Genomic DNA, 576,716 nt, shown 5'->3' with positions numbered 1-576,716 from the left:
TCTATAGTTTTGGGGAGTCTTGACTTTTTGCATGCAATTCATGTCAAAGTGATTGATTCATCAGTAAAAGCAATTATGGTTCTCAGACAGAACCATCTCCCCTCCCACACTGTGCTCTGTTCTGGAGCTTCTCATCACCCTTGGGAAGGTGCAAGGGTTGCATGGGGAGGAAGAGAGAGGGAAGCCCTGTTGTGCTAGTGGGAGTCACTGCACTTGCTTCTGCTAGCACTGCAACTTAGTTGAATTTGGCCCACAATCTGGTTCCCTCCTTCATCTAGTCAACAGAGCTGAGGATATAGAGGAAAGGTACACCAAAGACCCATTTAGACTGCACTCCTGCCAGACGCACATGGGAAGCCCATAAGCAGCAGCATTCTGCTCACCGTTGATTGCCAGAGACTGGCACTCAGAGGCATACCGCCTCCCACAGTGGAGGTAGAACAAACCCTTCATCCCTACCAGCTGTTGATAGCCTGAGTTTGTCTGCTCCTCTTTGAAAACCATTCAGAAGCTTCACCTCATACAGAATGCAGCCATCAGATTTTCTTTCAGAAGATACAAGAGTATGGTTTTCCTCCCACTCATGATTTGAACGTTCACCATGTTTGGTGGACAGCTAGCCAGACATCCAAGGAAATATTTTCATTTTCCCAGTAGTGCATGGCTGTGTAGCTTAAATTACCTAGATCTGATTGCTCTGTACTATTTAATTGGTCTCTGATTAATATGCAATGTGTTCAGGATTGAAGCAGTTGATTTACATGAGGGACAAGGAGAATTATTTAGCCTTTGCAGACAGAACTTGTATGGAATTGCCTTTTTCTTTCTTCTAGCTCTGTGTTATATTTTTATGATGATGAAGCTGGGGGGGCAGTCTCAAATTGGAGACTTTGGGAACCAGAATCAGGCACTGTGCTTACTATGTCATAACAAGTGTTTATCTGCTGGGTTTCATTGCCACCAAGATTTAAGGTAGGAGTTGCAGCAGGTTCTAATAGAGCACATTTCAAATGTTGGAATAGTGAATGGCTCAGATTCAGGTATGGATCCTTAGAATGATCCAGTTCAAGCTGCTCTTGGATTGGCCATACTCTGCTTGCCTGTTTAGTGCTTGCTTTGTCTGCAGACCACCAGCCCTGATATTCTGATTAGAGACCAATTGGCCCTCTGAAGGCACAGACTAAGGCTAATTTCAACTGTATTGAAATATCCTATGGTTGGCCCCATTGAAGACATAGGCTAAGGCTGATTTCAGCCATATTGAAGTATCCTAGAGTTCAAAAGAAAAAGGTGATTTGTTCCTTTCTACACTGAAAGCTGAGTTGCTGCCTATGTAGAACTCGCCAAGCTGCCTTCTGAGTTTTGTCCCCAAATGCTCTTGTGTGCTAGACATAGGTGCCTCCCTGATTATTGCCATCCAAGAAAGCAATGTGCTTAGGGTTAGTGTGTGGACAGAAGAGGCAAGGAAGGAGTTGAAGAGCAGAACTGGTAGGCAACACTCCAGCGAAACCTTCGAACACATGGAGCCCTGCTATGGAACATGGTGAAGTGATCTGCTTCAGGTAGCATCATCAGAAGAGAATAAAGAAAAACAGGAATAGTCTTCTCAATAATGGAGCAAGATTTTGTAAAGACTTAGTCCTAGCAGTGGTGCGATGTTTGGACTCTGCTTCAAGCACCAAAATGTCATGGCCTCCAAAATCCACTATAATGGACAAATCTGTCAATTTCAATTTCTCTCAGTTTCTCATTTCTTTCAGTTCCTGTTTAGTTCTCTCCACATTTCTGAATCAGTTTTTGTTTGTTTGTTTGTTTGCTTGTTTGTTTGTTTTAAAAGGTCCTCATGAAAATCCATCAGCATTTTAATGCAAACTTTTCCCAACAGACACATTTAGGTATGCAGCTTTTGCCTGATCTGCATATTTTTGCAAGCAATTTCCCCTAATATAACACATTGCATATTTCATTTTCACAAATATGTGCTTTCCATGCATACTTTCCCTGAACATACACATCTTTGTACACAGTATCTGGTTGGGGGACCACATCACAAAATTCAGATACCGTAAGTGTGAATTTCAAAGGGCAGCAGTGTTTCAATTTTTATCTGTATCAGAAAGTGTGAATTTGGTAGGTTCAGACTAAAACCTGAATTGAGCTGAATTTCTCTCTTATCCTTACTTCAGAAGTAGGACAGCAGAAGGAGATGTACGGGCTCCGCTGCTTCCTATTTCTGAAGCTTATTAGTCATGCAAACTATGTGTCACATTCCTTTCAATCATTGATGTAGGTAGGAAGGTGGAAGCTGACCCGTGGGGGGAGGCAGTCAAAAAACACATCAAAAACCGAGTGTTGCCCCTCCCAACCTGGCATAGGCGGCATCGCAGGCAGGCATAATCAGCAAGCACTCCTGTTCCCGGTAATGGTTAATCAAGAAGCTCTTTCTGAGATATAAAAATAAAGGAGGGCTTGACAACCTCCTGCCTCAGTGGGAGATTGCACGAGAGCTGTAGGGTTTCGTGAAGATCTAGCCAGTATCTCACAGCTGGTTGAGGCTGCTAAAACAGTGCTAGGGGATGATGATCCTAATTAAACTGCTAATTACATTCTCAGTGGAGGTGATTAATTAGAAACAGGGTTGCCTTAGATGTTGCCAGTGGCACCATATAGGGAGATATAATTGAGGAGGCATTGATATGAAAAGGCTGAGAAGGATTTGGATTCCACTTTGTTTACTGCCACAGAGCAACAACTCTTTGGGTGATATGCTGATGTAATCCTGGGATTCTACTAACAGCCCAGCAGAGCAGATTTAGATACCAGGCCGCTCTGTTATCTTCAGTCCTTTTAATATATACACTATGATGAGCTGCAGGCAGTTACTAAATCAGTGAGCATTGTTAATTGAGTCACTTTATTAGGTAGTTTTGCAGCACCGACACACTTGTTAAACACTCTTTTTTCCAGGAAGGAAGGAAGGAAGGAAGGAAGGAAGGAAGGAAGGAAGGGGCAAGCTGATACTGTGAATCCACTGGAAACTTATAAAAGTGATAAAGCAGACAATCTTGGCCATATCACTCCTTACCCCACTCCATAGGGCCTGCTTTCAGTTCAGACTGAGCAAGTTCGGCTATGTTGGGACTCCATTTGACATGAAATCCAAATGGCAGGGTAGATGGTTCTGAAAGCAGGGAAGTTGTCGTTCCCAAACATTGTCAAGTCAATGTCAACTGCAAAATTGCACCAAGTTGAGGTGCATATACAGAAAACACTGTGTGTGTTTCTTGTGAACAGCAACTCTCCCTGCAACCTTGCCTAATGATGTAATTTGGAATCATTTTGAGCAGCAGAAGGAAGGGTTGAAAGCTTAAAAATCAGTAGCACTAAAATGCCCCATTCACACATAGTTAGACACCTAGCCCAGTGATTTGCCATGGCAACTCTAGTTTCCTTCTATACTTGTGGGGGTCAGTCTGGATCAGGGGTCAGCAACCTTTTTCAGCCATGGGCCGGTCCACCATCCCTCAGATCATGTGGTGGGCCGGACTATATTTTTTGTGGAAAATGAACAAATTTCTATGCCCCACAAATAACCCAGAGATGCATTTTAAATAAAAGGAGACATTCTACTCATATAAAAACACACTGATTCCCAGCCCGTCCACAGGACGGATTTAGAAGGCGATTGGGCCGCATCCAGCCCCTGGGCCTTAGGTTGCCTACCCCTGGTCTGGATGATACCCTGTGCCCCTCCCAAACGTGTAATCTGGGGGTGGGGTGGAAGGCATAATAACATGCTTGCCAAATCTTGTGTCAAAATAATGGTTTTGGCTGACTAGTTAAGTACCATGATTAGCACAATCAAAGAAGTTGCTTTGTGCCATACAGCAAATGGGTGGGTCTTTGTTCCCCCCGCCCACCCTGCCCCAGCACCTAGCTGCAAGACACATGAACAATAGCAGAGGTGTGGATTGGTGGATTGGGCTGGAAGCTGGAGACAGGGAGACACGTTCTGTACTGAAACCAAAGGTTGTATAGATGTGTAAATAAAACCATATATCCTAAACACACCACAGTCTTCGCTGACCTTCTTTCCAAAGAAACCAAACCCTGGTTAAGTGCTGGAACTCCTGGAGTCTCTGAATGCTCAGATATTGGGGTGGTGTGAAACACTCTTTATCCTATCTGGTATGCATTTGGGCCAATTGGCTGGTAACATGTCTGAAGGGTAAAATTATAGCTAGTAACTTCGAGTGCAAGCAGAATGGATATGATATACTACAATGTATATGCTGCAATGCATATGTTTGACACCTTATAGCACAATCCTAGGCATGTTTGCTCACAATTAAAAGGGGCTTCCTCCCAGTTAATGTGCACAGAATTGGAGCCTTAGTTTTCTGAACTTGCATTCCAGCATGGCATTTATTATTTGTTCATTTAAATATTCTCAGGCCACCTCTATTAATAAAATTCACTCAAGGTGGCTTATGCAATAGCAGAGAAAAATACGATTCCAATAATGATAAAAATAGAATACAATACGAAAGCTCCCATAAAACTCATAATATTAAATTTAAAAACCAATAATAAAAATACACATCCAGCCCCAAAATAAAGTGCTTCTCCCCTCACAATGCCAGCAGCACCAAGGAAATCAGTAAGAGTACGGAATCGCTCATGGCATCCAACTCATTCAGGCAATTTCTGCTTTTATTTTGCTAGAAAGAGCGAGTTTCTAGTCCTCTGGGCCTCATAACTGAGCGATTAAACTATCTGACTCCTCTCTGGCCCAGTGTCAGTGAGTTTGACAGCCTAGATTTCTGAAAGACTTATTTTGTCAGCATCTCTGACCTATACATCAACTTCTTCTCAAGTCCAGGGGCAACTAAATAATATGTGGTACCCTTTCAAATATTTATCTGCAGCTCTCCTATAGCATGGGACAAACCACTTAATTCCTGTGCCCTAGAAAATCTTGCTTTACTCAGAAGACTCTTAAGAGCAATAATTAGGCGGCACCTGTTCAGTGCGCAAAGCAGCCGGGCTTTGCAGCAAGATATACTGTACTGCTGCCTATTGCTATTATGTTTGCTGTAGATTTTTCAGAGGTCAAAAAGGACTCCTTTTTTCAGCGCTGAGGACTCTGTATAATGATTAGAACCTCTTGGAGGGGGGCAAGGGAACAGGGAAGAGACCCCCTACAGCAAATCAAATGGAGCATCTCATAAAAACCTTATACTGAACACAGTGATCATTATCATTTTTATAATCACCAATAAAGGAGTAATTGAAAATGTATCCCTCCAAGGTTCCAAGTCCCATCCATCAAGCAATGGATAGTGGAAAGAGGTAATCATTGCAGCGATTTCCCTTCTTTTAACGTGCATCCTGCTCAAGTTGGTGTTTCTAAATGTCTGTGATAAACATTAATGCTTCCTGACATCCCGGCTACTGCTAAGGCAGGATGGGAAGCTGCCATATCAACTGACAACACAGCAATGCTACATTTCAGTCCTGACCAATAGACCAGTTAATGTCCATATTTACTTAAGAGCTGGCCTGCCATGAATAGATATCGCCAATTACTGCAGGAATGCACGTGAATTGAGTCAAGAACATTTTCATAAGTCACGCTGAGACCAGCTAATGTGGAATTCTTTTGAAATCGGGGTGATGTTGATGAGCATTTGATTTATATATCTCTAAATGCCAAAAAGGGGCTTCTAAGTGGTTTGCGAAATATAAAAAACAATTGCACATTAATAAAATACACCATAATTAAAATAGACAATAACACAGCTCGACTGAAACATTAAAAATCATCATAAAAATATGCAATGAAACAATCCCATAAAAACACAACAATTAATACAGGTGACGCTGGTCAAGAGATCAAGGCAATGCCTGTATGCCTTTTCAAGAGCTGGTGGAATGCCAGTACAGATGGCGCTTCTCGTATTTCAGCAGGGAGTGTCCTGAAACATCAGTGGAAAAGCTCACCTCTGTGCCACCACAAGCAATAATTATCAAGCTGTGGTAGGATTCACAGGATCTCCTGGGTAGATCTTCATGCCCTTACTGGGCAATGAAAGGGTGGTGGTCTGTCTTTCAAGTAACCTGGTCCAGAGTTGTTTAGGGCTTTATGTGCAAGTAGCAAGACATTATAACTGGTTCAGTAGCTAGCAGGTGGGCAGTGCAGTGCAAATCCCTTAGTGTTGGCATATGTGCCCAGTACAGGGCATCACTTGCCATCCATGCTGTGGCATTCTGTGCCAGCTGCAGCCTCTGAACCAGCTGTAAGGAAAGCCCCATGCAGAGCACATTACAGAGCTCTAAACATGAAGCTACCAGTGCTTGAGTCCCAGTGGCCAAGCTATCCCCACCCAGGAAAGGATGCAGCTGACACACCAACCGACGCTGGGGATATAAACCTTGCCACCATGGAAGCCCACCTCCATGAACAAAGATGGTTTTAAGGACACTCCTAAATGGCATACCTGAGCTGCATACCTAACAGAGTGCAACCCCACAGAGAACAGGCAAGATGCCCAATTCCTGTACCCGGGAACCATTCACCCACAGCTGATCTCAGAATCAGTTTCAGTTTATTAGCCCTCATCTAGCCCACTGCTACATCGGTTCAGCTTGTGTACTGCCTCAAGATGCTGATGATACTGTGCTCCAAACCTCTGATGGATGCTCCAGTTTATGGTTTCCATGGTATGCGGCTGTTTAATTGGAAACACAATAGATGCACATTTCTATATTCCTATGATAATATTTTGTTTGTCTCTTATTCATTAAAAAATGTGCATTCAACCAATTGTTAATTGGCATGTACTTGTCATAGAGGTGCCGAGCCTGTAGACTGTGGTCTTGAAGCAGTGGTCTTTCCCATGTCAAAACCTTGTCGTCGATGTGTTACAATTGAGAGACATTTAAAATTGCAGAAAAATTATGCAGCTTGAGCATAAAATGTAGAGAGTTCAAGAAGTCAGTGCTCTTTGTAAACAAGACATAGCATCATTATGCCTCATCTCCATCTAAATCTAGACCTTCAAGGAAAGGATATGTATAATGGCATGCTAACAACTAAAGTCTAACTTCTTTTTTGCCTAACAGCAACAGGAGGGAGAGTGGGGTTGCTTCCAGATGACCTGTTTATTGAGCATTCATCCTGATCTGTTTGTGGAGAGGTTAGACAACATTGCCTTAAGTTAATGTTATCCTACACTTCTCGGTGCATTTCCCCATCACGATCTTTATTGAGAAAAGTCTGATTTTGGGGGGTGGGGAAGCAGGTTTGTTGTGCAGGATCTCCAAATTAAACCTGAATTGCACAACCTGAATTTCCTAGGATGTAATTGAATGCCACTTGAAAGTAGAAACCATCAGGAAGGAATTGGGCTTCAGCGAGAGATAGCTATATGAACATCAAATGAGACAATCCCAAAAGTAACTAAAGCAGGGAAGAGCTTGTCCACATTGTGACTAATTGCAGGTCAAAGGTGTAATGTCAATTTGTTGAATTACTGCCAAATAAAGCTCACTGTACATGTACCTTTAGCTGCTCCCAATCTAGCTATTTGTAATCCACGTCTTGAGTGTGTCAGGAGATATGTGGGGGCGGGGGCATGCAGTACTTGCATTGTACATAAACAAGGCATCATAACAAACTGCATGGACTGCAGCCTTTACATGAGCTTGTCCTGGCAGCTGTAGAAGCAGCTGCACTCATGCCATGAAAGTTACAAGGGGCCCCTCAAACTGAAATTGTTGACAGATGCAGCTGTGCAGGTTACTCAAAAGACAAGTCGTTGAGATGATTTTTTCTCATCTCATGCTCTCTGTGAGCATATGTGGGAGAAGGTTTTGCTTCTCCACCACCCTCTTAAGAGACCTCTGCTTATTTTTTTGCTTCTTTTTAAGCTTAGAAATACAATTAAAGATGAGCATTTGCAATATTCTTCCAAGGAAGTTTTACACAAAGTTCAGACAAGATGACAGAATTAATGATGAACTATTTTTTTATATATTAAAAAAAATACTCTGATTACCCAAATAGAATGGGAAACATAACCCAGTAGTAAAACAACTGCTTTGCCAGCATTTAATTCCCAGCATTTCTGGACAGGGCTGGCAAAAAAACTTCTGTCTGAAACCCTAGAATGCTTCTGCTGTTCAATGTAGATCAGCCTTCCCCAACCTGGTGCCTTCCAGATAGTTTGGACTATAACTCCCATCAGATCCAGGCTGGGAAACCTGGGGTAGCCAATACTGAGTTGGTCCAAGGCAGCAGAAGGCCACTCCTTAACTTTTGTCAAAAATAGAATTAGCTAGCTGCCTTTGTTGTAATTTGACAAGGCAAAGGAATATTTGGAGCAGGTCTGATGCAGAGCGAGAAGATGGAGCAGGTAGAAACACTGGGATTAGCAGACATTTGCATATTGCTTTGCATTATTGAAACCTATCTTATTTAGGACATGATAGTAATACTGCTCTGCCATGTTTTGGTCAGATCGCACCTAGACAACTGTGTCCAGTTTCAGACCCTACAATTTGAGAGGAATGTAGCACAACCAGAGCACAGAAACAAAGATGAGGCACATGGATAGCAAGGCTCATGAAGAACAGTTGGATGAATCGGGGATGTTTCTTCTGTTGAGAAGCTGATTAAGAGCTGATGCAATAGCCAGTATTATCATCATTGTTATTAATTCAATTTATTACCTGCCCTAGGTAATTAAAAGCAGTTTAAGACAATTGCAGTCACAAGAAACAGGACAAGTCCAAAAATATACACATCTGAGGTGCCAATGGCCAGAATAAAGAGGAGTCTCTTTAGCATATGACAGAAACTCCATATTGAAGGGATTTCATGGAGATGTTGGAGCAAACCTGTTTGTTTCAAAGTGCAGAACCCAAAGCCAGCAAGTTCTTATTCCAAGAAAAAGGATTTAGACTTAACATTAGGGGCCAGATTCAACTAAGTTGTTGCAGCAGAAGACAGTGCAATGAATCTTTGCCAGTGCAAAAGGACTTCCCACCCCCATTGCCTCGATGTCCTGCCCCAATCTGCTCAAGAGGGTTAAGAGAAACCCTCACAAGCTACTCAACAGTAGAGCAGACTGCCTTAAAAGCAGGTAGGGCTCTCCATTCTTTTAGCAGAAGCTGGATAACCTCTCAGGGAAGCTGTAATAATGAGTTTCTGGCATCCGCAAAGAGTTGGACTTTGTGGTTTCTTCCAACTCTATGGTTCATAGGAAGCGACAGCAATACTGTGCAGTATTCAACTAATTAACTGCCCATGGAGAAAGACTTCCATTTGCCCAGCAGGATGGTTGAAGGGAAACCCCCAAACAAATTTAAGGGGCACATGGGGGAGGTAGGAGTCTTGTTGTGCAAGAAGAAGTCGTTCTCACACAGTTACTCATATGAATACCAACTACTGTGGGACCGTGTCTCTGCGTAGTAATGGCTATCTATAAAAATCAAACTAAAGTCTCCTTGAAAATTTGCAGGGGGGGAGGGGAGAGAGAATTGCATATGCTGCCTCAAAGAGACAGTGAGCTGTCACAACTGAAGACAAACATACCTTTATGTATTCCTTGGTTAGAGTCTTCAGCTGTGCCAAAAAATCTTCTAATGTGAAGTAATTGGTTACCTGGATAAATGCCCAGTAAAAATCATAAGGAAATAAGCTACAGTGTGCTTAATTGTTCTCCTGTAGCTCAAAGCAAAGACCTTCAGACAATATTAGAAAGTAATTAAAGTAAGGGGAACTACAGAAATGCAAACACAAGGTTTCAGAAAACTTATTACAAATAACGTTAATTTCATAATGTAAAACAACTTCAGACATTTATCTAAGAGGAAAAGCAGAAAGACTTTCTTCTTCAGTGATGAAAGCAAATCATCTAAGTTCTAAAACAATTGACATCTGTGCTATTATTGAAATTTCAAAAGTTGAGTTTCGAGTCTGTTTTATTTTTGCAGGGAAATGCTAAATTCAGACAAATTAGCATTGCTTCTGAACCGGCAAAGTTTTTAAACCATCTGCAATGTCTCAGGGGAAGGTGGGTGTGAACAATTTTGCTTAATAATGTGTTCATGCACAAGTGGTAATGCTCTTCCAGAGGAGACAGACAGACAGACACCTGAGAAATGAACCAGCCTCCAGTGTGTAGGAGGTGAAATTGATTAGCAAATGATAAAATTAACTAGCTGATGTATGCTTTGGTTCTGGAAAGCCTGCAGCAACGTAAGAGTAAAAAGTGAAGTTCACAAAACAGTGAGGCATTGCCGCTGGGGCAGAATTTGACTCTGGCAATGTGTGTTGCCTTTCTTATGATGTATAGAAGAGGTAGACAACATGGTGCTTTCCAGATGTTTTGGACTACTACTTCCATTAAATCCAGCCAATATGGCTAGTGATCAGAGTCATCATCTCAGGCCCTTCTTCGGGCAGTAACATGAGAATGGGCCTTTTCTGCGGTGGCTCTGTTTATGGACTGCTGTCTCCAGAGAGGCTCACCTGGCGTCTTCATTACATTTATTTATGCGCCAGGCACAAACATTTCTCTGTACCCAGGCCTTGAGATGATTAACATTCCATGCCCTTTTAAATTTGTTGGCGAGGGGGGTTACTGGTTTGTTTTTGTTTTATTATATATTATTGTTTTCTCATTCATTGTGTTCTCATTTTGTATGTTTATGTCGTAAACTGCCCTGTGATCTTTGGTTGAACGACAGTACTGTATAAAAATTTAAAAAATAAAATAAACATAAAATAAAAATCATTGTGCATGGAGTTCGGCAGAGTTTCAGAAGAAAGACAGAGACAGAAGGATACGCTGAACAGCTTGCAATCCAAATGTTGACAGTAAGGGAGAAAGAAAGGCAAAGGTGGAACGAGAGTAACAATCAATGAATTTGAGCAAATTTCCTTTGCTTCCTTTGCTGAGGAGACCAAGCCTGTATCGGGAAGTTTTTAATGTTTGATGCTTTATGTTTTATATATTCTGTAAGCTGCCCAGAGTGGCTAGGGAAACCCAGACAGATGTGCGGGGTATAAATAATAAAATTCTAGTTTTGAGGGGAAATATGAAGCAAGGCAGTGAATTGGCACCATGAATGTGTTTGGTGGTTATGGAGGAAATCCAGACACAAGGGACCCCCAGGAAGAGTGGAAGAAGTCCTTGAAGAAAGGTGGGAATCTTTGAGCACCTGAAGAGGCTGAGAACCCCTCCCAACTAGTGTTTGGGGGCCAGTGCATTCTTCAGCATATCACTGATGCAATAATGGTGTATTAGTGCTGGATATATACTGGACTGGCCACACAACAGTCTGCTTTATTCGTTGTTCTGCTATGCTTCCTCCAGTGTTGTTGCATTATTGCCATCTGGAGGGACAATCTTACCACTACAGGGCAAAAAGTAAACCAGAACATTTGTCATATAAAAAGTTATGGATTTCCTCAGGAAGCTACAGGACATACAGTCTTTAGAAATGATGCAGAAAGTCCATCCCAGAAAATTTGGAGGTGCAAACAGTATTGAAAGCGGGAGCACGTATAACCAGCCTGATACCATCATGAGCTGAAATCATCATGAATGGACAATAAAAAGGATGTCTGGAGAGACCCTCAGTGAGAGGAGCAAAGGTTTTAGTGAAGATAAGAGCCCAAGAAATGTTTACAGAAGAACTGACTAATGTCCTTGTTGGACTCTTTTTTTACACCCTTTCCCTTCAGGGAAAGGAATAAAGGCTGTAGGGTTCAATGCATAGCACATTCTTCCTGCTATAACTTCAGCCATTTCTCCAGCGCATCCAATTATTGCTGCCGTTGTCTCGCCAGCTACTAATGTGACAAAAATGTGCGGTCATGCCTGAAACTTTTTGTACTGTAGTAACAAAGACAAATATTAGGATGTTCTATTAGCTAAGGGATAATGGAAGCCTTGTGGTGCTTTATGAGGCAGAAATCTAAATCCTGTGTTGCTAAAATAAGTCCAAAAGGCAGTTTATTCCAGTGAGTGGGCCATATTTTTAATGAGAAAAACAGCACAAACCTTCTGTTGTCACCAGTAGCATTCAAGGTATTGTAAAGAGTAATTTCCTTTTAAAAAGTGCATTCGGCCCCAGAGGCATATTTGGGTGAGGAAGCTAATAGCTGGATCTCCTCTGGATTAAGCCCCGTTAAACAGATTTCAAATCACATAAGTCTATTTTCTTTAGCTCAGCTTTGTGAGGCTTGATGGAAATAGGTCATAACAGGGTGGGGATGTTAAACAGTGCCGTATATTTGTGCTATCTGCATACTGTTTTCATATATCTGAAGCATGCATCACCTGCTGTGGAACAGTGTTGGGGTATCCTATGACAAGTTGGCATGTTGCTATTGGGACAGCAAACTGCATTGCCCGCTACACAATTTCAAGCAGAGATGCCTAGCACCCAAGGTTGATCAAGTTATTTTGGCTGAAAATCCCAGAAGTGCCTCTCTCCCTTCCTGGTAGTAAAAACACAATAATAATAAATTATACAACTACTTTAATAATTTGCTGCTGTTTCATGACACTCCAGATAAGCTGCATGGTGCATGGTGTAGGCCTGCCCATTTTTCCACCAAGAAATGAAAAGCCATATTGGTGATTTAGGAGAGTGAAGTTTTGAAACAGGACCACCCTTAACTCTACACTTTCTTTCATCTTGCACCTAACTTTTGCAGCACACACCATTTATACATAGACCGCATTCAAAGTGCTATCTGACCACTTTAAACAGGCATGGCTTTCCCCAAAGAATTCTGGGAGCTGCAGTTTTCTGGGGCAGTTGAGAGTTTTTAGGAAACCCCTATCCCACCTCCACCGAACTACAATTAGTTAATTCAGAATTGAAGCGGAGAAGATAGCTTCACCAATTTGGTTTTGTTTTCTTCCTGACTCTCCTCACAAAACCATAAGAAGCCTTGAGGAGTTTGTTGCAGAGTGTGGGGAGGAAAGCTTGAGAGAGAACCAAGGAGAGTCCATTGCTAGCTTCAAGCCTTGTTCTTTTTCAGCAAAGTGGCAAAGTAGGCCACAGGGTGGCCCTGGTCTGTTTATAAAAGAGCCCATCTCATGCTGTTCAGTTGTCCCTCTTTCCAGGGACAGTTCTTATGTCCTTGTTGTCCTGCCCCACAAGCCATGTCACCCACTGACCACATGTTCAGTGTGTTAATGTGATGGGGCCCTCCATAGGCACAGATGCACTTGCACAGGGCTTTTCCACATGAGTGGGAAAACTGACCTGTCTGTTGAATGGACACCCCCCCCCTTCAACACTCCTGCCAAATGCACAGCTGATAGTTATGTGTCTAGCAGGCCCATCAGGGTGAGGCTGTCATCCTGATGCCTCTCCCTCTTTCAGATGCTTGCTTGTGTGTGGAGGGGAAGTTCTGAATGCACAGATCTCTTGTCAACCACTAGGGGACAGTCATTCACTAGGTTTACTGATGCAGCTCCCGTTATGAACCCAGGCTTGAAACCAGAAAGATGTGGAAATAGAATATTGGTTCCCTTCAACCACACTCTTTGTCATCTTGCCCAAAACATGGAGATCTGCCCTCTGAGCCATACTCCATGATCCACACCGCCTTCAAAAGTCAAGGGCCACCATTGCCCTTTAGAGCAGCCTTCCTCAACATGGTGCTCTCCAGAAATTCTGGACTACTATAATAATAATAATAATAATAATAATAATAATAATAATAATAATAATAATAAATTTTATTTATATCCTGCTCTCCCCAGCCGAAGCCGGGCTCAGGGTGGCTAACAACAGTAAAAGAGTGCAACATTTAAAAAAAATTATAAAAATTAATTAAAATCAAAATTGATGGCAACCATAAACTAAAGTTCTGTAAAGATTGCCAAAGGAGGGAGTCAGGCTGCGCCCTGACCAAAGGCCTGGTGGAACAGCTCTGTCTTGCAGGCCCTGCGGAAAGATGTCAAGTCCTGCAGGGCCCTTGTCTCTTGTGGCAGAGCGTTCCACCAGGTTGGAGCCGCAGCCGAAAAAGCCCTGGCTCTAATTGAGGCCAGCCTAACCTCTCTGTGGCCTGGGACCTTCAAGATGTTTTTATTTGAAGACCGTAAGTTCCTCTGTGGGGCATACCAGGAGAGGCAGTCCCGTAGGTACGAGGGTCCTAGGCCGTATAGGGCTTTGAAGGTTAAAACCAGCACCTTAAACCTGATCCTGTACTCCACCGGGAGCCAGTGCAGCTGGTATAGCACCGGATGAATGTGATCTCGCAGCAAAGACCCCGTAAGGAGTCTTGCCGCGGCATTCTGCACCCGCTGGAGTTTCTGGGTCAGTCTCAAGGGCAGCCCCACGTACAGCGAGTTACAATAATCCAGTCTGGAGGTGACCGTTGCGTGGATCACAGTGGCTAGGTCAGGGCAAGAGAGGTAAGGAGCCAACTGCTTAGCTTGGCGGAGATGAAAAAATGCCGCCTTTGTTATAGCTGCAATCTGCGCCTCCATGGAGAGGGAGGTATCGAAGATTATACCCAAACTCTTAACGGATGGTGCTGGCACTAATTGCACGCCCGCAAGAGATGGGAGTTGCCCCCTCAATCCCATATCGTCCCGTCCCAGCCAGAGGACCTCTGTCTTCAAAGGATTTAACTTCAACCGGCTCCCACGTAACCATCCAGCCACAGCTTCCAAGTATCTGATCAGTGTGTCTGGGGCCGAGTCAGGATGGCCATCCATCAACAGATAGAGTTGGGTGTCATAAGCATACTGATGGCACCCCAGCCCAAAACTCCGGACAAGCTGGGCGAGGGGGCGCATAAAGATGTTGAAAAGCATCGGGGAGAGTATCGCACCCTGGGGCACTCCACACACCAAGGAGTGGCGCGATGACAATTCCCCCCCCCAAGCGCCACCCTCTGTCCCCAACCAGAGAGAAACGAGCGCAGCCATTGAAGGACTGTGCCCTGGATCCCCATGTCGGCAAGGCAGTGGTCCAGGAGTTCGTGATCGACCATGTTGAAGGCTGCTGACAGGTCTAGAAGAATCAGCAGCCCCGACTCGCCTCGATCCAGCTGCCTGTGGAGATCATCTGTTAGGGCGACCAGAGCCGTCTCGGTCCCATGACCAGCGCGGAAGCCGGACTGGAATGGATCCAGAGCCGATCTTTCATCCAGAAACCTACCAAGCTGTTCAGCAACCACTCTCTCAATCACCTTACCCAGGAATGGAAGATTCGAAACCGGGCAGTAATTGGATAGATCTAAGGGATCTAATGATGTTTTCTTTAAGAGCGGGCACACCACTGCCTCCTTCAGTTCCCCTGGGAATGTCCTGGTGCCAAGGGACAAATTGATGATATCCCCCAGGGGGGCCCGCACCTCGTCTAGACACGTTCTAATCAGCCAAGACGGGCATGGGTCGAGAGGACAAGTGGTGGGCTTTCCAGCTCAGAGGAGTCTGTCCACATCGGCTGGGGATATCCGGTCAAAGTGGTCCAATACTGGACCCGAGGACAGTCGAGGGGCCTCCAGTTCCTTTATTGTATCCAAATTGGCAGGGAGGTCATGGCGGAGCAACAGGACCTTCTCCGCAAAAAAAGCTCGCAAATGCCTCACAGCTGTGTGTCAAATTGTTATTTAAGTTTGGCTGTCCTTCGAGGGACGTTAAAGACTGAATTATACTAAATAATTGCGCTGGGCGAGAGCTAGCGGATGCAATGGAGGCCGAGAAGTAGGACTTCTTAGCGGCCTTCACTGCCATCTCGTAGGTTTTCATAAATACCCTATAAGATGTTCTTGAAGCTCCATCACGGGCACCCCGCCATACTCACTCTAGCCGTCTGAGGTCCCGCTTCATTTTCCGGAGCTCCTCAGTAAACCAGGGAGCCCGGTTTCTGCGGGGTCGCAGAGGGCACTTAGGTGCGATCTCATTGATGGCAGCCAGGAGCTGGGTATTCCAGCCCTCAACAAGCTCAGTCAATGAGTCGCCAGGGTAAGAAAGGTCCCACAAGGCTTGACGGAATCTATCAGGGTCCATCAGCCTCTGCGGGCGAGCCCAAATCGGCTCGCCACCTAAGCAGGGTGGGGGTGGAACGTCAATCCTGGCTTTCAGAGTGTAGTGATCAGACCATGGCACCTTCATCAAAGGAAACCTGATCACATCTATACCGACGCCAAAGATCAAATCCAGCGTGTGGCCTGCTTGATGTGTGGGGCCCGAAACAAACTGGGAGAGCCCTAGTGTCGCCATGCATGGAAGACACCAGGTCCAGAGCCTGTGAGGAGGGAGTGGCATCAGCATGGATGTTGAAGTCCCCCAATACCAATAGGTTAGGGAACTCCAAGGCCCAGCTGGCCGCCGCCTCCAGCAGGCCTGACAGGGTGGCTGCTGGTGCGCTAGGTGGCCGGTACACCAGCCAGACAGCCAAGCTCACCTCGGAGCCCCGCACTAGGCCAACACATTCAATGCCGGGGATCGATGGCGATGGTAGAGCCCTGAAAGAACAATCTTCCCAGATTAATAATGCCACCCCTCCCCCCCGGCCCACAGTCCGCGACTGGTGGAGGAAGGAGAAACCCGGGGGCGCCATCTCTCGTAAGGTAACAGTTTCCCCTTCGCGCACCCAGGTCTCCATCACACAAGCCAGGTCGACCCCCTGCAAGGTGAAGAAATCTCGCAGGGTGGCGGTTTTGTTGCCTATAGACCTGGCATTGCACAACACCAGTGACGGAGGTGAGTAATCCTTGCTCACCCTACCCTCGTCTCTCGGGATGGGGCGCAGATTGGAAGGGGTACGAGCATATCCGTATCTCAATCCCCTTCGCCTAGGACATCTGCCCCCACCGCCATACCTCCCTCGCCCCTCCACAGTAGGAATCCCAAGCCTCATACTTGCCTCCATTTACAAAATATAAAAGTAAGCAAGCAAACAAACAAAAAAACAATTACACCAAAACAAAACCAATCCCCACCCCACTCAACAACCATCCCACCCCAACCCAAAATAAAACAAAACAAAACAAAAATACATGAATAAAAACCACAGTTTATGGTGGTACAACAAAGTAAAAAGTAAAAACACTTTTAAAACACTTTAAAATATATAAAAACATTTTAAACATTTGCTGCAGCAGCACCAGTATCCTTAAAGTTGTGGCGGAGGTGAGTGTGGGCCCCGCCCCCTGGCCTGGTGGAGTGGGCTTGCAGGGGGAAGAGTCCTCCCCACAAACTCACGGCAGAGTGGCAGCAGCAATGTCCCGAGGCCTCCTTGGAGCCTTATATGCTGAGGTGGAGTATGGGGCCCGCCCCCAGGCCCAAGGTGGAGAATGGGCTTGCAGGGGGAGCGGTCCGCCCCACAAACTCACGGCGAAGCTGCCTGGGAGTTATAGTCCAAAACACCCTGAGGGTGCCAAGCAGAGAAAGGTTGTTTTAGAGTAGAAAACAGGCAGAGTAAACTCACTGTACAGCTTATGCTCCAGCACATAAAAGGCAGGATATATCATCTAGCATTGTTATATCACACAGAGCTGTGGATAACTTTGTTCATTTGTTTATTGAATTTGTATTTGTATTTCAAGGAGCTCAAGGTGGTGTGCAGGATTCTCCACCTCCTCTTTTAAGTCCCTCAACAAAACTGTGAGGTAGGTTAGGCTGAGAGGCTGTAACTGACCCAAGGTCACCCAGTGGTCGCCATAGCCAAATGGGGATTTGAACCCTGGTTCACAGGTTGTCTCATTCCATGCTGGATGTGAGATTGGTACAACTGTTACTCGCCTAACATATTGAAAATGAAGGGCAGCTCTGAGGGACAGGCAAAGCTCATTTTCTCAGTGTTGGATGAAACTCAGACAATGTCAGCACATGCCATTCTGTCCATCACAGCAACGGCACAGCAACGGTATCCGAAGGGCTGTCAAAACACATTCCTCTGTGTGAAGGGGCCCTCTGTTTGAAGAGCTCCCCAAGCCTGATTTGAAGACAAAGAAGCACAAGATAGAAGACCTTTGAAGCTGCACGTCCACAGTTAGCATCAGGGCAGCAGACTGAGTTGGCCAGCTGGTCATAATAGTATTCCTCACTATGTTCCTCCCAAGGGGACAGTGCAACATTCTCCCTCGGGAGGTTGTGGGCCCTGCTTCCTTGGAGGCTTTTAAGCTGGAGGCTGGGTGGCCATCCGTTTTGGATGCTTTAGCTGAGATTCCTGCATTGCAGGGGTTAGACTAGATGACCCTTGGGGTCCCTTCCAACTCTACAATTCTATGATTGTATGCTGAGAGGCATTGCATTTCTATTTCAATTCTTTTTAGACTATAGTAATTATTTCTAAATATGGATGTATACATATGCATTAGCACATACAAATCTGTGTCCTTTTTTTGGAAATGCATAACTGGCCACCCTAGCAGCTATGCATTTTGTCTGAGGGAAAGGCCTTTGGCTTTACACATGTCCAAACACAATTCATTTCTCCTCTTCAGTCTTCCTCCACATTCCATGGTGACATCGTCCAGGAGAACCTTAAGCCTGGGTGGGGCATGAGGCCCTCAAGACTTCTCTATCTGGCCCTCAAGACTCTTGCCAGGCCACACCCCTCAACAACCCTGCTTTCTGCCTTCCTTGAATGTTTTTGGCTGCCCAGAATGCATCTGCAAATGCCAATAATGCTTTGTGCCTTCTTGGATGCAGTGTGTAAATGCATATAGAAACTAGCTAAGGGTACAAAGGTAAACATTTGAATATGTTTCTCTGTCCACTTCTGCCTATGGGATGCTGATTCCCACCACTCTCTGACATTCCCCTGAAGGGAGCATCACCCTCAAGCCATAGTCTTAAATCCCTCCTTTTCTGTACCATACATAGCACAGCATCATGGTTCTCCCCCTATAATCTAATGTTTGTCTTGCTTCCTGTTTTTCATCCAGAGGCTGTGGTGGGAAACACACTGATAGTTCTTGGTATCTCATAGGAGAAACATTCTGTTTATTTCTGTTTGATAACTCAAGCATAGAAAATGCTCTCCCCCTCCCCCTCCCTTCCAAAGGAATCCATTTTGGGGTACTTGACTTTTCATTATCTCGTCTACAACACACAAAAAGAAATCACATCATATTAGAGAGAGAGAAATCTCTTCCAAGCAAAATAAGGTGTGTAGCACAATGTATCTCATTTAAACCCTTATTATTAAAGTAATATTTCCTTTGTCTGCTTAATGGTTTCTCAGGGAGGGGAACCATGTTTGTCAATTCTCATTCAGCACTGTAGCTTTAAGCTTGCCAGAATATGAAGGTTTTTACTGAAAAATAAAATGAAATAAGCCTTTAAAATATTAATGAGCTTCCTTTCACTCTTTAGATAACTATTCCTATTATACTTAGCATGTATAAAAAGCTAGACAAAACTGATAGGGCGAAATGGAAGAAATATCAAAATCAAGAGGATGTCAACAATTTTCCTTCAGGCATTGAATTTTCAGAGTTTAACCACAATTCTTATGGTTTATATGACCTCCACTGTCAGAGGCCTCTGAATACTAGTTTCTGGAAATCACAGATTGGGAGAGCACAGTTGCATTCAGATTGTGCTTGTGGGTTTCTCATGGGTATTTAGTTGGCCATTTTGAGAACAGAATGATGAACTAGATGGGCCCTTTTGTTGATTCAGCAGGACTCTATGTTTATCTGCAAGCCACCCTAAGTCCCTGTCAAGAAGAAAGATGGTCTATAAATAAATATATAATAAATAATAATAGCATAGAATTTCTTTGGACCAGTGTACAATTCCTGGGCCACTGTCCTAATCACCGCCACCTGCTCAAAATGGCTTCCACACTGGAGATAATGGTAAAATGGCCTCCTAGGTTGACTTCAACAAAATATATGCAAAATATATCCTAAATAATTTTATAACGCACCCTCAATAATTGAACAAAGTATTTTTAAAAATACTTCTGGAGCACTTTTTTTCTTTTTCTTTTTTGGCTAAAGTATTCTATCTGTATTTTGAATGCCAATTTGTGTATTTTTGTCCTTCAGACTGAAGGAGATGGCGAGGGGGAGAAAATCACCTCAGTGCAGCCAGCAAAGGGAATTGTCCTACCTTCCCCCTGGCTAGGTGATAATTGACTCATTATTCGCAGCTGTAGCACTCAACTTGCCAAGCGCCAAATGCACAGTACTAGCCTTTAGAACATGGGACAAAGCAGGCCCCAAACAGAGGACACAAGATCAAGAAAAGGAAAGAAAAGTAGCCAAGGAGAAAGGTTTCAGTGATGTGAGATCATTCAGCTGGAAAACACTCCCCCCCCCCACAATGCATTCAGTTTTACAGCTCTGAATTTCTGCTGCCAGTATCTCAAGGCAGCTAACAAAGTGATAACAGGATGGAAGGGATTGTACAAAGTAGATTTGTGTCTCGGAGGAATGTATGTACCATGCCTCATAATCAAGTGTCACTCAGAACTGTGTTTCAGCCAGCAAGATGCCTTTCTTCCAAAAACACATCCAATCTGACATACCCAGTCTGCCCCTTTACCCGTCCATCTTTTTTGCTGAAATTCCTTTCCGGTCCTCCATCTTCACCTGTTCCATCCCTGATTTCAAAAGTGAATGTGGGTCATTCACCAACAACCCAGCACAAGGCAGTATCAGAATTCCTGCTTGTGTGAGGTTTCTCTAAGCCTTCATCTTCAAATCTGTGTATGGCAGAGTAGTGAGCGCTGTGAAAAGATTGATTAAAATATCCATTTTAAAAGATAGTATCAACAAATCTCCTTTTGCGTGTTGAGGTCCCCAAGCCACCCCAAATTAACTCTTCACACAGAAATTTTTGTTTAAGGTTTTTGGCAGAATTTTGGCCTCAAATTTATTTAAATACACAAATGTGAGTGGTTGCTTGGGCACTGGTTACGACTATGAGTCCATGCCCCAGGGACAGAACTGACTTCCGGATTCCAGAAGAAGCCAGTCAAGGAAAACAATATTGGGGATCAATGAAGCTGGGCAACAGCTCCTCACCTCTCCCCGCATGCTCCCAAGGGCTTACGTGGCCCAAACCCGATGCCAGGGATTTGGATGAAGGCATGGCAAGCCCCTGGATTCCTTTAATGGATTTCTCTTGCAGCACCAGCATTGGAGGGGTAGGCACTTACCCCTCCACCAACCAATTTTTTAACCAATGCCTAACCACAAACCTTACAAGTTGTGACAATTTGCTACGCAGTAGGCAAAAACCAGATGGTACCAGCCAATCAGCCAAATGAACAAAATTCCTACCAGGCCCCTGCCCCAAAAGCAGGCAACCCCATGACAGGCATAGCAAGGTCAAGCGAAATAGCCCTCATTTCAGGGAGGGTGGGCGGGTGATCCGGTGCACGTGGCAAAAGAGAAAGTCCAAAGCTGTGTGACCTGTATTAAAAACCTTTGTGTCCCACCCCCAAATTGGCAACATGAAAATCTCCCCAGAAACTCAACTGCCGAATAACTGCCTGTGGCCATCCAAACAGATTCACCCAGCAAGAGTGGGGTGGCCTGCTAGACCCCACCGCAACACGTGGTCTCTATTAGGGAGAACACGCTTTATCCAAGGAGGCATATAACATAATGAACTAGCCCATAAAGTCCCCCAGCTCCAGAATATTTTGGGTGCCTCCAGTCTGCCAGTGTTTTGCAGGGAGGATAGACCTGCGTAATAGAACTTTAGGTTTGCACATTTGAAGTGGATTAGAGCAACATCAAGGATTCATTTTGGAGCCTCAGATATTGCAAATGGTGCCACAGACTGAGCTCCTTACTCCCTTATTACATTTGCCCATTAAATAATGCAAACCACATAAAAGAAGACAGCCTGTATTCTGATTCTTGTATACTCACTCGGAGTTTTGTAAAATTAAAAATCTAGGATGTGACTGAGAAGAAGCATTAGACAATATTTCCTTCTCTCTACGTTAAAATGTAAAGCTCTAATCCTGCACACAGACTGTTGAAACCCACTGCTGTCCATGAAATTTAAGGAGCCTAACTATGTACAGGGATGCATCTCACATCTGAACTAACCATAGATTACTATCTGAGCCCAGTATTTGGAAGGCATTCTACCCCAATTACCAGGGGGTTGGGGTGTAGTATTTCCTTTTGTCAATAAGTGTGTGTTTACAATGCCACAAGACAGAGTATTACACTGTCACAGTTGTCACAGTTGTTCTCAGTTCAAAGCACTCTTTCCTTAGGGTGTAAGAAAGGGTATTAAATATCTCCGAATTTGCCCTTGTATTTTATCTTAGAATAAATCCAATACATTAAAAGCCTTTTTTTGTTGTTCACCTATATTCTCAAGCTAGAAAACAGCAAGGTAATGAGCTGGTCATGCTTAGAGTAGACCCATTGAAATAAATCTGACTTAAGTAGGAGTGGTTAACATAAGAGCCAATGATTTCAATGCAGCTACCCTAAGCATGACTAAGTCTGGATCCAACGCAATGTTTCCTGTTTGTCCCACTCCTTGCTCATCTGGCCGTATAAGAGAAAAATATGATTCTTCCATGGTTCAGCAATAGTATTTGTTGCTTACCTTCTATATTTGGATACATGCACCCCCTCAGTTGCATCACGAGCTTCTGCTCATCTGACAATTGCTATTTCTGCATGGGAGGGGCAAAATCTTACATTTTCCAGATAAATAACATACACAAAGGATTAGGTGACAAAAATGGCAACAAAACACTTACTTGATAAAGATATAATGCTCCACTGCATCTGGTTCTACTAATAATAGAATCACAGAACTGGAGGGGACCATGGACGTCATCTAGGCCAACCGCCTGCTGTGCAGGAATCTTGACTAAAGCATCCATGACAGATGGTCATCCAGCCTCTGATTAAAAACATCCAATGAAGAAGAGTCCATTCCATTGCATCATAAAATTCTTCCTGATGTTTAGTCGGAATTGTGACTTGACTCCATTGTTTGGGTCCTACCCTTTGGAGCAGGAGAAAACAAGCTTGCTAGTCCTTTAGATATTTGAAGATAGTTATGATAGCTCTTCTCAGTCTCCTCTTTTCCAGGCTAAACATACCCAACTCCCTCAACCGTTCCTCATATATCCAGACTTGGTCATCTTGGTTGCCCTCCTCTGCTTATGTTCCAGCTTGTCAACATCCTTCTTAAATTGTGATTTCCAGAACTGGACACAGCATTCCAGGTGTGATTTGACAAAGGCAGAATAGAATACGACTATTATTTCTCTTGATCTGGACACTATACTTCTGGTGATGCAGCCTAGAATAGCATTAGCTTTTTTTGCTGCTGCGTCACACTGTTGACTCATGTCAGAACTCATCCTTCTTCTCCCCAAGACCTGATCACTAATTTTATTGTAGACACCAGTAAGCCACACAATAAATTACACCAGCACTTCTAACGTAGAATATCTTGTTTGTGCCTTAATCCTGTTCACATGGCCATAGTCATTCTCTTTCTGGGATTTTGTTACTCAAGCAAGGATCATGAATTTTGCAAGTCTCCTGTTCACCCATACAGAGCCTATGTGCATACATTTGTACATGCAGAATCTCTGTTCTGATGAACACACAGAGATCAGGATAGAGGCAGTCACCATGTGCACACTGTTCGTCTCCATGCATTCAGATTCACAGATGATCAGGGTTCCTCTGTCTCTCTGTAGCACATTATCATTTCTGCAATGTGGGTTAATCATTGGAAGCATTTCTGTGTATGGTAGGTGTGAGAACTGTGTATAGGAAAAGACTAGATGAGCATCAGTTACTTTTGTTGTTGTTGTTTAGTCGTTTAGTCCGACTCTTCGTGACCCCCTGGACCAGAGCACGCCAGGCACTCCTGTCTTCCACTGCCTCCCGCAGTTTGGTCAAACTCGTGCTGGTAGCTTCGATAACACTATCCAACCATCTCGTCCTCTGTCATCCCCTTGTCCTTGTGCCCTCCATCTTTCCCAACATCAGGGTCTTTTCCAGGGAGTCTTCTCTTCTCTCAGTTACTTTTACTAAGGCTGCAATCCAATATGCACTCTCTTGGAACAAGACCCATTGAATCCAGTGGGACTTTATTCCATATACAATATGGTTCTTCCATGTATGTTCCTGCTTCCATATAAGATCTGGGTGAACATTTTGAGTTCATAAAAATTATATTGCAACTGCAGTCATCACAATTATTTTCTGCTATGGTATGAGCCCAGCTTCCTCCTAACTTCAATATGCAAAAGGCAGAAAATCTACCCAGTGGTTCCAGTATTAACACAGTCACCTGTCCTGTTCCTCTTCCATAGAACCTAAACAAAACTTTCATAAATAGGCATCATAAGCAAACTAAATTTCCTTTCACATTAGTCTTAACCAGCACTAAAGACCCGCAGCAGAATGGAGAATGTTGATGCTGGCTTGAAATAAAAAAAAAGTTTGGTATGTGGTTTGGTTTTCTTACGTAAGTCAAAAGCAGAGGACTCGGGTGCAACTGCAGTTTGCTGGCCCTTCTTGTTCTGCTGGTTATGAATGCCCATTTATGGTCTTTTGCCCAGAGGCCTTCCAAATCCTAAAGCTGGTTTGGTACTGTAACACTGATTTTCATTTCACATCTCAAACTTTTACTTGATTTTTATATAATGAGGAAAGGAGATTGCATCAAGATGGTTACTAAATTTATGATCAATAGAAAATGCAAACCTTCGTTTTCTCCTGACAGATTCTCTCCAATGATCCAATGAAATGTGTGTGTGTGTGTGTGTGCGTGCGTGTGTGTGAACTGAAGCTGTTTCCTTATTTCATGCCCTGCTTAAATTCCCTGGGGATGACAGATTAATTTAATTAGTTTTATTGAACTGCCTAGTTGCTTTTATTGGCAAATCCACTCATACGAGGCCTTCTACAAATTTCTCTGGAGGATAGCGCCATCCCATTGGCCCATTTTTTAAATTAAAGTAAATTTATTGCCATGCCTTGCGTTATTTTCAGCTGTACTCTGTGCCATTAAACTCACATTTGTACAGTGCCTTCATGGCCACTTATACTGAGAAGTTTAAGGTTTGATTCGCTGCTCTCTGCCACCTCCCAGTCCCCAGCATGATTAACGAATAATAGGAAGCAAATAGATATTGCCAAATGGACTGTGAACTAAAAACACCGCTCAGCGTTCACTGGGGAATTAAATGACGCTGACCTAAACAGCACAGCAGATGCCAGCTGAATGCCACCTGGAAGCACAAGACTAGTCAGTCAGTTTCCAGCTTCCTGTTTTGTTTTTAACTAAAACAGCCTGTGCAAAACAACAGCATCAGAGGGCTGAACTGGCATACAAAAACTTTAGTTTCTTAGATATGGGGCACAGAGTTACACTCCTATCACTTCAAATCAAAGAATACAGGCTTCCCCCACTGAAACAAAAGACAATCTGCCTGACAGTTAGACAGCAACCACTCAAGTTATGGTAGTCCCGGTGATACCCCCAAACCACCCTAAAGCATAGTATCTGCCTACATACATGTTATGGGTGCAAGGTGGAAATTGTGACAAATAAGCAGTGGCTAGTCCATCCCCACGCACGCATGCACACGCACGCACATATCTTTATTTAAATTTTCAGATTTATAAGCAATCATCAAGCAAACAAATAAAACAATTTCTATAAGTTCCCTTGGACTTCTCTCCTCCCCTTTTGTGGGTCCTTATGTTAACTTTTTCTCTTGCACCTTCTCTGTTAATCCAGTTCTATTAAATCTCTGATCAAACCACAGTCCAACTTTTAACTACAAGTGTCATTCCAATCCTACTAATAATTGTTCACAATTATTTTTTAGGTAAATTATACATTTCTCCCCATTCCTTATTGAAATTTTTGCCTTCCTGATTCCTAATTATTCGTGTTAGTTGTGCCATTTTTGCATAGTCCATCCCAATGCGTTTTGGTGCAGCTGCTCAACATGGGGTTGGAGTGATTTTCTCTGTACCACCCAATTTCTTTCTCCTGGCATAGAGGAGATAACCCCAACCAAGGGCCATAGGGTCAGTGAGCAGTTGTACATAAACACACTAAAGCAGTGTCATTGGGGTTGTTTCCAACTTTTACTCAGACTAAAACCATAGGGTTGTAGGCAATGACTTGCATTCACTCCATGACATACGCTTGGAGCAGTGGAAATGCACCCCACTCTCCTCCCCCTCCAAACCTATTCTGGGCTTCCCTCCAGCCCCCTGGAGTAGATTTGGTGTGGGGAACAGGAGGAGGAGAGGGAGGGGGAGGTCTGTTGCGCAAGCAGGAGTTATTGCACACACAGGTTGACTTTGCTGGAATTGGTATTGAGGAATAGCCTAGTTGACCACAAGCAACCCATGTCAGAACTGGGAGGCAGACTTCTGGTCACCAAACCAGTCTATAAGGGAAGGGAGTGGAAACTCATGGGCTGTTTTGGACATGCTAATGGGCTTGTGCGTCTTCAATAGCCTCTGTGATATAAGCCTTGTGTACTGCATCCAGTATCAGAGGCAGTATGCTTCTGAATGGCAGTTGCTGGGAATTATACTCATGTTCTCCTTGGGGGTTCTCTAAGTATCTGGTTGGCCACTGTGAGAACAAGATGCTGGACTAGAGGGGCCTTTGATGGAGGGTAGATGGATATAGGTCACAGAAAGGATGGAGAAAGGACACCCAATAAGGAATAATTCAGGATTCAGAATAATTCAGAATAACACTCAGGATTCAGAGTCCTGGTGCTAGATAGAGAGGGAGATGAGGGAATGAGCCAGCCATGAGTTAACATATAGGTTTGCAAGCACAGTACCACTTTATTTGAGGTAGACAACAACAAAAAGTGGTACCCTTCAGATGTTGTTGGATTCCAACTCCCATTAGCCCAGCCAGCATGATTTAGTGTGCATCAATATGTATCAAATGATATCTAAAATGTACACACACTTTGTTCAAATGAGTGGTTCAACACAATAAGCATACATAGCACACCTGGGGGAGACATGCGTAGCGAGAAGATAATCATGTTAAATTTGTCGTGCTTGTGAAAATGAAAAGCTCTTCTTCCCCTGCTTACCAATAAACCCACAATCTCACCCATTTCCCTTTTTAAACCTATATTTCATTAAACTCTGAATGGCTAGTTTGTGTAGGCAAAATGAAGGCAACTGTAATGCGATACGCTAAAAAGCCATTTTTTTTGCTCTGAAAATCTCTGCACCCAAAGTGGAATTTTTGCAGGCCATTAGCTCATAATGTGAACCGAAGCCTTTGGGTATTTCAGATGCAGAAATCATATGCACAAAGTGAGTAATTTGTTTAGGAACGACGTTTCCTAGGGACATCGGAAGCTGCCTAATACCGAATCAAACTACTGGTCCATCTGGCGTATTATTGTCTCCACTGACTAGCCATGGCCCTCCAGGGATTCCAGGCAGGAATCTTTCCTGGCCTTGCCTTGAGATGTTGGAATTGAACCTGAGACCTTCTACAAGAAAATATGTGTTCACCAATGAGCTATAGTCCTCCCCCCAAGCTGTTGCAGCCATTTCTTTTCACTTGGCAGCAAATATACCATATTGACCCGAATATGCCACACTTTTTTTTCAAATTCCGACTGTGAAAAATTAAAGTGCAGCTTATATTCAGAGCCGAGTGCCAGCACTGGCTTGAGGAGTCGGGCGCTGAGCATCTGGCCACCCCTGGTCCCCCATTCAGTGTGGTAGTGCCAGGAGGCTGACTGCACCCGCAAATAAGCCTTGAATTTTAAAGGTGCGGCTTATTTGCAGGTGCGGCTTATAGTCGGGCCAATACGGTATTTGTACATATATGCATACACTTGTATTTGGACATCACTGTAGAAAAGCAAATCATCTGGGCTACATCCTGCATTAGCTGATGTATTTGGAAAGGGATTTGGTCAGGCGTTATACAGGGTCCAGTTATTGTCATTCTAGTCTAAATTGTTACCTTTTCCTGTTTCTGACACTGGAAATGGGTGCAGAGCTGATAGTGTTGATGTGCTCTCTTTCTCTCTCCACCGATTCCCTTCCCTCCCTTCCCACTACCTTTCTTAGCTCCGGTGCCTGTGGCTGACGGACACTTCATTCTGCCTGAAGGACAAGGACAAGAGAGATGCTAAGCACCACTCAGTGGAGCATGCCACGTGGTGTAATTGGAAAACACATTGCTTCTGCAATAAGATGAGGTCATTACTCTTAATAGAATGCAGTTGGGCAATATGAACCTGACATGGTCATTTCCAAAGAATGATGTAAAGTACCTATCTATTTAGCACTTGCCAGTGAGATAGGCTGGACTACAGCGCTTGAATCCAGACCAGAACTTGGCTCACAAGTGAAAGTATTCTGATTTATGATATTGCTTTAGATCAGAGGTGGATGATCTGTTTGACACTGAGAGCCTCTTCACACATTCACACAATCTAGAAGGGTTCAGGAGGCTTAAGAAGGATGCCTGTTCTTCAGATATACACCTAATATGTTTTAAGTGCGAACCTACAATGTAGAGTGTGTGTCTGTCAAGGAGGGATGGGGGAAATTCAGTTCACTTTGTATTTAAAGGCAAATCTACCTAATTCACACTTCCCTCACTAAACTTAGTGGAGATTACTTTTGAGTAGACATGTACAGAGTTGCACAAGAAGACAAGTCCCTGCAATCTAAAATTCAACACAAAGTCAACAGTATAGTCAGTTTAGGGCCAGTGATGGGGCAGCATTATTCACCACTCCTGCAACCAGTAGTCTAGCTTTGGGGTCAAAGGCCACCACAGATGTGTCTTCCAACCACTTAATGGCATTGTATGTACAAATCTTCAAGATATGAATTTCTAGGGTAATAGAGTACAGTGGTACCTCGGGTTACATACGCTTCAGGTTGCATACACTTCAGGTTACAGACTCCACTAACCCAGAAATAGTACCTCGGGTTAAGAACTTTGCTTCAGAATGAGAACAGAAATTGTGCTCCTACGGCATGGCGGCAGCAGGAGACCCCATTAGTTAAAGTGGTGCTTCAGGTTAAGAACAGTTTCAGGTTAAGAACAGACCACCAGAACGAATTAAGTTCTTAACCCGAGGTACCACTGTATTTCCAAAAATCTTGGTTTCCAGGCATGCTTGAACTCTTTTATGATGAAAAGTTCACCACTGCTGATCAATAAAAAAAGACATATCAAATGTGCCTTGGGGTGTGAGTGCTCCTTAATGCCCCCAGTATATTCAAAAATCAGATTGTTATGTTTCAGAACAGCCCACAAGACAGTTATTTGCAATGCCGCATACTTCCGTGGGTGACTACTCCAGCACAATCACTTTGGTTATTGTACCTTAATCAGCTGGATGATTACAAACCTGCTGATATATTTCTGCATCTTTGTGTGTTGTTTGCATCCTTCTATTCACTCATTGGCTAATATCCTCAGTTTAGTGAAACAATCTTCTAACTGCCTCCCCACAGACAACATGCAGCTTTTTGTCAGTGCAATGTTGGTCTGAGATCACACTTTGCCATATAAGAAACAATCCTTCCACAATGAGTTGTATAATATGGAATTCTACTCCTATAGCTTGATAATTTGGTAACACAAGAAGAGGCATTAGTACCTGGATGGGCAAAGCATGAAACTTTGTTTGACCCACAATTGCCACACTTTACATGGACATTATTGTAAGCTATTAAATATAGAGTCTATCATAATGGATATGAATAATTATCTAGCCAGTCAAGTTTCTTGTCTTTGGAGGAAGGACCATAGCACAGTGGCCAAACATCTGCTTTGTACATGGATAGTCACAGTTTGAATCTCCAGCATCTCCCGGTAGGGCTAGGAATGCCCCATGTTTGGTATGCTAGAGAGCAGCTGAAAATCACTGTAGACTGAATGAGATGGACCAGTGGTCTGACTTGAAATAAGGCAACTTCCCACGTTCCAGTGTAAGATCTCACCCAGTAAAAACTTGGGTCCATCTCCCTGCTCCTGATCTCAGTGCAGATAGATAATGCTGAACTCCCTAAACTGTGGAAACAGTAAAGGATCAATGATTTCACTGAATCATAGAATTGTAGTGTTGGAAGGGACTCCTATGGTCACAAAGTCCAAACCCCTGCTTAAGAACCTCAAAGGAAGGAAAGTCTACCAGCTTCTAAGGGGGTCTTTTCCACCATCAAACAGCTCTTACCATCAGAAAGTTATTCCTGGTGGATAGTCAGAATCTCTTTTCTTGTAACTTGATTCCATTGGAATCCATTAAACACATAGGAAATGGCTATCCTCCTGAAATATTCATTTACAGTGGTACCTCGGGTTAAGTACTTAATTCGTTCCAGAAGTCCATTCTTAACCTGAAACTGTTCTTAACCTGAAGCACCACTTTAGCTAATGCGGCCTCCTGCTGCCACCACGCCGCCAGAGCACGATTTCTGTTCTCATCCTGAAGCAAAGTTCTTAACCCGAGGTACTATTTCTGGGTTAGCGGAGTCTGTAACCTGAAGCGTATGTAACCTGAAGCGTATGTAACCCGAGGTACCACTCTATATGTTTATTAGACTCAAACCCTACCTTTTTTCTAAAGCTTCTCCCATTTGGATTAGTTTGAGTATATTGGGCTAGGATATTGGTCCTCAGACATCCTGTGTGCCTGATCGCTGAGTGGGACATGGAACACAGGTGCCTCTGGTCTATCGTTCCTCAACCTAGTGCTCTCCAGATGTTTTGGACTGCAGCTCCCATTAGACCCCTTCCACATGCAGCATGCCCACACTGTCTGCGGCTGATGAAAGAACATCTGGAGGACATACAGTTGAGGAAAGCTGCCCTAATCTTAATTTAGTCACCTATCTACTGAAGCACAGTGGCTGAATTTGCTTTGAAAATAGATGGAAGAAGAGCTTTGCTTGCAGTCCCAAAATAGAAAATGGTCTATTTTCTTCAATGCCATTGTTACTCTGGGGTGACGTTGATAGCAAAAGCAGAGCATTGTTTTGTTTTGAACTTTTCTTTTTAAAAGACACTAAAATCTTTCCTTTTTTAGCTTTCTCAAAAACATAGCTAATATAAATCTCTCTAGGGACTGACTGTGCAGATAATCATTTACCAGACCATCGGAGTGGTTTATGCAAATTCTAGTGGTTTTTCAAGAGGAAGAAACGTTGTTTTATTTTTCATTACTGTTCCGTTATTGCAGTCATTACTCTAAGCGCCATTCGTTGCATGGTAGGCTGGAGTACACTATAAGACCTTTATGAAAGAGTCTCATTTTTAAAAAGAAACAACATATGTGCATCCAGGCAATAATAAATAATCAAAACAATAATTGCCACGTCTTGCCCTTCTACATCACCTCCCATTAGAGAATGTGAAAGAGCACTGTGCTGTTGAAAAATGATATCTTGAACTGTTTCTTGGATGCCAACATTTATGATTCTCGTTAGCAAAAAATGCCCATTTTTATGATGGGTGACCTGTGTTTAGAGGGAAAGCTTGTATCTTGGGGCATCACAACCACTGCATGGTCTCTGCCAATTTAAGCCAGGCCACCAACTGACTGAGGAGAAATGCAGGACGCCTCATTGCCTATCCCTGGCCTGTTGTGTTGCCGACCCTGAAAATAAAAAATAAAATAAAATGGTACCCTGACAGAGCCTTCTGGACCAAAAGTAGGAACCAGCAATTCAGGATGGGTCTGGATACAGAGCCCATTCAATGGAGCTCCCAATAGAGTTGGGAGAGGGAGAATAGACTCGTACCCTGCTTTTCTGGCAACTGTGGGCCTAAACAGCAAAACTTTGGGCCAAAACCAAAACCCCAAACAAATCCCCTTTTTCTAGTTAACTTCATGGACTGCAGAAATAAAGATCAGGAGCATTTCTGTGGCTTGTCTACATCCACCAGGCCTGTGCACATGTACATGTACATGTACATGTACATGTAAGCACCATTGTTCCCAAGGGAACTTACTCTATGGTAAGTGCATTTAAGATCACAGCTATGAAGTTCTGGATCTTGCCCTGGGGACTGGGGTTTTGTTTTTTGTTTTTGTTTTTTGTATATTTAAATTTCATCTATTTCAATGAAACGTCAAATGAACTTGACTTTCTCTGGATTGCACCACTGGTTTCTGCATAGTCACATTAATCAAATTTAAAAAATAATAATTCCAGCAACCATTAATAACAAAACCTATCCTGAAGATTCTCTTAGGTGTAGAGAATGCCAAAGATTGGACTGCTTCTCATACTGGATGATCTAAAGAAAGTTTCCAAAAATGATTCATTGAAGCAGAAACCACTTTCTTTTCCTTTGAAAAATATGCATTTTTCTTGCTCATCCATCCAAGTTCCTTGTAATGAGGTTACTTGAGGCTATCATTCATTAAGCTTTGCTGATCATCAGCAGATTGTGCAGAATCAATTTATGCTTCCCCAAATGGGAATCTTCCTCCCCACTGTTTAAGTCAAATGAGGAATGCCACCGCTGAATCATGGAGGCAGGTCAGCTGAGGATTAGCATGCTTTCAATTACACAGTTATTAATTCCATTAAACAATGAAAAATGTAGTGTGGCCCTGCCAACAGGCTTCCCATTAGGCACGGTGAACTTGAACATTACACTGTGATTCTTATATCCCATGTTGTTTTCCCCCTCAACCTGCAAAGAGCAAAATAAGCACTTGGATTTACAGGCTAAAGCAGCAGCACCACACAGCTATGCAGCGAAAGCACACATGCCATTGTTATCTATGTGTTTTTTGAGCAAAGGACCAGTTTACACACCCATGGGGCAGAGGATTGTTGTTCCATGCATACATTCCTCCCATACGTAAGCCACTGTTTGCACAAAGTACCGTAGTTCCACATAGGCTTGTAAGCATGGTGGTCCAACCAGCACAGTCCCTTTCCATAATAAAGAGTAATCAGGGTTTCCACCCAGTTGTGCAATCCAGAGAAAGTCAGGTTCATTTGACGTTTCATTCAAATAGATGAAATTCATCAACATCACATCACATCAAGAAGCAGGGACATTTCACTCATTACCCAAAAAGTTGGGGGGGGGCATTCAGCTGCAATCCTATGCATTGCATTGTTTTCCTCCCAAAGGAACCAACTCCAGGGGGCTGTTGGTGCTTGGGCACCCACAATAATATAATTGTGGAGGGTGGGCACCCACAAAGTCAATGGAAAAGGCCCATACGGAGAGAAGCAGTTCAGCTCTGTCCTCCACAGCCAGCCAACGAGGAATCCTTTTCCGAAGCAGGGCTCAGGCATGGAGGCAGATTCTATCTGCCTCCGAGTCCCTCACCCCAGAAAAGGGTTCCTCGCTGCCTGCTGCCTGTGTGACATCACATGCACTATGTGCAAGCATGTGCGTGTGTGACATCACACGTCTGTGTGCGGCAGCGGACACCCACAATCCTGAGGGCGAGAGGGTCCCCTGTTTCCTCCTAAGTTCTACTCAGAGTCAGTTATTCATTGGGACTTCTGAGTAGACATGTCTGAGAATACAGCCCTAGACTTTTTCACTCTCATTGCCCCACCAGCTTCCCCATTATGTTCTTTGGACTGTAATCAAGGAGTTTCCTTTCCCCACTTGATTAGTGATAGTGTATCTTTATGTCTAATGTTATTTCAAAATAAAAGCCCATTAAAGGCGGGGGAAAGTGGGCACAGGTGGCCAGGTGCAGCAGAGCAGGTGTTTTGTGGGCATTGTGGTAGTAGTACATGTTTGTGGTACTAAAACCCACCTTGCAATCAGCCGCACAGATCGCTCTTGATTGCGCAGCTACGCTATCCAATTTAATTCCACCGTTTTGAATTCCAAATGGCTTCTTAAGTTGCTTTTCAGCTTGACAAATTACCAAGAGAAAGAAGATGATTAGGCTTACACCTAGGTGAACTCTCCCCCTGTCAGTGTGGCATCTTTGACAAACAACAAAATAGGATGCTGCATTGCAATCTTCTTGCATTTGATGTAGGGATATTTGTTGCTGTGCTGCTCTCTTAGCACTGAAGAGCACCATTTGCTTCAAAACAGGAGGATCCTGTCTTTTGAGTACAGGCAATTCCTCCTTATCAGCAATGGACAGCTAGTTCAGGGACAATTCACAGATTACTTTTTTATTTTTATTTTTTAGGTGTGAAAGTTAAGATGTTTTAAGTATATCAAGGGTGGAAAAGTGTGGATGCAGCAGACACATGTTTGCTAATGTGTCTGTTGTATGTATAAACATCACTACTGTATTGTGGTCGGCTTCAACTTTCTAATGAAGGTACCAAATTTCCTGTGTGCAATATGTGAAACAGCCCTTGGATAAGATGATTCATGGTGTTGAGCTGCAATCTTCTTTATAAAAGATGGTAGTCCTTGTCAATGGCCTGCCGTCAAATGGGACACAACCATATTTTGCATAGCTGCATCAGTTCTATTTTAGCAGTATAATGTAGCTAGTCCCTCGTGTCCGGAGGATATATAAAACAGTACTGTGGAAAGACAGTAGGCAAAATATTATATTTCGCCTTTCGTGATATGGGTAGAATTTGGTGGCTGGTCAAACATTTCTTAACTACCTTAGAAAATAATTAACGGAGATGTCAGAATTTCTATCCCTTCTTATTTCCCTCACCTGCCACCTGTTATATGAGATTGAGGCAAGGCAGCATGCAAATTACATATATACTTATATAGCATAAAATAGGAATTATAGGAATCCTTCTCTAAGACACTACAATTTTTCAAATCATTGGGCCTCCACATTGACATTAAAGGAAAGCTACATTTCTATATACGCACACACACTGTAGCCTAAAGCAAAAAAAGTTCCTGTTATTATTCAGGGCTGGTAGAGCCTGAAAGGGTTAAAACTGCAAGCTAGTGTTGGGTTTCCTTTTGTATCATCAGAAGTGGGGGAAATGGTCACAGTCAGTTAGTCACATCAATGAACACAGAAGCACATCTGTAAGTTAAGCCAACAGTTTCCCCTGCCTGCCTCTTTTCTGTGACACAAAGCAGTCAAAGAAGCATCCAAAAGTGTTGACATTTGAATCCCTATATTGATACAAACGTATCAGTAGGAAGCAAAAGTCTCCATCGCCCAGGTAGGTCCCAATGCTATCATATATACCCCAATGCGAAGGGGTTTGCTTATTTGTCTTTCTTTAATTTTTCTTTCTTGAGAAATCATATCTTCACATTTCTGCACTAGGATAGGCAAGGCAGACTAGAGTAGAACAGAAACCAGGTTGTAAAGTGTTTGGATACTGAATTGCCTACAGTGGATCTTTCAAGTTTTACAAAACAAATACTGAATAAATCGGGGGGGGGGGCTTTCTAAAGGTAACTCTGATTATCTGTATTATTAGTAGGACTATGTTGTTTATTCATGGTTGCACATAGCAGAAGATGACACACATAAGCATGCCAGCCATGTAGTGGTTCAGTGCAGGAAAGTTCTGTGGCATGTGGCATCTACATACATCCAGCTCTGTAAAACCACTGCAGGACACAAATAATCTGCTAAAACAGAGTTAAGAGACCCTTCTCTTATGTTAGTCATATTCTAACAGACTATTGTCTTAAACAGACTATTGTCTTAAACAGATGTACCTGGGATGAACCCAATGAACTCAGCTGGACTTACTTCTGAGCAGATATCCACAGAACTAGGGTCCTAAAGCTGAAGGAAAAAACACACAACTTTTAGTACATGCTTCAAATTAAGTACTTTGAAAGGTCATTGTTTGCAGGTGATTGTTTGTTTGCAGGAGAGTGAGAGGGCTGCTCATTGTAAATCACTTCTCTGTCCTACTTCCCTGTTCTTGATAAGCAAGGAGTAATTTTGTACAGCACCCACCTCACTCCGTAAAGGTTTCACATTTTTCATTACTCGTGCGGTTTTCCGTTTTTTCACATGCACATTGCAGGCTCTCGCTCAACTTATTAGGTGCTGCAAGTACCTGGTTCATAGCAAAGAATCTTGAGTGTCAAATGACGACACTGGCAGACCAATAGAGACTCAGAAGTGATGTGTTTCTCTTCTTTATCTATTGACTCTTATCAAATACCCGGTATACATGGGACACAAGTATATACACACATTTGTGGAGGAGGCTTATCATAAGAACTAAAACTGGGAATTGATGTTGAGGGGTGATTAACAGGTTTCCTGTGGCCTTCCATATATTGTTGGACTTCAAGGGAGTTACCCCAGCCAGCATGGCCAATGGTCAGAGGTGATGGGAACTGGACACATTAATGTTAATGTGAGCCACAGGTTCCCCACCCTGTATCTGTCTCCAATTTGCCATGTTTACAGAGAAAAACATTACAAATAGGATGTTTTGATTCAGCAGCAGTCAATGGGGATGCTATCATCTATAATCATTGGCCATGCTAGCTAAGTCAAAAAGAGTTAGTCCAATGACATCTGGAGGGCATTACATTTGCTGTTTTTAACTAAAACAATACATTCCCTGTTCTGTTGGTCTCTTTAAACATCCTTTTATTTGTATCTGATACGCTGTATTGCTGGTCATTGCATCAATCTTTGTGTTGTGTTGTGTTGTGTTGTGTTGTGTTGTGTTGTGTTGTTGTGCTGTGTTGTGTTATGTTATGTTATGTGCCCCACCCTGGTGTCTGTCTGGCTAAAGAGCGGATAGTCACTATTTTAAATAAATAAATAATAAGATGTGTTCCTAAAGATAAAGAGTGCATTCTTATATGACTGCTGAGGAGCTTACTCCCAAGTAACTCGGTATAGCATTGAAGCCTTAATCTATTGTCATTTATGAGATTCTTTTTAAATATAAAAATTATCAAGCATTATATGTGTAATGCAGCCTCCCTCAACCTGGTGCTCTTTAGATGTTTGCTGCTACAGCTCCCTTTTCCTCTGACCATTGGCCATGCTGCCTGCAGCTGATGAGAGTTGTAGCGCAAAACATCTGGAAGCCACCATGTTTGGCTTATTGCATCCCTCCAGATGTTTTCTTGTTCTTGTCAATACTTAGCATGAACATACACACACATATGTACACACACAGGTGCAAAGAAATATGGAGCTCTCCCTTGATAGACGGTGCTGAATACATGATAAATAAATAAAATTAACTGCATTGTTGCGAACACATAGCACCACACCAATGTAATTATTTGTTTCTGGATGTTTATAGTGAACAGCTGCACATCAGCAGCTTACCGCTCAGGTCACATCCTCACCTTACATTTAAACCACTGTTATACTACTTTAATAGTCATATCTATACCCAAAGAATCCTGGGCACTATAGTTCATTAAGGGTGCTGAGAGTTATTAAGAGACACACACCCCTTCCCCTCACAGAGCTACAATTCCCAGAGTTGATTGTGAAACAACTCCAGGAATTGTTGATTGCTTCCATGTAGTGCAATTTAAAGTGACTTCCTCATGGGACTTTTAACATGTGAACGGACTCTAAAAATGTACTCCAGTAACAAAAACAACAACAATTTTATTGCTTGCTTGCTTGCTTGTTTGCTTGCTTGTTTATTTATTATACCCCAGTTATTCTGGGTGGCTCCCAACAGAATACTAAAAACATGATAAAACATCAAACATTAAAAACTTCCCTAAACAGGGTTGCCTTCAGATGTCTTATAAAAGTCAGATTGTTGTTTATTTCCTTGACATCTGATGGGAGGGCGTTTACAGGGCGGGTTCCCTGTAACCTCACTTCTCACAGTGAGGGAACTAGAAGACCCTCAGAGGAGGACCTCAGGCTGAACGATGGGGGTGGAGACGTTCCTTCAGGTATACTGGGCCAAGGCCGTTTAGGGCTTTAAAGGTCAGCACCAACACTTTGAATTGTGCTTGGAAACGTACTGGGAGCCAAAGAAGGCACTTTTAAAGCACACAGCTTCCCCCAAAGAATCCTGGGAACTATAATTCTTAGCACCTTTAACAAATTACAGGATTCTTTGTGGAAAGTCATGTGCTTTAAATGAGCAGTGTGGATGTGTCCTCTGTACTTCTAGTATAATGGCTTGTTATGCACATATCATGTTCCACGTTAAATTATTTTCTTTCCCTATGAGGAGATCTCAAGAAAAAAGACTGTGAAGGACTTCTGTCTGAGATCCCACAGTGTTTATATTGACAATCCACCAAGAGTGACACTTGTGGTGTATGCTAGAGGGCAATGCTGTTTTATTCTGCAAAGTCAACCAATTCCAATCCCCCAGTGTAAAAGCATTAACCTCCCAGTCGTGAATCATTACGTAAAAACAAATTTCACTGGCCCTCTAATGCCGCTTACTCCCAGGTAATTGTGTATACAATTGTAACCTACATTTCTGCTTTTCTTAGGGTCTGCGAGACAAGAAGAAATTCACCCACCCTGTGCACATTTTCCCAGCATATTTGCAACCTTTCACATAAATTTCAAGGTTTGATAACACACAAAGCAAATGCAGAAACAAAATTTCTTTCAGATAGATGGAAGATAGATGCCCTAGGCTCAAGTTTTTGAAATAAAAAACTGAAGTTTTTGGCCAGTGCAAACCTGGGAAGCCTTTAAGCAAACAATAAAGAGACTGGCAAATCTATGCCATTTGCCACATCACAACTTCTTCTTGTCAGCATCCCAAGAGATAAATGATAACAGACAAATGATAGCATCCTGTCAAGGATCATGATGCCTCTCCTAATACAGTGGTACCTCGGGTTACATACGCTTCAGGTTACAGACACTTCAGGTTACAGACTCCGCTAACCCAGAAATAGTACCTCGGGTTAAGAACTTTGCTTCAGGATGAGAGCAGAAATCGTGCTCCGGCGGCGCAGCAGTAGCAGGAGGCCCCATTAGCTAAAGTGGTGCTTCAGGTTAAGAACAGTTTCAGGTTAAGAACGGACCTCCGGAATGAATTTAGTACTTAACCCGAGGTACCACTGTAAACTATGGCACCTCTATTATGGTCATACATCTCTAAACTGAAAAATGCTGTTGAAGTATGCTAGCAATGTGCTGTTTTTGTTTCTGTGTAATGCCTCTGGTCTGAACATTTAGCAAAGCCAATGGGAGGCCTTTGTCACGCCTAACTGCTGATGCACATGAGGAGAAGCAACTAGTCCCCACTCAGCTATACTTTCCTCCCAAATATGTCCCCTGCAAGACTGTTAGGCTTGAAAACAGCATCTCATTGGAGCCAGTTGGAAGCCCAAATAGGGACCTCTCATGAGGTGCATCTGGCCTGCAGGTCAGAGGTCCCCCAGACTGCATTTAAAGTCTAATTTCCTCCCCTAGCTCTAGTTAAGATAGTAGTGTTGGACAGCTAGATAACAGAGAGGGAAGGCTTGGGGTTTCTAGCCTGCGATATGCATGTGCTGCTCTTGCTGCTGCCTAGATCACATGCCATCTTCCTTTGGAGCCAAAACCTCAGGGGAACATTGTGCTGAAATGAAAAAGAGGTGTGGCTAGCATGAGAATTGCTTCTTAGCATCTTTCAACAGAGCTGGTGCAAGAATATTTCCAAGTGGACTGTGCCCTAAGTTAGCCAAGGCCTTTGACTTGATATTGATTCTTTGTAGCCCACCTAAACTCTTCATTTCTCAAAAGGCTTTCCAGAAGGACTGATACCACTTGATGAATTAATCCTGAAAGTGGTCCCTGTTTCCAACCTCTTTTTCCTTGTTGCTCTGTTGTTAACACTGAGCAAGGGCTGGCTTGAAATGACATCCTTACGGGCTTACGTGCACTTGCAGCCAGACCTCTGAAAGTTTACCACTCTAGATGAGTGCTGAGCTATATGGCCTTGCTCCCTCCAGGAGAAGATATAAAACAAATGTCACATCTTATTTAGCCTTTTGATTGCCTTTTCTACCGTTCTTTTTCATGTTGTGGTTCTCACAGCATTTATCTCAGAGAATTACTTCCATTGACAGGCAGTGACACAGGGTGAAGAGCAGTGACCTGATATGTTCAAGGTCACACAGCCAAGCAGTAACTTATTTAATCACCCTGCAGCTCACCTTCTCATTCTCTTTTTTCCAGATATTGACAATACCATGACTTGTTTGCCTGAGAAGATGCCTCTTCAGATGATATCGACCACTAACAATTCTTCACTGATCCAGCCAGGATTTTCACTGCTGAACTTTGATGGCCGTGTTTTCTTGTTTGGACAGAAAGGCTGGCCAAAGAGGTCCTGTCCAACTGGAGTTTTCCTTCTTGATTTCAAAAAGGAAGAGCTCAAACTGAAGCCGGCATACTTCTCTAAGGATTCTTGCTACCTTCCCCCTCTGCGGTACCCTGCCATCTGCACTCCCAAAGGCAGTATGGCCCAGTCTGAGAAGTGTCCATACTTCATCCATGGAGGGAAAACACCCAACAATGAACTTTCTGATAAGCTGTACATCATGAGCCTAATCAGCAAAAATAGCAAGAAATTCACATTTAGGTGTACTGAGAAAGAATTAGCTGGGGAGGTCCCGGAAGCCAGATATGGCCATACCATTAATGTGGTTCATAGTCAAGGTAAAAGTATAATTGTTATAGTTGGGGGGAGATCATACAAGGCCCTCGGAGAGAGGACAACTGAAAACTGGAACAGTGTGGTTGACTGTATGCCATACATATTTCTGGTTGATCCTGAATTTGGATGTTGCACCTCACATGCCTTCCAAGAGCTTATGGGGGGATTCTCCTTTCATCTCTCCCTTGCTAGAAATGACACCATCTATATCATAGGAGGCCATTCCATTGAAAGTAATACGAGACCCCCAAATCTCTATAGAATAAAAGTTGACCTTCCCTTAGGAAGCCCAGCTGTGAACTGTAGTGTTTTGTCTGGTGGGATCTCAGTATCAAGTGCCATCATGACCCAGACTGGAGACCAGGAATTTGTCATTGTTGGGGGCTACCACTCTGATAACCAGAAGAGAATGGTTTGTAATACAATCAACCTAGAAGATAACAAGATAGAGATAGTGGAAAGAGAGGCACCAGAATGGACCCCAGATATCAAACACTGCAAGATATGGTTTGGGAGTGATATGGGAAATGGAGCCATACTGTTTGGTATACCTGGAGACAACAGGCAGCTAATTTCAGATGCTAACTACTTTTACTTGTTGAGATGCAAAGAAGAAAGTGATCAGGACCCAGAACAGATGGCACAAGTGTGCAGTCAGAGTTCTACAGAAGATGCAGGAGAGTCTACACCTTTTGAAGATTCAGAGGAGTTTACTTTCAGCTTTGACATTGACACCTATAATGAAGATGATGAAGAAGATGAGTCAGAAACAGGCTATTGGATCACCTGCTCTTCAGGCTGTGATATTGATATCAACACCTGGGTGCCCTTGTACTCAACAGAGCTCAACAAGCCAGCAATGATCTTCTGTTCAAATGGAGATGGTCACTGGGTCCACGCTCAGTGCATGGACTTATCTGAAGACATGCTTATTCACCTTTCACAGGTAAACACCAAGTACTTCTGCCCTGAGCATACCAGTTTGGCCAGGGGACTGCAGACTCCCAAGGAGACTCCTCCAGTGGAAAAGCCACCCATGAAAGCATTGCACAGGAAAAAACCCATGACAATATTCACTCCTGCAAAAAAGTCCTTTATCCGGAAGCTATTTCAATAGTCTAACAGTAATGAATGGCATTTTGGTATGAAAAACTCTGAGATCCCAATTCAGTGACCAGTAACAAATCAAAATAGTTTTAAGATTTCATAGTGATGCTTTGGTTTCAATTTTTTTTTGTTTTGTTTGTAATTATTTGGATTTATTTCAGTTTAATATGATGATCACAGTACTTGAGACTTATAAAAGAATCCACAATTCCCTGTATAGTTCCATATTTGAGACGAATATTCTTCTTGGCTTGGCTTCTTGGCTTCTTATTCTGTGGACAAAATGTTTTAGAGATGGTGGGCTAAGTGTTTTTCTTGGCTTTTACCAAGGGTGAAGGTTGTGATTGTTTTTAGCTGTCAGGGTGCTCCCAGCTGGTTGCCCAGGAAAGTATCAATACAAGGAAAAGTTTCTTACAATCCTTTTTTTATTTCAAACTTTACAAAGAGAGGCGATAGAACCCAGCCTCTTGGATAGTGGCATTGTCCCAATTAAATCTCCATCCCCCTTCTCTCCCCCTTCCTCATTCATCATCATCATCTCCTCTACGGATGCCACTAAATGCCCTTTGTCTTTGAGCTCTTTGCTCTCCTACTTTTAAGGCTCTCCGGGTTCCAGGAGATGGTGGGTCTGGAATGCTTTTTAGTGACAACGTGTCAGCCAGCTGCTACTCTGGCTCTTCCTGCTCACCCCCTCCCATTATTTTCCAGCTTTTCCCCTCATCTGCCTCTGAGCTGTGACCTCCTCTGCTCAGCCCCTGACATCAGCTCTATACCATTGTTGTAATTATAGCTTCTGTATTTTTTATGTTCTAAGATTTTTAAATAAAATAAAAAGTAAAGACAAATGCTGCTCCATTTTATAGCATCATTAGAAATGCAGTTTACTGGATCGAAATAGTTTTGCTTAAATTCAGCAAAGCAATGATTGTATTAATATAATGTGTGGTATGACCAATAATGCTATCTCTTCTGAGATTCTGGCCACATTCACACTATACAGTTAAAGCACTATGATACCACTTTAAACAGTAATGGCTACACTCTCCCGGGGGTGAAAACCACACACACTCAAAACCAAACCACGTGGAGAAAATGAGAGGACAGACAAACTCACAAGAAGAACTCAAGTTTATTTAGGGGACAAAAGCCTGTGGTGACATTTAGAATCACCATATCTTAACTTTTTCTCACAAGTAGCTGAGCAAAGGTACAGATGACCTGGGTCCAGGTACAGCTTAAATTGAGAATATCTCCACTGAGTCAGACCATTGGTCCATCTGCCATCTAGCATAGGATTATCTCATTGACTGGTGGTGGCTCTTCTAGTTTTCAGCTGGATTCTTGGCAGCCATTTTGTGCTGGCACCCATGGCATTTTTATCAATATATGAATACCAGCACCTTGCTTTCTTACCCAAAAAAAGCACTGCCCAGAGCTAGAGGTGATTTGCATAAGGTCTTGTTCTGTATGCATATATATTACTATGCAGAAGAGTTTTAAAGCTTAACCAGAAAATCCAAAAAAGTTATCTAGTCAGCTTTCATATAAAACAATCAGTAAACCTGATTCAATCAGCAGTGAATTTACATGGCATTAAACAAGACATAATGGTGCAGAAATCTTCCTTTTATTTTTTTTCAGCACAGAATAATATGTTTGAGTGAAATATGCCACACATTAGATTTATTTGTAATTAAGTGGAACCATACATACAAATTTGTGCATAGAATGCTTTATTTCCAAGAATGCAAAATTGCTTTAATTTTGTATGAGGAAATGCTGTGATTACTTACAATCTTTGTAAATTAGAAATGTGGAGATTATTCAATGTCTTGTGGTGACATGTATTTTGGAAGTTGGCACTTCATTTTTATTGAATTTGTATAATTTTTTTTTGCAAGACTATCCTATGGTTTTTGCAAGAACAATAAATGCATTAAATTAAAAAAAGAATAATGTGCTTGAGAACCAGTACCATCATGCTTAGGATTTAACAGGTTTGATAACCGACACGAACATGGATAGGACTGAACATGCTATTAAGGCATCCAAAAAGGAATGCTTTAGATCCTATACATGTTTACTCTGAAATCCCATCGCATTCAGTGGGGGCTTAGGTAAAGGTAAAGGGACCCCTGACCATTAGGTCCAGTCGTGACCGACTCTGGGGTTGCGGCGCTCATCTCGCTTTATTGGCTGAGGGAGCTGGCGTACAGCTTCTGGGTCATGTGGCCAGCATGACCAAGCCACTTCTAACGAACCAGAGCAGCACACGGAAACGCCATTTACCTTCCCGCCTGAGTGGTACCTATTTATCTACTTGCACTTTGACGTGCTTTCAAACTGCTAGGTTGGCAGGAGCAGGGACCGAGCAACAGGAGCTCACCCCATCGCGGGGATTCGAACCGCCGACCTTCTGATCGACAAGTCCTAGGTTCTGTGGTTTAACCCACAGTGCCACCTGCGCCCCTTCAGTGGGGGCTTAAAAGGTAAAGGTAAAGGTACCCCTGCCAGTACGGGCCAGTCATGTCCGACTCTAGGGTTGTGCGCCCATCTCACTTAAGAGGCCGGGGGCCAGCGCTGTCCGGAGACACTTCCAGGTCACGTGGCCAGCGTGACGAAGCTGCTCTGGCGAGCCTGCACCAGCGCAGCACACGGAAACGCCGTTTACCTTCCCGCTATAAAGCGGTGCCTATTTATCTACTTGCACTTAAGGGTGCTTTCGAACTGCTAGGTGGGCAGGAGCTGGGACCAAAAGACGGGAGCTTACCCCGCCGCGGGGATTCGAACCACCGACCATGCGATCGGCAAGTCCTAGGCACTGAGGTTTTACCCACAGCGCCACCCGCGTCCCTCCTCAGTGGGGGCTTACTTGCTGCTTAATGTGTTTAGGATTGTAGTCACTGATACATGTGCATGGCTTGATATCAAAAGCACTGCTGATTACTCAAGGCTGCCTGAGCTGATCCAAAACTCCCTCAGGGAACTCACTTCCATGTAGGAGTTTACATGGAACTTGCAAGTAGTTTCTTTTTTATGTGTTTTTAATGTTTTCAGGTATTTCAAATACATTTTTAATTTTTAAAAAATTGAATGGTTTTAGCACTTGGCCCTGGGCTCTTTTTGGAGGAAGGGCTGGATAATGAATGAATGACTAAATTAATGAATGAATGACTAAATAATAGAATGCATGCAGCTTTCTACAGGAATGGCAAAAGAGTTAGTTTGCTAGAGCTGATAGAGTGTTACAATTTAGGAGGGATGCCTTTGCTTATCTCCCCACTCAGGTATGAAGCTCACTTGTTATTTCTCCATTTCATGTACCTCACAGGATTGTTGAGAGAACAAAATGGCACTATTCTTTTTGATGCACAACAATACTACAATTTTAAAGGCACACAGCATAGAAGAAAGGAAAAGGAGTCACAACCTTTTTTAAAAATCTTAGAATATTGAAGACAAAGCTTCAGTTTTCCTAAGAAAGGTTCTAATTTGAACCTGTCACAAAGCTGGTGGCCTCCAAAACACTCCAAGCCAAACCAGGCCAATTTCGGATCAACAAATTAAAATTCAATTTTCCTCCCCACTACTGAAAACACTGAGTGATATCCAACTAAGTCATTATCAGAATAGACCCAACAGTTGTAATCAGCAGGCCTAACTTTGTCCACTGAGTTCAATGGACCTACTCGGAGAATTATGTAATTGGGCAGCACCTCTTCCTTCGCTTCCTTTCCACTCTGTTACTGTTGTCAGACGTAATCCGTTCCGGAAACCTGTTCAGTTTAAACGTTCGACAACCAAGGCATGGCTTCCGATTGGTTGCAAGAGCTTCCTGCACTCAAGTGGAAGCCGCATCAGGTGTTCAGCTTCTGAAAAACGTTCAAAAACCGGAGCATTTACTTCCAGGTTTTCAGTGTTCGGGAGCCGTAGCATGCAAAAATGGAGCTGTTTGGGAACCAAGGTTTGACTGTATTCCTTATCTCTCGCACCCTGCTGACTACAGTGTCAGGAGGACTATGGGAAAACTGGGGGTGATGGATTTCCTGTTCTGCTCACACAGCCAACTTATGCTTGTGCAACAGAACGTCCCCCATATCTCCTCTCAGTCCCCTATGTACCCCAACAAGTGTTCCAAGCGGTTCAGAGACAGACAGACACACTGAGCAGATTTTGGGAAGGAGGAGAGGAAGTGGAAGTCCAGCTGTGTGGACTGTGTGAGTGGAACTTCACTTGTGCAGCATTGGCTGAAACCCCAACTCTCCTTTTTGCCCCCTCTCCCAATAAGAACATAAGAGTCTGCTGGATCAGGCCAATGGCACATTTAGTTCAGCATCCTGTTATTATATTGCTCCCCCTCCCCCGAGGCCTGTGGAAAGCCTGCAAGCAGGACCTGGGCCCAAGAGCACTCTCCCCTTGTGTGGTCCCCAGTAGCTGGTATTCAACAGCATTCTGCCTTCGAGAACCAGGACAGAGCATCTCAAATACAATTTCGCAGTAAACCATAAGAAAGGGAAACGTTAAATATTTCTCAAAGAGTTTATTTTTAAGAACAATTTTAACAATAACATAAAATGAACAGAACAAGAAATAATATTGCTTGATATAACCTTTGAAAGCATTTTACTGAGGTAACAGAAAGTGGTTCCATGTTTCTAGCTTTTTGGATTTTACAGCCATTGTTTGACTACAGAATTGCAGTATGCTCTCTAAATCCTTAGAAAATGACAATCAAATAAATTGGGCATCCACATTTGCTTTAATTTTGGAATGATCATTAATGTCACAGTTTAGGACACATGGCCGAGTCCTGAGTTTAGAGCATTTGTAACTGGCTACCTCAAAATCAAGCACAAATCCTCTTCATCTGAAGCAATAAGGTAAGCATAGAATATGGTGAAACAAGAGAAAGCAATGTCTGTTGGTAAACTGCCCAGCATGTCAGGTCCCAGCCACTGGCCTCCTGAACCAAACCCCAGTTAAATCAAAGTGGCATTGGTAGGATCCAGACAGCTAAATTAACACAATGAATTAATTGTTAGCTGAACTCCAAGTTTCTTGGCTGGGGTTCAGACTGCCTGTTAAAACACCTTGCACAAGTCTTTCGACAACAAAACTACAGAAAGTAATTGCCAAGAGCTGAGTTTCAATACAATTTAGCAAGAACGATTTAAAAAGGGGGGGGGGGGGAGACAGCTTCCCAACCAACAGAATGAGCATCTGAGGTATTTATATCAATTTAGAGTAGAAAGGAAATGTAATTTTGAAGAAGAGAAAGAATGTAAGTGCTTCCACTTATTTAAAGCTGCTTCAAAGCCCCCAAAAGCTTCACAATAAACCATTTGCCTAGCCGTGGGCCAACACTGCACATCTCTTGGCAAATAACAAAAATCACTCTCATTCAGATGCAAGGCTGTGCAGTTTGTCCTATTGTTTTTCTCTCTACATTTCACTAAAGGAATCAGTTGCTGGAGACTTCCTTTTGTCTAAATGAGTTCAAAGCCTCTCAACCAAACAGACACCTTTATTTAAATAATGCAGCAACAGAGACAAAGAGAACACAAGACTAATTTCAAGTTTGTATAGGAGAAAGACAACAAAACAAAACCAGCCTCAACTTTCCCCGATAGCTTGCGTGCACCGAGGAAATCAGATGTCAACCCCCTCCCCTAAGTGTCTGGGGGATTTAATAGTGTAACTTCCAGACTAATATCTCAAATGAGACTCTCTGCAACAACCCAAACAACTAAGGAATCATACAAAAAAGCAGGGTAAAATAAGGATAGATTTTTTTGTGTGTGTGTGCGTGTTTTTAAGAGTAAAGGACCCCTAGATGGTTAAGCCCAGCCAAAGGCGACTATGGTGTGCGCAGCTCATCTCACTTCAGGCCAAGGGAGCCGGTGTTTGTCTACAGACAGTTTTCCAGGTCATGTGGCTAGCATGACTAAATTGCTACTGGTTGACAGAGGACCGTGCTGAGTGCTAGAGCGCACTGAAATGCCATTTACGTTCCCACCGCAGTGGTACATATTTATCTACTTGCACTGCTATGCTTTTGAACTGCTAGATTGGCAGAAGCTGGGAAAGAGCAACAGGAGCTAAATTCAGAATACTTGAATATCTCTAAGGCATATATAGATTGAATTGAGTCATGTACAGCTTTGTTCAAAAGAAGAAATCCTAACTCAGACTTTTTAGAATCAGTAGAGAAAATATTAAGTATGAGGTGGGCAGAGCCCACCACCCTAATTTGCCCCCTACAAGTCCCTGGTCATCTGATGAGCCCAAAGAAGGTAATAGTCACTCTGCTATTTGGAGCTGCGTGGATCAGCTGTGTGCCTGCCCCTATGTGTGTATGTGTAGGAGAGAGAATGTGTGAGAGAATATGGGGTAGCTTTTTGCCACGTGCAACACCGGCATGTAGGCAAAAACAAAACAAAAAAGCCCCCAAGCCCCCTCCTGCTGAAGTTTACATGTACCAGGTACTGCCAACGCATTGCAAAAGAAGACAGAAATATATTGAAGCAGATTTGGCATGCAGATTACAAACTCTGCAATGTCAGGTTCCAGATAAAGTAGAAAGCAAACAAGCAGCAGCATGAATAGTTCAGAACTTCAGAGTTGTGCCAAAGGAAAGGTGCGGATTTTACTGAGCCTTCTGGACTTGTCTGTAAATAAAATTTTCACAGTGGGCAGTAAGATCCCTTTAAGCATCAATTGAGTTTATTTATAATCAATCAAATTTATTAAGAGCCATCTACAGATGGTCCTGAAAGCAGACTCTTGGTGCATTGCAAGAGTCTCAGCAATGGGATGCTTGGGGAATTGTGTTCTTTGCAAAACTCTTGAACCTCACCTTCCAGGCTACTGTTGGACCCAAATGCAGTTGTTTTTTTGAAGTTTGCACCTCTTCAATTTTGCAATATAGCTCTCAGCTCCAAAACTGTAGCCAAAGCATAGAAAGATGCATATTTTCAAACAAATACATACTGCAAGAGAAATTACATATATAAGAATAACATTTGCTTATTACCAAAAACAATTTGCAATCTGTTAAAAAGCTAAAATATGTTAAGTAAAAATACAAAGGAAAACATTTCAGGGTTGTTTTTTTTAAAAAAAATCGTAACCCTTAAGCAAACATTTTTAAAAGAAACATAAGATTAGTTCAGAAAACAGTAAAAGATAAAATCACTGCTATTGTATCAATAAAATTACTTGTCACAAAACTTGCTGGCAAAATATAAAAGAGACTTTCATAAAAAGCATATGCTGTAGTTATCTGAAGAAGCCTGGATAGGCATTATCCCAGTGCGCAAACAATTTTATAAATACTGTACTGATGCTAATAGATGAGTAGCATTGCAGATGTGTAAATTAAACTAATCACAATCCAATAAGGTATTTAAAACAAAAGCTTACATTGAAGCATGCTGAAATCATTAACAATAAATTCACTGGGACTTCTTGCAAACCTATAGAAGATGGTCGTTTATTTAGTGAGTGGTGTTAAGAACAGAAAGATGGGTGTGGCTACCAACAACCTGCAACCCATTGTCTCCTTCTTGCCCTCTTCCCACTATCTCATGTGAGTCTGTGTGCATGCTGTGACATCATCACAATTCAAGTTTTTCCATCCTGCTCCAGTTAATTGGTCTTTGCTTGTAGAGTCAAGGAAACTTGAAATGTGATGATTTCAAGTTTTCAATTACTGGTGTTGTTCTTACAAGGACATAAACATGACTGATTTTCTCTGGATCGATGCCTATGAGTTTTTACTTTATCCTATGTTGGCACAGCCTCAGATCTAAATATTAGCAACATTTAATGGACAATAAGGGCCAAATCCCTTCATGCTGCTATTAGAAACTAGAGGCCACTGACCACAAATAAAGAAAACTAAAACTTTTAAATGAAATATTTATATTTTATCTATTAAATGAATGTGTATTCTACCCTTAAGATGGATTCCCATGGTGGATAAAATATAGCTATAAAATGGGTTCCCAGGGAGGATAAATTATAGCTATGAAAACAAGCATTCTATTCTCTCTCTGCATTATAATCTTCATTTGATGTCTCCACAAACTTTTCTAAACTTCCAAAACTTTGGCAAAAGTTACTACATGATAGAAAGAAATCACAATAAGATTCCTAAAAGCTTTCAACTTTCCTCTTACAAACTGGTCAGTAATTCACACCAGTCTACTAACACTCCTTATCATATTCTGGAATATGTTACCCAGGATAGCCCACCATAAAATGCCATCAAAGGCAGGACTCTCTACCACTCATTGTAAATAGCAATGCTATTTCCAAGTCTGCCTGCACTAAAGGCAGTTCAGCTCCAGGACCAATGCAATTTTACCCTCCGCTTAGAATTCCATGGAATCAGTAATTTCTAATGAGTCTTCCAGTGTCATGAAATCTCCCATACTCTGCTCTGGATTTAATGTGAACCCCTGGCTTTTCGACATATTATGAGCATTCATGAACTTCTGCAAATGTTTTGAGGTGTACAGCCAATGGTGCTTCAAGACATCCTCCATTTCATAGCATTTTGATTGCCTGGCGTTCATTTTTCGAAAGCGCCTGAATAGCTTGTTCCCAGATTCATTGCCCTCGCTTGCCCAAGCACCAATGGAGCCATCTCTTTCGATAATTTCAGGAACATGAGCAAGCGTTTTATGAAAGTAATTTGTGATCCTTCCCTCATATCTGTAACTGAATTTTGTGGACAGCAACTCTGCAAAACGTTGAGAATGGAAGCTGTACTGGCAAACAAGTTCTGGGCATTCCTTGGTGGGACATGAGGACCGCCATACTGGCTTCATCTTAAGGTAAAGGTCCATGAGTTCTCTAAGGGCTTCCTGTCTCTCGTCACACTTTATTAATTCACAAACTGCTTCCACAGTCTCTTTGGTCATGAGCTTTCTTGCAAAATTTCCATTCATCCTTGTCATGGGCTTTAAGTTCATTTTCTTTCTAAGGAGCTTATCAAGAGTTGATTGCCACCTCTTTCTCTCTTCTTTGGATGCGTCAGGGTTTTTGTATACTTCGCCAATCTCAAACTGGAATATTTTGTAAAACTCGGCTGCGTTGCCAATGTCACAGTGCAATGCATCTATCGAAGGAACAGTCTCAATAAAAGGCTTGGCAGAAACACCCTTCACTCTGTCACGTAGTTCTTCAACAGTCTCGTGGAAAGGGTTTGACCTCCACACCTCATAGCGCTCTAGGTTTTCAGTATGACTTCTAGTTATGGAATGGAGGATCAAGTTCTGAGATGCTTCCTGGCGTGTTGTATCACAAAGTGTGCAAATGTAAGTCGAGCCAGAGGCTTCAAGGCCCTCTACTTCACGGACAAGCTTTTCATCATACCCAGTGCCCCGAAAGACAAATTTGAACATTCTGGGGATCCCAGCCATATCAAGTATCAATACACTATTTTTCATGGCCTCTCTTTCTGCCACAAGAGGGCTCAGTATGGCTGTGAGTGTCTCATGATCTGATTCGTCAGCCAGCATGAGGCACAAAGGTTTGCAACACAGTTCTGAATTGGGCTTGCTTTCTTCAAAGATATTGGAGCTTCCCTTGTCATGAGCTACCGTGATGCTCATGAGTGTGAAAGAGAACCGAACTGCTTTCTCGGGGACCGGTGGGCCACAGCCATGCTTTTCACTGACATCTCCCATTCCATCACAGGACTCTTTAATCACCACGGTGAAAGGGCCTTTCAAATAGTCATCCAAGTCCTTAGTTTTCAGCCCTTCCATGATGTCTTCTTCCATATCCATCAGGGCAGAAACCAAAGCTGCATCATATCGAAATCTCTTGGCAATTGTGTCCACTGGGTAGTCATCAACCAAACGCTGTATGCCTGACAGCCCATCAATAATGCCTACTTCTGTGTTACTGGAGACATTTTTCAAGGGTGGATTCCACTCAAATGGATGGTAACCTGGGAGGAGAGACTTTTCAGCAGTTCGGAGGGCATGCAATGGCTGAAATATCTGCCTTCCTGTTATTGCTTTTACAGTTCTGTACATTTTATGGTATTGGCTACAGCTGAGAAAAGTGTTGACCCGAATTGCCAAGCAAACAGCTGGGTGAAGGCCTGATCCCTTTCCTTGCATCATAGCTTCCAACTCATCAGCTTGTCTATGTTCATTTCTCGCTCTCAGAGCCAGTAGGAACAAAGTTAGACACACAGACTTTACATCGCCCCCTTCTTCTTTCTCAGCAAAAGCTTTCACTTGAAGCTTGAGTTCTCTTAGGCGGTGCTTTTGTGCCCTCCGGGTCAATGAAAGTAAGTGTTGTCTTGGCCGGCCACCTTTGTTTACATACACATAGCCCTCTTTGTCTTCTACCTCTTTGTGGATGGAAAGATGGTGGCAGTATTTTCCCAGGAGGACCTCCTCATGACACCCTTTCACTGGACATCTCACAGCCAAACTGTTGAGGATACTCAAGAAGGATTTAACAGGACTCACCAGATCTGTCGGAAAGCAAGGATAGCGACAGGCTGGGCAATAACTTCCCATCACTTTGAGGCATTTAAGGATGCAGACTCTGCAGAATAAGTGCCGACATGTCGTTTCTACTGGATCAGCCAAGATATGCTCACAGATCTGGCAAGAGATCGATTTTACAAAGTCCACAGGATAATCTACAGCAAGGATCTTGGTACTGAGGTGTATCTTGTTGCAGTTGGCAATCTTTTTCATTAAAGCCTTGTGGTTCACTCGTTTCGTATTCCTTACGCACCTTATTTTTCTAGCACGCCCAGCTGCGATCCTGAGCTTTTTGCTCATCTGTGGATTCAGGGCTTGCTTCTTTCTTTTGACCCCACGGAAGGCAGTGCCACACACCTCGCAGCTTGGGGAATGGGGATGCCATTCCATGGTGCCATTCCTTGGGAAATACTCTTCACATGGAGAATTGCTGAATTTCCTTTGAACAACATTCCAGCAGTTGTGGCAAAAATTAGTAGGATGGATTGTGTCAATGTCACCTCTCACATCTATCTTGAAAACCTTAGCAAGGAGATCTGGCCAGGATGTGGCCCTTTTCTCCTTCTTTCTTAGAAGGGCTTGCATCTCATCATCCACTGGCCCATGAACTGGGTGGCTTCGCTTGTAAGGGTCAGTCTTAAATGAGCCTCCACAGATGCGACAGAGGTGCTGCAGTTTGGTTTGGTGAGTTTCAATCTCCCTTTGGTTCACAGGAAAGGCATTTTTATCTCTTGGCTGCAAAGTGCTGTTGACTTCCGTGACTGTTTCAGAAGGTTCTTGTGACACTGAAGTAATCACATCAGCCTGCTCCTCGGTGACATTGTCCAGAGAGGCTGCCTCTTTTCCTTTATCACTGTGAGCCAGGTGACCGTCTTCCGGAAGCGGTTTGCTAAGTGATCTCACTTTGAACAGCTTGAATTTCCATTCAGAAAACTTCATAGAGGGCGGCTGGAGCTGCTCTGACACAAAGCACAAGTTCATGCTTGGTGGTGGCAGCATCTCCATGCTGGCGGATGTTGACTTCCTATGATGAGGGAAAGAGAAAGAGAAAAAGAAGAGGGTTAGGAATTCCAGTGCACCAAAGTGAATGCTATGATGAAAAACAAATGAGGGGGGGAATGCTAATATATCCCATATTCCTAAAAAGGCCAATGCACATTATTTGATTGCTAACAAAATGACAATGAAATATTTAATTTACTTATAAAGAAGCCCAGGGAAGCAAACAGAAAAACGTTTGTACACAACAATTCAATCTAAAAAACAAATAAAAACAACTTAAAACTTAAAAACATTTGGAGCATCCAACAACATTTAAAAGCAATTGCATACCCTCACAGTTATTAATGCCATGCCAATTCAGTTGTGACCATGTACATAGACTGGTAACCAAGTCTTGAATATGTATATTCAGAAGTATAGTCCAATGTGCTAAATGGGGCTTGTTATTATGAGCCTGTGCATAGGATTGAAGCCACTCAGCACACTCCTATGCACATTTTCTCAGGAGTTAAGTCCTGCTGTGTTTAACGTGTGCATCCTCATGCAACTCAGCCCAGGGCTGCAGCCCGAATGCTTCAGAATTTGGTCCTACTTCAGAGATTCTCACATACATCAGTAGCCTGCACCCAGGGTGCATCCAGTAAACAGATCACAAATATTAAAAGTTTCCATCATTATTTGAAAGAAAGGAAAGGATTTCACTGGATTCGGTCCCCTGCCCACATGCTCAACTTAAAAATGCATGGAATTTATACTTACAACTCTACACTAGTAATGCTCTTATGAGCAACATGCTTTACTTTAAACCTATTGGATTTGGGAAAAGGCTCCTTCAGACAGTACATCTGTTTTCCATGTAGAGAAGTTACAACCTTTGATTAGCGTTGTGCATACTGTCTATATTCAATGAAAAGAAAGCCACCAGCAGCTCTGAGGACTATGTGCTGCCGATCCTGTGTCTACAGAGAGTTGCCAGATTGAAGTGAAAATGTTGTGGCACCTTAGAGACTAACTTGAACTTTTATAGCTGCCAGACTACTTCATCAAGGTATGTAGTCTGCATATGGATACACCAGAGAATATCCCAATTTAGCAGGATGTACGTTAGAAGACCAGCTTCTTTGTTAAAAACAAAAAGAAAACCAGAGTGACAGAATGCAAAGGAGACAGCTGTGCAGAAGGAGAAAATTTTGGCAAGTACAAGTTTGTCATGTACATACGAGGGAAGCTGAATCTGCTGCAATTCACACTTCTGAACAACTATTAAAGGAACGGGGGCAGTTTCTTTGCCCTGTGGGGCCCAATAGTCTAATATATAGACCCATATAACCCAGATTATGTTGTGTCCCACAGAGTGCTGTCCTAGAGGTGTGTAGAGTTGCCAGCTTTGGAACTGGCCCCTTTAAAATTACTTTTTGATTCATAGCTATTAGCAGGTGACATCAACTCTGTCGGCCTGAAATCAGCATGTGGTGTGGCAAACAGAATTACATTTATTAGCCAAAAACAAACTACATGCACGGACTACTCTGTGTGCTCAATGTGGGCATATTTTGCCTCTCTCCACAGATTTGTTCCTGCAGGCCTGTGTGCACAAGGAGATATCAACAATATCAACATATAATAATAGTTGGAGGGCAGGACCAGTGGGCGTTATCCTAACCCCTGTCCCTGAGATATTGTACTTAGTCTCAGCAGCTTAGCAGAGGCCTAACATTTACCTGCTGGTTTCTGCATAAAACATTGCTATTAAATGCACACGTGCAAATCGGCTGGTGATCTTAAGCACAATGTCTTAGAGAAAAAAAGTAACAAAACCCTGCAGTCTATGCCTTTTGTTACAGAAGACAAACAAGCACAATATATTAGGCACTGGAGTGTCCACGTCTTTCCAAGACAAAACATTCTAAGCATAATGAATTTGTTAGTCGCAATGTAGAAACTTAAGCCTCTTTTTTCTCTGAATAATCTCACTGCTATTAAGACTATATAGTCCAATCCTGTACATACTGCTTACTCATATCAAGCCTCACTGAGTTCAGTGGGATAAGCATGCATAGAGGTACAGCAACAGAGTTCAGAGTAGCTTCCCCCAGTGCTTGTGTATATGCTGACTGCACCCTTGGGTCACAATCCTCATACCACTTAATCCGAAATCAGTGTGACATAATGGCTAGAGTGCTGGACTGGGACCTCGGAGATCAGGGTTTGAATTTCCGCTCAGTCATGAAGCTCACTGGGTGACCTTGGGCCAGTCATCATCTCTCAGCCTAACATACCTCACAGGGTTGTTGTGAGGATGAAATGGAGAGAAGGAGAACCAGGTACACCACCTTGAGATCCTTGGAAGATGAAAGTGGCATATAAATGTATAATAATACAGTGGTACCTCGGGTTAAGAACTTAATTAGTTCTGGAGGCCTGTTCTTAACCTGAAACTGTTCTTAACCTGAAGCACCACTTTAGCTTAATGGGGCCTCCCGCTGCCGCTGCACCGCCAGAACACGAGTTCTGTTCTAATCCTGAAGCAAAGTTCTTAACCTGAGGTAATATTTCTGGGTTAGCGGAGTCTGTAACCTGAAGCGTATGTAACCTGAGGTATCACTGTAATAATAATCCAACTCTAGCTGCATTCTGCAAATTATTCAAGCTAGTTTACATGACACTTAGGACTTCTTAGTCTCATTGCTTTCAAGGAATGGGGGGTCCTAACCATTGGCCTACTAGTTGAGGTTAATGGGAGCTGAAGTTCAACAACATTGTGGGGAAGGGCTACAGGTTCCCTGATCCACTTTACCAGATGTGCTGTGTGATCCACACAGGGGGGCAGCTGCAAAAAAAGAGGACAGGGCTCTTACACATTCAACAGCTGTGCAGAAGCAGGAACCACAACAGGCGTAGCTTGTCATGCAACCCACACCTGCTGAAACCCCTGCTTCTATAGAACTATCAAAGGTGCAGGAGACCTGCCATTTCTGCTGCCCACCCCCAGCACCATGGATTCACAATGAAGCTATTTTATAGTCTGCTTCTAACCGTGTTGCTTGAACATAACAAGAAATGGTGGATGGAATTCAGCGTAACGCTAAGGAGATCGCTCTATCAGCACAACTGTTTCTGGTTGCCTGATGGAATGATCTTTCTGTCCTTCCCCTCCACACTGCTATGGGGGTTCTCCTGACCCCCGCCCCAGAGCCAAGGTTTTTTGGGGGGGCATGCAGGAAAGCCCCATTGTGCCAGCAGGAATCATTACACTGGCTCCCACTAGGGCTACTATTCGTTTATTTATGAAAATATTTATATACCACTACATCGTAAAAATATATCACAATGGTCCACACTATACAAACATAAAACCAGACAGTAAAATCATTAATAGGCATTCTTAGCCACAGAGGACCCTGGGGCCTCTAGTGACAATGATGTATCCAGGAGTACCCCCAAACTGGGCACTTGTTCCTTCAAAGGGAATGCATCCCCATCAAGAACAGGTAACTTGTCAATCTCCTGAACATGGGAGGAAGCCACCCAAAGATCCTCCATCTTCCCAGGATTCAAACACAGTTTATTGGCCCTCGTCCACCACCAACCAGCATCCAGACACCTATCCAAAGTTTTCACTGTCTCCCCTGATTCAGATGTTACCAGCATCTGGCCCAGCATCTGTATCCTTTCAGCTTCAAATCAGTGACACATCTATATTGCAAAATAAAGTGCCATATAACCTCTTCCCTTTCACAATATCATTGGAACAAATATTCATCCATCCTCTTTCAGTACTGGAAGATCCCTAGGATTTAGATCTCACAAGTAACAGATAAGACAGGAATGTACCTCAAAGGACAGTGCTGTTAAGTGTATCCAAGGGTGGGCTTAGAGCTCAGTCCTAAACATGTTTACTCAAAGGTCAGTCCCACTGAATTACATGGGATTTAATGAATTAATAAGATTGTTTAGAATTGCCTTGCAGCTGTTAATAGTCCTCAGTGGCGTAGCGTGGGTTGTCAGCACCCGGGGCAAGGCAAGTAATTTGCGCCCCCTAACCCGTGGATTTGCGCCCCCAAACCTGTGGATTTGCGCCCCCTAACCCTAACCCCCAGATGTTGCGCCCGGTGCGACCGGCCCCCCCTGCACCCCCCACGCTACGCCACTGATAGTCCTGCTAATACAAAGTTATTCCTTACACTTAAGAAACGGGCATAGGAGGGGGGGCTCATAGTAAAGAATCAGATTGCAGTGGATGACATTAAATCAAAGCAGTTCATCACGTCATCTCACCTTGTCTCAACCTTCCACAATGACTCATCCCATAACACACACCTAGGCCTAATGCTTGCTACGGTTATGCAGCTCAGGTGTTACATGAGATTGATTTCATCTCCTGCCTAAGAAAAGTTCAAAACTAAAATGCCAGGAGAAGATTTCCTAATCCCTCTGGCCTCGTCGTCAAATACTTTCTCTAGTCTCAAGGCCTCAGGTAATGTAACTTCCATCTACTTGCTCAGGAGATTATTCAAAAGGTCTCACCGTGAGGGATTTCCTCTCACTACATCTGCATTTATCTGTGCTCTGTTGGCTCTAATTAAGCTCTGTGAGGTAATCCTACCCAAGGGCACAAGCCACAGGGAAGATCTCCTGTGCAAACTCCTTCTGCAGGAATAGGAGCTGCAGCAAAAGGATTTCCCAGTGCCCTTGGTGTTTACCTTGACATGCAGTTGCATATTGCCACAATTACCTCTCTGTATTTGGATAGATTGGATAGGGTTTTTTTAAGCTTGGGGTGCAGGGGAATGAAAATAATTATCAAGCTATTTCCCTCTTAATATGCAAAATGGCTAGGGTGGTTTGTTTGTTTGTTTGTTTGTTTGTTTGTTTGTTTGTTTTCATCCCTGGCATTTGCTTAGAAAGGCACAATCAGATTTGTATTCTGACACAAAGTTCATTTCATTTGCAATAGCTCAAACTGGTCCTAGAAAGCTGTTGTTTTTCTGTTACTTCTGCTGTGGAATGACACACTCATCTGACACACTCATCATGAACCCTTCCTTCTTCCATCTCTCCTGATGTGATGCCCCTCAGATGCTGTTGGACTACAAATCCCATCATCCCTGATTATTGGCCAAATTGCCTGAGCCTGATGGTACCTGTAGTCCAAAACATTTGGAGGGCACCAGGTTGGGAAAGGCTGCCATGTTCTGTCAGTTTTCTCCATAAAATGAGCTCTGTACTGTAGAGGAGATGCTACTGTGTGGATCTGGTGAGGAGAAACAAAATCAACAGAAGCTCTGGGAAAATAAAATAATTTAATACCGCCTTAGAGTGCCCATAACACACTGGAATAATGTAGTAAAGCCTACCTTGTTTCCGCTCCCAATTTCTAACGTTGGTTGTTCGTATGTATGTCTGCTCTGTTGACACCAGGGTCTCTCATACAAACACAGACATGCTTCCCACTGCACTTTTAAAGCTCCTTGTCATGTTATTCAGCCCTCACCTTGTCCCTCCCAACTCCCTGTACCGTTTGGTTACTAACCACAAGTTGCTTACTGTCTTCCACAGTTGAGGAGGCCCAGCTCCAGCTGACACCTGCTTTGTTTTGTTTTGGTTTTTTAATGTGCCGATGCTGTACAGCTTAGCAAAACAACACCTTCCCATGGGACAACCACAGTTCATAGACACAATTGAATTTTGCCATTATTTTTCAATTCTCTTCTGTGTTCTGACATTGGGACCTTTGTAGGAGGTCAAAAACTGGACTCCTGAATTAGGGCAATAGTTAAGAGCATGTGTGCCTGCTTCATATCTCTCTCTTTTTATTATTTATTTATTTTGTCCAGCTGAAGCCATTACACGAGATAAAATACATCAAACAGAATAAAAACAGAATAAAATACATGACACAGCTAAAATGATGATTAAAAACAGACATTCTGTCAGGCAAGAATTTGCTGCCCCTGAAAAATCTCACTCAGTAGGTGATATGAGAGCATGGATAGGTAACCTGCTGTCCTTCAGATGTTGATGAACTCCAGCTAGGATGGCCAGTGGTCAAGGATGATGGGAGCTGTAGTCCACCTGACCCTGCCTAACTAGTATTTTTTCAGAATTCTCCCCTCCTGAAATGGGGATAATTTTATGGGCCAACCTTACAAAGCTATCTCAAGTTTAAGGCTTATGTGAAGCACTTCAAGAAAACCTTTGTAAACACTTTCATTCTTATACTATTAATGGCAATGCACAATGGTACATCTATGTTTTAAATAGGTTTCAAGGACAAGTCTGAAAGTATGGAGCCATGCCATTACACCATGTTGGTCAGCGATGGGGGGAAATTTGGAGCTGGGAGAATTCAGATTATCAACTCCTCCATTCAAAACCAGGTCCAGAAACCTCCAAATTCAGGTTGAGCTGAAAATGGAGTTGCCTCCTGCACCACCTAGCCAACCCTCACAAGTTGCTTCCCAGATATTTAAGTCTGATAAGGGCTTGCTAGAGAAAAGAGAGGCCTGCTGGAATAATGGGGTTGCAGTTATCTTTGCCTCTCAATTTGAATCTGGAGTCAGAGGACAGTACAAAAGATGGACAGATGGGACAGTGGAGGTAGCACAGGGAAGAGGGACCTGTTGTCCTCCCTATGTAGTTGGACAACAACTTCCATCATCAGTGGCTACTAGTCATGTTCTGCCTCTATTGTCAGAGGCAACATATCTCTGAGCAGCAGTTTCTGGGAATCATAGGTGCTGTTGCACCCAGGTCCTCCTTTCAGCTTTCCCATATGCATTGGGTAGACCACTGTGAGAATAGGATGCTTTACTAGGCTGATCCAGAAGGGCACTACTTACATTCTTATTGCATTTTGTTTTTGCTTTTTTGCTGAGTGTCACTGAAGCCACTTTGAGATCCCAAGGTCTGGTTCAGACGATGCAGTAAGCCAAACTATGGCTTACCAGGACCACATGAATGTATACATTCCCAAGAGAAGGTTGTGGCTGCTTAGCTCCTCTCTGGTCCTTTTTGTGTCACACTTAGCCACTGTCATCTGAACGTGGGCTCATGGCTAGGATTTCTCCTTACGAGCTTGCTTTTTCAGCTGCTGACTGCTGTGGTTACTGACTCCTCTCTCGACTCTACAGCATCCATCAAAGGGCTCAGTACAGGTGGGCTGGTGATCGGGTAGGGTTGGCGATGAGGTGGCTGCTGCTCTCTCTCTCGACATGTTTCCTTACCCATGTGCACATGTAAACCCTACAGCTGCTTTTTAGTGCTGTGGCAGGTGGTGCTGTGGTCTAAACCAATGAGCCTCTTGAGCTTGCCGATCGGAAGGTCGGCAGTTCAAATCTGCATGATGGAGTGAGCTCCCGCTGCTCTGTCCCACCTCCTGCCAACCTAGCAGTTTGAAAGCACTCCAGTGTATGGTTGAGATGACTGGCAGAATCCGTGACCAAGGGAAAGAGACGGTGGAAGAAGATTGGAAGAAATTTAAAGTTTATCTTAAGAACTGTTGTAAAATTAATGAGTGCTAAAATGTCATGGGTAATGTAAAACAGAATTGCAGTGATAAATAATTGGGTAAGAGGAAAAAGATTAGAAACTGAATTATAAGTATTGAAATTAGGGGTTGCTGGAAAAGTTTAAAACAGGGATGCAGAAAAGGGAGGTATGGGGAAGTCGTTGAAACAAGGTTTAAGAAAAAGAGGTTAAGAAATTATACGTGTTTATATGTTTGTTTGTTTATGTGTTGTTAGTTGTTAGTTGCATTGTGTTCTATTATATGTTGGAAAATCAATAAAAATTTATTTAAAAAAATGAAAGCACTCCAGTGTAAGTAGATAAACAGGTATCACTGTGGCAGGAAGGTAAATGGCGTTTCCGTGTGCTCTGGCTTCCATCATGGTGTTCTGTTGCGCCAGAAGCGGTTTAGTCATGCTGGCCAGATGAGCCGGAAAGCTGCCTGTGGACAAACGCAAGCTCCCTCGGCCTGAAAGCAGAGACGAGCGCCGCACCCCATAGTCAAGTTTGACTGGACTTAACCATCTGGGGTCCTTTAGCTTACAGCTATTTTCATAAACAATTATCAAATGGAGACTATTTAGAGATGGGGTGATGGGCTTCTTAACTGTATCCCTCCCCACTGTTTCTCTACTCCAGACCACCCCAGCTATCACAGGTTTGGTGTTAACTTCCAAGGGGGAACAAATTGGAGAATGTGGAACTGCATTTGCTTACTGGAAAGGGGAGTTTAGTATATTGTGCCAGCAGGCCTGCATGACTTGTTGGACTGCAATAGCGGAAGAGAAAGGATAAAGCAGATGTGAAAAGGGCATTCCACTGGCCAGGGTGAGTTAACTACTTCAGGTGGCAGGATCCACAGTAACAGCAGCTCAGTCCTCTACAAAATGCATTGTCTGCTGCTGCTGCCGCCGCCACAGTGGCAGTAATGGGTGTGGCATGATCCTTGGAGGCCAGATCCGCTGCCACCACAGCAGCCCTCCCCATTGCTGCCACTACAGTGGCCTCTTGGCAAATAGGAGGCACTGCTGGTCTCCTGTCACCCCTAGGGAGGAAGTGGTGGAAGCTGCTCTCTGAGATCTCCTGGGGTCTGTACAGTGGTACCTTGGGTTACATACACTTCAGGTTACATACGCTTCAGGTTACATACTCCGCTAAACCAGAAATAGTGCTTCAGGTTAAGAACTTTGCTTCAGGATGAGAACAGAAATCGTGCTCCGGCAGCGCGGCGGCAGCAGGAGGCCCCATTAGCTAAAGTGGTGCTTCAGGTTATGAACAGTTTCAGGTTAAGTACGGACCTCCAGAATGAATTAAGTACTTAACCCGAGGTATCACTGTACCTGACTGGCATGATTCAGAGTGGACCCCTTTCCCCCAGTGGTGTAAGAAGGGAGTCGCTGTGGGTGCGGAACGCCCTGGGTGTCATCACTGAGGGGGCAAAAACATGTGTTTTTAAAATAAGAAATTCCCATCACGGAAGAAAGGTTTTAAGTGCTTATGCTCACAATGTGAAGTAAATAAACCAGAAAATAACACTTGCAACTGTAAGTATCTTATTTTTCCTTCCTTTAATAATTTCAGTGTCGGGGGGGTGGCAAGAAATTTTCCACACCAGGTACCATCTGCCCTTGCTACGCCACTGCTCCCCCCCCCACCCTGTGACAGCCTTTGAATTCCATTGAGTATGGTTGATTTGATTTCCACCCCTCCTTGTTCTCAATGTAGATCTTCACTCACCCATTCTCCCCTGGTGTGAAATGCCATTTTGTGGTTCGCCTCAGGTGCCAAAATGTATTGTGCCAGCCCTGCCAGTGGCAGAGAACTTCAAAGGGAGAGAGGCTTGCAGACAGGGAATAGAGTGGTCATCTCTACCAATAAGGTAAAGGGTACAGAGAAGAGGATATACAGAAGAATAGGCAGGAACAAAGCTAAAAGCAGGTTCCATAAGCTGAAAACAGAGAAGAAAGAGGAAGCCTGTGGAAAAGGAAAAAAAATACATGAGTGACTGATAAATACCCAATGGCGGTAGCATTTATAAGCCAGATTTATGCAAGGGGGGGAAATTACAATGTTCAGTCTACAGGAAGCAATAAGGGAACTAATTCTTAATTCCAGATGTTTGGGGTCTGATTGTGGCCACTTCCATGTTGAGGGAAATGCGCATGGTCTGATACACCATTTGTTTTATTATATCATCTGTCACCTGGATTTCTCAGCTCTGCTGTTGGGAAACCAGCCATGTTTTTAATTTATCCAGGATTTTAACCAGGTTTGGTGGAAGGAAATCAGGCTCCATGCATAGGGTGGTCAGATCCACGATCTTCAATCCTCCCCGCTTTTTTTTTTTTTTAAGGAAAAGAGAGAGACTTTGCAGAAATGCTTTGTTATGCCACATTGCTTCAGATGTAAGGAAACAACCTAACTGCCAAATATTTCCTTTAAGTGCAGTAATTCTGCCCTTACAGTGTATGTGTATATACAGGAATATTCTGCAATAAATCCCAGTTTGTGTGTCTGCTTTACATGATTATGAAAGTCTATCTTTTATCACTTTGATCACAATTGGGTTAAACCACAAAAACCATGAATGCTTCAACGGTTACCACAGACTTGATGATACACAGTGTCTCTTTGCTTTCTGTGTTCTGTTAGCACCATCATGTGGTGGATAGCATCTCTGCATCATGAAATGTCACATCATATATTTATGGTGTTTAGCAGGTAATTACAGCACAATATACATTAATTTGATATAGCAATTTCAACTAGGTTTTTTAAATTGGTAATTTCAGCTAGTTTTTTTTTATAATTCTTATTATTATCATGCTATTGACATTTGTTAAATGAACCGATTTTGTTACCACGGCATATCAAGTACATCGCATTCCAAAGGAATAGGTAGTTCTGATAGTTATGGTCTTTCCATGGTTGCCCCTTCCTACCATCTTTTGTGGTTTATTATCATAGATATTCCATAACAAATAATTACTAGAAGACATTTTGCAGCTAGGTTTTCTAGCTGTATCACTAATACCAAGTTTCCTGTGCTTCCAGTCATCTTGTGTGTGTGCTTATACAGTCAGAACAGCACTACAACCAACACAAAAAAGAGATGTGGGCAAATTCAGTGCCCCCCCAAAAAAAAACTGTTGGAGAACTTCGATTCCTCCAGGAATATATGGCAAAATGGTGCCTGCAATTTCCCTGCCAGCAAATAATGTACAGCCCTAAATAATGTATGCCTTAAGGACTGTCTGATTTCTTTCGCACCACCTCAATCACTGAGATCCTCTGGTGGTTCCTCATGCTCCTGATATTCAAATATCCTTTACTTGGGACTGAGCCTTTAGTGTGGCAGGCCCTGTGGAACTCCATGCCACTAGAAGCTCGTCAGAAATCATCCCTGCCTACTTTTAGAGCTCATCGACACTTCTGTTTGTCCCATGGTTTCTAGTTATGGGTCCAAGAGGTTTTAGTTTCATCTCACCGCTTTCCCTGGGAAAACCTGATGTTTACTGCTTAACTGAAACAATCCACCCAAAAAACCCATTGGTGTTCATTCTGATGCAGCAGTAAACAGCAGGTTTAGTGGCAGGACAAAAGAAGAATCTTTAGACTTCTCCTCAAAACTCGGTTATTCTGACAGGCCTTTGAAACACCTTTCTTTTTCCCAACTAGCTTTTTTTATTAATCTTACTGTAATTTTGTACGGTGTATACTGCCTTGCTGTAATTAGAAAAGTGTGGCATATATATATATATATATATATATATATATATATATATATATACACACACACACACACACACACACACACACACACACACATTTTAGGACCCCGGGTTTTTGTTCTGCTTTATAAATTGATTGTGGTTCTTCTTCTGAATTCAAAGTGTGAGGTTGAGAGTCTCAGATGCTGAGCAAGTTTGAGTCTCCATTTCACTAGCCAGGCTTCGAACCCAGAGGAATGCTCCATAAGCCATTGTTTTGTAAAGAGAAATGGTGTCTCTAAGTGGCACTTGCTTGTTTTCTTCCTTGTATCATCAGAGTGCCTCTCTGGAATGGGCACTTATCTTTGAAACCAGAAGTAGTGGTTCATGCTTTCCGGATAAGCTGCTTTTGTCTATGTACTTCAGATCTGCCATTAAAGGGACACCACTGGGGACCTTTTGAGTTGAATCCATGCAATTCAGAAAGGGCCAGTTGCAACTGTGTGATACAAAGCTGCTGGATGAAACTGCCAATTCATGAAAATCCCTTGAACAGCTCTCAGGTCATAACAAACCTGTTGCCAAACTGAGCTGACTCCAAACCAACATTCTAGGCCCGGAAGCACAGCTGGTCCACTTGATATATCTCATAACGGACCATATCTTTGTAGAAAGGCTACAGACATATTGTTCTCCTGGAGACAGCATGAAAGGAGGTTGCCATGCCTATACCTTCAGTAGCTGCTCTTATCAGGAGTGCCTTTTCCAGGAGCTCATAGCCAAGTTTCAGGACTGAAATGGCATCGAGGACCCTGTTTCATGACTTTCACTGATCAGACAGACAAGGAGCGCGATCAGTGGAGGTTGGCGCCTGCTGGGAGTTGTAGGGCAGAAAACAGAGAGGTCAACAGCAGGTGGAGCCAAAACCAATGATAGAGGACGTCAGCCAATTCTAGATTTGTCTCCATCCATCTCCTTCTCTAAGGGCAAAAACGAGATGTAGGAGGAAGCTGATAGGCAACACTATCCCTTGGAGCAGACATCCCCAAACTTGGCCCTCCAGCTGTTTGGGGACTACAGTTCCCATCATCCCTGACCACTGGTCCTGTTAGCTAGGGATGATGGGAGTTATAGTCCCAAAACAGCTAGAGGGCTGAGTTTGGGGATGCCTGCCTTGGAGTGAGAAGGTAGCCAAGAGGAGGGTGGCTGTCAGGGAATGGTCTGAAGATGAGGACAGGGGAAGGCATTCTATGGCAGACCAGCTTCTCTCCGATGGAGAGCTGGAGGATGAAGAGTCGCTCCCCCTTGTCCACAGCGTGTCCAGAAGCAGAGAGAGAGAAGCTGAACAGCTTAAGGAGGAGTTACCCAGTTACAAGATAATGACAAGGGAACCAGAAGGGAGGGGGCAGCTAGTCAAGACGTCTCTTGAGAGTGTGGGGGACCCCACCACCACCACCATGGACTCAGAGGTCTGAACATATCAGAGAGCAAAGGGGGCAGAAGGGGGCAGGAACTTCCCATTGGCACCTTAACTGCTGTGGAAGTCAGAAGCAGAATTTAGAGTAGCCAGCTGCCCTCCTTGCGGAGAACTGTATATTTGTGCTTGCAACATTAATCTGTAATAAAAGGACTATAAATCTATCAGCTGCTCATTAATTCTTATCTGTGAAGTTACCAATGGGAGAGGGGGACTCTCCACACCTGACAGCAGCTGAGGGCAGACTGAGGTTGGTGGGGCAGTGCCCCCTTTGCCCCAATAGACAGCCTTCAGTGACTGTGACTTTGTTGATTAACCAGACCCTTTTGGTAGCTTTCAGTGTTATTAGCCATGGTATCATTTGGGACTGTACGGCTGGGCTGGGAGGTGAGGGGTATCATATTACAGTGATCCATTTCAACCTAGCAGGCAGCTTGCAGTGCTGATGGTGGGAGATTGTTACTCTATTTACTAAGAATTGTCCTACAGGGTAACATAACATTCTGTTTATTTGTTTGTAGTTATTTTTAACCCAGTTTTCTAAAACCTTTCAGCATTGGGCCATTAAAGTAAAATATAAAATGAAATCTTGGTGTCATCACCAGTGGCTCCCATCTATACTGGGGGGTGACACTGGGCCTGATCAATATGTTGATGGTGAAATATTGTTGCTGTTGTTAATTTTTAATTTAAATTGTTTTTAATGAAAAGTTGTATCCTTTTATCATGTTTCTTTACATGCTTTAAAGGTAAAGGGACCCCTGACCGTTAGGTCTAGTCGTGAACGACTCTGGGGTTGTGGCGCTCATCTTGCTTTACTGGCCAAGGGAGCCGATGTTTGTCCACAGATAGTTTTTCCGGGTCACGTGGCCAGCATGACTAAGCAGCTTCTGGCGAAACCAGAGCAGCGCATGGAAACACCATTTACCTTCCCGCCGGAGTGGTACCTATTTATCTATTTGCACTTTGACATGCTTTCAAACTGCTAGGTTGGCAGGAGCTGGGACCGAAAAATGGAAGCTCATCCCGTCGCAGGGATTTGAACCGTCAACCTTCTGATCAGCAAGCCCTAGGGTTCTGTGGTTTAGACAAGCTTTAAGCACACCTAAAAGTTATCTCTGCGCTTATCTCTGTGCTTTACACCAAGTAAAAATATCTTGAATATGCTCAAAGGCATTCTTGGTGGCTTGACCCCATAACTGTGGAACAAGGGCATTGAAAAGTCCAAGAAAACCCAGAAGAACTACAGTGGTATCTCGGGTTAAGTACTTAATTTGTTCCAGAGGTCCGTTCTTAACCTGAAACTGTTCTTAACCTGAAGCAGCACTTTAGCTAATGGGGCCTCCTGCTGCCACTGCGCCGCCGCTGCACGATTTCTGTTCTCATCCTGAACCAAAGTTCTTAACCCGAGGTACTATTTCTGGGTTAGTGGAGTCTGTAACCTGAGGCGTATGTAACCTGAAGCGTATGTAACCCGAGGTACCACTGTACAAGATCTGTTGCTTTCCAGCAAGATTTTTTTAAAAAAAATCCACTTTCCTGTCCCTGTGGATTAGACTTAATAAGAGGTGACACAAACCTGAAAAGGATCTTCATTCAGGAAACACAGATCCCACTTCCTGATCAGATCTTCTGCAAGGCATGTTATACAGGGAAAGAGTTCCAGCTCTAGGCCTGTACACGTAGCTTATTTTGCTAGATTGGGTTGAGTTCAGCACCAAACAGATGGTTTGTCCTGCCAGCTCTGACAACTCACCAATCACTTCTTGTAGGAATGATTCCAAGCAACCCCACACCAGCTTCACACCAGTTGGTAATCAGTGTTTCTAAAGGTGATCATGCCAACCATCTGCTTAGTGTGGAGCTCTCAGTATGTAGTAGTGCGCTTGTAAATTGCTGCTCAGTGTGAAAATCTCAGAATTGTAGCCTGGATATATAGATAGCTGAATGAAATTGCATTCCATTTTGCAAGTCAGAGAATAAAGTTTGCTTGCTCTGGTATGTCTGGTCTGCTAGTTGCAGCCTTTCTAAGAGGAGTTGGACCTGACACCAGTCACTCATACCTGTAAGCTGGTCTACTGCAGTGAATTCTATGTGGGCCTGCCTTTCAAAGTATTGATCCAAAATGAAGCTGCCAGAGACCTATCTAGGACTCATCAACTGGGGTATACAACTCTTCTCTTAATATATGGGCTACCTATTTCTTTGGGATGTGTGAGGCGTTAGGGGAGGAGGAGTACCTTTGGTGGGGGACATGTTGTGCTCCTTCTGGGGTAGTTTGTCCACCTTTGGTTCCAACCCTGCACTCAGCTCTCATCTGTGGATCCTAGAACCTGTCAGCATACGACAGCAGCCACACCCTAGCAACAGCTTTGACTTACCAGCTAAACCAGGTGAGGGTAGCCAATGGGTCTCAAACCCTTAGTGAAATAGGAACTTTCCCTGCATGCATAAGCAGGCTCCAGTGAATTGAGCAGACAAAACCAAAAAAGGCTAAGGAATAAACCCTATATAAATCCTGAGTGGAGCCCTTAAGATGGTTGGAAGGCACCTTGTATGCTTCCTTCCACAACTCCTGCAGCCAAGCTGCTGCCAAGCATATTGGAACAGGTGGTTGCAGACCAGATCCAGGCGCTCTTGGAGGAAAGTGGGTATTATTATTATTATTATTAATAATAATAATAATAATAATAATAATAATTTGTACGCCACCCATCTGGCTGGGTTTCCCCAGCCACTCTGGGCGGGTTTCCCCAGCCACTCTGGGCGGCTTCCAACAAAGATTAAAAATACATTAAAATGTCACACATTAAAAACTTTCCTAAACAGGGCTGCCTTGAGATGTCTTCTAAAAGTCTGGTAGTTGTTCTTCTCTTTGACATCTGGTGGGAGGGCATTCCACAGGGCAGGCGCCACTACCAAGAAGGCCCTTGCCTGGTTTCCTGTAGCTTTGCTTCTCACAGTGAGGAAACTGCCAGAAGACCCTTGGCGCTGGACCTGGGCAGAACGATGGGGGTGGAGACGCTCCTTCAGGTATACTGGGCCGAGGCTGTTTAGGGTTTTAAAGGTCAACACCAACACTTTGAATTGTGCTCAGAAACGTACTGGGAGCCAATATAGGTCTTTCAAGACCGGTGTTACGTGGTCTTGGCGACCGCACCCAGTTACCAGTCTAGCTGCCGCATTCTGGATTAGTTTAGTTTCCGGGTCACCTTCAAAGGTAGCCCCACGTAGAGCACATTGCAGTAGTCCAAGAGGGAGATAGCTAGAGCATGCACCACTCTGGCGAGACAGTCCATGGGCAGGTGGGGTCTCAGCCTGCGTATCAGATGGAGCCGGTAGACAGAATTGACCTGTGCCTCCATGGACAGCTGTGAGTCCAAAATGACTCCCAGGCTGCGCACCTGGTCCTTCAGGGGCACAGTTACCCCATTCAGGACCAGAGAGTCCTCCACACCTGCCCGCCCCCTGTCCCTCAAGAACAGTACTTCTGTCTTGTCATGATTCAACCTCAATCCATTAGCCGCCATCCATCCTCCAACCACCTCCAGGCACTCGCATAGGACCTTCACCACCTTCACTGGTTCTGATTTGAAAGAGAGGTAGAGCTGGGTATCATCTGCATATTGATGGACACCCAGCCCAAACTCCCTGATGATCTCTCCCGGAGACTTCATGGAGATGTTAAAAAGTTTAAGCCAGTTTTGGCACAGAAACTGCTTTGGTTACCCTGTATAATGACCTTTGCTGGGAGAGAGGGAAAATGTGTCCCTGCTAATTCTCCTCAACCTCTCAGTGGCTTTTGATGGACCATGGTATCCCTCAGGAGTGACTGTCCAAGTTAGGGATGGGTGGCTCCGTTTTGCGGTGGTTCCAGTCCTACTTGTATGGTTGTTTCCAGAAGGTGTTGCTTGGGGGATGTTTTTCATCCCCAGTGTGGGGTTCCACAGGGCCCAATCCTATCCTCTATGCTGTTCAACATCTACATGGAACCACTGAGAGAGGTTATCTGGAGGTTTGGAGTACGTTGTCAGCAATATGCTGATGACACTCAGCTCAACTTCTCATTTACATCTGCAGGTAAGTCAGTGGAAGTGCTGAACCGGTGTTTTACCTCAATAATAGACTGGGTGAGAGCAAATAAACTGAATCTCAATCCAGATAAGACTGAGTGGCTGGTTCCCTAGACCAGATGGCTGCTCTTGATGGGGTTACACTTTCTCTGAAGGAGTAGGTCCATAGCTTGGGGATACTCCTGGATCCTTTGCTGTCACTTGAGGCTCAGATGGTCTCAGTAGCACAGAGTGCCTTCCATTAGCTTTGGCTGGTGGCCCAGCTGAACCCTTATCTGAAGAGGGATAGATTAATAATTACTGTTGTCTATGCTCTGCTAACCTCAGGGTTAGATTACAGCAATGAGTTACCTACCTCTGAGGACTGTTCAGAAGTTTCAGCTAGTGCAGAATTCAGTGGCCAGGTTGATCACCAGGGCAAAATGCTTTGAGCACATTACATCAATAGTGGTCTGACTGCACTGGCTACCAATTAGTTTCTGGGCCCAATTCAGAGTGATGGTTTTGAAATATAAAACCTTAAACGGCTCAGTACCTCAATACCTCAAGGACTACCTCTCTCCATATGAAGCTACCCGGACCCTGAGGTCATCAAATGAGGCCCTTCTTTGTATGCCTCTTCCACGAGAGGTCTAGAGGGTAGCAACATGCGGAAGGGACTTTTCTGTAGTGGCTCCCTATTTGTGGAATGCTCTCCCCAGGGAGGTTCACCTGCCATCTTCATTATACACTTTTAGGCCCCAGACAAAGACATTCCTCTTGATCCAAGCCTATGGCTGATCGACATCTGATGCCCTTTTAAAATGTGTTGGGGAGAATGGAGGGATTATTGGGTTGTTCTTGTTTTTATTTTTTATGCTGTGATTTTATGTCGTGAAGTGCCTGAGACCTGCAGGCATAGGGTGGTATACAAATTTAATTGATGATGATGATAAAATCAGAATAGGAGGGGAAAGTGGCTTCATAATTGGATGGAAGGTGGCAAAGGTGCTTAGTAGTTGCAATGCATGGGAGGAGGAAGGTGCAGAAGTTTACCATGGGGGTAGTTTGTGCGCAATGGTAGCTTTACAAAAGGAGGAGGCATGGGCGTGAAAGTGAAAATGAGTGCAAAGCAGTGGTGCAAAATACAACAGGGAAGGGGCTTCAGAAGTGGGGCTGGGAAGGTAAAAAGTGAACTTAGTTGTTGCTTGAGATAGGAAGGAGAAGCTCGAGGGGGTTAATGTGTAGGGAGTTGGCATGAGAAGCAAGCAGGAGTGCAGCCCTATTAATAATATTACAAATGTGCAATGTCCCTTATCTTCCTCTCTTATTTATCTTCCATATCCAAGTTCTACCAGAGAGAAATTTGTATTGATTAGTAATGCTTTCCCCCTTACCTTTACAATTTATTCTTATGTTAAACTTTGCCAAATATTTACAGTGTTTTTCAAGGGAAGCGCCAGAAGATGGCATTATCGGCTTATAGAATTGCTGTTTCTCTGTCTACTCCATTCTTGAGGCACCTTAAATAACAATGAGAGAGAAAGAAAGAGAGAGAGACAGACAGAGAGAGAGAGATTGAGAGAGAGAGAGAGAGAGAGAGAGAGAGAGAGAGAGAGAGAGAGAGAGAGAGAGAGGTGTCTTCAATAAATATCCCCTGGATGGCTTACAAGCAAAATATTATTTTAAATAATATATAATAATTAAAATCAACAGTATTAGGACTAAACTGTTGTTCCTGAAAGATGTCAAGGATCTGTTTCTGGGAGACCAAGGAGGTACAGAGCACACTGCAACTGCTTTTCAAAAATGACTTAATGGAGAACATACCTGCTAAGTCTTTCAGATCTGAAAAAGGCATAGATGGTGCCTTTGATTTGTGTCTAGAATTTAGTTTGTCATCAGCGTTCTCAGATTGCCCCTAGGGCTTTCAAGAAAGCAGTTTGGATGCTGGAGCCCAGTATAACAGTATAACTTGTTCCTGAAATGTCAGAAAGTAATAGTATACTACATTACTCACAAAAGTACAGGCTACAGCTTCTAAGCAAACTCCAAGGTCAATATCAGAGTGGTAATCAGAAGCACTATAATGTATTTCAGTGGCTAAGCCTCAAGGTTATAAAGGCATAGGTGACAATTGTTTGTGGAAAGGATAAATGCACTCTTACTTGTATTCAACTAATTGTTACTCAGGGTGGACCCATTGAAATGAATGCATATGACCAAGTTAGGTCCATTAATTTCAATGCACCTACTCTTGAGTAAAACATAGTAGACTACCACATATAGTAAACATAGAGGGCCTCATATAATTTTTCTGAACTGAAGACAGTATCTTAAAAATAACCCTTTTAAATCTGTTTGTGGGAGGGGGTGGTTATTAGTTTGTTTTTGTTCTTGCTTTTATTATATATATATAGTGTTTTTTATCTTGTATTTTTATGTTGTGAACCGTCCTGAGATCTGTGGATGAAGGGCGGCATACAAATTTAATAAATGAAAATAAATACAAAAGCAGTAGATAGTCCTTGCAGTTCTTGTGCTAAGTTTCAGATCACAGAACTTGATTTATCTGATAAAATGAAAGGTGCGGCTCTGAGATAATCAGGGCATTATCAGCGGGAAAACTGTGTCTGTGCAGCCGTGGGACTTTCCAACTTCTTCAAAATACTGAATAGAATTAATCATGGAGACAAAATTGCCACCATTTAAAATAAAACAGGAACTGCTTGTTCAGGAAACTCCTATGTAGCACCGTAACTGAAGCTACAATTATGGTTTTACAAAGTGATTATTGCTGTCTGAACATTTTTCTGTTTGAACATTAACCTTCTCTTCCCCCTTCGGAATCTCATGCTAGCAAGTAATTGCTGCTATTGACTGGTGTTACTTGGGTTCAGAAATATCAATACTGTTGTCTCAAGGAAGTGCTTGGAAAGAATAACTCTTCCTCTTTGCTTTTTTCTTAACAAGAGACACCTGAGTTTTCCATCTTTTCTGTACTTTATGTCCTCCAGTTCACTCCTAATGTTTGTTCCTGATTTATTGCCTTCGGTTGAGAACATCGCACTCTCTCATTCTCGCAGGTTTTATTGCAGACAATCTCCAGTAAAAGCAGCACAGGAACAGTGCTGTGGACATGAAGCAATATAGGGGCTGATTCTACAATACTACTACACAGAGCATGCAGAAATAATTCTGTGGTTTCCTAGACTGTCCAAAAACACAAGTGATGGCTGGTAGTCATTGCACCTGATGGGGTGATTAATTAGTGGTGTTATGAAGGGGGAGTTCTTGGAACAGGGCAAGGTGGGGAGAGTCACATTGCTATCCACTGAGGTGACACTAACAAGGAAAGAGCAACAGCAACTAATAAAAGGAATAATGACTAACATGGATATAGCGACATACTTTTAGAAGGGCTTGAACAGGTTTATGACTCCTCCAACTTCAGCTTTTAAAGTGCTCATTCGTTGATCCTCCTCAAGAGCAACATTAGCTGTCATGGTGGAATAATGCATTACATCAGCAAGGAGAAGTTATTATTATTATTAATTGAATTTATATACTACCCTATACCCGGTGGTCTGAAGGTGGTTTACAGAATAAAATCAAGATATAAAATCACAAAATGCCTAATAAAAATAACACCAACACCACAATAGCCCCCCCCAAAAAAACATTTTAAAAGGGCATAGTATGTAAATCAGATCAACTAAAGGCCTGGTTGAAAAGCAGTGTTTTTGCCTGGCGCCTAAAGGTGTATAATGAAGGTGCCAGGCAAACTTTCCTGGGGAGAGCATTCCACAGACGGGGAGCCACTGCAGAGAAGGCCAGTTCTCATGTTGCCACCTTTCGAGGAGGAGGCACATAAGGAAGGGAACTCAGGGTCCAGGTAGGTTCATATGGAAAGAGGCAGTCCTTGGGGTATTGAGGTCCTAAGGCTTTATAGGTCAAAACCAGCACTTTGAATTGGGCCTGGAAACTACTACATTTTTCCGTGTATACGACTAGGTTTTCTTACAAAAAAAATAGGTTTAAAATTGTGGCTTGTCTTATACACAGGTAGTGCTGAGGGGTGTTTTCTTAATTTGGAGTCCCCAAAAATAGGGGGCATCTTATACATGGGGGCGTCTTATACACGGAAAAATACGGTAATTGGTTGCCAGTGCAGTTGAACCAGGATCGGTGTAATATGCTCTTGCTCCGGTGAGCAACCTGGCCGCTGAATTCTGCACCAGCTGATGTTTCTGAACCGTCTTCAGAGGCAGCCCTATGTATAACGCATTGTAGTAATCTAACCTAACGTTTCCAAGCACCAGGTTTTATGGCAACCTGCACAGAGTCTTGCTTAATGGTTGCCATCAACTTGATTTTAATTAATTTTATAATGAAATATTTTTAGAATGTTGGTTTATTTGATTGTTTGATTATTTGATTGTTGTTAGCCGCCCTGAGCCCGGCTTCGGCTGGGGAGGGCGGGATATAAATAAAATTTATTATTATTATTATTATTATTATTATTATTATTATTATTATTATTATATTAATAAATGGCAGGACAGCAAGAGTGAGGGATGAAAGTAAATATTACTTTGGTGAGCTACTGGTTGTAATCCAAAAGGGATCAGAATCAGACCAAGAATATAATACATTTAAATCAAAACACAGAAATGATGAAAATATACAAACTCTGCAATAACTGAAATATAAGAGTCAAAAGAATATATGAATAAAATATGAGAGAGTGGATTACTAAGTCCTGAATCACATCCTTCTAAAAATTGGAATGGTGAAGTTTGAGCCTCTCAAACAAATAAGCAGAAGATAATATCAAAATTAAATTATTTTTGGGGGGAAATAAAACCCTATAAAACCTGCATCTATTCAAAACTATTCATGAACCAAGCATCCAGATCCAAAAAGGAAGCTCAGAATAAATGGCAAACAGAAGCTACAACCACAGACCAGCATGCTGGCACTGAGCAAAGTAACTGTGTTTGAATCCCATCTCCAAAGTGTAAGCTGATCTCTCTTTTTTTTTCTCGTAGCCACTACAGATACGACTTTGCACATTGACTTCAGTTGAAGCTTCCAGTACCCCTAGGATTTGAGAAGGAAAACTTTTACCATGTAATGTAAGGTCTGGGCACATACAGATCAAGGTTGTGCAGCTGTTAGGATGGGGACATTCATTTCACTGGTGTCTCTGCCACATATTTCCTGCGTAAACATATAAAAGTTAAAGCTGAAGTTCCTGTCTTTTAAATAAAGCTACAAGTATCAGGGGAATGGTAACTGTAAATCTTAGGCAGGAGAGCTCCAAGCTGCCTGTTTGGAAAGCCTTGTTTCCCTAGCTACTTTGCAAGAATTTATAGTCAACGGATCATAAGAGAAGTCAAAGTTGGTTTCTTCCAGTTAATTTCCTTGGGTGTCTAACATTACACCGTTCTCTCCATGTGGGCTGCTGTTGTTTTCTCTTTTAAAATTGATTATTGCGTGGACCGGCGGAGTCCCCAGATCCCGAGCGGTCCCCCCCGTCATGTGGAATAACGACTCAAGACAACGTGCTATGGGATTAAATTGGCCACAACTTTATTAAATTTCAAATGTGGGTAGACCTTGGCTCAGGCATTGGGCGTTCTCCCTCCCCAGTCCCCAGCCGGGGACCTAGGGAGCTTCAGGGTTATCCAGTGTGTGGGGGGGGGGGAGGATGGGCTGGCTCTGGAGAACATATGTTCAAGCAGAGATAGCCGCCCCCGTTACGCCGCCGCTGCAGGGGAGAGCAATGACAACCTTTCAGCGTACGGTCAAAGCCTCCCTTCAGAAACCCCTTTAACGGGGAACCCTGGTATCGCCGCCGCAAAGAGGAAGATGGACTAAAGGATTCCGCCCAAGGCCTGATACCGCCAAAGTTGTGACGTTTTGCTATGGGAAAGGTGAAACCTGCCAATGCAGGGAAATTCCTTTCCGGCCCTTTAACAGTGACCTTAACGTAGCAGCGCCTGCATACCTGTGAAGATAAGTTAACCTGCAAAACCTATGAAGAAAAGTTAACCTGCAAAAGAAAACATTAACTGAGGGTGGGTAGGGTGGGAGAAGCTCTGGAGCCAAGTGAGGATTCCCAGGTAAGATCCTCCCTCTATTGTGTGGGCAGGTAATCCCTCCCCTACCTGGCCTGGTCTCCTTGGCAACGCTTCCCCCAGGTGGGATTGGACAACTGACTGAGGTAGGTGGAGACCTCCAGGTATCCCACCTGAGGGAAGGCAAAGCCAAGCCTATGCTGATGGGGCCGCTCCAGACCTAGGGCTGCGCGCGTCCACGCAAAGGATGCCCCCTGTTTTAAGCGGGGAGCGGTCATTGCGTGGACAGGCGGAGTCCCCAGATCCTGAGCGGTCCCCCCCCCGTCATGTGGAATAATGACTCAAGACAACATTCCCAGGTAAGATCCTCCCTCTATTGTGTGGGCAGGTAATCCCTCCCCTACCTGGCCTGGTCTCTTTGGCAACGCTTCCCCCAGGTGGGATTGGACAACTGACTGAGGTAGGCGGAGACCTCCAGGTATCCCACCTGAGGGAAGGCAAAGCCAAGCCTATGCTGATGGGGCCACTCCAGACCTAGGGCTGTGCGCGTCCACGCAAAGGGCGCCCCCCGTTTTAAGCGGGGAGCGGTCATTACATGCTGACAGTATGCTAGCTCCTGGTTTCCATTAGAAACTACCCGTGCAAAATATTAATTGATCAGTTTTTAAATAATGGATGTGAGATCCTCGAGGCATGGCAAGTGTTCTCTTCCTTCAAATTGCAATATGTTTGCTTTCCCCAAAATGGTACCTGTACTGCTGCCACTGAAAGGACCCTCTCTTTGGTCCATCTAAGCATATATTAAGGGATGTTGGAGCACGCAGAAGGACAATAATCATAACAGGAGGACAGTTACCCTAGTCCTAAACCCTGGAAGTCAGGGCTTTTACAGAGAATCAGGTGCTTCCTATACCCAACCTTCATTGTAGTACAGTGATACTTCAGGTTAAGCACTTAATTCGTTCCAGAGGTCCGTTCTTAACCTGAAACTGTTCTTAACCTGAAGCAGCACTTTAGCTAATGGGGCCTCCTGCTGCTGCTGTGCCGCCGGAGCACGATTTCTGTTCTCATCCTGAAGCAAAGTTCTTAACCTGAGGTACTATTTCTGGGTTAGCAGAATCTGTAACCTGAAGCGTATGTAACCCGAGGTACCACTGTATAGGCTGTAGCATTATAAACCAGTTTTGTTTACTAGTACTCTTAAAATAATAATAAATAAAATAAAGCTTGCCTATACCAGTTAAAGCAGCCTTTCTCAACCTTGGGTCCCTAGATCTCATTGGACTACAATTCCCATCATCTCTGCTAGCTAGGAATGATGGGAGTTGTAGTCCAACAACAACTGAGACTGGAGGTTGAGAAAGGCTGAGTTAAAGAATAATAAAACAATCTCTGCTAATTATACTTGGCACTTGATTGTCTCCATATACATTATGAATGAAGCATAAGTTACAGTGTGGCTTTTGCAACTAGAACTTGGGTTTCTGTTAGAGCAAATGTGGTCCAACAGCTACTTGAGCTGCATTATAAACCAGATATTTGTAACTGAATTTGTAAGGTCAGAAATAGTGGTTTGTTTTTCCACTTCTTCAATAGCAAGCTCCTGAGTCATAGTCCCTATTCCATTGAAAAAAAAGTAAACACATTCAGCAAGTTCCTCTTGAGGTTCAAAATGAAGTCTGCTTCCTTCTAGATGCAGTGCTGTGGACTTGTGCTGACTAATTTAATCTCGAATGTAAGCTTCCTATTTTCCCTTAACTGAAAAGCAATGCTCCAATATTTCATCCTGCCTGACTGCTGCTGTGAATTTAGCAGACTAAAGCCTAAAAGTAGAGGATCTTTTTGGTTATTTGGTAATAACCGGTTACTTTCCAATTCAAAGTCATTGTTTGGCAATATATACTGTCTGTATTGTGTACCAAGTTTACCTTTACCTTGCCAAGTATGGAGTGGTGCATGAGGTTTTGTCCACTCCAATCCATCCATCCAACTGCACTAAAAGATAGCATGTGTAGAAGAATTATTCGAATAGCTCAAATCTGTGGGTATAAGATCAGATCAAGGAACATAGCCTGCTATACAGCCCCAAATTACTGTTTCTCCTGCCAAAGCTGTCTTTAAATGTTGTTGACTCCTTTCACTTCAGTTGTAGAAGAGGAGGAAGAAAAGTTATTTGATGTTAAAGAGCAACTTCGTTCATAAAATATTTGGTACTTCCCCTGACTCATATGCCAAACACACAGTTTCCCACATACAAAGGCAAACAGTTTGCAAATGACATGCCCTCAGTGGGTTGGATCCACCGCCTGAAGAATAAGGTCTTTCCCAGAGTGGTTTAACTGTCTCTCTCTCTCTCTTCACAAGTAGAGAATTTTACCTCTCAGAGAGAAACAGGGATTGCCTAACAAATTGGATCTTCCTAATTAAGGGTCCATATTGCACATGGGCCCAAGGTGCACCCCCCCCCCACTATCCTGGGGGAGTGGGATTGAGTCCGGCCTACGCGATGGCCCCATGATCACACCATGGCCTATTGGCCAATCAGAGATTGGTGGTATGATCTTAGGGGCATATAAAAGGCGGCAACAGTTTCTGGGGATTCACCTGGCTTTGCGACACCGAAGACCCACCCGCCCTGTATTTTAGGTGTCTGCTTTGGCCTTGCTCTGGACTTCGGTTGGTTGCCTGTTTTAGAACAGGGGCTGGGTAGGAATTTTTTCCATTTGGCAAATTGGCACTGGCCATTTGGTTTTCGCCTATCCCCTTAGCAATCGTCACAACTTTTGTAAGGTTTGGCAGTTAGGCATTGGCTTATTGTGATGTGGGGGAGGGGAGTTGCGGCCATCACCTGCCTCTCCAGATACAAGGGTATTCCGTTAGAGGAATCCGTGGGTCTGGATCTTGTCCGAAGTCCGCTTGAGGGCTAGGGCCATGCCAGGACCCAGCGGGAACCCCGGGGTAAGCTTCAGTTGGTTGCCATCGATGGAGCTCCCTCGTTTGTTTGTTTACCATTCCAGACTTCCTGCAAGGTGGGCAGGAGTCAGATATAGTTATTGCCAATGCCTAAGCCAATACCACTCACACTGCTGTAATCAATAAAGTTGTGGCCTAAATTTTTGCCCATTAACCTTAAACTAAAATTCTGTGTCAGTGTGTATTTATTTATCCTTGAGGGTGCACCAGGGTCTTGACGCGCAACTCTCAGTGCCCTTAACTACATCTCCCAGAATTCTTCGTAGGGAATAATGGCGGTTTAAAATGGTATCCTAGTGCTTTCAACATATGGTGTGAATGTGGCTTAAGATTGCAATCACTGCCCACGCCCCAGTCTCCAAAAATTGAACCTATATGCATACTACATAGAAGTGGGGGGGGTGTATGAGAGAGAGAGCGCTTTCACCCCTCAGCTTCCATTTGTTCAATTCTACATGGATGAACATATAAACAGGGCTGAAAGTTAAAACGTTAGGGAAACAACGGAGACGGCGTATTATTAGACCTTCTGTTAAATCAGCTGTGGGGATCTGTTGGTCCTCCAGATGTCTCTGAGCCACCACTCACATTACCCTTGGCCATTGCTCATCCTTGTCGGGTCCGATGGGAGTTGTAGTTCAATAACATCTGGAGGACCAAATGTTCAGCACACCTATGTTAAATATTCCAAGGAAATAGCTTGAAGAACACATCTGATCCCTTGTTGTTGTGAGAGTAGAGCAAGTCTTCATCAGTGCCTCAGCTCAGACTTCACTCTTATTTGCTCTGATTTTAAGAGCAGGCATCTAGTGCTATTTTTCTAGAAAAAGAGGTGCCAGAACTCACCATGTAAAGCCTTAGTCATTCTCTTAGAATGGCAATGGCACCTGCCTGAGAGATGCCAGAACTGAGTTCCAGTGAGTTCCAGCTGGGGGAAAAAGCCCTGGGGATGACAATATTTTAGTAGTAGTCAGCATATTACTAGACACTTTGTTTAAACTGAGTTTATCCATATACATGAAGTTGGGTCCTTACTGTAACACTAGGGGGCAGTGTTACTCTATTAAATCTGGAGCAGCTGTGCCTGCAAATTTGCAGCAGACTTTTGGGTGATGCTGATCTGGCAGCTTGAAAGAAAGGTTTTTTAAATATATATATATATATGTATGTTCAGTAAGTTAACTGCAACCCTGTTTAACTAAACATGTGCTCTCGCTGAAAACCATGAAATTCCCCCCTGCAGCACTTGGCAAAGAGGTGGTAAGTAGTTAGAATTTTAATGTTTTCCTTTCGCATTAAGACTGTATGTTTTAACTTAATGGTAGATAGTAAATAGAAAACTAGCTAGTGAGGAGATATGTAAGCATTACAGCCCGAGATCTTTAAACACACTCTGTGAACACTGCAGGAAACCCTTCAGTAACGCCACCTCTTCACCTTGTTAACGGGCACTTAAACTAGAGCAGATGGCGGTTTGTTTGTACATCTACATATATATATATGAAAAGAAGTGGTTAAAACCTAGCAGAACAGAAATGGCACAGAAGTTGTGAATGCAGCAGCTGCCTGATGCAACCCAGATTCTGCTCCTGGCACATCTGAGGCAAAGGCTTGGCAGCAAGCCTCAGTCCCCTTCAGCGTAAGCAAGCCCCTCTCATCTTCCAATGTATGTATCCCAATTTGAGATGGAAAAATAATGCAAAGCGGGTTCTGAACTTTGCTACTGGAGAAAAACTAGTGTGGCAAAGTCCTCTGGTTCTCAAGTATTTCATTCCCTTTTACCACCACCACTCCCTCAGCTGGCTTTAAAGCAAGGGTCGGAAACTTACAGACTGGGCGCTAGGTCAAGTCCAGGGCCTTGACCCCTTTGCTGAATTCTATCCTTTCCCCTTAAGAAGAGTTGTGAAGATGCAGATCAAGCCATACTGGGGACTGCCAGGCAGCTGAAGAGTGTGCGTGGGGAACAAGGGGGCTGGAGTCTGACTCTGGAGAGGGTATCAGTGGTTTGTGGGAAGCTGTACCAGCCAGGAGGCAAGAATGAGAGGCAGGGGAAACTTCAGAGTTGGAAGGTGGAGCACAGGATGGGTAAGAAGAGGAGGAGAAAGAAGCAGGTCGGGCAAGAGAAGGACTGTATCCCTCTCCTCCACCACTGTCTCCCAGAACCAGGAGGGAATTGAAAAGGGATGCACAGAGAAAGTTTCCACACAGGCACAGGAGCTTCAGAAGGAGTTTGCCTGGACCTATGTCAACTATTTGGATGATCACAGCTCATTTGACATATAACTTTTGGTTCCTTGCAATGGGCTTGGTCTTCTGAGTCTCTGTTCAGAGGATCAAACAGTGTAAGAAGCTTACATCGGCCCAGTTTTAGAGATGGCTTGAAGCAAATCTAGGGATGTTCTGGCCCAGCACACAGTGAAAATATCCCATGGGTAGTGTCTCTCTATTGTTAGCCAATTATGCAAGTGGTTTGCTGTTCTGGAAATTTCAACACCACCATCCCAAAGTGCAAAAAAAGCAGGGTGGGGGTGATTGGCATGGCATACCATCCAACATTTCTCCAATGAAAATAGGGACAGCCTAAGGATAAGTGAGACATTCTAGGATCAAATCAGAAACTGCGACAGCTTCTATAAATCCAGGACTGTCCCTGGAAAATAGGGACACTGAGAGGGTCTGGCATGAACAGGCGTAAGATATTTTAATGCTGAACTGAGATGAGCAAGCTAATGAAATCTTCTATAACAATGTACCAGATGTCTCTGTGTTACAAAAACACAGACTAACAGTATCTTATATAAATTTAGAATTTGGATGCAAGCAACGAGTATAAAACAATCTGATTCTTTTCTTTTTCTATTTTTGTCCCCAAAGAAAACTCCATAAAATTTTCACAAGCCCTCTGTCTGTAAGATCAAGGTGATTCGTTTATTAGGGGTGTCCAAATCTGATTTCTCTTTCTTTATTCAGACCAGGGTGAATAAAAACCCAAAGGAGGGAGGCAGCAGCTCCTTTTCAAATGATGACTCCACATGCTTCCCCCTGCTGCGAGGCACCTGCTGCTAGCAATGACAGAGCATTATTAGGGAGGGATTTATGAGCTGTGCCCAGATTAAAAATTAATATAGAAACTGGCCTCATTCAATTTTGGGAGGCGGCATTTGTTTTCAATAAAATAATTCATACTGCTTAGGAGGGAGAGAGGGGAATTTTCACTAAAAAGAACGGCATGCAGTGGGAGGCCCCTTTTAAAGAAATCTCTTGGAGCACCATGGCAGTGTCTTGAGAAAGCACTGGCATGGATTAAGCTGAAGCCAGAGGGGCTGCCACAAGTGGACAGGAAAGTGGGTGTCCGGGTTATTGCTACATGGGTCTAAAAGGACAGTTGCAAATATGTTTGACAGTATTCCAGGTGTGATTCCAATGCACCTTCTGCTTGCTGTGTTGTTGCTGGGCATCCGTCTCAAGAGACCATGGGGCATGTCTCTAGGGGTGAAGTCAAACTGCTGTGTTAGCAGCACCAAAGTGACAAGCCTGGGCAGTGCATATGGAGGTCCTGGGCTGCCCAGATGACAAGACGCCCCTCTTGGCCTCGCTGATGTGATGCTCTATAGCAGGCCAGTCTTTTTGTCTGGTCTGTCCAATGTTGTCTACTGGTTGCAGCTCTCCAGAGGGAGTCTTTCCCATCATCAACTACCTACCTGATCTTTTAACTAGAGATGCTAGGGATTGAAGCTCAGTGCTTTCAGCATGCAAAACATGTGCCCTACTACTGATCTGTGCCACATTTTCCTGGAAGGCAGCAAAGATTTTCGTTCTGGAAGAAGGTAGATGCAAGGTTTTAGCAGAGGAGAAACTGTGGCTATGTGTGGTCCCACAACAGATCCACTAATATGTTTGTAATTATACATTAGGCCTGCTCTTGGTAACACAAACTTGCTGAGAAGATGGTGTGTGAAGTTTGGCTCTGCTAGACTATTGCTTAGTCAGCCTTTCAGCTGACTTCCTTCACTGCCATGTTTACTGTACTTTGAGGTTTAATGCACCCACAAGCACACACCCTTGATTGGGAGAATTGGTGGCTGGATGGAAGAAGAAAGAAATGAATGTCTGTGGGAACTATACCTATGAGCAACAGAGAAAGAATGCACACTTGTGCGCACACATGGGGAGGAGAAGGCCAAGTGGATGTAATATAACAGGGATTTCAGCAAATTAAGGCAAGCAGAAGACAATGCAGTGGATAGGCATGAGAAAACACAGACATCTCTGCAGTAGGCTTCATCAAAGCTGTTTCTTGTGAATATGTAAAATGAAGGCAGGCAACAAAGGTTCCATTTAAATAAAAGGATTTCTAATTGAGGACTCAACACCAGTTCCTACCACATTTCCAAACATTAACTTTTTCCCTCTTTGTGAGCTTCCATTAGATATTCAGAGTAAAGCTCTCTTACCAAGTTAATCCTTGCCATGGACTTGAGTGGTAACCATCACCGTGACTTGGCACAATTCCACAGGGGCAAGCATACTTGGGAAATTATACATGCCTTTTAACATATACATTCAAATCAAAACCAGAAATGGACACGTAGTGGAAGAATAAAGGGGAAATGTTATCCTTCATTCCAAATTAGTTACTTGGAACATTTTATAGAGTGAAGGCTGTAAGCCTATACACTGGCGGTTGAGAATCAGGCTTTAAGACTAGGATTTACCTACCCTTTGTTTATATCTCATTGGGAGCCCTTATTAGGGCCTGGACACCCACAACCCCATTCATTTTATTAAGCTGGCCCTTTTACAGCTTAAAAGTTTGTTCATCATTGTGGGCCTCTGAAGCCTAATCATCAAAGAGGCGTTGTCTCTTCTCTGTGCACCTATTGGTCTAATGTGACCATCCCTGACCCTGCTCCTTAATTTTATCAAGACTGAATTCAATTCCTTGGGTTGCAGTCTACTTCCATAAAGAGGTAGCTGTTGCAGAACAACTTTCGCACACTATTATGATGCTTGATTATTATTATTTTTAAAAAAATAAAAATCTGGCTATTTCAGTTGCTAACAGGTTCTTGAAATCACCCTCATTGGGAAAAGGAGAACAGCCCTGCACCTGAGGAACATCACCCCTACCCACCCCCATGATAACTTGGATTACCAAAGGTATTTGGTAACAGAACTGTGTTGTGACAGAAGCATCAGGTTTCTAGAAACTGGAACCCTGGACTCCAGAAAGACACCACTACACAGCCTCCAGAAAGCAAGTCTGTCTTGGTGCTGAGCTTTGTGTCAAAGGTATGAATGTACCGTATTTTTCGCCCCATAGGACGCACCGGCCCATAGGATGCACCAAGTTTTTTGGGGGGGAAATAAAGGGGGGAATTATTTCCCCCCCAGGCGCTTGTGGGGCCGGCAGCGGGGAGAAGCGCTCTTCTCCCCACCGCCCGCCTGCAGACCAGGTCCGGGGACAGCGGGAAGACGCGCTGCGCCTCCCAGCTGTCCCCGGAGCTTGCGGGGCAGGCAGCAGGGAGAAGCGCTCTTCTCCCCGCCGCCCGCCTACAGAACAGGTCCAGGGACAGCGGGAAGACGCGCTGCGCCTCCCCACTGTCCCCGGAGCTTGCGGGGCTGGCGGCGAGGAGAAGCACGCGTCTCCCCGCCGTCAGCCTCCAAACCACATCGGGAGACAGCGGGATGGCGGCGTTCCGCCTCCCCGCTGTCCCCCGACCTTGTGGGGCTGGCGCTGCGGCTCTCCTAAAGCCTGGAGAGCGAGAGGGGTCGGTGCACACCAACCCTCTCGCTCTCAAGGCTTCAGCGAAAGCCTGCATTCGCCCCATAGGACGCACACACATTTCCCCTTCATTTTTGGCGGGGAAAAAGTGCGTCCTATAGGGCGAAAAATACGGTAAGTATAAAAGGCATTACACATTCTCCATACCAGTCAACAAATGACCCTGTTTTACAAGAGGAGGAGCGTTGCCCCCAAATGAGGTTAGATCCCCATCAGCCTAAAGTTTCCCATATGTAATGGAATCCCATTGATTAGTAAGAAAGCTGGGTTTCTTTCAATCTTGGTGTTCATGGAAACAATGGGTAGGGTGGACAGTTCTCAGTTCTACATGTTAATACATGCATAGCACCATTGCCACTCCATAGTGGTCCCACTTAAAGTAACCAACATGACTAAATTTGGTTCATTAATTTCAGCGGGTCTCCTCTGAGTAAAACTTAGTTAAATACCACCCACAAGTTCCTTAGCATGAGATCCTTAAAAACAGCCTCTTCTCCAATTGTGTCTCCTGGAATCTAAAAATTTAGAGAGTCTTTCCCAGCCTAGTTGCTTCCAGATGTCACTGGACTCCAACTCCCATCACCTGACCATTGACTATGCTGGCTGGGGCTGATGGGAATTGGAGTCCAACAACTGGAAGTAACTAGACTGTGGATGTTGAGCTTAGATTTTTCTTTGGAATATACTTAAGGGATCCCTGAGAAGAGCAATGCTGAAAAGATAACTTCAAAATCCCCAACATTCAGAAATGGCTTGTGCAACCTGGTCACCAGCTTTTGCTGCAGAATGAGGCAATGTTCGTTCAGTATATTATAGAGTTCTAACTCTGGAAATTGGGTGCAGTTTCACCCATCCTGATGGTTCAGACTTGAACCAGCATGCTTCATAGCTGGCCTCCTGCATGTGCCATAAAGTGTTGCTAGGGGAAAGTGTGTGCCTAATAGTATTGATCATTCTCCCCTGATTTCATAGGACACCACACATAAGATGCAACAAAAGAGTGAAAGACCAACTCAGGAGGAGAAAAGGTCTGAAAAATCCAGAGAAAAGGGAAGGGAAGGGATGTTGGAATGCTTGAACGTAGCAGCTTTGTACCTTGAAAACAATATATATAAGCCACATAAAATTAGAACCTGGCCTGGAAACGATTATTTCCAAAAAGTGTTCCAATATTAAGTTAGGACATGGCATGTTGATCTCATTTCTGGAGTTTGACTCCACTGTTCTCAGCAAATGACAAAACAATGGTTTGCCTAACACACTTGGTCCTTCGTCCCTCCACACGGCATTTCAGCAGACAGATGTGCAGTTCAGTTCTGTGGGTTCCTGCATGGATGCTGTCCCCAGCCCTTCCGGTCCATCTACTATCGTGGGCTCACTGGAACATTGCCTGTGGTTTAAGCTGGGCTGCAAGAGGAGGCATGTGTCGCCACTGTCTGGTTCCTCCACCACCATCCCAGAGTGCATAATGGAAGCCATGGCCAACAGCTGGATATCAGAGTGAGCGTTGGCAACAGTGTGGCGGCGGATGTTCCCACACTTCTCCAGATATGCCTCCCCCTCCTGCTCAGTCAGAGGCGTCAAGGCAGTCTCGCTGACTTGTCGGTCTGCCACAGCATGAGAAGAGAAGCTCAGCCCATTGGGTTTGGCACGAGGTCTATGATACCTTCTCTCTGGAAAATAAGAAGGAAGGCATGCAGATTAATTGTGGACTGCATACAAATCCAAGAGCAACCGACAGTGCAATTTTTCAGAAAACTTCCCTAGACTGGGTACCATCCCTGCCCAGCTGTTTTCTTCCAATGTGGGCTGTGACTTATCTTTGACAAAGGAATGTAAGAAAGTGCATCATTCTGCCTAGGCAGGAATAGTCATGTATGCACATGTGAATGTATATATACATATACATACATATATACCAAGAGAGAGAATAAAAAAAACCTATTTAATCCTTCCTTCAATATTGTTATCCAGCGGAGGAATGGGGAAGGGATTATGATTGTTGTTGTTTTATGTACATATATAATTATTTCTCCAGCATTGGTAATTTGTTTACAAACATTTGCTTTAAGTGACTCCAGAGGTTGTACTTATTTGCATAACATTAGTTTCTAATCTTTCAAAATTAATTGGGTTGAATTTCGCAACAGGGAAGCAGGTTTTTTTTTTAATTCCTGTATTTTCTAACCATGCAATCCTATCTTTGAGTTTACAAGAATCTGAAAAATGACAGCCTTCATCTGCACTGCTGTTTGTGCCTTGGGTTCAGGATCACATCCGCCCACCCATCCATATGCAGCATCCCTGCCCTGTTTTCAGACATTCATACCAAATGTGCAAATGTCAGGAATGGAGATAGAAAGCATGGTCCCAGTTCCCCCTACATGTGGAGAATAAGGACCATGATCTGTGAATAAGGAGCACGGCAGTAAAAGTAGCTTATTTTGTTGGGACTCCAATTCTCTTCTAGTTGTAGGCCTGCCTTCCCTGTCAACAACAAAACTGCTGTTCCAAGAGCCCCGGTGTTGTATTCAACTTTTAGTCAAAGTAGACATACTGAAATTAATAGATCTAAGTTAGCTGTGGCCACTAATTTCAATGGATTAACATTAGTTGACTGAAACCCTGTAGGGACTGCTTCTTTACCCACCTGCCATGAAATGCTGCCATGAAATGGAGGGGAAGGGAGATTAATAGCAAGGTACAGATAATGGTGATCAGCCAAATGATTCATGAAAGCATGATAAGATGCTTGTGAGATGGGCTAGAAGGATGAAAGTGTCCTCTTGGAAGGAATCCAGTCTGAGACCTTATGTGCAGGATGTATTTTTTGTTTATCCACTGGCCTACTAGGGGATGACTGATAGTTGGCTGGTCATACTACACAGTTGAGCACTGCCAACAATCGCAACCGAAAGGTGTCAGCTTGGGAGAAACTGAGGGCTGCAGCCAACACTCCTCTCTTTACTCCCCAAAACTGTTCCACAGAGTTAGGGAAACCCTCATAACAGATTAGGGGTACACAAGGAGAGGAAGTCCATTACAACACACACACACACACACACACACACACACACACACTTAGAGGTGAAGAGGTCTCTGGCTAAGGCTTTGTTTGTATATCTCTTGAAATGTTACGCCAACCCTTGGGTGTATTAGAGTGATATATTGCACAATGTTTTTAAAGCCACATAATCCACCTTCGCTTTGAATGTTAACACCGCAAAATAAGCAAACAGCCTCTAAGCTTAAAACGACCAGCATTAGTAGCCCTAGGGATTTACATAAAGCTAGTATAAATTTACTCAATTCAGTAATCTTCATTGCATCAACTTCATGGATATGGCTAAGTTATCTAATGAAGCCTCTCGGGACTAAGTCCTCTCGGGACCAGGTCAAGCATTTGCTCTCTCCTCCGCTCCCTTGCCAGATTCAATCTGCAGAAGATGGTAAAAGTTGCCATAAAGCTAAGATGGAAAACACTGGTTTTTTGTCTGCCAGTATTTTTAAAGCTAGACTTTGCAATGCTTAGAAAAGAACAGCATTATTATTATTATTATTATTATTATTATTATTATTATTATTGCTGATTATAATGGCAAGAGGTTGAATCCGGAGTGCCATACTACAAAGACAGGAGCCTTTTCTTTTTGCTGATTTCCCCTTCATCTCCCCACAACTGTTCCAGAGCAGATCTTCAGTGGGTACAGGGAGAAGAGGGGAATCAGCAAAGAAAAAAAGGGGAAAAAGTCACCTCTTCCCTTCTTCCTTCAGTGTTCTGTAAGCAGAGTAACACTGACAGGAACTCTGGCTCCAAGCCAAAATAATTATTGCAAAATTTTATTACTGCAATAAGTTTCAATAAATAGTTGAGGAATATAAAGCTCTTTATATTAAAGTCTTCTGGCACATTCCCAGCAAGCATGAATGGGAGGCAATCAGCACACAGAGAGAAAATCACAGCCAACTATTCTTCATGCTGTGCCACAGACACTTCAGAAATTGTTCCCTGGAGAAAAACAAAAGTGAACTTGATTTGTACAAGACACCAGATTTTAAGGACAGGCAGACCTGGAGTTTGGGGACTTCAGATAGTATCCTTAAATGATAAAATTATCCTGGATCTTTAATATTTTTGTTCAATGTTATTTGTACCAAAATTAAGCTTTCTGAAGCTCAGTTCAATTCCAAGCTAATATGCCATTATTCTCTCAACTACCACCCTAATTTCAAATATAAAAGGTTGTTAAAGAGTATCGAATAAACTAGCCTGCATTCCCCTTCCACCACCCCCCTCAAAAAATCTTCCAAATTACCATCTCTAAATTTTGATAGCAAGTATTTGACTGACAACAATAAACATGGTTTATGAAGCTCAAAACAAGGATTGCGACCAAGTACTCCTCCCTCATCTGTCCCCTTGCATGCTGCCTTCAGTTGTCTGTTGCATCCAAACTGGGAAACTCTACCTTAATGTCAGTTAAACCAATAAGCCAGGATCAGAGCCTGACTTACTCTCTTTTATCAGCAGCAACTGAACCACAATATATGCCTTGGTGTTACTTCCTAGCTTCATAAACCATAGCTGAAAAAAATGGGGAAGTTTGTCCCAGCCAGACCAGTATCTGCATGGCAAAGTGCACCTAAGCATTTAGTAATATCCGTACTAACTTAATGCACCTGGGAAACATTTCCTTCAATCCATTTCCTGGTGGTTATTTGAAAAATTGAAATCAAAGTTTAGTTTCTGAAATTTGAACATGAAAACGTGTCAAATTAGGACTCCAAAGTCTGAATTGTATGATTTAAAGAGAGGTCAGATTTCCTAAAAATACCATTTCAACTTGTAGCGCTAAGAACACAAATAAGAAGAGTCTTGCTGCAACCAACCAAAACGCCTTTCTAGTCCAGCACCCTTTCTGCCAACCTAGTTGCTCAGATGCCTATGGGAAGACCACAAGCAGGGCATGAGCATAATAGCACTCTCCCACTAGTATCCCCAAGAACTGGTTTCAGAGGCATACTACTCACCTGGCAGCAGTTATTACACCAGGCTGCAGGATGGGGGGGGGAGAAAGGTGTGCAGGGCCACTCAGTCAACACAGCTGAGAGAGCAGCAAGTTTTGACACCTGCTCTGTTGGAGCCCTTCCACTGCAGCTGGTCATTAGAGAAATTTGTAACTAAGATCTTCACCTACCTACCTCCCAATCCGTTTTCCTTTTGTGCTGTGTCTTTTACACAGATTGTAAGCCTGAGAATAGGGGTTGGCCTTTTGAGCGATCTGAGACTTTGTTGGCTGAAGATGGGAGAGACTTTGACAGGCAAGGCCTCCTTCCACCTGCCTTGCTCCACCCTCTAGTCGCTGCTTCTCAATTTGTATTGTATTATTTTATGTACTGTGGCCTGCTGTTGTTTTATTAATTATAGTTTAGAAAGTATTTAGTGTAACTGTTGAGTGGATTTCTGTTTAACTTTTATATGTTGATATTATTATTTTATAGTTTTGTTTTATTATCACATTTTTGTATTGCATTAGATTGTTATAAGATGTACATTATTTGTTTCTTCAGCTTGTAAACCGCCTTGAGTATTGTAAGATAGAAAGATGGTATACAAATTAAAAATGATGATGATGATGAATTAAAAATATTTAAATATTTAAATAAAATATTCTCTCCCGTACTGGAGGTAATATAGCCATGAAGGGTGTATTCTTCATGCAGTCATTACCTTTTATTCCCCATGAATTTGTCTAAATTATCTAAAGTAAGTGCTCTCATGGTTGTACAATGTTTTCTTTCCCTGTAACCAATGACTACCTGTGCAAAACATTACATCAGTTGGGTTTTGCACTAAAATAGACTCCCAGCCACAGTTCTTTCCAGCAAAATCCTTATTGATTCTTTTCACTGTTAACGTAATGTGTTTCACATACACAGTTTGATGAAGTAATAAGCTGCACGAAGATCAACACAGATTACATGGCACGGTATCTAACAGTAATGTGGCAGAAGAATACATAGCTTTTGAATATGACTACTCACATGTTTAGGTAGGGCAAAACCCAGCATGCCTTGCTCAGACTTTCACCCATGTCGTAGGCCTCATTCTCCTTCCTCTCAACTGCAGCACCCCTAAATCTGCTGAGGATGGTCCCCCAACCACCAAAAGTAGATACTGGAGTTACATGGGAGGAGAGGAAGGGGAAGTCCTGCTGTGCAACCAGAAGTCCTTTCCACTCATGCATGGACACCATTGGATTGAAGCCTAAGTCATTCAGGGAAATCATGAACAAGTTGTCCCCCTTTCATCTCTTACTTTTATTACATACAACAGAGAACTATTAATATACATCCATACAGGCAGCCAAGCTTGTTACTTTTAACCCTCCCTGGCTCCTTCCCTGTGGAACACCCTCTCTTCAGATGTCAAGGAGCTCAAGAACTACCTATCTTTTAGAATACATCTGAAGGCAGCCCTGTATTGGGAAGTTTTTAATGTTTGATGTTTTCCTATGTTTTATATATGCTGTTAGCCGCCCAGAGTGGCTAGGGAAAGGCAGCCAGATGGGCGCGGTATAAATAATAAAGTTGTTGTTGTTAACCCTTAAAAGCTCTAACACAGCTCCTGAGTGTCTCATGGGAGGGTCATTTGAAAGGCAGTACCTCATCTTTGAAATTCACTACCTACACACTGATGAAGTCTCTTCATTAAATGGACTCTCCTTCCTTGGCGGTTTTTAAGCAGAGGTTAGGTGGCCATCTCCCACGGATGTTTTAGTTGAGAGTCCTGCATTGCAGGGGGTGCAACTTGATGACCCTCTGGACCCCTTCCAACTCTACAATTCTATGATTTTATGAAATGATATTTAGCAGCTGGAATAAAGCTTTCCTATTTTAACAAGGCTATGAAGTTACTGTTCAGTCCTTTTTACCGTTTTACAGCGCAATCCTAACTAAAACTATTCAGAAGTAAGTCCTACTGAATTCAATGGGGCTTACTCCCTGATAAGTGCGACTAGGATCACAGCCTTAGTGCGGAATTCAACATCCCACTGTGGTGAATGTCCCATCCGTGCGACTTAAAATGCAGCAAGGGGGAGTGAACTTGCTGAGTTTTAAGCTGCTACTGTGTACACAGCCTTCATTTTCTCAGTGCTTCCAACTGTATTTCCCACTGGGCAGAGGACAGAAAGGAGAGAGATTCCAGCCTCCCTCCCTATCCTGGGCTGGCAGGAGAAAAGGCAGGTGTGCAGTACTGGCCAGAGCTGTGACTACTGGATAAGGGGAGCTCAAGGCAGAGCATGGGGGTGGTAACAACTACTGTATTTTTCTGTCTATAAGACGCCCCCATGTATAAGACACTACCTATTTTGGGGGACTCAGATTTAAGAAAATGGGGGGAGATGCATCCATGTATAAGACACCCCCTAATTTTTGACATTATTTTTAAGGGAAAAGACCTAGTCTTATACACTGAAAAATACAGTACTTTGAGTTTTTCCCTGCTGCCATTTGTAATTGCTGGTCCCAATTCAAACTGAACCTGGGAGAACTTGCCCTTTTCTCCATGAAGGGTTATGAAGTGAGACACTAGCAATACTTTGCTTTCCAGCATCAATAACTGATGCTGTGGAATCATAAGACGTCTACTGCACTTTGGCTTCACACACACACACACACACACACACACACACACACACACAAAGGTTAGAGCATTCACTCCCACGCAGAGGCTCTCCCGCTGGTACGGTAAAAGCTGCGCACAGTGAGGACGATAGCAGCATTGTCTGGAATGCAGTCTATCTTTCTGAGCAGCAAAGGGAAGATATTCCTCCAATTGTCACTGTGTCGTGCATCTCCTTCCCCTCCTGGCCTTTCAGCTGGAAATGAATATCTGCTTCATTGTCTGAGCTAAGAAATCGTTCTAGGGTGCCACTGGAGCAGCAGATTTCTGCATTCCATCATGGCAAAGGCCGCATTTCAGCAATTACTTATCACCGGCTGAAATAATGGGGCAGAGGGTAGGGGTGGAAACATGACGGCAAAAAGCAACTGCCTGGAGATATGAGCAAAGTATGCCTCTGCCATGCTAAACTAGCAACCTGCCTTTCTGATGCCAAAGCATGAATGTATTCCTAGCAAGTGGACTGGAGCCAAGAGAGCTGCCAGAATTCAACACACACACACACATACACACGATGGGACATAACTAGTCCAGGGAATGCCCTACTGATGGTCAAAAAATTCAAAAGTCAGTGAGGCACAGATGGGGAACCTGTAGCCTTCCATGTTGCTGTACAGGAACAAAGGAAGCTGCCTGGTACTGAATCAGACCATTGGGACCATCCAACACAATACTGTCTACACAGACTGGTAGTGCCCCTCCAAGATTTCAGATCTGCATCTCTCCCAGCTTTAGCTGGAGATACCATTGATTGAACCTGGAACAGCAGGCGCTCCACCACTGAGCTTCAACTCCCATCGTGCCTGACCATTGGCCATGCTGGCTGGGGCTGCTGGATACTGGAGGGCAACAACATCTGGAGGGCACCAGAGGTTCCCACCACTGCTATGGAATGTTGAACAACTGGGAAAGACAGGTCCCCACCCCCCTCTGTAATACAGGAGAAGCATAATAAAAAATTCCTTCCAGTAGAACCTTAGAGACCAACTAAGTTTGTTATTGGAATGAGCTTTCATGTGCATGCACCCTTCTTAAGATACACTGAAACAAAAGTCACCAGGCCCTTATATATAGTGAGAGGGTGGGGAGGGGTATTACTCAGAAGGGTGGTGGGAATGGGTGATTGGCTGATAGGTGTGGTAAACCTGTTGACAACTGTTAATGACAGTAGAAGCATGTTATGTATCATGAAAGCAGGTGAAAGCAAAGGATATTTTTTTATTCCAAAGCAGCCATGTGGGGCCTCAGTTCAGTATGTACTCCTGATCCAGACTGGGAGCCCATGCTGGTTTTTCTTAGAAATCCTCTCCCCACTGCACTTTCTCTTCAAAGGTACAGTTTGCTATAATCACCTTCAGCGACAAATAGTAACTATGAAGGGAAGGGGGAGTGATTTTCAACAGACGCAGACCTGGGCCCAGATCGCATCCCTGCACAGCAGTTTCTCCTTCAAAATAAAAGCAGTCGGCCTGAGCACACTTTTCTAAAATGGTGAATAATCTAATGCACAGTTTGACTGTTAGCACCACAGAGCATTTGGACACTCTGCAGACCAGCTCATGGAATCAAGCAATTTGTTGCTGTGGAACTTGTTGCAGTTGCTATTTATTAACTGCCTTCCACATAGATACCTCAAGGTAATGTAAAAAGAAAAAAGAAAACAAAATGAAATGAAATGAAAACAGTTAAAACACAAAATACCAACAGAATTTGTCGTGGATGATTTAGCTGAGATTCCTGCACTGCAGGAATTCTATGACTGTGAATGATTTTAAGAAACAAAAAACAGTATGTACACCCATGGCAGAAACCTATTTATCCAGCTGGAGAAGCTTGTCTGAACAAAAATGTATTCAGATGCTTCTAGAAATTGCAGATAGTTTCTTGACAGGAATGGCTTCACAGAACACGGGTGGCCACACTGATAGCCCAGCTCAGTTACTATGGGGCAGACTTCCAATATCTTTGGAAACTTGCAGGAGAAGCTTTCTTGCAGACCACAGTGACCTAGGACTCAGCTACATTAAGAAACAGTGATTTGAACATGCTATAAACACACGTTTCCTGCACCAGAGAGCAGGAAATTTTAAAACACGATTTTCCATACAGATCTTTTTTCCTTTTGTTATAATGATCTAATTTCTGACTTATTTACAGCGTTCCTTCCGTCCTGTGTCTAGATCCACACTTAATCTCTCTAGTACCCTGGTCCTGATCTATATAAGGCCTTATATGTTAATACTAAAACGTTGAACTTGGCCTAGCAAGGTACTATATGCTGGTGGCAGTTTGGCCTCACAAACATCCTAGCCTTCACATTATGCAGCCTCCAGACAAGCCTCAAGGTTAGCGTCACATAGAATGTGTTGCAGTAATACATCCTTAAAGTTACCTATGCATGGACCACTGTGGTAAAGCCAAAATACAGGAAGCTTGTGAAAAACATGGTTGGAGAAACTCTATGGACTTTGATAGAGAAGCTTCCAGCTTACAAAACTCAGGTCTCTCCATGCTGTTCAAGTTTTCTAGGCCAAAGCTCATTTAAATTTCTGGATTCATTCTTTTCAAATCAGATGAGATGACGAGGCATCCGAATAGATGCTTTCTGCTAGCCAGCATATGATTCCACTTTTCAAAATTAGATTTTGCAATGGTTTCCTCCTGTATCTCATTTTTTGGCGGTCTCAACTCATTGCCTCCAACAGTCCCTTCCAACTTAGAGCAACAGCGATAAAAAGCAGCTGAAAGTGTATCTTGAAGGTGATGCATTCCAAAATCCAATAATGGCAAAATGGAAGCAACTGAGCAAGCAAAAAGCAAAACACTGCAGGCTTTGTTCCACAGCCCTGCACTACTACGACAAGCCACCCATAATCTTCTTCTGCTATGGCCAGACAACTCAGCAGATTGCTGCAGGCTGACTAAAGCAACAAAGAGAGAGAGATCAACAAGTTCAGCTAAGCAGATAAGGGATGCGACTAAAAATAGAAAGCAGGGTGAAACTTGGAACCACAGTTTTGGCAGATGGGAGAATTAGCATGGAATCATGCTAAGACCAGTAACTTCCTGTTTGGCTAGTGCCAGAATTATTACACTCACTTTATCTGAGTTAGTTGCTTATGCTATTGCATAGGACTAATGTCACCTGAGGAACATCCAGTTCCCAGGGCCGGCTCAGGATATTTTGCAGCCTGAGGCAAATGGTAAGATGGTGTCTTCACAAAGCTTTCACAACCAGAAACCAACTGGAATGCCAGCTGCACCTTCCTTCCAACACCAATGGTGGAATAGCATTCTTCCCTGTACCTCAGGTAGTAGGTCAGATTTGAGAGGGGGGACGGGACAGGCCCCTCTTAGATGAGGAACTCAGAAGGAACAGGCAGGAACTGTTGCTGCACCCTAGCCATCTGCCTCTTGAGGTGATTGCCTCACTTTGCCTAATGCCAGGCTGAGGGACCCCTGGTCCCTCAGATGATGTTGGAAATCCAACTCCCATGGCCAACAACATTTGGAGGGCCACAGGTTTCTTCTTAGGCCACTTAGATACAAGTATGAAGGAAACTACACGTCCACATCAGACACTATGAGAAACAGACAACAGACAACCAGTATGTAGTACAATGCTGTGGTGCTTCTACACAGTAGGCTAAGATTCAAATGAGTTTCTGAGAGAATTAAGTTAAAGCCGAGGTTAGTAAGATGTTGCTGCAAGCAAAAGGCCTGCAAACTAGAAGAATGAAGCAGAGGTGGAAAACAATATGAGGGGAGGAAGCTGATTCAGCTTTTTTGTTTCCACTTTCAGCTGCCACCTCATTTCCACAAATCACTTCTCACTGAAGTAATCATCTCATACACAAGCCCACGAATCCAGGCAAGATCACAGGAAGAGCGGTGGAAGCATCAGACATTATATAACCAAGATAAAAAAGCAAAAAGAGGCTGTAAAAGTGAGAAAATGAAAATGCTTTGTGCAAAGAAGAGATCATGAATAACTCAGTCATAAAACAGTTGAAAAACCATAAAAGGGAATGGGAGACAGAAAAGCTTTTGAGTGGAAGGAAGGGGAAATTAAGAAAATATCCACTCATCGTAAAAGTTGGAAGCCAGCAATCATGCGGGGAAAGGAAAGGGGGTGGGGAGCAAAATGAACTTGGTGTTGGAGCTGGGGAACAGACGAAGAAATGCTACCCCTACTCAGAGTCGACCCACTGAAGTTAATGGGCCTGGCTAACATGGGTTCATAAATTTCCCTGAGTCTCCTCTCGATAGGACTTAGTTGAATACCATCCTCTCTTGCCAAAAGCTTAACAAAAAGTCAGCTCTGAATATGCTCAACCAAAGAGGAACAAGAAGAGATTTCCAGAGTCCAGACATAGAACACTACCCAAGATTTCCACAACGTGACCCTTTAAGAGGGGTTGGTGAAAATTTAGTGAAAAAACCTTGGTCTTCAGCACCAGTTTCCTTTGTTCCTCCAAGCATTTAGGCTCGTGCAAATGCAGTTTATTTGACAGCCGCTGTCTCAGTCAGAACAGCCTGAGCGTCGGGGATTGAGGTGTTCAAAAATTTATACAACACCACCAGTTTTCTGGGCCTTTCATTCAAAATGCAATGAGTTATTCTGCGCTCACGAAAAAGTGGAGTGGAATTTCCCCCCCCCCCTTCATAACTGCCAATAGGTGGAGATATTGCTTAACTCTGCTGTCTGGGATGCTGAAGTCAATGGCTTTGAGGGCCTAATGATGTCTCTCACGTCCCTCCAGCATCCCCTGGGAAAAGAAACATGAGGAGGTGTCATCCTCATACTCAATTGTTGGCTGCTTGCAGGGAGTTAAGGAAATACTGGAAACAATGAAGTCACATCACACATTGCTTTGAGGAAACTGTTACCAGGGAGATGGGGGAGGAAGGAAGATACTGGTCAGCGGAAATCATTTAAGTGTCTAATTAGTCTCTTAAAATGCCAGTGTAATTGGGAGTTGGGGAGTTGAGGCCTTTGTCTAGCTCTGTTGTCACTTTGTCTCTAGATTAAGCTCTTGCGGTCCCTTTTATTGCAGCATGGCAACATAAGGAAAGCAGTCCTCACTCAGCCCATCATATCTTTTCCACCCACATACTTTAATTGCAATAGAAAAGTACAAAACTCATGCTGGCTCATTTAGCCTTATCATTATTATTAATTTTTAGTCACTTTTTTCGCAAAAAGTGTCTCAAAGCAACGTACAGATTGATCGTTGGGGGGGGGGAGTCTAATGCATTCACTGTGATCTAATGTTTGATTAGTTTCTTAGTGAACGAAGGCTTTTAGCATCATGGATTTGAAAGGCTGTTCCTGTTGAAATCTGACAGGTGCTTATGATTCTGAAATGCCATTGCCTACTGAAATTGTTCATTTCACCAAGTGTTGTTGAATTAATTTGATTCCATGTTAGTCAGTTGCTCTGCATTTTATACGTTAAAATTTTAAGATGTTTTAAAAGTTTTATTGTACACCACCATGATGTTTATATGAATTGGTGGTTTATAAATATTCTTACAAATGAATACAGTAGCCAATAGTGTTTGTTTTACAGCCCATTAAAATAAAAGTCTTGTATCCATTTATTATAGTATTCCTCAATCCTGGTTGAAACATGATCCCAATCCTACAAACCTAACATGGGAAACAGGTGCTTTGCATATTTACCTACATGCACAGTGAATAGCACACACGTAACTTCTAAACAGAAAGCAAATATGATGGGTTTGAATCTACAGTCCTTTCAAGGCCACTGAGTTCATAAAACTGCTTTATGACACCAATCCCTTGTTTTATTGGCAGACAAAAAGATAGCAGAGAAGTTTCCCAAGAGTCACATGGCTAACTTTCAGGCAAAACAATTTCAGCACCGTGCAAGTCTGCATGCACTTTGTATCATTTTCCTTCTGGAGAAGGGTCATGATTTTATTACTTGTGAATAGCAAACTGTGCTGTGATTATGTTTGCACTGGGAGAAGTACATCTGGTTTCCTCAAGGCATGTATTTGTTGTGTAAAACCTAAGCAGCTGTAATCAGATATGGTCTTACCGCCCTCTTTCTTTTTTATAGAGTCAGGCAGCAAACTCCAGAAGGTGTGCATGTCCTACAAACAGACACTCTAGAGCACAGCTTTCTGAACTTTTCATGTTGGTTACACACTTTTCAGACACAATCATTTTGTGACACAGTAATTCAGTTTTGCTAGTAAACCAGAGGTTAAACTAGCCCCTTATAAGAGCATTTGCGCGACACACCAAGACATTGCAGCCGACACACCAACGTGTCATGACACAGTTTGGAAAGCTCTGCTCTAGAGAGATCAGCCCATGTCTCTCAGGCCTGTTATTCTTAACAAATATTTATTAAGGAAGAACCAAATGGTAACAATGATGAATCAAAGACTGTTTATTCAGAAGTAAGTCAATTTAAACCAAAGACAGCGAACGTGATGCCTTCCTGATATTGTTGGACTATAGCTTTCATCAATTCCCAGACAGTATGTTCAATGATAAAGAATTATGGGAATTCTAGTTCAGCAAGTTCTGGAGAACACCATGTTGGCTTTAAACTAAGTGGGCTTTCCTTTCAGATAAAAGACTGGACAATGCAGCTATATCCAGAGTGGAACTTCCACCCTAACCGATTTTGGCAAAACCCAGAAGTGGCTCAAGGAAGGAATATCAGCTGGCATGGGCAAAGGAGGATGCAACATAGCTCTAATTTGAACTAATAGGAATCAACATAGGAATCACACTCATGAGTCCTATACAAAGATTGGGTGCATTAGACCAATGACTGAATACTCAGGGGAATGCTATGTTCAAAAAAGTTGCTATGCTGCTTATCAATCACTTTCCCATTCCAACTTATTTCCTTCTCCTCTTCTACCCAGATATGGAGAGTTGCAAGTTCCCAACCCCTGGTTTAAATGTAAGGCTGAAAAGACAGGTGAGGAAACAAAGATGATTGTCAGAAGGAAGGGGAAATATAGATTAGAACTGGAGGAGTTGAGAGGCAAAGGGTCATGTCCACTGAACTACACAACACACACTAGATTACATCCAAAGACGAGGATGTGGCCCCACAGCTACAGGAATCACAACACAAAGGGAACACGTGTTTTTTGACAAGATGCCAGTTTCAAACATTCCTTGTCCAGTGATGGCCAGAGCTGGGAAAGCCAGAAATCATAGAGATCGGGGCAGCCCTCCTGATGTTATGGACTGCAACTCAGCCCCAGCCAGCATGGCCAATGGTCAGGGATGATGGAAACTATTGGGAGGGGACACACTGGCTAGCGGTGGTATTAGACAGTATTGTACTAGGGGGAGTGCTGATCTGACTTTATTCCCATTTCCTTGCCTACAACATAGCCCTGGGCGCTGGGAAGAGCAGCACAAAGTAGTTGTGATTGAATAACACAATTCCAATAGAGTTGACATTGTCAAACTATCAACCCTGTGATCAAGCAGAACATTGGCAACAGGTGTCTGATGATGTTGTGGAAACAAGGGGCTTGTGGATCCGGAAAGAACTACTACAATGGGTGTTTGGCAAGTTCCCTTGCAGGATAAAGGAAGGGAAAGAAACTAAACTAGAAACCTGTAATATGTGGCAAGATGCTTTTCAGCTACCATTTTTAAAAAATCAGATTTTAAGCACCTGCAGAACCAGGTTGTGAATACTGAACTCTCATTATCACTTGGTAAGACTCAAGAAGGAAAAAAATGAAGGCTGTTTCCATACAAACTAATTATGTTTAAGGCTTCATTGATTGGTATCTACTCAGGGATGATTTAAGCTTTTATTCTCCCATCTCCGTCTTGCACAAAGCTGCATATTAATTAGACCATGCTGGCTGCTGACAGACAATAGTTGTTGTTTTCTTAAAGAGAGTTGCAAGTGGTATGTGAGAGGCAGCACTCTTGATGTACAGTTCTTTTGTCACGCTGTGTTGTCTCTGGTCAAACGCGTTCTGCAACAATGCAGAGGCAGTACTAGCACGAGAACACACATTTTGGGTACCAATTTTCTTTTTGCACAGCCCTCAAGCAAACTATTGACCAACACAGATGAAAGTTACATTGGTTTAAGAAGGGATCTTGGGGGGAAAGAAACTCGAATGGCGTTGCAATACAATGCATCTTACCCAGAGCACACGTACTACCAGGGAAGCAGTGTTCTTCGCACAAACCGAGGTATGGGGAGACCACGAGTTTAACAAGCTCCTCCAACTGCATGAAGGCCTTACTGGGACCTGTAGGTTCATGTACTCCCTGTGACAAAAAAGCATCCAACAGATATGCATATGAACATATATATTTCTTTCACAATACTTTCAGAAGAAATATAATTGTGCACACAGGAAAAAGTTGTGGAAATGAAGAAAAAAGACCTGTTACATAATTATTTATCCTGCATGGAGCTTGCAACAAAATGCAGGTTGCTTTCAGCATTCCAGCCAACTCTCTTCGGGATACTATAAAGTTTCCATAAGTGGCTCAAAGAAGCCATTTGATTCCCCTCATAGCCTGGTTTTCTGTTTCTGTATTCCAATGGACAGTCAGCTTTCTGCAGCTCCTGAATATGCACAGTCATCATTGGGCTTGGGTATCTTTTTGAAGGAGGGCTGGGGTTAGAAATATTTGTACTTCTGCAAACCTCAGGGTTCCTCCAACATTGCAGTCACACCCCACTTGTTTCTCATTGACCCCATTTTGGCTCCCATACTGTTAGCGCTCAGTTCACTGTTGGTGATGTCCGGCCACCTGATATATGTTACAATGCAGTACTGTTAAGGATTTGAAAAACTTAAGACAACCATTCGGAGTAGTTCAAAAATACTTAATGCTTTACAGATGTACACCTCTTTCTAGAACTCTGCAGATTCAGGCTATGGTAAGCTATCCGAGCTAAAAAGGACCCCCTGCTGAGAATGCCCAGGTCAACTGAACCTGGTATGCAAATGTAACTTAACAGAACACCCTAGAAGATGGATGGGATCCAGTGGGTCAATGGGGTTGAATAGGACTTGCCCCAAGGGAAGACCTGTTCTGCTAAAATAAATATATAAAAGCCCTCTAAGGCTGGGACGCGGGTGGCGCTGTGGGTAAAACCTCAGCACCTAGGACTTGCCGATCGTATGGTCGGCGGTTCGAATCCCCGCGGCGGGGTGAGCTCCTGTCGTTCGGTCCCAGCTCCTGCCCACCTAGCAGTTCGAAAGCACCCGTAAGTGCAAGTAGATAAATAGGTACCGCTTTATAGTGGGGAGGTAAACAGCGTTTCTGTGTGCTGCGCTGGTGCTGGCTCGCCAGCTGCAGCTTCGTCACGCTGGCCACGTGACCCGGAAGTGTCTTCGGACGGTGCCGGCTCATGGCCTCTAGAGCGAGATGAGCACGGCTGGCCCGTACGGGCAGGGGTACCTTTACCTTTAAGGCTGAACAAGTAGAGTGGTGCAAGCTTTTCAAGCAGCTGCACCAAAATGGATTTAAGTGCTTGCTACAGAGGCAACAAAATGGATGGTGTAAGCCTGGGAAATAAGAGAGTGAATAAATGTTGAACAATCCTCCTACGAAGTTAGAACAGGGAACATGATTAAGCTATCCAGAGTAAAGTAAGTGAGAAAATGCAAAAAAACAAACAAACAAAAATCCTATGGTACTTAATGAAAACAACTGTAAGGTTTGAGGGTAAAATCCTTCATCATCAGTTGCATAAAAAGTACCAGAGATTGATTCCCCCCCCCCCCATGCGACAGGGAAATGAGGAGGAAGATAGTTTATAAAACAGATGGTATAGTCTTAGTTGGTTCAGATGAAAGACAAAATCTGCTTATTGGTATCCCTTTACTAAACGGTTTTGTAGCTAGTAACTTACAGCACAATCTTAGTTGTGTCTGCATAAAGGTAGGTCCTATTTAATTGAATGGGGCTTAAGATCAGGTAAGTGGGGTTAGGACAGCAGCCTTAGTCTATGTCATTCATAGCAATTGCTCAATTGCACTTTTCTGCTCTGCACTGGTTCTCCTCTTACTTCATAGTATACAGAAACCTCTCCAGGCCACCTACTCACTAGTCAAGGCACATTTAATAAGAAGAAACACATTGCTCCCCACCTGTAAAATCAGCAGCATCTGGACAATGGAAGGTGGAAGTTTGGTTTGGACCCGAGGAAGAATCTCATCCAAATTCACTCTTAGTAAGACCAAATCTCGGAAGCCGAGCAACGCAATCTGGCGAATAGTCAATTCTTGGCCCTGTATACACATTCAGAAAACAGTGGGGGAATTAGTGGCTGTTGGTGCTGGGGTACATTTAACTCCATCCGACACCAATTTCAGAGCAGCTGTAAATAATGCCAGGGGTTAATTTTATGCTTTCACGTAAGAACTGGGGAATGAAGGGGGACAGAGAACATAATGCAACATATGACTGGTCACATGAAGTTATAAACCTAGCCACTGCAGGCATGTGGATGGAGAGGTATTTACAGTGGCTGGTTAAAGAATCTGGGGAAAGGAAGACTTCCTACACAAGCAGGTAAATTATTCTATAAGTGGTAGCTTTCCTAGTGTTTGTTTGTTTAATGGCATTTATGAACTGCTGAATATTTTTAAAATACCTAAATTTTGTGCAGTATAAAAACAAACAATAACATTAAAACAATGCTTAGTAGTGCAATAAAACAGTATAAAAACAATAAAATAGAAAATAAGGAGATTCAAAGCAACTCCCAATGCTTCATTGCAGCGATGAATCTATCTCCCCCCCTCAGCCACAACCCAGTTAAACTGTGCCCTATATTCTCCATGGGAATAGTTATATAGGTAACTGCTCTGCAACCACTGAAGCAAATCTCTGGCTGGAGGGAATCCACGTTTGTTAATCATCAATTCATAACGTGGTTAATGATGCAGCTAACATCTTCATCAAAATGCAAAATAGGAACAAAAGCCAATGGCTCCAAAGAAATGCTTTGCCCCCTTTGGGTATCAGAGCAGGTATTTATGGGCATACAAGATAAAGCTGTAGAAAGTATGAGATTTCTGCAGGGTCGCAGCATTAGCTTTGTAAGTGTAAACAAGCTAAATCAAGCACATAGTTTATCTTGCAAATTTAACCTGCTGTGAAAATGTACTTATTCACATATAAAATCAATGACAGGGCTTACCAAGGATGGAAGTTTAAGTGTTATCTCTGCAAATGGGTGTCTTCAATCCATTGCTGAGATAACAGGAATGCAGGGATATGTGACCATTTGCAGAACAGGATGGGGAAGTCATAAGTGGTTCGCGCAAACATGCACACACATCAATTATTACCTGCAATGCACCAATTGTCCAAGACCCTTTCTACTGCTTCTGTGTTGGAAGTCTAGCTGGAAGTGGGGCATGGGGGATAATGTATCTGAAGAAAGGGGAACTTTCTAGGAAGGATCAGTGTTTGGAAAAGGATTAAGCATCTCCCTAGAGCCTCTTTCCCTCATAGAGTCTATTTCCTCATATCATTCAGTGTTACAAACACTTGGCATTCTCTCTAGTCCATTTTCAGGAACCAACTTGGCGAAACAATTATTTCCAAGTAAACATTGTGAAGTTAGACTTGTGAAGAGCTTTGTAAGGCTTTCAAGTTCTGCCATGAACTATGTTTGCTTTAAAAGCACATATAACTCAGAATGGCCTTTAACACACATACACAATAATGGGGGGAAAGTCCAGAGACTTCAGTTGTATTCCTTCCACCCCCCAAAAAAGTTCAGAGTTCAAAAAGCTTAACTCTGGACTTTACATGAATTTACAGAAACTAAGTTTAAAATTAATAATGAATTCTATTTTATAGATTACATAATCTTGAACCAAATTTAGTATTTGGCTGGCCATGTTGTTTTAAGGAAATCAAAACTTTTATTGAATGATTTGTGGAAAAGGAGATCCTGATGAAAGATCTCATTTATAGCAAAGTGTTGGTGCAAAGGTTTTGCAGGATTCTACACTATCATTCCTTTACAAAGGAAAGATGGGAGAGAGGGGAAGTGGTATGACATAACTTGAGAAAAATCACTATGAAGCTTTCACATATTTAAACTTTATATAAGTCAAGTACTTGACAAGTTGCCCCATAACTAAATAGGTAAATGGTATTACTAAGTGGTAATAAAAAGGTAAAAAAGGTAAAGGACCCCTGGACAGTTATGTCCAGTCAAAGGCGACTCTGGGGTTGCAGCACTCATCTTGCTTTCAGGCCGAGGGGGCCGGCATTTGTCCACAGACAGCTTTCTGGGTCATGTGGCCAGCATAACTAAACTGCTTCTGACACAACAGAACACCGTGATGGAAGCCAGAGAGCACGGAAACGCCATTTACCTTCCTGCCACAGCCGTCCCTACTTATCTACTTGTACTGGCGTGCTTTCGAACTGCTAGGTTGGCAGGAGCTGGGACAGAGCAATGGGAGCTCACACCGTCAAGGGATTCAAACCGCAGACCTTCTGATTGGCAAGCCCAAGAGGCTCAGTGGTTTTAGACCACAGCGCCACCTGCGTCCCTTTACCTAAGTGGTAATATTGACAGGTGGATTCAGAGCTGGTTGGAAAACTATTTTCAGACGTGTTCTCATAAATGAATCCTCTTCAGACTGGAGGGATGTTTCAAGGGGGCTGATAGTATCTAGCTCCCACCTAAGGTGGTACCTCCCCCCCAACACTGGGGTTTCTGAAGAACCATATTGCCATGAATAGGAAGTAAGAACTGTCTGGTTAGGTGCCACCATTCAGCTCTCAGACTTTCAAAAAGTTTGGCTTGGCAGACTCTGTAATAAAACATTTTTATCGTTCTTCAACCTTGGGGTCCCCAGATGGTGCTGGACTACACCTGCCAGCATCACCAGCCAGTGTAGCCAATGTTGTGTTGGGATACTGCCAGGGAGACAAAGGCCATCACTGCCTCCACGTCGTCTCCGGACGTCCATCGATCTCCCGTAGACACGCAGTATCAGCAATTAGCGACACGAGGTCCAGAAATAGATTGCCACATTCCTGAGCTCATGCACACTCTATCAGCAGATAATGCACACAGCGAAAGATGCACAGCAGGAGAGCATATTTACAAGTTTAATTCAGCGTTGATCAGAACAAAAAAACATGACTGCCTGCTTCAGTGTCTTCGACACCAAGTGAGAAATGAAAGCAACAGAAAACATAAACATCCTGTGAAACAGGAAATGCGCAGGCTGTGACACAAACATCCTGCTCCCTTTTAAGGTGGAACGGAAATATCCTAACATGTTGAGGGATGGTGGGAGTTGATCAAGGGTCTGGAAACCAAGCCTTATGAGGAATGGTTGAGGGAGTTGGATATGTTTAGCCTGGTAAAGAGAAGACGGAGAGGAGATGTGATAGCCACCTTCAAATATCTAAAGGGCCATCGCATGGAAGAGGGAGCAAGCTTGCGTCCTCCTGCTCTGGAGAGTAAGACTTGAACCAATGGCTTCACATTACAAGAAAGGGGATTCCAACTAAACATCAGGAAGAACTTTCTGACAATAAGAGCTGTTCAACAGTGGAACAGACTCCCTTGGAAGGTGATGGACTCCCCCTCCTTGGAGGTTTTTAAGCAGAGGTTGGATGGCCATCTGTCATGGATGCTTTAGTTGAGATTCCTGCATTACAGGGGGTTGGAGTAAATGACCCTTGGGGTCCCTTCCAACTCTACAGTTCTCTGATACTATGATTCTATGACATTTGGGGATCCAACTTTGGGAAAAAAACTGTCATAGAATTTTAAAATTGATGCTTATTGTTTAAAACCACATTGTGACGTCTATCTTAAAAGCAGTGTACCATTGGGTGAAATTGACTTCTCAGCTGATTTACACTCCAGTTCTGAATACACTACAAGGAAAGACATTTCACTTTTTTAAAAAAAAGTCTTATTTCCATTTAATATTTTAAGGATTGGGACATAAATCACTTTAAAAGTAGCAAGAGGGAGACCATAGCCTTCTAAAACAGGCATTCTCACACATACCGTCTATCATCTGCTGCAAGTATGGGAAATAAAGAGGAATGGGAAAGGAGGAAGAGAGAGAATTAATACAGACATCATGAAAAGTTAGTATATACATAGCAAAAAGCAAGTATTTCCAGTCTTCTAGACCTTTTGGAAATTGCCAGGTTGGGGGCTGAGTAGGAGGCTTGTATCATGCCTCTAGTAGATATTTTGGAGCCGGAATGGGGTGGGGGGTGGGAATAAGCCAGCCAATACCAGATTGCCAAGGGCAGACATAGAAGCATATGACCTTCATAAGAATTTCATTCTGTGGGAAATTTATGCTGCCAGAAGCTTCTCATGCCCAGACAAGATTTCTTCTTTGGTTCACAAGGTAGCTGTCTCTCATTTAGGTGACTCAACTCCTTGGGGGTACCATAGGGTGTGGGTGTGTGGATATTATCTTTTAGGTCCCTCAAGTTCAAGAATAATGAATATAGCAGGGAATGACTGAGTATTCTCTGCCCTCTTATCTCAAAGTAGCTATTTTAAAATACCTATTTAAAAGTTACTCAGTAGTTAGGATTGTTAGGGTCTGTCAAGCAAAGAATACATAGAATGGTTGGTCCTTTGCTGAAGCCAACTGAGTAAGAGGCCAACAAAAATTATGTTGTTTCCCTGCTCAAGGGAGAGGAGAATCCAGCCCATAAACAGCAGAAAAATTGAACTGCTAACTGTTGCAAAATGCACACCCTTTTAACTGTCTGGATATGCCTTTTGGCAAATCAACCCATGGTTTGAAAATGAAGAGCCAGCCTTGGAAATGGGCACTCCCTTCTCTCCACAGCTACCCTTCTTATTTTGTGTGTGCAATTTGCAATGTCTTGATAGGAACTACAATGACAGGAAATGATATACAATGTATACTATAAATTGTGGGGGGTGGGGATCTACTTTGTTTTTGTAATGGAGCCACTTGATCCACCAACAGGAGCCAGGTGGAAATGTGTGACCAGGGTACCCTCAAAATTCAAGAAGAGAGCATGTCTAAGTACATGCTCACCCTCAGAATTTGTTTTCAGTACCAGAACTTTCCCACAAAAATCCATTCCTGGTTATACACACACACCCTCTTTTCCTTTTCAGCAATCTGGTTTTTTATGGGGGAAGGTGAGAGGCCTTTCTATCTGTTAACCAATTGGGAGTCAGAAACACTTGTGAATAGAATGAAACTCACCGAGAGATCTACCAGTAGATTCAAATCTACTTTCTTCACATCTGCTATAAAGGGATTGAAAGGGAAGCCAGAAAGGAAATTTACGAAGTGCAGAAATCTTGTCCTTTAAGGAAGCTCCAGAGAGGTTCATTCTTTTTGACCTCTTGGGTGTTTAGATGTCAGTGGACCATTTGCTCCACATGACAGCTCCACTCCATTAGCATATCAAGGTATATAAAGATGTCAAAGGATCTTCACAACTTATCTGCCCTCCTTTGTTTTTTGGAAGTTTCTTCTGCCTATGTTTTAGCAAGTATGCCCATGTAAGTGTGGTCAAAATACTCAGCAACGCACAGCTGAACTGACTAGAACTGGTGGAAACCAGTTCAAAACATGGGTTGAGGAAGTCTGTTTTAAGGTACATTTGAAGTCACACAGAATTTGTATCCTATTAGAATACTAAGACCTCCTCTATATATCTTTTAAGTTCGGCAGTACATCTGAAGAAATCTGTGGTTTATACCTGAAATCTATTTCTTTACAATTTAAGTGTTGGGTGTCTCAACAGCTTTCAGAGAGGTAGTTTGTGGTAAGTCTGAACTGTATTCTCCTCCCTGCCAAGCTTATATTTTAACTAGACTTACCTGAACAGGGTAAAATATAGCCTGGAGTGTGGGAAGAGTCTCTGTGAAGAAGTGATCCCAGAGTTCAGATAGTATGTCAATGCGATTCTCTTCTAAGCAAACAGAGGGTGGGGTGGAGAAAAAGAACCTTGTTTTAGAACTTGGTCTCTGATATTCAGCTATACTCTACCCAAAGTAAGCCATCCAACTACAGGGGTACCTCTGGTTACGTACTTAATTCCTTCCGGAGGTCCGTTCTTAACCTGAAACTGTTCTTAACCTGAAGCACCACTTTAGCTAATGGGGCCTCCTGCTGCTGCCATGCCACCACCACACAATTTCTGTTCTCATTCTGAGGTAAAGTTATTAACCCAAGGTACTATTTCTGGGTTAGCGGAGTCTGTAACCTGAAGCGTATTTAATCTGAAGCGTATGTAACCCGAGGTACCACTGTATTGCCTAATTCTCTGTAAAGGCAGACAAGTCTTGGCAACTGTAGCTCAGTTTATGTTTCCACCTCTTCCAAGATATCGTGTCCTCCATCATGGAGGGCACGTGTTGTGGTGAGATCACCTAAACTGCCTCCCTGTTGTGGGGCGGGACCGTTTGGATAGCCACAACACCCCATTGATTGCCCCTTGGTTGCTGGGGTAGAAATTTGGTTTGTTGTGCCATCTATTGGCTACTGGGGGGCTATTTAAGCTGCTGCACGTTGCTGGGAGCTTTCTCTTTCCTACAATGTGCATCAGATCACCCTCCCACCCTCTCTATATTTAGGGCTGTTCTTTGGGCTTGCTATGCCTGTCTAGGGCTCGTCTGTTTTGAAGCAGGGGCCCAGTAGGAATTTTGCCACAGGCTGATTGGCTGTTGCCATTTGCTTTTTGCCTACTGTGTAGCAAATCGTCACAACTTTGTAAGGTTGGTGGTTAGGCATTGGTTCAATGTTTTGTGGAGGGGAAGTGGTTGGCTGTGCCTGCCCATCCATTGCTGCTGCTAGAGAATTCTGTTGCAGGAATCCAGGGGTTCACCTTGCTTTTGTCCGAACCCTGTCAAGGGGCCAGGGCCACGCCAGAGCCCCTGGGAGCATCTGGGGTGAGCTGTGAGATCAAAGCCAGCTTTTCGCTCCCCCAGGATGCTTTCCCTTACTGACATATGGTGGTGCCCAGTGTCAGTCCTGTTCCTGCCACCATGCAGGTTCAGGTAGTCTGGAACCAATGCCTAAGCAACCACTCACATGCTGTAATCAATAAAGTTATGGCCAAAATTAATGCCAAAAACCTTAAACTAAATTTTGTGTCTCTTGTGTCTTTATTTTGGGGGTGGTTCTGGGGGTCTTCACACGCAAAAAGGGGAAAAATGCTAGCCTCGGTCCAAAAATAACCAGTGTACCACACTGCCTTTGGCAAAGGTGATATGAAGCTTTTAAAGCAAGGTTTATCCTTTTTGTAGAAAGCAAAGAAAGAAAGAAAAACCTTGCAAATTTCTTTAGAAGCGGGACCCTAATGCTCAAAGTCATGCAAAATCTAGGTAGCCTTCAACTAAAACCATGAACACTTTATGGGAAAGAGGGGGCAAATGTTTAATTTGAGGAACTGACCTCCTTGTTGATTTCAGGGCATGAATATTCGGGTGCTCCCCTAAATCATACCAAGTCCTATGTTCTGTAACTGCAGAACCACTCAGTACCCATGGAATATAGTAAGCTATATCACCATTATAGTGGGTTGTATCTACTCAGGGTCAAAATCATTCGTGTAAATCCAAATTTGCATTGAACGTTGATACTGAATGTTGATACTGGTACCCATCTGGACCTGATTTTGTTTTCCATGGGATGTAAACATGAATGTGCATCTCCAACTAGTTTCTGATGTTGGCGCAGCAGCTTTCACAAAAATACTTTCAGGCACAACCCAAGTTGGCGCACAGCACAGATGCATATGTATGGAGATTCCCCTGCAGAAATGTGTCCTTCCCACTATTGTTATCCTATCAGCATGGTGTATTTCAAAGGGGCAGAGAAGGCATCTTCATGTCACACAGAGCAAGCAAGATCAAATGCCCCACCATCTGATTAACCAAGTAGCCCTCATCTTCACCACCGATGTCATAACTCCTGTGGTCACCAGGTTTTCAAACATTTTTCAGTTCACATGCCCAAGCCAAAGCAAAGGAGCACCTACATGATCTTTGGTATAACCATGGAAAATAAGCATCGCTCATTTCCCCCTGCCAAAAAATAAGTTTCAGCAGCCACAAACTGGCACTATTTGCATTCCACATAAATGTGAGTGATTCAGAAACTCACCACCCAGAAGCTGCCAAAATGAGCTTTTCTTTCCAATCTGGAACTATTAGTTTTAAGCTGCTGGATGTTCTCAGAGGCCAGAGGGCAGAACAAGCAGATAGATGCATGTCCTGGCTTAACCCACATATGGACATGGTTTCCAAAGGGACTGTGTGACTTATACTGCAGACCTCAAATTGAGTACTGTAGATCTGAATACTGCAATGTTACAGCCAAATTCCCACCTAATATAGCTCAGGCTCGCTTCCCAATAAGTGCGCTTAGAATTGCAGCCTGAGCAACCTATGGCCCACTGTTTTTCAACATAAAGTTTTACTACTTTCAAAATTAAACTTCAGGTTGTGAAATTTTTCCCATGGAGGAAGCCAACATTCTCCAGGACTAGACCAGCTGGAATTAAGTTTACAAGCTGAATTTTAGCAGCAAACAGCATATCAAATTCTGGAGCTGCTGTATCACACCCAATCTGCCTGCTGATTACTTGCTAGGAGAAGGTTCAGTCCACTAAAAAATAAAAATCAACAGAAGGAATCTCAGCATAAGAGCTACAAAAGGTTATTTGAGGAGCTCCTTTCTTCCTTTACTTTTGCAGGTTTGGGAACAGTCAGATCCAAGTGATAAAAAACTAGACGAGAGAGCCATACATGATAAAGCAGGCCCATAATTGAATCTCGCTTGTTTACCTATGACAAGTCACAATTGCCTCCTGGTAACCAAAACTAGAAGGGAATAGTTTCTTATTTTTCTCTTTTTGGGACATCAGTGAGTGACATACATGTGTACAGGCAAGCTAATAAACATTTTTGTGGGCTAGTAAAAAATTCTGAGTTTATTTCATGTCTGTGAAAAAGCCATATCCCATGAACACTGGAAGCCTTCCTGGTTTTGACAGTCACACACTGCCCATCTGAATCATAGGATATGAACAGAGAAAACCAGAATCCACAGCCTCCTGCTAGCAGCCCTTTACAGAGCAACAGGACCACCATCGCTTCCACAGTCCAGCAAATCACAGCGCAAAGGGGGAGAGAGCAGAATGATCTGGAATGATCACTGACCCAATGACCAGGCACCAATAACATCATGCGAGCAGATGTTGGGCAGGCTCAGCCCATCCCCACCCTCAGGATGCCCTTTTTAAGGATATTTTCCTCAGCTTGCTCAGCTGCCTGCACATTCAGTGAATGGAAGGAGGAGGCTGGTGCCAATGGAGAAATGCTTGCTTTACTGTGGCAGAGGGAAGTCAGCTCAGCCAGAAAGCCTCCACTTAACCCAAACGCTCCCTGACAGCCTAGCACAAGGGATCATTCTGTTAATTGTTCTGCTAAGATGTGAGAAATATCTTGCCGCGGTACTGCCAGCTAGAAATCCAGAAGTCACAAGATTCACCTTACCACTACTTATCTATTTTATAGAATTTCTGTACTGCCCTTCATCCATGGATCACAGGGTGGTTTACCATATAAAAACAGAAAATTACTCAACATAGTAACGAACAAAAACAATAACACACACAGTTGAAAAGGTCCTGGCCGCTGAATTCTGTAGCAGCTAAAGTTCCTAAGCCCCTTTCAGAAGCAACCCCATGTATACCACATTGCTAGATGTTAGCAAGACAATAAGGACAAAGAGAAGTGGGTCCATGAACAAGTGCTATATGTAGTAATTCCCACTTTATAAGTGATTATTTGTATTAGCTTTTTTTCTTTTAGGAAGAGAAAGTTACTTCCTCTGTGCTCCAATTAAATTTCTACTCTGTGCTATCATCAGGGCTCAGTTTCTTGCTTGTACAGAACAGGACCTTATAATACTTAGTCATGTGACTCACAGGTGTTGGTTTTTCCACAAAACCACCTAAGTGACCCAAGCCTGAAAAGATAACTCACAGGGCTTTTAGGGAACCCAGAGCCCTTTCCTGAAGTGCAGCAGCCCCTCTATACTTGCCTTCGCAAAGTTTAACCTTCTCCTCCATGAACAGCAAGCCCTTCGAAAGGAGCTGGTTCTACCAAAAAGAGAAGAGAAACAGATTGAACATACATGTGATGATTTCCATTTTTAAGAATGCTATTATAGTGGAATCACCCAACCAGGCGGCAATATGCTTTCAACCCAGTACGCTCTCAGTCATCCAGTTCTGTATTAATGGCAAAGCACACACTTGCAGTAATACCTATTTCATATAACTAAGCTGCCAAATGGTGTAGTAATTATCACTCAAAAACCACAGCCAGGAAATCTGCCCTTAGCCTATTCTTTCATACGATTATTCAGAAGCAGGGTCTGCATTACAGTTCAATTCAGTCATGCTTTATTTTTCAACTTGCCAACAAACCCATAAGTAGTACCATGATAGTTAAATTCAGTTAAACTGGGTTAGAATGTGCATGCAATGCTAATAACCAAAACTCCGCAACTGAGAAATCCATTCTGTGCATTTATCAAGTTCCTGGGAATAATGAATGAAAGGGCACGCTCTGCCTTCGATGTGAGCTTACTTGCAATTTAATCAACACACCACCACCAGAAATATGGAGTAGAGAATATCCCTTACATCAATAGCACACCTTGCATACCTTGAAGGTCCCATACTATAACCGCATCTCTTGCTAAAGTCAACAGCCTCCACCAAATTCTGCAATTAGAAAACTAATACAATAGGCCAATCTCTTTGGAGCGGCTAGAGACAGTCTCAGGAAATTAACTGTTTGTCTAAAATTAAAAATAAAGCACATTGTTATGACTACCCAGCTAGTCTTCCACTATGTCAGGAATTAGGAGTACAATACAATTTTTACTCTGCATATGACATCTTCAGTGTATATGTAGTACTTTATGGAATAAGCTGCTGCATAAAAGCAGCAACCTCAAGCTGGGTAGTGAAGAGAGGAAATAAAAGCAAAAATTAAAGGAGAACAAATGTTTTTATCTCATGAATGTGGCAGAAACTTCATCCATTACCTATCCTTTTGCCTTTCCTGATCATCTGACAATCAGCTTACCTTGGTGACCCCCATCATCTACTGTTATGAGCTGATAATAAAAACTTCCTTTTATCTACTTTCTAACTGAGTAAGTTTTGGAAAACTCAGCAGTGGCCAGAGGATTGGAGAAGATCAGTCTACATCCCAATCCCAAAGAAGGGCAGTGCCAAAGAATGCTCCAACTACCGCACAATTGCACTCATTTCACACGCTAGCAAGGTTATGCTTAAAATTCTACAAGGCAGGCTTAAGCAGTATGTGGACCGAGAACTCCCAGAAGTGCAAGCTGGATTTCGAAGGGGCAGACAAACTAGAGACCAAATTGCAAACATGCGCTGGATTATGGAGAAAGCTAGAGAGTTCCAGAAAGACATCTACTTCTGCTTCATTGACTATGCAAAAGCCTTTGACTGTGTCGACCACAGCAAACTATGGCAAGTTCTTAAAGAAATGGGTGTGCCTGATCACCTCATGTCTCCTGAGAAATCTCTATGTGGGACAAGAAGCTACAGTTAGAACTGGATATGGAACAACTGATTGGTTCAAAATTGGGAAAGGAGTACGGCAAGGCTGTATATTGTCTCCCTGCTTATTTAACTTATATGCAGAATTCATCATACAAAAGGCTGGGCTGGATGAATCCCAAGCCAGAATTAAGATCGCCGGAAGAAATATCAACAACCTCAGATATGCAGATGACACAACCTTGATGGCAGAAAGTGAGGAGGAATTAAAGAACCTTTTAATGAGGGTGAAAGAGGAGAGTGCAAAATATGGTCTGAAGCTCAACATCAAAAAAACGAAGATCATGGCCACTGGTCCCATCACCTCCTGGCAAATAGAAGGGGAAGAAATGGAGACAGTGAGAGATTTTACTTTCTTGGGCTCCATGATCACTGCAGATGGTGACAGCAGTCACGAAATTAAAAGACGCCTGCTCCTTGGGAGAAAGGCAATGACAAACCTAGACAGCATCTTAAAAAGCAGAGACATCACCTTGCCAACAAAGGTCTGTATAGTTAAAGCCATCACCCAGTAGTGATGTATGGAAGTGAGAGCTGGACCATCAAGAAGGCTGATCACCGAAGAATTGATGCTTTTGAATTATGGTGCTGGAGGAGACTCTTGAGAGTCCCATGGACTGCCAGAAGATCAAACGTATCCATTCTTAAGGAAATCAGCCCTGAGTGCTCACTGGAAGGACAGATCCTGAAGCTGAGGCTCCAATACTTTGGCCACCTCATGAGAAGAGAAGACTCCCTGGAAAAGACCCTGATGTTGGGAAAGATGGAGGGCACAAGGAGAAGGGGACGACAGAGGACGAGATGGTTGGACAGTGTTCTCGAAGATACAAACATGAGTCTGACCAAACTGCGGGAGGCAGTGGAAGACAGGAGTGCCTGGCGTGCTCTGGTCCATGGGGTCACGAAGAGTCGGACAAGACTAAACGACTAAACGACTAAACAACAACAAAACAGAGTAAGTTAGCCAGTTGTTTAATTATCTATATTTAACCCTTTGTTAAAGTTGGGAATGAAGACTAAAGCTTCAAAGGACTGGTTTCCTCAAGTTTGGAAAAAAATAAAACAGACTCAAACAGGAGCAGAGCACATGCAAACCTGGCATGGTTTGCACATAATGCTAATCTAAACCATGGCTTAGGTTAGCACAACACAGAATGACTGGGGAGGAGCAAAACAGACATATACTCTTCACTAGAAACCTGTCCATTTCCTCTTTCACCCTAAGCAATTACTTTGCTTAGTACTGCATATAAACAGGGACACAGTGAGTAATGGATGTGACACCCTGCTTCTAAATTTACTGGCAGGTTTTTCTTTCTGACTTTCAGGTTCATACATAGTCTGTTGACATCCATCTGTCTCAGAAGACAATGGAGGACTGTACCTTTGGGGATAAAGTCAAACTCAAACTGCCTGGGCGTGTAGGTTCTGCAGTAGTGCAATGATCCCTCAGACAGGAATGGCTTCACTCCTTTGCTCTGAGTGTACATGCATCCATTCATTGTGGTGTCATGACTACTCATATATTCCAGTTATTAATGGGTAATCTATATGCAAGCAGGGACGTGGGTGGCGCTGTGGCTTAAACCACAGAGCCTAGGACTTGCCGATCAGAAGGTCGGCGGTTTGAATCCCCGTGATGGAGTGAGCTTCCGTTGCTCGGTCCCTGCTCCTGCCAACCTAGCAGTTCGAAAGCACGTCAAAGTGCAAGTAGATAAATAGGTACCACTCCGGCGGGAAGGTAAACGGCATTTCCGTGTGCTGCTCTGGTTCGCCAGAAGTGGCTTAGTCATGCTGGCCACATGACCTGGAAGCTGTACACCAGCTCCCTCGGCCAATAAAGCGAGATGAGCGCCGCAACCCCAGAGTTGTCCACGACTGGACCTAATGGTCAGGGGTCCCTTTACCTTTATATGCAAGCCAACATATTGGGGGAGGGGCAGTGAACAAAACAGATTTGTCAGTTAGTATTCCAAAGTTGTTGGGTTGTGCTTTTTTTAAATCAAGGAGGAACAGTCACATCTGACTCCGTAAACAACCACTTCCCTGTATTTTTACAAAAAGCCAAAGGAGAGGAATGGAGCCAGGAAAGTGAAAAAAATCAGACAGACATTCTGAATGTTTAGCATTGGTGGAGAAGCAGATATTCTCATTTTGACAAATCATAAATTTGCTTGCAATGCCTTATTTTCAAAAGTGCTATATTTATTTTGTGGAAAGATTATGCCACCCTAATTAAAGGATTTAGGATTAGACATTCCCAGAGACACTATACACTTAAAATAAATCAAGGTCTGTTTGTTTTTCTTGCTCCATAGAGGTCTCTGTCTCCTTTTAATGGCAGGGCATTCCTTAGAACTAGGTGCTTAGAATTAGTTAAGAAATTGCCAGTAACAAACAATGCTGTAATAGTTTTGTTGTTGTTTTTTAATTTATTCAGTTTTTTGACCTGCTGTTCCCCTCAAAGAAGCCCAGGGCAGCAAGAAAGAAGATATTGTTGTGTTTTCCAGAATAGGAAGACAAATACCCATTATTCATGCCATTTCACATGTCCCATGGAAAAATGATTTGGCACCCCCAAAAGGTCTCAGGTACTCAATGTAATGGAAAGTTTCTTGAATGAAAATGCAAGGTTGAGGTGAAGCAACAGGAAAAGGCTCAGTTGGCAGAGACCCACTGACACTTTAAGCTAGGCCAAGGTGGATGATGGCAAAATTAGGCAAAACTCTCTCCAAATCTTTTCTTTAGAAATCAAGTTTCTGAGGGAACCTTGCCCACCACTCAGGTCACATCAGGAATGCTAATTTATTATGCTTTCCATTTCCTCAGGACTTCTTTCTCCATACACAGTGGCCATATATACACAACAGTCAGTGGTCTAGCTGAATAACATGTCCTGTTCTGAACTCAGAATGGTGGAAAATATGCTTTCATTCTACCACCTACATCTCCAAGGAAAATCCAGGACAGATTTAACTCAATATAGGAACATCTAACCTGCATGCACATGCAGTTATAGAAGGTCAGTAACACAGGTCCAATTAAGGCACAGGAAAGGCATATTGTCAATCCTGTCAATCCTGCAGCCAATAAGAGTCCTCAACAATTAAGTAAAGATGTGTAGAAGTGGCACATTTCAGCCTGCTGACCTAGAAGAAAGGATGGAAGGAAAAACAGATATGCCTCCTACGGCTGACAAGGGTCAGCTAGCTCATTTGCCTTGCATTAGGAGGAAAATGATGAGGGGGGTTGATCTTCTGTCATCTCAGCTACAATAGCACATGAGTTTTGGGCTATCCTGCTTCTGAAATAGTCTACTCCTATAATGCTGCATACATGCTACAGTCAATACCTACTGAATCTTGTTGCTGTTGTTTTTCTACCTAGTCCACACACTGCACCAACTGCATGCTCTGTGCCCCTGGAAATTGCTTTTTCATTCCAAAAATAAAAGCTCAATACAGATTGATTCTATATTACCCCCTAACCCACCAAACAGTGTGCCCATTTGAAAACTGATGAAGACGGCTCCAGCAATGTGGCATATCCACATCTGACCAATGACATTGCAGATGGACATATACCAAGATTGTGATTACCACTTCCCTCTTCCTTCACCCGGGGCAGGTGCAGGGAAGAAAAGGTGTAATTGGCTAATCTAATTAAGGGATGGGTTTTCAAACATATCAACTAACCACACCCATCCTTGTGGAGAGCAGGAACTGGAACCAAACCTTGATCAAAAGCAGCACACTGAGGAAAAGCATGCACAATTGTGTCTTGATAAAAAAACACTACCTTTTCTCACCACAAATGGGCAAATGTGTACATAGCCATAATCACTGCTTGAAATTTCTGATCTTCCCCACACCTCTGCAAACTTCCCTCCAGCAGGTTTGTGAAAGCACAGAAAATATCTGAGGCTCCACGTGGCAAGCGGCTGCCCTCAAAAACATCTCCCACATGAAACGGTTCCCATTCAGTCTGATGCACTAATGCAGCAGTTTTGTAATCTACATTTGTAATTTTAACAGACCCAGACTCAAAGGCATTCTAACTTGGATGAGGGATTGAGGTGTGCATATGGAACAAACCTCCGGCATTAAAGTGAATGGCAAAGTCTCACATTTGTCCCATATATGAAGTGCATGAGGAAGCAGCTGTGGCTGTGTTGTGCACATGTGGACACAGTTTATGCTTGTAGTTAAATACAAGGTCAGGAGAAAGATGTTTATTTATTTGGCAATTCACATCCTGCTTGTTAGGAGGAGAACAATTTACTGTTGATATGACTCTGTAGATGTGATAACCGAACTGGATTTATATGATTTTCTATTCAGTGTATGTTATCTTTACATTGTACATTGTCTTGAGATTACAGTCAAACCTCTTCTTACGTCCGCCTCTGCTTGCGTCCATTTCGCTCAATGTCTGCAGCAAACCCAGAAGTAACCAGCGGGTTTGCCACCGTTCGCGCATGCACAGGAGCAGCGATCGCCGTTTGTGCATGCGCAGATGCAGGCAATCGCTGCCCGCGCACAACGGTGCCTCTCCCAGCAACTCGTTTCGACCTCCAGACGAATGTCTGGAACGGATTATGGTTGCAGGTAGAGGTTCTACTGTAATTGTATACAGAGATTTTTAAAAGTCTAACTGGTGATAAGAATGGCAAATAATATGCATGCTTGTGCTGTGCTCTATTAGATCAGGGTTGAAGAATGTCAGACTCAAGGCAGAATGCAACCCTCCACACCCCTCTAGTTGATCCCTGGGACTCTGCCCCAACCACCCCCAGTCTTCCTAGGCCACACCCCTCAGCAGCCTAGCTCACACCTTCTGAATGCTTTTCCTGCTGACTAGAATGTGCCCTTTCTTCTAGAAAAATGGGGCTGGTACTCACCATGAAGCTCTTAAAGTAAGCGCCACATTTTTAACCAGTTATTTCATTCTAGAAAACAAAAGGTACTGGTACTGCATGCCCTTGAGCACCCCTGGGGGGTAAGCACTGCCTTGCCTTTAACTTTGATAATGGCTTTTATGTGAGTGGATGGAGGTTAGAAAGGAGCATATGGAAAAACCAGTGTGCTGTACAAAAGGTAAAATTCACATTCATTGCTTCACTCACTTTTGCCAATGTCAACTTTTAGATTTGTTGATTGGTCTCCTTTCAGTTAATTCTCAAGAAACGACATTGCAAAAGAATTCAAGAGTATCTTCCTGGAGCTTTTCTACAAAGGAATTTTATTCTTGAGCAATTAACCGAGCTTTCAAAAGTACTAGAGACGATACATTTTTTCTACCCTCTTCTGCTGTAGATGTTCCTCAATCCTCATTCCTAAATGCTGAGACATTTAAAACACACACACACACACACACACACACACACACACACTTCCCATAGTACAATAGCTCTTTCTGTTGTTATTTTTAAAATTTACATCTGTTGCAGATCAAGTGTTCCTGGATAACAGTGTTTATGCTTTGTTTCAGTCTTGGTCAGGTGTGAGGAACCCTCCCATAAGCCCTAGCAGGCATGGTCAATAGCCAGGGATGATGGTAATCCTATTTCAGCTTCCCCCTGACTTGATTCCCCCAAATCAGTGGCAGTTTGTTGAGGTATATACATGTATTATTTGAGCAGAAATTCGTTCTCCAGCTTCTCCACTACCTCTGGAAGTCTGGTCTGAATAAGAGTTCAGTGCATATATGCAGCCTCCTACAGCAATAATCTATTCTCCTGGACACTGATCCATCACTAGAAGAATGCATCTAGAAGCATAGACAATTTTTATTAAGCACTCCCTCCTTCTAAGATCAGAGCAGGGATGATAGAGCACTCACACAATGCAAATAGGAATAGTGTTTCAATCCGTCTGGCTCTCCACAGCTCATCCCTCAAGTGCTTTCTCCTGTCATCAAACATTGCATCCTGTAGACTTTCAGACCAACTCAATTCAGACACAATAGCAGTCCATGGCTTGCTGTTATGAGCACAAGCCAGGATTCTTCAACTATAGTATCCTGACTTGTGAGCCAACTACGGTTTGACACTAACAAAACAGAAAGCTTGCATTCTGATCCCCAGGAGTATGGAAGGAAGAGAGTAACGAATGCACAACCCCAAGGTTTGTGTTGGTTTATACTTGCAACCACAAACCAGATATTGTCTGGGGTTCAGAGATAAACTATGGCAGGAAAGGGAATGTCAGGTTCCAGGTGCCAGATGTGGCCCTTCAGACCTACATGGCCCTAATCAACCCCATCCACTGACCCTGCTCTGCCTCAGGTGCTTTTGCCTGACTGAAACTAGACCTTGAACTGTGATGCCTTTTGTGTGCCTAGAGGGATGTTTCAGTACATCTGGCTCTCCATAATGGACAGTGGAGAGGAGTGGCCCCATGAAAACCTATTGACGTTTACATGGCTAGAATGTAGCCTACGGTACAAAGGTAAGGGTCACGTCTATTACTGCATCCTTTTTTGACTCTGGTCCTACCTGCCATGGTCACGCAGTCCCCAAATGCTGCTAAAAATATAAATGAGGCCCTTGTGTTGAAAATAGTTCCCAACTTTAAACTTTGGTTATTCCGAGACCTACCGTATTTTTTGCACCATAACACTCACTTTTTTCCTCCTAGAAAGTAAGGGCAAATGTCTGTGCGTGTTATGGAGCGAATGCCTACGGGTGGCGGGGAGGGGGATCTGCTGCAGTCGTGAGCAGAGGATCCATGGTTCCCCTTCCTTCCCTCCTCCGCGGCTCGCTTTGAAACAGCAAAGCGGGAGAGGAGCCGCTTACACAGGTGTAAGCGACTCCTGTCTGGTTGGCTGCTTTAAACCGTGCTCTCTGTCCCTCTCTCCTCCCCACTCAGCTTGCTAAATAGCAGCAAAGCTTTTCAGCTCTCTAAGCCGGGGAGGAGGGAGAGAAGCAGAGCCTGCTTGTTTTAAAGGAGCAACGCGGGAGAGGAGAGGAGCCTTCTCCCCTTATACCCCTCTTCTTCATTATTAGCAGCATCCTTCTCCACACACCCCACGCATGCTGCTTGTCCCTTGAGTGCTTTTCCTTCCCTCTCCACTTAAAACGTGGTTACAAAGCACGGATCCACATGGATCCTCAGGATTTTTGCATTGGGCTACTCCAAACTCACCGTCAGATCACATGTCTGTGGCCACAGCATGAACCACAAAAATCATACATCCACTGTTTCGTTTAGAATATTTTTTTTCTTGTTTTCCTCCTCTAAAAACTATGTGCGTGTTATGGTCAGGTGCGTGTTACAGAGCGAAAAATACGGTAAATGGGTTGAAATCCCATACAGTTAGAGATTATTATTATAATTTTACATTAAATCAATGCCCCATCTCCAATCCTGAACTGACAAGGTAGGGAGCTTTTCAAAAGAGGCCAAGAGAAAATCCATGCTTTTAGGTGTTTTTTGAGATGCTGAGGGAAGTATTGAGATCACTATTCACTTAACAAAAGCTACTAGTCACCGTTGGAAGAAAAACTTACGTATCTTCCCTTAATTCCCATTTTCATTTCTAACATAGAAGCATGCCAGAACCAAACAGTCAACAGAAGTGCTTTTAACTCAAATCCTTTTCAATTAATCCACTAAAGCTTTCATTGATTAATCTACCATGATGAAGCTCGCTTGCCTTGAGGATTGCCATTGCAAATTTGTACTACAAAATGGCATGCAATAAAATATCTACAGGAAACGATCACATCCAGTTATTTTTATAGTGCTGGCACACATACAGGCAGTTTTGGCAAGTTCGGATTTTTTTATAGCTTTTCTTTCCTCTCTTTTTGACCGGGAGAGAAATACGGCACAATGAAATCATGTTGCTATGAGAAGCCTTGTCTCAACGGAGCTACTGGTGACATTATGATGGCTTCAGGAAGCATGTGTGCTACCACTATGCAGCAAACATTTCAACATAAAATAGGCATGCTCAAGCATCTTTAGACATCCATACTGGGTTTCTGAGAAATCCACTTGGCCCAGATCTTCCTGATGCATGTACACGGCTGTTTAAAAAATGCATACCGTATTTTTCGCTCCATAGGACGCACCAGCCCATAGGACGCATCAAGTTTTTTGGGGGGGGAAATAAAGGGAAAAAAATTTATTTCCCCCCCCAGGCGCTTGTGGTGCCCGCAGCGGGGAGAAGCGCTCTTCTCCCCACAGCCCGCCTTCAGACCAGGTCCGGGGACAGCAGGAAGACGCGCTGCGCCTCCCCGCTGTCCCCGGTGCTTGCGGGGCAGGCAGCGGGGAGAAGCGCTCTTCTTACCGCCGCCCGCCTTGAGATCAGGTCCGGGGACAGCGGGAAGACGCGCTGCGCCTCCCCACTGTCCCCGGAGCTTGCGAGGCAGGCAGCGGGGAGAAGCGCTCTTCTCCCCGCCGCCCGCCTTGAGATCAGGTCCGGGGACAGCAGGAAGACGCGCTGCGCCTCCCAGCTGTCCCCGGAGCTTGTGGGGCAGGCAGCGGGGAGAAGCGCTCTTCTCCCCGCCGCCCGCCTTGAGATCAGGTCCGGGGACAGTGGGAAGACGCGCTGCGCCTCCCAGCTGTCCCCGGAGCTTGCGGGGCAGGCAGCGGGGAGAAGCGCTCTTCTCCCCGCCGCCCGCCTTCAGACCAGGTCCGGGGACAGCAGGGCTGGCCGCGGGGTCTCCCCTCTCACTCTGCAGGCTTCAGCGAAAGCCTGCATTTGCCCTATAGGACGCACACACATTTCCCCTTCATTTTTGGAGGGGAAAAAGTGCGTCCTATAGAGCGAAAAATATGGTATATTGCTCCCATGCATCACATTGTTACTGAAGATGGCATTGGTGAAACCTCATTTCCTTCAGCAATCGTAATAATGTGCAGCACAGTGTGCGACTGTGAAACCAGGAGCAACAAGCATCTCTTCAATTACTTTACACTTGCATAAAGGGCAACAGAACTCAGTGAAATTCTTTGCATGCTTACTGTGTTCAGTGCGGCTTATTCCCTAGTGTGTTTAAGACTGTATCATAAGGTTTGTTACTCACATGATAAACCCATGGTTTGGAGAATCGGGAATGGGCACCAGGGAGACTAAGGTCTATGCACTCGCTTCTTTCCTTATCCACAAACCAGGATGACCCACCAGGATCAAACCATAGTTTGGGAAATTTGTGGCATAAAGACATTAACGGCTAACTATGATTTGCTGGTAACCAGAAGCAGAAGCTTCTAATCTCCTCCTCTCCTACACACAAGAAGGGCCCATAAGCCTGTGGCTAGGAGCTGTTCATCCCTGAATCCCTGGACTGAACCAATGTGAACTGCAGGTGAAAGCCCCCAACTTGTGATTAAAGGTGATCCACCTGCTATAGTATCTCACTTTGACTAATGCATCATTTCCCCTCCAGTTTGTGAATGATTGCTGCCTGGCAAGTTTCAGAATTTCTGGAAAGCCTTGTTAACATTTCCATTCACCATTTCAAAGCAAGACACAGAATGTGTGCTCACACAACGGAATACCAGGGATGTGTGGGTTGACCACTTATCTCATTTCCATCCCACACATAAATGCTACCAATTTCTACTTGAATAGCATCTCATCTCACCACTGCATAGCTCTTGCATAGGGGTAAGTGTTGTCATCATAGCACAGACCCACAACGAGCGCCTCTAGTTTTGGAGCAGCACCTAGAGCCACTTGACAAGAAGCACCAGGAATGGGGAATTAGGAGCACCCCAAAGTAATTTCTTTTGTGGAATGGGACATTTCCTTTGAGCTACCATTGTTGCTTTGATGCAACTGGTCTGTCTAAGTGTACTACACCCAGTGTGGATTAGCAGCAACTGGGATGGGTCATCAGTCAATTTAAACAAAGTTTTACTCCAGACACTGATTTTTAGTGCCAGGACTTCGCCCTGAAATACATAAAGAAAAGAGGGAAAATTGCTTGTGGATATTAAAATACTACAAGCAGCCCCTCATGAGGCCTCCCTGTTAGCTAATTAAATAAAAACTGTGACTCTGCCATTGTGTATCTCCTGGCAAACTGAAATAGAGTTGTCCACCCTTATTTCAGTGATTATTACCATGTAAGCAATGTTGTTCATACAAACTATGCAACCCTTTGTCCAAGGTCCAAGATTTTGCTTGGAAGAGGCAACAGTATGCAAAACCTACTCATGAAAATGAATCCATTCCGTTTTCTTTATAGGACAGGAAAAGCCAAAGCAAGCATCATAAGAACAAGCCAAAAGATAAGACAAACACTACTTTGGAAAGCTTTAACTGCCCACTTAAGGAACAGATGTTACCTGGAAATAGTCTGTGATGAAGGATCCAAGTTCACTCTTCAACAATCGCCTGAAAAGGAATGGATCACATGTCATAAAAAATGTTTTACAGGCAGATTTCCCAGAGCCCATTCAATAAAAATCAACTCTATAAAACACAGGTGTACCAATAAGGACTGCAAACCATTTTGAAGCATTCTTTTTGTTTTAAATTCTTTCCTCTTTCCCATGATGCTTCTGATATGGCCAATGACCAGAGAAACAGCCCTGGGTTTGGGGGTTTGTTGCCTAAACCCAGAACAGTTCTTACAGGAACACATTGTCCTCAAAGCTAAAGCAATTTTCCTAACTTGGCTCGACTGACTTTTGAGAGTCGCATGGAACCATTTGCTTTACACCAGGGCTGGTGAACCTGTGGCCCTCCAGATGTTGTGGATTCAACTTGTATCAGCCGCTGCAAAGTTCATTTCATTGGAGCATATAGTGATCTGGATTAGAAAAACAGATCTATTTGGGACTAGGCTGAATTTAGGCAGATAATTTGATCAGGTGGGCTTCTTCTCTGCTAAGCTGCTTTCCAAGGTAGCATGGGCAATTGCCATGGGAGACAGGGTTTCTTTTCAGACCTAGGCCAATCCCATGTTCCAATGCATTGTGTTTGGTTTGACATCACAGGGTGGCAGCATGTGACCCGACATTTTCCCCCATATGCTGAGCAGTGTAACACAGATGGCTATAGCTGCCTTGCTTTTTAATGTCTATTAGTGCTAGACCCAAGAGGGCAATTTCAAACATCTGGTCTTGCATCTTGTAAAGCAAGGAGCTTGGCAGAGAAGCTTCTGGGAGTGATCCAGCATAAATGGACTGCCATTCTGTTTCGGTCCCTGCAGCACCTAAACTAGAGTTGCCATATGCCTGGGAATTCCTGGACATGCCCTCTTTGGGAGCTCTTACATGCCCATCAGGGGGAAATTTTTACATTTAAAAGCAAATGTCCTGGATTTGGGGGGTTGTGCTTGTGTGCGTTTGTGGTTCTGGTTCTGGCACAGGTGTCCTGGGCTCCGGCTCAGCAGTGGCAGAGGGGCTACTGGGCAATTGCCCTAACAAAGCTCAACAACTTTTTATGTCCGGATTTTTACCTCTTGAAATATAGCAACCCTACCTAAACAGCTTTTAGGAATACTCTGAACAGAATTAGGTACATCTCAATCCTCACTTTTGCTTAGTACCAAATGAAGCTCAGGATGGTGATAAGGAGTGCTAAACCACTACAGGATCACAAAATATGCCAAATTCATACACCACCTGAACTAAACTTAACCTGTAAATAGATATCCAACAAAGCTAACCCTTATCTAAGACTTCCCAGTTAATGAACCCATTTCTATGTCAACTACTGTGACACCACATGTGTACACACCCACACACAGAGGGAGGAAGGGAAGGCCTGCTGTCCTAAATCACTTTTTTTATGGGTCACAGTGTTTTCTTTTGATGTAGTTGATCCACAAAAGAGATGCAAGGGTGTTTTGGTGCTATCTGTCAATCCTTTTCACACTGGTCACTGGTCCTTGCTTTTTTTTAATCATCCTAATCACTGGGCAAACTAGTTTGCCAACAGAGTTCTTATCTGGGCATGTGAGATGAAGATGAAAAAAGGCCATTCTCTCCATCATATTACTGACATCTTCCACCCTTCTCGCCAACCCCACCACTCCAAATACACTTACTATTTGTCTTCTTGCTACAAGCCAATCTGCTTAATTAAATGCATGACCACCATTCCTAACTTCCAAAATATGAATATAATTTACCGTTTGCAGACCACAAATAAATTAAAAAGTCACAGAATGTTATGAGAGGGGGGAAAGCAGAAAGCAACCACATATTGTCCAAAGGAAACTGCAGTATCTATCAATTTTCCAATTTACTTTGTTATTCCTCTGCGTCCAGCCAGTCCATGACATTGGGGAGCCTTTTCAATATAGTGTCTCTGCTATTGAATAGCCTACCCAGAAAGGGTGTCTCAGCATCATCCTGATGGCCTTTTCAGTGCCAGGCAAATATATCTTTATTACCAAGGTTTTTCAAGTGCATTTTAAATCCTGGTTATAAATTATTTAATGCCATTTCTTGCCTTACGGTTATTGTCATTTCTATATATTACTGTGATTTTATTTTTTTGTAAGCCACCCAGAGAACATTTATTGAGGGGTGGCTATATAATTCTAATAAATGATGAAGATGAGGATAATAGTAATACTGTCAATCCATAAAGCAAGATCAATTGTACTACTTTTTTTCCACAATTTAAAGGACAACCTATCTTTCTAAGGTTAAATTTGGAGAATGCATTAAGAAAACAGTTTGATGGGAGGCAGGGGAGGGAGGAATCAGATTCCAGAGGCAACTTATAAAGTAATTTGTCAAAGCATGCAGAAGCAATCGTCTTACTCCGATGATATAAAAATCAGTGAACAGAATTTTAAGGAGCCTTCATTTTTAAATCAAACCTTGTGGGAGGAATTTCATGCCTTATAGATTTGTTTTCAAGTAGAATACTGAAAAAAAGAAAACGAGTACAAAAAGGCTTTTATACTGCCATGGAGAATGTTAAAACTGTTCCTAACTTAATACATAACTTTGCATAACCTCAGCAGTTTCATCCTCAAAACAGTGGCACTCAAAACACTAATAACCTTTTGTCAAAACAGCTTGGCTTCCTCTGTATTGACGACGTTCAAACTAAGTTCATAGAGGCGGGTGGGGAGAGGACATTGAAGGACGATAAAAGACAAGGAGGTCATTCTTTATGGTTACTCAAGGTTAAGAGTAGTATTTTAAAAGCCATGATCGCTGGCACTGCAAGTCTGGGAAATGAAACGAACTCTACCCAGTGCTCACTTTGTAGGTCTTACTCTAGGAAATTAATCTTTTAGCATAATTGTCTGATGAGGGCTTTTGTTTAAATGAACTTAGCATGCAAGTAAGTAGTCTGTCTTTCACACTGTGAGTATCCCAGCTTTCACCAGTGGACTGAGATACTCAGAACTTAGGTAATGAACATTTAAATATATATCAAGATGTTGGAGGTCGGAGCCCCCATTCAGCTGTTGCCCAGGTGCCATGCCCATAACATACACACACAAACAAAAATTCAGTGCCAAAGCATTAATTTCACCTAAGTTAGAACCCAAAAAGCAAGCATCCAGTGCCGCTAGAAGCCAGCCATCAAAGCAGAAATCTTATTTCACCTTTCAAAATATACCTCCACGAATCACCGTGACTGAAGAATGGACAGCAACCTGAGGTTCAAGCTTATTTAATCAAACCACAAAGAACGCACATTCACTCATTCCTGAAGCAGCAAGAGGAGGAGGAGAAAGCTCAGTAACAACCATACCTTAAAAAATAATAGGTATGTTGAAATTCCCTAATTTGGGGGATCTCTGCCCTGATTCCTGCAAATGTAACTATGCATAACAGCATCTCTGACCATGTACAGAGTAGCTGCTATTAGTAAACTAGAACATCTGTGATACTATCAGCTTCCTAGCTCCACAGAGAGTTCAATAATTTGGTGAGTGTGTGATTGGGGTACAGTGGAAATCAAAGCAGCCTATTAAGAGCCTGATGTCATCAGTCGGCATATGGGTCTGATCCAGCACTCATTTTCCCCATGTAGAATCATTTTGTACATGATGAGCCTTATGCTTAGTGCCAGTAGAAGATGGCGTGTTGGGGTGGGCAGTGCTCACCTAACTCCCAACAGCTGAGTCACTGGTGGTCATCAATAAGGAGAGGGAGACAGCCAATCCTGTGCTCCCAACACTATGTTTGCACCATGTCAACCTCCCCAGTGCCTCGCCCCTCTCGTTCCTGGTAAACAGTAACTCAGCTGTCAGGAGAGAGCACCACCACTCCGCCAGCTACTGCTTAGTGCATTTTTGTGTTGATATATAAGAAAAGCTCCAAGCAACAGTTACTGCATCACTGCCAATAAAAATAAAAAAGGCAGGCTGTGAATCTCATAAACCAACCAACTGCCATGGTCATATACACACACACAGGTCTCAGTTGCGCCACCTGTTCTGCATCAGGCAGGCAATTCTATACAACAGAGTCAGAGCAACATACCTTACATTTTCATTGAGGATGTAGAGTTCATTGTTTTGCAAGCCTCCCCCTTTGAACACATTGATCACTGCTGTTTGAACACTGCCAAATAGAAGCAAGACAGTTAGGGCAGCCATAAATAACTTACATCAGTATGATTTACACGGAGCAATGAAACAGCAGTCAGGAGCCATGTAAATATATCAGTAAGCAGAGAAGTAGATTAATTGTCCTTAAATTGCTTCTGCTTTTTCCCCCCCTCTCCCTGGAATCATCAGAGTTGTTTGCCAATGGCTGCCAATAAGTAACAGAGCAGAAAACACAGTTTATACACACCAAGGGACTAATACCCACTCACTCACCAACAAGCAGAAGTTATTAGACCCACACTAAGCTACTGCTATTAAACTACTGCCACCTAACAAGAGCTCTGCTGGGCAAAGAACCTTTTAGTCCAGCATCCTCCTTTCATGGTGACCCAAAAGATGCCTTTTGGAAGCCCACAAGCAGGACCAGAGTGCAAAAACACTCTTTCCACTTGTGTTTCCCTGCCTCTGACAGTAGAGGTAGAGCATAGTGATCATGGCAAGTAGCCAATGGCACAGGTCATTTTCAGTGCCATTTTTCATGACCGCTGCATCATCTTGTTCAGGAACAAAAAACACACTAAAAAATTTTGCCATCTTGTATTCCAATTTACTCCTGGAAGTATGGGAGTAGAAATATAATGGATGGCTAGACATTTAAGAAAATTGACTGTGTTTCACAGGCTTGTAGTAGCTATAACAAGGGGGGAAAGGGATCAAGTACTGTGTATGATCCAGACTGCAGATTTCCTACCTGTGTTACTACATGGTCCATCACAGCAAGGAACCAAGGACCCCTATTCCATCAAGGGTATTACCCAGGAAAGGTAGGGGAAAACAGAACACCATAGTCAAGGGAACAAGAGTCTTCACTGAATTTGGAAATAGATAGATTCAATTCAGCTGTGTGGGCATCTGTTTATACAAAGTTACCCCTCTATCATGAGGAACAATGCTGTTAGCAAAGAAATTCCACAGCACAGTTTTGAAAGTAAAATGTGACTGGAGTCAGTCACTGCTGTTGGTGTATTCTACAGAAAACAGCAAGCATCAGATTAGGGATGGGCTTTTGGCTCCTGATCTAATGTCAGAAGCTGCAACATCAAACCTTGTCTGACATTATACAACCGAGCCTTGGGCTCTTGCATTCCTGCCAAACTAGCGCTCAGATTCTTTTCCTAACTTCCAGTTTAAAACATACCACCGTCTTAACATTTGAATCAGCAAGCTATGGTTTGCACTCGCCCTGCAAACCAGAATTGAAAGCCATGGTTTGAAATTATGTTTCTGAGCACAATTCAAAGTGTTGGTGCTGACCTTTAAAGCCCTAAACGGCCTCGGTCCAGTATACCTGAAGGAGCGTCTCCACCCCCATCGTTCCACCCAGACACTGAGGTCCAGCGCCAAGGGCCTTCTGGTGGTTCCCTCACTGCAAGAAGCCAGAGGGCCTTCTCAGTAGTGGCACCCACCCTGTGGAACGCCCTCCCACCAGATGTCAAAGAGAAAAACAACTACCAGACTTTTAGGAGACATCTGAAGGCAGCCCTGTTTAGGGAAGCTTTTAATGTTTAATAGACTTTTGTATTTTGATATTCTGTTTTCCCCAGCCCCTCTGGGTGGCTTCAACCCAGCCAGATGGGCAGGGTATAAATAATAAATTATTATTATTATTATTATTATTATTATTATTATTATTATTATTATTACAGATGCACCAAGAGGCAGGATAGCTACATATGGTTCTGAATGCTTTTTACAATTTCTGTAAGAATATATATAAAATTATACACTCTGAAAATATGTACCATACCTACCAGTGAAGACTCCCTAGTATGGATAGCTTCTACTGCTTACCATTGCTTAAAAGGTTGATTGGGGAAACAGAACTAGATGCCATCAAACACACAAAAATAGAGGCATTACACAAATTCATTCATCTAGTTTTAATGCACTTGCTACATTCGGGGGGGTGGGGAGAGAATGCCTGTGTAGGCAAGTTGCAGATGCATGATGGAATATAATGGAGCCTCTCCCACATACTGTACACACATTTACTCAATTAAATTCAATTAAGCTATGCAAAGGCAGCTTTTCTTAGTGAAAAGAGTGCTGCTCACCTGTTCCAGGCAGAGTTGGAGCTAAGCTGCAGAGATTGCCGAGCTGCCAGGAACCGTGGCAAATCAGTCAGTACTGGGGAGCTCATGAAACGTGGCCGGGGCCTCCGGAATGAGCCCATCTTCTGGAACTGGAAAGCAAGAGCTGGGGCTAGGGTGGAATCCTTGGTCATAAGTTCAGGTGGAAAGGATCCAGGAAGCGGCTTGTGCGGGCGGGCAATAGAAAATGCCAGAGATAATTCCTTTCCCCCTACCTTTCAAAAGCAAAATTCAACCTGTAGCAAGATAAAAAAAAAGGAATGGGTGGAAACAGAGGAATATTCCACAAAAGTGCATACCATATATGATCCAATGTTACAGAATGATACTCGCTCCCAAAGCATCTCTTGGTAGCACAACAGAAGGAAAAAAACAGAGAATCTGTATGTGCTAGCTGCACAGTTCATGAAGGGTCATGCTAGAAGAAATAATAAAAGCCCCTTCCACTGGGAAATTTCGGTTTTATTGAGATGTTTTGGTTTTAGACACTAATACTGAAGGATTCAGAGTACTCTGAAAAACAAAAGCCCCCTCAGAAACTAAAGTTTGTAATGTATGGTCAAAAAAATATTATATAAAGAAAACAAATAGAAAATGGATGGAGGATGGGAAATTCCAGACACAGAACTATATAATCTTTGGAGAAAGGCTGTAGCTGAGCTGCAGAACATCTACATTGCATTCAGAAGGTCCCAGGTTCAATCCCAGGCATCTCTACACAGGGCTAGGAGAGACTCCTGTTTGAAACCCTGGAGAACAGCTGCCAGTACATGTAGACAATACTAAAGGAGATGGACAATGGTCTGATTCAGCATCAGGCAGTTTTCTTCTTTAAAAAAAGAAAAAATGATTCCTCGTACATTGCTTTCTGTTATGTACTGAGTTGAATAGGATCCAAAATGCAGCAGTCTGATTGGTCCTAGAACAATAAGATCCAGAATGCAGCAGTCTGATTGGTCCACAGGAGCCACCCAATCCAGCTCCAGGTGGAAGTGAATCCACAACCTGATTGGCCTACAGGTGAATCCTGGAATTAGCCAGTCACGTGGGGCCCATTGTGTAAATAATGTATATAAAGCAGACATTCTGGGGGAACTTCCATTCCTCCTCACCACTATGAGCTGAATAAAGAGCATGAAATCCACTCTCAACTCCCAGTATATTTCAGTTTCACAAGAGATGTCTGCCCAGTTTGGAGAGAGATCTCTCCTCCTGATGCTGCAGTCCCTGCAATGTAACCAAAGCTGTTTTGAGGGTCACACGATCCCCCAAAGAACCTTTGGGAGAGTAAAGAAGTCAAGAAGGAATTGAGGGAGATTGGCTGCAGGAACAGCCTCTCTCGTGCACAACCAACCTTTGAGTCCAACCCAGGCATGCTAAAAATTGTCTGCTTCTGATCAGCTTCTCTAGGCTGAACATGTGAAAGAAGATGGGTCATCATTTCACATTTAAGTTACGTTTACAACAAGACTCTTAATCTCAAGGTCATGGGTTCGAGACCCATGTTGGGCAAAAGATTCCTGCATTGCATGGGGCTGGACTAGATGACTCTTGCAGACTCATCCAACTCTGTTTGCATGCAGAGGGTCCCAGGTTTAATTCCCAGTGACATCTCCAGGCAGGACTTGGAATGCCCTCTGAAACCCTGGAGATGCTGCCAGTTAGAGATGGACCACTGCTCTGACTCAGTATACAGCAATTTCCTATGTTCCTAATTTTAAAACTGCTGCCTTCTGCACTCCAGCCATTGTTAATAAAGAGGCACACCCTTGTACCACTTGTGGGTACATGTGTAAAAATGCCACTGGATTGAAGCTTGCACCAGATAGAAGCTAGCTGACAGGTGCTTGTTTCTGAGCATCCACAAAGTTCAGTCATGACGGCAATAATTAAAAAAGGGAAACCCTTTTTCAGACCACAGAAATGACACACCAGTCACTGAAATCCACTAGGTTTAGCTTATGTTTAGCTTGGATACATTTGCAGAATACTTCAGATCCACTCTGAAGCACTTACCACAGGCCAAATCCCACAAAGCTGTGTTTCCCACACGCAAATGACACCAGCATTTCCCCTTCACAGTATGGGGTTTCTCTCATCCCAAGTTCCCAGGTTTCCTTCTGAATGCTGCTCTGTCTACCAAGGCAGCTCTTAGTCATTTGCTGGCCATGCCATTTCCACATGCCCTGCAATATATTATTATACTAGGGGTTGGAAATCCTGAATAGGGTTTTTGGGAATCTGCTGGGGATTCCAGCTATCAGAAATTTACAGTATATAAACAAAACACAGAGCAGTATGCATGTAACTGTTTGCTGCAAAAAGGGGGGGAGGGGACAAAAGAAAATAAATCAGCATTCTTTAAAATACACACACATTTTAGGATTTCCATCACTGCTCTTTTCAAATGTTCCCTCATTCGGCTTTCTGCAACCACAACAGCACTAATGAAAGCAGTGGAGCCTAAAGGCTGTTAGTCACAGAGGCAGCCACAGCAGCAACCTTGACCAGCTAGCTAGCCCATCACAGCAAGAGGAGGAAAAGGAGGAGGACACAGCTAAAGCAAAAAAAACCAGAAGTAATTAAATTGTAACAGACCAGCTTTCCAATCCATTCGTTCATGTTGTCCAACCAGACACCAGAGATGATACAAAATGGGATGAGGGTTTGCACAGTATTCTCTGTACAATACAGTACATTCAAACCACACAAGCTTTTGCACTGCCCTCAAGGATTCAGTGGGTTGTGCAGCCAGTGCATGGAGGGGATGTGAACCCATGCAACCCCTTTTGCATGAGTACCCAGAGCAGAAGGGGAGAAAGAGAAGATGCTTCTCACAGGACTGCTTTTGCAACTTTAAAAGGTACCAGTATTGTGCAAGGAATAAATATCTGTGGTAGGTGTTGCCTAGCTTTCTTTGTTTGAATTCCTTCTTCTCCTTTTACCAGCACCTGATTTTGTGCTGACTCCAGTCTGATAAAAGGGGCTGGCCTGTGAGCAAATTAGGATCCTGCTGCAGTACAGAAGCCTGTAAGAAAGCCTCCAGACATGTTGCAACCATACAATGCAAGGATGATCCTGGCTGCAAGGGAAGCCATTTCTTGAGAATTCATCTAAGTCCTGAGGAACTAGCTGAGAGAGTGAAAGTTCTTCCTCACTACCACCCAACATATAAATAGCTCCACTTCCTGGGTTGGGTGTTTTGAAAAACATGCACAAAATTTCAGGTCCTGTTGGTGGTTTGACTACCTTTTTCATTATTATGCATAAAGCATCATCATATATTATACGTTACTGATTTATTTCTTCCAAAGCAACTACTCCATTCCGAACTTAAAAATGGAAAGTGTAGTCAACAAAAGAGGTTTAAAGACTCACTCAAGGCAAATCTTTAAAAATGTACTATAAACACCAAGAACTGGGAAACACTTGGAGAACAGCCTTTACCAAAGGTGTCAAGGACTTTGAAGACACTTGAACTCAGGACGAAAGGGAAAAACGTGCTAAGAGGAAGGCATGTTTGGCAAACCCTCACCATGATCAACTCACACCCAGAAACCTAAGTCCCTACTGTGGAAGGACATGTGGATCCAGAATTGGCCTCCACAGTCACTTACAGAGTCACTGTTAAGACTGTGTTCATGGAAGACAATCTTACTTAGCTATGAGTGATTGCCAAAGAAGAATGGGTTGATAGGTCTCTGTCCCTAAGGAGCTGACAAACTATAATACTATTATGAGTTTGGGATGTGAAATATACTCAGAGTCGCAAAGTGATTTCATGCTCTTTATTCAGCTCATAGTGGTGAGGAGGAATGAATGAATGAAAGTCCCCTCAAAGTATCTGCTTTATATACATTATTTACACAATGGGCTGCACATGATTGGCTAATTCCGGAATTCTACTGTAAGCCAATCAAGTTGTGGATTCACTTCTATCTGGAGCATGATTGGGTGGTTCCTGCCAACCAATCATACTGCTGCATTGTTCTAGGACCAATCAGACTGCTGCATTCTGAATCCTATTGTTCTAGGACCAATCAGACTGCTGCCTTTTGGATCCTATTGTTCTAGGACCAATCAGACTGCTGCAGTTTGGATCCTATTCAACTCAGTACATAACAGGATGTTAAGCTGTATGCCAGACTCCTCTAATCCCTGGATCCAGCAAGTGTTAAAAGCTACCCAAGCTTTCTAATTCCTGTATTAGCCAAACTAGCTTCCTGGTGAGGTGATGGGGGATTACAGTGGGGGGACTTTTTGGGGGTTGTTGATGCTGTGAACCCCTCCATCGTAGGCTCAGGCTGTATACTGTATATGTGGAAATAAACTATATATCTTAAAGACACCACAGTCTCCCACTGTGCCTCAATTCCAAAAGCAAACATGAACCTTGGTCAAAGCACCTGGAATCTCACACCACTCAGAGATTGGAGCAATGTGAAACAATACCTACTCATGAGCAAATGCAACAAGCTACCAAACACACACACACACACACACACAAAAGCTCCTTATAGCCATTTCTCCCAGGTAGTGGTAAATAGTCTTCTGTTTAGGTTACATATATGAATAAAGCAAAACAGAAAATTTTATCTGCACTATTTCAAACAAGGAGCTTTGGGGAAAGGCAAGTCTTAGCATTATCTTTCCAAATTATGCTTCCCCTTCTCTTCCCCAGCAAAAAGCAGAGATGATAACTTTTTCATATTTTAGTTGTCGTTTCTTATTCCCTTTGCCATGTTAGGACAAGTAACAACAGTTTATTCAGAAAGCAGTATTGGCAGGGACTGAGGCTTACTATAAAGATAGAAGACTACTTGCCGTCCTTGGTAAGGTCCAAATAAATGAACATAAACATTGCCCATTCCTATATATGTTAACTTAGAAGAAAATCCTATCAGGTTTAATGCAGCTAGCTCGAAGGCAAGAATGCACAGGGGTGCTAATAAGATGAAAAAGACCTTTAAGATCCGTTGAGGTACCAAATCAAATTTCACAGAGCCTCACGAATTTTGCCACAGAGACTAGGAATTTCCCCGAGGCCGCTGCAGCAGGAAAATAAGAAATGCTACACATTTTTCTGTATCACATGAACAATTACTTTTAATCTTGATGTTGAACCTCTTTCTCCCTCCTCTCGTTAACAATTTACCATACTCTTTTTGGTTCCTATGCTTCAGCATGCAGGCAGACGGTGCTAACTAATATTCAATATCACCTGCATTCATAGCAAAGAAACTGACCGTGTTTGATCTTTTGTGTTTGCTTGGAAGCCCAGAGGCAGCCAATTGCGAGAACATATTTAGCTCTAAAGCCACCATCCAAAGAATCACTGGCTTCACCCATGCAGTATGTTTTGAAGTGTAGCCTCAAATGGCAAACCATTTTCCGAAATTGGAAAAGTTTCAAAAAACTTGTTGAAACGTAGGAACAGGCAATGCTATTAAAAGCAGGGAGCAAGGAAGAGGTCAAAAGTCCCATCAGGAATGCACAAGCCCTTTGGGCATTCTCATAGATGGGCTCTGGGTTATACTTCTAATGGCTGCCCAAGGATATAAAATACCTGAACTTCCAAAGCATCCAATTCTCGTTCAGCTCTAACACACACAGGTTTTCTGAAACTGCTGACATTGAAGCAAGCAAACCATCCTGAAACACAGATGATGAATAACGTTGTAGGAATGGTAAATCTGTAACAGCCTTACAAATAATGGTTCAAATATGGCTGGCCAAGAAACAGTTCCAGAAGCATTTTTCCTCCACACCTAGCTTTCATGGCTTCTGGACTTTGTCAGCTGGGTATGTATTGAAACTTCATTAATTTAGTTATTTTTAACATGAAGTAGATTCTGCTTCCTAGCCACCTGCAGCTGATTCTTACTTGCCCTGGGCAAGTGCTCATTTACAAACCTGGTATAAATTAAAGTGTTTAGATTTCTATTTATGGATTGCCATTCCACAAAAAAGTTTTGAAACCTCCTCCAAAATATCTAAAATATCAGTCCAAGAAAGATCAATCAAACTCTCTGGGTTTTAAAAATATCATGCAGTTCCTTCCCACCCATTTATAACACGCATCAGAGAAAGAATCAGCATGGAATCTATGCTGCTGCTCCTTCTTGCCCTTTCAAATCAAGTAAATCTTTAACTAGGTTTGTGATTAGTGAAATCCTTGATATGGTTTCCACTGATAAGGTCCCAACTCAAGACAACATCTTCATTTCCTAAACATATGAGTGTGTGTTTTGACTTTATTGCAGCCAGCAGAAAGAAGCAACTTTAATATTTTCATTATTAGCCTCTTCTATACAAAAGCATTTATGTGCACCCAAGTATACTTGGAACTTGTATATTTATAAAGCACATATATGCTCACTGATTTTCAGACACTGAAGACCTACTACCTATTTTGGAAGCTGTTTGGTTGACTGTTCTCTAAGCATTTGGACACCTCACATCTTTAGACCCGGCAAATATAGCCAACTATCGCCCAGTCTCAAATCTACCATTCTTGGGCAAGGTGATTGAGCGGGTGGTTGCTGAACGACTCCAAGCATGCCCGGAGGATGCGGACCATTTGCATCCCTTCCAGTTGGGATTCAGGCCTCACCATGGGACTGAAACTGCCTTGGTCGCACTCTGGCGGGCAAGGGACAAAGGTGCAAGCTATTTCCTAGTTCTGCTGGATCTCTCAGCGGTCTTTGACACTATCAACCATAACATCCTTCTGGACCGTCTAGAGGGGCTGGGAGTTGGGGGCCCTGTTATACAGTGGTTCCGCTCCTTTCTCCTTTCAGAAAGTGGGGGGGATGAGTGTTCAGACCCCTGGGCTCTCACTTGTGGGGTGCCTCAGGGTTCCGTCCTCTCCCCCATGCTTTTTAATATCTATATGAAGCTGCTGGGAGAGATCATCAGGGTGTTTGGGCTGGGTGTTCATCAGTATGCAGATGACACCCAGCTCTATCTCTCTTTTAAATCAGAACCAGTGAAGGCAGTGAATGTCCTGTGTGAGTGCCTGGAGGTGGTTGGGGGATGGATGGCAGCTAACAGATTGAGGTTGAGAAATACTGTTTTGGGGGGACAGGGGCAGGTGGGTGTAGGGGACTCCCTGGTCCTGAATGGGGTAACTGTGCCTCTGAAGGACCAGGTGCACAGCCTGGGAGTCATTTTGGACTCACAGCTGTCCATGGAGCCGCAGGTTAATTCTGTGTCCAGGGTGGCGGTCTACCAGCTCCATCTGGTACGCAGGCTGAGACCTTACCTGCCCGCCTACTGTCTCGCCAGAGTGGTGCATGCTCTAGCTATCTCCCGCTCGGACTACTGCAATGCGCTCTACGTGGGGCTACCTTTGAAGGTGACCCGGAAACTACAACTAATCCAGAATGCAGCAGCTAGACTGGTGACTGGGGGTGGCCGCCAAGACCACATAACACTGGTCTTGAAAGACCTACATTGGCTCCCAGTAAGTTTCTGAGCACAATTCAAAGTGTTGCTGCTGACCTTTAAAGCCCTCGGTCCTGTATACTTGAAGGAGCGTCTCTACCCCCATCGTTCAGCCCAGACACAGATCCAGCGCCGAGGGCCTTCTGGCGGTTCCCTCTCTCCAAGAAGAGAGGTTACAGGGAACCAGACAGAGGGCCTTCCTGGTAGTGGCGCCCGTCCTGTGGAATGCCCTCCCATCAGATGTCAAGGAAATAAGCAGCTATCTTATTTTTAAAAGACATCTGAAGGCAGCCCTGTTTAGGGAAGTTTTTAATATTTAACGCTGTGTTGTTTTTAACACTCGATTGGGAGCCGCCCAGAATGGCTGGGGAAACTCAGCCAGATGGGCGGGGTATAAATTATTATTATTATTATTATTATTATTATTCTGGCGACTGCATTTTGAAACTGTTGCTAAACGATCTTTAAAAGTACAACCCACAGAGAATTTTGGCTATCCAGCCTGGATATTACCAGTGCACAAGTCACTAAGAGCAGATCTACTTTTCAAGACAAGCTTGCAGTTGCTGGTGCACTGGATTAAGCTGGAAAGGGGTACTCCTAACCGAAGGCATCACCTGGACAGACAATGGTTTTCAGACTATACAATTGGCTCTTCAAGCGGCATAAAACCAAAGTAAGTTGGCCACTTCCACCTGAATCAGCAGCTAATAGCACCTCCACTTTCTCTGAATTGACTGTGCTTATCCTCATCCAGACTAGAGTTACAAAATATTCCTGGTTAGAGATTGCACTGGGATGCAAACAAACGGTGCTACGTGGGTCAATCTGAGTGGCAAACTGGGACACAAAGGACAGCTTGCCGCAAGGAGGTTCATGATGAAAAGTAGCCCTGAACTAGTAACCAGCACCAGAAACTGTAGCACCGAATCTCCTAAGGAAATTGCTACATGAAGAAATTTATTTTGTTTTGTCCCAAACCTGTCACTAAGTTTCACTAGATGTGCTAGCATGTTGCCATAGCCCAAAATAAGTCAAAGTCTGTTGCTGCACGATATTTTGAAATGGCATGTAAAATAATAAACATCTAGCAACTCTAGGCAATCCACAAACATGTCCACAAATTGCAGCTCTTTCTACTTCATATATGCACGCTATAAATAGGAAGGGTGACCTATATGCAGCAAGGACACTGGAAATCTAAAAGTTATTTTAAATTTTAAGCTGGCTTGTTACATCCTTTGTTTAGTTTATATTCCAGACATGTCTTGGTAAGGCTGAAAAGCATTTTAGATATGTCTAAAATCTGGTTGTAGGGAGAAAAAGAAATGCTATTCTATTCTCACACGCAATCTGATTGAATCCTATTTTCTAGTGTTGTTGTATTACCACAGCTACGATATTCAAATAAACATTTGCCATTTGATTAGTAAGAATGCATCAGCCAGTGAATTTAAACATTGCTTCTATCTGTTTTTTTTAAATGATATTTTATTCAAATTTCAAAAAAGAGTTTACAGAAATAATAAGATATTAAAAAAGGAAACAAACAATAAAAAATACAGAATAGAAAAAAAGAAAATAGAACAAACAGTAAAAAAAGTCCATCTTTCAATGTCTTACTTTTCATTCACTTGTTTCCCTGACTTCCTCACACCTCCCTTTTTTGTATTCCATTTCGAATGGTTAATTCAGCAAATCCTTTCCCTCTTTATTTTTATCTCAGTTCTTTATCTTGACATATTATAACCTTATAATTTCATCTATTTAATAAATCATTTTTACATACTCCTTTTTAACATTGTTACTAAAACCGCTTCATTTCATTCCAACATCATTTTAACATTCATTAATTTTGCAGTATTTCTGTAAATAATCCTTAAATTTCTTCCAATCTTCTTCCACCGACTCTTCTCCCTGGTCTCGGATTCTGCCAGTCATTTCCGCCAGTTCCATGTAGTCCATCACCTTCATCTGCCATTCTTCCAGGGTGGGTAAATCTTGTGTCTTCCAATATTTTGCAATAAGTATTCTTGCTGCTGTTGTAGCATACATAAAGAAAGTTCTATCCTTCTTTGGCACCAATTGGCCGACCATGCCCAGGAGAAAGGCCTCTGGTTTCTTCAAGAAGGTATATTTAAATACCTTTTTCATTTCATTATATATCGTCTCCCAGAAAGCCTTAATCCTTGGGCACATCCACCAAAGGTGAAAGAATGTTCCTTCATTATCTTTACATTTCCAGCATTTATTATCGGGCAAATGATAGATTTTTGCAAGCTTGACTGGTGTCATGTACCATCTGTATATCATTTTCATAATATTCTCTCTTAAGGCATTACATGCCGTGAATTTCATACCTGTGGTCCACAACTGTTCCCAGTCAGCCATCATAATGTTGTGTCCAACATCTTGTGCCCATTTAATCATAGCAGATTTAACCGTTTCATCCTGGGTGTTCCATTTCAGCAGCAAGTTATACATTCTTGAAAGTATCTTAGTTTTGGGGTCTAACAGTTCTGTTTCCAATTTTGATTTTTCCACCTGGAAGCCAATTTTTTTGTCCAAATTGTAAGCCTCCCTTATTTGATAATAATGAAGCCAATCTCACACTTTATCTTTTAGTTTCTCAAAACTCTGCAATTTCAATTTATCTCCTTCTTGTTCCAGAATTTCCCAATATTATATTGGTAAACATTGTTTCTATCTGAACACATTAACATATTTCCTAATGAAAATATGATGGAATCTCATAAGGTGCGTGGTATGTAAACATGAGCCTTATTAAAAACATGACTGGGAAATACATTTGGAGAAGCAACTGCACATGCAAGTCTAGAGAAATCTATTCTTCTAATTTTCTGCCAAGATGTCCTGTTCTGCTTGTTCTGAATTTGCTTTTATAATTCTATATTTTATTTTTCCAATCTCTTCCAAAACTTGTTAGCCCAAGTGAGCTGAGTAGAGCAGCAGTAGTACAAACTACAAGAATTAACAGTCCAGAGTTAAAGCATACGTACCCTTAAGTAAATCCCCTTTTTCAGTGGAGTTTGCTCTCTAGAAAGCGCACTTAAGACAGCCAAAATAGTTATTGGATATTAAAATTATGATTATTATGAGATGATAATTAAAAACACTGGGGTATTATTAGAACACTATCACTGTCTTCCCTAAAGCTGCACTGGTTCTCTTTGAAAAGTGTGTACTCTTCCATAAACTTCAAAAGACTGGTTTAGTACCAAAAGTCATATGCAAAAACTGAATTCTTTTCTTAAAATGTAACATATTTAAAATGGTTAAGGCTGAATTGCTAACCTCACTTACCTGGGAGTAAATGAGACTTATTTCTGAGAATGTGGTTATGACAGCACCCTAAAGTACTGCTTTATTTTTATTTTATTCTTAAAAAGAAAAGAAAAGTCAGGTGCAAGAAAGTTCTTGGTAATTTATCATTGCTGATAATGCTGCACATTAGCTAAAGGGTTGAGCCATTCAAAAGAGATTCAAATTAAAAGCACACACAAAAATCCCATAAACCAAAACACCTTTTGTTCCTAACACACTCTGACAAAACCTGCTAATGCTGGTCCCTTACCTTTGGGTCCTACCAAAGAGCAAAACTTCTGCCTCTCAAGGAATCAGAACAAGAACTGTGGCGGCACACAAGAACTGCAAGCAAGACGGGACAGAAGTAGGACACCCCCTGTCCACAGCTCCTCCCCTCACTAGTCACTATAGGCAAAGTGCCAGCTGGCAGCCAAGAGGAGAAGAAGGTTAAGACTGGCTGGACTTCAAGACAAGAAGAATGCTGGCACAGCCAGCCAAGATAATCTCTGCATTCTGTGACCTGGATGAGACACAGTCAAACAACCAACAATAAGAATGTGAAAAGGCTCAGGTTAGAAGCGACAAGGGCCAGGAAAAGTTGCAGACCAAAGTGTCATTGTTGGAAAAACAACAACAGGATTTCTTAACAGTTGGAAAAATTCAACAGGTGAAGCATTCCCATGCTACAAATGGCTTCACCTGTTGAATGTCCTCTTGGGTACCTGTTAAAAGATGTGTGAGCTCTATTACTAAAACAAGACATGCCAGTCATAGGCAGAGCTCACTACTGCTGCTCTGTCATGTACTTACTTGGGAGGAACTGTGTAGAAAATCCTTGACACTCTTTCTTTCTTTCAGACCAATACTGGGGAGCAAGTATTATCTGAGATCTTGGGCTTCTGATACAGCTTCATTCATTATTACCACTGCTAATATAGTGGTTTGTTTTGCTGCATGTGGTCTATGTTTTATTGTGCTATGGGCAAGCGTGTTTTATTAATAGCAGTACGGGCTACAGTGTTTTATTTGTTGTTTCATTATTTAATTATACGGATGTCATCTTGGCTGCTCATTTAGATCAGAAAAGCAGCACAAAAGTGCAAATGAATAGCCTCGTAAAACCAATAGGAGCCACACCTCTGCGTTATCAGCAGTTATACAAAAGGCAATGATTAAAACATGATGCAACAATGCTTGGTTTGATACGGAAGAGGACCAGCATGACACGAAACAACAGCACTGAATCAAGTGAGCGTACATCAGTCTGTGGCAATAGCTAAATCTATTGCCTTATCCATCTTAAAGCCTTCTCCATCAGACTGAACTAATTCTCACTGATCTCAACGGAATGATAAACTCAGCAAAACACACTGTCAGCCATACACATAATTGGGCACTAGCATGCAAAGTGCCCATCACATTTCATTGGCGTCCACCAAGTTTTCCTTTAAGTAGCTCGGCCCAAACTAAACCAAGATACAAAAAGGAAGTTGATACAAAATGAAACTGGAGGGAAAGATTCTGCCACCTTCAGATAGTCTGATTTCAGTCTGAGCACATTTACTGGAAAGTCAGTCCCATTTATTGCTTCCAAGTAAATATGCTTAGGGTTCATACTCCTCCGTGTATTTTAAACATTCCCTAAAGACAATATTCATCAAAGTTAGAGGCAGGTGTCTATAGGGAGACACACAGAAAATTCCTGGGGGAGGCAGGAACTCTTGGCCAATGCCTCACCGTAGCAGGCATCAAATGGACCATGATGTGAGTTAGTCGTGATGCAAGATTAGATCCCTGTGGCAGCAGCTTCCTTCCACCTTCCCTTTCCTTCCCCATCCTCATTAGAGGAAATTCAGGATTCTTGATCACAAGCCACACTTGTAGTAGTAACACCTTCAGCTGTTTTGCCATTTGATCATTAGCATTTATCCATTGCTTTTTACGAAACATCTCACAAAATATTAAAGCATAGAACCAAAATGGAGAAGAGCCACAGCTCAATGGCAGAGAATCTGCTTTGCATGCAGCAAGTCCCAGGTTCAATCCTTGCCCAAAATTTTAGGACAGCCACTACCAGCCAGAATGGGCAATCCTGAGCTAAATGGGCCTGACTCCGTGTAAGGCAGTTTCCTATGTTTCTGTGTTCTTCAGCCTTCAGATGTTGCTGTAATTTGTTTTTTATTATTATTCTTTTAATCCAACACTTTTTAATAAATGTCTCGAAGTGACTTATTGAATACAGAATTTAGCCTTTAAACCCCAAAATAAAAGTGGTATTAAATTGTTCATTTAAAAGATAAATGCTAAAACAACAACAGAAACACCTTTCTAATGGTTATTTAGATCCCATCTAGATGCACCACCACAATAAGCTGTATCAAGCACAACAAGTCCTCAGGATCCTTCCCACAGGGCAGATGGCAGTAGATAACCCTCTAAGACAGTGTTCCTCAAACTTGGGTCTCCATAGCTAGTAGGTCCAGGGGTGAGAGGTAATGTTGGGTAGTCACAACAGCTGGAGACCCAAGTTTGAGAAACACTACTCTAAGAAGAAGTCATATTATTCACTCACCTGCCCTTCTTGCTATCCTAGGGTCCTTTCCACAATACACTTGGTGGTAGCTGGCCCTGTCAGGGTTGGGAAGGGAGGGCGATTCAGCCCAAACAAGCTGTTGTGCCTTCATCTTTTCTTCTTGCTCTCAGCTGGCTCATCCCACTTAGTAAATGTAACTTCAAAAGGAGAGGGTAGCACTATATGCCATAAAACCACTCATGCCGACAGCATTCGTCGGGAGCATAGGAGCACAGCACACTGGAAGAGGAGTGAGCCATCTGGTAGAAGGATTCTGCTGTCACAGCTGGATGTAGATATGAACTCCTCTGCATCTATATCCCTGCAGATCTGCATCTGTTAGTTAGCCTATCTATACACAGCAGCCTCCAGTATCAACTTGTACACATGGAAATCAGAAGTCTAAGATGCTGAGTTTTTCTTTGATGCTATCACCTCTTTGCTGAAGGTGACTGATCTGACCTCAATCTGGAAATTCCTGCCAGATATCTACTTTTTATTTTTATGTTATTTATTAAATTTCTATACTGCCCTTCATCCGAGGATCACAGGGCGGTTTACAATATAAAAACACAAAAATACATAATATAGTAACAAACAACAACAATACTGCCCCCACAGTTGAAAAGGCCATGGGTTGTTTAATTAGCCAAAGGCCTAGGAGATGTTTTTAACTGGTGCCTAAAGATATGTAATGAACATAACTTCATAGAGCTGAAGGAAAAGCGAAACATTTTTATTTAAAGTCACCTGCAGACTCTTATCAAGTGCTGCGATTAACAAACTGCAAATCTCTGGTCACTCATTTGCTGCAATTCTTGGAGCCATGGGACTTTGTCAAATGGAGTAGGAACGAGAGAGAGAGAGAGAGAGAGAGAGAAGATAGCAAGAAATGTTTTGGATGAATGTTACCCCCTGGAGATGTCTCTGCAATATGGATGGTTGATATTAGAGGTAGCCATGTGAATTTAGGGGGAAATGCAATATTCTAAGCACTTAGAAGCCTGTATTAAAGAATGGTTTTAACCAAACCTTGACAGCTAGGAAACACTGATATAGCCTTATCACTAAAATTTCCACTCAAAATTATTTAATATTAGATACGGAGTTTAAACCTAGTCTAAAAGAAATGCAGACAAGAGAACATATTTTCTATTTGGAGAGAAAGAAACACACACTATAGTGTCAACAAGAGAAATTATAATCCAAGAAAGCAGCAGCAAAATTGTCCCCACAGCTAAAAATACAGAAACGTAACATGAATTTCTGTTTTATCATCCTGGTTTCACTTTGACTGTTTCAGCACTGAAACTAGTTTCAGGAGGCATGTAGAAAAAACCAAAATGTTCATAAATTTACATGTTAACATATCTGATCCATGTCTACCTAGAAGCAAGCCCCACTAAATTCAACTGGACTTACTCCCAAGTAAGTCTACCTAGGATTGCAGCTGAATTATGAAATGAGCTGATTTGATACTGAGAATGGATTGTGACGGATAAATTTCTGGACACTTAGGGGAATCTAGTAAAAAGTTTTAAGAAGATACAGGGTGGCTGCTCAGCTCATCACCACCTGGAAAGATTTAGTAACGGAAGCCATTTATTGCAAAAACAACCACCTCTGGTAGAAGGTGGTTGTTTTTTTAACAGTTCATCTGTTTTTCCTATTAGAACATATAACATTGTGAATAGCACAACTTCTACTTAGGAGGGTTTTTTTTAACAAACAGTGAAATTAACAGCTCAGTTGGTTAGAGTGTGATGCTGATAATGTCAAGGTTGCAGGTCCGATCCCTGTATTGGACAAATTGCATATTCCTGCATTGCAGGGTGTTGAACTAAATGATCCTCATTGTCCCTTCCAACTCTACAATATGACTTCTATGATATCACTACCAACAGCAATAAGGAATTTATTCCTCTCAGCACCATTATCACCCAAAGCCATTCCAAACAAATGAATATACCCCGTTTGGAGGGACAGTGGGATACTATGATAAGCTTTTAAGTGTTAAGGTATCTTTATGGACTGCACATGGCATCATGGTCAGAGCAGTAAGTTTGACCATCCAATTTCAAATGGCTCACAAAACACATATCTTGTCAATTTTCAAGCAGGCCTGTCATCGGATCTGCCAATGATGAACGGGGCACGGGGGTGAGGGGTGGAGACAGTGTAATCTGTTCTTGTGCCTTTAACAAAACTTCCATCTGTCAAAATCAGCAGATAGCGCTTTTCACTGCATGGAATCTAGTGGTACACACACAAACACACCCAGTGGGGTAGCGTGGGGGGTGCAGGGGGGGCCGGCCGCACCGGGCGCAACATCTGGGGTTAGGGCAAATCCACGGGTTAGGGGGCGTAAATCCACGGGTTAGGGGGCGCAAATTACTTGCCTTGCCCCGGGTGCTGACAACCCACGCTACGCCACTGAACACACCCTAATGTGTGCAGATCAAAACCCTCATTTAAAAGGCAGGGGAACAAGGATAGGTTGAAAACCTGGCATAGAGCTGAGGAATACAGAAGTCTCGGCACACGAGCTCATTAGGCTGCTAGCTTACCGTTCCTGTTCCATTAACTGGGGTTTGTCAAGTAAACAAGCAAAGCACTGGGCTGTACAGGTCACAGCCCTGTTCTCATCCCCAAGTGCTACACTTACCACCTAGAAATTTTCAGAGAAAACAGATCTTGATAGGTGTTGGGTGCAGCAATATTTCTCCTGCTGTTACAGCCATTTTTGGGTTTGATTTTTTAAAAAGAAAAAAAGGAAAAACCTGGTAAATAAGATTTCATTATGATCTGAAATGATATGGTGGCGTTCATCAAAGCAATACAGGAAACAGATTAGAAGACGTGTTCTCAGATGCTGGAGCACTGTTAAGATGAAAGAACAACAGCAAGAACTTCTAATTAAACTATAGAAAACAGACATATCTGCTTCCTGAGGCGCAAGGGCTGTGTATCACAGGCATGGCATCAAGCTTCCCAACCTCTTCAGAACAGGGGTGGTTGAAAAACTCATTCTTTACAAATGCCAATACCAACTGACTTTTCCTCACCACCTGATCTAATGTACAGCTCTGAATGCACTTAGAATCAAGGAATTGTAGCACCAGGGACATTAGTCCAACACCTTGCAATGCAGGAATCTTTTGCCCAACATGGGACTCAAACCCACAACCCTAAAGTTAAGAGTCTCGTGGCCTACAGAGAGAGAGAGGGGGGGAGAGAGAGAGAGAGAGAGAGAGAGAGAGAGAGAGAGAGAGAGAGAGAGAGAGAGAGAGTCGCTGGTACTTCCCAAAATGTTGTGACGCAGGTCTTAATCAGAAACATTTCCAAGTGCCTATTTTATGAAAGATGCATATTAAAATACAAATGTTCATGCTGATGTTTAAAAATGCAGATTAATACAGAGACTAGACAGAACAGACTTGTGAACACATGAAGAAACTGTCAGACTAAAAGATGATTGATCCAATGATCCCTGCTTCAGGACCAATCTCAAAATAGTTGGGAGCACATCTTCCCTTTGCTAGTAAATTCAACACTTTTCTAGCAGGTGACAGCAGGGGGAATGCAGAACTTTTATCTGCAGCTGTTGGTACTAGGAAAAAGTTTACACAAGATCAAAGAGTCACTATAGTGTAGCAAGAGCACATATCTTGCATCTGAACTGTATTCAGCGTACAGTATCCTGAAACCTAAGATTGTTTGACTGGTTTACTGGTCAGTTGGAAGTTTTGTAAACTGGCTGCCATATTACACACAGCTACCTGCGAATAAGCCCAACTGAACTCACTGTGGTTTACTCGCAAGTATACATGCATATGACTACACTGTTAGGCATGCCCAAGATCATTGTTTTCAGTGGCTAAGTCTGCATGAGATCAGGCTACTGATGCCAGTAACAGTCCCCTAGAGCCCTCCTTCATATTAGTCAGCATAGGGAAGTGGATAAATACTTTCCCCAGCCCCATAATACTAAATTTAATTAGGTCACATTTCCTCTGTCTTGAAATGGCAGAAGCTATGTGCAGCAGACTGCACAGAGCTAATGAGAAAATTATGCACAAAATATCTTGCACTACAGCGGCATCCTAGGCTCAGCTGACCAGCTTGTTAGTCATAATTCTGTCACTGTCAGAACCATTCTGAGGTAACTTTTAACTTCTTCTTGAACAAAATGCCTATCCGGTCTTGATGTAGAATAGGCTCAGTCTTTCCAAATTCTTTGGAGAATCCTCAAAAGGATCTGGCAAGTTCAACGGAAGCTAGAAAAGGCATGTTCTGTCAACCTCTACCATCTTCAAATATCTGAAGATGGAGAAAGGGTGTTTCCTGCTGCTCCAGGATGAATGGTATCAACGGAATAATATCACAGGAAAGGAGATTCGGACTAAACGTAAGGAAGAACTTTCTGACACACCTTCGTTGGAGGTTTTTAAACAGAGATTGAATGGTCATCTGTCAAAGATTAAAGGTAAAGGGACCCCTGACCATTAGGTCCAGTCATGACCGACTCTGGGGTTGCGGCGCTCATCTCGCTTTATTGGCCGAGGAAGCCGGCATACAGCTTCTGGGTCATGTGGCCAGCATGACTAAGCCACTTCTGGAGAACCAGAGCAGCGCACGGAAATGCTGTTTACCTTCCCGCCAGAGCGGTACCTATTTATCTACTTGCACTTTGCCATGCTTTTGAACTGCTAGGTTGGCAGGAGCAGGGACCGAGCAACGGGAGCTCACCCCGTCGTGGGGATTCAAACCGCCGACCTTCTGATTGGCAAATCCTAGGCTCTGTGGTTTAACCCACAGCGCCATCCCACTCTACAGTTCTACCACCCCCTGTCTTCACCTAGGCCTTCTCCCCCTTTTCCTAATTTTATCTGGATAGAAAGGAATATGGAAACAAATAATGGCAGTGCTGGAACAGTCAGACCCAGTCACATACAAAATTTGGATCAGCTCATAGTTGGCTCAGCTTCTCCAGGCTAGGGTTAGTTTACTTCCGCACCAGCTTTTTATAAAGTTTGCCACAATCCCTACATTTTTACGTTCCCAAGCAAGACTAGGTCAGCCTAACTTCAGTATTTGAAACCATCCAATCACCTTGTTTACACATCTCTTTAAACTAGTTTTTAAAGGGGACTGCAAGTCTTTAAAATGCAGTCAAATGTTCACAAATCAACAATACATTTGATAATTAAATACTACATTTCCAAGTAAAGATGCATGTTCTGGAACCTCAACAAATTTTGGTGACACAATTGGGGGAAGTAGAAATAGGGTTGCCATATTCCCAAAAGTAAAAATCCAATACTTTGGCCACCTCATGAGAAGAGAAGACTCCCTGGAAAAGACCCTGATGTTGGGAAAGATGGAGGGCACAAGGAGAAGGGGACGACAGAGGACGAGATGGTTGGATAGTGTTCTCGAAGCTACCAGCATGAGTTTGACCAAACTGCAGGAGGCAGTGGAAGACAGGAGTGCCTGGCGTGCTCTGGTCCATGGGGTCACGAAGAGTCGGACACGACTAAACAACTAAACAACAACAAAAAACCAGACAAAGTTGTTGAGCTTTTGGGGGGGGGGGGTTTAAAGCATTAAAAAATAGTAATAATCGCCCTACTATAGCAGCCCTAGTAGAAAGTAGATATGCCCACTGCCATTCCTCAGAATTAATTTTAAGAGGGCAATCTTTAAACAATGTGATTAAAACTCTGATTACTAAGAAATTGTGTGTTAAGTTGTTGATTGACAACATTTTTACATTCCCAAGCAGGACTAGGTCAGCCTGTGACATCAGAATGTTGAAGAAGCTGCCAAAATGTAGGCAACACAGATCTCGCTTCGTTGCCCCTGAAACGTTAAGCAACTAGCATGCTGGAAATATTTGTTGCAAAGTGCTAGCTAAGTAACAAAATAGAGAAATGGGTCAGCTCATGTGCAGTTCAACCAGATACGGTGCTTCATTCTACACAACTATTACTGAAAAAGTTAATGGTTTGGTAATATGCTGATTTGCAACATCATAATCAATTGATTTAGTCACTCAATCACTTTTTTAAAAAAATCTTCAATAAGGGGTGAATGTTTTACTTGATTCATAGGACAATTTCATTCAACAGTTATGTGGTGGGTTGACCTTTTTTGATTTGATAGCCTATTTTATCAAAGCAACAGCAGTTTGTCCAAATTACAGATCTCTCATCTGCTTGTTCAGTCCTCATTCTGACACCCATCAAGGGCACATTAGTAAGAGGGCTCAATCTACCAAGAACATCCCAAAATATATTGCCAAGGTCCTTCATCACCACACTGCTGGTGGATGTGGAACAATGATAAAAAACTGGATCCAGCCAGTGGGCCACATGTTGACCATGACATCAGTTGAAGCATTTCCCTTTGCCTGTGTGGTATGAAAACCACAAAGGCAAAGCGTTGCAGGTGCTGATTATCAGTTAAGAGCAGAGATGGTATCTTTATCTGCCCTCACATCTGACATCTTATACAACATCAGGTATAGGGCACAGGAAAATGGCTTGGGGAAAATGGGTTTGTGGGTCAAAACAGGCCTTGTCAGCCTGATTATGCACTTTCCCAATACAGTGGTACCTCGGGTTACATAGGCTTCAGGTTACATAGGCTTCAGGTTACAGACTCCGCTAACCCAGATATAGTACCTTGGGTTAAGAACTTTGCTTCAGGATGAGAACAGAAATTGTGCTCTGGCGGCGCAGCAGCAGCAGGAGGCCCCATTAGCTAAAGTGGTGCTTCAGGTTAAGAACAGTTTCAGGTTAAGAACGGACCTCCGAAACGAATTAAGTACTTAACCTGAGGTACCACTGAACATCAGATTCTCACAATACACACCCACCAACAAACAACCACTGGGTGTGGAGGTGGGTGGTTTACACACCTTCCACCCACAATGCAGTGCAACAGTTATACCAGAGAACCAAAAGGTGTGTCAAGTTTTCAGCTGGCCACTGTTGTTGTGCCTTTGACATGCAACACCTTAGAAGGCAATTACGCCCAACTCTGCTCAGCAACCAAAGCTAATTTTCCTCCCTCCCACTCTTATTTTTATCTTTGTATCAAAAAGGCACCCAGCCAATTTGGTTGCCAACAAATATTGCCTCAGACATTTCTGACATCATGGCCTTTCCAACGAGTGGCTCCTGTCCACATTTGTTAATTGTCTTACTTTAAATGTTGTGAGGATCCTATGGCCTGTTAAAATGTGTTTTTTGGGGTGTGGGGGTTATTAGGTTGTTGTTTTTATTTTGATTATGTATTTTGTGGTTTTATATTTTGATTTTATTTTGTGAACTGCCCTGAGATCTCCAGGTATAGGGTGGTATATAAATTCAATACATACCGGTAACAACAACAACAACTTCATGCTGCAAAAACCTCTGTTTTCTCATTCCTACACATCAAGCTGCTGTTAAAAGACAGATCAGACTACTTCCACACACACACATACACACCGCTTGGTTGGCAGTCCTATTGTCTAATGACGCCATCTGACAACTCCAGCCACTTCGGGGTTCTTTAGGTAAAGGGACCCCTGACCATTAGGTCCAGTCATGACCGACTCTGGGGTTGCGGCGCTCATCTCGCTTTATTGGCCGAGGGAGCCGGCGTACAGCTTCCGGGTCATCTGGCCAGCATGACTAAGCCGCTTCTGGTGAACCAAAGCAGCGCACAGAAATGCCATTTACCTTCCCGCTGGAGCGGTACCTATTTATCTACTTGCACTTTGACGTGCTTTCGAACTGCTAGGTTGGCAGGAGCAGGGACCGAAGAACGGGAGCTCACCCCATCGTGGGGATTCAAACCACCGACCTTCTGATCGGCAAGCCCTAGGCTCAGTGGTTTAACCCACAGCACCACCTGCATCCTCTTGGGGTTCTTTACTTGCACCTAATTTGGTGTACCCATCTTTGATAGTCATTCCACCTGTTCCAACTAGCAAAAGCATATCAGGAGTTTTGAACCCATGTGTCCCCTTCTCCCAGCTGACATGGCTATAAGTGATAACCGATAAAGAAATCTGGGTTTGCGGGCCGCACAGCTGGCTTCAATCAAGGTGCACAGAAGGTGACCCCCAAAAACAGCACACACAAACACTTCCCAGAAGGCCAAGATGTGTCTCAGTTTTGCACAGAAACCTATAGCAAAGAGCACAAAGGGTTTCTACTTGGATTTATGCCAAAATGCTGCAGCTCAACTCTGCACTGCCTTCCCCATTACATAACCTGTTGCTATTCATGTACACACAATGTAAGCCCTAGAGAGGTGCCGTGCCGGGGAATGTGACTCGCTACCGGCTTAACAAAATTGAAACCTTCCACACCACAAAATAGCAGAGTTGTCTATAAATACGACCCACACTTGTTGCTAACAAACAAAAAGCCATGGGAGAGAAGCTGAAACTTCAGCACAAGTTTAGTCATTTAGAGAGTTGCGCCGGGGCGCGGTGGGTAACCACTCTGTGTTGTGATACTCTTCCCCTTCTAAGCCTGTTGAAACTGTAACAGCCACAGAATCTGCATAAAAAAGATTTGCATGTCTTTCAGCCTCAAGCAAAGATGCAACTCTTGCAAACGATGGGGAGTTCTCAACAAGCAAAGGGAGAAATGAAAAGGACCAGGAGAAGATCCATTATTGATCGTACTTACTGCAAAAGGAGAAGTTTTTTTGTTTTGTTTTGCTTTGTTTTAAATAAAATAAATAAATAAATAAATATAGATGTATATGGTTCTGCTAGGGAATAAAACCCTCCAATTATCAGCCTCTCCCGAGCAGTGAGATCCCCCTCTAGGCGATTCATTAGTTAACAATAAAACGTTCCACTTTTCATTCACCAAATCACCAGCCAGCCCAGCGAATTCTCAGGCGACTGAGAAAAGAATTTCTTTCTTTCTTAATAAAAGTGAAGGAGGGAGGGAGCCCGCCAGGCGCCTTTACTCACTGAAAAGTCTGCAGTCTGGGCGCAGCCGGTTATGCTCTCTAATTAAAGTCATTTAGCAAAAAAAAAGGAGGGGGGAGAAAATCATCTCTCCGCGGTCCCCACCCACTCTGGGGTTTCGGGATTCAGTAGCTCCCTAGGGAAGAAGAAAAATAGAGACTGAGAACCGGAGGCGTGCTTGTCGGCGGCGAAGGCGGACACTTCTCGAAGACGCTTTGAATAAATAAACCCACCTACAAATTCCTCGTTGCCGCGTTTAAGGCTGGAATCTTAAACCCACTTCGAAAGGGAGGAGGCGGGATTCCTTCCCAGCAAAGAGGGCATTACTTCCGTGTAAGGGGCAGTGGGATCGGGATCTTGCGCACATTTACTCCAGAGTAATTCCCTCTTCCTTCCGAGGAAACCTGCCTGGACTCGGAGCGCACAAAGGAGAAGCTGCCCCTGCGTTTTGTTTTGACGGCGAAGCCAACGTGCGCGTCGCTCCCGCCTCCCGCCACAAGAAGCTTCTACCTACAAAGGGATGGGTGGGGGAAGGGAGTCGCTCGCTCTCTCTCTCCTACCAGATCTGGCACTGCGGAACACATCGTTCTCCTCTCCTTTTATTTTGGGGGCAAATAACTCAGCTGCCCGCGATCAGTGTACCCCAGCCGAAAGAGCGCGCGTGGAAAGCGGCTACCTTGCAATTATCTCCTCGCCAACAAGACGCGCGCTGACAGCTTGATGGAGAATCAATCTGCAGCCGTTGCTGTGGAGACGCGCTGGCTCCGAGCTCTCTCAACGCCCCCCCCCCAAAAAAAACTCCTCCCAACTCTCTTTCAACTTCAGGGGAAGTTGCTGCCACCCCGTTTCTGTCCCATCCCCTTTACATTTCGGAACCCGCGGCGGGAGAGAGCGGAACTTCCCACTCGCCCCCCTTTAAATGGAACTCGAGCGCCACTTTTGGCGAACTGGGAAATAAGAAATGACTAATGGAGCTGTAATAGCTGGATGGGGGAAGGAAAAAACTTCCTTCTCCCCCACTCATTTTTCTTGCCAGGGCAAGGGTTGTGTTTTTTTCTTGCTCGCTGTGTTTGCTTTAACTCATCGGCCGGGAACGATTCCCCTTGCTTCCAAAGCTTTAAAGCAGCCATAACCCGCTTGGTGTTCGTGAGAGGTTCGCAGTGCTAGCCTATGCAGCGGTCTCCTCAGAAGTAAGCCCCCGTGAATTTGATGGGGCTGGCTTATACTCCCAGGTCAGTGGATGCAAGTGGACCAGCAGCGTTATTTCTGCTGCTGATTTCAGTGAGACTGTCAGAGCAAAGATGTGCGTGTTTACCTGGAAGGAAGAATGTGTTCCTTGAATTCCGCCCACGCTTAGGCTCCTGTAGAGGAATGCAGTCTCAGGTGAAGAGTCAGGTATTCTAGGACATCCCGATGGTGCAACTATAGATCGCTTCCAAGTATTGCTTATTATTTCTTAAATTTCCACACCACCCTTCATCACAGGGCGGTTTGCAATATAAAAACACAAAAAACATAGCATAACCAACATAACAGTAACACACACACAGTTTAAGAGGCCATGGATTGTTCAATCAGCCAAAGGCCGAGGAGAAGAGGAATGCTTTTGTCTGGTACTTAAATCTATGTAGTGAAGGTGCCAGGCAATCCTCCCTGGGGAGAGCATTCCACAAGCAGGGAGCCACCACAGAAAAGGCATACTCTAGTGGCATCCTCACATTCAGGCTGTTACTCCCAAGTCAAACTGCAACCTTTAGAGATGAACCAAGCTTTTTTTTCCTGCCCTAGCAAATTAAAATTTCTGCCTCCTTTGTGTTGTCCATTCACAGAGAAGCATATCAGTAGCAGATTAAATGACCAAGATGTTATTTTCTCATTTTAACAGCAGCTGCTCATCCTTTTACATGCTTGCTGCTGATGCTTGCCATTCTTGAAGAGGGCAAAAACTTAAAAGCAACAAACACATGTGCTTCCAGCTGTGTGTGTGTGTTGTTTTTTAAACTTTGTTTCACATCAACAAGGTTCCAGCAGAGATGGCTCCAGTGAAATGGAATTGAGCACATTTAAGGTTCCAGGATTCTGCACTGCTTTTGCAGGTTGCAGGAAGGCACCTGCTCTGTCAGAAACTGATTGGTGGCACCTGCTTTCCTTGGGTGCCCTTTCTTTGGGTTGGCCTGCAGTAGCTGGGCAGGAAAGCAAAAGCAAAGACAGAGATCTATTTGCTCTCTTTGGGGGCTGGACTAGGCAGGTGAAAATCAGCACTGTGGGGGGTTAATTGAAGAAACATCATTTGATGAGACCTGGGTAATGGATGTAGAACAATATATTAAATGAGAGGCAGGTGAGTCAAGATTTGAATACATTTTAAAGGCCAATTCTGTGATTTAAAGGATTTTTGGTGAAATGGGTAATTTGCAAGAGCAAATACATGGGTTGAGGAATTGGTTTGGTGTTCTGAGGCTCATCACACACCTCTGCCCAATACTGTACTTTTGGTCTTAAGTAAGCAAGTTCCTCCCATCCTGTCCAGCATTCCATTTCTAACAGTGACATAGCTGCCAACATTTCCCTTTTTTTTAAGGGAAATTCCCTTATTCTGAATAGGATTCCTCGCAAGAAAAGGGAAAAGTTGACAGCTATGAACAGTGATGAGCTGAATGTTTCTCAGAGAACAACAGTATAGTATTCTCCAGTGATTTGTTCCCAGTATCTGTTATTAAGAGAAAGAGATTAATACAGGTGTATGCCACTCTAATCTCTGAGTGATATGAGATTCCAGGGGTTCCTGGCACTTGATCAGGGTTAGTGTTTCCTTTTGGAAATGAGGCACAGCAGAAATGTTATAAAGGATTAAGTAAAAATAGACTGTTAATTGGTGAAAAGAGGGAAAGTAAAGTTATATTAAGATAAATTATAGGACAAAAACTGGGAAAGATGGAAAGGATTTGCTGAAATAGCTAACTGAACTAGAATACAAAAAAGGGAGGTGTGAGGAGGTCAAGGAAACAAGTAAATGAAAGATAAGTTATGGGAAGGTTCGTTGTGTTTTTTAATTGTTTTTATTTTTCTGTTTTTTCTTTCTTTTTCCTTTTTTTTCTTTTTTCCATGTGTTGTCTTGTTTTTGCTTAACTTGGTGTTTTCTCTTTTTTCTTTTTGTAACCTTTAAAACTTTAATAAATATTACTTTTTTAAAAAAAAGGAAATGAGGCACAGCAGAGACTGTGGTTTATTTATGATATATGGTATATATTGGGACGCGGGTGGTGCTGTGGTCTAAACCACTGAGCCTAGGGCTTGCCAATCTGAAGGTTGGCGGTTCGAATCCCCGCGATGGGGTGAGCTCCCGTTGCTCGGTCCCTGCTCCTGCCAACCTAGCAGTTTGAAAGCACGTCAAAGTGCAAGTAGATAAATAGGTACCTCTCTGGCAGGAAGGTAAATGGCATTTCTGTGCGCTGCTCTGGTTCGCCAGAAGCGGCTTAGTCATGCTGGCCACATGACCAGAAAAACTGTCTGTGGACAAACGTCAGCTCCCTTGGCCAGTAAAGCGAGATGAGCACCACAACCCCAGAGTCGGCCACAACTGGACCTAATGGTCAGGGGTATGTATATACAGTGGTACCTCAAGTTACATACGCTTCAGGTTACATACGCTTCAGGTTACAGGCTCTGCTAACCCAGAAATAGTGCTTCAGGTTAAGAACTTTGCTTCAGGATGAGAACAGAAATCGTGCTCCAGCGGCACGGTGGCAGCGGGAGGCCCCATTAGCTAAAGTGGTGCTTCAGGTTAAGAACAGTTTCAGGTTAAGTACGGACCTCCAGAACGAATTAAGTACTTAACCTGAGGTACCACTGTATACACACACACACACACACACACACACAACCTGAGCCTGCAATGGAAAAGTTCACAGGAGAACAACCCCAAAAGGGTCTTTGTTCCCCCATGGCCACAACCTTTGATTCAAACAGAAATCAACCACTGTTCTGCCTTTCCAGCCTAAAGCTTTCCTTTGAACTTTTAGAATCCCTAATCTGTCCTGATTGCCCAATGCCAGGAACACATACTCTTGATTCTCTCCCACAACTGGACAGAGAGCCTGGAGATAGAGAGAATCTCTATAGACCACAGCAACGCCCCCTCCCCGACCCTTGAGTCTGGCCTGATGCTGCACTGAGTACCCAGGTGGGCACAACTCCATCCCACTGTTCACCCACCCAGGTTTCAGTAATACATGCCAGATCAGCCAGATCATGGATGAGGGAGATTTTATTCTGGACCAACTTGGCATTCAACAGCAGCAGTCGCAGACCCAAGGGCTGGCTGATATGACAACCACAGTTCTCCAGGTTGGATGAGGGGCTGGCACAAGGCACAGTCTCTAACCGCCTATGCTGTGTGCCGCTTACCCGGCCTGCCCCTGCTCCCATGCCCTACGTCCCCCTATCCAGAGCCACTGTAACTGGGTCTCCCCTGCTCCTCTCCTCCCAGGAACATCGCACAAAATGCCCTTACAACTCAGTTAAAGACAGTTAAAACACACACACACCCCAAAAAAATTCAGGATATAAAAAACAATTTAAAAGAAGAAGCCCTCTCTGCTGGGCAGCAGTAGCAGTCCTTATAAAACCTGTCAGGCCCCACCCTGGGCCAGGTGGGTAGGGGCAGGAGCAGGGCCCTCTGGCTGTCAGCAGACCTGTGCAGGGATGCCCAGTTCTTTCATTCTGCTTCTTGCACTTGCTTCATGTTACCATTCAAGGGTGACATAACATAAGAAAATGGATCTAAAGAGGATGAATTGGAAAGGAGTTTAAAAGGGCAAAACATATCTGAAGCCGGAGCAGCACAGACTATTGTATATGTGTGTGCACTTCTTTAGGTTGCAATCCTATCCACATTTATTTGGGTACAAACTCTCTGTGGGATTTACTTGCATAAGACTGAGCTGTGGGTTTATAAATAAAGATTGCTAGTGATTATCAGTGCTAGCTTTACTGTACTAAAAGTTTTGCACCCTCTCACTCAATCACATCTCTTGTTGCCCTTAGTTAGCAAAATATGCTGGTAGCTTTAATTATTTCACTACAAAAATATCAGCAACTGAGACAGACACATAAAAAAGGATATGGATTTATGAGTATTAAGAGAGGATATTCTTTTGCATAATGTAATCCTGCAGGTCTTTGTTACAAACTGCAATAGACATCTAACCAAAATTCTCCTACCAGAGTACTAGGACTCAGCTATAAAGCTGCAATTAAAACATTTTAAGTGTGTTTTAAGTGCAATATACTATGTGACGCTAGATGGAGATGGTGAGATTTATGGAAAATTCAATGTATTTTTAAAACCGATTTTTCTTTTTAAAAAAAGCATTTTCAGAAGGGATTTATATGTGTGTTGATTGCACCCTAGTCACCCAAGTTATTGAAAACTTCCCAAGAGCTCAATAACTAGGTACAACTGTCTGGACTCTGGAATCTTGCTCTCTTCCTCAGAACTAGTTCAAGAGCAGCTGCTACATATGAACTAACTGAGAAATGGGTCATCACCCAATATAGCTTGCTGAAAACTGCTGATGTAACCACATGCCCTCATGAAGTCATCATCAAAAGAAATTTTAAGCTGAACATTTGAAATACTTTTAGAATACAGTGGACGCTCAGGTTGTGAACATGATCTGTGCAGGAGGCATGTTCTCAACCCGCAGTGTTCGCAACCTGCAGCGCCATGTCTGCGCATGTGCGGGTTGCAATTCAGCACTTCTGCGCATGCGCAAAGCACGTTTTCGTGTTTCTGCGCATGTGCGAGCGTCGAAACCCGGAAGTAACCAGTTCCGGTACTTCCAGGTTCGGCATGGTGCGCAACCCAAAAATGCATGACCTGAAGCGTCTGTAACCCGAGATATGACTATAGTTCTAGAATTTTCCAGAAGATGAGATGAATGGGACACCCAGGGATGGCCTGTCTATTGGGCAAGGTGAAGCCATTTGCTTCAGGTGGCAGAGCTTACCACTTCCCCACCCCACCCCCTCCGTTGTGCCACTGCCAGCCCCCCAGGGCTTTGCCTGCCCCACCAACACAGCCCTGTATCCCAGCATTCACACTTCCCGTCAACATTTCCTGGGGGAAATGGTTGAAAGCAACTTCAGGGGTGGGTTGTTTAATTCTAACACTTATGAAGATGAAATCATACAGTTACTATGTAAAGATCATACAGTCACAAAGAGAAACACATACAGCCTTAACTGCTCTTTATCCACTGGTACACATCTTGGCATTCAGCAAGTCTAAGCAGCTGGCCAGCAAGCCTTGACTCATTTTATAAGAAATAAAGTGTATCTTGGACACAATAGTACTTTTCTTTGTGGATGAGTGTCACCGGTGAATCACCAGAAATGAAACTCTTCTGATTAATACGTAAATATCAACTAGGAGAATTTGAATCACAGACTCCTTTATTAAGTCTTGTTCCTGGCACAGCTTCCCTTGCTCCTCTTTATGATTTACCTTGTATCATTTATTATTCTCATTTGTACACAGGTCTGAACAGGATAGTTTGACCGTCATCAGATGCTGTGGTATATTTGAGTGTAAAGTGTCTCAACTCGTTGATAATAGAGAATTATTTGGAAACCATTAAAATTGTTACATTGAAAACCTACAACTCCTCTGCCTCTTTTTTATTCCTTTTATGAAAGGTTAAATGGAAGACAATGACATTTGCTTTTCTTGTGCATAGAAGCTTGAGCTGTGATGCACCATGGAGCCACAATTCTAAGCACTCTTAAAAACGACAGTTCTCATGATCCGTTGGTGTGTACACAACCTAAGAGCTTTTCAGGACATTGTTAACCAGAGTATTTAAAGGAGGGAACCCCTGTAGGATGTCTTCTTCCCCCACTTGCTTTACCTTTGCTGAAAGATGGCTCATTCTTCCTGATGTTGACACTGTAGCTGCTCTTTCACATGCTGGCTTCCCCGTTTTTGTTTGTTTGTCCTCCTTTCCAAGAGTCCAAGTGCTGGTATAGGTTTCAGCCATCCATGCTGAATTCTAGGAACATCTGAACTGCTGCCTTTCCTGTTAATTGTCAAAACACCCACACCTTCCTTACGATAATATTGTTTGTTTTTCTCCTTCTTCCCCGAGTGGTGAAAAGTTCAGGGCAGCCTATGCAGGGTCAAAGGGAACAGAGTGCCAATGTCTTCAAAAGCACTTTGAAAGAATCTGTTGAATCTCTGTTTGCAGGAGTGTCAATCTTACAGGCTCAAAGCACAATCAGTGCAAGGCCCAGATCGAACAATCTCTGATCTCCCAACACTCTGTAATGTGGTAGTTGGTGGTTACTGGACTTGGCAGGGCAGCTAGAGAGTATGGCTGGTGGGGTCACAAAAGTGTGGCCAAGTTGTTCTGATTTCCTCTCCCTTGTGAAGACAACATAGACACTGAAGCATTGCAAATGAGCAAAGACTTGGTACCTAACTAAACTGATATTCTGCATGTATACACTAGGAAAGGTAGGCAGGTTTGGAGACTGTGTCCCTTTCAAAATTTATCCGCTTCACTAGCTTAATTGTTCCCATTCCCTTAACAGCCTATAACATTTGCTTCTGCAAGCTTCATATAAAATTTAGCAGATTGGAGCCTGAATTTTGAATTTTCTGCCACTCTTGCATAACATAATTTAGGTGGCTGCTCTCTGGTTTTCTTCTTTTACAAGGTGCTCCCCAGAAGTGCTTCACTCTGAACTTAGCTTCCTGGACTAAGTCACTGTTACTCCACAACTCTGAGTTCCCATGAGAAAATGATGCCCTTTCACTATTCGTGAGAGGACTATTCTACCCTTTACAACACAAAGAACACTCACCTACAGCAATTATGCACATAACAAGTGAATAGTTCCTTTGAACTCCAAGGTTTTATTCACTCCATAAAGAGACTTGGCCTGCCAGTTCCAAGCCTACCTAAGTCGCTTGGCCTTGCATAATGGTCTTGCTTTCACCAGATGAACTTTATTTTGATATTGCCCTGTTTAAGGGAGTGCCTCTCACAATGCCAGCTCTGTGTGAAATTCTGGGTTTGTTTGCTTTATAACAGAATATTATAGACTATCAAAATGCAATGCAGGATGAGTACTATAGTCCAAAGGCATCCCTAGGAGTTAGTGAAGTTGGCCCCTACTAAGGGTGCAGACCCACCCCCACATGACTTAAAGTTGTTATAGTTTTATATAATTACTCTGCAGTATCAGAAGCTGACTTTATAGATCAGGGGTCAGCAAACTTTTTCAGCAAGGGGTCGGTCCACTGTCCCTCAGACCTTGTTGGGGGCCGGACTATATTTTGGGTGGGGGAAAATAATGAACGAATTCCTATGCCCCACAAATAACCCAGAGATGCATTTTAAATAAAAGGACACCTTCTACTCATGTAAAAACACGCTGATTCCTGGACCGTCCGCAGGCCAGATTTAGAAGACGATTGGGCTGCATCCGGGTCCCAGGCCTTAGTTTGCCTACCCATGCTGTAGATCCTTCTGCGCTACTGATATCTGGGTCTTTAATTGTGTTGTATATTTTGTAAAACTTCTAAAAAAGGGATTTTTGTAGACGTTACTTTGCTGAAGAACTACACTGCAAAACTTGGAGATGTGCAAAATTCAAAGGGTGGCGATGTTTCAGTTCATGTATTATTTCAGAAAGTGTGAATGAGGTAAGTTCCCCTTTTAAGGCAAACCAAACTGAATCTCTCACGCATCTCTAATGCATATCCAGCATCAGCACCTGGCATGGTCAGGAGCCCAGGAGCCTCACAGGGGCTGACATCTGTTCCCACAGCATTCCTGGACCATTTTAACATTTACTAGGGTGGAAAAAAGTGAAGTGCTGGCTGAGGCTGCCCACCATCTTGATTTCCCTAGAATGCCTGCAATGTCCTCCAGCCCCTGGGGCAACTGAGATTCGCAGATCATCTTGAATGGGGCAGGCCCTGGCACAGGGGGCCACAAGTTCCATGAGCAGGTTTATGGTTGAGCTGTGTGCCTGAATATCTTAGGTCCAAATTCAACACTGGGACATGTTGGGTCCATGCGTAATCCGAATGCTTTCCTTGTGGGTGAATGTTCTTTATTTATTGTTGCACAAAGAAATCAAATGTCACAATATTTCACATTCTGCTAGCAATGGCACAAGAAAGCCAATGTGCCAGATAAACTTAGGAAGATAAGGAAGTGCATAGCTAGAGTGCATATATTATCATCACAATGAGATGCCATTGTTTATGGAACAAACAAAATCTAATATACAAGCAGATGGTCGGTCCGGATAGGTAAATAAGAAAGGCTAGGGCTTAAGGCTGAGAATGAACAATAGCCCCGGAAGAAAGCATGCCACCCCCTTTGACCAGACTTCCATCCAGGAAGCGCAGGCTGTACTATAGTCATCCTGTATCCTGTTCTCCGTCTAAGGGCATAGATTCAGTTCCAGTTAATCATACTAGCCCTGCTTTCCTGCATAGAGACACTGCAGATTCTAAGCAGAATTACAATGGGAAATGTTTCTCTGGGATTCCTCTGCACAGTCTGAAAAATGAAGGGGAACTCAGAAATGAACGTTTGGGGCGCAGAGCAGAATGAGCATGCAAAGCTGCCTTAAACTGAATCAGACCATTGATTCAACTAGCCCCCTTCTGTCTAAACTGGCAACAACTCTCTAGGGTCTCAAACAGATAGTCTTCCCTGCGAGATGCTGAGGACTGAAGCTGGTATCTTCAGGATGCAAAACACGTCCTCTGCCCATTGAGCTAAATCCCTTCCCTGTATGTGGCTCTTTTTCCCCCTTTTTGCTTCCTACTTCACTTGTCTCATGCGTCAGGAAAATGGAACAGACTAGAGCCTTTTGTGGAGAACAGAGTTGCCAGAATTAATGTGGATCACCAGAGCTCCCGTGCCTTTGACAATTTGTGTGCGGAAAGGAATTTGACGGACTGAGACTTCTTTTAACAATGTAGTACCGTGATGGGAGAAGTGACATGACTGCAAATGAGGAATTATGTGACATTTTGCATTGATTTTACTAGGCAAACAAAAGTAGAAAATGCCCATTATTATTAAAGCATTCATTGATTTAGAAACACCTTGCTTGAAACACCATTATCCACTTGGTCCATTATTCTAGATCGATTAGGTCAGTTACTTATTTATTTATCTGCTTCAGATAATAGAAGTCTCTAAGTGGTTTACATAAAAACAATAAAAATGCAGCAACATTCAATAAAATTTCCTAATAATAAGATAAACATGATATAAAAACTGAGTGGTGCACAAAACAAAAATAAAATTGAATTAAGAGTAAATTTATGGGACTTTACAAAGGTGTTGGAATCTTGGCAGAACTACAGTTCCCAAGGTTAATTTGAGAGTGCCATATCTCCAGCGTGAGGAAACACTTTCCAGTGCTTTCCAACATGGGCAACCCACTGGCATTTCAGTGGTTACATGCCAATGGTGGTTGGGGATTCTTCCCTGTGCATAGCAAGCCACAGTCCCCAGCCACAGAAACACTGGAGGTTTCAACACTTACCGTATATCTCTCCACCCAGGCAAATGGCAATACTACAGTCCATAGACATATTCCAGCCACGTCAAAGGAGGGCCAGGGAGGGGTGTGGCTAAAGATTGTGTGACACATTTTTATAGCCATTTCCTGTAAGTTTATAGATGAGTTTACAGGCATTTGTGAAATCTGGCACTACTGTAGGTATGTGGTGTGGGCAGCTAATTTCATGTTTAGCTTCATGTGTGCCGTGCGGGTGGGAGAACACCCCCTGGCCCCATCTGTCACATAGGCCTAACTTGCACACATACCCGTTTAAAGTTATTCTGCATTACACTAATGAGTTTACATTCTTTCCTTCACAGCAACATTGGCATCTTGTAGTGGAAATAATATATAATCAGAGGGTTCTGAGAGGAAGGAAGAGGACCAGCTATATATGGTCACCTTCATTTGTAGGAAGTTGAGAAACACCATTAACTGTTTTCACATTTCCTAGCAGGAAGAAAGAGAGGGGAAATGACTGTGGGTCGTGCTTTCCTGAGCTAAACTAGGCAACATAGGATGCAGGTCTGTTAAGAGCTGTGCTCCCTGAAATGCCCACATCATCAAAAAAGGTGAGTGTGTTTGTGTGCAAATATTCCTCCATGAAAAGGTGGCATGTTTTCCAACACAGTGCTTCCTCTGCGTGCACCGTTAACCTCCTGCTTTTCTCGACGAACATCATCCAATTGGTAGACCAAAAAGGATAGCACTTAAATGGCTCGCTCGCAAAGCTGCAGGTTCACTTAACAACACAGAGGGAACTTCAGGCCTGCCTGTGGCCCTCCAAGCTTCTTTGTCTGGCCCTCGGGGCTCTCTCTAGGCCACACCCCTTTCTGTCCCTGCTGTGTGCCCTCAAGTGATTTTGCCTGGCTTGAATGTGTCCTTCAACTATGCTAATTTCTCTTGCTATAGGGGAGCATGTAGTAACCTCTGGCTTTGGTGAGGTTGGAATGTAGCCCACTGCACAAAAGCAAGAGCCTCATCTATTGCCTCTGGCCCTGTCTAGCCCTGGCATGCGGCTCCTGAAAGGATATCCATAAGGAATGAACCCATCAGGCTGATAAAAGACTGTGGCCACTTTCACACCATGCCATCTTCCACTTTAAACAGTCATGAATCCCCCCCCCCCCAATAATGATGGGAGCCATTGTTTGTTAAGGGTGCAGAGAGTTGCTAGGAAATGCCAATTCCCTTCCCAGAGCTGTTTAACAATCAATCCCTTTTCACAGGGAACTCTGGGAGATTAAGAGGGGTTTCCTAACAACTCTCAGGACCCTTGACAAACTACATATCCCATAATTCTTTGGGGGAAGCCATGACCACCTGAAGTGGTATCATAGTGCTTTAAATGTATGGTGTGAATGTGGCCTATGAGCACAGACCCATTTACTATGCATCCAGTGCACTACCATCGCTGGTTTGGGAAGCAGTGTACACACAACATTAGTCACAATCTATACTTATTTTGTATTGATCCTGTCGGTTCTTATGAAATACTGCATTTTGCCAAAAACCAGCTGAATTGAGAAAAAGAATGGCCAGCCTGCATTGTAAGCCAGTAATGTGCACACAGTCAGATATTCCCCAGCCCTGACTTAACACACGAAAACGATGCATCTATATTGTCTTTCAGCTTGCCGGAGGGAAATACTTCTTGCAATGGCCCAGAGGATATGTAAAAGAAACAGGAAACCTTCACTATAATGTAGATGGCATGCCAGAAATACGTTCTCTTATCAAAGCAATGGGACCCTAAGTGGGAGGCGGTACTTAACCAGACAGCAAGGAAACCATTTATGCACCTAGCATAAGTTAGGACTGATTGTGCCTTAAGATCTCCCTCAGTCCAGGCCCTGGCACTGCGTGACAAGATTCTCTTTGTTGAATGGTGTTTTGAATTAAAGTTCAGAGTATAATACCCTCATTGTGACAACGAGGGATGAAATCAGCTTCTTTGCTCAGTGTACCAGCCAGAGAAAAACAAGAGCGCAACATCCCAGGGAGAGACCTTGGCGCAGCTCAAACTGAGGAAGATTCCCAAAGTTCTAGTCTTACATGTGGATTTCCAAGCAGAAAAAAAGGACGGTAAGGTGAGAGTTGAGGTCTTTGTACAAAAGAACTGCACCTCTGCACTGCCTAACCAGGGCGGTTAGTTCTTCTGACACCAACTTGCTTTATGCGCGTGGGCAAGTCATTGAAAATAATGTGTTCTTGACTATCTCAGATAACAATGGTTATCTGTTCGTTCCACTGATCTTAACTGGCTAGGTTTTACATGTTTTAATATACAGTACTCGTAGATCTGCTCAAGCCCCTTGAGATCTGGCCAGCTAAAAATCTAAATAAATGACTTCATAAATGGTTAGGCATCTTAGCCTCCACCAGATCCAAGTGGAACCTTACACAAAAATGATGGAGAGGGAATTCTTGTTCTGATCACCCCTCGTTGTCTTCTCAACTTTATTTATTTATTTATCATTAAATTTGTATACTGCCCTTCATTGGACGATCTCAGGGCATGCAGCACAAAAACACAAGATAACAATGCAAAATACATAATAAAAACAAGAACAGAACAAACCAATAACCCCCTCCCGCTTCTTTTCCCCATCTTCCTTCCACCACAATTTGCAAGTTCCCTTTACCTCGTCTGCCAGAAGATGGTGCAGAATTCAGAACCGGCAGCCCCAGTGTTTCACAGCATGTTAAAGAATCACTGCAGCAGGATTTATGGTGCTATTTCAGGGAATATATGGAATGGGCCAAAATTTGGCAACTGTGACTGGATCCCATGATGCTTCCCCAACTGGGCAAGCAATGAGAGGGAGTACATAGAGGCAGCTGTGATGACACTCCGCTGTTTCTGAGTTGGTGCAGCATAGTGGCAGTTGCTGGTCTCAGTCAAGAGTGGCATAGCTACAAAATCTGCCAGAGGGGTAATGGTCAAGCATTTGCCATTCAGACACTTGCTTGAAGACAGCTCTGACTCATCCCCCAAAGAGCAGAGGAGTGACAGATTGACAGATGGCTCTGCCACGCAAACATCTCCTCCTGATGTCTCTAGCACATCTCTTCCATTCTATGCCTCTCTGTGAGTTTCAGGCCCCAGACAGCTGCTGCTGTTAATTATGATAACATTCCTGATCCAGGAATGGGAATTAGAATAATGAATTGGTACATAGTGGTAACTGTTTTGCTTTCTGGAGAAAATGCCTGTATTAATTTTTGCTAAGCAAGCTTCATTTACCACGTAATAGACTGTGGTTCAGATGGAATTTTTACCCAAATATATGGCCTTTTAAAGGAGAGGGAATTGTTTCATCTGGTGTTATATTTTGTACGTATCTGTTTGGTCAGAGGCCAGAAGAGTTTTGGAACATTGATTTCATCTGTTTGCTTCTTAATTTTTAGACTAAGCCTTATACCAGATCAGCACAGTTTAAATGTCAGGAGCTGGAGTCAGGTGAAGGTCTGCAATAAAAAAACAAAAAAAACTAGTCTCTGTGAAGTTAACTCTTTATTCACAAAAATCAAAACAATGCAAACCTAGTGATCCCAGAACTCTTCCCAGTAGTTCTTGCCCCATTGAGGCAGCTGCAAGGACTTCTTGGGTTTTTCCAAGCAAATGTAGATTGTGCCTGCATTCAACCAATCTCTCCTCTGCCCTTTTCATTTCTCTCTGTGTTCTAGGAGACCAAGGGAGAGGGGAGCTGGTCTCAGCAGGAGGGGGAGTCTGCGTCTTTGGCCCCCTCCTCTCCAGCCTCCTTTTCTGCATCTGAGCCTGGCCTACTCTCTGCCCCAGCCTCTTCCTGCTCACTAAACCCTGTTACTCCTCTTTTGCTTCTGACACCTCTTCCTTCCAGTCTAATCCCTCCTCTTCCTCTGCCCATTCATTGTTGTCCCACCACCAGTCCCCTGGCTCTGACCTTCTTCCCCCGGGGGTTTCCTTGGGGGTTCCCCAGCTGGTGCCTCTACATCCAGCCAGTCCATGACATTGACCTATGCCAAGGGTTGCTAACTTTTGGGGGGCATTTGAAAACTTGACATGCCCTGCCCTGCCCTGCAGCACACACCAGGCCTGTTCTCTAGGCAGTAACAGAATGCTTCTTTCAAGCTTAATTTCAGGGAGGGAGGTGGTTCTGTGGGCACATGTGTGCTTGTGGGCAGCATGTTGGTGGCCCCTGACATATGCAGCGCAGGCTGCGAGCTCTCACCTTTGGAGAATTCTTCTTTATGCCTCTTGTGCCTATTCACTGTCCGGAGCCGTAAGCCAATTCTGAGATACTTGGTGCCTGAGGTAGAAAATCCAAATGGCACCTACCAGAAGTAAAAATATCATAGTCAATTAAATAACTAACAGTGTGCTGCTCTTTAATGGTTCACAATATCTGCCATCTGGAGCAGCTGCCTAATGGTGTGGCAGAGCCTCAAGCACAGGCTAAATTCATTATTTTCAAAACTGAAAAAGAATTAAGCAGCTGATGTTTACGGGATACCGTTCCCTCCAGCTCCATATCAACATTTTCACAAGTCGCATTCATTTCCACGTCTAGCTGTTTGTTTCCAACTTTGATCAGAATGAGCAATGGCATTCAATTCTCTTTAACAGGAAGGGAACAAGATGACAGCAGTGTGTAAGTCCCATGGGTGGGCAAACCAGTGACACCTCGTGGCAAAGACTGGAAGCGATGAAGTTAGCAAATCAAGAGGTTTGGTAAGTCACAAGGAGAGGAATGCTTTCAAAAGACAAACGTAATGAGAATGGAATTTTAAATGCTGTGTTTCATTCACATAGCCTAATTCCCGACTCTAGTACAACTTTGTTTCTGTTTCCATGTACTGATTATTATATTTGTTTCTGATTTGTGCATGTAGCCAGAAGCCTAAAACATGCAAATTATGGTAGCAGAATTATTATTAAATAAATGTAATTATACCTTTCCCCCACCCTCTTAATTTACATAATATATATTGGTTAGAGAAAACAGACCCTCTGATTATGTTTAAATTGCCTGGATGCAAAACCTTGTTCTTGTTGTTTTTACTGTTTTTTAAAAAGTTTATACAAGCACACAGTGAGTAATGTGGTGGAATAACTTTTGAAATTATATTACCTCCGAAAAAATATTTTACATTTCCGTCTGCACTTTCTCAAGGGGCTCAGAGCAACACGCACATTTCTCGGCTCAATTCCATTTTATATTCACAGCGAGAAAGGGTAAACAGAGAAATTATGAAGGACCCAAGAGCACCAAGCAAACTTCATGGCTATATGAAGCTCTGAAACACAGATTAGGATCAGGACACCTAAATGGCTGTCTTTGGTTGCCTGCCTGCTCTTTAAGATCCACAAAAACAGGACTGGGGAACCGTTGGCCCTCCAAATGTTGCTAAACTACAATTCCCATCAGCCCTAGCATCGTCAGGGGTGATGGGTGTTGTCATTCATCAACATCTGGAGGGCCAAAGGTTCCCTACACCTGTACTAGAGAGACTCTACTCACAATCCTGCTGGTATCCAAGGTAATTTTGGCAGGGATACAGCAGTGAGCCTTCTCTGTGGCAACACCTAGGGGGTTGGACCATCTCACTCAGTGGTTGCTTCCAGACAACCTGTTTATTGAGCATTGCTCCTGATTTCTTTGCACAGAAGTTACAGGAAGGTTAGGCTATTTATTGAGCGTACATTCCAATTTATGGGGATGTTAGACAATGCTGTGTCTTATCATTGTCCTCCCACACTTTCCAGTGTGTTTCCCCATCACTTTCCCAATCACAAAGTGTCTGGCTTTGTGGGGAAATGGCTATATTGCACAAAAATCACTCAACTGTAATTGTGCAACCTGAGTTTGCTGGTATGTGGTCGATTCCCACCCCTAAATAGCCAGCCTGGGGTGGTTGTCTTGCTTCCTCTCTGATGGTTTTCTGTCGCCTGATGAGGACCTTCCTCTTTTGGCAGGCCAAACTGAAAGTATTTCTGATATTTTTTTATAGAACTAGCCCAGGTTGTGCTCATCTGCTGTGCCATCTTTTAGTATTTAAATTCTTGTTGAGATGTTTGCGATTGTTTTCAGAATTGGTTTCAAGTCAACCAAAGTGATGGTGGCGGTATTTCTCTTGCTTAAATGGAAGGGCGGGATGGAAATACATTAAATCAATAAATAATTAAAATAAAGGATATGGATTTGAACCCAGGTATCTCCAATTCTTGTCCGACTCCTTATCCCCTGTGCTGCTTGGCAATTCGAACCATGCGTTTGGAATGACAGTGAGTCACAGTATAAGAAATATAAATGACAAGGTCTTGTGGCACCTTAAAGATGTACAAATTCTGTTATGGGCTTTTTGTGAACTAGAGCTAACTTCATTGAATGCTAATTTGGATGGGCTCAAGGTAATCTATAGCCATGTTACTTTCTGAGGTTTTATTCCTTTCCCTAGCACTGTCTTCCTCTGAAATCTGTTCTGTAGACATTTGTAGTACTGGCAGCTGAAGTTTTGGAGTGCTCTTTCTGCATTGCTAGGATCGTAAGTGATTTTGAGGAAAGTGAGTGACTGTCATACGTACCATGGCTGTGACACTGACATCAGTTAAGTAAAGGGGTGGCGCATGTTGGGAACAGTTCAGGAACTTGGCTCAGGGACTGGTTTCTTTCCATTCTATTTTTTCCACCAGGAGTAATTAAAAACAAAAAAAGCAACTGCAAAATGGACTGAGGGTCAGAAGAATGCACCTCCAACGTCACTTCTGTTGCAGCAGCCAGACAGCCTAGCAGGGCATTAGATGAGCGGTTAAAACACCTTCAGCTGTGCCCCATCACCCTTAACCTTCAAATTGCACTCTTAAACCTTTTTTTCAAAGCAAGCATCCATCACATTCTTTTCTTCACGTTGTTCACTTCTGTTGTTTCTGTTTTCCATGGGAGGAAGTTTAAAAATTGCCTCAGTTTCAAGTCGATTTTTGCCTTCCTCCTTCTCAGAGCTTGGCTCAGTTCCCTAATTTGCCAATTGCAAAGGGCTGCAAAACAACAACAACAAATGTTCCAAGGCAAACAGAAACCTGCTTTCATTCACCTTTTATTAAACTGAAGTGTTTCCATTGATCAGAGACCGCTACACCAATTTTCCCCAACTCAGGCTCAATTGGGTGCTTAATCGACCTGACGGTGTCTTACCCTTCTATAAAGAATCATGATATTACAAGGGTTCTGGGTATTAATTAAAGTTTCTAAAGGAGTTGGCCAGTTGGATTTAACAAGAGTAGAGAAGATATGTATCAAAAAGCAAGTAAAACAGTTAATTTCATTAATGCAACAACAGGGAGCCAGTGTAGAGAAATCGGATGTGAACTGGGGAGACCTGGTTTGTGTTGGCACCCACCACACTTTTATGTATATGAGTATCAGCACCTTATTTTTACCCCCAGCCCCCCCCCAAAAGGAGTGCACACATGCAATGAACACATAAGCATGTAGTAGGAATGCCATCACTGCTCACAACTTGGGCACTAGAGATAAGGAGGTTGTCAGATTTTTCCACCCAACTGGGACCCCTGATTCGCCAGGCACATGTTTATTTATATATATTTCACCTTTAAGGTGGCGTACAAATAAAATAAAATGAAATAAATGAATAAAATCACAATAAAAGGATATTGAAACAAACCAAATCATTCTGAAGCCATTTTCTGCCATCTCTCTCTCTCTCTCTCTCTCTCTCTCTCTCTCCCTCCCTCTCCTGGGATCTTTCCCTCGGTGGTGATAAGATGACCCTTTTCCCCAGACCACTGAATGCATGCAGGCTGCAACAGGGTGCAAGGAAGAGCACAATCAACAGGAGCATCAGTGTCAATGTGTGGTTGGCAGGGGCTTTCCGCATCACATTTTCGTTAAACGTAAGGGAGGCTTTGTTTGAATGCTCTGTGTCTCAGCCTAGTCTGCTTCACAGGGTTTCTGAGAGCATAAAAAGAGGAGAAAGTGCTATTAGACGTGTAAAATGCCCTTTGGAAGCTTCCTGTTTTCAGTTTCCTCAAATGAGGGGGCATTCCTAGGAGCAGCTCTGGCTTTGAATTATGTTATCAGTGGTGATGTTTTACAACCATAATTAGACACTTTATAAACCAGCACCAATATGGAGCTCCCAATTAGCTTAAATTCTTACAGGAATAGTTTGTGCTGCATGTTGGTACCAGAGAGGTTGGACGGTTGTCTCAAGGGGACAAAATAATATCAAGAGGTGTCTTGACTTTCCTTTAGGTGATCTGGTAGCTTAGATGTAGCACGGCCAAGCAAAGGAAATTCCTTCCAGCTATCTTCTACATGATATTTGTCTTTGTCTTAAACCAAGATGTGCATGTCCATATTGAGAGCAGTTTTCTCTTTTCTTTTACCTGTCTGACACAAACTATTATCATATTTAAAGTAAAAGTGAGCTACAAAAACTTTCATCAAGGCTTTGCATCTGGAAGCCACTGGAAATGATCATCATTGCCATCTCTCTTCTAAATTTTCCAAATGTTAATCAGTTGAAGGGGGGAGAAACCTTACATTTCATGGACAGAACAAATAAAATTTCAGTATCATCCTCACCTACAAAGTTCAGATGGGTTTATCTTTCCTTTCAATGATGCCTAGTTATATGGAGCCTGTTAGAATGATCAGTTCAGTTGAAACTTCCTCACATGAGGTAATAAACTCATAATCAACCATTAGCTTCTTTCACTAAATTTATCATGCACAAAAACAGGCCTATAAGGTGAATATGGGTGAGTGGACCATGCTCAAATATGGGGATTTGCCCACTGCAAGTTCACTGCAATTGTTACCCAACCCATTTACGTTTAGTTGGAAATAAACCCACTGAGAACGATGAGATTCCCTTCTTTGTAAAATGATAATGCTGCCTTTTCATCTTTGCTTTGTGAAATTGTTCCCCAAAGACTCAATACTTAGATTTGAGGCTGATCTCGTGCCATGGGCAGGTTCACTGGATACTGGATTGCTGAAAACAAATGTAAATTGCCTTTTCATCTCTGGACATCTTGTGTTATGGAAAGCCACAAGAACATGGCTGGTCCTAAACTGAAAGGCACTATTGCAGAGAATTTAACACAGTCGAGGAAAGCCAGTCCTTGTACTAGATGAGAGCCATTAACTTTTAGAGTATCTCTTCTTCATGATGACATTAAGTGGATCAGATCCCTATTGCACAAAAATAAAGGGCTTGAAGTCCTGCCAAATTTTGGCATCTGGTAGCTCTTATGGAATGTTACATCTGCTCACAATAACAGTGTAAGGGAATTGAGTGCTCCTAGAACCACAGGTTACATTGTCACCATTTGAAGCAGCAAAGGCCACTCTTTTTTCAGCCTCCTCTTAGGAAAGCAATTTAAAAAAAAAAAATATGGTTGGCCTAATATGGGATGACCAAAGAACCACCTTGGGTCTGATATTATTCTATGCCAGATATTACATCTACTCTAAATTTTCATCATCTAGCTGGGGATCTGTGAAAGTAGCATTGGAACCACTTTTGAGAACACAAATATTCCTCCCCAAACCAATCATGATCCAGAAATGTGTTGTCCTGCCTTTGGCGATCCTGACTCTCCAGTGTGTGTCTCATAGAGATAAGCAAAGCTAAGACTGAACATAAAAGTGACTGTACTGCTGTAAGCTGGTCACCAGTTAAAAGCTGACCTTTGTAGGGGCCAACAAAAACACCAACCCATTGACACCATAGACAGCTGTGTGGAGGCAGGATAGTTGCTCTTCCTGTGTTGCTGTGCCGCAAATAGTAGTTCTCATTCAATAGTCCCAAATCAACCAAAATGCAGTCCCATGAACCTTTCAAATAGATTTTGACTTACACCACCCTTTTCGCCAGTGTAAGTTCAGCTGGGTTGCCGGATCACGTGACTGAGCTGAACAAAGTTAAGACCCAGCATGTGTCTCCCATGCCCAGTCCTACCACTACCACTTTCCCAGAATGCCCGTTTTTCAAGGTTTATGCAGCCTAAAATCCAGACTCCGGGATGGAGATATTGATTTTAACTATCTACCCAAATCTTTAGCTACAAATTTCCAGTAATAATTATTTTTAAAGGATGGTGCATGAGAGGTTGGTTTATACAGTCCATTAGGAAGTCCTGCTATGCAAGCAACATTGGAATGCATGGAGACTATGCAAAACCACAAGTGCTCTTCACTTTGGTGGGGACTTCCCTGTAGGTTGTGCCCCATAGGGCAAAACCATCAGCTATCTTTCATGACATCCAAAATCTGCCATCTCAGGCAGCTGCTGCCTTGCTGTCCCTTATAGGAGGGTCGAGCTGCCTCTAAATCCCACCCATAAAGGAAGGGAGATAATATCCAAAAGATGGGTGAGAGCCTTCAGAGTGAGAGCATGCAATTAGATAATAGCCCAAGGACTGAGTGATCCGATCAAGACAAAAGGTAATGCATTTCCTATGAATGGACATCAGGCAATGAGCTGCAGTAATCACTGCAAAGAGAATACAGTTCAAAGAGATGAATGGAGTGAGAGTGGGGAACCGAAGGGAGCCCAAGATCTTGAAAAAGACGTCAGCCAGCCTTTGCAATCAATAAGCAAGCATCCCTGGGAATGACACAACCTTGATCAATGAGTCCAAATGATGCACATCATACTATGATACTAAATACAAAAATATTCTTCTCTGCAACAGGCATTCTAGCCATGCTATTAACTAATCCTATTTGTATGACCCTTCAGTTTGGAAATATTTGTGGTGGCTAGTTTAGTACTAATAAGCAACACTGATGCCTTAGGGAAACAGTGAAAATAGCAATAGGTAAAGGTAAAGGGACCCCTGACCATTAGCTTCCAGGTCATGTGGCCAGCATGACTAAGCCACTTCTGGCGAACCAGAGCAGCGCACGGAAACGCCGTTTACCTTCCCGCTGGAAGGTATTTATTTACTATTTATTTACTTGCACTTTGATGTGCTTTCGAACTGCTAGGTTGGCAGGAGCAGGGACCGAGCAACGGGAGCTGACCCCGTCACGGGGATTCGAACCGCCAACCTTCTGATCGGCAAGCCCTAGGCTCTGTGGTTTAACCCACAGCGCCACCCGCGTCACTTCAAAAATAGCAATAGTAGCACATTAAAAGTGATAATGGTGGCAGCAAAACATCCTTGTTGAACAAGCCAAGTATCTGAGTGTGGAAGCAGTCTCAGTCAATGTCCTTAAAAGTTATTCAGGAGAATATGTGTGTGTGTGGCTTTTTCCCACTGGAACTCACCAGGACTCAATTCCAGCACTTATCAGGTGGGCACCTTTGCCGTTATAAGAGAACAAGGGATGTGTTCATGGTGAATTCCGGCACCTCTTTTTCTAGAGAAATAGCAGGGTGGCGTGGGGTATAATGCAGCTGAGACAAGATCAACCACATAATAAAAGTGTCCAGCACTGCCGCCATAATTGTTGCTTTTTTAACCAAAGTACCTGTTTAAGCAGAGTTGAGAAAAGCATTTGCTAGATGTGCAGATAATTACAGACACAATGAGTGGTATTCAACATTAGTCCTCCTTTGAGTAAACCTATTGAAATTAATGGACATGGCTAACTTAAGTGCTTTAATTTCAACGGCTCTGCTCTGAGTAGGATTTAGGTTGATTGAATGCAGCCCAATATTACACAACACACTTTTATGCTGTTTGGTTAACTCTAAATCTATTTAAAAGAAGTAGATTGCTATATATAAAGCCAGTTCTCCTGGCATCCAACAAGCCCACAGCTGCCAAAACTATGGTTAGCCCTTGTCTGTGTGCAAATTCACTTCAAAACCGCTTAATCCTTTTAACAGGAGAAGCATCAGGGTTGCAATCATACACCCCCACCCCCCACAAACAAAATAATTTTGAACTCTGATAACAGAGCAACCATTAGAAGCACACCACACAGGACAATCAAGGAATTTAACCAGGGTTATTCCATACAGAACAATTCAGAGTCAGGAAATAACCCACAACTTCAGACTGTGCAAATCAATATTACATATGCCCAAGGTATAGAAAGATGCACTCTGCACATGCACTTTTGATTGAGAAATCAAGGAGCCTACACATCCAGAAATCTGTTAACCAACTACATAGCAATTCTATGTGTGAAAAGCTGCATAGAAAATGTCTGCCCTTTTTCTTTTACACTGCAGATAATGCTCTCTACTACACAGTCTCCTTAAAGTCTCTTTAATGTTTCAAAGGAATCCATACAAGTGGTCCCTCCTCACAGCTGATCAATCTTAATTAATTTCAAGAGGCCGCAGATGGTAAAATGATACTCTCAAACAGCTCCCTCAGGAATCTCTCTTTCTACTGCTCATTAAAAAAAAACACAGAAGAGAAATTATACTTTCTTCGGCATTTCTTCTACTTTTGTAACTGATCTAGAGAAAGTTGAAATTGAACCCAGGACTTCTGCAAACAGGAGCCCATCCCTTAGGAAAGTCTTGCATTTCCAATGCAGTGCAAACAACTTTTGTGTGTTTGGTTAGATGCAATCTTTGATTTATTTCAGGAGAAAAATGCAAATGAAACCTGTGTTGCCAGCAGTTTGAAAGATACGCACAAATAAAGAAGCCTTTGGAATATGTAATATATAAGGCACTGTGGGTGGGAGGGAGATGAATTAAATAGGGCAGAAGAAGAAGATCTTGTTCACAGAAATGGGATCTGAACTTTTCTTGCATGGGAAGATTTACTCACTAGCCTCTAGGACCTAGAGTAGTAGCTTTCAGATATCCCACTATAGGGTACATTTTGCAGGATACATCTGGCACATGGCAGTGGTTTCTGGGGACTGTTTTAAGGCACATGCGTAGTTCACATGAGGCACAGCTGGATTCCATTGTTGCTCTGTTTGAACAGCACTAGCCTATAAAAGTCTAATCTGAGCCAACAGGGGCTTGATCACATAGGAAGATGAACATATGCTGCTGCCTTATACTGGCAGTCCATTGGTTCATTTAGCTTGGTACTGTTAACATTGGCAGAAGATCTCCAGGGTTTCTGCACAGGGCATTTCCCAGTCCCAGATGGAGGTGCCAGTCTAAGAGTGGACTCCTCCCTGATCTTCAATATGGGTGGGGGACGGGCGATAATTTAAGGTATACGGAGAATGTGCTCAGGAAGCATTAGAGCCTGGATAGCTCAGTTGGTTAGAGCATGGTGCTGATAACACCAAGGTTGCAGGTTTGATCCCCGTATGGGACAGCTGTATATTCCTGCATTGCAGGGGGTTGGACTAGATGATCCTCAGGGTCCCTTCCAACTCTATGTTCCTATGATCTATTCTGAATCTTTGTTCTAGCTTCCCTTGGAATGTCTGAAGACAGCACAATGCCCAATGTAGCTAAGGGAGGGCAAGCAGGTTCTGCTTCTGATGTCACATGTCAATAAGGACTCAGACATCCAGCTACTGGAACAGGAATACTAGAAACAGCCTTATACGATGTCAGATCATCCTTGGTCTATCATCTAGGTCTTGTCCACATTAACCAGCTCCTGTTCTAGTTTCCTACAGGGGACATTCCCAGCACTACCTTGAGATGCCAGGGGTTGAACTTGGGACCTTCTGCATGCAAAGCAGGTGTTCTACCACTGAGCTAAGGCCCCTTCCCTTGTTCTGAAAGCCCTTTGCAATGAAAACAGAATTCACAGCTCAAATGGCACCCCTCTCCCACTCATGTGAAGCCATTTTAGGAAAACTGTCCTAAACCCATTAGCACTTACTTGGGAGTGAGAGCTGCTGAGTGAAAAAGTAGGCTGTGACAGCAGAATTGTGGACTAAAACACTGGGGGTGGGGGTTAAATGTCCCCCTATTTATACCATATGCTGTATTGTACATGTGTTGATTTATTGACTATGTTGCAGCCATGAGGGCACAGGCAAAATATTACTGGCATGCTACTTGTTTTTTAAACCCACAACAAATTAGAAAACAAATTATTGGGTTGCCTCCAGACAGCCTGTTTATTGAGGGTTCATCCCAATTTGTTTCCGCTGAAGTTATACAATTTCTAACCTGGATAGCTCAGTTGGTTAGAGCATGATGCTGATAATGCCAAGGTTGCAGGTTTGATTCCCCGTATGGGACAGCTGCATATTCCTGCCTTGCAGGGGGTTGGACTAGATGATCCTCAGAGTGCCTTCCAACTCTAGGATTCTATTATCTATGGTTGGTACCTCACGCTTTCTAGTTCATTTCCCCATCACATTCTACTACAAAAAGTCACTTTGTTCTTTATGCGCCTTTGCTGAACAAGAGCACAGAATCTGACTTCAATTGTGCAAGCCCGCTCTGTCAGGATGCCGCTGAATCCCTCCCACAAAATAATGGCAGCCTGGAGCTCAAATGAGGGCCCACCTAAAAGAAAGTTAGTAGCGATGGGCATGTTATCATTTTCTAGTGCCTGAGAAGGATTGCAACATTGAAGAAGAGTGCATGTTTTGCATGCAAAAGATTCAATCCTTAGCATCTCCAGATGTGGTTTCCTTGCTTTGGAATCCGGAAGAGAAATCATGCCAAGCCAACACTGAACTTGATGAATCGGTGATATTGCACCGCAGAAGCATCCTCCTTTGTTTCTATGAAAGAAAGTAACTCCACATTTCTTCCTTCTTTAATCAAACTGGTTTGATTTGCATTGGTGCAACCCGGATTTTAATAATCAGACTAAGTATCTCGCCATTCATCAGCCCTGTAAAATTTACGCAGGGTCACACAGCTTCTCTTGCGCAGGTTAAGGAAAAACGAACCAGCTGCGCCAGGGAAAGGGGCTTCACGACTTCCGTTGCCAAACAAATACTTTTCCCATAGCAGCCTAACAAGCTTCCTCCTCCGTCAGGCTTACAAAAGGGACTACAGCTCCCACAATGCAAAGCTGCCTAACAAGCTGCCACGTGACTACAATCACCCTCTCTTCTTCCGATGTTGAGTGACATCAGGTCACATGAGAGAAGGAAGTATGGCTGCAGTGGGCGAAGAGGAGTTCACGGCGCTTCAGATCTTGCTGAAAGTAGGTGCATATTTCTTTATTTGCGGGGCAGTTGTTGTTTACTGCAAGATCTCTCAGCTCTGATAATTTTTAATGATGTATAAAGCACGTTGTGGGGGTGAAAGGGTGATATTGAAAATCAATTTATTTCGTTCGACCATGATGGCACTGGTAACGTCCAAAGTGCTGCACATTTTTTAATGCATCTTTACTATAACCCTGGCAGTTAGGTCGGACAGGGGCGGTGGCTAAAAAGAGATTTGTCGAAAGCCCTTCAATCATTTGTCCCAGCGAAAGAAGAATGGATACAAAAATAAGAAATCAAGATAACAAACTTTCTATAAAACAATGGAAATGGTTTATTGAATATTTACAAATAAACTGTGAACAGATAAGAACATTGGCAGGATTACTATAATAATCTGCTGTTTTATAAGAGTATAGATGAATAAAGGAGTAAGTTAAGTTAATTTGGAATATGCAGAACATGTAAAAAATAAATTTAAGGAACCGCAGAAAGAGGGGGAAGGAAGTCAAGTTTCAAAATGCTAAAATGATTACAAAATTCTTGAAATGTATAAAATTGAAAATTATAAATAAAAAAGAAAAGAAAAGAAAGCTCTTCAAATGAGGTCATGGTGGAGCCAGATTTGGAGCTCTGATCAGATTGAAGTTCGCTGAAGTCACTCTTATTTCCTCCACTCTTTCAAAGAACCTGTTAGTTAGCAGAACCGTGTTTTCAATGGACTCATTCTTCCATTTGAAAATCAACCAGGATGCATGCCTAGAAACATTGTGTCACATTTTATAGTCTACATGGGTGGGATTTTTCATTGATGCTGACATGTAAGGTTAAATACCCTTCCCCCCCCCTCCAAAAAAATGTTGATATCCTTTGGATTGTTTAGGGCTATCCAATGACACTGAATGTTGGAAATTTAACATTTTCCTTCAGGCTCCCGCAAAATGCAGTAACAGCCATCAACTCTGACGGCTTTAAAAGAAGATTACAGAAATTCATGGAAGAGAGCCGTCATGGCTAGTAGCTGTTGATAGTCCTACATTCTGCCACCCTTGTCAGAGGCTGTATGCCAATGTATGCCAGTTGCTTACAAGTGAGGACAGTGCTTTTGCACTCTGGTCCTGCTTGAAGGTTGGCCACTGTGGGAACAGCATGCTGAACTAAATAAGCCTTTGACCTGATCCAGCAGGGCTCTTTCTACATTCACAATCCTGTGTTCACAATTGTGTTCATTAAGTCCCATTGCATTGCACCTCCAGAATATATGAAAGCGCAGTTTATAAATACTTATAAAATAAGGTTGCACAGCTAAATCGCTAGTTATCAGTGAGCCATCCCTGAAAAGGAAATGAGAATAGATAACCGTAACTGGACATGACATTGATGGCCTTTCCTATTTCCCCACCCCCACCCTCAGTTTATGATATTAAGAGGTATTATAACCTCTGTAGATGGGATCCAGTTCAGCTTACATGGCTAATGGCAGCTGATGAGAGCTAGTCTTCTTGTGCAAAGATAAATTTGGGCTGCACCATATCCTGTGTTTTGAAAAGGCTCACTGTTCATTTCTCTTTGCCAGGCTTCATCGAAGGATGTAGTTCGGCAGTTATGCCAGGAGTGCTTTTCTAGCTCTGCAGGTGATTCTGACAAACTGATCGAGAACACGTGTTCCAGTCTCTCGGTTACACCAAATGAAGCAAGTCAGGTAAGATTTAGGCTGTAACCCTGTGCATGATTATCTGGGAGCAAGTCCCAGACATAGACATGTGTTGCACTATTAAGTCAAGTTGGCTTTTTTGACAGATCCTGATGTTTTATCGCTTTTTTATTAATAATAATATTCTGTTGGTAGCTGCCCAGAGTGGCTGGGGAAACCCAGCCAGATCGGCGGGGTATAAATGAGTTATTTTGATCATCATTATCATCCTGAGGAGGGAGGGGCTGGTTAGGTGTAAAGACTGAGCAGCAAGAGCTCAGAACAGGAAGAAGAGAGCCTCTAGCTCAGAGGGCAAGGAGAGATCAGGGTTCAGGATTAAAGGGCAGAGGCCAAATGGTGAACTGGACTGATGGGAATCAGGCAGCAGAGTGCATATATATGATACAGTGTGTTGGTGCTGGGTTGAAAGCGAGAGAGAGAGAGATTGCCACGTTTTGTTGACATGGTACCTGAAAGATCTGTCTGGTTACTCTTGCAGCTGATCCGATCTTTGCACAATCTTACAAGACACACAGTCTATCATGGCCTGACGTCACCAGAAGAAATTCTTGCCCTCTTTCCAGAAGGATTTCACCAGAATCTTAAAAACCTCTTGACCAAGATAATCCTGGAAAATGTGTAAGTGTCATTGAAGCTGTTTTCCATAGAATTAGACCACTGATCTGTGTAGCTCAGCATTGCCTCCACTGACAAGCAGGGTTTCAGGGAGGAGTCTTTCTCAGCCATGCCTGGATATACCTGGGATCACACCTGGGACTTTTGGCATGCAAAAGATGTGCTGTAACACTGAGCTGCAGCCCTTCCCGTCAGGTTTCTGGTGTTGGACAAAAATCCCCCCAAAGGCAGTGGATTGGGTAGGTTAGTCAGGTTTCACACTATTATCTAGTTGTCCCTGCTTTCTAGCTGGTCATTGGGTGTGTGGTAACACCAGATTCCCAATTAAATGGTCACTATGTGTTAGGATTAAAGGCAGGCAGCGGTGACCTGTCCCTTTCAATGGGAAGTGACTTTTGCACTCCCTGAATGGTGGAAGAAGGCTGGAGCCATAGCCCCACGTACCTGGGAGTTCGCCCCATTGGAATTCTATACGACTTACTTCTGAGTAGACATGGATCTGATTGCACTCTAAATCAGATCAAATGCCCTCCATAGAGTCCATTGCATATTGGAATTTGTCAAAATTTTGGTTTATTAAAACTGGTGGGGCTGAAACCTCTTGTGCTTTGGACTCCTTCAGACTTGATGGCTGCAAAATGGTACTTCATGTGGCGAAAATAGCTTTCCTGAATCCACCTTCAGTCCCTGCTGCTACTCTGTGTTTCAAAGACAAATGGTGCATATTTGCGTTTTCTCTGCTCTTTTCAGCTCTTCCTGGAGAAATGAAGCACAAGCCAGTCAAAGTAAGTAATGGGCTTTGTGGAGGAGCAGTTCTCATTTCTGAAATGGTTACCCTTGCATTTATTGGGGGTATTTATTAGGTTGTCTTGCTTCGGGAATGGACTGGATGAGAGGCACCAAACTGAAGCTCAATCCAGATAAGACTGAGGCAGTTAATGGGAAGTTCCCTAGACTGGATGGATGGGAGGTTGCCTGCTCTTAATAGGGTTACACTCCCTATGAAGGAGCGGGTATGTAGCTTGGTGGTACTTCTGGGTCTTTTTCTGTGGCTTGAGGCTCAGGTGGCCTCAGTCATGTGGAGTGCCTTCCATTAGCTTCCATTAGCCAGTGTGGTGCAGTGGTTAAGAGCGGTAGTCTCGTAATCTGGTGAACCGGGTTCGCGTCTCCGCTCCTCCACATGCAGCTGCTGGGTGACCTTGGGCTAGTCACACTTCTCTGAAATCTCTCAGCCCCACTCACCTCACAGAGTGTTTGTTGTGGGGGAGGAAGGGAAAGGAGAATGTTAGCCGCTTTGAGACTCCTTTGGGTAGTGATAAAGCGGGATATCAAATCCAAACTCCTCTTCTTCTTCTGGTGGCCCAGCTGCACCCCTATCTGGGATAGCCTAACTTCTCTTGTCTATGCTCTGGTAACCTCTAGGTTAGATTACTTCAACACTGTATGCTGAGGGTTGCCTCTGAAGATGGTTCAGAAACTTCAGCTGGTTCAGAACTCGGCAGCCAGGTTGCTCACTGGGTCAATACTCTTTGGGCATATTATACTGACCCTGGCCCGACGTCACTGGCTGCCAATTAGCTTCCAGGCCAAAAGTGCTAGTTTTGACCTCTAAAGCCTTAAGCAGCTTGGGACTGCAGTACCTCAAGGACCATCTCCCCCACCCTCAAATGAACCAATCCAGACCCGGGAGTCATAATCTGAGGCCCTTCTTCATATGCCTCTTCTGCGAGAAATCCGGAGGGTGGCAACACGAGAATGGATCTTTTCTTTGGTGGCTCCCCATTTGTGTAATGCTCTCCCTAGGGAGACTCACTTGGCACCCTCCTTACGTATCTTTAGGTGCTGGGCAAAAACGTTTTTCTATAACCTGGCCTTTGGCTGATTAAGCATTCTGTGGACATTTAAATGTGTTTGCCATAGGGGGATTATTGGTTTGTTTTTGTTTTGTATTATATGTTTTCATGTTGTGAACTGCCCTGTGATCTTTGGATGAAGGGTAATAATAATAATAATATAACCATCATCACTGCACTTACGTAGTGTCAGTAGTGGCAGCTCCTTTCCTCATATGTTCTCTATATGAAACCATCTTTTTTAGCTCTGCTACTTATCTGACTTTTGACTAGCAACCTTCTATACGGAAAGTTTGTGCTGTATGAATGAGTTACAAGGATCTACATGCTATTCATTAGTAAAAGGTGTGGAATGAACACCTCAGCGACTAAACTGTGCCATTAGTGTGCATGTTATGAGAGGATTGGCCCCTGTCCCATGAAGCTTACAATTTAAAAATCAACATAGGAAACAGAGGAAGTGGAAGAAAGAGTAAACAGGAAAGCAAAATGTGATTACTTATTTGTTTGTTAAGTTAAGTGCTTACTTACCAGCAGAGTTATTAGTAGGGCGTGGGAATCTTGGTCTTGGTTCACCACATAATGTAGCAGCCTTGTTAGCAATTATCCAGTACAAAGTTTATCCTTTGGCTGTGGAAGGAATTAATTTTTGAGCATCATCTCTATGTTGCCTCTGGCTCTTCCAGCTCGCACATATGGTGTCTTTGTGATGTTGGATGAGAGGACTGGTATCTCATTCTGGCAGGGGAAAAACAAATGGTAGCTTATGCCAATACAAGGTTGACTTCTTTTCAAACAGTGTTTTAGATAAATTCCTCTCCCCACCTTGTCCTAGAGCTGTGTTAGCTTTCTTTGTTTTTGCATGAGACAAGGGGAGGGGGGGAGGGAGAGAGAAGTGGACTATTGTAGTTGATGCTTTTTCGTGGCAAGGAATCTATTATTGTTGTTTATATAATGCCTTCAAGGTTCATGGTAGTCTAAAGAGTTTTTTAAAAGATAGGATGGGGAAATATTTGGACAATAGGAGTCTTATCCAAATAAAGAGAACAAAAATGAACATCCATTGTTGACTTATGTTTGTTTTGCCAGCAAGGTAAGTAAAAAGAAGAAGAGTGCATTTTTAAAAACAAAAAACCAACAATAAACAGGATACCAGCTAGGTTGGCTGTCGCACCATTGGATAAAGGAGTAAAAGGTGTGCAGAGAACCTGAACAAACTTATTTGAGTCTGTTCTCACACAGTAGATAAGAGAAGCATAGAAAGCTGCCTTATACCAAGTAAGACCATTGGTCAACTTAGCTCAGCTTTGTCAACACTAACGGGCAGTGGCTTTTCAGGGTTTCAGACAGGAGACATTTCTAGAGCTACCTGGAGATGATGGGGATTGAACGAGAGACCTTCCGTATGTACAGCAGTTGTTCCACCACTGAACTGCTTTATGCATTGTATGGAGAAAAAAGATAGAAAAGGGGTTTTTTTTCCTTCTCTGTGTATTGTGCTACTGGAACTTTGGGTCGTTCAATGAAACTGATTGGACAGGAGATTCTGAATAAGCAAGAGAAAATGCTTCTTTATATCACAGATACACAATACTCCTTGTTGATGAGCCCCAGCTTGACTTTTAAAGGAGTTAAGACAGATTTATGAAGCTTAAGTCTATTAGCAGCTACCAGTTTTGCTGGCAATATGTAATCGTAGCTCTTTCCAACTCTACAATTCTAAGATTCTCTGGGACAGAAGCTTTCTGTTCTCTTCCCATTTTGGTTCCAACTGACATTCTCAGCAAGAGATTTCAGCAAGTGTTACTGAGCAGCAAAAGAAATGTGAATACAATAAAATAAAGATGGAAACCCTAAATGTAGTGAAATTAGGATTTGGTGGTGGTTATTTAATAAAGGCCATGTTAAAAATCCTTAGCTGGTTTTCAGCTATGGCGTTAAATTAAAAAGCAGCTTTTCAAATGACTTGCTAGATAAATTAAGCAAGCTTCAATTCCAAGTATGCTTGTTTGGAAGCAAGTCCCACTGAATTCAATGAGAGTTGGCTCCCTAATAAGTTTGTTTAGGATTGCAATCTGCAGAATATTTGGGATTTCTTGCTTCCTAAACATTTGCACGATTGCTGCTTTCTGCAGCTCTGTTAGAAATAAGGTCAAGGTTTTGCTCCAGGAGTCATCAGTCAAGTAGAAGTGTCCCTAGGGCACCCAGGGGCTGATATCCCTTGCAGTATAAGGGCATCCTTTTGTTAGCAGGCACCAGAATTGCAGTCATGTTCTTTCCATTGGTTGGTTTTCAGAACCTGATTTATTTGTGGCTGTTGAGTGCCTACCCACAGCGCCTCTCGAAGTGGAAGCTTGTCAGAGGGAAGGGGGATGATGGAAAGAGATGTTTAAAAAATGCACGAAGGTAACTCCTAGTCAGTTCGGCCAGATTGGATGGAGGACTGAGGCAAAATCCTGTATACACTTATTTGGGAGTAAACCCCGCTGAATGCAGTGGGACTTAGTAAATAGCTGTGAAGACTCTTTTTTAAAAAATGAGATCACTGTCATAATTGTGCTCGTCAATTTTTCAAATGTTCACCGACATTCTTTTAATTCTGTTCTATTCAAGTGCAGAATTAAGGTTAAGGATACGGAATTTGGCACCCTGCAAACCAGTTTTTTAAATTAAAAGCAACAACAAAATTTCTGGCTCTTACAGATATGAAAATGGGCTTGAAATGTTGTGCGTCATTTAAAAAAATAAAATTCACTGAATCATCAGAATATTTTGCAATACAACAAAACAAAGGACCAAGTGGCAACTTGCCATTATAGATCCATGATGCATGGTTAACTATTACTTCAGACCATAGAAAGGTTCGATCAAGAAAATGGGAGTATTGTTTTCATAGAATCAGAGATGACTAATAGTAGTGAGTTATGCACATGTAATCAGTGCTAAATTTACATTGCATGGATAACCTTGGGGCTGGATTTCTTAATCACGTTGTGTTGGAGCTCTCAAACATGCACTTCAGTATTACCTGGAAATGAGATTTAAATAAAATTTATTTAGCAATGTAAAAAAAAAACTAAAAACAGTCTTAGTGGTTAAGAAATCTAAATATGACTTTTAAGCATTGCCGAAACAGAGAATGATTACCCCATTGCTCTGTGGCAGGCAGCAGGGGCCTCCTTCATCTTTTCTGGTGCTCCTTCCCTTCCTCTTCCAGTAACAACATACAGGCAACCACATGGCAATCTTGGGGACACCTTGCCTAGTCCAAATTCTCTTCACAGCTCTGGGGACTAAAGTGGAGAGTTCAGGCTCTGTTGTTGTTGTTGCTGCTGCTGTTGTCATTTTAACAGGCTGAGCCAGACCCTTCTTGTCTCTACTTGAAGAGAAGCCTTGTCTGACCTTTAGCGTTCTCAAGGGAAATGGGGCTCTTTTTAGCCAGCTTGATTCTTATTTATGGCTTGTCTATCTTGGCAGGATCAAGAGCCAATATATTCTTTTCAGAGCCAGAACATACACAGCAAACAATGCTGGAAACATATTTTAAATCCTCCAAATGCCAGGATGAAACAGGGTCTTGGGTAGAGGTCACCCACATCACCTGCCACCTGATTAGGAAGAGGCCAAAGCCAACTGACAGAGCACAGACTTTTTTCACCCCGAGCCCATTATTTATCATAATTATCCGACTTTCCAAAAATTTAACACTTCTTGAGATAGAGCACATGCTTTGCTTGCAAAAGGTCCCCAGCATCTTCCAGATAGGCCTGGGAGAGACCCCTGCCTGAAACTCTGGGGACCCACTATGAGTCCGCCTTGACAAAACTGCGATGAGGTTACATTTTAATATTTTAATGTTTCAATATTTTAATGTTGTATTTTAATTTTGTTTTTCAGTTGCAATCATTCAACTTGTTTTTATTATTGCTTGTAAGCCGCCCTGAGCCCGGCCTTGGCTGGGGAGGGCGGGGTATAAATAAAAATTATTATTATTATTATTATTATTATTATTATTATTATTATTATATTTATTTATTTATTATTAAAACTGGGCTTGACAAAACCAATGGTCTGACTTGGTCCTGTGATCCTTTGAGCCATATCCGCCTGGGGTGTTCTGACTCTGAACTCTGGTCCCCCTTGACATGCATTAGCTCTACTGATGAGCCGCACTTCTTCCCAACCTTACATGAGGATGAAGTTTTATATAAAAGCTACAGTTTTACCATTAGCATGTGAACCCTTCCAGGGTTTTTTTTATAATTTGCTCACAGAGATATCCCCTGAATAGCTCTGAAATGACCCCTTGGAGTGCGGTCCATGAGTTCAGTATCCTGATAATTACAATTCAAAGGTCTGTGTGTTCATTCATTCCATTTTAATTCCAGTTTCCCTGCCCCGGCTTGTGGATCTGGACTGGAGGGTAGATATCAAGACCTCCTCGGACAGTATCAGCAGAATGGCTGTCCCTACCTGCCTGCTGCAGCTGAAGGTATTGTTTTTTGAGAGCCATTCATGACCCACCATGCTCTACACAGTCCCACCTATCAGCAGTGTACCAGAGGCTGAGAAATTATCTTAGCTTTACAGCTTGTTTGGGGTTGTGAAACCACTGAAAAGCCACAGCACAATGAGAGGAGAGTTGCAAATTGTGAGCATCTGTGATGACACATGATTGCCTGTGACTGTTTTTTCACCCCTGGCCTCTAGACAGTTTCCCACAGCTTCTAAAGCTCTACTTGTACAATGGCTTACTCATGCTATTACCAGGTCACACTATATCACCAAGACTTAAGTGTAAAGTCCCATTTATTTCAGTGGTGAAAATCCCATAAACTAGGTTGGATCCACACTAAGTGGGCTAGATCCATACTAAGTGTAGCTTGCTTAGTGTGGCTCCAGCCCACTGTCTTGATAGAGTCTTAATTGATGGAGTGGTGATTGTTCAGTGATGGGGACTTTGTATCCACTGCAAAGCAGAAGTACCAGCTTTTTGTGCATACCTTGTTTTATGCAAGAGCAGCAAAGCTGCATTCAGACATAGCTGGAAGCTATGATGAGTCAGCTAACCCAGAAGAGGGAAAGCATCAGGTTGGTCTCTCTGGTTAGGACTTCTGTGACTCCTTTTTTTGAAAGGTGACTAGATAAACTGGAATTCAAGAATGTTAAGAAGATAAAGCAGATGTAGCCAAGGCTTGCAGATGCTGTAGCAATCCAACTCCCATTAGCCCTTGCCAGCAGAGCCTAGTGGTCAAGTCTGGTGGGAGTTGCAGTCCAACAATATTGGAGAGGACATCTTGTTGAATAGCCCTGCTTTAGAATTTATGGCTTGTCCACCAAAACATCCTTCCTGGCTGGGTTTGGTAGAAGCTGCACATTGGAAAAGGCATTTTGTGTTCCTTAAGGATAGGGAAATATCCCTATTCTCTGTCAGTAGAAATATTAATCTGCCAGAAGAGAAGGAGGGCTGGGATTAAACCAAGAAGGTGGTTTTGATGGTGATTTCAAGCTCTGGGATATTTTTTCTTTTTCAGATTCAGGAAGATGCTGCCTTGTGCGGGAATGACTTCACAACCTCAGCATTGACAGTAGAGTTGAATAAGCAAACACTGGACACTATGTTAGATGGCCTGGGAAGGATAAGGGACCAGCTTTCTGCTGTTGCAAATAAATAAAGCCTTCTGGCTAAAGGATTCCAACAGCTTTTCGCATGTGGAAGATAACTCTCCTGTCTTGCCAACCTGGCTGTGACATTTTACCAACAGCCAATCTTTGGGTTTCTCTTCCTCCTCATAACCAAACATCATTGTTATTTTTTTACTTTTCAATGAAATGGCATGGGGGTTTTTTCCCTTCAGAAGCAAAGACTTCAACACTTTCTTGCTCCAATGCCTGATATAAGCTCATAATGACAATCGGGACCTCCTCTTGTACATATTCCTAGAGAGGCTCATAACTCAGCTTGTAGCAGGAACGAAGAGCAGCCGATGAAGCGGACTGTGTCTTCTGCCTCTGAAATGGGGGACTAAGAAGCATGGCTAATAGGCTGGCTTGCAGTCTCAGCGCACTCTTGAAAGGTGTTTGCTGAGAAGTGTGGGATGTTGGTCTTTTCCTCCTCACTGAGGCACAGCTTTTGAAACAGACCATCCAGGCTGCAGTGCGTTCTCTCACGCGGCAGAAATACCTTGTGTGTGAACTGTTCAGTTCCAAGTTTAAACTGCTGGAATGAATTCAGTAGCAAGTAGCACCAATCTGATGATGGAGGAGAGAAAGTTTTGTCGCTTCCTATTGGCGTTAACAGGAGGCTCTGTGATAGACTTGGATGCACTGAGAAAGGTTGCTAATGGCAACTGGTTCCTGTAGCAACAAAGTCACTGCACACATTTATGAATTATTAAGCGTTTCATTTAAAATACAATGATTGTGCTAGATGGATTTATGTTTGCTTTAAATAAAACAAACAAACAAACCAGGGCCTTTTCCTTGTTTTTCTTCTGGTGATTAAGTTTAGCATTTTCCTTTGGTACTTTGAAGTGTGCTGTTGTGGATTTCTTATTCTTATTTCTTCTTTCCCTTTCAACCCATGGGTTACATCTTTAAAGTTCATGGTATACCTGTATTTCCTTTTCTTTCTTCTGTAAGCTGTATTTAACTGACCCTTTAACCACCCCTTTACTGCTACATGAACAGCATTGAACTAGGTAATCATAGAGTTGTAGAACATAAAAACCTCCAAGGAAGGAGAGTCCACCACCTCCTGAGGGAGTCTATTGCAGCTTTTGCTGGTTGCTTTTTGCCCAACTCAAAGGTGTCCTCACATCTTTCTTGCTTGATGTGACAGAATGGAAAGGGCAGTGTACACACACATCTGCACATGCATGTAGACAACTGGCTTTTGAATGGCTGGAATGTAGCTTACTGCCTTTATCTTGTATTTTTATCTTGTGAGCTGCCCTGAAATCTTTGGATGAAGGGCAGTATATAAATTTAATAAATAAACAACAATAATTTTAAAGGAAGAGCCACAACCATTGCTCCACCCACTGTTGGAGCTTGGCCCCCAGAAAGTTACTCATGAGGAAATGTGGCGCTTATGCCCAAAAAGGTTTCTGCACCCTTGGCCTAAAAGCAAGCAGGAGTCTTGTCTCCACTCCTTTAAACAAAGACATGAAGTTTTGTTTCCTTCACCTGAAATACTTTCATATTTTTTTTTATTTTGGCGTTCAGTATGTTAATTCTATGCTATTAATTACACAGTTTTCCCTGCATCCTTCCCTCTTTGTGGACAGTTTTGTACATAAAATGGCTGGCTGATTTATTTTCTGCAAAGCCTTGTGTGGCTGGAATTGCTCGAGCATTATTGAATAGCTGTCGCCCACTCAATGTAACTTGATTAAGGTTTAATAATTCAGCTGCCGATGGGTTCGCTGCTTTCCAGCAGCCACAGTGCAGATACCCACCGTCAGGCTGGCAGGCTCGGCTCCTTCCCAAGCAGGGCTCTCTCTCTCTCTGCTTCCCATGCTATCTGTATCCTACGGCAATTTTAGAGGTGGTTAATCGCACTAATACGTTGTGTTTATATGGCATCCATTCAACAACTATTAAGCCCGCCGTACAAATGGGGGAAGCTGAACTGCAGGAGCTGCGAAGTGCTTGATCAGAGCCTCTGTTCCTGTAAATCAGCAGCAGCATCGCAGAGGCAGAATTGGGAAGCGCAGATCAGAAAAGTTACGTGCCTTGGAGGGCTACAGTTGCTGGGTTCCACAGGTAGGGAGAGGGTTGTTGCACTTGGGTGCCGTTTGTGAACTTTACACGGTTGGCCACTGAGAACAGGATGCTGGGCTAGGTGGGCCTTGGGCCAGATGCAGCAGGACTCTTCATATGTACAGCGCCAGCCTAACCCAAGAGACATGCACTCAGGAAGGGAGCTCTGCACTCTTCCTTGGCATGCCCATGGCAGTTTGCTCCAGGGTATAGTTTTCCGCCAAAGACCTGCCAACTGATGTTCCAGTGAGGAGAAGAGAGCATCTGTAAGGGGCTTCTGTCTCTTCCCAGTCCCTCTTAGTGCCTTCTGTTCCCCTGCTGATACCCCATGGATATCCCTCCCTTTGTTTGATGGCTCTGCACTCCTATTTATGTAGACTCCTTTCTTTCTTTTGTTCCTTTTCTTTTTCCTATTCTTATTTACTTTTACAATAATAATCGCAATAAAATAAAACAATAAATAAATAAGCAAGCAAGCATGGGGAAAAGTGACCCCATTAATACTTTTTTTTTTACAAGTAATAATCATAAATAAATAAGAATAAAAATGTGCACCCTACCACCGAGACCATTCCATTGTAACTATCCAATCTCCCAAAATTTCAGCACCTCTTGTGATGGTTTGACCCCTTTCCGTTTTAATAGTACAAATTTTGCAAACGCCTTCCATATCTCCTCAAAATCATTTCTCCTGCATATTCCCTGTCTTACCTTAATGGCACATGTTAATTTATCATTAATAGCTATATCCCACACCTCTTTATACCATTCTTCCATTCAATATTCTGCTTGCATCTTCCACTTTCTAGCTATAATGATTCGTGCAGCTGTCAATAAATTTGTGAGCAAGTCCTTCATAGCCTGCGAACCTTCCACCCCATCGCAAATTGACAATAATGCTGTCTCCAGACTAGACTCCTTTTCAAGGGAACTCCATAGTGTGTTCAGAGTGCTCTGTGATGTGTTCCTGTGCAGCACCTCACAAACGAGATCATAGTGATGCCATGCTTGCAAATAGTTATGGAACTGATAGAACCCTCTTGTCTGTGTCTCCCTCCTGCCACTGCAGAACAGTTGGCTGACGTCCACTCATTTCTTTAAGAGGTTGCTGGCACTTCATAAGATCTTGGAAAAGGAAGCTCCATCCATGAAACTTTTATGGTACTGCGCTGTGCTTAAGCCATCTTCGTATGCATGCATGCACATCAGCCAATAATATTATGAGGAGCAAGCTGCATGTGTGTGATGAAGTTTGGACTTGGCTTTAATGAAATGGCAACTTGAAAGGCTGTCATCTTACATGTATTTGCTGGCAGGGGGCGGGGGGAAGAGAAAGGTGGCACATAATCATTTCTGCTTTGATTGGTTTCCTTATCTGTCCCCAACCCTACCCCAAACACTGCTTTTTAGGAAATAAGTGGCTGAGGGGCATTTTTGAGGAGGCAAAGTTCTCTTGAATGCTCCTGTGCTCATGAGTGCAGCTGTTTGAGGCTGTTTTTCATTCTTCTTTTTAAGAAAAGTTTGTTTCCCCGCTCTCAGCCATTACGTTTGCTACTGGCCTGAGGTAAATTGCAACAAGAAGTGTCCATTGCTTGACGTTTTTTCTCCTCAAAAGATGTGTGTGTTGGTTTCATAGTGCTGCCTTGTGTTCATGCAGCACTGTGTTGGCTCAAGTGTTTTTCTTACAGCCTTCAAATTATCAGCTCTAGAAGCTCTTAAAGGACTGTTTGTGCAGCAGCTGCCAGAGAGTGCAAGAGCTGACATCCAGGTAGGTGTACAGGTGTGATGACATGGACTGACCTGGGAGCAATCACTACTTTTTAAGAAATGCAAATATAGCAAACATGCACAGATATTTATGTATTTTTTAATCCAGCAATTCAGAGGCCAATGTTTTTAAGTCCCTTTATAGGAAATTTGCTTCATTGTTATAGGCATTTGCTTAAAAGTTTCCCATTGAAATGAACAGGAATGAAGCATTTAAGGCAGCAGTCCTAAACGTGGTTACAAGGGAGTAAGGCCCACTGAGCACAGATTGTGTCTGAGTGAACATGGATCGGATTGCACTGCCTCTGCCACCAGCTGTCATGGTGAGGTAGTAGAATACCTCCTTCTGCATGCAAAAGAGTCTCCCTCCAATGTTGCAGGGAGCGTTGGGTAGGATCTCTGAAACCCAATCAGCATACAGAATACTGAGCTAGATGGACCAATGGTCTGATTTGGTATAAGGCAGCGTCATATCTTCCCACTTACGAAGGTCCCCTCACTGCTCCAATGTTCAGTCAATGAGACTTTGGTGAGTCTCAGTGGGGAGTGAGATGCAAAATGAAGAAACGACGACAACAGGTGCAACTAGATGTTAATGTGGGCAGTCTGTGGTTAGGATTTCCTGCATGCTCTAAGATGTGACTAGCAGCTGCCACAGGAGAAGCTGTTGGAATGGCTTGGGGCTGTGGTTTTGTGGGGAAGGGTGTTTTCCCATTTGAAGCTGCCCTCCCCCTGCACTTCCCACTGATGTTTGCAGCATAAGGTGAAAACGAAAAGGTATCAGTTGTTGGAGGAGTAAAACAATGGCAGAGCTATTCCCTTCATGTGCCATTTTTTACTTACCTAGAGTCAGCTGTTTATTTAGCCATTGTGCAGGATGCTAGACAAGATGCATCTTTGGCCAAACCCACAAGGCCTTTTCCCGTGTACTTAATCACAGATCTCTTGTGCCCCATCTAATTTTGGCCCAAAGTCAGGATGAGTTCAAACCACCCAATGACCTTAATGCCCTCTTAGAGGGTACTTTCCTGTTGCCTGATCTTCTCCCCCAATGAAATATGTTTGGAAGGAGGCATTTCTCATATTCTTCTGCCGAGCCATCAAGTAAGATAGTACTTCTGTGAAAATGTTCGGTGTTCCCATTTACAAATGGGCAATTTGTTTCTGAATGTTATGGATCAGTGTCAGAGTTGGCCCACAAATTTGGCTGATCTATGCTTCTGATCTCATCCTGCGCTTCAACTGTATCTTACTCAAAATCTTCCAGGAGAGAATGAGTGAACTGGATAGTGGAGGATGGGAATGAAAGAGGCCATAGCAGTTTTGCAAAGCCCCTTTGTGCCTTGCGTGTTTTCCCCAGAAGATGGCACCCCTGGACTCTTGATTTTAACTGCATAATCTCATGGAAGCAGCAGAGTTGACAGTGTGTCTGTAGGGTGAAGTGAGGATATAGGAAGCTGCCCTACACAGAGCTAAGCCAAGCATCTTCATAATCCTGTTTTGTCAACACTCACTGGCAATGGCTGTATGGAGTTTGGCAAGTGTGTTTCCCAGCCCTACCTAAAGATTTTGGGACTGAACTGGAATCCTTTTGCAGCAAAGCACTTCCCCTACCAGGTGCCTCTCCATCTTTTGAATTGTGAAAGAAGGAGGAAACAGAACTTATTTACTGCTTAAGAAAAAGGCCTTTTGCCTGAGATGTGGAAAGCGTTTGCAGTAGGTGTGGGAGCACACACTTTCAATGTCCTTTCGAAAGGAAAAGGAGACAGATCAAGTGCACATCTTCCTATTTATGCCCCATCTCAATGCAGACGCTGTGAGGATGGTCCTGTTTAGCAACAGTCATTTTAAAAAGTTTATTATTGAGCACATAATATATAGTTTTAAAACTGAAACTAGCATAAATACAGAAGAGCACAAATCATTTTCCATCTCTAACAATGGGGGTGGTTTTGTTGCAGGGTGTCAGGTCTTCCATTTCTCAACAACCATTTCTATTGTTTTTATTTACTATATTTATTCATCACTTTTGATACACAAAAGTGTCCCGGAGTGACTTACAAAACATAAAGAAACACATAACATAAGACTTTGTGAGCCACGTATAAAAACAATCATAAAACAGAATACCCCAATATGCTTCTCAACATTTATTGAAAGGACAAATGCTACCCACCCCACTTCAAGATGAGCACCACAGACAGGCAAAGAAATGTATTTCAACACCCTCCAAATTAATGGTCAAATGCTGAGACATATATTTTCTCCTGGCATCCCAAACCAGACAGCAGAGAGAGCATTCCATAAATAGGGAGCCACCACTGGAAAGTCTAGTTCTTGTTTTGCCACTGTCTGCTTCACCCTAAGAATCTCTGATGGGGCTGGATTAACAATTAAGCAAAATAAGCACATGCTTAGGGCATCAAGGGAAGGAGGACAGCACAGATATTTTCTATTGTTGTACTTACTATGGACCATACAGACCAACAAAAATAAACACTATTTACACAAATGTAGAAAAATAAACATTATTTTCCATCTTACTGTAGGTTTTGCTTCATTTCAAAATCTTTTAAGTGATGAGGGCCTCTAAAGGCCCTGGTTACTGAGAGCTGTATCTGAGTAATAATAATTTATTTATACCCCACCCATCTGGCTGGGTCTCCCCAGCCACTCTGGGCAGCTCCCAACAGAATTTTAAAAACATAATAAAACACCAGTGATTAAAAACTTCCTTAAACTTCCCTGCCTTCAGATGTCTTCTAGAAGTCAGATAGTTGTTTATTTCCTTGACATCTAATGGGAGGATGTTCCACAGGGCGGGCGTCACCACTGAGAAGGCCCTCTGCCTGGTTCCCTGTAACCTCTCTTCTTCCAGGGAGGGAACTGCCAGAAGACCCTTGGAGGAGGACCTCAGTGTCCGGGCTGAACATTGGGGGTGGAGACGCTCCTTCAGGTATACCGGGCTGAGGCCGTTTAGGGCTTTAAAAGTCAGCAGCAGAATTTTGAATTATGCTCCAAAACATACTGGGAGCCAGTGTAGGTCTTTCATTGTTATATGGTCTCAGTGGCCACTCCCAGTTACCAGTCTGGATTAATTGTAGTTTCCAGGTCGCCTTCAAAGGTAGCCCCACGTAGAGCGCGTTGCAGTAGTCCAAGCTGGTGGTAACTAGAGCATGCACCACTCTGGTGAGTTCAGACCCATTGATGAGGTGTGGTGACTACATATGGTGGATTGTCTTTCGTTTTGCTTTATTATGCCTTTAAGGTGTATGGTTGGAAATCTGTCCTATAAAATTACAAACAAATAAATAACTTTCTGGCCCCAGCACCTCCAGTTTGCCACCCCAGTGTTCAACCATGCAGAAAGACACCCTTCAAATCACTTTAAATAAAGGAAGATTTATTTGTCCCGATCTTTTCCTCAAAAGGAGCAAAAACTCACCCCTTCTTTCATTTCTCTCTTTAATGCAGCTGCCGGCCTGCATAGCTTTTCTAGTTTATTTTTGCTTCCTTCCTTGGAAGAAGAGGAATCTTTATCCTCTTCTCCCTCATCATCTCTTTCAGGGAAGGCTTGTAATAGCAGCAGTGGCAAGTTCATTTTCTATGCAATTTGTTTTTCAGGCTGACAGTGTCCCTTTATGCTGATGAGACAGTGGAAGTTCAGTGCCAACAACTAGCAACAGAATTATAATGGCATCCATTAGGGGTTGTTAAGTAGAATCTGCCACTGGTTCTTCTTGTAATTTAAGGGTGATAACTCAGCTATGCAAATAAGATTCAGGAAACAAACTGCATAATTAAAAAAGAAGAACCAGAGCCCTCAAGTGAGGTTTTTTAACAAAATGGGAAAGTGATCAAAAGCACCATCCAGCAGGAAGGTTGATTAGGCTGAAGGTTAGAGACAGGCCTAAGGTCAACCAGTCTGTGTACAGATTTGAACCTGGGTCTCCCAACTCCTGGCCTGATATGCCAATCACTTCCGGACACTATGATTAAATGATTAAACACCTTTTTAGCAATTCAAAAGGTGCCACCCTAGCAGTTGATTTTTTAAAAAGAGAAAATAATGATAATAATACAGTGTTTTACAGTGTTCATTATTTTAAATTCAATTCTCTGTGGCACAAGTAGCCATCATATGTTGTTAGGTTGGATCTCTCATCATTTGTTAAAACTTGATCGTTTAGCGTGGCAGCGTCTCAAACTTTGGAACTCCCTGCCTATTGAGATCAAGCAGGATCCTTCACTGTACTCATTTCAGCACCTGCTAAAAACATTCTTGTTTAGACAAGATGCTTAGAAAGTTGAGGTAATTTTAATCTGTTTTAGTACAATGGTACCTCGGTTTAAGAACAGCCCTGTTTACAAACTATTCGGTTTAAGAACTCCACAAAAAGCGGAAGTAGTGTCCTGTTTTGCGAACTTTACCTGGGTCTAAGAACGGAATCCGAATGGTGGAAGGACACTGGCGGCGGGAGGCCTCATTGGGGAAAGCGCGCCTCGATTTAAGAACAGACTTCTGGAATGGATTAAGTTCGTAAACCAAGGTATCACTGTCTTTTAAATTTTGTATGTTTTAAAGTATAGCTGGAATTTTTTCTCAGTTTCATCTTTTGTAAGCCGTTTTGAGGTTTTTTACAATCAAGCAGTGTATAAATTTTATGAAATAAATAAATCCCCAGCCAGCATGTCCAACAGTCAGAGGTGATGTGAATTCTAGTCTCACCCCATCTGGAAAGCAAACTTTGGCTACTCTTGACTTACAGCTATAAAAATTGCATAGGGGCATCTTTGAAGGGACACTTTCTACTTCTCTTTTACGAAAAGGAACACTACTGATCAGGTACTTACTGATATATGTGTATCAATCAGAGAGAGATTCATATGCACATCTATGCTGATTTGATTAACCCTCATACAATTATTTGACTAGAACTATTGAGTGCTAGTCCTACCGAGGACATGTGTTCATTTGTCCTTAGTTCATCCATTTCCTCTCCATCCTTTTCTTCCTGCACATTATAATCACATGCACACTTTCTTAGGAATAAGTCCTGTTGAACTTAGCATGGCTTGCATCTGAGTAGACCTGCATGGGATTATACTGCCACTGTTGAAATTTAAGTTGCAAACTCTTCACTTAATGGAGCAGGTGGCGCTGTGGTCTAAACCACTGAGCCATTGGGGCGTGCCAGTTGGAAGGTTGGCGGTTCGAATCCCCGCAACGGGGTGAGCTCCCATTGCTCTGTCCCAGCTCCTGCCAACCTAGCAGTTTGAAAGCATGCTAGCGCAAGTAGATAAATAGGTACCACTGAGGCGGGAAGGTAAACTGTGTTTCTGCGCACTCTGGCACTCATCACGGTGTCCCGTTGCACCAGAAGCCGTTTAGTCATGCTGGCCACATGACCCGGAAAGCTGCCCGTGGACAAATGCCAGCTGCCTCAGCGTGAAAGCGGAGATAAGCGCCGCACCCCATAGTCAAATTTGACGAGACTTAACTGTTTACTCCATAAAACAACATGTACATAGATGGTGCATTAAATATTAGCAGCAACAATCTGTGTTGAGAATTGCATTCTCTTGGCCATTATGCTGAAGGCATTAACAATGGTCTTTTGTTTATCCTTTCTTAGGCAACTTCAATTAGAGCTTTTATGTAGTAGTTTCATTTTTTTTTTTTACCCTACCCTAGACTTCTTGGAGTGGGGCAACTTCAATAAAATGGGGGTGGGGACAATTACTGCAGGACAAGCTTCTTTGTGCAATAGCATCCTTGTGCTAACTAACATATTTGAACCATGTGCCTGGGTGTTTCTTCTGCTTAATGGTAGTGGTGGGGATACTGGTTGTGCTTGGAGGCATTAATACAATGGTCACTGTTAAACTCTGCTGTTTCAATATCTTCTTCTGTGGTGATCACACGTTGCTGAGTAAGATTGTCTTCCACGAACATGGTCTTAACAGTGAGTCCGTAAGTGGCTATGGAGGCCAATTCTGGATCCACACGTCCTTCCACAGTGGGAACATAGGTTTCTGGGCGGGAGTTGATCACGGTGAGGGTTTGCCAAATGTGCCTTCCTCTTAGCATGTTTCTCCCTTTCGTCCTGAGTTCGAGTGTCTTCTAAACCCATGACACCTTTGGTAAAGGCTGTTCTCATGGAGGGCTCGCAGGCCAGTGTCTCCCGGTTTGCACTGGCAAGCATTAAAAAATGTTGCTAGGACATCACCTGGGAGAACGCGTGTGTCAGAGCTACCCTAGGTCCCAGCTCACAAAGGACCAACGCTGCTTCGTTGTTAAGTATAAAAGTCTTTTTGGAAGTTCAGTTTCACTTCCAGAGCCGCAGCGCGCAGCCCCACGTCTCAACTGTCAGACCACTGATGCTCCGTCTGAGTCTCCTCCCCCTTGACACCAATTTAAGATTCTAGCCTTGCTCCACCTTCTCCGCTGCTCCTTCCTCCTCTGGGTCCGCCTGCCCGCCGGGGTTCCGCCCTTTCTAGCCTCTTCTCCCGCTGATTCCCCTGAGCCTTCTCCCTCCCTCCGGCGGGCTTTAGGAGCTGGTTCCCCATCCGGGTCTCCTGCTGTTCCGCGCGCCTGCACATTTGAACTTGGCGCGCGCGCCCAGCCAGCAGCTTTCCTCCTGACCGTTCCACTGCTGCTGTCACTGCTTCCCCCATCGGGGGGGCTAGCTGCAACTGACCTCCCCTCCGTTGGAGGCGTGGTCAGCCCTGACTCCCTCTCTGGAGGAGACACTGCTCCTGACACATGTGACTCCTCCCCCCCACTACGCTCTGGTGGGGAAACTGGTCCTGATCCTCCACTGCTGCTTTGGGGTTCCCCTCTGGCTCCTTGTTTCTGGTGCGTCCCCCCTGGGACCCCCCTTGCCCTGACCATCGGCGGCCCCTTCTGGGAATCTTCTGATTCGCTGGAGAAGCTCATGGAATCTCTCGGGCCACTGTCATACTCCCCTACGCTGCCCTCGGATTCTTCCCCTTCGCTCTCCCAATCCTCTCTCCCTAGTGCTCCTGCTCCTGATTCTCTGACAGCGTGCTTCATTCAAACAGAAGTCCACAGAGCTAAGGATGTTAAAATTGATGAATGCATTTTAAATCAACACATATCTCTTCATTCGGAGCAGTTGGAGGGAGGGAGGGCTGGGATGTGCACAGCCATCTGTTTCTTAGGATAGGTTTGTGTTTTTGTGTTTTTTTACTGGGCACAGATGGCAAACATCAAACACTGAAAGTGTTCCCATGTAGAACAGCAGTAATATGAGCATTCATCGACACAGGTTTTCACTCGTGGGTTTTCCCATGACCTTGTTTTTCACAATGGGTCAGCATGCCAGATTGGGTTGAATCTAATGGAAGAGAATGCCAGATTCCCAAAGGAGGAAAGGCTTTCATTTGTTGCTCATAACCAAGCTTAGCTATACTTAGGAAGGGCACGGGAGGATTATTAGGGAGTGCATAATTCCACACAAATTGCTTCCCTTGTTTCAGAAAACAAGGCTATCAACTGGTGATATGAGGGAATAGCAGAGATGCTGAAGCAGCAAGGCACTTTTCGCTTAGGGAACTTGGTGGATATTGGAAGCTGCCCTTGGTCTTTCCAGCTCAGTGTACACCATCTTTCTGCATCCTGGTGCACTCTTTGTGTTTTGGACTACCATTCCCATCAGCCCCAGCCCACTGCTTTTTAATGACTGGCAGCAGCTTTCCTACCAAGACATGCATGGGACGGAAGCGGGGACCTTCTCCGTGCAAAACATGGGTTTTATTCCAATTCACATTCCCATCAGCACAGCGATTTCCGCTTGTGGCTTCACCCCCACCTTGTGCACCCTCTATATCTGTTCCAGAGGTTTTCCCAACTCTCTGGAGCAGATTTGGGGAGGTGTGGGGAGAGGAGAGGGCTGCAAAGTCTTGCACTAATGGAACATGTTACTTGGATACCACCTCATGTGCTCTACCACTGAGTCCCAGCCAGTAACTGAACTTTCAGGGTTTGTTTGCCACACGAGTGGTGAGAAAAATAATGATCAAGTGTGAAGACTGTCAGGAAGATGTAAGTTAACCCACACTGACTTTTCCAGCACAAAATAATTTAAGAATCAATGGACAGGAAGTACTGAAAATGTTGCCACTCATGTCTTCTTAGGAATGGTGAGGCAAATGTTATCTTTCACAACATTGCAACCCTTTACCTGTACGCTCAGCAACAAGTCCCTCCAATTTCAGTGGGCTTGATCTCCAGTAAATGTGTTTAGAATAGTAGCCTAATACAGTTCACATGTATTAGATGGAACAATGTACAGTGGTACCTTGGTTTACAAACTTAATCTGTTCCGGAAGTCCATTCTTAAACCAAAGCATTCTTAAACCAAGGCGTGCTTTCCCATAGCAGGGGGGGACTCAGTTTACAAAGGGAACACACTCAACAGGAAGCAAAACATGTTCTTATTCCAAGGCAAAGTTCACAAACCAAAACACTTACATCCGGGTTTGCAGCGTTCTTAATCCAAGTTGTTCATAAACTAAGCTGTTCTTAAACCAAGGTACCACTGTATACAGTTGCCTCTGGATTTTAGCCCCAAAGTACCCCTGCTTATCAGGCTTATCCCTATTTTCAGGCTACAAAAGAGACTAGGAAGATGTCTGGAAAGAACAGCATTTCTCCCTACCATTTTTAGCCCATTGATCTTCCTTTTCCCTGCCATTAGAACTGTGGGGAGTCCCATCCAAAAGACTGACACTGGGTGGGGGAAATGAATTGGAAACACAAGGCAAAAACGAATCACATAACATGCACTTAGTTTCCATGCTTGTCTACAGGGATGGCTGAACTTTGCTTGTAAGGCGTTGCTGCTTTATTATTTCATCAGTACCAAAAGGGCACCTTAATTAATGAATTTTTACTATGGAGACAACGGACCTGGCTGTATCTGACTGGCGAGTGCAGGAAACAATTTCATAAGCTCATTATGCCTCTCTGCTGAAATCATCTAAGAAGCCACAAAGTTTACCAGTGCCTGAAAGACAATTTGACTTTCAGGTAAGGAAATCCGATCAGTCACAGTTCTTGGGCAAGGCAGCTTGGAGGAAAAATCCAAATCGCAAGCTGTATCTTAACTGAGCATGCAGATAACTGCCCCTCTGTGATAAACACAGGGGTGCTGGAGGGAGGGAAAGGACAATGGGGTGACCACAGATATTACCCTCTGTTTCCTCCCACTGAACTGTGACTCAGACTCCCAACATCACTCCTGGCTGTGTGATCCTTGGAGGGAGTCCTCAATTTTCCTTTTTATCTAATGGATGCAATATTACTCCTTGCATGCCTCACAGGGGAAATAGGGCAAGTTATGCTTTGTACTAGTTTAAGCATATTTTTTCCTGAAAGCCGCTGCGTACAGCCTTGACAAATTAGTCGCCTGTAGCTGGGAAAAAGACAATGGTGTCAGATGTAAAAACCTTCTGTAGTGAATGATTAGAGGATCCTGTTACATGTGCCAACTGCTACTTAGCAAGAGAGGCTGTCCCACTGGTGAATTTTTCTTCCTTGCTTCCCAATTACTGTATCAGCTGTGCTAGGGGCGAAGGTCAGTCCGCGTGAGCACTTCCGATATTAGGGGCCTGGGGTGAAACACATGCTATAGCTCAGCTGGTTAGAGTGTGATGCTGATAACACCAAGGTTGCAAGTTTGATCCCTGTATGGGGCAGCTGCATATTCCTGCATTGCAGGGGGTTGGACTAGATGATCCTTGGGATCCCTTACAACTCTATGGTTTTATGCCAGTGCTTCTTAAGCTCAAGTACCATTACATACACATATACGTACGAGGGGCAAAACTGTGACACCCAATGTTTCTCTTAAGAATGTTTCTCTTAAGAAGAGCCTGTTGGGTCAGGCCACTGGCCCATCTAGTCCAGCATCCTGTTCTCAAAGTGGTGGGCATGGGGGGGGGGGACAGGAGGTGGCAATTCCTGCTTCTCCTCAGGTGACGACGTGGGATGGGCCGCCCCTGCCTATACATGTACAGCTGAACATACAAAGGCATTGCGTAGGATCATACAGGGACACAAAAATTTAAGCACTGTTGAATGCTATAGGGCAGGGGTCTGCAACCTTTAAGACAAAAAGAGCCAATTGGACCCGTTTCCGAAGGAAAAAAAACTGGGAGCCGCAAAACTCGTCATTATAAAAATAACTTTTTAGTCACTTTTTTATTATTTCTTTGTTTGACCCCTCAGAATTACTCCTCCTCATAGAAATAAACGTTAAATTAACAAGTTACCTTTTTTTGTGTGTGTGTTCTTCACTCCCCTTCAAAACAGTGACCAGCGTACATGCCCCCTTTCAATGCAGTGACCAGCGTACATGCCCCTTACAATATAGCGGGCGGGAGGGAGGGAAGGTGACGTCGGGACGGTGCGTGACTAACGCATGCACCGCCCCCATGCGACGTCACAGCCAGTACAGCGCCCGCCACAGTGGTGAGTGTCGGGGTGCACAATGCGCCTCCTTCCCTCGCTAGTATCCACCCCAGAGCCGCAGCAAAGGTGTAAAAGAGCCACATGCAGCTCTGGAGCCGCGGGTTGCAGACCCCTGCCATAGGGAATGACACTCAACCACAGTGTCTTCAAGACTCTGGAGAACTACCATCTCTGTACTGCCTGCCTTCATGCCTGCAGCACACAGGATCACAGGCTGTCTCTTACATTTGTGGCCTTCATAACACCTGAAAGAACACAGCAATTTCTGAGAATGCATAGCTGTCCTCCGTAAGTTTTCAGCATGCTTCGCATCTGGTGACGGCCGGCACCAGGGACTCCTCATTGATAAAAAGAATGTGACTCCTCAGATGGCACGCAAGCTCAGTGCTCTTAACATTCTTCTTTATAGACCTGTTAAGGGGGCAAAATGAAAGTGAAGAGGGATGGGGGCGATTTCTCTGCATATTTCTTAGCTATTCCAAATGTGTCTGCAGGAGCAGAAAGGAATTTTTGGCATTACTAAATGGATCAAGGCTGGAGCGGGATTAACTAGCACGGAGTTTTGTTTTTACAGCTGGGCTACCCTGTTCTCCAGATTTTATTCTTATGTGCAATGCTCACTCCATATGGGTAGACTTAGGGGGCAGTTTCTACGCTGTCCCATTAAGAACACCATCGCGCCACTGAAGGTCTCCTGGCCCAAGTGCAGCGAGATTTCAACGGAATGCAGAGGCACATCCAAATCCATTTTATGAGGAGACATCGGGCAAGCCTGCGTAATGGTAGTGTTTGTGGAGGAATAAAGCAGAGATTACCTAACAGCCAAATCTCGGCGTGAAAAAGCAATTTGTCAGGGATCATCAGTGAAAGGTTGCTGAGGCTAGCCAGAGTTGAAAGGCCTCGGGAATTAGGAGCCGAGAAAGGAAGCCAGTTAAGGTCAAGGGCCAGAGACAGGTCAGAAAGGCAGGAGGCCAGAAATTAAAGCCAGTGTCCTAGAAGCCAAAGCAAATCAAAATGCCAAGAGGTTAACCTGAGGCAGGGATCAAGGCCAACAGTGGAGAGAGCAGTGAGGAGACTGCTTGAACTGAGAACAAGGTAGAAGACAAGGGACTGGGGGAGGGGGGCTTCAGACCCCATATTTTGCAGAAGAAATCCAAGCACAAAGATTATGGTGGTCCCTTCTTTGGAGATATAGTTCCCTCATGGCTTTTACGTGGCAACTGAAAGCATGTCTTTTCACATACGTATTTTGAGGGAGGATACTAAACCCAGTATACCTGAAGGAGTATCTCCACCCACATCGTTCAGCCTGGACACTGAGGTCCAGCGCCGAGGGCCTTCTGGTGGTTCCCTCACTGCAAGAAGTGAGGTTACAGGGAACCAGGCAGAGGGCCTTCTCGGTAGTGGCGCCCATCCTGCGGAATGCGCTCCCATCAGATGTCAAGGAAATAAACAACTATCTGACTTTTGGAAGACATCTGAAGGCAGCCTTGTTTAGGGAAGTTTTTAATGTTTGATGTTTTGTCGCTTTTTTATATATTCTGTTGGGAGCCGCCCAGAGTGGCTGGGGAACCAAGTCAGATGGGCAGGGTATGTATGTATGTATGCATGCATGCATGCATGCATGTATTATTATTATTAATAATAATAATAGTAACAACAACTGCTGAGGTTTTCTTTGGGGTCGACCGCTGAATTATTACTAGCCTTGTTAAAATGCCTTGGAGTGGTTTTCAGCAATGAGTTAGACCATCCTCACCTGAGAGAGAAGTATAGAACATCGATTCCATTTCAACAAATGAATGAATGAATGAATGAATGAATGAATGCATTTGCCCACGTTCTTTGTAATAAGAAAGCAGCCTTCCCAGCGGCAGGGCTCTGCGGGGCTTCTGCTGCGGAAAATTGTTTCTTTTTACTGTATCCCAGGGCAATGTGCTGCATCCCAAGTCATCCATACAGTACTTTGACTGCTTTCCCTGTATTCAGCCCAGTGCCAGTCTGGCTCAGGAATAGAAACCTGACAAGTTCACAGGCTGAGGTGCTATGGCGGCTTTATCGCTCAGTCCTCAGACCAGTGTGCCTGCCTTTGAAAATAATCCAGCTCATCTTCCCGGGGCATGGTGTTTTCCTTTTGTCTCAGTGGGGCCTTTTTCATGCCTTGTTAGCACATTTTCAGCCGGTTTGAAGAATGCTTTGAAGGGCGGGCCTGCCACCAGGAGCCTTGCACTGGAGCCCTTTGATGTTAATCCCGGCTTTATGTGTCTACATGACATTTCTGCGGACAGGCTGGTGTTTTCTCCATCACCTGGCAGGCACTGCTGCGAAGCGAGTGACACCATCAATAATGCTCCGATGACCACAGTTTTTATTTCGGTTAGTGGCTGAGAGGGGGAAGGAGGGAAGAGGCAGTAAGATGTGGGGAAATGATGGAGTTCCCAAGGCTACCTAGCAGGAATGGGATATGACAGCTTTTGCCTAGGCAGTGCTAGGCAGCCTTTGGGCCTCCAAATGGTGCTGGACTCCCAACTCCCATCATCCCTAACCATTGGCCAAGATGGAGGGAGCTGGTGGAATTGGAGTCCAACAGCACCTGAAGGACCTAAGGTTCCCCAGGCCTGACCTAAGGTGTATTTTGTAGCATTTGGCACAACTGTGGTAAATCCCTCCCTCCCTCAGTTCAATGCTGATGGCACTTCTCCTTTAAACAATCTTTTTTTATTATGGAAGGAAGTTACTTAGTATAAATAACACAGAATAAGGTGAAGTGAAAGACTGAAGAAAATACAGCTGCTGTAGTAGAAGAAAAGATGGAGGAAGAGAAGCAGGAGAAGAGGGGGGCAAGAATATTGTTAAATGTTGATGATATAAGACTGGATTAAGAAAAGCCTTCCCCCCCCTTTTCTTAGTGCAGATTATGTAAATAAATAGCTGATAAGCATTAAAGATGATTTACATTATGTCAGTCAATGTGAGGCTGACTTTACACATCAAAGTGTTTTTAGTTTTTTAATCATTACAATTGTTTATACAGTATATATGAAAATGTGCAACATATTTCCTGGCAAGCAATTGATAGATGAGCAGACAATATACACATAAACACACACCTCCCTGCTCAAAGAAAACTAATAATAATAATAATAATAATATTTTATTTATACCCCGCCCTCCCCAGCCAAGGCCGGGCTCAGAGCGGCTTACAAGCAATAATAAAAACAAGATGAATGATTACAACTTAAAAACAAAAATAAAATACAACATTAAAATAATGGAACATTAAAATATTAAAATGTAGCCTCATCGCAGGAGGAAAAGGAAAAGAAAAAAGAAAGAGATGGAGGGAGGGAATCAAATTAGCTCCAAGCCAAAGGCCAGGCGGAACAACTCTGTCTTACAGGCCCTGCGGAAAGAAATCAGATCCTGCAGGGCCCTGGTTTCATGAGGCAGAGTGTTCCACCAGGCCGGAGCCAGAGTTGAAAAGGCCCTGGCTCTGGTTGAAGCCAATCTAACTTCCTTAGGGCCTGGGACCACTAGGGTGTTGCTATTTATGGACCTTGAGGCTCTCCGTGGGGCATACCAGGAGAGGCGGTCCCGTAGGTACGAGGGTCCTAGGCCGTGAAGGGCTTTAAAGGTCAAAAGCAGCACCTTAAATCTGACCCTGTACTCCACCGGGAGCCAGTGCAGCTTGAAAAGCACTGGGTGAATATGCTCCCATGGCAGAGACCCCATGAGGAGCCTCGCTGCAGCATTCTGCACCCACTGGAGTTTCTGGGACAGCTTCAAGGGCAGCCCCGCGTAGAGCGAATTACAGTAGTCAAGCCTGGAGATGACCGTCGCATGGATCACTGTGGCCAGGTCGGGGCGGGAAAGGTAAGGGACTAGTATGTCAGAAAAAAATGTTCAACTGAATCTTCCGCTGGCAGTTTAGTTCTTGCCTCCTCCATTACCGCTACAATCTCCGCCCCCCCCCCGCCCAGCTTTCAATGTTCTTCCGTTTCACCAGTCCTTACCGCACTGCAATTTTTTGGAAAGTTTCTCATGACGTAAACTAACTTATACAAACTAAACACACATGTGCTAAACTGATTGCTTTACAGATTGTGTTGTATGATAAGGAGGGGGAAAATGAGTATATTTTTCATAGGATCAAGAGCGCTCTGGGATGGTCTGTGGGACAGGGTGGGTTGTCTTCTTCAACAGAAGCTGAGCAAGTAATGTGCTTTCACAGTATAGTCCCAGTTAGTGCTTAAACCTTGGCCCAACTCCCAACTAATCACTCTTGCCTCACTCCAGTCTAAACCATGCCAGGCAACATAATCTACTGAAGATCTATCCTGAGAGCTCAGAGGCATTAAAAGTGAGGCATTAACAAAATTCAGTGCCAAAAAACCTGCTTACTTCTCTGAAGAGTTTTCCAGATAGGACTGAGCAAAATAATGTTTACCCCACTTTGCCTAGTCCCTTCCTACACACACACACACACACACACACACACACACACACACACACTGTATTTATAAATATAGTGAACTTTAATACCAATCTGCTATGCTCCAAAGCACCTTGAGAATAAGGCCAGGATAATTTATTTCCATTTGCTTTCCCTTTTCTGTCCTCAGGACAGGACAGGACAGAGCAGTTTCAGTGGACTCTCGTCCCAGCCAGCTTATTCTGCTCTATCAAAATCCTTTCTACCTATGAGTGATCACTATTGATTTGTTTCTGGCAGGGTTCCAGTATCCCAAACAGGCAGAAATCCATCAGGAAACACTTTCCCTGCAATGCACCTCTTGTTGTATTTCTGCCCACCGGGTCTCTGTTGAATTTCTGTCTGCCTTGAAGCCCAAATCTAGCCCTGTTCTCAGTCCTCCTGAGATGAGGGAGAGGGAAAGAACGTGCACACTGGTGAGCCACACGGCAATTCCCGGTACGTCCGCGGGCCGGATCCAGAAGGCAATTGGACCTGATCCAGCCTGCGGGCCTTAGTTTGCCTACCCATGACGTAGGCTTTAGGCAGACAACATAGAGGAAATGGCTGTCACATGCCTGATAAATTATAGGTGACGACTGGTCTCTAGATTTGTTTCTAGCACTGAGCTACTAAGGCCAGCAACCTTTTGTTCCTTCTTTTATTGAAACTTTTAAATTCCAGTTGGTCATTACAAGAACTCTAACTAAGAGGTAAAAATGGTAAAGGTAAAGGACCCCTGGACAGTTAAGTCCGGTCAAAGGCAACTATGGGGTTGTGGCGCTCATCTCACTTTCAGGCCAAGGGAGCCAGCATTTGTCCACAGAAAGCTTTCCGTTTCATGTTGCCAGCATGACTAAACCGCTTCTGGCACAGCGGAACACTGTGATGGAAACCAGAGCGCATGGAAACACCATTTACCTTCCCGCTGCAGCAGCACCTATTTATCTACTTGCACTGGCATGCTTTCGAACTGCTAAGTTGGCAGGAGCTGGGACGGAGCAACAGGAGCTCACCCCGCCACAGGGATTCAAACCGCTGAGCTTCTGATTGGCAAGCCCAAGGGGTTTAGACCACAGTGCCACCCATGTCCTTGTAACTAAGAAACAGGCCTGAGTTTCCTCCCCCCCCCAGCTCCCAGTCCCTTTTCCTTTTTGTCATGTCTTTTAGATTTTAAACCTGAGGGCAGGGACTGTCCTATCAATGGCACTCAGTAAACTGCTCTGGGGGCCTTTTTTGACTGAAGACTAGGATGAAATGCTTTCAATAAATATATGGGCACATACACCACCCAAGAGGGTGAAAGGCACATTGTTGGATCAGTTGCCAAGAGTTTGAGACACTTGCCGTTTAGTTCACAGAGCCCCAATTTAAACAGGTTGTGAAGTAGAACGAAAAGAGCTGGGCAGAGATGGGAGAGCTTACATATTTCCACATCCAGCAGCTCTCCTGTAATAGGTATCAACAAATCTATTTGTCTTTCCTTTAATCTCTCAGAGGACACTTTTTGTGTTTGACATTAACAACGAAGTGCATTCCATCTTCTGCCAGTCTGTCTTACATAAGTGGGAAAGTCTTTACCCGTGGCAGTTAAGAAGCCCATCTCCCAAACATCTCTCCCTGCCCCAAGGGCCTGTGCCGCTGTTCAAGAGGGTATTTTAAGCTTTCACATCTAGAGAAGCTGTAATCGAACCTGACACAGGAGCACTAAGAGCCCTGCTCTCACACAGAGCTCCTGAGAGTGCATCATGCCTTCATTTTGATGGCCCTTGCAGCTTGAGGGAAATCCCAGTCAGGAGGAACTGCAACATGGATGTATGCCCCTGGAGGAGGAGGAGAGGACAGAGGGTGAAGAAAGAGGTGGGAGTAGAGGGGAGGCCTTTCCTCGTCCTTTGGATCCCCTGGGAAACTCAACAAACTTGTTGCACCTGGAACTGTTTGAATGGGACACAACTGTGGGAAGCCTGAGGTAGTACCATCTTTTTTGTGTTTGCCCATAAAATGCAAGTCTAGAGTAATGTCCGCTGTTTCCAGGTGTGAGACTTTTGTGGGTGAGCTGAGAGTTTGTTTAGACCCTGGAGGCTGAGAGGGAGGGTGCATCAGAAGGCAAATAAATTGATATTTATTTTTATAGATATTAGTAACTTTGTTGTGATATAACATTTTTATATTTAACGCTGTATTTTTTGTAACATTTTATTTAAGTTGTCTGTTGTTGCTTCAGTGTTTTGTACACAGCTTAAAGGTATTTTTAATATGTTAAGTGGAATAGAAATTAAATAATCAATCAATCAATGCAATTTGATGATTCCTCCACAAAATAAGCACCGCATTGGATGGGGTGAACTCACCCCTTTCCAAAGGATAAATTCAAAAATTGATCCAAACAGTATGAAGGACCTTAGCTTGTTTTATTTTTTTGTTTATAAAAATATTCATATACTGCTGTATTGTTTAAAAAATAATCACAGGGGTTTACAACAATAGAAGAACACAAAACCAAGCAATAGTTCAGTGGTAGAGAATCTGCTTTGCATGCAGAAGTCCCCAGGTTCAACCCCTGGCATCTCTGGGCAGATCTGTGGAGGTCAGGTGCCAGCAGATAATGCTGAGCTAGGTGGCTCTGTGGTCTGACTTAGTATAAAGCAGCTTCCAATGTTCCTATGATTGCACCAGTTTTTTTTTTGTCAGTTTGCATTTTAGTACAGAAAGTATTGATATGATGTGTAGAGATCTTTCCTGTTCTGCTTTGTTAAAGAGGGTTCTGGAAAGTTTTCTTTCTACATGAAAGAAACAGGCAGAAGGTTCTTGTTTGGGTTATTTCTTCTGGGAAGCTGAGTACATCTTGTTTAAACTGGTTCTGTTCACTGGCAGAGGAACAGGGGTGCGGGGGGGCATGCCGCCCCTGGCAGCACGATCCCGGTGGGATGCCATCACGTCTGCCTCCCCCTCCCGCGCTGGGTGCCACGCCCCTGCAGGCGGCACGCCACGCCCCCATGACGCACGCCATGCCCCCGGATGCGAGCCAGCAACACCCCCGCCTGCTCTCCGCCCCCCCCCCCCCCCAAGCGCCGGAGCTTGACGCTCTGCCACTTGGTTCTGTTATTTTTCTGTCAAGGTCATGCTAATAATAATCAGTCCAAGAGGAGCCTGGGTTTCACTTACTTTCTCTTCTATCTCTTTGACCTGTTCTGTATGCTGAGTGTTAAGTTTAAGTTTTATTATAAGTCACTGTAAGTTTTATTGTAAGTGCTGCAACTGGATTTTTAAGGACTGTGCCAATCCTGAATGTATTGGATTTGTGACCATTATGCCCGTTTGCCTTCCGTAGCAGTAAAGCTCTGCTGGATGAAGTACAATTGCCTCTGGTCTATTTTTTTGAGAATTCTGCAACGTGAGTCTAAGTTGTTTCCTTCTCCAGAGATGGTGCAACACTTTTCCCTGGGGGAGGTGGGGAGTGCTTGGTCCCATGTGCACCAAGGCCTGAGCAGAGCCTGGTGCAGATGCGATGAAATCCACAAGCCCCACTCCCTGACCCCACCCAAATCACACCTTTCTTGTAGCTTTCAAAAGGCAGCACCTAAGGGAGACCCCCTGGCACCCCTGTAATCCGAGTACGGTTTCAAAAATCCTAACAGGAATTCAGTCACCCTGGAGAAAAAACTGTCGCTTCCACCCACCTCTCTCTCTCCCTTTCTCCTCTTTTGGCTGATTCCCTTCTTCCCCACTCCCTTTCACCTTCTCGATCACAGTCTCTCGGCACTCTAATTGCCTGGAGTTCTAGCAAGGTTTGCAACCCCAGCAAAGCTAGCTGTAGTTCCCACCGCTTCCAGTCTTTGGCTGCAGTGTCTACAATGCAATGTGAGAAACCAGCAGAAAGGAAACAAATTGGGGCAGCATCAGTATTTAGGACAGCTGGTGCAATAAGCCATGTGATGTGTTCTTAATAATGACAAAGGGCTGCTGATTTGGGGACCAAATTATCTTTTTTTTTTAATTTGCTCATCGGCTTAAAAATCTGGTCTGACAATAGCTTAAGCCTCATTGACTTGACCGCTTTCCTTATTGGTTTCCTAGCTTGAATCTGAGCCGTTTCCCCGTTGCTTAGGAAACATCACGGAGAAGGGGGGGAGAGATGTCTATTCTGTGGAGGGAAAAGAGCAATAACATTTCATATAACTTCTGCTGACAGAGACAGCCTCAAACCTGAAGGGGATTGAGGGCAAAGATCTAATTTTGCAATAGGATGATATCCAGTTTTTCTATTATTACGCAGGGTCAGAAGATCTCTCCTTTGTCAAAGTCAGCTTTGGTCCTGGTGAAAGGAACTGGATAAAGATTTGCAGCCAAAAAAGAAAAAAAGAGGCAGTGCTGCTTTCTGCAGAAAAGGTTAATGCAGGCAGTTCGTACGGAAGTAAAAAAGGTGCCATATAATTATATCTCAGCGCCTTCACTGTCATAAGATGCTTGGTTACCTCAGGCAAGTTTGCTTCTTTGCCACTTAATGTTTCTTTAATTCCTCATGGTTTCTTTAATTCCTCTAGAAATATTATCACCATATGACAGTGAAGGCTTATATATGTTTTTGGCCAGCATGCCTAGTGCTTTGGGTCACAAAGCTGTTTGCAACAACAACAACAACTTATTATTTGTGGCCCGCCCATCTGACTGGGTTACCCCAGCCACTCTGGATGGCTCCCAACAGAATATATAAAAAGCGACAAAACATCAAACATTAAAAACGTCTCTAAACAGGGCTGCCTTCAGATGTCTTCTAAAAGTCAGATAGTAGTTTATTTCCTTGACATCTGAGGGGAGGCGTTCCACAGGGTGGATGCCACTACCGAGAAGGCCCTCTGCCTGGTTCCCTGTAACCTCACTTCTCGCAGGGAGGGAACTGCCAGAAGGCCCTCGGAGCTGTACCTCTGTGTCCAACAACAATCTTTCAGTGTACATCTGGGGCACTTCAAGCTCAGGGGGCAAATGTGTCCCCCATCTCTCTGGCCCCTGGTGGGCACCAAGCTGGCCAAGGCTCCCTGAAGGCAAAGAGACAGAGGAGAAGTGAGAGGCCTTTGCCTGAGGGAATTTTGTGCATGCTAGATTGTTTCCTTTTCTGTCCCACTTCTTTGTCTTCATCCCTTTATCCCACCTCACCTTTTTGTCATTTTCAAATTGTAATTCTCACAATGGAAGCATCCCCACATGTCTGAATGATGACCGTTGTAAATATGTCCCATCTCCCACTATCCTCCTCCTGTGTTGGGACTTATTGCCCACTGCTTGTACCTACACATTGTCTTTTGCCCAGCACTGTTGGCACCTGAACTTTCTGCAGTACCCGATTATTGCAACATAAGCACACTTAATTCAAAGCCAACACCGCCCAGGATAAAACATCTCATCTCTCCAACAGGCTGTGCAAACACTGCATTTTTATCTAAAGTGGCGAAGTCAACCATCTCCATTTCACAGGGATTTAGAGTCTTAATTCTATCCTAAATGTTTGCATAACACTTTGAATTCCCTCAGAGTGTCAGAGCCAAAGCTCTGCTACCAGGCCCTGAAAGCTTGGAAGAAATCAATTTTGGAGAAAGAGGATGGTGGGAAAAGAAATGAGACAAAACGGGTTCATGCTGACATACTAAACAGCAACAGCTCTGTGTTCCTCTCCGATCACTTTCTACACCCAAGTTTGGGGCCATGAGCAAGCTCTCCATTGTGGGAATCAATTGGGGATTTTTTTCACAGTATCTGGGTCCATGAACTGACAGGATCTGTTCCAATCCACCTGCATCTTCGACCTCTCTCCACTCTTGTGCTTAGCTGGCAGCCTAAGTCAACTGTTCAAAAGAGCATTCAAAATATAAATGCGTATCAATGCTTTGGAACTAATATATCCAATCAGAACATTAAAAAAGGAAGTGTGATTTGTCTGTTGTCAGAGAAAGATGCGCCAGAAGGCCTCTCCTGTGATTCCCTTTCCCTTTGCCTCCTGCTTTAATTGGAAAACACTGGCTTGCTTGTAGTCCGGGAGAAAAGAAAAGAAATAAATAAAGCAAGGGAACACTTGGTGCATTTAAAAGAGCTGTCGTCAAAGTAACTGGGCTAAAACCTAGGTGGGTTTATTTATCTGTATTCTCCGCTTGAGAAACTCCAGTTGAAATGGCCTTTCAGGGTACAAAAGTAGCCAAGATTATTCCTCCTCTCTGCCTCCTCCCCCCTGTCCCTTCCACATCTGCCATTCAGTCAGCCACACTTGCCTGCCCGGACCCCTTGGTGGTGCCCAGATGCCAGGAAATGAAAAGGTAGGTCCGCTTCAGGCCTGCTTTAGTCCACAGGCTGGCTGTGGATGTGATTAACGAGCAGCCGCTGGCAGATGCAGCTTATCTTGAGAATGCACAAAGGCAGCGGGTAAGCAGGCATGAAAAGTGCACATTTTTCACCCGCAGTGCTACTGCTGAGCAGGGAGGTGGAAGGCAGAGATTTCTCATGCCTTCGCCACAGAATGCCAGATATCCATGAGACGCGGCAGCAACCCGAGATCTAAGAAGGGCTCCGAGATCTGTTTCTTGCTGAGCTGGAAGGAAAAGTGCCTTCTGTTCACAGCTCTGCCTCCAGAAGCCTAATTCGGTAGTGAGGTGCTTCAACACAAATCTTGGAAAAGTAAAGAGAAGGCCCAGAAGAGAAGTTCTTCCGTTCATCTGCAGATCTAGAGGCTGCCAGTGCTGCGGAGGAGCCAAAATCGAATCAGAGGCCCAGTAAAATTGCAAGAGAGGACAGGCTCAAATCAGATTATTTAGGAAGTGGATGGTGTACAAATTGTCCAGATAGGAACACTAAAACAGAATGTTGCAGAGCAAGACAAAATGAGAGCTGACGGCCGCCACTCGCAAGGCCAACTTCACAATATCTTGAGTCAAAACAAAAAAAATTTTTCCTTCCAGTAGCACCTTAAAGACCAACTAAGTTAGTTCTTGGTATGAGCTTTCGTGTGCATGCACACTTCTTCAGATACACACGAAAAGCTCATATGCACACGAAAGCTCATACCAAGAACTAACTTAGTTGGTCTTTAAGGTGCTACTGGAAGGAAAAATTTTTTTTTGTTTTGACTATGGCAGACCAACACGGCTACCTATCTGTAACAATATCTTGAGTGATATTGGCGCAATAGGACACTAGGGCAAGGGGAATCAACTCTCAAGGTCCGCCTCTCTGGGTGAAATATAAAACTCTTCCTGTGACTGTACACAAACCACAGTTTTGATGCATCCCACACTTGCATGCTTTGTTTTATGTCTGCAAGACGACGTCCTTGTCCAAGTGGCGGCCTGCATTTCTGCCCCATTTAATTTGGATTTTCCTAATCGGCAGGTAATATGGTAAGAGGCATGTAAAACTGCATGTAACCCAACTGTGAACATGCTGAGGCACATTGTGTGGGTTTGTTGTTGTTTTCTACTTGTTTGGTGACATCTCGCTGGATGCTATATATCACTACAATCCTAACTTCTATGGGTGGTGCACTCCTCAGCAGGCTGCTGGTGGGACCAGGCGCAACACAGGCACATTTTTGGTTTTTAGCCCACTGTTTTGTGCAAGTCAGATATACTTGAAAACTATTACCTCAAAAATTAATAAAAAGATTGCCCTTGTGCACAGGTCAACAAAACCAGTGAGCAGGTCTACAACAGACCTCAAGTTTCTGGAACTCAGGGAGAGCAAGGAAGTACCAACTGAGGGGACAACAACAGAAGGACAAATACACTCTCTCAAATACCACCTAATAATGTGGATGGGAAACATTGAGACCAAGTTCAGCTGAAAGTGCTGACGTATGAATGAAAGGGGGGAAGCAGATTTGTGTACATGAATATTCCGGTGTGTACACAGCTTTTGTCCAGCTTAAAATGAACGAAGGAGCACAAAACCCTTCATCTATCAATATATTTGGATGATTCCAACAATTCCCCTAATATTTTGGCTCATTCAAGAGGAAAATCGAGAGGCTTATTTTCCTCCTGTCTAACAGGAACCCAATTTACACTTCTCCTCCCCTAAACCTTGTGAATGACAAGGACTAAGTACCCACTTCCATAAAAGGGCAGACACCACACGTATTCTTTTACTGCATTTTGATTGAATATCTTTTCTCCCTTGAACGTAATTGAAGTGTAGGTGGGTTCAGGCAGGACCCAAGACTGAGTTCCAAAAGGATTTATTGGAATACCAGGAACAAAAGAACAAGACTGACAAAGAGGGACACTTGGCACAGTATATATACCTTAAGCTGGCCCAGGCAAACAAACAAACAAACAAACAAACAAACAAACAATACAGTGGTAGCTCGGGTTAAGAACTTAATTCGTTCTGGAGGTTCGTTCTTAACCTGAAACTGTTCTTAACCTGAAGCACCACTTTAGCTAATAGGGCCTCCCGCTGCCGCCGCACCGCTGCTGCGCGATTTCTGTTCTCATCCTGAAGCAAAGTTCTTAACCCAAGGTAATATTTCTGGGTTAGCAGAGTCTGTAACCTGAAGCGTCTGTAACCGAGGTACCACTGTATTAGCGAATTGCAACACTGGTCCTATCTCAGCAGGGATTGGCAGCCTGCCAGCTACTAACAATGTCATTGGAGGGTTTTAGAATCCTCTCTGTCTTTTGTTATGCAGATGAAGCTCCTGAGCGCCAGGAGGCCTGAAGGCCTAGGCCTGCATTGCATGCATACGATGCCTGCATACATAACACCAATATATTTCAGATGTTTCCTTGCGTCTGTTTCCTGGATGAACATCCATGAAAGATATTCTGCTTGAAAGTTACTGAATCTTCCTTGGAGAATATATCAGTTTAGATACCGTTCTTCATTTTGTTTTCAATGCAAACTGTTCTTTCTTTCATTCTCTCCGTTTTGAACTGTTTAATAAAAGACTGGAATTTGAACTTTAGAGGTAACTCGGTACTTTGTTCATTCAGGATCTGACTCTCTCATTTGCCTAATTGGTTGTCCATGCTGCATGCTTTTAAGGAGGATTAAAGGCAACCTGCTAACAGGTTTACCCCCTTCTCCACATATTTGGTTTCAGGTTCAGAAGAGTCAACATGGTGGCAGCATCAATGGAATGCAGAAGCAAACCTCTCTCATTCTGTTCTACCTCACAAGAGTGTGCCCTTTCTCTTATACTTGAAGGAGGACTCAAATGTAATTTCCTTCAGCTAGTAAATACGTGGTTTTTTTAGGAAATCATATTTTCTCAGGGCTCAGTAACAACATTTCATTGCTGGGAAAATGTGTTCCCTCCTGTAGCATGGGGATTAACAGATTGACAACAAAAGTGGATTTTGTGAGTCCTTATGGTAGCTAAGAGACTTAGACTTTGAGCCTGGAAGGATAAATACCCAATGTCTATTGTGCCATGGTCTGAGGGCTTCACTGCCCTGGCGACATTGAAACGTATTTCATATAGGCATCAATTTCATGCGGATACCTATTGGACATCTGGGGGGCTTATATGAACTTTTCTGTTTAAGATTTGTGCACTGATGGGCATCATGTCTGCAGTGTGAACTGGTGATAGTCTACTGTTGTTAATAGTACTGTATTAGTTGTATCTTACATTTTTTTTTCCTGTTTCTCTTTCTCCTTTCTCTCCTTTCATTTTACTTCACGTTTCTCCTTGTTAATTTTACCAATAAAAAAATTAATAAAGTGATCCATCCCTTTGCAATTAGCACAGCATGCAAATGTCAAGGACTCTTCCCATCCTGCAGCCAACTGGTTGATCCACTATAGGAAATGAGCCACTCAAACATATATTAGGGGGTGTGCATTGGCTATGCGTACCTCAAATTACAAGGCAAGGTGGGGTGATTCAGGGAAGGATTTCACATTTCTTTTTTAAAAACAAAAAACAAAAAACCAACAACAATTTTATAGGGTGGTTCTCACATTTCTGAGCTGGATCATGCCTCCCTAAGCTTCTGAGTGGTTCTGTGACTTTGTTTCTCAAAACATTGCACTACTGACACCCCCCACAAAGGAAGGAAAGCAAGCTGAAAGGAGAAATGTCCAGAGCTCAAGGATCATTCTTCATTTTGACAGAAAGACCTACCGGTAGTTTTTAATCCTAGTGCATTATTTTCTAGTGCACTCCAAGCATAGTGATTTGGGTGGGGAGAGAGTAAAATCTGCTTGGTTTTTTTGCATAGGACTTGCCGATCAGAAGGTCGGCGGTTCGAATCCCGTGATGGGGTGAGCTCCCATTGCTCAGTCCCAGCTCCTGCCAACCTAGCAGTTCGAAAGCATGTCAAAGTGCAAGTAGATAAATAGGTACCGCTCTGACAGGAAGGTAAATGGCATTTCCGTGCACTGCTCTGGTTCGCCAGAAGCGGCTTAGTCATGCTGGCCACATGACCCGGAAGCTGTACGCCGGCTCCCTCGGCCAAAAAAGCGAGATGAGCACCGCAACCCCAGAGTCGGTCACGACTGGACCTAAAATGGTCAGGGGTCCCTTTACCTTTACCTATGCCTTATCCTACGCAGGTCAGTGGAGTGGTTGTCATTCCCTAAAATGGGATGAGGAGCCCACAGTCTTCTACTAACTCTTAGGGTAAGAGGGGTCTTGCTGGCAGTGGAGGCTGATCATTATGGCAAAAGAAACTCTTCCTCACCAACCTCAGTCTCCCTCAAGTGACCCCATCTTCATACATACAACCAGTCCAGGGGGTGCCATTAGCTGTCAGCTTCTTCCTCCTCAGCTTGGGGGCTTGCAAATTAGAAGCTGCTTGTATCTGAATGAAAATGGCTTTGTCCATATCATGTTGGCATCAATCAAGCACCCATCTCACTTCTTTTCAACAGTGAATTTGGGTATCCCCTATCCTGGGGGTGATCTGAACCCTTGCTTAAAATCCCTTGCATGTATCTATGTACTTACAATTTGGTACACTTAATTGGAGCAGGTCAGCCTCAATTTTAACCACTTTGGAAAAGGGGGGGAGTTCTAGCCAGTTGGTTCCCCAATATAGTGAATGGGGCACCCACAGCTTTTATATAGAGTGGCTTGGAACCCAGAGCACAGACTGAAGAGGAAAGAACAAAGAGAGTGGCTAAGAAACAGATCACAATTTTTAGATACATGTACAAGATGAATCTTTGGGCTTGTGTGCACCCTTAAAATATATCCCACCTGCTCTATTCAGAGTCTTGCAGGGCAGTAGTATAAATTGAGAACGAGGAGGTGACCACCTTACAAATCTCTGATACAAAAGGCCCAGTTAATTTTGTTAAATTTCCTGCACCGGAAATGTTTCATGGTCCATTCCCTGGAAATAAAGGATGAGCCTGCATTTATTCATATAAGTGCTATCAGTATGCATAGTGCTTTACAGTGTGACAGGAAGACAGGTCTCTGTCCCAAGGCACATACAATCTAAAAAGGCAACCTACGATCCTTGCCCAGCTCGACTTTATTAATATTTTAATATCCATTAGGATAGCAGCAGGGTGTTCTTAATCATGATGAATGGGGGTGCCTTAAATGTGATTAATGAGCTGTAGGGTTAATGTGGAGTCCTGACTGACTGAGATTGTCAGACGTGATTAAGGGAAACACCTATCATATCTCCACATCCTTGCTGCTCTCAACGTTTTAAGCCGAACACATTTAGGATGTTAATGAAATTACGAAGCGTATTAATATTTTACAATTTCTTTGAGATTGTGAACCATTCCTTCCACTGACCATCCTCACAATGGACCATTAGTTCCTAAATTCACATTAATTTGTTACTTGCAGTTCCCAATGCCCTCAGATCTTACCAGAAAAGTTTAATTAATCTGGGGAACTTCAGGACCTGGGCGCCCAGGTTACCCCCCCCTCGCTCCCTCATTCCCTCGCTCCTCCCTCCCCTTTTCTCTTTCTTCAAACTAGAAATGAGAATACATTTATTTTTAATGGAGAGGTAAGATGAAAGAGAAGCTGCTGCAGATCAGAAGCTGCTACTATTCCATCTAATTAACTTCACCTGAATTTTCAAAGGAAGGAGGGGGGAAAGATCTGAAAATAATTTCAATCCACTTTCTCTGCTCCCCGCCCCCACAACACACACTTCTAGTCATCTTGCGTTTGATGCTCTGCTAATATAGAGGTAGCAGGGATGATTCTTTAATTCCCGAACCCCAAATATATCATCAAAGAGAATTCCTGAAGTCATTTTCAGGCAAACACGAGGTGTTCTGTGTTATTTTTTAAAATGTATATTGTCATTATGGATTTAGTGTTTTAATTGTTTTTAAAGGATTTGGTTGTATGCCAGATACAGAACTCAAGTTATTGGGCAATTAACAAACAGTTATTTCTTTTATTTATTACAGTATTTCTATACCACCGTATCATCATATATCAGGGTGGTGTAGAACATAAAATACCGTTAAAAACAATATGAATAATCATTCAAGCAACTGGCTAATCGATTGATCAGTCAATAAAAATAAAACAGACACATAGGTCTGTTGGCACGAAAGGGTATTCAAGAGATGCCTGAAGGTCAAAAGCGAAGATCCCTGCCAAATCTCTGCTGGACAGCATAGGACCAACACAATCCAATTCCTGACTTCTGGTTGAAACTAGTTGGGCCTCTGCAGCACGGGGAACAGCTAATAGCGCTGCTTCAGGTGATCTCAGTGATTGGGGTGGGATATAAGGGTTCAGATGGTCCTGGACCCAAGTTCTTCAGGGCTTTGTGTATTGACACAAGAACCTTGAACCTGGTCTGATAGCAAATGCGCAGCCAATGCAGATGTTTTAGCATAGGTAACAAACGTGGTTGGCACTGTGGCTTAAACCACAGAGCCTAGGACTTGCTGATCAGAAGGTCGGCGGTTCAAATCCCCGCCATGGGGTGAGCTCCCGTTGCTTGGTCCCTGCTCCTGCCAGCCTAGCAGGTCGAAAGCACGTAAAAGTGCAAGTAGATAAATAGGTACCGCTCCGGCAGGAATGTAAACGACGTTTCCGTGCGCTGCTCTGGTTCACCAGAAGTGGCTTAGTCATGCTGGCCACATGACCCGAAAGCTGTATGCTGGCTCCCTCGGCCAATAAAGCGAGATGAGCGCCGCAACCCTAGAGTCGGTCACGACTGGACCTAACGGTCAGGGGTCCCTTTACCTTTAACAAACAAATAAACAAAAACGTGGACAATAAAGTGATGAGAAGTCTAAAGGTAAAGGACCCCTGGACGGTTAAATCCAGTCAAAGGCAACTATGGGGTTGCGGTGCTCATCTTGCTTTCAGGCCAAGGGAGCCAGCATTTGTCCACAGACAGCTTTCCGAGTCATGTGGCCAGCATGACTAAACTGCTTCTGGTGCAACAGAACACTGATGGAAGCCAAAGCTCACGGAAATAACATTTACCTTCCTGCCACAGCGGTACCTATTTATCTACTTTCACTGGCATGCTTTCGAACTGCTAGGTTGGCAGAAGCTGGGACACAGCAACGGGAGCTCACCCCATCGCGGGTATTCGAATCACGACCTTCTGATTGGCAAGCCCAAGAGGCTCAGTGGTTTAGACAACAGCGCCACCTGCAGCCTATTGATGAGAAGTTTATCTATGATGTTGTAAGATCTGTGAAAGTCACCACTTAATGTACCCAAACTAATTTGGCATGCTGCCCCCTTTTCAGAATTTTTTTTTTTACTCCGTGCCCCCCCCTTTAAGCAAACAAACTGAAAGATGCAGTGATAGATATGTGTTCTTTTGTGTATGTATATTTCTACCTGTGTCCTATAACAGGCTTCCTCAAACTCGGCCCTCCACATGTTTTGAGACTACAATTCCCATCATCTCTGACCACTGGTCCTGCTAGCTAGGGATCATGGGAGTTGTAGGCCAAAAATATCTGGAGGGCTGAGTTTGATGAAGCCTGTCCTAGAACATAGTAAAGCTGAAATACACTTCCTGGGCTTGGGTTCACCCAAGCCCAGGAAAACCCCTCGCCTTCAGCACGACCACCAGATCCAGGGGAGGCATTGCTGCCATCCTGTAACAGTACCCAACTTGGTGGTAGGCGTCATTACACAGCAGATAAAACATGTACAAATGGTTTTTCAAATTTTTCTTCTTTCTTTATGCTTCCACTGTGCCCATATTTTTATTCAACACCCTTTAATTGCACCCAAGGCTACTACTGCCTGCCTGGATCATTCCAGCACCTCCCAAGGAGCAGTATCGGCCACTTTGGGAAGTACTGCTTTAATCAGTTGTTGAATACTCATGAACGAACTGGCCTTTATGTTGAAACAATGATGCTTGAAACAAAATGGGACCATCAGCTGTGAACCTCAATTGCAATTGTCCCCATGCTAGGGCTCGGGGGAATGTTGTGTGAAGCCCATCAGGGCAAGCTGTTTGTTGCCCTGGTATGCATGCAAGGTACAAGTGGACATTGCACAGGTCAGCAGGGTAGTGGTTGGCCTGTTGTCCCCAAGGCAAAGTTTTTATCCCCCAATTGTCAAAGGTTTTTACCTCTGCAACAACTGAATTAACTTGATTAGCTTTCGTAAAGGCCCCATTTACATGCGACATGCTTTGTTCTGGACCTGAGTGAGTAGTAGCCATGGTGCTCTTCCGTAAATTATATGCCTATTTGTTTAAAGTTCAAGTCAGTTTCAGCAACGAACAGACTGTATCAACTGCTATCAAAGCACTTACCACCTTGTCCCTGTTGGAGGAATTTCAAGTCACAGAACCTTAAAATATCCTCAGTTTAAAATGTGAGCAGAAGACTCCTTTCAGGGGAAGGGGCACTAGCTTTGAACGACATTTGCAGATTGCAAGCTAAGTAAATGTGCACCGCCAGTCAGAGATGTCTGAACTTTAATGCCATCACTGCTTTCAGGAAAATGTGTTTAGATGTCAGAGTGAATATATGTGATCAATTATGACGGGTGGCTTTGGCACAGATTCCATTTTCCCTGGCATGGGTTTCTTGCGAATATAAGTGAGATTTCTGTTCAGCAACGTACTAAAGAATGTTTTAACATATGATACAGAAGAATTGCCTGTATTTGGATAGTAATTAATATAATTTGAATCACACAAGGGCTCAAGTACAAGCCAGTTTCAGCATATGTGAACGACAGGGGTACTCGAGCGTACTGGAAATGGAAAGAGCTGCAGCTTAGAGGTGGAGAATCTACTTTGCAGGCAAAAGATCCCAGGTTCAGTCTACTAAATACTACTGCCTAGCAACATTAACTGTAGTTCTGCTTTAGGTTTGTACATTAACTCTACAGATGCATGGTATTTTTTATATACGATATTCATTTCATTGATATGAATATGATAGGGTTGCCATATTTAAAAATTGAAAACCCAGACACAAAAGTTGTTAAGCTTTTGGCAAAGCTTATGTGATTTTTCTCATTACATTCAGATTTTCCCATGCATTTGCAACCCGGACAGTGCTTCCTGCTATGTCCAGGAAATTCCAGACCTATGGCAACCCTAGAATATGAACCTTAATGATTTATATTCATAGTTCAGACTTGCTGAGATTTAGTTATGCATATTTTTTTTGCATTTTCACTGGACTGGCACATGGGTCTCTTACTGGCACATATTTATAATCAGTGCTTTTTTTCCTAGAAAAAAAGTGCCAGAACTCATCGCCTCAGTCACCAACTCAGATGCTGACACCACCACCATCTTGAAACTAAAACCATGTGACAAGATGCTGGGGTACATCATCTTATAGGGAGATTCAGATTGCCGCCCCAGCACTTTCTCTCATTAATGGGGAGCAAAGTGTTTACAGTACATACTCTTCAAGGCTGCAACTTGAAATCCTGCTGTTTTATACCCTCGTTTCTTTGCAGGCGACTCACTGTGTGAAGCAGCTATACTTGGTGGACGCTACCATGCAGCACAGATCCCCCATGTTGCGCATGGCCATGGCAGCATCCAGCTACCGCCACCTTCATCCTCCGGCCTCCAGGCCTGTGCCCCAGTGTCAGCCTGGCCTGCATTGCACAGGTGCCCCTGTGGACAAGCAAGTCTTGACCATTGCTTCTCTGTATCACGAGGCAGCTGGAGTGCTCCTTCCAGCTTCTGCTGCTGCGCATGCGTTGCTATTTTGATCTCGCTGAGGCTGTGGCTTTTGTAAACAAAGCAGCACCATCATCTTCAGGAAGGTGGTCCACAATAGCACCCACCTGAGAATTCAAGAGAAATGTCTCCAGATACACTAACAAAGTTATGTCAAAGTATATATACCAAAACCCCACAGTTTTAACAGACACAAAAGGATGCATAGTAATGTATATTGCTTGGATTGTTGACCGCAAAGAAAGAGATGTATCAACAACAATTATGATCATATGTCTTATTATTATTTTATTATAATAATAATTATTATATAATTATATATTATATATATAATTATATATATATTATATATATATATATATAATATATTATATATATTATATATATTATATATAATATAATATATTTTTTTGTTTCTTGACTTGGTTATTTTGCTTGTGTTGTTGAAGGGCTTCTTCCTCTGGTTTGTCTACCTGACTCATTATAAGGCAGCTTCCTATGTTCCCATGTAAAGGGTTCTGCTTAGCTGAAAGCTATACTGGAGCCACTATTTCTGAGAATTAAATGCGCTCAGCATTACAGTAATTCAGTTGGCCTTGGTCCGCATGGATCATCCGCACAAAGACCTTTGTTAACTGGAAATTCCATTCAGAGTCGTAAGTGGAATTATTATGGGGATTTTTAAAGAAAGAGATCAGCCAGCCAACAAATCATGTGGGATTGGATGGCGTTGAGAGTGGTATGTTTTCCATCTCTTTTGGCCTTCAAAATAAAGTTTGGATTCTCTGTGACCCATCAAATTTTTATGGGTCTGGTGAAGTTTAGCACTGAGTAAATTTATGTCTTTGGTGAAACAGGAAGCAAAGCTCTGCAAGCTTTTCTCTTCGGTTTTGGAGTCACGACCCTTATCCTGATTGGGTCTGGATTGGCTGAGCATTCAGAAGGACTGAGCTATTGTTCATAAACTAAGCAGATGGCCATGAGGAAGCCCTGTTGTTATATTCGCCTCTAGACATAACTGCAAATCCATAGCAAAGGACTGTGAGGTTCTTCCCTGGCACGGAACTTAGATCCATGTTCAGAAATTCTTTTAAAGGTTTGGGGCCAAGAATTGTTCTGCTTTCGAATAAATGGTTAAAGCTGTCAGGAGAGTTCCACAAAAGACCACATATGGTAGACCAAAAATAAGTATGCCTATTAGGGATAGAAGTGGGAAGTGTGGCAAGAAACACATGGGGTGTGGTAAGGAACACCCTGGAATTGGCAAGCAATAGAAAACATGTAGTGACAACTTTTCGATAACCTATGGGATGCACAGCAATGTTAAGAGTGCAACTAATGGCTGGTCATAGGCTGAACTTAGAATCATACACTAGTGGCCAAAACCTCAGAAATACATTTTTCCAAAAGGTTTCCACAATTTTGGCCACTAGTGTAGAGTTGGAAGGGGTCTTGACTGCCATCTGCTCCAACTCCCTGCTCAATGTAGGAAATCCAGAGCTAGAGAATGCCCAAGCAATGGATGTCTAGCCTCTGCCTGAAGGCCTCCAACACCCCCCTAGGTAATGGTTGAACCGCTCTTACCATCCAAAAATTGCTCCTAAGGTTCAATAGAAACCCACCCACCTGTATCTTAAGCCCATTAGATGACTGTAGCTCAATGGAAGAGTCTCTACTTTGCATTCAGAAGGTCCCTGGTTTAATCCCTGGTGTCTCCAGGAAGTACTAGGGAATATCCCTTCTTTGGAATCCAGAAGAGTTGCTGCCAATTGGTGCAGACAGTACTGAATTAGATGGACCAATGATCTGATTCAGTAGAAGGCTGCTTCCTACGCTCTTGGTCCTATATCTTTGTGACAGCCTTTCAGGTATTTGAAGAACAAGCTGATGACAAACATGTCAGATGTGTCCTTTGTTTATTAGCAGTGTTGTGCTAACATTTAGAAGATTGGATATCAACAGCTTGGCGACAACAGGAGACACATATAATTAGTCCACAGTCTGTGAAAATCTCACAGGCATCTGCATGTGGTTAGTCCAACACCACTGAGACGCTACATTAATATCAATTAAGCAACCTTAACAACTTTCTTCTCGCAAGCTTCGGATATCGTCTTATAAGGCGAAGGATCAATGCAGGCTGCATCGATTCCAGACAAGCTTTCAGGGCCAGTGGAGTGACTTCTTGCTTCCATCAAACTCCTTTGATGCTGTGGGTCTGTCTTTTGTGTTGATGCAGATGCTGTCGGTGGACACTTAACTATGAAAAGTCTGCTTTTTCTGACTGACTTAGAGATACAGCAATTTGGGGACAGAAAAAAGAGCTTAGAGACTATTCTTGAACAATAGTAATTTGATTCTTCCCTTGATTGGCCTCTGCTGACAAAAAAAAGGTCACATTTAAAGTACATGGCTTCCCCCAAAGAATTCTGGGAACAGTAGTGCCTCACAGAGCTATAATTCCTAGCAGCCCTAACAAACTACAGTTCCCACAATTCTCTGGTGGATGTAATGTGTTTTAAATGTGCTTCAGATGGATGGTCTGTATGCAGCCCAACACCCAAGAACCAAAATATAGGTGAGATTGATGAAGCCAACTCCAAATGGACTCCTGCTGTTCCTGATTTTGAGATTTCTTGTGCTACCGAAAGAGATGATTCTAAGGCTCTTTTATCTCCCTGTTTATGATAATGGAAATTAACTGCACTTGTGGTTTCCAGAGAGCTTGTTTAAGACCTAGCCATCTGAAAGGGGAACTTGAAGGATGAATCGTAGACTCTAGTAAACCTCCTGTTTCCAGAAAGTCTGGTCATAGAGCAATAATAGGAGGGGGTAGTACAGCCCTAGATTAAGCTATCACGGGCACCTGTGAGAAATATTTTTAGGTTTTAGAGAGGTTTCTTTTCTTTTTTTTAAAGCAAAGACACATCTGGCGTACAACCCATTAGGAATTTCTGATACACAAGCTATATTGAAATGAATGTGAGTGCAATAGAAACCATTTTTGTGCTTGGCTGCTTATGTCCATTTCAAAAAGTTCCTTGCAGGAGAAGGTCCTGATGGATTGTTCCCATTACTATTATTGCAAGGCCAATGTCTTCAAGGTGGTAGGTGGCACCTGCGATTAAAATGAAGGCTATTTGCTTTGTTAAACAATAATAACTTGTCTTAGTTGAAATGAGGGCAAGACATCTTGTTATTGAGTTGACAAACTGATGGCCATGCTTTTGCTACTGAACGATTGGTCACACTTAAATACAGAGGATTTGCAGGTCACAGTAAGAACTTCTGCCATGGCCAGCAAATGGGATATGGAGCTTTATCAACCTTAAGGCCACTAGTTTAAAGCAGTTACTCTTTCCAAGCCATTGAAAGTTAAAAGTTATTCTGAAGTGATTTTCACATTGTAGAACTACAATTGGATTTTAATGGTTTTCCTTTCTAGGCGCCTTTTAGGTGATGCCCAAGAGAGCTTTGGGATGTCGTACTTACTGTACTGAGATGACCACAAGCATTGGGCCCTGTGAGTATTCAGCATCATTTGGCCAATGACTTTAACACTATGCTGTGCAATCCTGAGATCAATGGCATTAAACCTCTTTACACTTCCCATACTGACTTCTCTAAGAATCAGAGCCAGATGTTTATCAGCACAATATGGCTGCAGCTTCCCTGCAACACTTGAGTGTCATGGAATGGATCATAAAAGGAGGATGGCGCTAACACTGGAGCTCTCTACGCAATCTACCCATTGGATGCAACTCTCTAACTGGATCCTTCCAGAAAAAATGCCAATGGCTACCGCTATTGGCACTATTTAACTTAATGAATTAGCACTCAGGCATGACAAAGAAGTCTCTTGAAGAAGAACATGCTCTGGATTGCACTTGTAACTACAGTATTCACATAGACCAAATATATAAAGGAAGGCACAGTGGCATCAGTAGCCATAGACAGCCTAAGGATGCTGCATGTGGTTCACTGAATACATTTGGCATTGGACCATCTTCTCTGCTTTTACTTTCAAGTTGTATGAAATAGTCAAACAGCCCTACATGACTGAGGTTGAGATTTATGTCTGCATCAGTTCCGTCTGTTCCAAGCTGCCCTGCCTGCTAAATAGCCAAACTACCGTATTTTTCGCTCTATAGGACGCACTTTTTCCCCTCCAAAAATGAAGGGGAAATGTGTGTGCATCCTATGTAGCGAATGCAGTCTCCTTGGCTTCAGCGATAGCAACGGGAAGCCTCCGAAGCGCATAGGGAGCGCTCCCTCTGTGCTCTGGAGGCTTTGCGTTGCTTTTGCTGAAGCCTGGAGGGCGAGAGGGGTCGGTGTGCACCGACCCCTCTCACTCTCCAGGCTTCAGGCAGCTATCCACAAGCCTTCGGAGTGCAGGAGGAGTTCCCGCCGCACTCCGAAGGCTTGCGGATAGCAGCCTGAAGCCAGGGAGCGCAGCGCCAACTCCCGCTGTGCTCCCTGGGCTTCAGGCAGCTATCCGCAAGCCTTCAGAGTGCACCCCCACCCCCACAAGCTTTGGGAGCAGCAGCAAGGCTGCACGCAACCTTGCCGCCGCTCCCGGACCTGTTCTGGGGGCTGGTGTCGGGGGAAGCTCGGGCTAAAGCCGCGCGCAGCCTCATCCGGCTGGAGAGGTTGTGCACGGCTAAAGAGGAAGCCAAGACAGCCAGCAGGATGGATCCCACTCGCTGTCTTGGCTTCGTTGCTCTTTGGGGCTGGGGGGGGAAAAATATTTTTCCCCCTTTATTTCCCCCCCTAAAAACTAGGTGCGCCCTGTAGTCCGATGCCCTATAGTCCGGTGCGCCCTATGGAACAAAAAATATGGTAGTCCCTACCAGGCTGCAGATGGATCCTCAACAGCCCCACCAACCCTGGCCCCAAAGTCTCTTCCCGATAACTCTGACTGGCTTTTTCCAGCCAAGAGGTGCACTGCTTAGTAAGTGACTACCCAAGTCTGGATTCAAACTTATGTGCACTGGAAAAACACATCAGAGAAGACTGGGTTTGACATTTCCCCCTGACAGGTTTGTTTGTTTGAAGTCCAGGGAGTTTGTTTCCAGGGGGAACTCAATAGATAAGATAAACTTTATTCGAATTAGCCAACGGCCATAGCAACATAAAACAAGCAATATATACAAAAAAAGAGAGACAACAATGGGTAAAAAGGACAATCAAATGACCAAGATTATCGTTCGGAAGGTGGCCCTTAATCTCGATTCCAGGGGGAATATGTAATATGCAGCCTCCCTGCTTGATATAAGTGCCACAACCTAGTAAAAATATTACTGATTGCATAAACTCTCAGACAATGAAATAATATCTGAACACTTGCCACCAAATTTGGATGATACCACTGAAACACAAAGAGCATTGTGAGGCTCTTCACATGGGGCTAAAAAGATGACACCTTAAACATTAAACAAAACCAAAACAAAGATCTAGCCTTAACGAAAGGAGAAAGCAGAATTTTTAAAAGTATACAAAAAAATCTACGTGATTTAGAATTTAGTTTAGAAAAATAGGAAGCTGCCTTATACTGCCAGACCATTGGTCCATCCACCTCAGTGTGTCCACTTTGAGTGGCAGTCGTTCTCCAGGGTTTCTGGAAGGAAGTCTCTCCCGGCTCTGTTTGAATGAGTAAAAAGGTTAAAGGGGAAAGTATGCAATCTGTCTTCATGCATTCTAACATCACTCAAGTGACACAAATGCCACAGTGCTCCCCCCCCCCCTTCTTAAAAGTGGACCATTCAAGTCTCTTTGGGGCACTTTGGTAAAGCTACCGGTATATAACTGTACCTTGGTCTGTGTTCTGTTGTTAAATGGATTATTACTTCCTCTGGTATTGTTGATGAATAAGCGTACGCAATTTAAAAATAAAATAATCCTCGCCTTTGATTTTAAAAGCGATATTTAATAAAGGGCTTTAAATTTTCCCTGCGAAAGCATTCCCTTGATTTACTGGCAATCAATAAACCATCTTTCCAGAGAATCCAGCACATCAAAGCTTGTGGGACATTCAGCACTTTTGAATGACAGGTAATCTAGCCTGAAATATTATATTGATTGGGAGCAGCTTTCTAGACGTAACTTGAATAGCTCATCGGTATACAATGCTGAGCTTATCACATGGAATGTAACCATCGCAACTTAAAAAAGCAAAAGTGAAATATATAATTTGCAAATGTCAAAACTGAATCATCAAGTGAGACTCACCCAAACGTCTGGCACTCTCCCATTTTATTATGTTATCAGCACAGGTCAAACAGTTACATATTCAGCAGTATTAGGAACCCTAGTTGATGGTATAGCATCAAATAGTTTCTCCATGAAAAGAGAGATGTCTGCAATACTCCAAGCTATATTGCAAAAAAGCCAGCCAGGTATATTACCAGAGATCACAGGGGGATCATCTCTCCACCCCCTGCCATTTCACATCACATAGCTAGCTTCAGGAACTGGTTTCTGGCCAACCAGGACCAGCTCTGCCATTAAGCAGGTTGCAGAGGAAAGAAGAAGGGAACATGTTACCTAGGTCCAGAAATCCGAGGCATCCTAACCTGGGATGAGGGAGAGAAATGATGCTGAACTCTGTAGCTCATGTTTGAAAACATTTCTGCATACAGTGGTACCTCGGGTTAAGAACTTAATTCGTTCTGGAGGTCCGTTCTTAACCTGAAACCATTCTTAACCTGAGGTACCACTTAAGCTAATGAGGCCTCCTGCTGCTGCCATGCTGCCACCACACGAATTCTGTTCTCATCCTGAAGCAAAGTTCTTAACCCGAGGTACTATTTCTGTACCCAAGGTACAGGTGTCTGTAACCTGAAGCGTTCGTAATCCGAGGTACCACTGTACTTATTTTCCCACATCTCCATGAGTTGTCAAAATTGGAGGAAATTTGCACAAATCAGGGAAGTATTGTAGTCAGCCAGTGTAGACAATTCAGAGCTAAATGGACCGATGGTCTAAGGCAATTTCCCATGTTCTTATGTAAATAGATCACCCGAGACAAAAAAATAAAATAAAAATGCTACCTGACTTTTGCAGCTACTACCTACGGTGGCTATGCTCTACCTCCACAGGTTGGAGACAGAAATGCTTCTGAATACCAGTGGCTGAAAACTGCAGGAGGCGTGCTCAAATCCTGCTTGCTAGTTTCTCAAAGGCACCTGGTTGGTTGCTGTGAGAACAGGTTGTGGGGCTAGAGGGGTCAATGGCCTAATCCTTCTGGCTCTTCTTATGTTCTTATTTGCAGGCTGTACAAGTGAAGCACCATTTTGGTAAGCTTCTAGGGGACCAGGAAGACTGCTTGAGATTTTCAAGGCTTAGCTTAGGAGTGATGGGAAGGGTGTTGTTTTTTGCATGTGTTCTTGTGGTGCTAAAACTCCATCTCGCAGTGTGTTGCCATCCACCACGCCCCATTAAGCTGGATGTTTTTTACATCACGATGTTGCTTCGTTTCAGAAGCTTGGTGGCGGTCCCCACCCCTCAAAATTGCTGAAATGTCCCCTTTCCCTTCTGCTACCTGCAAATGTAAAGCAACGCTGGAAAATGGCATTTCAGACCAGGTTTAAAAGCTCCAAACACGCCAGCGAATATTAGCTTCTGCTAAGTTATAACTCACCAGGAGAAAGGAAAAAAAAGAGGAGCATTTGCAGACAAGTCAGCAAAACTGGAACTCGGAGCCATTACTGTGCAATCAAGCAAACAACAAAAGCCTTATTATTTCTGAACTTTCCTTTCCATCAAGATGTTTCCTCCCCAAATTATTTCACTGCAGAAGTTTTGATTAAAAACATTTCTTGCCCTTATGTACAGCGTATGATGAAAGAGACAATTAAAGGAGTTTCGTTGCACATAATGAAGTCCTGCATCTGACAGGGGCCATCAGGGGGCAAGGCTGAGAGCTAATAAAGGCAAAAGAACACGCGGCTTCAGGCTGCCTTTGTGACAATAACGTGAGACTCAGAAAACTGGAAAGCAAAATGAAGGCGACTTCTCTGCATTTTGCAGCTAACTTAGATTAATTTCCTTTACCCACTCACAAACAGCTTTAAGAAAGATCAACATTTTAAAGATATTTAATGATGCTGAACAATAACAACCCCAAAAGAACATGTTAAATGTACAAAGTATACATCAGAACTCAGCCAAGCTGCTGCTGCTGACCTTCCAATATTGCAAAAATGGTCCAAGCTATATAATGAGCTGACAAAAGTGACAACAAACCAGACTATAATTTGAAACATTTCCAGTTTTTGGCAGGTAACATTAGCCAGGCATGGGTTTTAAATCTCCAACTTCCTACTTTGTTTCTTATATAAAACTGGGAGAGCAAAGTGAAAAAGAAAACCAAGCCGATTTAAATGGGAGGGGGGGCGGTCTCCATGGGATGGAGAGAATGGAAAATAAAAGGGTTCAGGGGATAAAATTCTCAGCATTTTCACTTAAGCTGCCAAGACACCAATCAAACGTAGCTAGTGAAACTCTGGGCTGCAATATGAGTTTTGTAGGGAGGACTGAATGCACCCTGAATTTGCATTCCTTGAAAAGGAGGCCTGAACCAAAACTGTGTAGCTGGCAGCTTGCAGTACACGTTGAATGTTACATTTGAGAGTGGATGTTTCCTGGTGTGCTGCTTCCTTTAAGTACCAGGACTCTTGTGGAAGGGCAATGGAAGAGACTCAAGACCAGGGATAGGCAACCTAAGGCCCATGGGCCGGATGCGGCCCAATCGCCTTCTCAATCTGGCCCGCGGATGGTCCGGGAATCAGGGTGTTACGATATTGAAGCAATGCAGCTGCAAAGTGCTAGCTTGAAAAGTAAGCATGATGGGAATGTTGGGACTGTCCGTGGGAAACAGAGGGACAGTCAATTCACAGTGCGAAGCACCGGAATTAGCTCAGAGTGTAATATGAGCTCTTCCGTTTGTTCCTGTCCAGGAAGTACAGGAAGTGTTTGTCACTACACTGCTGGAGTTTGAAGAGAGCAGTCATGTTTTTTGTAAGGTTGCAAAGACAGAAATAAAAGCATGTAAATACGTTTCTGTCTATCTCTTTCCCCTGCCAGGGGGCAGGAAAGTGGGGGGGTGTTCTTCTCACGTTTGAGAAGAATCGCCTATCAAGACCTTGCCTGCGCTTGCTGGGAATGTTGCCAGGGAGGTCAACAGGGAATCAAGCCGGGTGCATGGGGTTGTTGCCAGTTTCTCCTGATATGGGCTTGAATTCCCGACAGTTTTTACATAAGTAGAATGTGTCCTTTTATTTAAAATGCATCTCTGGGTTATTTGTGGGGCATAGGAATTTGTTCATTTCCCCCCAAAAAATATAGTCCGGCCCACCACATGCTCTGAGGGATGGTGGACCGGCCCACAGCTGAAAAAGGTTGCTAACCCCTGCTCAAGATTGTGCACACACCACACATTTTTAAGCACACCCCCGAATCCTGGGAACTATAGTTTCTGAAGGGTGCTGTGTGGTGGTTTCGGCTAAGGAAGGAAGTTACCTCTGTCCACAGCCATCTCTTTTATGCCCAGCTGCACCCTGAATGCAACGGCATTATATACTTAGATACAATTCAGTTTTTAAAAGTTCAGAGTACAAATTGAGTTTAGAGACCATACAGGTTTAGTGCCGTAATTCCAGTTGAAAAGATGCAATGCTCTTTTTAACTGGATAAACATCCCACCTTCTCAGTCACACTGCTGCTATGGCACCTTCTCAAGCAAGGCGTAAGGGACCTGGATTTTGTTTTGTTAGACTACATTCTTCAAAGGCAAAAGGATTAAATGAATTGCCATTACTGAGCTGGGCACTTCTGAGGCTAGGAAAAGGTAAAGGGCCCCTGATCATTAGGTCCAGTCACGGATGACTCTGGAGTTGTGGCGCTCATCTCGCTTTATTGGCCAAGGCAGCCGGCGTACAGCTACCGGGTCATGTGGCCAGCATGACTAAGCCTCTTCTGGCGAACCAGAGCAGCGCACGGAAATGCCATTTACCTTCCCACCGGAGTGGTACCTATTTATCTACTTGCACTGTGTGCTTTCGAACTGCTAGTTTGGCAGGAGCAGGAACCGAGCAACGGGAACTCACCCAGTTGCGGGGATTCGAACCACTGACCTTCTGGTCAGCAAGTCCTAGGCTCTGTGGTTTAACCCACAGTGCCACCCGCGTCCTACTTCTGAGACTACCAAAGTCTAAGTCTAAGCCAAAGTTGGGAGAACCTTTAAAATGTATGATATGCTGGCCACAGCCTGCAGCAGTATCTGAAGATATGCTATGGGTTTTATATATATATCTGTAATGGCTTTAGGGGTTGCTTGTGCATAAGTTGCCGCCGCTCTGGGCTAGGTTGGCTGGTTAAACCATTTCTCGCTGGACAGCCATCCACTCCGTGGCTGTTCAGTCGCTGGCAGAATCCGTCAGTGGGCGTTTCTTAAACCTTTTCCAAAATAAAAGTTGTTTGACGCCCAGTCTCCTCCTACTCTCCCTGCGCGGAAGTCTTCTGCGCAGGGAGGGCGTGGGTAGCGGAGGACCTGTGCTCTCCCCGCTGGTGTCCAGTGCAGAGTCCCGGAGCCTGCTCTCTGCTTCCCCCATTGGCCCCCCTCTATCCCTGGTGTTGCGCTGATTTTCTTCCCCAACAGGAGACCTGCCTCTCTCCCTGCTTGGCCCCTCTCCAGCATCGCTGTGGAGCCTCGCCTCCTCCTCTAGTTCCAATGGCAGTTCCCTGACAATATCATAATAGCCTCTTCTGCCCACAAACTTCAGATCTTTAAAAAAGGAGGGAAAAACTGGAGACGTATTCAAAAGCAGTTTAATGTTTCTCAGGACCACTACAACAAAGAAGAAACAGAGCACCGAAGAAACCCTCTAAATGCGGAGTTTCTGCTAAGAATATAACTTACAAGACCTGCCGAATCACGGCCAATATCTCTCTATGATCATATAAAGAGTTTAATTTGTAACCGGGGAGGGCATAATGGAGAAAGCACCTTCTCAAGAGGCAAGGAGTAAGATGCAGAGGCTGATAGTGGAGGCTCAGCTGCCTTAGGGCATGTCTGTACCAGATCTGTTTTATTTGCAAGATTTCTAGGGCACTTTTTAGCAACTGCTCCCAAAGTGATGTACAGACAATTCTATAAAGCCTGTGAAAATCACAATTTAAAGTTAATGTAAAACTAATACAGCCAATGGCTATCAATGAAACATTTTTATAAACACGAATCTCTATGATCTGACAGTGAAAATAGCACAAGGCTGTCTGCACATCAAGTTTCCCAAAACTGATCAATAATCTGCTTCCTATTTCCGCTGTATGGAACTTAAGTCCCTTTCAGATTTTAAAAGACGTCCATACAAATGGACACATACAGAGGGTGCACATAAGGAACCTAAATGTGAGAGAGAAGGGCTGTAGCTTCCATTGTATTTTTTTCTATGTATAATATGTTCTTGGGGGGGGGAGCATTGAGTTTTGTGTGCTCCCCCTGTATTTTGAAGCTGTACAGCTCAGATATGTTTGCCATCTCGTTTAATTAAGCTAAAGCCACGGCAAAACAGTGGGTGTTCATTCAGTGACAAAGCCTGACTTGCTCATGCAGCAGTTTCATCATTAAAATAATGAGGGCAATTCCGCAGATTTGAGACAAACTCAATATTTTAGTAACAGGCAATAAAAGCAACACGCAGCTAAAAATCAGAAGCTGCAACTTGATTGCCATTTTAATTTTTGCTGCCCAATATTAAGCTTCTTGTAGGGTAAAGTTTTGGTGAAGTTTTGAACTATTCATTTGGCGATTATTTCTTGTAAACCACTTAGAGGATTGACTTACAATCAAGAGGTATATAAGCATTGTTAAATAAAATAAAATGAATAAATACTCCATTTTTATTCCTGGGAACCAAAATACATTTCAGTTATATACATCAGAGGTGGGCAGAAGGTAGATCAGTATCTATTGGTTGATTGCCAAGAAAGTCTTCCACACCATTAAATTAAGACTGCTGAAATGAGGGATATGGGGGTGGGGGTATAACCAGGAATGGATTTTTGTGTGAAGGAGGGAAGGACTGTGAACTCATCAGCTCAGTTCTGGGACTCAAAACAAGTCCCTGGGCTCAGCAGGTGCTCAGGTGCACCATATTCTTTAATTCTATGTGTAAGCAGGGCTTTTTTTCAGCTGGAACTTGCTGCAACTCAGTTCCGGCACCTCTCAGGTGGATGCCATTGCCATTATAAGAGAACAAGGGGTGAGTTCTGGCACCTCTTTTTCTAGAAAAATAGCACTGAGTGTAAGTCTTTTGTGCCCGTGGATCTTGGGAGTTTTAGTAAAATGAAAAGTAGATCCTGCACACCTTAAGTCTGCTCACCCATGTTTTGCTGGATTGCATCCCTATTTGGAATATAACCACCAGAATGTGACCTTTTATTCCTGGAATATGCACTGCTCCACTGACAGAAATGAACATGTATTAGACTAGGGATGTGGAACCTGCACCCTTTCAAATGTTGCTGGAGTCCAAGTGCCATCAGACCCAGCCAGCAAAAATAAATAAATCTGGTGGGTCAAAGGTTCCCCTTCCCTGTATTAGGCAAATACTATTGACTGGGATCTGAAGTTCCTCGTGGTCATGGAGGCTTCAGGCTTGTGTTTTTTAAAGAGCTGCTCCTATGCCATGTCAAACTGAAGGGACAAATATGTGAGAATGAATAGCAGACAGTAAGAAAATAAAAGAAAACTATACAAGGAATGCCCAAGCCCTTAGGTGCTAAAGTAGCTCTTTGGATCCTGGCTTATGTAAATAACTTTGGGAAGAATCTTAGCTAATGCACTGCAGGGGGGAAATGTACTATTTATGCATTACTATTTAAAATAAGGTTTAAAACCTCATTTTGTGTTAAATTCAGTTATGAAACATTCAAATTCTCAACACTCTTCAAAATTTATAGCCCCTTCAGGGGTTTAGTGTTACCACAATAGAGGGCATAATTTTAAGATATATGAATATGAAAATAAGGCTGCCTTTGAAGGAAATTTTAACATCTACCAAATGTGCACGGTTCCGAGACATGCTAGTGTATTTGTCCTGTTCCCAAGCTGTTCCTTGCAGTGAGCTGGAAAAGCACACTATACTCCTATACTGCCCTATTTATACCTAGAATCATAATATGGTAGAGTTGAAAGAGACCCTGAGGATCATCTAGTCCAAGCTTCCTCAACCTCGGCCCTCCAGATGTTTTGAGACTACAGTTCCCACCATCCCTGACCACTGGTCCTGCTAGCTAGGGATCATGGGAGTTGTAGGCCAAAAACATCTGGCGGGATCTAGTCCAACCCCCTGCAAGGCAGGAATATACAGCTGTCCCATACAGGGATCAAACCTGCAACCTTGGCGTTATCAGCACCACACTCTAACCAACTGAGCTATCCAGGCTTATTCCTTCTTTTTCTTTATTTTAGTTTCCCAAGGAAAAAAAAAATCCTTTCTTATTTTGACCTGTGGGGGGAGGGAGGGAGGGATGCAAACATACAATTAAAAAAAGTATTTATTTTAGAAGTCCAAAACTAAATATTTCAACACAAATGTACAGCCTAAAGAAATGCATTGGGTAAAAGAGGAGACACTGCAGCCAATTAAAGCCTATAAACACAATATCTTGATTTCAGGGGCTGAATGATGCCCAAGTACTGATCATTTTAAAGACCATGCAGCAATGTGAGTGTTATGTGTACACTGGTGTTTGCAGCGGTATGTGCTGTACAGGACAGTTGAATGTCTGCAAGCAGGTAAAGAAAAGAGCTAACATGCCCTCCACTTTGCGTTTATGCCTGAAAATGCTGGTGCGAATGTAGCAAATGAAGCTTGCTGTATAGAGTGTGAATCATAATTTCATCCAGCAAACACCAAAGAGTGAATGTGATTTCTTTTTCCCCTGTATCAAAACAGTTGTAATTCATAGAGTATCAAAGTTATTTCCTGATGAGCTACAGCTCTGAAATTTGGTACCTGCATATTCCAAGGCACTTCAAATGATAAAAAAGGGAAAGGGGGTGAAAGAGAGAGGAAAATGTCACTTCACTCTCTTAAAATGGGAAATAAAGCATGCCTCTAACCACAACCAGAAAGATTAATTTTGGCACACATGTAGCCTGAAACACCCTAAAATCTTGAGACGAGGTCAGACATTCATATATCTATCAGAACAGGGGACTCAAAAGGAACCTCCAAATGGTCAAGCCCAGGCACAGGCAAACTCTGCCCTCCAGATATTTTGGGACTACAACTCCCATCATCCCTGACCACTGGTCCTGTTAGCTGGGGATAATGGAAGTTGTAGTCCCAAAACATATGGAGGGCGAGTTTGCCTATGCCTAGTCAAACCATTCCCACTCTGGATAGGAAGCTGAAATCCCAAGACACAGTAATTATCGCTACAAAACCCTGAAAGAGAAACTTCTTAAGAGTCTTAAGCACTGGGGAAAAGGCTGACATAAAGTACTCTGTGACTACTAGATGAGTCTGCAGACTGGCTATTTTGACACCTAACCATCAAAACATGGACATAAAGCTGACCTCAAAATTGGGTTCCGTATTCCAGCACAAAGTAAGCAAGTCAAACTGAATGTAGCGTAGGTATGTTGGGCTGTTATAGCAGTTCTGCTTCCTCTTCAGGCTTGGATTCCCCTCCCCGCCCCCTTGTGGTGATTCCAGTAGCCCCCAGCAACACAGATCAATACTTGCATAATGCAAGTTTTGTATATTACATACATACTTACAAGACATAAATACACATTTTAAAAAAAATAAAGAAAAAACACATAGAGATGTTTTGAAATGTAGGTATAGATCTAGGCACATGTGCATATATTATATTAGATTTCGACACATGCACATAGTCAATACCCTTGAAATACCTTGTGTTACAGAAAGTCAAAGTTAAATCTGAACTGAAATTCCAGAACTGTTCCCACAAGCTCAAAACAAAACATTGGAGACTTAACGTGGCTGAGGCCACTGGTGTCATTCACATTCCCATGAGGCAAAGCTGTTAACGGTGTTTGCAAAGCCCTGGTTTCTTTCAGTGTGGAATGCGCTACAGAATCTCCCTAATACACTGCAGTCATTGTGTAGAAGAAGTCCAAGTGACCCTGGACTTCTTAGGTCCAGTCCAAGCCCAAGCAGTCGATCCATAAGAACCTTACTGTTTACAGCACTCTGACAGAATCTGAATTGATCAGAGAGTCACTCTGCTCAGCTGTAATTTCACATGGTGCGCCGCGAGAGTCCCCACTGGCAGCGGTGCTTCTCGTCCGACTACTGTCCACAGTCCCTGGACTTCTTGCCCCTGTAGCATCTGTGCTTGCCACGCTCCCAGTCCGAGAGCGATATGGAGGGAGTTCTATGTGACTCTGTGATTCTGATTCTGAGGAATAAGGAGGTGGAGGAAGATCAAACCACGGTGGTCTGCTGCAAGGTATAAATGAGACGGCAAATTACTAAAGGTACAAAGAGAACATGAAGTATCTGATTGTTGCTTCAGTGGTACCTTGGTTCTCAAATGACTTGGTACTCAAACACCTTGGTTCCCAAACACCGAAAACTTGGAAGCAAGTGTTCCAGTTTTCAAACGTTTTTCGGAAGCCAAATGTCCGATGCGGCTGTCGGCTATTGTTTCCCGGGTGCCTGAACCAATTAGAAGCCATGCCTTGGTTTCTGAACATTTTGGAAGTCAAACGTACTTCTGGAATGGATTAAGTTTGAGAACCAAGGTACCACTGTATACCAAGCACATTAACCTTATATGTACTGGAGAAAGGATACCTAGCTACATACATATATTATCTTAGTTGGCAAGCCAGATGTGTATTTGTTTATATGCAAACTGTTTTCCATGCAGGAAAACTTGGTTCTGGCTATGCACAGCACAGATTGACTGACTCCTGTGACATTAAGACTTTAATCTGTCCCATCCATGGAATGATTTTGCAAATCTTAAAAAAAAATATTTTGTAAAATGAAAAATTAAAAGTTTAAATGAATACATTTTAATATGTTTTTTAAAAGTGGACCCTGCCAGAAAAATGGGGTGCAAGACAGATGGCTGAATCAGCATTCAAAGTGCTCTTAAGTACCATCTGTCCAATGGGGGGGGGGAGGGAGAGAGAGTGAGAGCGCTGGGTTTACTTACTCTGTAGCATAACAAGAGAGGATAGCCAGTCCTATATAAATGTAGTTTTGTAAGCACTCCAACATGAATAATGCTTGGCATATATGTGGCAAGGAATATTTAGGACCTTCATTCTCCTGTTCCCCATCCCCCTATATGAAAATGGTAAATGAAATGCACAAGCTGATATTGGGCTACAGAACATTTCATTCTACATGATTCCGGCCATTTTTCCTAGCCCCAGGACAGCAATGAAGAAGAACTGGACTGCTGGCCTAAGTTCAAGGCATGCTGGAAATCTATCAACATTACAAAGCTGCTGCCTGCTGCCACCAATCACCACAATCACTACTGAAGCCATGACGGCCATGGTAGTAAAGCCAAGAAATGAACGAATTGGCTTCCTATTCCTACAAAGCACTGTTGTAGCCACATATCTCCCACAACAGACTGTGGGCAGATAATGTTTTTATTGGATCAGGGTCTGATGATGCAGCCGGCATGCCAGCAAGTTTCAAGAGCTACATTTTAAAATCTGGGAAATCCAAGGCAAATTTCAAAATAAATACATGAAGTCACTAATTAACTGTTAGTCAACACAATTAACCATGAACAAAGAATCCTACAGGCAAAGTCTTTTACAAAGTGAGTTTTCTTTCTTTTTTCCTTCCTTGCACAATAAATGAGCTTTGTGTACTATCGCTTTCAGAGGCTCCAGATGTCTTCTCTCAAGGTAGCACTTCCACACAGAGATGATGCATTCTCCTAAGGCACAAACCTAAGCATTTGTGTCGGAGAAATGCAATTTCCTCTCCCACATGTGGGAATTGCGACTGTGAGTGCGCTTCAGAACAAGGTTTCAAGAACCCCATGGCACTTAGCGATGCCATTAATGGTGAATGACAATTCCCTGCCCCCTTCCTTGTGCGCAACCTTTTGAAAGTTTAATTTTGTTTTGAATTATTTATTCTTTAAAGGTTGAACACTCCCATACTGTACCATTTGAGTGAAAAAGTGCTTGTGTAGCACCTTAAAGGAAAAATGGTGAACAGGAAGAAAAAGTGGAGTCTGCCTCCCTCCCCACAACCTCTGGCAACAATGGCCTGCCATTATGCACATTTTAAAAAAATACTTAGTGCTTTGAAAGTTCTGCACTCCCCATTTCCATCAAAAGTGCCTACGACTTCCTTGGTTAAAACAACAACAATGCACAACTCCACTATTATGAGAAAACAGTCTTTCTCAATGTATTCTATAAAAGTGAAGTATTGTTTGTAGAAATAGCACTATATCCCAGTTGTGAGGAACTTTGGCTCTCCGGATGTTGCTGAACTGCAGCTCCCGAAAGATGGGAGTTCTAGTTCAGCAACACTCTATGTTCCCTATGCCTGCGATACACAGAAGTGATGGTGCCACAGAGTTTACAAGCGACAACTATTCTATACTGGACTAGTGCTGGGACGCATGCTTAGTGCACATACCTTTGGTCTAGGACAGCTTCTGAATAGGATGGTGGGGAGTCCAGGTCTGGTGGCCTGTGGTAGGCCTGGTTGGACATGTATTGGACCCCGTTGTTGACATTGTAGGTGACACTGCACTGGTGTGGGTGGTCGAGGACAACCAGCCGGGAGAGGAGGACAGGGTGCTGCAGTCGATGTACAGGAAGCGTCATGAGGTTGTTGCGCTTTCGCTGGTGGTGCAAAACCAAGGCGAGGAGGGCCACTACCAGCACAAAAATGGCAGAGCTGCCAATGACTGCATAGGTGATGCTGGGATAGAAGATCAGCTGAGGCTCTGAGGTCACATAATTCTGGTCGCTGCCAGCTTCTGCAAGGGAGAGGAAAGGAGAAAGAGAAAATTAGTCCCTGTGGAAGAGAAGCAGCACTTCTGTTCCCTAGCTATATTCTCTGGTAATGTACCGCTGGCTGGCTTCCCACCAAGTTTTCCTCCTCCTTGAGGAAGTGTGGAAAATGAGCTTATCAAAAACATATGCACCCAAAGTGGAGACCAGCTGACTGAAATTGCACATTTCCTTTTGCCTGCCTCAGATGTTTCTGCTTTGTGCAGATGTGCTCCATGGCTGTGAAGGGAAAGAAAAGTCAACAGGAAAGACAAGAAGATTTATTTAGCCTTGTATCAGCACTTATGATTTAACTTTTTAGTAAACAGCTGAATGGAAAAAGTCACGTCCCGTTTCCATGTGGTAAGCCTTAAAACAGAATACGTCTTGCCTAAACCCCAGTGCAATGCTAATCCAACTGACAAGCCCACAAAAATTACCAGCTGTCCACTCCCCCCCCCCAGCTTATCTGTGTGCAGAAAGAAGAGAAAACTTTTGTATAGCTTCCCAGCCTAATTGCCTGGAGGTGAATTTTCTGTGCTACAGGCAATCAGGTGTGCGACTATTTACAATTCCGTTAGCCATTGATTTTGACCATGCTGTGCCATCTCTCTTATCTTAAAACAGTTTCATTGCAAACCTGAAACAAACATAAAGAAGATACACATCATTAATTGTTTCTTAGCAAAACCAAACACCTCTTAAAGAAAATGAAACCATCATAAAATATTAAATGAACCTTTTGCTTAGCACAATATTGTGTTGCGGCAATAGGAGAATCGGACTACCAATTTATTTTGTTAAAGCCCTTTATGATGCTGGTAAGCAACAGGCCACATGATACCAATGATTAACATATCAGCTGGTATTAAACATCAAACGTTTCTATGGTTTTGTAAAGAATGAAAATGGTTTCTTGGAATTCAACACAAAGCTCTTTGCCCAAATATCCTAAAGCCAACATTTGCACTCCCTGTCTGTTTTAAATTTCAAAACAGCAACTCCTTACATTGTTAAATGCAGTCTGCACATTCCAGGGCAACTTCAAAAAATTCCCAGTCAAGAAAGATAGCAGATTTTAAATGTATTCAATTATTTAAAGCCAAACATTTATTCAAATAGTGCTTGCCTTGCTAGCTAAGAAAGAAATGAGAGAATACGGTTAGGGAACACATACAGTAAGTCACACTGCTCTCTTGTGTGTCTGTTTGAAAAAATGTGAAATAAGAGCCACTAATGGCCCTGTGGCATTTCATTACTGGTTGTTGTTTTTTAACCTGCTGCATATTGTGTCAAAACCTTCCTAAGGAACTCAGGATTACCTGATTGTGACATTCTCCTCTTTTAACTTGAAGCAAATTAAAATAAAGAAGCACCAATGTGAGGCAACCACTCATCTCAGCAGAACTCAGTTTCTGCTATTGTTGCCTCCGGGCTTATTGCTTATACTCCCATCACCACCTGCTAAATTTGATGAGGAAAAGGGGAAAGATAAAATGGAACAGGGTTTTAGACTGCCATCTAATGCTGCACAACTAAAGCCCTGTAAGGCTGGGGGATGAATTCACAAGTGCTGCTATCTTTAGGGTGCTGCATCGTCACTTATTTCCAGCAAACTAGCATTTCTTGAGCTTTGTCCCAGGACATACTTCCCAGTTCTGTCCAGTCTAGCCACTACATCATATATACATCTCTGGAAACAGGGGTATGAAAACAGCTGAATCCCTGAAACTCGAGTACTGTATTTGAGAAAAAGCAGCAAATCAGTTACTATTTTGCAAAAGGAATTAAGTCGTGCACTTGCCCACACTATTAAGCAGACATCTTTTGCAGCAACCAGCTTGACCCAATACGATGGCAAGCAGAGGTGCATGAATTCTACCTGGATGCTGTGATCCAAGGAAGCAGAAGAGAGTGCCATAGCTACTTCGCTGCTGGAGCTCGAATGCTCCCATGCCTAGGATAGACAAGCACTAACAATTAGGATAGGGCAGATCACGCACTGGTTGAGTTTGATGTTCAGCAATGACTGGCACTGTCAGAACAGACAGCTGTGAGTGATGATATGACAGGCAGTGTGTATATTGTGCATAAGAAAACCAGCGCACTGAGTGTTATATGTATTAGGAATAGGTGGGATCAAATCCTCCTTCCACTATGAAACACACTGGAGGATTTTGGAAAATCACCATATCTCAACTCAGCTTCTTTCACAGGGTTGAAGATTTAAAAAGTAGTGGAGAGTAAAATTATTACAATAAAGCTAAATATCTTAGGACAACAGTTAGAAGAATAATTGGCATATGATATGGTGCTATCAGTTGATGTTCACTATAACTGGAGTTGAGGTGAAAAATGGAGAACTGGTGGAACACTTCTTGTACTCCCACCTGTCCCAGGTACTAAATATAGCCCTCCCCAATTTGCACCACCCTTTTGCAACCCTAGGGAGGGCAGATCCACACAGGGAAACCAGACTTCTCTCACTCATTATGGAAGGGAGGTGGAAATAAGGCTGGAAGCTCGATTGCTCATAACACATTATGACAGAGGGGTAGAAATAAGGCAGCATTTTGTCCGGATATTCAGTTTACAATTTTAGAGAAATTTATGGCTTTTTAGTTCTGCTCTAATAACTTTCAGCAAATACTTATGCATCACAGATGAAGCTACTGAATTAAGTTTCCTGGTAATGCAAAGGGAACATTTCTCTGTGAAGAGCCAGGTATGATGACACGGGGAGATTCAGAATACTGTTTGTTCTGTTTCATAACAATGGAGAGAGTGGACAAGCTGAATTAACTCAGATTCATGCGGCTTCCATTCTTCTCTGGTTTTCTTAGCAGAATCTATGTATTTTAACAGCACTAGGTAGAGATAGTTCATCAATGCCACTTTCGCCTATTAAACCTCATTAGCAGAAAACATGCTGAGTGTGCAGACTAGAAGCTTTGAGGATAAAAGTATATATAAAAGGCCCAAATAGTTATGGCTGAACAGAGGGATGGTAATGAAAAACATTACAGGGTGTACTCAAAGGACCGTTTTATTATCCATGAACAAATTACACCATCTTAAAATTATTAAAAAGGTCTAGGACCAATTGTATTAGGCCTCTTAAGACACTGGGAAATGGAGAGGCCATTACTTTGTCTCTCCTGAGCCTCTGCTCAGCCGAGCTGTTTCACATTTCATCAGGGCTAAAAGCTTTTGAAATACATAATCGGAGCAGGCATCTGCAGCTTTAATGAACACAAGTAACTGCCCATCTCCCAACAAAAGATACCACTTTGACATCACATTTAAATTCCAGCAGATTAAAATAACAATAAAAATGTGGCAGCTGCAAAATCACCAAGCCTGCTGGTTAGCACACCCTGCTTGTACAGAACTCAGAGCTGCTGGATAAGAGCTCAGGGTGGCTCTGTGCTGCTCAATAGTCCTTAATTCTGTGCTGCCTTATAATCCAGTAAGACCATGTAAAGTGTGTGTGTGTATGTTCTAAGGGGAAAGTCTCAGGACAGGTGGGGGTGAGTGGGGGTGAGGGTGTAGGCAGCTTCACCCCAGGTCCAGTTTGAATAACTCTGTGAGAATAACTTCAAACATAAACCAGAGGCTCCATGCACTGCATTCATCTTATTATCAGAATTAGGTGGAAACAAGCTCTTTGTGAGTCCTGAATGTACAAGTTGCAGGTACTGATTAGGGCAGGCAACAGATATCCAAGAAGGGTATTTGAGAGGGTGCCTTGCTCAGCCTCCTGTTGCAAAGCTCAGCTTATTATTTTAATAATGTGCTTGGTTGTATGGCGGATCTGTTCCCTTTCTCTTCTGGAAGTCCCTGTGGTCCTTTCCTTGATACAACTTGTAGAAAATGAGGTTCTGACACAGTGCTGTGGGCCCTGCACATCTGATAACGTTTAAAGCACCACTGGACTTATCTTTTCCATGAAAGGAGTACTGGAGTATGTGCAGCAAAATGCACTGTATGAGAACCCCAGACATTACAAGCTGAGTGAGGGACAGGGAGCTAATTTTGTTTGCCCGACCTTGGTAATTGCAAATCATCAAGCTAGCCCTATTTTCAGCTTCAGGTCCCTAGTCAGAATCTGCTTGCCACTGGGCAAAGTGACTGGAAGAGGAAATGAAAGAAACTCTCAGGGTGTCTCTCTATTGCCACAAAGTGTAGAATTTTGAAGAAGTGAACCTGACCTCAAAAAATCCCTTAGGAAGGAGCCAGCATGCTTACTTGTCTCTGTGTACTTTACTGCTGATACAGATGCTCAATCCCCCTCTCAGAAGCAGTGCTGCTTAAGAGCTGATGGGTAAATGTAGGATCCCCTATCTTCCTTTTTTGAATTAGTAGCAGTGACAGCATAGCCATTGACATGGAGATGCATTATCTAAAGTGGGTTCCACCTCTTGGCATGCTGGAAAATGAGTAAAAGGCACAAGACATAAGTGTCATTGAGCCCCTCTTCCAACCATGTGAATGATGTGTGCACCTTAGTTTTCTTTAATATTATACAAGTGCTTACTATACATATAGTAATTTGCTACTCTTGTTATTCAAGGCATTCCAGCAGAAAGTAAGTCTAGCTATGCATGCACTTAGACTCTTTCTCCTTTATGTACCTGAACAGTGGCAGCCACACACAAAAATCCATTTGGTACAGCAGCGTCTATAGCTGGTTGCCTCTGAAGGGTTGCCGGCAGGGGTTGCCCTGTTAATTGTTTCCAGTATCTGGTATTCAGGTTCAAACTACATTTGTACATGAAGATCTGTAACCCCCATAAGGTGCCGGCCACAGTCGTAACTGCTCGGAGAAATTGAGTCCAAATCAGTTCATCCCAGTGATAGTAGAGAAGTTTGGAATTGATATCCCGCTTTATCACTACCCTAAGGAGTCTCAAAGCGGCTAACAATCTCCTTTCCCTTCCTCCCCCACAACAAACACTCTGTGAGGTGAGTGAGGCTGAGAAACTTCAGAGAAGTGTGACTGGCCCAAGATCACCCAGCAGCTGCATGTGGAGGAGCAGGGAATCGAACCTGGTTCATCAGATTATGAGACCACTTCTCTTAACCACTACACCACACTGGCTCTCAGCGTAGACAGGCTGGACAAATATCTTCAGCCATCCACCTGCGAGAAGGAAGAGAGAACCTGCCTCTGTGCTGGGCAACATGCTTTTATAGCACTTGAGCTGCATTCTTCAGTGCGGGGCTGGGAGCGCTTGACCTCAAAGTGAAAGGTCACAGCACATGCATGAAAGGGATCTACAGTGAAGGTGTCTACTGACAGAGTTTTGGAGCAAGACTCTCTGCTGTCTAAACGTTGGAGATGAATCCTTTTTTCCATTTTACACAAGTAAACTACTCTGGGACCAGTTTTGGCAGAAGACAATAGCTACATATTTTTAATAAATAAGACAAAACAAAACATGTTGCTATCATAGCTAGTGGATACTAAGAGATCTATCTTCTATAAATTTGTCTTATAAATTTATCTAATTGTTTTTATTATTTATTTTATTTTACTAAGTGATTTATAAACTGCCTTTTGGGGCACAACTGCCAAAACCAGCGTACAGAATTCTGTATGAAGCATGATAACCTTCAAAACCAAATTAATTCTGCCCACTTTGAACTAAGCCACAGCAATTAAATTTTATCACAGCAATTAACAAGTAGGTAGAAGTGAAAATGGGATCTGTAAGACCAAGCTATATATAGTGTGAGGTTTTCAGAGTCAAAGTAAAACTTTTCACAATCTATTGCCAACCGTTAATTTAGTCCTTAGCACACAGAATTTTTCTTTACAAAACTTGCAACACTACACAGGAACAGTGCTGGTGGCTGCATAGTTCATTTCAGCTATTGCTTAGCACTGCAGGACGACTGCACACTGACTCATCAGACAGAAGACCCAGAATTTCACCTCTCACCTTCTCTCCTTTTTATTTCTTACAATGCTGGATAATTATCCAGAGCACCTCTCCTGTCCCAGTTTCAATGTGGGAAAAAGAAAGGACTGAAAAGGACATAATCAGCAAAGTGAGAAAATAAGCCGAGAACACATGAATACTAACTTCTAAAATTAATCTTAAGAGCTATAAAAAGGGATGGGCTTTGATAATATCAAGTGCTATCCATGGTGTATGAAACACGTTACAAAGCTTAAATGATTCATCACCTTAAAAGGTAGGCTAGGACAGCACAGTGCCTCTGGGACAATTCACACAACTATACCAGACCCTGATACTTGCAGCAAAAAGGTCATCCATGCTTGCTTGCTTGCCAACCCAGATGTGTGCACCTGCTGCAAAAGGATGCTGTCAGCTCAACACTGTGCAAACTGGTCTCTGTGTAGGCTACCCAGAGAATGTCATGATTCCAGGTTTTGCACCTGGTTCTTTCAAGTTCAATGAACACTCTTTATTAATCAACTGCAACCCACTGTTACAATTTCATTTGCAAAGCAAGTGTTCCTCAGTGAGGAACCCCGACAGTTGACCAACCTGCAGGGGCTTTCCAGATTTAATCTGGGATACAAACGCACCTTATAAGGCTAGCACAGTTTCCAACCTCATACATGTCTCATAGAGGGGCGAGGAGAACATTTTTAGCAGAAATTCAGTGGGCAGGAGGGGTGGGTGCTTAGCTGTTTCCTGCCCACCAATTCTCCAAATGCCTACTCTGGCCACCTGTGGCCCAGCCTTCTCCGCCAAGTCAAGATCCAAGCCTGGCTTGAAAGAAGATGGCATTGAAGATAATCAGTGAGCATAGGAAGGCTTGAGTACCCCCAATTCCTGCCTGTTGCATAGCACTACAAATGCTATTCTCAACCCTGTGCTCTGTGTCGCTTCAGGAAACACACATTTGGAAACACACATTTTCCAAGCTAGTATGCAGTTTGATTCTTGGGCTACAACAGGAAGCATGCCACTTCAAGTTCTGGTACCAACATTAAGCATACCAGAGAAAACATATTTGGTATTATCTAGAAACAGCAAATTAACTTATAGCAAGATACTGCATTAATACTACAGGCTATTGGTTTACATGGGAGGGAAAGCAGGGCGATAATAAGATTCCGTTATAATCCAAGGGTTTAATGAGCCTGCAGAGTCAGCTGCAGTTGGCAAGAAATACTGCTAGCTTAAGCGTGATTTAGATATACTGTAAAGTGTATTTTAATCCACTTTTAAATGTAGTGCAGTCATTCAAAGACTTTATTTTCAGGAAGTGGCAGTCTGAAAAACTGCTAGCACAACATCTATGTACTCCGCCATACTATTTTAATGAACACACAGTTGCTCTAAAGAAATGCTCAAGAGAAGAGATGCTGTCAGATAAGTAGTCCATATGGTTTAGTTCTCTGAAAGATAGTGTCCAGAAGATTTAGAATATGCAGGACCCTTTGACCAAGGCAGAAAAATCAATCCAGAAAGCTGAAAGAAAAAGGCCCGTTAGGTCATGCAGAGCATGTTCGGACATTATCTCCAACATCTAATCATTAGTATACTATTTATTATCTACATAGCTCCCACAAACAAGAGTTGTACAAAGACTCACTTCCCAATGCTGCAAGGCTGGAAGTAGCCCACACTGCATCCTTGCCCATGTCCCTCTCCAGTTCAGGTACCATCCAAAAGGGGAGATTCTACAGTTACCCTAAAGCAGCAACTCCTTTACCCAAGAAGTTGCACCCACCCTGCCATTCAAGAACTCATGAATTAGGTCCCAATATACAGGTTGTGAAGTCAAAACTATTTGCCAACTTCAGGTATATGCTAATAGGTAATATCACTAGTCAAGGGAGGAAGTTCATCAAACATCTTACACAATAACCAGGGGACAGAAAAGCAATATGGGCAATGCTGACTAGCCCTAAATCCGCCAGATAATCTCAGGGAGTAGCAAATATTACTTTGGCCACAATGGAGCTTTAAAAGTTTAAAGATAACCTGAAGCACAGCTGAGGTTCCATGCTCTCCAAGCACAAACAAATGGTTATGCATTTCCTTCTCTATGCAGGCGAGTTTTATTCCTCACATAGTGTTCCCATGTACACTATTCTGTATTTATGGATTATTTCAAACACAAGGAAATGCAAACCAATACGTATCAGTAATGCCCTAATTAATATTGGCGTAAGCCACATTATCAATATTTCTCCTAGAAAAAGAAAAGAAGAGAGGGGAAGCAGAAAAAAAAATCAAATCCATAGAAAGTATTGATGGTAATACAAAATAAAAAGCCATAAAGCAGACAGAAGAGAATTCAAACTGCGCTTTGTTGTGCCTCTATGGAAATGGATTGGCTAACTACTGAGTGCACTTCTTCTGTTTGAATTTGTTGCAAGCACTGGTGATGCTGGTGACGCTCACTGATTGATTTAAGTGGTTGGTAACAAGTGTACTTCCCTTGTTTTCATATCTACCAGCTAAGGCACTATTATACATTTCTCTTTTTTCAAGTGTCAGAAGTAGGCAGGAAGGAGAATTTTGTTGGTCTACAATGAAAAGCAACCCAACCTAAATGTGAAGTTCCTGGACTTATACATGGATCAGAATGCAGTTATGAGTTGGACTGCCTGCTTCTCTGAATGTGTGTCATTTGAAAAATATTCACAAAAATACCTATTTTATGGGAGAAAGCGTACACAGATGTGTATTTTAGGGCAAAATGCATAGAAAAGAATACAAAAGCACAAACTCAAGGAGAGAAATTCATACAAATTAGGAGGGAAATCCATACAAGTATGTTTTAGGGAATATGTGTACAATTTAAAAGCATTTCTTGCATGTGTCTTTTATTATTATTAATATCTGCAAACAGATTGAAACAGTACTGTAGCAGTAGCTGGCTAAGTATCAGAAATGCTTTCAAACCAATGACTTGGTTTAGAATCCTTCTAGGTGTTGCCACCATCTATAAGTGCTGCAATCTGCCTCCACTCTGACCAGTGCATGCAACAAATCAATCACTTTCGAACCCTGTCAGCAACCTGTGCCATCTGACCAATACTCTCTCAAAGTGAAACTTGCTCATTTTTTGTTATGGGAAAGAGGTAGGTGGCTAAGGTTGGCCTAACCCAGTCAGCAGCAGATCCATTCCCAGTTATTAATCATACATGGAATTCATGGGAGATAGACAATTCCATTCAAGCATAAGTCATCCCCCCGCTTTCTGAATGGATGCTACTAGATAGATTAGCAAATTCACCCAAGCACCTGCAAAGCTGTCACATCCCACTGACAAATGCAAAGAGTAGATACTCCAAATATTCCTCTATCAGCATGAATGCATTGAGAATTTCTGGCTACTGGCAGAGTAGTAAGGCCATTAACATGCTACCGATATGTGTGTGTTCGAGTATAATTAATTATATACTGATAGCAAAGACAATTTTCTCTAATAGATTCTCATTTTGCTAGTTAAACACACAAATGACATATTAGAAAAAGGACTCATGTTTCTATCCATCTTGTCACAAGAAAGAGGACCCAGTGTTAGGTCAAGTTCAGAATGTCTTCCATTTAAACGGTAAAGGAATACAATATACCAAGTGCTTGACATAAGTATTATCTCATCCCAGAGGTGATTTCATTAGACCACTTATACACAATTGGCAGTTCTATAAATTCTAAAACTTTACAAGCAAATCACAAGCACATAAAAATACTTGCCTTTTGAAACGATGTGCAAAGTTAACTTGGATTTCTTTTGTAGATTGATTCAGTGAAGCATGTCTGGCAGTAAATCAAGATATTACAATCCCTGGGACTCTATCCAAGCGCCCTATTCCCCATTTGATGTACACATTGCATAAAGATTCAGTCTCACTTCAGCAAGTTTTTGCAGAAATAAATTAAGCAAAAGATTGCTTTAATTACAAGAAGGAGAAAACTGCTTCACTTGGCAGGAAGTTTCTTTTTTTAATTTTTTCTCCTCCCCACACCCCACCCCCATTTAAAAAACTATTCTTGACAGCAAATGCATGATTGAAGTGACCATATCAAGCTTGTCCACTTGCAGGGAAATGGGTTTCCCTTTTGGCCGTGAAATTAACTGGATACCATTGAAGACAAAATGCTCAACAGAGTGGATGGAACTTTGATTCAGTATGGCAAGACTTCTGCTGTATTGTTAATAGGAACAGATTCAAAACTACAACATAGTCACCCACCCATTCTGAACACTAAATATAATAGGGTTATATCAGTCATGATTTATTGAGTCCTTAATGGGCTGCGTTTGGCTTTGTGGGTCACAATGTATATGGGCCTAATCAAGAATATGGAGAAAAGCATTATATTAAAAAGCAGTATGACTAATATATTCAACATGATAGTAAATCTTACATAGAACAGGTGCAAATCTACTGATAAGTGTTGTGGCATGCTCTCTGACCATTCCAGTGGTAACTTGGGGAGGAGATTCATTCAAGTCCTATTTAAACTAGAGAAATTTGCCTAGTAGGAATAATTGGTGGAGAGTGCACTAAAGTATACGTTTGCAGCCTACTTATGTTTCGAATTCACTGCTAAATCCAGTTTAAAAGGTTAGGAATTATTAACACACAAGAGGAGAAAACCTTCACTCTGGCACATTCTTGGTTCAGGTTCAGTGTGTAGAATTAATACCAAGAAACTTAATAGGATTCTGCCTCGTAACTATGGTGTATTATTAAAGCCTAAGAAAAACACGTTCTCTCTTTTATGAAACCTTGTAATACCACATTTATAGTACAGTGTCCAGTTTGAGGAATTTTATCTGAAGGAAAAGTGGGTATGGTAAAGAGATGCTGCAAAGATGAATGTGCAATCAGTGAATGAGCAATTAAAAGGGAAATATCAAGAGCTGTACAAAAATATTACAATTTTATTAAGATTGCAGAATTTAATTTATGAGATTGACAGATTGATCAATGCAAGTTTCTGCCCCACAATTAGCCACTAACCTTTCACTATGATGCATTCTCAGTATGCACTAGTTTCCTGGCTCGGAGCAGTCATTGACTAATATGAACTCTGAGCACGTCTCCTAGTGCTGCCCTGAAAATATGGTCACCTGTGCCCAAGAGTCAGGAAACCCATCCAAAGCAGCTGAATGGTGTGAGATTCAGAGGAGAAAAAAGAAGCAACTCTTCACAGAGCACATACTTACATTGACCCAGGATGTAGGGATAGTCAACAACTCGGATGCATTTACAAGGAGGTTAGACAAATTTGTGCAGAACAAGGCTATCAATGGCTATTAGTCATGATGACTGTGTACTAGCTCCAGTATTGGAGTCAGTATGCCTCTGAATACCAGTTGCTGGAGAACACTGTTACACTCATGTCCTGCTTTCCAGCTTTGCACTGGTATCTGGTTGGTAACTATGAAAATGGAATGCTGGACTAGATGGGCCTTTGGTCTGATCGAATGGAGCTCTTCCTGAGCAGTAAGAACAAGTCAATACTATGTCAGACTGAAATGGTTCTAGATCATTTGCTTACTGACCAGCCACCAAGTTGTCTATTACCTTGTCCAGAAAAGAGATATTCCCAACTGAGCTGTAGATATCTGAAACATCAGGTTCCAGGGAAATCTTCAGGTGGCAATGCACCTCCCACTTTTGCTTCCTATGTGAGGCATTAACCACTTCCTGGACCCACCCAATCAATCCCTCCCAGCTAGAGCATAATAGTCATAATGGGCAAGCATAAGAGAGCATGTGCCCCTATCTTCACCACACACAAATCTATAATAGTGTGTACTGTAATAAGTCATTTGCTAGGTTCTTTAACAAAGATTTCTTGAAGCACTCCAAGAGCATACAAACCCATCACTGCAATGGTTTAATTATGCAGAGTTGGGAATATAAACTGGTGACCCTGTAGTAGTAAGTACTACCTATTGACTGACACCCTCTTGTTCCAGAAGTCTGTTTTTCCTGACTTAAAATGTACACACAACAACTTTTGAGCTGAAATTCAGATCTGGATAGAAAGAACAGAGAGGCAGGGAATACGTATCCCCAATCCATTAAGATTTGAGCAATTTCATTACTTACATCTCTGCAACCAGGCTCACCAGCACTTTCCTGATATATAAATCACAGAGGACTTCGGATAAAGTTTCCACAGACTGATTTTAAAAAAATATAATTAAGGGTTCCTTCTGGTGTAGGACAACTGGCCAACCACGCTAGCATATCTTTTAATGCTGCACTGTTGATATCAGAAGATTCTTTGCTCACAGCTGAATTTCACATGCACAAAAAGGCTGACACTTTTGTTTTTAAATGCCACAAACGTTAAGTTTACCTGATTTTGAGAGAGCTTTACATTAAACTCATCAAGAAATGAGTGTATAAAAGTACAATAGCTACCAAGGGCACAGGCAATGATACATGGCTCCAAGGAACTCTGCTTGTGAAAAATGGAACATGAAATGTCATTTCCATATCCTGGCATACAGCTTATTTTCCTGGAAATTTTCTAATAGTTTTGAGGGGATTAAAACAAAAAAAGCAGCTTCTATAGCTAAGGCAGCTAAAAGTTTAATTAAATACAATTGCTTGCTGTGCTTGCCTTCCCAAACTGCCTCATGCATATTCATCACTGTAATTACAGTAGGAAAAAAAAGTCCCACAACTAATTATGCCATACTCCTTGTATTCTACACATGCCTGGAATTTTTTGCATAATTACTACTGAAATTAATTGCAAGTTAGTTAATTTTGCACTTTGTCCTTTCATGCTTATTTGAAATTTGGTGCCCCCTCCCCTGCCCAAGTCATACACAACGGTTTACACCAGAAAACAGTGAACGCCAATATACTCTCTAATTACTTACAATAATAAGACACGTGCTTTGTTGTAAAGTTCAACATGGTGCTCTCCATAAAATACATAGTGTTTGCAAGTCATGCTGTCACTGGCCCTTTTGTTGAAATTCCTATAGCGCTCTACTGCTTGACTGACATGGCTTGAAACTACCTTGTTCTTCCCTCTGGGGAAGTATAGGATGTGGTGCGAGAGGCTGCAACTCAAAAGGAAAACCATTGTCAGGATCTTTGGCTTTTGGTTGTATTTTTAACCTTTGGAGTTTACAAAAGGAAAGATAAGGAAGCTGTACCATCACCACTAAATCATTTGTAAGATGGAGGAAGATTTTATCAGGCTTGGCAGATGTTTAAAATGCATGCATGGTGCATGAAATTCAGAAGGCTGCATACTTCTTTTAAAAAAGTAATATTTTGACAAAGTAATAAGAATAAATAAATAAGAATAAAAATATGCACCCCACCATTCCATTGTAACTATCCAACCTCCCAAAATTTCAACACCTCCTGCGATGGTTTCCATTTTAACAGTACAAGGCTGCATACTCCTTCACCAGCAATGAAAGATAGGTTTTTAGTTGTTTTGTATTTTTTCATCAGCAAGAGCCATACTGACACTGACCTGCGCTGGCAAGCCACATAAAACAAACCTGATGCAGTAAAATCGTTTGGTTGGGAACACACCTCCAATGCCATTAGTATCCCCGAGTACCATAAAGTCCAGCCTCAAACATGTTTCAAGTCCTTTAACGACAAGAGTGGTCACCCAAACAGAATGCCATGACAGGGGAAACAAATGGGATTCTTAATGTACCAAGCAAACACTGATTCCTTGTCTTAAATAAAGTTTCTAAATGCAATGCAAATAGATACATTAGCAAGAACAGCTTGGGAATAGTTATAAATATAAAATGAGGTACATATTCACAGCACAGAGCCACCCATAAAATTCTTCTGTGAATCGGCTCTTTTAAGATTACATGGCTTGAATCCTAAGTTACTCTTCTCTTTATGCAAGTGTGGGTTCTTGCAACTCCCCAATTTGCATCCCTCACTCTATGCCACACCATTCACAAGGGTCTCCAAACTTGCATGAGCCATGGGGACCACAGAGGGAATGCCCCATTTTGTGAGTGTGAATTAGGACCCAAGCCTTTTCGTTTCCAAGCACACAGAACTGACAGAAACCGAAGACATCTCTGGGGCTCCTTATTTGCTCAAACAATTCATAACATATGGTAATGAAAATCTGTGTGTTCTTGGCAAGCTCAGCTGCGGCACTTGGCACAATGGTGCAAATGCCAGGCTCCGTGGGCCTCAGGAAGTCTACTGGAGCTGACACTGGTTGCTGGCATCTGTTTTTCTTTTTAAAAAGTCAAGCACCAGGCAGGGATGAAGTCACCCACTATCTTCATCTTCCCAGAATGCTCTGAGCCTAGAGTAGCAGGACCCAGAGGCATTATGGTGAAATCTAGATGGCAGGTGATGCAGCCTCACTGGAGCTTTGTTTCACATTACTAGGGGTAGAGGGCAAAGGGCAACTGATGCAGGGGCTTCTCAAATCTGCTGCTGGACTTGATGTTTGGGACATCACAGTGGGCAGCTTCTATATACCCCTATTCAAGTATTTTGTGCTACCTTTGAGTCATTATTTTTCTTCAGCAGTTTTGGAGTTCAAGTCTTCATAAGATTATGTTAACTCAAACATTTATGCCAGCAGTTATCCAACTTTGTCCCCCTTCACACCACTTTAAAATTGCTCGGGGGGAGGCTGCGGGGGGCAGGTTGGTGGACCACTGAAGAAACTTCTCTTCTTCAAAATTGTCAAAAATTGAAAATCATGGGAACCAAGCCAGGCTGCTAAGAAGGGCTACTTTAACTGTTACCCGGGAACTTGCAACTTATAGACTACATCAGCATCATACTGCAGGCTCTAAACAAGGCTTTGTTAGCCTGTTTGATAGGTCCAGTTCTTGTTTTGACAAGAGGCCCACAGGGCACTGGGAGAGGGAGCAGCAAGTGTAGGTCTCAGTGAACAACTTGCTCTTTTAAATTCTGTGAGAGTGATGGCTTTCATACATCCAGGACCAGAGCACCTCTTCCTGGTTCTACCCCTTTTCTGGGGGAATGGGAAGCCTTAAAAGGGGGCAGGCATCTGATTTGGAGCCTAGCACTCTCCACACTGACAAGGCCTGCAGGTACATTAGTACGTTGACATGAGGATATGAGTCACTGGTATGGAGAGGGGCAGTTTCTCAGTGGGGGCTGGCTCCATAGGAATGGACTCCATAGGTCCTGACCTTAATATCCTTTGATCCTCAGGCTGCAGCTTAGGTCTAGTCACAATGCTGGAATGATAGATTGGATCCTCTGAGTCAAGAGTTGCAACCCAGGCTGCTACGTAGGGCAAGGGTCCTGACATCTGTCTCCAACACCAGTGACAAATCCTACTGGACTTTCTTCCCTGGAGCCAAAGTTCAGGTTGTTACTCCAGCTGGGAGTCCTGACAAATGGTCTCAATCTCCGTTGTCAGGGAAAAAAACAATCAAGTGCAGGGTCAATTACAATTGCTCTCGATAGTTCCATAACATCTGCATGGGCCATCTGAGTAGAACTCATAGAGTGCTTTGGATAACCCCTTCTTATCCAGGCTTTGGGCATAACCAGAGAAATGCTGTAATCTTTCCAGTGATATAAGATCTGCTTGCTCACTCATTCAAATGTGGCTGTGGGCTCTATTCAGCCAGAAGTAGTTGCAGGAAAACGTATGAAAAAAACACCAGTTGCACTCTTTCCTTCCTCACCCCTGCTTACCCTCAGAAAGAATAACCACCTGTCACTGTATTTTTAGAACTATCCTGGGGTGTTACACTGTCTAGACAAAAAACAAAGACCAGAATACATAATAGTTTTTCATTGTCAACAGCTTTTATCTAGTTGCTCCTATGGGGACTTTTGCCCATAAATCAGGTTCCTGTGGAGTGAAAATCATGCCTTACAGAACAAGAGTTGAGGATGAGCTCTCCACAATTCAAACTACAGAATGCTTGCTTGCTTTCACAATTCAGCATCCTGACTTGACCCAGAAGGAAAAGGCATCAGAAATGATCTGAATATGCCACTCATCCTTTCCCCGCCCCAACTCTGTTACACACAGGTAAGCAGCTACTACTATGACTATAACAGTGTTGCTTTTCATTCACAAAGTGCTTTACAATTTTAGCTTTAACCCTCACAACTCTACAGATTTTATTTTTAAGCTGCAGTTGCATTAGAAACTCACACAATACCCTGCAATGAGTGCACAGCAGAAATGAACAAATTCCTAAGCCCCACAAATAACCCAGAGATGTTAAATAAAAGCACACATTCTAGTCATGTAAAAACACGCTGATTCCCAGACCATCCGCGGGCCGGATTTAGAAGGCGATTGGGCCAGATCCAGCCCGCGGGCCTTAGTTTGCCTACCCATGACTTGGACGGTAAATACCCACACCATTTGCCCTTATACATTATTGTTATGAACTGGAAAGTAATTCAGCTTTTCTAAGAGCATCAGGCCAAAGGAAGGGGAGATGCTTACTTGCCTAACTGAGACCGGGAAGACTGGAAAACCTGGGAAACTTTGTCCTATGGTAGATCAAAGTGAGCTAAAATAATCCCCAGCTCATCTGGCTCTTGCCTTCTACTACTCCAATAATTCCTGTTGCCTCAGACACTCCTGCCATATAATGACTTAAGCTTCATTCTAATATAAAGAAGGTACTGCAGAGAGAGAGAGAGAGAGAGAGAGAGATCCCCTGACAGTAATGTGGGAAGAAGCCATTACTGAATTGAGTAAGTGAGGCTCAGTGGAGTGTGTGGCTTTTCATGAAAAGGTATGATAGTGACATAATACACCTTCCACTGTGAAGATATATGTGAGTCTCTGACCATTCAGAAAGAAGTCACATAGTCAAATCAGATTCGCTAGATAGTGTAGGAATATTGCTACCAATTTGCTGTATCAATGGAGAGACAGCTGTAGCTCAGTGGTAGAGCATCTGCTTTGCATGCACAGTATCCCAGGTTCAGTTCCCAGCATCTCTATTGACGGCTGGAAGAGAACTCTGCCTGGAATACTAGAGAGCTGATGCCAGTTAGTGAAGACATTGCTAAACTAGATAGGCCAATGGGCCGACTCAATATAAGGCAGCTTCCTATGTTTCATTAGAAGTGTTGAACCAACGGGGAATGAATAAGCAATGAGCAGGCACACCCAAAAGTGTATACATGAAGGTGGTGGGCAGGAACATTTTAGCACCCCCAAACAGCTCCATTTAAACAGGTTAATGTTGGGTGCTGCTTTATAGCCATTTAATACCAGAATATAAGTTCAAGTTACCATATTTGATTATAAAAGGGTAGTTTTATGCCTTTCTTTTTAGGCTGCTATTTAGTGTTCCTGATTCTCTTCCTTGGTATCCTGACTGGATGTTTATCGCAGTTAGAATGACTATGATGTATTCGCACCTATTGGTGAAAATAGTTTTTAAAAAATGGTCTCCCCCCACCTTTCCCATTTTTCCCAACCCACTATCTGAAAAATTGTGATATTCCATCTCAGAGATGTTCAGCAGCAGAGAAGATTTTTTTCTAGACATCTCTTAACATGGTATGCAAGCTGAGAAAATTCCTTTTGGAAATTAATCTCCTGCCTGAAATCTGATAGCTTCCTGTCTTCCTTCGCAATTTATACTTTTTCTTCTTCTCTCTCCACTTAATGGAATTAACATAAAGCCTTTTCATGAACTATATAGCCTGATAAAATGGGCAGTTAAAACTATAAATGATTTTAAAGTGAGGGTTAAATATACACCGGATAGCCCCATGGTCTGTACTGCTAAACCATATGCCTCTGGCTCATATTAAACAATATCAGTTTCTAAACCAAAACATAGAACCAACTCTGTATTTGGAGGAAGAAAGCAAGGCTGTTCAAAAAGGCATTTGGCTGAAGGTTCTTCTGGCTTGTTATTTTAATACTGTCCCCTTTATAGCTGTGTTTTATGTTATCTTTCCCATTTTAGTAATTCTGTGTTGTTATGAGGCTGTGCTTTGTGTTTTTTAGACCCACTACCTGGAATACATGTTCTTTTAGTCCACTCTCTCCAGTAACAACCTGAAGCCTCATGCTGAAGGTATCATCAAACAGTATCATCAAACAGCTCTTTACTACCACTGTTAATCAGTTGGTTAGTCGTTGGCTCATCTCATTTATCATATAATTTGCTGGTTTTGTTCTATAGCTGATTTTAGTCTGCACAGTCAATATAAGCCAACGGCATACTGAAGTAGCAGATTCACTGAAATCAACAGGCTTAGATTACTTAAATCCAGTGATTTCAATGGATCGACGCTGAATAATGTTGTATATCTGTTAGTCTCACTGCAAGAGACCAACACTGCCACCCCGCTGGAAATATTTATACCACGGTGTGGTCTGGTCATGCTCTACACTATTGCCTTTTGCTAAGATGTTATAGGCTGGCAATGTGATTTTTGGTGAATACTTTGTCATTACTAGAGATTTAAACTGCCTTGGGTACAGTAAACTAAAAATGTGGTGAACACATTAAAAATGAAATGAAATGTGGTTTTGTGGATTGGTGAAAAGCTTCATGTTTTCTTTATATTGTGATGTTACAAAGCAACTTATTATTCTCCATGTAGGGAATGAAACGGTTTCAAGTCTCCTCCAACACCTCCCCCCCCAACCTCCATTTCCTGGAGTAATGCTTCTATAAATGTTTTTTGTATCTGGCAATCACTCCTGCACAGGATTCAACGGAAAATGTAATGTACACAAACCTCATCAAGAAGCTACCTATTACTATAAGGATTCAAAAAAAAAAATATTGCACAAGAAACAAACCCCGAAGTAATATAGCATGTAGTTAAAAATATATCCAATGCCTCAGGCCTTGGGCTTGATATTTCCACATAACCATTTCTTACTCTCATGATTGACAGGTGAGAACTGTGAAACCTTCCAAAAATACTTATATCATTTTCTTTTCATATCAAGTACTACTGCATCACCATTGATCACGATCACTATAATTTAAATTACCCCTTATAATCTTTGTCTGTTGTCAACATGTTGCTCTGCTATTTAAATACATGTGCACACACAATTATGTTAAAGGACACACACATTCTGAACTGTTCAAAGGTTTGCACCCATGTTTATTGTTCTGCTGTTCGGTTATACTGTACCTATTAAACTGTGAAAGCTTTCAGGCTAAAGCAATTTTAAGTTTATGATCCTACTTGCTTGTTTTTTTTAAAAAAGCTAATACGTGCTGCTTATAGCAAACTGCTATCCCACCGGGAGGCATTTTCATTAATATAGCTTGTTCAAATAAAAACAAATGCAGTTTCCCTTGATCTGTCAAGCAGTTCTATTGTAGTCTGAATGCAAGGAAATTAAGGTACACACAAAAATATGGGTGAGGTCTTTTCAGAAAAGGCCTGTTAGAATACAGTCAGTCCCATCAATCCATTATTATATTTGCATATATCCTTTGCCTGTAACTCAGCATCATAGTAAGGAGCTCCAGCGAATGTATGTGCAGAAGCAGGAAAGGTGTTTTTTTTGCCCCATAGAAGACAAACACAGTTTGATACTAAACAACAGCTTGCCTCTTTGGCATCAGAATCTCTTCTATTCAAAAGTGTTCCTGCCAAGCATGTGGTTCCTAGTCCAACCTCTGCACCAAAGTTCTTCCATATAGAAAAATGAAATAAATTCTCAGCCACCTATTCCATGTGATCCATGTTATACTGATCCACTAGGTTTTTACTATTTCTTTTCACTGTTGCAATTAATTCCCCTATTCCTCCCCCCACCACATCCTCATTTTTTTAGCACCTGGAAACTCTACTTCATTGAACACTATTTGATAAAGAGCTTCAGGCATTTTCTGCAACATATGTTGATGTTCTAATAGTTTTATTTTCAAGTCCACATGAAAGTTGTTGTTGTTGTTTTAAATTCAGTCACTGTCTGATTCTGACCTTGTAGCCTGTTCTTTGTAAAATCATTTTCAACTGAAGGAATGATGCAAGGGAAAACCTGAGCCTGACAGATGTGCCTGCAGAAGCTGGCTGGCTGAGCAAGTCAAAGCACATCTATTCTAGATGGAAAGAGACTGTCCATTTTGCTCCAGACCAGATCAGGAGAGGCAAGGCTTGTTAAGGGGAGAGAAGGCAAACATGACAAATGAAGAACTCAAAATCTGCTCAAATATGAGCTGTGCCACAAAACAAAAAGAACAAGCCTACATGCATTCTCAGTAGGTTTTTTTCTCTCTCAACTTATTTCAAATTTTCATTCCCCTTGGATCTACTTCCTTGTTTTCTAGTTTTCACTTCTCCCGCATCATCAGTGATTGCATTCACTAACAATAAATTATGCCTTATTGTTCTGTGAGATGCATCCTAAGATCATGCAACCTTGCTTCTCCTCCCTTGGGCAGCTGTCAGATCAGAATCTTAACATCCATTTTTCAATTAGCCACAGTTTAGCATTCTGTCTCAACTCAGACCAACTCATTTATCTTAACTATGGTTTATCGAAACATTAAGCAAGGCTTGATGTTGGATCATTTTAGGAAACCATAGTTAAGACTAACCAAACTTTGCAATGCTGACTTCCTTGCAGCCACACTGGAAGAGGGGAAGGGATCTGGCATGTAATGATAAAAAGGGAGGCTACCCTCTGACTCCTCAAGTAATGGTTAGAAATGGGCAAACTTGCAGTTACAAGTCAGGATACTGATGGCTGCTAAAGACCTACGGGCCAAAATTCATGTGACAATAAAATGATGCACTGCCATACCCTCCCCAAAAAATGGACTTGAGGATCGCCATACCCAAAAAGTTGGGAACCACTGCTCAACTGGAGAAAATAATTCTCACACTGTTTCTACTGTTTTAATACAACACTCTTCTAATGCTAGAGCTATTTTTTAATACATTTCAATGGTTTTGCTTTTGCATTGTATTTTATTTTAATTTTCTGTGAGCTACCCAGGGAATATGCATTATTTATTCAGCGGCCTACATAAATATAGTAGAATTCGTAAATAAAAGTATAACCCAGTAATTCAGCGTAGACATTTAAAAGCCTTCTGAAACAGAAATATTTTCGCAAGCTGGCTAAAAACAAGAAGAGAGGTTTCTTGGCGGGCCACTTTGGGCAGAGAGAGGATCAGCAGGGGTCCTGCCACCAAAAAGGCTCCACTTCTTATCACCACATTTCAGCCTCACTAGACTATGGCACTTGAAGCAGGTCTTTCAGCTGATATTGTCAGCAAAGGGGGAGGAACTATTGCAGAAGAAGCCTTTCCCTTTAAGTACCATAGGCTTGTGTCAAGTGGATTGAGACCAGCATTCTGAAGTACAACTGGAAACAAAGTGGAAGCCCATAAGACTTTCAGAAGGCTGGCGTATGTTTTCTGCAGCCTCTTCTGGTTAATCATCAGCCCGCAATATTCACACCAGTTGAAATTTCCAAAACATTTAAATAGCAATTTTTCTTTCTTCAAAGACAGGGGGAAAAGGTTCCTTATTCTACTCTGAGCCTGCCTCCTAGCACTTGCTATGTTTCATCAACATTGGTTGACTTCAGCACGGCAAAGCTTTCAGATAGCTAATCATAATTATTTTAAAAGCACAATCATTGTGCAGAAGTGTGGAATGGATTGGTGGTTTATTGTTCAGAGACCACTATAAAACTCAATAATTTTTCCAGTCTCTGTTCTTTCCGCTTGGCCTTTTCAGCTGGGGAAGTTATACACTTCAAGGTAATTTTTCTGACCCCACTGCGATTTTTCTGCCTGACTAGTCATTTGCTTGAAAGGAAGATACAAAATTGCACTAATACAATAAATTTTGTAAGGTTAAGGCTGATAATCACCAACTTCTTTCCATCTTTTGATAGATACAACTATTAGATTTCAAAAGGGAATTGGAATACCTTCAATTCACAAGTATTCAAAATAGATACACACTATATTCTAAAACCAATAATAAAAAGAAATTTCAAAAATAATGATTTGCGTAAATCATTTTTAAAAATCTACAAATCACACTACGCCAAGTCCATCCCACCAAACAGTCTGATTTATGAAAGAAGCCCCATCATCTTTTTCTCATTCAAGACCTTATTTTCTACCACTGCTAGCTGATACTACTGGAATTTATAGAGTTAAGAAATTATTTCTATCTACAGAAAATGTAGTGGCTGCAATAAAATTGTCAAATGGCTAGAGAAGATATCTGGTATTTAACCATAACAATACTTCCTGTATCTTTCCCAGACAGTTTTCTCACATATTATTGTTTGGGTGTTTTTTTAAAAAAGGAATTCCATTCATGGTCCTGGTCTAAGGAAAATATATCCAAATGCTATTGTTTCCTCTCTTGAAAGTTCATTTATTCCCTTAAGTTTCCCAATTACCTCATGGGGTATGAGTTTTCATTTCAAGCTGCGGAGTCTGCTGTATCTATCAGCTTGATAAAAATTCAGATATGCAGAAAGCTATGCAGAGCATACAACACAATATCCATACAACAGACTATTGAAAATGTCCACCCAAAGATGTATAAAATGAAAGCGCAGAAACAAAACTGTGTGGCCTATCCAAGATGTCTAACCTGATGGAAGAAACCACTGAGTAGGCCATATAGTGCCAGGACCTAAGCTAGCCAATTATCTCATGTCTGGTCACTGGTGGCCAGTAGAATGGACTTTGCAGATTCAGGATCTGCAATCTCAGAACTGTACACACACCGCTTTCTCTGTAGCTGAGTTTACTTTGCTTTTCTCTCACTTTTAGTTGGTGACTTTCTACTCAAATAGCAGCAATTAGTAGTGCATAAATAGTTTCTTGGGCCCGTCTGCTCCCAAAGGCCTGAAATGCAAGTTGTTATTCAGGATGCCATGCTTAACTTGGGCTTGCAAAATAGAATTATCTCTCTCTGTGGGACTTTCTTTCATGGAAGCCTATTTCTAGAATCTGGCTATTCAAGTTTTTCCTACAAAAGTACAGAACGTAATGCAAAAGGTGGAAATGCAGTTGACTTCTATTTATCTTTGTTTACTTACAGCAGACGAATAAAACAATGAATACATTATATTTTTGGCATTAACATTCAGCAACATTCACTACTCATACTCTTGTCAATTGAAAATACATGCAAATATAGAAAGGCAAGAGGGGAACTGCACCTTTACATATCTTGCAGGAAATGAATGAAAATGTATGAAGCAGTGACATCTGAAGCGCAAACTGTCTTTTGAAGAATGCTGCAGACTAAATGGATTTTGTATTAAATTCAAATTTGGTTAGCAGTGAGGTCTTTTGAAAAACAAAGCTATTTTAATTTCAACAGGTTTTTTTGTGGTTTTAAAGATTGGTTTTATGCAAGATATAAACAAATTTTCAGAGAGAGATCCAACTACATTACCAAAGGCAGGAATGGGTGTTTCTCCACACGTATGGTTTGAGATACGTCCAGGTAGGTATTCTTTGTAGGATTTGTACTACTCATGCATGAAGAACTTTTGCAACATCCACATGATTTTATTGGTATCAAAATACCACTCCCCCCCAATTTAATCTGGATTTGTTATTTCACAGGGAAATCAAATTTTTTTTTATTGTTTTTTACCTGTTGCCCATCTGTTGCCAACAACCCATTTGCAGTATGTTAACTATCTGTTAGCAAATTAAGTCCCAATCTGGAAGCACCCTGGATGGCTTGTTACTGGATTGAATTCCGTTCATAATCAGAATTTGGTACTTTCAATATGGGGGAGCTTTGCTACAGCCTGCTGCTCATTTCATAACTCATATTTGAATAAGCTTGAATAATAATGCATTTAAAACATCTCTTTCACTGCTGTCACATTCTCCCTCTTGCACCCAATCTACCTCACCTACTGTCTTTAGGAGAGGAGAAAATCCCAATACCACACTTTATGCAACCTTTTGTGACATAGGAAATTTATTTCTTGCCCTAGCAAACATGTAGGGCATGGGTAGGCAAACTATGGCCCGGGGGCCGGATTCGGCCCAATCGCCTTCTAAATCCGGTCCGCGGATGGAATCTGAGTGCTTTTACATGAGTAGAATGTGTCCTTCTACTTAAAATGCATCTCTGGGTTATTTGTGGAGCATAGGAATTCGTTCATTTCCCCCCCTTCAAAATATAGTCTGGCCCCCGACTAGATCTGAGAAACAGTGGGCTGGCCCCCTGCTGAAAAAGTTTGCTGACCCCTGATGGAGGGCTTAGGAGAGTAGGGGATGTACCCTCCACTCCCATATGGAGTGTTTCCGCTTGCACTATGGAATTTTCCCTTCTCTGCTTCCATCATGTCCCCTGAAACCAGCTCGGATGTGTGTGTTAAAAGACCGTCATGACAGTGTGCAGGGTGAGAAGAGGGGATCATTCCATCTGGCAAGCTGCAATGCTTGTGTAGAAGGGACTTTCGCTATAGTGTGGCATTGAATTCCACCTGATAAATTCAAACCTGCATGAAACAAGTCCACAGTCCACTTTTGCCCTGGAGTATTTGGAAGACTTTGGGCAAGTCACTGGCTGTGGCTGCAGCTCAGCAGTCCAATGAAAACAGTTTCTTACCTCATTACGATGTTAAGAGGATGAATAATTAAGAACATTTTGACTCATTTAAGGGTGCTATAGAAATTAATTCTAACTAGGTTAATAATTTTTATGTAGGTAGTCAGCCATAAAATATCATGATGCTACTACTCATATATATACAGACTCATAGGAATAGTATTTTGATATGCATAAGAAGAAAAAGACACATGGTGCACAATTAAAATCATTGCCTGTTATCTTAAGCCTATGTTTGAAGTGGGAAAAGTACCATTTCCCTGCAGCTACATTTGGTTCAGAGACTGTCAAAATGACCACAATCATTAACACTGTAACTGCCCTACCAGCTCATTTGCATATGAATATCTGAGCACCTTTGACCACTGGAATGCCAGAGGAGGATCAAGAAAATAAAACCAAAGGAAAGTAAAAGGAAATATTTCCCCCCATTATAATTACCAGTAATAATTATTAGAAGAGTAGTTTTTTCAAGTGCTTACTTTTACTATGTATTACTTATATTTGTATGCTGTACTGCACTCTGATATTGATTTTAATGAAGAGTTATAAATTACCTAAATCAATCATTAAATTTCCATTCATGCACATCTGTGCACCTGATTTTTGCAGAACCACCCACCCCCAGCCCCAAACACAACCATCATTTATTTATTTGTATTTACAGACTTCCAACAAATGGTCCCAGTGCAAGTTACCAAAAAATGCAATAAATTAAACTCATAAAATAAAAATTGCAAGAAACAACTCATATCAAAATAGCAGTGCCTGACAATACAGGAAGAAAGAATTTATTGGGGGCGGGGCTGACAAAAATTGGCTGCCCTGACTCATTTAAGCAGAAACATTTCTGCTAAAGTGAAGTCGCCATTAGATACAACCCAAAGACAGTATTTCTAATCTGGTTCGGCCTTTTAGTTTAGCTATACCTGAAGTAGAAAAGTGTTAAGCAGAGTTAAGCAGACTGAAAAGGAACAGCTGATGCTATGCAGAAATGTTTGTTGATTGTGACAGAAATAGGAGCAGCAAAAATAGGATATACTTAAGCTATTTTCGTGAACACTTCTCTCCACCACCACCCGCTCACTAAAAGACTAGGAGTCTTCTGCTATACAGCAGTCTCTGAGGATTATGTAAACTTTCATTCATATTCAAAAGGGCACATTCCTTCAAATCCCAGCGGATGATAACAGCATGCTTACCGATACACTATTTTAGTTCTGACAGATGCATTTTTCAGACCAAACCCATTTGTTTGAACAGAGAGGAAAAGCCACAGAAATCTCAAGTTAGATTTCCAGCCTCATTTTCCTTTTTCTCCTGTGCCAGAGGGACTGAAGAACACAACTGTCTGACAGAAGGCTGGCCACTTGGGAACATCACCAGATGAGAGTGAGGGGAGAATTAAATCTCCAACAGTGTACAGGCAGCTGGACCAACTCCTACACCAATTACCTGCATCCCATGCCAGAGGCATAACAAAATGGCAAAAGAGCAAAATCTTCTGCTACTATCACTTTTTTTTTTTTTTGCTGTGACAACCAGGCAAGGAATTTTAGAAAGAGGGGGGAAAATTAAGCAAGAAACAGAATGTTGTGGCGAACATTCTGTGGGCTGCATGTATGCTAGCGGTGAGCAGGAACAAGTGACAAAATAGGTAGAGCAATAGAAGTGACCAGTGCTTTTTTTAGCTGGCATTTGCCAGAACTCAGCTGTGGCACCTCTTAGGTGGATTCCATTGCCATTATAAGAGAACAAGGGAGGTATTCATGGTGAGTTCTGGCGCCTCTTTTTCTAGAAAAAGCACTGGAAGTGACTCTTACCTTTGCAGATTCCAGACATGCAAAACACAGAAGTTTCGACACCCACACCACCATTCAGCCACCCCATGTTTCCACCTTCCATCCAGGCAAGCATTATTCCCACAAAAGAACACACTGCAGTCAGCCAAAAGCACTAGACGAAGGTGCACCATTGGAGAGGGGATGTGGCGTGGCTTAGGGATAGTCCTAAGTGTTGGATAGAGAGGCTTGGAATGCTACATTTGGCTCCCAAGCCTGAGGTTCACCACCTTTGCCTGACAAGTATTTCAAGCCTCTGCCTTTGTCTCAATTTAATGTTTTCACCAAAGGGACATTGGGATCAGTAGGCAAAATGGGGAAAGATGTGATGCTGCACATCTAAAAACAGCCATCTGAGTCTAAATAAACAAAAGTTGCTGAGGAATCCTGTGTATACTAACTCAGAAATATCTTCAATGATACTCAGTTCCTCGGTAAACAGGTATAGGTTTTGTGAGCTTATATTTGTCAGCACAAACAAATATAAATTTGTTTACTCAGTTCCTCAGTAAATAGGTATAGGTTTTCTGAGCTTATATTTGTCAGCACAAGGGACACAGGTGGCACTGTGGGTTAAACCACAGAGCCTAGGACATGCCGATCAGAAGGTCAGCAGTTCAAATCCCCGTGACAGGGTGAGCTCCTGTTGTTCGGTCCCTGCTCCTGTCAACCTAGCAGTTCAAAAGCACGTCAAAAAGTGCAAGTAGATAAATAAGTACCACTCTGACGGAAAGGTAAACGGCGTTTCCGTGCGCTGCTCTGGTTCACCAGAAACAGCTTTGTCATGCTGGCCACATGACCTGGAAGCTGTACGCTGGCTCCCTCGGCCAATAAAGCGAGATGAGCGCTGCAACCCCAGAGTCGGTCACGACTGGACCTAATGATCAGGGGTCCCTTTACCTTTACCTTTTTATTTGTCAGCACAGTAACTACTTAATTTTAATTCATGATGTCAAGAGGACCAGAGGTCCAATGCAAGTGTACATTCCATGGAAATCAAAGGCAGGGCTGCATATTCTGCCTTTGCACAGCAGTGACTGGCAGCAGAAAGGAGACCAACGGACCCTTCTCTTGCCCACCACCTTCCTCCTCCGGTTCTTCCCTCCACACTTTCTGCCCACCTTGAGTTCCAGGCCTGTGCATATGATGGAAATGGAACCCACCCTGCAGAGAGGCACAGAGGAAAATGAGGGAAGGGAAGGGTTAAGCGGCCTTGTTCTACTTACTGCTTCTCTGCTGGAAACCCTGCCTTGCTGGCCCCACTATGCAAGGGAGAAATGACAGCCACGTAGAAAGTGCAATGCCCAAGAACGGTTTTAAAGCAACTGACCCGGCACGCGAGACTTTCATACCATGCTTCAAACAAGATTTTCATATCGCTTGGCTTGACAAAATGAGAGTGGAAACTATGGTAAAAATGCAGGACCATCTCTCCTCAGCCAGAGTCTCAGCAGCATGTCTCCATGCCAGGAAGCAATGAGAGCCTGGTGGATGTGCCAGCATGGCCTTCTGCGATCTGTGGCACTTCTGGAATCCACATTGGGAGTAACTTTTGTATCTTCCCTTCCCACTCCCCGAGTCCATTTCTTTTCTGCTACGATTTCAGACCCATTGAAGCTCCATTTCAGCTGCTGTTGGGTATGGAATAGGCACAACATACGTGATATGGTTTTTTCTTGTTCTTCAAATGTATTTTCTGGCTCTCTAAATTTTAATAACTTCTGCAGTGCAGGAACTGTTAATATCAATAGTGCAATAACAAATAACGTTTGCCACTGGCATTGTTCATATTTCCTTCAAGAGAAGAGCACCAGAAGATTGCTTCCAGCCCCAATAGCTTTTTATTGCCCTTCCCTGTCTGTTTCCTATCATTACAGCTTTTCTTTCAAGCTTGAAATTATAGGAATGATACCTTCATTGTTCCTTTTACATTTACCACGCCCCTATAGCATCAAAGGAACCGTCTGTATAAGCATGCTGTCAACAATCAGATCCATAGAAATATTAGATGTTCAGAAACACTGCACAGAAGACAGGGATTAATATCTATGTGATGCAGAGGGCAAAAAAACATAGTTAACAAATCGTTTTTTCTTTGTTCAAAAAGTTGTATTATGTTCAAATAACAAATCTATTTAACAAGCTCTTGAAATGATTATTCAATTGTGATTTTCATTCTTTACATTTGCTGGCTGTTTACCATAATGGCCAGGCACTTATAAAGAAGTTTATTTTTCCTTGTAAGTTTACTATTTCCACAGAAATCAGATAAGTTAAAAAAAAAAGAACTGTTGCCAATGCCTGTGTGTGTAGTATATTAACCCCACTCCCACTTAGATGTACCCTAGCATAGCTCCTCATCTCCCCTCCATGCTCCTCCACCACTAGCTAGGGACAGGGCTATGGTTTGGGGAAAGCATAAGATGCCAAGGAAGAACTGGGGCTGGAAGCTTTGTGACTAAACAGGCAATCCTGAGATGGCCAGGTGTGACCTCATAAGCTCCCAATTCCCTAGAGATTATGCATATTACTCCCAACAGCACATATGAACAGGGCAAATATGTTTAAACCAGTAACACTATTTACCACAGGTCCACAAATGCTTTAAAACCCCTAAAAATTGGGCAGTGTGTTCTTTAGTTCATTAATAATATTGGGGGAAAATTACAGGTCAGCAAATTTTCTCAATGCACATGATGCATTGAACCAGTCAGCTACCGACTGAATCTAGATCAATTAAACCTGTGTGCTATAGAAACTCTGCCATTCGATGTAGAAGCTGCTGACTAAACATCTATAGATTGATCTCTGGGGAAAAAAGACCATGTATCAAGGGAGACAATTATTAAAGATCTAACTAACTACCATGGGACTGGATAGCTCAGAAAATAGATACCGTATTTTTTGCTCTATAAGGCTCACTTTTTCCCTCCTAAAAAGTAAGGGGAAATGTCTGTGCGTCTTATGGAGCGAATGCAGGCTGCACAGCTATCCCAGAAGCCAGAACAACAAGAGGGACTGCTGCTTTCACTGCACAGAGATCCCTCTTGCTGTTCTGGCTTCTGAGATTCAGAATATTTTTTTTATTGTTTTCCTCCTCCAAAAACTAGGTGCGTCTTGTGGTCTGCTGTGTCTTATAGAGCGAAAAAGTACGGCATATACACACAGAGAGGAGATGGAAGCTCACTGGCTGGTATTAAAAAGGCCCACATCTTTTCTTCATTTTGCTCTTCCCAAGAGGCAAAAGACATGCACCAAAGACATGCATCATGAAATCTAACTTCCTTTTGGGAATTTAGGTGGTGTCCTCTTTTCACTGGAGAGGAACAGTGAGGTCTGCAGAAACTACTGGTTTGCACTGTTGGTTCCCAAATTTAATCCACATGGAGCAGAGCATGTTAAGAAAGGAGGTATGAATATAAGACTGATTATGATCTGAGAAATGGTTTGGGGGTTTTTAAGTTGTTTGATCTGTATTCATTTATTACATTGAAATAAATGTGGATGTACCTGATCTGAGAAATGCAACATTTGGAAGCAAGGAAACATTGTTTTAATGTGTGTGTGTGCATTCAGCATTGTCTCTGTACAGACTGCCACACTACTGTACAGTCGTACCTTGGTTCTCGAACGGAATCCGTTCCGGAAGTCAGTTCGACTTCCAAAAACGTTCAAAAACCAAGGCGCAGCTTTGGATTGGCTGCAGGAGCTTCCTGCACTCAATCAGAAGCTGTGGAAGTCACCTTGGATGTTTGGCTCCCAAAAAACGTTCAGAAACCAGAACACTCACTTCCGTGTTTGCGGCATTCAGGAGCCAAAACATTCAACTCACAAGGTGTTCAAAAACCAAGGAACGACTGTATATCCATTTCCAGTCACACGGAAAGTAACTTCCATAGCAGCCACTTTCCATTACCAATTTGTATGCTCATAACAAAGTGAAAACGAGGTTGAAAACTGACAAAGGGGTTGCATCTTGTTCTGGCTTGACATACCATCATCCATGCTGAGCCCTTAGGTCAGAAAATACTTTTTATGTAAGGGAATATTCTTATTACAACACTGACTCCTTAGTATTCTGTTATGATGAAGCTATATTTAATGAGTTTGACATGAGAAGTCAGTGCTGAATCAGTGCGCTTCAGTGGTCTTATGTGACTCTGGCTTGAAAAACAGAAAGAAGGGAATCCGGATGAATTATCTTAAGGCTACAACCAGACTTTTTTCAAGATAGCAAGCACTGCTATTAGACGAAGAATCTGCAAAATTAATACTCAGCTCAATAAATACTCAATAAATGAGAGGCACATTCCATATTTTCTTGTATTCACTGAAATTTGAATCTAAGATATAAATGTGGGGTTATGAAACTCATGAATATTTATTCTATTGGTTGCTTTTTCCTCACTAAACAGAAGGGAGGGAAGGTACAAGTTAATCATGAACCTTTCTACTTAGTGTATGTTTGACACATTGCTGCAAGACATGTCCCACATTCACATCTATATAAAGAAAGGGTATGCATTGTATCACAGGTATACACCCCGGCATATGGAAATTGGCAGCATGTTCTAAATGCATTTACAAATAGTTTTGATCTTCATATAACATTGTAACATAGGTTTTCTCCTTCGGCGGTCTGTCAATATTGGGTTGAAACACAACAGTATAAAGGAATTCAAACAGGCCATTTACAAAGCAAAGTTAAGACATTCTGACAATATGATCTTTCAGCACCTCTTACCATTTAAGAATTGCAAAAATCTTTTTGAAGAGATTCATTTTCAATTAAAAATTAGGTTAATTGGGGTCAAACTGAACAGGCGGGTCATGTTTTAGGAATAATTTGGTGCTCATCAAAATGTGCTCACTCATTTTGGACCGGAGAATAGCAATGGGGCTGGGGAACAATGTGGGCAATGCTACTTACTGCACTGATGGTAACAAATAGCCAAATTAGATTGGCTAAATTGGTGAGGGCACTTGGGTAATTTCGCCAGAATTTAGGCTGCAACATGTTTGATGTTTTATTGTATATTTTAATATTCTGTTGGGAGCTGCCCAAACCCAGCTAGATGGGCAGGGTATAATAATAATAATAATAATAATAATAATAATAATAATAATAATAATAATAAATTATTATTATTATTATTATTATTATTATTATTATTATTATTATTCATTTGAGTAGGACCACTTCTTAAAAGGAATCTTTTGTGAATCCTTAACTACACCATACACCACCACTGTACCGTTCCTAAAAACAGAGTATATATATATTTCTATCTTAGCTTCTATTCTTGTGTTTTTATGCTAACCACCAAGCATCCTGAAGACATTTTCCCCTTTTGACTCTTCATTTCAACTTTCTTTTAACTAATCTTCTCATCTTTGAAAAGCTCCCTCTTTTGTAGTTAAATATGACTGCTGCCCCATTTATTTTTAACATATACCCAAGTATCTCAGTAACATTTGTGTTGAGCAATAGTTCCTGGGTGCTGCTTGGTTATAGTCAAGGGCTGCATTTCATCTAGTCAGTTCCATGACTAGCTGGCTGTATGGTACATTTATTTATCACATTTAGAAATGTGGTGTGTGTGTGTCACAATTTGAATGTACATTTACCCAGTGGATGCAGAGGATAGTTAAAATCGTACACTGTTACAATATCCTTTGTGTGTTTCTCTGTTATTTATTTCTCCACTCCAAGTTCATCCTCAGACCTTTGGTCAGTTCAGGAGATGGGAGAAGAGTTTGATTCCAGTATTAAATTATTTTGTATTTAATCTACAGTGATTATTTGAAGGACTTTATTTCTTCTTTCCAGCTTGTTAGATTTTATGCTATTTTTAAAGTACAAAAAAGTACCACCTCCAATACACCTTTCCTTGTGCTTTCCATAGGGTTTATATTCATGGACCTAAATAAGTCTCCCTGTCCTATAACCTTTCACATATGCCCCCTATACCTATGCCCTTTTAATGCTAAGCACTGTTTATTTAATTGATTTTGGCTTGGCAGCTTCTACAATTAGTATATAAGCAAAGACATATAATGTTGCTCCTAAGAAATGTATAAAAAAGTAAAGGGACCATTCTCATAGTATAGGGAAACCCCCACTTCATTCCCTCATAATACCTTTCTCTCTCTCATTGCGAACGTAAGTCTAAGCTCATAGGCAGTTTATATAAGTGACTGGTTACATCAGTGGAATTTGTTTTGATGATCAGAATCTATTCTTCAGGCTGTTAGAACATTGCAAATGACCAGGAATACATTCCTAATTAAAGGGAAACATAGAAAGGAGCTGAACAGCACGAAGAACAAACCAATCCATCCATTAATCTGCCCTTTCTGAACTCTTCAACCATTAAAATATTCCTCCAATTGACTAGAGACCTCCCTCCATCATTCAGTAAATGAAGGCCACCTAACGAGACACAGCTATTTCTAGATACTCTCCCTTAAGAGGGAAAATGAAAAGCTTTTCAATGAATAGGAGAGTGAGAGGGATGTTCTTCAAGACTGGTTAAAGCTACTTGTGCATGAATGAGAGATGAAGAGATGAATAAATGAGTGAATAAGTGAATTTGCTTTTAAGAATGGAAACTACTAGATGGTATTTTAATGAGAATACTGCATGCATGAAAAGAAACATGTTCTTAGATATGCAACATTTTCACTAAACAGTATTTTTTTAAATCTATACATTTTAAATGCATGTTATGCTTTCAGTTTCCTATTCTAATTAAGTTTGGCAATGTTGACAAATTTAACCTGAACTGAAAACCTTAGAATTTTGCAAAGCTGCAGCTGCATTTAAGCTTCCATCAACAATGTATCTCTCATGATTCTGATAACATTTCATCGAATAGGATGACATTTATAAGGTTTCTACATAAAGCCTACAAACGATGAAGGTCCAAAAGCAGAACTACTAGAAAATTAAACAGGTCAGAAAGCATGAGGTGCATGAAATCTTCAGTCTGCAAACCCTTCTTTCCCTCCTCCAGGACTCTAGAACTAAATAGCACTCAGGTGCCTCACTCCTGCAACTCTTTGTCCATCAACTCACTTACCCACACTTGTCACAAGTACACAAACTGAAATAATTTAGGTCTGCCTGTTCTACATATTTCCTATCACAGATATAGTTTCTTTAAGAATGGGATTCTAGACAGGCCAAGGAGGAAAAAGCAGCATTCAGAGAGGTGTTAACATATGCATAAAAGACCAAACGTGCAAGGAAATAAGTGATGAAACAGAAAGAAGCATCAGTTGACTGCTAAGGGAACTGGCCTAAAAAGCATTTTACACAGTTTTGCTGTTAGGGAAAGATCACTTTTCCACAGACCTAGTGGCTCTGGGGAGCCTTAAAGTCTCAGCAAGAAATAATTTTGCTGGCTTTTCTCCAGCCATCCTTGAGTGAGTTGCAGGAGGAAAGGGGAAGAAAAGTGTGGCAAATCTCCATGGAAAATTCACTAGCACCAGCTATATTAAGCTGGAGCAAGATAATGCAGGAACTCCAGGACTCTGTGCTCTCTGGTCTTACCGTAAGAAAGTTTCTTCAAAATTCCAGACTTAGTTTCCCAGGAGCCTTGGCAATATGGGAGGGAATGCTTTTACATGTGACCATTTAAGTTAAGGCTTCAAGACTTAGTCTCAGAATACAAATTTAACCAACATAGGTGCAGAGTGAAACGGTACTGAGGAAAGACCTTTGCATCCTAGGTTAGGCGTGTTAGAAGTACTGCATGCATGGTCTGAGAGTGATTTTATCTCTATGTGGATTCAGTGGCAGTTGGTATCCATTTTCAATCTGGTGGGGTGGAAGCATAAACTGTCACACAAACCATTTCTCTCTCACACACGCAAATGCACATATCCACCATTATGGTGCTGTAAGGTGGAAAAGAATAGATGTTCAGGAGCAGATGTTCAATCTGGCAGAAATGCTGTTGTGACAAAAAGTACTAATTTAGGAAGACTACTGGCGTCCTTTCACTACCAACAGTGCTACTCAGAAAAACTGGAAGAGACTGCACAAATAAAATCTATACCAAATGAGTCTTCTTTATACTGAAGAGAGAATATATGAATGAATAAAACAAAAATGAATGAAGAGCATTAAAACTGTCTTCTTCAGGACTAAAATAATTATACTTGCTACATATTTGCTTGATGAATCAAACCAGATTCCAAGGCAATAGCAATTGGTAATAGAGCAGAGTTCAAAGAGTTGACAAAACTGCCTCTGTCTCAACTTTTTTGAGAGGCTTGTATGGATATTTAAATAGCTATCCAATATTTTGAAAGGGAAACAGTATTTTCTCTCTCTTAAGAAACCCATTTGCAAAATGATGCTTCAGATACCAAATGTGCACAGGGAAAAAGAGTTATAATTTCATTCAGAGAGATAACGAGCCTTTGTATTTGCCACAAGATGGAGTATTTTCAGTTCCCATCCTTATTATTTCAACCTCCCACTATACAAAGGGTCAGCAATCACAAATGTATAACTAAGTTCACTAGTGAATGCTAGCCCTTTGCATAGTGAGAGGTTTAAATAATAGTGCACTGTGAATATATTCAAAGAACTGAATGATTTAAAGGACAGCAAGCATAAGCTCCTGCTACATATTTGTTGAGCTTGCTTTTATAGAAACTGGGGAAGAGAGGGAGAAACAAAATCCAGAAAGGATTCTCTGTGCAAGAATGAATGGAGTGATTGAAACTTGTCATCAAAATGGAAAACAAAATATGAATAGCACTAGTTTAGTAAGGCTCACCGACTCCCTGTTTTTGCATTGCTGAGAAACAGCTGACCAATTGGACCTGGAGATTGCTGACAAGCCTCTCTAACTAGTGTGTCTTTGGTTGTCATGGTGAAATAAAAATGGAACAAAACAGGTTTACACTAATAAAGGAAGACCAAAAGTTAAGCAGTAACTACAAGCTAAATTGAAAACTATGTCTATTTAGAGCCCGTTTAAGCCATATGTGCTTGATTTTGTTTCACTAAAACCAACAGCAATTCATAGTGCTTAAATTTGGCTGGTTTGCCTTAATGTTAACTTAGGACATTTTAAGACGTCTGTGCTGCAGTAGGAAAGGAGCATATTAAATATGTATATACCCTCAGTGACCCTTAATTAACAATAATTTTCAACAACTAACAACGCATATATCATTTTAGATAGGTTTGGACTTTACTGCCAACAAACATAAAGCAATATCGATCAATAAGCCCCCGGGCAACAATTAGTACAGGCAACTATCTCTAACGTACAATTTAGTGATGCTCCAATGCACAGCAGAAGTTCAGCACTTATCTGACAGTGAGGCACAAATTAAATGTGCATGGCATATATGCTTTGTACCTTAGGAAATAAGATTAAAAGTGCAGCCACATATATTATAAAACAGTCTCTCTGTCCATTTGCTAATGATTGGCTAAATTTAACCACACTCATGGGGTGAATGAAGTTTTAGGGGACCATAGTCAGACTTTTATATGCCTGTTGTCTTTGTCCATGGAGATTTCTTGGCAGGGATACTGGAGTGGCTTGCCGGTTCCTGCTCCAGGTGGATCACGTTTGGTCGAAACTCTCCCAGTAGTGATGTATGGAAGTGAGAGCTGGACCATAAAGAAGGCTGATCGCCAAAGAATTGATGCTTTTGAATTATGGTGCTGTAGGAGACTTTTGAAAGTCCCATGGACTGCAAGAAGATCAAACCTATCCATTCTTAAGGAAATCAGCCAGAGTGCTCACTGGAAGGACAGATCCTGAAGCTGAGGCTCCAATACTTTGGCCACCTCATGAGAAGAGAAGACTCCCTGGAAAAGACCCTGATGTTGGGAAAGATTGAGGGCACAAGGAGAAGGGGACGACAGAGGACGAGATGGTTGGACAGTGTTCTCGAAGCTACCAGCATGAGTTTGATCAAACTGTGGGAGGCAATGGAAGACAGGAGTGCCCGGCGTGCTCTGGTCCATGGGGTCACGAAGAGTCGGACACGACTAAACGACTAAACAACAACAAGTCAGACTTTATTTTAGAAACTAGAACTCCAGGCATAAGCACCCACTACAAAATACATAGCACTGTAATCCACCCCCCCCCAAAGTAGAGACGGCTAATATGCCAAGAGCAGCAAGCCTCCCTCAGGCTAATACTTTCCCCTGAATCCTGAAAACGTGTTTTCACTTGACTGTGTTTGAGAATGGGCTGGAAATGCCAGCTAAACAATCAGAATTACAGAGATTGCACCCCTGCTATTTGCGTGTATGCTTGTGTTAATGGTATGGCAAAGTATTGCATATAGTTAGGTTTTGGGGGAGGACCTGTGACCTACCCACCCATTTGTTGTTGGGCTGCAACTCCCATCACCTCTGATCACTGGCCATGCTGGCTGTTAACTGATGGGACATGAAGTCCAACAATAGCTGGGAAGGAGCCACAGATTTTCCATCCTTGAGTTAGTTTGTTGAATAGGTCATTTACGAAGTTGTATCACTGATAAATATTTACTGGCTAGAATCAGGACCAATTCACACAGTATCCTCCTCCTCAGAAGAGAAGCAGGTGTATTTTTGTAAACCTCCTCTGCCTGGAGAAAGGGTGAGACTGGAACAGCTTGCAGGGCAGGTTTACTTCGCTGGAAGCAGTGCTTTTGGAGGAAAGATCAGCAGCCCAGGGCTCAGCAGATGCCACACTGACTCCGAGTTTCATGTGCTGCAGCCACCTTTACCTACTAAGGAGGAACAGCAGCTGCCTGGTTAAGTGATGTGCTGCACTTGAAAAAATAATAATTAGAGACTACTGCTGATCCTCACAAAAATTAGGAGAGGCTCTTCTCATACACTACATTAGCAATCTTTATAAAAACTTTGCAAGCTAAGCAGGCCAACATAACTGCCTCCAAATAACAATTTGGGGGGTGGGGGACTGAGGCTGAAAAGTAGTGATTAGCTGAAAACCACACAGTGAGATTTGAACCAGGTATTTCCAAGCTCATGTTCACTCTCTTGTATGATATTTTTCAAACAAAGACGACCAGAGTTGAACAGGAAACATATTAATAGGATTACAAGCTGTCTGGCATTGCTGAAGGTATCTGGTTACATCTTTTCCCAGAAACAAGACACGGAGCAAAACACAGTAGTGCACAGTTTTGGTGACAGAGGAAAATACACCTGTATAGATGCCAGATTGCAAGGTATCCAGCCTCCAGCAACAGCCCTGAGAATACAGTCATCCTATTCAGATGTATATGAGCTGTTCAGCTAAGGGACTATACCTCCCAGTTTTGCTACCCTAAACCTCCATATGTTCACATTCTGCAAGCACCTCTGAATGTATATAGACATCCTATGCCTGATCTGTACCCTATGTTTTTGCAGAACAGAGACTGAGCATTGGAAGTATAAACATGCAGGATCCACAAACATCAGCAGTGGGACCAGCAAACACAATCCTGGTACATGTTCACAGGGGAAATCCATAAATGCCACACAAGGAATCTGAAGCCTGATGATCCTAACCCTTCGCTGTCTGTAAAGAGTCTTCAGCCACATCCTGAGTTGGACTGGGATCCAGTTCCAGCAAAAGCACACAAGGGTGGAAAATTTAAAAGCATGCTCTATAACTTGGCTGTTAAATTCAGTAACCTGCTCAAGCTATCAAGTCAAACCCAAGAATAAATGCTTTTAGTATTTTCTCAAAATTCCCTCCCCTTCCCATAATATTCTGTTCAAAATGGAGTCATACAGGAAAATGTTGCTGCCAAACATGCCCTTTATGCCAAAACTGTTCAGGAAATGACTTCCTCTGTCTTAATTGCATACTGAGAAGCATCAGCAGAATTACCTGTGACACGTTCAGTAAATCAAAGCAAAAACATTCAAGTTCACATGTTAAACCTAGAAAAGAGGAAATCATGGCAGAGAGAAACGAAAGCCTAACCACAGTTGGGCTAGAGGATTGATTCTAAGGGTCATCTGACCTGCATACACAACCAGATGATACTGGTTAGCAATTCTCTTGCTCCTCTAGCCCATTTTTTCTCAATCTTGGGTCACTAGATGTTGTTGGACTACAAAGGATGATGGGAGTTGTAGTCAACCAGAATTTGGTGACCCACGGTTGAGAAAGGATGCTCTAGCCTTAGCTATAGTTTGTCAATTTGAGCTTCACATCACATCTGCAAAAGAATGGTTCCAGTTTCTGGGTTGCTAGCCAAATACAACCCATGGTTTGTCAATTCAGACATCATGCCAAACCATAATTATGAGCCCTTAATCTTGGCAGTCCTGATCTGACTGCTGATTGGAACTCACAAGGCATGGCAAGCCAGTGGCTGCAGCACCATGGAAAGTTCTTAGTAAACAACTTGAAGACAGACTGAAGAGACCTGAGACCTACCTCCAGTTTACCCTCCCTAAGCACCGCCCACTTGCTTGAAGGATGTCACTTCTTAAAGGGCCAACCCCCTGGCCTGCAGATTGGCACTTCTCTCTCTGACCCCCCACCTGGCATTCTCCTAGCATCACTGGATAGATATGATAGTCAGGAGGCACACTGCCTTTGGGGCTCAGGGAAAGGGGATTCCTGAATGTCATAGCTCTGTTTCAATGGATGCTGTTTCTGAAGAAGCTTGCCTGCCAGATCCAGGCTCAGGGGGCTCAAGCCCAATGTTGGAAGCCTGATCCATGTTCCTAGCCAGCAACCCAGCGGCCTTTGACTCAGCTGGCTCATCCTCCTCCTCTGATACCAAGCTCTCGAAGCTCCAAGCAAAGGCCATGACACTGTCAGAACTGAGTTGCAAATGACTCTTTTATTCCACTGTTCATTTTGTTTTTATTTTTAACCCAGTCTACTTCCTTCTCAATTATACTCATTAAGCATGAGTCATGATGAAAGCAAGTGGAACAGCTCAGTATTTCATTCCCGCTGTGCAGGTCAGATGGTGAACAACTGATTTTCAAACAGAAATTTATACACCTATGGCGCTTCATCAAGACTTCAGAACATATGTTGAAAATATGAGCAGTATTATGCAGTGATCCAGCACACAGGCTGCTTTGACCGCAGCAGGAATTACAGTACAGCAAGCACCCATCCTCGCCAATGTATCTCACGTGGCAAGAGGATATTTAATCCCTCTTTACTTCAGGAGAGACTGGGCACTGTGGCAGGAGAATGTACTGAATAGCAGTAAGCATTTAGTGCACCAGTGGACCATATTCTTCTTCCTGACAAAGAAAGATAGGTGAGTTTCTTCAGGGTCTTTTTTAAGACAGAAAAGTGCCTGTTCTGCCCAAGACTGAAAGGAGACACCCAGCCCCAATCCGTGATACACTATGTGGCCACAACTCTTCTAAGCAACCTTCCGACAGCTAACTTACTGAAATAGCTACCACATAATATTTCTGGTGCATTAGAGCCATTCAGACAACCATTAAGGTTTTTGACTGCTCTTGCCTGATATTGGAAGGGAACAAATCTGGTTGATTGGTTCACACAGAGATGATCATACAGTCTCGGGAATATTTAAGCATTCTACATGCCACCGGCCTTTGACAGAAAACACCTTACTGAGGTCACCAAATAGGCAGGAGACGGAACATTAATCACCATGCATCAAGCTTTCATCTCCTGTTGCTTAGAAGTGATGGAGAAGGGTAAGGAATAGAATATAACAATAGAACAGGAATAGAAAAAGCAATAAAGCAAAGCCCCCACCTTTACCCTTTTGTGTTCATAGCTTCAGTGTGACTGTTGGTTTGATAAATGACTGGGAGTAAGTAGAAAAACTCTATGGCTTCATAGCTTCTATTACTGGATTCTCTCCTGCCGAGAACCAGCTCTCTTCCAAAGGGAAACCTGTGGTGTGATGTGCATTTGTTAACCAAGAGACTGCACTAACACAGACCGCAGTCCTCATAGGTGTCATCTAACAGACCAGAATATCAAGAAAATTCCAGCAAGGGTTCCCATAATCAAGTCCATTCTACATCTTTGTTAAATGGTGAAATGTGTGTTGCATTCTGAGACGTTAGGTTAGGCAACCTAATACGCAAACTTCTATTGGCATGTGAGAGTTGGAGCTTTCAACTTATAGCAATCTCTTACTAAAAAGTGTGAATGCTCCTATACCAAAGGAAGATGTCTTAACAAAATATACTAGTAGGTGTAACATGGATGTTGACACTGCCTGGGAGAAATGGGGCAACTGCTGCCAATCACAAAGCAAAACTAAGGACTAAGTGGAATATACAGTTTGTTCAATAAAGATAAAAATAAACCAAGATTAACCAATTTTTATGATCCAGATGTGGACTTTGTACAATTAGAGGTAGGGCTGATATCAACCCTACCTCTAATGGTGCAAAGTCCACATCTGAACCCTAAAAAACTGGTTAATCTTGGATTATTTTTATTGAACAGACTGTATATTCCACTTGATTAGAATAAAACCTTTAAGCAGTTTCCAAAGGATATCTGAATTATTGGTTAAAAATGATTAAAAACAACTACTTAAAACATCTAATAGCTAATTAAAATTAACAGTAAACAAAAAAAGATTAAAATACATCAACATCCACATGTCTGAATGTGCTTCATTAAACATGTCAGCTTCATAAATCATTGTTTAAAGCTGGCTGCTTGCAACGATAGGTAAGACTAACCAGTTTTGTCTGGGTTCAGACGTAACACTAAGCAATGCAAAACGTTGTTAGTACAGTGGTACCTCTGGTTATGAACTTAATTCGTTCCGGAGGTCTGTTCTTAACCTGAAACCATTCTTAACCTGAGGTACCACTTCAGCTAATGGGGCCTCCCACTGCCACTGCCGCGCGATTTCTGTTCTCATCCTGAGGTAAAGTTCTTACCTCAGGATGAGTCTGTAAGCTGAAGTGTTTGTAAGCAGAGGTACCACTGTATTGGCCATTGTGTTGTGCACTTTTCCTCTGGGAGGAAACTCCAGCTCCTTGAGAATCATTTTATCTTATAATCCTGTAGTCATATTTTCCACTGGAAGGGATGGGAAAATCCCTGTAACTACAGCAGCAGAATGTCTGCAACTGCAAGTAACCCCCAGCTCAGAAGGGAGAAACAGAGGGAAAGTGTGGCAGGAGGAGTAACCTCCATTTTACCCTACTGGAGTCATGGGGAGTAGAATTACTTATGCCAGGTCTATCCAGACATAGATTCTTGCTCCTCTTGTGGGTGTGTTTGTGCAATCAGGGGGTCTATGAATGTGTTCCTCTCCAATGCCACCCATTATTTCACTCCATTTTGGGGGACCCATGGGTGCAAATCCACTGTCAAAGCTTTTCTACAGTGCTTTGTGTCATTTCCATGAGTACGTTTCTGGCAGAAGCTAGCAGTTCTCCATTTGTGGTTGTGCTAGCAGAGTCTACTTCATCCTAAGACCACTCACCTAGTGAGCCAGTGGGCGCAGAGCTGCACCCTGTGTGGGATTAATGAATGAATAATAAATTGAGTATATCTCAAAAGTATGCATGTTAATAAAACAGTTCTGAAGTAAAACACATTTTTACTTTGTTTTTATATTATGCATTCATGCAATGCATCAGGTAAACATACTAAAAGAAGCATTTCCTCCTGCGTGAAAGAGAAAATGGTGTGGGACAATTGTATTTTCCCCCTACATACTTGTATTAACTGTTTTTTAAAGCCCATTTCCTAATTAATCAGAGGCACTTTAATATATCAAGAGGTTTTTAATTGATTTACCAATTAACCAAACTAAATGGGGGAAAGCAAACGATAAAAGGAGGAACTATTTGAATTCCTATCTTTCTTAAAGTCGTATCATAGCATACAGATCCCAAGCTCCCTAAGGGTGAAAACCATAATATGCAAGTAGTAGATTCTTATTATTACTTCCTATATTTAAGGCAAGTTTCTAAACCAGAAAGGAGGGGGAGAGATAGTACTATTTTATGCCGGATGCCAACAATTACTCATTCCCATCGGCACACAATGACCAGAATTACATTAGCACAAATCAGTTTAATATATTGCATATATTAAAATCCACTTAGGTTTTATTTGGTGTGAAATCTAGTGCAATGAAAAGTCTGAACTGACAACCCCTTATGAGATCATAAGTACCATGCAGGCAGCTGCTCTGGAAGCTTTCTGTTCCCTGACTGCTATTCTACAGGGTTCACTTATAGGAAGCACAGTAGCCCACTCAGTTTTGTTCTCTGTGAAATGCACCCAGATAGCTACAGTGGTCAGCTTTGTGGTATGGCTCTTTGCCAACTGCACCTGGATTCAGGCTCAAAGCTGCTTTGTCTTCTGTAGAACAACCTAGATTTGAAGCGGTAGCCTTAGTTTAAAAAGTTATTGAAAAACTGTTGTAAGTGAAGAAAGCTGAATCAAATTTAAATAAAATGTACGCATTACACATTTCAATGAATGCATAAGGGAAGATCTGAACAGTTTATTTTCAGTGTAAAATAAAGTAATAAAGACTACTACTAATTGCCAGAAGACCAGTTTGATGTTTCCATCGACAGTAAGACTCTAAATGGTTTAATAAACCTGGTGGCGAGCAGAAGGATCCAGCAAACTGCATGGTATCAAACCCAGCTCCTGTACAGCAAGGGTGGGTCAAGGCAAAGAAGTTGAAACTGATTTCTATTTAGCAGTAGCAGGTCACCTTGGTGCCAAGGTGTTCAAGCACGTCTGAAATGAGGATTTTAAAGGAGGAGTTGAAGAGCACTACTTGACTCATTGTGAACCACTGGGATAAGGAGGAGTGTGAATGGCATGGCAGGCCTCTCTGTAGTTACTGCCTAAAAGCAAGAGCTAGGTAGTGAACACTTGACAACCTTAGGTCAGGTGTTCACGATTCACTGTTGGCTGAATCCTGAAAACCACTGTTTTTCTAGAAAAAGAGGTGCCGGAACTCACCATGAACACCCTCGTTCTCTTAGAATAGCAATGGAGCTCACCTGAGAGGTGCTGGTACTGACTTCCAGTGAGTTTTGGTTGAAAAAAGGCTTGCTGAAAACTAGCCTACGTGTGGCAGGCCTTCAGAAAATCCCATTCCCAGAGTATTTACATAGTGTAGGTGACATCATTCGGGAGGAATTTCAATCCATAATGCCCCTTAAGGCACTCCATCCAACTTTGTTTAAAATTCCAAGGGCGTGAGGCTGCAGAGAACCAAGCCATACATATATAGATGCGGGGATATCAATAATAGAAGCCCCAGCAGTTATTTAATCCTGCTACAACAATCTTATCCCAAGACAAATTGAGGCTGTCAGGGGTACACAGGTGGGCAACCAACACATGTGGCAAACCCTGTTAGGGGGCAAGCATTCATCTCCAGACACAAATCAACCTTTCCCTTTACTCTCTTGATAGAGCAGATAATTATAAAACCTAGGAGAGAAATGATGCAGAAATTAGCTGCTGGTTCTCAGTTCCTGGATAACACAAAAGTCTGAAACAGAGCAGTTTAGTTACTAAGGAACTAAGAATACAAAATAAGCTTTAATCTAACCCATATCATAAACACATGTTTGAATAATACAATAACTTTCTCCAATCAAAACCATATTTTTTGCACAGTGTTTGTATATGATGAACTCAGATTACAATTACAAATAAGGAACTGGGGGTGGGTGTGCCCCACTTAATGAGCTCAATTTTGATCTTTTATGGAAATAATGAACTGGAAAGGAGTAAGTAAATTCAGCATTGTGGAGAGGAATTCTTTCGAGGGGAGAGGAAAGGTTACAAAAAGTGTGCATGGAATTATTTGTGCTACACCACATAAAGAATTATCCAAGACAAGTGAGCCATCAAATCAAAATTTCCCTGCTTTCAGCAAACACTTTTTTCCAATTAACACAGAACTATTCACCTTTCTAAATCAAGCAAGATTGCAAAACTGAATGCGTAATTGACATTTTTTGTAAAAAAAAAATAAAACAACTCTTCCAACTCTATGATTCTATGATTCTATGAACTCCAAGTGCAAGATAGTTGCACAATGGTATTCAATTACTAGCTCATCATAGGCATCTGCTTTGCATCTTGTAAAAGATGTCCCCTAAAATGATAAAATCACTTATTCTTTTAAAGACTACTGAAGTACATTTTACTGTGGAAAAAATGAGTGGAATAGGCAAGAGAATAACTTATCAGGAAAAGTTATATCCAGCTGATTAAACTTTCTGGAAGCTACTTCTGAGCACCAGATGCTGTAAGCAAGCTATTTGCGGCTACTAAAATATGCACAAGCACAGGCTTGCTTTAATTAAGCTTTTGGTGTCATTTCATTTGTATCTGTTCTCAAGAATTTTTTCTTGCTTTTTATTTAGTCTGCCTTTAACTATTAAGTTCCAGATGTAGTTTGCATTTGGACTAAGCTGATGTACAGTAATTGCACGTTAAGCTTCAGTTTACAGCCCACGTAAATAACAAGCCAAAGACAGACTCAATAAAAGGAAACTTAGCACAGCCAGAATTGGGCTGTAAGGAATCAGGAAGTCTAAGCAATATTGCAGCCATGTGAGCTTAAGGATATTTCAATCTGCTGTATGTAAAGGACTGGTTACAGGCTCAACGTGAGGCAGAGTGCGCTAGAAGCCATTTCCATTTTAGAAATAAGACACTGGAGTATTTCATTGCAAATCAGGATGTGCCTGCACCATTTGGCAGGCATTTCTAGAATCCACCGCACAGCAGGGTTCTGATCCTGGTTCATTTTCTTCTCAGTGAACTGTCCAGTTTCTGGATTGAACCATTCACTTTTGATATTTTAGGAGCTGAAGAGGAAACTAGTATTGCACTGGGTGAACTAATAGGAAGTGTCTATCTTCAATAAGTTGTACTTTTTATCCTGGAATGTACTAAGTAATTACTTCTTGCTTGACTTCGCTCTTGGTTGAGAAAAACTAAAGAGAAAGTAAGATGTCAAAATGTTCTCCAAAGTACACAGTCCATCATTCTTCAAAGAATCATCCCAGTCTTGTTTCTTTGCACTACGTTTCACCTCGGTAATACTTTGACACCATCAAAACCTTTGGCACCAATCCTGTGGTGTCAAGAGTGGTCAGAGACTGGATGAAGGTGGAGGTCATGCATATGGCCTGCCCACATAAGCACATTATCAGGGAAGATCAGATTGCTCATGCAGTTGAAAAATATATGAAAAGGCTCCCAGATTTGTTGGGAGGGTTTTGGTTCCCTTGGCAAACTCCTTTGAGTAAATCCACAGTGTCAGCTAGAAATGATTCCCACCATCTCCTTCTGGTGAGAAGGCGGCATACTCATACCTTGAGTAGTCTTAACCCAGAAACCATTATTCATGTCCTACAAAATCAAATAATATCACAGTGTGTGCCTGCTCTTAGAGACCAAAGCCAACATAAAATATAGCAGCTACTAGAGGTTTAAAATGCTCTGGTTTCAAATCATAGAAATAATACAAAACCATGAAGCTTTAAAAGACTTAACCCACACATGCCTTAGATACACATAAAGGATACATATATATAGAAGGCATTTTATGCAAGTTGGAGTTATAGAAATACTTTTATAATTAAAATAATGCAGAGATGAGATCTTGATGGATGGCCCTTAAGAAAGGCCAATATCAGACCATAAGCATCTTCAACAGAAAACACAAGACTTTGGGCTGGGATACTCCATAAGTATTAAGATAGAAGGAAATGTGTCTAACTTCTGAAATTTAATTTCATGTTTTATCTCCTCTTAACGCTATCAAGCAAAAATGAAAGTATGTGTTCAGGAAAAGTTTAATAAGTTTGGCACCTACTTTTGGTATTGGGAAAGATGTGAGAAATAGAAGAGATATGGATTGTGTTGAAAATCAAACGCTGAAGGACTTGCCTGAATGGGTAACATGCAAATTGGTTGAGGGCTCTGCAATAACCATTATCGGATCCTGCAATCTTTCTGTTAGCATGAGACTAGAGAACCGCTGACTTGAGTGTAATCACAAACACTAAACTTGCATCTTTTAATGGATCACTTATCCCTCCTGCCTTTAGCAACTGGAAAATGGCTAAAAGAAGGTAGTCACTGAAGGCCAGACTGCAGTCTCAGCAGATCCAAGTGGGGTTAATAGCCAGGTTTTTCTTCCTTCCTTGGAAAATGTTTGAGTGCAGACAAAATGCTAATCAGAAGGCGAATGTCTTCAATGCCTGGTAATAGAATACTCGAACTAACAATTAATGAGGCTTGCAGACCACCCAGCCTGTAATTGGGCAACAATGCTATCATTAAACTAATAACAGCATTGTGGGGATATTACCATGCTTTGGCACTTTGCAAGCATCATTCAGAGTCAGTTAAGGAACCAATAAGCACAGCAATAAAAGGAAAATGAGTTCACAGTAGCCAAACGGGTTAAAAGAAAGAAGAGCTTTTAACAAGCATGTGAGAGGGCACAGAAGTCCACTAGGAAACTTGGGATTGATGCAACAGCAGATTTTGCAGTGGACTTTATTTACACACTATTTCCAGAACACACACACACACAAATGGGGGGGGGGCATTTGAGAAACAAAGAATGAAGTGGCTATAGAATTACTGTTAATTTAATGAAATACTTGAATGGATAATGCGAACACGCAATCGCTTCATTTTAAATAAGGTAAAGAAATAGAAAAGATTTACGATGCAAACCTACAGACTTCTCAGAAGAAAGTCAATTTGAGCATACAACTTAAGATAGCAATACATACACGAACACAGGAGGCGTAGGCTTGAAAGGGACCATATATGGCTTTGAAGTAATGAACTACCTTAATAAAAAATAAACATAACCACAAAGCTTTTGTGATTCTCTGCAGTATATTTGACTGGGACTTTAGAAAAGTATATTGCAATGTATTCCATCTGAGACTCCTGAACAGTAAAGAGAGGGTGAACAACTTGGTTTTGTAGATGGTGTTTTAGCGATTGCTTTTTTTTCTCTTTACGGCACAAGCTGTTATTTATGTGTTGTTTTTACCTGTATGGGCCTATGGCCGTAATAAATGATATTTAAAAAAAAAAAAAAACTGAGCCAAAACCCCCCAGAGAAGTTAACAAAGTTATTTTCTGTGAATTAGTTACAACTGTTAAAATTATTCTCTTCACAGGGTCTCAGAAATTCTGCAAGGATATATTAGAATTCACATGGATAGCACATGGCATTATAAAGCATCTTTAAAACACACCTGTTTGTTTCCCTTTTAAATTTGTCTGTACATGTTTTGTTGCTTTGAGTCACATTTAGAAACCTACACAAAGTGACAGAAAATCCTCAGAATTGGGAATCCGGCAGCACTAATATGGAACAGTTTGTTTTATTCAGTTTCACACTTCTATATCAATATTGGTTTTAGAGTTATATTAAAGACAGTACACACCTCCACAACACCTGTGTTGATAACACATGGGTTTTAGCCTTTAAAAAATATTGAAGACAGTTCTACCCAATTCCTCTCCTTCTTTCATATGTGCCACTTGCCCGCAAAAGGTTATAGACATGGTTTTTTGAGGGTTAGGCATTGATTTTAGAGTTGTACTGCACTTCCACAACACCTGGGTATGACAGACTCTTAGATGTTGCTTTCTGAAGGTTAGGCACTGGTCAACAACCTCCCCCCCCCTCTCTGAATACCAAACACTGGTGACAAGCAGGTGAATGCTGTTGTCTTAATGCCTTGCTTCTTTTGAACTTCCAGGGGCATTTGGGCATGTTGTTTTTCGACGTTCTAAGGACCAACAAGCTACTGGGTTTGTTGACTGTGACACTTTGTGTACAGTTCCCAAAGCTCTTGCTGAAGCCAAGAAACTTCCTGGTGGGAATTTGATCGGAAATGATCTTTACGCTTATGGAACTGGCAACATGTCTGCTACACACCATGCAGTACTTACAAGAATTTGTGACATTCACAGAGAAGACACTATGGGAGATAAATAGCATATTATTTTGACAAAAAAGTTGAGGCTTGCTCTGAAAAAAAAATCAAAAACTGATAGACATGTTTGTCCAGAACTCCCTAAATATAATTTATATAATAATAATAGAATGCTAAAATGTTTCAACACAGGCAAAGAAAGCAATAATGTTAATTAAGAATAAGGTTGAGAGAATTTAGTACCTGGCTGTGAAAATCATATTCTACTTACCAGAAGGGTTTCCACAGCTATCCTCATCACTGTTGTCATGGCAGTTATCCTGATTGTCACACATAAAGCTTTTATCAATGCACAAGCCGTTCCTGCAGTGGAATCGGTCAGTAGAGCATATCAAGGGATTCGCTGCTGTAAAAACAAAAGGAACAACATTTTGCTCTAAACTTGAGTCTTCACCCAAATAGGCAAGGGATTTCCAAGGAAAATCCCATACAGTACAGTGGTACCTCAATTTTCAAGCATCTTGGAAGCCAAATGTTTCGGTTTCTGAACACCGAAAACCCGGAAGTACTTGCTTCCATTTTCGAACACGTCTCAAAAGTCGAACGGCTTCTGCTGCGTGTTTTTCTTTTTTCTCCATTGACTTTGCTGACTGTCCTTTGTGCCTCGGTTGTCAAACGTTTCAGAAGTCAAACAGTCTTCCAGAACTGATTGCGTTCGACAACAGAGCTACCACTATACACGAGTCAAATGTTAACCTGTCTGTTTCCATAGGACAACACTTTAATACATTCAGTATTTGCTCCTTAGGGAAAGGCACTTTTCAAGAAACACAGCGCTCCACAGAACAGAAAGTTTTGTTTTACTGCAGCCAACCCAGCAACTAAATCTTAATATATGCATCTGAAACAATCACATCTTTCTCTCTCTTTATGCCTGTCTCCACCTCTTGTATTTTCCCTATGTCAATTTTTTATATTGTCTGCACTTTCCTGATGCATGGCAATGTGAGCAGCAGGCCGTAGCAAAAGCCAGAAAGCCACTGCTCAACAAAATGGCAAGCAGGATAGAGACTGAGGCTCAAGAGAACAAATATTTAAAAGAAAACAATTGGGGGAAACAGAATGGGTGGAGAAATATATAAACAGGCAGGCAAACAACTTTCTTTTCAACCAAACCAAAATCTCACTTCACCAGTACATAAAATGTATCATACATACATACATACATACATACATCATACAGTGGCAACAGTTCTACCAACCACAGCTACAAAAAGACTGCATGATGATATAAAATGGTGCCATCATTACATGTCTTGAGATGCCAGGCAACAACATTCTTCTTTACCCAGGCCTTCAGCCACTAAATAAACTATGGCTTCTTAAATGTGTATGAGTGGGGGGACTGTTATTATATTTTATTATGTTGCATAAATTCTGCTCTTAATGTTGCACACTCCCCTGGCATCTTTAGATAAAGGGTGGTATATAAAGCAAAATAAAATAATAAAAATATTAACAACAACAACAACGGGCGTGAGGAAAATGTATTTCATATTTGTGCTGCCTCTGTAAGGATAAACAGAAACATAGATTGTTTTTTAGTTGACAAGGTCAAGGAACAACATGACTCAGGGGACATCTCAGAAGATGCAGTGGAAAGAAATGTTAACAGAGATAGATGGGGGGGGAATGAAATACAGCAATATAGAATTGCACAGAATGACAGTCATTAAGACCCCTATGTGGCAAAGATAAATGAGGCTTTAAAAAAAACCCACTGCCAACAACATGCACTTTTATACACTGTGGCATTTCTTTTGTAAAATAAAGAATAATCTTATTTTATAAAAGAAATGTTCCTTACAGGTAACTTAAATGGTATGAATTATCATTCTGAACTCCACCTGTTCATGAGCTGCCCTATTGTGACCTTAACATTTGAAAGAGATCAGCTACAAAGAGAAGTGCCTTGTAAACTTGGAATACAACCATAGATTTTAAAAGCAAAACTGCAACAGAGATAAGCTACTCATCTACATAAACTCCAGGATTCTCCAGAGGTGTTGGGGCTTATGTTATTCTAGAGAGAGTTTTCCATTTATAAAATCAGTTTGCCTCTGATGGGTTCTGCCACTAACAAAGCCAAATGCAAGGATTGTGGTGCTGAATTTGGGCTTTGGGTATTAATAAAATATATTTAATTACCGTATTTTTCGCCCTATAGGACGCACTTTTTCCCCTTCAAAAATGAAGGGGAAATGTGTGTGCGTCCTATGGGCGAATGCAGGCTTTCGCTGAAGCCTGGAAAGCGAGAGGGGTCGGTGCTCACCGACCCCTCTCACTCTCCAGGCTTCGCGGACCTCTCCGCAAGCAGCGGGAGCACTCCCGCTGCCTGTGGAGAGTTGCCTGCATGCCAAAGCCTGCGCGCGCTGAGATCAGCGCGTCCAGGCTTCGCGGACCTCTCAGCAAGCAGCAGGAGCCAGCGCTGGGCTCCCACGGCTTGCAGAGAGCTGCCTGTCTGGGGGCTGGGGTCGGGGGAAGCTCGGGCCTCCCCCGCCCCAGCCCCGCGCCTGGGGGGGAAATAATTTTTTCCCCTTTATTTCCCCCCAAAAAAACTAGGTGCGCCTTATGGGACGGTGCGTCCTATAGGGCGAAAAATACGGTACTTTATTTACGAAAAAAAGGAAACCTTCTGCCCACAGGTAGAAAGATACTTACTGCAGTTTTCTTCATCGCTGCCATCAGGACAGTCCGCAAAACCATTGCATCGGAAGCGGCCAATGATACAGTGAATTCCACTCGCGCAGGGGAAGAAGGTGGAGCCACACTTAGATTTGGCTTTTGCTGTAGGAGAAGAAAATAAGAAAGCATGGGTGGTGAAAGAGCTCCCTCTGTCAGAGCTGGTCACAAGGGTCTCAGACTTTTTCCAATAAGGATGTTTCCAAAGCTTAGTTTAAATGTTTAGTAACAGAATTAATGTCAAAGCCAAAGAGTCACTTTTAATTAATGTCAAAGAACAATAGTCACTTCCGCTTGCTTGGCTGGTGATACACAGGTGGTTTTTTTTTTTAAGCCATCAATATAGCATAGGGCTAGATCACTACTGTATTGGTGCTCTAGTCATTTCAACCTTCCTTAAATTTCCTAACCAGTTTTAACCCACAAGACTTCCCAGTGTTTGAACTGGTACCAGGATTTAATCATTCTGACCACTGTTTTCTGACAAGTATGACAATCAGCCAGACTCTGAAACTTCACAGCAGTTGCGCAGGAATTCTTGCCATTTTCCCAACTCTATAGTTCCATAGTTTGGAGGAAGGCTGGGGATTATTTGGCAGATGCATAATCAAAGTGGTTAATGAGACTTGGCCATTCAGAGCCAAACAGGCAAGCCTATCTTTTCTGTCTAGAACAGGCCTGAAGGCATTGGGTGTACCTGCTTGAAGATGCCCTGTGCCCACCTGTCTCTCCCTTGGGATGGATGAGCTGGTTTGGGAGAGATGGAGATTTGAAATGCCTTGCCTGAACGGCAAGGCCAGCAGGAAGTGGGAACCTAAACTGTAGGCCCTGGCACTTAAGATTTCAATTCAACAGATATGAAACTGTTTGCTATATATTAATGAAAAAAAGACTTCAAAAAAGACCCTTGACTCTGTAAAGCAAAGCAAACTTATGTCCCTCCAGATGTTGCTGGACCAGCTCCCATCATCCCTGACCACTGGCTATACTGACTGGTCAACAATACCTGGAGGAACAGAAGTTCCCAACCCTGGACTAGCTGCTGCAGAAATCACTGCATAAGAACATGATTTGGGGGGGAAACAGAAAGAACTGGGAGCAGCAGAGCATCACACAGCAATCACAACTACACTGTTCCTTGAACAAGGCACACTAATGAAAAATCACGAACAAGACATCCTCCTTCCAAAAATGTATTATTTGAGAGACAAAGTGGTAACCTTTGTACCACATTTTATTTTTCCACAGCCTTTCAAGCTCATCAAGAAAATTTCTCAAACCACCTCATCAAGATCTGTTCTGCACAGCTTCTGGCCTCTTTGACACTTTCCTCTTCTATTCCAAAATCACAGCTAGAAAGTCACCCAAAAGCATATCATTTAGAAACCTTAAGTGTAGTTATTTAATGGATTCAGAACTGGCTAAAACAAACCAAGGAGATAGATTACAATAGTACGTTTTCATAGGTTTCTTTCCTGGGTCACATGAAAAAGAACCCACTTTTCTGAAAGAGACTTAATTATATGATTCATGTACTTAATGCATTTGTAACCCATCTTCCCAGTAAAAATCCCTCTCAAAATGGATTACAACTTTAAGCAAACAATAATATAAATAATATAAAAATACAATTAAAATGCATCCAAACACATAATAACAGCAGCAGCACATAAAACACATAAAATACCAACCCGGATAAAAGTGAGCCAGACAAAAAGGTTTTCAAGGGCTGCCTAAAATGAGCCAGCCCCCCCCCCCCGTGTGTGTGATATCATGCTCTAGAATCCCTGTAATATTACTTAACTAGCATTATCAGTGAATATGCAGTATATAGAATTTCATGCAACATAAGCTCTATTCAGCTGACTTAAACAGGAGATAATCAGTATGTAGAAAGAGAATTATGCCCACAGACTCTGTCTCCAGCTCTCACAACTATATAAGTCTATGCAGAAGAATTAAAGGTGAGACTTGTAGGTACAGCTGGATGAAGCAGTCTTAATGTTGCAAGAAATTCTCTGTTCTGCATATGTACTGAAAATACTATTTACGCCATATAAGTCTACATGCTAAATGCAATCAAAGAGACAGCGCAAAATGAATCAGCAGTCACTCAGTGATGAACATGAATGTGTGAATACGCAGTTTATGAAGATCAATAAGGGAGAAATGGAGGAAGGGTCAAGGGGAAAAAAGAGAGAAGCTATGGAGAAGACAAAAGCCGAGCTTGCTGAGCAACCATTTGGACAAATATCCTTTTCAGAGCTAAAGTGACTGCCATTGAACTGAAGGCTTCTCCTGCTGGCAGGTAATAATGTATAAAGGATTTTTATTAAGAAGCAGCCACAGTAACTCTTAAACTGATTTACTATCTTTCAAAAACAAAGTAATGCAATTCCTTTATGGCACACACCCTTTGCAGATGCATTAGTCCTTAGCTGGGCTTGTAGAGCAGAAAATGAGACATATCAACTAAATGTCACTTGCACACCAACTACCATATTTTTCTGGGCAGGAACCAAGGACAACTCAGAAATAGGAGGCCATCGTTTTGAAGAGACGGGAAAATAAATTATCTGTGAGTTACTGCTATGACATACCAATTCTGGCAGTGGAAAATTCTTAAACAGAAATACTGTATAAATAGTGAATTCTCTTCCAAATTTTAAATTAAACTGAACTATGAATAAGAATGTGTGGTTACACTGAGTTCTGCTACCTCATTCAATATCCTTGTGGGAAGCAACAAGTTGATATATCTTTTAGAGTGAATGGTCTTTTTACATTTGAGTTTTTGGAAACTGCAAACGCTGAATCCTACTGTCTCCAGGGTTTTAAATAAATCAGTGTTCTTAGAGCAACCTGACTACCCAATGAAGAACTCTGAGGCCATATTCATACAACATTCCACTCCTTAATAGGTCCATGTTTCATGTATAAGCAGTTCTGATGTGGGTAGCATTCAAGCATGCAACCTTGGCTAGAAGGTCTACAGCAGAGATTACCAGCATAGTGTTCACATGTACCAGATTGCTCCCCCCCCCCCGGTTTGGGGGGTTTAGAGGGTGTAGGGCTTTTTTTATGCCAGGTACTTCATTTGCCCACAGAGGAATTTTTCTGAATGTACTTGGGAGGGGGGGGGTTACACTCAAGTATGCTGTAAGTGTGCATGAGAGAGATGCACAGATGTGTATCTATGGTATGTATGTGTGTGGTATGCATAAGAAAGCCTGAGTGTGGATATTTTCCCCAGTATTGGGGAGTGCTCCCTGTAATTCGATAGCAATAGCATCATGGGGAGGAGGGCCAGTATTGTGTGATCTCCACATACAGGATCTGCAGGAGATAGATGACTTTACACAGCAAGAATATAGTTGTCCAGGGAGCCTGAAGGGAGAAGCAATGACTGTACTCTCTCTAATTTTATGCTAGGACATGCCTACAGCAGTCATGTTGTGTTATGCCTTGTCCCAATGGCAGCCACATTTTGTGACTGGTGCCCACACCACTTTCTCAACAATCAAAATGTGCCCACTGCTCCAAAAAGGTTGGCAACGCCTGCTCTACAACATCCATCCTGCCTTCAATCCCTACCATTCCTAAAGCAGCAGAATTCCTTGTACAAGCAATGTTGAGTGGGGTAGGTATAAGAGCAGTACAGACTATTCTAAACCTAAGAAACTATTCTATGACCTCTTGTCTCAAGCACATAGCTAGTGTTATCCAATGGTAAGGTTGCCTTGGTTGACTCTCATAGGACAAACCTCCTCCTACAGGAATAGCTTTGTAGAAGATAACATCGTAACATGGCTAACTGCACATTTGTGACCCTAATATAAGCAACAGATTTCACTGGTCCCTTTCTATAAAGTGGTTCTGAGTACACTCAATCAATAACCAGCCACATGGTATCATTTGATGGATCTGAATTTGAGTTATAATATGCTCTAGATGTTACTGGACTCCCAATGCCCATCAATCTCAGACAGCATGGCCAATTATTAGGAGTGATAGGGACTATAGGCCAACAGCCTCTGGAGAACCAGATTCTCCATCCCTGCTCTAAAGACTCAGGTGCCTGAAGTATGACAGAGCAGTCCTTCTGTGATCCCTGAACATCTACTTCAGTGACAGTTACAGAAGTCAGGATTCTATGACTAACACAAGCCCACTAGGGTGTCAGAACAGATGGCATCAGGACAAGGAAAGGAGACAGAGGGAAAAGCAAGAAGCAAGGAAAGCACCATCCATGGCACACGACTGGGTTTTGTTAGCATATGTATATTAAGCAGGTGCCTCAGACAGCTGCCTCAGACCCATGGAAGGGAAATGTTAGAGAAAGGAAAAGAGGAAAGACTTCAATCCAGCAATGGTTACAGCAGATCCTTGAGTGCTATGCCAAAACCAGAGCAGCAGCACTTGAATCCGTCATGGACCATAAAAGCCACCATCACTAACAAAGCACCCCTATTTTCATAACACCTTTTCTGTTTTAAGACAAAAATGACCATGCCACTTTAAACACGATCTAATGATGCAATGACCTTTTCCACTTGCAGTTTATTTTATGATCCTTTGTGCAAGTCATCTTCCACCTGGGGGTAAAATTTCTCCATAAAACGCAGTCTGTTATAACTAAGTAGTTGTTGTTCCAATACAGAAAAGGCAAACACTACACTGTTGCCTTGGTTAGCAGTGGAACATATTACTATGTTTCAGGGCATATATATATATAAAAACTTTCCTTCTCTCTAAAGATTAATCTGTTTTATGATTTTTCCAGCAACAAACTTTTTTAAAAGTGTGCAGCAGAAACATAGAGATGTAATATGAAGTACACAGACAATTATAGAGTATTATTCTTCTACTTGGACAGACATCTCTGGAAAAACCAGAAGGGTAATATGTCATTTTTGCTAGCTCTTAGGGCCAGTAACACAAACTTTGAAATTAGATGTCCAAATATTTCCCACCAAACTATGTCAACTACTAAAGCAATTCTCCTAAACATTGTCTGTTAGTGTGACAAATCACCACTAAGAGTAAACTACTATGTATTAAAGTTATCAGAACTGTGTCACACAAGAATGTTGCCTCAGGACATCCCCGGGTTAATATCAGGAAGAAGCTGTATCAAGAGCATTAGTCTCAGTCAGATAATAATTGATGATGAATTTGGCCTATTACAACCTTGGTCCCCTTTCATGCAGAAGCAACCACTTGGTGCACAGGCTCATTGTCCTGTGAACAGAACTGCAATGCTTCATTGTCAGTGACTCATCCTTAACCCCTCTCTGCCAGGTTGCCCACAACAAACTCCAGCAGTACTGCTGCAGCAGAGGCACTCTTCAGATGTTGAAGAATTCCCATAAAATCAGCACCATGTGACTTGATTCATCAGGTGCCTCAGACAGCTTTGATGGAGCTACTAGCTTAAAAGCACCTTGTAATGTGACACAGCAGCACAACTGCGGGGGGCGGGGCGCACATAATTTCCCATATGCTCATTTATTCAGAAAATATCAAAAGCCCACAGTAGTAGTGGTAGTTTGTATTTCTCACAGTGAGGCTAAGGGGTGAATATTCTTTTAGCCAACTACCTAAAGCAAAAGATGACTTGGGTCAGTAGAGATGGGAAGGAGCCTTGTAAATGCTCACACAATTTCAACAAACGCATTTTCAGAACCTTCCCAAGAAAAGAATTCCTTTAGTATCACCAGATTTAATTTGTTACATTAGAGGAGCCCAGTTGTGTCACCCCTTGCCTGCAGAGCTGGCAGCCTCTTACCCTTTTTCGAACATGCTCCCTTATGGAGTGTTCCCTCAGTCTCCTTTCCCCTCTCCTTTGGAGTCCTCCGGGCAGCTGCTGCTGCCATCCCTGATCTGCCCCCCCCCCCGGCTCAAACAGAGATTCCTCCCAGAAGCAGCATTCACCTGCAGAGCTTCTAGCCAGGTCTGCTGCAATAAACACCTGTGAAAGCCTTTGGGAGGCAGAGACGTGAGAGGGCATCATAAAAGGGAGGGAAAGAAAAAGGGACAAAGGCCACTGTTGCCTGCATCACCCCTGACCATCACTCAAAGCATCCCAGGGGGCCACGGCACACTGGCTGAAAACCACTGTGTTACATCATCTATCAGTTCCCAGAAGCAAAGCATTTTCAATCCACGCACAGCAATAGGACAGGGAAACAGTACTCTAAAACAAGCAATTTGAAAGCCCTATACAGGATAAACAATGGGAAGGCTGAGAGGCTAGTCCTACCCTCACCCCCTGCTCTCCTCTACAGAGATCCCCTAGCCCAGGGGTCAGCAACCTGCGGCCCATGGGTGTCATTTAAATGGCCCTCGAGCCACTCACTTGGCGAGTCCCCGCTCGCTGCGCTAAACTGGCGCATTGCGGAGCGGGAACTCGCTTCCATGGAGCTGAAAATCGTGTCTGTGCAGACGCCGAAAACTGCATCTGCGCAGATGCGATCCGGCCCAAGGAGCGATCTCCATGGGAGTGAAGTGGCCCAGGCAAGGAAAACCTTGCTGACCCCTGCCCTAGCCCAATGAATGGACAAGCAGGCATTGCCCCATTCTTCCCCTCACATGATTGAAAATTGCAAATCATGTGAGAGGAAACATCCAAACAAGGCTTGGATGATGGACTCAAGGGCATCCTGATCAAATTTGCAGATGACACCAAACTGGGAGGGGTGGCTAACACCCCAGAGGACAGGATCATACTTCAAAACGACCTTGACAGATTAGAGAACTGGGCCAAAACAAACAAGATGAATTTTAACAGGGAGAAATGTAAAGTATTGCACTTGGGCAAAAAAAATGAGAGGCACAAATACAAGATGGGTGACACCTGGCTTGAGAGCACTACATGTGAAAAGGATCTAGGAGTCTTGGTTGACCACAAACTTGACATGAGCCAACAGTGTGACGCGGCAGCTAAAAAAGCCAATGCAATTCTGGGCTGCATCAATAGGAGTATAGCATCTAGATCAAGGGAAGTAATAGTGCCACTGTATTCTGCTCTGGTCAGACCTCACCTGGAGTACTGTGTCCAGTTCTGGGCACCACAGTTCAAGAAGGACATTGACAAACTGGAACGTGTCCAGAGGAGGGCAACCAAAATGGTCAAAGGCCTGGAAACGATGCCTTATGAGGAACGGCTAAGGGAGCTGGGCATGTTTAGCCTGGAGAAGAGGAGATTAAGGGGTGATATGATAGCCATGTTCAAATATATAAAAGGATGTCACATAGAGGAGGGAGAAAGGTTGTTTTCTGCTGCTCCAGAGAAGCGGACACGGAGCAATGGATCCAAACTACAAGAAAGAAGATTCCACCTAAACATTAGGAAGAACTTCCTGACAGTAAGAGCTGTTCGACAGTGGAATTTGCTGCCAAGGAGTGTGGTGGAGTCTCCTTCTTTGGAGGTCTTTAAGCAGAGGCTTGACAACCATATGTCAGGAGTGCTCTGATGGTGTTTCCTGCTTGGCAGGGGGTTGGACTCGATGGCCCTTGTGGTCTCTTCCAACTCTATGATTCTATGATTCTAAGGCTAAAATCAACTGGGAATAGGACAGTAAAGTCTCAGCTAAGTGTGACATGTGATCATATCTTTCTCCTGAATTCTTTTTTTTCTTTTTTTCTTTTTTCTGTAGCCTCATGAGGCTGCAACTACAAGCAGGAAAATGGCTGCTTAACACTTTTCATTCTCATTTTCATCACCACCACCCCACATGTCCTGTTTCTCCACTAACATTAACCCTCTCCTGATGCCCTCTACCCCCTACAAAAAAATAAACCCCCCCCAAAAGATGCAAGAAACATGGTGAAAAAAATACGGATATATTTTTCTGCATGGGGAAAGAGCAGTTGTGGAGATTTTGAGCAGGAAAACTACCAAAAGGAAAGGGTTAAGCCGCTCGTTCAGTTTTGTCATTTTTTTCCTGCTCAAACTCACAGCCTCCTGAGGCTGCTTTTGGTTAAACAAAATAAGAAGTTAGGAGAAGGATGCAAGCAATTGCGTGTCATGTCTAGTTTAGCCCTAAGCTCCACATCTGCTTCAATCCACTCAAGTCTTCTAAAAACAGACTTCTATTAACTCTCAAAAATTTCAGCTTGATGGCATGTGTAACATAAGCAACAGCTGGGGAGCTCTCTGTATGCTAGCTGAGAACTCGTCCATTCTGTGTCATGGACGGTAGGTTATTGACCTCATACACACGGAGACATCTCACATGGGCAGGACTGGAGTCAGATAATCCACACAGCAGCTTATCTTACCCAAGTCCCTTTGGAGCTTGCAGATTTTCACCAACAGCTTCTAAATAGCTGTGCAGTTTTCAAGGGTACTTTACATTGTACTCCAAAACATCTGGGGGGCACCAAGTTGTCAAAGTCTGCTCTAAAGGCCTGGGCATGCAAATAAGCCCTCAAATGCCAAAACACCATAAGAGTTGGTATTTGCCATATTTCGGGGGGCATTGGTAACCTAATTAACTTTTGTATTGCGATTTATTTATTTATTTTAAGTCCACAATAACCATTTGAGAGCTGACAGATTTGAATTCCCTGATAAATTGCTATCTGGAGATTTTGGAATGTTTTGTTTTTGTTGTTGTTGTTCAAATATAGATACCAAGCACAGTGTGTCCTGCTAGGTTGTTCCCCTATTGTCCCATAAAAGCTTATGCCATAAAAAGCTGTTAGTCTTCAAGGTACCACAATATTCTGCTGTTTTCTCAACAACAAACTAACTGGATACCCTTCTGGAAACTAGTTTTTGCAGAGTTCCTTAGGTTCCCCATTCCCCAACCTCAAATGTTGGGTGTGGTGGAGAAACAACATTTTGGAAGCTATGTTCATGTCTTCTCCAGCAAGGAAGCACATTTTTCACCGATTTTCACATAGGTAGAACTGTGGTTACTCTTGGCAAGGCTACTTTCCTTTGCATTTACATGGATACAGTAATCACACCACTGGATATGACTGGGGCTAAATGTATGACAGCTCCACAGTTTGACAGAAGAGGCAACTAGTATTCCTTGTTCTTGAATACCAACTTTCACACCCTCTGGATAGCACCAACAATGTCATAACTCCCTATGGAAACCCTTAAAAAGATGTGGGAACTCGATATTGGCACGCAAATTCTTCCCAAGGACTGCAATAAAATTTGGGAATCACGACCCTTAAAATCTGTTTCCAGTTTTCTGAGGGACAACTCCTTAAAATTATTACACAGATGGTATCGCACTCCTTGGCAAATGCCAAAAATGTTTTCTTCTGTGTCACCTAACTGATGGGAGGGGTTACAATGAACTTGGTACATATTATCGTTTATGGTGGGAATGTCAGTTGATGCAAGATTTCTGGAATTTAATTTTGACAGAAATGTAAAATATTACTAAGGAAACTATTGTTTGTTGTCCAAAATCAATGTTACTGAGTATTTTTGATGATGTCAATGTATATATATTGTCAAAAGAATTGGTTGATCTTGGCAACACGAATAGTAATTGCAACTCAATTGAAAACAGTCCCAAATCTTACACTGGACTCTTGGTACCACTCACTCTGGAATATAGCTATAATGGAGAAAAATCACACACAATTTGAGATTCCAGCAAGGACTAGGATGTCCAGAGACTTATAAAAAAAATCATATCATATAAAATGATTTGGCATTCATTTATGACATATAGATTGGAAGCATCATTTTCAAGGCAACCCTTGTCATAAGCCTAGGGCAAATATGGTACTAGATGATCTAATAAAGTTGCTAATCTTTACTTGGACTATGTTATTTTAACTCATGTGCAACTACTCATCCAACATGCCTATGGTATAGTTTTGTTTTTCATCTTTTGATTTTTGTCTGTTGTTAGAACCAATGTCGTAACTTCCCGAAGAAAAACAATAGATTAGAGGGAGAAATGAAATTGAAAACTCTAAGTTTCCCTGTTGGCAGAGATTTGAGTGTAATGAAATAACCAAGTGCACACACTACAACAAAAAACAGGAAGACCAAAACAGCTTTAAAATGTGCAGCCAGTGTGGTGTAGTGGTTAAGAGCGGTAGTCTCCTAATCTGGGGAACCGGGTTCGCACCTCCGCTCCTCCACATGAAGCTGCTGGGTGACCTTGGGCCAGTCACACTTCTCTGAAGTCTCTCAGCCCCACTCACCTCACAGAGTGTTTGTTGTGGGGGAGGAAGGGAAAAGAGAATGTTAGCCGCTTTGAGATTCCTGAAGGGGAGTGAAAGGCGGGATATCAAATCCAAACTCTACTTACATGCGTATCCTCCAATAAATTCTAAACATAGGAGTGTTTGGGTATTGACAGAATTTACTGGAGGGTGAGCATGGATGCTTTAGTTGGGATCCCTCAAGGTCCCTACCAGTTCTACAATTCTATGATTCTAAACAAGTAAAACTTTTGATCTGTTTTTGTTGTCTGTTTCCTAAAGTTTGTCTGAACAACAACATTACATGCTGGAAGACAAATTCTGCATCAGTTCCATTATGCTGACTTATTCATGTACTCATCTATATGCAGTAGAAAACAATCTGCTTCCAAAAGATTGCTATAGTACTTATGAGAATTACTGAACAGTCCAATGCTTGTCAGGTAGTAGTGGGAAACACTGCTCATGGAGTTCTGTTCCTTTTGCTGGCAAGTCATTCAAGCCTGTCTTAGTGCCACTTATCTAAAAATAGGGGTTGTATTTATGTATCTCAGAGGGATGTCATTGTTCTAAATTGATGATTATTTATAAAATACTCCCAGTATATTGTGCCACAGACTATGCAAGTGGAATTTGACAGGAGTAAACTTTCTAGCTAGCTATTCAACACACAATAATAAATATTTGAGTCACAAACAGGTGGCAAAGAGATCTTTGCTATGTGTTTACACTTGACGCTGCCTGCCAAACCTTTAGGGGGAGAGATGGAGAAGAAAGCAAATAGTCACAGTCTTGACACATTTTGGAAATAAGTGGAAGCATTCAGACATCTGAACCTGCCCCATAGTGTGCAAAGATATCAACCTTTGGAGGACTGAATATTAAAATTATTGTAAAAAAATCATTCCTAAGTCTTCATATCCTGTACTGAGACATGAGGAGACATGAGGAGGAGGCAACTGTCTGAAATAGGAGTTAGTTCTTCAAAGTATACTTCGCTGAGAAAATAATTCCCAGAATTATATTGCTAATGGTATTTAGTAAGTCAATAAAATTGGTTAATTGGTAAACATGCACCCCCATGTTCAACATCAGCATCATCAACATCATCATCATCAACAACAACATCTGGCTCATTATTTCTCAAAACTGTTTCTCCCTGTCTTCATTTTGGACTTTTCTACAATACAAACTTTGTATTTTATTCCTTGGTCCAGTAGATCCAGTAGAGAAGCACAAAATAAAGGCAGAAAGAGACACAGTTTTGTGCAATAATCTACTGGCCCCAGAAAGTTCTTGGCAGTCATAAACACTGCACTCTTAAGATATTCAGTTTTACACTCTGCACCATCTAGCAAGGAGGCTCCAATTTTTAAAAAAAAAAATCTCCTCAGCAGCTTCTTCAATCATCTCCCTACAGTTCTTCCACTGAAATGAATTTACTGTCTGGATAAACTGTCTTCAGGAAGAGAAAAAAGAGAAGGAAGAAAGGCTTGAAGAAAGAAAGCTGTCATCAGTGATAACACCAGAGCTCATCAGGACATTTCCCATAGCTACACCCTGAGGAAGACCACAAAAATGCAGGCAGTGCTCAAGGGTACTTACCTCTGACTGCATAGGATCAATTTGTAAAACACAATGGGCTATAGCAAATGATGTTCAGCCAGCTGCAATACAACCTAAACCTAAAGGTTTGCTTCTAATCAGCAAAGGACTATTATCATATAAACTGAAGTACAGGAACTCCATCAAAGGAAAGGAAAGTAGTATCTAGCCTCTCCTTATCTTCATCACCTTCCGACTTCCTCTATGCCAATCTGTCACAAACCAACTTGAAAGACTCATTATCACCTTGTTCACATGCCAAATGAAGAAGGGTCCATCTATTTTCACTACTCTCCAGCAGATGACACTGTCACTCCTGCTCTGAAAAGGTCCTCTGCATTTCTCCTCCACTATCACTGTCTGTAACCAAGGAAGCTGATCAAATCCTGGCAGAAAACACTTTAGCCATTTTTAGCAATTCTGCTTAGAGCAAGCACTTTATGTGGATCTAAGCCCCCTGGAAAAAATTCAATGCACTTTCCATCATTACATTCTCTATTACAGAAAATATTTTACAGAGCCAAACATTGTCATATTTGATTTCATAACATATGCAAACCAGCATGATTGCAGACACCTGCAGGATCATCTACATGGTGTTGTTGCAGCCAGTTTATCATTGCTGTTGTTTCATGAAGACACATTTGGGGCTTAATATCTTCTCACGCTATTAATTTCTTTATTAACACTTGGCATTGCTTTTCTCTCCCCAGTTCAGATCATAAATGGGTTTCATATTTCCTCAACACCACTGAACCAAACAAGCACAGAACAAATAAAAAATGTGAATAGCAGTCTCAAAGCTTTCAGGCTCAACATATAACAATACAAAGCACAATTTCATTTTTGTCGCAGATTCGTATGTTGTACAATGCTTTAAAACCACTAGATCCTTACAATGGCCTGGAAAGGAAAGGATTCATAGAAACCAAACCTATCCATCATAAAAACACCACAATGTGCTGAATGCAGGATCTTTGCAGCAGCATGCCATGCCCAACTTGCTCTAGTGACCCATCACAGAATTGTAGAGTGCAACCCCCTACAATGCAGGAATATGCAGCTGTCCCATATGGGGACTGAACCTGCAACCATGGAATTATCAGCCCCAAGCTCTAACCAACAGAACTACAGCGATTTCTCCAGATCTTTATTACAAGTGAATCTCATCCATTTATTCTTTCTACAGGAAGAACTCATTCTAAATCTTGGCATTCCAATACAAAATCCATGCACTCCAGCTTCTAATAGACCATCCCATTAAGTGACAATAGAGCATCTTCTGCTTGGACCAATGCTGCTAATTTGCTTTGGCAAATGGCCATTTCTGCTGTAACTGCACATTGTTCTTATTAAAGTTGAGCAGATGGCAGACAGTTTCCATCTTAAACAAGGTAACACACTGTAGAGTGTTGCAGGCAATGTACTGTGCACAGAGTTATGACAAGTGGAAAATGACAAGAAGGGTTGGTTGGCACAGGAGATCAGCAGCCGCTGTCTAAATCCTGCCGGGTGGCATCAGCCTGTGTTCTTTTTTTAGGTGCCTCAGGATCCATCAAATCCACAGCCTGCCTAGGAAACATCCCATTTTTAAACTTACTTCTGGTGGCAGCTTTCTGTCCAACCAGGCAAAGGCTTCCATCCTGCAGACACTACCTCCTCTACCCACCTAGTGATGGCATTCAGTGGAGGCCAAGGGAAACTCACCAATGCTGCATCCTAACTCTCTCCAGCCATCAACATTGGGAGTGTTCATGTTGTGCTCAGAGAGAGCAGGATAATAAAAACAGCATGAGCCACAGCATGCTTACTCAGAAGTAAATCCCACTGCTCCAATGAAGCTTCCTTCCATGTAGGTGTGCAGATTGTAGCCAAACTTCTGTTGCTCTATAAAAAGGCCACAACATTCTTTGCAGATGTTATTTGGCTGATCTTTGACTCCTAGGCTACTGATGAATTGTTTAGGGAAGGCTCAGCTTTAGATAATCCCCAGTGTTTTCACATGTTGCTACTGCAACAGAAGCCACATTTCTTAGCAAGTGAAATCCTTATTCTGCCTAACAAAATACCTAGACCTGTAAATGAGTGCTCAAGGTTAGTATTTCTAGAAGAGTAGACTGAGCTACTTTAATGCCCTTCATGAGTTTCTGTACATGAAATTGATTAATTAGCCTCTGACTCCTGTGTGGATAATTCCAAGCAAAATCAGCCATAATAATTGCAAACAAGATCATAAGTAGCTATCAGAGAAAGTGCTTTGCAGTTTCACTCTCTTCTAGTGTGGTTATTTAATATTATTCAGTGTTTCTTTTTAAATAGGTGGTTTAAGCCAAATATTGCCTGAGATATGCAGCTGGGATAGCTCAGCCAGTAGAGCATATGACTCTTAATCTCAGGGTTGTGGGTTCAAGTCACACGTTGGGCAAAAGATTCCTGCATTGGGGGGGTTGGACTAGATGACCCTTGTGGTCTCTTCGAAACTCTACAATTCTGTGATTCTATGTAAACTGATTTACCACTACTAGCTTTATAGAGAAAGGAGATTGACAAAAGTACCATGTCCCAGTTAAGGAATTCAACAACCTTTGGGGGACGGCACAGTGTAGTCCTGAGTAGCAGAGAATGACTAGGGTACAGTTTAGTTAGTTTGGTGGGTGGGGGGACTTTTTTTAACAGTAGCATTTAAGGAACCAACAATAGGCGATATTTAATAGGATACCAAAAGCTTACTGTCATCCTTCGTAGAATGTAAGCTCCGGCCCTTAAGTTTCTAATGATGCAGTTGATTTCAAAAACATTTTCATTATTGGAAGCTTTATGCCTTAATAGTCCCTGGCTTGATGAAGACTGAATCCATTTAGACTGTGTCCCTACATGTTCAGCTTATTCAGAATCCTCCTGAAAGTGTCAGTTCAAGGCAATACTGGGATATCTAGTCCAGTGAAAATGGGCAGGAGGACAGCAGAAGGCACTTCCTTTGGGGTAGCAAGCTCTACTGATGTTCCCCTTCCTGTTTTAAAAAGGTCCTGAACGTACACTGAAGAGAAGGGAACATTCAGCTTGCATAAAAAATGGTGTGTGTTTGGAAAGAGACTTTGATCATGAGAGCTGAAACTTAGTGATCTTAGCCGTTTCTCCAGGGCAATAATTCCTTCTAAAATCTGAAGTCCAGACAGCAAAGATGACAAGGGCTTCTTCAGACTTTACTTACGGCTAGTTGGTTTTCATTCCATACCAGTTGCTTCTTTACAAGGTCAACATTTGTACAGGATATGGAGATGAGGTTTACATCATTGAAGCTGTTTGGGTTCTGGTCTGTTACAGTAACAGGGACTGAGGCTTAAAACAGGCTTTCCTTTTAACAAGAAGTGGCAGAATGTATTAATTTTAAGTGCTTTCATATCTCCTTTAATGTTTTTTAAAAAGCAGTTGCAAGTTTTTGTAATATGAAATATATTTAAATGCTACTCACTTGTGGCCTTTTCAGTAAATGTGCCCTTTAAAAAGTTATATCAATAGTTCAAGAATAAATTATTCTGTTTGAATTCAGAATTTGGAGCTAAAATTGGTATTGATGTACTTTTAACAGTACAACAATCAAAACTCCTGGCTGCAGACTAAACCTTTAATACTGTATTCATCTTCTCAGATAACATTGTGTATATAATTAGTACAATTTTCTTTATGTTCTTTCTCTGTGAATTTGTTAGGCAGCAAAACCTGTTACAAATGTATACAGTGACAATGAGAGCATTAGATGATGTTGCCTGGTTGGTGGTTCTTCAATCAAAAGGTGAAGAAAGCATTATACTATAAACTCAGAGGGCACTTGAAAGTCAGTAAAAGGAGCACTTTCTATGGGAATTTGCTCAACCAAACTATTAATTGTCACGGCATGAGAGCTAGATAAAAAAAACCTGGTTGATCTGCAAGCAATTTTATACTCAGTAGAGTTCTCTTCCTACTTCTTGGGAACATTTGTCCAACATTTTTAGAAGAAGCAAATTTTCAAGTGCTAAGTGTAGAGACATGAAAGTATGTGGTATTATTGAACACTTTGCAATAAATGGTAATCAGCTCTAATGGTGCTCTTTGGACAGGAAGTAGCGAGTGATTCCAGCTTTGTGGTTCATAGCTTGCAGTTATGGAATCTCAGTTCACAGGGCTGAGAAATACCCCCACTGTAGACAATGGTGAACCACTGACAGAGCAGATAAAGCTCTGTCAAGACAAGGCTAAGGTAAGAAGAACCCTGCTAGATCAGACAAACAGGCCATGGAATTCAGAATCTCATTTCTAGCGGTGGCCAGACAAACAGGATCACCAAATAACTTGAGAGCAATAGCCTACCTCCATTATTTATCCCTTAGCAACTGATTTTTAGAGGTATAATGCCTCTGAACATGAAAAATCCATGTAGCTATTAGTCATTGGTAGACCTGTGATATATGAAATTGTCCCATTTGTCTTTGCCTGTCCAGGTAGCCCTGCATTTGAAACAGGCAGTATTTCCAGGATGCTTTCTTGGAGGTCTGAACCTCAGTTTCTTAAACTAGAACCTCATATGTGCCTTAAGTTTACTGTAGTGTGGGTAAAAGGCTCCAGCACTGCCTTGCTGCACTGCGCTAGATGGATCATTGGTGTAACTTCTTAATGGGGAGTATTCTAATAGGACCCTTTTCTAGGTTTGTTCAGTGTGTCCCCTAAGGCAGCAACAACAAAACACAGACTACATGTGGCTTGCCAAGGCCTCCTTTTGTACCTTCAGAGTAGCAACCTCAAAGGTCAGGGGTGAGGATCCTCTGGTCTATGGGCCTAATTAGGCCTGCCAGGTTTCTCCATTTGGCCGCCGGGCCATTTTAGACAAATCACAGTCATATATGATGCCAGAAATGGGATAGGTAAAGGTGGTGCTTGGACAGAAGGTGGTGCTTTGCAGGCTGATCGGCTGTGCCTGCAAAGCCCTTTGTGCCACTGTTCCCAAGCACCAAAAACCAGTTGGTTCTTGGAAAGCACTGCACCCCCATATTTGCCAGCATGGTTTGATTTCGAACCGCAGGTCATCATTGTGATGTCAGGTGATTGACAGGTAGGCTGCCCTACCTGTCAGACTTGGTGAATGGTAAGATGTGTAGCGATGAGGATCCAGTCTGCTGGAAGGATCCAGTTCCCCAAAGCTGCCATAGGTGAATCACCACATGACCGAAGGAAGCAACAGTAGAGTAGGGATGTGCAGTCCAGGCTGAAGACCTTGGAATCTGAGAGCAACAGCTTGTGCACATGCCACCCACCCCTCCCACAAAGCAGTCTTCAGGTGCACTGTGAATCAGCAACTATTCATTTTAATCTGAATATTTAAGAAACCACTTACAATGCCATAAAGTCTGCTCTATTTTCATATTCCAAGAACAGATTGCAGTGAAGGCATTCACAAATTCCTTCCTTCTTACACTAAAAGCACCACAAAATTAAGCACCAAATTAGTATTCAGTCCATTTCTGCTTAGCTATTCTAACCTTTAAATGCAATGGTCATGCATAGCAAAGATAAACGTGGCTGGTCACTGGGTGTCACTGTTGGTTTACAGACACATTTCTGAAAGCACACAGCACTGGCAGAAAAAAGTTTCTTCTCCCCCAAGGTGGTGGTGGAGGGAGGGTTATAATCAGAAATGTCTGGATATTTGGTACAGCTTTAATTTTGGCTCCTATCGTGTCAGGCAGTAAGCTAGGATGATGTGCCATACTTTGAAAATGCACCATCTGCTGCTCGTTAGCTGACAAAGGCAGCAACCTACCAACTCTCTAAGTAGCTGTTGCTCATTAGCTGACAAAAGCTACTTTCAATGCTCACATATTATTAGATTATTTTAGACAGAAGAAGATTATATTTGATGAAGAAAGGGTGGGGGGAGTAAAGAATGAAACACAGAACACAAAGGGAAATTAAATATGGCAGCATGATCAGGATCCTACTCCCAGTGAAGCTGAAGACAAGATTCACAATTAAACACCGATGTGATGTGTGCTTGGGACTCTGGGAAAACACCTCCCAGCTGTTCCAGAGATACTGTTAGCAAAATGAGAAACAAAATATATTTCACAATATAATCCTCTCCCTCAGGTTTACCTTAGTTTCCCTAACACTTCTTTTCATACTTTCTTATTTTTGTGTATGTGATCAGCAGTCAGACCTGGAGACTGGTCCTCTTCTCCTCGGTTCCCTCTCACTGCAGACTGACAGATGCAGCGTGAAGAAGCAGACTAATGCCTGGCCAATGTGCTTGGGACCAGAACTGACTTCAGAAACAAGAGAGTTAACAGTCTCCTCCAGCTCCTTCAATTTATCCTGGCTTTTGTTTGGGATTTTGCATGTGTCAGGAGTAATCTTGGCTTCTATTGAAGAAACCCACCTAGGGTCAATTCTTTTCCGCCTGCTACAAGCAGCTTTCATAAGATGCAAAACCAATCACCAGGGCTACACACTTTTCACAACTGTGTTGGCTTGTAGCAGCCACCTCAACAGCTATTTTAAAGGAATTTAAGAGGTTCTCTATTTCAAGAGGTGCACACAGTAGATGTCAAACTAACCTACATTGGAACAATGAGAAATGAAGGGTTGCACAGCGGATTACTAAAGTGGCACACCCAGGAGCACTTAATGAGGATTTGCCATACATTGGCCTGGTTTGCACAGCACACTAAGCTAAATCTTGGCTTGGCACAAATATGTAAAGCGCTCCATCCCAGTTGTTCTGCTGCTGTGCTGTGCTGCATGGCTTGTGTGTCATCCAAACTCAGGCTCACGGTTTAGCTGTCCTGTACAAACCACCAGCCATAAAAGCAGGGCAAACTATGTTTACAGCTTGTGGTTAGTCTGGAAAAAGTGAAATCACAAGTCTGAGTTTGGACAATAAGCTAAGTCAAGCCATGACTTACCTAAGCAAAGCAGCTGCAATCCCGTCTCTCCAACCCACCTGCTTGTACCAAGCTATGATTTGGCTTAGGGTGGTGTATAAACCAGGCCACTGACTAATTGTCCATTTTACTCAGCTTTTTGGACTTAGTAGTTTAGTTATGTAATGTTGGCCCACTCCTTCCATTCTACTATTCCAATTCCGCTAATTGCAAATTGTGAACCAAGGAATGGTAGCTTCTGGACTCATATTTCTAGTGTAAAATAATGTGATTTGGGGATAGGTGTTGTAAGGATTCTGTGACCCAGACAAACATTTTCTGCCATAAACCTGATACTCCCAAAGACTTCAGAAGTGTCATGCCTTAGAAGAGTACAGCTAATGTAACTTATACACAAGAAGGGCCTCCTGGATTAGCCCTATGGTCTCACAGTAACCAAACAGATGCCAATTAGTGGTACAAAAGCAGAACCTCAGTACAACAGCACTCTTACCTCCTACAGTTTTCCGCAACTGATATTCAGAAACATACTGCCTCAAACCATGGAGGCAGAGGATAACCCTTGCAGCTAGTAGGCACTGGTAGCATTATCCCTCCTGCCATGAATATATCTCATCCTCTTTAGAAGCCATCCAAGTTGGTGGGCATCACTGCCTCCTGCAGGAGTGAGTTCCACAGTGTAACTATGATGTAACATAGTGCAACATAGTGCATAGTGTAACATAGTGCAATAGAAACAAGTACTTTCTATTGTCTTTCCTGAATCTTCCAACATTCAGTTTCATTGGATGTCTACAAGTTCTGGAGTTATGAGGAAGGGGGGGGGGGAATTCTCTATTGGCTTTCTCCATGTGATGCACAATTTATTACACTTCTAACATCTAATCAACTTTTACCTGCCTTTTCTCTAAACTAATAAGTCCCAGACGTTACAACCTTTCCTCATAAGGGAGAAGCTCCAATCCCTGGATCATTTCTGAACTTCTTCCAACTCTACAGAACTGTAATTCTAAATATATTTATTTTGTTAGACCTGTATACCACTATTCTTCCAGGTTGCTGAGGCCTCAAGCTGATCTGCAGGTCAGGCACAGATATTCTTCAATAGAATTGTAGCATTTCATCCGAAGGGTCACAGGCTCCTCACCCGTTTTATTCAAATGCTAAAATTCTATTGGTTACATTCACAGCAGTTTTCATCAGAAGAGGTGTTTTAAGTCTATAATAACCAACACAACAAATTGTCTAGAGGCAAATTTATAATCACTGTAGCTGTACTATAAGGACCAATTCATCCAGACATACAAGACAGAAATCCATGGTTAAGTTACCCCTTTTGGAATGGGGACTACACACTGCTTTTCCAGGGGCAGCTTCCCAGCAGTCAATGACATAAGGGACAAAAGATTGTGGGGAATCAGCTTAACTTAATTAAGCCGGTTAATAAAGAGCTAATACCAGATTGGATTTAGCAGTGCCTTAAAGAGATACATGTGAATACACCCTGGAGTGCTGGGGAAAAAGTTGAACAAGTACAAAAAGAAGTGCCCCAATTATTGAAACTGGAAAAGATACATTTTAGTAACTCTCTGTAAAAGGTAACGTTGATCTGTCATACACTTAGTTACATTTTTAATTACAGATCTTAATGTTTCTTTTTTGGGGTGTTGCAAATATTTTTTGCAATATTTTTGCAATATTTGCAATATATTTGCAAACAGTGTTGCAAATATAATGTTGCAAAGCCTACTCAGTTTCATAAACAAGTTGGATTTGTGTTTGTTGGTTTCTCTGGTAACTTCTCTCTCTTTGTATCATGGATGGTGGCTCATATTATGGATATATGTATTATTTTATTTATACTGTTGCTACAAGTTTGTCATGGCCTTTGGCTAAAACAATAAACTTATGAACTGAATACAGTCGTACCTTGGTTGTCAAACAGAATCTGTTCCGCAAGTCAACTTCCGAAAACATTCAACAACCAAGTCACAGCTTCTGATTGGCTGCAGGAGCTTCCTGAACTCAATCGGAAGGTGCGGAAGGCGCACCTGACGTTCAGGTTCCAGAAAATGTTCGCAAACTGGAACAGTTTGAGAGCCAAAACATTCAAGTAGCAAGGCGTTCGGGATCCAAGGTAAAACTGTACTCAGTTTCATTGCAGAGTGTAGACCATCAGGGAAGATCAATTGGTCCTATTGCTTAGATCAATTCAACCTCTATGTGTGCACCTGACCCTTGCCAATGCTGCCTAGTTAAATCATGCTGAGATAGATGTGCCCAGTTTCTTAATGTTAATGTTACTCTTCAGGAACTGAGGGTGCCACTACTACCTCTCTCTCTCTCTCTCTCTCTCTCTCTCTATATATATATATATATATATATATGTCAGTCTCAAAAGTTCAGTTTTTGAGCAAGATGACAGTATATGCACTAGGCATTAAGCCTCAATTGTTCAAGAGGATTTTCTTAATCCTCTGTAGTCAAATTGCAGACAAAGGCCAAGATCCTATCTGATCATCTGGGTTTAGGATAAACTGTGGGATTTGGGGGGGGGGGAGTAGTCAGTGAGACAGCAAATAGTTGAGGTGCTGAAAATGAACTGTATTCCAGGCCCAATGCATTTTGGAGAAATTCTTTCCTAAAGGGCACGATTTTAGCAACAAATGAATAGGACATTGTAGCGACTCCTATCATAAACACGACTGCACTCTCAGAATCCGTACAAGCTACAATCAAATGCTACTGGACCACCTGTCTTATTTGATGTGGGAAGTGGGAGTCTGCCTTAAGCTTGCTCTAAATTTTCCTTCTCTTTATAGTCCTAGAAAGTCATGCTGTTCTGCATCATAGGAAATGTCTTGCAGGGCTTAAGTAGGGCCTGCTGGATCAAGCCAATAGCCCACCTGGTCTCACAGTGACCAAACAGGTGACCATTGGGAAACCCACACGCAGGACCTGAGTGCAACACCTCTCTTCCCCACTTGTGATTCCTATCAACTGTTTCTCCAAGGCATACTGCCTCTGGTAGTGCAAACAGAATATGGAAGCATGGGCATTTTATGTCCTCTGTATTTTATGCCAATTCTACCCTTATTGTCAAGTGGAAACCTTGCAACCATCATGTATAATATGTAAGTGTGAGGGTTAGTTTCTCTACAACTCTACAAGGGGCTAGCCTTAGAGACTGCTCAGAACTACAGATAATGCTCCCCAGTCTTCCTTAGTGGGGAGCAAGTTGTCAAGCGCAAAAGACTCAAGTGCAGTTGATCACACTGACTGCCAATTAGCTTTGAGGCACAATTTAAGATGCTGGTTATTATTACCTTTAAATCCATACACAGTGGGACCCAACATAATGGAAGCAGTGCCTTTTGCTATCTAAATCTTCCTCCAGCCAATCTACACAGGAAAGTCTGATCCAGTCACCCTACTCAATAAGTAAAATCCTGTGAGTTACAAAGCAGGGCTGTCGTGCAGCACCCTAAAAGTACGCTATGCTCTTCCCACTTGGAGCACACACCTTAAACATTCTTTTAATTTCACAACACTAGTTTTACATCTTGAATTTTCTGTGCTTTCTGGCATATTAACAGCGGATTGATTTCTTCCCATTGATTTTATTTACTCAGTGCTAGAGCTCTTGCCATTTTTCTCCATTTTGTAAGGCAAGTTACGCCATCATTTTGTAATGAGAAAGTCAGGGTATAAAATAAATTAAAATGAAAGTCTGCAGCCCTCCAGAGTTATTTAAAACTGAAAATCTATCACCACGGTCTCTTCTGTTTACATGTACCTCACCTGTCAACTATAGGGCATAACAGGAAATGAATCACCTGCTTCCTAGATTCCTTTTCCTTTGCATTATTTTTAAATTTATTCATGAGATCAGTTAAGTTAGCAGACAAAGGTAAGGAAAAACAAAACAAAAAAAGGATGATTATCTCTGCTTGGGTGAAAGAAAAATGGCCTAGCTAATATATTTTAACAATCTAACACAACTAGAAAAGGGGGGGGGGAATTATAGTTCTCCAAAAACATCAATTGACAAATCCCAAGACATTAACCCAATCCAACTGACGAAAGGAATTTTATGAACTGAGGTTTTGCAGCTATTTAAATTTTACTGGCAGATACTATATTAATTACTACCAAAACCTTGTGGATCCAGTTTATTCTCAGTGACTATGGTCACTGGCAGACTATTACTGACTTATTCATAAGCAAAAAAGAAGTCTATTCAGCAACACTTCATTAATTGCTTATTTTCAAGGCAGTAGGTAGCATGCAAAGAAGAGATAAACAAAATTATATGAAAAGGAAAATAAAAATATATTTGAGTACTCTTTTTAAACTCTTTTTAAAAATTTGAGTACTCTTTTTGAGTACACACAGAGCGAGAGAGAGAGAGAGAGAGAGAGAGAGAGAGATGTATTCCACTGGGTTTAAGGATAAGATTTGGTCTTGAATACAGTGGATGGAAAGAATGTTGAATTACACCTAAACTTGGCCCAAGATTATTATCCCAGGTCCCATAATGACAATCCCAGAACACCTAATTTAAGATACAATTGTAAGCCAAAAAGGAAATCCAATCCACTCTTTGCTGTTAATGTTAATTCTTTGTTGTCAGGCAATCAGGGCCACACAACTTTAGGCAACAAACATTACATCACAGTAGTGGTTTTGGTGCCATGGAATGTTTTTGCCTAAACAGCCAATATAGAACTTAGAAAAGGTGTTTGCAAGACACATGGTGCTTGCTGGGTCTTAGTTTCCTTTTGCAAAGATTTAACCAAAGACCACATGCATTTATTTGACCAAAAAAAAGCAGAAAAGGCATTCTAAGTTCAAGCTGAAGTTCTGTCAGCTGCCCTGACAGAACGATCATTTTAGTGCAACATTGAATTCCTCCCTGAAGTATTATGATTATTTTAACCTCTCTTCCTGTTCTGAGGTGAAGTGAGGTTGCAACTAAAATGTTTTCAATTGAAACAAACAGAAATGACCCAATCAAAGTAGAAAGAAGTCAATCAAGTTTTGAATATTCACCAAATAGATTTCTTTCCTATGCTGTTTATAGTCTCTGTGGAAGACAAACCAAAGACAGAACAGAAAGAAATAACACAGAAAAATTGTGAAAATTGTTACTGTGTTTCTAAGAAGGAAGTGTGGAAATGAAGGCTGTTCTCACTTGGACCCAATGATAAGAGCCATAAACTTAGGTCCTCAGAGCAGAGACTAGGAGTGGCTCTAAGCCCCATCCTTTGGCATAAGAGGGGGTCAAGAACATTCTGAGGATTGCAGTCTTGTGGAGAACAATACACAGAATTTATAGGAACAATGATGTTCACATAGGCAAGCATTACGACTGAAAGTCGCATGCACAACTTTGCTAATACTTACCAGACTATTTATGTATGATTGTGAAATTCTGCATAAATGAATTGCTCTCTGCATTTGGAGATTTTGAATTACTGTATGTTGTTTACAGGGAAGCACTGATCCACATTACTTCTGTTTTTGTTGTGAAATCATGTGATTACACTATTTCATCCAGATCACTTTTTGCAGGTATTGCATCAGCAAGCTCATCTGCTTTTGCGCATCATTAACCAGGAAAGTGAGTGGGAGGGGGATATGCAAAGTGAAAAATATGGTAAACCTGTTCTAAAATTTTAGAAATTATGCGGGTTAAACTGAAAAATGGGGCAAATTCAAGCCACAGAAAATATTCAAACAGACTGCATCTGCTCATGACAAATTTGGATAGAGCAAACGCAGATTTAATTGCCAGCCCAGCAATGAAATTTGCAGTGCCCTTCAAAAAGGTACTGTCTTCGTCAGCCTACAATAAATTGTACTGCCACCAAGCAAGAAGTGAACAGTCACTTCAGTTAGACAAACCAATAAGAAATATGGTAACACTGGTTGAATACTAATCCCTGAAATGCATTTGATTTTTACATGGCTGAGTCTTGCTATTCAAAATATGAAAGGTAGCAATCAAGTAGAGGACACTCACGGCATTCCTTCTCATCACTTTTGTCAAAGCAGTCTGGCAGCCCATCACATTGCCAGGCTCCTGGGATGCAACGTCCATTACTGCACATGAAGTTTCCAGGAATATTACATTCATTTGTGAAGTTATTCCAAGGCAACTGTTGACCTTCTGCAACAAGAAGATAAAATGCACAGTGTTTACATATGCAGAAACTGCTTTCACATCTAAAGCAATACTGCTGGCTCCCCTTTTCCATTAGTAGAGGGACCCACTGAATCAAAGGCCCTTCCATGAAAGGCACAGCAGTGCCTGCCTTAAAGAATACCATGTTTGGCCTTAGTTTTGGTCTCTGCCTTACAAGGGAGCCATCCATTATGATTATGATAGCTGAATAACTGAGTTTTATATATATATATTTTCAAAGGAAAGGGAATCACTATTCATTCACCTTAACATGAAAAGATCTCACAGGCTAAGATTTCTTTGCATTGGGAGAAGCTACAATTATTAAGGATGCAGTTCTATACATACATACATACATACATACATACATACATACATACCCACTAAAGTCAATGGGATTTACTACTGAGTAGATATGTATAGGATTACACAGTCTACAAAGTACCCTCTCCAATCCATTTTATGACTGGAACTGCAGCCTAGAGCTTTTCCATCACACCTGCCCAATATCTTATTCCACTCCCCACTATTCACGCAGAAGAAGTGGGTGGTACAAAAGAGGGACCATTTTTTTTTCAATTCATACAATTAGTTTATTTCTAAAGTTCTAATTTCCAGTTTGAAATTCTGATAATAGTAAAAATTGGTTCATCCACACTGATGGAATTTGCCAAGTTTTGTAACCTGTGTGTACAGTATTGGACAGAGACATTTTATTTTAACCCTAGTTAACTAAGAATTATTGGAGGAATAGTTGCATAAACAAACTTGGATCTTTATTTATATGTGATTTCCCAGCTCCAATCCCCAATATCTCTAGATAAGCAACTCTTAAGTGACTTGGCCTAAAGATATTACTAAATGAAACCCTCAAGACTGCTGTTAGTCAAAATGCATGCTAATGAGCATAGAGGATTGTGATATTGGAAAGAAAGTAAGTCTTGCTCACTAAGGTATGCCATTTCCTATCTCAAAGTGAACCATTATCATCAGTTTCAGAAGGGACTCAGTGTTAACTTTGAAGCAAGTTCTGCAAATACGATTTCTAGTTTATAGTTGTTGATTTTATGGGGACATATATGTTTTAATACTTTGAATACCAGCATAAAACATGCAGAGGTAGCATCAGCAGTACAGAAATAGCATGTTTACTCAGGCAACTATCGTTGACCCTTTGATTTCTTAAGCAGTTTACATACCATGGAATACACATATAATACAAAAAGATCTCTTAAGATGAAAGGGTAAATCAAGGATTGGGCAACCTCATTTAAGAAATTCAGCAACATCTTTAATGTCTACACATGTTTAACATCTCCTGCCAATACTTCAAGCTGCTTTCATGTACCATTTGCTTTACATAGTAATAACACCATTTCCCATCTTATCATTATGGTTGAAAAGTACAAAATTATTTTGGCACAACTGCAAGTGTTTGGTCCCCATAGTGCTGCAGTAAACAGTATGCACACTATGATAGCTGACTGTATCTAAGTAGACATATTGAGCTCTGGGATCCCGTTCCCCCATGGTTTTCAGTGCTGAATAAATTGTATAATGCTTTTCTTGAACCTTAATTTTTATGAAGTAGTTAGTTGGAAAATCTCATGTAAATTTTTTTTTAATGCAGAACTTCAGAGAGTCCAGCATCATAATGGTGAGAAACAAAGATATTTTTAATAACATGTCTTTCCTTAAGAAAAAAGTTGAGTTTTTCCAAATTCTGATATAAATCTTAACTGTTTCAGTACTGATTTCACTCCATATCAGATGAACGGCAACACAGTGCTGACCAGAAACTGTAATCAATGTTACTTTTGCCTTTGTCATTTTGATCATTGAAAGTTCAAACATTGCATCTTAAAACATCTTTATAAATAACTTGGATGAAGAAATTGAGGGGATGCTTATCAAATTTGCAGATGACAACAAACTGTAGATGTAGGTAATGCCACAGAATTTATTAGCGCAAGCTAATAAAATGAATTTCAATAGGGACAAATGTAAGGTTCTGCACTTAGGCAAGATGAACCAGATGCACAAATATAGGGTGGGGGACCCTTGGCTTACTAGCAGTACATGTGAAAAGGATCTGGGGACTTGGTGGAACACAAGCTTAACATGAGTCAACAGTGTGATGCAGCAGCAAAAAAGCTAACAATAGTTTAGGCTGCATCAACAGAGGTATAGTGTTAGTACTATAGTAATAGTACCACTATATTCTGCTTTAGTCAGACTACACCTGGAATACTGTGTCCAATTCTGGGCATCACCATTTAAGGATGTTGACAAGCTGGAAGATGTGCAGAGGAGGGCAACCAAGATGATCAAGGGTCTGGAAGTGAAGCCTTATGAGGAACAGTTGAAGGAGCTGGGTATGTTTAGCCTGGAAAAGAGGAGACTTGAGAGGAGATATGATAGCCATCTTCAAATATCTTAAAGGCTGTCACATGGAAGAGGTAATAAGCTTGTTTTCTCCTGATCTGGAGAGTAGGAGAAGTCACAAGAAAGGAGATTTCAACTAAACATCAGGAAAAACTTTCTGACAGCTAGAGCTGTTCAACAGTGGAACATTCTCCCTCAGGAGGTTGTGGACTCTCCTCCCATGGAGGTTTGTAAACAGAGGTTGGATGGCCATCTGTCATGGATGCTTTAGCTGAGATTCCTGTATTGTAGGAGGTTGGACTAGATGGCTCTTGGGGTCCCTCCCAATTCTACAATTCTATCACTTTATGATTCTATGAAAGTGCTAAATGCTTGTCGTATTTTACCTCAGGGATGGTTGCATGCCCCAGAGATTCTTTGTACCAAATTACATAGATGCATTCTGAATGTGCTCTACCATCATGCTTTCATATCCTCTCTTTTATAAAAATTTCCAATAAAGAAATAAGAATAATTAATCCCAAAACTGACTGTGCCTGGTTTAATCCCACCAAACATGACATGGCTAGGCTTCACAGTTGGAGATGGTTGGTGAAATCCCCAGCCTCGGGTTTTAAGTGTCTCCACAGCAGCTGTTGCTTCTGCTTGGGCAGAGACAAAAATAAATACAAAGCTCACAGTCCTCTTTAATGGCTGAGAGAAAACAAGGAACATGTGCCAGTTGGGAAATAAAGTTTGTGTAGAAGCTGTGGGTGGCATCAAATCAATATAAAGTCCAACCCAAGCCAAAACAGATAGACAAGTCATGTTTTCTTGCTTATGTCAGAAACTAGCTCCATGTGGTTGCCTAAAAAGAGTGTTTCCAACACTAATGAGCATTAAAGAAAACATTTTACAGAAGGGCTTCATGTTATCCAGATAAAAAGTTATAACAAAGCCAAGCAAGTAACACTAGGGGAGAAATATACTACATATTCATGACAGCTCCCTCAACTTTTTATTCATGCATTACTTGTGTCAGGCATTGTATTGACAGTGAAGCAGGGCCACTCTTTGAGCCCCACCTCAGGTATTTCCACCACACTCATGAGTTGTCTGTGATTACCTGCAGAGAAAATCAAATATGTGAGTACCTATTCTCGTGTAGGGGCTCTGCACATCTGAATTTATCTGCAGACAACTGAATGTAACACACAGCTTTTGAGGAAAAGGCCCAGTGGCAGAGGAGGGGCTAAATGGATAGCCCAACTCTGCCGTCAACACAGATATGCCCCAGGAGACGCATTAGTAAGGCTTCAGAGAGGACATCCATAGGTAAGAAAGTCACTTGTCTGCCCTGCCTCTCTCTCCGAAAGAACATTTCTGACTAAACACCAGAGAAATAAAATATCTGCATAGCAAGCATTATGGGTAGCTGACACCATAGCATTAATAATACAATAAGAATAAGGGTGAGGATGTTTGGGCTACATCACTTCAGTGCTTGGGCAGTAGCCATATTTTTAGCCTGCATTCATATTAACACAAGTGAACAGCATTAGGCAACCTATAGGGAGCTATACAGCTGTACATATTACACTCTATCCCACTTCACTGGCAACAAGAGAATTAAAAGTAAAACTTATTCTCCAGGATGCAAACTGGCAACTTCACTTGTGCCCTTTGGAGGACTTAATTGCTAAGTAATGCTGGGGCCTAACGATCTGGAAGACACTTCTACATAAATCCTTGCTATGCGTGCTATAGTGCAAAGGGCAGGCATTTTGCAGAGAAGCTTCTCTTGATTGCAAACAGCAGATTCAGAGAAACCTATTTTTGTTATGCCACAGTAAAGTAAGAAAGAGTTTAAACTTCTTTGCCCAGCCCCCCATAACCTAGAGGCTAAAGATTCTGTGGGGCTGCTATTCACATCACAAAAACATATACATTAATTGTATTCATGCAATGGACTTCACATCAGCTTTATCTAAGAAAATAAGAAACAAAAAAACCTGAAACCTCAACAACTTTAAAAGCCATTGGTGCAGAGACACCAAAGGAAAGATAGAGGTTTAAAATTGCATAGGGTGGGAGTGCAGGACTGCACAGCAGTTAGGAGGCTACTCGCATTATATCTGGCACCGTGCCTCAGAAGAAACACTGTTCCATGTCCCTTGCTATGAATGAGATGGTAAGAGATGGAAACTACTAAAATCGATACCCCATTATTCACTAACTTGGTTTGGTCCTAGATTCAAATTTAACCTTTTCTTTATAAGTGCTCTTACACAAGATCAGACCTGCTGAATCAGGTATCTAGTCCAAAATCTTATTTCCCACAGAGGATAATTAAATTGCACTGGGAAGCTCAGAGGCACAGCTTGAAGGTTTCATCCCTCACCCACTAGTTCTCTCTGAAATTTCCATATAGCTTTTGATTAACAGCTTTTAGTAGACGTATACTCCATGAACCTTGTTTTAAAGCCATTTAAGCTAATGGCCATCACGAAATACTGGGGCAGTGAATTTCAGCATATGTATGCAAGCATGCAGGTGGCAAGAACTAACATAAAGACGTTCAATTGTCTAACTTTTCATATGAAAATGTCTAGCATGGCTAAGGAAACATGTTCTCTGTCTATGCAGCAGTTTACTTTTCCTGTTAAGTCTATCTGCGGCTAATTGTTCTCTTAGCAAACACAACTGCTAACATTTTTATTGGCAACCTGTGAGAGAGCCTGTGAGCAGCATTTACACAAACAGGAAGGAACACACAGCTCAGACACTACAAGAGAGTGCAATAGTAAACCCTAAAAGCTTCTCAATCTCTTAGGAGTTTCAAAACCAAAAGGTTTTGAATACCTACACTTTCACAATGAACTGCACTTAACTAACATATGAAACGCCCACCAGATCAGGCCAGTGGCCCATATAGCCCGTCAACCAGGTGCCTATGGACAGCCCACAAGTATTTCCCCCTCCTGTGGTTTCCAGTAACTGGAATTCAGAAGCATACCTCCAGCAGAGAGGGAACCAAATGTGGATCTGATTTCTTTTTATTTATTTAATTTCTTTTTATATTTATATCCCACCTATCCTCTAAGGAGCTCAATGTGGTGTAGATAGTTTTCTCTTCACCCCGTTTTATCCTTGGAACAACCCTGTATGGTAGGTTAGGCTGAGAGACTGTGACTGGCCCAAGGTCACCCCATGAGGTCAAGTGGAGACTAGATCTCTCAGGTCCTATATGACACTATAACCACTGCTGGTGGTTAGAGCAGGTTACAGAGGCAACTGGATGTCCTATGTAAGCTACTCTGAGCTTTCTGTAAGGAAGAGAAACGTGGACAAAATAAAATAAACTGGGAAGCAATTTGGAATAATTTCAGTCTTCAACTGCAGGCAGATGAAAAATATCTGGAGGCAAACCCCATCAAGTTCATATTAATTCAAATAAAGGAATAAAGAAGCAAACTAGCAAACCTGTGATAACTGTCTCCTAATTTATCCTAATTTATATACAATACAACATCACATGTGTATTGGAGAAGAAATTAAAAAATCTGGAATCTCTTCTTGGAGACCTGCTATAGGACAGTGACTAAGAGATGGAGATATAAATTAGCAAATTTCTAGTTTGAACTCACATTTTATAAGTTATTATTGGGCTATTTGGGGGGAAAACTCTACCTTAAGGTTTTTCTTTCCATTTGGTGTACTTGTACATACCTCAATCTTACCCCAAGTTTGCCAGTGCTTCTATATTATATGCTGGGGTCTAGTTTTGGCTAAAGGTAAAGGTAAAGGGACCCCCTGACCATTAGGTTCAGTCACAGACGACTCTGGGGTTGCAGCGCTCATCTCACTTTATTGGCTGAGGGAGCCAGCGTACAGCTTCCGGGTCATGTGGCCAATATGACTAAGCCACTTCTGGTGAACCAGAGCAGTGCACGGAAATGCCATTTACCTTCCCGCTGGAGCGGTACCTATTTATCTACTTGCACTTTGACGTGCTTTCGAACTGCTAGGTTGGCAGGAGCAGAGTCCGAGCAACAGGAGCTCACCCCGTTGCGGGGATTCGAACCGCCAACCTTCTGATCGGCTCTGTGGTTTAACCCACAGCACCACCCATGTCCCCAAGTTTTGGCTACATAACCACAAATATGAGAAGACTCAAATTAATATTCAAATACAGATGCTGATGTGTATATCAGGAAAGTCCTATTAGCTAGGTATATTTTCATCTATGCATGCACATACACATCCCACTCTCCATTTTGTGTTAAGCAAATGCTTCTTCAAATTGAAATGGAAGTTTAAAACTGGTTAAGCACTGCTAAGCTGAAATTGTTGCAGGGCTGCAATCTGAAGCCATAAACCCATAAAAAGTAAGTGCATAGAAGTTGTGAAGTACAGTGCTCAAAGCACATTTGTCCCATAACTGATAAATGGTTCCAATAAGAAAAGAGGTACATTTTCTTTTAAAAATGCGTATCCCCATGATAAATGTAAGATGCATTATAAGATTCTTAACTAGAGAATGAACCATTAAGAGTCCAAAATTGCAAATTGAATCCTGAAAGACATTCAGCTACTCCCAGAAACACTCAGAAAAGCTTTTACCGACTCAGATCCTTATTAATATTCTACCCCTGCTTTTAATTCCTGTTTTAAAGCATTCACATTTTGCTGTGTAAATGCAGTTTTTATTGGCACTAATTAGCTGAAAGAACAATAAGAAAACAAAGCTGAACAGATAAAATAATGCAACTTATTTATGATGTTATGTACACAATCCAAAAGCTGCGGCTGTGATTTTGTGAAAGCATTGTGTCTTCTTGCATACTGATACCCTCAAGCTCCAGAGTAAAATCATCAATTTTACTGGGAGATACAAGAATTACTTAAAATCGAACTGGGTGGAAACCAAACCCTATAGCTATAATGTGACAGGTGTTAAGCGTTAACTAGAAGACTACACAAATAAAATGGATTGTACTTCAAGTGATCAAATCCACAGGCTCGCTTGTTCAAGAAAAACTGTTAGAATGTGAACTTTTGCCCACCAAGGCTCAAGTAATAAGGCTGTTAGTTTCCTGCTGCTGCTGCTGCTGCTTTTACAATGCCACAAAAGTACTGTCAGTTTGCTTTTGGAATGTCACAAAATTGTTACTTCTAGTTTGTATTTATTTACGGCACCTAATTAATGAGGTATTAAATTTTTGATTAAAAAAACTAAAGCAGACCTGTTTAGTAAACCATGGCTAAAGTTAACCAGTTTGTCTAGTTGAGACATAATTCTAAACTGCAATCATTTTGGGAGGCAGGGAAGGTTGTGAGCCCAAGACTTGCTGAGCTGCTTCTGTAATAATAGTTTAGTGTTATGTCAAACAAGGCCACTGAAATGATTTAGTGTCAGATGTAAATAGCCTGGTTTAAGGTATACCACTGATTTATGTTTCATCTGAATTAACAAATTATGGTTTACACTCTTCCTGCAAACCCCAATTAGAAACTAGAGTTTAATCCTGATTTGCAGAGTAAGTGCAGACAATAGTTTGCATGCTCAGCTGAAATGCCAAGCAATAATTTTCCTAAACACAGGAGAGGAAGGGTGAAGTCTCCCTGCGCAATAGAATTATGGAGTGAAAGGAGAAATCTGAAACATGGATTGTCATCAGGGTTGAATCCCAGGGTTCCATTTATAACATTTTACCTCAGTAGTTATCTCCCCTCCATGATTCCAGCTGGGGTCGACATAATGCAAACCATGGTTTGTGCTAACCACAGCCGAGAGCCCACACCATACTTTGAGCTTCCAGCAATATGATAGACAAATCATGGTTTAGAGGTGGTAATTGGCTTTTGACTCCCACATGCTCAGGACTCAGCTTCAAAAGTTCACTGCTGTCATAGTTTAACAAACCATGGTTTCATGTTATGTGTAAATCACCTTAACTTTACAAAGAAAATAAATTAATAAATCAGTTCTGCTATCGAAATAGTTTAGCATATTTTATATAATAAGAGATCCTGAATAACTGGGAAGCAGATGTTTTATTTACTTTTGATATACTGTATGTACTTCTAAAAACTGATGCTGGCAGGTGCCATCTCAGAAGAGCCATTCCCCCTAGGCAATCTTAAAGATCTTCCTTCAAGACACACATTGATTACCTAAAAATAAAGTCAATATGCTTTTTGCTTCAGAACTGTTGCTTTACACTATACTGTAGTGGAGTTTGGAAGAAAAAAACCCCAAATCATCCTTTTTTTAAAAAAACCAACAACCCCTTTTTAAAAACAATCTTTTTACTTTTATCCATCCTTTTCAGGGTGCACATAAACTAAGTCTGTCCAAGGTGGTGTGCAGAGATTTTGGAGTACCGTATCTTACACTTGTAACAGTCTTCCTCTTCTCTGGACTGGGTAAAATGTACTTAGCGAAGTTTATCAGTAATTAAAACAAGAAAGAAACTAATCTGTCGATTTCCTATATAGACAAAAGGTTCAGCAGCAGTAGTTATCAAAGAGGTTCTTAAAAAGTTCCATATATATAGGGAGGTTTTTAATGCTTGATGTTTTTATTATGTTTTTAGATGTGCTGTAAGCTGCCAAGAGTGATGGGAAACCCAGTCAGATGGGTGGGGTATAAATATTATTATTATTATTATTATTATTATTATTATTATTATTATTATTATTGCAGTTAAATCCTGCAAATTCTTCTCTGGTAAATAATTTGGACTTGCTAGTAATCAAATAGCCAAACTTGCCAATATAGCCCATAGGTCAGAGACTGTTCTGTGCTTCCTTGATTTTTGTTAACAGCTTCTGTTACAGTGGTACCTCAGGTTACATACACTTCAGGTTACAGACTCCAATAACCCAGAAATATTACCTCGGGTTAAGAACTTTGCTTCAGGATGAGAACAGAAATCGTGCAGCAGCGGCGCAGCAGCAGCAGGAGGCCCCATTAGCTAAAGTGGTGCTTCAGGTTAAGAACAGTTTCAGGTTAAGAACAGACCTCCGGAACGAATTAAGTTCTTAACCCGAGGTACCACTGTATTTGTATGGACTCAAGAGGAAGTTAGAGAAAGAAGCTTGTTCACACACCTGTCATTTCATCTCACGCAGAAAAAGAAAAGTCCATGCATTGTGATGCTCGGGAGAGATAGGCATTGAGGAATGGATACAACTGTTTGCATGTGGGGATTTGAATGAGAGTGAATACAGTTAGGGAACTATAAAAATGTCTTGGTTCTGTTTTTTCCATTTGTAAAGTCCACTTTCTCTTTTTGTTGATATATTTTATAAACTATTTTTGTATAAAATAAAGCACATTGATCACACTGATTGCCAACACTGCCCACACACTCCACCTGTGGTCCTCCCCTTAGTTTTGCCAAAGTTTCTTTCTCTCCTTCGGCTCCACACCACTGCTGCTGCTTGGGGGGAGGCAGAGAATGCAGACTTATTTTTCCAGTGTCCCATAGTAGCAACAGCAGGAGAGGGGGATGCAGAAGTGGTTCCGCTACCCACTTGCCAGCAGGCGGCAATAGTGGGAGCATAGGAAGTCTTGCAAGGTCTGCCCAGCACCTACCAGCCTCTGTCCACCTCTGTTTAACTCCTCCTTGCTCCCTCACCAAACACAGCCACTTACTCTCCTGAATTGCATTCCCCTCCTCTTACAGCTCGGCCAAACTCTGGCCCAGGCAAGCCACAGAGAAACAGGCAAGGCAAAGCAGCTCCTCAGCAACTGTCCTGCTCCACTGCCATTTTCCTACCCCTTGGCCTCCTGTGCCACAGAGGCCAAAATGGCAGTATCAATGTGAGGTGCACAGTGGCAGAAGAGCAGGACAGGTGTTGGGGAGCTGCCCTGGCCTGTCTTGACCATTCCTCTGCTGCTTGCCTGGGCTGCCAGCTCATTCACCTGCCAGCTGTTCTGTCATCACACTGCAGTTCACATGGTCTATCAGCAGCCACACAAACTGCAACATGACAACAGCCATACAATTTTATTATATAGTAAGAAAGGAATGCTGCAGCCTGGTATGAATAAATTAGAAGTCTAGACAAGGTGCCTCAACTGAAGGCAGTCCTTCTGAACAAGCGAATATCCATTACTCTCAGATTCATGAACTATTTTAAGAAGGGAGGGGGAAGATGCATCTCTGCTCTAGGGTAATGAGAGATTCATGACAGACACATCTTCAGAAGGAGGCATTTTTGTCTCTAATTCTTGAGACAGGCATGAAGACATTTGGCATATTCTGAGAACTATGTAATGAACTCTGCATGTATCCCTCATGCCCAAGTACATCACAAAGTCCTATTGAGTGTGCAGAAACTAATTAGTGTCTAACTAAGCTCTCCCAATTGTGGCTACTGGTCTGTCAATACATTCAACTTTTAAGTGAAACGAAAGCAGTTTAAAATGAATAAGAATAGTTATTTTATTTACTCTTAAATAGCATAATAGTTGAAATCATTACCAGATACCTAGAAATAATAGCTTTCATAGTTACCCTCTGAAAAACAGGACAACGTCTCAGCTTCTTAATATGCTCTATTCAGCAATAAATTTTAAGAATATGTGCAAAATATAATGCGACTCCAGTTATTTCCTGCATGTATTACATTTCAGCTGCTTTCTGTAAGCAAATCAATAACACAAATGAATGGCATTGCATTTTGTCAATGGGATACAAACTGTTATGAAGATGCACAGCAGGCATTATATTGAAGTCAGCCCCATTCTTCTCACAGGAGTTTAATTTCACCTTATCTACTCTACTTATTCATCACAACAGAAACCCTTGCTGAAAGAAAATATATATCTCTATTACAACAGGACGTATATTCAGCAAATGCAGATAGGAAATAAATGTGCACTGTCATGTGCTGTATTTTCCAATGGCCAAGGAAGGGAAGAGTAAGGGCTAATCTTATTGTATAGCACAAATGACAAATTCCAGCCGACAAAAATAGCCACAACAAAATGCAAGTAAAGCATATAATATATTAAGACAACCTTGCGATTGGTAGGAAAGTAATATAATGGCTTGCAATAAACAAAGCAAGCTTCAAATTACATCATTTTAACTGATAGCTGTATCTTGCAATGCAATGAACAGGCAGGAAATAATGGAATGAAGTGCAGAAGGGCAAGATTGAAGCTGCAAAGCAGAGCAATGATGAATTGCAGCTTCTTTACAAAGACTCAGGAAAAGCTCTCCATGGCATATATACAGCATGCAATACTCCAAGACTGTGTAAGTGTAGATCTGGCACAGGACATGGGCGTAGCCAGAGGGGCAGCTCCTCCCAGAGGGGGAGCTAGCTGCTCTGGCACCCAGAGCGGCACACATACTGTGCACCCGGGACGGGGCTAGTGTCCCAGGGGGGTGGGGCAGCGATGTCAACCCCCCCCCCCCGGGATATCTGGGGCGGACCGCACCCACCACACCCCCTTCCTCCGCCAGTGGCTCACCCCCTGCCCGTCCGCCCCCCCCCCCAGTGTTAGAGACTGGAATAGAAAAACTTGGAGCCAAATGGCTTCTAGGACCTGGGTTGTGGGCTCCAAAACAGAATGTCTAGTTGCCACTGGGGAGGGGGGTCGCATGAACTAATATGCAATTCACATGGGTAACACATTGTTAATTAGCAGAAATTGTTAATACATGTTTAATTTGGTGTTTAAAATAAAAATATATTGGTACCGTATTTCAGTTTTCAAAACACTCTACTCCTTATTGTTAAACACCTTAACATATTGCCTATCCTTAACATATACTTTGAGGCTTCAAAGCACATACATTTCAGTAATCCTTGAGTGTCAGCCTATTTTTCAGTTTTAAAATAGCTATATCTATAGCTGAATGAACAATAGGTACCTTACTGAAAGGTTTTTTATGGCAACCTCGTTGCCATTTTTAAAAGTTTTTTTAAAGGTTTTTTTAAGTTTACTAACCACTCCTGCAGATGCCGAAAGGTTTTTGTGACACCTAAAGCTCCCCCCTCACCTTGATCTTTTTAAAAAAGAGAAACTGCCCACACTCACATTGACGTGCAACCTCTGAAGGGTTAACCATAGGTCAATGTGGCCCTCAGCCAGAAAAGGGTTAAAGCACCCCTCAATTACAGAAACAAGCAAACTTCAACCAGTTATATATGAAGCTGGCATGTTTCCGTAAACCACACTAAAGATCAATTACAGTTTAGGCTTCAGACCTAACACGAAACTGTAGTTAAATAAAATAGGAAACAACTGCTTTCAAATGCATTGGAGGGAATTCATTGACACGCTATGGCAACTGTCCACTGGGGCAAGCATTTCAAATTGCCAGACAGAACAATTCTGCCTCTCCTCCCCAGCATGCTGTTCCGGAGATTCCCCCGCCTGCGCACCAATCCTGGGAAACACAGCTGCAAGGGGGGGAGAGCCCCATTGCACAAGTGCGAAGTCTTTGCACTGGGCTTCTGCTAACAGGACTCAATAGGGGAATCCCACCCTTTGTCACCACATCTAAGGAGAATGCACAAGCCTGAGGCTCGTGAACAAAATGAAAAACCATTGCTTATTCATTATGTCCAAACTGGGCCTTTATGTCTGAATGAAAACCATCTATCAAGGCAGATTATTTTTCTCTTTCCTATGCCTTTAGGGTAACTTCCCAAAGGGTGAGGATCTCATCTCTGTAAATGCTAATGCTCTGTGACACACTGTCACATCAGCTAAACAGGATGGTTTCACTAATTGTTAAAGCAAGGGGAAATATGCAGCATTGTTTAGGATTCACAAGGAAGAAGTTGTTGGTCCTCATCACAATGTCACATTATCTGAAATGGCAGCCGTTCCCATTTTCCAAAGTAAGTGTCTCTTACCTAATCCAAGTTTCATTAACTTCTGCACAGGATCAATGACAGATACTGAGGAACATAATGTTCCATTTCTGTATCCACATCTATCCCACTTGTTGCGTCATCAGAAAGCATAATTTTATAGAAATATGTCTATACAGAAATAGCAATCTTTGTACTCAGCTCAGAATCAGAGACCTGCTCATATTAGAAGGCTTCTCACCTAGTTCCTCTGCTCCCAGCTATTAACGTGCCAAATGTAAGAGGATACCCAGCAGTCAAGAAGCTTCCTCTGCAAGACACACTGCATTAATCATTTAGCTATTAATGGTCATGTAACTGGAGTATTTTTCCTAAGGACTGAACGTTGCTGTTGTCCATTATGTTGGCAGCATAGGCTTCCATTTAAATAAAGCAGAAGCAAATACCAGGAGGGCCCTACACTGAATAACACTGCTTGAAACTACAGAGCATTTGTATGGATGAGAGACTTGTTTTTAAAAAGGAACATGATGAATGTGTGAAGCTTAAAGAATAAATATAATTTGTGTAACTTAGATTTATAAAGCTCACTAACGCTACTGAACTTGATAAATGGTTATAGGTTTTCCCACCATCTTCCTAACCTCTTATAAGCAATTAATTTCCCTCTGTTCAAATGCAATATACTCTATAACATACAGTGGAGACAGAGTTATATGCTCATCACTTGAATAATCTACATACGTATTCCTGACTCAGGAAGTTAAACATGCAGCAAAAGAACGTCTCACTGCATTAACCATTCGTGTCGCCATCTTCCTGATTAACACCTCATAAAATGTAGGTGCAGCATATAGATGACAGAAAAGCAACACCAGAATAAAACGCTGTGCATTGTTCTTAGGCAGAAAAGCATCCCAAAGGCTCTTTAATATTGAAGAATGTTATTGCTAGAATATTCAGCTGAATAGTACCTCCTTTAAAGAAGCATAGAGGAGCCTTACAGTTGAGGAACACACCAATGTCCCATTATCACCAACAATTATGGGATCTGGATTCTGCATGGCTGTGAATAAACAAAATGGTTTCTTTATGCAGCCTATTACAGAGAAACCCAGAGAATAATGAGAAGAGTTCAAATCACCACTCTAGATACATACAGAAGAGCAAGATATATTAAAAATAATTAAATTTTCAGTTTAAAACATTAGTAGCAATCAAGAGGCTTACACAGCATACTAGCTGCCCATTTTAGCCAGTTGCTGGACATAATGAAAAACAATCCTTGATAATCTGACTATGCAGAACTGCATAAAGATGTTTCTTTTAGGGTGCTAAATATATTTAAAGATGCTAAATTGTGTTATACTTAAAGATGCTAAATGGCCTGTGATAACTTTTTTTTTTAAAGTCTTTGCTTGTTCCTGAAGGTAGCTCAGGAATAGTAGAACATTACACAAACAACGCACTACTGAAAAAACCTTTTCCTTAAAAGTTATGAGACGGGAGTTGAAGGCCTCCAAAGATTATATAGCAGCATGCGTATTTACGTGTGCAAAGAGTACCTTATTGGTACTGGAGTCCCAAGCCATCCTTACATTGCTTAATCCTGGACTCTCTTATGATTAGGCTGATGATTTGTATTCCAATGAGATACTTGCCAAATACCTTACTGATACAATCCTTCACATTTGATCCAGGCTGAACTCCCTGTTGTCCACAGGACTCTCAACTGTTAGCTAGATCTCAGGTGATGCCTCTGTACAGGAGCCATCCCTGGTTCTATCTCATTGCTTTTGTTTGGTTGGCTTGGAGATACAGTACTGTAAACTTAAGGATACAGATAGTCTTCTTGGAATGGTTCAACTAGCCACCTGTGCTCAGAATATATGTTCTTCCTTATCAACGAGGTGGGCCAAGGCCATTAGTGTTATTACCTGCACAATGAGGTGAGGACTTCCTGCACCTCTTAAGGAAGCTGTAACATGGCCATTCCTAAAGCACTCTTTCCTGGACTGTTTAGATCCACAGGGTTGCTGACAAGTCTTTATATACCCTTGGAGCAAGCAACTTAGAGGTGGTGGATTCTTTTGAATACTTATTATCAGTTTCAATCTGGTTTCAGGCTTCATGTCAATCTGGTTTCATACCCACTTCTGCATCCATTTCAATCTGGTTTCCTGAAGTTGATTTACAACCTTGAGTGTTCTCCTTTACACAGCCATGCTTCTATATTCCTAGCTGGCAGCTGTATAGGCAAGCACACCCTCTTCCAGCTTTGACAGTCTTATAGCTGTCTTCTCCTCCATCAAGATCAGGTCTCCTTAATCCATTCCTTGGCAACCTCAACATTGGATTACTGCCATCGACTATACATGAGGCTGATTTTCAAGACGATCTGGAAACTACAACTGGTCCAGAACTGAGTGCCAGGATTTTAACTAGTCATTCACAGAGCTTACATTAACACAAGCCCTAAATAATCTACCTGCTTGTTTGTAGGATCGATTCAAAATCCTGGTTTTGGTCCTTAAAAGTTCTACAAAACCCAGGTCACGATTATCTGAAGTAATACCCCCTTTCCTCCCAGATTTGTCCCAAGATACTCTATCATAAATTGGCTTGTTGACTAAAATACAGCATGTGACTTTTAAGAGCCTTCTCCATAGCAATGCAACATTTATGAAATTCACCATCACTTTAACTTTTAAACTGTTAACTGAGTTGGCTTTTCAATGAGAGAATTGGCTTTTCAACTGGAGAGTTGTTTTAATCCCTGTCACATTTATTTGTTGATTGTTATTGTAAATTTCACGTTGTTGACTGTATTGTTGTTTTTAAAAATCTTTCGGGAACTGCTCATGAAAACACTGTGTAACAGAGCAGTGTTAAAGCTGAACAAATAAGTAAGTCCAGACTAAGCAAATGAAGAGGTTTCAGACTGACAACATGACCCAGGTTACACTGCCAACCTTGAAGACACATCTTTATGAACGACACCCTGCCAGCAAAAACCCTTTGCTAACAGCTATGAATCATGTTCAAGCACTTTTTAAAAACTTGGTGTAAATAGTTCTGCACTGGGGAGATAAAAATCAAGCAACACCCTATCTAAATAAACATTGCACAACAAAAGAGTGAAAAAAGAGAGCAACATGAAAGCTCTGCCATTCCGATGAGTGGAATAGAAATTAAGCAAGCAATTATTTGAGGTCTTTTTCAGACCAGAATCCCTGTTAGTTACACCACTTTCAAGTTGGTATGACTTCTTTGTTGATAATGAAGTTGTGCTGGTGTGACCAAGTACATAAACAAGCATTTAAACGAGCAAATCTTTTGAAGAAGAATGCCTTCACATTCAGAAGGGGCTTAAAAACAGTAGCTAATGGTAATTTCCCCTTCCTTCCTGATATATCCTTCTCCCAAACACAAGCTTCAAAGTTCTCCAGAAGAAACAGTCAGCAGGGGGGAATGATTCTGGGGTAGCCTATGTCCAATACTTGGGCATGTCATTCCAAGTGACACAGCTTTTAACATGCAACACAGCAATGGCATCCTTTGGTTACTGGGCTGTTCTCTTTCTCCATTTCATTCTTAAAAACAAGATGCCAACTGAGCTCCTTATATGCGAAAAGGGACACAGTGCTAATGGATAAGAGACACAAATGGACAATGTTAATACTCCAGTAAAATTGATGGAAATATGTTGTTTCACGGATAATACTAAACCACAGTTTAGAACTTAGTGCACAGGATAAATGGAACCTAAGCAAAGCCTCTCTCTCCTCCCTTGTGGCTGGGAGAAGGACTACACTAGTGTTTTCTTTTACCTTCACAGAATCCTAGTTGCCAGGTAGGAGTAAAAGACTGTGGTTTAAAACAAGCTACTAAATTTTTAAGCAAGTCAGCTTCAAGCCATGGGTTATAAAACTGGCTTGTTAAACTAATCCAAGTTTGTTTCAAAACACTTTGGGGCGAGGGCAGCATGCAAGCCTGAGGATTTGATCAGGCTCCTTCCTGTCCATGAATATAAGCACTTAGTGACCATACAAACCAGAGTCCACTGTATAAACCCATTTATAAGGCTATAAGGGATGTTTGAAAATAAAATTTAACTGTTTTCAAGCGCACGTTTTATTTCAAATGGATTTATTAATATATTTAGTTTAGGTCATTTCAGCTTAAGAAATGTCTGCTACAAACATCCCACCCACTCCTTTTCCCTAAAGGTTAGGGTGAGAGCTGGGGCTAGACTCCAGGTTCAAATGCACAGCAAACAATGAAAATATATGACATGTGCATTCAGTAATGGCTGGGAGCTATTCATGTTAAGTCACCTTTTTTTCTTTTTTCTTTTACTTTCCACAAACAAAGCTGCACCTTCATTTAAATAAAGAAAGATTAAAAGATACTATGGTAGACATTGAAAGCTGCCAGCCCTAATAATCTGCATTGCACAATGCACAAAGAATTTTTCTTTGTGGAAGGAAATTAACAAGATAAACCAGACATGTTCCATCTCTAATTTCTTTGACTGTAGGATATTGCTGCATGTCATTTCACAGTACTCCACCCATACATTACCCTAGTAGATGTAGAGACCCAGCATGTGCCAAGAGAGAAGCCTGCACCAATTTCCTTGCCAAAATCTATTTTGTCAATCATTTTGCAGCAACTACACTAAAGAAGATAGTTTGGGCCAGACTAATGTAACATTGGAAGCATTTTAATTCTTTTGCCCCCAAGTTTTCTTTGTTCATTCAATTAGATCTATGGAGTTTTGCAAGCACAAGTCAGTCACATATTCTTGCCTTAATCCTGGGAAACATATGTTTTACAGGTAAACGCCCAGGTCTGGAATGAGTTCACTTTGCTTACTTCTCCAAGCAATCATATTCTGGAATTCACAATAGCTTCTGGTTGCACACCTAATGCTTTGAGTCACCCATCACATTATTGTTAAGTGGGTGTGACTGCTTCCAAAATCTGAATTTGCAAAGATGCTGTAGGTTACTGTTTTAATTTGATCACTCTCTTAAGAATGATCTGTCAACCCAGAGCTCTGGACCAGATAACGTCCTTATTTTCTTTTAAAAAGGGAAAGTCTGGTACATTCAGTGCACTTTTTCATTGAAGAAAATGGGTGTACATGGTCAGAGATTTAGAAATAATCACAGTTTGTGGCACTTTTTTCAAGCTGTCTGAAGAACCGTGACTGGATTTCAGAAAGTTGTCATCTGCTTTCAATGTACAAAGTCATGCTTTTAGCCTCTGTTTCCTAGCTGGTTCCCCCTTAGCTGTTTTAGGAGTAATCCCTGGTACCACTTGTTCACCAAAGGAGTGACAACAATCCAGAATGCGGCAGCTAGACTGGTGGCTGGGAATGGCGGCCGGGACCGTATAACACCGGTCCTAAAGAATCTTCTCTGGCTCCCGGTATGTTTCCGAGCACAGTTCAAAGTGTTGGTACAGTGGTACCTCAGGTTAAGTACTTAATTCATTCCGGAGGTCTGTTCTTAACCTGAAACTGTTCTTAACCTGAAGCACTACTTTAGCTAGTGGGGCCTCCTGCTGCTGCCGTGCCGCTGGAGCACAATTTTTGTTCTTATCCTGAAGCAAAGTTCTTAACCCGAGGTACTATTTCTGGGTTAGCGGAGTCTGTAACCTGAAGCGTATGTAACCTGAAGCGTCTGTAACCCGAGGTACCACTGTACTGACATTTAAAGCCCTAGACAGCCTCAGCCCAGTATACCTGAAGGAGAGTCTCCACCCCCATCATTCAGCCCAGACACCGAGGTCCACCTCCAAGGGTCTTCTGACAGCTTCCTCACTGCAAGAAGTGAAGTTACAGGGAACCAGGCAGAGGGCATTCTTGGCAGCGGCAACCTCCCTGTGGAACACCCTCTCATCAGATGGCAAGGAGATAAATAACTACACAACTTTTAGAAGACATCTGAAGGCTGCCCTGTATTGGGAAGTTTTTAATGTTTGAGGTTTTATTATGTTTTTGTATTTTGCTGGAAGCTGCCCAGGGTGGCAATAATAATACTCTTATTATTATCATTAGCCTTGCTCACTTGGTAGAGCATGAGACTCTTAATCTTAGGGTCATGGGTTCGAGCCCCACCCTGGGCAAAATATTCCTACATTGCAGGGGATTGTACTAGATGAGCCACGTGGTCACTTCCAACTCTTCAACTCTATAATTCTAAGTCATATGGCCTATTAAAAGTGGAAGTAATCCAATGATAAGCCTTACACTTCACTTGGCAGCAGAGACAAAATTTATCAGGCATTGTGCCTGCAGGACAAGACTGTTTCCATTATAACAATTTCACAAATCAAGTTGCAGTTATGACATATGTAACTGTGCAAATCTGGCATTAAAGGGCTCTTTCTGCAGTCATAAGAAAATTGTGGTAGACAAAAATTACTACATTCTGGCTATGCTAATACAAAATGCAATGTGGGTGGGAAGTATTTTTTTTATTTATGCATTTAAAATTCACACTTTCATAAAAAACATATCAAGGCACTATAAAACATATGAGAATGAAATCAACAAAAGAATCCATAAAAACATGTGTCACTCCCACCCCTACTGTATTCTATATTCATTTATGCTCCTATATTTTATTCTTTAAAACTGATACAGTTACAGCAGAGGAGGGGGTGGGTTCATGACCAACCCTATTCCTGTGGCTGTAATTTGTTTTAGCTGTTTTAAACTCTGAGTTTTAAATTGCTTCAACTGCCCTGGGACCACCTTGGCGAAGGGTGGGTAATAGCGTTAATTAAATAACAACAGTAACATGATCTCAATGTGTATCATGGGACGCGGGTGGCGCTGTGGTCTAAACCACTGAGCCTTGGGCTTGCCAATCAAAAGGTCGGTGGTGGACGGGGTGAGCTCCCGTTGCTCAGTCCCAGCTCCTGCCAACCTAGCAGTTCAAAAGCACCCCAAAAAGTGCAAGTAGATTAATAGGTACTGCTCCGGCGGGAAGGTAAACGGCGTTTCCACGCGCTGCTCTGGTTTTGCCAGAAGCGGGTTAGTCATGCTGGCCACATGACCCGGAAAAACTGCCTGCGGAGTGGACAAACTCCAGCTCCCTCGGCCTGTAAAGCGAGACGAGCACCGCAACCCCAGAGTCCTTCACGACTAGACTTAACTGTCAGGGGTCCCTTTACCTTTAATGTGTATCAACTCTACACTCCTGTTGCTGCTGCTATGTATCCCGGCCCTGGGAAGGGTCCTGACTCAAAATGATCTGGGCAGAAGTGAAAAGTTCCAAATGGCCAGTATAAAGTAAGTCAAGTAAGAACCAGAGCAGTTGTTCACTCAAATGGTAAAGAATTGGCAGGCTTGACTTCAGGTATTGAGTGTTAGAGGTACTGATGGTTTTAGATGGCATTGGATGCCAACTCACCTGTTGCTATTACATGTGCCCCAGGGCCCCTAAATCATGCAGTCTGCCTTGATAAGCACCATGGCATGGAATATCATGTTTAAATAGGTAAGGCCACGTATACGTGTGTTATGTATACTGCTCAACACTGTTGGGAGACTTTGCCCTGAAAAGCACCATACAAATCTTGAAATAAATAAATCCCTAATTTTCCCTGCCTCAAAAAGCAACTAAGAGATGCAGCTTAAGTGCTACACACAATAAAATTAAGTTGGTTTAGAAGTTATACAAATCAGTGTGCTGACTAAAAGCAACATTCCTCTGGAGAATACACGAAGGACGGCAGCCAAGGAAACAATTAATAAATTATATGGGCAAGCAACACCTCCGCTCAACCTCAGTTTGCACTCACCATACTGTCAGAGTGATCAAAGCTGCTGCTTCAGTTTTCACATATAGTTTGACTCTGCTAATTACATAATAATATCCACTGAACCAGATATCTCTACACTGATGGTTTTTAGAAATTGGAAAGCAAGGACCCCAATATTAACCTGAGGGCTCTCAAACAACCAACAGGCCAGCGGGTCTATTTAAGAAATTTACTAGAAAGCCTAAAAACTCTCTTGGCAAGTATTCAAAAGTCCTATTAGGAATCTTCTAGAAACTCATTCTGATTAGATTATGTGTTTCACCATAATTTGTATAGATGCCTTTCGCTAACAAAAAACGCTCAAATAAAGTGTATACATAAAGAAGCAAATTAAGCAAATTAACAAGAAGGAATGACTAGATGTGCCAGCTTTAAGTCTATGGTAGCAAAAGCTCTTTTTTAAAAGGCCAGTTATCACCATTTCCCCCTGTGCCAAGGGAAGAACATTTGAAATGCTAATCACTTTTTCCTGACTACCACTGATTTCAGCAAAACCTCCAGAAATGACAGCATATATGGAAGCCAACACTCTAGGTTTAGTAGCCAAAGAAATGCTTTTCATAAGTACTTGCAAAGGGCAATATCCAATTGTGTCCACCTGCTTGCAGAACAAACTTCCACCCACAGAATAGGACTTCCCCTTCTACGCTTCCTCACTACATCCTCTGTGCGCCCACAGAATCTGCTTTTGAGGGCTGGGGGGAAGTATTCATGCAATGTTAGATTTCACCTACAATTCCTACTGCTTGCAATTGCCTGAAGACTTCAGCATTTGCAAATCATGGAAAACTGATGAATAGGTAATGCACTCCCTAAGCCCAATTTTCCAGATTTAAAAAGACTAAGAATCTATACATTCGAACCAAATCTCATTGTGAAGATTTCTTCTGGGACAGAACCTTTTCAGACCACAAGAATAATGGAGGAAGAGGTTTGTGCTTTTTGAATGCCCCGGACATAAAAAGCTAGAGTTATCAAAGAGTTGTCTGTAACAAATGTTTATTTCCAATTGACAAATAAACAGGAATTTTCTTATGGGAAAATTGCACTGGTAAAACTGTAATGAGCAGTAGTTATATGAAGTGATACAATCTCAGAAGAACTCCGCCACATTACTTTGCTGGGTGTTCACTGACCAGAAACATATGCCTCAAAATCTCCCTCAATATAGCATGTTCCCTTCAGAGTCAATTAAAAACAGTACTTCACAGTCAAGGGCTTGTTAGATGGAGGAAGGAGAAAAGCACAAGACTTTTCTCAGCAGTAAAAGAGATAGCCCATCCAACTGCTATTAATGACAAATGATGCTAGCCTGTAAAGTTTCCCATGGTCTATTTAAGTTAAAGGTCAGTAGGCGGTCTGGAGGTATAGCACTGGTGAACTATTTTAAAATCATGTCTCCTGTTTCAATACATTAAAATATATTTCGGTAGAAATATATTTCATCATACCCTTTTGCCAAGACAAACATCCTCTTTTTAATTTTCTTCTTTTTTAAGTAACTCTAAACTTTTGATACACAGAAGCTGATGGTCTCTCTGCCTGAACTGAAATTGCTGTCAAATCTAACTTTTAACACACTGCTCTAAGTGCCTATTAACAAACCACTCACTCACTGAAAAGAGAATACCACTGAAACAGGAGACCTGAACGATGACAAACCAGGGGCCTGCAAAATTCATTTCACTTGGCATGAAGCAAAACCTTTCCTGCAACTGTTAAAATGCCATTTTTAACATTGAAACATACATTCTACATTTTACCTAGGCACAGATTTTGCTATGCTTAAGTACTACAAAAGACATAATAACCCTACAAAATATGTGACTATCTGTCCTACATGTCAGTGTACATAAAAGTGCATGGCAGCCCTGTGTCTGTAAGTCGCTACACTTCAGTCACTGTCTGAGAGCTGCAGGCTGGCCTGGGAAGAGTCTCAGAACTAAAATGTTTGCATAGGCAGAATTAGAAAGCTTGCTTTACACAGCTTTGTCACTGAACTTCTCCTGCACCTAACTTCTCCTGCAACAGGCACCTAAGAGGTTAGGTCAGAGCAGTTTCTACTGGTAGGCAGGTAGACCAAATTTGGGATCAAATTCTATGCTATCATAACGGCAGCAAGCTGAAAGTTATTTAATATATTATACAGATACCCCCTGACTTACACAGGGGTTACATTCCAGGCACCTGCATGCAAAATTGAAATAATGTAAAGTGATTTATCTATTTATTTATTTCGTGGCGGCCTGTGTAAAAGCGGCCATGAGCAAGTAGAATGTGCATAAGGGGGTGGGAGGTGCCTGTAATTATATTTCTAACCACCATTTAGAGTTTTTGTCTTATGCATCAAAACTTCTTAGCCAGTCTATGTAGGTAACCAGGAATTCCCATGAGAATCAGGAAAACGTGACTACTGGCTATTTGAGTCCAACACATGCAGCTGTCTGCCCTACGTAAGGATCCATTTGGTGCCCAGTACATATTAGTAACTTGAAAAAGTCCAACCTTTCCAAATCTTTTATACCTATTGCAAATGTTTATGTATAGAGAAACTTCACCAGTGGCTGTTTAGGTGTACAATGCAGTACCTAGAATGGAAAGTACTAATCTTTCCTATCTGTGCATATAAATCAAAGCACGTTTCCAAAAAATACTGGTTTACATTTGACATAGTGCACACCTACATTGTCATGTTATTCAAAGAAACAGTCACTGCCAACTTGCTTAGCAGCACATTTATTCATCTACTACTCCTGTGTTCTTACATTATGAAAACGAAGTAGAGGTGCTACTCATTTTTCACTTGCTCATTCATAAGCAACAGCAGCAATATCACATTACTTCCCCTTCCATCACAGATTGTTGATACAACGCTGTTCCATAACACAGTGAAGTTATAATCTAGTCTAGTTTTTTCTGAGCAGGATACAACTCTTGTTGCCCTGAATGTAGTGAGAAGCACAAACATTGGCTAGTAAAGGGAAACAAGAAAAAAAAGCACAATTTCAACATAAGCATTCCTATGTGGAAAACAGCAGGAAGCCAGGTGGAATGCCTGCAAACTTTTAACAGTGCAATAACATTGCATTTTTTCTCCAGGCAAATCTCCACTTGTCTTTTGAAGAGCCCTTGAATAGGCAATGCTTTGCAACACTGGTGATTTGTTTGCATGTGTTTTTGAATTAAGTCTCTGGCTGTATTTTGACAAACTCAGCAACAATAGTTGTAGTACCAGGAAGGTATAAACCTACTAAGGATACGCTATGTTGATGACATATTATTAATCATAATATATGCCTGGTTTCTTCATTAGGAAAGACACTTAAACTACTAAGCTGTGGCCTAAATATGTTTCCATAGCCCTAAGATTTGCCTGATTACAGGTGAAACTAAAAAAATTAGAATATTGTGGAAAAGTTCAGTAATTCAACCTAAAAGGTGAAACTAATATATGAGATAGACTCATGACATGCATAGCGAGATATGTCAAGCCTTTGTTATAATTGTGATGATCATGGCGTACAGCTGATGAAAAACCCAAATTAATAATGTGGCACTGCTGAGGTGTTATGGAAGACCAGGATGCTTCAATAGCAGCCTTCAGCTCTTCTGCATTGAGGAAGTAATTGATGCAAAAGGGGCCCAAACCAAGTACTGAGTACATATTCATGCTTCTACTTTTCAGAGGTCCAATATTGCTCTATTTGCAATCCTTGTTTTGCTGATTTCATTTGATATTCTAATTTTCTGAGATTGTTAATTTAGGGTTTTCCTCAGCTGTACACCATTATCATCACAATTATAACAAATAAGGGCTTGACATATCTCGCTTTGCATGTCATGAGTCTATCTCATATATTAGTTTCACCTTTTAAGTTGAATTACTGAAATAAATGAACTTTTCCACGATATTCTAATTTTTCAAGTTTCACCTGTAGATGAGAAATTGGAAGCTATTTTGAATTAGGTGTTTATTCCCTTGTTTTAACTTATCTCCTTAATTTATTATGATATACAAATAAAGTACTCAGTATTTTATTACATGACACAAATGAGTCCAAACATCATATTTTATTCTTATGTTTATGTATCCTCCATTTGAGAACTATATGCAACTACCTTATGCAATGATCAAACACAAATAAAAGGCCTTCACAAATGAACGTACACTTCTCAACATTCAGTGGTATGGTTCCCATTCACCAAGCACAGGCTTCTTCTTGAAGGAGATTTGGGGAGTGGGTAGAATTAATTGGGTGTTTCCTTGCTTGTCTGTAATCAGTTTGGGTCAAAAACTTCCTACTGTACTACATAATGTTTAAAAACAAGGAAAGCTGTTTTCATTTGTTAAACGAAGACTAGTATTGAAAACAAAATCACCCTTTAGTAATAAAGTAGAGCTAGAAAAATAAAGCAGAAGCTGATATTACATTTCAAGTTAAACTGCATGTATCATAATAATTCAAGAATTAGTTTTGGAAGTTACCCATATTAAATAGATTTTAACTCCAAGGTAAATTTGTATATTTAATTCTCTTACAGTGATTGTACTGATATGTGTGCAGGGAAACTGGAAAGCCTTGTCCCCACCCCCCACCCCAATGTTAATTTCTCTCATTCATCTTTGCGTTCTGCATTTACAATCCTGATTACTTTATACTTTTCAGAATACTGCGGTGAATAAGATCTGGAACTTGGAAACTAGTATTTGAGATTTTGTTTTGCAGAACTTAATAGCCACAGTTAGCAATCCTGATTAGGAGGGGTTGTTCAAACCATAGTTCAGACATAATGACAAAAAGAAAGAAAGCAATGAATAAAGTCCTGTTTATCAGAGGGAACTGAAGAGGAAGGAACTTGTGATCACAGTGGGTATTCATCTCAATGCAGCCAAAGAAAGCTATCTGTAGTGTGTGAAATCCAAATGTTTATAACAGCATACGTTTCATGGTTGTTTGCTTCATTTTTAGGAGTTAAAGAGAACCATGGGACCAAATGTCTGATATAAGTTCCTAAAGATCCCAACTATGTGACAGTTATTGGGGAAAACTAAATTTGATCAAGGGGTGGTGGTGGTCCTTCTCTCTCTTTTCCACCACTTAACCATCAAGGAGCTATGTAGCAACAGGCACAGCTACACAAAGCAAGGTTTTAGGTTCTTAAAAATATTTTACACAGACACTTTGTCACAATGCCTACAGGTATCATACACACAATAAATTCATACCTACATCAAAGATGCAAAAAGAACCCTCAGCCTGTATTCAGATTTTGACAAACAAGTGCCCACTATTGTAAAAAGTGTTCTGTCCTTCATTAGCAATATGGCAACTTGTATTTGTACATTTCATTATTATTTTTTATCCTGACATTCTGATTTATTACCCAATAATGTTTTTGTTTTCCAGTGAGGGTCAATTAAGTATTAATCCATTACATTAATGAACATCAAAGCAAATCATTATCATTATCTAGCCAATTATATATTCCTGCTAATCTTTTGGAAAAATAATTTTACCAGCATGGGAGATCTCAGTTCTCTTACCTGTCAGAGCTTTCCTGTGTGATGTTTAGATTATATACTGAAAGGATGCAAAACCCTAACAATCTAGAGGTGTGCAACTAAACTTTGAAAATCTTGCTATCTCAAAGATAATAAGTAACACTTCCTAGTGTCCACATACATCTGTTAATAACAGGTTCTTAAATAACAACCACCATTTCAATAAACACTTGTTCCTGAAATGGTAGGGATATCATTCGTTATTATGTTGCAGGTTTTCTATTCATAACAACAGCAAACCAGAAATACACTAGCCTTCTCCAGAATATCTTCAGCACTACAAGTCCTGTGTTGAAGCACTAACTTGGTATATAAGAAGAGCTCAACTGGTCAGACCAAAGGGTCCATCTAGTCTAGAATCCCGTTCTTACAACAGCCAACCTACGAGAAGTCTGCAAGCAGAACATAAGTGCAACAACGCTCGATCTTCACTTGCAATTCCTAGCAACTGATGAATTGCACACCAAGTGAGTGCAAGGAACTACCGGTACATGCAGGTGAGCAAAACACTCCATTCCTCCTTTGCTCCCAGGACAAAAAGGCAGTGGTCTGCTGCACAAGGGTCGGAGCTCTCCAACACTCCTCTGCCAGCAGACTAGCAAGTTCTGTGGAATTACGTACAAGGCCGCAATAAACAAGTGTGTAAAAGTAAGGCAACCCTGGGTTAAAGGGTCCCTGGAGAGTTATGCAGGACCTGACTCTTTAAAAGGCCATTTTGCACATTGTGGCCACCCACTGTATAACTTCCATTGGCCTGACCATGTCATGAGAGTTATGTACACAACAACTTTCCACACAGAATGTATTATCCCCCTCCCAAGCACCACGCTTTTTGCGGGGGGGGGGGGAGAGAGCTCTCAAATGACATTTTAAAAATCACCCAACAGCATAGCAAGCTGCTGCACAGAAATGTATTTCCAATATGACAACAGTGGCAGCCATAATATATAAACTGACCCCAAGGCTCAAGTTAACACAGGCTGTAAGAGTGAGACAACTTGGAGATTAGAAGACCACAAGACTGACCAAAGCCAAATTCTATTGATGTGTACAAATGCTTCCAGTGAATAAAGCCCAGGTGATGCCCCTGGGAAAATACAAGACAGCTGTGAAATTCTCAGTACTCCTACAAACATGGTGTAGCAAATGGCACAGTCCTCCCAGTGCTACTTTTCTGTTTGCTGAACTTATCCAGCAGAACACTGTACTTACACGAGTCAAAGAACAACAATTTTCAAATATGAAATATTTAAATGGTAAAAAAGGGTTAATAAATGTGTGTCATTTTTGCTTGTACAGCAACAGGTGGAGATGCTGCTTGCAATGGTAAAACTACTGTATGACACTGAAAGCAAAGAATGCAACTTAATGTGACATCAATGCATCTGGAGATAAAGCACTCCTAATATTATATGGGGAAGCTCATAAAGAACTGTATATGAGCTTTGCAAACACTTTTTAAAATCGCAGAGTTGCTACAGCAAAATCCTTTGTACACCCACAGCATCTTCTGCCAACATCTACTGCAGCAAAGTATTACTATTTACACATGGTTATTATTAAATACAAATAGACAGCAGATAAATCACTCAGCTTAGATGAGAATGGAAAATCCAAGATGGAATGATGTGTTGTGCAGTCAGGGCAAAAAAAAAAAGAGGAGAGTTTTATGTCTAGCACCACCAACTTTGCTTAGTTTTGATAGAATTCTCCCAGTTCCCACTGTGGGCACATTTTATGTATAGTTGCAGAGTTGTGTGAAATGCTTTAATTGGGGGAGGGGGGGAGTGTGATAAATAAGATCCTTAGAACACAGACATTTTGCTAGCATTTTCATTAAATCTAGTAAACAGAAATGGCATTTGAACCTGTGTTCAATTCAACCTGAAAGACATTTTGAATTGTTTCTTTGAAAGTATTTATGCTGTCAGAAAGTTCATTTTGTTTTGAGTTGGGCTCCACAATTTCAAGTGTTATAAAGAAAAAACAGCATTAGAGTAATTCCTCTGCATCAAGTGTTCTAAATTATGTGTTCTTACAACATCTGTATCTCCTGCTAGAAGTGGAGATGCAAAGCTGCATTGATCCAGGTTTTGAAGACTTAATACATAGTTCATATTTTCAGGTATCAAGGGCCTCTGTTTAGCACTGTGAAAAGTGCCTCTTCCAAGTTACCCCGAAGCAGTGTCTTATTTTCATCACTCTTTGGTGTGGGTTTCTTGGGTGAATTAGAGGATAGGAAGAGTTCCTGCCTTGCAGCAGGGGGCTGGAGCAGAAGACTTCTGGACCCTTCCAAACATGTGGTATCACAGAGATGTCTGGCTCCTCTCTCCTCAACTATACTTCTTCTCCTAGAGATATGCTGCTGAGTATCACCTTTCTAACTCCTGCCAAACTGACTTAGAAGGGAAGAGGATCTGGATGGAAGTACCCCAATCAAAGCTCATCAAAAGTCAAGCTGATGATACTGGTTGGGCCTTTCAAGACACAGTAGCGTATCTCTACAGAAAGGAAGGTTGCAACCAAAACTCCAAGGAGAAGGAGAATGTCAACACAAACACCAACCAAAACCTGATGCTCCTTTGGGACAGAAGGGCCCTGTGGTTCCATGTGTATTTTTATGAAATACAATGAAGGTTTACCCCAGGACCTCCATGACACTTTGCACCACAGCTAGATGTGAAGAACCCCAACACCAGAAGCCACTAAGGTCACATTTAACCCCTTATGTGACTGTTCTAAGCAAATGAATGGGGCAGGGGAAGGAACCTTCCGAATACAGTCATACCTCTAGTTGCATTAGGTTCAGGTTGCGGATTTTTCAGTTGCGAATGCGGCAAACCTGGAAGTGTATACGTCTGAGTTTCGCTGTGTGCGCACGTGAAGCATTCTATTGCAGCACGCGCACACGCAGAAGCGGTGCTCTACTTACGGACTTTTTGGGGTGCGAACGGCACCCCAGAACGGATCGCGTCCATAAGTAGAGGTACCCCTGTACTATGAATGCTTAGGGTGGGGGTAGGGGGTAGAATATTTTATGATGTTGTTGTATATTCCTTCAAGAAGCTCTCCCTTCTCTAACACAGGACTGATAGGTTTTTTAAAAAATAATAATACAAACTGAACTGTGAGAAGAGACAGGCGTGGTAAGGCACTTTGTAAAACACTACAGAAATTATCAACAAACTACAGCACTTAAAAGGAACAGAGCGGAGAGCTGGAGCTGCCAGTCACCAGCCTGCCTCTCCAGCTGAGGTGAAGAGTTTGGGGGGAGGAAGAGAGGAATCAGCAACTCTACCACTCACGCACCCCAAACAAAACCAGAAAGCTGGTATCGTGGGACTTATCCCCATCTGGGGCTATCGCAACCAAGCAGCGTTGTCCGAGAAAATCCAGGTAACCCTGGAAAGAGTAGACGCAAACGCACTCCCAAGTTGCTGTGCATGTTGTGCTTTGTGTGAGGCGGCTCTCCCCCCTTTCGAAGTCCACACCGAGGGGTCCTGGACCCTCGCAAAGCCCGCGCCTCCTCCGCCACCCTCAGCCTGAGGGGGACATGCTAAAGCGAGGGGGGCGTGAGGCGCCGCTGTCCTCCGGGGTTCCTGCAGGTCCGTCCCCACGGCGCGCTCGCCTCCCCTTCCCCCAGCTCGCCCTCCAGCCAGCAATTTCCCGCCCCCCCCCCATTCCCCGCTTCCTGTGGGTGCGCGCCCGGCGCCGACTCACCCGCCGAGCCCAGGAGCAGCCACAGCAGCCACATTGCCCCCGAGCGCCACGGCCGCTCCGGAAAGTTTTAAGGCTCTGCCGAGCGCCTCCGCCTCTCGGCCCAAGCCCGGCCCAGGCCCAGGCGGCTGTGCGGGCGGGGAGGGGGAAGCGGGAGGAGGGCCAGGGGGAGGCTCCCTCCTTCCCCAGCAGCCGGACCCTCACGCCCAACCAGACAGCCTGCCTGCCGTCTACGCGCTCGCTCTCTCGCTCTCCCGTTCGCGCGCAGCCTCTGGAGCGCAGGGTGGCGAGGCTACTTGGTGCCATTGCACCGCCCTCGCGGCGTCCCTGAGCCCAGGCGGCCGCCGCCGCGCCCTGCCCTGCCCCGCGGCGCCCCTGTTTCCCGAGCGCCGTCTGCCCGGCTCCGAGCAGGGCTCCAGTTTGAGAAGGGGCCCCGAGCTCGCTCCGCTTCCCCTCCTCGCGTCTCCGTGGACAGGCTTACTTTGGAGTAACACCCGCCGGACTCAGGGGCTTGCCCTCTGAGCAAAACGTGTGGAGGCTTAGCTTGCTTGGAAGTAAATGTGTTCAGGCTTAGCTTGCCACTCAAGTCAGTGAAACTTAAGAGTAAGTCTGGCTAACCCTGAGACTAAATGAACTCTGGGGAAGGCAAAATGCTGTTGCCTTCTGGTTCACCTACCTAGCCACCAAAGGGATCTCAAAGGTCATTTTGTCTGGGCGTCTCCTATGCAGTACTTCCTATGCAACCTGCAAAATATCCCCTGAAAAATCCAGAGTGCACAATAGGCTGCTTGCTCTTCCTTCTCAGTTGCCATTTGCATTGGACTGACCTCTCCTATATTGCGCACATCCTTAAACATGCACACATGTTATTAGATTCACCCTCTATTTTGTGCCGAGCAGAGAAAAGATGCAAAGAGCTTCTTCCTGTGAGTGAGTGCAGTGGTGGGTGATATAAGTACTCTTTTCCTCACCGATGTGGCTCCATCTCCTTTTCTGCTCTTTTAAAGGTGGCAGTCATGTTGTGTTAAGCCACGCACCCCTGCTGCAACTATTTTGGGACTGAGACACCCCACACTTTCCCAAAATTCCAAATGGGCCAGTGCAAAAGAGGGTAGCATGCCAAAAAAGAGCTGAGAGCATTCAAAATGAGTGGCAAAATAAGAGAGAATTGTGTCTCAAGATGCTGGGGAAGGGGTATGGGCAACCCCTGGTTTTCTTCATCAGCAGGTGGTTCAAACCTTCAACTTTGCTCTTGATACGTGGCCATCCAACCTCTGCTTACAAACCTTTAAGGAAGAAGAATCAACCACCTTCTAAGGAAGTCAGTTCCAAGCAGCTTGCACCATCAGGAAGGTATTCCTGAAGCTTAGTCTATCTTTATTGTGGTGTTGACTGGCTTCTAGCACAGTGGGCCAAAAGAATGATCCTGCTATACCTTACACAAACAAACATGCTTGCAGGAGAGGATGGAAAGTATGCCTTCTTGTGACTGAATTACTTTTGTTGTTTCCTGACTGTTCAGGATATCCGACACAGGGCTAGTTGTGTAAATATGCATTATTCATTAATAAGGATACCCGGTGACCTGATTTTGTCAGGACAGGAAAAAGTGCTGAATTATTGAGAAGGAGTCAGGGAGAGAAGGAGCATACAAGCACAGTGCTGAACTCTTTTCTTATTTATTTTGTTACTTCAAGTTTCCATTCATGAGTGACTGTAACTCCACAGAACTCCTGTACATCAATGTAGGTTGGTCAATTGCTACTTTCTGCAGTTTGTTATTATTACAATTTAAGGAAGCCCTGGAGCAGTACATAATCCGGTTTGCAATTATGTGAACAGTCAGCCAAGCTACTGAGGTTTCCATCCCATAATGCACACATATTTAGTAGGCCCCAGCATACTTACTTCTGAGTAAACACATCATATGCTTGTTTTCCAGCTTTTGTATCTTTGCACATTTGAAAGCAGGAATGAGATGGGAGCCTATGAAACCTACACTCCTGTTCCTTTTCACAGTGCAGCCAATCTCTCTTGTTTTCTTCTGTGTCAAAAAGCATATCTGCTCTCATTCTTCATCTGTTGATCTCACATTTATCTTCCTGGAATCTCTTGTTGACTGCCAGTAATGGAGTTTTTCATCATAACTAATCAATCAGAATTCTCTTGGTGAATTTACAGTCTGTCTAAAGTAGTCAGATTCCCCAAGGTTCACGGTTAAGGAAATATGTGCAGTGCATTTTCACAGCTAATGTGTGGGCATCTGGACCAAATGTTTATGAACCAAATCCTGATACATCTGATACATCCCAAGTTTCATTATGTTTCACGTATATATTTTTTCTTTAATCAGTAATAATTAAAGATTTAAGGCTCACTGACTAGGGCTTTGGCTCCAAAAGACTGGTACATGTGCCCAGCAATGTCAACGCTTCTTTCATAAAATTTTCCCTTTTTTTGTAATTCAGGGGAAATACAGATAATTTTGGAATATAAGAAATCCAAAATGCCAGCTATCATTTATTATTAAGAGGCAATTATAGTTTGTTCAAATACTGCATTTGTAACATTCTAATCAGCAGTCTAATCAAACCTGTTTGATAGCAGTCTCAAACCAGTCTTACATCAAACCTGTTCAGTGGTACCTCAGGTTACAAACACTTCGGGTTACAGACTCCGCTAACCCGGAAGTAGTACCTCAGGTTAAGAACTTTACCTCAGGATGAGAACAGAAATTGCTCAGCAGTGGGAGGCCCCATTAGCTAAAGTGGTACCTCAGGTTAAGAACAGTTTCAGGTTGAGAACGGACCTCTGGACCGAATTAAGTTTGTAACCAGAGATACCACTGTACTAATATTTATAGTTAAACCATTTCTCTTGTCTTTCTGCAGAACTGCAAATGAAATTGTTAACATCTGGTGGACCAAACTCACTCACTCATGTAATTTTCCACTGGTCTCTATAATGCACAAACCAAATATATTTTAACAAGGTATAGCCTAAAGACATGTGATACAAGTTTAACAACCTTGCCGAAGCTAAGCAGGTCTGGGGATGGGAGATAATCTGATAACTTTAGGTAGGTTGCCTTCAGCTTTATAAAATGAAATAAAAGTGTTTTGACTAAATAAATAATAAATAATATGTAAAATAGGCTGCTTCCATACATATGGATTGAAGACACTAATTTGGACTTCTGAGTATAGGAGTGAATTGATAGTCTTTTAGAGTATGTAAAGATAATGTATTTGAGAAATTTTATTTGCGCACAGATAAAGAAAAAAAAACATACACATGAAGATATAAAAAAGGCATAACTATGATTGCGTTACAGATGTTTATTTTTCTGTCACAGTTAAATAGGTTTAACAGGTATCTGTTTTTCTGTCCCACCTTGAGGCTTTTAATCATGACCCGCAGTGGCTCTATCATACCGCCCTCAAGCCTTTGCAAAGCTGTCATATGTACACAGCTTTATTCCCAGAAAAGACCTCAGAATACATTTAACAGGAGCATGAAACTACTGAGTAACTTTATTTCAGCCAAGAACTCAATTCTTTATGTAATAGCCTAAAGCTGCCAACTGGTTTTTAAAACTGTCACCAACTAATCTGCAGAAAAATACTGCTGGGTACAAGCTGAGTTCGTGTAATTCATTTTTAATATAGCCAACTGAGAAGCCTGGGTTCTAGAGATTTATTGATGAGGATTTCATATAATTTGGAGGGATGAATGTTTTTCATTATTATTTTAATACCTAGCATTTTTTTGTTGTTGTTACAGATTGAGTGAAGCTTTGCCCATCAGTCATTAAATTCCAAGTGCTTGCAGTTAATTTCTGGAGCTGAAAATGGCTATTCGCTGCAGGAATTAGTGCCAAAAATAAAGAAGATATTCTAGCCACTAGGACTATGAGCTCTGTGGGACAATAAGTTTGTTTCAAATCTTCTCTTCAGGCAGAATAACACTGTAGTTTGAACATCTTGATAAGCCTGTCATTGAGAGAGAGCAAAAGCAACACTTTTGGAATTACTCTTAATTCTTATCTTAATTTTTAAAGCTTAGACAGAACATAAATACAGAATGCCGTGTAAGCTTTAGTAAAAGAAAAATAAACCCTAGCTATGGGATTGTTTTTAAATTGTATGCCTGTATATTTCATATTCCCATTGGGTTCCCTTTACTATAATGAAATATACGGTACTTTCCCTTGAACCTCCCGTCTCAAAACATAGCTCCTTTCCCATCATCCGATGAAGTAATACTAACCCCGAATTTATAAGTGTCTCTGTTGCTTATTATGAAGCTACATTTAATACTATTAGATGTGATTAAAACACAATAGCTGTGTTGTGCAAGTGCTAGCACTTTTGCACCAAAGAGGGACATCTCTTGCCAGGTTTGAAGTTTATCTGCCATGGGCTGAGAGTGCATTTTTGAGAGAGGTAGGGCTGTAGTACAAGATACCCGAAAGGGCCCCTTCCATTCAATTTTCTGATAGATTTTAAAGACAATTCATACCATTTCAAAACATGGTAACCATATGCCATTTTCCTCCTTGTCAAACATGCTATAATGTACAAGAGTTGAAATGAGCATCTCTAAGGCTCAAAGACATCAATAATTGATTCTAACAACTGTGGGGGGAAAGGAAGGTCACACAAGGACACTTTCCCATTCCCTCCTTCTTCCAGCCTCTTTCCTCATAAAAAGCCCTTCTGATGAGTCAGGGATGGGATTCAGGGGAGAAGGGGGGGGTAATTGATGAAATTCTGCTTCGTGCACAGAATGTGGCTGACTCCATTTTGTTTGAAGCAACTCCTACTTTCTCCAGCAGCCCACTCTAGCTCATCTCACGCACTTTAGGAGGGTCCCGTGATTCACCAGAGAGGCTTTTCTGAGGCTAAGTCCCCTTGCAGAACTCAAGCTTAAGTGTTTGCAGATACCCACTGCTGTAATGGACTAGTGGCGTCCTCTTTCTGAGTTTTCTCGCATGAGAATCCTAGCTTAAATGTTTGTGGACACTTATTCCTGGGTTAAACTTGATTTAAAAAAAAGAATTAAGATAAAATATATGGATTTCATTCCAGTTCTAAAATACAGAAATGCACTCATGTAATCACACAGACTCCAATGTACCCCCGCCCCGTGCATTAATATGAGCACAATGAAGGATGTTGACAAGCTGGAACATGTGCAGAGGGAAACCATGATGATCAAGGGCCTGGAAACTAAACCTTACAAGGAGCGCTTGAAGGAGTTGGGTATGCTTAGCCTAGAAAAAAGGAAACTGAGAGGAAATAGGATAGCCATCTTCAAATATCTTAAGCAGGGATAGGCAACCTAAGGCCCCGAAGGCCAGATGCGGCCCAATCGCCTTCTCAATCCGGCCCGCGTGTTTTTACATGACTGGAATGTGTGCTTTTATTTAAAATGCATCTCTGGGTTATTTGTGGGGCATAGGAATTTGTTCATTTCCCCCCCTTCAAAATACAGTGGTACCTCGGGTTAAGAACTTAATTCATTTCAGAGGTCTGTTCTTAACCTGAAACTGTTCTTAACCTGAGGTACCACTTTAGCTAATGGGGCCTCTTGCTGATGCCGCACCACCGGAGCACGATTTCTGTTCTCATTCTGAAGCAAAGTTCTTAACCTGAGGTACCATACATATCTATGGAGCACGTTCGACTACGTGGAGCCAGAACAATGGGACTGTTCACATCCACACACCCACACAGCATGCATTCAAAGAATATGAGAGGCAGTCATGGGACCAAGGAGGTTAGTCCTGCCACCTGCTTAGCATTCATGCAGCCATTTTTATTGTTAAAAGCATCTCATATACACAGTCTCAGTAATCCCTACTACAGCCTTATTAGACCATTATTGTCCTATGTGATAATACTAATAGCAAACCATTACTAATAGCAAGTGTGGGTCCTTATGAAGTCAAAGCAGCACTATCTGTGCACAACTGGGAAGTATTATCAGGGTTTGGGGAACCTCAAGGTTTGCTGAAATACAATATTAAGGCAAAAGCCTCAGTAGGGTGGAGTCCTGCTTAAAAGAACTTACAGGTGGATTGTGCAAATAAAGTCTAAGATTTATATCCCACCCTTCATTAGAAATGATATTTAAATGATTAAAAAAACCAAATCAGTAAGATACAGTGTTATATAATGCAATCCAACACAATCCAGCTAGCTGTTCAGCTTCAAGAGCTTGCTTGCAAGCGTGTCTAATGCAAAGGGCTTCCTATATTTCCAAGTACGTGGTATTAGGTTTGCATTGTGTGTGAATCTAACAGCCTGGTCTTTAATTGATGCTGAATGAGAACCAGAGTATGTCTTCACTAAATGATGGATTATTCCATACCAATCAGCAACCTTTGACCGTATTAAGCTGGCATCATGTTGTTCCAGCACTCCAGTGGAAAGAGCTTTGCCGATCTGCCACCTTCATTGATTGCGTTATTAATAGTGTTACCGGCCACCACAGTCTCTGCCGAGCAGTAGCAAAATTCCAGGGGTCTTGGCGCTTAACCAGGGTTTGTGTTCCTTTGGAATGAGGCACAGCGGAGACTACTGTCTTTAAGAAATATGCTTTATTTTACACATATTTACAACATGAGCTTTTCATGGAGGGAATACAGAGCATTTTCATGGAGGGAATACAGAGCCAGTGTGCATGGACTTCTCCTCTCTCCAAACCTGTTTTTCAAAAGGCCACCTTTTCCCCTGTGGTAACATTATACAATGGTACCTCTGGATGCGAACGGGATCCGTTCCGGAGCCCCGTTCACATCCTGAGTAAAGCGTAACCCATGACTGTGCGTTTGCGCGGGTCGCGATTCACCGCTACTGCGCATGTGCGTGACATCCTTTTGAGCGTCTGTGCATGCGCAAGCAGCGAAACCTGGAAGTAACGTGTTCCGTTACTTCTGGGTCGCTGTGGAGCGTAACCTGAAAATGCTCAACCTGAAGCATATTTAACTCGAGGTATGACTGTATTTCCTGTTACCCTCGCAACTTTCCCCTCCCAAATCTGCAATTGTCTTTTGGTAACTAACGCACAGCTGGGGGAGGAATTCCATCCACTTCTTGTCTGACCCTGAATGTCTCACCTTTTTTCAGGGTAATGATTCTGTTATCACTTTACAGTGGTACCTCCGGTCAAGAACTTAATTCATTCTGGAGGTCCGTTCTTAACCTGAAACTGTTCTTAACCTGAGGTACCACTTTAGCTAATGGGGCCTCCTGCTGCCGCTGCACCGCCACCGCATGATTTCTGTTCTCATCCTGAAGCAAAGTTCTTAACCCGAGGTACTATTTCTGGGTTAGAGGAGTCTGTAACCTGAAGTGTCTGTAACCTGAAGCATCTGTAACCCAAGGTACCACTGTATTTGATAGCACCTCTCTAAGCGAAGCAACTGAGGAAACTGGCTATACTTTTTTTTTAAGGCCTTGCTAAATCCATTGATCAAACCCCACATTTTCTAATTTCAGAAATTATGCAGAAATCCCAATACCCAGGAATTTTAGGGATCTTCACTCCCTGCAAACCCATAACAATGTATGTATTGTTTTCAAGCTCATAGATTTAGAAATCACAACTGTGTAACCTAAGCCAGTGGTTTTCAACCACCGTGTTGTGGCACCCTGAGGTGTCTTGAATGATGGTCAGGGATGCCGCGGGCAACACTGTCCTCTGTCCCTCTTTCCTTCCCTCCCTCCTCTGGTGCTCCCTTGCATCTCTGCCTCCCAAAGGTTTACACAGCTGTTTGTTGCAACAGCTCTGGCTACAAGCTCCACAGGCAAATGCTGCCTCTGGGGCTGGCCAGGGGTGCTGGTTGCCAGGAGCTGATGTGGCCTCGGAGTAAGCAAGCAAGTGGGCAAGGGAGCCCAGCCAGTCAGTGCCAGCCCTTGCTGTTAGGAATGGACAGACAAGTCCCAGGCCCCTGTGGGGCAGTGTGAGGAGGCACCTCTCTTTGGGGCAGAGGAATGCAACCAGGGGCAGCAGCTGCCTGCCCAGAGACTCCCAAGGAGAGGGGAGAGGAGATCAGGCTGAAGGAACAAGGGAGAGTATTCGAAAAAAGAGTGAAAGGCTGCCAACTCTACAGGCAAGGGGTTACATAACTGGGCTCCTGAGCCCCACAGGGGTGCCGCAAAAGGAATGTTGGTTGGTCAAGGGAGCAGTGGACTCAAAAGGTTGAAAACCTCTGACCTAAGCTATCAATTTACATAACTGCTTGACTAACAACCAACACAAAACAAGTAGCGTCAAGGACTCACCTGGATATGTGCTCATTTTTGGTGCCAGATGGAACTGACAGATGCAGAGGGGGAGAAAGCAAGAGATGCCAAAATGAAAGATTAGCTCAGCAAATCCATGGCAACCTTAATGAGTTATCTCAGGATTTCCCTCTTCACACATTTAACTAATGAACAAACTAAGCCACCAAGTGAACCTAACTAAATATAGAATGATTGTGTGGTTAAATGGGGAGGTCTCCAAACATAAACGATATAGTCTTAGGGAAGTCACTACCGTACGTCTTAGTCTCTGAACATGAATTCTATCCAGAATATCCGGGAAACAACAGCACATTTTGTGAGTTTCCCAGGAGGTCCAAAGGATGGGGAAAGGGCATTCTTCCACTCACAGTTTTTCCTCCGGCCTCTGCCCTCTTTTTCTCCAGCTGCTGGTACAAACACACCCATACAGACAAGTACAAACACACACACACACACATACACACAAACAAACAAACAAACAGAACAAGGACCACCCACTTGCCTCCAAGCACATCAGTATTCAGCTTTAAAAAAATTAACCTACCCACCCAGGCATTTCTATTGGTGTTGCCTCAGGTGTTAGCTCCTATACCCTACTATTATTACGCTCTCCATCTCTGCCCCCTCACCCAGTTCATATGATTGGAAGGACCAGCACAACTGTCTCCCTGGTCTTTGCTTTAACAATTATAGAGACGTTAAATAGGCACTAATTCTCCAGTCAAATTATTATGCAGCTTGGGTTTCCCTGCCCCATAAACAGGCCACAAAGAATGTAAGAATGTTTGTATGTAATATATAACAATATAGGGTTTTTGTTCAACCTGGGTATTATTATTTTTTATTTTTTGTGCACAGGCTGAAAAAATAGAGTGGGAATGTGTTTGGTTGTCATACCTCTTGCATCAGATTGATGAGTATAAAAATTTGAGGTTGTGTTAATTATGGACAAAACCTTATAATAATATACTGCAGCATTTCATAAATGACTGGCTGCCGCTTTGGTAAGTCTTTGAATTAGTCACCATGCTTAGTTGCAGGATTTTGATAGATTCAAAATCACAAACAATCCTTTTCTTTTAATTATATCACACCGAGATGATAAATGTGGCTTCTAGAAACATTTATAAAATGGACTTCTTCATTAGCATTTATCATACCAGCCATGCCTCTTACCATATGAGCACATATCCATTTACCGGTTAAAATTCATCTTCATTATGGCTTTCTAATGTTTTGATCTTTTAACTCTGCTTCCAGCTAGGAGCTGTTCCAAAGACTCTGGAAAAATTTAGCCCCAAATGGCAATTGTGCGGTGCAGTGACCTAGACAAAGGTCTTCATTAGTCATCCAATATTCCGCATGAAGGCGAGCCAGTAGAAATTATGTGGGCTAAGGAAGTATTAATTCCCACCATTTACATGCCATTAAGTGCCATTTTGTACATTGCATTTCAAAAGTGTACTAGAAAATTTTACATCTACACCTAGATGTAATCTATTGTGACAAGGAAGCCAAGCTAGACATGGGTTAATTGTGTGAATGCAATTAACATGCACTTTTTTGTTATGTAAATAGTACCTGCAGGAAAGTCTGTGCCATGAGAAGCAGGAAGATTGACTTTTTCCTCTCCCTATCACATTCCTGAAGAATATCCACTCCCAAACTACTACAAGTCTACCTCGGTTTTCAAGCAGCTTAGTTCTTGAATGTTTTAGCTCCCGATCGCCACAAACCCGGAAGTGACTGTTCCAGTTTGCAAACTATTTTTGGAAGCCGAATGTCCGGCGGGGCTTCCACAGCTTCCAGATGGCTGCAGGAGCTTCCTGCAGCCAATCAGATGCCATGATTTGGTTTTCGAACATTTTGGAAGTTGAACGGGCTTCCAGAATGGATTCCATTTGACTTCCAAGGTATGACTATATATGCATTTTGAGGAAAGCTTTCAGTTGAAGCTAATTAATGTCATGTCTAGTTTGGCCCAAATAGATGTTTGCAAAGGTGACTATGATACAAGTACAGTTGCGAGGCCTTTATGTTATGGCCTGTAGGTGATTTTCTTTGGAAAAACTGCTGGGTTGGGGTTTGAGATTAAGAGACCCAGTGCTCCAGGCCCAGTTAGCTGGAGGGGCCTTGTACGTAGGTCAAGCAATCCAGCTTCCTGCTTGATTTCCTGCAGGAAAACCAGAGCTTCAACATCCCCAACAGACAACTATCCAATATCTGCTTGAAGGCCTCTTGTGCTCCCCTTCTCGTGGCGGTACCTAATTTAATTGTCAAACTGTTCTTACTAGAAATGTCTCCTAATGTTCAATTAAGCTTGCTCTCCTGTAATTTACCATAGGTTCATTATTAATATTATTATTTATTAAATTTGTCTACAGTAGATCTCAAGGTGTTTCACAACATAAAAGTGCAATATAAAAACACAAAATACATAATAAAAAAACAAGAACAACCCCCCCACAAACAAATAACCCCTCCCCCCACAAACTCCTTAGACCTCTTTCCATGCTCCGAGTCAGCAGTGAACCTTTGCTCTGTTCTGTGTTGAAATTAAGGTCCTGAACTTACCCCACCCCTTCTCAATGGGTGAGAGGGTAGTGACAAAACAGGACCAGAGGCTGGAGAAAGAGAGTCTGGGAACTATATTTAAAATGCATCAGCAAAAGACCAGTGAATGCATTTCAGTGTATGAAAGGTATAAGCATAATCCACAGAGACTATTATAAGAAAATCACATTATACATAAATGAATATTGGGTGAATGAGAATACAACAAACATTATATGCAGGCAAATACTACAGCTTACATGAAAAACAAAAGAGAATATGGACATGCACTATTAAACCACACAATGGAATATCTATTAGCTATTCAGTGCAAAGATCACGATATGTTATATTGGGATTAACTTTTAACTTCACTCTACTTAAATTGTCATTTTACCTCAATATTTTTGCCTATTACAAGCAGTAATTGTGACATGCAACACTAGCAACATCAGTTTTAACTACTGTTCAGCTCTACTTTGATTTACCATCTAGTTTTCTCACGAATCCAAACAAACTGAAAGCTTTTCTGTGTTCCCAGCTATATAGCAATTTATCCTAAAAGCTGAAAAAAGAGAAAAGGAAAAAGAGCTCAGCTACCTTTCCAAGCAGGGATCCAAAGGTACGGGTTTCTGCGGACTCATGAGAGGATTGAAAGGCGAAGCCAGCATTCCTGCTTCCTACATCCCAAATCCCAGGCAGGGAGAGACATTTCTCATGTTAAGATACACATTAGGAACATAAGAAACTACCTTATACTGAGCCAGGCTATTGGTCCATGTAGCCCAGTTTCACCTTCACTGATTGGCAGTCACTGTCTAGGGTTTCAGCTACGAGTCTTTCCCAGCCCAACCTGGATATACAGAGGATTGAACTTAGGGGCGTCCATGTGCAAGTCGTGTGCTCTGCCACTGAGCTGCAGCCAGAATTTCTTGACCAAAATTTCCTTCCATTGTACTCCATACCTTCACTACACACCGAATCCCCCCCCAAAAAATGACGAGCAACTTAAGTGTCAGCCTTTTTAAATCACTGAAGAGTGCTGTCATGTCTTCTCTCAGTCTTCTCTAGTTAAATAGGGCCAATTCCTTATTAGGACTTCTTTTTCAGCCTGCCAGCCATCTTCAATGCCTTCCCTAAACCTATTCCAATTACCGACATCTTTCTTAAAATATGTCTCCCAGAACGGGACATATTACTCCATATGAGATCACACTAGTGCAGTATAAAATGCAACTACTGCTTCTTATGTCTTGGAAACTATAGTGTTATTAATGTAACCAACCATCACATTAACCTCTCTGGTAGTTATCTCACACCGCTAGCTCATGTTCTGCTTGACTCCAAGAAAATGTTCAAATGTAGTGCTGCCGAGCCAGTATCCCCCATCCTATATCTTTACATTTTATTTCCCCCGTCCTCCAAATGCAGAATTTTGTACTTGTCTTCTTAATTTCGTTGTGGTATGTTCAGTCTGATTTTCCATTCTATCAAGGTTATTTTGTCTTCTGCAGTGCTAGCTTTCTCTCTCAGTTTTGAGCCATCCACAGATTTGATAAGGATTTACTCCACCCCTTCATCTGTTATTGTAAAAAATGTTGAAGAGTACCAGACCCAGAACAGCATCCTGTGGCATCCCATTTCATGGGTGTAAAGGTAAAGGGACCCCTGACCATTAGGTCTGGTCGCGGACAACTCTGGGGTTGCGGCGCTCATCTCGCTTTATTGGCCGAGGGAGCCGGCATACAGCTTCCGGGTCATGTGGCCAGCATGACTAAGCCGCTTCTGGTGAACCAGAGCAGTGCACGGAAACGCCGTTTACCTTCTTGCCAGAGCAGTACCTATTTATCTACTTGCACTTTGTGCTTTCAAATTGCTACGTTGGCAGGAGCAGGGACCGAGCAACGGGAGCTCATCCCTTTGCAGGGATTTGAACTGCCGATCTTCTGATCGGCAAGCCCTAGGCTCTGTGGTTTAACCCACAGCACCACCCACGTCCCATGGATGTAGCCAGGATTTATTTGGGGGGGGGCAGAAATGAGTTATCTGCAACACAATTGGTCAGTTAGTTATTATTATTTATTTACTTGATTTTGGGAGGGGCAGCTGCCCCCCATGCCCATGCCCCATTTGTAACCTCCCTGCAGTTTGATGAGTTTCCCATCAGCTGTGAATCCATCCTACTGTACTATTGTCTCTAGCCCACAATTAACCACTTTACTAACTGAAACAGCCTGGGGCAGATTTGTCAAATGCTTTAAAAAAATAAATTATGTTCACAGCCTTCCCATAATCAACTAAGTTAGTAACCCAATTCAAAAAGGTTAGCCCGGCAGGATTTATTGTTGACAAATACATGCTGCTTCTCCCAATAACTGCGTTGTTATCAATATGCTTAACTAACTGCTATGAAACCTGTTCTAGCACCTTGCCTAGTATTGAAATCTGACTGACTCTCTTCAAGGCTTTGGGGGGCTAGAAATAGAATTATCAGGAGGAGGAAAAAAAAACGTTATCAAGAAGCTGAGACCACATGCCATACTTTTTTCTGTTCTCCCCTCCAATTGTGGCAAATGTACAGCCTACTCAGGCAAAACATCTTTCTCTTGGAGTCCATACTATAGGGGCTTGAGGTCATGTTGATCCCCTGTCCTGTGACATATGAGCGGAGAAACTTGACCAAGCGAGTTATGCAGTCTGCATGACTGATGCCCTTCTTTCACTGTGGAGGTATCTGGGGAGGTTAAGAGAAGGAAGATTTTTTCCAGAGACACTTCAGGTCCTTCAGTGTCAAATCACTGCTGTATGGCTTCATATTCATAATAAGTGACTACATGATCTGCAATCCAAATGTCCTTATAATTTAACGGTGGGAGCCTAGTTACTCTGAAAACAGCCTTGAGAACTTTCTTTTAAAAATTAAGGGGCATTTTTATTATATTAGAATAATACAGTAATACCAGTATTGATTCAATTTTCCTGTTAAGGTTACTAGGCCAACCATTTCCAAAATAGCAGAATAATGATAAGTAAACTTACTGTTGCCCTGTTTACAAGTATATTTGAATTTAATACTACTTAAATAGTAGTATGTCTCTCAGCATATGAATCGACCAGGACTCTACAATCATCCTCTGAGGCCCTTGTTGGTGTTCCTCTTCCATGAGAAGTCTGGAGGGTGGCAACACAAGAATGGGCCTTTTCTGTGGTGGCTCCCTGCTTGTGGAATGGTCTCCCCAAGGAGCTCGGCAAGTGCTTTCATTACATATCCCTTCTTCCAGGCCTTTGGTTAATCAAACAAGCTATGGCATTTTAAACTTGGGTGGAGTATTGTTTTTGTTTGTTAACTATGTTATCCAGTGATCCTTGGATGACGGGCGGTATAGAAACTGAATACAGTGGTATCTCCGGTTGCACACGGAATCTGTTCCGGAGCTCTGGTCGGATCCTGAGGAATTCGCAACCAGAGGTGCCGCTTCTGCGCTTGTGCGCGAGGCGAGACCTGTAAAAATACTTCCGGGTTTGCCACGTTCGCATCTTGAAGGATATGCAACCAGAGGTGTGCGTATACAGAGGTACCACTGTATATAAATAAAATATATTAAATAAATACTTATCAATTGAAAGGCTTATAATTCCAGTTGCATTTTAGTTACCAGTGGGTGATAACCACCTGCCATACTCACAGACCCACTGAAGTACATTGATTTCTTTTTTTAAAAAAGATATTTATTGAAGTTTTCAAAAAATAGAGAAAAAACAAAAGAGAAATTAAAAAAAGAAAAAAACACATAGAATTTACATTCCTTACTTTCAATAACATATTTCCCTGACTTCCCCACGCCTCCTCTTCTTGTATTCCAGTTCCAATTTTTAGTTCAGCAAGTTCTTATCCCCAAATTTTACCTTATTATATTCAATTCATTTTAGCTGACCAATTTTAACATAAACCTCAGTCTTTATACATCAGTACTTATTCTTAAAATCTTTTTCTAAGGTCGACCCCAATTCCCTTCCACGAATTTCCCATTTTTATATAAGTAGCAAAACAGAATAAAAAGAAACAAAGTATAGTTGTACACCCTTTGGATTCCCAAAGCCCCACCCCCCGCCTTTCCCGGTTTCGAACCCCAACAAATGTCCATCAGTCTATCTGCTGTCAGCCTGGTGACCTCACGTCCGAGGCTCTTAATTCTCTCTCAATTCCTCTCTGCCGGTTTTTTTGATAGTCCTTTGTATTGGACACCAAATCTCGGAGAAGCTCTGTCCCAATAAGGTCCATGTTTCTTCCAGCCAGACCTCCATATTTAAAAGTGTAGCCCAAATCTTGTTTCTTACTTCTTTTAAGTCCAAATGTCCCAAAAACTCCAGCTTCCACTTTAGTCAAGTTTGTAATCCATAGGTCTTCAGATCTCCACATGAGGAGATCTCTCCATTCTTCATTCTTCAATTCAAACCAGATTTTCATCATCCCGTTCTTATTTTCCTTTATATCCATCTTAACAGGCCTCTGGCTCTCCTTCATCATCTGCGGCATTGTAGCTCCTCCTTCCTTTCCCTCCAAATCATCATATATCTCTTTCCCCACTTTCTCAAATTTCTCAGATTTCTTTTCTTGTTCAGCTGCAGAGATTTTTAGTTCAGCTACAAAAACTTTTTGTTCAAATGCAAAGACTTGAGTCAAGTCCCTTCCAGATTCAGTAAGTTTATTTACTGTTTCATTCAATGTTGTGACATTTGTAGCCAAAACATTACTTTGTTCTTGTAACTTTCCCAAGAGAAAGAAAACCCTCTTGAAGTACATTGATTTCAATGGGTGTACTGGGTGACTAACATTGGACAGCACACTACTTGACAAATCATCTCTGTTTTGTGCAGAGCCTTTCAATTTCATAGGCTATACAGCATAACATAGGGAACACAGGAAGCTGCCTTGCAGGCCATACCTGCATGGCACATTTAAAGCAGTAGCGTAACACTTTAGAGTCATGACCCCGCCCCCACAAAAAAAAAGAATTCTGGGAAGTGTAGTTTTTTAGGGTGCTAAAACCCCTATTCCCATCAGAAATCTACAATGCCTAAAGTGGTTTAACAATTAATTCGGCTTCCCACGACACGCCTGCATCTCTCCTAACAACTCTCAGCTACCTTAACACACTAAAGTTCCCCAGGGTTTTTTGGGGGAAGCCTTGACTGTTGAGGTGGTATGATACTACTTTAAATATATAGTGCAGATAGGGCCATACTGAGTCAGATGGTTGGTTCCTCTGGCTCAGTATTGCCTCCATTGAATGGCAATGACTCTGCAGCGTTTCACGCAAGGGATGTTGCCAGCCCTACCTAGAGATGCTAGGGATTGAACCTGGGACTTTTGCATGCAAAGAGATATTCTGCCACTGAGCTGCAATGCAGCCCTTCTCCAATACAGCAACATATTCTGTTGCACAACCTTTTTAAAAAATCCATTTAGCTGTAATTAATGTTCCTTGTGCTAAAAGCATACTTCTTATTAAACGTTGATTTGTCTTTTGTATACTTTATTTAACATTTCTGAGAGATTACTTTGGGATTTATTTATTTTACAAAAAAAAGCTTGCAAATATTATTTAGGAGTCATAAATGCTTCCTATTATTGACATCTTCCTATTTGTATGCGGGTGTGTCATGGGAACATTCGACATGGAGATTTGGAACGTTCACTATGCAACAAATAATCAAAAACGCAATGTCATCTTTGCCTTCTGAAAAAAATTAAATGAGATGCGATAGTTTCTATGGAGTCAATATTTCAGGGAACAGAAGAGAAATTTTTGCTCTCTTGTGTTTTACAAAATAATTGGCTGTAATCTGTGTTTGTTCTAGACCTGTGCATGATGGGATCAGTAGGTCTGCTCCTCTTGTTACATTTCTTAAAGCTCAAATGCCCTTAGTTGCTTGTCTCTTGCCGAGCATAACAACCTGGTTTTTAATTAACTTGAGCTTTGTGAATCCAGTTAAATAAATTTGTCAAGCTCATTTGGTGCTGTAAATGTATCTTGTCTGTGGCAGAAAGCTCCCCAGTGCTGTAGCCCCTTAAGTTTGAATGCTGATTCATAATGCGTTTGTCACTGGGTGATAACATCTCTCTTTGGAAACAGAACATTCTGCTAAATGTGGACAAATTCAGATTTCCAAGAATCAAGTGAAATAGATGTGGAAGTGTTAAACCATATTAAATTCAAGAATGGGCTTCCTGTAGCCAATCCATTTATCTGCTGGCTGAGGGTTGTTTGCTCAAGAGTAAGCTGCAGAAATGAACGAGCTCTTTGTTTATACATATCCTAACATATAACTCCTTATGGCCAAGCTAAATATAATATGGGGTAGACCATATTTTGGTTTGCTTTTTCTGCTGCTAAATTTCATTGGGGGGTGAGCAGTGGCTCCGAATGGTCGTTTAACCCTTTCTTCCCATGCCATTCTCCCAATCAAAATTGCCCTCCTCTCCCCAAAGGTATTATCAGTCCTGCAAGGTGATTTTGAGTATGCAACTGAATCCCTTTCACAAAAGAGGTGGCTTCTAGCATATCTTCTTCAGTGGCCTTTAAGAAGTTTTTGCCCATATGTTAGAATGATTTGGTGAAATTCTCAGAATCTGCTTTCATATGGCAGTCCAGAATTGCACTTATACTCAGACTGCATGATGTTCCCCTCCTTCTTGTGGGTGAAGAATTGCAGTAGCTGAGCATCCACACTTGAAATTATGTACACAGTGGAAGGAGGGGATGCGTCAGCTTCTCTGTTGTGCTAAGATTCCAGCACAGCTCAGTAAATGTCTAAAACTGAGCCACAGTTCTGTCTGCAAGGTAGGCCTGGCAGCTCTATTTAGAGAAGAAGACAAATGATTTGCATAATTCTTCCTGGGGTGATTTTTTAAAATTAAACTACCTAAGTATTTTTATTATTCATAGGAACTAATCAGGAATACGGAGCATTTGGCATGCATTGTTTTGTTTGAAAGGCATTTTCAGTTCCTTTTAGAATGAATTACGTTAATTTCCCACCTCTGCTCAAAACACTAATATTTACTGCTAATTATCCCAGAACAGTCATAACAGAAAACACAAAGAAATGCAACATGATTATATCATCTGTAAATGCCTAAACTCACTTCCTAGACAATAGGACCATATCAATAATTTCCATTAGCGTAATGGACAGCAAGTAAACTAGAAAAAACTTTTCTACAAACCCCAAATGTAATGAAGACAAGTGATCACCGGGGATCATCTGGCGATTCGGTGAAAAATCAATAAAATGAAGGACGAGATCAATAAATAGTCCCTTTAGTGAATATAGAAGATTGCTTCAAAAAGATCCATTACTGGCACTTTTGACATATAAATTACATATGGAAGATCAATACATCTCTATGATGAGAAAACCTTATGTAGCTCTGAAGGACTGGAGGTTGTGTTGCTTACTGTCACACATAACCAATTTCAGATCCTCAGCAGATGCAGATTTATTGAAGTCACTGTAACCGAAGCAAATGTTTCTGGCTGAGGATTAGCTATTATAGTCTCACTTCAAGTCCTGCTTTTTAATGCTGTCTAATATCTGACTGCCCTTCCTAGCAAAAGAGCATGAAAAATTAATGAATCAGCAATGACTATCTTGGGATATTCTCTGTACTTAGATGTGCACTTGTGCAAGAACAGAAAACAATGACAGCAGAGCTGTCCTTACACCGTGAACTGCCTCTGACATACGGATTTCAGCATTAATGGATCATTAATTTCCCATTTCCCCAAAGTCCCATTGGTCCCTTGGATATTATACCAAGAGAAGATGGCTATGGATTTGCCCCACTGTGGCACACAGACAGATCACCCGTGATCAAGGTAGGTGCACCTGAAGAGGAGGCAATGGTGTAACCATGACTGATGACCCAAGATCACATTATTCAGATGGTGCTGAATGGTTCACAAGAATGACCAACCTGGCAGAAGGGAGAGGGAAGCGAAGGAGGCAGCAAAATGGGCTTTAGGAGGCCCTTGGAGAGCAAAGGAAGGGACAGGGGAGCTGGGACAGGGAGGCCTAATTGCTGCTGGGTGACAAAGAGAAGGGAGAAAGAAACAGAGGAGCCTTCTGCACCAAAAGATGGGAAAGATTTCTGCAGCAACCGCTCCAGTGCAGAAGCCTCTCAGACCTGATCCTGTACAAGGCTGTTGTGAGGCTATCTATGTTAAGCAACACTGTGCACACTCTAGAGCATTACAAAGCTAAATTAGAGTAGTTAGGGGTGGGGGTTGCAATGCTACCCTCCCCTAAAAGGAGTGTTCCTGTTCAGGGTTTCTGTCAGCCATTTCCTCCAAGCATAGCATTCGCCTCTCGCTTTCCCCGTGCTCTCTTTTTCTTTTCTAGCTGACTGTATGCATTCTAGGAGTACAGAACATGATCAGATCAAACGGGGTTTTTTGGAGCAGGGCAGGGCAGGGGCAGTGTTGTCTCCTCATATTTCATAATTAAAAAGCACTTTTGCAAACCTCAGCTTTCTCCTGGCTAGACAAATGCCCCCTTCTTGTTTCTCAATAGCTTTGTCAAGCTACAGTCCTGTTTGCATTTTCTACCCGAGTTCATTATTAGAAGGAGTGGTGGCGATTATGTTGACAAAGAGCTAGTGGTGTTTCCATTTGGCCTAACAAAGCTTGTGGAACTCAAAAGCCCGCTTACGCTTAGAATCATAGAATTGTAGAGTTGGAAGAGACCACAAAGGCCCTCTAGTCAAAACCCCCTTCAATGCAGGAATCTTTTTGCCCAATGTGGGCCTTGAACCCTCGACCCTGAGATTAAGAGTCCTATGCTCTACCAACTGAGCTATCCCCGTCATGTTACCAAGAGAAGTTGAGAGAATCCTCTTACCTGTCGTCCACCCTCAGACTGCATGGCTTCACTTTGAGCGCAGTCAGTGTAAACTGATTATAGAAAGAAGCTAGCAGCGTGATGCATAGATTCTCTTACCAGTCCCCCCCCATATGTTGCATATTTACTATAGAAAGGGGTGTTCCCAGACTGCAGAGACATTTCCCCCTAGATGTCGGAAACAGCAGAAACATTTCTTGTCTAACATCAAGCATCCGTTGCTAATAAGCAGGCACTTCCATGTTTCCCTACCTAACATAAAAGAGTGTGGGTGTTACTAGACACATCACAATTGAACAGACATTAATAAACACTAATGAAGTCTTGGGGGACAGACTTAGGCAGTTATTCAGTTTTACTCTGGGGAGACTTGCCTGCGACCTAAGTAGTGAACCGGTGTAGCCATGTTAATAAGCTTACAAGATCACAGCATGAGCTTGCATGGCCACGGGCCAGATATCATGGCTGCAGTTCATCCCTGGCGTCACGTATGGGTCGGAGGGATGGGAGTTACACCAGGGAAGATCTTTGGCTCACTGCTGCTCATCATTAGAGATTATGCACATACAGGATACCTAGACTGGATTAAGGGGATCTGAGGATTCTGCTTATAGTTTCTGACATTCTTCTGGTGCATAAAAACAAAACAAAAAACCCACAAATATTAACATGATAATATATTAGCTATATATTTTGTGTCTGCAGGGAGAAGAGTTGTGGTTCACACTCACCTGCTCCGTCCTCAAATGACTACTGATCTGCTTTGCAGCAAGTAGCCAATAAAAGCCTTTGCTCTGTGTCTGGGTCAAGATAAATGGGACACAGAATCCCATAAGAGCTGGACTCCAGACAGGAAGTTTTAGAGGCAGTGCACAGTTCAGGGCTTGAAGGAAAATGTCACCAGTAGGCAAGATCTGATTTCAAGGCTGGCCTAATGATGTTGGGTGGTGCAGAGCCAATGGGAAACAATTCCCGCTTGGATTAGATTACACTCCTGCACCCATCAAGGCACATTCCCTTTCCTGCTCTTTCTGAAAACACCCCTGAGAACAGCAGTCCCTTTCTCTGCCTCTTACCGGCCTCCTGCTAATGCAGCCTCTTCTGAAAGCTGTGCAAATTTGCCAACAGCATGGAAAATGTGGCGCTTCCCACTTGCCATCACCCTCTTCTGAAATCTCACTTTTGATAAAACTGTGACCGAGGAATCAATCTGACACGAGTGGCTCTGTTGGATGTGGCACAGCATACCGTGGCTGCAGGGAAATGTGTCAGTTCCACTTCATGGCCACACCTTTGATACAGAACACTAGGATGGGAGCGGTCTAAAAAGCACCAGAAATATTAGCTCCTTTTTCAGGGCATAGCACTAGCCCAAACAAAATATATTTCTACCTATCGTTCTGCAAAGCACATTTGAAATCAAAGTTTCTGTAGCTGGAGGTAGGGGCAAGGACTGTTCAGATCATCACCATTTTTTTGCTGAGTGTTTTTTCCTGCCTTAGTTGGAAACACATATAATAACGGAGAAACCACAGTCAATGTCACCCATGCAGCCACTTTCCAAAGCTATGCATATGTTCTAGAAAATGTTTGGAAGATAGAATTCAGATTCTGTTGCAGCAAGGCATCATCTGACAGAGGGTTGCTGCATTAGATTTCCCCTAAGTCTGCAATTCAGTGGTGTTGCCTAAATGGCCCTATTTGTACACAATTGAAAGGGAGGTAGCCTTCCTGCAAGGCAATAAAATATGTGTGCCTTTTTGCAAAATCACAGTTTGTTGTTGTTGTTGTGAGACAGGACACTCCAGAAGTGATTTTTCAGATTAGAAGTTTATTAAGTCTTTGTTACAGGGCACATATGTCCTCCAAACATTAAGTATGGCAGAGATCTTAGGATCCATTGTGTCCTGTAACAGGACCTGCTAAGCACTTCTCCCCCAGACTCGACTCTCCTCTCTCCTGGAATTCAGTGGTTCCCATTGTCTTCTGTGGGTGGAGATTTACAGCTGCAGTTGGAAGGCAGTTGAGATTACAATAAATTTTGTCTTCCTCCTGTTCTCTCCATGCTGATAGTTCTTTCTTCCATAAATCAACTCAATTAACTGTAAACATATTTGATTCATTATGTCTTCCTGGTCTTGGGGCTGGATTTTGAAACATTTCATCTGTGTTACTTCATGCGGCAGCAGATGTCATTGTTGGACACCTGCTGGACCCACCTTAATTCTTTCCTAGCCCAGTCTCTAAGCAGTGCATCATTAGAATTTCCATTGCTGTCCAGAGATAGCATCACTCCAGGGCATTGGGGGAATTTAAACAGTGACTACCTCCACTGGCATTGCCAGATAAGCTCACCATGCACGGAGACAGGTACCCACTGAAGGACACATTTCCCAGAGCCCACTCTGAACTGGAGCAGATCATGCCCCAAGCTTTGTTAGCACTCATTCTGCTTTCTCTTCGCCATCCTTCTTGGCTAGGTCAGTCTTCAAATACTTGTCATCTTTCTCAAGTTTCTGTCTCTGGTGTGATGTCTCAACTTTGTTTTCCTCCCACCACACCATATTCCTAGAGCACTGCATCATTGATCCAGCTGGCTTCTCATCTTCCTTTATGTAAGGCACTTTCAAAAATATGTCTCTCCACTTTGCTTTTTTCATCGTGATCAGTCTTGGGCCACCCATAAACCACCAGAATTCTGTGGGAGGGATTCAAGCACCTATAAGAAATTTGTTGTTGTTGTTTAGTCATTTAGTCGTGTCCAACTCTTCGTGACCCCATGGACCAGAGCACACCAGGCACTTCTGTCTTCCACTGCCTCCCGCAGTTTGGTCAAACTCATGCTTTGAGAACACTGTCCAACCATCTTGTCCTCTGTCGTCCCCTTCTCCTTGTGCCCTCCATCTTTCCCAACATCAGGGTCTTTTCCAGGGAATCTTCTCTTCTCATGAGGTGGCCAAAGTATTGGAGCCTCAGCTTCTTAAATAAGAAATTTAGGTTTGCATATTTAAAGCACACTGGTGCAGCAAATCCATTTTTTTTATTATAAAAAATGGACTTTTTTCCTTAGGAAGTTGCTGCAGAAGTGCACTAAAAAGTGTGGGATGAATGAATGATCGACCGGAAGATGTAGAAACTCCATACAAAGAAATCAGGATGAATGCAAGATGAATGGTCATTGTTAGGCTGGAAATAACAATGAGAAAGTATGCTAGAGGCTGCCTCCAGACTATCACTCATTCATGAAAGGGATTCAGTTGCATACTGGAAATACAGTTTTGCACAATTAACCTGGATTAAAGTGCTCTGTTGCACTGGTGCAGCAAACCCACTTTTTAAAAAGTGGAGCTTCTGTGGTTAAGCAAGTGATGATGAAATGTGCTTAAAAGTGTGGAATATATGACTGAGTGATGGGAAGATGTATAAGCTCCCCACAAACAAAGCAGAACAAAGGGTCAGTAAAGAACAAGCATAATCTGACCTCTGCATAAGCTTTGTGCAAACAAATCAGGATGTATGTTCAATAAGCAGGTTGTCTGGAGGAACCCTTCTCTTGCCTTGCCCCTCTCCCCTCCCTGGTTTTCATTCTTTGTGAATTGTGCTTTATGAAATCGTAAGCCTGTAGGTGGGCTCATAACACTTAATTTTGTGTGGCATCTGGTACAGCAATAGGCACCGTTTAAGAAATAAGTGATGGAGAGGAGAGAAGTCAATGGAAGCCACTTACTTTTATGGAAAATAAATAAATAGAGCACTCTATTTACTGTCAGTAAATACCTCACTACTACATACTTAATAAGAAACAAAGATCAGATGACAGTATCAGAGCATCTTGAACCTTTCTTAGACATATATCATATGAAGTGCTATTTGTGAATAAAAAATAATTGCCAGCACAGATAAATGGGAAATTCAGAGATAAAAGTGGGAAACATAGCAGTTGCAGCTTGACGTGCTTTCTTGGACTGTGATAGCTGTATAAAAGTTCAGTCTTCATGGTGCCAGATGAGGGAGAAATGAAACTGAGGTAGCCCTGTAGATATGCTAACTGTATCCCGTCGGACAATAAGATTCCTTAGGTTTAAGAATGATGGGTTGTTTTTTGAACAAGGATGGGGAACCTCAGGCCCATGGGCCAAATGCCTCACTAGCTGAACCTCGAGATTCTCCCTAGGCCACACCCCTTTTGCAGGCCACACCCCTTCCCAGCCCTGCTCCTTGCCTTCCTTCAGTGCTTTGGTCTGGCTAGAAAGCATCCTTAAACTATGGTAATGTATTTTTCTTTGCTTGGATGTGTGTGTTTGTTTGTGTGTAAAAACCTCTGATTTTTGAATGACTAGGAGTCCATCTCCTGCCCCACCCACTTTTGCCTCCAGCTCTGTGCACCACCAGCATGTGGCCCCTGGAAGGTTGTCCACAAAGCAATGTGGCCTTGGGGCTGAAAAAGGTTCCCACTCCTAAGCTTGCACACTCCAAAGCCTGTGTTTATTTTTCTGAAATTTCTTAATGGCACTGGCAAGTTAACTGGCAGAGATTGGCAAGCAAACAGAAAAGGATGGGCTTTGCAAGCAATCAGCTGAAAACAGAGAGAGATTAACTTTAAGAAAAAGGATTCTAATGATGCTAACATTCTGCACACTATTCAGCTGAGCCTTGTTCATAGAACCATCATGTGCAGAATAAACATGTTTGGGCAAGTAGAACTATAACAACAAGCCCTGACTTGAACTACTCATTTATGGACTATTATTTGCATATTTGTAAATGCTGTTCTGTTGCTTTTAGGGTTTGTAGAAATAGGTTTGCATGTTTCTTAGAGCTTGCATTTTTTGTGTTTTTATCTAATTTTTATCTTGGAGACAGCTTTGGTGGCTGTGAACTGGTAAAATAAACAAACTTTCATTCTGTGTAGTACATATATAAAATGTACTCCTTAGGTGCAGTCAGAGATTCTACAAAAAGTGATGTAAATTATTTAAAACAGGCAGTTAAATAATGTTTCATTGTTGGACTTTGGCACTGAATCCAGATGTCAGGGCCGATGCCCCATTTAAGCTGCAATACACTTATCTGGGAACTCTGCATGTCACTGTAGTCACTTATGAAATCATCATGTTGGGTATGATATTTCAGGTAAGGAGTCAAGATTAGTGCATGAAATGATCCTTATAATATATTTCATTCATAACAATCCATTCTGAAATCCAGATAAGTCCTTGTAATGTCCCAAAGGGGTTTCATCCAAACCTTGCACATCAAACTAACTATTCTGGGTTTTGCTTTAGATATACTGGGAAGTATCCAATCATTGTGTCCATCAGCACAATGAACTCCTTTTCTCACCCCCACATAGACTCCCCAAATCTGTGTTCTAGAACCAATTTAGTGGGCACACAGGGGAGAGGAGAGGGATGAAAGTTCCATTAAGCAAGGAGAAAACCTTGCATTGCTGGGATGAGTAACATCATGCTACTTTGGAATACAAGGCACTGATGCTAATGAATTTGAAGGCCACTATTTTTGGCTTTTCCTATCCTGAGCCAGATGACAGTTCTATGTGCAGGTTAAGAGTTCACAGTCCTCCAGTCATCCAGGAGCCACAGGCAATATGATGCAAATCGGATCAATCTAATCTATGAACAAAATATTTCCGAGGGTGCATTACATCCAGGAACTCCGCAGAGAAGAGGGGACGCTCTAATGAGGCTGCCACACTTCATTAACGCATTTAATTGCTGCCGTTTATATGATTTGAAAACCTTCACCGATTGGTAGCTCTGTCGGCGAAACTTTCCAAAGCAGATGAGATTTGCATTTGGCAGCTACTTCCACATGGATCTGATTCCAGGGCTAAAGCTGAAGTATTTCCCTAAGGCAAATAGCAGAAGGCTGCAAGGGAAGGCACCTGGAAAATAACAAGAAGGATATTAATAACGCAGAACACGCCCTTGACTTTAGCACGCACCCAGGAGAAGCAAAACGGAGGGATTTATGCGAGCATTGGCAAAGCCTTCTCAAAGTATCAGGCTGCCGTGAAAGTTTCTTTTTTTAAAAAAAGCATTGCTTCCTACAGGCAGGCTACAATCCTCAAATGGTTTCAGGCACGCCCTGTTCATTTCCATTGGCTTGGAGACAGCACGAAACTTTGCAGACTGGGCTTCCCTCAAAGGATCTGGATTTCCAGGGGGGGCTTTGCAGTGGTATTTCACACCAGTCAAAACAATAAGAAATCTTATTTCAATAGTGGTGCTACTTTGATATTTTCCCTATGACTTTAAGCCGGGCCTGATGGATGCCTTCATTATTTCTTCCCCAGGCTCGCGAGTCTATTTTTATACCCGCACCGGCCAAGCATTTCTCAGCAACACCAAATGCGGAATATATTATCAGTATACAGGCATTAGCATTCAGGGTTACTTGATTCTGATCAGTGACCGAGACTGTGGATGCAATGCAATGTGCTTTGCAGCAGGAGGGGGAGAACTGGAGGGGGTGGGGAGAGCCTTGGTAAATTTGTTCTTAGTACAAATATCAGCGCAAAAGCCTTGCTGAACTTAGATATAGACTTATGGTGCCTAATAAGTGCTTGCTTTTTGCCTCAAGCCCCTTGCGCTACTGGTTTCTACAATTGCCAGACAACCCTGTGTTCCGCCAGCTTTTCACTGCACCTGCTTTCCCCCTCCTTAACCCATTAGCCTCACACATCCTAACCAGTGTGGATTCTTAAGCTGCGAAGGTGCAGGATCTTCAAAGTTGTCAGGTGTGCAAGATCTGAGCAGATCTGAGGACCTTGAATGGAGCTTTTCAGTGTGTATCTGTCTGTCTGTGTACCTTCCAAATTAGAGGACTAGGGTATTTTCAATTTCTGTTTGACGGAAGTGGTGAGCATAGTTATTTCTTCTTTCCACCTGCTGGCAGGATATTTAATTACTGGATATGAGCTCTCCCTCCTGCACAGACTCACCTGAGCCATATAGTAATGGGGGGTTAGAAGGCAAGGCAAAACAGAGAGAGAGGGAGTGTAAATATGAAGATTATAAAAATAGAGAAGGAACTGGGAATGGGAACATGGTACATGTGGGGGTGGATCAAGAGAGCTGAGGCTTGTAACTGAGTAACAAACAGGACGCCTGGAGAAAGGGAGTACAGACTGTGAGTGGAGGAGGCAGGAAGCGGGGGGGCGGGAATCCTGAGGCATTAAAAAAAATAATTCAGAAATTGCTACAGAAAAGTTGAGAACTGGGTTTAAGACTGGAAAAAAGAGAAATGGAGAAAACCAAAATTGGAAGATCCTTCCATCCTCATTCTGAATATGACCTTTATCATGCTTGCTCAAAGGTAAACTCCACTGAAATTATCTGCCCTTATGCACAGAATTGCAGTCACAGATGCAAAAAGTCCCCCTTCTCTGTTGCTAATCCCCTGAGTGTCCTCCCTAGAAACCGTAAGCACTGAATAGTACATTGCATATCCATTCAAAATGCCATAACTTACTGCAACTGCTTCCAAGTCCCGTGGCTTCATATTCCTGGCTCTTCAGAACACCCTGAGTCCTGTAATAACATGTCACTCAAGAAACAAACTATTTCTGCTTAGTATGTCAGCTGGAGTTTTGCAGCTGTTTTCTTCAGCATGCCAGAGAATGTGATCAATGAATTTCTGCCAGCTTATGGGTGGAGCTGCTTTTACCCCATAGGAGTGAATCCCTAGAACAAGTTACCCTCTGCTGTAAGAGATTAACCAGATAAGGTGCCTTGCCAGAGGTGTTGATTGTTTGAATACAGAAGCTTTCCTTCCTCCCAACCCAGTCACAATCTTCAAAAAGGGAGGAGTAGACACTTAGGAGTAGAGTAGACACCCTTCACTAAGGTGCTTGGAGAGATCTCCGGTTTCAGTAGAAAGATCTTATCCAGCTCATCCAGGTGTAGAATATATGACTCCCAGTGACAGGAGGCTAGGTTGTGAAGACTCTCAACACTATATTTCAATGGTGTGTTTTTTCTGGAAAAGCAGTTACCCACTTTTGATACCTCTGAACTGTAGCATGGCAGTTTTCTGATTTTGTGTCTTTAAGGAAACCTTTCCACATTGGCATGTCTGCTGAGTTCCATTTGTATGTTGTATCTTACCTTGGGATGGGGGTATTTTGCAGAGCATAGTTGAAATGGAGCCCTGGCCAGGTCTACATTGTTGTTTTTCTGTTTCATTATTTCATTTGGAGCCTTCACTTCTTTTCTTTTTTCTTTCCAGGAACCTTCAGTTTTTAATGTATCAAGAAGTGATATTGTAACACATGACAAGCTGAACTGAAAGGATTCAAGATATGGGACACAAAACAGATGATCCGAAGGCCCCACATGGTCTGTCTTCTCTATATCCTCTCTGACAGCTGCCTTTATACCTTGGTTATAAACAAAAGTTGCCTTTTTGGGGAGTCCAGTCAACAAAAGTTTTGGGAACACTGTACTTTCTTTTTATGTAGCTGTTATGCAGGTGTTCACAAGTGATGCAGCCAAGGAAAGCAAAAGACAAGGTTCTTCCACTATACCTTATCACAAAGAGGTAAAACATATGATATGTACACAATTTGTGTATCAGTCTGAGGTGAGATTCATCAGTATACTAAACAAATCTACCATATATTTTGGAAAGTGGTTTGTCAGTCTGTCTTTTTGACTGTTCTCCATAGGTTCATCCACCTCTTGAAATATCTTCACCAAACTTGGCAGTGGGTTCCTGAGCTGGGGACAGTGTTCGTCATCAACATTTGGACACCTGCTGCAATTTTAATCTACTTGGTGGACCAAAATGTCACTTAGGCATGATTTCATCCATTTTTTGATATAAAGTCAGCCGCCTCTTGAGATATTGGCACCAAACTCAGCACAAAGGTTCCCAAAGTAGGACTGGTGGATGTCATCACTGCTTGGAGGCTGGATACCTTTTTTGAATCAAGATGGTGGGCGTAGGTTTGGCTGCCGCGAAGTATATTGTTGCCACGCGCAGCATGAGGGTTCACAAGGTGTGTAGGGATCTTCATTGATGTTTGAATTCTGGATGCCATTTTGATTCGAGACTGAAACATGACCTTAGCATGACTTTGACCAATTTTTGATGTAATGGGTCCAAACTTTCAAGTTGCACTATCTATGCTACGAATTCCTGGGCAGTGACAAGCACTCTCTGAAGCAACATGCAATCCATAATGCACATACACTTTTAATACATTGATATCATGCACCCATGATTTGCTTGCTTTCTCCCTCTCCTTCTGTAGAATGTAGTCTTTTCTTTTTCCACTTCGGCATGAGAATCAGAAGTGCTTGTCCTGTGGAATACTTCACAAGGACTGAGACTGCAAGAGTAAGGGAGAAGGTTGTGGTGGTGTTATTTATGTACCTTTGTACACGTCTCTGCATATGTATGAGTGCTGGCAGAAGAAGTATGGTATATGGATCAGACATTTTGGATTTAATTCACAGGTGCTGCATTTCTCAGACAAGCTTTGCCCTTGAGCTGGCCATTCAAGTTTCTTGAAATATGCAACCTACAAGAAGCAAAACTACAATGACATTGTATGATATTGATCAAGAGTAACATTTGCTCGTCCATTAGGCAACAGGATCAGTCCTCTTCACTGCCAGAACCTTGTATTATTAAAACTATACTGGGAGTACAATGATTCTTATCCTAGGTCTTTGCTAGCAACTCCTCCACCGGAGAGTGGAGATATTTGTTTTGATTTGATGAGGTCCTAAAGCCAATGTAATTATTTGCCTTTCAGAACTCCTTTGTATCTATTGCATCCCTTTCTTTCTAACAGAGAGAGGAGCCCAGAAGGCTTGAGGTGATGCTTCTGGCTGTGCTGTGGCTACCCAGCCCATTTACTTGCTGAGGGCAGAGTGTCATTTTGTAGCTTGGCCTCCTTGCATCTGGAAGCAATTTTAATTGGTTTCTGCTATAGTAAATCCATTGCCAGCTAGAATATTGCCTTTGCACAGCATTTGAATTGTAATTTTCTACAGGGGTTGTTGTGTTAGTCTATGGAGGTCCTATGTGAGTGCCTGGAAGCAGTTGGAGGATGGATGGCAACTAACAGATTCAGGTTGAATCCTGACAAGACAGAAGTACTCTTTTTGGGGGACAGGGGGTGGGCAGGTGTGGGGGACTCCCTGATCCTGAATGGGGTAACTGTGCCCCTGAAGGACCAGGTGCACAGCCTGGGAGTCATTTTGGACTCACTGCTGTTCATGGAGGCACAGGTTAATTCTGTGTCCAGGGCAGCTGTCTACCAGCTCCATCTGGTACACAGGCTGAGACCCTACCTGCCCACAGACTGTCTCACCAGAGTGGTGCATGCTCTAGTTATCTCTATCTAGTTATCTGAGAGATGGAGAAGAAGCAACAGGGTCACACTCCCCCTGTCCCTCTACAATTAGAGGAAGTCAATCAGGGCAACCAAGCCTGCTTCAGTGCTAAAACTGGGCCTGAAACCCAACTGAAATGGGTCTAGATCATTTCCTCCAGGCATACCCCCAGCTGGTCATCCACCACCGTCACAATCACCTTGGCCCAGAATGGTAAGGGCAATGAGCAGAGGCCCAACAAGCTGGGAGATGGGGCTTAGCCAGTATGGTGTGACCTGTTGAGCTGGCTAATAGACACAAGTACCTCTAATTCAGAGCATCCAAGCCATTCTGATTCTGTGTATTAGGGAACAGCTGGAGACACCACATAGTAGCTGATCACTCTGTGTGCTTATTATTTGCATATTCCTTTGTTTGAAAAGGTTAAACAAATCACAGGGCAAGCAGAAATTCAGAATAATAAGGATATTTATAGAAGAGTTTCCACTTACTCCAGCCTCTCCAGGCCTACTGTGCTCCTTTCAATCTAGCAAAATCCTTTGTCTGCTTTAGCTAACTCATTATATGTTGATTTATAGAACAGTACTGTGAGGAGGAAACGGCAGGAGCCAAACTTGCCAGGTGGCAGTTCATTCTCCTGCTCCAAGCACAGAGGCATGGGCTGCTGACAACAGGCCAGTGTCGGAGGGGGAAAACTGCTAATCGGTTGCAGAAGACGATCTGGCGAGAAGATGGGAGCTACTGCCAGGTTCTGGCCTCCAAAGAAAGGAGGATCAATCTGATTCTGGAGGATTATAACGGGATGGTGGTGGTCAGGGGAAATAGTGGAACACCTGGCTACCACTCCTGCAGATATAGAGTATGGCATTATTGGAGCAGGATATAACCTTCACACCATTTCTTTCTTGAATGCATGTGTACACCACCACCCCAGTTCATATAAAAGAAAATAAGGGAACAAAGGTCACAACATAATGACGCTGATGCAATGGGCAGGCACACACACACACAATTACATTAGGGAAGGGGCAACCTGAGACCCTCCAGATGTCATTGGATTCCAACTCCCCTCAGTCCCACCCAGCATGGCCAGTGGTCAGGGATGATGGAAACTGTAGTCCAACTACTTCTGGAGGGCCACAGGTTCCTCACCCCTGGTTTACATATTCTTCTGACTGGTGAGATGTTCCAGGGGAGCTCCACATTGTCTCGTTTTCTTTGGATGAAAGAGCATGGGAGAGTTACAGTTCTTTTTTAATAGTTGGTGCTTTGAAATAAATAAATATGCAAGCAGAGCACAAGTGGGGGTAAAGAGGCACAACAGCAAGGCAGCAGATCCTCTATCTTGCATTTCATTCCTACAGAGAGGAACCCCCACAGCCACAGCTGCTTCACCTTCAGCTAACTCTCTGCCTTCTTTTTCTCTCTCTAACTGCTGCATATTGCGCACAAACTGTTGTCTCAAACCCTGCTTCTCCTGCAGGTAAATTGCCCTTTAGAAAACAGAGAGGCTGAGGCAACCCAGTCTCTCTCTCTCTCTCTCTCTCTCTCTCTCTCTCTCTCTCTCTCACACACACACACACACACACACACACACACATCTCCACACTATTCATAGAATAGCATAAAATCAACTATTTATTGCAGACTAGTTAGGACTTGCATTGAGACTTCAGAAGCAAAGATGCACCATTTCCATGAGAACACTGTTCTTTCTCCCTCAAGCCCAACACTCCTTTCCTAGGCTTAATGTTACAGCCCTATATTGAAGACCTAAATCACATCTATGCTGTTCTGTTCTGCATGCAAACAGTGGGAAACTCCAGCCAACATATTGGCATAACAATAGGAAAAAAATTAAGAATGTGGTGGGCATCATCCCATTATGGTTATTGCAAGTACATATAGGAACTAGGGGAAGCTGGTACCAGTACCAGTCAAACCCAGTTACCAAACTCTGATCATAATAAGGGTAAACTCTGGAGAATCCAGGTATTACTTCACTTTTAGCTTATGATCAAATACTCAGTGCTCAGAATTTAAATCCATATATACAGCCCCCTCTTGCCATTTTATTGTATAGGAAGAGTACCTAAAGCAGATTTTCTGGTTGAAGGGGGCTGCCAAAAGCCCAGAATGAAAAGCATCCAGGTCAGTGTATACAGGATTGTCAGGGTTACCAAACTATGCCTGGATTTTAGAAATGGCTAATAAGGTCATTTTAAAGCACATTTCTCCAGCTTCTGGCCCCATCATGGCAAAGTTTCATTAAAGTGCAAGTAATCCATTTTATGAGCACAATAATAAAAAGAATCTTTGCCTCAATGCTTCCTTGATTAATAAATTCTCATACATTTTTTTTCCTGGCTCTCACACTTCATCTCACACTGCAGGGAATGTCTCTTGAGATACTAACCAAGAGCTTGTGAAAATCAAGGGATCATGCAGCCCACACAAACACAAGGGAAGCTGCACTTAAAACTGGACAAGCAGAGATAACAATAAGAAGGAGCAAGGAGTGTAAAGTTCTGTGTCGTTGAGCCACCTGCCTTGAGGGATGATTTGCTGCATCATGCTGAGCATAGACTTTTAAGTTGGAAGAAGACAGAAGACCATCGAGCTCAGATTTTCCTCCAAGCTAGGATTCTCCAAACATCAGATAAATTCTTGTTAAGAACCTACCAGAAAGCTTCCAAAGGCAGCTCATTCCATTAGCCCATCTTCTCTTAGGGTTAAGAACTTCTGTAGGGGGGAAATCTTCATCTATTTACACCATCTTGGACCCCAAATTTCTAATAATTAAGCGCTTTCGATGCAGCAGCAAAATAAAAGGAAAAACAGGGCAGGATTCAACTAATATTTTACATGTGCAGAACAAGGTCTGCTTATACAAGGGATCTTTCCCTCTCCTCCTTCCCTTGCCCTACATGGAACCCTGGAGGATTGTGTAAACCCTGAGAACAGGTTTAGTGGGCTCATAAGGAGTACATTGAGGAAGGGGGTAGGGAGTCCCATTGAACAAATGGACCTCATTCCCTGCATGCATACCCTGCTTAGCACTACACTGATTTTCGCCCATATTGAATTTGTCATCCTTTGTATGCCTAGGTCCTTAGGGCCACCATCCCCAAGTCATTTTGATGCTTGGTGGGAAGACCCCACTTACAAAAGCTTACCAGACTGTCAGTTGACTAGTACTTCAATATTGGTGATGGGACAGCATCCTTCACTGCACTGAGAGCAGTTAGGTCAGCTTAGGGGATGTAAAACAGGCCTGGTGGGAAGAGGGAAATGACTGAGCTCAGAAGCAACTGCCAAGGTAGGCTTCCATTGCTGATCTCCCAGCATCCAAAACTGAGCCAACCATCTCCCTCTGTTCATGGTAGAGTTGGCCTTGCCTCGACCTGTGAGTCCCATTAGCTACTTAGCCCTAAATTTGTGTGTGTGCATTTGATATTATTCTCATCAATTTCTGTATCTGCCTTTGGTGAACATCAAAGGCAAATATTGTCTGATGCCTAGTTCAATGGAGCTTACTCTCAGGTCAACAGTTCTAGGATTGCAGCCTAACCAAAGAAAGACATTATGTTGGCTTGACATGATTAACCTTTTCAGAAACCATGGCCAGTAGCCATGAAATAAATGGCTTAGAAATACTCACAAATGTATTTCTTTATACTTTTAAACTAAAAAGTAGTGTTTAATGCTTGTCAGCAAGCTTCTTTAAAAAAAAAGTTGTTATGCTAGTATAATACCAGGGGGTAAGGAAAGAAGAAAATTACATGGTGATAAGAATAACTAAAATATGGTACTTTCTCATATCTACTAGACCCACTGTTCACACAAAAGTCTATTTGTGGAGCCTGACAATGTGACGATCACTAATACCGTAACCTCGACAAGAGAGAGATAATTACATTCAGTGTCAATTCTTTGCCAGCTGGTCCTCATTTCTGATCAATGGAAAATTCTACCTTTAACTCAAGTGCAGTACGACACAACTGGAAATATGTTATGGAGCATTTTCTTTCTCAGAACGTCAGTATTAATCATGCCTCGAAAGAGGCTAATAAAACTAGCTAAACAAGGAACTGAGTCTGAGAAACAACACACCAGTTCAATTACTATATGCAGGTTCAAAGCAAGCACATGTCAGTCTCCTTGATTAGCCAAAGCAAGGTCCAGTATCCTTTCACTGGAATCAATAGGGTTACCATTTCTCTCATGATTGCCTAGCCCTTTATTTATATATCACCATCCATCTAAATGACACTTTACAAAATTATGAATAAAGGGATATAGCATTATCTTTTCACCTAGATTGCTTGTGTCCTATGTGGTGTGGAGGAAACATTTGTTCTCTTCAGATAGGACCTGAATCAACAGCTTCAAATTACAAGAAACAGCCTTAAGGCTGCATACACACAGCAGTTTATTTAGAATCAATGCCGACTAAGTACTTGTTTTTTCCCCTACATGGTCCACACACAATCTAGATCTACTACATCTTTTTTGCCCCTGAAAAGAAACTTGAGAAACTGATTTCATTTCAAAAACAAAACCTCATTGCAGATTGAGTCTGTATTATCCTGCAGTGTGTCTGTTTGTGACCGGGCAGTCGACGTGGAATCCACACCTGCCCAACAATGTTGTGGGAGCAGATACAAAGATCACTACTTCCTTCATATGGAAGGAGGTGGTCCTTGACGTATTGCAGTCCTGGGTGCTTCCAGATTGAGAAAAATGGCACTTTTGTGCAACAAACTTCTTAGTGTGTGTGACAAAGGGGGGGTACGCCCAAGAAAGCCTCTCATACCCCCTTTGCTGCCCAACTGCAACACAACAGCCCTTCAGTACTGCTAGTGGGTCTTCCTCTCCAGTAGTTGCTGCTGCCACCCGCCCACTTACTCCTGTAACACAGATGGGAAGAACTGGTGATGAACTAAAGCAATGACTTTTTTAAAGGTTCTGAGCCAGTGCTCCAGCACTCCTCAGTCCAGCCTGTGCCATTGTGGTTTACTTAGAGTGTATCAGCAGCCCAAACTATCTCTGAGTCTCTTCCAAACCTCAGAAGAGTGTGATGGTCACTTACAATTCCAGTCCTAAACTCCCAGTAGATGGAGCGTCCAGGCACATGGGAATTCTAAAACCCTGATGTTGGCAGCATACACACTTCAACAGTCAAATTAGGAAACTATTAGGACTAACTATTTGAAACTAATAGGTAAGGGGAAAGCAGGGGAAAGGTCCAAACAGAGTACAAAAAAACCCCCAAGCACTGTGGCTCTAAAACTGAACCAATCCTAGTCTATGTGTTACTCTCGTCATTCACATTTACTCACAAAGAATAAGCAAGACTGGGCAACTTCATGGAAAATCCTATCATGGAATCCTGATGCTGGAAAGGGAACTGGATCCCCTGACGCTTGGAGGGGAAAGAGCTGCAAGAAGCAGCTCAGCTTTTTAAAAGCTCTTTTCCTGCTCATGGTGTATGCCTTGGTTCTTTCTCCACTTCCTCGGGTAAGCTGTCTTGCACATGACGATGCTTGGCAGCAGATTTGTGACGACTTGCCTTAGGGAAATGGTGAGCATCTCAGTCCTTTCTTTACAGTGTGTCTTGCAACCTAAGACTAAATATCAGGGACTCAGCTACATTAGTAAAGAAAAAGCATTTTAACTGCACTTTAACACTGTGACACCAGATGGCACCATGGAGTTCTGTCTTTCAGCAACATGATTTCCCATTCTGAGGTCTACAACACATTTTCCTGAAACGTTTTTTTGATGTGTCTAGATCCAGCCCAGGAAAAACTTTCTGAGGGTATAAAATCAGGCTAACTTAGAAAGTGGTAGACTCTGCTCTGTTAGATGCTGGATGGCCACCTATCAGGGCGGTCACTAAATGAAGTACCTTCCAATTCTTTGATTCTATTATCAATATATGCAAATATTTTTATATGGAGGATCATGCAATGATATGAGTAGCACTGCACTGAGTCCATGGTAGCCTAAATGTTTACCGTCTCATCTGTTGTTTGTGAGAACAAGGCCTAAAAGAAAGCTTAGCTACACAGCGGGCTCACTTGCTTCTGTTTGATGTGCCATTTGTTTGCATTGCTCTCAGCATATGATTAGTGCTCCCTGCATTGGAAACACATCTTTGATATCCACATGGGTTTTCCTAGCATGGCTGTGCTCATTCTGAGACAAGGCTGTTCACTACCCTTTTCCAAAGTGCCCATTCTCTTGCCGCTGATTCTCCTGCCCTGTGGGCTATATCTTGTGAATTAACTCTTGCAGGCTGTGACTCTGCTTGATAGAGCAAACTCTGTTAACGCAGATGGTGCACATTGGACACGGATTACAGATGTTTCCGAGTGGCAGTGATGCATAGAAAATTAGTAATGCAGGCAAGCCCATATAGACCTCTGCTTCTAAATGAAATGGGTAGGCCCATATCTTATCTGTATGAATAGCAGCTGCTTGAGTGCTCCACGGTATGAATGAACACTGCGTGAACTCAGAGCCTGTCAGCACCCTCGTCAATGTCACATCTCTCTTGCTTTCCATCTGGCACACTTGCTAGTTGCTTATACTGCAAATGCTGGCCGCTTTGGGGGTACCTTTCCAAGGTCCAGAGCTGGTTGTTTCCAAGACTTCCTCTTTGTTTGTATTCTTTTGCTCCCTTTGATATGGTTTGTGGAAAGATCTGTGGGTCCACAGGAAGCCCTGAAAAGGAGTTGCTACTAAGGCAATAAATTGTCCTATTAATGCAAACATTTCCCTAACAAGGCTGCAATCCTCAACATGCCTACTCAAAGGTAAGTGTCACTGAATTCAATACAGCTTACTCCCAGGTAAGTGGGCTCAGGATTGCAGCTAGAAGTGTGATAAAGAAGGCAATAAGTCCACTTATTTTAAAGAACTTATCTCCCTTTTTACAATTCTTTATCTTTAAATCACCAGAGAACTGACCTTTCTGATTGCCCTTCAAATAGGAGACTGTGCAATAGCCCATGTGATCACCACAAATCATATTTCGTTTGCCAAATAGTCTTTTGAGGTCTGCATAGCCCCACTTTAGTACACTTAATGGGCAGTTATTCTGAAGCAAAAACAACAGCAGCAGCAACACCCCACTATCCTTGGGAAATGTTTTGGCTGGGCAGATATGCCTATCTGTGAGCTAGGTTGTGAGAAAGCAGAGATGACATGGTAAAGGGGGAGAAGGAGAAAGGGAGACCAATAATGGTCAAAAACATCTACCTCGGTATGTTTATAGGTCTTTGCAGCATATGATTAAACTGAAATGCTATGCACTGGAATTGCTTAAAAAAATAACATACCCTCTAACATTTTTCCGATGATAATAGGGACGTCCCATTCCATAATGATAATTTTACTATTTATACACCACACATCTTACTGGTTTGCCCCAGCACTCTGGGCAGCTTGCAACATATATAAAAACATAATAAAACGTTAAACGTTAAAAAAAACCCTTCCCTATACAGAATTGCCTTCTGACAGCTTGGGGGGTTGGATAATTCCATACCCTCCAACATTTATCCAATGAAAATAGGGACATCCTAAGGAAAAGCGGGACATTCTGGGATCAAATCAGAAACCAGACGGCTTCTCTAAATCAGAAATTGGAAAATTGGAAAATTGGAAAATATGGACACTTGGAGGGCCTGAAATAAAAATAAAATATTGGAAAATCCAGTTGTGTGAGGATTCTTTTAATATGGCGAGTGTGAAAGAGGAAACCATGGGTGAATGGGAGATTGGGTCTTGGCAAAGGACGGTTCTGGTGGCCTGTTGGGATCGCCTGGTAGGGAGCCAGTAATGGGAAAGTTTGCAAACTTAATCTCCAGCTCTGCAGTGAACTAATCCTCCTGCATTGACATTAATCTTTTCAGCAGAGATCAAAGAACCCGTCTTATCTTTCAGTTTGATCACTGAGCCAGAAAACACAGCACTGGTCTTTGGTCTTTGCTGGTTGTATAAATAAGGAGATGCCAATATCTTTGCTGGGAAGTGAATTTGCCAGTCCCTATCCAAGACTTGGGTTAGGCATCTACCACTTAGTGCTCATTTGCGGCTCTCTGACATGCAGCAAACTCTGTTGATGCCTTCAAACCAGAATGTTATTACTTCATTTGTAATCTTTATTCTGTTCTTTCTTACAAAAACATTATGAAATAGATTATTATAAGACCCATATTAGAGAAAGCGAAACTGCGGTTGAGAAAGTGGTTTGCCTAAGGCCACCCAGTGTGGCAATGGCTTAGCAGAGGAATTCTATCCATGGAGAAATCAATATAAGAGGCCCCCAAGAATCATTTGCTTCATTACTTCAGATTTGGGGAGGGAGTGGCCTAGATGGGGCTTGGCTCCCGTACCTTTTTTGATGCCCATCTTAGTGACTGTTTTTAAAAATCTTTATTGGGTAGCATGATTTGCCTAAAACTGGGTCGAGTAAGGGCGTGGGTTTTGTGGATTTCATTAAAAGTCCCCTACACGCTTCCCAATGATACTTTGAGTGGCAGTTTCCCATGACAGACATTACAGTGGTACCTCAGGTTAAGTACTTAATTCGTTCCGGAGGTCCGTTCTTAACCTGAAACTGTTCTTAACCTGAAGCACCACTTTAGCTAATGGGGCCTCCTGCTGCCGCTGCGCCACCACCGCACAATTTCTGTTCTCATCCTGAAGCAAAGTTCTTAACCCAAGGTACTATTTCTGGGTTAGCGGAGTCTGTAACCTGAAGCGTATGTAATCTGAGGTACCACTGTACTTTCTGTCTGTGAACACATCCATCTCAAGTGCATATTTTTGTTGAAGCAGAGATTGTTCAACTGGATACTGAATAACCACCTACACAAGAAGTAGACGTTCTATTAACAGGTATCATTATTTAGCACATGCAAAGTTACATTGCAAGACTGAAAGACTTCCCCACACCACCACCCAGTTCAGAGCCTGGCATGAAACTTGATGTGCACATGCAGTTTTTGCACACATGGGCCACATCCTCAATTGCAAAGGATGATAGACCTCTGCTGATGAACCTCTGCAAAAGGACGTAAAAGGCAGCCTATGTGGGCAGTGGAACCAAATTTTGAATAAAAGAGTTTTTGCACCTGTAGAGGTGACATGATAGAAGTTTATAAAATGATGCATGGCATAGAGAAAGTAGATAGAGAACAGGTTTTTTTCCATCTCTCGTAACACTAGAACTCATTGACAGCCAATGAAGCTGAATGTTAGAAGATTCAGGATTTCTTCATGCAGCGCATATTTAAACTATAGAACAGGTTAATAGCTCACAGGTGGAGAGCATGGGGGCGTTATGTGTAAGGTCCTTTAGGAAGCGCACATGAGATAGGGCAATTGTACTGAATGCTATTGTAAATAGGAACCCAATACAACATTATGAATCTTAGCACTCAAGACTAAATAGTCTGCAGAACAGAACAGTGTGGGGGCAGCTATTCATATTGTTACCCAGGATTCAGCAAAACACTGGAAGACCTTGGTGCTGTTATTGGAGTCCTAAATCTCATTTCTCTTTCATTTTGAAAAGCATTGAGAGGGCATGCCGTCTATGTCATCTTAAGTCAACTGGACTGCCCAGTGTAATCAGTTCTTGATAGTTTCACAACAAGAATCCCAGCTAGGATGACCACTAGATACAAATAATTTCAGCAGGAGAAGCTAGGGATGCAAGTCATACAGCAACACAGAGGACATTCATATTTCTTCAAATTTCCTAATGATGCCTCAGTCTAGGAGACCATGGCTTCTCTAACTCCCTTCATTCCTAGTTTTGTCACCCACCACCTCTGGCAAGTACACCTGGAGTCCTGGAAAAGAGGGTGGATGAGACTACTGGGTTGGAGAAGCTGTGGCTGCTTAGTCCCATACCACATTGGGGATTTAAAGACATGTGAATGTTTCCTGGATAGGATGCAACTTGTCAAGTCCAGCTTTTTCTCAGTCCTGAGCAAATGAGATGCATCTGCATTCTGCTGCACAAAGCACACCTGAAACTTCCTGCCTCTCTGGGATGACATCTTTTAAAACTCTGCGCTTCTCCACTTCACTTATAAGTGGTCAGGAAGCAACTCAAGGAAGTTGAACTTTAAATGTGTGAAGCCTTCATGCTATTTCCTTTGAGACAAAAGCATCCGTAGATAAGCCTCTTTGAACTGCCTTTAAACAATGCGAGGAAGAGGGATTGTTCAAGGCCTAGGATGCAGGTGTGCCTTCCCCCACATCCTATAACCAAACTTCTAGTAAACATAATTAAAGTCAAAAGGAGCCTGTGTGTTCTGCTGGTTGTCCAATTGCAGGACACCTGTAAAGGGAAGCGGAACATGCATTGGAATGAATACAGAGCAGTTCTAACTATAAACACAAACACCGGGCAAATTCCTTTTCTTCTTGGCCATCATCAAACAGGAAACGAGGCACAGCTGTGTAGAGAATTGGCAAGTTGGTACGTGTATTTAGCATGAACAGAAAGTTTTCCACAGGTAATTTTATAAGGCAGGTTTTTGGCATCAGTTCGCATTGCTTGGTAACCTGATTCTTTTCCTTGGACAGCATGCTAGAGAATGTACTTTAAATATATGAACAGCAGTCAGACTTTCAATAGTGCCGTCCCTCTGAGGACTTCCAAGAGATGAGTTTCATTTGTGATGACAGGCATCTCTGGCAGGCAAAGCTTTCACGTTGCTTTGGAGATGAGCTGAAAGAGAAGGTCCTCCTAAGTTATACTGAATGATGTCCACGGGGAATATGCAGAACCCTCCTGGAGGCTTGGCACTGCTGAAAGCACTTGGTCAGGAGACCACTGTGGTGTTACGGATAACATGTTGGAGTTGAGAGATCCCGGTTCAGATCCTTGCTCAACCATGAAGCTTGCTGGGTTATCTTGGGATAGAAGTATCTCCATTTAACCTACTAACCAGTCTATGTTCATGGTGGAGCAAGGACAGGACGCAAATATGTGATAAAGACATAGATTTGACTTTGATATTGGCATACATCAAGGAAGAAGAGCTTAGATGGCTAAGTTCAGACTTTAGAGCTGCTCAACGTACCTGCTCGTGTGGAGGAGCTGAACAGATAGCTATGCTGGCTTCAGGGTCTGTGGCCAGCAGACATGATCCTACTTCTTCACACATTTCTGAGTATGCAAAGTGTTATATGCTGGTGGCAGTTTGCTCCACAAGCAACCTAGCAGCCACATTCTGCACCAACTACAGCCTCCAGACCAACCCCCAAGAGTAGCCTCATACAGAGTGCATTGCAGTAATCCAACCATGAGGTTACCAGTGCATGGACAGCTGTGCTTGATCTAGGCAAGGCTGTCGCCATCTTACCAACCAAAGTTGGAAAAGGCATTCCTAGTCACCGAGGACACCTGCATCTCCAGTGACAGCTGCATTCAGAGTACCAACAAACTATAAACTAGTTCCTTCAGTGGGAGTGTGACCCCACCCAGGGCAGGTAACTCAGCAGCTTCCTGAACACAGAAACCAGTGACCCACAGAGCTTCTATCTTGTGATGATTCAGATTTGGTTTATTAGCCCTCATCCATCCCAGCAGTGCACCTTCTCAGGCATTCCCAGTTGAGATGTTAAAGAGAAATTAGAGTTGAGTATCACCAGCATACTGATGACACTTTGCTTCCCAACGCCTAACGCAGGCTTCCTCAAACCTGGCCCTCCAGATGTTTTTGGCCTACAACTCCCATGATCCCTAGCTAGCAGGACCAGTGGTCAGGGATGATGGCAATAGTAGTCTCAAAACATCTGGAGGGCCAAGGTTGAGGAAGCCTGGCCTAATGATTGCTCTGAGCATCATGTAGATGTTAAATATCAACAAAGGCAATATGGAGCCCTGTGCGGCAGAGAAGCACTCATCCAATGTGGCCTCCTGTAACCACCCCCAGAGTAGTGCACTCTGCAGAACTGCTGCAGAACAGTGCCCCTGATATCCATCTCCTTTAGATGATCCAGGACACCATAATCAGTGGTATCAGAAGCTGATGAGAGATCTTGTAAGAGCAACAGGACCACATTCCTGTTAGGCGTACCTACGGGACCGCCTCTCCTGGTATGTCCCACAGAGGTACTTACGGTCTTCAAACAAAAACATCTTGAAGGTCCCAGGCCACAGAGAGGTTAGGCTGGCCTCAACTAGAGCCAGAGCTTTTTTGGCTGTGGCTCCGATCTGGTGGAACGCTCTGTCACAAGAGACTAGGGCCCTGCGGGACTTGACATCTTTCCGCAGGGCCTGCAAGACAGAGCTGTTCCACCAGGCCTTTGGCCAGGGCACAGCCTGACTCCCTCCTTTGGCAATCCTCACAGAACTCTAGCCCAATGGTGGTTGCCATTAATCTGATTGGAATTAATTTTATAATGAAATGATTTTAGAATGTTTTATCATTTTTCTGTTGTTAGCCGCTCTGAGCCCGGCTTCGGATGGGGAGGGCAGGATATAAATAAAATTTATTATTATTATTATTATTATTATTATTATTATTATTATTCCCACCCCTCTCTTTATAGAGGCCATCCATCAGGGCAATCAAATAAGATTCAGTCCTGAATCTGGGTGTGAACCAAGATTGGAATGGGCCTAGATTATCAGTTTCCTCCAAGGATGCCTGCTGCTCCCTTACTGTAGCACACACAGGTGAAGTCTGGTTAAGCAACTGCAGTGCGAAAGATGGTTAAACTATGTGTGATGCCATTCATGTCTTTAGCTCTGGAGTGAGTGCTTTAAGAGGGGGGAGGGGGGCAGAGCTGGTATGAAAGAGAAGATGAAGATAGATGAGGACCATGGCATAAGGGGAAGGTGGCTGACACAGTCCTGATCAGAGTTAAGACCCTTTGCACCAGCTAATTGCAGTAAGAGGAAAACTACTTGTCTTCCAAATGAAAACAGCTACTTTGAGCATGCTTTTTAAAAAGTGCCAAAAAGGGAGAGAATAATTTGCTCTTCTTATACGTACACATACAAATTGGTCCAATTTCCAGTCCTCTTCACACCACAAGGATCACAATTCCCAGAGGTTTAGTGCAAGAGGAGCAAGTCAAGTGCAATTTAGCAGCACGCTAACCCAAAGCAAGCTCCTAGTGTGCTCAGGGGCTGTGTTAAATTTCCTTCGTAGCACAGATTTTTCTTCATCCTTTTAGCAACGCTTTTTGTTTAACAACACAAACCAAGAACAAACAATTATTAACCTTATGCTTGAGTAGGATTGCTTTGGGTGAGGAACTATGAGGAATGTGATAATATGAGGAACTAAAACAAACAAAGCTCAAAAGCATTTACATATTTGTAGTTCTGCAAACCTAGTTTCCGTCCATTACTTCCTAACCGTCCATTAGCCTAGCTCCATAAAACTTCCATTCCCTCCCCAGCAGAGAAATGCTACAAACTTTCCCATAGATGTGCACTATATTGCTTGTGGCTACTATGCGCTCAGGGAGGAACAGCCTACTCTTTTCACCACTGAGTCTCTGCCTTGAAAAAGGGCAGATTAGAAATGCTGCCGCCACGGCCTTAAGTTCTTTTCCTCATTCATCATAAATGTTTAATTAACAATAGTTCAAATAGGCCTTTCCCTGTTTTCGGGAATAAAGGAGATGAGAAATGGGAGCGAGCCGCAGGGTGACCTTCTATATGGAGCAGATGGCAGGGCTGTGGCTTGGACAAATGTTTAACTGCATAACCACCACAATATTACAGTCTGATTATAGGCAAGGCAGGTCGGCTCAATTTAGTAGCAGTTCAGGACAATAAAGCTTTTCACATTTAGATTTTTTGTGGGGGCGGGGATATGGATCATTGTTACAATTGCAAGTGGGAATAGCTTCTACGTCTGTATCTTGGGTAGCAGTAAGATCAAGTCCAAAGAACTGGAGAATTTGGCTTCTTTTTTCCTCTTAGTATATGAGCCTATGGTTTTAACAAGTACATCATGTGTACAGATGTTGCTGAATTGCAGTTCCCATGCCTCCCATTTGGCTTAGTGATGGATGCTTTAGTTATGGCCTAGTTAGATTACTCTAATGTGCTCTACATGGGACTGCCATGGAAGGCCATTTGGAAACTTCAGCTGGTACACATGGAAATACATATAGCCCCTTATTTGTTGGCTTTCTGGTTTTGGTCTGCATTTGTGTTTTATTAACTGTTGTATCTTCTACTGCTAATTTTAACGTGGTCCTATTGTTATTGCTGCTTAATGTTGCGGACATTCCTAGATTGTGTTTTTGTTTTTTGTCATTGGCCATGTTGTGCGCCACCTTGTGAAGATACCATGCAATCTCTTAAATAAAATCTACTAAATAGAATATGCAATCTGTTCAGACAGAGTGTTAGACCTGAAAGCACTCTATGCTCTATTTATCAGGCTCAGTTTCCCATGCGTAAATCTGAAGTGACAGCAAAGATTTACCTCATTAACAGTTACCATAACAAGTCTACAAAGTGCCTAGACCTCGCCCTGTTCATTTGCAACAGCTGGTGGGAATTAGTGCCTTTCCTGATCACTAAATGTTATTTGGAGTGAGTCTTGGCCTCCTCTGTATATCTGCATCATACTGATCCAGGTGTGATGTTTTCCTCATATCTTCCATCCACACAAGTGCTATGAAATGATCAGCAGTGACTTTCTGTAAAGGAGCGAGCAAAGCAGCATTGGTTTTGACATCAACCATGGACTGCTCTTTTTCTGTCACTTTCCACTAGCAGCTTAACTCAAATGAACTAGAGTCACGCTTGCTTGTTAGGGTAAATGTGTGTCAAGTGAGACGGTGAATATTGGGCCAGTCTGTGGTTATGACTTTCATAATAAAATGCAGTAAAATTGTATGACAGGATATTTGACAGAATATTCCTCTTCAAAGTATACACAATAAAAAAGCTGATATATCCAACTTGGGCTTCTTTATTCTTATCTGTGGTAAAACCAAAAGGGGAACATAGGAAATTCTTAAGACCACATATTTAGCTAAACCGCTATGGCCTAAATGATATTTTATGGACGATTAATCTAACAGCCGGTCATCTTTCAAGAGCTGACAAAGGCAAATACTTCTCCAGGGGCCTCTTTGATGAGCCATCCCCTCACTCTTCTTAGCTTCCGCCATCTCAGAGTCTTTAGAGTGCCCATTATGCCCCCTCCCTGAGGAGGAGTATGGAAAGATTTATAACCTCCACATGCTGCAATAGTAGAGGCCTTTGAATTAAAGGGAGATGGCTGAAATCTTAGTGATGGCAAAAAAGAATCAAATGTCCATTCAAGAAGGTAAATGAAATTGTTATGATGTTACCATGAGTAAGATCATTTCAAAAACGGAAGCAACGCTTGAGAAGGCCTGGTTACCATTGAGTTGTCTTCTCAAGCCACACCTCCTTCCCCCCGCCTCTCTCATATGAAGTATCCTTCCACCCAAATGAGTCCACATTGGCAAAGTCCAAGCAATAAAAACATATTTAAAACATTTCCAATACTGATGCAGACTGGGAAAGATCTCAACATAAAAGGCTTTAGCTCACTGTTTTGTACTACCAATCCAGCAACTGACTTGAACACAAGAGCTGCTGTTTATGAAATATTCAGCTTTGCAGTCATTGAAAACTGTCAGGTAAAATATAGTAGCTGGGTTCAGTGAGAAACTACAATCTGGGTGCCAAAGCTGAAAAGGCCTGTCTTTTGTGCTCATCACCACAATTCAGCAGGCCATAAAGCACAGCTTCACTAATGTAATGACATTCTCAGGCAGGATCATACCTGAGAGGATGGACCACAGCTCAGTGGTGAAACTCATCCTTTACAAGCAGAATATTGCAGATACTAATACTGCACAGCTTGAAGCAACTAGAAGCATAATAACTGACTCCTTTTGGAAGAAATCATTGTCCAGATCCATAAAAATATTATTCAAACTTTTACTTGCAGAATTCTTCAAAACAAAACAGACACATCAAATGATACATCCAAAAATATCCATACAATATCTTGTTCTGTCCAGCACAGGCTCAGCACCTTAGAAAATATGAAATGATCTAACTAGACCTATAAGCAAAGGTCTATCTTTCCCACAGCATCCATTTTCCCTGGAGATGTTTTCTCTCTCACTCAGAGAGGGTCATTTAGACCTCCTTACTTCCACAGGGTTTGAGATGAAAGACTCAAAAGCAACTCCCTTTAAAATGGAGATTTGCAACCCAATACCTTTGTCACCTGATCTAAGGTTACAACACTCACCTGTTAGCTAGCAGAAAGCAATAACGAGTTAATCCAATGGATAGCTCAGTTGATTGGAGTGTAGTGCTGATAATGCCAAGGTTGCAGGTTTGATCCCTGTATGAGACAGCTGCATATTCCAGCCTTACATGGGGTTGGACCAGATGATCCTCAGGGCACCTTCCTAACACCACCATCTGGGACCTTCTCTTCAGCCAACACAAAACAGTATGTCCCTGCCTCAGTCCTGCTAATTGACCCAAAGGGATATAATAGCTGCTGGTACTAAAACCCACTGAAAGGTCAAAAAGAAAGATGTCCTGGTGTAGCCCACCCAAGTGGTGAGGGCAACCAAGGTAGTCTCAGCTTTGCAGCTGGGTGGGAAACCAGCATATATATTTTTTAATCAATTCATCCAAGCAGACCTGAAGACATTTACTGGTAAAATAACAGTGCACGAGTGTATTTTGAACAAGACTTACTAAAGCTAATAATGATCTCAAGAAAAGATATTGGAAAGAGTGTCATGGTTTTCATAGGTACTAAGTAAACAGATGCTGGGGGGGGGGGAGGCACAGCCTGAGGTCCTTTGATGGGATCAGAATCAAAAAGAAGCACAAATACTAAAGGCTGCATTATTATAATCACCCAGAGGGATTTCAGAGGTGCTGCTCTCAAGGAAAGTAATCACAACTGTGTAAAGACCATAGACAATCACTCGCTGATTAAATCTTTTCTGCCTTTCAAAGAGTCAGCTGTCGCTCGGCAGTGGAAGCGAGTTTGCCTAGGCAGTTTCTTAAAATGCCTTTGCCAAAATCCAAACAATCTACACATCTGTTCTTACCTGCATTGCTGAATCTCCCACTCCTGCCTCTCTACTGTGGAAGGAGAAGTTGTGGCTCTTGATATTTTTTCCAGTCAGGAACTGTATGGTTGAGGCCCACCAAGTAGGGGGAGTTGTGTGTGCCTTCTGCTTTGCTGTTGGGGATGGGGATGCATAGGATTGCAACATTACACAAAGCACCTGCCTGGTATTAGTGGGCCCATTGGACTGAGCTCCTCAGCCAAAATATCTTCTGCTGAGCTGTGAACTCACTAGGTAGTTTTGAGCATGACACTTTTGTTCAGCTTCAACTCCCCATCTGCAATATGGAGATAACAATACTGACCTGCCCTAATTGGGTATTGTCAGGGTAAATGGCATAATGCATGTCAGATGCTTTGAACGCTCAGAACACACACTATAAACGCTAAGCAGTATTATTAATCTCCTGGACATTTTAGGGCCTCTTTTCCACAGGAGGAATCCACTTTAACCAAGTGTTGAGACCAGATGATATGTCAGTGTCTAGAGATAATTGAAGGTAGGACTTTAAGCAGAGCTGATCCAGTGTGCAGCTACCCTGAGACGCTGGGCTTCTCAGCAACACTCAATAACAAATCCAGGGAGATAACATGTATCAACAGCACTTTGGTTAAGGGGGTTGCTTTTCCTACTACTTTAGGAGCACTCCCAGCTTCTGCCTAGGGACAACGTTGGTGGTCCTTGGAATTTGCCCAATGGAGTTCACATACTCTTCCAAGGAAAAAAAAACCAATTCCATTATGTGTTGACACCTGTGATTTCTCTTATCTCTAAGTTTTTGGTTTGTACTAGTTAGGAGAGCAAAGACCGTAGTGGCTTACTTTCGCCCTATCTCTTTCTGTTGTGCCTGAGACAGCAGCAGTGGTTACTACATATCAGTTTTGGAGCACTGAAAAGGAACATTCACACCCTTCACTATCACTATCTTCTCATGATTACCCTGCTTCTTTCCCCACTGTACAGGTTTTAATTTAAAGGATAATTATGAAATATAATAATACAGAAGGAGAGATCAAACCATGATCCCTACAAGGAAAATCACTTCCAAAAATTCTTGGTTTTGACCATGCTTTGAAATGGACACAAATTGTTTCATGCCTTCAGCCAATGGATTCGTTGTTAAGGAATTCTTACATGGTCAACATTTATCTGTGATTCTGTATCCCCACACTGTAAACAAAAGAGAGCATCCTGTTTCTGGATCTCTGGATGATCAACATGATCACACCAATTGAATTGTTCCTGCATGAATTGTGTCATAGTCTTGTCTTGTGCCTTGTTAAAAGAAAATACATAATCATTGTTTGGTGTATCTAAAAGTTACCTAGATCAGTCCCTTGCATAAAGACTGGATGCTTCATATATTAGTCTCTTGAAAGATTAACCTGCATGATCAGTGCAATGTAGAATCTGCAATTTTCAACAAACGTAGAAAAGAGGCAATGTAGATACGCTGCAGTGCCAAAGAACTCAAGCAACTAAGCCAAACCACATTCTACATGTGGCAAAATCAAGGTAACCCAGGCAAAAGTTGACTCCATCTCACTGGGGGTTCTCTCTGCTCTGCATTTTCACCAGTTCTGAAAACAGATTTAAAAATATAAACAAAAGCACATCATAGAGTAGCTTCCAATTGTGCCAATCTTCAGGTAGTGTTTATGGAACAAAAAACACAGTTTTTATGCACATTAGCCTGATTTCAGCGAAACTTAGTTTCAAGTTTGGAATTGCAGACTTAAGTTCTAACACCCAATGCTATATCTGGTTTGACTCACTTGGCATTTGGGACTAGTACAAAATTCTACAAGTGAAAATTTATGCTTTTCCTCTTGGTCCCAGGAGACATTAAGTCCCCTGTCTCACATCCTTTTCCTTCTGTTTAAATTGGCACCTTCTTCAGGAAAAAAACCACATCCCTTTGAGCTTACACACTTGGCTGCAGGTATTAAGGGAACCATCTCCCATTGTAAATAATGAAAATCTCTCAGTATCCACTGCCAAGTAATCTTGGGCTTGCTCCTTAGCAAGAAATATCGGCAGGCATATTGTTAGCATAGTGCAGGGGAACAAACTCATGGTTGCAGTGTTTCCCTCTTCTAAAGCCCCAAGGAATAGCTTGGCACTCCTGACTTGCCTTTATTGAGTTCTCCCTACTGCTTTGCACTGCACAGCACATTAGATAGGTTGATCATGCAAGACTGAAACTAGTAATAAATATGTCGGGCTGAGCAAATAGGACACAGAAATTGGAAGGAGTAGAGGAATTGCACTATGACTGCTGATGGGCCTTTGCGAAGCTGTTTTTCATGGTGACAGAAAAAAGCCTGTATGCTATACAGGTAGCTTGGAGGAGAATATATGGCATCTAAAATGCTTAGAAGCTGAATTTTTGCCTGGAATATTAAAGAACTTGAGGTGACATTGATATAAATGGGGAATGAGGGAAGGAAACAGGCTATGGAACTGATTACGCACATGTCATGGGAGACAGTGAATGAGTGTGGATGATCATGGCAATTTCCAAATGAGCAGACATGAGGATGATTCGGCAAGGAGGACTGGGGTGGGGAAGGGAAACTACTCTGGACGGTTGATCTATTTCATGCATGCCTACAAGAAGCATCACTTTCTGTGCATTAAATCTGCTTGTAGGCTGTATATCCTATCAGTACTGGCTGTAAAAAGTGACGGAATAAGCACTTTGTGAAACATTCGACAGCTCGTCTTTGCTCACCAGTTTCCTTCCTCATCCTTGATTGCTTCCTTTTCAGAACTCGCAGCTCGTATATTTCCACTCTTGGGGAAAAAATAGAATGCAACCAATTTCCACTATGCTTCCTGAGTGCCTCGATTAATCACCCTCATCATAGTCCTAGGATTTATATTGTTACATGCCACCCCCAACCTCCATAGCAGTGCGAGATTTCAGGGAGTTCCAGGTGCACTTACCAGGGTCTGTGCTTCCTTTTGGAAAAATGAGGCACAGAGGAGACAGTGGTGTCTTTGTGCTATATGGTTTATTTACACACATATACAACCTGAACCTATGATGGAGGCGCTTCCAATAGCACACTCCAGGTGGGTCCTGTTTCTTCCATGGCCGCAGTCCTGGATTCAAACTGTCAGCCAATATGGTGCTCTGACCCCCCTTTCTGCAGCCTGCAGCCACTTGCAAACTGACTCCCCCCCCCCAGTTCACATCAGGCAAACGGCAATCCTAAATGCAACTCTGCTAACTAACACAGAGCTGAAGAAGGGCACCCAGCCCTCTGCTGCCTGGTACATAGTCTCTGCAAATGGCGCCTGACTTTGTTTGCTTAACAACTCAGCCATACTCAGCAACTGAATCCCTGCCACATCCAAACACTCATGGGACTTGGTTGAATTCTAACCATTTCCTGCTTCCAGGAATTTTGGGGAGTCTAGGTAAATGTAAAGGTACCGCTGACCATTAGGTCCAGTCATGGACGACTCTGAGGTTGTGGCACTCATCTCACACTGTAGGCCGAGGGAGCTGGCGTTTGTCCGCAGACAGCTTCCGGGTCATGTGGCCAGCATGACTAAGCCGCTTCTGGTGAACCAGGGCAGTGCACGGAAATGCCATTTACCATCCCACCGGAGCGGTACCTATTTATCTACTTGCACTTTGACATGCTTTTGAACTGCTAGGTGGGCAGGAGCTGGGACTGAACAATGGGAGCTCACCCTGTCATGGGGATTCGAACTGCCGACCTTCTGATTGGCAAGCCCTAGGCTCTGTGGTTTAGACCAGAGCGCCACCCGCGCTACCCCCCCCCCCAAACTTATAACATGCTGCTTTGGAGCATTCAGAGTGTTTCATTGTCAATCCATTAACATTTCTATATCCTCCTTCCACCCAGGAGCTTGGAGTGTATCTTGGCCATTCTTGTAACAGCAATCACAGAAGGTGAAATCAGTATTATTATCAGCATAGTGCAGGTGGAGGACTGGGTCACAGACAGGCAGCAGGAACCATAGGGCCAGCCAGTGGTCAATATCAAATAGTAAGTCAGGATCGAAGAATGAACTGGCAGGCAGAATAGAGGAGTAAGCTGCAAGAATGTGCAAGGATGCAAGAAGACGTCAAAGCTCAGGAGGACCTCGTTGCTAGAGCAGGACTCTGCTGAAACAGGAAGCCCTAATATACTGCTTCCTGCCCAGTAGGATCCAGTGGCCAGTCAGAGTGGATAGATTCAGTCCAGGGCCTGAAGGTATCATAGAACTGTAGAGTTGGAAGGAACCATCTAGTCCAGAATCCTGAAATGCCCACTAGTGGGCAGTAGGGACCTGATTTAGTCCAACCCCCTGCAAAGAGTGGTTGATAGGGAGTTCATAGAGAAGCAGCAGTTCAGTTGGATTTGCTGGTATGTGATTGTGGCTGGATCTAGACACGTTAAAGAAGCGATTCAATTAAACGCATTGTAAATCCATATAGGGAAATCTGGTAGGGAAAGATGGGACTCCACAGTGCCATCTGGTGTCAGAGTGTTATATCACATATACACTGCTTTTTCTTTACCAATCTAGCTGAGTCCTCAAATCTCAGCTGAAAAGAATGACAGTCTGGAAGCACCCTCAGCTGTGGCACCTACACTTTATGCTCTGTTGCTTGGCTGCCTCCTTAATAATTTGCCAAAGGATATATTATTCTAAGGACACTTTGATGTAGGACAACTATCCAGTCCCTGATTGCTCTGCTGCTATGATAATGGATTTTTGTTGCTTTTCTCTTTTTTTCTTTTAATGTGACTCCTGGTGTTCTCTTTGTTTGTGTTTTGTATTGTGAAGGGTTTTACTTGTTTATTTAGTTCATTGCTGTTATCTGATTGAGCTTCATAATTTTTAGATGGTTGTCAGCTGCTTTGAGAGTCCTCTGGTGGAAGGGCAGCCTATGCATTTAAATATTTGTATACATGGTAATTCAGCAGCATAACAAACACTTTTTCACTTTGTAGCCTGTTGGGCTCTAAACCGGCTGGAGCAGACTCCTTCACAATCTGGGCTCCTTCATATCTGAGCGATGGAGGTGTGCGTTTTCCTTTGCAAATGTTACAGATGCAGATGTTACAGATGTCAGAAAAGATTACATTTCATTAAGCTACTGTGGCTTCAGCTAACCCCAGTGCCCTCGCACAAGAGCAAGGAACAGCCCTGCAGCAGGAATAAGATATGACAGCCGCAGAAAGCTGCATGCAGGCAATGATGGAAGACAACCCTTTGGCATTATCATCAACTGGAGCTAATATATGCACAGGGAAAGGCTTTGTTGCTAGACTGCATGTCAGGCTGGATGGGGATATCAATGATGGCAGGCAGAAAGCATGGTCAATGAGACTGAAGATCAAATGCATGAACCTAGTCATTGGTGTTCACATAATAGTGAAGAGACATGGTAGTTTCCACTTCCTCGCTATCAATAGCAGGTCTCTATGCCTACAAACTGATGAGAGAAATTCCTTGCGAGCAATGCTCCCAAGCCAATAAAGGAAAATTCAAGGCCTGCATGCTATGGAAGCATGATATACTTTGGAAAGAGAACAGAGTAGAAGCTTGGCAGCGGGGGGTGGGGGGTACTTTTTATTAGGCCAGAATGTAATCCATAGTCTGGTAGTGAGAGCGGACTAATTTACAAAAAACAAAGAAGTGAGATAAGCAGTAGTGCAGCTAAGTCTAGATCTTTGGGGGCAAACTCCAGGGCCTCATAAACCCCCTCACAAAAAAATATACTCAGAGAAGGACAGATAAGCAGACATGTACATGGTTACAGATGTTTTTTATTTATTTATTGTTTTCTCTCTGTATTTGCACTAGATTGTTGTCGTGCCAGCTGCATGCAGGGGAGAGCGAGCCAGTGAGCAAGACAGCAAATGAGGGAAGAGCAATGGCTGCACCACTACCACCACTACCAGTGAGAAGGAGGAGGAGGTGAGTGGCAGGAGAGCCCCGCAGGATGCTGCTTCCCCATGATGACAAGGGACTGATCTCAATATTCCTCACATCCGGATCACCCTCTTTTTGCCCAGTTGAAGAAACAAGGTCCAGAATGTGGCCTGCCACATGCGTTGGGCCACTGACATGTTGGGACAGCCCCATGGTCATCATGGCAGCCATGAAGACCTGAAGAAGAGTTTGGATTTGATATCCCACTTTATCGCTACCCTAAGGAGTCTCAAAGTGGCTAACAACCTCTTTTCCCTTCCTCCCCCACAACAAACACTCTGTGAGGTGAGTGGGGCTGAGAGACTTCAGAGAAGTGTGACTAGCCCAAGGTCACCCAGCAGCTGCACGTGGAGGAGCGGAGACGCGAACCCAGTTCACCAGATTACAAGTCCACAGCTCTTAACACTCCTGCAATACTATGCGATGACAACTTGCGCCTGCTGAAATTCCCTCTTCTACAGGTATGTAACCTTAATAGAACCTTGACTTTTATTGCATCTGATCAGGCTTTGCCTAAGGCAGGGTTCTCCAGAAAGGAAACAGAGTGGATGAGTGGCACAGACAGGAAGCGAAACGAACTCTTCAAATGCAAAGGTATACAGAAACTTATCAGAGACAAGCAACGTTTTGGCAAAAGCTTCAGGTCACGCTCACAAGCGGAAAGCCATTCTCACTTGATTTCCCATCTCCCTGTGGTCATTGGCTTTATCAGTAGTAGTGAAGCAAAGTGAAACGAAGCGAATACAACTGCGTAGAATATAATCCTGGCAGAAAACCCACTAGCCACCGATGGGGAGCTGTGGCAGCGTCAGAGCTTAACGAGAGTTGGGACTTGAGCAAGGTGAATGCTAGAAATAGATTATCTTCCCCCTCCCTAGGCAGCAGGATAAAGCTTGCAGACTTGTGATGTCACAAATCTCAGCAACAAAAGATTTTGGGAATTAGACTGCTGTAAAGCTCATTAATTAACCAAACTGAGAAGACAAAATAAAGGCAGAGTCAGAAGAGTATCTGGCTTGGAAAGAAAAAAGTGTTCTGGTCTCGATACGGTGGCACTAAAACTAACACAAGGGTGCCTTCAGACTGTCCCAATCTTGTGGGATGGTTCAAGCACAAATTTGGGGTTGTACGATGAAAGCAAATGCTCTGAGAGGAATTAAGTGCCTCACTGAGGTAATTGTTCTGCCAGGGCCAGCATTTCACCTTGCCAAATGGAACAATCTCTACTTTCCTCCCCCTACACCAGTGGGTCCCAACCTTTTTTTGGCCATGCCCCACCTAAGCATCTCTAAAATCCTGATGCCACCCCCCCATGACATATTTCTTATTATTCAAAAAGTGAACTCCTATTCACGTGGAGGAAGCCTGAAAGGCCATTCACTATTAATAACTCATTCTCAAATAGCCCCCCTTAATACTCAAATTGCCTCCCTGTGGGGGGGGTGCCCCACATTGAGAACCATGGCCCTACACACTGTGCCAGTGTTAGGGGCACGCAGGATGACAGCCCCATTGCGCAATAAAACACACTTGTGCTGGGTTTCCTCTGACAGGACTCATTAGGAGAATCCCACCTTCAGTTTTTGTTCTTAAGAAAATTAACTTTTTGTTGTTAGGAAAGTGCAGAAAAACATGGAAAGATGTGGGACGAACAATGATTAATGGGAAGACGTGTAAGTGCCCTGCAAGCAAATCAGGAAGAATGGTCACTGTTATGTTACTGTAATATAAACAAATCAGAATGAATGCTCAATAAAGACAGAACATAGCCTAGCCTCTGTGTAAGATTTGTGCAAGCAATTCACACTGAATGCATTATAAAATATGTTCTCTGGATGGGTCCATCAATAGAGGAACGTTCAGCACTTACGAAACTCAAAATATTCACTAATCTATAAACATATTCTGTTCCTGTTTGATTCATTATTATTATTATTCATTTCATTTCTGAATCACTTAGCATGAGGTATCCTAATGCCAGTGTACTGGAAGAAGCAAAGATCACCAGTGTCAAAGCAATGATTCTTCAACATCAACTTCGTTGGACTGGTCATGTTGTTCAGATGCCTAATTATTGTCTTCCAAAGCAACTATTCTATTCCGAACTTAAAAATGGAAAGCGTAATGCTGGTGGTCAACAAAAGAGGATCAAAGACTCTCTCAAGGCAAATCTTTAAAAATGTAGTATAAACATCGACAACTGGAAAACACTGGGCTGCGAGTGCTCCAATTGGAGAACAGTCTTTACCAAAGGTGTCATGGGTTTTGAAAACGCTCAGACTCAGGATGAAAGGGAGAAATGTGCTAAGAGGAAGGCATGTTTGGCAAATCCACACTGTGAACAACTCCTGCCTGGAAACCTATGTCCCCACTGTGGAAGGATGTGTGGATCCAGAATTGGCTTCCACAGTCATTTACGGACTCAACTGTTAAAACTGTGTTCATGGAAGACAATCTTACTTGGCTACGAGTGATCACCAGAGAAGAAGAAAGTGATTTGCAATATAACAACATATATCAAAACAGTTACATATATAAAAACAGTTTTTAAAAAACTATTATAAGTTTAGTTTAAAACAGCAGCCTATGCATACAATTGGTGCAAATGAAACAGATACCAACTGGTTAAATAATAATAATAATATAATAATTTATTATTTATACCCCGCCCATCTGGCTGGGCTTCCCCAGCCACTCTGGGCGGCTTCCAAAAAAAATATTTAAATACTGTAATACATTAAACATTAAAAGCTTCCCTAAACAGGGCTGCCTTCAGATGTCTTCTAAAAGTCTGGTAGTTGTTGCTCTCTTTGACATCTGGTGGGAGGGCGTTCCACAGGGAGGGCGCCACTACTGAGAAGGCCCTCTGCCTGGTTCCCTGTAACTTGGCTTCTCACAGTGAGGGAACCGCCAGAAGGCCCTCAGTGTCCGGGTAGAACGATGGGGGTGGAGACGCTCCTTCAGATATACTGGACCGAGGCCGTTTAGGGCTTTAAAGGTCAGCACCAACACTTTGAATTGTGCTCAGAAACGTACTGGGACCCAATGTAGGTCTTTCAAGACCGGTGTTATATGGTCTCGGCGGCCGCTCCCAGTCACCAGTCTAGCTGCTGCATTCTGGATTAGTTGTAGTTTCCGGGTCACCTTCAAAGGTAGCCCCACATAGAGCGCATTGCAGTAATCCAAGTGGGAGATAACATTAAAGACATTAGAAAGATTGTTGAAAGAGCAATGCCTTTAGAAACCAGCAAGAAAACCATAAAATAATTGGTAACTAAAAAGTAATGATAGTGAAATATACTCAGAGTCGCAAAGTGATTTCATGCTCTTTATTCAGCTCATAGTGGTGAGGAGGAATGAATGAAAGTCCCCTCAAGGTATCTGCTTTATATACATTATTTACACAATGGGCTGCACATGATTGGCTAATTCCGGAATTCTACTGTAAGCCAATCAGGTTGTGGATTCACTTCTATCTGGAGCATGATTGGGTGGTTCCTGCCAACCAATCATATTGCTGCATTGTTCTAGGACCAATCTGACTGCTGCATTCTGAATCCTATTGTTCTAGGACCAATCAGACTGCTGCAGTTTGGATCCTATTCAACTCAGTACATAACACCCCTCCCCTCTAAGTCCCAGTCCTGCCCGGGAGGTCGCATTCATAGTCCTCGAGGTACGCCGGTGGCCTACGTGTGCGTTGCGGCCTGGGGTGTTCCCTGGTCCGGGGTTCAGGTTCTGGCTCATGTTCCAAGGATGCTGGCTGTGATGGGCCTGTCTGGTCAGGTGCAACCGGCTCGCTCAGTCGTGGTTCTGGTTCCGGTGTCCTTTTGGCTTCGCGGGTCCTCTCTGTATTTACTGATTCTGCCTCTCCTGCTGGCCCCTCCTGCTCTATGGGCCTCACTGCCCCTCTGTTCCCTTGGGACTCCTCTGACCTTTCCTCCTCCTGGTTTTCTCCCGGGAATCGTCGCCGTATCTGGTCGCAGTGGCGGCGCCAGCATTGCCCCCCATCCGTTAGCACCTCGTACGACACGGGACCAGTGACCCTGCTGACTGTGGCGGGTACCCATGCTGGGCCTGCCCCAAAATTCTTTGCGTACACTGGGTCCTGGGCCTCGAAGGTCCGGGGGTTCCTGCCTTCCCCCACCACTACCTCATCCTGAGCTCTATCGGGGTGAAGGCGGTCCAATCTGATTGCAAGGCGCCGACCCATTAGTAGTTCAGCGGGGCTCCGGCCAGTCGTTGAGCTGGGGGTGCTGTGTTGTGCTAGGAGGAATGTGGCAAGGCGGTACTCCCAATCCCCTTGCGTCATGCGGCGAAGGGTGTCCTTGGTGGTCCGCACCATGCGTTCTGCTTGGCCATTGGTGGCAGGGTGGAATGGCGCCGAACGGATGTGGCGGATGGCGTTCTGCGCTGTGAAGGTTTGGAATTCTCCTGACGTAAATGCAGTCCCGTTGTCTGAGACGAGAGTGTCAGGGAGCCCGTGGGTTGCAAACAGCCTGCGTAGTACCCGGATGGCTGCGGACGTAGAAGTGGACGGTACCAGTGCGACTTCCAGCCATTTGGTGTAGGAGTCCACCACTATGAAGAATGTTTTCCCCTGAAAGGGGCCAGCGAAGTCCACATGCAGGCGTGACCATGGTGCTCGGGCGGACTCCCAGGACTGGACTGGGGCCCTTGGGGGATCTGGGCGGGATTCTTGGCAGGCCTGGCAGTGTTTGACCCAGGCCTCTATCTCTCCGTCGATCCCCGGCCACCACACATAACTCCTGGCAAGGGCCTTCATTCTTACTACCCCTGGGTGTGTCTCGTGTAGGGCTGTGAGGACCCTTTTGCGGAGGGGCTGGGGAACAACGACCCTGCTTCCCCATAACAGGCACCCCTTGTGGGCCGACAGTTCATGTTTGCGGGTTGTGTAGCCGGCGAATTCTGGCCCGGGGCTGCTGCTGGGCCATCCCCTCCACACCCAGTCCAGGACGCGGGAGATGACCCTATCTTTCTTGGAATGGTGTGCAACTTCTTGTGCCTGAATGGGGCGGTCGGGAAGCAGCTCCAGGCTCATAACCTCTTGTGCAGGTGCTGGGTCGGGGCCTGTTTCCGGTAGTGGTAGCCTGCTGAGGGCGTCCGCATGGCCCATCGCCTTCCCAGGGCGGTGAATCAGTGCATACTGGTAGCTGGCAAGGAAAATTGACCACCTGAGGACACGAGGAGACAGCACTTGGGGGGTCTGCTTTTCGGAGGCAAACAAGCCAAGCAAGGGCTTGTGGTCAGTCACCACGGTGAAGGGCCGCCCGTACAAGAAATCATGGAATTTTTTTACTCCCTTCACGATTGCCAGACCCTCCTTGTCGATTTGCGAGTAGTTCCGCTCGGTTGCGTTGAGTGTCTGGGAAAAGTATGCCACCGGTACCTCTCTTCCATCCGGGAGTTGGTGTCCCAGGACAGCGCCAATGCCATAGGGTGAGGTGTCGCATGCTAGCACCACCGGCAGCCTCTCGTCGAAGTGTGCCAAGACCGAGTTTGAGACAAGCAAGTCCTTGACTGCCTGGAATGCGGCCTCCTGGCGCTGGCCCCACACCCAAGGGGCCCGCTTGTCCAGGAGTCTGTGTAGGGGCTCCGCTACCGCCGCCTTGTGGGGAAGGAAGGAATGGTAAAAGTTCAATAGTCCCAAGAAGGCCTGAAGTTCAGTCTTGTTCTTGGGCGCTGGGGCATCACAAATGGCCCGTACCTTGTCCCCAGTCGGGTGGACCCCTTCTGCGTCCACCATAAATCCCAGAAAGTCCACCTGAGGCACTCCTAGTAGACATTTTTCCCGCTTCACCTTGAGACCTGCCGTCTGGAAACGGTGCAGAACGGTGCGGAGGCGGTCCTCAAACTCCTCTGGTGTGGGCCCGGCAATCAACACATCATCGAAGAAGGGGGTGACGCCAGGAATCCCTTTAAGGAGAGAGTCCATTAGATTCTGGAATATGCCTGGTGCCACGCTGACACCGAATTGCAGCCGCTTTACCCTGAACGCTCCTCTGTGCGTCACAATCGTCTGTGCCTCTGCTGTGGCCTCATCTACTGGCAGTTGTTGATATGCTTGGGCCAAGTCCAGCTTGCCAAAAATTTTCGACCCAGCCAGGGTGGCAAGGACATGGCTGACCACTGGCACTGGGTATGCATGGGCCGTGAGGGCCTTGTTTATGGTACATTTGTAGTCTGCGCAGATGCGGACCGAACCATTCGGCTTGACGGGTGTGACGATTGGGGTTTCCCAGGGGGCATTAGGCACCGGCTCCAGCACGCCTTGCTCCACGAGTCGGTCCAATTCCTCGTCTATACGGGGTTTCAGGGCGAACGGGACCCGGTGGGCCTTGAGCCTGACTGGTCGTACTGCGGGGTCAAGCTGTAGAGCAATGGGGGGGCCCGTATACTGTCCCAATTTCCCATCAAAAACCCCCGGAAATTCCTTGCATATGGCGTCCACGTCCACTTGTAAGCTCGTGTGGTTCACCCCGGTGACGGCTAGCCCCAGTGGTCCAAACCATGCCAATCCCAGTAAGCTAATGTAGGGGCCCTTGACCACAAGCAAGTCCAGTTGCCGCGTCCGCCCTTGGTATTGCACCCTGAAGGTCCCCACCCCCATTGTGGGGACCTTACGTTTCTGGAAGTCCCGGAGGGTGAATGGGGCCGGCCTGAGTTTGGGACCCCCAGTAGGACACAGTTTCCTTAAGGTCCTTGCCGAGATTATGGATAGAGTTGAACCCGTGTCTAGCTCCATGCGGCATGGGGCCCCCTCTATCTGTACCTCTACATAAATTTTCTCTACGTTGGGGTGGGGCAACTGGTATACCTGGAAGTCCGTGAGCTCCGTCGAGTTGCCTTGGTGTGTTGGGCCCCGGGACCTGGGGCTCTTGGATTGGTCATCTGATGCCTGGCGTCGGGTGGGCCGAGCTCGACACACCCGGGCGATGTGTCCCAATTTTCTGCACTGCCTGCACTCTGCGTTGCGGAAACGGCAGGTCCTCCTCTCGTGACTGTCTCCACAGCTTGCGCAGTTCCCTGCTTCTCGTCGAGGCAGCTGTGGTATGTGGGCTGCTTGAGTGCGCTGCTGTACTCGGTGCACCTCCTCCCTGTTGGATCCTGAGTCGTCGGTGAGGTCTTCGTGGTGGACCCTCGGTTGGGACGGCTGGCTCGGCCGTGCCTCTTGCGTCGACCTCTCGGCAGCTTCCGTTGCCAGGGCCTCCTCCAGAGCGACCTGGAACGTTAGGTCCTTCTTAGCGTAGAGGCGTCGTTGCAGCTTCTCATCCTTCAGGCCACCGACGAGGCGGTCACGAAGCATGTTCTCCAGCTCTGAGAAGTTGCAGAACCGGGCAGCTTGGCGGAGAGAGGTCACAAACCCAGTTATGGTTTCCCCAGGGGCTTGCCGCTTTGCATAGAAGGCATTTCGACGAGCCACCACAGAGGGCTGTGGCGAAAAGTGCCCCTTCAGCTGTTCCATTATTGTTTTGTATGGAACAGTAGCGACGTCTTCGGGTGCAAGGAGAGCCCGGGCGATTTCAAACGTCTCCTCTCCGCAGACGCTGAAGAATATCGCCCTCTTCTTGGCGTCTTCTTCATCGGTGACCCCTTTGGCTTCTAGGAGGAAGGTGAAACGGGAGGCATACGCTTCCCAGTCTCCAGATGCTGGGTTGAACGGCGAGAAGCTGCTGTCGGTTGCCATTCTGAGTTCCTTGTGTCCCGGAGCTGAAGCCTGGATACACGGTGCGAGGCAGCGGTGCGGCAGGTGGCGGTGCTGCGGTGCTGTGTGTGGCAGTCAGCTCAGCGGGATCCCACCTTCGTTGCCAGTGAAATATACTCAGAGTCGCAAAGTGATTTCATGCTCTTTATTCAGCTCATAGTGGTGAGGAGGAATGAATGAAAGTCCCCTCAAGGTATCTGCTTTATATACATTATTTACACAATGGGCTGCACATGATTGGCTAATTCCGGAATTCTACTGTAAGCCAATCAGGTTGTGGATTCACTTCTATCTGGAGCATGATTGGGTGGTTCCTGCCAACCAATCATATTGCTGCATTGTTCTAGGACCAATCTGACTGCTGCATTCTGAATCCTATTGTTCTAGGACCAATCAGACTGCTGCAGTTTGGATCCTATTCAACTCAGTACATAACAGATAGGAAGGTGAGGTAAAATATTTTAATATACAATCCAAAGCTTATGAGCCAAAAGGGCCCATTGCAATAGGGTTATAGCACTCCAACATAAATGTTTCCCAAAAACAGTGGCCTCGAGGCTTTGTAACAATTTGTCAGACGATGTCTGATTATCCTGCAGATATTTAGATGCCACTGGCAGACATTTCTAATTAGCTTTCTGTAATTTTATGTATCCTAATTATTTTGATGTAAGGTCTATCACGTATCTATATACTGTGGATGCAATTTATATCATGACCTCCGTGAGTGGTTCACCGGAAGCACAGATGTAAATTTACAAAGAGTAAATAAAATTAATTGCTAGAAACAGATTAAGACTCAAGCATAGGGCATGATCCACTGTAAGTTATGTGTACAGTGATACCTCGGGTTACAGATGCTTCAGGTTACAGACGCTTCAGGTTACAGACTCCACTAACCCTCAGGTTAAGAACTTTGCTTCAGGATGAGAACAGAAATTGTGCTCTGGTGGAGCAGCAGTGGGAGGCCCCATTAGATAAAGTGGTGCTTCAGGTTAAGAACAGTTTCAGGTTAAGAATGGACCTCCGGAACAAATTAAGTACTTTACCCGAGGTACCACTGTACTCAAAACACCACTGAAAGTCAGTTCAGCAGGAACTCTCAACACTGTGTTTGAGAGCAAATCTGTATGTACCAAGGACTGTACCAGTTCAGAATGCAGGTCATATATTTTTGAATGCTTCACAACATAAAAATATTTTCTCCCTGTGGAAAGATACTGTATTGAAGGAAAGGGTCCTATTTCAGGCTTTTCTCTGTTTTAACCTTTCTAGCATCTAAATGCATTATAGATATATTTTATGTGCAGGAGCATTCAAACTATTCCCATGGAGGCAAAAAGACCTTGAGAGAAGGGACTGAGTTTTTATTACTAAGCAGGACTTGACTGCATTTTTAGAGAGAGGCCCAGCAACATGTCACTGAAATCAAGCCCAGGGTTGGCTCAATGCACTTTGCCGCCAGAGGCAGAACAGCAAAGGTGAAGAATATCCAAGGTTGGCCAAAATATTTTCGCATCTTTGGTGACACTTTGCCACCAGAGGCAGAACAGCAAAGGTGAAGAATATCCAAGGTTGGCCAAAATATTTTGGCATCTGAGGCAGAGACTCCCCCAGATAGACAATCTCACAAGCACCTCTCCCTCACAGTAAAAAAAAAAGAAGGGGGGGAGTCAGTATTAAACAGCTAATGACCTACTGCCATTTCATGACACCCGACATCAAGCAGCTACTTCACCCTGCCTGATGGTAGGGCCAGCCTTGACCCAGTGAAAGATTGAGACTAAGGACACTTCCAGGCTGTCACATCCTAGGAAATCCAGGCTGTGCAATTAAAGCTGATTTGGAGCTCTCAAAAACAAACCGGCAAAGATCAAGCTTTCTGCAATAAGGAAAGTGACAAGAAATGTGTAGGATAACGCTTGACACAACATCATCCCACAAATAAATCTGACTGAATGCTCATTAAATAATCAGCATCCATCTTAAGGTAAAGGTAAAGGGACCCCTGACCATTAGGTCCAGTCGTTCTTATCTCTCCACAAACAAGTCAGGCTAAATGCTCATGTGAGACAGTCTTTTCAGGAATATACCCTTTATGAGTACAGGTGAGAGACTTCATGTTAAAACTGACAGTATGTGGATGGAGAGCAAATTAGGGATGGAGGTTTCAGGTAAATGTCCTCCCTGTTATGTTAGATTTTCTCCTTTTCCTCATGGCTCTATTAGATTCAATGTCTGTGAACCACCCTATATGCGCAAATGAATGCTTTCTAAGATGCAGTTTGGGTTTGATTGCTCTGTTGAGGTTTCCTTTTTCTAGAAAAGCGGCAGCTAACACAGATGCTGAGAGTCACTTGTCTACAATGACTAGCCTAGCCTAAGGAATATATCTTTCTGGATAGCAGGAGAGCTTTGCTTACAGAGCAACCTTCCAGAGGAGGTGGGGAAATCAATCTCTTGATTTACTTCTTTCTCCAGACAAAAGTCAGTCTGGTTATTGTTGCACACCTAAGTTGTCAAATAAGATGCAGGATTTACACTGAGAGAATCTGATCAATAGCTACAGTAGTCCGTGAGAGAGCTGTGTCTATATTTTGCTGTGTGGATGAAGGTGGGTATTTTCCCCCCACAAAAGAATGAAGCTACCAGCCCCCCTGCTGGAATGGTTGGGAATTGTAGCGACAAATCAAAATAGCATGTGGAGCGTTTATCTTGCTGCAAAGTGCTTCCAGCACGTCCTTTTGCAAAGGCTTCTCTGCCTTCAACAGCCGCCTAGCAGACAGAAAACCAACAGGTGAATTCTGTATACAAATAAGTAGGTCAAAGCACATTTCCCCCAGTAAAATAATATGCTGGGGGAGGGGGTTCATATCAAGAAGCCAAGTTCATTTTTCTCAGATACCAGCAGTCAAGGACAGTTTCATCCACTTTACCACCCAAAGCTTGAAGTAATGTGCTTTTCTATGACAAAAGCTCTGTCCTCAAGGAATGATCAATGCATGAAGATCTGGGATGTGCAATCCCATATTCCTTCCTCCATTCACCACTGTTAATCTGACACTATTTCAGAATGTCTGAAAGGGGTTCCAGCTATACTTGGATTTGAAGTGGAAACAATATTTTCTTGTAAGGCACTATGAAGACACTTTATTGAAAAGCAGAATAAAACTTATTTTGACAAAATAATAAAAGCAGGTCCTAGCCAGGTATACTCAGAACTGAGTCCCACTAAATTCATTGGGGCTTACTGCCAGGTAGGTGGGGTCAGGATTGCAGCTTGTTAGTCAGTTTGCATTCTTGTCCAGTAAATCTGCAGCTGTGGTGAAAGAATGAAACTAAACCAGCCTTTCCTTCTCGCCATCATAATTTAACATTATGTATATTGATTGATCTAAGGAAATCTACAATTATACAAATCTAAGGCTGCAATACTAAGGAGACATCCATAAGCTCACACTGCGAGATGAAGCTTCCTAATCAATGCTGATTAGGGAAAATGTCTGCAAATGCTAATCGTGACATGCAATACTTAGATCAGATTTCAATAAAATAGCCTGGCATTTGAAGTACAATGGTTTTGAAAGGGACCAGACTGGTTCTTCAAGCAACCAGAGAAAAAAACACATTTGACATTTGACATTGCAAAAAAACACATTTCATTGCAGTCTGATTTGCGGGACAATCCGAAATGGTACAGGCAGTGAAGTGGTAGACAATCCCTACCAGGGTAAGAGGATAATGCATATTCTTTCCCTCCACATTTTTAAACCCCCCCCCCCCAAATTACTTATGACAGCTCCAGGAAATGGTCCTAGTCCTCAAGCCTCTCAGAGAAGCAGGGTTTGGGGGTTCAGTAAATCCAATGCCTCTTCGACCTGACTCCCCCCCGCTCACTCCCTGGTATGCCGTGTTTCAGGGCTTAATGCCAGCTTCTGTAGACCTACACCTGAAAAACCTTTCATGGACAATAGGGGCCTCTGCAGTAACATGTCCCCTCATTGCTACCTGAACTCTTATCCCCTAGTGGTGAGGCACCTTCACCCAAATCCTAACACCCTCTAGCCAGCACGTCTAGGTATTAACATTACTCAGCCCGACATTATCATCATTATTTCTATTTTTAAAGAAAGAATGTTGCACAACAACTACTTACTAGTTATCATCACTACCACTACCGTCCCTGAATCTTGGATCGAAGACATTTGCAGCGGTGTGATTCAGCTGTGTGATTTTGTTATTTTAAAGCATTTGACTTAATACCCTTAAGAGACAAAATATTTCAAGAGAGATTCCATTTCCCCTCCTTCTCAGGTCCAATCCTCATTTACATCTGCAAGCATCCATGCTACAAACAGGACAGATATACATGAGCAAAGCCTTAAAGCAAAGCATTTGCAACCCCCCTCCCCCTCTACTGAATTCAGAAGACAGCACAAAAATCCTCAGCCCACACAATCGATTATCTCACTTTATCAAGCCACACTCCTTGTTAGTCATTCAGCTAGATGGACTGCGGCCATCATGTTCTAAAGTGTAGCTCTTACAGTTCATGAATGTCTTGCCATTCACTCCCCCCCTTCCTCCATTTGGATTCACACTTCATTAGCTGCTGAATGTTTATTCCCCAGGGGATCCTTCTCTTCTCTTTGGTTGACCCCTGAGCCGCTCCCTCTTTATTCCGCTTCTCTGCCAGCCCTGGGAAAATTGAAGTAATTGTGACCTGAGATGGTAGCAAGAACACTAAATCACCATGGGGTGTGGGGCAGTCTCTACTTAGCCCAAAGTTTGATGACTAATGACAACAGGCACTCCCAAATGGTTGCTATATCCAGGTGGGATTCAACCGCATGCTGGCAAATCTAGGTTGCACAATTATAATGGATTGGGAGGTCTTGAACAATGAACCTGCTCCCCCCAAAATACAGAACTTTTTGCAATAAAGTGACAGGAAAATATCCTGGAAAGTGTGGGATAACTCTTGCTTTGGTGCAATGTCATCTAACCTTCCAGCAAGTAAATCAGAATGAGTGTTCATTAGATAGCCAGTTGTGCCTCATCTCCCTGCAAACAAATCAGGATAAATGCTCAATAAACAGGTCATCTGAAAGTGCTCTATAACTCTGGTGGAAAAAGAAGGCCAGTTCCACCAAAGGCAGTGCTAGCTGTCAGAGATAAACTGTCCTCCTGACCTCTCCAGTGGCTTGACCCTCCCTCCTGCTCGTTTTGCACCACAACAGTTAACTTTCTTCAACTGACCAAAAATGTCTTCCTTCACAGTGGGTTTCCACCCATACTGCCCCCCTAATTAAGTTCTCTTTTGCAAACCACTAAAGCAAGAGTAGTCTCACCAATTTCAGCTGAGTTATTCAGGAAGCAGGTGGTTTGAAGAATTCAAAACAACTATGTTGGGATGCAGGTGGTGCTGTGGTCTAAACCACAGAGCCTAGGGCTTGCTGATCAGAAGGTCAGCGGTTCGAATCCCCACAATGGGGTTTGCTCCCATTGCTTGGTCCCTGCTCCTGCCAACCTAGCAGTTCAAAAGCACGCCCAAAAGTGCAAGTGGATAAATAGGTACCGCTCTGGCAGGAAGGTAAACGGCGTTTCTGTGCGCTGCTCTGGTTTGCCAGAAGCAGCTTAGTCATGCTGGCCACATGACCCGGCAGCTGTCTGCGGACAAATGCCGGCTCCCTCGGCCTATAGAGCACGATGAGCGCACAACCCCAGAGTCGTCCGCGACTGGACCTAATGGTCAGGGGGTCCTTTACCTTTACCTTTATGTCGAGAAAACATTTGCATGCATGCTATGCCTCTCATGCACACAAAAAATACATCTTATATTTTTAGCCTCTGCGGGGATTTGAGAATGCAGCAATTATAATGCAACAATTAAAATGCATCCTTGTAACAACAAGAAATCAGGAGTCCCACACGCATACACCAGTTTTTGTCAAAGTTTGGATAAGTCCCACTGAATTCAGTGGGATTTGCTCTCAGGAAAATCATGGCCTCACTCTTATGGTCTTGTGGGACATAGCGCTGTCTCATTTATAGTGGCAGAACAAATTTGGAAGAGAGCTGATGATAGTTCAGTTCAGCCACCTGCATGAAGGCAGGCACCCTCCCATTTAATTAGAGCAAAACAGACCAGTGAATGGACTGAGAAGAAGGAATGAAAGCCTAGGAACTGATTAAGGCTGTAAGGCTGCACATTTACCTGGTGTTAAACCCCATAGATAGAATATAATTGGACTCATCATTATCATTTTTTTAATTATATGGCAACCCATCAAGGAAAGCTATCTAAGCAGTTTACAGAATAAATAAGATTTACTTCTGAGTGCTGTAAATTCAGCAGCTGGAACTGGGGAAGTTAAAAAAGTGGTGACATAAAGCAGCATAAAGGAGAATTTTTGGCTCTCCAGATGTTGTTAAACTACTACTACTACTACTACTACTACTACTATTACTATTATTTATTAAATTTCCATACCACCCTTCATCTGAGGAGCACATGGTGGTTTACAATATAAAAACACAAAAAGATGTAACATAGTAACAAACCAAAACAATAACCCCCTTGTTATGTATTCAGTGGCCTGAGCTTGCCTGAGCTTGAGTCTGGACTAAGAATTCTGAGCCCCTGTGTTCTGATTTTATACATGATATCCAATCACAGAACATTTCAGGATTTGGGCATTAAACTCTGAGTTATGATTTGAAGCTTGGAAGTTTAGACAGCCAATCATGTTGGGAGTGGGTGTGGCCCAGGCCTTCAGAAGTATATATAAGCAGCTGTTTTGCCTCTGTTGTTCAGTTCTGTTAGTTCATTAAAGGTTCTTGCTTCTCATTGTGTCTTGCCTCATGGGACCCCACCTACAATTCACTCTTCATACACTACAACTCCCCTAGGCACTGGCCAACCTTCCTGGGTTTGATGGGAGCTGTAGTTTAGCAACATCTATACAGTCAAATCTTCCTGCACCTTTAAGAGTTGTGTAGAAGAGAGAAATCTTGTATGCAACTATTACATCTTCAGGAGCTCTGTCTCCCGTTTCACCTATCAAGTTTTGCAATGTCCGTCCTGTATCCATCTCCTCATGGTTTCAGGGGAATGACTGTCCTGGGCCTACCAATTGAGACCCTCTAACTGGAGTTGCAGGAGGTGGGTCATACCTATGCTCTTGTATATGCAAACTACACAGTTGGCTACAAAGCTATAGCTGATCCAATACTTTAGCAAGGCATTTTAGGTAAAGGTAAAGGTACCCCCTGACCATTAGGTCCAGTCATGGATGACTCTGGGGTTGCAGCGCTCATCTCACTCTATAGGCTGAGGGAGCTGGCATTTGTTCACAGACAGCTTCCGGGTCATGTGGCCAGCATGACTAAGCCGCTTCTGGCGAACCAGAGCAGCGCACGGAAACACTGTTTACCTTCCTGCCGGAGCGGTACCTATTTATCTACTTGCACTTTGACGTGCTTTCAAACTGCTAGGTTGGCAGGAGCTGGGACTGAGCAACAGGAGCTCACCCTGTCACGGGGATTCGAACCGCCAACCTTCTGATCAGCAAGCCCTAGGCTCTGTGGTTTAGACCACTGTGCCACCTGCCAGCAAGGCATTTTAGGATTGTGTTAAACTGAGGCCTCTCCAAGATGAGGAAAACAAAGGCAGAGTGCGGGGTGGGGAGGCCAAGCTTTGTGACGCTAATAGGCAAGGCCATATCCCATTGTTAAGCATGTGTTCCATTTACTGAACCCAGAACTTGGAAGAGGTGACATGGCACAGATGGTGCCAGTGGGCTAGACAATCATTGCTTGTTGCAGGGCACACAGTCATAAATGGGATTGCTTCTACTGAATGCTAATGTCCATTCTTGCATAAAAAGGAAAGGGGTGGCTTTGTGTCCCGGCCCTTAGATACTGTTGCTTTAAGAAGGAGCAGCTGACTGTGACAGAACATTCTTCTGAGCATGTTGGAGAGAGCTAGAAGAAGGTCATGCCCTCACAACGGCGGTTCTTCGGTTAAATGAAACAGGTTCCAAGAAAGGACAGAAATGAAATTCATAAAAGTGGGTCATTGAGTTCACCGGGCAATTTAAGGCTTTCTGAAGAATTTAACACGAGCAGCGTTCAAGACAATATTGATTAGAAACAGGTTCATTTAACGTGCGGGTTCTCATCAAGTTCAAATTATGAGGCAGTTGTATTTTTTATATCATTCTCTTTTGAGCTATTTCTGTATGTTCATATAAAAGAAAGATCCTTCTGTGATCTACAGCAGAGCCCTTTTAATCCTAGTGCTAACAAAGGATCACATTCAAGTTCTGGGCTTTCTGTTTAGACAAAAGACTGGTTACCAAAATATGAATTGGGCGGAATTAGTCCACCCACTTAATTGCTGCCTTGTGCCTGCATATTTTACAACTGCCGAACCTGTAGAAATGAAGCAAATGAAGCTTTTTCCATTAGTAACTTCTTCCCTGTCCACCACTCTGCTAGGAAAAGTTCCACTTGCTTTATTGCTGCACATCCCCAGTTATTGTTCAAAATGCAGAAGCAGGGCTGCCTTTTGTGTTGGAAAATTGTGGCACAAACATGAATATGAGTTAAATGTCAACCCATTGCCAGCCCCTGTTCAGCCACCACCTCCAACCAACTATCTATCATCTATCTATCTATCTATCTATCTATATCTATCTATCTATCTATCTATCTATCTATCTATCTATCTATCATCTATCTATCTATCTATCTATCTATATCATCTATCTATCATCTATATCTATCTATCATCATCATCTATCTATCTATCTATATCTATCGTCTATCTATCTACACACACACACCCTACCATTCTCCTCCTTGACCAAATACTGTCTGTCTTATTGTCTCATCCCATCCAGATTTCCCATGAGTACTGGGGGGGGGGGGGCTGTCCTGAATGTGCCTACTTGGTTAGTGCCATTTGCCACACCCTTTGCTGTAATCATCCCCCCAAAACCACATCCTCAGAGTTCTTCCAGTTCTATGCTACAAGTTTTCACCAACGTAACCAACACCACATCCTCCTACTGTAAATCTTTTAGTTCCTCTACAAATAAGCTGGGCAGGCTTGGACACACGTGTATACGTGCATGAAATAACATTCACTGGCAATTTAGCAGTGTAAGGGAAGAAAAACAAGAAACAACAAAAAATACAAAAGCCTGTTGTTTTCTGAAGCTGAGAATCTAAACCTCCTTTGAGAGGCAGGCGGCATATCCCTGCCTCTTTTGCATTTGCTTTCCCCAGATTTGTTTCTCTTTCATAAGTGCTCTGTGGGTGGCTCTTCTATAAAATGGAATAAGCACTAAGAAGGGATGGGAGCCTAATCTCTCCTTCCTCTCCATATGTAGAATTCAGCTACTATTAACTAAGATGTCTAAGGAGCAATAAAACAATGATCCTCCACCCACCCCCTACCCCATTTCACCCTCTGCAGTGAGCAGGTGTAATCCTGTGATTTTTTAAAAAATAAAATGGCACAAAAGCAACGTGTAATTGCAGTGTTCACAAGTTTCCTGTGCTGTTATCATCACATGCCATTTTTTGTCTCAGAAGCCCATACGTAGTTTCTTCCCTTCCCACTTTCATCTTCACAACAATCCTGTGAGGTAGGTTAGGCTGAGAAATCGTGACCAGACTGAGGTCACCCAGTGAGCTTCAGGGCTGAACAGGGACTCAGACTCTAGTTCTCCAGATCCTAGCTCAGCATTCTGCTCTGCCACTGTCAGTTTAAATCAATAATTGATTTACTTCATAGGTTTGTCACATACAAGTACAGTGGTACCTCGGGTTAAGTACTTAATTTGTTCCGGAGGTCTGTTCTTAACCTGAAACTGTTCTTAACCTGAGGTACCACTTTAGCGAATGGGGCCTCCTGCTGCCGCTGTGCCGCCGGAGCACAATTTCTGTTCTCATCCTGAAGCAAATTTCTTAACCCGAGGTACTATTTCTGGGTTAGCGGAGTCTGTAACCTGAAGCGTCTGTAACCTGAAGCATCTGTAACCTGGGGTACAACTGTACTACATAAAAGGGTACTAAGCTGTTGTTGTTTTTCCTGGCAGGTCCACTGGACTTCTCAAGCTACACAGCAGGCATCATTTTCAAAACTTGGAAAAGTCTTGCCAGTTCAATTTCTCTGCTAAATTACTGGCTCCATGTAGCATTTAAAAAAGGAACAGGGATGCATCCTCCTGATGTGTGGAAGTAGGATTGCTAGCCTTGTCTCAGCATATTTCTTATGTAAAGTTCTGGTGTGCCTGTCCCCTAAATAGCTTTGAGAGGATGAAAATGGGTGTATCAGACTGCTGCTCTCCCATTCTCCTATCTGCTGTAGGAGAAAGGAGAGACCTGATTGATTCTCCAGGCAGGTAGTAGAGGATGGTGGGCCCAGCAGAGCTCTGTTCTTTCTTAGCACCATGGCGTTTCTAAAGGGACAGGCAAAATTTCCAGATCATTGTCTGGCTGCAGTATAGGATAAACGTATAAAGTCCCTTAGCCAGTTGAGGTTAGTTTAAGTCAGAAGGCGAATAAAATGATTGTTCCTCATTTGCAAAGTAATACGTGGTATCCAGTAAAGAACAAAATGGAATCCCATGCTTATTAGGTATAAGTATCAGTAAAATGCACTAATATATCATCCTGGTACCCAGTTTGAGTTTGGTGCCTTTTGGTCTCACTTTCCAATTCATGGAGGTCAGCTGAAACATTTACAGGCCTGACACTCAGAACACTGTAGATTTGCAGTATCTATTGACAATGGATGGGCCATTTTAAAATAAAAATTGGGTACCCGCTGTCCACCCACAATGCAGCTGGAAAGAGCTTGGGAGGCCTTCACATCAGTTCAGGGTGCCTCAGGCAAATCCTGCTTCACCTCAGGCAAACTCAGAATCTCACTTTGATTCAAGATTTGGGATTCATCTGAATCCACTCCATGCCCAGAGTTTTAACATGTTTTTGGTGCTGCTTATATACTTAATAGTTGCTATACAACTACTAACAGCACTTGTAGTAAGCCTTGCAATTTCATTTAAAATGCTTTTTAAATGTTACTAAAAATGTGGGTGCTTGTCAAGTAGCTTTTACTCGGAGTAGACCTATTGAAGTTAATGAACAAACAGGACTTATTAAATCCATTAATTTTAATAGCTTTGCCTTGAGTAGTAGTTGAATGCCACCCGGCATGTTTAAATATCTTATTTCTTTATTTCATAGTCTCTCATAGGCTGCCAGACCCTCCAAGTGTTCCTATTTTCCAGGGACATCCCTAATTTAGGGAAGCCATCCTGAGTTCTGATTTGATCATGGAATGTCTCACTTTTCCTTAGGATGTCCCTATTTTCATTGGATGGTATGGAGTTATCCAGCCCCCGAGCTGTCTGAAGGTTTTTTTTAACGTTTAATGTTTCATTACATTTTTATATATGTTGAAAGCTGCCCAGAGTGGCTGGGGCAACCCAGTAAGATGTGTGGCGTATAAATAGTAAAATTATTGTTATGGAATGGGACGTACCTATTTTCATCTGGGAAATGTTGGAAGGTATGGGCTGCAATCCAAATCATACTTATCTGGCAGTACGTTCTGCCTCAGTGAATTCAATAGGACTTACTTCTGAGTAGACAGGACCAGGAATGTGATGTTAGATCACTCCCTCTCCTCCCAATATCATTACACAAATGTTTTGTACACAAATAATATTTACTGGGTGTCCACTAGCTGGGGCTGAGGGCATGGGTGTAAGCAGGATTTTTGTTGGGGGGGGCAATCCTTTTGTTAGGGGGGAACCTCATTTAGCTATGTAATTTTATTCATTTTTATTGATTTAGGGGGGCAGCTGCCCCTCCCTGCCCCCCTTGGCTACTACACCCATGGCTGAGAGTTCTATTTAGACACAGTAGTTTAAAAATGGCCTGCAATGGAAGCATGCAAGTGGTTAACTGAATCCATGAGGCATTAAGCACCTGGTCTGGGGAGATCTTTGTTTGCCTGAGATGGTCCCAGACAGCATTCCACAGCTCTCTCCTCACCAGAGTAGGGGGGGGGGGAGTTTGCCTTCTAATCCTTGAAACAATAATAAGCTGCATTGCAATCACTAAGGGCTGGTTGCCGGGTTCCAAAGACTCGGTTAGGAATTTGGATTCTACATTCTTAAGTGGAAGCAAGTTAACTCCAGGGACTCTTCACATGAACAAGCTAAAATGTGAATTGAGGTCAGATAAGCTGAGGACTGCTTCACAGAACTGGTGTGTGCCCCAAAACTCCTTGATGAAGCAGGAAAAAAAAGGAGGAGCTCTTCTGATCTACTCTATTCTCCTGCATGCAGCAGCAGATAAGTTTCTCTGCTGTGTTAGGAGGAGAAAGACCACCACTGAAAAACAAACAGGTCAACTGGAAGCAAAAAGGATCAGTTGTGGTTGGTTATTTTGACACTCACTCTGCTTAGGAATTTAAAAGTGCACCCATATTTTCTGGTTTGCAATCTGGCAATAACCTGCTGCATGTTGTCCTAGTGAACACAAATGATTAAAGGGGAAATGAATGTCACACGATGGGTTCCAGTGGAATATGATGACACATGGTGGGCATCCAGCAACAACCACATCATTTTTACACCATACGATGAGGCCCTCATGAATGTCCTCACTGTGTGCCTTCGTCTTTTCAGTTGTCTGCAGCTTAGCCATCTTGCCAGACCTTTGCAAAGACTTTCATGAATTTGTGGTCCATTTGACTGTACTCAACATCTAGGACTAGGGTAGGCCAGTGCAAAAAGGACCCAAGAGTCCTGTACCTTTAACATGTGGAAGAGAAGATATCAGTTGATTCAGCTTTTCCCACATCTGCAGGTTAAGCTGCACTTGCCAAAGTGCTCCTTTCTACACAGAAGACAAACACACGCACACACTTTTCTATGTTTCCAATCCCATTAAATCAGGGATAGGGGACCTGTGGCCCCTCTCCATGTTGTTTGACCACAAATCGCACCATTCCTGACCATGCTGGCCACAGCCAATGAGAATGAGAGGCCACTGGTTTCCCACTCTTGCTCTAAATGCACATCTGTAAATGAAACCAAAATGAAACATAAATGAAATGAAACCAGAAGTCTTAAAGGGAAGATTGGCCGTTTGAAAAGACTGCCTGGGAAAGCAAAACACCATGATTCAGTGCAGTGCTTCAGCTCTAGAAGAAATGCCATGCACCTGTCATTTTGTCACCTATCCATTACTCTGTCTGTCATTTCCAAATGCATAAGTCCTCTGAAATTCCAGGGAATGCTCATTTTTGGGAAAGGCTGGCCCCTTCCTCTCTGGATTTTAATATGGTTTGCAGCATCTCCTTTTCGCAAGCAATATGCACTGAATTTGTTCCCCACTTGGACTTGACTTTGCATAACAGGCATCAACACTAAAGCCCCCAGAATTTATAGACTTCCTCTTGGACCCTGTTTGGATTGTGTCTTGGAATTCAGATCCTAGGAAGCAAATGTGCTTGAGCCAGTTTTCATCCTCTCGTCTTTGCGACTGTTTATGCTATTACAGGATCCTATTACGACGTAATCCCGCCTGCTGTTAGAGAGGTTATGTTTAATAGAAACTTTGTGCAGAAAAATAAATTGAATGCACTGAAAAGAAACACTCACCTAAAGCTTGCAGGACGGCACAAGTGGAAGAAAACATTAATAAATGTCAAGCAGGGGCTGGATAGCAAATCAAATATTGTACAAGCAAGATAAATTGAAGAGCCACTTTGTCATCCAAGGCCCAGTGAAGTGGTCCAGCTTCCTTCCCATAGTTACTTAGCCAGATGGAAAGAGCGGTTTAAGCTTTCAGAGACATTTTACAATGGCTTGTGCTCCAGGTGAAGCAAGTGGAAAGTGGAGCAAGTGGTATACAGGCTTGGCCAAGCCTCTCGCTGTTCTTCTTGACTTCCAGCAGGACTGCTTGTCCTTTGAACCGTGCACAGGCAGAGTCACAAAGTTGAGCAGATGTGGCTTCCCTCACTATTGTAGTAGCTGCCACCACACAGGTGCCGTGACAATGAGAGAAACTGCTTCTGAGGGATGTGTTGCCAGCCCAACTTCTTTCAAGGCGTCACTGGCTTCATATAAGGAAATAAATGTGTTAAGCAAACAGGTTTATAGGCGAATGGAGACAACAGGGGCACTTTACCACCATTTCCAAGTACCCAGTTGGTCACCTTGGGCCTATTCCAAACTCTGTTTAGGCCTGCCACTTTCCCCCAGGGAAAACGCATGGTCTCCTGCTGAATCGGAACAAACAGCAGTCAGGTTTGCCACAGATTGCCATTTGTTCCAATTTAGCACTAAAGAGTGCATCTCCTGGGGGAAAGCGGCCGGGTAAAGGCAACACTGCTTGGACACTGCCTAGAAAGCGCAGAGCAAGCAGAAAGCTGCTCAAACCCATGGTTTCTATGTATGGGACAAGCAGAAGTGTGGACGAGCCCTTTGTCTTGCTGAGCAGTGAGGAAAATCATGCAAGTCTCCAAGTTCCTTAGATTCCTATAAGAGGCGGGCAGTGGGATGAGAGCCCTTGCTCTGTCACTGTTTTGGTTGCCTTCCAGTTAGTGGTGCATGGCTGTATGAAGCAAGGAACGTTTTTGTAGCAGGGGCTGCATCTCGCACCTTCTAGAACTCTAAAATACCTGGGGAGGATCCATGGTTGGGGAAGGGCTGCAGCTCAGGGGTAGAACAGCTGCTTTGCATGCAGAAGGTCCCTGGTTCAATCAATGGCAACTCCAGGCAGGGCCAGGAAAGCAGGGGGGCCCCATGTTTGAAGCCTCCAAGGAGTAGCTGCCAGTCAGTGTAGACTACGCTGAGCTAGGGGGACACAGTATAAGGCACTTTCCTATACAAAATGGCTCCTTGCTTCACACGGGCACTTCCCACAAGCTGGAAGGTGACAGAAAGAGGGATGGAGCTCGTGCATTTGTCCCCACTTCCTCCCCTCCACAAACCCAGTGTGTTTGCTTCCTTGTTGGTAATGCCTGCACAAGGCTATTGTCTTTACCACTTGGCAGGATGACGCAGTTCAGCAGCTTGCCAAGTGATCACATAGCACTTATTAACTTCCTCTGGTTTCTAAGCAGTTGCCCGCAGCAACCCTTACTCCCTGCCTAGTGCAGGGGGGGGGGCTAACCTATTATCTTTCCGATGTTGTTGGACTTTGGCTCCCATCAACTCTGGCCACTGGCCATTCTGCTGGGACTGATGGAAGCTGGAGTCCAACAACCCTGTCCTGGAGAGAGCTCATGTTCAGCTGGCACCACATGCCATGTTTTGAGGCCTGAACAGAGTTTTCTCCATCCCTCCCTCATGCTACTTGGTCACTTCTTTTCTGTCTTCTTACTGTGGCAAGGGTGCTCACATTATCCATTTCTGCACAGCCATGGAATATAGTACTGAGCTCAGAGTTCATTAAATAGAGCATTTTAGATTCCATTTAAAAACACACACACACACAGAGAGAGAGAGAGAGAGAGAGAGAGAGAGAGAGAGAGAGAGAGAGATTTTTTAAAAAAAATGTTTAGGGGTTCTCTCATTTTCCTACTCATATTGAAATACTGCCCCTCAATGAGGCCAAACTTAGATTCACAAAATGTTTAGGGATATGCGCCCCACTGCATCTCCCCAGAAAAAAAGCACTGCACACACACACACACATTCGGTTTCTTGTTTCCATGGCTAGATAGAGTGTGCAAAAGTATGTGGCAAATCCCTGATAAAACTCTTGGCAGACAGAGTGAAAACTTAGTAGGATTTACAATTATCAGAAGGGGCGGGAGGGGAAGTTTGAATGCCTCTCCCACAGCTCTTAACAGCATCACCACCACCCTTGATGACCCACAGGAAAAAAAGAGAGCAAAATAAGTACAGTGGTACCTCGGTTACAGACGCTTCAGGTTACAGACGCTTCAGGTTACAGACTCTGCTAACCCAGAAATAGTACCTCGGGTTAAGAACTTTGCTTCAGGATGAGAATAGAAATCATGCTCTGGCGGTGGGGCAGTAGCAGGAGGCCCCATTAGTTAAAGCGGTGCCTCAGGTTAAGAACAGTTTCAGGTTAAGAACGGACCTCCAGAACAAATTAAGTTCTTAACCTGAGGTACCACTGTACGAAAACTGGCTTCAGTAAGACTGGTTATAAGCTGCAAGCAGAGAAGCTGAATTCTTGACTGTTTTAGCTCAGAGCCTCACAGATGGCGTTCCCTACCTCCTGCTGAAATTTGTTGCAGAATGTAGATGCACTCAGTTATGTTGTGGGGGCTACCAAGATGGTCAATCCACTAAGTATCACTTCCCCCTTCTCTATGCAACTGACTTTATTTTAAATATACACAAATATTTAAAAAGTATCACATGACTGGAGCCCTCTTCAGACTCAGATGGAAAACTAATAATACAATGGGGTTGCAAGGCCACACTTTAGACTCACACCCACTTGATTTTGTAGCTTGTGGTGACTTCCTTAATCTAGATTGTTACAACAGCCACCTGAAAGATGCTATTAGCTTCACAGAGAAAACATTCAGGTACCACACACACACCTCAGTGTTTTCCCCACTGCAGAGTTAAAACCAGTTTCAAGAGGAGAGGTTTAACTGAGGAGAGTGTAGCTTCTTTCCCAAGCACCACATCTCTGATCTTCAAAGTAGCCATGTAGGGCCTGCTAATTAGTTCCATACATATCTAAAGTAGGGAGAACCTGATCCCAGGTCTCCAGCATCTTACCTAGTTTATCCCCAAATGAGGATCCTAAGAGAGGCTCCCCTCACCCCACCCCAAACCATCACCACCACTTGGGGTTGATTTCTAGAGCCTCTGGAATTTACATGCATCAAATCCTGCAGGAGGCAAAAGACTCAGGAAGTTTTAAACAAGGCCTGTCCTTTCATATGAACCAGGATTGCATTTGCAGTTCCAGAGACTAGGATAAGATGACAAGGTCCATCAATCCACATGATTTGAGGGAATAAACTGATCACCAGCTGGCGCTGGGAAGAAATATTCCTCCCAGCTAGAGTAGCAGTGCACTGCTCATTTCCACAGAAGGATTTATGCTTTCCGCTGATCCAGCATCACATCTTACCTTTCAGTAGAGAGGAGACTGTCGAGTTTGGATGGGTAGTTTATGAGCCACTTGTTATGTGATTTCCCAGGACTAAGACATTACTGGGACAATAGACAGCAGCTGACCATGTTAGTGAGTCCCAGTGAGTTCAACTGAGAAAACTTAAGCATATGCTTATTCAGCTTTATTTATTACATTTCTACCCCAGTTTTCCACTAAGGGGTCCAGGGTGGCTTACAAGGTCATCGTCCCCCCATCCCATCTTCAGTACAACAACCCTACACAGGGGCAGCACATCCTGTTTTACCACTTGGGATAAAACAGGAAGTGCCACTCCACCCAGCTACCGCCCCCCTGTCCTCCCGCCTCCATCTCTGGCAGAGAAGTGACACCAACATTGGCACTGGTTTCTGGTGAGATTTTGTGCACTCCGTGAGGTCTTGTGAGATCTTGCCAGAAACAAGTTTCTCCACCAGTGCTGATTCTTTGCTGGCGGTGGAGGTAGCAGGGTGGGCAGGGCACCTGTGACAGCACCACCTCAGAGGCTTCTGCCACCTGAGAGGGCTGCTTCACCCCATCTCATGGTTGGGATGGGCCTGACCTCATGAGATAAGTTGGGGTGAGAGACAGTGAATGGCCCAAGGCATTCAGTGAGCTTTGTGGCTGAGAGAGGCGTCAAAGCTTAGTACCCCAGTCTTTAGTTCAACATTCTAACTCAGGTTGGTCAGTCTTGAGATGATTGCATAGAGGATTATTAATACAATAACCACCTATGGCCCTCCAGCTGTTTAATCGAGAGCCAGTGTGGTGTAGTGGTTAAGAGCGGTAGGCTCGTAATCTGGGGAACCGGGTTCGCGTCTCCGCTCCTCCACATGCAGCTGCTGGGTGACCTTGGGCTAGTCACACTTCTTTGAAGTCTCTCAGCCCCACTCACCTCACAGAGTGTTTGTTGTGGGGGAGGAAGGGAAAGGAGAATGTTAGCCGCTTTGAGACTCCTGAAGGGGAGTGAAAGGCGGGATATCAAATCCAAACTCCTCCTCTCCTTCTCCTTCTTCTTCTTCTTCTTCTTCTTCTTCTTCTTCTTCTTCTTCATGATTCCAACTCCCATCAGTTCCAGCCAGCATGGCCAATGGTCCTCCCAGCTGTACAACATCCCCATCCCTGCCGTGTTTGAAACTCCCATTGTTCTAGGCGCGTTTTGTGACAGGGGATTTCATTAGCACGAGCAGTTTCTGAGGTCTAGGTGCAGTACTGCGATTAAGATTTCAGATTAAAACTGCAGAGTGGAAGGAAAGGAGGGCCTTTTTCTGCCTCCCCACTTCCAGCTATTCTGAAGACTGGAGAAGAGACCCTCATAAGAATATTTAGGGGAGTGGGGAGGGGAAAGACTAGACCATGTGAAAAATGAACATAATATTTTAGCTGCAGTTCATTCATTTTCAGCTTTGTATTCTTGTTATTAAAAAAGTGCACCTAGGCATTCCATTGTTGCACCCATAACTTATGCTTAAGGTGCCACTTAGCTCCTAGCTTTCATATCTCAGTTTCTAACTCCACATCCTGTTGTACAACATTCTCATTATTCCTTGGACTTGGCTGAAACAGCACTAGAAGTTCCAATTTGACTAACGGTGCTGCTCAAAGTTCTTACAAACAAGAGCTGTGGTTCCTGCATTGTGGGGGTTGGATTAGATGATCCACTGGGTCCCTTCCAACCCTACAATTATCTGATTCTAAGTTGAGGCAGTATGGTGCTCTTGCTGCCTTTCCTATAACCTCCTTCTGCTCCCAGCATATATTTCCTCTCTTTCTTCATTGTCATTTTGGGCTACTCCCCATGTTGTATGCACACAAGTATACTAGCATATGGTATAATGTTAAAATAGTTCACATATATTGTCTTGGAGGAAGAGTGCTAGTCACCTAGTCAGTTTGTGGTAGAGGTGAATTTCTGATTAACAGCTTAGTCCCCTAACAGCTTAGTCCCCAAACCGCTAACAACACTGATAGTGTTCTTTAATAGCAGTTGATAAGTTGCTGTTTTTCAATCCCATCATTGATGGGGAATTTTCTGCTAAGAACAGATGAGGTGGCTCATGTGCCATTTGCAAAGAGATAGTTCACCAGAATCCATAAGGAATGATTAAATTCTCATTTGCTTTTATTTAATAATGATGGGCCAGATTCAACTCACCTGGTGCGCTGGGAGAAGCCAGCAAGGACTCCTACTAGCACAACAGGACTTATGCCACTCCTCCTCCTGCATGCCCCTACCTCCCCAAAATTCACTCTGGAGGGTCTGAAAACACCCACCTGCCCACCTTGAACAGTGCATGGATGGAAGGAAAGGGGAGATAATTCCATCTGGAAAGCAGAAAAGATGGTGCTAATAGAATGATTGTATCAGTTTGACACTGAATTCCATGCAACGTATTTACCATCTGGGTTACCTAATGTTCTACTAATAGCAGTTAGCAACTGAGTATTTTCATATCACCAGAAAACTCTCTCTCACGCGCACATTCATTTTTCATCTTTATCCATTGTTCTTGGCAGCTATTCCACAGGCACAAATCTTTGAAAGTAGGGATGACTAACTTGTGGGACTCCAAATGATCCTGGATTCCAGTTCACATCGGCCGCAGCCAGCATAGCTGAGGTTCAGGGATGACAGAAGCCTAATAACATCTGGAGGTCCACAAATTTCCCACCCTGCTGTAGCATCCCATTAGATATTTGGCCAAACTGCAGTGATGACCACCTCTAGCATCTGGCTATTTATGCATCATTAAAGCTCATGTGTTGGCAGGGGACAGGACTTTCCTAGTCCAGCCTGCTGACAAAGCAATGGATAGGGATGCTCATGCAAATGTCTGTGTTTCAATGGTTTCTCCAGCCCAAATCCAAGTCTACTGATGGAATAAAAGAGGTGCTATGTGTACAGTGTATCCTTGGCTTCATATTGTCAAATCACTCTTCCCAAAGCTGGCTGCTAGAATTGATTCTAAGGCTGCAGGAAGCAGAGATGCTTGCCTTCCATCGCATCATTTTCATCGAGCCAAAGTGTTTCAGTATAGTCCTTTGGCAGAGGTATGGGGTGAATTTCTGCAGATATATAAAAATATTTAATATGGCTGTTAAGAGTGTGCCAGTTCTGTCACTGATTTTTGTCAGTGGATGCAGGCCAGGTCGCACTGAAACCCTGCCACAAAAACTTAAGTTATGCAAAATTAAAAGCATCACATATCCTCAGCTTTCTGGGAAGAAGCTAACAATAGAGTTGCTTTTTTTCTTAGGAGTGGCTTTCTGCACGGTTGCAAAAGAACATGCTCCCTGCAGGATGTTGTGCTACAGACCCAAAAGTTCACAGAGGTAGTATATAAATCCCTGCTAGAGGAGAAGGGCATATTTTTTTCCTTGCTCCAATCCTGCACCACAGTTTCAGAGTTGACAGGTTGAAGAACGAAAGGTGCACAACTAGTGAACAGATCTCATGGCTACAAATGAAGCTTCTGACCTTTCAAAGTGTTTGACTCTTCACGTCACCCCAAGGTGAGTAATGAGAATATATCACTCTGCTCTGCTGTGATTTGTTACGGTTTGATTTGTGGCTTTTGTAGATTCATTGGGAGTTCATATCTTCATCCTTCCTGAAACACTAGAACTCAAGAACAGGGGTAGGCTTGCCAAAAACTGGAACAGAAAGATTTGCAGAAATACCTTGCTTTCTGGGATGTTAAAAAAGATAAATGGTCAGTAACTGAGCTGCGTGTGCCTATCTTCCTCCCGACACTCCTGAGACTTAAAAAACATTCACATAACAACATGTAAGAACCTTTTGCTGAAGCAAGAGAAGTATAAGGCAGTACTGCAGCTCTTATGTTTTCTGTCAAGGATCACAGAATTGTAGAGTTGGAAGGCACCATAGTCCAGCCCCCCGTAATGTACGAATCTTTTGCCCAACACGGGGCTCAAGCTCATGACCCTGAGATTAAGGGTCTGGTGTTCTACTGACTAAGTTATCTCAGTCATTTACAGTAGTTTTTGTTCAGATCTCACATATTGATCACCATCTCTACTTTAAAAAGGGAAACTCTTATTTATTTATTTATTTGCTTGCTTGCTTGCTTGCTTGCTTACTTACATTTATATGGAGAAACCATTGAGCCCAAGGCAGTGTTCACGTGGTTCCCTGACAGTTGCTACATTATCTCCAAAACTCTCTGCCAAGGCTCCTGTGCCAAGCGATGGGCTCTCATTTCTGTGGTGAAGCAGTGATCGGGTGGTGCCTTAAATAGCATCAAGTTTCATATTCTTGCTTCATTCTTTTACCTTTTGAGTCGCTATTGTATGGAAGGCCTCTCCTAGCTCCTGGAATAGTTGATGGGGCCCGTGTCCACATGGAAAACTGCCCTCAGGCTTACACTGACTAGTAGGCTTTAAGCTGCTGCCTCTTCCCTACTGCCATTAGCCAAAGTAACAAATCTGAGTACCTCTCCAGGCTGTCTGCAAAGGCTCTGCTTACTATGGCTCTCCTTTTTACTCTCTGGTGTGAGGCCCTGAGAACATCTTTCATGCCACTACAGGCAGCTTGCTGGTCCACTTTTTCAAACCAGCAACACTTCAGAGGAGCTTCTCTCATGTGATGGCAACATCTCCTCTTTTGGGAAGTGCACAAAGGAGGGCAAGCAAGCAGAGCTGGACCAAGCCATATTGTTATCCCAGGATCTGAAGAGTGCCTCTCAATTCCCTTGTAAGCCCGACCACATACTACATAAACTCCTATCTTTGTAGTCTATGTAGCAACAGCCTCCCCCCCCTTTTTTTATTAAGCTATGAATCATTACAAGGGAGGCTATTTTCTGCTTTCCTGATAAAGGCCTCTTCAGGATTCCTCTGAGCAGCGCAGTCCCTGTCAAATCAAAACATAATTCAGCCCAATCTAAATAATACATCAGCGCTTGCACAGCATGGCCTCAGAACAAAATGGAAACAATGTAATTCTTTCGCTCGTGGACTAATGTGGTACTTGAACAGTTTATGAGAACCTGCTGTAGCAATCATGAGGAATAGGGCAGGGTTTAAACTGATAAAAATGCATTAAGCAGAAACCCCGCACATTTCCACTGCGCTGCGTTTAACGAATGTCCTCTTTCCAAGTGTCATCAGGTGTTCTGGACAGCAGAAGACAGGAAGAAGAGTCTGGAAACGATTCCAAAAGCATTAGGATGATTTTCAGCCTGGGATCTCCCCAGTTACAGATTATTGTAGGGTTTCTAATTTTGAAGTGCAGTTTTCACTTGAAAACTTGTATCGGGGTGAAACTTTTTAAAAAGAAAAATCTGAATAATTCAGTGATTAAATATGGTTTTATTTGAAATATGCCCAAAGTCCCTCTTGCAACTCTGAGTTGCTTCTGAGAGCAAACTCCTAAAGGGAACAGGAAACTGACATTTAATAAAAAGCTGAGCACTCGCATAGCCGAGATGGTCCCCACACAATTGCTGAACGTTATTACAAAGCTAAATTTCCCAATACATTATTTCCTTTGCTTGCTTGCTTGCTTTTAGAGAGAAAAATCTTGACTTCTTTTTAATATACCCATTGATGGTTACATGATGGTGTTTCAGAAATATGGGGCTGCAACTGCAAAGTTACCATCATCAGCCAACAGAATAAAAAGTACTTCTGTTTGGCCCATATTATAACCTTTAAAATGGTAACCACTCAGTATTGCAGGGGGTTGGACTACATGACCCTTGGGTCCCTTTCCAACTCTATGATTCTGCGATTCAGCCCTCTTCTACTCTTTCCCCTGGTCAAAAACATTCAGCATGGGTACCTGATCCCAAAAGGGCAAGGAGGACCTCCAGAGCTGTAAAATCCCATTTCCTGGCTCTACCCTTCTGCAAGAGCACCACACTTGATGGAGGAACCTGTGCAATGCTGGATTCTTGCAGATCTTGCATATCAAGCAATGGGACTTTTCAGACAGGGCAAAAACCCAATGTGAGTTGTCATGTAGCACACCAGAAACCTGAGGCTTTACTAATCGGATACACATGGGGGATAAAATTAAGCATTGCCTAGACTCAAGAAAATTGGGGGGGGGGGATAAAAAACAACGAATGCCTGTAGTTCTCTCAAATATGGTGGGGGCCATTGTCTCTCTTGTGTGGTGTGGTGTGGTGTGGTGTAGTGGTTAAGAGCGGTAGACTCGTAATCTGGTGAACCGGGTTTGCATCCCCGCTCCTCCACATACAGCTGCTGGGTGATCTTGGGCCAGTCACACTTCTTTGAAGTCTCTCAGCCTAACTCACCTCACAGAGTGTTTGTTTTGGGGGAGGAAGGGAAAGGAGATTGTTAGCCACTTTGAGACTACTTCGGGTAGTGATAAAGCGGGATATCAAATCCAAACTCTTCTTCTTCTTCCTGGCTTGGTTCATAAACCGAATGCCACCAAAAAGCATTATGTAACGTCATGTGTGTTATCTCTGCAATGGCCCTTTCCCATATGCAAGGCATCAATTGATGTTGCTGTTATTAAGTGATAAAGCCAATGTGCAAACAGCCCGTCGTCATTGGAGATGGCGAGTGCGCTTTGATAATAATTTGAACCATGTGTCTCAGCAATAGGTTGGTAACGTAATATTAACTTCCAGAACAGAGACAGCTCATGGGGCTCATCTGAAACCCATTACAGTAGCACAGGAACTGACACAGGAGTCGTTTAGCTTGAACACTTGAGAGGGGGGGTGAAGCAAGCACACACTTGCCTTCCTTGCAGAGCATTCCTCAGGAGATTCAAGTTACAATCTATTCTCCGTCTGCATCGGTTGAGTTTTGCATCTACGTGAGAAGTTATTCGTATTGCGTGGTTCCCCGAAAGTCACCCTGGACACTGCAGTTCTTAAAACAAATAGCAGCTAGGCTATTTCCCCCCGTATAAATATTTTATGTTTCCAGAATGAAGCCACTACAGTTTGGATAATGTAATGCGAAGGACGCAAACTTCAATTAAGGGGGTGGAAATTAATGACTGCACTGAGTGCCTTGTTTGGACAACCATTTGAGGCGCCATAAACCGTGATTTGTGAAGTTGTGAATGAATATTGGGGCTGGGCTCTCCTCCCCTTGCCCCTCCTCACCCCATTTGTGCCTTCGGCACAAAGATCCTGACTTTTATTAAGCAGTTCCCCCAGGGGAATTTAGGCTTAATATTGGTTAAGAAACCCTTTTGAATATTAATATTATTGTTGAAGCACCTGGTGCTCACCATCTTACTTGAACTCCTGGAGCTAGATATGCATACACCCACGAGTAGAAAAGTCCAAAATAATATTCGGCATGGGTTGTTTAATCCATAGATAGGAAATGGGGAGACAGGGGAAGAAGGCACAGAAATAAATGCACACTTGTCTTTTGCTATATCCACAATGGCTGTGCTCTACCTCTGTGGTCAGAGCCAGAAAGCCTCTCAATTCCAGTTGCTGGGAATCACAGGTCCACAGAGTGCTGCTGTGCTCCTGCCCAGCTTACAGGCTTCCCACAGGTGTCTGGTTGGCTGCTATGAGAACAGGATGCTGGACTTTTTGGTCCTTTGGCCTGATGCAGCAGGCTTATGTTCTTATCCCTGTAACTACTGGAAATATTTCTTCTCACCTCACCCCCTCACAAAACGAATACAGGCAACTCCCCATTTACACGTGTCCTAGTGACACACAACTGCCTAGAACTGCTTTACTTTGCTCTTGGATCTGATGTTAGAAGAAAATATTGAACTGGTTTCAGACCAGAAGTTACGCAACCCATTTCTGTTCACTGGAAACCAGTTTCAGACTGGCATGGACGTGTTTGAAGCTTTGAGCTGTAACTATTAATATTGAACCATGCATCATCTAGTCCTATGCTTTATTTTCTCTTACTTAATTAGCTGGCTCTTTGAAAGGAGGCTAATTTTCCGGATCAAATTCCCTTGCCTTTGTTACTTTTCAATATATATTTTATGAACATATTTATGTTGCTACTTCTCATTAGTATCCTCATTATCTCTCAAGGATTTATTTGTCAACATCTTATTTCAATAATTAAGAGCAGTTAAAAACAAACTAAAAGGCTGCTTTCTTTTTTTAAAAAAACAACACCACCCCATTTTAAATCATTTTTTTCTGGCCTAGAGTCTTCACTTACAGAATGCATTTCATTTCTTTTTTTGCAGCTCAACGTTCTTATAATTGATACTGAATTTAATATTTTATATGCAGGCAGACAGCATTGCATCTCAGGGGCAAAAGGCATTTGCACTATTTGATCTGTCATTTTAAATGGGAGCGTCTGCTGGGAGTGTTGGCAGTGGCTTGGACACACTGCAGAGGGTTTAGAGCTGCCCTTTTGCTTAGGGAGCTCTGCCACTGGATTCTTTGCTTAGAAGGCCAGAACTGAATTCCGTGTCATTTTTACTGAGCCAAAAGTGAGGAAGAGGTGTCACTCAGCCCAGGCATGAAAGGAAACTGATATTGTGCTAATAGAGGACCCTGGGCAAACGGTGCGGGGGTTTGCCATGCCGACAAGACCAAACAGAAGCTTCTTACTGAGAATAGCCATCGGCTCAATGAAAGGCAATTTACCCCGGAAAGCCCTTGTGTAGCCAAAAGCCTCCTATATCCAATAAACATTTTATCACCTCCTTCAGAGCATGTCTTCAGCATCGTATCTGTGATAGACAAGAAAGCCTTTTCAGATGATTAAAAACCCCTGGATTTATTCCTTAATGCTGCCCTTGCTCTTCTCTATCCAAGGGTAGTAGCATGTTGCTGCAGCGTACTTTGCAATATCGCTGTCTGCCTCCTAAAAATACACACCCAAATATTGTTGAATGATGGGCACACAAGACTTTAGGAATCTGTATGCCAAGCCACAATTTATGGGACGTTCTGTGTTGTAAGGAAAGGTGGTCACTGGCAGAATTCTAGGAGCCCCGTGTATTTAATTGTAGAATTGCTGTGTTGTTTTAATGGGATTGTTTTATTACGTATTTTAATTATATATGTTTATATTTAAATTTTTAAAATGGGATTTATTGTGCATTTTAATTATGGATGTTTACATTTTTATGTTTGCCTAACTGGTTTTTATACTTTGGAAACCACTTAGAAGTCTATGCTGGCATTAAGCAGTGTGTAGCTAATATATATTGCTAATAACTGAGGTGACGAAAGTGGCTGGGTGACATTAATGGTTCAGTATGGTAATTTCCATTGCAAGCGCTATGACAACTAGCCTGTTACGTCCAGCTGCGGAAAGCTTAACATCATTTTCATTTAATACTCTAAACTCCCACTCCCAATTCCAGTGAACAACTTCACCTGGGAATACCATTTCTCTGCAAGCATTCTTCGTCTTTGTTGCTCTCTCTGGGTGAAAAGAGCTGAATAAGCACACCTGCGCTTTACTGATACAGCAGGTGACCACAAAAGCCACTGAAAACAACCAATTGCTTACCTGTAACTTTTGCTCTTCAAGCAGTTATCTGGTCAGACACTGCTGGTTCTTTACCTGTGTAGTACCTGGGAATCTGTCTATAGAGAAGTAGCTGTATTGACTCCTCTCGGGTACAGACCTTCATATTTCCTGTGCATGAGTCGAGGAGATGGAGGACAACCTTCACAGTTTTTTCCCTACAATGCTAGGAAAATTCCAGGGCCCAAAAAGCCACGACATCATCAGTAGGAAAGGAGGGCGACTTGTGTGACTGCCCAAGGTGCTTAGCCTAGAAAGTTATAGGTAAGCAATTGGCTTTCCTTCTTTGTGCAGTTACACAATTGGTCAACTGACAAGCTAGCATACCTAGAGGTATGTGCTGAAACAGATGCTGGAGAGCAGCTTTTCCATCCAATGTACAACACTGAATGAATGTCAGAAGAGTGGCCCATATGAACATCTTGGAAAGTTGTGAGAGAGGGACTCTTCGAGAAAAAGCAAGAGACAAATGGGAGGCTTCAGAGGAACGTAAGAGCATCCTGCACAGTGGCCAAACAGATGCATATAGTAAGTCCAAAAGAAAGCTAAGCACAACATTACTCTCCCCTCCTGCCATTTCTTCCTGCTGGCTTTCAGAGGCATATTGCCTTCAACAGACATAGAGCATAGTCTTTATGGCTAGTAGCCACTGAAATCTTTCTTTTGGGAAGACAGTGGAGAGGGGGTGTTTGCCTATATTTTAGTTTTGTTTTGAAGTTGTAATTTTATTTTTTCAGAATTACTGGCATCTCTTATTGTCTGTTTTCATACAAAGCACTTATTGCATCCTTTTATGTGTCTGAGGAAAATAAGAATCTCAACTATAGTTGTCAATCATTATATAAAATTTATGATGTTTTTCAGATGCCGCTGGAGAACCATTGGCTTGAAAAACCATCAGATTCATCTCCTGTACTTCTGGGCCAAGAAAGGTCTGCCCAATCATGTGATAGTCACATGATTCATGCATTGAAATGTATGGTGTGTTGTAGTCTCATTGCAGAGAAATGACGTGCAGAGTTCAGTGGAGTGGGAGGCCAACCAGAAGAGACTCTGAGGTGTACCTGCCTGCAGACAAAGTCAGCATTCGAGGTAAAGGTCCAGTCCTAAAGTCAAGGGAACAGCAATCCATGTGATCAGATGATCCAGGGTTCAGGGAATTTGATGATCTAGGGTCAAGATGAGCAGGAAGCAGCAAGGTAAGGCCAGGAACTACAAGCATAGTTTCCAGCATCTGACTGCTCTCTGCTTAAGGAGGCTGAAGCCAGCTGATTCTCGTTGTTGCCTTTTCCTGTGTCCTTGAAGGCTGATCAGCTGCAGGTGGAGTCGCTCCGGCTTCTCCCCCTTCAGGCTGCTGTTCAGCAGGCGAAGCTGACCCCTGCCCATGACATGGTGTGTCAAGTGGCTTCTTCACCCCCACTCTTTCCTTTTTTTTTTTAAAGATATTTATTGAAGTTTTACAAAAAGAAGAAAATTACAGAATAAAAAAAAACAAGAGAAAAAAAGAGAAAAACACAAAAAATACAAAAATACATAGAAAAAAGATACAAAATACAGAAAAAATATATAGAAAAAATTAAAAACAAATCAATTTTTTCATGTCTTAAATTTCGTTTGCTTATTTCCCTGACCTTATCACACCTCCCTTTTTTGTATTCCCATTCACATGGTTAGTTCAGCAAATCCTTACCCTCTTTCATTTATCTTAACTCTATATCTCAACATATTATAACTATATATTTTCATCCGTTATCAATCCATTTTTACATATTCTTATTGACCTTGTTACTAAGGCCGCTTAATTTCAATCCAACATCATTTTAACGTTCATTAATTTTACAATGTTTCTGCAAATAGTCTTTGAATTTCTTCCAATCTTCTTCCACCGACTCTTCTCCCTGGTCTCGGATTCTGCCAGTCATTTCCACCAGTTCCATATAGTCTATCACCTTCATCTGCCACTCTTACAGGGTGGGTAAATCTTGTATCTTCCAATACTTTGCAATGAGTATTCTTGCTGCTGTTGTAGCATACATAAAGAAAGTTCTATCCTTCTTTGGCACCAATTGGCCGACTATGCCCAGGAGGAAGGCCTCTGGTTTCTTCAGGAAGATATATTTAAATACCTTTTTCATTTCCTTATAGATCATCTCCCAGAAAGCCTTAATCTTTGGGCACGTCCACCAAAGGTGAAAGAATGTACCTTCATTTTCTTTACATTTCCAACATTTATTATTGGGCAAATGATAGATTTTTGCAAGCTTGACTGGTGTCATGTACCACCTGTATATCATTTTCATAATATTCTCTCTTAGGGCATTACATGCCGTAAATTTCATACCTGTGGTCCACAACTGTTCCCAGTCAGCAAACATAATATTATGTCCAACATCTTGTGCCCATTTAATCATAGCAGATTTAACCGTTTCATCCTGAGTATTCCATTTCAACAGCAAGTTATACATTCTTGAAAGTATCTTTGTTTTGGGATCTAACAGTTCTGTTTCCAATTTTGATTTTTCCACCTGGAAGCCAATTTTTTTGTCCAAATTATAAGCCTCCCTTATTTGATAATAGTGAAGCCAGTCTCGCACTTTATCTTTTAATTTCTCAAAACTCTGCAATTTCAATTTGTCTCCTTCTTGTTCCAAAATTTCCCAATATTTCGGCCATTTGGCCTCCATATTGAGCTTTTTCTGAGCCTTTGCTTCCATCGGTGACAACCACCTTGGGGTTTTATTTTCAAGTAAGTCCTTATATCTTATCCAGACATTAAACAATGCTTTCCTGACAATATGGTTTTTAAATGCTTTATGTGCTTTGACCTTGTCATACCACAAATATGCATGCCACCCAAAAACATTATTAAAACCTTCTAAATCCAAAATGTCTGTGTTCTCAAGAAGCAGCCATTCTTTCAACCAGCAGAATTCTGCTGATTCATAATAGAGTTTAAGGTCTGGCAGGGCAAATCCACCTCTTTCCTTTACATCAGTTAATATTTTAAATTTTATTCTGGGCTTCTTGCCCTGCCAGACAAATCTAGAAATATCTCTCTGCCACTTCTTGAAACAGTCCATTTTGTCCAAAATTTGCAATGATTGAAACAAAAATAACATTCTTGGCAATAAATTCATCTTTATAACAGCAATTCGACCTAACAAGGAAAGCTTCAAGTTTGACCATATCTCTAGATCCTTTTTCACTTCTGACCAACATTTCTCATAATGGTCTTTAAATAGGTATAAGTTCTTAGCAGTCATATTAACCCCCAGGTATTTTACTTTCTTAACCAATGTTAAACCTGTCTCCTTCTGAAACCTCTCTTTCTCAATCGGTGTTAAGTTTTTCTCAATAACTTTAGTTTTTAACTTGTTCAACTTAAATCCTGCCACATGACCAAATTCTTGAATCAATTCTAACACTCTTTTAGTACTAGATTCTGGCTCCTGTAATGTCAGTACTAAGTCATCTGCAAAAGCTTTCAATTTGTACTGTTTGGCTCCGACCTGTATACCTTTAATCAAACGGTCCCTTCTGATCATATTTAGCAGAACCTCCAGGACCGAAATAAAAAGCAATGGGGAAATTGGGCAGCCTTGTCGTGTCCCTTTCTCTATCTTAAATTCCTCTGTCACCACGTTGTTTAGTTTGGCCTTTTGTTCTGAGTAAATTGCACTTATACCATTTTCAAACCCTTGACCAACCCCCATCCCCTGAAGATTTTTCTTCATGAAACTCCAAGAAATATTATCAAAGGCTTTCTCCGCATCTACAAAAATTAAGACTGCTTTAGTATTAATGTTCAGTTGCAACTTCTCCAAAATGTTAATTATATTCCTCGTGTTGTCAGACAAGTGTCTACCCGGGAGAAAGCCAGCTTGGTCTTTATGTATCTCCTCCACTAATACTTTTTTTAACCTTTTAGCCAAGATATCTGCAAAAATTTTGTAATCCACATTAAGCAGGGATATGGGGTGGTAGTTCTTAAGTTGTGTCTTTTCAGACTCATTTTTCGGTATAAGTGTAATATAGGCTTCCTTCCACGACTCTGGCGCTTTTTCCCCCTCCAAAATTTCATTACAAACCTCCTTTAGTGGTTGAATTATCCAATCCTTCAAGGATCTATAATATTTTGAGGTTAAGCCATCCGGCCCTGGAGATTTGCCCAACTGCATATTCTGGATGGCACCTTCCACCTCCTGTTCTGTTATTTTATAGTTCAACATTAACTTATTTTCTTGAGAGATTTTTTGTAGTCCATTTGTTTTTTAAAATTGGTCTATATCAAACTCTTTCTGTGGCCCTTGTGTATATAACTGTTTAAAGTACCTCTGGAAGCATTTTCTAATTTCCACTGGATTCTGAATATTCTTTCCTTCCACTTCCAAGTTGGTAATGGTGTTAAGTTTTTGTCTTTTTTTCATTTGCCAGGCTAGCAATTTTCCACACTTATTGGCCGATTCAAATGTCCTTTGTCTCATCTGTTTAATTTTCCATTCTATTTCCTGATTCATCATCTTCGTGTATTGAACTTGATATAACTTTATTTCTCTCAGAATCTCTTGTGACTTTGGTTTCGCTCTCAGTTTCTTCTCACCCTCTTTTATTTTTTCCAAAATTTTGTCTTTTTTCTCATTTTGAGTTCTCTTCTTTATTGCATTCTGTTGAATTAGAAACCCCCTCATAACTGCTTTGCTTGCGTCCCAGATTACTCTTTTTTTCGATGGTGGTGTTCATATTTATCTCAAAATAGTCTATCAAGGTTTTGGTCACCTCTTGATCTCTAAACAAGGTGTCAGTCATCCTCCATCTGAAGGAACCGGTTGGTGTTAATTTCATCTCCATTTTCACAGCATTATGGTCGGAGCAAGTTTTAGGGCAAATTTCCACTTTTCGAGTCTTAGGTGCCAGTCCTCTAGTTATCCAGATTTGGTCAATTCTTGTCCATGTCATTTTGGCTTCAGAGAAGAAGGTTCCCTCTCTACCCACGGGATTCTTTATTCTCCAAATGTCAATCAAGTCCATATTGTCAGTCATCTCAAAAAAGGTTTTTGGTAGTCTGCCATCTTTGGTAACTACCTGTCTCTGCGACTTGTCCATGTTTGTAGATACCACTCCATTCATATCTCCCATCATGATAATGTTGTAATCCATATAGTCTAACAATGTCTCATGCAACTTCTTAAAAAATTCAGATTTCCCCTCATTTGGTGCATATACTCCTACTATCAAAATTTTTTCTCCTTGTGTTTGGATTTCACCCCACTCTTTCCAATGTGCGATGAATGGAGGGCTGAGAAGAGGAAGCCCAAGTGCCGAGTATTCCACACAAACTCTCAACCCAGAATGATCTGTGCATAGGCTTCCCTTTCTCAGATGCCCAGGCTCAACATGTTGACACATTGCCCCTTTCTACACACAGATCCCATTTTGCATGATTAACACCTCAAAAGGGACTGATGTGCCTATTTTTTCTTACTCATTAGATGCCTTCCAAATGCTCACAACCAAATTCTAAGCGATAAGTGATGGGGGGGTGCAATATTATCCTTGCAAGAGAAGCACTATGTTGATAAACGTATGCCTGGAACCTGGAACTATACATTTATTGTGTGAGAGGGGAAAATAATTGCCTGGAAAGACCCTCAGTATAATTTTGCCTCCCTCCATCATATATCTCTGTCCCGTTCTATCTACAGCACAGTGACACTTCCTCTAAATTTTCCAAGGATTCCATAGGGTTATCAGCATATGGAGAAAGGCTAACTGATGGGTTGTAGTAGAAAGGGGGGAAACTGTGCCCTAACAAGAGGGGCCTAAGCAGAATATATGCCTGCCATGGGAAATCACTCTTTTCCCCAAGATGTTTTGTGTCCCCACATTTCATGCCCCTGAGCTACCCAGTTCTGTGTTACTACCAGCCTTCTAATGAAATTTTCTGATTCCTCCCAAAGCCCTCCAAAGTAGAAAGGAGGATAGCCTAGCACACATATGCATAAAGTCATACTGTCTCTCTCTCAGTACCAGGGTCCTTCAACCCTCCCTTTACAGACTCCTCTCACATCCCTTCCAACTATACAATTCTATGTCCGAAATGTTGTCAAACAGCTAGGCATGTTCATGGGTTTGAGAAATGTGCAAGTTCAGCTCAATCTAGAACGCGGCAAATGGAGGAAATTGTTTTTATTGATAATGGAGAGATATAGGCAAATCATAACATAACACAGGCAATTGTGTATGGAAGACACTAGAAACAGTAGAAAAGAAACAAAAAGCTAACTTCAATAGACAAGCCTTACAATGGGGTTGTTATATGCCAGACAGTCAGTCTGAATTACATATTTTAGCGATCAGAAGGACAAAAATTTCTGCTTGGAATTCTGACAGCATCTATAAACAAAAACAAAAACAAAAAACAAACGATTCCTGCCCCACCCACAAAAGATCCCAGGAAAGGGGATATATATATTAGCCCCATGGGAGCTGGCTTCTAGGAACTGAACCAATTTAAGATGCTAACTTCAGTGCAAGTCAGGTGGCCATGACTATTTTTTAAATAAAAAAAGAGCCTTCACTTACTGTGCTAAAGAGATTTCCCAGCTGTGTTTCCTTAAAACGTTAAGGAGTCTGGACTTGCAGAGTTTATCACTTCCAAGTGTCAGCCTCATTGATAAGGCAGGGGTAATTGGTTTGGGCCAGGGACGGTCATTTCAAAATGTACTGGCATCTCACCAAGTGATTTCCATAGCAAAGGACATTGGGCTAATTACCTGGAAATGCACATTTAAACCATTGCTTCCATATCGCTTTCAGCTTACCTGCCTTTAGCATGGCAGAGGGAGTATGTATAATATCAACAAAAATAAAAAATAAAAACAGATCCTGAAAAGGGCATTTTTGTAACAGGCAGTGGGGGGAGGGCAGGGCAGGGGGTAGCCAAGGCTGCATTGTGAAGGTAAGTTCACAGAACAATGCATGAGGAGGTTTCAAGGTGTGCTGATGTCATCCGTCTACACTGGACTTTATGGGATGCTTTCTCCACCATGCATTTCTGCTATCTGCTTGCAGCACTTGCAGCATAACAGTCCCTCTCTCCCCATGTTACTCAATGATAGCAGCACTCAGGACACCAGCACACCACTTTCCACAACCACCGCTGCATGGATGCTGGCCAATGAGTCCTTTCAGATATGTCCACCTTCGCAGTCTTCTGAAGAAGATCTGAACTTTTTCTAGGGGGCTCCTTTCTTCACTGAGCCTCTGTTCTAGTTAGAAAGCATTAACTTGAGAAGTCTAACTTGCTATAATTAGAAACCACCATCCTTGCACTTCCTTGATGGTTTGTGTACCATTCCTTAAAAAAATACCACAACACTCCCAAATCCTTTCTTTAAATAATCAGTTATGCAGCTTCCTCAAATGTTTCCTATGTGGAAAAACATTTGCTTCCACCTTTCCCTCATAAGGCTCACAAGTCTATTGCTCTCAAGTTCCATGATAATTTTAAGAATATTTTTAGGCCACCTTTCAGGGTAGAAAGTCCACTCAAGGAGACTTAAACAAATAGGAAGTAATCAAAACAACATAGGAAGCTGCCTTATACGAAGCCAGAGCACTGGTCCACCTAGCGTGGCCTATGCGGATGGGCAGAAGCTGTCCAAGGTTGTCGGACAGGGGTTTCTGCCAGCCTTACCTGGAGATGCCATTCGGAGCTGGGACCTTCAGCTTGTGAAGGATGTGCTCTGCTATGGTCCTTCCCATAATCAGTGCCAGTTCCAAACACCACGATGTACCACCTTCAAATTTTGAAAACTAATTGTTTTACTTCACCTACAGGACAGCTGTGTATGTTGCAAAGGGCGCAGTGCTGGCGAGACCCCAGCCACCAATCATCTTAATTTGCTCAGAGGCCTCTGTTTAAATTAGCATATGCAAATTCACTTCATGGGCCTATGCCCCTGAGGCTTTTAAGAACCTAGAGGCGCCCCTGTATCCAACCCTCAGGGTCTGCAACTGCAGTCTGCTTCTAGCAAACAGCCTGACTGAAATGGAAGGACATCTCAAGATCTAATACAGTGTGCATTCACAGATGATTCTTGTTTTGCCACTTTATTATTATTATCATCATCATTCATACTACAGCATACATTATAATTATTCCTACTTGCCTAGAGCAATAACAGTTCTTTCCAGTTTACTAGAAAAACTGCTCAAACCACTTGGGTTGATATATAGGTACACATCAGCAGGTAAAACTCCTATTAATTGTATACAGAAAAGCTCGAGGAATAAATTATCAAAAAAGACACGATGACACTTCAAGGTCAGAAGCCAGAAGGCAAATAAAAAGCCCTTTAAAAAGAGTGAAGTTTAATATATTGGTCATCCCACACTGTAGTTTTTCAGGTTTTCAAAATCTCACAGAAACCCATACTGAGAATTATGATGCTAAAGGTCTGTAGCTTGTGTCTGATGCATTAGGCTCATATATGTACTAAAAATAAAATAACACTCTTCCAAAGGTTATTTATACCAAAAGCATCTTTTACAGTTAATTAAAATTTTATTCTCAAATATATCCTGAAAGCCTAATTTTTAAAAAGCAAACTTTTATTTCCCCCCATCTTAGCAGCACTGAATGATTGAAACCTAGTCGAGGACCTTGCAACTAAAATGAAAATATGAGCATGTTATTTCCACTTTTTACTGTGATGGCATTTTATATTCATCGTAAGCACCACGTTTTCAGTCTTGTATTTGAGAAGATTGTTTGTCAACCCGTAGAAATAAGGTGATTGATGATTGAATAAATCATTAGGCATGAAAAGAAGTGTGCTTGCAAAGGATGTGTCTGGGAGAAGAGACAGGTTGTCTCGGAGGCAGGAGAAGCATACTGTAAAAGCAGAAGGCGACTGTTGTTTCTGGCAAAGATTCAGATCATCTTCCAAGGACTTCTTCACCACAGGAGTTTTCAATGTAGGACCATCCTCTGCAAGGGAAAATTCCTGTGGGTAAAAGGGAAATAGGAAAGCATGGCGTGAATTCTTGGAAAGTCGCCAGTTTAGGTACTCTGACAGGGATGGGGAACCTGTGGTGAACCTTCAGATGCTGGACTAGAACTCCCAACATGCCTGGCCACCAGCCATGCCGCCGGGTGGTGGTGATGGGACTTAGTAGGTTCTATGGATTCAGGAGAGAAACCAGAATTCAAACCATGTATTTCTTGGGAACTCAGTACTATTAAATTCTGCAGAAAAGCAGTCATTTCATAACTTGTGGTGGTTGCTCTGCTAGAGGAGCTGGGCTAGAGGAGGAGGATGACCAAATATCATCTGACAGACCCAGGATATATTCCACTGTGAGTGTTTTGTGGCTACTATGATGTTACTGGGTTACAAACCATTTGTAAATTTATTGTTTCCATGGGTGTTGTTATTTACAGTAGCTGTCTGTACCAATACATCATCCTTGACACAAGCCTTGTTGGTTACCTTTATGACAATTCACTCACCATCTGTGGTGTGTGATAAAGGGAATATTTTGCTGCATACCATATTAACTAAGTTATAACCACTGCTTAAAAAAAGACAGTGGGTTTGGTTATTTGGAGCTTCCTTAGAGGGTAAAGATACAGCATTATGTCCTCTGTCAAAAATGTGCATTAGAGTCCATGGAAATGGTGTGCAGGTATATTCACGTACTCTAAAGGAGAAATTGTGCCGAAGTACAGGATTTGACTTCTGAGCATCTTGCCTTTCTGTCTCTTCGACACTATATTTAAAACTCCTGACAAGAGTGTCTTCTCTTACAATAACCAACCTATAAAATCTACCACCCCTGAGACTTAAATACACGCATACACATCACCTTCTTATCTTGCTTAGATCTTTCAGTCTGATCACTAGCCAAAACCCTGGACCAAAAATGACTTAAGAGAAACAGAAATAAGTTGAACATGCAGTTGAAACATGCTAGGGTCTAGCAGGTCCCTACTGCAAGCTAAATAATGCGTATTACATTGTGGTTCTATCCTTCCTAACCCCTTTAAAGAAAGAAGACAGCATTCTCGGCCCAGCAGATGTCTTTGACAGAGATTAAATTTTAACCCATGGGTAGCTCCATGAGAAACGGGTTTTCAAAACCTCTGTGTTCTGAAGGATGCTCCTGAGATGATTGACACAAAGAGCTTGTTAAATTTTAAGTCAGCCTCCTGCTTCCTGCAAGGGCAGGACTGTCAGTTCTAGACACAGAGACGTTCCATCTATTCACAGAGCAGGTAAAAACACAGATAACAACCATGTAAGGTTTCTGTGACACTGCTCCCCATTAGTCTTTCCCACCCATGGCTCAACGAAGGTTTGGGGGCTTTCCCTGCTGGGACTATGTAACATTTCCTAAAAGGATGTTGGATTCAGAGTGTGCCAATACCAACTCCTGCCAGCAAGTTCTGAACTAGGATAGATTTTTTTACTTAAGAGTTACACCTACATATTCAAGCGTTATTTTTGGACATAACTCAGAGGTCAATGTTCTTTCTTTGGTCCAAAAGAACACCAGTTATTCCTTCAGCTCATCATTATGAGGCAGAGACACGGCTATCCACAACTTCTGGCAATCTGAATTTGCTACACGTCTCCAATATCTGCATGCTGGACATAATTATTAGACTAGAACTGCAGGGTTAGATAGGACCGTGAGCATCATCCAATACAGTGGTACATTAGAAGTTGAACGGAATCCGTTCCGGAAGTCCATTCAACTTCCAAAACGTTCAGAAACGAAGGCACAGCTTCCGAGTGGCTTTGCGGCGTTTGGGAGCCAAAACATTCAACTTGCAAGATGTTCGGGATCCAAGGTATGACTGTACAACCCTCTGCAATGCAGGAATATGCAGCTAGCCCATTTGGAGATTGAACCAGTGACCTTGGCGTTATGAGCACCACGCTCTAACCAACCCAGCTAACCGGCAACTGAAACGTAACTCCATGAGATTTAAAGGATATTGTTTTGCCTTCTATACAAATGCCTTGATATTTCATGTGATTTCCACTTTCCATCCGATTCTGCCCAACGAAAGCTTCTAAAAAGCCCCTGCTACAGCTTTTGCATTTGCCTACTTCCTACTTTGCAATGGCCACATTGTATCGAGCTATCTAGCAAGGACCCCCACCTAAGCAGCAAGTTTGAAAGGCTATTATTTATTTTGATGGCTTGCTGAAGTCAGGAAAATAATACCCTCTTTTAAATGCTGTTGCAGAAAAGAGTCAATTTTCATTTTAGTTAGCGACGATCAGGATCTATTCCTAGATTTGCTGAATAAAGATTTAATCATTAATTCCGCGGCGCAAGCAGAGGCATCACAACACTGGAGTAAAAGCAGGCAGGCTTAGATAGATCTTCTCTGCATTGTGGATTCTCCCTTCCTCCCCTAACCCAAGGTGTCTTGTCTCAATATCATTGGACCGTCACTAAACACCTCACTGTGTTCTTCACAATGCAGAAGCTCAGCACCTTCAACCCTAGTCTGGGAAGCTGGGAGTAAATAATTTATTTTTTGTTTTTGGAACACTTGGTCTTAGTCTCAAGCAGAAAGAAGCACAGCAGGAAAGTCAAAGCAGATTGTGGATGTTGGGAGGGAGAGGGATGAGAAACCTAATAAAACCAGTCCCATAAATTTAGGCCAAGCAAAGGTTTCTAGGAAACAAGATCCGAGTTGGTGGAGACGAGACAAGGCGAGCCACACCATGCATAAAAAGCAAATCCTCAGAGCTGATCTCCACCCCTTCTGCCATTCCAAGCATATCTATATGAAAGTGTTTTGTGAGCAATCGGGAAATGGTGCGACCCTGGAGAAATAACTAAGAAATGCGCTCTACTGGCTGGTGGCATCTGTCCCGAAAGGGAACAAAGTGTCTTTTGTGAAGCCTTCTCCGCAGGAAAAAAAAAAAAAAAGCCTCCTAGAGTTTGAACAGCATCCACAGCCTCCCCTGGAATTAAACCCAAAGCAAAGCTTTATTGTTCCCTTTCACTTTGACTGCCGCGTGTGGGGGTGAAAAATCCCAAGAGGTTTTAAAATATTACTGATAGGCTAGGCTTGGCTGCTTTTTTCCCAGGACATGAATCAACTTTATTGCGAAAAACAAAAAGCCATTAGTGTTATTGAGGCACAGACAGTGTCGGTGAATATAAGCAGGGGTGAAAGGGTAAACAAATACTTTCAGCAGCATGAAGATACGCTTCTGCTGTTTTAAAAATGGATAGAAAAGGGATATTTTAAAGAATTGCCCAGAAAGTAGTGTAGCAAAAATTTCAAGCACGAACAAAATCTTAAGAGGTAAAAGATATGAGGCATGCCACTTAAATGTCCCAAATCTCAGGTTTCAAGGGAGGGATGGACTCTGGTCCCAATTCTTGCATTATTTTGGGAACCTTCGCACATGACAGTTTCCCTTAGTAGATTAGATCCTGTCAGTCAGATTCTCAAGTGCCCTAAGCAACGAACAAGCTTCACTGCTTTCAAGACAAGAGACTGGAGGAGAGGTTATAAAAAATAAAGTCTGCCGCAGGTAAGCCGTGCTTACAAGTCATAGCAGAAGACAACTTCATTGCATAAAAGAATGCAAATATTATTACTACTACTATTAATATTATCCATGGAGTTTTCTTGGCAGGGATAATATGAGGGCACAAGGAGAAGGGGACAACAGAGGACGAGATGGTTCGACAGTGTTCTCAAGGCTACCAACATGAATTTGACCAAACTGCAGGAGGCAGTGGAGGACAGGAGTGCCTGGCGTGCTCTGGTCCATGGGGTCACGAAAAGTCGGACACAACTAAACGACAACAACTATTAATATTATTACTTATTAATAAACAAACTCAACATGTCTCAACCACAAGTAGATAAAAATGGAGTACTTTTTCCTAACAGATCTGAAAGGCTGCCCCTAGACTATCACTGCATCAGCTCTAATTGGTTAGACATTTTGAGATATAAAAGTAGATTCCTTATGGGACAAGTTAGAAACAACTTTAATCCAACTGATTTCAATGGTAAGTAAGTTCAATTAACTCAATTTCTATCCAATTCATCACCTTCCTGGTTTGATCCCATAATGTTCTCTGACCGTGAAACACATTGGTTCTGTTGCTCTACAACAGCAAACATAATAAAAGACCTTTACAACTTTGGGGATTTTCTCATCTCTTTGGTTGCCTGTGAACTGGTCAGTACTCCTGTTTCTCAGCTGATGTGACCCCAAAAATATCTCTGAGATATTTCCCTAACATTATGGAAGCATCAAACACATTACTTTGACTTTTTAAAGACTTGTTTTCCTGGCCACAGGACACATCACAACATGTTCTTGTCTCAATTTATCCTAATGATCTTGTGGATTAGATTAGGCAGAGAGATAATGACTTGCTCAAGGCAACCCACAGAAAGCTTCTTGGCTCAGAGAGATATGAATTCTGACCTCCTACTACTCAAACCATATCTCTAACACTTACCAGGACCGCACCATACATTGCGTGCCTGTATTATAAAGTTGTAGCTGCTAGATAAAAAAATAATACCTGCACCATGTCCTCAGAAGCTCAACAACCTTTGCTGATTCAACAGGGTCCATTGGCAGGCGAAGGATCATCATTGCTGTATCGCCTATTCCTTTGGGGGGGACATGGTGAAGGGAGAGAGTCAGCCCTAAATGGGGGGGGGGGGAGAGAATAAACAGAGAAGTTTTCAGACTTGCCTTTAAACCTGTGAATTACAGTAGGAAAAGGGATTATTACTGCATGTAATGTCAAGGCCGATGGTGTCCACACATTCACACCTGAAGTATGAATACCTAGCTCATAGAGTTAGGCTGATGTAAGGTATATTCAAAATGACATCAAGAACTTCCCATCAAAGGCAAGGTGATGGCCATTAAATGGCTAAGCAATGCTTAGCTCCAAGCACACGCATGCACCATATTCTAATCCAAAAAAGATGGTGCTTTCAGTAGTTGCCTTCACTATTCTTCTACAACTTCCACAGCCTCAGTGAGGGAGGAATACGGCTGCTTACTGCTATTGCTAAAAAGAAAACATCCCTTGGCTTAAATACTACTAGCCTCCCAAGTTAGACCGAGAGCTGGCAGCTGTTCTGCAGTGATTAAAGGATCACTCATCTTCTAGTGCCTTGCCTTGGCTGTGCATTACACAAAGTTTTTTTTATGCTATTATCACATAGCTCAGTCCCACTAGTTTTAAGGATTCCATCAAGTTAAAGGCTTCTTTAAAATCCTCAATTCATTTTTAATCTTAAACCATTGATCTCTCTCTTTATTTCTTAACACTTCTTCCTAAACAAGGTGAATCTTTATGAAACACCTTGGCAAGGTTCAGCTTAAACAGAAAATGATGGTTAAAGACATTCCACGTCAGGCTATTCATTCATTTAGGCCTAGGCTGGAGTCCCCAGAAAGCCACTGCCAATCAGAATACACAGTATTGATCTCCCCACCACTTTCTACTAAATCCTTTAAAGTGGAGACAGCAGGAACTGAACCTGGGCCTTTCCATATGCAAAGCACACCTTCTAACCTTCAGCTAACCACAGTTTGCCAAGATATTCATACTCATGGAACAATGGTTTGCTTAAGGTTTCAAAGCAAAACAGGAGCAATCCTTGACTGCAAATCCTGGCCTTTTCTGTACAACTATAGTTTATGCAAACCACAGTTTCCTGAGTTCAGACACCACAGGAAAGCTACGATGCCACCACAGTGACATGGATTGAACCTTAGATCTTCTTTTTTTAAAAAATAATACTTTATTTGGAATTCAACAATAACAAAGGAAAAACCCACAGTAATTGCTACATCAATTCATTACAATTAACCAATTTTAACAATATATAAATAGTAATAGAAAAATTACACAACATCACTTTGAACTTACTGAAGTTTTCATATGACACTTTTATCTCTTTATCTCTTTCTTAAGAAATCAAAAAGAGAAAGACCAAGAAAGGAGGCACAAAAAAGAAAAAAGAAGCGGAAAAAGAAGGGGGGGGGGAGAAAAAAGAAAAAAAGGGGAAAGAAAAAAGGAAAACAAAACAAAACAAACACATTTGACTTCCGATTAGACTCCTTGTGTTATTATTTCTATTTTTTCACACACAGTTCCAAATTATTGTATTGCTTTCTTTGTTTTCGTCAGATATCACAAAACATTATATTTGTTGTTTTACAAGGATCATTCCATTTCTGCCAGGAGATATTTGTTATTGTAATGTTTTTCCAGATACTCCTTAAAGATTTTCCATTCTTTCTGTACTTTATGTTTTGGATAACCTCTCATTCTCCCTGTCATCACGGCCATCTGTAAATATTCTATCATTTGGACCTGCCACTCATTTATTGTAGGTTTTTTGTCACTTTTCCAGTTTCTTGCAATTAAGATCCTGGCTGCTACTGTTGTGTACATAAAAAGTGGTCTAATTTCTTTTTTTGATTTCTGGTGACATTATTCCCAGGAGGAAGGTTTCAAACCTTGGATCTTCTACAGGCAAGGCATGTGCTCTATAGAGCTACACTCCCTTCACACCAACAGAAAAACTGGTATCAGGCATTCCCTCTTCCCAGGGAACCCACACCTGTTCTCCAAAGTATCCTAACTGTTGGAGTGATATAGTATACAGAACAAGTATATCGGTCTGAAGTATAAATAGGATGTAAAATCAGATAACCATTTTGGGGGCTTCATGCAATCTATGAACCTGTTTTTCCCCACTGTAAAAGTGTGTTGGGCAGACTAACAGTGTGTTATACCTTGAGCACAAACTTGTGTCTTGGTTCAATGAATTGTGTTTGCGGGTGGGAAGGAAGGAACACAGCTCACCCAAGTAGGCCAGGATTTGCAGCTGGAACAGCCAATTAACACATCTGGTTTTTTTCAGGTTAGCCTTAAGGAGAGGGGGGGGAGTTTGTGCAGACTGAGAAAGAGCCTCTCACAGTAATTAAGTGAATTGGGGTTGAATAAACTAATACACAGAATCAATGAAGATAATGAGAAGATGAGATGGGAGTTAACAGAGCAGGCAATAAAAGTGAAGCAGATGTGGAGAGGAGGCAGTATCTAAGCATGTTGTAGAAATAAGCAAGAGGAAAATGAGGAGCACCTTTCCCACCCAACGCAAGGAATCTGGTTAAATCTATACACATTTGTGAATACAAAATCTGCCTTTCTCATGAGACATCTGCTTGTGGCATGACCTGCTGTGCTCCAGCTGTGAACAGCTTTCAACAGATATGCATCCACATCTACCAACACTCAGGGAAAGGAGGGCAGCGACCAATTGCAGCAGACAGGTATAACAAAATAAAAAGCAAAGCAAAGCAAAATGAGAAAATTAGACCAAGTTAGGGAGCATTTGTATTCCCAGCATGAACACTGGCCATCTCATGGTCCCTAGAGCATTGGGCAACCACTTTGTGTAAACCTGTAAACAGATGTTACTCAACTTATGGGGCAGACCAGCCTCTTGCTCTCATTTGCCTCTTGCTCAGCAGAATAGCAAAAGCTAAGTCTCAGGCACTGTGGTTCCTTATGGAAAGTGAAATATCACATGAGTGCACCCATAGCAATAGGATAGGTGCAGAGTTAGTGTGATGGGAGAGGAAGGCAGAGACTTGGAGGTTCAGTGGGACTGCAGACTGCCCCTTGAGCAACAAGGCCCAAACCAAAATAATTCCCTCTGAGAAACCACAGCCTTCATTCCCCCTTCTACTCCTCGCACTTTTAATACAGCATGATTTTATTGCCATGTTCTGGCCGTCAAGTTTATGTAGCTTTTTGTTGTTGTCACTGTCACTGCTTGTACACCTGCATGTAACCATAAAGGTTCAGGGGGAAATCAACAGGCAAAAGAGAGGTGGCAGGAGGGGTGCAAGTGGCACGTCCAATCTGTCGCAATCCATTTCTGCAGAGCGGCAGCAGAACGCTTGCTAATGCAGTGAAGATCCCGGCAAGTCTTGAGCGTTTTGTGACACATGGCGAGATGCTCCCCAGTGTATTCATCTTCCACACAGTCTATTTTACTGCCTATCCATCATCTGGAACAGGCAAAAAATGATAAAGAAAAACCCACACCAACCAACCAACCAACCCCCCTTCAAGGTGTCTTGAGAATGAGTTTATGTAAGATATCATTCAAGCACATATAGCTGTAAAACTACTGCTAGAGGAGAAATGCTGGTGGGGGCGGAAACACAGGTGGGATATTGGAAAATATTTAACAGCCAAAGGGGAGGACGCGGCATCAGGAAGCAGAAGCAGGAGACAAATTCAGGAGCTAAAAATCAATGAACTGCTTTAAGGGCACTTACAGATTTGATAAAGATTGTAGTATGTAGAGACTGAGGGCATTTCATGAAAATGTGGCCCCATCAACAGCCCCATATATACTCCCTTGACTCTCCAGTTGTAATCTTAATGGTGGATCATGCTAACTCAGAAAAGAAGTGATGCAAGGCTGCTCAGAGCCCAGCCTTCCACTCCAGCCTCACAACTGGAAATGGAGTCACAATGGCAATTCCTCTGGCCTGGCAGAAAGACTGTGCTGCAATGCACAAGGAACATATGGCCCAATAAGTTCATTTTAATAGAAAGGAAAGGATCACACAGACTTGAAGCCCCACTGAAATACAAGTGTAAATGGGAACTCCAGGTGCATACCAGAGTTCCCATACCCATCACAGGGAAAGATGGTAAGTAACTCTTGAGATATTTCATCATCTGACAACTTGAACCTTATGCTATTCATTGAGTGACACCAACAGTAACAACATGAATCACCATGACCTTGTTAGAGGTGCATCTCAATAAGGATTATGAAGGACTGGTGTACACTCAGCACCCACAGTCTACGTGTACTAATGTCTACAGTCTACACCTTGTTTTCATAGAGTCATAAGTGTTAGAAGTGTCGAGGGCCATTTGGCCCAACACCCTGCAATCCATGAATCTTTTGCCAGTGCAATGTAGGAATCTTTTGCCCAACGTGGGGCTTAAACCCACAACCCTGAGGTTAAGAGTGTCATGCTCTACTTCCTGAGCTATCCACAGGGCACCTATGTTACACCTATGTCTACCCTTTCTCAACAGTACATTGGGAGTCCTTCCTCATTCCCCCTTTCTCCATCCCAGCACTAGTAGTTTGCAGGTACCTACTTTGAAAATATCCCTTTAAGGTGGAAATGCTGAGGAAATATAGGGAGCTACTGTCCGGACTCAACCTACATATGATTCCAACTGCTCCCAATACATTAATTGATCTGGATGTAATGGCTTTCCCTTGGAGACAGCTGGCATTTAGTTTTAGTCATATTGGTCTTCTATAAATGATTTTAATGGTGTTGTTGGGAAAGGGACTTGAAGGCACTGAGATGCGGGAAAGGGATGTGCACCTGGTCAAAGTGCTCAGACCCTAAATGAAGCAAATGATGTCATATGCTGAGTGGCCATTTATGGCCACACAACCAAATATACTGGAAATGGGATGATGGAGTCAATGACCTCATCCTGTTCTTTGCTTACACAGCCAGAGGTGGTGAGGGCAACATGAATAACTCCATCAATTTACTTTCCTATATTTTTTCATGGAAGCAAAATCATTTCCCTTAGTTGTTGGACTAAAGAGGATTCCAGAATAGGATGGGGAGGAGCAGAAGGAATAGCCTTCCTGTTCTAGGAAAGGAAAACAGTTCAAGGCACAGGAGGAAAACTCTCTCTTCATACTATGAGCTGCTTCATACACTAGAGTTTTTCTATACAGATTGGCACTTCTGTGTAGAAAATGGCTGCTGTGTCAGTCGGGGTTTTCCCTTCATACCTGTATATGGCAAAACGGCACATATTTATATTGCGTTCTTCTCACGACAGTAGAGCTTTGCCACAAAGAAACACATGAGTTGGAGAGGAAGAGAAGGGGGGGGGGGACTTGCAGCCCTTGAACTGTTTAGTTGAGTGGGGACAGGGGTGGTCTGAAGAATGGATGGGTGGGTGGGTGGTCGTGGCACCTAATCCCTATAATCTCACCTAAATCCCAGCAGAGCCACCACCAGCCTCCCTCAGGCAACCAAAGCTCCCACCAATGCTGCCTCAGAAGTCTGTCTTATTTTGGAAAGAACTCAGCTGCTGTGGCTGAAAAGGGAGGTAGGAGAACCCACCCATCCCACTTGGAGAAGCAAGGATGGACACTCTGGGTTTCCCACTGGTATTGAAGAAGATTCCTGGCACATGATGTGTGGATGGGGAGTAGGAAGAGTTCTGGAAGCAGGAAAGAGCAACTAGGAAGGGCACAGGGAGGAAACCAAAAAGGGACTTTTGTGCTCTCTAATGGCATGCTATGCTGGAAGGTAGTGATCCATGTCTAAAATGAATGGTGCTGGGGCTGAAGCCCAAACAACTGTCACATCATGACCTTGCATGTTTCTAAATTTGCATGTGGGCATGGATAACTTGCAATTGCTCAGTAGTCAAGATAATGTGCTCCTCGCATACTCAGAGGTACTTTCTCTCACACATTCAAGGGCCCAGCCCTGGTAACTGAAAACAGATCCCTAAGAGCCCTGGTACAATGAAGCACCATTCTTTTTGGGTGGTGGAGTTCCTTATTTCATTTTTTGGTACCAAAGGTAGTGTGTATACACACCCAATCCATTGCAGGTAACTCGCAGCTTTGGGAAAGATCCATGAGGGCTCTGGTAGTGTCCTAGAGCCCTCACGGTTCAGCGCTTGCCCAGCTTTGGGAAGGCGGGGTGGGGGTGGAGAGCTCTAGGACCCTGTCAGAGGCTTGTGCCTCCTTCTCAAAGTCCATGGGCCTCACTTACCTGGCTCTGGGCTTGGGGTATTAGGGCTCTGGGATGCTGACTGGGGCAAGTAAGCTCACAATCATCACACAGAGAGAGATTTGCTTTAAAGGGGTAGCCAGTGAGAAAATGGGGCTGCAGCAAAATGTCCCACACAATCTTCAGACATGAGCGTTCTGCTATTGTCATCAACAGAGTGGAGTGGACACGCCAGAGAAACGTTTGGAGGCTACAGTCCCAGGAAGGTGGCGGAGTTTTACATATTGATTGACAAAAGAAAGCATCAGGCAAACACCTCCACCCTCCACCCCTCTTGTGGCTGTGACCTGTGGGTGTGACAGAGTATGTGAACTTCTCTATGCATATCCATGCAGAAAATTAGACGTGTGAAGCAGCTTCCAGGTTCTTTGTTTCAAAAAACACAAGCTTGAAATGTAGAGGGGGTGGGCACGTTCACAGCAGCCCTGTTGGAGGCAGCAAAAAACGCAGCTGTTCCAAAAGCAGCTCACAGACTCTGCCGTGTGTGGCGCATTCTCACCTCAAAAGCTCTCAGAACAATTTCTGTACATTATACGCAACGATGTTTCTTTGGAACGGCAGCGCGTGTGCCACTCATTAGCATGTCACCAAGAGCAACATCTGCAGTGATGAGCCAGAATTATTATTAGTGCTCCTTCCACCCAGCCCCTCTTTTATCACTCCCCCTTTGCCTCCAAAACTTATTTACCAGAAAACTGACACTCTCACTGAGGAGATCTGATTCTGGGAATCAGGGAATATGACAGCATTAGTAGAGAAGCTTCCCAAAACCATCTGATGCTCTTTATTAATTTAGAATCCCATGAATATCAATGAAAAATTGAAGAAAAGAGGCATAAGATGCTTGTCTCTTGTGAGAGGTGAATGATGTGTCAGGTTTCAGTCATTTTGCATGTCATATTATTTTATTTTTTGCTCTATGCACTGTGAGGCTAACATAGACAAGCATATTTCAGAGGAATAAAATGATTTCTAGGTTGTGATTTCTGTATGGTCAAAACTCCAGATTGGGCCAGTACATTTAGTACTTGGGTGGCCTTGCAAAATAAGGAGATGACACAGTTGCTTCCTGTTTCCTGTATGTAGCACTTTTACTGCTGACCCACCTTCTCCTTGTTGACCACCCACAGGACTATACTGTCCCCAGAGCCCGCAATTGTCAGCAGCACACATGTCCAGAACTAACTTTGCTGCTCTGCAGAACACAGAAGTGTTGGCGTTTTATTCCATACCACAGTGCTGTTAACAGCCTATGAAACAGAGATATACATGCAGCTGATTAAGACCTGTCTCTGTTGGATCGAACCAAGTGGTTGTCTAGCACTTCTAAGGCCTGCTTCAGATGTAATGGGGAAACCCTATATTACTGCTAGATGGATGAACATCCCTGACCCCTCCCATACTTGCTGCTCCTGGTGTGCAAAAGATAAGAGGAGGTTAAAGCAAAACAGATACTTCCAAAGTAAACCATATGTTCACATACACATGTAAACAGTCCTGTTCATATTCAAAAGTGGCTTGTTTAATTGATAGCTCATTAAAGGAAACCAACGTATGAAGCCACAGATTGATCTTGGCTTCAGTTTAATCAAACTACAGTTCCCAATGTCTGGACAGGTCAAAGAACTGTGGTTTGTTTTGAAAGTGGAAGCATATGCATCCAAGTTTCTCTTCTGATATACCAAGACGGAGAGAGCAGGGTGGAGCACCTGAACCCAAAACCTCATTCACATGGCAGGAAGCCATTGATGCATCTGAACTGGGGCTTAGCAACAACCAGTTAGATGCCCCTCAAGAAGTTCAAAAGCAGAGCAAAATAGATCGTCCCCTGTTCTCTGGTAATCAAAATCTTAAAGTATGGCACTCTGCTCATCCTGTAGCAGCAGCAACGCTCCAGGGAGTAGAAGAGTGAACCTTCAGCTGAATAGCCACCAGTACCCTTCCCAACAACCTATTAACAATCAATCAGTTTGATTGTACGTCTTTTCCAAAGTCAAACAGATGAGCAAATCTCTCACCTTTGTGGAAATTCTCCTGATTAGCTGGTAATGGGATGTGTGGCTTGAATAAAATTAATCTGTCCCTAACAGCAAAAAGCTTGTGCAGCGGAGATGACAAATAGCCGATCTAATTCACCTTCATATGACCAAACTTCCATTTTATTGCATTCAGTCTCCTCCCTTTCATCTCTACGGTAGCTACTCACAAACAATAATGTCAGAGAAAAATGTGCTAAAACAGGAAGGGGGAAAGGACTTTGCAAGTCCTTTCACTGGAACTTCAGGATTTGCTACAGAGGAGCTAAGGAAAAGGACACAGAAAAGTTTTCCCCACCGGAGTGTCTGCTCCGATAAGACCTCGCAACTGACAGATGAGAATATGCTGTGCGCTTGGTTTATAAATATATCTCATTCCCCCCCTTTCCTACATACTTATATATTACTTCAGTGCTTGGACCAGGCAGAATCTTCTCTTGCTGTCATGCTTCATTCCTCAGAGTGCAGATTAAAGGCAGGAAGCAAGGAAGACACTGGGATTAGCCTGAAGTTCTCCCTTGAAAATCAGGAGACCAGATGCAAAGGATTCTTGGGGACATATGAACAAGCAGCTGACGTCTGTCACCACAGACTGCCGGAACGTGAATAGACATGTTGGGACAGGGCTTGCTTGTCCCTGTATCCAGAGATTTGAAACAGCAAGGCAGCAGGTTGGTAAACAAGAGGCGAATTCAGAAGCCACAAATATGCTGCTATTCTCAAAGATTCTATTATGCCACCACTTACAAGACATTCAGCAGCAGGCCTTTGTTTTAGTTCCACTGCCAGGGGAACTGCACGGTGAGGTGGCATGACATAGGGTCTTCTCAGTGGGGGCACTCAGGTGTCTCAAATGCCTTCCATTTGAGGATTCACCTGGTGGTGCCTCTTACTTGAGTTTCAAGCTCTAGTTAAAAACCCATCTTTTAAGCCAGGGGTTTGCAGGAGGTTGTGATATGGTCAGCCACACAATTGCTGTATTACTATTTCCCCCCACTTTTTTGTTTAAAACAAAGACAAAACAACTGCATACAGTCAGAGAATCATCTCTGTGCTCTATTACTATGAATTGTTTTTTTATAAAAAAATGGGTTTAAATTGTAACATTTGATATGTGTTATAACCCACCCTGGGATATGGATGATGGACAGACTTATAAATAGAAGTAGACAATAATAAAAAAAAATAAAGGGACTTGGGTTCTCTCTGACCTCTTTACTACATTCAACGTTCTTCCTAAGAACTATATAGCACTGGGAAGCAGTTGTAGAATGATTTTTACACATCCTCCTGATCCACAATTGTTCTGCACCTCAAGGTGGCCTGCTTATCAGTATTTCCAAAGCTTCCTACAACAAGGAAAAGTCAGGTGTTTTGATTAAACTTTGAAAGGCATTTGGCTGTCCACTCTTAGAATACTGGACTAGTCTGATCTTGCTGGTTCCAACCTTTGTGTTCTTATATGTTCTCATGTCCTTTAGCAAGGCAACTATGCAAATAGTTAACTTGCCAGTCTGCTCTGCCATTTGCCACCTCTTTTCTTTTTAAATACATTTTTATTAGTTTTTAACATATTAATTAACATTCATACAACAGAACCTCACATCTTATACAATATTTTTTGGACTTCCATCAACGCCTTTGATGATTTTCCGTTCTTATCACTTATTATGCATTTCTTAATTTCATATTACCTTTAATTGTCTTTAATTAATAATTCTCCTCATTGTTTTTTTGCAATATTTCCAATAATTCACCTTACAAAACTTCTTGCAAACCTACTAGCATAATCTGTCCATCACAATTACATTTCAAATAGTCCATAAATTTACTCCAGTCTTCTGAGAATCTCTGATCCCGCAGATTTCGAATCCTTCCTGTTAGTTCATTTAATTCTGCACAGTCCATCAATTTCATTCTCCACTCTATTTGCCACCTCTTTTCTTTCCACCACCTCCATGGCGTCCTGAATTTTCCTCAACTAGAATAAATGCACTTTAATTGCCATCATTTCAGTGGAATTCAGTACAGGTACACCTAAATTTCCAGAATTGCATCAAAGGATTTAAAAAATAGCAGCACATGGTCTACACTAACTCTTTGAGGTGAAGTTGTTGCTGCTAACTGTTGATTCACAGTAAAGGAAAGTTGTCTGCCAAACAGATACACATGGAAATGTAAGGCATTCTAGGGAGCAAATTATGATTCACTTTGATTATTCTAATGATCCTATAGAAATAATCAACAAATTTCTCCTTTAATATGCCACCAGATGCCTAGCTCACAACTCACAGATGGGCTGATGAGATGGATTTCTAGCTCTGGAATTTGTTCTCTCTTCATGTTAGGAGGCAAACAAAAGTTGAAAATAGGGGGCATTCATGTGGTTTGGGGTGTTTTTTGGGGGGAAGGTGTGTGTGTGTGTGTGTGTGTGTGTGATAGCTGTCAATATTTCCCTTTTTTAAAGGGAAATTCCCTTATTCCAAATAGGATTCCTCACAAGAAAAGGGAAAAGTTGACAGCTTTGGGTGTGTGTGTGGGGGGGTGTACGTTTGATTGCACTGCTGGGGACGGAACAGATGGGGTTTTGAAGACATTCTGTATGTACAATTCTCTAATGGAATATGCTCTTCTCTTCCCAACTAATGCCAAGATCAAACTCTATTCTGGTTGTGTTTATCACAGTGAGAGATGAAAAGCTAGAGCTCGCTCACCAAGGTAAATAATCGGAGATCAATCAGCTACTAATGGAGGGACCACATCATTTTGCTCTGAGTGGGAAAGGCATGCTGGTTTGGCAAAAGAACAGTCTTCTTGATCCTTCTTCTAAAAGCTACCCATAGAGGTAAATCTATTTTTAGCCAGCTCTTGCCAATTTAAATGCAACCTAATGATAAACCCAAGCATGCTGAATATGCAGCTCGAAAAAGAGACAGACTGTGAATTCTCTTTTTACAACAGACAACTAGAAAAAATAAAGATTTTGTATTGAGGAAAAACTGCTGTAAATTTGCTAGGCACTGTTGGAATATTTCATTTGCATAGCCACCGTAATCCAACACACACAATTTGTGCACAGAAATCTATTTCTGAACAGGGATTCTTCATTTATAGATTCAGACTTATGCACAGTAAAGAGGGTCCAGCACATCGTACACCTAGCAGAGTGTACTCTGGGAATCCTGCATCACGAAAACACACTGAGCAGAAGACCAGGTCCCTGATAGTACTGCTTTGGTAGACGCAGTACTCCACTCTTTCTCCAGACTTCCCCTGACAACTGCCTGTGCCTCCTGAGAAACCAGTTCTGAATGTTATTATCCCAAAGAAATACAGGAACTGAGAGTGAGAACATTGGCCTGCCTGTTCTTGTCTACTGAGACTAGCTGCAATTCTCCAAGATCTCTGGCAAGTGGACTTTTCTCTGTCCTGTACCAAAACATATTTTAACTGGAGATGTTAGGGACTGAACCTGGGAGCATGTTCCTTCCTTTTTCTTGAGCATTCAAATTTTCACACTATATTATTGTCACTGCTGCTGCTGTAGCACTTCTCCATGTGCAAAGAATTTTACACCGTCTATCTCAAGTTGCCTCAACCAAATCCTATGAAGCAGGTTAGGTTGCAAGATAACTATTTCCCCCAAGCTATTTAGTGAATCTCTTTATGTTAAACCAAGCTACAAAAAAATCAAAAACAAAGTAAGGTAGTAACTGCTCTAAAATGAACTTAGCTACACCCTCCTGCAATATGTTTCCTCAGCACTGACGGTTGCCATTCAACACAGCGTTAACATTATTACTATGCCATGAATGTCAAGCTAGTTTGAATTCAGCCTTGCTCACTGACAAAACTGACTGGCAAAAGGCAACACACAGGCAGCCATTTCATTGCCCTTATGAAAGCCGGCTCTGTGTTGTGCTGCTTGCATTCCATTTCTTGCAAGCTCAAAAATACACTGCTCTAAATTATAAGTGTTGCATCTGGGAAGATGCAAATGGAAGGGTTTTTTTTAGAAGAAGAAGAAGAAGAAGAAGAAGAAGAAGAAGAAGAAGAAGAAGAAGAAGAAAAAGAAGGAGATCATTAGGAGCTCCACCACCTCTGCACTTGATTGCCAGAGAAAGTTCAGGGCAGTGACTCATCCAGTCACTTGGTACAGCTTTGATAATGCATAAAATTACCAATAAGGAGTAAGGCTCATGCCACACTGCAATCATAGGAGAGGCTGAAACATAGAATGGACTCACTCAGCTCAGTATAACCAGTTGTTAAGCACTGTTATTCTTAGAAAGGTTTTATATTCTGCCATAAGTTCCTGATATTCTGAAGTTCAAACCGAATTTCTTTAACCACAAGGATTTTTCTCATGGTCCAAAAAAATGGCTTACTGTGCTACCTCATGGTAATGTAATATATGTTCAGTAAATAAGACACAATTTGGTGGTCAGTCAACAAATGTGCAGAACTATCTTTTCCTCCTGGCTGCCTTCTTTCTATTTACCTGACTATGTGTGTGCCAAATGTCCTGTAATGGAACCAGAATATGCTTCTTGTAGAACGAATTTAACTCCCAACTGCTTGAGTTATAAAATGGTTCCAGAGTGCAGTAGCTAGGTCAACAAGGGCAAAGAATTTGATTTCCATTTCCCAAAATCAACTCATATACAGTGGTACCTCAGGTTCTTAACCTGAAACTGTTCTTAACCTGAAGCACCACTTTAGCTAATGGGGCCTCCTGCTGCCGCTGCGCCGTAACTGCATGATTTCTGTTCTCATCCTGAAGTTCTTAACCCGAGGTAATATTTCTGGGTTAGCGGAGTCTGTAACCTGAAGTGTATGTCACCTGAAGTGTATGTAACCTGAGGTATCACTGTATGTTGTCCCTGGATGGTTAAGTCCAGTCAAAGGCGACTATGGGGTTGCGGTGCTCATCTCGCTTTCAGGCCAAGGGAGCCGGCATTTGTTCACAGAGAGGTTTCTGGGTCATGTGGCCAGCATGAATAAGCCGCTTCTGGAGCAACGGAACATGATGGAAGCCAGAGCACACAGAAACGCCGTTTACCTTCCCGCCACAGCAGTAACTATTTATCTACTTGCACTGGTGTGTTTTGAACTGCTAGGTTGGCAGGAGTTGGGACAGAGCAACGGGAGCTCACCCCATCCTGTGTATTCAAACCACCAATCTTCCAATTGGCAAGCCCAAGAGGCTCAGTGGTTTAGACCACAGTGCCACTAGCGTCATACATGGGAAGGGACTAGAAGAACAATATGTGAATAAGCCTTCTTAGGCCCAAACTCAAAGGTTATGGCATTCTTTCCTCAAAGCAGTACGAATACTCTGCAATATCTCTTGGAACGAAACAAATTTCAAAATGACAAGAAGACATATTACAGTTGGCGCCTTAACACACACACAGGGAAATGGGCAATCCGAGAGACAAAGCAAGGATCTCTACAATCAAAAATCCAATATAATTCCTCAAGGGCAGCTATCCATACAAGCCTACGCACAGCATTAGGCTCTTCTCACTGCTTTACTTCAGAACACCATTCTATCACGCCAAGATTTTTTTGATGCAGCAGAAAAAGTGAAGTCATTATTTAGCTTGTGCTCAGTTTTTTACTGATACTTCCTGGAAGAAGGCTGCTAAAAAATCTAGTTGTTGCTCTTCCACTGTTTCTTTATGCTTGGAATGGGGCACAATGATCAACGTGCTGATATGGCATAACAAATAGCAATCTTACCCTGATGTAGCCAATAGCTTAGTCCAGAAAAGCTGCATTCAGATATAAGGAAGCAAATATTTAGGACTGGGATGTGAGAAAGAAAATGAAAGCATTCTCACCAATTTCCTTCAGGCAGAGTGTCTTTTAACAGGCAAGAATTCTGCCAAATACCAGCAATACCAGATCTTCACTGAACACCCCCAGCACTCAGTGCCTCTTATTGTATACATTACAAACTGTGTTCTCAGAAACTTCAATCAGATAAGGTTAATGTTAATCGAAATTGACACTGATGGAGAAAATGGTGGAATAGGAGCTTTCTAGAGCTCTGGGAAGATGCATGCTGTGTCGAAGCAGGAGACCCAACCGTTTGAGCAGATTCCTGAAAGTCCCAGCAAAGGCTAACAAGGCGAGTGAGACCCCTTGGCTCCCAAGTGCTGGCTGCTGACCTACTTTAGGAGCAGAGCATACCACAATATTATGGTAATGTATTCTGTGTGAGCCAAGCTATACTTACTTGACTCTAATTGTCCAATCACGTCCTGATTTGAGAAACTTATATACATTTTTTTCAAATCAGTCTAAGCTATAATTTGGGTAACATTTGCATCTAGGCTTTGCTTCACCTCTCTTCTCTTCCCTCAACAGATGCCTTTATGCTTTGCCTCATCTGTATCTTGTACAGTGGTACCTCAGGTTACAGACGCTTCAGGTTACAGATGGTTCAGGTGACAGACTCCACAAACTCAGAAATAGTACCTCGGGTTAAGAACTTTGCTTCAGGATGAGAACAGAAATTGCACGGCGGCGGCGAGGCAGGCCCCGTTAGCTGAAGTGGTACTTCAGGTTAAGAACAGTTTCAGGTTAAGAACGGACCTCCAAAACGAATTAAGTTCTTAACCCAAGGTACCACTGTACTAAAGTGTTTTTGGAAGCAGATACACTATCTTCTACCAGGTAAGCTACCCCACCTCCAAATAGCTATTTATTTATTGGTTGCACCTAAAGCACAAGTACGCTCCCATTTCCCCTGATTATGATGGCTGAGAATGATGGGAGCTGGAATCCAAAAACACCTGGGAGCATACCACATTGGCTACTACTGACCTAAAGGATAGTTGTGCACTTATTTTCCCGGGGCTGAACACTTCTTCTTTGGGGATCACTCACAGCCGAGTAAGATTGTCTTCCATGAACAAGGTCTTAACCGTGAGTCTGAAAGTGACCAAGGAGGCCAATTCTGGATCCACACATCCTTCCACGGTGGGGACAAGAGACTCATCACATGGTCTTTATAGCTATATTTCAAGTCTACCTTTGCAACAAGACCATAAGGCAAACAAACCAGCCTCTCAGTGTCACCCTCCTTGTGAATGCTGCTGCTGCCTTTTGACTACTCATGTCTAACTAAGGAAAGCTGTATTAGGTGCCCAAACACGGGACATTTGCTGGCATTCTTCAGCCAAAGGAAGCAGCAATGAGTGGAGAGGTGGTAAAGGTAAAAAAATGATGGGAATGAACCAACACTGGTATGCTCATCTGGGTCAGCACTGCACTGTCAAGTCTCTTTCTATACTATATCTGTCTAAATCGCTGCAAAAATGGTAGGGGGAGTCATATAAAAGCCTTCATGTGTTATAGTGGAGACAGTGTTTTCTTTTTCTAAAGGTCACGTCGGGAAGCAAGAGACAAAGCAAATGCCAACAAATTACAAATTTAGTTTGCAATGGGGAATCTCTTTTCGGTATTAAAAAAGGCCATTTAAAGCACTTATGGGAGCACAGGGCTAGAATGGTCAAAAGATTTAGATCTCAATGCAAGTGATACACTGAAGAATTTAAAAGACCTTCCACCAGGCTTTATAGATTAAGACAGCAGGTCTCATTCTGGTATTTACTGAGGTATCTGTATGGTGATTTTGCATTCTAAGTGTTTTACATCTGAGTTCCTAAACAAAAAGGCACATGTTAAGCTGTTATTTAAGCTGGCTATGGAAAGTTTACTTATGTGTAAGAGAATACTGTATACCCACATAAATGAAAAATTAACTAAACATAGTAAGTCTTAAACTAACAAATGTACCCAATGGAAATGAAATCTCGCTGTTGGGAGTTATTTCACTGAAAAGCTTGGTAATCACTGGTGTCAATTACCGATATTCAAATCACGGCCAACACCCTCCTGTGTTGCTGGGGCCAGATGTACAGACAAAGGTAGCTATCAGTGGAATGTGCCAACCCTTGTATGAACAAGTACTAATTATTAACCAACAGGATATACTTCACTGAACTACAATCTGCCACTGTTTGTTATGAAATCCAACTATGCCATTCAAGAATGGACTTGCTTTCATTCTTAACACAGCAAGAGTGCAAGTAAAAGGTTGCACTGCAGCCTCAGAAGTCTCCAGCACACAGTCCTGACACATATATCCTGAAGGGTTTAAGCAGGCAAAAGAAGAAGAAGAAGAAGAAGAAGAAGAAGAAGAAGAAGAAGAAGAAGAAGAAGAAGAAGAAGAAAGCCTTCCTTTGTAGATCTCTGCCTCAATAAGGACCTGTGTTGCAGCAACTCTCTACTGGAAAGACTAGCTGAATTCTTCCAAAATCTTGTGCGTTCCCCCCCCTCCCCCATTCCACTGTAGTTCAAAGCAATTTGCAAAGCCACACAAAGTATTTGAACACCTTGCTTCTATGATTTTTTAAAATACAGTCACACCTCGGGTTAAATATGCTTCGAGTTGAGTGCGTTCGAGTTGCGCTCCTCGGCAACCCGGAAGTAACGGAGCGCGTTACTTCCGGATTTTGCCGCTTGCGCATGCGCATATGCTCAAAATGACATCATGCGCAGAAGCGGCGAAAAGCAACGTACCGCCAATAGTTACGTTTACCTCTAGATGCAAACGGGGCTCCGGAACGGATCCCGTTCGTATCTAGAGGTACCACTGTATATAAATAGGAACTGAATACAGTCAAACTGAATGAAGTCAACCAAGGCGTGGCTTAAGATTGGCTGCAGGAGCTCCCTGCACTCAAGCGGAAGCTGCGTCAGACTTCTGGCTTCCGAAAAGCGTTCAAAAACTGCAACACTAACATTTGGGTTTCTGGCATTCGGGAGCCGAAACATTCCAAAACGGAGGTGTTTGGGAACCAAGGTTTGCCTGTACCCACTTCTCATAAATATATCTAAACTGCATCAAAACCCCACCCCACCCTAGCCTGGTAGTTTCTTTAACCAACTGCAAGGCTTATGATTTGTTAATATGATTTGTTAATAAACGCAGCAGGTAGTGAGTGGGGAGAGGTCATTCTCTTGAGATAGTCTGTTTTTCCTTGCTTGCCCAGTTCCAAAGTAATGGAAATGCCAAGAATCGGACTATAAGATCTGTAGGGGGGGGGGGAGAGAATGTTTTCAAGGAAAGAATTTAGTAAGAAGAAAATTTAAATGTTAGAATTTGAGACTTATTATTCTACCAATTATAATTAAAGTTAACTAGGAGAAATAGCCATGGTGGAATGATGGAACAACTGCATTCACAGGGCTGGAAATACCCCAAGCAATTGTCTAGAAACTAAGAACTGGGAATGCAGAGTGTTGGTATCTACAGATTTGACTCTTTTGAAATATTTTCCCCACCCAAAGCATATAGTATATGGAAAGATGGTTTGGTTTCTCAGAGTTTGATCAACTCATGTGCTTGAAAGAGGGGGCACCACTTTAAAGCCACTGTTCACATCTTCATCATTTCTTCCTTGCCTCTGAAATGGCCTTTATGGTGTGATTGTGCAGTGCAATCCCAAATCCTTCCAATCCTCATTCAAGTTGTTCGTGCATCAATCAAGGCCTAGCCCGTCTAGGGAATAAAGCTCTGCTCATCTCCTCCCCTCCCTCCAGTTCGCTTGCAAACAGATCTCTTTATGATGCTTCAGCTGTTTCAAGCAACTCACAAGTGGCAAGGTGAGGAGAGAAAATTACAGGCATGGTAAAAACAGTGCTGCGCTTGCAGCTAAAGTAAAAGGGTGTTTCTCACATCACTCCCATTAAACAGAACAATTAGTTAAACCTAGCAAAAATAGTCATTACCGGTCCCAGCTCCAGCCACCTTGGGACTGACCCCAATAACAATTCAGCATTCAGATACTACAAATTAGATTCAGTGATGATACACACAGCATAATGTTGGATGTATTGATGGTGGAGACATAGCATTATGTCTCCCTCCTTAGTGCTTATTCACAACACTAGCATTTTCTGGGGTGTTCCATTAGTGTTCTTCATTCCCCCTAACAATGGCTCCACTTCTAGATTTTTACGGACACCATATAACTCTAAAGGTTAGTGGGAAAGGACTTGGAAGTCATGCTTATTCCACCTCAGCAAGACGTACTGAATTTCATCCAACACTGGATGGCATTCTAGACTGGTGGGCAAACAAAATAAATAATGTGTACTCTACATATTCAGAAGAAAGGAAAGATGTGGCACATTTCAATTTGGGAATGTATCACAACAGAACATGAGGGGGTGTCATGTGATGTCGCCTGGTATCACAAAATGTTTGTTTATGGAAAGCTAATATGTCAAGCAGACTGGGGCTGGTTTTCTTCCTTACCTGCTAGTCTTCTTTGTGCAGGTAAGTGAGGCAGGACTTACCTTTATGCCTTTTTGTACTCTAAACCGGGCACAGGGAACTTTTAGCCCTTAGGCCTAGTTAGGCCCGTGAGAGATCCCAATCTAGCCCAGAAGGCCATGCCCATGCTTGAGATCACACCTGCCATCAGGTGTAGAACCAGAAAAGCCGTGCCTAGAAAGGAGCAAGGAGTGTTTACTCTGAATGTACTTCTGCAAGTGCAGCTTCCTTTTAAATGCAGTGCTAAATGTAAGACTACTGGGCCAGCTCCCAATCAGAGCTTCCGAGTGGAACCAATCCTTGCCACAATCAGAGTTTACCTTTGGTGCTGGATTTAAATTGAACTCAAGCCAGGCAACAAAGGAAACTGAATCCAAACCATCCCTGCAAAGAACTGGGAAAAGACTCCTGATTCTCTCCTTTGAAACTGAGTCATCTGAAACCAGGGTGTTGTCAGGTGATCTGACAGATGTGGTAGGTGCCCTACCAGCCTGTCCAAGTGAGGCACAAGGGTAAGAGGGGTCTGGACTTGGCCTGGTGCCTCCACAGCTCTATACTATGAGTACAGGATTTTGGATGCAATAGTGGAGGTGAGCAGAGCAAAGTATCTCTGTGATCTATGCCCATGGGGAAGTGTCCAAGTCATGCCATCTGCTCCCTCTACCATTGGCCAATGAGAAGTGCAGATCTAGACATAGGAGGTATCTCCACAGAGATCTGCTCCCCACTGTAGTCCTCCTTGAATCAAAGCACCACATGTCTTTCGCACAGCATGCACCAGAGAAGATGGCATAGGCACCCTAGTACTCTCTTCTCCAGAAACTGCCTCTTCTTCTGAAGGAGGTTACCCACAGCCTGAGAGAATGAAAGGCCTTACCATAGACTGCTTCACTCGTGAGAAGGATGAAGTAACTGAGAAGAGGGCTGAATGACCTGCGGTGACTGAGGAGTGCACGTGTGCACACCGAGAAGACAAAATAGTTCACTATTTGTTATGAGCTCCCATTAATCTTTATCTGTCTTAGGCCACTCATTTCTCTTCTCACTCACCTCACACTCGTTATATCAAATCTGAAGAGGTCATGTATTATTTGAACTCCAAACATCTGCCATCAAATTATTTTTCTCTCCTGGTTCAGTGACCTGTGATTCTGCATCACTGAGCAAAGGAGAGTTTATCTGCAGACAACAGGCTTGTCAGTGGAACGCCCGTCTCTCTTAGCTTAAACGCTGTGGATTCATGATGCCTTTTGTGGGGGGAGGGGGCTGAAAAATGCAAGCGCTACTCCACAGATGACAAGTTAAGAAGCTACCCCCACCTTTTAACTTGACCTGAACAATCTAAAATAGGTACTTGAGATGGTAAGTGATCTGTTAAATTATGTCAACCGCTGAAGTAACAGCAGAACATCTACAGTGAAAATGAGCAAATCAGTCAGAAATGCTGTGATTTAATTATGCTGTCAGGAGGAAACAGTTCATCAAGCAATAATGATTGATTGCTGATTTCCCCCCCAAGATGCAGCAGCGTTTTCTAACTGAGAAAAAGAAGTGATCAACTCTGCTATCCCACTTTGCCCCTTGCTCTCTTGCTGGATCAACAGGCTCATGGGCAATGCTTTTAAGTGTCCATTTACTGATGTAAATGACAGTGAAACAATCCAAAAATGCCAGTGACATCTGCATGAATGCAGAATGAATTCATTATGATTGGCATCGTTACAACGAACAGCAAATGTATCCATAAGAGCAAGACATTTAAAAGTAATGGGTTTCCAGATTCCTTGTCCATAAAAGTGATAATGAGGAAACTCGTGTACTACATAAATTAGAAAAAGGCTCGCAAACTGGCAAAGTGCCATTTCAAGGTGTGGGGAGAGGAGTTCATATGCTAATTTCTCTTTAGGAAGGACAGAATTAGGCCTTCTTCGGAAGGCAGCTTCCCCAGGGACTGTAGCATTAAATGTAAGATGGGGGGAAGAGAGACATGGGAAAGAGGGGAGAGAGTGAAAGATTTGGCTGCTCTCCAAGTGATCTTGCCACAAGTGCTAATCTTGTGAGCCTCAACTAAAAGAAGGTGGGTACAGTTTGAATAAGAGACACTGATTCAGGGTGTCCTATCCTTGCAAACTCTTCCATCTGTATGTGTCCATACTGTTTCCTCTTCTACTGTGAGCTGCTTGGGTTTTCTAGCTTCGGTAATACTAACCAACAGACAATGTGCTATAGTGGCTAGTGTGTCAGTCTCGGACCTGGAAACCAAATCCCCAATCGGCCATGGAGCTCAATGGGGAGAACCTTGAGCTCCAGGGGTGGGGTGGGGAGACATAAATGCAATAATAAATAAATAAATAAATGTTACATTTGGCGTCTCTGGTGTAGGAGCTCATGAGTAGATTGCTAGGCTGATGCTCATGAGTATAATGGACACAAGGTGTGTTGAATGGTTGTGGGCACCTTGTGTTGGTAGGTGCCTGTATTTCAATGTTTGGGAAGAACAATATTTAGGGAAATGGTCTGAAGACAGACCCAAATACAAACCTTCCAAGAACCTTGGGAAAACAAGGCGCTCTCATCTGCAATATGTTTCCAGTCAGATCTTTATCTACAGTGACTTGGGCATATTGAAAGGTGGCTACATTTCGTATATGATTTCATATTGAGCTTTCAGCAAACCACAGGCAGTTGACACAAGATTGCTGTTTCAGCGGAAGCGTGGAACAGGGGTGTTTGTGTAAAAGTGAACAAAGAATTGCAAAAGGGAATGAATGCGCAATTGCTTAGTTCACATCTGCCACACAAGGGTGGAACGGAGCCCCAAAAAGCTGAGATATGGTAGCAGAAGCTGCTGGTTATCTGATCCATGGGAATCTGCATGAGAGGTGAGAGGTTGATGGATCGTGTGCCATCCTCTGCACCAAGGAAAGAAGATAACGTCTGCATTGCAGCCAGAAGCTGAACAGACGGAAGGACACCAAGAGGGGGTGTTCTCAAAGCAACGGAGCCCCAAAAAGGTATGCTGAATATCGGGCTAAAAGTGTGAATGCAGATTGATTTATTCTCTGGTTCACGAGAGCTGCGTTTGGAAAAACAAGCTCTGAAAGAAAGGCTTGCATACCAGAAATTCCTGTGGTGAGATAAGGATTCCCGTCCCGGGGAAGGTTGCTAAGCAACGACAGTCAGGCAGTGGAAAACTACTGACACCTGGGGCTGGCTCAGTCAGAGCTGGGAAAGCGAAAGTTGTTTTGACTGTGGGGATTGCCTGCCTGAGAAAAGAGGCAGAAAAACAGCTCACAAAGGAGCTTTTGGATTTTAACTAGCTCGAGGGTGAAGAGCTGAGACTTGAGTTCAGCATGGATGCCAAGAAGGGGGGAGTGCCCCTGAGTGCTATGGTTCAGGATGAACACAGCCGGCATGCTGCACTGGAAGTAAAGGACAGGGGGAGGGAAGAACGGAGTTCTAATTCCCCCACTGATGAAGCTACTGGGGAGGATGCTGTAGCTTTGAACGTTGTCCGATGCTACAATTGCGGACAGGCTGGGCATCTTCAGCGGAGCTGCAAGAAGCCACGCCAGCCGAAAGGAGCGAAGGGCCGCTCAGCAAAGCCTGAGGCGTCAGGCAAAGGTCATACCAAGCCTATGGTGGAACCTGCAAGGGCTTTGATGGCGAAAGGAACCACGCCAGATGTTGGGAACGCGTTTATTATCGACACTGCAGCGACGGTTCATATGTCCCCACACAGAGGACTCTTTTCGACGTTTAAGAAGCAAAGCTTCGCTGTGACACAGGCCAACGGTCAGGAGCTGGAAACGGCCGGCGTGGGGACTGTCTATCTTAAGAGTCTGAACTTGACAATAAACAATGTTTACTTGGTTCCTGAATTGAAGTTCAATCTGCTGAGTGTTTCGCAGATTGCAAAGAAAGGACTGAAACTGTCCTATGATGATAAGAGCTGCGAGATCTTCAAAGATGGAGAGTTATATCTTTCTGCCAGACAGAAAGGTGGACTGTATTTGTTGGACTTTGACCAAAGTGATTACATGGAATGTAATTCTGAGTCTAACTTGATTTCTCTTGCAGGTGTGACCAAAACGAGCACCAAGAAGGTGGCCAGGGTCGACAGAGCATTTCAGCGGGTGTATGCTGATGTGATTGGTCCTCTAGAACCATCCAGAGGCAATGCAAGATTTTATCTTGTGTGTGTGGATCATTTCTCTAACTTTGTCTGGGTTTATGTGTTAAAGAAGCCACAGGAAGCCTTAGAAAGGTTTCAGGAGTTTTGTGACAAGGTTAAGAGTATGCATGATGCTAACATTGATTGTCTATTCACAGACGAGAAGCAGATTTTTCTTTTACAGGATTTCCAGAGGTTCCTGCAGAAGAAGGGGATCAGACACAAGATTGCTGTTTCAGCGGAAGCGTGGAACAGGGGTGTTTGTGTAAAAGTGAACAAAGAATTGCAAAAGGGAATGAATGCGCAATTGCTTAGTTCACATCTGCCACATGAGTTCTGGGCGGAGTCACTCATGTCGTTTTGTCATGCATGGGTGAGAAAGGTTTCGAAAGAGTTGGGAAGTTCTCCTTTTGAGAAACTGTTCCAGAGAAAACCTTCTGTTGCCCATTTCAAGGTTTTTGGGTCTCATGTGAGGACAGAAGCTCCAGGTGGAGTAAAGAATGCCAGAGGCATTTTTGTGGGATATGAAAAGGGTCTCTACAGAGTAATTTTGTCTGAATCTGGTCAGGTGATTCTCACAAAATTTCTAGAGAGTGCTCCTGAAAAGGAGAGAGTGATAGTACACACATTTCCCACAGAGGACGATTCAGATGATGATGATGATTTTACTGATTACAGTGGTACTGAGAGCGACAATGATAGCTCAGAGAGCTCTGTTGTCACAGTCATTGAGAGGAAATCTCACACAATGGATAGACCTTCACAGGTGAAGGTTGAACCACTGTTTACTGTTGTAACTGGTTCTCCAAAGAGTCCTGAGACAGAACCGGTGAGCAGAGAGGATCAGCACCTCATACGTAGGTCTGAGAGAGTTACAAAGGGTCAACCACCTAAGAGGTACTCAAAAGAGTTTGCTAACTTAGCTGTTGCATGTGTTGCTGTTGTAAACAACCGGGGACAGGTTGGAGCTGTGTCTAAGTCAGAGACAAAGACACAACAGAGAGTTGCTAGCCAAGGGAATGCAGATGCACTCATTCCTTGGAAGCCAGACAACCAGAGAGGTACACTGGGGAAACCAGTGGCGGGTAGTTCCAAGGGTGGAACTGAAACAACAGGGGAGTGTTATGTGTATAACAACTGTTTGTTTTCTTCTCTGGATCACGCTTTGCTTGCCGCAACATGCATTGATTCTTTTGGGGGAGGTTGTTACGAAAAAGGAGCAATGCTGCTGAGTGCTCCAGATGGCTGGAAAGCCAAACAGGATGTTGATGTTTTGGGACTGTACCGTGGGAAGAAGGGACAGTCTATTATGTGCACTGAGCACCGGATGTTAGCTCAGAGTGTCACATGACCCTGTACTGGAAGTACATGGGTGGAGTTTTTCTCTCTCTGCAGCTGGGTATCAGAGAGTGCAGACACGTTGTTCTCTGCACTGAGGAAAGACAGAAATAAAGGCATGTAAATACATTTCTGTCTGTCTCTTTCCCCTCCCTGGGGATGGCAGGGAGTGAGGGAGGAGGAGTGGCTGTGTTCTTCTTTCACGTTTGAAGAAGGATCGACCGATAAAGACCTCGCCTTGTCTTGCCGGGAGTCGTTGACGGGGGGGTCAACATGGAATCAAGCCGGGCACCTGGAGAGTGGCCAAATTCCTCTGAAGATATGGCTTGATATCAACAGTGGGCACCTTGTGTTGGTAGGTGCCTGTATTTCAATGTTTGGGAAGAACAATATTTAGGGAAATGGTCTGAAGACAGACCCAAATACAAACCTTCCAAGAACCTTGGGAAAACAAGGCGCTCTCATCTGCAATATGTTTCCAGTCAGATCTTTATCTACAGTGACTTGGGCATATTGAAAGGTGGCTACATTTCGTATATGATTTCATATTGAGCTTTCAGCAAACCACAGGCAGTTCCATGAAGCACTGGGTATAGGAGTTTGTCCTGCCATTTGTCCTTCAGGAGAAGGCTTCTGATAAGTTTTTAAGAGGAACTCCAGGAAGTCTATGCTGACATAAAAAATGGATTTTGCTCACAAGCCTGGCTACATGAACTCTTCCGGCTGCTATGAATATTGATTGAAAACCTTTTAATTGGTGAGGGACTGTAGCACTCAGAAGACTAATGCGTACAGTTTGATGATCCCAGATTTTGTATAGTTTCCTATATATTGATTACATTTGGAGCCTATAGCCATAGGTTGCCAGAGCGCTCTTGTCCTTGCTTGTCCTCATGACAGCACAACACAATGAGATATTTCAGTTTTGTAAATGGGAACTACAGTAAGGTTGGGAGAATATGACTTTTGCAATCAAGTCCATTTCCATGCTCAAACTAGCAAAGTATCTAATTTACACTCCATCCAGTAGAGTAGATCATTCATGAAAGACCGGTCCATATTAGGACTTCAACAGTGTGCAGAACCACCTCATTTCCCAGCTATATCCATATTTAGAGTTGTACGTGCATGTACACAGAAGTGTTAGCAATTTTTCAGCAGGAGTGAATCAACTACATAGCTTCCTTCATTATAAAGAGAAACCTTCACGGCATACTTGGCAGAGATTTAAGAAGTGTAGCTCTGATGCGTATATTAGACTTATTCATTCTTTTTGATTGGTGTCCCATTAGCTCAGCTATATGGACCAGGTCACTGCTTCAGCAGTATGCAACATTTCGCTTCACCTGCAAGGATGCTCTGCCAGAAGCCCAGATATTTTTCCACGCTCTTTACTATCAGTAAAACACAGCAATGGTTTGGGGGGGGGGTTGTTACTGTGCTTTCAAGTTTCAAATTATTGTTTGTAACAGGTTTCAAAGAAGAAGCGAAGGCAGCGGAGGGAACTACTGCAACTAGGGAAGGGAGGAAGCAGGAACACTGAGAGTCCTTTCTGCCTACTAGCATGAAACACAACTAAATGGACATTCCCAAACTGCCAAACTGGTGTGCATCAAAGCTGATATGACTTTTCACTCCAAAGACACATTACTCCAAAGACATATTGCCATTTGTGCACAGGGTCTGGAACAAAATAACTCCACAGTCAGCAGAAAAACTCATTTTTTCCTCAGTAAGAACTGTTATTATTACTATTAGACTACCTGACTACTCAATTCAAATAAATACTCAGCTTCAATAGACAATATTAAAAGAACAAATTAATACACAGATAATTAAAAATGGTATGCAAGTGTTTCCAGCTGAACCAAGAAAGCAATATTTGAGCTAAAAACTCAGCTTAGCTTCAGCCCTGCTTATAAAGGAAGTGACAGAATTTTAAGAAGCTAAAACAGACATATCTTTTGAAGAACAAAGGATTTGTTTTATTACTCAGGTCAAATCAAGTGCATTAACAGCAAACCAAGAGGGATTTCTTCACAAGGGAGAAACAGTACAGATGGCCCAGGCTGTACCATGGATTAACTCAAATGCTGCATGTAGCAGCAAGGCATTAATTTGTTTGCAGGATCAAACATCTCAGGAATAGCAAATGCAAAGTCAGAGATTAACCAAATCACCAGCAAGAGAGAAGGGCATGGGAAAAGGCATTTTCCAGAGAGCAGTCTGGAGTCAAAGTGTATTTTACTACTGGCAAAACTCACCTTGATTAAAGTTGGGCTTCATAAGGTCAGCAAAAAAACCCTTCACCTAGTGATCCTGAATCCAGTAGAAAACCACAGTATTTTTACCATGCGCTGGACACTGTAGAACATATTCTCTTCTACTGTCCATTGTACAACCAGCTACACAAACACATGCTGTCCCCTTTTTTTGGGTAGTCTAACATCACAGCACAATGAAAGTATCAGATTCTATCTGTCTGACATTAACCCGGAAGTAACTGCAAGGATGGCTGAGTTTTTGTCAACAGTATCGCTTAGAGTGGTGAATGACACTATTTAGCGGGAAGAAATCCCAGTGAAAATCTCCGTTATTATATATTTTACATGGCTGTTTATTTGTATATACTTTAAAAATTTATATATGTTTTATGATGGCCTATACTTGTAATGCCTAATAAAGGTTTGGTGAAATAAGTAAGTAAGTATTTTTACCATGATTCTAGAAATCTATAAACTAGAAAAGCAGACTTAGAACATATGCATTTTTGATGATTTGCCTTCCCCTGTGCTTACTTCCTGCCCTGGATGTAGTTATACTCCCTCTAAAGGAGCAGGTCTGTAGTCTGTGTGTGCAGTCTGGTTTCTCTCTGTATTTTGTCACTGTGGAACTCAGTGGCTTAGAGCACCTTGCACCAGCTGCAACTGGTACATCAGCTGTAGTGGTTCCTGGACCTGGATAGCTTAACTGCAGTGGTCCAGGAACTGGTAACTTCAAAATTGGAGTGCTGGAATGCACTCTGCGTGGAGCTTCGCTTGGACTTGGTTTGGAAGCTGCAGTTAATGCAGAAGGCTGCAACAAGATGGCTGACAGGCATGAGGACCTACTAGCATATTCCACCCTGCTGAGAGATCTGTATTGGCTGCTGATTTGTTACCAGGCCAACATTAGTATATAAAGCCCTCAGCACCTTGGGACCAGTTTACTTGAAGGATCATCTTGTCTCATACATGCCCCATGCATGCTTTCATCTGTGGAATTTACACTTTAACAAGAACCATAAAATGGTTCATGCTACATCTGCAATGAATCAATCTTTTAATGTGGCAGGACCTATTTTCAATAACTCTCTGCCTATTAATGTCAGGCAGATCCCTTTATTGTACTGCTTTTGACACCTGCTAAAAACTTCTTCATTTTGGCAAGCCTACCCAGTCACATAGTTTTGCCATGTATACTTGTTTTTAAATTCTGTTGATTGTATCTGGATTTTTATAAATGTATTTAAAACTATTAACTGTTTAGAAGTTAGTTTGTTTTTGATTTAGCAGTTTATTTCGTTGTTGTTGTTCAAAAGTATTTTCCATGTGATTTAAAACAGAACCACCCAGATATCACAACTTTTACCATTACTGGCCTCAATGCTCTCTTTAGCAATGACGAACTTTCACAAGCAAAGAAGAGCCAAGGTGTTTTATTTCTGATAACAGTGGCATCCAGGAATCCTCATCAAAATTCAGCCCTATTGCTTGAGGCAGCAACATTAACAAATCCTGTCCCAAAGAGCTCATACTTTATTTCAATATGTAATGTGTTTTATCAGAAAGGCTCAGGGAAAGTTGCATAAATATTTACACTTCTGTATAAAAGAAGAAGAAGAAGATCCCCAGCTCCACAGGCATGCCACCTTATTTTTATTCTATGAGAGAGGTCTTAAACTCAAGCCCAAGAAATTCATGGTTGGCCAAGGTTCTTCTCTGTTCTAGCATTATAGCCACTGGACCTAAACATTCCCTTTCAATCACTGACTTTAAAACGCAGAGATTTTAGAGGAAAGAGGTTCAGTTTTGTGAGATGAAAGACTTACAGATGCACTTACAGAACAAAACTTCTGGCTGGTGCCTTTATCGGTTACTAAGTTTTATTAATAGGAAATGCAGCAGGTGTCTATCCACATAAGCAGGGTTCTGAGGTCCTGCTGCTCCCTGCCTGCTTGGCAAGGTAGCTGAGGTATTATTGTTACCTTCATCAGTAGAAGTGGTTTGGATTCTACAGAGCCAGTTCAGCACGCTCTCCTCGATCTTTCTCCCCGCAGGTAGGTAGGGGTATGAGTGATCTAGAGTAATGAAGTTCAACCCTCCATTTCAGTCTCAATGGCAGATGGCCATCACAATTAATTGGGGCTACTTTCGATATAAACGAGTAGCTATTAATAGGGGGGTTATTTGTTTTGTTCTTGTTTTTATTATGCATTTTGTGTTTTATCTTGAATTTTCATGCTGTGAACCACCCTGAGATCTACCGTATTTTTTGCTCCAAAGGGCACACCGGACCATAGGGCGCACCTAGTTTTGGGAGGATGAAAACAAGGGGGGGGGGAATCTGGCTTCTGGGATAGCCTCTGGCTGTTCTGGCTTCTGGGATAGCCACACCGAGCCTCTCCCGGGTAGCGGGATGAAGGCTCCCCCTGCCCGAAGAGGCTGTGCGCGGCTAAGGCAGAAGCCAGGAGAGGCGCTTCACTGAAGGGCCGCTGCGCAGAGAGGGAGAACTGCGAGGCGCCCCTTTAGCGAAGCGGGAGGAGGAACAGAAGGAAACCCTTCTGTTCCTCCTCCGGCTTCGCAGGACAGGCACGTCGCAGCTCTCCCTCTCTGCGCTCCATTCGCTCCATAAGACGCACTCACATTTCCCCTTACTTTTTAGTAATACCCACCAGTATTTATTTTTATTCTATTTTTTATAAATATATTTATATGCTTCACTCTGGAGCACAAGGCAGCTTCACATAAGAAACCATTGAACAACCTTCTAAAATAAACAACAGTCACAAAATATTTACATTTCATTAATAATATGGATGCTGCAAACGAAAGGAATTGGCTTGTATGCATGAACCACTGCTCATTTCCTGCTTTAGAAGGTACAAAGACAGAACTGGGAACTGGAGTACTGCATGCCCTCAGGTCTCTGTTGACAGGTCTCTTGCCCTACAGGAGCTGACAATTACCAACACAAAACTAGGTTGTGAGAGGCCTAGACAACTGCGTGTGTGTTAAAATGATAAGGCCAGACAGAAATCCAGTGTGATAACATAAAGAAAATATAAGATCAGGATGAGTAACAGATGATGATATTGTCTGGAACGTATCAATTTGTTTAGAGAAGGCTGTGCATGATGCCGAATAAATGAAAGGACGTTTCAGGAATCTCTGAACATAAATGTTTATATCCTGGAAAAATAAATGGCCACAAATAAGAAGGGAAGGATCAAGTGCAGATTAGTTGCAGTATACAAACTGAGAGGCCCAGCAGTCTTCACCCCTCTTTTTAACTGCAGAGCGGGTAATTAAATTAGCAAAGGCATCTCTGATAAATGTGTGCAATCTCATGAACTCACCATGAAATAAAAAAGGACAAATGTTTCAATAATTAAGGACCAGAATTAGGCCAATCACCAGAAAGGGGGACAGTGTGCAAGTACACTGAAGTAGAACAGACTTGGTTTCTCTCTGTGTGTGTATTTTGGTTTGTTTTACAGAAACACATCAGAAAGTAGAGCATTTTAGTTTGTGCCATGTATATGAGCAATTTCCTATTGCAGATTACACAGGTCTGATGCTGAGACACTCTAATTAGTCCTGTTTCAGGGCATACAGTGAGGCCACCATTTAGACCTCGCTGCTTAATTTGTGATTGATCAAACCTAGTCGTATACTATTGAGACTTTCACTCCATTCCTGAATTCAAGGCAGGCAATAAATCAGAACTATAAAGCATCTTGTAGGCTGCTATATCTAACTCATGGACTGTATTTGGCTTGGTGGGTTCATACACTTATGCATGCCTTACTGGGCATGACACAACTTTAGCATTTCAGACTGAAGCAAAGTTTGAAAACCAAATGGAAGCAAAAGAGGACTGATGGTAACTAGAAGAAAAACAAAAAGCTGGCTCTTTTGATTGCGGTTTTTGCATTTTATAGTCTTTTCCAGTAAATACTATTTGTTCATAAAAGAAAAGAAAGAAGAATGGCTGCTATGGGACAGTATTTATTATGTAGTTCTTTTCTACATGAGGCAGGCATGTGTGTAGATAATTAGCACTATGTTCTAAGTTTGGAAGTAAATAACATTGCATGTGCTCAACAACTTGAATCCAGGATACCATAAGAACTGCCTGAGCCTTTATTATCTCAGCTTATTCACTGAGATTTATCTGGAAGAGCACTGATAGTTGTCCTCCATGTTTCAGAGGCCCAATTGGCCTCAACTAGAACTTAGGTATTTAGAGCCACTGGCCCCATGATCTGGAACCCTCTTTCAGCAAAGATCTGGCAGGGATGCTCACTTTTTACTTTCAGGCATCTATTGAAGATTTTTTTATGCTGACAGGCCTCTGTAGCTGTTAGAAGCATTTTTGATTGGACAACCATTTTATAATTGTTTTGCACTGATTTTATGATGTTTTGTGCTTTATTGTTGTACGGTGCCCTGATTTTACAGTATATAAATGGTAAGTATTTATTTTTTTAAAAAAACCTTTATAAAAAGTGAGCTTCCACCTTGTACCAATTTCAATACTGTTTTTGCTTACATACTTCACAGCAATTCACAGCAGATCCATCCAAATCTTTCAATGGAGATAAGCAGCCTTATTTATGCCACACAGCTGTTCTATACAACATAAGAGACATTATTTTGGATACTAGAGGGATAATGAATTTCTGCCTCGAAATGCCATACCTATTTGTTTAGATTCACAGTGACAGATAGAGCTATCCAAACCACCAGTCTGCCATGCTGGATGTGGTTGGGGTAGAATGAAAGTGATTCCCTGCCCAGCCCTGCTCAGCTCTGCCAGACTTTGCCAGCAGGAAAGCTCTGCTATCATCAAGGAAGCCCCAGTGGTGTGGAGCATCCTGTTCTGCCCACCCAAATGGTGGGTGGGCAGGCAAAAGCTACCATTCAGGACACCCCCGACAGTGCAAGCCAGCAGAACAGCCCCTGAACAGGCCATTTCAGGAGTGGGACTGGGAAGGCACAGGTTGTGCTCGATCCGATAAGGACCCTGCTGTTGTCATGTGACAAGAACACACCCAAACTGGTCCTCTATGCCTCACCAACCTGGGAGTGGTGCCCCATATTCACCTGTTGGCCTTGCCAGCATGAGTTCTGGGGCTGTGAATGTGGCACTGCTTGCACTGTTCGATCAAGTCCTTCTGATGCCGACCAGGGGTTATGATTCCATCTTAATTGTATAAGATTAGACACCATAAAAAGAAATGTGTTTCTACCCATTTCCAAGGCTTTGACAGCAGGCTGCCTATACCAGGTTTCCATAGAGCCTCCAGGGGTGAGATTTATTTTATAATGAGTTGTGCCAGAAGATGTTTATTAATAGCCTCTTTGACAAAGTATTTTTACCAACAAGTGGCCTAGGTGTTCGAGGATATGATGAGGAGTAACGCAAGCAGCAAGCAGCCCTGGCTGTTCCTGGCTGTCTTTGTTGAATGACCAAAGTCATTCTTTGCACTCTTCTGCTTTCTGAAGCCTCTTTGTGCTCATTTACTGTGTCCTTTCGGTACTTAGAACTCAGCAGGACGAGCTGAGAGATGATGATCCACAAAATCTATTCAAAAAAAGTGCTTTGGGAAGATGAGGCTTTCTAATGAAAAAGCTAATTCTGATCTGGGTAATGATATTTACAATTTATACACCAATGTCCAATGTCATTTAGCAAATAAGGAACTGGCCTAGAAAAACAATCTAAAAAGACCTACTTCTAATCAATAGGTATAACCACTACTCTGAATTCCCTGACACACAGAACTATAGTTCATACAGGTCAGAATGTGAAATGGTTTTTTGACTGATGAAATAGTGAAATTGAATGTAAGAAGATAATGGCTTGGATCCTAAATTGTTCCTCTGTTCACGTAAGGGGTGGGGAGGGGTGATTCCCATCTAATCTCTGCTCCACCTGCACCTCCTACGACCATATATCAAACCATTTTCATGGTCCTCCCATCCCAAGAGCATTTTGTGAGGGGACAAGGGATTGCAGAGTTAAGCAGGAGGCAGGGAAGCTCTGCTGTGTGAAAAATGAACTCTGTCCTGTACAAGGAAGGAAAATTAGGATCCAAGTCAATGTATTCCTTTAGAACAAAAGGACAAATACATCACCCTAACAGACTCCTGTGTTTTGACCCCTGAGCTAATCTTATTAAGAGACAGGTTACTAGGCCCTTTGTTGCCAAATGGCACATTAATGAGATCTCCTTGAAATAATCCCATCTCTACTACGCAGAGAAAATTACATTTTCCAGTATGATTATTATGTCACTCAAACACCTCAACTCCAGCATTCAGTGCTTCTCTCCAAATTATAGCGCAGCTTGCCAGGCAGCAAATAAAACCTCTGAAAAAGAAGGGCTTTTTTGAAGAGGGGGGTGCAAGGAAATAAAAAGCAGGGGATGCAATAGAGGGACTATGGCAAAGTTAATTGCGCTTTTAAATGAAGTCCCAAACAGTGATGCTTTGTTAGTTGAGTCACACAGATCCCTTTGTCTGAAGCAGGAGTCTAAGAAACAGACCAACAGATTGGGCAGAATTAGGTCACTGCCTTCACAAAAACGACATTCACCAGCATAAAACCATTCCTCAGGAACCTCTACATGCTTTCACACGCGTGTCTCATGAAGGTAAGTATGCTACAAAACTCACCTCAGCAAATAGCCTATATGCCATTCTACCTATCAAGATGACTTGAAAGGTTATGATTAGCTCATTTGCACTGCAACGTTCCTCCAAGGAGCTTTAAGTGACTTTTGTACAGTCTATCCCCTTGTATCATTACAAAAGCCGGGAGAGAGGCTAGATTAAGAGGTGATGATGAGTTTGGGAACTGAAGCTGAAGGTTCTGGCAGTAGAAATCTGCAAGCGGAGAACTGTCCAAATTTCTACAGTGAAACTCCTACAGGTGGCAAGATAGTGGTGATGCAGCTTTCAACCCAACGCAGACTAGGGTCTCATTGATTCTCAAGCTCTTGATTCTGGATGGGCTTCCTGGTTCAGGTGTAGACAGGTTGTCCGATTCCTTCACTGAAACGCCTGCCTTGCTCCAGGTCCCCAGTGAGCTTCACGGTCAAACACAAATCTGACCCCAGGTCTTCCTGGCCTAAGCCTGCCAGCAACGCACAAAGAATGGATGCCAATCCATACCAGCAGCATCCCTCCCTTCTTCCATTCTTTTATATTATGTTAGTCCCCTTTTCAGCAATCAGATGAGCTAGTTTAGATGGCAGGGTGGATCATTATCTCCCCCACCTCTCACATGCCCCGTTTGACAGGAAGGCATCAGATGTTGGGTGGGTGCAGCTTGGCCAAAATCGCCTTTCAGGTCAAGTGAGGAAACTTGGTGGGTTTAATTAGGTTCCTCACCTGCGAATTAAATATTGCCGTGCTCCATTTTATTTCCAGGACACTGAAAGATATGTGATACTTATTTTATCAAGTATCTATGAGAAAGGCAGCAAGCATCAAAGCCTCATCAGGATACCCCAAAAGCCCACACTACAATTTTATTCCTAGTCAACAAATGCAGGCTACCACTCCCGTGGCCAGAGGGTGTAATACCATGTTGGGACACCATGTTGGGTATATTCCTGCCTTAATATGCAATTGCTAAGACAGATCAGAAGTACAGTGTTATCTTGGTTCTCAAACTTAATCCATTCTGAAAGTCTTTCCAAAACCAAAGCATTCAAAAACCAAGGCGCGCTTTCCTATAGAAAGTAATGCAAAACGGATTGATCCGATCCAGACTTTTAAAAACAACTCTAAAACAGCAATTTAACATGATTTTTATTATCTAATGAGACTGTTGATCCATAAAATGAAAGCAATAATCAATGTACTGAACTATGTATTGTAGATGATAAAAATTAAAATTAATTCTTTTTCTTGCCCACACTGATGATAAGTCATTGTTCGGATGGGGGGCTTTTATCCATTTCTGCAGTCATGAAATCAAGCAATCAAGCAATCAGTAGCTGAACTGAGTTCCACACAGTCACAAAACCAAATTAACCGAAAAAGCCCCAAAAACAAAAATGCAAAATAAATAGCAAAAACAAAAGTGACAAACTTAATCCATTCCAGAAGTCCATTTGACTTCTGAAATGTTCGAAAACCAAGGTGCAACTTCTGATTGGTGCAGGTGCCCCAGAAACAATAGCCAACAACCACATTGGATGTTTGGCTTCCAAAAAACATTCGAAAACCGGAACACTTACTTCCAGGTTTTCGCCGTTTGAGTACCAAGGCGATTGAGAACAAAGGCACCACTGTATAGCTGTGTACGTGCAAATATTTACTGGGGCGCCACCCTCACTGTGAGGCAGGTGTGTTTGTGTGCAAGTAAGTGAGTGAGTGAGTGGGGGGGGGGAGAGTGCCAACTAATCTGCATTCCGTGCCCTCCAACCGGGACATTTTGTGTTTGTCTTGTAAACGGACCATGTTGTCTACAGCACTCCAGGCGCTACCCCTTTTCTAATGATTTTTTGCATGCTGCGCTTCCGAAAGGTGAATCCCTCCCCCGCCACCCCCCCAGGAGCTCATTTACCCTGCTTGAAACTACATTATCTCGCATTTCGCACCACTTTGCAGACTGCAGGGACTTAAATGGCTACGTGGGGTATGACACACCAACAGCATCTGCGCCCTGCCTTTTCATCTGCGCTGCACTCATATAATTACTGACTTCCCCTTTCTCCTGCAATTATCTCCTCTCTCCCGTCCCCCCTTAACGATCAGCTGCGGAATTAAGGCGATTTCCCTCACTCTTCCCTTGTTGCCATGACAACAACAACTTGCCTGCACCTGCTGCTAGATGAACAGTGACACTTTTTTTGGTGGCGGGGGTGGGGGAGGGTATGCGGTGGGAGGCAGAGAAATAGCCACAGTGGGAACACTTTCCTTCATATTAGCAAAGCATGTGCAGTAAAATGTCAGGAGGGGAAAAGGGAGTCACAGGAAGTGAAACGAGGGACTGTGAAATGAAGACACGCACCCAAAAATAAGTTTGTACTGAGCTTAGGAGGGACGTAATTTCTTCCTTTCCTTCTGATCCACAGACAGCCATGTAACACAATGGTTAGACCCAAGGTACATCCTGCATAAGTTTTCAAAAATAAAAATTTGAGAAATAAGCAGAATAGGGTCAGACAAGGCGGGGGGGGGGTGTCCTCCCCACTTTGCAGGACTGGACAAGCTTACTGTCAGCATCACTTCAGAAGAACAGGAGTTCCTCTTTCAGGTCCACCTTGGAGCTAACCCTGATAAAATAGCCTTAGTTTGTAAACTTTAAATCTAACAAGGGGCAGTGGTGTCTTTCCCTTCATTTCCAAATGCTGTTGCTTCCCTGCTAGCCCTATAAAGCTCAATGGTGCAAGAGTACACGTCCCCACCAAAGCTGGGACTGTGTCTCCTCAGAAGGCAAGCCCCCGGTATGATATTAAGGCACAATCCCAGCCACTCAAAAGTAAGTTCAACTGAAGTGGGGCTTACTCCCAGGTTAGGATAGGAACTTTAAGTCTCTGGGTACCCTGAGACAGAACTCCCTTCATCACAGGTGACCTTCTGCCCAATGAACTAGGCGTCATTGAGTCCAACAGAGCTTACCTGCAAGTATGAGGAGTTTCTACAAGTACAGTGACTGTGTTAAACTGGAGCTTTCAGACCTAGAGGCAGATCCTGTTCCCAGTCCTGTGCCAGGTGCTTCAGGCATGTTTGCATCTCTGTGCAACACCTCCCCCCCCCCCCGCTCCCTCAACCGTGGCCTTGGTCTCCCAGCCACTTTCATCCTAGCCATATTAAACATAGTTAATAATGGTGGTGATTATGTATCTGGAGGCAATGGCTGCCCTTCCCTTGCTCCCTGCCCTTTCACGCTCCAGAGAAACACAACCCAGTTGTTTATGTCTTCTCCAAAATGCTTGTTTTATTTACAGGAGCAATCCTTCAGGTTACTTCAAGGACAAAACTGTGATTCTGCGAGTTGCTCCAGTGACAAAAGGAGTACAGTGGAAATTACATACATATCTAGTTTTTAAAAAGAGAGCAACTGATAGCAGCATTTCTGTGTATAAATTCTTCTGCCAATATGAATTTTGTCAAAGTTAAAGATCTGCTGGAGAATCTCCATGAATGATAAAATTGGAAAAACTTGTTACCCAAATAGGACATGGGTATGCTGAGAATCCCCATGCCAGCAAGGAGTTAATAGTTGGTCCAGCAATATGTATTTTTAAAAGCCCATGATAAACGTTTCATCTGTGAAAGCATTTCAGGGTGAGGAGAGGGAGGAAAGTCCTGTAGCACGTGCAGAAGTCCTTGTGTAAGGTTTCTGCTTGTTAGCTGAATCCTCCCCACAAAGTGCATTTATCTATATTTATCTATAGCCTTGCCCATACATGCAAGGCTAATAAGGGGGATTCATAAAAACGTCCCTGAAAATGCAAGCTGCTATTTAGACCTTTGCTTGTTTGGCATGAAGGTCTGCAGAGGGTATCTAAGTGCCGTGAAACATGCTTAGAAACCTCCCTGCAATCAAAAAGCCTGATAAGACAACACATGAGATTTCTAAGTGTGTTCATCACAACACATGTAGGAACCTTTGGCAGAGCTTTTTGCTGAACACAAGGAGTTCCAAAGAGGAGCGCTTGAGACATGTGGGAGATAGAGGTCCTTGCATGCACACCCTGACCCTTTAACCCTCACATGCTCAGGTAAATACCCAAACTGAAGACAGATTTTGTGCAGCTCAAAAATTTAAAAAATCACACTTTCAGCCTTTGGAGTACAGTCGTACCTTGGTTCTCGAATGGAATCCATTCCGGACGTCCGTTCGACTGCCGAAAACGTTTGAAAACCAAGGCACAGCTTCCGATTGGCTGCAGGAGCTTCTTGCACTCAAGCGACGTTCGGCTTCCAAAAAACGTTCGAGTACCAAGGCATTCGAAACCAAGGTATGACTATATTAGTTCATATAACAAGCAAAATACTTGGGGCAGTGGCACAGGATAGGGACTTTTCAGTAGTGGCACCCTATTCCAATTATGGGCTCCTCTTCAAAGTATGTCTGCTGCAGAGATGGTTTACTTTTTGGTGGCAGCTGAAGACACATCACTTTGCCCAAGCCCCTGTGTAAGTACGGAGTTCACATATCAGTTGCTATTGCTTGCTGTTAATACTTGGGTGTTGCTGTTTTTTACATTCTGTATTTTATATGTTTCATTTGATAGTTTTATTGTTCTTTTATGTTAACCTGCCCTGGGTTAACAGGGGCATAAACTGAATTATTAAACAATACTGGATTAATATTAAAGCTGCTGTCACCTTACTGTATTTTGATTTCACATTTCTTACAACTGTTGTCTCTCAAAGTGACTCAATTACTACTACCAGTCATAATAGTAGCAGCCGTGTTGTGTATTTGTTGTTGTTCTATATATATAAGACCAACATGAGTCCTTTGATTCATCATGAACATCGGAAGAAGCTTTTCAAAGCATTACCATGGCTTCAGATGGAAGCAATGTATTAAGAATCATGGTCCCTTTATGTTCCACAGCAAGTATAGGCCATCTATTCAGTGGATTCCAAGCACACCCAGCTGCTGTGTCCCCTGAGATGACAGATAAATTTGACAAAGGACAACCTTTTTCTCCGTTGCTATTCTAAAGATATCTGCTGGTGTCTACTCAAGTCTCCTGAGCACAGTGCTCTATGGGACACAATACAAATGACTGCCCAGAATTAGACATCTTAGAAACCAAAATGAGGCCACATAGAAGAGCCCATTTAATTCTCAGTCCTAAAACAAAAAGGGACTTTTCCACTTTAGCTCTTATTTTCAGATACTTGCATGTTATACTCAATTACAACAAATCTATATTTTTTCTGTCTGCAATTTGAGGGTGATAATGATGCCTGCCTCAGATGGCTGTGGCAAGGATTACTGAGATAATGCACAGGAAGTGATTTGAGCACCTGAAATGTGCTGAAGAAATAATAAGGATCACCAATCTCATTCTCAAATCACCTAGATATTAGGCTGGTTACACGAGGGGATTTACAGAGCCCTTTTAGGGAGAGATAAAGTCACTTTCGTTGCTATGATAAAATTCTAAACCCTCCCAGTGCAGACATTCTAAAAATTGCGGCCAGCTGTCCAAGCAAATTTGTGATAATCAGCTTCTCCCCTTTTCATTCACAGAAGCTGCTACTATATCAATGAGAAGACGCACAACTAGATATAACCTATTGCCCCAACATGCCTATACCGAAGTGTGCCTTGCTTTGATTTAAAGAGAGAAGTTTGTCTTCCTCTCTCATTATACGAGACTCAATGAATAGCGGGAGAGTCAAGACTCAAGAGAGACAAAAGGATGCACCTTCTTCATACCATGCCTACTTAAAATCTATGGCATCCCACTACCAGATGGTGACCTGCAAACGATCACCACCTTAGACAGCTTTCAAGCTGGATTAGACCAATTCATGAAGGATAAGAATTTCACTGGCTACTAGTCATGATGGCAGAACAAGCTTTGAATATCAATTTCTGAGGAGCAGCAGCAGCAGCATTGCTCATGTCTTGCTCTTGCATTTTCCAAAGGCAACTGGCTGCTGTAAGGAAGTAGGAAAGAAAGAGTATGATGGATTAAATTGGCTCTTGGCCTGATCCAAAAGGGTTCTTCTTCTATTTTGTAATGCAGTTATGTTTGAGGATTCAATCCTAGCCCCTCTGGTTTCCCCTTCTGCCATGTAGACAGGAACCACAATCTCATGAAAGCTATACAGTTCAGATTGCAACTGCAGCCGAAGCTAAAGCAGTTTCTACAGAGGAGCAGTGGAGATATTATAAGCATCTGAGTAACTGTGAAGTGTTCTTTCCCTCCATTCTTTGTAACTATCCTGATTCTTTTTGCAGGGGAGTGGGGATTAATTCACTCCAGTCACTGTTTACTCATTCCATCTGGCACATGTATGGCTGAAGTTCATTTCTAAATAATGAGATAAACAAAAACATGTAAGTTTTCATTTACTGATGGAGTATGCCACGTGGAACTAAATGCAAGCTCAATATAGGTTTTTTGCCTTTTTTCCCAGTGAGAAAAGAGTAATACTGCTTCTGGAAATCAGTATACTGTAAAACAGTATACTATTTGAACACGTTCATTCTTTCGCCATTTTCAGCTTCAATCTTTCATTGTTTTAAATCTTTTAGAAGATCCTTAATTGGAAAGGAAAGTCAAGAGCAGCAGTACTCTAAACCCAAGCAATGAAGAAGAGGGCTTTCAGAATTAACATATAATATAAGTAAGCACAGAGGGAGTGATTACAGGTTAGACTGCATTTGCTCGGCAACATACTGAAATGTACAAAACCTTTTTTTGGATCACCAAGTTGTTAAATGATTAATTGCAAAGTTCTGCTTGCCCGTTGTTTGAGACCATTAGCGCCTGAATTCTGAAATGCAATGTACCTATAGTGGCACAAAGAAGAAATAAAGCATTGCCAAGAAAGGATAGATAATTGATCTGCAGCTGATGGGTCAGGACCCAATCCTGGGTTGCAGACTGAACTCCAGGCATCCCGCACTTACGTGCTTTCAACTCGTGCACGACTGTAAATACATGCAGCGCCGGGAAAGAAATAAGTAGATTCAAACCAGGAAATGGCAAGAGAGAGTTGTGAGAGTCCTCGTGGGTCATGAGAAGACCCACGTGCCCAAAGAGGACTTCAGTGAGGGTGGAGAAAGCCCCAAAGAGACCAGAGGCACAGCGGGGCTTTGTTTAGGCTGCTCGGCCTCCCTGCCTAGCAGCTGATGCGAGTGGCAGTGCAGCAGCAGCCATTGTTCCGCGCTGTCCCCAGTGTGCCACAGAGCTTCAACTTTGGTTGAAGAGAGTTTTGTGGAGAGAGGACAGAAGAGAACGCTGTAGTGTTGGGAAAAATGGGCATCTAGAAGCCTTTTAGAGGGTGCTCCCCACTTACACAATTTTCACTTAGGCACATGACACCTGGAACATAACCCCCACATAGGTGAAGGGATGCTATATGGTAGGTTGCAACATACAGTTCCAGCACCATACAAATGTATGGTTAAAACCTTAAGTAATGGGTGCCCAAATGCATGTTTGGGCTGAAGATGGGTCCTGGATTTGAAAAGGTTGAAGACTGATGTTATTCTTGTTGTTTCTAATGTGCCTACATCAATGGACCTGCACCTAGTTATGCTGCAAAGGAACACTAATGAACACTAAGAACATAGTACTGGATATGCATTTGCCCTGAAACAGTGACTATCATGAGGAAACATTATCACAATCTTTACTGGCATATAGTAGTTAAACTATTCTTTTTTAAAGAAGAGCAGTCACTTTTTACATAGGCAGAAAATATGCTTTCTGGATACTGTGGTTTCTCCATGTCCTTTTTTTGGGGGGGGGGATTGGCACAGATTTGTATAAAGGCCTACATGACATCTGCTTCATGAGAAAAGAGAATTTTATATCTTGGCAAATTTCTACGAATGCTTAGTTTATGCTCTTCTCAGAGGGAAGAATAAAAGGAAACAGCAAACAGAAGGGATTTCGGAAAATATCTAGGAACAGGAAGGGAAAGACAGAAAAGGGCTGCCTAGAGTAATTAACTTTCTTGTTTAAAAATTTCCCTGTGGAAAAAAGGCCTTTAGAAAGGAGTGACTAAGCACTGGTTAAACCTCAGTTTTCATGCACATCAAATGGCTCTCACCTCAGCCAGTTCTAATCAAATAGAGATAGAGGCAGGACAGATGGAGAGACAATGGACAATTACTCCCTTGTGGGAGAGCCAGGCTATTAACTCAGAGCCAATCTGTGTAAGGTGAGTAGATTGGTCCCATTTGTAATTTCAGGTTCTGCTGGGATCCTGTTAACAATGTATTACTGTCACAGTGAGAAATTTAGTGAGACTAGGACTCCCCCTAAGGCTGCAGTGTTTAATGGGTGCCTGAAGTCTCTCTTGTGGAAGTGCTTTTAATAATACCACTCCTCATTGCACTGAAGGGTAGGGAACAAAACAGTAAGTCAACTAGCCATGGTAAAAAATAGCCTCTCACCAATACAGTAAACAATATGCAATGCTGCTAAAACAAGTTCCATACTGACATGCAGGATTTGTCCCTGTTCATCCTACCCCCAGTGGTTCTCAAACCCGCAACATTCAGCATCCACTTACAGCGGCTGAAAACTAACAGGTCCCACCTAGAGATGCGAAGGACTGTTAAAAATGGGAAAGAGAACCATATTCTCCTCTCTCACTGCCATTTCCTCCAGTCCTTCACATTTCTAATCCCACCAATCACAAAATGGTGGCAGATGCAGGCAGAGTTAAGCATAAATGGCTGGCAGTTTTAGATATTATTTTCTACTGATACCTAATTCATATTTTTTTTTTAAAAAGTCTAAATTCTTTTCTACACTGCTTTCCTTGTGGCAAGGTGCAACATAGATCAGCTATCCTCAAGCTAAGTATAGACATTTGCTCTTGAGATATTATGACTCAGGCTCCCCGTTTTAGGCAGAATTTGCTGGTCCAAAAGCTCCAAGTGGAGAAGGCCATTTTCTATCGTATTTTTCCATTCCCACCACCAAATGCTCCTCGCAATATTTTTACTTATCTCCTGAAACTTCTGCTACTAGTCACATTTCATGTTCATCCCCTGCCCTGCAAAAATCCCTACTTGCATCCTTTCTCCCTGGAGCATCAGTACATGGGGAGTTCCTGGTGCTGGCAGTGATCCAACCTATAGGTGATGGTATGGCTAGGGGGCACGGTAGGAAGGTGAGGCAGCAGCAGGTGAGATGGCAGCAATGGCACAGGCAAAGTGTGGGTAATTTATTTTTGTGAACAACGTAATGGCTAAATTCACCTGATCACATCCTAGCTAAATAAGCCAGGTTCCACACGATTACAGCCCCTTTGCTGCTGCTTCACTACTCCCTTTGTGCAAGCAGTAAAGCAACCCACAAAGCTGGAGTTCATCAAGACTTCCTGTTATGTGTTTAACGTGAATTACGGTTAATGGTTTCCAAATGAGACAGGCTTTTAATCTGGCTTGTTCTCTCACTCTACAAACAGCAGCAATGAGACCAAACTGGCAGGGCCCCCACAGGAACCAAACTGCAAGCCCTAAAACACAACAATTTTTCCAAAGCGGAATTCTTTGGAAATTTAACAGGACTTCTTCACTGAGAACAACAGACACGATTCTCTGAAACACAACATTGATCAATATCCACCATTACTGATTGCCCCCTGTAGCATAAAGTTGCAAGAGAGCATTGAACACATTTGCGGTACACAATCTGTAGGGCAACAGCAAAGCCTAGCAGTGCCTAATGCTGATTCACAAAAAGAAATTTCTCAGCTGTCCCATGAAGGTCTTTTGGCAGCTAAATCAACATGGAACAGGCTCGTGGAGAGCAAAAAGTGTGAAAATCAATGCCCCAGAATCATATGTGATGCATTTGAGTTCATTGGCAGGCATTCCTGAGCAGACAGGATTCCTTGGATGTAGGAAATCTGAAGGTCGCTGTCAGGGTTTGCATGATTTTGACATAGGACATAAATATGACAAAGATAATAAGAAGAGATAGGTGAGAAGCAGCAGAGAAGGCCACCGCTGCAGAGCAAGTCAGCATATGGAAGACAGTTACAGAAAGGAAAGGGCAAAATGAAAAAAGCAGAAGGACTTGGCATTAGACAGGATGTGAGAAAAAGACGTCATTAAGAAAGGATACAAAAGCACCCTTTGCATCAAGAGAGGAGATAACAAATTAGGTTGGGTGGAAAGTTTAGAAGCTTGGGGTTGTTGTTTTTTCCCCTGAGGAGGGGAATGTTCAGATAAAGCACGATGAAATAAAGGAACTGAGGGAAAGTCTGATCCTTTGGAACAGAAATGACATCAGAAAGAAAATATGGCATGCATAAGGAAGTTATTTTTCCAATACAGTACAAATGCAAGCGTGAAAATATAATCCAGGCTACTCTTATTAGGGAGAGCCCTCGAAAAGCTGCCATCAATGAAAATAGACTTGCTGCAGAGACTTCCCAGAGCAACAGCAGTGGATACAAGACAGTTTTTGTTTAAAAACATTCTACACTTCAATTCAATATGTCCCTGTCAGCTTAGAATAACTATCAAGAAGACTGCAAACAGCAGTCCTATAATAAGCAACCACACTGGGGTGGAGATATTGGGAAGACAGAGGGTGAAAGCCTCAGAAAATGAAGACATTATCCTAGGTGCCAGGCAAGTCTCCATGAGACAATAATTCCACAAGGGAGTCACCACAACTACAGTGGTACCTCGGGTTACATACACTTCAGGTTACATACGCTTCAGGTTATACACTCCGCTAACCCAGAAATAGACCTCGGGTTAAGAACTTTGCTTCAGGATGAGAACAGAAATTGTGCAGCGGCGGTGCGGCAGCAGCATGAGGCCCCATTAGCTAAAGTGGTGTTTCAGGTTAAGAACAGTTTCAGGTTAACAACGGACCTCCGGAACGAATTAAGTACATAACCAGAGGTACCACTGTACCCCATTCTGGGTATCCAGACGAGAGCCTCAGAGAAAAATCTTTGCATATAGGAGAGCCAGTGTGGTGTAGTGGTTAAGAGTGGTAGACTCTGGTGAACTGGGTTTACGTCTCTGCTCCTCCACATGCAGCTGCTGGGTGACCTTGGGCTAGTCACACTTCTCTGAAGTCTCTCAGCCCCACTCACCTCACAGAGTGTTTGTTGTGGGGGAGGAAAGGAAAGGAAAATGTTAGCTGCTTTGAAACACCTTTGGGTAGTGATAAAGCGGGATATCAAATCCAAACTCCTCTTCCTCCTCCTCTTCTTCTTCTTCTTCTTCTTCTTCTTCTTCTTCTTCTTTGTGTATTCATTATTGCAGCCTGCGAACAAACTATTGGATACCAAACCAAGAAATACCAGGACTGGTTTGATGAGAATGACAGTGAGATTGAATGCATTATTGACAAGAAAATGAAAGCCTTTCAGATCTGGCGAAGAGATAGAAACCGCGCCACTAAGAAAAACACCTCAGCTAAGGCTGAGGTTCAAGAAGAACCAGAGAACTAAAGAACACCTGGTGGCTAAAAAAAGCTCAAGAGATCTAGCACTTAGCCGACACTCATGATGCACAACATTTCTTTAAAGCCACAAAAACCATCTATCGACCAATAAATAATGGCATATGTCCCCTATGCTCAACAGAGGGTACCACACTTCTAAAAGATAAAAAAGCTATTGCATTGCATTGGGAAAAACATTGCCAGCATCTTCTTAACCACAACTCCCCTGTAGCTGCTGAGTTCCTCTCACAAATTCTGCAAAAACAAACTAGAGATGAGCTTGTAGTATCTCCAAATCTCCAAATCTGGGAGAGTTGTGATCAACCAAATGAAAAACAACAAAACCAGTGGACCTGATGGGATACCCGCCAAAGTCGTCAAAGTGGGAAGAATTGAACTTGCACAACAACTTCACAAGCTCATTGAAAAAATCTGGGAGAGGAGATCCCAGCAGACTTTGGGGGTGCCAAAATTATCAATCTCTTTTTAAAAGGTTGATAGAACGGATTGCAGAAACTATCTCTTTATTAGCTGCCACCAGCAAAATTCTTGCAAGGATCTTAGCAAACCGTCTCCTAACTATATCCAAGGCTACCCTTCCTGAATCCCAAAATGGTTTTTGACCTTCTAAGGGGAGAGTGGATATGATTTTCACTGCTCGACAGCTTCAAGAAAAATGCACATAGTGGAGAACTCCATTCATTTCACACCAAACCCACCTCTTGCTGATTAGGGAAAATATCATCCATAAAGGCTTTTGCCAGTTCTGCAGCCAACTCTGGCCCACTCCGTACTGCAAGAACCAGAAAATTACAAGATGCAATGTCACCTTTCTCCTTACTTTGAAGAGAAGCTGTCTTACTATTGATATTTCTTTCGGATGTGCCATTTCAAAGCACCATGAACTACTCAACATAGATACATTAAAATTGCAAGGTCTGCAGTGAGATGGAAGAGCAACATAAAACAAGCTACTTAGACACCAATAAATTCAGTTGAACAACTCAGCCTGGAAAATTCCATACCAATTGCCTTGAGTACTCTTAATATCAGTGTTAAAACAGCGTCAACATGTCTGCAGCCAACAGAAAGGCACAAAAATTTGTGTTCTAGCTCTGCACGTCGTCATCTTGTTGACTTAATCCATTTCCCTTTTCTCTCTTTGTGAATGGACACTTCCCAACTCCCACAAAGTCAGAATTGTTCCCCGAGAACAATGCAGAACAGCCTATGCTTATTGGAAATGATGGGCATGCGCAGTACTCACCTGAGCATTCATTTGGCTGGCAATCTGGAATGTGTATTAGGAATGCCAAGCTTGCCTTGTATTATTAGAGCACGTCTCCCCTCCTACTGAGGAAAGTATATGGCTATGAAAAATAAGGCCCACAGGGAAGAGAGGAAGAAGCAATCTATTCAGCCTGTCAGCCTGCACCAAACTCAATGTCAAAATAGTGGAAGTCACATTGATAGACTTCATAAGGATTGCAGCGGGCGTTGTCCGAATGAATTCCCCTTTCCCTGCTGTGGTACTGCAGGCAGTTGTGTGTGTGTTTTAAAATGCAACAGAAAATAAATGTGATGATGCCCAATATATATTGGATCAACCTTCCCACAAATAGGGATTGGAGGGATTCACAGAGGAGAGAAAAAACAGTCAAATGATTGTGTATCTATAAACGCATAAAACAGATAAAGAGCAAAGAACTGGTCACAGCAAGAGGTAAAAAATTCATAAGCCAGTACAAAGTGTTGTTTTTAACTCACAGTGGCTCAGAACAGCAATACCCAAAGAACATCTTCTCCCCTACAAACCTACCCAGTCTTTTAAGGGCATCATCTGAGGCCCTCCTCTAAGTGCTCGCTCTGGAGGGGGGCAACAAGAGGGAGGGCCTTCTATGGAATGCTCTTCCCAAAACAGCCCACCTGGCACCAACATTGCCATCATTCTAGCACCAGGCAAAAACATTTCTTTTCTCAAGTAAAATCACTGGAACAGATTTTGTATGTGTGCTTTAATCTCTGAATTTTACGTGTGATTTTGTAATGATGTTATCTTTATATTGCACATAACTAGGAGGTGATTTTTGTAACTTGGAGGTGATATTTATAAGATCACTAAAAATCTAAATAATTAACATTGTTTTAAAAAAAGAAAAAAGTGGGGGAGGAATCTAAGACATCTTACTTTTGGGTACAATAACATGTGAAATTAGCTTGATTTCAGTTTCCATACTTGGCAATAACCACTGTCACAAGATTATATATAGACCCATATTGCAACTCATATGCCTTTAGATCATAACAGCAGCTCATTAACTGTCCAGAGGGGGCACAATTAGGCTATGGTAAGTCATTGTGAGTTAATCTTATTAGGTAGCATTTTGTTAGCTAAATATGCAGTGTAAAGAATTCAAACTAGAATCAGTGGTTGGACGAGAAATATTTCATTTCATGCCATACTAGCAGCTCTCGGTGTTGCTTGCTTGAACAAACTTACAAACTGGTTGGATTTTTTGTTTCGCTTTCACTATTTAATACACATGCTTCCTTGCAATTGGGCAAATGCTTTTAGATCCCTTTGTGTAAAGCTGACGGGAAGAGTGTTAAAAATGTGCCTCGCCCCCTCCCTAACAAAAGACAGAACAGAACCTAAAGTCAGACCTGGAGCTGTAAAAAAGGAATGCAATCCCAAACACACACATGGGATTACCAGAAAATACCAACAGGGAAGAAGAGCTTACTGCTTCTCTTCCTGACTATAGTTCAAAGCATCAGCCACCACGCAACACAGCTGACTGCCTATCTTTGTCCCCAGTGTTTCATGCCTTGACTTTCAGGAACCACACAGAGATTCCCCTAACCACTGGAGATAACAGGTGTACCCTGGAGGATCCATGGTAGCAATTACCAAATTAATTATACGTTCAGACTGAAATGAACAACAAAACCCTTGCTTACAGGTCTAGTTTTCACATAAGTGATTCAACGTGTTACTAGCTATAGCCTTGGTTGAAAACCCAAACTTCTCCAACTCCCTCCCATAAAACAAACATGGTTCCAGTGCATTTTTAAAATGTTTATCTCATCCCCAATGGAATTTTGCATGCTTATTAGGTAGAAGGAAGGAAGAAAGGAGGAAGCAAGAGAAGGTTCTTTTTATCATATGTGGTGGTCTTGTAGTAAGGTTAAAGCTAACTGGGAAATGATAGATAATGAAATGAAAAGGATGTTTAAAATAACCTTTGTTTAACAAACTAGAAGCTTTTCTTTGGGGAATTATAGGGACAGAACTACCTAAAATGTATAGAAACTTACAGTGGTACCTCGCAAGACGAATGCCTCGGAAGACGAAAAACTCGCAAGAAGAAAGAGTTTTTCGTTTTTTGAGTTGCTTCGCAAGACGATTTTCCCTATGGGCTTCCTTTTTTCTTAAAGCTGCTTGAAGAGGTGCAGTTGCGATTGACCATGCTTCGCAAGACGAAAAACCGCGCAAGACGAAAAGACTCGTGGAATGAATTAATTTCGTCTTGCGAGGCACCCCTGTATTCATGTATGCTACTACAGTGGCAAGAATGTTACTTGCCACAAAATGGAAAGACGCAGAAGTCCCAGCAAAAGAAGAATGGATACAAAAAGTTATGGAATATGCAGAAATGGCGAAACTTACTGAAAGAATAAGAAATCAAGATAACAGGTTTTTATAAGAGAATGGAAATGGGTTATTGAATATTTACAGATAAACTGTAAACAGATAAAATCATTGGCATGATTATTGTAATAACCTGCAGTTTTATAAGAGTATATATTTAAATAAATGAGCAAATTAAGTTAATTTGGATATGCAAAGGTTATTAAAAATAAATTTAAGGAACTCCAGAAAGAGAGGGAAGTCAAGTTTTTAAATTGTTAACATGATTGTAAAATTAGTGAAAAGTATAAAACTAGTGAAATGTATAAACTTGGAAAGAAAGAAGTCAGTGTACTCACCTGTTTTCTTCATCTGTGCTCTGCAGGAAAACACACAAACAAACAAAAATAAAACAACGTTGAGCGCAGCCCTGCAAACACTGATTTTCATGTTTAGACTAGTGCGAGTAAGTCAGATGCAAGGCTTAGTGTCCAATTATAAAAAGAGAAGTTCCACTCAGCTAATAGAGGTCATTATCATTACATTGCAAGCTGCAGGCTACATGCAACCAGGAGGGCACACAGAAAAGCTCATTTATTACACTGGGCCTGCGGCAGTAACAACAGCGATCATCTCACCATTCATCCATTAAGCACGCTTGAGCCCTTCACTCTGGATTCTCAGGTCATCCTGGCCAGCTGAGAACAATTCTGGATGAAAAATGCTGAAGCCACCACCTCATCCTGCTACGAATGACAGTTGATAACACTTATGTAGTGCTTGGGATGGCAGATGGCACATGATTGCACAAGGCCCTAATGGTACCTAACATTTCACATTATGGGGTCCCCCCCCCCATATGCCCTGGTGCTTAAATGATAAATACCTACAATCCCATAGAAATTGGGCTGGCTCCTTCTTGCCTTCACATAGGCATGTGAACTAAAGGCAACACATACGCTGAGGCAAAAAAAGAAGCTGGCTCGATGCTCATTAAAGCGTGGCGCATTAAAGACATTTTATATCACATTCTGAGAGAGGAAAGGGCATTGCAATAATCAGTTCTATGTAAATACCACTGTGGAGTTACACAAGCAACATTTTCTCTTCTGCTGAGAAAAGGGCAACATTAAACAAGATTTGATATCCGCTCACTTTGAGGGTCCGATAAGGAGGAGATGCAAAATAGAAACTTCCAGTTAATAGAGAAATTTAATAGACATTGGTTTAAAGAGACAAGCGAGCATATCCATGACATTAAAGAAATGCATATAACTCATCCATGCTTTCTTAAATTATTTGGTAATCAACTGGTGCTTTTAAAGGCAGGCTTGGGCAAACATTACATCAGCAGCCTAGTAGCAGATAGAGAACAGAGAGCCAGGCTTTGCATACTGAATGTCCCAAGTTCCATTCCAAACATCTCCAGTTAAAAAAAAACTTAGACCAAGAAGACTTAGACCTTGAAGAGCAACTGCCACTCAACGTAGCCAGCAATGGCTTAGGCACCCTAATGAGATGATTCTGAACATGGAAACTTCATGTGTTCATAAGATATGGTGTGTAGCACATAAACCAGCATCTTTCCATACCCCACCCCTACAACATGAGATTGGCAAAGACATGGTCTTCAGAACAGGAGTGGGGAACCTTTGGCCCTCCAGATGTTTCTGGCCTACAACTTCCCTCATTCCTGGCTATGCTGGCTGGGGCTGATGGGAGTTGGAATTCAGCAATGCCGAGAAGGACACAGATTTCCCACTTCTGCCTCAGAATGTAGTGGTGGAACAGTCCTATTTCTCTTTCTGCTCCCTTCCTCTCATGAAAGCTAATTAGTCAGAACAAAAATAGGGCTATTATGTTATTTCAGTTTTCATGTCTTAACCTAACAGATCCAGATTAATGAAGAATTTACTGTTTTTAGATATACTGCATGTTTAAAACTACATTTACGAATTCATCAGTCATCTTCCAGATCCAGACCTTTCTTGAATTATAGCTCTGTTAAAACTAATGTTTATTCTAGCACCGAGCCTACAGCAGAAATGTTCTATTTCTAGGCTCACCGTTTCTTTGTATTTTCTATTTTTTAAAGGGCAGGGAGGAGAAAAAGTTGTATAATAACTATTTAGACAAAGAGAAATATTGCCCCACACAAGGCATAATTAGCATATAAGCACCTCTAGGGACCACTAGGGATGCGAGTGGTGCTGTGGTCTAAACCACAGAGCCTAGGGCTTGCTGATCAGAAGGTTGGCAGTTCGAATCCCCGCAATGGGACGAGCTCCCGCTGCTCGGTCCCAGCTCTTGCCAACCTAGCACTTCAAAAGCACGTCAAAGTGCAAGTAGATAAATAGGCGGGAAGGTAAACGGCGTTTCCATGCGCTGCTCTGGTTCATCAGAAGCGGCTTAGTCATGCTAGCCACGTGACCCGGAAGCTGTACACCGGCTCCCTCGGCCAATAAAGCGAGATGAGCACTGCAACTCCAGAGTGGTCCACGACTGGACCTAACGGTCAGGGGTCCCTTTACCTTTACCTCTAGCTCACGGTATACAGTTTTCAAGAAACAGAGACAAGATGAAGAAGGTTGATGTGGAAAAATCACTGACTAACAGGGCTTGGCATTTAATTTTTAAAGACGTGGGTGAACAAACCCCGTTCCCCACAAGACTAAAGGAAGAGAAAATCCCTTTACTCAATGACTGCTACAGAGAGCTTTCCTTCTTGAGGGGGGAAAGCTGCAGAACAGAAAGTGAAAAAAAGATACCAAGGTACTAACAGTAAAAATATTTCTGTGATCTATAGAGATCAACAACCTTTCCACCCAACTATCAAAGTACCTATGGTTCCTTTTCTAAGACAGGTGAATCATAGGCTCAATCTGTGCTTATAACAATTTTAAAAAAAATCAGTACAAGTTCTTTCTTAACTTAGTTTCTTAAAATCAGTGATACAACTTCTAGGAAGTAATTAAAGTTTCACCAAGGTTACATTTGTATTTTTACTCAAGAAGTTGGAATAAAGTCTTAAATGGGGAGTAAAGACAATCTTAACTGTAAGCGTGTGCCATGAATGTGCAGGCCACAAATCAAGATATAATAAAAAAGTAAAAGGTTCAAGAACTTATTTCTTATTAAGTTTGTCTTTTACTATGAGTACTTAACCACACTTTAAAGTTACATAATATTAGATAGTTTTCCTTTTACCATTAATCCTGAACTAAATGAAGGGGAAATGTGTGTGCGTCCTATGGAGCGAAGAAGCCATAGCCCTGCGACCCTCTCCCAGCTGGAGAGGTGACGCGCGACTATGGCAGCAGCCTCTCCGCTGCGCGCCTTTCCGCTGCTCCCCAACCTGCTCTTTGGGGCTGGTGGTGGGCTTCCCCCTGCCAGCCCCAAAGAGCAGGTCGAAAGGAACCTGAAGCCTGGAGAGCGAGAGGGGTCGGTGCGCACCGACCCCTCTCGCTCTCCAGGCTTCCAAGGTAGCCGCCTGAAGGCGACTGAACGCACCTTAAACGGCACCTTGTTTTAGAGGGGGAAAACAAGAGGGGGGAAATTCTCCACCCCCTCTGCGCAGCACCTCCTGCCGCTTCGCTGAAGGGGCGCTGGGCAGAGAGGGGGAGAATTATTATTTTTTGTTCTCCCCCCTCTAAAACAGGGTACGTCCTATTGTCCAGTCCGTCCTATAGAGCGAAAAATACGGTATATGAGTGGTTTGCTGAACCCCAAACTGAAAACATAAGACCACCATTGTGGCATATGGGAGATAGCTACTGTATATCCAAAGTGGCTAAAACAGCTGTCAAATAAAATTCATGCCAACCCGAAAGCTGTAATAAAAACACAGACCTATTCTAGGACAAAAAAACACAGTGTCCTCCTCCTTTAAAGGAAGAAAGGGGAGCCATCAAATATAACCAAAATGCAACATTCTACTGTGTTCTTTCCACTTTGATAGAAAGCAGAATTGAAAGGAGTAACAAAAATGTGAAAAATACTCTGTATGGGTCCTGAGATACAAACATCATGCAGCAAAGCGCTGCAGCCTTGCTTTGAAATGGATGGAAACAGTTGGCTTTGTGCCCTTTCAAACCACCTCAGTCAATTGGGTATCAACATAACCACACACAACTCATAATGTGTTATTACTTACAACTCTGCATATCCCCTTGGAAGTTTAGTGGATTTGTGGCCATCTTTAAATGCTGACAAGCAATAAAGTAGACTAAACCTCTGCATCCATCATAAAGCTTTACGGCCCTCTGCTGTTAACTGCTTCGCATGTACTTTATTTACCTCAGGCTTGAGCATGGCTAGCTCATTAAAGGTGTTCAGCTGCCTTGTGAGCTCTGCCATTTCAGTCATCAATTTTTCCATGCGAACATCAATTTCTGCCAGAACTTCTGTCGTGTGAGCAGTGGCCAGTGCTTCTTGGAGATCCACCAAGTGGAGAGCTCTGTGTTCCTCTTCACAAACCAGGCACCGTACTTTGTCGAACTCTTGCTGAATGCACAGCTTCATGGCACTCTGCGTCACCTGAAGTATAAGAGAATAATGGGCTTTTTAAAAGAGAATTTCTGACCATTTAATTTATTTCACGTTTAAGCAGGAATAGTATTGTGATATGGAATCATCCCAAACTCGGGGGGGAACCCTAAACAGATCCCTTCAAAAGCCTGGTAGAACAAATACATTTTCATATGGTGATAGAATCCCATCACACCTCCTGGGAAAGGGTGCCACTATAGGAAAGGCCAAATCCCACATCACCACACTATAGTCACTGGTGGCACAGCAAGACACCCCCCGCCCTGCCTTCAGGGCCTGTATCTGCTGATATAAGGTGTATTACTTTCTGAATCAGGGAAAATCAGAAGTGCCACTCAGGACTTTTCAGTGAAACGGTAGGTTGAAAAAAACCTAGTTAAAACTCACTAGTTTTAAAATGGTATTACAGCTTGATTGGTAATGTTCAAGGATCAGTGGGCACTAGTCTATGATTCTAACCACAGGTAAACTGTGGGCCTCTCTTGTGGATATTATACATCCCAGAAGCTCATTTAACAAGTCATCCAGGAAACAGCTTCTTGTGGGGCAGCACCCACACCTTGGAATACCCTCACCATGGAGATTAGGATGCCACCAACAATTTGCTCTTTGAGGTGCCTCATTGACGAGGCTTCTTCAAGTCCAGATTGCTGAACATTGTTTTTGCTTGTTTTTCAGATGAATATAAGGTATTCTTGTTGTTTTTAACTTGGTGCTTTGTTTTAATCTCTCTCTCTCTTTTGTACACTGCCACAATATCTTTGAATGATGGGCAGATTTTTTTAAAAAAAATAAGTAAGTAAATGAAAACGTGGGCGCAAAATTATTTGAATAAACAAGCAAACAAAGGACTTGTCTTTCTTCCAGAAATAGTGGATAGTTTATAAATTCTTTGAATAAATAGGGCTGCTGATGAATCATTTAAATAAACAACCCAAGGATTAATATTCTTCCAGAACTTTGCAGAGTAGCTGTTGGAGAGCTAAAATGTGTTCATAGTTAAAAAAAAGGTTAAGGGACTCCGGCTGAGTCCAGCGAAAGGCGACTATGGGGTTGCGGCGCTCATCTCGCTTTCAGGCTGAGGGACCCGGCGTTTGTCCACAGACAGCTTTCCGGGTCATCTGGCCAGCATGACTAAACCGCTTCTGGCACAATGGAGCATCGTGACAGAAGCCAGAGTGCATGGAAACACAGTTTACCTTCCCGCCACAGCAGTACCTATTTATCTACTTTCACTGGCATGCTTTCAAACTACTAGGTTGGCAGGAGCTGGGACAGAGCAACAGGAGCTCCCCATCGTGGGGATTTGAACCGCTGATCTTCTGATTGGCAAGCCCAAGAGGCTCAGTGGTTTAGACCACAGCACCACCCACGTCTCTAGTGTTCATGAGAGGGAAGGGGATCAATGAGTCCATGCACTGTGATCCAAACTCTGGGACAAATACCTACCTTGCCTACTTCCGCAGCCCATCATAGACTTAAACGGATTATCCAAAACTGGGGTGAAGAACCTTTGGCCATCCAGCCATTGTTTGACTACAACTCCCATCATCACTGACCACTGGGTCAGCAGGCTGGGACTTATTGGAGCTGGAGTCCAACAACAGCTGGAGGCTCAGAGGTTTCAAATCCCTGCTTTCAACAAAGAGAAGAATGGGAGTTCCCTGAAGGGTGAACTTCTGAAGCAGAGTCTGCCAAGCAAATCTCATTTCAGTTCAAATCTGAATTAAGGCAGAATATGTTTTTAGAAACAGTAGAACATCAAGTATTATTTCTTAAATGAATCTTGTCTTAAATGAACAGTAAGGGGTTTTTAAAGTACATCTTTAAATGTTGTGAAAATATTAAGTATTATTATAGAACACTTACAGAGTCCAAATTGTGTCTTAAATGAACAATAATTTTTTAAAATAAAATAAAATAAAAATTAAGGCAGAATATGGCTCATTATCACCTTGTAAAGGATCTGGTTCAACACAAGAACTGGCAAGTAATAAATAAATAAATGTTTAAAGAGACATCTCAAGCTGAGAAAATGAGCCTTAAACCAGAAGACAGCAGCAATGCAGTCACTGTGCCAGCAGTCAATGTTAGCGCCTCCCTGAGAAATTTCTGCTAATCCTGAAGAATATCTGATTTCCTCCAAGCAAGAGCCACAAACTTGATGCATAAATTCATGCTTCTTAAATTGGATAGCTTATTTAAAGAATTAAGAAAAAGGCCTAGATTTCTGAGCAGTTCAGCTTCGCTCAAATTATCCTTTTTACACCCTCACTCCCAACTTCTATCTTGAGGAGGAGAAAAAGCATGAAGGGTTTTGTCTTCTAGTAGTGCATGTACAAAAACACAGGTCATATTTCCACAGGGTGAGCCAAATGTTGTAATCTATTGACACATAAGACCTGAAGCTTCATGGCAGCAGGAGAGAGAAGAACTGCAACAGTGAAGACAAGCAAGGCTGATTGCAGCTGTAACGGCACTTCTGCAATCTGCAGTGGGGCAAAGCTGGAGAATTTCTGGAAATAAGTTCTTCCCACACCACACCTCTACTACTTTATGGGGGAATGAAGTGCCTCATGGCTCATCTTTTAGATTCCTGTTATGTAGAAGTGAGAGAAATGGAACGTATAGACCCATTCTTAGAAGAAGTACAGTCATACCTCGGGTTACAGACGCTTTGGGTTGCGCGATTTTGGGTTGTGCACCGCACCGAACCCGGAAGTACCGGAACAGGTTACTTCCGGGTTTTGGCACTTGCACACGTGCAGAAGCGCCAAATCGTGATCCGCACATGCGCAGATGTGGCGCTGCAGGTTGCGAACACTGTGGGTTGCGAACATGCTTCCCGCACGGATCACGTTCGCAACCCGAGCAGATCTGACAAAATTTCTGTGTAGAAAACACTGCAACACAAGAAATCTTCACATAAAACACAGCATGAAATCCATGTGTACAGCTACAAATGACAACTGCGGCAGGGGAGCAAGACCTCTACTTAACAACAACAAAAAGTACATCCTGCATTACATGAAGGGAGATTCCAACTAAACATCAGGAAGAATGTCCACCAGTAAGAGCTGTTAGACAGTGGAACAGACTCCCATGAAAGCTACTGGCCTCACCTTCCTTGGAGGTTTTTAAGCAGAGGTTGGATGACCATCTGTCATGTATGATCAAGTTGACATTCCTGCAGTGCAGGGGGTAGACCAGATGACCCTTGGGATTCCTTCCAACTCCACAATTCTATGATTCTACAATTCATTTTAGATAACCCCCCTGGGGTAAGGACCAGTCAAATCTGTTCTTTGTAAATAGATGGCACCATATTCACAGCAGCACAAAAATAAAAATGGGTGGTATGGCCTGGAAAGGTCTAATGAAATAAATGCAAGGCAAAGTTTTCTCCAATGTCACAGAATTTCAACCATATACTAGGATAACTATACTTACTTCTTCCACCTTTTTTTAAAAGTGCAATACTCAGATGGCATGCTGCAGAATACTCAATCTCTCACATGTACAAATAAAATATTCAATTTCTAAACTAGTCAGAAAATGATACGAGTGGAGGTCGCAGGCACCGTCAAAAAGGTCTCATGGCACTTTCATAATCACGTTCCTCACTGCATGTCCATTGGCCTAAAAAAAAGTGCCATACTATTGTGGTTTAAAAGACTCCGCAAATGCAAAACATGCACATCAGATGTTGCATCTTGAGGGCGGCTGAATGAGGTAAGATCAGCACGTAAGTATAGAATGTGCTACTGCCTATGGTAATCTTCCGGCAAGGACTTCTTGTACAACAAAATTGGAAAGCATTTAAACTGATCAGTCCGCTTCACCACTTCAGGACTGTACCATTTCATGCTGCTGAATGCATAATATAGGGCTGAGTAGCAAGTGTCCATTGGCTTCATCATAGCCTGCTCATCCAGAAGTATTTGTCAGAACCACTGCACACGAGGAACTCATAAGAAAGCAGCAACAACCCAATGCATGTGCACTCTGATGCAAGTTCCACCAAAATTAATGGACTTACTCCCAGGTGAATACGTATAGAACTGCAATCTTAACGGTGCACTTCACTAGGACAAGTAGGCTAGAAAACAAACACTCCCGGGGATGCTAGTAACAGGGAAGCTGAGTATCTGTTTCCTGCACACCAGGAATACCTGCCAAAGAACAACCAGCCCCGTTTTAAGAATGTGTTAGAAGTGAAGGTTCTCCCACTAAACCAGCCAAAAAATTCTCTCCAGTTCTATCCAACGCCTGTATGATTCCTGCAGCCTAGTACGTGAATGCAAACTGGCTGTGAGTAACCTATAAAAACTGAAGCTGCAAATCGCAGATGGGCATTGTTTGAAACACAGGAGCAATTGTGCAGGCTCTGTGTGTGTGTGTGGGCCCTGCAGAGCAACCACATTATTTTTGCAGCACTTTAATTGTAGGTGAGGGGGGAAATAGCAACATAAAGCAAGAATATGGAATAGAAAAGAAAAAAACTACAGGTACTGGCAGAAGATGCCCTCTTTTGAAAAATGGCAATAGTTAGCACCGGATTTTTCCAGCAACTCTGGTGTCAGTAAGGAGCATAAGCCATGTTCTCTATTAAATTAGCACCACTGAATGATGACGAAAAACAAGGCGTTGCGCTGGAGTTGTCCTGGAAATTGCTCATGAGGCATTCTGGGGGAGATGCACAGGTCAAGGGTAGGAAGCAGCAAAAAGAGAATGCTGAAACAGCTCGCTTGCTTCAGACACATTCATCCTATTAGCCAGATATCCTGCCAGGTAAAAAGCCAGCCAGCATTTCAGCTCCTCAATGAGGCATTGAAGCGACGGTGCAATTTCAAGGACAGTTCTAAAACCACAAATCAAAGCAAAAGCATCGTTAGGGATACTCATGTGAATGTACCTTTATTTATTTACAACTGTTGAGAAGTGCTTTCTCAGAAACAGTCTAAAGCAGTTTACAGCATTTTTAAAAAGTCTACTAGTTGGAAGGGCTAAATCCCTATTAAAAATAGGAAAGCATTCCAACTTTTTTAAAACCCTAAAAGGGAGACTTCCTAACTTTTTCAGAAGGAGGGCATTGGGGCCATGATCATAAGGTTCCTGCTTCTTGCAGCCATTGTCCCACCAGACGGACTGGCTAGAGAGCAGTGCCAGATGACTAGGCCTTGACTGGCAGAAGGGCTCATACAAAAGGCAGCTGTGGGTTTTAAGCAATGATAAAAACAGCAACCCTCCTTGAATTACGCTCAAAAGCAGAGCGGTAGCCAGTGCTGAACCATGGGAATAGGTGATGGTCCATTAGTACCAAAGCTTCCAGGTCATCTTTGAGCATACTGTCATATAGAACACATTGCAAAAATCAATCCTGAAAGTTACAGGAATATGGGTCAGTGTCTATCTTATCTAAGAGAAGCCAGAATGGAAGCCAGAATGAAAAAAGTGTCAAGGAAAGATGGGGTTCTTCAATTAAGATGGGGCTCTCTCAACTCACAATTAACCTATGGTTGTGAACCACCCTGAGAACTTGATAATAGGGCACCCTATAAGTTCTGTTAATATTACCTGTTGCTTCATTAACCCTCCTTCTACCTCCATAATGCTTAGCCTAAACCCCCACCCCACCTTGAGACATCCAAATTCTGTGAAACTGAAGCATCAAGTTGTAAACAAACAGCATGCTAAGTCTGAAAGCCTATGCAACCTGTTGCATATAAGGAGGAACCATTTTAAGCTTGCAAGCATTTAAGGTACTACCCCCAACCCACTCTCTAACAAGCACTTGTGCCCAAGAAATTTGTCGTTCGTCCCACCGCAGTTTGTAACCCACTCTCCCTCCCAAAATACACTTGACCCTCCTTTTGTTTTAAAAGGCTCATTAAACCATTCAAGGCAAAAGTGTGGGGCAGTGGGACAGACATGCACAAAATCAAGACTGAGCCCATATACCCAGGTTTTAAAGCAGCACCAGGTGGTGATTCTTGCTACCCACCTATACAGATGGCTGCAATGTGTCCTTGGATAGCACAGCAGGTAGCTGGTGGGAAAGTGAAGAGTGTTGGGGTGGGGAAAGAAGCTTAGCCAAGGAGCACAGGGGGAAATGACTATTTTATGAATGATTCTTTGGAACAGTGATTTGCATTAACGGCTCTGAAGATAGGGTTTTCTTGATGCAGAGCGGTGCAGCCATCAATATATGTCACTCTCGCTCTCTCCACAAGACGTTCATTGAAACTTCGGTACAAAACACAGAGGCAAAACAGCAACAGGGTGGAAAGCGCATCGCCACACTGGTCTCTTGAAACATAGCCAGGCCTCTGCTCCAATTAAAACTAGATTCTCCGCTCATGAATCAAGCCAATTCAAAGAATTTCAGATTAGTCATTCACCGGCCTCCTGGCCCGTCTGTTTATAAAGCAATTTTGTTCCATTAGGAGTGATGTTTCTGACAACTGCTCAGCAAGCTCATTAGTGCACTGTGCATTTGCCTTTTGATGGTACTCATCAGCGGCATCCGGACAACTTGCAGAGATATGGATGTGGTTAACGTACAACAACGGATTCATCAAAAGGGTTCTTTGAAAAAAACAAAAATAAAGGTGCCACATCTGGGTATACAGAACTGCCAACATCTCCAGAATGTGCCCACTTGTTCTGAAGGCTGGAACAGGTGCTGCCGTTTTCCAGTTCTGCTTTCAAAATAACTCAGCCCCCATGCATGAAGTCTCAGAGAACTAATTTTATTCAGTGAATATGTTCCCTTCGCGCATGAGAAGGGCCTCCAGGTAACACTAAAGCTACATGAGGAATAGGCATCGTATTGCATTACAGATGCTGTCACATCTGACTTCATGAACTATGCCACCCCAACAGCAACAGCTTTTTTGCATTTTCTGTAGCCACACCACAAGTCATCCAGAGAGATGCAGTTTTGCTGCATGCTCTATACAACCTAAACCAAGGGAAACTGCTCTAGGATCTACACAGAATGCTTAGATTTAAAATTGAGACCAATTCAGCAAAAAAAGTATTTCGGGTATACTGGACTATACAAAGTCTCTACAAAAAAGCATTGTTAAAGCAACTAAATGCTGGAGGTGTAATGCTGTGAATGTCTCACTGAGGAATCCTTTTTGGTTTGAAGTTGATGTCCCTATTAATACGGTATTGCTGAAACCTCTGATATATGTGGATGTTTTAAATTACATATATACCAGTGGCATGGGGACTTACAACAGGAAAACCCTATGGTCGCTAAGAGACATACTTCAAGCCTGTAAGGATAAATACTCACCATCTATTAAGTAATGGTGTGAAGACTTTAATGCCCTTGCTCCATCCGAACATTATTCTATAAACACCGACTTTGTTTGGATAACATTCAGGCATTTGTGTGGTATATATCTATCTGTACGTGTAAATTAATATGGATGTATTGATGTTTATTGTATTGTGAATGTTAAGGGACTATTTTGTTTTTCTTTTCCCCTTTTCTCTTTCCTGCTCTCTTTCTTTAATAAATTTACAATTAAAAAAATCTTTTTTTAAAAAAAAAAAGAGGAAATGAAATTTTGCAGAATAAAGTTAGCATATACTGTGTGTTGCCAGAATGTTGACCCTCCTCATTCTACTAAGCTTCTTTATGACAAGAGGTGGGGAACTTTCAATCCATGGGATTAATTAGCCCCACTCGGCTAATTAATGTTTCCTAATTAATGTGTTTCAAGACCAGCCATGGCCACCTGTTTTATACCTGATCCCATATATATGACATCAGGTGTGGGGCAAGTAAATATACAGCACCCCGCAGGCCCTGCCAATCAATGGTGCCTGCAAAGTCTTCTGTCTGCATGGTTTGCTTTGCAAGTAGAAGAAAACAGGTCACGTGCATCAGTGTAATGTCAGGTAACTGACAGCCGGCTGGTCTCACCCATCAAAGGTGGCCCTCAGGGGGAACTAAGGATATGGCTCTCTGGCACAATCCAATTCTCCGCCGCTGCTTTACATCAAAACACAAGCAAGAAACTTACCTGTACATCACTCATAATATGTCAACAGTTTTGACTTTTTCATCTAGAAACATGTCTATGTCCTCTTTGTTTTCATAAACATTTTGGCAAACTGTATTCTCATAAACATAATGCATGTAGGAACACTCCCAAGAAACCAGGTCCCAAGGGGATTTGTAAAACACCTGTTGATATGAATGCATCTTTTCTCAAAACTTAAGGGAAGATTAGGGAGGCAGGTACACTAGCATGATTTAAAGTATAAACTCTCTCTTGGCCTTAGGTTTTCATAAGCATTGTGCCAACTGCTTGCTAACATTTCCCCTTATCTACTAAACACCAACTGATACCAACTCCCTAGAGAGCTGTAGCATAGCTGCATTTATTTTCAAATCATGGCATTTATTTATTTTTTGGAAGTCGCCCCTATTTAGCTTTCAGCATCTGACAAGGTTGTGGAGATGGCAGTGCCATGAATATCCATAAGGTTAAGGCATTTGGGGTGAGATGGTTTGGGGGGTGGGGAGAAAATCTGCTTTCCAATTCATGGGAGAACAGCCTATGCCAATATTACCAGTGGCATTTTCTCTGTGCCAAGTCCGCTACAGATCAATGGAATGTGTATGCACATGGAGAACCAATTGTGCTGGGAAGACTGCAAATTGAATTACTCGACTGCTCTGCTCTTTGCTGCTGAGAGATCTCTCCTGTCTGTATTACCTTTACTTTTGCTGCATACATGTGCATGTGCATACAAACACACAGACAGACAGACAGACAGAGAGAGAGAGAGAGAGAGAGAGGTTGCTCTGTGGATTAGTGTGTTATGTCACGAGTAAAAAAACCAATGAGTTTCATGATTAAATCATTCTGGGTCTCTTCCTCTTCCCCCGAGTCTCTAGCTTAAGACACTTTCCTCAATGCAAATAAGGCACTTCAGTGCAATCTGAAGTGTGGGGACAATTGGAAGAATAAAGGTTCTGTCATAAGCAGCTCTCGGTTGCTTTATCTCCATTATCATTGCAAAGTCCTGTGAGTAGGTACCAAGGGCGCTTAAATTAAATGTCAAATACAATCTAGCACTGGAAACAAAAAGTGGCGTTGCTCAAGGGGAAAGAGCCTGACAGCTTTGCTCTGCTTGTCAAAAGTGGCATTTGCTTCATAATTATCCATTTGCACAAATGAATTTGGCAGCGAATATTGCCGAAGAATATTGAAATAGCACGAAATGAATAAGAATTGTTTTTTTAAAAAAAAAATGAGTAAGAAAAAGCAATTTGGCCTGAAAAAAAATTCTTGATGGTGTTTAGCTCAAGGTTTCATCACTAAGAATAAAGAAGATAATGGTTCAACACCTTCTCTCTTCAAAAAATAGTAACTGGGTGAGGCGATTTAGCTATATAGTCATCATGGTAGCTAAAACAGGGCAGGTATCATGGGTGATTGAGACAGAGTCTGCAAGAAAAACTTTTCTATATAGATATTCATGTGTTCATGGCAGCATATTCAGGGATCAAAATATTTCAAGCTTACAGGAAAAAGGCACATAAACCATTTGCAAACTAGCCAGCAGATGTTAAGACAAATTAGTCACAGGAATAGGGTTGGCCCTGAAAATACATGTCTCAAGTGTCAAAGGCCAGGTTAACACCAAAAGCTGTAAAGTGAAGGTTCCAACTACCATATTTTTTTTCAGGTGACACAACTAGAACCTCATACAGCATTCCAAATGTATTCACACCATAGATTTGTGTAATGGCATTATGATACTAGAACATTTATTTTCATATTCTTTTCTAATGATCCCTAGCATGGAATTTGCCTTTTACACAGCTGCCACACCATGGGTTGTCATCTTCATAGGGCTATCGCCATGACCCCAAGGTCTCAGTCCTGTTCAGTTGCTGCTAGTTCAGTTCCCATGAGTGTACATGTGAAATTAAGATTTTTTGCCTCCAAAGGATCACTTTGAACTTGTTTGCATTGCACCATATTTACCATTTTACCACCCATTCACTCTGTATGGTCCCTCTAGAATTCTTCACAATCTTTTTTTTCTTTTAACAACCGTAAATAATTTTGTATCATCAGCAAACTTGGCCACCTCGCCTTTCACTCCTAACTCTAAATCATTTATGAACAAGTTAAAAATCATAGGTTCCAATATCAATCCTTGGGGTGTTGTAAGCCAAAAATAGTTTATCTCCTGAGTTTATGCCAATAAAAAGGGATGTGGGTGGCGATGTGGTCTAAACCACTGAGCCTCTTGGGCTTGCCGATCAGAAGGTCGGCAGTTCGAATCCCCGTGACTGGATGAGCTCCCGTTGTTCAGTCCCAGCTCCTGCTAACCTAGCAGTTCAAAAGCACGTCAAAGTGCAAGTAGATGAATAGGTACCGCTCCAATCGAAAGGTAAACGGCGTTTTCGTGCGCTGCTCTGGTTTCACCAGAAGCGGCTTAGTCATGCTGGCCCCATGACCAGGAAACTAACTGTGGACAAATGCCAGCTTCCTTGGCCAGTAAAGCGAGATGAGCGCCGCAACCCCAGAGTCGTCCGCAACTGGACTTAACTGTCAGGGCTCCTTTATCTTTTTTATGGCAATAAAACTCAGAAATGTGAGGAGTTAGGAGTCCATTGTTGTTTATTGCAAAGCAATAGGTTATAGTTGGATCGTTCTGCAAAACTGCAAGCCCGCCCGGTGGTCCCGGCAGTGGTATTTATAAAATTTCAAACAAAGCATTTCAATTTTCACCAATCATATACATCATTACCTCATTTCATGTTTAATACACATGTGCAATAAGCACTCGCAAATTATGCTCATTAAGTGCTGATTCCCACCATGTTCTGTTACATTGTATTAGTGTGCATGTTGGGAACCTGTGTTACCTGTAGCCATTTGCACCATGTACCAACTTACGTTCTAGCTTTGAGCTGTATCTTTGTGATTCACATTTTATCTATTTCTGCCCCAATGGGGGGCAGCAACTTGCAAAATAATCAGTTTCATAAAGTGGCAGGCTACCATAACTTCTCTATTAGAAGCACACTCAAGGATTTACAGGGGTACACAGTATCACATTTATTCTGGCCCTTTGGGCCACTACCACACGGGGAACACCATTTTCTACATCCCTCCATTGTGAGAACTATCCATGTATTCCTACCCTCTGCTTCCTGCTACTTAACCAGTTCCTGATTCACAAGAGGGCCTTGTCTCTTATTTCATGACTGCTAAATTTACTCAGGAGTTTTTGGTGAGGTACCTTGACAAAGGTTTTTTGAAAGCTGAAGTGACATTATGTCAGCTCAGTCACCACATCTGTATGCTTTTTACACTCTCAAGTCATTCTAATAGTTTAGAGAGACAGGACTTATCCTTTCAGAAGCCATGTTGGTTCTGCTTCAGCAAGGTTTGTTCTTCAATGTGCTTGGTTATTTTATCTTTAACAATACTTTCCACCAGGACAGAGGGTAACTGCCTGGAATTTTGAGGAGCCATTTTCCCCCAAAAATCGGTGTTATATTGACTACTTTCCAGTCCTCAGGTGTGGAGGATGATCTTAGGGAGAAGTTACATATTTTTGTTAGAAGATAAAGAATTTTACATATGGGTTATTTGAGAACTCTTAGGTGAATAGCACCCAGACCTGGCAATTCACCAGCTTTTATTTTGTCTATTAGGTCTAGAACTTCGCCTCTCATCACAATTATTTGCCTCAGTTCTTTAGACTCCATTCCTGAAAAAGTTAGCTCAAGGAACAGAGATTTCATTGTATTTCTTGATTGTTGCTATTATTGCACACTGCCTTGGGATCTGTTTTGATGAAGGGTAGTTTAGACATCATTAAAAAAATAAATGAATAAAATAAATGTCACAGTGCTAAATCCAATACAATTTTGAGATTAAAACATAGGACACATACAGCATCTTCGTAAGTGGCATTATTTTCTTATTTATTTAACTCACATCAATTCTAGAAGCTTAAAACTGACTTAAGATTCTCACGGTTCTTAAACCTCAGGAGCAAAACTCAATTTTATACATGGAAGTCTGATGGGTAAAAACCACAAGGCATACGTCAATTGAAAACAGGATGTTTTCATGAAGTCAGAAATAGATGTTCCAGACAATTAGGAAGGATTATATGGAGGAGGAGGTAGTAGAGCACACTCACACACACCCCTTCTCATCAACTTGTTCAGAAACTGCTTTTTTCCCAGAGCAAGACCATTGGAATTGAGTTACATGGGTTTAAGGACTGAACTAGATATATCACACTCTATCCAGATAGTACAATAAGAATCCTTGCTTATGTCTCCAACTAGTTTCATTCAAGATTTTCAGGATCTTAGAACTTTTAATTAAAAAACAAAAAGGCCTATTTAAGAGCTGGCAACTATGAAGGAGATGCTGTTTCAGATGCAGCTGCTGGAATGCATCCAGGTCCCATATATAGAGAAAGGCAGCTAGATTTTTTACTAGACAAAGCCATAAATCTTCACCCACCCTTTGCACAACCATAATGCTAAAAATAACTACAGTGCCTGTGGGACATCAGCATTTGGATTAATCAAGTCCTGTGATGCTAGCGGGAAATTTGCTACAGGAACAACAGCGCTGGAGGATTTTCGGAGCCAGATTGTACAAGTCAAGGATGCGGCAGCATCCAGAGATTGAAGCAGTTTGTTTCTTTCTTAAATAGCTCTTCCAAGACAATTAAAGCCAGCAGAAAAGGAGACAATTTCACGCAAGCACATAATAGCCAATTAGACGTGTGCAAGAAAGGAACCGAACGGGGTGGACTGTTAAGATCTGAACATAGTTAACGCCTTGGAGTTACAATCTCATTTACTTATGCAGAATGCTGGATATTCAGAGTTCCATGTTGAACAGCAAAGCTATCTATAAGAGACAGAGCTTAAACACTGTAAGAGTGCCCTCTTTAAGCACATAAAGGAGGCATTCTGGTCTGAGTCTTCCCAAACATCAACACGAGTTGCAGTGCTTGTATTTTTCATCATGCATCTTTCACATTTCCCATGACTTAGGTCCAGGAGGTGGCTAACTTGTGGAATTCCAGACACTGCTGGACTACCACTCTCATCATCCCTGACTACTGGCCATGTTGACTGCAGATGAAGGGAACTGTGACCTCACAAATGTTGTTGACCACCAGGTTTAGTCACTCCTGCTTTAAGGAGTTAGAGAAGAAACATTTTTGGAGAGCGGGGTGGATAACAGCTCCATTTATTTCTAGCTCAGACCCCCTGCCCCAAAATTAACAAGGGTCAATGCTGAAACTTCCAACTCCAAATGCATTCTGGGAATAGAAAAGGGAGCCTAAGCCACAGTCAACTGTTTATACATCACTGGGGGGGGGGGTGGCACTTACTTGACATGCTTTTGTGCACTCTTGAGAGAGTCAGTGATGGTTATGAACCACTACCACAAACAAAAAATGGCATCATGTTGCTTGCATGCAGTTCTTTTTTCTGGGGGGACGCATCCGCCTAAACATTTTGTGAATCTAAGTCTGGCCTCACTGCGGGACAGTATTTCAATATGAGTAGGAAAATGAGGAGTACCCCTAAACATATTTTTTGGGGAAAAGCACTACTTGTGTGATACAGATTTCATAAATAAACTTGAGAGGGTTTCTTCTTCTACAACTGTCCTTTCTTCTTTGTTAATATTCCGCAAATATCACCTATTTTATTTAGTACTTTATTCTCTATTCCAGCCTTCATCCTAAGTACAGCATGTGTAAACACCAAATTTAAAACAGCAGTTATAGAAAAAGAAAGCAGTAATCTATTAACACAAGATACAATGGTCAATCGCACCAACTTAAGCAGCTGGGGGGGGGGGAGGTTTTCAAATGGTATGTATGTTGGCACCAACCTAACCTCCAAAGGGAATTTTTTCCACAACCTGGGTGATATTATTGAGAAAGCCCTTTGATGGGCAACACCACTTCCCCAGGCATCACTAAATATACCTGTCTTAATGAAATTAATCTCTTAACAGAAGTATTACAGTCATGGATTAACTGCCTTGCTTTTTACTGATGAATCAAGTCACATTTAATCAGTTGGCAGGCCTAAATCACAATATCAAACCCTCCCCCAGTACAACAACTTGTATTTATTAATTCTGTACAGATGGCCAACCTAGTTCAAGAGTGTGACCCATAAATCTTGCATCACACTCTATGATACTGTATTACACAATTACCGTTCTCTTGACCCTGATGACAGCACTTCTCACTTTGACTTTGAAAGCAGAGTGAAGAGCCCACTTCATAATATTGGAAGGGCGCAGCCTACGGAAACCACACAGTTCCCATGTTGGCACTCAAAAAGTCCCCCTTTGGAAGAGCACAAAGCACATAGCAGGTGCTTAAAAACTCAGATTGGAGGATAGTTTTGGAGGTACATACTCTGCACTTGACAGCTGACAAAAAGAGTAAACAATTCACTCTCTGAAGTGGGTTAAAGAATTGCAGAACACCAATGTATAGATTCAGAACTAGATAAATATTAATCTACTTTGTTATAAAACATAATAAACATGCATGCAGACCCCTAGATACTTCCCATATGGGACACAACTCTCAAGAATTCACCACCCCTGTTGGAGGCAATCAGCAAAGGCTTAAGAACCAAGGCAGATATAGGCTCAGACTGCACACATTAAACCATGGTTTCTTGAACAAACCATGCTTAAGCCAAATGATGTTCAGCAGACCATCAAAGAAACTATGGTTTGCTTCATTACAGTGGACGCTCGGGTTGCAAATGTGATCCATGCGGGAGGCACGTTCACAACCTGCAGCGCCACATCTGCACATGTGCAGGTCGCAATTCGGCACTTCTGCGCATGTGCAAAGTGCGATTTAGCACTTCTGCGCATGTGCAAGCACTGAAACCCAGAAGTAACCCGTTCTGGTACTTCCAGGTTCAGCGCGGTGCGCAACCCGAAAACACGCAACCTGACACGTCTGTAACCCGAGGTATGACTGTATATAGATTTGCTTCTACCACACCTACTTCCCACCATCAGCTGTCTCTGTGCCTGATTACCCTTAAGCATCACCCAACAGTCACTGGCGCCTTCTATTCCCACCAGAAAAAACATCCACACTCCTTTTCAGCCTGTCGTTTAACCCTTTTCTTCCACTTCTTCACTCTGCAATCACTTTCTATTTTTCATTCCCCAAACCACCATCACAATTTTTGAAGCAGCCATATTTTCTCTCCTGTACGTTTACTTGAAAAGCTGCTCACATTTAAAGGAGGCACATTCCCCAAAATTGTTCATTTGCCAACCAAACCAACCAAGCACCCAGCAGCGGAAATGCCTGCAAAAGGAACAGCTCAAAGAAATTCCTTTTAAGTTTTCAGTTCCAGCGCATTATGCAGCTGTGAATCAAAGAAGGGTGTGGCGGATTTGGGGTGGAGGGCCCTGTTATCAAGCTGTTAGCAGTGATGTCAGCTTCAAGAATAGCACCAGTGAGCTGCTGAGCATTGAAAGCAGCATAGTTTTCCAGTCGCTCTCGTCCAGCATTTCTGTTGCTTGTTGGACAATTTGGGTGGGGCGATGAAACAAATCACAGATATAAACTACTGTTAAAAGAGGAGCCATGTTCATACATAACTTCAAGCTATAGATGCCAGTAAGGCAACAATGAACCATGGCTTATTTTCACAAACCATGGTGAAAGAACAACAGACAAGGCCCCTGTGCTAAGCTATGTTTTATTAGCATGATATGCTAACCACGTCAAAGGGGTGCTAAGGTCCAAAAAAGGCCATCAGTCCACCCCTGCTGCCAATGCAATGCATCCACTAATAAATAGGTGGCCACACAGTCTCTACATCAAAACCTCTAATGAAGAAGAGTTCACCAAACAATCTGCATCATCAAGATGTTACTCCTAACGTTTAGTCAAAATCCTCTTTCTTGTAATTTGGACATGCTGGTTTTGAGCCTACTCTCTGGAGATAGACAGCCCTTCAAATATTTGAATATGACTCTCATATCACATTATTCTACTGACTAAAATTTTCAACCAACAGGTATCCAACTTTCTGTTTGTAGCTAGATGGGGCTAAAAACCAAAAGCCAGTGCATAGGCAGCTCCAGGAAATGGAATGGTGAACAGAAGAGAACATCCACCTGGCAGCTGTTGCTGTTTAATTTGTAGTTTTAAATTTTCTGTATTGGTTTGCATGCCTCGTGTTATTTTAAGTTGTACTTTTTGTCTCTTACTCCTCTGCGAGCTGCTCCAGGAACATAAATCGATGTTGAAGGTGCAGGATATAAATTACATAAAAGGGGGGGGGGCGAGATCATCGGTTTATTTCATTGGTGGCCCCAAAAGCCTCATTGCTTTCCATGACCTATTATTTGCCCAGAGCAAATAATCTGGGTTTTTTTGCCCCCAGGAATGCTTTTCATTAAAGTAAAACAAAATGCACTCACACATTCAATACATAAACATATAAACATTTGGTCCAGAGGGCACTCGATTATGTCTATGTGGACTACTGTACAAGAAAGCCAACAACCTCATCAACTCATTGAAGTGAACATCTTTGGTACCCTAATACAATGTTTACTGTTTTGGTGCACCACCACTCCCTCCCCCAGCAGGCTGATTGATAATTATGCACTCCGAAAGTAGATAGGCCCCTAAGGAAATGAAGCCAGTATACCTCAGTAGACCAAGAGTTGGGCCTGGAATTAAGGTGATCTGGGCTCAAAGCCTCCCTTAGCCATACAGTTCAGTGGGTAACCTTAGGCCAATTATTGTTTGACAGTGGAACGGTTTCCCTCTCCCGAGGTTGTGGTCTCTCCCTCCTTGGAGATTTTTAAGCAGAGGTTGGATTGCCATCTGTCATGGATGCTTTAGTTGAGATTCCAGCATTGCAAGGAGTTGGACTAGATGACCCTCAACTCTTATGATTCTGTGATCATACCTCAGCGCGACATTGATTTTCAAGTGATGGGCCTAGACCCACTACTGATTTGCAGCCTAATGTGGGTAACAAAAGCAATGCTATCACAACAAAAATATATGGGTTTTAAACACTAATCAGCTGGTCCCCAAATCTGTGTTTGGGTTAAAGGTAGGCACTGGGTCTGAAAAGGTGTCCTAAGTTACAATAGGCTTGAGCTGCAAATGCTATGCAAATCTTCTTGGAGGAAGGGCTGTATACAGATGAGATAAATAAATAATATAAAAAAATCATAACCATAATTATATGCTGTTTAGGGAAGACAATTACGGATTGTGCATTTCAAGCCATAAAATGAAAGCAGGCGGGCAAGAGAGAGAAAGAGACTACTTATCTCTAGGCACATACAAAGCTGGAAAAAAAAATTGACTGACAGGCTTAATTAGATCTTAATGTAATGTGCAGATAGTCGTTAGCAAGCATTTTTCTCAAGGAGAATGAAAAGACAAAAAAAAAAGGCAGCAGGCACTTTATTAACTTACTTTGGGGTCTGCGCACTTGAACTTTAACCTTTCCACCATATCTAGCATGGCCACCTTCAGGTCCACATGTTCTCTGTTCTGAAAGACAAAGAGGGCAACGGTCATGAGACTCTTTTCAACTCTACAAACGCAACAAGGATTTCCACAAGACAGCTTGGACGGGGGAAAGGAGGGGGAGCACCAATCTTTCAGCACTTTCTATTAGCTAAGTTGCTATGAGCCCCTGAATACATTCACTCATTCTTCTGGGACCGAGGTTAAGCAAGCAGAGGTCTCCACGAAGAAGAAATGTCTCTGCCAAGAGCACTGGGAAAACTATTGGAATGAAAATTAAATGCAATTGCACAGGCCAAATCATTCATTGCTTGTGTCACATGGCTCAGCTTCAAGCAGGCTCAAATCCTGTTAGATGCTCAGCATTTTTCACCTCTCACCGAAGTCAAGAAGGCAGTCATCTGCAAGGGGTGACTCAGTACCCTTCAGCGTAAAGGCCGTGCTGAGAATATGCTAGGCAATGGTGACCTGGCTCCATGTTTCATTTATTTTCTGTAATTGGTATTGGCCGCCCGATAATTTAATCCTGCACTTCCGTGCTTCCAATTGTAAGATGGAGCAGACGGAAAGAACTAATTAAGGAAGTAATCAAGAGTTCACACTTCAAGAAAGGCACAAAGCACTTGTAGAATCCCGGGAATATTTGTTACTTTTGCTTGAACTATCCTCTCTCCAAAACTAAATTGCAGCTCATAGCTAAGGGATGGGGGAGGCCCCAGTGGTGAATTCAGAGAGGCACACTTGGACTATTTAGTATTTTTCTGTCCTTCCTAACATGACTTATGGTTTAGATTGCCTTTTTCTTATTGCCTGAAAAGACATTTCGAATTTTATCCTCAGTATTTGTCAACCAAAACTTAAAAGATCCAGCATTAGCTCCTGAAAGATATTTTGGACTTTTCACTGTCTACATATGGATGTCATGCTAAACTAATATTTTATCATGATGGAACAAGATTAGGGTTGCCTCCCCTCGTTTCCTCTTCATCCCTCCAATACAGCTGAGGAGCTGTTCAGAAGCTTTCATTTCCATTTTTGATTAGTCACACCCTGCCTTGTTGTTTGACTCTGGCAAGCTGTGGTTAGTTTTAATGCTGGTTTGTTGAAACAAGCCAGCTTCAAACCATGACTTACAATGCTGGCTTGTTTCCACTAAGCACAGTTAGATTAATCAGAGTTTAGGGTTTGGACATTATAGTAAACCAAGGGTGAGGAAGCTCTTCAAACCTAAGAGCTGCTTTCCCTCATATGCAACATTCTGGAGACCATGTGCTAGTGGCTGAGAGGCAAAAGTGGGCAGGGCTTGAAGCAAAATAGACTGGAGCAATGGATGTGACTCTTAACTTTGTGCAGAAGGTTACACTCCAGCCAGTGTTTGAATTTAGCCAGGCACAAGGTGCAGTTTGAACCTATTGGCCACCTGAGATCAAGTGAAGTTGCCAGGGCGCCAGGATGGCGCCTGATGTCTCCACCATCTGGAGGTGCATTCCTGGGGGGCATTTAATCTTTCACACACTAATATATCCCCTCCTGAAGAATTGTATCTGTTATCTTTTATCTGCCCAATCATAATGAATTATAGGAACCAAAAGGTTGTATTGAAAAATATGACTTTCGAGCTATCTGGCCCCAAAATGGCAACTAGATATTCTATTTGGGGACTGTAACCCTGGTTTAAGGAGCCATTCAGCACCTAGCTTATAGATCTGAGTTTCTAACACTGACTCCAGCCACACAAAAGCCAGAAGTTCTGCACACACAAACACCCCCCCCCCATCTTCCATCAAGGCAAAAAAGAGGTGTTATCACAGTCCAAGGGCAATTCCAGCAAGGCAAAAGCACTCTCAAAGAGTAAAGAGTGTGGACCAATGCTGGTGATGGGTTGTGGTTTCAAAAGAGTCTCAGGGGCTGGGCAGAGAGGCCTGGAGGATCACATTCAGACTTGTAGGCCTGAGGTTCCCCACCCCTGCATTAGGCTGCTGTTAACCAAAATCAGAAGCAAAAGCTTTTGAACTCCTCATCAGTTACACCAGGGGGGAAAAGGGGAGCATGCAGATATTCAAAGAGGATAGGCTTGTTCCATTCATGAGAAACCATGGTTTGTGATGTCCAAACACAGTAAGAATAGGACACTTTTGCAAACTGTTATTTTGGTGCCTAGATAGTCACCAGTTTTGAATTCTGGCAGCTTTCCAATTCGACTACATCACGGTAAGCACTTCATCCAAGACAAACGGTCACCAAAACAATGATCTATTTTTACTGGGCTGCTCCCAATGAAACACACTTTCTGTAGTTATACACAAATTGCATATACTTCCTCAGCATTTTCCAACAACAATGAAGGCAATCACTCCCACATCCATGTCCCCTGCAGGCTTCGAAAAACTAGCTGCCTGTGACTGTGAGGCAATACTTAAATATTCTCCTATGTATGGCTAACTCATGAATCGTAGCCAGTAAAAATGAAATCGGCTCCATATGTCCAACATTTGGAAAGATCCAAGTCTAAACATTTGGTTGTGCAGGCTTACATGTTCAGGTGTTTTAGAAAAATTAAATTCAGTAATCTTACATCATTTCTGGCCCAAAAGAGCACCTTGGAAAGAAAGGTTGTACAAACCAAAACCAACTGTAAGGATTAAATGAGAGCTGCTCTAGGATATAGTCTAGGTGCATGTGCCAAGTCATTCTTGGTTCAAAACCTACCTTAGTCATGGTAGCCTGAGGCTAATAAATATTTTCTTAATAGGCTCCTCATCTGCCATACCAGAACAATATTGACTTGGCTTATAGGGTTGTTATAAGGGTTACTGAAATAATGTCTGTGAAACACTTCAAACATTGCCCCCCTTCCACAGCAAGGGATAAGGAGGAGGAGGAGGAGGAGGAGGAGGAGGAGGAGGAGGAGGAGAAACAAAGTTAATGAAATAAGAAGTTCAAACTTGCAAGGGAACTTGATTGTGATGACCTCGATATTACACAAGAGAAACTTCATTAGCTCAGTCAGTACAGCATTAGACTCTTAATCTCAAAATTGTGCGTTTGATCCCTTTGTTGGGGAAAAGATTACTGCATTTCAGGGAGTTGGACTAGATGCCTCTTGTGGTCCCTTCCAATTCTATGATTCTTTTCTACCTTATCCAACCCTTTATTCGCTTAACATTAAAACTGCTTGCATAATCAGGAGGGAAATTCAATATTGAGCTATACTAAGAGTGAGGACTATGGCAATGTCACATTACCATGTAAGCATACAACATATATATCCAGATTAGGCAGAGTTGTATGTCAGTAGGTTTTCCATGTGTCTGCAAATATGAGAATCTCTTGTCTAAATAACATGCAAACTTGTCCCCAGCTAGCCTTGTGGAACTAATGTTCCGCTTCCAGTTTATTATTGTCTGAACATCACAACTTGTTGCATACAGCACTCAGACATGATACTCTGATTTGCATACTTGTGGAAGGTAGCCCATATCTTCTAAATGCTGCATGATAAGCACCTCATAAGAGGCAGCAGAACAGAAATAAGATGGTGGAATGAGCTGTGACACTTCAGACTACAGGTAGAGAATCACAATTTTTAAAAAAATGTTCCTATGTGTAAAATAACTCCCAAATAGAAATCAATACAGCGCAGAGAACTGAGTTGAAACACAGAAAAATTCTTCTTGATAGTTTACTACATAAAAGGATATGTCTTACCAACCCACTGATGAATTAAAAATCATCATCATCATAATCTCCCTACATACAATGATAAGTACATTTCATTCCACCACTTCTTTCCAATTTATGCACAAAGTGTCTCTCCAGGAGCCAATTTATACAGAAGCAAAAGGGCATTTCTTGTGCAAATTTCCAATGCATGCCTTGTCACATTGAAATCCACTTACTACACACAGTAGCCTATTTTCATATAACATCATCGAATTGTATCAGTGGCCTAAGCCATAGATCACTGGTGTAACCATGAATGAGGTGGAAAACAAACAGCCAAACTAACTTTGCATTACAAGCAAGCCAGCACTCATGGCTTGCTCCTCTTCAAGCAAACAGAAGAAAATTTGTTTGTGGTAACCCATAGTTTGTGTGGAACTGTGGCTTACTCTTATGTGTACAAACAGGGCCACTGCCAATACACAAATTGTTACTTGCAGCATGACAGTGAGAAGTGCAATGCAATTGCCCACATGGTCAACTACAAAGTCCTCCTCTTATTTATCAGCCACAAAGGGTGCTGAGGAATGGTTTGCATATTACTTTCCCCTTCAGTTTCCACATAAGGAAAAGGAGAAGAAATGGCCAAAGCTGCAAAGCCTTGAAAGAATGATCACAGGAAACCTTCCTTACACACCAAACTGTCAATACTTCTTAAAACTTGTTCATCAGTTTTGTGTGTTATACAAGTATCAGTCCGACCAATCCTCTAGATGCCCACTTTTTCCACAGTCTTCCTGAATATCTTGAGGGAAATGAAACATTTCATCCAGAAGTAAACAAAAGTTGTTGCTGTTGTTTTAAAAAATGAACTGTAAGGCACAGTATTCTGTGGGCACACAGTAAATATGCTGGAAGTTAAAATAAGTCCCACATCCCCCACCCCCATCTATATGCACTGAGTCCTTTTAAAAGCATACAAAGAACAAGAGGAGTCTGTTTCTCACTGGAAGTTGCAAGCCTGCAGAATACCTCCTCCTCCCCCAAATCTATTTTGGCAGCTGGAAAAGTTAACACCATCATTGAAACACCTCCTACAGTTCTGTGAACAGCTACTTTTTTCTAGGGATCGCCCAAAAACAAACTGCTTATGTTTGAGAGAAAGCCTAAAATTAGACATATCAGCTGTTCTTTGGTTTGCATGGAATATTCTGTAACAGCAGACTATGGCAATGTTGGCCTCTCAGACTCTGTTTCCTGCCTGCACAAGAGGAAATAGACACATTCAGCAAGAGAATGGGTAGCCCCTGAAAGCTACATACTACACCAGGGTCAGCAAACTGTTTCAGCAGGGGGCCAAGTCCACTGTCCCTCAGACCTTGTGGCGGGCTGGACTATATTTGGGGGGGGGGGATGAATTAATTCCTATGCCCCACAAATAACCCAGAGATGCATTTTAAATAAAAGGACACATTCTTCTCATGTAAAAACACGCTGATTCCTGGACTATCCGTGGGCCGGATTTAGAAGGCGATTGGGCCGGATCTGGCCCCCGGGCCTTAGTTTGCCTACCCATGTACTACACAGTCAATAGCAAGCCGTTTCTATTCAGTAAAGAATAGGTCAGATGTTGCCAACAAGCCAGGATAAGGAAGTGATGTGTTAAAATTGGCTTATAATCCTGCTGTTTAGAAACCATTGACTACAGTTCCCAGTTTGCATGTAAAAGGAAGCGATGGTTAAGTCCAGCTTCTTGATTTGTTTCCCTGCTCATAGGAGGGATCTGCATATGAGCACATAGCACATGTGCACAAGGTTCCTATGGTGGTGTACACTTAGCAGATGCCAAGATAACAACAGCTAGTGAGAACTACTGCCTTCACGCCCTGTTTGAAGGCAACAGGATAATCACTGCAGGAAATGGGACACTAGGATAAACGTACCGCAGGGCTCTTATGCTCTTATTCCCAAATACCAAATGTATTTGGCAAAAACAAGGGGCAGGGATTGCAGTAGCAACATACATGGTTGTCAGGCAGCAAGCAAGTTCCAAACACAGGGAAAGCAACAGCAAGGGATACATTTTAATCCAGATTTCCAGTGGTGACAGCTGCATAAAGCCAATTCCGAAACCACCTTCCCCGCCCTCTAAATTGACATGCCTTTCTCAGCTGCTTGATGGGCAGGAAATCAACATGTGCACCTCTCCTGAGATAGAATTCAGTTATGGGATGACCTGCTCCCATTGAATTTTTCCTGTCATAGCAATGTGAAATGCAGACAGGCTCTTTCAGGAAGGATGGTAACCTTAGCAGAAGTATACTGCTTCCACCTGGCTCTATAGGCATGGTTCTTTACAACAAAGTTAACCCAAATTCCTTACTCATGGAGATTCCCTCAAACTTCTACCACTACATACTTCTGGTCAACTCCTCAGAGCCACTTTATAATAACTGAGGATCAAACTCAACGGTGCTCAACTCAAGGCCTGTATTGTTGTTTCAGTTTTTTGTACACCGCTTGGAGATTTTTTTTCATATATTAAGTGGTATAGAAATTAAATAATCACTCAATCCCTGCAGGACATGATCCTCAGGGCTCCCATTTTGCCATCAATGGTCTTGTTGAGGAGAACCATTGCAATCATAAAGTCTGCTTACTGCAGGGAGCGAAAGGTAATGAACCAATTAACTGTAGTTACAGATAGGTAGCCGTGTTGGTCTGCCATAGTCAAAACAAAAAAAATTTTTTCCTTCCAGTAGCACCTTAAAGACCAACTAAGTTAGTTCTTGGTATGAGCTTTCGTGTGCATGCACACTTCTTCAGATACTGTAGTTCTTTCTGACCATAGTGCCACAGAAAATATGCATTCAACAACCTTGTGGTAAACAGAAAGTCGCTAACAAGGAGTCTGAACGCACTTCCTGCTTGATCGGCTGGGGAAAGCACTTTTAGAGCCTATTTCTGAAAAGGAGAAACGGGCCATCAGAGACTTCCTTGCCCCGCCCCCGCTTCTGCCACATCCCTTTCCGCTGGCCCCGTCCTTCCTCTGCAGCTGGACCAAAGCTCCCGTGACTCTCCCAAGCGGCAGGGGAAGGGTGCACAAGCCACGGCACGCAGTCAGAGGGATGGGACTGGTGAATTCTGCTACCCAGAAGAACGAACACCCGATAAACCTTTCCAGCACCCAAACTTCCCAGTGCGCGTATGAACACGCCTTCCGAAGTGGTCCCCGCCCACAGCCCTTTAACAAGTGCGCTTTCCGGGGTGCCATGCTGCCTGCCTGCATCCAAACCAAAGGAGCGCCACTGGCTTTCGGGCACCACGCACTCCTAGCCCACCTAGCGCCGGCTCCGGATCCTTACCCGGACGGCTTCGTAGGCGTCGTTGAGCGTGATGATCTCGTGCTGCTGGTGGGAGCCCGAGACGGCGCACAGCACGCAGATGATCTTCTCGTGCTCCTTGCAGTACAAGCTGAGGTCTTCGCCGTGCTCCTCGCACTTCCTGCGCTCCGCCTTGCGCTCCCCTTCTCCGACGACCCGCTCCGGCTCCGCGGCCTCACTGCCCGGCGGCTCCGCAGCAGCCACGCCAGCCGTCCGATGGGCAGCGTACTTGCGGCTGTGCTCCTGGGCGTGAGGCCCGCAGAAGGAGAAGCCGCAGTCCTCGCAGGCCTGCACGGCCCTCTGCGCCTCGTCGGGCTCGCACACGTCGCAGGTGCCATCTTGGAGACACTCCTCGCCCCTCGCTCTCCTCTCGGAAGCCATCGCTGGCCGAAGGCAGGAAAGGCCCTTCGCTGGCCGGCGCTAGAAGGGAGCAAGTGGGCGGGGAAGAGCAGGACGCCCGGGCCGCCTCGTCGCCTGCAAAGCGGAGCTCGCTCACCTCCCGCGACAACTGTCCAGGCTTGGAGACTTGGAGGTCTGCGCTGCTGTTTTGCTTTCGTTTGCAAAAGCCACCTTTCTTTCGGGTCCTTGTTTGTTTCCTGCCGGTTTCTTAACAACTTTGGGCCAAGATCTAACACACACACACCCAAAACAAAATCCCTCCCAGTGCACCCTTTTATCTTATGGTTTGTTAACAGGTTCCGCCCCACCCCCCGCTTTATTCCGTAGCAAGCGCGCTAATTTCGCTTCTGGAGCGCAGGGCCCGTGTGAGTGTGCTTGTGCATGCGCGTGTTTAACTTCCTGAGTCGCTTAAAGCGGCGATGCTTTTGCTCCTCTGCTCTTGAGGGGCTGCGCGGCGCGCATCGCGAGCGCGGCCAAGCCATGGTGGTTTGAAAAGGGATTTCCTCATATGGGATTCATTAAGGCCTCTTTTTTTATATAGAAAAAGAAAAGAAAAAAAGAGATTTCCTCTTGTGGTGAGGAGGGAAATGCGCGCGCGTTTCTGTACCCGGTTGAAAAGCCAGGCGTGTTCATTGGGAGCGGAGCCTCAAGCAGCCTAATAACCGGTCTGGCAATAATCAGCAGAAGCTCTTTGAAGTCGAGAGAATGTTTTCTTTTTCCCACTATTGTACTAAGAGGAGATAAAGGAAAGAAGCAAATTGGCTGGTTCTCTTTCTTGGCTTCAGGGTGCTTTGAAAACTAGGATTTGTCATTCCAATAAGGAAGTTTTTCTTTTTCTTTTCTTTTTAATGCAGATTTGTTTAAGCCTCAGTTTGCAGCAAGTACTAATCAGGCTGTCCACCTGGCCCCCAAAGCCCGGTTTCCAAGCCTGTGTTCCAGAGGACAAAGGAGATGAACCGTGGTAGGAAAGGTGGAGGAAAGGGTTAACTGGCCATTCCCACAACTCCTTCTGTCACTGAGTTCAGTGAGTTACTTCCAAGTAGCAGAGTAAGGGCTAGTGTGTAAGTCCTATTGCCCAGTTACCAGAGAGTTGTACCCACTGAACTCAGTAGATCAGCCATTGCCAACCAGGTGTTCTGGATTACAACACCCATCACCGGCTGCACTTGCAGAAGCTGATGGGAGTTGTGGCCCAAAACATTTGGAGGCGGTCAGATTTGCAAAGGCTGCAATAGATAATACTTTTGTATGTTTGCATGGGCTAAATATATATATATTGATCAATAAGGGCTCTAAATGTCTACATGGTTGGAGATTTGTTGCCTCAAGCAGCAAGTGTGTTTCAAAGAGGTAGTTTATAGCAGAAAAGTTGTGTTGCCAATTGGGCAGATAGTATGTCCATTGACATCTGAGATGGCAGTCATATGACTTCATGTTTTGGTCAGCCCCTCTATAGCTAGAAAGTTAATTTCAATGGCAAACCCAGCATTATATGATCTGAGATCATAACATTTCCGTTTATGGTAGCCAGGAATGGATTCAGCGCTGACTGAATTTAGTTTGGCTCATAATTAAACGCCCAAACAGTTTGCAAAATTGCTACAGCAACTCTGCTCTGCTTCAGATTACTTGAACATGAAAACATCCCATGGCGATTGCTGGTGCGTGACTTGCCCTGATGTTACAGCGGAGCCAATAGCATCAGGAAATCAAACAAAACTCAGGAAAAACAACTTGGCATCTGCACAGTGCCTCATATGTCATGAAGCAGATTTGCCAGTCAGAGGTGTGCCAAAATTGCACCTGCTGGAAATGCACAAGTACCAAAGATACTTGGGCAGTTGTTTGATTTGCCACTTATTATGAAATCTATGTTTGTGCCTCTTCAACCATTGCATTTTGGGGGGATATACTCCTTCTAGGGGGTTGTTAGGGGAGGGTAGTACCTCATGCTCCTTCTGGAGTGGTTTGTCCAGCTTGGGTTCCCACCCTGCACTCGGCTTTCACCTGTGGCTCCTAGAAGCTGTCAGCATGTGACAGCAGCCACACCCTCGGAAAAGGCTTCGACTGGCCAGCTAAACCAGGTGAGGGTAGTTGATGAGTCTCAAACCCTCAGTGAGATCAGGTGGTCCCCTGCATGCAAGGACAGGCTCCAACAGATTGAGAGGATGAGACCAAGAGTGGGTCCAAGGATCAAGAAAACGGTTTCTGCATGAGCTGTAGAGGGAAATGAAGGGTAAATGGTACATTAAGCAGTGTGTAAGTTATAAACGCGGGTGGTGCTGTGGGTTAAAGCCTCAGCGCCTAGGACTTGCCGATCGAAAGGTCAGCAGTTCGAATCCCCGCGGCGGGGTGCGCTCTCGTCGCTCGGTCCCAGCGCCTGCCAACCTAGCAGTTCGAAAGCACCCTCGGGTGCGAGTAGATAAATAGGGACTGCTTACTAGCGGGAAGGTAAACGGCGTTCCGTGTGCTGCGCTGGCTCGCCAGATGCAGCTTATCACGCTGGCCACGTGACCCGGAAGTGTCTGCGGACAGCGCTGGCTCCCGGCCTCTAGAGTGAGATGAGCGCACAACCCTAGAGTCTGTCAAGACTGGCCCGTACGGGCAGGGGTACCTTTACCTTTACCTTTAAGTTATAAACATGAATGGGAGTCGCATCGCAAAGTGTTGTGACTGCCTGCTTAATGTCAGCATTGGGGTTATTGTTACTGTTGCAATTCCCTTTACAGCAGGAGTGGGGAATCTTTCTCAGCTGAAAGGTTGCATTCACTTCTGGTTAGCCTTACATGAATCTGCACACCAGTGATGGCTGAGGGAGAAGCAAAAGTGAGCGGAACAATAATTGTAAATTTTAACTTTCTGCAGTACGCTAGTTTCTACACACACACCCTTTTATTCTCCATCCATACAAGTGAGAGGCATTACTGGAGCTCAAGGACATGTTCCAGCCAGGCAGAAACATTCAAGGAGGGTGCAAAGGAGACATGTGGCTTAGAGAGAAGTATATGGCTGGGGAGAGTCCCAAAAGCTAGATAAGAGAGGCTTGGAGGGCTGAATTTGGTCCCTGGGCCTGAGGTTGCCCACCACTTGTGTTACAGTATAACATGGTGGGAAGAGAGCTCACAGTTTAGACATCAGAGGTGAAGCACTAGTAACTAGATGAGAGGGAGAAAACAGAATGAAGAGAAGAAGCAGTGTGTTACAAAAGATAAATGTGAGCAAATAAAAAACCCCAAATTTAACTTTGTTTTTGGATGTTATTAGACTTCATTTTGGTTGGAGATGAGGACTGGGGGTTAAGGACCAAGGTAAGGTAAAGGTAAAGGGACCCCTGACCATTAGGTCCAGTCGTGACCGCCTCTGGGGTTGCAGCGCTCATCTCGCTTTATTGGCCGAGTACAGCTTCCGGGTCATGTGGCCAGCATAACTAAGCTGCTTCTGGCAAACCAGAGCAGCGCACGGAAACACCGTTTACCTTCCTGCCAGAGCAGTACCTATTTATCTACTTGCATTGGCATGCTTTCAAACTGCTAGGTGGGCAGGAGCTGGGACTGAGTAACGGGAGCTCACCCCGTCGCGGGGATTCAAACTGCCGACCTTCTGATCGGCAAGTCCTAGGCTCTGTGGTTTAACCCACAGCGCCACCCATGTCCCTTCTAAGGACCAAGGAATGATCCGTAAACATCCAATCCTTTTGAGTGTGAGTTAAGGAGTTAGTTAGTGATCTGGTCTAGAAGAAGAACATTGTGATTTTAATTGGGCTATTAAAAGCTTTTTGTGGGTATTTATCTTGATCTTTTATACATTGCTGCCTTTTATCTTCCATAGCTCAAGGGCCAGTTCAACAATTACTATCATAGCTTGTGAAAAATAGCTTTTGCAGTTCTACCCATTGGCTATTACAGACAGCTTCCTTATCATATGAACACATTCTCCCAGAATATATTAGGGATGGCAGGTCATAAACCAAGGCTCTTTGAAGCCCGAAAATTGTCTGCATTGTCACCTAGCTCCCTTCTATCATCCTGTTATGCCTTACGCTCTCAGGGTAGCTAATGGATTGGTCCTATTGAGGGGAGGGGGGGTCTGATACTATCTCCGTTAACTAAGACATGTTAGTCTTGGTGGCCTTTGGTTTGAGGTATCCAGCTCTCACCTGGATAATACTGTATACACACAGTGGTCTTTAGTTTACTGCTAACTTGTCTACCAGTTGACCCTTCTTATACGTTCAAGACTCGCTTCTTCATACACCCTGGTGTCCACCTTGTCAAAAGTTGCCTGGTACGATATCTTTATGTTGGCCATTGTTTTCCATTTGTTTTCCAGATATTCTGGCTCTTTGCCCTAGGTACTTCTTGGATACATGTGTATTGGTTCCTATGTGTTAACCATCTCCATTGGTGTCATTATCTATGTTCCTCTATTCTGATCCCATCTACATCTTGATGAGCCCTGGTTGCTGCTGCCCTGAATCTACTTGAGAATCCCACTTTCTTGGCACATGCAAGTACTGTGCTTGACCGGCAAGCCTGCTTCAACAAGCCTGCCTTTTTCTGTAAGTTGTATCTACCAACTCAGTTGAACACATGAATTGGGCCTTTTTAAAGCTATAGTCTCCGTATGAGTAGATAGCAGATTGTAGACCAGGGATGAGAAATCTTTAGTTCTCCAGATGTTCTTGGTCTGCATTTCCCATCATCCCTCACCATTGGCCATGCTAGCTGAGGCTAATGCAGCCTGGAGTCCATCAACATCTATAGAATCACAGGTTCCCCATCCTTCACAGAGACAGATGACAGGAAGCTGTAATTGTGAAGGGTCCATCATAAAAGCTCTTGGAGAAACATGGTGGAATAAGCCTGTTCTCTTCTTCCATCCATTAGTAAGGTTAAGCATCTAGAAGTGCACACAGAAAGATACTGCTTTTTCCTGGTACAGACCCTAACAACTGGTTACTACTTGGTCTCAGTGGACCAATGATGGGGAAGGAAGGACCATGCATCTCCAGACTTAAGTTGCCACTTGACTGCATGTTAAATTGCTGTAGCCCAGCAGCTCTCATCCCTGTTTGCCTACTGTGGAAGCTTGGAAAACACGGTTCATCATGACAAGCAGTCTGCAAGTAAAATAAAGCCTAAAAGAACCCCATCTGGCCATTTTCATACCCTTTCCCCTCTTGCCATGATTATCTAGCACTCCACAGAAAGATCTTCCCAGCCGTATCTGCGCTGCAGGCGCTGCGGGACTGAGCCTTCATAAAAGGTTTACAAGATGCTTCCCCTCTTGGGTGTTAGTGCAGGCCTCTGCCATTCCTGAGGAGTCCTCTGTTTGAACTCTTAAGCTGACAGATGTTTTTGTGGTACCTAAATGTTTTAAAATGTGTTGTCTGTATTGCCGGAAATAACATGTTTTGAAGTGAACAAAAGAGGATAACAGATTTCTCGGGGTATGGTTGCCAGATGAAAATACTAAAAAAGGAAGAAGCAACAGGCACTAACTGCTGCAGCATTTGCTCAATGGAGCTACAGTGTTCTGAAATGCAGGAGGCCCATTGTGTTTTCCTAAGGCTATGATGTTCTAAAATAACAAGCGTCTTTTCAAATGTGGTGCATTTGCAGTTGTTTGTGAGAAATGAGTTGGGTTTTTGCATGGCAGCTCCATCTACATTTAGACTTAGATTTCTGCCTCAAAACCTAATGGCACAGCCGAGAGCCATTTTAATTGGTTTGCAACTTTACCTCTCTTTCTTTTTAATGTTCCTTTCACCATTGCACACAGGCCCAGTTTGTACATAATGCTAATCCAAACCATGACTTAGTGTGAGCTTGCAGCCTCCTGTAGAGGATGCTGGGAGCTAAGCCTTGGTTTGAACCCCAGACTCTGGTTTCTGTCAATCGGCAAACCATGAGCTGTAGCCAAGGTTTGTTTTTGGGTTATAGCTCATGGTTTGCCTTGTGAGCACTGGGAGAAGACCTCAGGGGTGCTATTTTGCTATATGTATTCTACCTTAGTAATCCTTGATCTAGATTTTAGAAGCTGCTCAGAACAAAACTTGGTTTTACTGTGGTTTGTAATGCTGTGTGAAACTGTTAGAGGTGCATAAGCCATTTTAAGTTTTTTTAACTGTACTTTTAAAAATATACATTTCTTAAAATATATATTCATGCGACAGAAGGCAGTGGGAGGGAAGAACCCAATAATGCATCAAAGAGTAGGAGTTGAACTTTTCTCTGTACTACCTTTGAATATACATGGCTGTACATGTAGGCATATTTTGATATTTCCCAGACACCATCCATTTAAACACCTAGTCTGGAGTATGCAAACACACATGCTATTGCCACTGGTCAAAACACAAATGATAGTATACACTGTAGACACATCACACAAGACAGAAAATAGGAAGAGAACATGATACATTTTACTATTTTTTACTTATTCTTCTTGTAGACCATACTGCAGTCGGTTAGGATTTAATGCTTCAGAATAAGAAACAACACACAATGTAATGTATAATTGTAAGACAAAAAAAATTAGTAGAGCTGGGTACAGGTACTAGATTTTTTTTTTTACCTGCATCTCACCTTTTCTTCTAGGAGCTCAAGGTGGTCCTCATTTTATCTTCACCACAATTCTGTGATGTAGGTTGGACTGAAAGTCAGGGAGTGGTCCAAGGGCACCCAGGGAGCTTCATGACTAAGGGGAGATTTCGAATCCAAGTCTCCCGTGTCCTGGCTTAACACTTTAATCATGATGTACGAATCCTGTTTTGTGTACTGAGCACATAGGGGTCTGGAATGCAGCAGGAATCTCTTACATTTTCATGTACTGTGCAAATGGAGGTGGGGAGCCAGGAGAACTGATTTGTATACAATGGTACCTTGGAAGTCGAACCAGTTTGACTTCCAAAACGTTCAGAAACCAAGGCGTAGCTTCCGATTGGCTGCAGGAAGGTCCTGCAGCCATTCGGAAGCCATGCCAGACGTTCGGGTTCCAAAAGAACGTTTGCAAACCGAAACACTCACTTCCAGGTTTGCAGTGTTCAGGAGCCAAAACGTTTGACTTACAAGTCATTTGTTAACCAAGGTATGACTGTGCTGTAACAAAGCAGCATGCATGAATAAAATAGTGACGCTAGAAGGATGCATTGCACACCATACATTTTAAGCATACATGCCTGACAAAGAATCCAGGGAACTGTAGCTTGCTAAGAGTGCTGGGAATTGTAGCTCTGTGAGGGGTAAATGCACTTTTCAGGATTCATGTGTGCATGTGTGTGCTTTAAATGTGCTCTAAATGTATAGAATTATAGAGTTGGAAGGGACCTCAAGGATGATCTAGTCCAACACTCTGCAATGCAGGAATCTCAGCTAAAGCATCCATGACAGATGGATGTCCAACCTCTGCATAAAAACCTCCAAGGGGGGAGTCCACAACCTCCTGACTCTCTGCAGTGGAATGATCCTACTCTAAATCTGGAGAAATCAGTCATGCAGTTTCTATACTTGAATGTCTTTGGGGAAATTATGAAATAAGCTATGCCTAAAATTACCCTTAACTGATATATTATGGGGAAGAAGTGGCAGGTTTTTTTGTTTTTGAAACTATTTTCATTGGGCTTTTGCATATAGACTTAAATGCTTTCCCTGAAAATAATGGTAGGCTAATTTTACTCATAGCATCACTAAGCTATTTACCTGCTTCCACAAAATAGATTTACTTACTCTCTTCTGCAGAGAATCTTTTAGTATGTTAAATGAGCTATCCTTTTTATTCAAAAATGACTACAATTTCCAGTTTGTGGGATTAATCACAAAGCTATTTGCATTGCTTGCCACAGTAATGAAAAGAGTAAATTCCAGAAAGGGAGTGGGGAATCATATTTTTAATATTGAGACTGTAAAGCAGATAACTTTTTCATGCAATACAAGTCGTGAGAGTTTATGGCCAGTTTCATTTTAGCAGGCAGTCCCCGAAGATCACCTTATCTGATTTCCTGCTGTTCCCATATTAACTGATATCTTATCTTATTAGAGTGCATGGCAGCAAAATGTAATGTCCTCTTGTTGAATAAATCAATTTCTGAAATGTTATGAATGAAAGAGTCACAGCTGTCGCTAATGTTCCATGTCTGTGGATGAACATAACCTGCCAGAGAAAGGGTTTGATTTAACTCCTAAATATTCCATCCCGCTACCTGAGAATATTCTAAATAAGTTAATTTGTGGGCTAAGCTGAATTATTCACATGTCCGTATTGCTCCTTTTATGCACAGTCACAAAGACAAAAAAGAATAAGGACAGAGCCATTTAACAACTCCCGAAGCTATGTTGTCATTTGGGATAAAACTATTCCTTAATCATCATTTTCTCTAATTATTGTTGCACATTGCTTCATTGTAAACAGTATCATCTAACAAGAACACAATGACATCTATCCATATTTAGAAATCCTTACTATTTATCCAAGTTGATTTCACATAAATGGAACATTGTTCTTATATATTGTTGTCACATGCCTTCTAATGCATCTGCCCCTTGTTGTAACGCACATTATGTGAACATCTGAGAATAAAAATATACTTTCCAGGAATTATTGGTAAAAATGTGATGATGCTCAGCAAAGGCATGGTAGGTTCCTTTTCAGGGTTTACCATTTAGGCCAGTGATGTTCAAACTTTCAGATATGGAACATTTTCTGAAGAACCCCTATCAAAGAAGGAACCCCTGAAATCCCCAAGCAGGTTCATTTGGCCCCACAAACAGAAACCCACACAAGGACTTCTGCTACCGCTACTCTCCCCCTAAATTGGCTTTGTGGGGGTCAGGAGGATACAATGCAGAAGAGTCTAGGGCAATTCCTTGAGCACTTGCTCAGTTAATGTGGGACATTGAACAACTGGCTAACAACACAGCAATCTACCGTTTGCCCAGTCACAACAGACCATGTGTGCTTGATTAGGTGCACCAGACCTCTGAATTTGGCCTGTGAGGCCACTTTGGATCAACTATGCCCACCTGATATCCCAGTGGAGATCTGTTATCTCCACCTTAAGGGAGGAATTAAACATAGAGGAGATTGTTCCATCAGCACATGCACTGCAGCTTGCCAGGCAGAATGCTCTCCCCATCCTCCTGTTTTGTGTTGTGGGACTACACTACTCAATATTATTGTGGAACCAAAGATGTCTACTCAGAAGTAAGCCCCATCGACCTTAGTGGGACTTCTTCCAAATTAGTGTGCACTCTCCTCTGTATCGCAAACCATACCACTGCTTATTTAACAACTCATTGCATTAGGTCACAACCTTAGGTCTGCTTTCGATGTTTCTTTGGAACACTTTGAGGTCATTTCTTCAGTCGCATGCATTGCCTAAAGACTCTTAACATGTAAGCTGGGAAATTGTGACATTCAACTAAGGCGAAACTTTCTAATCTGTCAGGTACATTTGAAACTCCTATAATTCCTGAATTTTCTATACTTCATATCCATGACCTTACATCTACAGCAGGACCGTTTCATGAGTGAAATTTTTAGAACATTTGTGAACCCAACCATTTGATGTTAAATGAAATCCAGCCATCCTGACCTCAATTTCATCTGCCTATCTCCTTTTAAAGGTAAAAGTGAATTATGAACAAACAAGTGCTAATGCACTGCTATAGACCTTCTTTCAGCAGTGACCCTCAGACTTCGTTTACTTCAGGTGTGGAAAAGCTATTCTTTGCAGTAAGAAGTTAATTTGTTCAGTCTTGCTCTATGTCCCCTTGGCTTTAATATAAGAATTCTATCCACCCAAGTCTGCAAATTATTGACCTCCTTTGATCCCCCAAGCTGAGATTTTCATCCATTCCCTAATAATTCATTTAACTTCAGTGGGAAACTACCGTTTCTAGCAGTAGCATTCAGGAGCAAGCAATAATCATGCAACCAGTGGGAAACGATAATCTGAAATGAAATGAACCCATTTCAGTGAAAGCCTGCTGAGGTAGGTTTGATTTTTTTGCTCTTCAGAAACCCTCAGTCCAATATAATTTTGAGAGAAAACTCATACTGTTCAACTGTATTTTTGCTTCAGCTACAAAAGCACATCTAAGAAACCATGTGAAAACGGCACTAGAAAATGGTAAAAATATGGTTTGTTGGTTTGAAATGCAGGTATGTGTCTGTCAATGGTACATTTGTTACAGATAGTTTAGCAGTTCCTTTCAATGAACTTCTGGGGTGGGGAATTTTTTCAACCTGAGGGTTACATTCCTTTCTGGGAAACCTCCTCGGGACCACATACCAGTGGTGGGCATGGCTAGAGGCAAAAAAGTGAGCAGAGCCATGTATATAAATTTTAGCTTGCAATATGAGGCTGGTTTCAAATACGTGCTCCCACACTGCTCTCTATCCTCCATCTAGGCAAGCAGGCGTTATCAAAGTTCAAGGGCTCATTCCAGCCAGGCAAAAACACTTGAGAGTTTATGAAGCAAGGCTGGGGAGTGGCCTGGCCTGGAGAGAGGCCCGAGAGGCAGAGAGGCCTTGTCAGGTATGTGTGCAGGAGCCAGGCCCTGTGACCAATAGGACTCTGCAGGACTGGGGCCTTCCTAAGTTTGTTCTGAAGAGGCAAGGCGTGGCCACACAGTTGATGCTGATTGGTAACTCACAGCACCTGGTGGCAAGAGCTGGGAAGGGATATAAGGTCAGCATTTTCCCCTTCGCCTCTTTGCCACAGCAACACGTTCCCTGCCTTGCTGTGTTTGACACTTTGACTCCTTGCTTCTTGATCCTCGGACCCCTGACTTTGTGACTCCTTGCTTCTTGATCCTCAGACCCTTGACTTCGTGACTCCTTGCTTCCTGACCCTCGGACCCTTGGCTTCTTGACTCCCAGCTCTCTGACCCTCAGACTCTTGGCTTTCTGACTCCTGGCTTCTGGACTCCTGATCCTGCTCCCACCCCACCATCTTGCCCCAGGTCCCGAGGTCCCCAGCTGGGACTTGGATCGCCCGTGAACTGGACCGTGACAGGCCTCCCCGAGCCTGAGGTTCTCCACCCCTCTTCTAGAGGTTATAACATAGTTTCGAGTCATGGGGGCTGAAGACCTCATCCTGCAGCAGGAAATGAGCCATTTGCCCTTTCCACCCCTTCCTGCTTCATCATGGTAGCTTCTTAAATCTAGGCTGCTGGACCCTCTCAGACAGGTGCTAGGGGGCTAGAGCATCTCAGCAATGATACCATCCCCAGGCTTGGCGTATAGGGGTGGAGCATGTGAGAACAGGAGTCCCTTGTCTTCCTCTTCTTACTGGCTTGGAAACCAAGGCACGGCTTCTGGTTGGCTGCAGGAAGCTCCTGCAGCCAATTGGAAGCTGCGTCAGACGTTCGGATTCCAAAGAACATTCACAAACTGGAACACTCACTTCTCGGTTTGCAGTGTTCAGGAGCCAAAACGTTCGTGTCACAAGGCGTTCGAGATCCAAGGTACTTTCTTCTTCTCTGAGCCTGGTATTTTGACCAGTGCTGGTATTTTGAGTTCATGCCAAGGCCCACTGTTGGCCTTGTTGTAGCAATTGTACTAGTTGTGAGGACTTAGGGTCTAGGAACTGTTCAGATAGTTGCTTTTTAAAAAGCAGCAACAACCCAAGTTGGCTAAATCTCATGAATGTTCTGAGATGTGTTTTTCAAATGTGGGTTTGGTTTTTTTCCTAGCATGCCAGGCCACCAGCATCCATCTCTTTGGAAGCTGACACATAGCATCTTCACATGCCACAGGAAGATTGTGTCTGTGTTCATTCCTGCTTCCTAAAAAAGTTGCCAGCCAGGGAGAAGGGAGAAGATCTGTCAAGTCCAAAAACTTCCATAGAAACCTTTCTGCAGCCTCCCTGAGCAGCAGAGGAGCTTTCATTGCTGCAGTGTTAAACTCCCGTCCCAGGGAAGAAAGAGTCTCTGGTTCTGTCTTTTGCAGGATCCTTTCCCTTGCCAAAAAATAAAAAAAATTAAAATACCTCCAGATGTCTTGTATCTCCCTCAGAGAGGGATCTGCCTTGCATCTGGGAATCACTGTGTTAATCTTGTAATGCAATAATCATGAGCTGCAAAGAGAAGAGCAAATTCCACATATGAGAACTGGCAAGTAACACAATATAGCCAAGATTTATGACAATAAAGACACAGTGTAATCTTATGCTTAGACTTTCTGCAGCATCTTAATCACTTAGTTAATTCTGGTTATACCCTTTAGATAAATATCATTAACCCAGTTTACAGATGGAGAAACTGGGGCAGACATATTGTATAATTTGTCCAAGGCTGATTCAGCAAGTGTGTTAATATTCAGTACACTCTGACACTTAGATAAATTACGCGTGCGCACAAACACACTTCTCGTTTTTCATTACTCATGGTTCTTAATGGGACTACTTTGCATTATATGCTATATGAACTCTTGTCTTATGATAAATATGGGCCAATTCATCCATAATATATCCCACTGCCACCACATGTAGCAATGTGTATGTGGGAATGCAGGTGGAAAACATTAATGACTTTTATCTGTTCTTCTGCTTGTGGAGATTTCTTTTCACATGGATGGATGTTTGCGTGTTTTGTGTGTGACTAGACTGGAAGCAAGCTGGCTTAGGTGCTGTGGAGTAGACCACATGGTGCACAGTTCTAGCCACTTTCCCATCTCTAGCCCTACATAATATTCAGCAGGTGCACATTACATTCGCACAACTCCACAATACGCAGCAGCACTCCAAATCAGATATCCCATTAGCTGGTAGAAAATATACATTTTTTCCCTCAGACTATATTGTGGATTTTAAACTCTGGGGGAAAGCAATAATCTCAAAGCTGAAGCACTTTCTTGGGGGAAGTCATATGCATCTCACATAGCAAATGACTACCACCTGTGCACTTGTTCCTCTGCAAAGTGATCCTCTGAAAAAAGCCCTTAAAGATCATTAACAGCGTTTTGATGGAAACTAAAATGTCAGAAACAAAGCGTAAGTACCTATCAGTAGAAGATTCACAAAGGGAAAATATGATTCCACACCCCCTTTTGACATTTTTCATTGATGGGAAAATGTCATTCAGACCTAGTGAAATGTAACTTAGTACTGTAATACCTCTCTGTCAGAGCATCAAAAACATGTGCCTCCATAATGTCTTCTTGTAAACTTGAATGCTGTCAGCTTTTAGGCCCACTCTTACCTATTGGATAGTGTGAGGTGGTGACAGATTTTGGGATAGTGTCATAGGTGAGCAAATTGTCGACAATTTTTGACAAACATTTGTCAAACCAATACATGAATCGTTTTAATACATTGTGTTTTGGCCACCGTTTGGATTTTATTTTATTTTATTGCCTCAGGCACCAAGATGTCTGAGGCCATCACTGTCCGTTTGCAAATGACAAGAAAGCCTTTTTGTTGAGATAATCAATGCTGCCCTCTCCGCCTTCAGAGCCTCAAAGCATTTGCTTGTGTGATACACTCAAAGAACTGAGGAGAATTTTCAATCAGCCTGTGAACTTTAGAGGGCCCAGCCAAGGATCAAATGTCTGTGAAGGTGACACCAATCCTTCACATGGACAGCAGTATGTTATCACAGGGATTGAACACCATGCATAATGTAGTAAATGGTCTACAGAGGGTTCTCTGAAAGAGATAAAACTAACAGGTTTGGGGGGGCTGCTCTTTATGAGAAATGAGACTCACAACAACAAAGCTGTTGACGCAGAAGCAAGGAGAACTGACACTCGCAGCTTTTGACTTTCACACAACTGTTCTGCCAACTTTCTGTACATTAAGTGGCCCCCTCAGCCCATAAATTAGTTGGCATAATGCTTTCATCACCACAAAGGCTCACAGTAAAGTCACCATGAATCATAAAAGGGGCAGTGTTGGGTGTTCAAGCTGCTCATGTGTACTTGAGGAGCTCTACCATCAGTGCTTTTTTTCTTTTAAAAAATGCTTAGGGGTACTCTCATTTTGACTCAAGAAAACCACCATTTTATAGTTCAAATCAGGAAAAATAAATACAGTAAACGTACAAAGATTTACAAAATGTTTAGGGATATGTGTACCCCTGCGCTCCCCAGAAAAAAGCACTGCCAGCAGGATTAAATGGCAAAGGAGAGCAAAGCATAAGAGATCCTAATCAAGGATCAAACACCATGCTCTTTTAGTTTATAAACCATCCCCGACTCTGTGTTCATCATCTGAGGTCCTTCTTCATGTGCCTCCTCCAAGTAAGTCTGGAGGGTGGCAACACAAAAATGGGATTTTTATGTAGTGGTTACCCATGTGTGGAATGCTCTGCCCAAGGAGGTTCACCTGGTGCCTTCATTATATTTTTTAGGCACCATGCAAAAACGTTCCTTTTCAACCAGGCCTTGGGCTGATTAATATTCTACAGCCTTTTAAATGTGTCTGTGGGAAGCGGGGATTATTGTTTTGCTGTTTTGTTTTACTTATTTACTCATTTTTATCCTGCATTTTATAAAATAAAATAAAATACTGGACTTAGAAGTGATTTTACTGCAACAGTGGTAGCTTGGTTTTCAAGGGTCTCGGAAGTTGAATGTTTTGGTTTTCAAATGCCGAAAACCCAGAAGTAAATGCTTCCATTTCTGAACACGCCTCAGAAGTCAAATGGCTTCCACTGAGGTCCCCCCCCCCCCCAATTTTCTCTTGAATTTGCTGACCACCCTTTGCCCCTCGGTTTTTGAACTTTTTGGAAGTTGAATGGTCTTCCAGAATGGATTACATCTGAAAACCAAGGTGTGGCGTTTGCCTCCCAGGTGGGTCAGAAGGAAAGGGTTAAATGAGTGTGATTTGATTGGCCAGTGGGAACCTAGGGGAGGAGTTAGAGTGAGAGTCGGTGTGTGTGGAAGTCAGTTGAGAGTTGGGAGGTGGAGAAGGAAGAGGGAGGTTAAGTCTGTGGGTTGGTCGAGTTGTGTTGTGAGTGAGTGAGAGGAATTGTTACGTGGAGTCAGATAGATAGTTGGAATAATCAGTTTGAAGTTGTTAGGAACGCATAGGACGGTTAAGGAACTAAGATTAAGAAACTGCCAAGAAAAATTAGCTGAAACCATAAGCTTGTTCATGCCTATAAATAAACTTGATTATTAGTTAATGTTAACAACTGTCTGGACTCTGTGTGTACCAGTGAGAAACGGGTTGGTGGCAGTGAAGAAGGCAATCACAGTGGTGGCACAGGGTGAATAGACCGTCGAACGTCCGGGGACCCTGTGTGATTGCCACAAAAGGTACCACTGTATTTGCCTTTGGAGCAGCATTTCCCCAACTTTGTTTTTCAAGTATGACTCCCATCACCCCTAGCCAGCAGGACCAGTGGTCAGGGATGCTGAGAACTGTGGTCCAAAAGCAGCTGGAGACCCAAGTTTGGGAAACCCTGCTTTAGAGGAATGTCAGATGATTGGCAGGTGCTCACTTCTCAAAATACTTTGTGCAGCGTTTCCCAAGTGCTTGGCAACAAGCTGATTGTCTGGTGCAAGGGGATTTGCCAACCCTGTGCTTGGTAAAGCACTGAGCACAGGGCTGGCAAAACTGCTTCCTGTAAAGAACAGCTATGTGGCCAAGTTACCTAGCCACATTTCTGCTTGCCTCATATCTGATGTCACATAAGATGTCAGGTGTGGTGCAAGTACCTGCAGACCCTCCAAGTGTCCCTATTTTCCAGGGACATCCCTAATTTAGAGAAGCCATCCCGGTTTCTGATTTGATCCCGGAATGTCTCACTTTTCCTTAGGATGTCCCTATTTTCAATGGAGAAATGTTGGAGGGTTTGGAGTTATCCAAGCCCGGAAATGTCTAAAAGCAATCCTATACAGGGAAGTTTTTTAATGTTTGATATTTTATTATGTTTTTATATATGCTGGAAGCCGTCCAGAGTGGCTGGGGCAACCCAGTAAGATGTATGGGGTATAAATAGTAAAAATTATCATTATGGAATGGGACATCTCTATTTTCATCGGGAAAATGTTGGAGGGTATGTAGGTTTGGTCCAGGGAAAACAGCCTCCTGAACCAACTTGCTAGGCCAAATGTAAGCTCAAGGCTGAAAGTTACCTGTGCAAAATTCGTGGCAGGCAGGTGGTTGCTGCTGCCGCCATGTTGTTGTTGTTTAGTCGTGTCTGACTCTTTGTGACCCCATGGACCAGAGCACGCCAGGCACTCCTGTCTTCCACTGGGTCCTGCAGTTTGGTCAAACTCATGTTTGTAGCTTCGAGAACACTGTCCAACCATCTCGTCCTCTGTCATCCCCTTCTCCTTATGCCCTCCATCTTTCCCAACATCAGGGTCTTTTCCAGGGAGTCTTCTCTTCTCATGAGGTGGCCAAAGTACTAGAGCCTCAGCTTCACGATCTGTCCTTCCGGTGAGCACTCAGGGCTGATTTCCTTAAGAATGGATAGGTTGGATCTTCTTGCAGTCCATGGGACTCTCAAGAGTCTCCTCCAGCACCATAATTCAAAAGCATCAATTCTTCAGTGATCAGCCTTCTTTATGGTCCAGCTCTCACTTCCATACATCACTACTGGGAAAACCATAGCTTTTACTATACGGACTTTTGTTGGCAAGGTGATGTCTCTGCTTTTTTTTTGCTGCCATAGTCCCACTTATTTTGCATGCCATTTTACTCAGAGCAAAGGAAAACAAAATACTGAATGTGAAACGACTTCAGATTCCAGGAGTGCTGGAGAGAGGGAAGCTGAGGAAGGAGGAGGGAGAGAATGGATTGCCTTGAGGTGAGATGTCATGCAGAATTTTTAACAGCAGTCACCCAACGAGTATTGATAGAACAAACCTGCTGCTCTGTGAGAAGCATATGAATGTTGATGACTACTGAAGCTTTCATTAAGAGCAGCTTAACTCCAGATATAGTGTTATACCCACAAACAAAACAAGTAAATAGACTCTTTTTTAGAAAGCAAAGGGGGTGGGGGTGGTATGACCTTAGCAAGAAGATCATCGAACTCAGGAATTTGAAGTTATTGCCTGGAGACTTCCCATGATACCACCACCATCTGAAGCATATAATTCTTAAAATACAGTACATAACAGATGTTCACCAGGTCACAAATGACAGGAATGAGAGAGTAGTTTGGGTCTATGCACTCTGAATCCCTCTTAGTTCTATAAAACATGCATCCCAGGAAGAACCACAGCTCAGTGGTTCTACACTCCACAGCTCATAGGCAAAAGGTTCTACCTTCCATGTCCAACATCTCTAGGCAGGGTTAGGAGAGTTCTGATTGAAGCCCTGGGAGATTGCTGCCAGCCGGACAATCCTGAGCTACAGTAGATGCACCAATGGTTTGACTCTGTATGGGTCAGTTTCCTATGCTCAAAGGGAAGGGTGGCTAGGACTGTGGCTCTTCAGTTACATCCTAAGTATCTTTATTGAGAATTTAGTCCCTCTGACTTCAAGGAGACTTCTTATCTAGTAAGTATGCTTTGTAGTGTAATAAAAGTTCGCTGTTTTTGTTTTTCCCCCAAAATGTCATTTGAAGCTATAGAATATCTTTCCATAAATTGCTTGGAAAAGAGTAAATTACAATCGTAGAGTATGTTTTAGATGTTGTTGTTTTAACAGTTTTTAAACATTTTAAATATATTTCATAACCGTTTTTGAATGTTTTAAATATGGTTCTCTCCCCCCCCCCCCCATAGATGTGTTTTCTGCCCTGGGATCCTTTGGGAGGAAGGGCAGGAGAGAAATTTAATCAATATAAATAAATAAATATGAATCTGTCAGAATCATTTCCAAATCTAGAGAGTCCTGCTTCTGCAGTACGCTGTACTAGGTGTCTACCCGAATGATATGAAGTCAGTATAGTATAGTTGGTAGGGTTACGCTAATGAGAATTTGTCTATGAAAGCCTGTAGTCATAGGCAAGTCACTTTCGTTGTCTTACTCCCTTACCCCACCTGCAATATATGGGTCATCATATTTATTTATTTTTCATCATTACCTTTATTGCCACAACAACCCTGGAAGTAGGCTAAGTGACAGTGACTGGCCAAAGATCTTAATGACCACAAGTAGAGGACCGGCCCAATACATTTTAGCACCTGAGGTGGATTCCAAAATGGCGCCTCCTTCCCTGCCAGGAAAAAAGGGGTGATGGAAGATCTACATCAGGAACAAAGGGGTTAGAAAGATCTACATTGGCATCTCCCTGCCCGGTGGATCCTGCTGACTGAAGTGCCATCTTACCTGGTCTCATGGGTGGGCCGGCCCTGACTAAGTATATAATAGGGGTGGTCCATAAGATGACTGAAAGAATGTATCCAAAGTGCTTTAAATATTTTGGGAAAGCTGTTACGTAAGTACCAAGCATTGTTACGTCAGTATTGGTCTCTTCACATGAGCAAGAACCAGGTCCAACTGTTTTCTAGTTTCCCAGTCCTAAAGGACTGGTGTCCAGTTATATCTGTGTGCACTTCTAAGGACACTTACCCTGCCATCTTGAAAGGTGTATTCAGGTCCTACATATACTTGTCCATCATTCAACTATCATGGAAACAAGCCCCAGTGAATTTAGCCACAGTTTGGCAAGAGCTCAGTTAACTCCTAAGCTACTGATAGTGAAATAATAGAGTCTATGTGCTAAAGCTGGGGCAAATTAGCTTCGAACAAGAAGCCTTACTGCTTCCAGAGTAAAGTCTTGCTGTCCTGTAATTTCTTAATTTCCTGAAATTTATGCCCCAATAAAAGATTTTCTTTTCAAAATTGCCATCTTAAAGTTCTGCATATTACTGCAGTTAAATTAAGGGAATATCATAAAAGCATGTTATATGAACAGTAACATGGCTAATTTCATACTGCTATGTCCTTTTAATAGCAATTTGCAATTTGCGCTTTTGCAAACTGGTAGGCATCCTGATTAGCAAAAATTCTATAGCCTCATTGTGTTGGAGACCAAACCAAAAGAAAATACATTGCGTGGGAACGTGTTTGCAATGCTAGATATGAAATCATGTAACTTTGAAAGTCCCAGTCTTTCTTCATTCTCCCATACTGATAATGCCTTACAGTGCAAGGCTATACGTGCAAAACCTCTGATCTTTAAAATGCTAATTTCATGTAAAATGTGTGTGTGATTTTATTGTCCATAAAAGGAATTCCCCCCACACAAGGGGAAATCTGCCCATAGAAAACTCTGGGAGCTTGATGCAGCTAAATTTATTCATTTAGCACCACCAGTGTGCCTGTGCTTTCAGAGTCCAAGGGGACAGGTCTCTGTCCTGAAAAGCTTACAATTTAATATTTGATGCAGGGGAAACAAAGGAAGGTGAGAACAATGGAGCTGGGGGGCAGGTGGAACAGGGAAGAAACAGGTGGTTGTTTAGTTACAGGCTCAGTTACAGTAGAGCAAGGGAACTTAAATTAACTGTGACTAATTCCATTGGAAGCAATTGGTTTCAATGGCACAAGCCGTCTTATACACATTTACTCAGAAGTGTTACTTAAGTCAACAGGATTATTTAATTCAAGGTAAGTGTGCTATCTTGATGCTTTATGCTACAATCCCTGTTACCTGAGAGCAAGCCCAGCTGAATTCAAAAACAGTAGAAAAGCTCATAAGATTGTGCAGTTCTTTCTGCGTGGACATAGTTAGGATTGTGCTATCATATTCCTTTTAGTTGGATTGAAACCGATGGTGGCTTCGGACGGATTCAGATCACTCCTTTCCCTTTTGAATATCAGGAAGGAAAGGGAAGGTGATTTATGGGTTCTGATGAGCTGCTATTGCTGCTGCTGCTGTTCACCAACCTAAGTCCTACATCAGACACTTTTCTTGGACTACCCTAACATTTTCTGGGTTTCCTCTCCTGCCGCTTATCTACTGATAGCACCAGGCTCTCTGTTTTCAGGTTGCTTTCTGCTAGTAACAAAAGCGTGATGCACCATGGCAGTGCTGGGGAAGCGAAAGCCATTCCATCTGCTTAGCAGCAGTAGCAACAACAACAACCGTGGAACAAACCCCTTCCCCCATCCCAGCAATATGTTGCCCTGAGCCACGCAGGGTTGACAAACGCTAATCTGGCCAGGCTGGTTTCTCATCTCCGTTAAGCGAGCAGCAAAGCACAGAACTGCCCTCCTTGTAGCAATCAGGTTGTCATTTCCCCTCTTAATATTGTCCTTTCCCCCCCTCCTCATCCTCCTGCCAGTAGTTGCTTCTTGCTTTTTGCAACTATCTCCCTGGCCACTTCAGCCTTTGGAAAGCTGGAAGTGTGCCTGCCCTGCCAAATCATGGCAAAGGTTGCTTTTTGTGTATTTCCAGCACAACTGGGCCTGGCCTTGCACATGGCAGCGGATGTACACACTCATCACATTATGGGTTGGAATGGCTGAGAATCAGAACAGGCAGTGGTTTTTCAGTGGCAAACCACAGGCTGAAATTGTTGTGCATGTCACCCCTGATTAGCTTAGCTTGAACAACATGTAATTTGCGCACTCCACCACAACCCTCCGCAACACGGGTTGAGCTGTGCAGAACAAACTCCAGAGGGCAAAGGAAAAACATCAGCTTCCTTGAGCTGATACAGGGATAAATTATCTATGCCTCCTGTTTTCATTAGCACATTAATTTTCTTCTTCGAAGGACTTCTGTCAAACTTTTGTTCAGTTTCTTCAAAGTCCTTTGAGATCAGTGGATAAAAGGTGTGCTACTATCTAAGCGGAAATCAGTTTTTTATTATTAATTCACTCCTGAAATCCAAGGCACGGGTTAGCATTAATAACCATTATTATCTATGGTCTATTTCCCCATCCTTTTACAGGATGATGTGAATAAATCCAATAAAATTTGTGAACATAGAAAATGTGAAAAGATTAGTAGATATTGTCACAGCTAAAGGAATAGAGGGATCCATTGGGAAATGTGTATTTGTTCTCGCATTGTCCTAATGGAAACAATTAAATGTTGATGAACTTTCTGATCTGCTTTCTGCTGTGATCAGTGAGCAAATTCCTTCCCACACTGAAAATAAATTCTGCAAACGATAAGGAACATATTGATACTTGCCGTTAACTGAAAAGAAACTTACAATCACTATTAAAATGCCAGTACTCTGGAAAATAACAGTGAAGCAAACACTTATGTGCACATGGATCATAAAATGGTTTCTCTCACTTTCTCAATATATCACCATAAATGGTGTTTCAGAAAGGGGTCTGTAGCATCAGGTATACTTCCAGAAGTGTACTTTTAGCCACAGAGAAAGCACTGGGTGTGGTAGTGAAGGAGACGAAGGAGTTGATGGTGGAACTGGACATATTAAGCAGTTCCATACTGGGGGCTCAACTTAACATCACACACTAATATGTGTAACAAAAGTCACATTTGTATTGCATTTGCAGTTGTCATACCAGAACAGCTGGAAGATCACAGGGTCCCTATGACTTTAATAGCTGTGGATGGTCTCTGGAATAGGTAATTCACATATAGGACTGGATGTTCTGATCTGTGTTACAGGGAAAGAAATCAGAGCCAGATTTAGGGCAGCGTGCCTTGTTCCCCCAAACTGGGCATCAGTAGGCATGCCACAGGGCACCTCAATATGATTTAGTGCACACACAGAATGGAAGTCATGAGGCAGGTGCGCCCAATTTCAGCCTCACACAGGGTTCCGCCGAAATCTAAAATACCAAAGTCAGCCCCTGAAGAAACAACAGTTCTGGAGTTGGAGAGAGGACAAGCTGTGAATTTAGTGTACAGTATAGTATAGTATCTCCTTCATGGATCACTGCCTTGTCATGGTGAAGGGGCTTGAATAACTCAGAGAAGCTATGAGCAGGGCCACCCAAGACGGACAGGTCATAGTGGAGAGTTTTGACCAAACGCGATCCACCTGGAGCAGGAACTGGCAAGCCACGCCAGTATCCCTGACAAGAAAACTCCATGGACAAAGACAACAGGCATATAAAAGTTATGACGCTGGAAGATGAGCCCCTCAGGTCGGAAGGCATCCAACATGCTACTGAGGAAGAGCGGAGGACAAGTACAAGTGGATTCAGAGCTGATGAAGCGGCTGGGCCAAAGCTGAAAAGTCGCTCAGTTGCGGATATGCCTGGAAGCAAAAGGAAAGTCCAATGCTGTAAAGAAAAATATTGCATAGGAACCTGGAATGTAAGAACCATGAATCTTGGTAAGCTAGATGTGGTCAAAAATGAGATGGCAAGAATAAATATTGACATCCTGGGCATCAGTGAACTAAAATGGACGGGAATGGGCGAATTCAGTTCGAATGACCATCATATCTATGGGCAAGAATCCCATAAAAGAAATGGAGTGGCCCTCATAGTCAACAAAAGAGTGGCGAAAGCTGTACTGGGATGCAATCTCAAAAATGATAGAATGATCTCTATACGAATCCAAGGCAGACCTTTTAACATCACAGTAACCCAAGTTTATGCACCAACTACCGGTGCTGAAGAAACTGAAATTGACCAATTCTATGAAGACTTACAACACCTTCTAGAAATGACACCAAAGAAGGATGTTCTTCTCATTATAGGGGATTGGAATGCTAAAGTAGGGAATCAAGAGATAAAAGGAACAACTGGCAAGTTTGGCCTTGGAGATCAAAATGAAGCAGGGCAAAGGCTAATAGAGTTCTGTCAAAAGAACAAGCTGGTCATCACAAACACTCTTTTCCAACAACACAGGAGATGACATGCACATCACCAGATGGGCAGCATCGAAATCGGATTGATTATATTCTCTGCAGCCAAAGATGGAGAAGCTCTATACAGTCAGCAAAAACAAGACCTGGAGCTGACTGTGGCTCAGATCATCAGCTTCTTATAGCAAAATTCAAGCTTAAACTGAAGAAAGTAGGAAAAACCACTGGGCCGGTAAGATACAATCTAAGTCAAATCCCTTATGAATACACAGTGGAAGTGAGGAACAGGTTTAAGGATTTAGATTTGGTGGACAGAGTGCCTGAAGAACTATGGATGGAGGCTCGTAACATTATACAGGAGGCAGCAACTGAAACCATCCCAATGAAAAGGAAATGCAAGAAAGCAAAGTGGCTGTCCAACGAGGCCTTACAAATAGCGGGGGAGAGAAGGCAAGCAAAATGCGAGGGAGATAGTGAAAGATACAGGAAATTGAATGCAGATTTCCAAAAAATAGCAAGGAGAGACAAGAGGGCCTTCTGAAATGAGCAATGCAAAGAAATAGAGGAAAACAATAGAATGGGAAAAACCAGAGATCTGTTCAAAAAAATTGGAGATATGAAAGGAACGTTTCATACAAAGATTACGATAATAAAGGACAAAAGTAGTAAGGACGTAACAGAAGCAGAAGGCATCAAGAAGAGGTGGCAAGAATACACAGAGGAATTATACCAGAAAGGTAAGGATCTCTCGTACACCCCAGGTGTGGTTGCTGACCTTGAGCTAGACATCCTAGTTCTTAACCCGAGGTACCACTGTATGTGGGACAAGAAGCTACAGTTAGAACTAGATAAGGAACAACTGATTGGTTCAAAATTGGGAAAGGAGTGCTACAAGGCTATATATTGTCTCACTGTTTATTTAACTTATATGTAGAATTCATCATGCGAAAGGCTGGGCTAGATGAATCCCAAGTTGGAATTAAGATTGCCGGAAGAAATATGAACAATCTCAGATATGCCTGCTTCTTGGGAGAAAAGCAATGACAAACCTAGACAGCATCTTAAAAAGCAGAGACATCACCTTGCTGACAAAGGTCTGTATAGTTAAAGCTATGGTTTTCCCAGTAGTGATGTATGGAAGTGAGAGCTGGACCATAAAGAAGGCTGATCACCGAAGAATTGATGCTTTTGAATTATGGTGCTGGAGGAGACTCTTAAGAGTCCCCTGGACTGCAAGAAGATCAAACCTATCCATTTTGAAAGAAATCAGCCCTGAGTGCTCACTGGAAGGACAGGTCCTGAAGCTGAGGCTCCAATACTTTGGCCACCTCATGAGAAGAGAAGACTCCCTGGAAAAGACCCTGATGTTGGGAAAGATTGAGGGCACAAGGAGAAGGGGACGACAGAGGACGCAATGGTTGGACAGTGTTCTCGAAGCTATGAACATGAATTTGACAAAACACCTGGAGGCAGTGGAAGACAGGAGGCAGTGGAAGACAGTGTCTGGCATGCTCTGGTCATAGTATAGTATAGTATAGTATAGTATAGTATAGTATAGTATAGTATAGTATAGTATAGTATAGGAATCTATATTGTACCAAGTCAGACCATTAGCTCAGTGGTGTCTACACTGAATGGTAGCAACTCTGGGATTTCAGACAGGGTTCTCTCCCCCCCCCCCCTAGCTGGTGAAGCTGGGGACTGACCTTCTGTATGCCATGAAGTTGTTGTGTCGCTGAACTACAGTCCTTTAGAGTCAGCTCCTGCTCCAAGTGCAGAAACTAGTGTTGTGCAATCTGTTTAGGGGTGTGTGTGTGTTTGTGCTTGCTTCCACTATCCTGCACTTCAATGTACATAAAAAACAAGAAAGCAAATATTATAAAGCCAACATCAGCCTCCAGTGTTCTCCTCCAAAGGAAACAAAACCCTGTAGCATTGTCCTCATAACATTTCACTGCTATGGGAAGCCACAAAGTACCTTGTTATGTTCCTTGTCCATGATGGATGCAGTGCAGACAGAAAGCTAGAGGACTACATAGCACAGTGGTGTAAAAATAATAATAAAATACACATGTCAGTCTTCAATCATGAAAGGTGCTGTTAATAATACAAAGATATGTGCTTAAATTCTCCGGAGGTACAATCTACAGCATTCAATTTCACCCTTCCATATGCTTCCAGGCTGTCAGTAATTTTTTCCTTCTTTCCTTACATTCTGTAGATCAGCTGTGCATCACAAGCCAGTGTGAAAGCTGTCAGTCATTAGATAACATCTTTTGTCACCTGCTGACAGACACTTGAAAAGCCACATTAACGCCTTTAATGGAAAGCCCTCGCCCAAATCACAACTGTCAGATTTCTCGGATTTGCTCTTCCTCAGGAAAGAATATAGCATGCAAAATAAAGTTCAGGACAGAAAAATCCATTTAAGAGTTCTAATGCAGCAATGCAATTTGCAAAAATCGTCAGATTGTTTAACGATTCTAGTAGGCTTGACCTTTCTGGTGTCTATACTTCTCCATCCGTGCCATTTACTGAAAGCATAAAAATGTATAATGTGCTCCTGGTTTGGCTTTAGAATAATTTCCAGGAATTGAAAAAGTACATACCTCAGCTATAGTTTTCACCCAAAATCTTGTTAAAAGCAGAAAACCTCCTCTCTCTCTCTCTCTCTTGGGTAAACTAGTCTGGTTTGTGTTCCTCCAGTTTTTCCATTCACGCCAGGGCTGTGGATATTTGCCTGTCAGGTACCTAATTTCTCACAGAAGAACTGAATAGTCTTCTTTTTTTCTGTGAACATATGTTTCCAGGCTACTTTTGAGTAAGTGTTGAGTTGTTAACACCTGTTAGCAACCATGGAATGAGACCATGAATCTCCATTTGCGCATTATTAGGCTGGCAGTAATAACAGCTATGTATTGATTACAAAACTGTATGATTCAGGCTGCATATAGACTATATGCATGTCATCTGTCACATGGGATCTCACTTCTATTTTAGAACTTTCTGTTCTCCACAGAGAAGGAATTTTAAAGGGATGATTCTTTCAGGCAGGTTTTTCATTATTTAGAAACTAATTACACAGCAGACATCTTTCCTGCGGTACCCATCTGCACTATACATTTTAAACAGTATCACACCACTTTAAACAGTCATGGCTTCCCCCAAAGAATCCTGGGAATTGTAGTTTGTTGTACTGGGTACCAAGAGTTGTTAGGAGACACCTATTCTCCTCACAGAGCTATAATTCCCATTTTCCCTGGGAAGAGAGATTGACTAAGGACACCTTTCTGAATCATTGGCAGCATCCAAATTTATTTATATTTGATTAATTAATCAGTGTGAAAAATCCCACATGATTAATCAAGTAAATGTTCTCTTAATTGGTTGACAGCCCTTTTAAAATGACTTATTGGCTTTCAAAGCAGTGCCCCAAAGGAAATGGCAAATAGTACGAAAAAGAAAAGTGATTCATCACTTAAAAAAAAAAAAAGTGGAAGCATAGTGATAGAAACAAGGTGGAGCAGTATGCTTGTTTTATTTGAGATTTCAGTCATTCCTGGATTCAGTATTACTGTTCTTTTGGGACCCATAATCAGCTGGATATCTTTTGCCGGGGTTCATGAGCTGGAAAGGGCCATTGTTCTTGAGGGCTTCCCACAGGCATCTGTGAGAACGGGATGTTGGAATAGCCACTGATCTGTTCCAGTAGGACTCTGCTTGTGCTATTTTGGGACAACATCCCCTAAATTGATTTGTACAGGTCAAGTGTCCTGGGCACTTTCTGCCTCCCTCCTGCACACTGACTGACACAAAACTCCCAGCAATCTGTTTTACAAACCTGGAAGTAATATGCTAGACTTTCCCATTTTGAACTTTCTTTTTCCTTGCTTGTAGTTTGGATTGATTTCGAAAAAAGTAATTGTTTTTTATGAGTCTGCAGATGATTGCTACACCTTCTTTGTAGCCTCTACAAATAAAAGCCAATGATAAGCAGTTCATAAACACACACACATAAATCCTTGTGTCCTGGCCCTCTGAATTCTGCAGACATATTTGTCTTTCTCCTAGATGCTTGGCAGCTGCCAGTGAACATCCTTTTGCTGCATTTCTGTTGTCGTAAAAGAATGACAGAATAAGATCATACAGTGTATAAGATGCTAACCATCAATGAACTCTCATTCAGTTATTAAGCATCGCTTGAGTAGAGGAAATGCATTTCAGTTGGTGGGTTTTTTTATTAGTCACAAATTTGGGGGTCAGTTTTCCATTCCTCACCAGAACCTTGTGCAAGATGGCAGTCAGAGTAATTTGACTATCCATTGCCTCCACTAATACTGGAGTTGAAACAAGCGTCCTATGGTAGCAAACAGAGTAGGTTGCAGTCAGTGTGCACTTGGTTGCAGTGTGCTGTGGCCACCATGACAGTTTCTCCAATTTGCAAATGTGCCCAAAGAGGTTGGCATCCCCTGCGGTAGAAGTTTGAAGGACTGTAACTGAGAACTGAAACAGCTCTAGGGAGTCACATATGCAAGTTATGTTAATTCTACCATAGAACCATCTGAGTATCCACCGTTTTTTGGAAGTATGCCTCTTCGAGTGTTCATATCTAATATTAACTAAAGACACAAAGTGGGGAGATGCAGCAGCAATGAGCATGCTAGAACTATGCTCAATCCTTGTTTTCAGTGTTCTCCGCAAGCTGGAGGGTGATTGTAACAGAGAGCCTTCTGCTCTTGTCGAAACGCCTCACGTGTTTTAGAACCCTGGAAAATGCCTGGTGTTTTTGTCGCTTGATCTGCCAAACATGGGTCAGACGACATGCTAAGCCAAATAATAGCTTAGCTCAGATACAGGGGTTCCTGGAGACAGGGCCGTCTTAAGCATATCCGGCGCCATGGTGCAAAGATCCCTCCGGCGCCCTCCCCCCCCCCCCCCGTTTCCCAGAGTTGTCAACCTTTTCCCAAGCCTCTCCAGGATCGCTCTCCTCCTGCAGAGGCTTGGGAGACAAGCTGCACACCGCCAGCCATATGGTTGGTGAGACGCAGCTGGCGGGTGCAGGAAAAGGGGAGGTCGCTGGCAAAGCCGCACAGCTCCCCCACTCGCTAGGGTGCCCCTGAGATGCCTGTGCTTTGGCGCAATGCACCACTAAGCCCAATGGGAAAGACGGCTCTGCCTGGAGAAGACATTGTAGCTATGCTGCTCCATTGGTACTACTGTTACTGCACTGCTGTGAGCTAAGCCATGCTTTGGCTTAATATGTCACCCAAGCCCAAGCCACAGATCCTTTGCCACTCTTTGTGCAATTGGTGAGGCATGTGTGTCTGCTTTGAACATTGCCAACACCAATACAAGTAAAACCTGACAGTGTGGCTGGCCTAGCATAGTGAAATGTGAAAGATCCTGAGTTTAAAGCGGTAGAAATGGGTGCAGTGGGCTGGTGCTGCATAGGTGCTCTCCCAACAGTGGCATCAGCTCACTGGTAGGGCTGCTTGGGCATTCATTTTGCTGCTGTGCCCACACAGCCTTGACCTCTCAATCTCCCCTCCCCCCCAAAAAAAACTCCCATGGACAACCAATGAAGCTGAATGTTGGAAGTTTCTGGGCAGACAAAAAGAAAGTACCGTATTTTTTGCTCTATAAGACTCGTTTTTTCCCTCCTAAAAAGTAAGGGGAAATGTGTGTTCGTCTTATGGAGCGAATGCAGGCTGTGCAGCTATCCCAGAAGCCAGAACAGCAAGAGGGATTGCTGCTTTCACTGCGCAGCGATCCCTCTTGCTGTTCTGGCTTCTGAGATTCAGAATATTTTTTTTCTTGTTTTCCTCCTCCAAAAACTAGGTGCGTCTTGTGGTCTGGTGCGTCTTATAGAGCGAAAAATATGGTACTTCTTCACGCAACATAGTGTTAAAACTACGGAACTCACTCCTGCAGGAGGCAGCATTGCCCACCAACTTGGATGGCTTTCAAAGGAGGTTGGAAAAATTCATGGATTAGGCTATCAATAGACAAGATGGCTATGATCAATGTCCACAGTTGGAGGCAGCATGTTTCTGAATGTCAGTTGCTAAAAACCACAGGAGGGGAGAGCGCGGTTGTGTTCAGGCCCTGCTTGTGAGTTTCCTGCTGGTATCTTGTTGGCAACTGTGAGAACAGGATGCTGGACTAGATGGGCCATTGGCCTGATCCAGCAGTCTCTTCTTATGTTCTTATGAGGACAGTTCTACACCTCAGATCAGGAGGACGCTGGAATAGCGACCTCAGTATACACCCTATATCAGTATACTCCCTTTCAAATACATCTGTGATTTATGAGTCACGTGATTTTGGGTTAGGAGGAAAAGGATAAACACAAAAATATTTGCCAGGCTAGCAACTTTTTAAATACCACATTAGCAATGCAAAGGAAAGTGTTCTTTCAAGAAGAGAAAACTTTCAGAAGCCTAAAGGTGACAGAGCTACAAATGAAAACAGCCGAACAATATTCAGCAGTTTGAAAGACCGCGACTGAAAGGTTCCCAGCTCAATTCCAAAAAGCCATATGCACCAAAGGAAATAAATTTGCACCAGCAGCTTTGAAATATAGTTTATTAATGCATTTCTTCCCCACAGCAGGACACAAAAGAGGAAGATAGCAAGACAGACGCATTAAAAAATTATAACTCCGACAAATGAAAAGTACAGGCACAGAAAGGAGCCACCTTCCCTTTGTGCTGTGTTGAGATGCCAGTGCAAGGAATGTCTTCAAAGCGCCTCCACTAAACGCACCATCTGTGCTATTAGCCCACTAATCCCACTTCCTGTAAGTGCCTAAGTGTCTGCTGCTTTCCTAGGATTTTGGGGAAGCTTTGCTGATGCGTGAAAAAGCTTTTTGATTGGAAAACGGAAGAAACAGCAGCCCACATTTGCCTCCGTCTCTTCCAATCTATCGGTTTATCCAATATCATTGTGAGTTCCTTAGTGTACACATATGGAGCCCAATCTCTGGCTCCTGGATGCATTTATCTGACTTTAACATCTACATATGCTTCTTTCCAAGCATAGCTCTGTCTCCCTCAGAGATCCTAATGGTTTTAGCATGTCTGCCTGCTTAAAATGTGTGTGAAGCCGTTTATTCTTAAAGGCATGTTTAGCAAAAAGTTCAATAGGGCTTACTACTACATAAACTTGCATGAGCGCAAGTTTCTGGGAGAGATTCCTTCCCCTAAAATAATGATAAAATGCACTGTATAGGTCTAGATTTACCTGTCGATGACAATTCCAAGTTGATATGCCAAGTTGCTAGATCTCAATGAGTAGAATTTTCCTTTCCTTTCATGCCCTATCCAATCCCAGATACTGCAGTTTTCTTCAGATTCCATATTCCCCTCTCTTTCATTCTCCCAGTCCCTGTGCACCCCCCAGAAGCCTCTCCCAGAAGCCTCTCTCTGCTTACACCCCATGTCAACCATGTTGGGGATCAGAACGGACTGAAGTTCTGCACTTGTGAACTGCAGACAGTAAAAATGTTGCATGAATGCCTTTGGTATTTGAGCCTTCAAATAAATGCTGCTTGACTGTGACCTATGTTTTAGTCTTTGCATGATTTTCAAACATTTTAGTCAACTGCATCACCACCACCTGCAAAAAAAAGGGGGGTGTTTTCTTTTGCTTGCATAAACCGCACAAATTATCACTGGGTGCTTATTTTGCATAATTTCCTCTGGTTCTGTAAGTTACAGTTCAACCTGTGTAATGATGGTGAGCAAAGAGATTCTACCATTGATAAAATGTCATTTTTACTGAGACCTCTCCCACCCCGGGTTGCATCAGGCATCAGAAGACACTGAGGCAGAACTCCCTGCAGACAACTCACTGGTCTCCTCCCCAGAATCAGACTCACACTCTCATCCCAATTCTCCTCCCACTCTGACCAGACCAGACCTGCCAAGAACTCTCCACGGAGCTCATGACATGCTTTTGAGCACTTGTGGACTGGTGGCACTCATCATCCTGGCGGGTTACTAAATGGAAGTTCAGTTTGGGAAGATATGGGAAACCGAATACAAAGAAGTAGTACAGAATGTTCCCTGCAGCAGTTTTGACTGCCTGCCTATAGTTTAGGATGGTAGCCTGCTGCCTGTGTGAATCTACCCCGCTGCGTGGCCTCTCATGCCTGTAAATCTAGGTTGCGTCCCCCATGCAGATAAGTCCTTCCTCGCTAATGCCTTGGGCCAAGGAACAACCTCAAGGTAAAAGGGTTTATAGGTCGTGGCCGATCCCTGCCGTCATTCTTGGCCTCAGCAGGAGCTGCTAGATTACACAGTCTGCCCTATTATTGTTAAAAGACATTGGCACAGCTTTGAAGCCCCAGTTAAAATTGCACAGTGTGAATCCAGAACAAGACAGAGTAACACACCAAATGGAATTAGGTCCTAATGTGATCTCATAGTCAAACAAGGCCTGGACCCACCAAGCATGAGAGTGGGAACATTGTGGATGTGATCGCAGTGGAGGAGACAAGTCCCCAAGCAAAATGAATCATAAAAAAATTCCTTTCTTTTCCTGGGCAAGCGAAAGGTAGCATCTGCTGCCAACCCCAAGGAATCCAAATGAAGCTGCTATCTTTATCCCTCGTTGCCGGGCACTGGCAACATTTTCAAACTGTTAAGTGATCAGACAGTTCTCTGTTGTTGATGCAGCAATGGTGAAATGTTACTTGTGCAAATACGGAATTCTGCCCCATCTGCGCAGCAGCAGCTTGCTTGAAAAACAAACAAACAATCAGCACTTTGGGGAATTTGGCAACTGGAAAAAGTTGTTCAGAATGAGGTGTGATGCATTTCCCAAAGCTAAAAATTCCAAACAATTTTTGAAAAAAGACTCAGCCTCTATACATGCAGTAAGCATATGCCTAGTCACAAACCACTTTAATGGCGGACATGCGGGGTAGATTTGCAGCAGCATGTTATCTAGCAGTTGCAACCATCACTGCATAAGCTGATCTTCTGAAAATTCAGAATGCTGTCGCCTGCAAGGTACACACCAGCAAATTCAACATAGTCAAACACACTAGAAGCTACTTTGTGAATGTGATCATTACATGTGAACTGATTAGGTAGCTAAAGAATATGCTTACTCAAACAATAAGGTAAGTATATTACTATTTATGAGATCCTCAAGTCGCTGGTGTTCAAACTGTGGCTTAAAACCTATCATGGGATCAGAAACTAGATGGATGTGTTGCTCTTAGCAGATGCCAATGAAATTGCGGCATTTGAGCGTGGAGGGTATGTATGGTCACTTCCAGTTCCAGGACTTCAAGCAAAGACAGAATCCGGAAGGAATCCCATAGCTAAAGCACTTGAAAGCCACTACTCAACAATTAATGGCAGCTTAAACTGTTTGACAAGCAAGCAACTAAAGAACTGATTTTTGCTGAAACATGGTAAGTGAATGAGCTGGGGGCAGGAAAAGGCAGCTGAAGATTCCATTGACAAGAATCCTGCTGAATTTGGAAGCTTGGAACAGAAGTTGCATTGTGCAAAACAGCCATCCATATAATCACAGAATTGTAGAGTTGGAAGAGACACCAAGGGGCATCTAGTCTAACCCCGAGATGCAGGAATCTTTTTGCCCAACATGGGGCTCAAACCCATCACCCTGGGATTAAGAGTTGAAGTTAGTTACCCTTCTCCTTTGTTCAGAGACACTAACCATCCTTCATTCATACGAAAATGTGCACAGGTTCTTTGTGTGGCTTGTATGTGTTTAATAAATTGTTCTTCTCCTTCTAACAGTTCATTATGTGGTCAGTATTTATTGTCTGTACTGAAATGGCATGGAGCTGTAAGCAGATCACAGCTCTGCTTTAGAGACTCTGACCTCTCCAGATACAAGTCTACAAACTCACCTGATTCCAACCTTCCATATTGATTCCACCTCCGCAAGAATAAAAAAGGCCTCTCTTTTCATGTCAGTACAAATAAACAAGGGATCAACCTACAAAAGGAATCTGCACACATTTTGCCACTCTACTGTGGTCCTGATCCAGATGCATTCTGTGCTGGTTATTTGCATAAGGGGGAAAACTCCCATTGGAGCAAATGGTAACTCCCCCCCCCCAACGCAAACTGAAGGTCATGGGGCCCAGTCCAAACTAGGACAATGCCAGATGCCACAATCCCCATTTGGATTCCCTCACCCCCATTAAAAAGCCAATAATGCAGTTGCTAAGTGTTTGATTGGTGTCTCATTCAGTCTGACCCTTAGTTACCAAATATATCAAATTCAGATTTGCAGTACATCTCCGCTTCAAACATGGCAGCATACTACAGGGGTGAAGGTGAATAGTGTACTCATTGGATCTGGTTCTACAGGACTAGATAATTCATGAATGATTCATAATGCCCTTGAATTAATTAGTGAAACAGTATCAAATTGAATAGCAATATCGTGCAACCTACATGAATGACTAAACTGAAGAAGCAGATAGTGTAACTATTGAAAATGTATAGGTATTATGCAGAGATGGTTTCAGCAGGACCTCTGCGCTTTCCCAACACTTCTGAGTGTGCTGCTTACGAAGTCACCCTCTGCAATTGAATGGATTCTTACTGTCACCTGTCCCTTTCCCCTCCCAAACCCTCCAGATTCTGAGGAAGGAAACCCAGCATTACAGAATGATCTGTATTCAAGTTAGGTAAATTTACACAGATACGCCCGCATTGGTAATTTTCTTTTCTTGAGAATAACTTTTCTGTTTATGTTTTTCCTCCATTTTGCCAATCAATCTGCTTTACCATTTGTGCTCAAATAAATGGCTGAAGTTACTTAAAGGAAGCCACACTAGCGACGATGCTGAGAGCACAATTAGTAAAAAGTTTAGAAAAAAGTTTTGATTCTTTGGGTTAAAAGCAGCAGAAGTTCAGGCAGGGTATTAAGCAGGAGTTGGAATCCAAGGAATGTGGAAGACCAAGAATGCATAAGAGAGTGTTCTGTTTTAAAGGAATGGATGAGGGAGGGTTCCTTAACTTGATAGGAACTGAAGAATGTATTTCTCGGAGACCCAGGGTCCCTGGCACCAGCAGATTAATCTGCAGAGAACCCCACACTATTTTCTCTGCAATTCTGAAGCACATTGTTAAATGTCATTACACAGTTTAGGTATTGGTTAGGGTGCTTCCAGGCTGTCACTATTTTTGGCTGGGATTCAGTCACATACCAGCAAATTCAGGTTGCAAAATTATAGTTGGCTTTTGCGATCAGGGAAGCGGTAGGGAAATGCCCTGAGCAGTGTATAATAGCAATGACTTGGATGCAGCAGCATCTAACCTCTCTGCAAACAAATGGGGATGATCGCTGACTAGATGGGTCATCTGGAAGCAGCCTTGGTCCCTCAGATTCTTGCTTCTTAACTATTATGGAATCTAGTCCAAAACCATAGAGTTTAATCTCTGTTTAAATTTCTTTTTGTGTTTTCCGTTGGCAATAGATAAGCCAGAGTTCCCCTTGATTTCTCTCCTATTCTGAAGCAGCCATTGGCAAGCTGTCCCACACCCCCCTAAAGAGGAGAGGACGAGGAAGGACAAAAAGATGTCTTACTCATAGATTTCAGCCCTGGCTGAGTGGACTAATTGGTTCTTCCCTCCTGTCTGCATTGGCTTTCTGCAGCTGAATCATTCCAGAGGCAGGGCAGAGGGGCAACAATGAACCGGCACCTGATCTTACAGAACTAATCGGAATGCAATTCAACACTTATTTAGAACTGGATAGCCTCAGCTGCGCCAGAGCTAGGGATGTTCCTTTTTCAAAATACAGCGGCCGAAGCAGATTTAAAGCTTAGTGCACAACATACTATGACGCATTTTATTAGAGCAACTGCATAGACACCAACAGTTCAACAACTGTGGCTAATCCTGTTGCTGACCATCTGCCTGGCCCTGGGAAAGATGCTGAGAAAGTTCAACCGATTTGCATCCACAGCTTGATTCTGAAATCCAGAATAAAATGGGTTTCCCTTTATCAATGTACTGTATAGGCCAGAAAGAGGGGGGGGGACATGAGGCCCAAGGGCCAAGTGTGCCCCCCAAACCTCTCTCTTTAGCCCTTGAGAGTCTCCCCAGGCCACAGTCCCTCCCTTATCCTTGAGTGCTATTGCTCCACTTAATTTTGCATTTGGCCCCACCCACCGCTGGGGTGTGGCTTCTGGAAGGCTGTCCACAACAGACTGTGGCCCCCAGGCTGAGAGAGTTCCCCTATCCCTCGTATAGGTTATGGTACACAAGGCTGTTTGTGATCAATAGCAGAAAGCCAACTTGGGTCAAGTTCTTACTGAGGTTCTATACTAGAGTCAGGGCTGTACCACATGGCAAAATGCTCTTCCACAAAATAGTTTCCTACCCATAGAAAAGCAGAATGTCAGGTTGAATGTTTGGTTGGAGCTTAGTTTCCTAAGCAGAGATATAGGCCACCTCCATGGCATACATTAAAGTTCCCCCGACAGAATCCTGGGAACTGTACTTTACGCCTCACTGAACTACAGTTCCCAGCACCCTGAACAAACTACAATTTCCAATATTTTTTCGAGGGGGGTGCATTTATGCTTTAAATGTATTCTGCAGACGTGATCCTATATATATTTGAGTGGGGCAGGGGTGGAGAAAGAATCCTTAGTCCTAGGAGGCCGTACTTGTAGGTTTATGCGGTGGAGCTCAAGTAGAGAATCACCAACTCATTGAAAGAGAAACAGGAGCAGCTATGGTATCAAATCAGCCAATGGGATTAAGGCAGGGGGGACCAGCAGAGGTGAGAAGCAAAGGAGGGGAAAGAAGAAGGGGGGGGGGAACAATGGGAAATACAAGTCAACCAGGAGAACAGTGGTACTGAGAGCATGATCTCAGGGTTGTGGGTTCAATCCTCACGTTGGGCAAAAGATTCCTGCATTGCAGGGGGCTGGACTAGATGACCCTCATGGTGCCTTCCAACTCTACAATTCTATGATTCCTGGCCCTAATAAATTCTAGTCACATGCACTGAATCTGGTGGAATACAATCAAGCTAACAGCCTATCTCCCCTACGAAGCCATTTCCCCCATTTGCAGATTTCCTGCCCCCCTCCAGCATCATCCACTTAAAACCATTCTCCCATTTCCAAACATCACTGCCTACATATAATTTGAAATAGTCACCAATCATCAGAGAGGAAGCCCCGGCTGCTTTCTGAAAGGTGTAATTATCTAAGGCTCGGCTCTGGCACTGCTGCAGAGACATATCACCCATTAAAGCAGTTTGAAACTGCAATTGTGTTGATACTTTCAGAGACATTTCAAGCGGAAGGAAAACCTTAAGGATCTCTGTAGCACCAACCGTTCGCTCTTGCGGGTGGTTGAGACTTTATGCCACTGCTATATTATTTAAATGCATTTTCATTAAGTGAACACATCTGGGGGGGAAAAACCCTGCAGCCAGGCTACTTAACAAAACTCATGCTGACAAACAGTGCTAGGAAGAATCACACAGCTAAATTGTATATTATCATGCAAATGGCAAAAGAACCGGCACATGGGACTCTGTGCATTGTGCACAGTGATAAAAGAGTGGAGAGTTATAAATAAGAGTTAAAGAAAAGAGTCCTGTCAGTCTGGGCAGTGGAGTGAAAGAGCCTTCTTAGGGCAGTTAAGGAGGTCTGAGAACAATACTTAGTTAACAAGCCCTATGTATTTTAAAGGTCCAGCATCTAACCTTTGTAAAAACATCATTGTGCTCTTGGGCTCAGAAGTAATTATGATCAAGATGATTCGAACCAGCCCCATCACTTGCGGGAAGCGTTGTTACCAGAAAGGGTGCAATCTGTTGGTGACGAAGCTCTTAGCTTACAAAGGATATTTGTATGCTCAAAACGATGTCAACTGCACTTACTTTATCTGATGCCTGCAAAATGCCCTCTGACCTCCAGTCTATGAAGGCAGACATCTCCCCAGATGCGGCAGAGATTATAGTCTTATCTGATAAGCACATACAGTTCAGAGGGAATTCAGCTGCTTTATTCCATACCTCTACATCCTGTGTTTACAAAGACAGGCGTTTATAACATTGCCCTCCTTACTGTACAGTGTGGCTCCTCAGAAGCTCAATCAAGGCTGCCAAAAGACTTTAAAGACCCAAACCAGTTCTGGCCACGTACGACCTATTGACAGCCTGTATTCACGCGCACCAGAAGACATAGCCAGCCAGTTCCCTGGAACCCAAACAAGCATTACAATACACACTGATAAGGGCACTGGCGCTGGTTAGATAATGGATCTCCCTTGCTAGATGGGGGTTTTGAACTTTAGTGGCAATTATGTACACATTTCATTTCAGCTTCTATCCCCTCCTCCCACCTAGATCTGGAGAGAAACTAAGCTGAAACGAAGCCCTGAATTATTCTGGCATGAACAGTAAGTCATAGACTTTTCCATTTGTTATTGGTTTCCCAGAAACCAAAATGGAAAAGGAATTAACAGCTGCTGAATATGGCACATGCTCTCAGAGATGCTCTGATTTTATAGCTCATGGTACTACTATAACAGGTTTTTCACCAGTGTGTGAGAAGCAACCAGCAGGGGCAGTCAGTGCTGAAACCTGAACTGACTGAATCAAGTCAGTTTTTAAAAATACACAGTAATTCTCCTGGAAATTTGTGCAGGAATTCTTACTCAAATCAGCAGCAACCATTAGACATGCGTGTTACGCATTCTTGATGAGCACAGGGTTTTGGATAAGCTAAGGCACAGGGAGAGAGGCTGCAAAATTAACTCTAAAGAGCAAGTTCTGTATGGAACAACTTATCCCAAGTAAAGAAAAACACCCATTAAAATAAGGAAAGAGAAGGGAAAGTGTCGGAAGAAAAACATTGCTTTTCATAAAGCCAAAACCTTGAACACAAAAAAGGCAAAACTTTTAACACATTTTTACTGAAATATCCATTTCTTTAGTATGTTACAGAAGAGCTTAAGAACATACGTCATGTACCTAAAATGCAGACTTCTTTTAAAATAAAAAAGTCTTTTTATAAAAAAAATAAGAAAAGTCAAAGTAAAGTGCATGAAACTGATGTTTTCCTCCTCCAGATTAATGCATCAAAACATTTTAATACACTGACAATACTATATAAACCTGGGAATATTTTCTCCTCCATCACCCCATTAGTCAATTATTTACTGTACAGCAGTGGTTACATATAAAAACAGACACACAGAGAAACTAATGATATTTGCCAAATTCTTCTCACTGGTTAAAGTCAAGAGCTACTGAAATAGTGACTTTCTCATCACTTCTTCTTTTTAAAAATACTAACTTTTGTCAAAACTATGTCCGCCCTGGCTAGGAAGAGCCACAGGAAAATGCAAGTCCGTAAGTGGGATAGATGCAGATTGTTACTGGATAGCAAGTACTTTTTCATTTAAAATAAAGGGGATTGTTACAGGGAATCTTGTGCACATACAAATCCCCACTGGAAGGGAAAGATAGCTAGTTCCACCCAACCATGGCAATAGCTTTTGCACAGAGTATTTCAGAGCGAATTCTTAAGGGATGCTCTTATAAGAGCAATTAAGGGGGGGCACACTTGAAAGAGAAATCTGGCATGAAATTAATACAGGGAAATATATAGCAATTAAAATATACACTTATTATCATTATGCCATGATGTTACAGGAGGCTCCCAGTGGCCTCTTATCCAAGGGACTAGTTAGGACCACACCCATTTAGTTCCAGGATCACATACTCCCAGGCCACAAACTGAGTCCCTCAAAGTTATTTTGGACCCTAATTACTTCAGACACAAAGAAAAGAAAAACAACAGACTGTGCAATGGAAGGATATTACCTGGCCTAGTTTTATAGCAGACAATAGTGCATGACAGGTGCATCAGGGCAGCATTATACCTTACACCTACAAAGGCCATTGTTTTCAGTGCATCCCTCTGACAAAAATCTAAGCCAACCTAGGTCTCTTTTTGAGGACAGGGTGGGAAGCTGGGAGTACAGCCTGCATAAGGCTGCCTAGTCAGAAATTTCACTTTTGGGGTTGGAATTTAAACTGTGTGCACCAAACAAAGGAAGACCACATTCTGCTGATGGATCCCAGCAGGAAAATGTCTGGGAACCATTAACTAGTCTCTACACCCTCCCCACTAAAAAAAAAAAAAAAAAATGCTCTCAATTATGAAGTTCATTTTTCGGCAGGCTGGTCAGATATTTCAAGGCAGGGTTTCCAGAAGTGCTCTAGACCAGAAGCTGCGTTCCATCCACCTACAACCGTGGCCCCTGCGTTCACCTCCTTTAGGAACACTGCGCGACCGGGCACACTTCCAGTGCCTTCCTTACGCCCATTGAAATGTTAAATCCACCCAGGTCCAGAGGGGTCACAGCGAGGCGGCCTTGGCTTTGCAGTGCAAAATGTGCTTGTGGACAAAGTCGACACGGTCCTGCAGCAGCTGCGCTTGCTGCTCGGAGAGGAAGCCCAAGACGCCGGCCAGGGGCTCCCGGGTCCGGTAAAGGTGGAGCAGCTGGGCGGCGGCGTTGCGCGCGCGGTGCAGCTCCCGCACCCGCTGGGCGGTGGCCTCTCGGAAGACGCAGACGGAGCGCAGCAGCGGCTCGTTGTACTTGTCCCACATGGCCAGAAGCCGGTAGCCGTGCACCAGGCCGGCCTCGTTGTCGAGGAAGACCAGCCCGCCGTTGGGCGCCCGGTGCAGGTTGCTGGTGGCGCGCTGCATCACCCGCGGGTCCCACTGCAGGCTGAACAGGTTGCTGACCAGCCGGTCGAAGTTGGCCGTCACGTAGTCGAAGACGATCAGGTCGCTCCACTGCACCAGCTCCACCAGCTGCGCTTGGCTCAGGCCGCGCAGCTCCCCGGCCGACAGGGGCTGCAGCCGACGGGGGCCCGACGTCGCCGCCGCGCCCGCCTCGGCCCGCCAGGGGGCGGGAGCCACCACGTCGGTCAGGTTGTCCACCCAGCGCGCCAGGCTGACCACGGCGCCGTCGGCCCAGGGGGAGCCGCGCAGCTCGTCGCGCACGGGAGCCCACTGCCCTCCGCGGGCTTCGACCCGCGCCAGCGCCAAGGGGGGCAGCCGCTCCTGGATGCCCAGCAGCCCGGCCAGGTGGTACGAGAGCGCCTCGCCCTGGATCTGCTCCGCGTTGATGCCGTAGCGCACGCACGCGCGGCTGCCGTCCGACAAGCGCGCCAGCCGGTTGGAGCTGCGCCCGCAGCCGCCGCGCTCCAGGGACACGACGCGCGCCTCGCGGGCCGCCCGCAGCCACGACGCCGCCTCCTCGGCCGAGAAGCCCGGCGGCACTTGCGCCTCCAGCGCCCGGCTCCAAAAGATCCCGCCGCGCACGGGCGGTTCCGCGACGCCTCGAGGGGGATCCGCGGGAACAGGCGGCGACGGCTCCTGCCCACTTTCGCCCGGCCCCTCCGAGGGTTGTCCCGGCAGCGTAAGCAGCGCGCGGAAAGTTTTCTGCGCCGCTTGGCTTGGCGGCCGGAGGAGGCGGCCGCTCGACGCCGCTTCGACGCCGGGCTCCGGGGCGCCGCGCCCGCTCCACAGCCCCGCCAGCGCCACCACGGCCAGCAGCCACAGCCCGGCCACCAAGCCCAGCCCGGCCAGACCCGCGCGTCGCATTCTCCTCCTCCGCCTCGTCCCGCTCTCGCCGCCGCCGCTGCCTCAGTCTGCTGCGCTGGGACCCGGCGGCCGGGCGGCCCCGCGGCTCTCCCGACGCCCGCGGCTGCTGCCTCCTCCTCCGCTCATGGCGCGGCGCTGCTCCGAGAAGTCCGCCGGAGGGAAGCAGCCGCTCGCCACGGAGAGGTAGAGAGAGCGCTCTTCTCCGGGCGGCGGGACCGGCGTCTGCAGCGAGACCCTCCAGCTAGGGCAATTCACAAGCGCCCAGACCACGTGGGAGAGCGAGGTGGGGGGGAGCGCGCCGACCCAGCCCACCGCCCAGCGTGGCTTTCCGCTTAAAGCGGCGATGGCCCCAGAAAAGCGGGGCCCGCCGTCGGGGAGTGGCTGCCCGTGGGGGGCTCCTGCGAGGAGAGGGGGCGCCTCCCGAGCCACTCTGACCCCGGGAGTGGGCTTTGTTTCCCCCCGGTTAGCTTCTCAGCCGCGATCGGGGGCATTTCTCCGACGGGGCGGCCTCGGCCACGGGCCCCCTCCTTCCGCGCCTCCCTCCTCCCACCCGGGTTGGGAAGCACAAAGGATTCGGCACGTTTAGAAGAAAAGATGGGAGCCGAGCGCTGGTTTCAAAGAGCCTTCCTTCTGCTGGAGTGGGAGGGGCAGAGGAGCGTGGGACGGAGCAGGAAAACCAGGCTGGCGAGAGGGGTGGGCTGCTTCCCGGCAACAGCCACACAAAGGTAGGGACATTTGACCCTTGCAAGCGGGGAGCGAGGGTCGACGTGCACCTCCCACCTGCCCGCCACGCACAGAAAGGGCTACCCTTCGAAAGAGGGCAGTAGTCACACGTTTAGTTCGCAGGAACCCTACCCCCCCCCCCAGCGGCGTTTGCTCCGGAGTGAATAGTGCACAAGTTATGTGGGGTTGCCTTGTAAGATATGCACCAAGAAAGGCAGCATTGGTGAGGAACACAACTGGATCCACATTTCTCGCTGGAAAGGTCCTGTTTCTTCCCGGCTGAACCGACAAGAGGTAAATTCGGCCCCCTCCACTTGGCTTCTTCGGAATGATCGAATAGAACTACAGTGGCATCAGTCCCTTTGTCTATATATGTATCAGTAAGGTGCACAAATTACAGGTAACATTGGGTAAATATTTATTAAGCGGGAGCTCTTTGAAATCGATCAAGGATGGTTTGAAGTCTAGGGTGCTATCTGCTGGCGTCAGTGATTCGTTGTCATCCTCCCACAGAGAAAAAAAAAATGAACTGGGGGGGGGGGGGGACGTGAAATCAGAGACGACAGTCACAACCATCTTTCTTTGCCAGCTCAGTGGCAGTTACACTGTGATCCTCAGATGTGAGCTGCTTTGTTCAGTGGAACTTTTTTAAAAATAAAAATGAGTGTACATTGGGTACCAACATTAAAGTACAATCTGTAATTAGAAAGGATCCAGACAGTTTGATGTAGATTCTGCTTCCACCATGTACACAAGCTTTTTTTCTCTTTTCTTTTCGCTTATGAAGTCATCCCATCTCACCCAAACAAGCTGTCACACATGTGGACCACCAGCTTGGTGTTATTATTTCACACCCCTTTGGGAATAATCTGGGGAGTTTTGTACTTACAACAAAGAAGAATGGTCCATCACCAGCTTAGAGAATTGCTATGGAAGGATGGGAAATGGGCCACAGCATCCCAAAGCATCTCTAAAGGAACGTTTTATTGACTATTCCAAGAAAGACTGTAGGTGCATTCTAGAACAGAGGGGCTTATTATTTCCCCCCGGCCCCAGTCTTTCTTCGTAATGACTTGTCCTCTGGACCTTCTCTCCTCCTTGAACTTTCTTAATTCTTGTTTCAATATCCTTCTTGAACAGAGGCAACTCCAGCTGAATACATTACCCCAAAATTAAATTTCTCAAAGTCTAAATGTAACAGTCTCAGATCTTTCTCAGATCTTGGGGCCTTCACCAATATCAGTTGGTCAAGCAAAAATGCCATGTGTTGTGCAGGATCAGTATGTGTTATCTGTCTAATAAGCACTTTTCTTTAGAGAATATTGCACACACACCCATCCTCAAACAATATATAATTGCTGGGTGGAGGGGAGGATGCAGCTATTCCCCGTTGGAACAAAGGGACAAGCCATGGCAACATGAAGGATGTCTAGAATATGGTTGGTGGAATGAGTGTCACAGGGAGCCCCATGAGTGATAACACAAGTACTCTTCCATGCCCATTAAAGAGGTTTTATTTGTATTATGTATTTATAGCTCCTCTGTTGGACCAGGGTGCATGCACAGACTGTCTAAATCAATGGTTCTCAACCTGTGGGTCTCCAGCTGTTTTTGGACTACAACTCCCATCATCCCTCGCTAGCAAGACCAGTGGTCAGGGATGATGGGAATTGTAGTCCGAAAACAGCTGGAGACCCAAGGTTGGAAAACACTGGTCTAAATTAAGGGTGTATGAAGACAACCACAATCACATATCAGTTGGCCAGAAGCATACAAGAATTTAATTAGGAAAATGGGAACGTACTAGGAAGTTGCCTCATTCCAAGTCAGACCCTTGGTCCATTTAGCTCAGCGTTGGCTACTGGCAGTGGCTCTGCAAAGTTTCAGACAAGCCTCTTTAGTCCCTAACTGGAGATGCTACTGCAGATTGAACTTGGGACCTTCTCCATGCAACACAGATCTTTTGCCACTGAGCCACAGCCCTTCCCCATTTAGCTTGCCGTTCTGCTCCCAACTTTCTTCTGGCAAGTTCACAAGGTCATTAAGGCAACCCCCCTTCCTTGCTGTTTGTTGCTGGTATCTGCTATCCAGAGGTATACTGCCTTTGCCTCTGGAGACACTATTTAGTTATCCTGTCTGATAACCTGGGTGATGCCAAAGCACGCAGCCCACCTCAAGCCTGATCCAATGCTACAATCCATTCTCCAAGGACTGGGGATTGAGTCACCAATAAAATAAGCAAGCCCTCCAAAGCTCTAGCTGAAACTTCCACCAGCCTTCATGAGTATTCAATAAGTGCACAAACCACCTACATTTTCTTCATCGCGGATGTTAAAATTACATAATTGCTTCTCCCTGTCATGCATTATAATGTATTAATCCACTAGCCCCAATTCATTATTTACACAACTAATAAAAGCGTTCAGTGTTTTAATATAAAATGACAAGTTTTACAAGTAATTATAGACACTGTTATCATCCTGGGATAGCACACCGTTACTGTGATTGAGGGCTCCACCGTGTGGCAAAAACCTGAAATGGATGGAATTCATAAGATGTTGCATTTAGCACTGGAGATCGTTCAGAGTGCTGTTACACATTATTTCACAAATCCTTACAGCAGAATCATTAGGTTGCTGATCATCCTCACACAGTGGATAAGGGAGTGATGCTGAAAAAGCAGTGGCTTGCCTCAAGCAAGTTCTTGTCAGAGATGGTATTTCAACCAAGGATGTGGTTCTGTCTTAGGTAATGTACTTCTTTGTGTCTTTACTCAGCAGAGAGCTCCATTGCATTCAAGGTATCAACTCCCAGAAAAAGTGTGCATAGTATATTGTAGCCTGTCACTATACTGAATTGGTATGTGTAATCTACATACTATGAAAATTAGTGTGTGTGTATGAATAATTCATCTTTATTTTATGATAGACATATTTTTAAGGTGGCAGATATTCTTGTTTTAATATGGTTTCAAGGTATAAAAACAATAATTTCTGACACTTTATGATGTGTCTATGGTGCAGTATTTATAACAAACATATTAGCAAAACATGCATTATACTTTTTATATAACCTTTATATACTGTAAATAATTGCTGTTCTCACTTTAACAGCAACTCTATGAAGCTATAAATCACTTTGTTTTAAAAATAATAATAATCAAGTGGTATCTAAATTTTATGAAATAAATAATGTAATTAAATAAGTGAGGTTATTGTTATTCCCATTTTACAGATGGAGTACTAATAGCCCAAACTGTGTGACACCATCATATCTATGACAGACGCAGGACTTGCTCCATTACTGAAATCATTACTAGCTTCATTACTGAAATCTAAAGGAAATACAGTTCAAATGTCAAAGTTTATTTTAAACCATCAAATTATAATGCCTTTTTTCAGATGAAGAAATATTGAGTTATATGGTGAAACCAGAAGACAAGCTTCCCACTTTTGATGCTGATGTTAAGGTAGAAGGACTGGACAAAAACTGTCTTCATGTGGAACGGTTCATAATAGATTTCACATTTGCATATTCAAAGATTATTAAATATCTCCTTCCTTCCCCATCTGGCTGTGAATATGGTATTTTAAACTGACCTTTGTGGCAAATTTCTGTTTCCCCAACAATGTTCTTCTTACTCCACCTACAGGCCAAAAGCAATTTTGCCATTTGTTTCTGTTCACTCCTGTGCAACAATATTTGAAAACAAATGCAGGCATTAAATGCATTAAGTTATAATGAAATGCTCTCCACCTTGTTATTAATAAAAATGGACTGGAAGCCAAGATGAAAGGAAGAAGACCCCAGGACCAGTAATAATTCTGCTGAGTTCCGTTCTCATTCCCTCCCACCAGCAGATGCAATGTTCTGAAGGTGGAATATGGAAATGCAGGTGTCTTCCCTTGAGGCAGGAGCAGCCCTCCTCCTAGAACGCTGCCCACAATTTTGCATGCCAACCCATCAGGAACCTGTTTTCACTGCCTCCCTGGGACTGCAATGACAGAAGGGTCATCAAACACCTGGCAGGCCATGCTTGATGGACCATGTTCAGATTGATGGTTCTCAACTTCTGCAAGCCTGCCCTCAAGGAAGAAATATGCATTTGACCTGCTTCGTATTGTGAATGTTTCAGTGACAGAGTGGGAAATATATTTTCCCTCTCCCTTGGTGTTTTTTTTTAAAAATAAGATAATGTCAGATACCACATTATTCAACCTCTAGGTTGTAGAATTAGCAGGCCCTTAGCTGTTGCCCTGCCAGTCTCTGAAGACTTAGACTGAAGCCATACATCTGGGCTGAGGGACCTGTGGCTGAAACCAACATCTGGAAGATCACAAGTTTCCTGCTAAGTCTGAAACCTTGGTGAAGAAGAAGAGTTCGGATTTGATATCCCACTTTTTCACTACCCTAATGTTAGGGAACTGCCATCAGTGCCGAAGGGAGAGAGCAAAAGCCAGAGGGATTCCAGAGAGCATCCAGGGATCGGGAGAAGCAGCCCATCTTCTGGGGAAGAGAATCAGCGTAGCACCAGTGGAGAAGGGGGGCAGATGGGGGAAGCGGCGAGGCGGTCCCATGACTCCTTGCCTGGGACCAGTGGGGAGAGTAGGGGTCCTCCGCTGCCCACACCCTCCCTGCGCAGAAGACTTCCGCGCAGAGAGAGTAGGAGGAGACTAGGCGTCAAAGAGCTTCTTTGCTGGAAGAAGTTTAAGAAACGCCCACTGACGGATTCTGCCAGCGATTGAGTCAGCCATGGGTGAGTGGCTGTCCGGACATAAAAGGTTCACTTAGGCAACCCAGCCAGGTGTTTGCACCCAGCCGGGGAGATAAGCACCGGCTTATGCACGAGCAACCCCTAGAACCATTACACCTAAGGAGTCTCAAAGTGGCTAACATTCTCCTTTCCCTTCCTCCCCCACAACAAACACTCTGTGAGGTGAGTGAGGCTGAGAGACTTCAGAGAAGTGTGACTGGCCCAAGGTCACCCAGCAGCTGCATGTGGAGGAGCGGAGACGCGAACCTAGTTCACCAGATTACGAGTCCACTACTCTTAACCGCTACACCACACTGGCTCTCTGGTGAGAAGTTCTGAGCCTCCTGATAGAAACTGGGAAGCCAAAGTCACAGGAATATAGGAAGCCACCTTCTGCTTTCTCAGTCTAGAGAGCTTGAGTTAGTTAGTTACTGACACACCTCTTTGGCTGAGGGGCTGTTCCTGAAATTGATTGCTGCCCAGATTCCTTCTTCATGCTTCATTCTTGCTTTACAGTTGCCATCTTTTTATTCTGGCTGGGCATTCTTGCCCAAAACCCAACATGCTTCCCCCATCGTTGCATCCATGTGCAGAGGAAGACCTTCGTCTGTTGCAGTTCTGCTAGTAAAGATCCAGTGACACTGATGGAAAGGAAGAAGGGGACACTATCTGCCATTAGTCCCTATCTGCCACTTTGAGTCCACTAGTCCCTGTCTCATTCTTTGTGATTTAGTTTCACAAATTCAGCCAACCGGGTTGCTGCATTCCTTCAGTCAATCAAGTTCACTTTAGTCCTATTGATACATTGGAGACATGCAGCCTGATCCTCTGCTTTATATTGACTTAGAAGTGCATCCCATGGAATTCAATGGTGCTTACTCCCCAGTCAGTGCACATACAATTTCAGCCTAAGTGCCCTGGAGTGGGTGAGTATAGAATGGGGATGAGAAACTTGTGACCCTCTAGATAAGCCTTTCTCAACCTGTGGGTCCCCCAATGTTGTTGGACTACAACTCCCATCATCCCTGAGCTCTGGCCTTGCTAGCTAGGGGTGATGGGAATTGTAGTTCAACAACATCTGGGGACCCACAGGTTGAGAAAGGCTGCTCTAGATGTTGTTGGCCTCCAACTCCCACCAGCCCCAGTCAGCAGTAGTCCAGCAACATCTGGAAGCCAACAGGCTCCCCATAACTTAGGAGTATAAATTTATTCTGTGAATCGCCCTGATTTATTCTGTGAACTGCCCTGAGACCTGTGGGTATAGAGCGGTATATAAATAAAATAAATAACTCCAGTCTAAATATCTGGAGTCTGCTCTACAGGCATAAGTTTCCTGCATGATTTAAGAACATTATAAATTGCATGGGGAACCTATGCCTGTACAGAAGCTCCTCTCCCCCCTGCTGCCATCTTTAGACCTCCTCTCCCAATGGAGCTATGTGGAAGTGGTGCTAATTGGGTCATGTGAATTCTGTGAGCTGCAAAATGCCAGAATAGGGTTCTATCAAATCTAGGGTTGAGAGAGAGCTTTTGAGACACTGAATGTCCCACATCCCAGAAGTTCCACTTTGTCATTTAAATGTTATATGGCTTGATAGAAATGTTATTATTTAATTTTTTATTTCTTTCGAAAAAAGTTTGTTTTAGGATACCATGTGAGCTATGTACATGACCATCTAATTGCCACCAATTTGACAGAGTGGGCTTTAACTCCCCACAACCAAATGTGTGGATGCTAATTGTAAAGGTTTAGGATTGTACCCCTGTAAGTGGACATGTTGTCCCTTTAACATCTGGAATTTCAAGGTGGCTCCACCAATAGGAATAAGGGATGTGGATCATCCCTCCCTCACACCTGAAACTCACCCCACCCCACCTCTGCAAATCTTTACCCACATCATGATCTCACAGAAGCCTTGTGTTCCTCTACCAACTCTCAACAGATGCTGCTGGCTGGACAAGAAAGATGCACATCAAGGAGTCAAGGCCATTTGCAGCTGCCATCTCTTGTTTCTTCATCTGACCTGCTATTGAAAACACTCCTGGCACTTGGATAAAACATTGCTCCTGCTTATATTGCCAACAGTCACAGTTCTTATCACATCAAATCCTTCTTTGGTGGTGCACAGCTATTTAATATTTATCCAATGCTAGCAGTGTGCTGGGTGCCAATAGTCCTTTTTCTTCTTCTCCAGATTCTTTTTACTGGGCAATGATATGCTAAAAGCTGGTTTTTTATCCCTTGAAACTGCACAGTGTTAACAGGGACAATCAGATGTTCCATTGATGGTGCTGATTGTCAAAAACCCACAATTCCAGATAGGAACAGCCCCATTATCCTGAATAGCTGCTTCTTATTCAGTAGGAACCAGGGTGGTGTTTCAACAGGAAGGAGCCCAAAGGCTGACACAGGCTAGCATCCGAGAGCAAATCATTATGTGCCGGAAAAGGGAATCAAGGGTACGAATTTAAATTTAGAGATCGTGGTTTTACTAGTAATACATTTTAAAGGAAGTCTATTTCTCTCTGAGGCTAAATTATGCTTCTAAACGAGCAAACCTTTAGGCAGGGAAATCCTCTCAGCGAAGAACCCTGGCCACTGATATACAAACAACAAAGCTAAACATAAAGATTTATGTGCTGTTGCTTACAGCATAAGCAAAGAGGCCAGTGGCATGCAAAACTGATTGAATCCCCTTAAGCGAAAGCAAAATAGATGGGGTGGTAGTGGAATGCAATTAACAGTGAAATGCATCAATACTGGAATGCAAAAGGTGGGTTTTAATAGAGATGTTACTTGATTACAAAATATTGTACAGCTCAGTTGTATGCATGTCTATCCAGAGGTTCGACTGAGTTCAGTGGGCTTTATTCCTAGGAAAGCAAGCGTAAGATTGAAGTCTAAGGTCACCTCCAGATTATCAGTATTTTGCCAGAGTGCTTCAAACACATACCAGAAACGTAGGTTTGTGCAATTGAAGTTGATTAAACTGTTTTATTACCCTGGTGCAGCAAATCCACTTTTAAAATACCTTTTGTGTTTAGGAGAGTTATGGGAAAATGTACTGCTGAACAAATATTAACAGGAATACATATTATTTACTTATTTTATTTATTTACTTATCTGGAGAGTGGCAACACGAGAACGGGCCTTTTTTGTGGTGGCTCCTCATTTGTGGAATGTTCTCTCCAGGGAGGCTCACTTGGCACCATCATTATTTGTTTTTAGGCACCAGAATGCAGCGGGTCCCAAGTTCAATTCCTGGCATCTCCAGGTAGGACTGGAAGAGACTCCTGGTCTGAAACCCCGAAGAACCATTGTCAGTCACTGTAGACAGTACTGAGCTAAAATGGAACGATGGTCAGATTCTGTATAAGTCAGTTTCCTATGTTCCTGTGCTAGGGTCTCAATCAATAGAAATTCTGGCTACTTAGAAAAATAACAAAAACATTGCCCTTAAAATCAGAGCTACATGACATGAAATTTGGCCCTGAAATTTGGATTCTGATACAAAACCTCCTGCAGAAAACAACTGCACAAAGACCTGACCGAAGGCAACCAGTTAACGCTGAAATTTCACTTTCTGTCTGGGACTCATTGGCTATTAAACATGTGTAGCATCTATCTGTGTAGCCTAACACCATGCTTCTGCCTTTTTTTTATTTGATTTTTGGATTATTTTCGTGTGTGTTTCTTCTCTTGGAATATCTGAACACCATCATGGCAAACTTCTGTGTGATTCATTGGTGGCCCTGATTCATCACTTGCGAATTACTGTTTTAGAACAGTGTGTGTTAGCACAGACCTTGCCATGGCTGGAATACAAGGAGATGCCAAGTATTTAAGGGCACGCTGGTTTCCTTTCTCCAGCTCCTGTGCCTACCCATGTCTGTTCTCCAGATGGAAAAAGAAGAGAATACAAAGGACTGAGTTTTACAGCTGCAGATCTACAGTACCTGTGTATTCCGGGTGCACCCATTGTTCAGCTAATGCAACAACTGACATTCTGATCATGCTATAAATAAACCCTGGTGGCAGATATTCTTTCAGTCCATTGGCGCTAATTTACCCCGAATGAAGCAGAAATACAGATGCTGGATTTAGGCCAGAAGGTTCATAATCCAGCTCTTACAGAACTCAAATAAAACAGATCA

General features: G+C 42.8%; 6 protein-coding genes and 3 long non-coding RNA genes across 15 annotated transcripts; 4 read left to right on the top strand and 5 right to left on the bottom strand.

The window, feature by feature from the left end:
• Positions 1-35,044: 35,044 nt before the first annotated feature.
• On the top strand, positions 35,045-41,648 carry RAG2 (recombination activating 2; the record flags this gene model as incomplete). The annotated part of the gene is made up of 2 exons (XM_083602487.1): positions 35,045-35,122; positions 40,051-41,648. The coding sequence occupies exon 2, from the start codon at positions 40,065-40,067 to the stop codon at positions 41,646-41,648; it is 1,584 nt and encodes a 527-aa protein (XP_083458613.1). The 5' UTR covers positions 35,045-35,122; positions 40,051-40,064.
• A 39,989-nt stretch (positions 41,649-81,637) lies between these two features.
• LOC310757753 lies at positions 81,638-85,902 on the top strand. Of its 2 annotated transcripts, XR_014545455.1 has the most exons (3): positions 83,302-84,263; positions 84,863-85,674; positions 85,789-85,902. It is a non-coding gene; the product is annotated as an uncharacterized lncRNA (long non-coding RNA). The 2 variants fall into 2 exon arrangements; XR_014545456.1 differs by lacking the exon at positions 85,789-85,902 and having other exon boundaries at positions 81,638-84,263; positions 84,863-85,027.
• A 131-nt stretch (positions 85,903-86,033) lies between these two features.
• On the bottom strand, positions 86,034-130,928 carry PRR5L (proline rich 5 like; the record flags this gene model as incomplete). The annotated part of the gene is made up of 8 exons (XM_083603402.1): positions 130,685-130,928; positions 128,503-128,583; positions 124,387-124,435; positions 112,525-112,582; positions 108,294-108,385; positions 102,565-102,705; positions 100,600-100,726; positions 86,034-86,416 (listed from the first exon to the last, which is right to left on the bottom strand). The coding sequence occupies exons 1-8, from the start codon at positions 130,852-130,854 to the stop codon at positions 86,034-86,036; spliced, it is 1,101 nt and encodes a 366-aa protein (XP_083459528.1). The 5' UTR covers positions 130,855-130,928.
• Positions 130,929-171,364: 40,436 nt separating this feature from the next.
• On the bottom strand, positions 171,365-178,520 carry LOC310757852. The gene is made up of 3 exons (XR_014545498.1): positions 178,443-178,520; positions 177,709-177,832; positions 171,365-171,593 (listed from the first exon to the last, which is right to left on the bottom strand). It is a non-coding gene; the product is annotated as an uncharacterized lncRNA (long non-coding RNA).
• A 77-nt stretch (positions 178,521-178,597) lies between these two features.
• COMMD9 (COMM domain containing 9) lies at positions 178,598-189,357 on the top strand. 2 transcript variants are annotated; one of them, XR_014545351.1, is made up of 6 exons: positions 178,598-178,702; positions 180,283-180,408; positions 180,899-181,038; positions 181,658-181,820; positions 187,277-187,380; positions 188,423-188,578. XR_014545351.1 is itself a non-coding variant. In XM_083603060.1 (6 exons), exons 1-6 carry the CDS (start codon positions 178,637-178,639, stop codon positions 188,561-188,563), a joined length of 612 nt encoding a protein of 203 aa, XP_083459186.1. In that variant the 5' UTR covers positions 178,598-178,636; the 3' UTR covers positions 188,564-189,357. The 2 variants fall into 2 exon arrangements, 1 of the variants encoding a protein (XP_083459186.1); XM_083603060.1 differs by having other exon boundaries at positions 181,786-181,820; positions 188,423-189,357.
• Positions 189,358-234,303: 44,946 nt separating this feature from the next.
• LDLRAD3 (low density lipoprotein receptor class A domain containing 3) lies at positions 234,304-348,016 on the bottom strand. 3 transcript variants are annotated; one of them, XR_014545288.1, is made up of 7 exons: positions 347,785-347,991; positions 317,292-317,438; positions 292,539-292,664; positions 290,089-290,223; positions 241,158-241,503; positions 238,052-238,976; positions 234,304-238,018 (listed from the first exon to the last, which is right to left on the bottom strand). XR_014545288.1 is itself a non-coding variant. In XM_083602672.1 (6 exons), the coding sequence occupies exons 1-6, from the start codon at positions 347,816-347,818 to the stop codon at positions 238,715-238,717; spliced, it is 1,050 nt and encodes a 349-aa protein (XP_083458798.1). In that variant the 5' UTR covers positions 347,819-348,016; the 3' UTR covers positions 234,304-238,714. The 3 variants fall into 3 exon arrangements, 2 of the variants coding, with proteins under 2 accessions (XP_083458798.1, XP_083458799.1); XM_083602672.1 differs by having other exon boundaries at positions 234,304-238,976; positions 347,785-348,016; XM_083602673.1 differs by lacking the exon at positions 317,292-317,438 and having other exon boundaries at positions 234,304-238,976; positions 347,785-347,992.
• On the top strand, positions 347,305-436,797 carry LOC310757837. The gene is made up of 3 exons (XR_014545494.1): positions 347,305-347,460; positions 400,874-401,463; positions 436,251-436,797. It is a non-coding gene; the product is annotated as an uncharacterized lncRNA (long non-coding RNA).
• Positions 436,798-441,557: 4,760 nt separating this feature from the next.
• On the bottom strand, positions 441,558-529,066 carry TRIM44 (tripartite motif containing 44). Of its 3 annotated transcripts, XM_083602798.1 has the most exons (6): positions 526,384-529,066; positions 519,302-519,379; positions 501,524-501,763; positions 497,587-497,606; positions 448,968-449,094; positions 441,558-444,394 (listed from the first exon to the last, which is right to left on the bottom strand). In XM_083602798.1, the coding sequence occupies exons 1-5, from the start codon at positions 526,780-526,782 to the stop codon at positions 449,007-449,009; spliced, it is 825 nt and encodes a 274-aa protein (XP_083458924.1). In that variant the 5' UTR covers positions 526,783-529,066; the 3' UTR covers positions 441,558-444,394; positions 448,968-449,006. The 3 variants fall into 3 exon arrangements, 2 of the variants coding, with proteins under 2 accessions (XP_083458924.1, XP_083458925.1); XM_083602799.1 differs by lacking the exons at positions 441,558-444,394; positions 448,968-449,094 and adding an exon at positions 451,187-451,341; XR_014545320.1 differs by lacking the exons at positions 441,558-444,394; positions 448,968-449,094 and adding an exon at positions 494,758-496,909 and having other exon boundaries at positions 497,138-497,606.
• Positions 529,067-564,359: 35,293 nt separating this feature from the next.
• Positions 564,360-567,942, bottom strand: FJX1 (four-jointed box kinase 1). The gene has a single exon (XM_083602655.1). It carries the CDS (start codon positions 567,083-567,085, stop codon positions 565,832-565,834), a length of 1,254 nt encoding a protein of 417 aa, XP_083458781.1. The 5' UTR covers positions 567,086-567,942; the 3' UTR covers positions 564,360-565,831.
• Positions 567,943-576,716: the final 8,774 nt, after the last annotated feature.

Source organism: Podarcis filfolensis, assembly GCF_964270895.1.
Source record: "Podarcis filfolensis genome assembly, chromosome: 1".
Taxonomy (NCBI): Eukaryota; Metazoa; Chordata; class Lepidosauria; order Squamata; family Lacertidae; genus Podarcis; species Podarcis filfolensis.
The sequence above is the reverse complement of the archived record's forward strand: the minus strand, read 5'-3'. Positions and strand labels throughout refer to the sequence as shown.

What these genes read in the sequence shown, in the direction of transcription:
- COMMD9 (XM_083603060.1), top strand. Translation starts at nt 178,637, where the DNA reads ATGAGAGAAGGAAGTATGGCTGCAGTGGGCGAAGAGGAGTTCACGGCG. An exon ending in CGCTTCAGATCTTGCTGAAA is followed by an intron (nt 178,703 to 180,282) that starts GTAGGTGCATAT and finishes TCTCTTTGCCAG; the next exon opens with GCTTCATCGAAGGATGTAGT. An exon ending in CCTGCCTGCTGCAGCTGAAG is followed by an intron (nt 187,381 to 188,422) that starts GTATTGTTTTTT and finishes TTTCTTTTTCAG; the next exon opens with ATTCAGGAAGATGCTGCCTT.
- LDLRAD3 (XM_083602672.1), bottom strand. Translation starts at nt 347,818, where the DNA reads ATGTGGCTGCTGTGGCTGCTCCTGGGCTCGGCGG. An exon ending in GCTGCTCCTGGGCTCGGCGG is followed by an intron (nt 317,439 to 347,784) that starts GTGAGTCGGCGC and finishes TTCTTGTTGCAG; the next exon opens with AAGGTCAACAGTTGCCTTGG. An exon ending in TAGCTGTGGAAACCCTTCTG is followed by an intron (nt 241,504 to 290,088) that starts GTAAGTAGAATA and finishes TCTCCCTTGCAG; the next exon opens with AAGCTGGCAGCGACCAGAAT.
- TRIM44 (XM_083602798.1), bottom strand. Translation starts at nt 526,782, where the DNA reads ATGGCTTCCGAGAGGAGAGCGAGGGGCGAGGAGTGTCTCCAAGATGGC. An exon ending in TCAAGTGCGCAGACCCCAAA is followed by an intron (nt 501,764 to 519,301) that starts GTAAGTTAATAA and finishes CTTATACTTCAG; the next exon opens with GTGACGCAGAGTGCCATGAA. An exon ending in AGCACAGATGAAGAAAACAG is followed by an intron (nt 449,095 to 497,586) that starts GTGAGTACACTG and finishes CCCCCCATTTAG; the next exon opens with GGCTGACTCTCTCCCTTCAC.
- FJX1 (XM_083602655.1), bottom strand. Translation starts at nt 567,085, where the DNA reads ATGCGACGCGCGGGTCTGGCCGGGCTGGGCTTGGTGGCCGGGCTGTGG.